The 576,716-nt window shown below is 46.7% G+C and overlaps 3 protein-coding genes across 16 annotated transcripts; 1 reads left to right on the top strand and 2 right to left on the bottom strand.

The window, feature by feature from the left end:
- The first annotated feature begins 97,275 nt into the window (after positions 1-97,275).
- LOC147731318 (guanine nucleotide exchange factor for Rab-3A-like) lies at positions 97,276-367,122 on the top strand. Of its 14 annotated transcripts, none has more exons than XM_086956358.1 (13): positions 97,746-97,887; positions 98,462-98,689; positions 245,424-245,637; positions 252,360-252,455; positions 266,750-266,827; positions 273,903-274,118; positions 279,966-280,091; positions 303,637-303,765; positions 304,628-304,740; positions 340,133-340,156; positions 340,989-341,088; positions 356,632-356,698; positions 366,606-367,122. In XM_086956358.1, exons 2-13 carry the CDS (start codon positions 98,475-98,477, stop codon positions 366,686-366,688), a joined length of 1,461 nt encoding a protein of 486 aa, XP_086812484.1. In that variant the 5' UTR covers positions 97,746-97,887; positions 98,462-98,474; the 3' UTR covers positions 366,689-367,122. The 14 variants fall into 14 exon arrangements, with proteins under 14 accessions (XP_086812487.1, XP_086812494.1, XP_086812488.1 ...); XM_086956364.1 differs by lacking the exons at positions 97,746-97,887; positions 98,462-98,689 and adding exons at positions 129,360-129,423; positions 129,546-129,604; XM_086956368.1 differs by lacking the exons at positions 97,746-97,887; positions 279,966-280,091 and adding an exon at positions 97,305-97,410 and having other exon boundaries at positions 98,466-98,689.
- Positions 247,489-249,191, bottom strand: LOC147731319 (uncharacterized). Its single transcript, XM_086958651.1, has 2 exons — positions 247,986-249,191; positions 247,489-247,936 (listed from the first exon to the last, which is right to left on the bottom strand). Exons 1-2 carry the CDS (start codon positions 248,714-248,716, stop codon positions 247,489-247,491), a joined length of 1,179 nt encoding a protein of 392 aa, XP_086814777.1. The 5' UTR covers positions 248,717-249,191.
- Positions 367,123-443,270: 76,148 nt separating the features above from the next.
- ATIC (5-aminoimidazole-4-carboxamide ribonucleotide formyltransferase/IMP cyclohydrolase) lies at positions 443,271-576,407 on the bottom strand. The gene is made up of 16 exons (XM_086956356.1): positions 576,204-576,407; positions 567,128-567,254; positions 566,000-566,076; positions 562,541-562,607; positions 541,375-541,463; positions 538,883-539,034; positions 522,733-522,889; positions 511,779-511,904; positions 510,368-510,475; positions 507,008-507,093; positions 506,787-506,876; positions 505,827-505,955; positions 496,448-496,540; positions 490,425-490,607; positions 447,663-447,818; positions 443,271-443,531 (listed from the first exon to the last, which is right to left on the bottom strand). Exons 1-16 carry the CDS (start codon positions 576,220-576,222, stop codon positions 443,412-443,414), a joined length of 1,779 nt encoding a protein of 592 aa, XP_086812482.1. The 5' UTR covers positions 576,223-576,407; the 3' UTR covers positions 443,271-443,411.
- Between the last annotated feature and the right edge of the window lie 309 nt (positions 576,408-576,716).

Raw genomic sequence — 576,716 nt, 5'->3', positions numbered from 1 at the left:
AGTGAGCAAGGGACTCACGTCTGAGCATACCCTGCCACACTTATGGCGGCCAAAAGCGGTACAAAAGGGGGTGGTGATGGACGAAGCATCTGAATCAATCAAACACTCACACCCAGTCAAAAGATCGGGGTTTAATCCATCACCGTTCTTTAGCCCACTATGCCACCCCAGTTCAGACATGGCTATATGCAAATCAGTCTGACCCTGTGCCTCATGGGAACAGTCCAGCCCGAACTGCCAAGCCATGTCTTCCCTGGACCGTAAACAAGCTTCAGAGGACCGGTTTCTGGCATTCCAGCCGTCTTCAGCCCGGCTTGCTTGAATCCAGTGGCAAAGTGAGCAAGGGACTCACGTCTGAGCATACCCTGACACACTTATGGCGGCCAAAAGTGGTACAAAAGGGGGTGGTGATGGACGGAGCATCTGAACGATGCTCCGTCCATCACCACCCCCTTTTGTACCGCTGGGGGGAGTGGAGTGGGCACTGGTTGCCGGGACGCATAGACTGTTGGTGAGTTTCCCAAAGTGCCGCCCAAGATGACGAGAGGTGGGAGTGGAGGGGCGCCACAAAGCATGGGCCAATTGATAAATATACGGGGCCCTCCAAACCCGGGGCCAGATAACGCAACACTGTTGGCAGCTATAACCCAATCCCGGGATATGTTGGACGCAAAAATTGGGGCTGTGGGAGCGGACGTCACCCTACTGCGTCAAGACTTGCGCAACACTGTAGCCCACATCACAGAGGCCGAAACAAGGCTCTCGGGAGTGGAGGATGATGTAGCAACCCTGAAGCGCAAAGTCACCAACATGGAGAGTGTCCAGAAGAATCTAGCACTCCGGGCAGAGGACGCGGAAGGGCGGGCTCGACGGAATAACTTGCGCTTTGTTGGGCTCCCGGAGGGCTGCGAGAAGGGCAACATGGAAACATTCTTGGCTCAATGGTTGACGAGTTGGCTTCCCCCGGACTCCTTGTCAAACTGTTTTGTGATAGAACGGGCACATAGGGCTCTTGTTCAGAAACCGCCGGTTGGGTCCCGCCCCCGCCCGGTCATTGCCAAACTATTGAACTACCATGATCGCGACACCATTCTACAACAAGCACGGGTGAAAGAACCTCTCCTGTATGAAAACCAGCGGATCCTTATTTTCCCGGACTTCACAAAGATGGTGCAACAACAACGGCAATTGTTTATGGCGGCAAAGGCGCGTCTGCGGGACCTTAAGCTCCCATATGCTCTGGTATATTTGGCTCGTCTGAGGGTGGTGTTTCAGTCTCGCACCCATTTCTTTGACACTCCGGAGGAGGTCTTCCATTGGACAGACGAGACAGTGAAAGTGAGGGTGAATACCCCGCCAGGCATGGACTTCGATGCTTCGCAGAGTGGAACACAGCCACAAACGGCCCGAGGGTCACGAAGCAGGGGGAACTGGCGTTCCAGGTCCAGAAGGCGCTCCAACTCAGGGGGGTGGAGGGGGGCTCAAGCGGTGCATCTGATCCTCCCATAATAGATCCTTGACTGCGGGTCCCAAAGGTAAGGGGACCATAGTTGTGACTGAGGAATTACAATGCACTCGTCATTTCTGTGGGACCGGGGTTGTGTTGCTCTAGTGAAGAGCTCAGACTAAAAGGACTCTGAATGTATGATACAGGTACTATTCGAGTTTAGCAGGGTGGGGGGGATGTAGGAGGGCGGGTTCTTCCCCTAGTTCAGGTCTTGTTGTGGGGGAGGCTGGTCTATGGGTAGTTTGGGGGGGATCCATTGGTGGGGTCGGGCTCACGCCCTATGTTGTGGGCTTAGGGCTACCTACACCTCAATAGGTACTTCAGTGTTCATGAGGTATGGGGATGGGAACCGGGAGTTGGGGGGGGGCAGTTTTTTGTTTCACGAAGAGGGTCAGTTGGGGTAAGGTCACAAGACAATGAGGACGTCTCATTGTTATATTTGCATGCATTTAAGGGGCCCGGCACATAGGCACTTCCTTTCATGGTTTATCAATGGCGAGCGCAGAGGCTAGAGTGATTGGTCCAGGAGCATCCCTTCAAATCCTTAGCTGGAATGTGCGGAGAATGTTGGACCAAATTAAGAGGGGCGCTATACTGCGACAGGCCAAAAGAGAGCGCGCTGATACACTACTCTTACAAGAAACACATTTACTGGGTAACAAAGCACTTTGCCTACAGCAATTTGGCTATCAGCAGGTTTATCATGCGGGCTTTGTTAGAGGCTCCCGAGGGGTGGCCATACTAGTGCACCACAGAATCTCCTATGTCCATGCCACTCAATGGGTCGATCCACAGGGTAGGTACATATTTATCTGGGGTAGAATTGGGGAGGAGACCCTGGTATTAGGTAGTGTGTATGCTCCACCTCCTCTGCAGTGGTCCTTGGTCGAGAGGCTCTTTGCGCTTTGGGCCGACATTCCTGAGACACTAGCGGTGGTGGGGGGGGATTGGAACGATGTCATGGATGGGTTGGTGGATAGATGTAGGCCTGGAGGTAGGCGGGCACCAGCAGCATCTACTAAGTTGGGGGACATGGTTAAAAACTTAGATTGGGTGGACACATGGCGGTATCTACACGCACTTAGGCGGGAATACACGTATGTATCTGCAGTCCATAATTTCTTCTCCAGATTAGACTATATCTTTGTCCCACGAGCGGTTATTTGGTAGGGTAGGATCGGCTGCTATTTTGCCGCGGGGGCTATCGGACCACTCCCCTGTAAGTATCGAGTTCCTGCTGGGTAAGGGGAGGCAGCCATTTTGGTGGCGTCTATCCACGTGGCACCTTCACAACGAAGACTACCAGAAACACATGAGGGAGGCCATTGCCCACTTCTTGGTAGAGAATGTAGGATCGGTCGCAGCTGCCGGGATGGTGTTGGAGGCCCTGAAGCCCACGCTGCGGGGAGTGGACATTGTGTGGTGCGCGGATGCGCGCTGGCAGCGCAAAGCGTACTTAATACGTGCCGCGGCAGACATAGAGACTCTGGAGCGTCGTTGTAGCGTAGGTGGAGAAAGTCAGATGGTGGGGCAACTCCTCTTGGCACAGAAATCTTATTCGTCCCTGCTCTTAGAGGAGGCACGCCAGGCGTGGCTAGCAACATGCAGCAGAATTTGTCAGTGGGGGGATAAGTCGGGAACGATGCTGCACCGACTTTGCCAAGGCATGTTCCAGGCTCAGACATTGCCGGGGCTCCTGGATGCTGCTGGAGATCGGATTGCAGACCCAAAGGTGCTTGCGGAAAGTTTTGCGTCCTATTACGCGAACCAATACGCCCCGAATGAATGCCTGCCAGCGGATATGGTAGACAAGTTCATAGCGGACCTGCCACCACGGGTGGTGTCGGACGAGGTGCGTGAGGGCCTCGAGCTCCCATTGACGGCTGAAGAGTTGGGAAGGGCCCTGGGAGAACTTAATACTGGTAAGTCTCCTGGGCCCAATGGGTTTCCAAGCGAGTTCTACAAGAAATATCACCTCCAGCTCGGCGCGCCCTACAGGGCGGCATTGGAAGAAGCACGGGAACGGGGCTGTCTCCCCGCAGACTGGAGACATGCTGAAGTGGTAGTGTTTCAGAAGCCGGGCAGGCCTCCTGGGCAACATGCTTCTTACAGGCCCATATCTCTACTAAATGTTGAGGCAAAAATTCTAGCCAAGGCGCTGGCTAATCATCTCCTGCCCCCCATAGGGCTACCAGACATAACATTCGTAGGGCCCATGTAGCAGTAGTTCAAGAAATCGGGGTGCAGGCGGCACTTCTCCTAGATGACATTGATAGGGCCTTCAACTCACTGAGTTGGGTCTTCCTGTTTGCGTTACTGCCCCGGCTGAACCTCGGGCCTCGTTTCCTATCCTATCTGGGACTATTATACACTGACTTAACGGCCTCGGTTAGAGTGGCATGTGCCATATCATCCAAATTTGCAATCGGGCGAGGCACCAGGCAGGGTTGCCCTCTTTCGTCATACCTCTTCGCCCTAGCCATTGAACCACTGGCGGCTTGAGTGCGTATGGACGCACAGCTTAGCGGTTTTGAGTGGGAAATGGGTCAGTCGGATAGAATTGCCCTACATGCGGACGATGTCTTATTCTTTCTTACCAACTTTAACAGATCGGGGTCACGCATACTTGAGATAATGCAGATCTTTGGCAAAACTTCGGGCTTGTATCTGAACCCCTGTAAATCGACTTTGTGGGTACTCGGAGCACAATCCAGAGTAGGGGAATGGGCATCCACGCTACAGGTAGCAGTCGGAGGCATTAAATATCTAGGAATGTTCATCTCAGAGGTCCCGGCGATCTCCTGGGAGTGCGAATTGGTACCGGTTTGGGATCGGGTCCGGACCGAAATGAAGACGTGGCCCCGTATGCCCCTTACTATATATGGCAGATCGGCCATTTTTAAAATGGTGCCTCTCCCCCGGTTGCTTTATCAGCTACAGAATCATCCCTATCCGATATCTCCTCAGTGGTTCCGCCTAGTAAATTCAGCGCTGGGACAATTTCTTTGGGCCAGAGGTGCGGTGAGGGTGGCACTGCGGACGTGTTTTCTCTCAACGTATTGTGGTGGTTTAGCAACCTTAGATATCCTCTCCTATTACCAGGCCTCCCATCTCCTGGTGCAAATGAGTGGTGGTATGGGGATAGGGGAGACCCGGCATATGCCCTGGAACGACACCTTATAGGCTCTAACTCCCTACATGGGATACTGTACGCGGCAAGGCTTCGAAGGAGGCTGCCGCCTGCTACTCAACTGGTATTCCAGATTTGGAGGCGGGCACTGCATCGCATGGGATGGTGGGGCACGCTGACCGAAGAAACCCCACTGTGGAATAACCGACGCCTTCCAGCTCTGGAGTCCCTTCAGGGCTTTAGGGGCTGTGATAATATAGGGATTTTAAAGCTGGGGGATGTATTGTCGGGAACGACAATTAAATCCTTCCAAGATCTCCGAACAGAATATGACATTCCCCGGTCCCAGTTTTTTCAATATCTGCAGTTCCGCCATGCCATTACACAGAGTTTGGAAGGTCTGGATTTCCTCCCAGAATTTAGTCCATTAGAAGCCAAGGTCTTCATGGGGGACTTGGGAGATAAAAAAGATATCTCGCATCTATCAGACACTGGTCACACACTGCTCCACAACATTGCAGAAGCTCAGAGAGTCATGGGAAAGGAATGTAGGGGTACTGGAGGAAGAAGATTGGCGGGAGGCATTAGAGGCCCCTAGAAGTGCAGCCATAGCGATGCGCCTGCGGCTTATCCAATTTAAATACTTACACAGAATCTACTATACTAGGGAGAGATTGTGGCGGGCAGGCCTCATTGCATCTCCAGATTAGATGTGAGAGGGAGGAGGGGACGTTGATTCACACAGTGTGGAGTTGTAGCTCGCTGGCCAGATTCTGGAAAGGGGTGTGGGATTGTCTGTCCGAGGTTCTAGGGTGGGAACTCCCACACACAGCGCGACTAGGTTTGCTACATGTGATGGACGAGGTGGGGGGAAATAGGTAAAAGAGGCATCTATTGTTACTAGGCCTGACCCTCGCCAAAAGGCATATAGCCAAAGCATGGAAGGACCCCCGAGCTCCTTCTGTTCCGGTATGGAAGAAGGTGTTGGATTTTTGTATGGGGCTGGAGCAGCTGATCTTTGTGGCCCAGGGCTGTCCGCGTAAGCACTATAGGATATGGAAGAGGTGGGCCGTTTATAGGGGCCTGTGGCTGGAGCCTCCGGTGGAGCGAGAGGCTACTATGGAGATTGTATAAGGAGCCACGATGGACGGTGCATGTAAATTCTGGACCAAGCACTGATTTGAAAAGTAGGGGAGACGGTGGTGTGTGACCGGGGGGGAAGGGGGGGACCCGCAGGGGGGGGTAGGGGTGTGAGGGAGGGGTGGGGAATTTGACATTGTTAAGTTTGTTATTATTGCCTGACACAAAATGATGCAATGATTGCTACTTCATTGATGCTTTGTAATGATTGGCAGCCTACTCCGGAATGCGTGGTGCTGTGCTATGTGTGCAATCTATCAAAAAAAATCTGTTTAAAAATAAAAAACATAGCAATGTTATCCAAGGGGAGAAAATTCAGGTTGTAGGTAAAGTATGATTTTGTTACTTTTGTAATCCAGTACTGGGCTCCTGGGTCCAGCACTGGGGTCTCAACTTAAAACAGGTGAGTAATTGCATTTCAGTATTTCGTATGATTTTTACAGAATATTTCAAGTAGACACTTAGAAGAAATTTCATAGAAAAGCAGACAATGGATTCCTATGGAGACAGATTACTATTAAACCCGGTAAGGATTACTTTTGCCGTTCAGTACTGGGCTACAAGGTACAGTACTGGCTTCTCCCCTGATCACAGGTGAGTACTTTGGAATTCAGAATGCTGGTGATTTTATATGAATATTTTTAGTTTCCAAAACTTCACACTTAAAAGATTTTTCGAGTCAAACCAGTCAATGTTATCCAATGGCAGGTAAGTGAGTTATCGGTTTCCAGGTGAGTACTTGGCTGGTGAAGTTATGGTTCTGGACATAGACTCAGGGGTTCCCCAGAGTCAGGTAAGTACAGTTGGTTCACCCACAGCGGCACAGGGGCTGCCGGGTGCAGAGGTAGTTAGGCCCAATGCTATCCAACGAGGGAAAGGGGGCCTCCGGTTGGTGGCTTCTGGCTAGCAGGCCACGCGGCTGTGAGAGCTGGGCTTCTGGTCACTTGCTCAGGGCAAATGGGGAAGTAGGATAGGGTACAGGTTGCACTGCCAGGGGCACTCAGGCGGCTGGGTGCAGGGTGCTTTTGAGCCGTCGGGCGCACAATGTTATTCAATGAGGAACTTGAAAAGGGAACAAAGAATGCAGGCTCGGGGACGAAGGATCTTCTGGAGCGACTAACACTTCGAGGGGTAAGTTGGGATCTTGGAGGATAGGTATGCACCCAGGAGTTGGGCACAGGGGGCCATGGGCCGCCGGGTGCAGGGGTGTCTTTTGAGGTTGGGAAATCTTACCCCCGACATGTCGCGGTCGGAGGGGTCCTCTGTCCTGAGGCTGCAGGCGTCATCTGGGTTGTCGAGGAAGGTCTTTGGGCACTGGACTTCGGGTCCCAGTCACTGGGGCGACGTCTTCGTGGTCCTGGATCACTCGGGCACGGGCCGGGCTCGGCGGGTGCAGAGTGGGTTGGTCCGGAGCTTCCTGGCTGGCACCAGGGGTATTGTTGCAGCAGAGCCTCTGCTGATGGGAGTCCCAGGCTTTAAGAGGGTCAAGGCAGGCAGGTCCTCTGGGTGTCCCAGGGTTGCTGTCCGCAGGAGTCGATGGGATTAGGCAGGAGCAGGTTCCAGGATCGACAGGCCGGTAGGGCTGGGGCCAAGTCAGTTGTTGTCGTCCTGTTGTTAGCAGCTGCACTGCGGGTCTTCTTCTTCTTGATCTTCTTTCTTCTTTTCTTATCGGGATCTGAGGAAGGAAGGTTCAGGGAGCCCCTAAATACTGAATTTAGGGGAGTTACAGGTAGGGCAAGGACAGGGACCAATAGGTCCCTGTCCTGGGGTGGGTACACCCCCTATCCTACTCCTCTCCTGTAGGAGGGGGCAGGAGCCTAGCTGTGATTGGGCAAGGCTCCCCATCTTCAAGATAGCCGGAGCCCGGGGTCGTGCTTCACCTCGTCTCCCCTGCCTGAGGGGTGGGGTTGGCACAGGCTGGCATCCCCCTTCCTGGCGTAGTTTTTCCCGCCAGTCTTCCCGCCAGAGTGGGGGTCAGGACTGGTGGGGGCCAGCTGCTGGGTACAGCAAATGGTCTGGAGAAGCTCACAGAGGCGGTATGCCTTTGAAGCTTCCCCCTGCCCATCCTGGGGGAGGAGACCTAGCACCTCGCCCAGGATGTGCATGGTTGGAGGCTCAGGAGAGCGGGGGGCTCTCCACCCAGGGGTCCAGCAACATGTCTGCTGTGTGGCAGCTACTGCAGCCACTCAGCCCAGACGTGGATTGTAGGTTAATGTTCAGGGGGCATCTCTAGATCCCCTCTGGTGCATTTTACATTAAATCCCACACTGGCATCAGTGCGGGTTTAATGTGCTGAGAAGTTTGATACCAAACTTGTCAGTCTTCAGTGTAACCATTATGGTGCTGTGGAGTTTGTAATGACAACCTCCCAGCACCATGTACGCTTAATGGCATCACTGCACTTACAGTGCCCAGGAATGGCCCTGGGTACTGTAGGGGCACGGGGCTCTTGCACCTGTGCCCACACCTCTGGCATAGGGCACCCAGCTAGAGGGGTGACTGAAGTATGCCAGGGCAGTGGGTTCTGTGGGCATGGCACTGTATGCCATGTTGACTCTTTGTTTGGTTCTGTACTTAGACTCTCAGCCTGCAAAGGCAATGTGTGGGTGTCAGGGTAGAGGGTCCCTGAGGGTGGCACAGTAAGTGCTGCAGCACTCAGGGGTGTGCTCTGGTCACCAGGCCCTGGGTACCTAGTGTACCATTTACTAGGGGCTGACAGGTGGCCAGAGATGTCAATTGGGTTTTAGTTGTAACACAGTTTTAGGGAAGGAACACCAGCCCTGGGTACCTGGTTTGCAGGAGCCCAGGGCACACTCAGTCAAAGCACATCAGCGGTCAGAAAAAAGTGGGGGCATACTAATGCAAGAAAGATGGCACTTTCTCACACGCACCCAAGAAAACCTACAATGGAAATTGATATAGTTACATTAGGCATACTGACAAAGAGGCCGCTGAGGCATGGGGCATAGGACACGAACATGATCCACTTTTGGCCGTGGAAGGTACAAATGACTGTTCAGGATGGTGAGGAGCTGGAACAATGGGGCTCAAAAGCTGACCGGATGGGAACAATTCAGTGATTTTTTTTTATAATTGGACCTGTAATGGGGTCAGGGCGCTTAGGAAGAACAATGTCCTCAAAGGAGGTGGGTGTCATTAGGGCGAGGAGTGGAAAAGTGTCCACATTTTGAGACCACCTCCCAGGTCCCTGAGGGAGAACCTTCCCATCAGTCAGCTCTTGTGTCTTAGGCGCAACTGTACACACACGAGTACTTATAAAAAGCATGCTAATATACTCACTAATGAATTACTAGGGAAGAACTACTCCATACTTCTGATTGAGAGGGAAAGGAATAGAGCTTTGAATATCAACAGAGACTAACTATTAGCAGTTTGCAATGAGAAGGAAACTACCAGACTGATTTGTGTGATGTTTTGCCCAAGCTCCAACACAATAAAAAGGCTTGTAAATAAACACTGGAGCATCCTTATGTCGGGACATCTTTAAAAAACAATGTTTTCTTTTGAAAAAGTACGAAGCTTGAAAGACATCTTAGTACACACACAACCAAAAAAAACAAGATACAGACCTATTTCTCATACTGCGGTGTTGCTTTTCAGAGGGGATTTGGCCTAGCAAATTCTGGTTGGACTACCCCTTTTGGGGCAGGACCAGAGCTGGTTTGCATATGACAGGTCTATGTCTTTAATGGCAAAGGACAGCTAATGAATATGCACAGAATAATTAGCAGTGGTGAGGATTGATCTGGTATCTCCATCCAACACCGTTGTGGTGCTGTGCTGTCCTTTAGGCTAGAAAGCTCTAAATAATGACTGATACTGCAGATGTAGCCCTCATCTAATAGAGCCGTAAGTAATGACCAGTGCTGCAGATGTGTCCCTCAGGTGATAGAGCTAAAAGGCCTGGACTGCTTGGAAATGTCCCCTCTGACAAAGGGTTACAGCCATGGACAGTCTGGTCCTGGGCTTTCGTGTAGCAACCTAATGGATTGTGGGAGCTGCAGCCTTGTTTGGCTTCTTTTGAGAAAGTTGTACATAAGCACCTGGCAACAATGATTTCCAAACATCACCAAGAGGGACAGAAAAGAGGCTCCATCCGCAAAGAAAGCAATAACATTGAAATCTGCATTTCACTGACTTCACTTACAGGAAGGGGTATGTGAGAATATCAATAACAAAAACATCACCTGGTCTAAATATCTTTTACGAACATATTGCTTATTTTCAATTATTAACTCCAATGGGGCAATATATTTTATAAGTAATATTTAAGACCCAATATAATGCATGGGAACCTGCAACCCCTCTATAAAATGTGTCTCCAGTTTCGTTGACGTCTTTAGTCATATGAATAAAAAAAAAGATGTAGTTGTTCAACTGTAATAAATTAGCACAGTTGAGTTGTGACATCACAGTGGCGGCTGGCTGGTGAAAGGCAAAGCATGGAGCATGATTATTTTTTTTTAATGAATATAAGCCAGCACAAAGAAGAGGTTTATGGCAACATATGTTTTGTCCTCTGTGGGCATTTACAGGAAAGACACTATCTCTTTATGTGTTTGTACAGGTTCTGTGACGTTACAACGCATGATTTTACCCAGCATGCCGTTACAACTCAAGTTTTTTACCACTACTTGCTGATGGGGGCGCTGGAGTTTGGAATAGTATAAATTAGTATTCCAAATCCATTCTGTGCAACAGTAAGGAAGGTTTTGGAATTAAATCCACACCATTATACCCCCTACAGCAAGCCATTTTTGTTGGAATGCTATGTGGGGTAAAAGCATGCGTTTTAATGCATGGGTTGTAACAGTTGTTTCCCGTTTGTACATATTCTGAGCTACAGCCTTTTTTAATATGACTTAAACGGATTTTAATATATTTTTGCAACATATTACTCACTTATTTTTGGTCTGTTTAATTTCCGCTACAGACATTGATTTATTCTTAACATATGCAACCGTACTATCTTTTTCATGTGAAAGAGCAAGGCACCAAGGGCCAGTTATAGGTAAAAACCAAATTGCGAGTTCTTAATAGCGATTTTTACCGAATCGCTATTAAGAACTCGCAATTCTCGATGTAGCTAAAAAATCGCTAAAAGATAACGATTCGATAAGATATGCTAAAATAAATACCGAATCGTTATTGCCGATTCGGCATAAGCGATTTCTTATTACAGATTCAGTATTTACCGAATCCGGTATTTAAAAAAATCTCAAATCTGTGAATCAGCCAATCCTGTGGTTTCTGATGACCTCACAACCAGGAATGACCACACTCATGCAGTTACACTGATCCTGAAGCTGTGGGAGAGGCAGGGAGCAGACGCAAAACCCCAGGAGCTGCACAGCAACCACCTTGCTGACACATCAAGAATACCATGGACACACAGGAGAAGGGAAAGGATGCCGGAGAGAGGAAGAGAAAACATACGTTCAGTGAGAGGGAGTTGGAGGTACTAATTGAGGAGTTGGTGAAGGATCACAACCAGCTGTTTGGGAAAAAATCACTGCACGTTCCCGAATCGCAAAAAAGGAAAATATGTCTTGTGATCCAGCTGAAAATAAATGACATCGCCGTCACCCAGCGCTCCATAGAGGATCTTAAGAAGCGCAGGTACGATCTCAGCAAAAGTGCCAAGGAGAGGATGGCTGACAGGCTCAAACAAGCCAGAAAAACAGGTGGGGGGTCATCAACAGCGCCTGCACCGATTGCCTTGGAACAAATGGTGAAGTCCACCCTCCAGCCGGAGAGTGTCATTGTCATTGGAGACGTGGACAGTTCAGCTACAGGACCCAACAGACAAGGTAAGATGCATGCATAGCATGCTGTGCCCTCCTCCCTAACCCCAATTACCCTGCAAGAATCCCACTCCAGTCCAGGCTTTGCCAATAATCAAGAATGCATCATGGGAGATGTAGTCCCAATCAACTAATAGCATAGCAGACCAGCCACTGAACCCAAATGCATGTCACACATGTCAGTAGATAAGCAAGCAGGGGACAGACAGTTAGATTGGCAGTCATTAAATTTATTGTAAGGTAAATGCTGCTAGACAAGTGAGTAAATGGACATTCTGTATCCACAGGCAAGCCAACACGCCAGGCTGCAGGAAGGGAGACAGAAGAGGCACCCAGGGAGTCCAACACACTGGAGGAGGATGTCCAGTCACCTGCTGAGGTCACACCACCTTCACCACCACTACCATCACCAACACCACCACCACAACTGAGAGCCAGGAGGCATACAGTGGGTAGCCTCCAGGAGATGGAGGGCTCAGAGGGGGAGAGCATGGGAGCCCAACAGACCCCGCAGGATGAGGATGAACACAAAGCAAGAACACAGTCCCCCAAGGAGCTTGGCAACACAGGTGCCCGAAGATGCCGACCAAGGACACACAGCCCTGAGGTAGAGGAGTCCAGCGTCTTTGCAGGCCTGGAGAGGGAAGATGCTGAAAGTGCAGCGCCTGCAAGGCAAAACAATGAGGGCCATGCAACGCCAAATGGCGGCCAACAACAAACACATGCGCGACATGAAGGAGGCCATATACTGCCTCAACAACACCGTGGCTGAGGGCATGCGGGACATGTCAGAGGCTGTTAGGCTGTTGTACAGCAAGATGGAAAATGACCGTGGGGAAAGGCACAGGGACAGACAGATATTGGATGGGTACACAAAGACAGTGAACCGGCTATGCAATGCCACCCATGTCCTCAGCAGGCGCTCGGTGGCTATGCAGTTGTGTTATGTATCATTTTAGGACCCTATTGTAAGTTTCCCGATTCATGCCCTTATATAGGTATAAATCACCATATCCTTATATAGGCATAGAAATCAGAACCATATTTAGGCATATCTCACGCAGTCCAAATACGGCAGGGCTACTTCCACTAGTTCCCAAAATCCACAACGATTTCTTGGAAAAACCCGCCTTCCGCAGTCAGGTACTTCCCCTTGCTTGAATATTGATTTATCCAAGAACTCATGGAGCTTTCAAAGAACTGAGACTCTTTGGTGACGTTATTATGTCCATCTTTTTTTTTTTTAAAGTTGTTTTTATTGACAGTTTGATAAAAAAATCAAAAAGAAAAGCGACAATCCCGCTCAACTTTCCTCGCAGGGGGGTACGATATCAGGCACATAGATGGCAGTGAACACGGCGAACATGTGCATCTGGAAGGAGGACGCCCTCAAGCTATACAACAAGTTTGGGAATGCAGTCCAGGCTAGAAGCAGGAAAGCAAGGCCTTCGAAGGACTTCAGTCCGGGGCGGGCGTACCTCCTAGAGCGCCGATTAGTCAGCAAGGACATCTATATTCTGCCTCCTCTATCATCCCGCTAAACTACTCTGCGGGTGTTGGCAAAACCCAACCCACAACACCCTTACCCACCCAGCTTCCCCCCCCCCCCCCCGATCCCACCCCACACCCCAGTGGTGGTAACCTACACGCACACATACAGTCAGTCAAGCAGAGTTAATCAGGTCTGGAATAGGTGAAGGGCCCATAATGAGGGCGGATAAACCGCAGAAGGCAAGCCGCTGGAGAGGAAGCGGACCAGAGGACCCCATCGGAAGGAAAAGTTCTTAAAATCGCCCCGAAAAATGTCTGCCATCCGTTCCATACTCAATAGCTTCCACAACCTCGCATGCCACAGAGAGAGCGCTGGGGCCTCCTTTTTCTTCCAGGCTGCTGCTAATGTCAGCTTGGCTGCCCCCGTACATAGCCAAAGAATCTTTTTGTCAGCTCGCGTCTGATGCTCAAGGTCGGGACCTCGAAGGCCCAGAAGAACATGGTCCAAAATCTCCCTGATGTGGGGCAGAATTTCCGCCCAGTAGGGACGGATGACCGAGCAATCCCACCAGATATGGCGAAAATCACCCAGCAGTCTGCAGCCTCTCCAGCATCTATCCGAGGAATTCGGAAAAATTCTCCGTAATTTAGCCGGGTACAAGTACCAATCCAGCATGGTCTTAAGATGGGCCTCCCTAAGGTCTAGCGAGTGGTTGTGTTTCGCTATGTCATGCCACAGGTGGGACCATTCCTCGTCCGATATGGTGCGCCCAAGGAGTTCCTCCGAGAGGCCCATGTAACGCGGTCTAGGAGAAATAGAAGTAGAGAGAAGGAGGCCATACAAAAAGGAGATGGTACCTCGCATGGTGGAAGTTTTAGCGAGGAACGCCTCAAAAGGAGTGGGCGGCCTGGTGGCTGCATCTCTAACCGCTGGCAACAGCGCCCAGTGGAGTAGCTGGGTGTGGTGGAATTGCTCTAGGTGTGAGACCGAGTAGTCCCGCATACAATTGGCAAATGTGAGTGGGGCAAATCCATGGAACAAATGTGTAAGGGCGAAGCAGCCCCCGGCTCTCCAGGCGCCAAAGGGACCTTATCGCTCTGCAGGGGGAAAAGGCGGGTTAAAGTGAATCGGTGTGTATGGGGACGGGAAGGACGTCCAGCAATCATCATGGGAGACCGAGTCCCCAACCTTCAGGGTGGTGCTCGTGGGGGTACTCATGTACGCATTTTTGGGTCTATCCCCTTTGGGCTTCCACACTAAGTCCCAAATCGACATCCCCGCCACCGACCGGTCCATATGCAACCAATGTTTCTCGGATAGGGGCTGGGACCACTCCACTAGTACCCGAAGCGGTGCCGCCTTATAATATAAGTGCATATCCGGGAGGCCCAACCCCCCCCTCCTTCTGTGGGCGCCGGAGGGTGTCGAAGGAGAATCGAGCCCGACCTCCCTGCCAAATGAAACGGAGCATCATGGACTTGAGACGACTAAAGAAATCGCTCTCAAGGACGATGGGCAAGGCCTGGAAAAGGTACAGCAATTTAGGTAAGAGGGACATTTGAATCGCATGGACCCGTCCCAGCCACAAGATAAACATAGGTTTCCAACGGGCCAGGTCGCTCTGAATCCTCGTCAGGAGTGGGGGAAAGTTGGCGGCAAACAGTTTCCCAATAGTGGGGGTCAGGTGGACCCCTAAATACACTATGGAGGTGAGGGACCATGGGAGGGGCGACAGTGGGCGTAGGCGGTCCACTTCAGCCGAGGGGAGCGTGAGGTTAAGAATATAAGATTTATTGTAGTTGACCTTAAAGCCCGCTACTTTCTCGAAACACGATAGGACGTCCTTGACATAGGGAAGGGAGTGAGCAGGGTCCGCCAGGGACAGCAGAACATCGTCCGCAAAGAGAGAGATCTTATGTTGTTCCCCAGTGAAGGGCAGGCCCCGAATGTCTGGGTTCTCCCTCACCGCCACCGCAAGTGGCTCGATGCTCAGGGCGAAGAGCAGGGGTGAAAGAGGACAGCCCCGCCGAGTGCCGCGGGAGTGTGGGAAGAAGGCAGAGCAGTGACCATTCACCGTGACTCTAGAGCAGGGGCTACTGTAGTTCGCTTCTAACATCGTGAGAAACTTAGCCGAAAACCAAACGCCGACAGTGTCCGGAACATGAAGTTCCAATCCACTCGATCAAAGGCCTTCTTGGCATCGAGGCCTACCAGGACCGCCGGGATCTTAAAGCGGTTGGCCTTCTCAATGAGGTGGATCACCCTCCTGCTATTGTCGTGTGTTTGACGGCCTATAATGAAGCCGGACTGATCCGGATGTATAAGGGCCGGCATTAAGTCCTGGAGTCTATGTGCTAGAATGGAGGAGTACAGTTTGGCGTCCACATTAAGTAGTGCTATGGGCCTATGTGAGGAGCATACGGTAGGGTCCTTCTCCGATTTAGGGATGACCGATATGACAGCCTCTGCCATGGAGCTTTAAGTCATTCCCGTCTCCCCCATGGTATTGAACAACCGCACCAAGAATCCACTAATGTCCGAGGCGAAGGTTTGGTAGAACAGCGCGGTGAACCCATCCGGCCCTGGCGCCTTATGAGGTTTCAGCGCTTTAATAGCTGCTCGTACCTCTTCATCCGTAATGGGGGCCGCGAGAAGATCGTTCCACTCCGCTGAGACCTGGGATAGCGGGTGCGCCCGCAGGTACTCCTCCTGATCTTTGGAGGACAGAGCCTCTGCCGAGTAGAGAGCGGCATAGAAGTCCCCAAAGAGGTCCGCCTTAGCCCCATCTTGGTGTGTCATAGCGCCCATCGGGTCCTGAATACCTCTTATGTAATCCTTCTCCCTCTTGTCCCTGAGTTGGCGGGCCAGATGTTTCCCGACTTTGTTCCCCTGGGAGTAGGAAAGGCGCCTTAGCCTCAATAAAGTAAACTCCGCCCGATTATTGTAGTGGGCTCTAAGTTTGCTCCTGATAGCCGTCAGGGGGCGCAACGTTACCCTAGAGGGGTTCTGTTTATGCGCCCGTTCAAGAGTTGAGAGTTCACGTTCTAGTTCGTCCCTTTCTGCTCGTCGTAACTTGTTAAGAGCGGAGTTGAGGGCGAAGCTCTTGCCACGTATGGTGGCCTTGAAGGCGTCCCATAAAGTGAAGATAGAGGTGTCTCCCTCGCGATTGAGGTAAAAAAATTCAAAAACGGCCTTACGCACTTCTTTACAGTATGTGTCGTCCCGGGTTAATGATGGTGGGAAATACCATCTGCGGTGGACCGTCGTTCCTGGGGACCATGTCAGACAGAGCGCCAGCAGACTGTGGTCCGATACCGATAGGGGAAATATGCTGCCCTCCCGAAGATCGCGACGCAGGGATTGACTCACAAAGATATGGTCTAACCGAGAATAAGAGTGATGGATATGGGAAAAGAAGGTGTCATCCCTAGCCTGAGGATGAAGGGCACGCCACCCATCCAGAAGGCCTAAGTCCACAAACATGTCCTGAGTGTCCGCGGCAAAGATGCCGGCGTCGGACCTCTGGCGGTGGGAGCAGTCCAAGTCTCTGTCCCAGATCAAATTGAAATCCCCTAGGACAACAAGTTCACTTTCCACGAAATCCCCCACCTCCCGCAGCAGGTCCCGCAAGAACCCGTTTTGACCAATATTTGGGGCGTAGAGGACAAGGAACGTGCAAGATCTGCCGAGGAGCACCCCTTGACCATTAGCCAACGTCCCTCCAAGTCGCTCCGGACCCCCAGAGGTTGAAAATGGAGGGTGGAGCAAAACATTAGGGCCACCCCTCTATGCTTCGTAGTAGCGGAGGATCGATAAATAAGGGGGAATTGTTTATGCTTGAGACGAGTTTCGTCTTTGCGGGCAAGGTGCATCTCCTGGAGGCCCACCACATCCAAGTGATGTCAACTATGTACTTACAGACTTTTTGACGTTTCTGTGGGGAGTTCAGGCCTTTCACGTTCCATGTGCCTATGATTAAAGGCATTACATATCAGGAATCCCACCTCGCTCTCCCAGATGGCCCACAGCAATCCGCTCAGGACCTTTCAACTTAAGGCGGACACGCAGCAAGTCCACACAAACCGAACCATGACCGTCACTTCTCAGCACCACACAAGTGACAGCTCAGGGCAGCCAACGCGCAAAGTCCCGTCCCCGCCACCCCGCCCCGTCCCCCAACACCCCGCAGCCAGTCTCGAGCAAACGCGGATGCCACCCGACACCCCTCTCCCCATTCGCACCATGCCTCAAAGCAGCCTCCATCAGCAGAATAAGTCCCACATCCCTGGAGCCACACTGTATATCAAAAAAACCACCTCGGTGAGCAGACCACAACCATACCATAGACAACAAGTTGGAATGTTCGCAATCATACATACCCCGGTTACCACCACTCCCTCCCACCCCCCCCAAGAGGCCGCCTTCCCCCCACCCCCAAAAACAGAAACACACAAACCAAAAGGAGAAAAGGAACCAAAGGACCCAAGAGGCGTGCCACTATAGGTACCTTCAAAGCACGTGGGCCAAGTCCACAGTCAATGTTCCTCCAGCTCCCCGGACCGTGGTGTCCTCCCACAGAGAACATATTATCCCACAGTACCTGAAGGGGGGAGGGGGGTCCCCCCCGACGCCAAACAGTTGCCCCTCTCGGGATCAGGCCGCCGATGAGCTGTGTAGCGAAGGTGCCACTGTCACTGACGCCACTGCGGCGACTGCCGCTCCACGCTCCTATAGGCCCGTCGTGTGGTCCAGCCTCACTGGCGCCGCCGAGCCCCCCACTCTCTGCCAGGAAGGGAGCGCCGCCGCCGACGCGACGGGGAGCTCCCACCCCTCGGGAAGAAGCGGTGTCATCCAAGACAAGGAGGTCCTTGGCAGCCTGTAGGGACCTGATTTGGACCAGCCTATTTTGCCACCTGAAAATAAGCATGAATGGATGGCCCCAAGAGTAGGCCACATTTTGATCATGAAGGAAGGCCGTCACTGGTCAGAAGTCACGTCACTTCTGGAGCGTTGAGGCAGCCAGGTCCTGGAACAGCTGGGGACGATGGTCTCGAAATTGCAGGATGGGAATCCCTCGGGCTTTCCGCAGTATCCGCTCCTTTAGTTGGAAGTCATGGATGCACACTAGGATGGCTGGAGGCGGCGCCCCCTCCCCCCTTGGCAAACCCACTCTGTGGACCCTGTCCATACGGATCTCTCGGAGATCATCTTCACCCAGTATCTGCAGAAATAGGGCCTCCACATAGCCCCGCAGGTCTCCAGCCTCACCCTCACATGGTACTGCCCGGATGCGGATGTTATTCCGGTGGGACCGGTTCTCTAAGTCCTCAGCGTGAGCTTGGAGGCCTAGATTCTGCTCCGTGAGTCTGAGCACATCTTGCTGTAGTTGATGCACATCGCCAGGAAGGCCCAGGTCATGTTCCTCGAGTGTTGCCACCCGCTCACCTATGCCATCCACGTCCCTCCTCACCTCGCGGAGATCTGAGGCAAGCTGGGAGCGGAGTTCCGAGATGTCTTCTTTTATGGCCGAAAAGAGTTCCAACATAAAGGCCTTGGTAGCCGGTGCGTCATCGTCCTTCTGTGTAGGCGAGGAGCTAGGTCCCGGCGAGGCCGACGACAGGGTCCCTTTAGGCTGGCCATCCTTGCCCGGCTTGTCTTTCTCTTTCCGAAGTCTGGCGGCCATCATGCAGTCCCCAGCAGATCACGCCGGTCAGGATCCAAGGTAGAGCGTGCCCCACACCTCACGGGCTGTACCTCGCAGGGCAGGGCACGTGGGGCCCCCTCCAGTCAGGCAAAGAACTTCAGACTTCTCAAGCGTCGGGCAATCCAGGCCCCAGGAAGGCCGCTGCTGTAGTACTGGTCAGTGGGGGGGGGGGGGCACCAACAAAGAAGGCCCAAGGGGCGGACAGGTCCCAGTAGAGCCACGTAACTCCCCCACGCGAGCGGTGCGTCGGAGCAGCAGCCACAGTACACCCCACAGAGTGGCCAGTTGGAAGCAGGCGGGGGGTAGACCCTATGCGGCCGCCGAAGCAAGCCGAGTTAAGATGGCCGCAATCACCCCAGCAAGAGAGGCAGGGGTCACCACGCACCTCCGATCGCTGGTCCGGGTCCGCGCCGCTGTAGCCACACAGGTGGCGGTTCGGGCTCAGCGCCCCCTCTCGACCACCCCGGGGGCGGGCAGGCAGCAGAAGCGAAAGGCGTCCCCCTCAGGGGTAGGTGGGCGCCAGCAGTGATCCCGGAGCACCCAGCCCTACCCCACTCCAGTGGACAGCACCACAGGCCCCAGGGGGGGAAAGGATCAGCAGGCCAGGAGTCCTCGGGCTAAAGTTCGCCCCAGCAAGTTCTGTTCCCGGCCTCGTATGGCAGGTGCCCCGCCAAAGCTCCAATCTTCCGTGCAGACGCACCCCAGTCTAGGCCGCTCCGCACCTTGAGTAACCCACAGCACCACAGAGGCTGGGACCTCAAGGCAGCACACGGCCCACGCCGCACACGGAGGTCCGCTCCAGGCAGGTCACAGTTCTCGGTGAGCAAATCCAGGCGGCAGTGCTCCAGGCGGCTTCAGGCAAACGCCCCGGCCATCCGTCGCAGTAAAAGTGTCAGCGGTTGAACTCGGTGGGGGGGCCCAGCAACGCCCGACTCGGCAATCCCCACGCCGACTAGCCCAAACTTCCCTGGTCTCAGGTGGCTCCATCCGCCGGCCCCCTCGCTCCCGGCTGCAAGGCGGAGCTCAGAGCAGGGCGCCTCAGCCGAGGGAGTCACGGCACCAGCTCGGCTCACCAGCCTCTTGATGTACGGGGGCAGCAACCTCACCGCCGGACCATGGGTCGAAGATCGCAGGTGTCAAGGGCGGTACAGTGGCCTAACCGCCGCTCACCACGCTTCGGGGCTGCCACGCCAGAAGACCAGCAAGTAGGCCGCAGCCGCTATCTCCTCGCTCCGGGCACCGGGAGACACCGGAAAGGAACTAATCGAACCCACGCTGCAGCATGGAGCTCCCTCAGTCGGCCCAACGGTGAGTAAAAGCCCCGACAGGGCGCCAGGCAATGCTTTGAGTGTTGTGGCGCCGGAGGGACCTGGAGGAACGTCCTACTCCGTCGCCATCTTGGACACGCCCCTTCATTATGTCCACCTTTACACCAAACTCGGCACCTTCAAGGTATAAATATGCCCACACTCGTCCAAGTCAAGTCAATGAATTTATATAGCGCGCTACATACCCAGAGGGTCTCAAGGCGCTTGAAGAGGGGTGGGGAATTACTGGTCGAATATCCACGTTTTAAGTAGCTTTCTGAATGCTAGGTGGTTCTGAGTGAGGCGAAGGTGAATGGGAAGTGAGTTCCATGTTTTGGCAGCCAGGTAGGAGAAGGATCTTCCTCCCATGGTGGTTTTGTTGATGTGAGGTACAGCAGCAAGGGCTTGGTTGGAAGAGCGCAGCTGGCAGGAGGGGGTGTAGAAGGAGAGTCGTGTGTTGAGGCAATCGGGTCCGAGTTCGTAAAGTGCTTTGTGTGCGTGGGTTAGGAGGCGGAATGTTATACGTTTATTGACAGGGAGCCAGTGGAGGTCTTTCAGGTGACCAGAAATATGGTCTTTACGTGGGATGTCTAGTATGAGTCTGGCTGCTGCGTTCTGGATGCGTTGGAGTTTTTTCCTGAAGTTTTGCGGTGGTACCGGCGTATAGGCTGTTTCCTTAGTCCAGTCGGCTTGTAACCAGTGCGTGGGTGACCGTTTTTCTGGTTTCGGTGGGGATCCAGCGAAATGTTTTTTTGAGCATGCGGAGAATGTTGAAGCAAGATGATGAAACGGCGTTGACTTGTCTGGTCATCGAGAGTGAGGAGTCCAGGATGACGCCCAGGTTCCGTGCGTGGTCCGTCGGGATGGGTGCTATTCCAAGGGCCGCTGGCCACCAAGAGTCGTCCCAGGTGGAGGGGGAGGTACCTAAGATAAGGACTTCTGTTTTGTCTGAATTCAGTTTCAGACAGCTGTGCTTCATCCACTCGGCTACTTCTTTCATTCCTTCATGTAGGTTGGTTTTGGCGGTTTGGGGTCTTTGGTGAGTGAGAGGATTAGTTGAGTGTCATCAGCGTAGGAGATGGTGTTGAGGTTGTGTTGGCGTGCGATGGCCGGAGGGGGCTCATGTATACGTTGAAGAGGGTGGGACTGAGTGAAGATCCTTGTGGCACGCCACAAATGACTTCAGTGGCCTCTGACTTGAATGGTGGGAGGCGGACTCTCTGAGTTCTTCCGGCAAGGAACGAGGTGATCCATTCAAGTGCTTTTCCTTGGATTCCGATGTTTCTGAGGCGTTGTAGCAGGGTGCTGTGACAGACTGTGTCGAAGGCTGCGGAGAGGTCGAGGAGGATGAGGGCGACTGTGTCTCCATTGTCCAGTAGAGTTCAAATGTCGTCTGTTGCTGCGATGAGAGCGGTCTCAGTGCTGTGTTTTGCTCGGAAGCCGGACTGTGAAGAGTCGAGGGATTTGTTGGTTTCGAGGAAGGTGGCGAGCTGGTTGTTGACAGCTTTCTCGATGACTTTGGCCGGGAATTGGAGGAGCGAGATGGGGCGGTAGTTTTTGAGTTCGGTGGGGTCAGCTGTGGGTTTTTTCAGAAGGGCGCTGAGTTTGGCGTGTTTCCAGCTTTCCAGGAAGGTGGCGGAGTTGAGGGAGCAGTTGATGACGTCTCGGAGGTGTGGTGCTATGATGGAGTCTGCTTTGTTGAAGATGTGGTGAGGGCATGGGTCTGTGGGGGATCCTGAGTGGATGGAGTTCATCAGTCTGATGGTGTCTTCCGTGGAGATTGGGTTCCAGTCATTAAGGATGTTCAAGGGGGGTGAAGGTGCAGCAGAAGGTTGTGTGGGTTGGTCTTCGGGTTGACTGTCGAAGCTGTTGTGGATGTCAGCGATTTTGTCGTGGAAGAACGAAGCTAGGGAGTCGCAAAGGGTTTGAGAGGGGGTGATGTCGTTGGAGTTGGCAGTGGGGTTGGTAAATTCTTTGACGATGTTGAATAATTCCTTGCTGTTGTGGGCGTTGTTGTCTAGTCGGTCTTTGAATGCGGCTCTCTTGGCGGTTCGGATCAGTTGGTGGTGTATGCGGGTGGCGTTTTTGAAGGCGTCCCTGGTGCTGGTGTTTGGATCTTTTTTCCAGGCCTTCTCAAGGGAGCGACAGTGTTTCTTGGATTTCTTAAGATCATCGTTGAACCAGGATGCGTTTTTGTTGCCTAGTTTGATTTGACGCTTTTTCAAAGGTGCTAGGATGTCGGCGCTGTTGGTTAGCCATTGATTGAGGTTAATGGCTGCTTGGTTGGGGTTCGAGGAGTGGGCGGGGGGGTTTTGAAGAAGCGATGAGGTAATCTGGTCGATGGTGATTTTGTTCCAGTTTCTTCGCAGAGTAGGTTGAGAGCAGTTCGACTATCTACTTGCCCGACATGCCCTGCTACAGCAAGTGCTGAAGGAAGCCGACTCTCCAGCAGACGCACTGAGAGAGACGCTGTCTTTTCTCCTGCTGAGAAATCCAGCTCCAGTGTTTCCAAGCTACCCTTGCGGGTTGTTGGGAAATCGAGTCCTGAGCCTGACCTTCTTCATTCTAAACGAAGGTACGGAGCTGATTAGACCCTTAGAGAAATCTTGAGCAGATTCTTGGCAAAAGAATACTACATTTATGCTACACCTCACTTACTTCTTCCCTCGTACTAAGCGTAGGTTAGGTACACCGGGGTAGGTGTATTTTAGAAGCACCAGTTGAGTACTTTTAGCCTCTGTTATTTATGTATGTATTAATATATGGTTTAGAAACCATACAATGCTCATACAGTATTATTTTATTCTACTATTTATACTGTACGCATTATATTTTTCAAACAGTTTTACTATTGTAGCAGTTCATTTCTTATGCTTGAGAAAGAAGACTGTTCAATAAAACCTTTTATTGAAAACGCCCGTCTTTCTACTTTCACTGCACCTCTAGTGAAACGAAGCATGCACGATTGACTGAGTGAAATATCTATCTATTTTTTCCACGACTCTGAAGATACGTTTTATCTTGGGGAAACAAAGTTGTCATGTTTATGCGGTTGTCAGAGACTAATCCCTTCTTGTGAATTCGAGAAAGTTTCTAGTGTCCTCTGAGCTAGCTGGCACACACAATAAAGGCTAGTATATTCGATAAAGACCTAGTCGACCTCAGTCCTATGTCTAATCTATAGGATATATTATTCCAATGCGCAGAGCCTATTGGGAATATAGGAACTACACTACATGGCGCCCAACGTTTGGTAAGGCACTAATTTAACGCTAGATACTAGAGTAACTCAGTCGTGCTTTTCACAGAGACCCTCTTATCCCGTAAAAACTCCAATAGACGTCTGGAGTGGGTTAAAGGATAAAATATCCGCCTTAAACTGAGTAGGTCGAAAAATCTAATGCATTAGTTTTTGGCTTTGTTCAACGTTGAAGAATACAGTGTTCCAAAATATTGTGCACCTTATCTTTATTTCCTTGAAACTTCTCTGCAAAACTTGCAACAAAATGCAAGATAACAACGAAGAGAACAGTGGAGCTGCAATAACTGCAGCCCAACCGGTTTTAGACATTACAGGTCTCCAACAAAATTACCCAGATGCTATAATCATCCCGGAAAACGTGAGAAAAGCCATACCTATAAAGCTTATAGAAAATGGCCTATCATCGAGAGGTGGTACGGTTATATTTGTCATAGAGGCACATGAATATCGGCAGACAGAGGTATTCTACTCATGGATTGTATTTCCATAGGCAAATCCAACAACACATGTGTTTCACTTCTGTAAGATAGAGGAACATCCAGCGGAATACGTTCTTTCGAGGACATTGAAATTCCACTAACTTACCAAGAGCATCAGCTCTGGTTTAAAGGCGCCCTACAACATCAAAATCATATTACTAGGCTCAGTCCATTAGGTAGACCAGGAGCAACATGGCCGGTATTAGCCAGCTATACACCACATCCTGACATTGAAAAAATGACAGGACCAGAACTGTTAGCTCAGCTAAAACAATTAATTAAAATACATAGACAATTGGTACAATTTGCCATGCTGACTTTGACAGTCCAACCTGCTATTAGAATTCCACAGCACACCCCTCATCAGGGAAACACAAACAAAATTACACCACAGACTATACAGTCAGTAATCTATAAATTGCCCGCAAAAAGGGAACAAATTCCATTCTGGTTAGCCCAGAAAATTACTCAAATAGAGGCAGTATTTCCCGATAGTACACCTCATGAGAAACACAGGATTCTAACAATCTGTTTGCCAATGGGGATTGCACCACATGTAGAGGACTGAGACACTTGAGGTACAGTCTTTGCTTCAATCTACACAAAAACACATGGTGTCCCGTCTATACGGTCCAGAACCGGCCTTGAATCTAGGTATGAAATTACTGAAAGATTTCAAACAGGTCTCAGCTATCTCATTAGCTAACATTAAAGGTGAAGCAGCATCAGTGGCAATCCGCCAAAAATTAAAAGAATTTGGTATTACTGAGCAACCGTATGAACTTGCCAGAATTATTGAAAAATTCTATGAAGAACTAGGAAGAGATAGTTTGGGAGGGAAACCTGTAAAGCCTGAACTAGCAGAAAATCCTGAAAACGTTTTTATCAAAAACAATCTAACTACTCCTAAAAAGAAATGGGAAAGTAGTAGACAATCACTTCCTAAAGAGAAGCGTTCTCAGTCCAGGGGTAGATCTCCTCAAAAGGAGCACTCTGAAAAGAGATTTAACCTTAGAAATAGGGATAATTTGAGAAAGCCTAATAGATATCAAGATACTGATACACGATCCTCTCGTACCTTTCAGACTTCCTTGCAGAAATCCGAAAGAAGAGGACGATCAGAACACAAAGAACGCGTGAAGTCCTAAGACAAACAACACGTTCCAAAAAATAAGAAAAGCCAATTCTCCAAATAGAAAGTAACAAGTTTAAAAATCAGACATGCCAAGGATCTTGAGGACACAACTCAAGAACGGGGAGTGGGCCCAGACAATGTTGGACAGCGCAGCAGAGGTCACCATAACTTGCAGGATCCTGAAAGATCATCTGGAGCCAGTGGATCTGAATGAATACATTCAGGTTGGAACTGCCAACACCAAGGTTAGTGTACCCCATAAGTTATATGAAGTAACACTCCGAATAGAGGGGGATATAACTAGGAAAATAAAAGCACTATTTTGGGGGAAATTATCTAAGGGTTTTCACATCCTTCTAGCTGAAAAAGACTGGTGTCGGGATTGAGAGCAGCGCAAGAATACGCAAGCGCCACTAACCTTACTCTGATGGCCAGCAGAGATGATAGACGATAGTCCTTCCAACTCCGCACCACACAAACCCCAACAATGGAATCTACCCACTGTTTGAGCCTGTACGGATAGGGGCCGGGAGGTAGATTGGCATCGGGGGAAAGGTACTTCTGGTATCGTCTGGTCGTTACACCATGAGGTTACTGGTACTGGGACACTGCAGGTAGAGGAGGGGACAGAGAGCAAGAGATTAGTACCACAGAGGTAACTATGTGAACCATGAATTCCCCCCTTGGATTCCACACTCACCAGTTTATCCACCCCATGTATCCTTGAAGGAAATCCAAGCATATGCAAAGCACACTAATGAAAAGTTTACCAGAAGTACGGAGAAGTTAACTTCACTCCTCTACCTACCGCTGTAGTAGGCACAAAGTAGATCTGGAGGACTACGAAATACAAGCGTTTAAGCGCCACGCTTTCAAGAACCACAATACTCCTTGTGGAACTGTGTAGCCCAAGTATCAGGTAGAGTCAGCAACCACTGACAGAGAACACAGAACTTCCCCGCAATGTAAACAATAAATGGCGGCAGCCTTGGTACCGCTTCAAACAGTAGAAGTATACAAAAGAACAGGAGGCGAGCCCGCACTCCTCGGGGATACTTGCACGACTGAATATGGCTTGTACAGGGACTCTCCAGGATTCTTGACCACGCTGGCTCTTCCTCGGCGTTGATTGCTCCAACGTCGACTGACCACGCAGGCTTTTCCTCGGCGTCGTGCAGAACAGGACAACTGACCACGCAGGCTTTTCCTCAGCGTCGTCCTCAAGAATACCACTCGAGGAGAATGCTCATCTGCTATGAGCAACTACGGAACACGATTGACAAGCCCCGTTGTGTTCCAAAGGTGGAGCTTATATAAGGTCCTCCCATTGAGCCAACCCCCAGCGCCGGATGGCCTTCTGGGACTTGTAGTACTTCCGCAAGGGACTGTCAATACGGAATCTTTTACATTTGGCCGTGTCGATGGTAGCGATCGCTACAGAACCCCCTCTTGTGGACCGCCGTCCCGGCGGACGTCCCGGCTTTCCGGGAAACCGCTCATGGAATTGTTCCACCAAATCGGGACAATGGAGAAGGTCCACGGGCTCCCAGGTCCTGTCTTCGGGGCCAAACCCTTTCCAATCCACCAGGTATTGGATCCGACCTCGGACCAAGCGAGAGTCCAGAATAGACAGTACCTCATATTCCTCGTGGCCTTCGATTTCCACTGGACGAGGACGATCAGGCAACCTCACGCTCGGAGGACAAGGACGTAGGAGCGATACATGAAATACAGGATGAATCGCCCATGACACTGGCAACGAGAGTTTCATAGCTACAACATTTATTACCTCACAAATGCCATAGGGACCAACATATTTAGGCTTCAACTTCGTAAGTCCCTTAATATGCAGGTTGCGTGTAGAAAGCCAAACCTTGTCCCCCACCTTATACTCAGGTTCAGGGGTACGCCTCTTATCAGCGAACAGCTTCTGGGCTGCTTTGGCTTTTTCCAAATTGTTCCGAGCCTCGATCAGAATAGCCCGAAGATGAGCATGATGTTCATGAATGGCAGGAACCAAAGATTCAGCCGGCCACTCAAAGAGAAGCATGTTCGGATGGAATCCATAAAGGCAAAAGAACGGAGAACAACCCAAGGTGGTATGTACAGCGTTATTGTAGGCGAACTCCGCCAACCACAAAAGGATGGTCCAATCAGTGGCGTTCTGTAACGAAAAGCAACGCAGGTATTGCTCCAGCGTCTGATTCAGACGGTCCGTTTTACCATCCGTTTGTGGATGGTAACTTGATGAGAGACAAGCATCTATCTGCAGAATGGTACATAGAGCTTTCCAAAAACGAGAGGTGAATTGTGTCCCCCGATCCGTAATTAACACACTCGGCAATCCGTGTGGACGGACGATGTGTTGCAGGAAGACTTTGGCTAATTCACTGGAGGAAGGCAGACCAGGTAACGAGATAAAGTGTCCCATTTTTGTAAGATGGTCCACAACCACCAGAACGACCGTTTGTTTCTCACAAGGGGGCATTTCTACGATAAAGTCCATGGACAGGGTGTGCCACGGCTTGGGTGGAATCGGTAATGGCTGCAATAGTCCCGGTGGTTTGATATGACTGGCTTTAACCTGGGCACAGATCGCACAGTTCTTGACATATTCCTTAGTATCAGGTCTAACACCAGGCCACCAAAAGGATCGTTCCACGTTAGCGGTTGTCTTGTGAATGCCCATGTGTCCCCCTAGAACAGAATCATGTGCCCATTCCAGGACTTTGCGTTGCAACGCAGATGAGGGTACATATAAGGCATGGAAATGATAGGCTAACTGATCCTTTTCGCATCGATTATCTGGCTCTTCCTGTACCCAAGCAGTTATGTCCTGGTCAGTTAGGGTGACTCTAACGTTCTCCAGAAAATCTTCAGAGGTGATCAAGGCGATAGAAATTTCCGGATATTCGATCCCCTTTAGAATGAAAGGGGGTTCTGTTGGGACTCCCGCTTCTTCCTCACCCAACCTGGAGAGCGCATCTGCTTTTCCGTTACGAGTCCCAGGTCTATATTTGATCACAAAATCAAAGTCTGAAAAGAAGAGGGTCCACCTCAGTTGTCGAGGAGTCAAAGCCTTCGCTGTCTTTAAGAATAACAGATTGCGATTGTCTGTGATGATTTCGACAGTATGTAACGCCCCTAGGAGGTAGTGCCTCCATTCTTCACACGCTCTTTTAATAGCTAGGAGCTCTTTGTCAGTGATGGTATAGTTCACCTCACACGGGGTGAGCTTCTTAGAGTAGTATGCCACGGGGTGGAGCTGACCCGTGGTAGGGTGACGTTGGGACAGGACTCCTCCCAAAGCAAACTGAGATGCGTCAGTTTCCAACACAAACTGCATCTTTGGGTTAGGATGTCGAAGAATGGGAGCTTGTGTAAACCTCTCTTTTAGGAGTTGAAATGAGGTTTCGGCAGCCTCTCCCCATTTGAAAGGGACATTTTTCCTCAAAAAGGAAGTGATGGGATGAATGACTTTGGAGAAATCCTGAATGAAACGCCGATAGTAATTGGCAAAACCGAGAAAGCTTTGCACAGATTTGACGTTTCGTGGCGTTCTCCAGGTTAGAATGGCCTTCACCTTACTCATGTCCATTCGAAACCCTTGTGCATCAATAACATAACCCAAGAAGGCAACTTGCTGAACATGAAAAAGGCATTTCTCCAGTTTGGCATACAGGGAGTTTTGTTGGAGCCTTTCTAACACAGTTCTCACATGGATTATGTGGTCAGACAGAGACACAGAATAGATTAAAATATCGTCTATGTAGACCACACAAAATGTCTCCAAACACCCCCTTAACACCTCGTCCATAAAGAACTGGAAGGCGGCTGGGGCGTTGCATAGGCCAGAGGGCATTACCCGATATTCGTAGAGACCAAACTTAGTTCTGAAAGCAGTCTTCCATTCATCCCCTTTCATTACGCGGACCAGATGGTAGGCCCCGCGGAGATCAAGTTTTGTAAAATAGCGAGCACCTTTCAACTGATCCATCAACACAGGAATTAGGGGCAGAGGATAGCGGTTCTTGATGGTCACCTTGTTAATGGCTCGATAGTCAATACAAGGTCTCAGCTCCTCATAATCCTTCTTCGGTATAAAGAACATGGGCGACGAGGCAGGGGAGGTGGAGTGTCTTATGAACCCAGACGCTAAATTGTCCTCTATATAGGTTTTGAGATACTGTGTTTCTTTTTCTGTCAGGGCATACACCCTGCTGCAAGGGATGTCCGCACCCGGAATGAGGTCAATCCGACAATCGTAGGTGCGATGAGGAGGCAATTGGGTAGCCTTTTGCTTATCGAACAAGGCGTGAAAAGACCTGTATTCATCAGGTAATGCGGTGGCACAACAAAAGGAATCAACGGTACATTCACTTGCTAAGAAAGTAGCGGGTGAGGGAACAAGGGGGAAGTCTTGGTGTATTCCTTCTCGACAATGTTCCTTGCAATACTCGGACGTCATACATACTGTACGGGACGCCCAGCTCACCAAAGGATTATGCAGTGTCAACCAAGGCATACCTAGAATGAGACGGAACTGAGGGGCATCGATAAGGTCGAACTGGATGTACTCACAGTGATCTTCACCGAATCTCATTAACAGGGCCAGCGTATGGTATGTGACAGGGCCTGAAGTTAGTACCGTACCATCCACTGTTTTAACGGTTTCAGGTATCGATTTCTTTTCACAGGGGATACCCATGTGAAAGGCATAGTTCTGGTCTATATAGTTTCCAGTTGCACCTGAGTCTAACAAGGCATCTAGTCTTACAGGGTCCTGATTGGTAACCCATAGCGAAACGTTCATATGGGCGACGGCAGGGTGTAGAGTATTGGCGACATAAGGGGAGACCGTATCAAGAGGTCGTCTCAAATCAGAGGTCTCTATCTGTCAGGGTCTGACACGTGTGCCTGCCTAAACGTTAGACTACATTTACCAGCATGCCTTGCATGTTGGGTTGCCTTCAGAAGAGCATAAAGTCCTGTGGCAGCCTGTAACTGGTGCTCGTGATTTTGTCCAATAGTCTGTTGTTGTTGGCGACCGCCTCGTCCCGGTGGTTCTGCTGGGGAGGCGTGGTTCGCCCTTGCTCTGCGGCTGTGGAGCAAGTTGAGAAGCCGAGTGAAAACCAAGACCTTCGGTATTGTACTGGCGGTGATTACACGCGAGGCGCGTGAGACGCCGGATTGCCCCCTCCGCGTTCTTGCGGTTTCACCGTGTTAGAGTGGTGAGGGAGGTCGGAGACGCTGGATTGCCCCCTCCGAATTACTCACACTAATACAAACAAACAACCGCATTTCGAACACCGGCTGGTGTTTGTTTCCTTAGCGCGTGAGACGCAGGATTGCCCCCTCCGCGCTTTCAAGTTGTTCTTTTGTACCTTTTGGGATGTGTATTGAAGACGCACGGATTTCCCCCTTCAATACACATCGAGACTGTGTTTGTATTGAATATTGATACAGGAGACGCGGGGATTGCACCCTCCTGTGGAGACTGTGTTTATATCGATTAGTGAAACAGGAGACGCTGGGATTGCACCCTCCTGTGGTTCATGTATGGTTTCTACTTGGAACATTTATTATCAAATTCGGAAAGCCGGTAGGCTACATTTAAGTTTGGCTTTATTTTTCATTTCTATCAGGAACATTGGAAATTACCATCCATCGATTAAGAGCGGGGGAAGAGACTGATCTTTCCTTAGTCTGCCTGTGCACTCCACAATTCTCTCCTTCTTATGGCATCTGGTGAGTGAATGTGTGTTATATATTAGGGGACATATACATAAGACATAGGGGGTTACAGGGGGGCCCTGACTGTTGTTTTGTTTTCTTATCTTTAGCCCGAGAAGGTATACAATCAAGGGATGGGTCATATCCTGAGCATTATCAGGTGAGGGGCCTTACTAGCACTCAAGAGATTCGATATAGGAGATTAGGGAACCGTAGGTTAACATGTTCCTTTTTATCATTTTAGGTCCCTGTCCTGGATGTTCCTGTTTTCTACCTACTTTTTTCCCTCGCCTGACTGCTTTGCACTCTGAAGGTTTTAGCTAGAGTGCGGGGACGTCTGGAGGTGGACCCCATTTGAGCATCGTTCTGACCCTGAGGATCAGCAGCTGTGACACTATCTGATCCAAGACCGTCAGTTTTCCGCCGGCTCACTGGAACTAAGAGCAGCCTGCCCTCTGGGAAGGGTTTTTTTTCCTGGAACGTAATTCCTAGCTCTGCAGTCGTTGATGAAGTGCCCACCTTTGCCACAATATAGGCAGAGTTTGAGCCTCCGTCTCCTGTCTCTTTCTTCCCTGGTGAGAGGACCACGTATTCCCCCTATTTGCATGGGTTCCGGTCCCTCTGGTGTCTTTACTTTTTCTTCACCCCCCTGCCGGGGTTTGACCAAGGGGTAAGAGTATCTATTATCCCCCCTATTTCTATCCCCTTTTCGTTCCAGCAACCGGTGATCTAGTTGGACGGTCAAATCTATTAATTCCTCACAGGTAGTAGGTAATTGCACTACCTGAGCTAATACGTCTTTCAGTTCTCCCCGGAGTCCTTGGTAAAACAAGGAGATCCGTTTCTGAGCCGGCCAATCTGTTTCCACGATAAGGCGGTTAAAGGTGGTGATGTAGGACAACAGATCTTGGGACCCTTGTCTCAAGGTCATTAATTCATGATCTAGGGACAACATGTGGGACTTCCGATCAAACAATTTACGGAGTTCTAGGCAAAAGGTAGAAAAATCATGTAAAACAGGGTCATTCCTTTCCAATAAAGGAATAGTCCAGCTGGACGCATTCCCCCCCCATATAGGACATCATGAAAGCAGTTTTGGAAGCTTCATCCTGAAAGACCATAGGTTTGCATAGGAAATGCAGACGGCACTGATTCAGAAATGTCTCAAATTTTCGCGGGTCTCCATAAAACCTTTCGGGGGGAGCTAGGGGTATCCCATGGTTTTGGATTATATGGACAGTGGGAGTGGTCTCTGTAGAAGTGGATGGGGCTGCCAGCGAACCCCCTGTTTGGAAGGAAGGAGGCGGCTGCAAGGTGGCCGGTCTAATCAATGGCTTCACCACCGGCTCTCTCTGGGCAAGGTCTGATACGTCTTTGCGTAAATCAGAGACTTCTTTATATAAAGCCTGGTTCTCCACACGGGAGTTTTGAACCTCTTGTTGAAGTCCTGTAAAGCTCTCCAACAAGGAAGTTAGAATAGCATTAGTATCCATCGTCTAGGCTGTGATGTACTCTTGGGCTTGTCAATCTGTCGGGATTGAGAGCAGCGCAAGAATACGCAAGCGCCACTAACCTTACTCTGATGGCCAGCAGAGACGATAGACGATAGTCCTTCCAACTCCGCACCACACAAACCCCAACAATGGAATCTACCCACTGTTTGAGCCTGTACGGATAGGGGCCGGGAGGTAGATTGGCATCGGGGGAAAGGTACTTCTGGTATCGTCTGGTCGTTACACCATGAGGTTACTGGTACTGGGACACTGCAGGTAGAGGAGGGGACAGAGAGCAAGAGATTAGTACCACAGAGGTAACTATGTGAACCATGAATTCCCCCCTTGGATTCCACACTCACCAGTTTATCCACCCCATGTATCCTTGAAGGAAATCCAAGCATATGCAAAGCACACTAATGAAAAGTTTACCAGAAGTACGGAGAAGTTAACTTCACTCCTCTACCTACCGCTGTAGTAGGCACAAAGTAGATCTGGAGGACTACGAAATACAAGCGTTTAAGCGCCACGCTTTCAAGAACCACAATACTCCTTGTGGAACTGTGTAGCCCAAGTATCAGGTAGAGTCAGCAACCACTGACAGAGAACACAGAACTTCCCCGCAATGTAAACAATAAATGGCGGCAGCCTTGGTACCGCTTCAAACAGTAGAAGTATACAAAAGAACAGGAGGCGAGCCCGCACTCCTCGGGGATACTTGCACGACTGAATATGGCTTGTACAGGGACTCTCCAGGATTCTTGACCACGCTGGCTCTTCCTCGGCGTTGATTGCTCCAACGTCGACTGACCACGCAGGCTTTTCCTCGGCGTCGTGCAGAACAGGACAACTGACCATGCAGGCTTTTCCTCAGCGTCGTCCTCAAGAATACCACTCGAAGAGAGAATGCTCATCTGCTATGAGCAACTACGGAACACGATTGACAAGCCCCGTTGTGTTTCAAAGGTGGAGCTTATATAAGGTCCTCCCATTGAGCGAACCCTCAGCGCCGGATGGCCTTCTGGGACTTGTAGTACTTCCGCAAGGGACTGTCAATACGGAATCTTTTACATTTGGCCGTGTCGATGGTAGCGATCGCTACACTGGCCACCTGAATTTGTCAGGGAGTGCCCACATGGCAAACAAATCATTATGCCAGCCTTCTCTAATCATATTTCTATTCATAAAAAATACACCTATGCCAGAAAATGGGCTGTTGCCCAGGCTCCATTATTATATTAAAATCATGTGGGATGGGATGAGGACTCTCCACACCACAAAATCCAGTTAAAAAATCAACCTACTGCTCAGAGGCAGTATCCAGTAAAGCAGGAAGCTAAAAAACAAGTCAGAGAGATCTTAGATCAACTTGAATATCAGGGGGTGATTGAAACATGCACCTCGTCAATGAATAATCCTTTGTTTCCTGTCTCCAAACCAGACAATACATATCGTCTAGTTTTGGACTACAGACACGTAAACTCTTGTTGCAAAACTTTTGCGGTGCAAAATTCACACACTGCAGCACTGATGAATAATATCGTTCGGAAGAAATATAAAACTACTTTAGATATTTCAAACGGTTTCTTCTGTCAAAACATTGCACCAGAAAGCAGGTACTTGACCCCTTTCCCAATCATGGGGACACAGCGACAATTTTGCCGTCCCTCCCAGGGATTCTAGAATAGTCCAGGATTATTTTCAGCCAGAGTAACAGAGTTACTACAAATGTTTGATGATGAGGCATTATGTTATGTCGATGACATCTATCTTACAGATGATGATTTGGACAGGCACTTGAACAAGGTGAACGCCATAATACTTGGGTTCGCCTCAGAAGGGTATAAATTCAACTTTAAAAAGTCCAGAATTCCCCACCTCAACGTCCTATTCTTGGGATACGAACTTTCGAGTGGAGGCAAAAGCCTGGCAGCAAACTTTTTAGAAAAATGTGCGCTGCTCCAAACTCCAAAATCGCTGAAAAAACCTACAGTCAATTCTAGAATTCCTAAACTTCAGAAGAACTTATATTCTGAATTACGCAGAAAGGGTTAAACCTCTCTACAAACTAATCAAACCTGATTTCAAACCAACTAATTGGACTCAAAAACACACAGAAATGTTGCGTTCAGTACAAACAGACATGTTGGCAACAACACACTTACAAACATGTGACAATGTATGCAACCTTGTTATCTGAATCATCCCAGGGAGATGCGAATTCACATACCTAACCTTTAATGAAGGTGAAAAGGTACCAATAGCTTACAAATCACACTTGTACACACAAGCTGAAATGAAATTCACTTCAATAGAAAAAATTCTGACAGTGGTTCAGGCTGCTGTAGCAAAGGAGATGCGCACAGGGGAGCCCTAGCACAGGGTAAACGCATTAAAGTCATTACACCTATACCTGCTTTAGAGGCACTGACGAAGGCAAGCATTCCAAATGTAAAAGCTCTACATCCAAGATGGTTACAATGGGTTAATTCTCTTGCTGCAACAGACGTTGAATACTTTTTTGACCCTTACTTGAAGACACAAGAATTTCTCCAATACGAACAAGAATGTCCTCTGCCTACTGAAATTCTACCGGCTGTATAATATATACAGACGGATCAGCACAGCCCGCGATTGGGGGTAAACAAGCTTACAGTGTTGCGTGCGCGATTGTTAAAGGTCGCTGGCACAATGGTAAATTCAGACCTATGGTCACAAAAACTCAATCTCTCGGAGACTGTACAGCCCAGCGAGCTGAACTACAGGCATTCAAGATGTCGCTTGAAAATAATGATCGCGAATTCCCTACACTCATAGTGTGTGATTCGTATAACTGCGTCCGGAATTACAATGAATATCTGCAGACCTGGGTTCAAAATTGTTTTAAAAATACAAAAGTTGGCACAATCAAGCATAAAAAGCTTTGGGAACAAGTAGTTCTTTTACAGAAAGAACTACAAAAGACTCACGTGATTACTACACAGAGTCATCAGCGTGATAGCAGTTACGTTGAAGGGAATTCATTGGCTGATGAAGCCGAGAGGGCAGCTGTGAAAACAGCTTCCATAGCTACAATCAATCGTTTGAAAACAACGATAGATGGTGAAACCATGCTCGCTGTCAATGCCACGAGCAAAGGCAGTGGAGCCACGTTACCTCTAAATTATCCACTCAAGTATACATACATAATTGATGCAAACTCTGTTCCTTTTGCTCGAATCCCTGGAGTGGGGGATAGGGTAATTCCAAACAGGAACCGGAGAGGTGCTCTCTTTTTCGAAGCACATATGGAAGAGGGTCTGATACATCAAGGGATCTCAAAATCGCTAGTAGAACTAGAAAAGATGTACTGGTGATGAGCCTCCACATTTACAAATTTGGAATTAATTGTGATGTCTGCTACAGAGACCACAGCTTTAAACACCACCAGATTCCTGACTATAACGTAGCCAGCCCAGTACAGACACCGCTGTTAGACAGCATTAGGCGTTCTACACACAGACGTCACCATGGACGAATGCGGTCCCACAAATATTAAGACGAGATTCATTTGGATTTGGCCTCAGCGCTCAGCTGACGCTCGAACTGTTATAAAAGATTTGCGAGTCTTTATTGGCACATACGCAATCGGCACGCTACATTCTGACCAGGGTCCTGAATTTAGCTCAAGGGCTTACAAGGAGGCCATGGCCAGCTTGGGCATTGCATTGCGATTTTCGAGTCCATTCCATCCTGAGGGAAATTCGGTTGTGGAGAGAAAAAACTGTGACATAAAGCAATCTATAACAGGTAGGGTATTAGGTTCGGGTGAGGGGTGGGTGAAACATCTAATAAATGTCCAACGTAGTCTTAATAACCTGCCAAGAAATTCTCTGGGTGGAATCACTCCATATGAAATCCTTTTTGGTACTAGAATGTTGGTTGAAGATCTCAATCATCACACTTCAGTGGTGGAACAAAAACCCTTTGATATCAAAGATCGTTTGGCTGTTTTACAGGACTTAAATGAAACAAGAAAAAGTCTAAGCAATACCAGCGAAAAGCCAATGACCACTGAAGAAAAACCACCTGTCCCAGCAAGACCTGTCTGGATTCCAAAGATTGGGGATCTGGACAGGGAGAAAATAGCGGACAAGAAGGAATTTGGGCCTTCTTACAGAAAACCGGTACCTGTGCTAGCAATCCACGGATCAAAAACAGTACTACTGCTGCCCCTTGCTGGAAAAAAGGAGAACCGGTCTGTGTCAATTGACCTGGTAAAACCACACCATGTGGCCAATAATAAGTAGTAGGCCCAGTGGACTCCCAAGATGTAGCAGACGACCAAATCTTGCTACTGTCCAAGAGGTTCAAACAGAAAGACTTATCACCTTTGATAAACCTGCAGTGAGAAAAGAAGGACTATGCAACAAAGCCATGGAACTTGTGCCTCTTGATACCCAAATAACAGTTTGTCAAGAAACTCCAGTCTACAATGATGTAGCATCTGACTATACAAACATGTCAAGGTAACAAGCAACTCCAGCGATTTCAGAGAATCCGGATGCAATACCAACAATTGACAGAACTGCCTCTGGCTATTTTATCATCTTAAATAACTTTTCTGAGGATCCCAGTGAACCTGAAACTACGCCAGCAAACAAATCTTTTGAGGAAAAAGTAAAGGAACTTGGTCAAGAGCTTACAAATACATATCTGGTTTCACCTTGGGTTGAAGTTTGGATTGTGTTAGGTGTACTTTCTCTCCTGCTATGGCTCATTCTTGTGTTAAGTTTGGGAAAGCTGATAGATGGAAAGCACATTAAAATGGACACAGCAAGTAAGAACATCAACTTGCTCCTGAAGCCACACAAATCATCTCATCGTGAACAACGAAACCTGTCATCAGTGAACATCACAGCGGTCCCACTACCTGGTGGAATAGCATGGGATTCAACTGACTATGACATTTATGGCCCTGTTGAGCTGCTAAAGATTCCTCGTCAATTTAAAGTTTCCTTGAGTGATTTTGTTTCACCCAGCACATTTTCTGATGATTGGGATTGGTAATAACATGATGGCAGACTTGGAAATGTCAGCAAAATTTACAAAACATGAATACTTAGAAGGTTCGTCAAATTATGAAGAAATGTATTGTTTTAATCATTTTGGCCATCATTACTTGCATAAATCTGCAAACCCTAGAAATGTTTTAACTTATAATCAATGGGAACATTGTCCAACACCTCTAAAAGGTAGTTCTAGAACGTTTCTTAGAACATTTCCATATTTCACAGGTATTAATGTTACAAACCCAGAAAGTTTTTACCTTAAAAATGTGAATAAGACAGGCATGAAAAGTATTTTGACAAATACTAAACAAATTTATTCTGCTGCTTCTTTTATGCTCAATTGTCCACCTTAGGCTTTGACTTTTGGAAAGACAACATTGAGACAAAAACTGTTTGGGGCTCAAAAGACTGGCAGGTACAAGGTTTAGAAGCATTGTTCAGAACAAATGATGTTCCTAAATGACACTGTTCAACAGACATCTTGTCTTGGCATTGCTAAGATAAAAGATTTAAACAAACCGTCCATACCTAAGCCCACACCTGATAGTAATTTAACTTCAGATGAGGAGGTAGACGTAAATTATATTTTACAACAGAACAGAACAAATCCTGAATGGAAAAAATGGTTAATCTGGCCCAGAGACACAAATAACTGTCAAGATAGATTCCTGAACAAGACACAGGGGTTCACAGTAACTCGGCCAGACCCAAGACATATCCAAAGACAACATCCAGGGATAATAACAACTTACAGGGTAGGGAAATTATGCCTTGAATGGCTACAGAAATCCACGCTCCAGGAAATAAAACAACACTTATCTTTGCTTAAAGATGGCCTTGATTTACGAGAATTCTTAATAGGACCTCGTAAACCATTTAATAAACGTTTCATATTCGCCGGTATATACGCTGCTTACAATGAAGCTTGGAAAGGCACGCAAATGGAAACAGCTGAAAGAATACGAGAAATGGATTGTATTAACTTAGAGAAATCACTCTCTGTAGTTGACAATGGGTTAACAACACTGTCGTCCAGAATATATTCTTTGGACAGCATTGCATCATCTGCCATAGACATAATGGAACAGGACTTGCTAATGCTACAACATGGCCAGTCTCAATTACGTTCTATAATACTACTTGGCTGGACGTTGCAAAACCTTCGTTCTGGCTATGTGCCCTGGCGTTTAATCAACACTACATCATTGTTTACTGTATTTAACCTTACATATAAACAAATCTCATTGGCACAGAGGGGAGCAGACTATACTGTGCTGATCATTGAAAAACTGGAGAGATTACCATTGACCGTTTCTGAGAAACCATCAGTTGAATGGATAATACATGGCACCATCACAATACCAGTGACGACTTTCCAGTTTCAGTATTGCTTAAAACACATACCAGCAGGCCTGTATGAAAGGTTGGGTAAAGAATACATTAAGTCGACCTGAAGATGTAGGAATCATGCGTGCTCCCTGGAAATTTCGCAACAATGTCGGTAATGATGTGGGAAGCATCACATATGGCCAGTACATTGATTGAATGTGTTGATTTGAGGTTATGGTAGATGTACTCAGTAACAGAGGGGGGGCAGATTAGTATGTGTGTCCCATCAATACACCTTATTACATGTGGGAACTGGGCCTTCTGATGAAAGTCCATCTTTGTTTTGTGCAGTTACGCCTGTGTGCTCGGGAACCGGATATAGTGGTGCATCCTTTGCATCATGGCATCCAGGAATTTGTTGAAAAAGCGAGACAGGCAACTTGTGAGACACCACCAGCCACAGCTATCACCCCCCTGGTAACTGCCGGATGCTAGTAGGTGCAGGAAACAGAGGACCTGCGCATGTAGAGGTATTGTGTCCACCCTTGGTGTCTGGTCCTCCAGGAGTGGATGCAGGTCACGTATCAGGTCCAGGATTGTGGTTGGGTGAAGCCTGCACCTCTCATGGACTACTGCCTCTGTGAGTTGGAATAGTGAGGTGTTTTTTTTTTAATTTGTTTATTGCAATTTCAAAGACAAACATATAGGCAAGTTACATTAGAACAGCGTTAGGCAGTGCCTCACAAGTAATCATCAGACAATCATAAGAGCAGCATCATCTATCAAAATCAGCAGTATTATGCAAGCAATTACATCCTTCGAATATCAATTAGGCAGTAACATGACAGTAACAGCAGTAAGAGAGATCATGCAACCATGAAACATTGGCCGACCTATTGTCGAAGGCACGTCAACCACCGTGTCTGGTGACCTGAGCCCCAATCCCGTTGGAAGAAGCTGTGTAAGCTAAGGAGGAGTAGTAGAGTCCGTCGTATCAATCATGTTATTTGTGACCGTGTCGCTGTAACAGTCGTCCCCTACCCTCCCCTCCACCCCAGTCTGTGCGTGCTATCTGTTGCATCATCCCTGTCTTGCGCTTTGGACATGAACGTACCATCCAGTAGTAGGGACCAGGAGTTTTTGGGCCTATTCCTCGGGGGCATCAGATCGTTATATAACTCAGTTTTACCTGGCAGGATCCAGCAACTAATACAGAGATTGTCCATTCGTGCCTTTCTGCTGTGTTTAACTGGTTAGCAATGGCACAGCTAAAGTGCAACGAAGACAAGACGGAAATTTTGCTGTATGGCCAATTCCCGCCCAATTTTAGAGAACTCCTGTGGCCGCCTGATTTTCCCCAGCCAGGCTCAGTTACTATCTCGGCAAAGAATTTGGGAGTCTGGTTTGGAGAGGATCTGAGATTCGAGGCACACATAAGAAAACTCACAGGGGTGTGCTTCGGATCCCTTAAAGCCATGAGAAAGCTTTTTCCTTATTTGCCATCTTCTGAGAGTCGGTTGCGAGGGCTTTAATTTTATCACGGCTCGACTACGCCAACTCTCTTTTTAGCGGTACTCCAGCTTTCCTAGTGGCCCGACTGCAGATTATCCAAAATGCGACGGCACGTTTGCTGTGTAAAATTCCAAGTAGAGAAAGCGTGCGAGCACATTTGAAGGAACTTCATTGGTTGCCGATCGCGCAACTGATAACTTTTAAAATTCTTACCTTAGCCTTCAAAGCAGTCAATGACATGGGGCCTTTTTATCTGAGAAAAAGATTTAGCCGCTATGTACCCACTTGGACATTGCGCTCATCGGATTGCAATTTCCTGAGGGTGCCCCGCTTTCAGCGAGTACGCCTGGGAGGCCACTCGCTTATGGTTGTCGCAGCTCGGACATGGAACACTTTACACCTTCCTTTGAGATCAATTGAAAACTTCGTCTCTTTCAAGAAAGCAGTAAAAACTTATCTTTTTAGAATTGCCTATTAGTTTCTCTCTTTTGTCTCTGATGCCACTTGCTTGTTTTTTTCTTTTCACGCCAGGATACTCTGGTAGTAACAGAGCGCGTTATAAAACAGCTAAATAAATAAATACGTTTGGGTACAGCAATATATCAATTCTCTCTTCCAGAAATTAAGGGAAGGGGGAGGGCCTCTCATCCAGGTTCTAGCAACGCACCACCTAGCTATCAGGAATGCCATGTCGACTACCCTCCTCTGGGCAGGGCGTAAGGGTTTGGAGTAACCCAGAAGGGCCAATATAGGGTTCGGGTCCAGTGCCAGGGACAGTGCTCTGTTAATTTCCCTGTATATCGCCTGCCAGAAAGGGGAGACGAGTGGGCAGGACCAGGCAACATGCAGAAAATCCGCCATCGGGGCCCTGCATCTTTCGCACTCAGGTGAATCACGCAGGCGGTACCTGTGGAGTCTCTCTGGGGAGTAATAGGTTCTGTTCAAATATTTAAAGTGTATTAGTCTGTGTCAACCGTTTAGGGAGATCTTTCTAGTACTAGCACAGCAATAGTACCACAGTTCCTCGTTCAACTCGGTGCCTAAGTCACTCTGCCAGGCCAATCTCGGCTTCGTGTATTCAGTGTATCTCTCTGTTTGGGCTATCCTATAGAGGTTAGTCATTAACTTTACAGGGGACTTCGCAGCCACCACGTAGACAAAAGCAGCCACTGTCACCGGTTCCTCCATGTCATTGCCAAGTAGCCCCCGCGTAGCATGTCGCACCCTATGAAACTGAAATCGCGATGTCAGAGTGGGGTTCTGCTCAGCAGTGTTAACATCGTCCCAGGTTCGCGCTATGCAACCCGCAAATATGTCGCCCATGGTGCGCAGATCAAGCTGATGAAGGGCCAGAATTACCCCTCTCTCCCGACAGGGGGCTAGCCAGTGGCACCATTCAATCTCCGCCCGAGGGGAGTACAGTAAGGTACACGCCTGTATCTCCATCAAGCGATGCCAGGCATGTATAACAGAGTTCAGGGAATCTAAAATGTCCGTGCGGCGATCACTAAACATCGTCAGTAGTGCCGGTAAAGGAGTCGGGTCCGCGACTATCCTCTCAATACGGACGTAGGGAGCGTCATGTGGGGCATGTATCCAGGAATAAGCATGAGCACACTGCACAACTCGATAGTAGAGTTCCATGTCTGGTGCATTCAGACCTCCTGCTGCATAGGGACGCACCAGAACGGTCCAGGCCACCCTGGGTTGTTTTCCTGCCCAGGCAAGGCGTATTAATAGGGACTGTAGCCTGCGGAAAAAGTGGGAAGAAAGGCTCATCGGAATATTACAGAATATGAAGAGAAATCGCAGGAGAATCACCATTTTCATCAAGGAAATGCGCCCTGGAAGCGATAGCGGGAGGGAAATCCATTTCTCTATATCATCCTCCAGCCGCGATATGGCACGCCCATAGTTTTCGCTAATAACGATCTCAGAGTCCGTGTGGAGGCGAATCCCTAGATATCGCACCGCATCAGTAGTCCACTGTAGCGGGTACTCCGGTTCAAACTGTGCGGAGGAGGGCGTTAGAGGGAACATAAGGGACTTAGCCCAGTTGACCTGAATGCCGGAAAGTGAACCAAAAAGAACTACCTCTCTCAAAACCGTGGAGAGGTGTGTGGCGGGGTCCCGAACATAAAGCAGTGTGTCGTCCGCGTAGGTGGAAACAATAAGGTGATAGGTCAGGAAGCGGATACCTCGGTGACTATGATACTCCCAAAGAGCACAAACCAGCGGCTCAGCAGCCAACGCATAAAGTATCGGAGAGAGGGGGCAGCCCTGCCTCGTGCCTCGCCCGACAGCAATGGATTCCGAAACCAGCGGGCCTATGCGAATGCGTGCCGTCGGCAAGGAGTATAACACCGTGAGGAGCTGTAAGAAAAGTTGTCCCACACCCATCCTTTTCAGCACCCGCTGGGATGCTCTAGAGTTACTACGCGCTCTACAAAACCTTTAAATAAATAAATAATAAATAAATAAACACCCATTCTACTGAATCGAATGCCTTCTCCATGTCCAGGAAGACTGCAACAGCGGATACCTCTGGACATGTGTGTTGAAACGCAGCGAAGAAAGTTCTAATGTTATATGTGAGGTTGCGCGTTGGGACAAATCCAGATTGCTCCGGGGCAACCAGGGTTGTGACCATGGGTTGGAAGCGGTTAGAAAGAAGCTTAGCGAAGATTTTTGTATCCACATTCATGAGAGAAAGTGGGCGATACGAGGCGCAGTCACTTGGATCTTTGCCCGGCTTAAGAATCGCTACAAGGATCGCCTCTATCATAGAAGGAGGCATAATACCCGTGTTGGCCATATCGTTAAACAGAGTAAGGAGGTGTGAGTTCAGAGAAAGCCTTATAAAAGCCGACCGTGAGTCCATCGCTGCCCGGCGCGCTGCCACACTTCATGGACGACAGCGCCATTGCAACCTCGTCCCGCTCAAAGGGCCGAGCTAAGAAGTCCCGGTGTAAGTCTGAGAGCCATGGAAGCTTGATATGTGTCAAGTAGTCCACAATACGCTCCTCAGAAGCAGGACTCCTTGATGCGTACAGCGTCGCGTAATACTCTCGAAACCGCGCCACAATAGCTTCGTTGGGGAGCGGAACATCCGAGTCCTCCGAACGCATCACCGGTATCGAGGAGTGGTCTCTACCGCGTTTAGCTAAGCGGGCCAAAACCGAACCCGGGCGCTCGCCTTCAAAGTAGCTCCTGGCCGTAGCATACTTCCCCAGGTGTTTAATTTCCGAGTCCGCCTCATCATTATATTCTCGTAGAACCCTCACTATTTCCTGATCAGTTGCGACGTCTCCGGTCTGCGCCCTCAGAGCCTCCATATCCTTAAGTTTACGTTCCAACAGCTCTAGTCAGCCCCTAATCGACCTCAGCACACCTGCTTGTTTAGAGATGGTGGCCCCTCTAGTGTATAGTTTAAATGCCTCCCAAACCGATTGAAATTCCTCAACAGAGCCCACATTCGTTTAGAAGAAAACCTCCAAAGCAGTCAGCAGCTCCTCCTTGAAGAGGGGATCCAGCAAAGAGTACGGGGGAAAGCGCCAGGCAAAAGGCAGGAGCCGCCGGGCGGGCATGGAGCAGGCAATCAGGATTGGCGAGTGGTCCGAGTAGGTTCGGGGCAGCACCTCGCATGCCCTTACGTTCTGAAGAAATCGAGAAGACAAAAACCAGTAGTCTATTCTCGTAGATATATTATGTGGGGCTGAGTAGTGCGTAAATCCGCCCTGTGACGGATGTCTATGTCTCCAAACATCAACCAAGTCTAAATTTAGTAGCTGTATGGATAGAGTCCGTGCAGAGGCCGAGGGGGTTCACGTTGGGCCATCCGACCTGTCTAGTCCAGGGTGTCGAGTCAGATTAAAATCCCCACCCCAAAAACTGATCTTGTCAGCGAACAGATGAATCTTTGCCGCTAAGTCTGTGTAGATGGCAGGGAAATCAAAGTTAGGGCCGTAGGTGTTCACAATACACAAGTCCGCGCCCTAGCCACGGCAGCTTGTGATAGTAAACCGACAATCATTATCTGTCACTAGTGGCGACCATGTTAAGGAGGATTTCGGGTTGAACCAAGTGAGTACCCCTCTGGCATGCGTGGTAAAACCTGCTGTGTGTATATTATTCTTGAGCCCTCTATAGCTAAGGGTGGGACTATCTAGTGGGAGGTGCGTTTCCTGCAAAACAGCAATGTCTACTCTGTGTCTAGCCAAGTATTGGAGGACCCTGCGCACCTTACAGTGGTCCTTCAAGCCCCGAACGTTCCAGGTCAGGATTCTCAACGTGTCAGGCCCCTCCATCCCTACCGTCCCATCGTCTGCCATGAAGTGCCTGGAAAAGTCATAGCTGCTATGTCAAGTGAATGTATGAGGCGTCTCGCGGGCACGTTACTGCTCTTCAATGTCTCCCATTTGTCTGCAACAAACCATGCAACCAATAAAAAACTGTATACTAGAACATTTCCCTCAAATTCCTTTTCCCTACCCTCCACCCACGCCTGCCCAACCCCAACTAGGCCGCGATCAGTTTCCCACCCCGTCAAACAGTTCCCAACCCCCCTGTCTCTCCTCGGCAACCAAACATTCGCAAACACACATACACACATAATCAAGACCCCCCACTGACCCCTCTGGATATACATAAGAGAGCAGTGGTAAGCACACGGGGGCAGATGTAGTCGGGAAATAGGAGTGCAAGTATCACTCTATATTAGTGTCCGTTTAGCTGCATCCCTCACTCCCCCAACCCAGTACTTCAGAAAAATAGGAGGGTGGAAACACCTCTCCGTGCTCAGTTGCCAAATGTCTCAATCCAAAAATGTGAGTTCAAAAACTGCCAAATATCGCTAGGTCCTAAAAGGAGAGGCAATGTGTAAGGATGAACCATAACTCTGTGCCCAGCAAAAACCTGAATAGGCAAGTAGTGGAGCCCACAGGGCACGAGAGCACAAGATCATCTCATAACAATAAACACATCTATAGAAGACCAACATAACCCAGTGTCTTAGCCCCCCTCCCGCACATAAGACCTGCCACGGTATGACACAGCAGAGCGTCAGGAATCACACTTAAGCTGCATTCAGTATTGCTTCTCCAAGGAATCTCTCTCCGTGGCCTCGTTCTCTTTCCTCAGTGAGTGGGTCTCCCTCTGCCAGTCTTTCAGGGTCTTTTGGAGTGCCTTGGGATCCGTAAAGATCAAGGATCTACCCTGCCTGTTGACACGTAGTTTTGCGGTTTATAGCATCGCATAATCTGCACCAAGCTCGCGCAGCTGTCGTTTCAGAGGGGCAAATTGTTTCCTGGCTTCTTGCACCCTGGCCGTGAAGTCAGGGTATATGGAAAGAACTGAACCCTCCTATTGTAGCGGCTGGTTTTCTCTGGCCAGTTTCAGGGCTACATCGCGATCCCGATAGTTTAGCAATTTGGCGATGATGGGCCGTGGGGGAGCCCTCGGCTTGGGTCGCGGGTCCAGTGAGCGATGTGCCCTTTCAACTATAAACATGTTCGAGAACGCAGTGTCTCCAAGGAGTTTCTTCAGGAGGCCTTCCATAAACAGTTCCATATTGCCAGTCTGAGTGGTTTCTGGAAGGCCCGTGACGCGTAGATTGCATCGGCGCGAGCGGGCCTCCAAATCTTCAGTCTTGCCCAAGAGGGACTGCACGGCCTTACCAATTTGCTTGTTGTCGGAGTCGAGCGTGGTTTGGGCCTCCTCAACCTCAGTGATCCGGCGCTCTGACATATCAATACGTTCTGCTTGTTTATTAAGCCGCTCGGCCATGCGATCCATGCGATAAGTAAGAGCGTCTATTTTCGTGCCCAGGTTTGCCATACCCCCTTGGAGATTCTTTTCTATGGTCAGAAGAATACTGCGTAAGTCTTGCTGCTGTACCTCTTCTGTCTCAGGCCTTTCCACCGTGGCGCCTCCGCCCACGTCTTCCATCGTTTTGGGGCCTTTGGGGCCGAAGGAGAGTTTGGACTGTGTCCTATCAGAGCGACCTATAACAGCCAAAGGTGCACCCCCTCACCGCCGGGGCGGGATCCAGGCCAGGAGACCCCAAGCGACAGAATCCCCCCTCAAGCGCCCCCACAGCCGTGCAGACCTTCAGGCGCAAAGTCCGTGATTGCGCGGGGCAGCAGCCTCAACTAGGAGAATCGGAGTGCAGGCGCACACACTGCCAGAATATGGCTATGGGGGGTAAGGGGGGAGCACAGCTGAGTGACAATCGGCCCAGGGTCGAGGAATCGGCGGGGACCAGGGGCACGCGTCGCAGGCAGCAGTCCGCAGGCCAGCAGGAAGGGAGACAACAGACAGAAACCCTCACCGTGGCTCATTGTGAAGGTGTGTTCCACAGTTCCACTCTGCAGGGCGGCAGCCACAGCGTTCCGCGGAAGGGCTATGACCCTGTACCCAGCAGGGCGCCACCAGGAAGTCCGCGCTAAGCTCTTGCGCCGATTGGAAACCAAAAATCGTTCCAGCAGAGTCGGCTGAGGGTGTCAGCACCGCGCCACACAGTCTACACCACCACAGGCCGCTTGGAAGCCCAGTCGCATTGGCTCAGAGGATCACCGGTAACCAAATAATGTCCGCTGGGTTCGCAATGGCAAAGCGGACCCTCAGGTAAGGGCTAACACAGGTCTACAGCCCAGACATCGCGGCCCTCCAATTGCAGGCGCCTCCACAGCAGTCCCAGCAGCGATGCCTCGGGCCCTCCAGCTCCAGTCCTTTACCGCGATGCGGGAGCAGGGGGGGAGAGGGGGGTAAAGAGAGACCCGATGTGCGAGGTCCTCTCTGGCACCACAAAAAGTCCCCCCAACGCCCGCACTCCCCCACTCACCGCATACACGGCCAGCCGCCTCTCCGATGCTCTCCGGGGTCACGATGGGAGGGGCCTGGCTCTCCGACGCGGGTAGCGTGAAACTCGGGGTCGCGGCTCAGTGGGCCCGCCGCGTGTCTCAGTCTCTCGTTCTTGGTCCCACTGGAGTCAAACTCGGGCCAAAGCACAGGGTTTGGGAGCCCAGAGAAAGCACACGCTCCGGCAACGTTCTTTGGCAGGAAATTATGCGGCAACGAGCAGGATAATTGAAGGATTGTTATACCGGGCGGAGGAGCTCCGGAATCAGGCAGCCATTTCGGACGCCGGCTAGCTCGCCCCCCCAGTTGGAATAGTGAGTTGCGCAGTCTGTAAACGCGTTCCTGTCGTCTCCAGATCCTTTGAGCTGCAGCTTGTATCTGTATCCGCCTTGCAATGACATAGAGGGCCGTCATTGTATTCCCCAGATGCATTCTGGGGCTGTTTAAATGAGGGGCACCTGGTTACCACCTGCTTTGAATTAGTGGTAATTTGCGACTTATTTAGCAATTTTTCATGGAATCGGTATTAGCGATTTTAGGTACATTGTTCTGCGACATTATTTAGCGATTCCTTAATCAGCAATTCGCTAAATAGTGAGTTGTGTGGCATATTCGCTAAATAAGGAATCGCTAAGTTCATTCCATTGGTTTTAGCGATTCTTTATCTTGCGATTCGGTTTCTGCCTCTACATTACGCATGGGGATTTAGCGATCGCAAACGTGGAAATTCTGCGAATTTCGGCATTCGCAATTGCTAATTCACTACCTATATCTGGCCCCAAATATGTAATGCAGTTTCTGGGAAGGGTGATAGTGTGATTTTGTGTTAGAAGGAATAAAATACCTGCTGTCATACCTCAAAAGGATATGGCAAGAGGTCCATGACCATATAAAGGAAGTTGGCCAATGGCCTCGCACTATTTGGTCATGGAACTCCTCACTGACTTCCAGTATCCTTATAATGTAGAGCAGGGGATACACTCTTCTGTATTGTCTGCCATCATACTGCTTAGGTGTCCTTTCAGGGCGCAGAATGACATTGGAAGAGCCCTCTACCCTTTTCTCCCTGTAGCTAAACCCACAACCAGAAAACTTTGCACTGTTAACTTGAGATGTCAGACAGCACCGGTTGTTTCATACAATTGCCACCTACTCGAACAGCTCAAAGGGGGCCTTGAGCAAAGACCCTCAGGCTACACAGATCCCAGTATGGCTTGAGACTTCAGAACATCCATCTCTCAATTTCATGTAGCTCTCAATGATGCCTTAAACAGCAGCTATGCCCAAGTGTATACACCTTAGAAAGACTTCAGGGACAGCTGAAATTGCAGTTATTTCCTCAAATTATACATCTCTCTCAGTAAGGCCTACGCAGCATGGTTTGTGACGCACTCCTGAAAAATCAGAAGGCAGGTAAGAAACCTAAGAATACTCAGGCAGACAGTGGGCCCTGATACCACTGAGGAAAAGAAGGGGACAGTGGGGCACTGCCTTGGTGAGAGAAAAGGGATCCTGAGAAAAGCTTGAGCAGGCAGGGCCTCAGAATCCGGACGGCATGCTCGAGGAAACATGGAACCTGAAGGCAGAATAGGGGGTTCCAAACGTAGGTAGAAACCATGGGAATCCGGACAGCAAGCCACGGGACCTCGGCATCCCGAGGACAAACATGAAACTCCAGAATACAACCGTGAGGCTGACTAGATTCTCACGAGGCAGCATTGGGGAAGACAGCCTCCCAGCGACCCCCAGGTCAGACTGTTAACTGTTGAACTCTAGTCGCCGGAAGCCCTGAGGAAAGACTGCGACTTGGGAAACCTGGCCGCCCCAGTACGGAAAGGCAGGCAAGGGACGCTTGGAACCTTGAGGGCGCCTGAAGGAAAACATTCCATCCGGCGGGAACCGTCACCGGGCCGGACCCAGAGGCTGCGCGAGGAGCTCGGCCGGGCCAATGGGCCAAGGCGTCCGGGGGCAGCTGAAGGAGCGAGGGGCAGAAGCAAGGTAAGGGGGCTGATGCTGCCGGGCTCCGGCTGGGGCTCGGTGTGAGCTGCAGGTGCCTCAAGGCGCTTCCTCGCGCTGGCCGGCCTCTCAGGTACTGACACCCGAGGCCGGTGAATCATTAGACAGAACTAATGAGACAAACAAGATTATCAGGCGATTTGCCAGGCCTGGAGGAATAAATATTTGTTAGCGCTAAGGAGGTTTAGGGTAGGGGGAATGGAGGCGGGGTCAGTTTTTAAACTTCGGATCCAGTTCCTGTCGTTGACCTTTTGATTGTTTCCATCATCTCTTTACGTCGATCCCTGAGACAGGCAGCCTGCTGCTGCACAGTGCAAGAGAGCTCAGAGAGGGAACCAAGGGCAGCAGAGCTCGGGGCATTGCATCCTCCGGCAGCAGAGAATAATGTAGCAGAACTCCAGGTATCAGATCGCAGGGAACACAGATTAGTGTAGCAGAACTCTGCGCAGCATTACTCTGGGTAACAGAGGAGTAACAGTAACACTACTCGCACCCTTACATTACAGTGCATTAACAATCTACAGACCAGCTACCTCTCCTTTCTTTGACTTTTTTCATGCATTTGACCCTGTACAACGCCCCGCTGCCTTTTTGCTAGGTTCACTCTACAGAAATACTAGATATACACAAACATTCATACACACATATATACACACTTACACTTGGTAACTGAGATCGGTGAAACACAAATTATAAGAGTAGAACTCAGGGCAATAAATGCAGGGAGAACAGCACCAGGGTCAACAAAGCTTAGTATAGCAGTACTCAGGGTAACATAACTCAGGGTAACAGAACTCAGGGTAACAGAGTTCAAGGCAGATTAACTTGGTGTAGTAGAACGCAGTGCACCAAAACTCAGCTGATGTCAGAGCTCCTGATGTTAAATTTCAGGTTAAAAGTAGAAAACATTCAGGACAGTATAACAGCGTGACAGCCATACTAATGTCAGAATGCGCTGTGCAAATGGTAATGACATAGGACCATCACATGGCAATGTAACAGAGGTGAGCCAAAAAATTCTCAGATCACCAGCACATAACAACAGAACTCTTTCTAACGGTGCTACGGTGCTAATTCTAATAGAGTTCATTCAGTCTTAGAGAACATAAATTAACAAAACTTAGAGAACCAGACTTAGGGCCATATGTATAAACACCTTTTCATATAGGCACAGAATGGATAAAACCCTTTGATACATCTGGCCCCTAGTGTCATAGAGCACAGAAATAGTTGGTGGTCAATTTAAAGTAGCACAATTAATTGCTGGAAGCAGAAGGAGAAACAAGGGAGACAAAAAATGCAATTTGACAACATAAAATTGATATTTGGTAATCATATATATTTGTTATAAATAACTTCATATATTTTGACATGTGTAAGAACAGCACTGTGCTACATTAGATGGCATGTAACCTGTGGGATACTTGGTACAAGTGCTCATGAAATGGTGATGAGGCAAGTGACACATAAGGAAGTGTGTACAGCGACATGAAGGGGCGCAACAAAAATACAGCTGGTGGTGAAATGTACATAGTAGAGATACCCAAACAATGAATGGTAATATATACAATTGGAGTCAGGATGGGTATCTTTGAGGAATTAGAGCTGAGATTTTCGCTGTAATAGTCAACAGCGTTTTGGCCTGTTGGAGTATTTAGGCCATCATCAGGACCAGGTTACTCTTATTTTTATAACAGTCCTGTGGGTAGGAATGAAAACACTCAAGGGTGGACCGAGTCAAGTGAGAAGTAGGTGGGGAAAAATATAGAAAAATGGAGGGGAGATTATGGATGAGCCCAAGGGGTAAGTTGAAGACAGGTTAGAGTGCGGCAAAAACGGGAGAGAGCGCAGGAAGATGACTGCGTGTCTAGGCTCAAAGGAAAAGACAGGTGAGCAAGTAAGTTGCCCCTGCCTGTGATCAGGAAGCGCGGAGGCACAGATGCTGCCAAGAAGAGTTGCTGCGACTTACTTGTAGTACGCAATAGGAATCCCAATCGTAGGCATGTGGAGTCCGTGTATGAATCAGGTAAAGGTAGCATGTCTAAAGTGAGAGAAAACAGGATAAGTACACCGGTAGGGGATGACTGTGGGAACTAAGTACTTGAAGGGAAGAAGACTCACTGGTCTGGAAGAGTCAGAGGTAGACACGTCGGGATATCTCTGGAAGAAGATGTTCCAGTAGTTACTGCACGGATCCACAGTAAGGAAACCAGCTGCTGGAAGTGGTAGTCTGGGGAAGAAGGGATGTAGTGGGTCCATGGAGCGCAATGCGAGCCAGGGTCATGCAATAAGAGTACCCCTGCAAGGGTGGGTCTAGTTGGTAATGGCACTGAAGACTAAAAACTGAAAACATGGCGGAGCCGATTCGTACAGCTCTATGGATAGCATTTTCAACCAACCGATTATGAAGTTGAATTCTGACAGGAGTTCAGACTCAGTCTATATGACAGGAAAAGGTTGTCGGAAACTGACATTGGGGCTCCCCTTCATCCTGAGGCCTCCGGATGGAGGCTGTGGGGGTACACAAGGGACCCCCCCTGTAAATCCATGCCCTGTGTGGCAGGCACCATGGGGTGCCCGCGACAGGGTGCAAGGTTTTCCACAGACACCCATTTTGACCATCGGAGCCTGTGTTGTCGGTCTGAACGCAGGCTCCATTTGAAGTCAATGGGAGTCCTTCCGAACAGTGTTCAGAAGCATCATAATCGGTCGTGTAGAACTGCAGATCGAGAGTCTGTCTGAATCGAATCCGACAAGGAGTCTGGCTGAAAGTTTACACACAACATCGTAACAAGGACCTAAGCGTTGAAGAGGTGTATAGCTTATGCCTTGTTCCCCTTACTAGCTAACACAATGGTGTTTGGCACATGCGCCCTTCTCTGCACCTTGACGTTATCTAGTGGACGACTCTGACCCAGGGTAGTGTTAATTGGATTAGGATACTGTAATATGATACATAGTTTGTGAACTTCTACTACTGGGCTACAATCTGGTGTATGAACCATGCAACAAAACATGGACTGGTCCTAACACTGGCTTATGATGCAGTGTTTGAATCATGCACTATGTTTTGCCCAAAATTATGACTAGTGTAATCTTTGAGCTTACTATCTGATTATGTTTAAGTCATACAGGGCTGGACTAGGCTGGGGGGTGTATGTGGGTAAGTGAGAAGCACTGCATCTCTCTTTAGCAGTGCTGCCGCTTTTGTTACAGGGGGCCGATTTGCAGAAATGGTGCAAAACTGGCCCCAGTTCAAAACCACTCAAAAACCGCCCCCCACCCTTCGGGCTCACAGGGAAAATGCCCGGTGCCCGCTACTGCCAATCCGGACCTCAGGTCAGACCTTCAGAATATGTTTTTACACCATTTTGGTTCATTGTGTCACATAAGATATATAAACCTGTTGTCTTTTACTTGACTTAGTGGCCCACCTTAAGAGAATTTAAACATTAAAGCACAAAGGATCTCTTCACCTGCCATCTCCTAGCCCTTGCAAGCCCCAAAAACCGGAACATGAAAGTACTGTAACATTTAATGAGAGACAGTTCAGAGCCTTTGGCTTGTTAAAAAATGTAAGTGAAAAACTGAGCTGTAAAATGCACCACTTGATTTAATTGTTTAACATTTTTCTAGGGTTTAAAACCCTTCTGTTCCTTTTAAACCATCCTTGTGAAAGACGACTTGCGTGCTTTGCTCTCTCTCTCTAGTTCTAGTCACTTATTTCACCCCACCACTTTGAAAGATCACCTGACCTGGTGTAGTAGGCTAGATTTTGTACAATGTACATGATCAGAGCATGCTTGACCAGGGACATCTTAAGGGTTGTGTGGGCCCTGGGCCAAGCGCATTCTGGGGGCTCCTATTCGTAACAGCTTTAAATGTATAATCCAGTTTCAGCTCTTTACTGTCCTCTTTGGCTCGGTCACTGACAGTGAACAAGCACATTAGTTCAAATTCTAAATGTATTTATATATATATATTATTCAGTGATAGTGATGTGTGTTTTAAATATTGTAACATAGAAACATCTCACTATTATTACTGGAAATAATTTCTGTGATACCCTCCCATTTCTCATATGTGAGGTCCTGTTTTTATCTAAAAGAACCTGTTGTATGGATGTTGCATAAACACTACATTTGCCTGCAAAATGTCTGTAATAGACTTTCACGCATCACCAACATTAACAGTACATTAAAGGAAAATGCTATTGGGCGCATCGGAGCAGGACGCGAGCGGAGTCATCGGAACTGAAGTTTGCAGGCTTATCAAGGCTTGCCTTGTGGAACTGCAGGACGGGAGTGGCCACGTACCAGTTCCTATCGCCACAGGTTTCAAACCACTAATGCAGTTATGATCTTTTTTGAACACACTTACTTTGGAGCTACGACTCGCTCAACAATTTCTGTTAGCCTGAGAAAATCCTTTCGGACGAAACACGTGTTGCCTGCCTTTTGCTTATGTAATGGATTTTGACAAGAAATAAAGGACACATAGAAGGGACAAAAGATCAACTTGTGGACTTCCTCTTTCTTACTATGATGGTTAATTCCTCCTTTACAGATTTGGACTGATTTTCGATGTGCCTCTGCATTTGTGTAAGCTATTTAAAATAATCTGTTTAAGAATTGTACAAGGTCACCAGCACAAGAGTCTCTCCAGAACAGAGATGGCTCTATCAGCGCCCCCCCTGAAAGGCTGGGGCCCTGGGCCAGAGCCCACTTTTCCGATGCCTTAAAATGTCTATATTGCTTGACCCTTTTGGTTAATTGTTGTCAGATATGTAAAAGGGTTACTCTGTTGTAGGAACAAACAGGACAACATTCAAGATTCTAAGCCAAAAAACGTAAAGCATCCCTCCACATGCACCTTTGGCGCCCCAACTAAAGAACTTACCGTAAGGATAGTACGAGTACCAAAGGCTTTGGGTGATGTCCATGCAGGCAGCAGATGATGCTAACGTAGATGTGGATGACGGCAGTGGTGATAATGGCTGGGGGCAGCATAATAAAAAGTTTGAGCCCAAGTGTGTATATTTTAAATTTATTTTACAAATGAAGTACAGTTGCATACACTTATCACCACCACTAATGGTGGTAGACCTGAGACTGTGTAGATGAAGTGGCTACTCTTTACCCATATCTGGTGGAGTTGCTTGTCCCAGTGGCTGGACCTGAGGAGGCCCCACCCACAGGATCTCCAGCATCAACGGAATCTTAAACAGAGAGGCGAAACCGCCGCTGCTGTTGTCAGAGATGATTCTGTTTTTGGCAGAGTCCCAGTGCCCATCCACCTCCGGGCCAATGTCCATTTTCTAATTTCTTGCTAAAGAGGATTGCAATGCAGTGACTGGTTCATTAGTAAATCCTACCTCACTTATTGTGATGGACTTGATGTACGTTATTACCATGCCCCCTCCTTCTTTGTCTGCAAAGCTAAAGACACAGGATTGTGACTCCCAAAATACTTTATTGTCATTCTGAGAGGTGGAGAAAATGCTTGCAGCTTGACCTTTTGACGTTTAACATTTTAATTGTGATAGTTGGATACCAGCGTATCTTCAGTGGAGAATCTGCGACAGGCTTGCTCGTGCAACACCTATTGAGCTAAAAGGGCTTCATATATTGTCTTTTTTTTTTTGGAAAACCTTTATCAATACTTCAACCAGTTACAAATATGGGCCTACAACCACCAGGGCCGGCCGCTAATCAGTTTCATCACAGCAAGTCAGTTAGGACAAGACTCGGCCTCACAGGAAGCGAATGTACCACAACTTCAATTAAAACTGGCTATAGAACATACCATGCGAATGTCAGGATTCTAAAGGCTCCATTTTACAATATAAAAATAGAAGGATCAGGTGCCATACAATATCACAAAGTCGCATAAAGGGCGGGCAAAATAGTAGGATTTCCACAATTAGATCGATCTCATTTAAGACAGTGGCGCTAAGGCATACAATTCAGGATAAACAAGCATACAATCACAGTTCGCACCAGTTAAGCGCCCGCCCAATGATACTGAAATACCGTGAAAAGTATAGGCACAGATAAAAAAGTTGATAATTGACAGAAGAATGGACCCACTACGCTGACCCGAAAAGGGAAGAAGCAAAAGAAAAGGCAAGGAAAGATACGAAAGAGAAAAAAGGCCATAGAAACAATAAGGAAAAACAAAATTCCCCTCCCCCAACCCCCCACCCTGCACCCCTGCAGATGACTACGGCCTACTCCCCTAGCAGCGTGCCTGTCGCCCCAAATAACTGAAACCCGAAATATAGGAAGAACAAAGAGAAAGAAAGAAGAACTAAACCCCTACCCTAAAAGTAGAAATGGAGGAGGGCTAAATCATACGCATTCCCGGTCTCTCCCCACCGCCTTAACAAAGAATCCCCCACAAAGCTGACACAATCGAGCAGCCCACAATAGAAAAGTACATCGGAGGAAACTATAAACCCCGCCCCGGTCTCCGTTAACCTAGTAAAGCAATCCCGTTACCGATGAAACCATAGTGTGAAACCCCAAACAACAGTCTCAGCCTTGGCCCCGTTGATCAAATTTGCTGATTCCCTCCGATAAGTAGAGCCCCATCGTCAAATTGTCAAAATATACACAGAAGTTGCTGAAATATGGTCTGTTAGATGGAGAAAGGATGGCAAATCCCAAAGTAGACGGCCGGTTCCAACGATGCCCCTCCCCGACTCCAAGTCCAGGCACTGTCCCATCCGCCATCTTGATGGACCAGCTGGGAAGGGGGTGCGACACAATCCAACACAGTTCACAGTTCCGACCAAAAGTTTCCAGAATGGGAACAGCAGTTAAATGTTCCGCCGGCTGCGAAACCAAAGATTTCGACCATATAGTTGAAACGCCGATCTCAGCATGTTCGAATAGTTCCACTTCTGTAGGGGCAGGCACAGCTCCAAGCACCGGGTCTGAATGCACCGCTGGGGTGTCTGTCGGGAGGTGAGCTGGCCGCCGGGTCCCGGGCAACGAGTCAGGGTCCGGTCCCGACCCTCTAATTCCATCCGCTGCCGACATCAGATTCCAGACCTGGGCCTCCATAGTCACCTGAAGTGCCTCGAGGGCTGCCAGCACTGACCGCAATGACGGGCCGCACTTAGCCCGCTCCGCCGGGTTCCGCATAACATCAGGCATAGTGATCCCCACGGAGAGTCGCCTTCCCCGGGGTAAGATTAGTCGGAGCAGGAATGAACCGTGAGGAACAGATCGTCAACATGCGTTAGTGCGCGCCAAGTCTCCAACCCAAAGGCACCGGCGATGCAAACGCTAGGCCTCCGGGTCAGGGACCCCCGCCACACCGCCTCGAGCGTCACTCGTCTCCTCACCTCCGATACGGTACCAGGCAGCAGATCGGCAGCAAAGCAATCCAAAAGATGTCAAAAGTTCCATGGACCGGACTCTGCCGCCCTCACCGGTCTGCTGTTGTTCAACTAGGACACGGCTGGACCAGCACTCGAGACCCCGGCTTCCAGACTGGGATAGGCCTCAAATCAAACCTCGACATTACTCCACTCCACAATGTCGGAAAAGTCTCGGGATCGCTCCATCGGACTGCAGATTAGTTCCTATTCACGGATATGGGGCGGGAAATTAGGATAGATGACAGGATCTTCGAGCGAAAGACGGAGGTCAGCAGAGCCGGGAGACTATGCCATATATTGTCATTTTTAGAGTGCTTTCCTAACGCTTGGAAGGCCCAAGCTGCTGGTATGTCAGGAACAATCTAAGATTTTACATTGAAATGGAAAGTGATATGAATGTGTATGACAATAGAATAAAGATGTAAATGTGCCTTGAACCCATTCATAATTTAAGGCACTAGTTAAATAGAATCTTGATTGAAAATAATGTCAGAGTCTGTAATCCAGTTCTATTAATGATTCTAATTAAAGCCCCAGCCTTCCTTGTCTGCTGCTCTTTTGATTCTAGGTAATTGTTCTCTTTAGCAAAGCGTTTTGTGGGTGCTGTAGGCTCTGTTGTACTGTGAAGTGCATGCAGCATTTTCCGTCCACAGAGGCTGCTGTTGGGGTGCTTGGGTAAACCTCTGTTCTTATTAACTGCTTGATTGACTGGCTTTGCATCTTCGAAGGATTGAAACCCTTCACCTCATACCGAAACACTTCAAAAAGAGGTCACAATGCACTCATACACTTCTATCCATCCATACATTAGAATCAGCTTATAGCACGCTATATATCAGTAAGCCTTTTCACCAGTGGTGGCTGGTAAAGTCTGCAAATGGTGGGGGGTAAAATTAAAGCATGAATTTTCCAGAGCGAGGGAGTGCAGCGAGCGAGCATGACTGTCCCAGCGAGGGTTCAGGACAGAGGAGAAGAAGGGGATGTAGGCCAAGTGGAGAAACCGTAAGTAGAACTCTAGTCTCTTATTTCAGCAGATTGCCATCTACCCAAGAGGCAAAATCTCCTCATTTACTTTTAAATAAATCTGCATACTTAGTAGTAGGTAGGCTCTATGCTGCACTGTAGAAGGTCTTGTTTATGGGGCACTGGCAGGGGCGTCTTCTCCATGAGGGTGGAGGAGCGTCGCCTCACTGCCTTCTTGCCATGTAAGAAAGCTAATACATAAAATGTTAATAACTTTTAGTTATTACCATTTTATGTTTTATATGCGCATTGTGGGTGGGTGGGTGGGCGGAGCTGCTCTCCTCTGCTCTTTGAGCATGGCAGGGGAGGAGTGGTTTGCCCACTCCTGAGTGCGCAAAGACTGTTCGGTTGGCCCTCTCGGGCCACGCAAACCAGTCATGCGCACTCTGCCCTTCTCCATGCAGGTTGCATTGTAGCCTGCAGTTAGAACATGGCCAATCCATTATCCCTTGCCTGGGCGCCATCTCGACCAATCATAACGATGCTTGCAGCATTGTGATTGGCTTAGGGGAGGGAGCTTGGCTGCCTGCTTCCTGTTCCTGTCGGAAGCAGGAGAGCATGAGCAGTGACGACGCGGGACCCGGCAGAAAGGTAGGTTTTAAAACAAAATTATGATCCCCCCTCCCTTCATGACCCCCTCTCCCCCTGTAAGCCCCCCCCCACCCCTGCATGCACACCCCCACCCATGAGCCATGCCGGCCGCAACGGGTCACTGGTGAGACTTATAGAACACAGGTCGTCTAGGTGTCTCAGCTATTCATTCATGTCCAGTTTTGGGTTAGATCCAGCAGTCCCGGGCCGCCACGAACCTCCGTGCAAGTCGGAACCCGCACTAGTGATTCAGTCTCCTACAGCGCAAGATTTATTCAGACGCTGTACCGGCATCATTTAAAGAAACCTGAAATATCCCCATGACGGGTCACGACTCATCCGTATGCTGATCCTTCTGATCGCCTGTATCTAAGGCTACCTCACGACTGGCAACTACTCAGTACCAGCGTTTTTCTAAGGCTACCTCACGACTGGCAACTACTCAGTACCAGCGTTTTTCTTCATCTCAGCACTCCATCAATTGTCAACCCTGTCCTGAAGAGGATCCCAAACCTCTGAGGATCGAAACACCGTCGACACTGCAGCGCAATTCTCTGGCGCACTACTTTTGGCTAATAACTGTGTTCTACTTGCAATTTGAAATAATTTGAATTTATTTTTGAGCCTACACTGTATATTTTTTGTCACTTTGTGCCGACCACGCTGTTCACCACGTTCATTGCGTCGTCACTTTCACTTTATTATCACCTTGTCACCAAGTGCCATTTGGGTTGTCACATGAATGCTTTCATGTACACTGCTGCTTTACAACTGTATTCCCATTTGAAAAAACGGTGATTAACAAGCCTTTCACTAATGAATTGAGACTCCTTGTTGTCCTTTGTCTGTAATGCTTGGTGCATGCATACTTGAAATTGCCTTATCTATTGGTACCTATTGGGACATTGTGTTCTATATATACAGTTTTGCAATGCAACACCTCTAAGTTCTACTAAATTTGTAACCTCACATAATATTGCCAAGTAAAGGAACTGAAAGCTGTGCAAATCATGGGAAGATAACATACTCAGGCACATAACTGCATCTCAAAGGAGCACAAAAAAGAGTTCACACACTTTAAATACTAAACTGACTTTGCAGTTCATGATATAGGATCGTGGAAATTGTTTTTTCATTTGTTAACTCTTACGGCAACTAATGTACAGTATTGCTCACATACTTGGTCGATAAACCCTAAGGGCAGATTTACTAAGGACTTTTATTGTTCTTGTGTGACCCAAGTCATCACGAAGCAATGCAAGTCCTTAACTGGGATTAATTATGCCAAGCCACTTTGTGTGACTTTGGTGGTTTAATAAATACAAAGTAGAAAAACACAATACCTAGTTTTGCTTTATATTACTTTGCTTCAGGTAGGCATTATAAGGGTGTAGCATGGGGTTTGCGTCATAATGCACAATGTGATTACCCACAGACATAATAGTCCCTTTCGGTTTCTAGGACATGAGGGTCATTAGTTGCTTTCTGTTTAAAAAAATGATACATACTTCTTTTACTTATTGTAAACTCTGAGTTGACTCAGCAGCTCATGAGACACTATTAGCTGGCCCTCACTAATGGTTGCAGTGCCCCGGATCCTGCATATTGCCGCCCCGATTGGAAATGGGTTTTCAACCCTATTCAAGATGGCTGGGACTGGCCATCCTTGAATGGGCTATAACCCCCTTCCAAAATAGTCAGCTGTGTGTGCGCACGTACACACATATAGGAGGGAGGCCATCTTTGAATATTTTTGTAAAACTTTGTTACAAAAACATCCAAAGACATCTGCCTGTGGTTGCACCTACGCACAAAGATGGCTATGTTTGAATGGTACTGTAAACCTGTGCTACAAACCTTCTCTTTCCTTTACTTCCCTCGTCCCAACTGCTGCCACCGTGAGGAGTCTTCTGCCACCTTGTCCACACATGTTGCAGCTACCACAGTGACCTTCCTGTTTCTACCATTGCTGGGACCAACACCGCCTCAAGGAGGGGGCCTACAACTCCCAGGCTGCACTACAGTAAGCGCAGCTGCCGCGAGTGAGGGGGAGGCGTGGTCATTACGCTTAAAGCGCTGCCTCTCCCCCCGCGGTGCGGGAGCCATGCGGGACGCAGTCCGGACGAAGCCCGGACCAAGGGCGGGCCTGTCTGAGCCCGTCCAAGACAGTTTGAAACTGGGCTGGGCCATTACCCGTTCATTTGCATTCTGTGAGTATTATAGTGTGATTATCCGTACCAGCTGAATTTCACTGAACTGGATTGAGACACTGGGGTACCGGCGATCAATTACTCCACTGTATTTAAGCAACTTGAAAAGTTATTGGGGTTTGTTTTTTGTAATAAGTAAGTGTTTATAAATATTTATTGTTTGCTTAGGATAGGTCCATGGGGAAAACTCCCCCTGTTGTACAAGGCCCAACACCAGACAGAAACACACTATCCAAACCCCTATTATTCAGCCGACTGTGATAAAAAGGATGTTGCAACAAGTCACAAGCGAAATAGAACGCACTGAGAGGCGTCTTTCATTGACACCGAGTCTGCCTAGTATCTCAATTATGGAGACAGATACCCTTGCCATCTCTAACTCACCAGCTCTGGCCACTCCCACAGAATTACCTCCAGCCCAAGCGACTATAGCCTTACAGAAAACAGGCAGGTTGGGAACGGTAGGGAAGGCAAAAAAGAAAGGGGCCAGGTGGAAAACAAGCATAGTTAAAGGCGCGAATCATGCAGAGCATCAGCCAGAGCTAATCCCAAGCAATACACAAGGGAGTGAGGTTTAGGATGAAAGTAGTAACAAATCATTTGAGCCCCCGGGCTGGGTATCGCTATTGGTATTAGAGCTTAAATCACATATGGAATAGCTTATCAAACAGAAATTAGAGATGCAATGAAGAGTATTGCCAAATTAAAGCTCTCTATAGAGGCATGGGGATCTAAAATAGATGCTCCTCTGAACTCTATTGACTTTTCTAAACATAAAAAAATACAGATTACTCAGCCTCCCTCTGTGCAGCATCCTTTACACGAGGGTCCAAAGAATGATCCCAAGGGGAACGTGCGTATGAAGAATAATTGTTCCTCTGATAAGAGTCAACCATCAAGCAGCTCTAATAACAACGCCCCCCATTCCCTTTCCCCTGCTAATCAGCAGAAATCTAGGGCAGCAGAGTCTATCTTGGTAATATCAGATGACCACCAGACACCTGTAATAGAGCCAAATAAGGATAGGAACCAAATTCTACCGAACCTAAGACCGTCAATGCTTGCTCTCCCCTGTATTGACCTGCCTCCAGCTTCAACACCTTATGTGGTAATACTAGCCGCAGTGGCACCACTAGAACCTGGTCACAAGGAAACATATGTTGAGCTAAAAAATAAAATAATCTACTGGCTGAATAAAAATAGACCATTGCCCCACTCAATTCACACCAAAATTCGATTTACCCGGAGAGTCAGTTGGCGTGGGCATAGACCTAAAGACATTTCAGGGGATTGTGTCTTGATTAATTTTAGAGATAGGAGGGTGGTTGAACACATTTTTAAATTGGGTCCTTCAACACTGATTGGGGGTATTCAGACAGTACCCTTGGGTTATGTCTGTCCACAGAGGCCTCTATCTGATAGAGTGGGTAGTGTCTACAACAAATGGGAACTGTGTGTACAGAGTAGGTTCATGTTACATTCAGGTCTGGATCAGGGTTACAGAGCACAATTCAATATCCCAGTAAGCAATCGATTTAGTCCTTTGGAACTGGTCGACTGACTAACACCGATTAATACAACTTTTAATCTGGAAAACAATCCTTTTATAAATTCCCATTCCCCAGAAGGACCCAAAATTAGAGACCAACTTCATGAAAATCCGTCCGAGACTAATTTCTCGGAAGTTATTGTTGGAGAACTTGCTATATTTCCAGGCAATATAGATTCCACTACACAGGTTGAGGTAGGGCGACATGAGCAAACATCCTACCAGGTAGAGCACAAAGGCGGGCGCCCAATACAGAATCTTAAGATCCTATCCTGGAATATAGCAGGGCTCAACTCAAAAATGGATCTTCCAGACTGGGGAGCATACATAGATGCCCACGAGCTGTGCCTTTTTCAGGAAACTTGGTCCGGTAAGGCTAGAGTGGGCTATGTTGCATACCACATTCCTGCTGTCCAGGGTCCTAGGGGAAGACCCTCTGGCGGTCTTTGTATCTGGGTTGGTATCCATCTAAGCTGTAATATTAAAGTGTTGGATACATCATCCCCAGATATTTTGTGCATTCTTGTCACGTTTTCCAACAATTTAAAAATTGTTATTATTAATGTTTTTTCACGCCCACTGAAACAGGGGCTGACATCGCAGGCCTTAGACTGCCTTGCAACATTCTTACAGGCTTTGCCTGAATCACGATTCAGAATTATAGGGTGCGATTTCAAGTGCCACTTTGAACCGTTAAACGGCTTGAGTACTACTATTACTAGTGAGGAAGATTCAGCCTGGTCAATCCCTATATGTAACATTTATCAGGTAAGAGGCTGGACTCCCTTGGTCTTGCAAATGAACTCACTTATTCTTACCAATTTGCTAAGGGCATGCAATGGTCTTTTCCGCTCCAATAGCCCGGGTAGATCTACCTATAATAAGTTGGGCCAAACATCTATTATTGATTATATATTAGTAGATGTGGAATTATGGCACAGATTGGTAGATTTTGCAGTTAATTCTCCCTGCGAAAGTGACCATAACCCATTGGTCCTAGAAATAATCTTGCTACAGTCGGGGGAAAATCAGAATTCAATCATACAATCTCCCCCAGACTTGGTAGCAACTGAAGGAGGAAGAAGAGTTTGGTGGGGAACATTTGTGCAATCACCGGAAAAAGTAGCCGCCCTATATGAACAAATTATTCCTTATTTGGAATTTGCCTTTGAAACGTCAGCAAATGACCAAGACATAGGTTCCTATCAGGAACTAAGTAAGAATCATCAGGAAATGATCTCTAAACTTGGCGAGTTTTTTCATATTGGAGAACACAATAATCGGCCAAATCCTAAAAATAGTCGTTCCTGGTATGATAAAACATATAGGGAAGCTAAGAGCGCACTAGTGAAAGCGGTTAAAGATAAGGATATTCAACGTACCAAAGAGACTAGGGCTGTATACAAAAAAACTGTAGCTGAAGCTAAGCTAGAAACTGTAGCTGAAGCTAAGCTAGCATGGGAGTCAGGTAAATGGGAAGCAATACAATTGGCACTAGATGAAAGAGATCTGAGAGGCTTTTGGAACCTAGTGAGAACTGGGAAGTCCGAAGGCAACTCAGCAATTAAACCGAATTTGGGGGAGGAAGTCTGGGGGTTACATTTTAAAACTTTATACTCCAGATCTGTGGAAGACGTTGTATTAGCTAAGGACTTAACATCCTACAACATTTCCCAGGATACTAGACCCCCTCCTTGTACTATAAAGGAGGTTAATGCAGCACTTGCTAAAATGCTTCCAGCGAAAGCTCCAGGTCCGGATAAAATTCCTGGTGATTTTTTTTAAAATGAGGGGTCTGTGTGGGCACCCTACCTTTGCGTACTATTTAACGCCATCCTACAAGGGATGGCTTTACCAACTACTTGGGCAGGTGCAGAAATAATCCCGATTTATAAGAAGGGCTACCCCTTAATCAGGCGAATTACCGCCCTATAAATTGAATCGATGTTACCCAAAAGCTATTTGCAAATGTTGTCCTGGGTCGTTTGCAGTCATGGATTGATGAAAACAACATCTTAACACCTCTACAAGCTGGTTTTAGAAGTAAAATCTCAACTATTGACCAGATTTTCAGATTGCAAATGATCCATTGGAAAACAGTGATCTTGGAGGGTGGCAGTTTGTATCTCACCTTTGTGGATCTTAATTCTGCATTCAATATGGTGCAGCGTGATTAGCTATGGGATATCCTCCATTATATGGGAGTTCCAGTGTATTTATGCCATATGCTGAAGCGTCTGCATCAGGACGCGTATGCAAGAATTAGATTTGGCAAGAAGGGGGAATTGACAGCCCCCTTTCCAGTAGAGAAAGGGGTGAGACAGGGCTGTGTGCTTGCGCCGACCCTGTTCTCCCTCTTTCTACATGGCCTAATCGAGACTCTGCTGGCTAGAAAAGATATAGACTCACCAAGGTTAGCGAACCGTAAAATTCCTGCACTAATGTTTGCAGATGATACGCTGCTACTCTCCAAGACTCCAATGGCTATGCAGTGGGTGTTGGAGGAGTTCAGCAAATTCTGTAAGAATAGGGATTTGGAGGTTAATCTTAAAAAAAACAAAATATATGTTTTTTCACGCAAATACTAGCAACTGCCCACAGCCACAAATGGAACGGAAGCCGCTAGAAAGGGTGTCCACTTTTGATTACCTGGGTCTTACCCTTAATGACAAAATGGAGTGGAGGACCCAGGTGAACAAAGCAAATCTGAAACTCACACACTCGATTGGGGGCATTTTAAAAGTGTACAAAAAATGCCCCCAAAAAGTGGTAGGGCCTCCTGCAGAAATGTATAAAATTCAGGCTAGGGGAGCCACACTTTATGGTGCTGAGCTTTGGGGCTTTTTCCCCTCAAAAGTTCTATCCTCAGCAGGAACACCTTTTTACGACAACTTTTAAACTTACCCAAAAGTACACCCCTGACCCCATTGAGGATGGATATGGGGATTAGCCCTATTAGTGATATAATTGCTTCCCGCCCGCTTTTATTTTGGCGCCGCTTGTGGAGTACGACCGAGCTGAAGGATGTAATGTCCATCTTGTGAGCAGCGAATATCCCTTGGTTGGCCTCTATTCGCAATACACTTTATGCAATGGGAAGGCCAAACATGTGGTTACTGCCCGAGGAGACTTGTTGCTCTATTTCAAAAAAATCCCTTCAGCTCGCCATTAAAGAATATACCCCAGTACAGCACTCGCAGAGCTCCAATTCCTGCACTTTGACCTCGAACCAGTGCTCGATATGATGCAACCACTTCTAGCTAAGAAATAGATTCTGCAATTTAGACATGGGGTACTTCCCCTAATGAGCCTTTACAAATAAATGGAAGGGTAACCTAAATATGGACTGTCCAGGGTGTATGCTGACTCAAGAGTCCGACCTTCATGTCCTTCTTTTCTGCCCTGCTTATAGAAGTTCAAGGTCCAAATGGGTGCTCCAGTTGTGTAGAAACATGGGAATAAGAGATCACACTGAGGCATATAGGTTACTAAAATATGAATTACACCCATTAATTGTTTTTGCAACTTCAAGATTCTTGCTTGCAATGTGGCATAGGCGTAGAGCTATGATAGAGAAACAAAGCTTGGGGCTAACTCCAAGTGTGCCCATGTAATAAGTTTGCTGCTATTCTTAAAATTGTACAATCTCCCATGAAGAAAACAGGAATCAAAAATTGCTTCTTACTATTAGCCTTTTTAATGTTCTTATCGATTTTAACATTATTTATTCCTATGGCTTTTTAATTGATTTTAAACTTGTGTATATTTGCCCTGTTCTCGCTTGGAACTTAATGTTATCCATCATTGTGATATATCCGCCCTTTTCGGTTAGAATGCATGTTGTATATTTGTTATTCATAGCTCTGCACTCCTTAACTATATTTGAATCAGCTTTTACACAATCAAAGCCAAGTGCAATTGCTATTTGTCTTTCTGTATCTTTTTATATATATGTGCTGCATTTTGCCGAAATAAAGATCTTTTTGACTTGACTTGAAAAGGCAAAAAAAACATTATTGGATAGGGTTTTTACATTTCCAAACAGATGTCTTACAAAAGTACTAAGTAGCGACTCCAGAAGGTGTTTTCTTACCTAGAGGACAAGGTCAAATTAAAAGCATTTGATATGAAACAAAACAAGTCGGGCAAATAGAAATCAACAAATATAGCTGGTGCTTTAAATACACACCGCGTTCTAAAATCTAACTAAATTAACTAAACACGGCTTATCAGAAGACGAAAGATTAAATGCATTATAGTAGGTTAACTAAAACCTAACAAAAATGTGAACAGTTTTTGCCAAACCATAATGCTGAGTTAGCATTGCCCGCTAGTTTTCTGTGATTTGGAAATGATTGTTTACATTCAAAAATACTTACAAATATACAAAGGTAACGGAGCAAGCGATTTTTTTTTTATAACAAGAGTCCTCAGAAAATGTATACTTTACAGCTCTATTCCCTATAAGTAAAACTTTCAGGAACATTAATTTAAATCAATTTATGTTCCTTAAACACCCAATGCCAAGGCACCAGAAAAAAGAACATTTGTGAGTAAGGAGACTCTCAAAACAGGATGCAGAGAAAGCTCTTGGGAGCCCCTCCCCCTGGGGCCTCGCTTCATGGGAAAGCAAATATCTTTCATGTGAGTGTAATTGAAAACTGGGTTTTAAGTGGCAACTAAAAGCCATAATCAATATGTATCTTTCCACAGTATCTTGGAATAAGCTAACAGACGACATTAAAAGGCATGTGGCACAAGCCCAGAAGCCCTTTGTACAAGTGACACGTGCAGCATAACCCCCTGACAACTAGTCTGAGGTTGAGAACAAGTGACTCTCACTGTGTGTCACGTTAGCTGAGGTTGATTCTCTGATTCCAGAACCGTTTCAACCGTTTCTCTAGTGTTTAAATTTACGGCTTAGTCAACGTTTAAAGATATAACTGAACCCAAATTTTAAATCCCAAGTCCACAGTTGCTATTGGAAACTAGGTGGGTCCAGTGACTGCCCCAGGCCCCCAGTCAGATATGGGCCCCATAAGTTGGGTACTGCTAGGTGACTTAGCAGCCCTGCCGAGTTCAATAGGTCAACGTGTGATGTGCTGCTTCAATACAGGCTTTTTATATTGTATGTTGGGACTTGTAATCTTGTTTATTGCATTAGAAACCAGGACTACAAGTCCCAGAATTCAAATAAAAAAATGTGGACTGGAGCACATCAAGCATGGACCTGGAAAACATGGCAGGTATAACTTATTTTAGGTGCAAACCCATTTCCAGTACGTTTGTCCCACGTCTAAACGTTTATGGCCAGTTGAAGCAGTAACTTGTACATCTTTGAACTGTATATCCTCCCCCTATTGCTTTTTCTTCCAATTGAGATCCATCATAGCAAAAAGTTACAAAAATCAACATATAGTATACACCAGTAGTTAAATACATGTCCGAACAAATTTCATACCAATCAAAATCCATTATTGAACAGGTCAGCCTCAAATACTTTAAGCAAATCATTAGTAATAGAATATTAAAATAACAAGCTCACTTTTTCACTTTAATCAGGGGTTTCAGCCATAAATTGACCCCCAAATGTTATAAAATCTCGTAGCGCCTCCCCACAGAAGAGTGTACAGTCACTTTATACCTTATACTTGCTTCATCTTCACCACCCATTCACCTACAGAGGGGATCAACCTGGTTCTCCACCTTTGAAGCAATAAAGATATGGCCACCATCTTTGCAACATACAGTAGTTTTTGGAATATGGAGGCTAATCGTATGGCAGGATCATTAGCCTATAGCCCCAACCACATACAGGTGACTTGTTGAATCTGCCAAGCTGATTCCAAATACTGGAATATCGCTCTCCAAACTTCTTCAATGACGACACACTGTCCATTTACATGGGACCGCAACTGTACATGGATTGCATCTAAACCACCCAGCAGTTGTCCCGTCACCAGGATTGTTTGCTTTTTCATCGAGCCGATCGCAATAAGGACAAATAGGGATATTCACCCTCCTATACCACGGATGGATAAGATAAAACTTTATGCGGATGACATAATGTGGCTGCTCGATGTTAGCAGGTGTTCTCAAGAAAAAGCTTTTGATGTCTTTTCTATATACACAGTATTAGGGCAGCTCTATGGTGTGAGCACAACGTGACATTCCCTCCTCCCCACGACACCCAAGAACTCTCAGAATTAAGGTAGGTGGTCCACGGCTTAGCCATTTATTCACATCAACCCAAGGAAATAACCACAGACCATTACCAAGTAAAGTATCCTTCTTGGATATATAAAAATTATTCACAGCATCACACTTTAGCTAAATCAACATGTTAACGGCAGTACGGAAATTAAGTGTGACATTACATTTTAACTTTAACTTTGCCATTCACTCGAATAACTTGGCCGTACATTTGAACTTTACACCATAACTTTTTAACTCAGCCGTACACTAGAACTTGGCCGTACATTTGAACGTGGCCATCTCAGCCATCAATTTCCCACTCTGCTGCACACTTTGTGCCGGCAGGCCCCAACACGCTACAGCCAACAGTTGCACTTTAACTTTTTAACTCGGCTGTACACTTGAACTTGGCTGTACATTTGAACTTGGCCGTCTCGGCCACCAATATCGCACTCCACTGCGCACATTGTGCCAGCAGGCCCCAACGTGCTACAGCCAACAGTTGCACTACTTGTGATCCAGGGCACTGCATAATGCACCGGCCCACCGGGCTACCTGCCCACAGGCAGCCTCCCCAAGATTGTTCTCAGTCCATACGTTGTGGGTTTGGGCAGTAGAGACCAGGACTACCGGCAGGTCAGTCCCTCCTCCCGTCCGACCCACTGCAAACGTGGAATCTACACCCACCTGGGGTTCATGGAATGGCTGCACCTCCATTGTTGTGCATCCGTCTTTGTTGTTAACTGTCAGGGCTCTGCCACAGGGTAAGAAGCTCCCCGTCGCACTCGCCCTTCCCCTCCCAGATGCTGACTATGCTCCACAACAGCTGCCTTTTCCCTACAGATGTAGTTTATGGTTACAGAGCAACGCCAAAATCCGGACTAGAATAAATGGCATACACCGGAAAATATACGGGACAACTTAACCCCATGCATATTTCCTCTCCCATCAGTGGAGAACATATTATTTAAAATGTCTGATGAGCGCAGCATGCCGGCAGGCTCTGCTTTGCAACAGCTTTAAAGCCTTTCCCACCAGAGTCTCATGTAGACACCCTCGCCTGTTTACTGTTCTATTTCCAGAACATCCCACACATATTAATGTGACATCCGATGTGTCCCACTAGACACCTTTACCTGTTTATAAACGGTAAGTACCGAAAAATACGCAGGATAAATTTACCATATGTCTTCACCATTAATGGAGAACATACCTGTTGAAACGCCCGCTGAGCGCAGCATGCCGGTAGTCCCTGCTTTGCCACAGCCTTCCCCCGGGTCCTAATCAGATCCCTCGCCTGTTTATAAACAACATTTACATTCGCTGTGCCCAGTGTGCCATTAGGCCCCGCTTTGCAACCCCCTTTCTCAGGTTACCATCAGGACATCCTTGCCGGTGTATAAATGGCCTACACTGGAAAATGTGGGGGATAGATTTACCATATGTTTATGTCCTTCACCATTAATGTAGAACATACCTCTTGAAACGTCAACTGAGTGCAGTATGCCGGTAGGCCCAGCCTTGCAACAGGCTTCCCCAGGGGCCTAATTAGCATTTACATTCGGTGTGCCCGGTGTGCCATCAGGCCCCACTTTGCAACAACCTTTCTTAGGTTCCCATCAAGTCATCCCTGATGGTGTATAAATGACCTACAACAGAAAATATGCGGGATAACTTCCAGGCTGTACACCAAGGGGACAAAGAGAACGAAACCCCCTGTGACACAGCCTTAAATAGCCTGCTAGGTTTCATTTCTTGCAAGTTTCATTTCTACGTCACCCCAGCCAGCCAACCCCCTTCTTTGTCTCAGGGGCCCCGGAGGAGGCTCAACCCCGTAGTGCTACTAAGTGCCCCCCTCCCCTGGGCGAGGGGGGGCACCTGTCAGGTTTAATAAGAAGAAGACCGAAGTAATTCTCTGTAATGGTGAGACTGATATATTGCTCCCAGGTACGGCCACCTGCATAAATAAGCAACTGAATAGATACCTGGGTATTAGATATTCATCAAAGGCTGAAGACTTATGCGGGCATAATTATTACTTGTTACTTTTAAAAGTAAAAGCATTGTTTGCTTGATGGAAGTCGCTCCCGCTTACCATTCTAGGGAGAGTGGCATTGATTAAAATGGTGGTTCTTCCTGATTCATTTTCTTTTTTCACCTATACCGTGTGTGCTTGTGACATCGTTTTTTTTAGAAAATTTGAATCTCTTTTTTAGGTCTTGCGCCTAGCGGTGCAGTGTGCAGCAGTGCCCACGCAGCACGAAACCTTTAGTATCTGAAAAACTGGGTTTTCAAGCTGACCTAGGAATCGCACACGCTTGTGCGTTTGATTTTCCTTATGTGCGACGCGATTGGCCTTTGTGTGCGTCTTGACTGCACGCAATAGGCCAAAGGCATTGCCACGCCCATGGCCTATTGTCTATTGGCCTATTACGTGCCTGATGCACGTAATAGACACAATATAGACACCAATAGGACATGTGGTTTCTATTATCGTGCCCACACACAGGCGCGATTATTGAAACCACGTGTGTCGCGCGCGCACACCACTTGCGGGCTTTTTTGTTTTCCCAATCGCGACCGTTTTTTACTTTTGCAGAGGTCTCTTGTAATCTTTAAATGCCACTCGTGAGCCAGTATCAGCGCAGTGGCAGAGAAATGCTGAAATACAAATGTACAAGGTTAAAACATTAATGCGACCGTGGTTGATGGGCGGCAAGGAATTAAAGGGAAACAGCTGGTTAATTGCAGAACCCGTTAACACAGAGTATGTTCAAAGTACATCATGTATTCAATCATCTTATGCTTGTCGTCTGAGATGCACCATAACTGTCATTTCATTTTGGCACAGAACATCCTGAGCATCTTTAAACGGCTTTGGATGCAGTAAATGTTATTTTCATGAAAATACGTTGTTTTTGCAGATGGGGTGCCTCCTCACAGTGCCATTTGCACTGCGAGGGGGGGAATTAGAAGAGATTTTCGTAATTGAAAATTCGTTGCCAGTTTGCATTAGCCGGTATTATTTTTTTAAAAAACTGTGTGATTTATGTTGTTCAAATAATGTGTTCTGATCTTGTAGGTGTAGCTAGCATTGTATTGTCTTGAGTCATTTCTATGACATGGTTTTTTGGGCATTAATTCTACTAGTTCATGGCATTATTTGGTAATAGCTGAATGCTTGCAGGTAGATTTGTTCACTTCATCGATTCCTTTATATGTTGCACACTTACAGTAATGACTGATTCTCTGAAGTGATCACTTTAGGTACTCCAGTAGATCCATTTTTTTTTATATAGCGCGAACTTGACCGAAGGTATTGGAGTACTTTACATGAGCACCGTATTTACATAACACATTCAGGAACGGGGAGATTAAGTGATTTGCCCAGAATCGCAGGATGTGGACGCGACCTTGAGGCTCGAACCCTGGTTTCCTGCACCAGCGTCGGGCGCTTATGCCGACGGACCATGTGCTGTGGCGGTGGATCGCTGTCTTACCAGACTTCCTCAGGTCTCAGAAGACTCAGCAGTGGTGACGGTGAATGGGCTGGGGTAGATGGTTGGAATATGAGCGATGTGCAGAACCAAGGCAGGCAAGGGTTTTTTAGGTCGAGCCTGGGCGGCAGCGCATGCGCTGCTCTGCGACTGTATCGTTTCTAGGCTCTTAATAAACGTGTATTATATTATTCCCAGCTAACACTGGCCATTGATATATTGGTATGCTGACATGCTAGGACATCCTTGTTAGTATTCACTACTGTGACCAGCAGGAGCTTAGCCCACTGAGCTATGACACGGTTGCCAGGCTTGAAAGGAACCAAAACCATCCCGCCAATGTGTCACGTCACTCTGTCTCTCCTATTCCCTGGCTGTGTGTATTCAAGCAGTTCCGGAAGGCCTCCCGGGAGGCTGAGCTCTGGAACCTTCTAGATTTCAACCAGGGGTTTGCGAGAATTAGGGCAGGCATCGGAGCACCATTTCAAAGAAGGTAACCCAGGCCTGGGAAGCAGACCTGTGGAAATTGAGAGATAGCTGCCGAGCTACTGTATAAAACAATATATGCATTTTTCACTGGCGCACACGGATGACCGTGCCATGGCAACACAGGGAGCAGCTATTCCCGATTACAATTGAGGTAAGCCTCGTGTTTATGAAGTTGTTGGGCCTGTCTTTGAAGTTTCATCTCAGCCTGCTGTTTTTGTAAGGAAAGGGGGCTGTAAAGCCCTGGTGCCGTGGTAGAGGGGCGAGACGAACTGCTGTGTATTTTTAGGGAAACAGATCAAAGGTCTGGTCAGGTTATTAATGTGCTCGCACTATTTCAGCTGCTGGAAGCTCTTGAAACAGGAGCAACATATTATGTAATGGTGCTTGTCTAACAAATTAATCCTTCTTAAAGTTAATCAGGTGTTATTGATTTTTTTACTTGTTTTTGGTAGGCACGGGAGAAGGAGATTAATATGTACTCCCCCTTCTGTGCTTCTTCCACACTTCCCTCTGTGATGTGCTCACTCTTGTTTGCTTCCTCCCCACTTCCCACTGTGATGTGATCACCTTTGTTTGCTTCCTCCCCACTTCCCTTTGTGATGTGCTCACCCTGTGTGCTTCCTCCCCACTTCCCTCCATGATGTACTCACCCTGAGTGCTTCCTACCCACTTCTCTCTGTGATGTGCTTACCCTTGTTTGCTTCCTCCCCACTTCCCTCCCTTATGTGCTTACCCTGTGTGCTTCCTCCCACTTCCCTCTGTGATGTGCTCACCCATGTGTACTCCTCCAACTTCCCTCTGTGATGTACTCACCCATGTGTGCTTCCTCCCCACTTCCCTCAGTGATGTGCTCACCCATGTGTACTCCTCCAACTTCCCTCTGTGATGTGCTCACCCTGTGTGCTACCTCCCACTTCCCTCTGTGATGTGCTCACCCATGTGTACTCCTCCTACTTCCCTCTGTGATGTGCTCACCCTAGTGTGCTTCCTCCCTACTTCCCTCCGGGATGTGCTCACCCATGTGTGCTTCCTCCCCACTTCCCTCCATACAGTGCTCACCCTTGTGTGCTTCCTCCCCACTTCCCTCTGTGATGTGCTCACCATGTGGGCTTCCTCCCACTTTCCTCCTTGATGTGCTCACCCATGTGTGCTTCCTCCCCACTTCCCTCCGTCATGTGCTCACCCTGTGTGCTTCCTCCCCACTTCCCTCTGTGATGTGCTCACCCTTGTTTGCTTCCTCCCCACTTCCCTCCGTGATGTTCTCACCCATGTGTGCTTCCTCCCCACTTCCCTCTGTGATGTGCTCACCCATGTGTGCTTCCTCCCTACTTCCCTCCGTCGTGTGCTCACCCTTCCTCCCTCCTGCACCTCCAAGTCCAACCCCCCTCTAGCATCTCCTCTCCTGTACCAGGGCACAGTTTTACACCTCACATCCTCACCTCACTTCCCATTAGCTTCCTTTCCCACAAAATGGATTTGATTCAAGTACATAAAAGGCATTGTCATTTACAATGCCAGTACCTCACTCAAACTCTAGTAAATGCGAGACCTATTGCATTGCAAATGCTTGTTTACATCTTTTTTTCTGGCAGAATAAAGCTGCTAGATCCCCTCTATTATCTTGTCGTCTACCATAGCCTCAGTCACTGGAATTTTGACTTTGGAACATTCCTTTTGGTCATAGTTTTGTGCAAAAATGTCCCAGTTCACTTTGGGATGGTGGATTTTTTTTATAACTCTTTTTATTGTGCTTGATAAACATAGCGCAGCAATGGAAATTGCAATCAGCATATATAATAGTAAGATTTAACATGGGGTGGTGGACGTGTGTGTGTTTAAAACATGACTGCGATTTCTGCCATTATTAACAAATTGTCTTGTACAGAGATTCAAACTAGATTATGTGCGAAATTAGCATTTTTTCAAAAGTACCTGTATTGTGTCAGATTCAATTGTTCTGGTGGCCAGGGAAGAACTCATTGAATTCTTTGATTACTTGAATACAAATCAAGTGAATACACGCTTTACTATAGTGTATGATCAAGAACGTCTGGTCTTTCTAGATGTGGAATTATTTGTGGAGAGTGGGAGGCTCTGTAGTAGGATGTTTCGTAAACAAACAAGTTGTAATTCGTTGCTGCATGTATGTAAATGTAAATGTATAGGCATTTATATAGCGCACTACTTACCCGTAGGGTCCCAAGGCGCTTCGACCGCTGCGAAACCCTTCCTGGCTTCCCTGAGAGATGGTCCCTTAATGGGTATCTCCAGGGTGAGACCAGGCATCCCCGGCGGTCTGGTGGGGCCGTTAGTGAAGATGAGGCAAGCTAATGCCCAGAGTTGCCGAGTGTGATCGCTGATCAGAGTCAGAGTGGGCACCGAGGCGAGAGAATTATCGAGTCCGCTGACCCTGGTCCAGTAACCTGCCGCGCCGGGAATCGAACCCTGGTCCCGGGCCGTCCTCTGCTCTCGGGTCTGCCGCAAGTAGCTGTCACCCTCGAAGCCAAATAGATGCTATCCCGTATGGGGAGATGCTCAGGGCAAGGAGAAATTGCTCAGAACAGCGAGATTTTGAACTAAAGCTTGCTGATATGACACACAGATTCAGAACCAGAGGCTATCATGAAAGGGTCATTAATATGGTCAAGGCAAGGGCTATTAAACTGAAGAGAGAAGAAACCCTCAAAACAAAAAAGAGATCCACACTAACACCTGATAAATGTGAGACATTAAGATTGGTCACTAATTATGATGAGGGCAACCATAAACTATATGGCTTACTTTCCAAATACTGGCATTTACTTAAAAGTGATGGAGATATCTCTCCATTTCTGAATGACAAACCCAGTATATCATTTAGAAAAGGGACCACCTTATCTAATATTCTAAGCCCTAGTTATCCGAAAGTAACACCTGACACAAATTGGTTGTGTAACCAACTGAAACGATTTTATAACTGTGGTAAATGCAGTTCGTGTAGATGGGCAGTAATGAAGATTCAAGAATTTAATTATAATGACTCTGGCACCTACAGGATAAACACATTTATAAACTATGACACGACATTTGTCGTATATGGTAAAGTCTGTTCTTGCTCTAAAATCTTTGTGGGCAGCACTATTCGTAGACTTAGGAATCGTATGGTAGAACATTTTCGCGCACTTAAGAATGGTGACACAAGATACCCGACAACTGCCCACTTAGTACAAAATCATGATAATGTGCAAGCCCACAAATTCTCTTATCATGGTATAGGCTGTGTACAGATAGAGAAGAGAGGTCGTAACAGAACCTTAAAGCTAAGACGTAGAGAATGTATGTGGATCATGTAATTGAGGGCAGTGGAATTCGGCTTGAATTTAGATTCAGAACTCTGGGGAATTGAGATATTGGATATTCCACAGGGGTGGGTATTCAATGAACTAAGAAACTGAGGGAAGTGTAACTTCTGTATTGCTAAACCTGTGACAATGCACATTATTTCGAAATTTCTGATGTAACAAGTTTGATTGTACTACTATTTTTACTGTTTATATATTGATTGGCAATTGCAATACCATGCATATTCACATGTTTTGCTTAATATATGTTAGAAGTACAAATTTCTTTTTGATACATATGAAGTAGCTTTGTTGTACATATACATGACACATATGTTTTGGCCCTTGCAATGTTCATATTTAAATGGAGAGTAGTAACATTAGATATCCTTCTGTTTTTCCTTTTTCCTTTCTCACGACCTTCTAACCCTATGGTCTTTATATATACTTACCCACCCTACTCTTCGGAATGGGCTGGAATGGGGCGATAATAAATATAATAGGGAGACAACATTATACCAGCTACTAGAATAGCTCACCCTGATCGCAATGACCTACGAGGTGAGATAATGTGGGAGTTCAAACCCAGACTAAGAAATACTTGGTGAATATTTAAATTCCTATTCGTAGTTTAAAAAAAAATATATATATTTTTTGTACATATATTAATAATAAGATAGTGGGATTTACGTGATCCGCAATATAACTCATTATGAATTTCGATGTTATTGTCGATATAATACTACGAGCCCACAATAATTGCAATACGATAATGATACGAGGTTACTAATACTCGAGGAAGGACTATGTGTATCGACCGACCCAGGAGTTACGTAGTGGGTTTGGTTTGAAGGTTTTTCCAAAACACCTCTTACTGCATAGAAGGATCATTTTAGGGATCTTCTTTCTATATATTTATTAGTTAGACTTTATAACGACAATCAGGATCAAAACGGCAAGTTTTGAACCGTGTTAAGATGGCGCTGACAGAATACTACTATAAAAAGTAATCCAAACATGGCGCCCATGTAGTACGCGAGATATCGACTCCAAACTTCGGACATATCGGGAAAGGTGAGGATAGACTAAATCGGTACTAGAATAACTCTTTTTAAAATGTACAGTTACATTGACTAATAGTATACTTATTCTCTGCAGGTCACGTACTCGTGAACTTCTGCGTTAGTGTCAAATAAGGTGAGCAATTACTAGAATGTTTGTAATAATAAGTAATAATGACAAGGTGAGCTTCACATTACCTATATTAATAGTGATACATAGCATTAACTAATGAACAAGATAACTAATAATGATTTAGTATGGACAGATGATTCAGACCGTATACGACGTGGGGACTTATAATTCCCAGTGTCTGTGTAGGATATGTTTATTATATTATACCCCACACCCATGAAAAAGATTAGGCTGGTGATTTATAATTACTGAGTTGAATAAATCATATTAAGTGACACTTTTTATGTTTATATATAGATAAATCAAGGATTTTGATTTGAATGGTTTACGCTGAACTGTGAACAATGTTCATAAGGTGACTTATTAGCTTAATTTAGTCTTCCTTTTCTTGGTGGTGTTGTGCACTTGTTGGTGACTTTGCGCCACTCGGTGACTTGCTGTATATCTTATACTTTTCTTCCTTTGGACACGTTTTTCGGTGGTTAGTCTACAACAGCTTTATACTCTTAAGCCTACTATGTTGAATTTTACATGGATAATGTTCAGTAGTATATGTTTACACGCATATTAGAATGTATATTGTATATATTGACTGGCAAATGTTGTTATTTTGGGTTGCAGCCCTGATGAAGTCATTAGCACAGATTAGTGCGTGACGAAACACGTGTTGGCTGCTGGTTTGTCTTTGAAGAAGAATTTGTTTTCCTTTGCGAAAAATTGGATTGAGAATAAAATAAAAAAAGGACTTGAACATACTTCCCTTTGGACTTGGACTATTGTTACGTGATCTGGATGGACCATATTGGAATATTTGTGAAATATAACAAATAACAGATACTGGCTATAGGATCCTTGCTATATATAATTGTGACCGCTGTATTTATTGTGGAATATTTAATTGATATATAATATATTGTATGAACTTTGATGTAGGATTGTATAGTGCTCGAGGAGGATTATAGTATAACGTATTGTGTCAGTATCTCACGTAATGTTTCTCTTTGTGAGGATAATTTACACAAAAAGACACACAAGTTACTGGCAGTAGACTTGTTTAAGAAGAAAATGTATTGTTCGAGTAGATCATGTCTCAGAGCGAGACGTTTTTCGCCAACTGGTTTCCTGATAGAAAAAATCATGGGAAAGTTTCTGTTATTCTAAACGGCAAAAAAAGATACATTTCGCGTTACATTCAATTGAATCAACATTGTGGTTAGTTTGTTACTACTCAGTGGCGTAGCAAGAAACACCTGGGCTCTAAAGTGAGAAAGCAAAATGGGCCCCATCTCTGGTTAGGAAATAACAGACAGCAATAAAATAGGTGAGACCACTGCTTCTCTGAGCCCTACTGACACTGCACCGACTGAATTGACATAATCATGCCACTGTTCCCTAATTACGAACAACACAACCTCAAAGGACTACACAATATAGACATATGGGTGTCCACCGTCCACTGCGCTCTTCCTGTGCTACGATACTGGGCAAGTATATTGCTCTTGAGCGTAGTAGGGTCAAGTTATTGAAAAGTTCGGCAACTGGAGACTTCCATTTAAATCCCTGAAACCCCACTTAACCAAATCGTGTGATCTTGCGCACATCACTTTGTGTCTTGTGACCTTTATTGAAAGCACTTATGTACAATTCATTTTGTAGTATGTGTTTGTAATTGGGAATTAATAAAGAATGTACTGTCTGGTAAGGAAGCACGAGGGACACAACCATGTGCGAAAGGCAAAACCACAGAAGTCCTCAGTAATTGTTTTGAAATTTTGTTCCTAGGTTACGAGTTTGGCAATAATAGTGTGTGTATGAATCATTCATTCTAAGTGAAAGGAAGTCACTGAAAGGACATTGGCCTGTTTAATTTTTCTTCTCACAGTGATTGTGAAATACAATTGGAGTCCTTATTTTCTTATAGGTAGGTAAAAGTTCCGAAGTTACATGTTTCCGGAAGTTCCTGGGCATGAGATGAAACGTGGCACTCCGTCATTCAGGCTTAACTTTTGCTGTGCTTTAAAAACACACAATGCTGGAATACAATTGTTTTACATTACAGAAAGCACAGCTGTGACAATCACGTTATGATGAGAGTGTAGCATAGCCTTAACACTTCAACGACATTTGTCACCCTTATTTACTTGTTTCTGACCTGCGAAGTGTCTGGAATAAGTACAGCAAGGTGGCAAACGGCAATGGAGTGTGTAGAAGTAGAACTGCCAGTAATGCCGCCCCTGCCAGGACTCACGTGGATGTGGTTGAATAGGACTGGTCAAGGATGGACCGTTTTTAGCAGGGGATAATTTGGTGGCACGCAGGCACAGACAGAGTGCAGAGGCACCAGGGATTCTATAAATATTTGGATCAGGAGGCTCTGGAAGGGTGGATCACCTTTAGTTAACAAAATGCGCAGTCCCAGCTTCTAGCTCTGCATCGCTACCTAAGCGCTCCTACCAGCTCGATCTGAGGTTCCTCTATAGTTGTATGACTGGCGTGTGGTCACCCATCAGTTATAAAGTAGCTCAGCTTAGGAAAAGCAGAATCCACCCTGTGCCTATACTTTTTCTGGAGGCATCTGCCTGTGCAGGGGGATGTATGATCTTAGCACACACACTTTTACCACGCATACCATTACCACGCATTTTTTACAACGCGATACCTTTACAACGCATAGTGCTTTGGGTGCTGGATAGTGAATAGTTTAATTTACTATTCCAACACCTGTCCCCGTGGACACTAGGGAAGGTTATTGGATAGTAAATTAACCGATTCACTAGCCATTCCCTAAGTCAGATCGCCTCAAAGCGCTATGCGTTGTAATGGTATGCGTTGTAACAGATGCGTGGTAATGGTAGTGCGTGCTAAAAGATGCATGCTAAAGGTTGTATACCGTGCAGGGCCGCCTTGCTCTATTCGACTCCCCTTGGTCCCTATCCACCAGGGATGAGTGAAGCTGAGCTACAGATAGGTGCTAGTGAGCGGGGTTTTATCGTACTGAAACTGGTGCAGGACAGGTTGGGCACACCCTTGTCTGGGCCTTGGTGCCACTGCCCCTGCGGCACAGCTACCTGGTGGTGAAGGAGAAGCAGAAGGTCAGAATGAAGTGAAGAAAGAGTGGTAGGTCCAGGTTAGTGAAAGAGCTGTGGTAGATGTAGAGAGCCACCCGGCCTCTCCACAACTATGTTGTGGGCTCAAGGTGGGCTCGCTCCGAGGAGGTAAATAAACAGGGGAAAGACCGCTCAAGCTCTTTTCCCACACAGAGTTAAAAAGCTGTGTCGTGTGTGTTCTTGTGGGTACTGGGTAGGCCTCACCTAGCACACAGCTACTCGCTACACTGGTGACGAGCCCGGTGACGAAACCGCACCTCGCCTGTTCACCTTGTCATCCCGCCTGATTCTTTGCTGGCCCACAGCATTACCCGCAGGATGTGTGGTGAAGGACGCCCTCAAGCCATCCGTGTCTGCACCACACATTGAGTGCTCCGAGGAGCCCACCGCCTGTTCAGGCCCCTGCGGTGACTGTGGAGGTCCTGCCGATGCCGTGGCTGCCTGCCAGGTGGATGTGTCCCTGATGAAGCCCTGTTTAGGGAGAAACGCGTTGGCTGCACGTGTACTTGGTTGAAGCCAATAAAGAAGAACTTTATATATCATCTAAAGACTCAAGAACATTTCTTTGATAATTTGACTGCCTATTTCTGTTGCCTCTCTTTTTGTTTGTTTTGTGTAACTTTATTACATGGTCTAGAAGCAGCAGACCTTAGAGGTGGGCAATAGTTTCATGCAAATAATTTTTCTTCACATATACTTAAGTGACTATCTGGGATGTGCGGCATTAATCAGCCCTAGCTGCTTGTGTTGAGATTGGAGGGGTGTGTCACCAGCAGCCCTCCACAGTTGCCGTGCACTGTCGGTCCACAGTGCTTGCGGCCCTGCACTACGCTTTAGGACAGAGCTGTGCGCTCTCTCGCTCCGGTGGCCCTGCAACGGACAGCCAGGCCCGCTCAGCAGACGTGCGAGCACCAGGCCACGCAACGATGACTCACAGGCATCAGGTAGGTCGCATCCATCCCCTGTCACGTGGGAGGTCGGCCTAACGCACCTCTCAGGACCCAGGACAGCTTCTCTAAGACAAAAAAAGGGAAAATGGGAGCAGCATACATCCCTACAGTGAAAGAAAAAAACAGCAGCGTAAAGGAAAAAAAAGAAAAAATAACACAAAAAAAGAAAGAATGAGAGGGCAACAACAGAACAGGAAAAGAGTCACAGCCCACACCGATCAAGAATAGGGAGCAGGAACAATAGTAGTAAAACACAATAAGAGGCAGGCTGGGAAGAGGACACAAAGCCAAGAGTGCAGACGAACAGGACAAAAGAGAAGAAGAGTAAGGTTTAGCAGACAGGAAGCCACCATGAGCACACCACCTCAAGCGGGCGCAGCCGGTCCTCCAGCAGGCACAGCTGCACCACCCCAACAACACAGCCGGTCCTCCAGCAGGCACAGCTGCACCACCCCAACAACACAGCCACACCACAGTGACACTGTTCCCGCCTTTCATCGAGCTTGCCGGCCCTGCAACAGCAGCCCCCGCTGGAAATCCTGGATAGGGCGCCTCAACTCCTACTTCAGGGGCACAAGAGAGACCGACGGAGCTGTCAAGAGATCGCTGCTCCTTCACTACGGCAGGGAAGAGCTTTATGACCTTTTCGAGACCCTCCCAGGCACCGGAGATGAGGAGATTTTGACGCCACGGTGGCAGCCTGAACTGGCATTTCGACCCCAAAATCAATCTGGATTTCGAGCGGTTCAAGCTGAGACAGTCCAAAACGAAGTCAGCTGATGTCTTCTATGCCTGGCTGAGGAGGCACGCTAGCACATACACGTTCCAAGACTAGAGGGAAGAAATATGGGCCCAGATCATCCAAGTGTGCCAGTCGGAGCTGCTACGGAGACTCATCCTTGCAACAACCTGGAATGTCCCTTGACGACATCCTGATACTGGCAAGGTCTCAAGACTTGTCAAACTCCAGAGTGGATGAAATGGAGGCAGCCCTCAACCGGGGCGCAGTCGCACCCAGCACCCCCGACACATCCAGGTCAAAGAGGATAGAGTGGAGGCCATTCAGAAACACCTGAGCCCTGCCCATATCCCCCGAAGACGCCAATGGGCAGGCCCTGTGGAAACTATGGAGCCGAACATCCCTCAACAGGTCTCTGCTACGCAAAAGGGAAGGTCTCCTCCCGATGCGGGAAACTGAACCACTTTGCCAACGTATGCCGGAACGGGAGATCCAGAGCAGTTTTCAACAGACCACAATGGCCCCATCCAACCTCAGGCAGCAATACAATTGATGATCACCTCACCCAAGAAGACAACACACCCCCCAGGGCATGGCTGTGACATGGAGGGAGAGGACAGAGATACATTCATAGTATCCTTTGCCGACAGCCGCCCCCATGTGCACTCTCCGCGTGGCAGGATCTACCGTGCAAGCACTCATTGACACTGGGGCCTCGTTGAATGTCATGTACTCGGAACAATATGAACGCCTCACACCGCCCACCCCCTCCCACCAACATGAGGATCTGCACCTATGGTGAAACCCACCCGCTCCCTCTGAAAGGAGTAATAGAGGTGGAGGTAGCCAAAGACTAGCATGCCACAAGGGTAAGGTTCCACATGACAGAAGGGATAAAAGGCACTCTCCGCAGCTGTCATACGGCGGAGGACCCTGGACTGGTTTTCTTCACCAATCAGGTTCATGGCTCCCATTCCGACGCCATCCTGCATGAATTTCCACAGCTGTTCAAGGGCCTAGGAAAGCTAAAAGGGAAACAGTTCAGACTACATATCTACTCCACGATCAGACCGACAGCGATGAGGCACAGAAGGGTGCTCTTTCACCTATGGCCACAGATGGCAGAGGAGTTGAAGAAACTTGAGGACCTGGGCGTCATTGAAAGAGTCACAGGCACAACACCTTGTTGCCTCTAGTCATCGCCTCAAAGCCCAAGCAGCCGGAGGCCATCCGGCTATGCGGCTACATGTGCCTTCCCAACCAGCCCATGACAAGAGAACGACTCCTGACACCCACCATGGATGACATCGTGGCTGACCTCAACGTGGTGAAGGAGTTTTCCAAGCTCTACTTCAATGCTGGATACCATCAGCTGGAGCTCGCACCTGAGAGCAGATACAACACCATGTTCCACACCCATGTGGGTCTAAGGAGGTACAAGCGGCTAAGCTTTGGTTTTCGTCCGCTGTATAAATTTTCCAAAATGCCATCCAGGAGACCCTGTCAGCTGTTCAGGGAGTCATAAATCTCTGCCTTGGGTCACTGAGGGAGCCACCCACCTCACTGCCTATCTGCATTGTTTGTCTCCGGCCGATTGTACTCCATCCGCCGGATTGACGTAGGTGAATTCCATTCCGTTCCTTTGCGGTCTGGACTTCTCTTCTGCTTCTCTGTTAGTGCCCGAGCCTCAGCACCCTCAACAAAGAGTAAGATAAGTGTTTGGAGCTTGGAGCATGGTCCTAATTTCTAATCTAATGTAAATTAATTTTATACTTATATACTTTTATATCTTGAACTAACTCATGACTCTTGACTCTGTCTCTGATACAGTTAATTTGCTTGCTCGCTCGCTTAACCCTTGCGTAGCCCAACCAACTTTCAGCCAACCTTCAGCCTGAGAGTTGTGACTGCATCCAGGAATTATGATGTGACTCGATTATTCACAATCGCAATTAGTGAATTTTGGAAGGGACAAACCGGACTTTGTGTTGCAGTATTCTCTCATGGGGTTATCTGTGCTCGTACCTTCTCAGTATTACCTCTTGGTACTTTTCTGAGAATTGACTTACCAATTGTGATTTACCTTTTGCTAATATAGCAAGACAGCAAGTCAGCAATACAGCAGCTACGTTCTAGCTTTTAGGTCACTTTTCAGGTCTCTACTAAAGTCTACTAGATTCTATAAGAGTCTACTAATAAATATTTTTCATATCAAGGATGAGATCTGGTAAGGTGCTGTGTAAGGCTCAAGCCCCTATGAAAAGAAAGCACGAAAGAGAGACTGTTCCCGGAAATCTTTCTGCAAAAAGGAAGCCCAAAATAAAACCAGGCAGTTCCGTTGTTATCATCGATCCCCTCCCCAGAGGAATCAAAGTGCCTCTTATGACCCGGACCCAGACTTGGATGCCAGTATGGAGCTTCAGTCAGAAAGTAGCCCAAAGGTTCAAACTTCTTCAGTTCGCACTATAAGCTTGCAATCAGGCCAGGTTGGTGACAAAGATAGTTGCAAAGAAGATAAAAAGTTGACGGATCACCACAACTCATTAAAAATGACAGATTACTTTCGACTGGTAAATAAGCATGACAAATCACAACAATTAAATAAGAATGTCAATTGCTATTTACCCTGCCCAGACCTCTCCACCACCCAACTCAATGTCTCTACCAAATGAGCGGCCAAATGAGTATCCATCAAGTAGATCACCTATGTATGCCCCAGAAGAAGTGGTTGATATAGGCCCAGCTCTGTACGATATTGATGGATGGGTACCTAAATTCTTTGTTTTCCCAGAGTTCAAATTACACTGAGAAGATGATTCTTCACCTCTGTTAGTATCCGATGCGGTGCCTATTATAATCTTAAGGGAAGTAACTATAGAAGATAAGAGAAATAAAAGGGCACGGATAGTGACTCCGGGAGAAAATTCTTTAAATCTATACCGCTACACTGAACTCTATGCAAGCAACAGTAGTAGCTCTAACTCACCACTCTAACAAAATGGATATTCAGGTGGATTTGCTGAACATGATGGTTGTATTTGTGTCCAGAATAGACAAGAAACTCGAAAAACTAAATGCAGGACGGCCCGGGACCAGGGTTCGATTCCCGGCGCGGCAGGTTTCTGGACCAGGGTCAGCGGACTCGATAATTCTCTCGCCTCGGTGCCCACTCTGATCAGCGATCACACTCGGCAACTCTGGGCATTAGCTTGCCTCATCTTCACTAACGGCCCCACCAGACCGCCGGGGATGCCTGGTCTCACCCTGGAGATACCCATTAAGGGACCATCTCTCAGGGAAGCCAGGAAGGGTTTCGCAGCGGTCGAAGCGCCTTGGGACCCTATGGGTAAGTAGTGCGCTATATAAATGCCTATACATTTACATACATACATTTACATTTTCTGTAAGGAGATAGTTGAGAAACTCCTGCAACTTCCAGGTATAATGCAAGCCATACTGGTCGAAGTTAAAAACAACCTCGGCCCCAAGTTTTGGGACACGGCACTGTATTGAATGAGGTAATACTCAGTCCTAAGGACGTAACTGATTTGAGCGGATTGGTTTCCTGTGAACGGCCACTAGTGGAAGAAGCTGTGGATATAGTGGAGATTAACCCTGAAACTCCATCCGTGGTACTACATGAAACATCTGGGGTCGGCAGCACAAAAACTATTGCTTCAAACCCACCACGACAAACCAAAAGGGAAAGGAAATGTGCAAGAAAAAGAAGGAATAAAATCTGTTAGAGACCTTGTCTCCCCCCCAAACTCCAGAACAGGATGATCAGGATTGTCTAATGATGACCCAAATGAGCCCGAAGTCTCAGGGTGCCATCGTGGCCCGATCTCAAGATGTTGTTCACAATAAGGCAGCTTGCCTTACAAATCTAAGGGCATCTCATTTCTCATCTAACAGACCCTCACTGTTAAACATCCTCCAACCAGAGGGAACACTTAGCGCCCACCAAGTCGGCCGAGAGGACACAATATTACCCAGGGGGAAGCTGCAAGCAAAAGAACGCTTGGTAGAAGAATTCAAAAAACCTCCCCAAAGTAAACAGCCTCTCTTGGAACCCCAGTTGCAGGTAGCAACTATTGGTAGTCAACAAGCCGTAAAAAGTGGTGTTGGTCCTGATGAACTTCTTGGTTTAAACAACTCGGGTCAGATGTTGCTGTGGATCCCAGAATTTAAATCGAGGGGTTCTCAAGATATATTAAACCGTTCAAACATCTTAAAACTGCTCAAAGCCCTGCCGGGCCTGGCCCATGCAAGGACCAATGACATTTTTTCTGTTAAGTTGCTACCTGCAAGAAGACGTCAGCTTACGGATTCGACTTTAGTCACCTTCTCATCCTCTGTGCTTCCGGCTGTGATTCTGGAAAAGAAAAAGCACCTAAAGGCCTGGGGCATCAAAGTAACAGCCTATCATGGAGATAGATTTCCCCACATATTGCTCGCAGGGCCATAATCAAGTGAGCAGCCGTCTGCATCTGTATTAAGAGGAGCTGGCGGAAGGACCTCCCCTGCAGTTTAGCACAAATCAGACTCAGATATCACCAAAATGTTTGTTAGAGTAACTAATGACACAACTGCTGAGCGGCCACAAAGATTGGTTACACTTAACAAGCAGAAATCTTCTTGGAGTTGGTTACCAAATGGCGTTGTCTCGAGCCCGGAATGCCCAAGACTGATGCGAGGGAAGTCCACCAAAAATAATTCAGAGCGGCTTGGAAGTGTGCTGATGGAACATTAACAGCTTACAGACAAAACTTTCAGACCCAGGTTTCACAGGTTTCCTGCGAACCTTTGATATCTTAATGTTCCAGGAAACTTGGGCGCAGTCGTCTATCCCTCTAATTGGTTACAAGGAATACACAAAATTAGCTGAAAGAAAGAGTGCATATGGGAGGGCAAAAGGGATCCTGACAATTTATATAAATACAAACATAATTCTTGAAACAGTGGAAGTGTATGTGGACGACCCAAATTGGCTGGTACTAAATCTGGAAGGCCAGGACAGTAACCACAAAGAATCAATTATCATCGTAAATCTGTACATCAATCCAAAGCAGAAAGCCACATCTTCCAGGAGAATAGCAGCTCATCTATCCCACTTAAAAGATAGCCACAACAATGCAAAATCGCTAGTTTCTGGTGACTTTAACCTCAACCTTTTTCATTTTCCTTCTGAAGAACATAGCGATGCAGTGGGCCCCCTCCCAGAACAAGCAATGCCATCAATCTTACGAACGGACAACTCAGGTGAGGAACGCATAAAAGCCTTTGAACTGTTGGGCCTGCTAGTATTAAATGGCCGAAAACCATCTGATATTCCACCTGGCTGGTCAAAGGTTTGTAGCGAAACAGTCTCAATCATAGACTATACTCTTGCTTCAATGCCCCTTTACCATCAGGTCTGTGATTATAGGATATGTCATTGTGTGGAAAGTGACCACAACTCTCAAGTAATCAAGGTGAACACATCCCTGGGCAAACTTGAGGCTTTTCGTACATTGTTGGGAGAAACATACTCAGAAAATCTGAAACGCCTGAAGTGGAGCCCTGGCTCCACCAAGTCAATAGCGCAGGACGGGGTCACAAGTCTACAGACCTTAGCCCAATGAGAGCTCAATCCAATAGCGACTTGGGAGACCCTTGCTAATAATGTGACTAAAACCCAAAATGAGAAGAGTCACAAGAAGGGAATTTGACTTGATCATGGCAAATCATTAATTCTGCCTGTTCAAATTCAGAACAGGAGAAAGGAAACAAGCAGACTCTTTTGGCAAGTACACCAACATCCAGGAGACCCTTACCTACTACAACAGTTCCGTAATGAAAGACAGCAGCCAATAAACAGAGATCTGGAAGTACAAACAGTTCAAAACAGGAAACACTATGGGCCCAGTTACAACATGCCTCCAAAAAGCATGACTCGAAAAGATTTTTGTATATAATAAATCGGAACGAGAAAGGCTCTGCAGCTGCAAATAATGCCAATATCAGTGAGACAGACAGGGTAAATTATTTAAAGTCACATTTCAAGAGTGATTTGATTCATCACGCTAATACATTCTGCCCAAATAAAAGCACTGTGGTACAGCAGAAAATCACAGCAGCCGAAGTAGAGATGGTCATCAAAAAGTCCCGGGCCGACTGTGCCCTAGGCCCAAATGGGTTGCCACAGGCTTTATTTAAACATCTTTCCCATAAATGGGCTGTTTTTCTAGCTTCAATGTTCAATTTCATTTTGAAAAACAACGTTATTCCCGATAGCTGGAGGGGCTCCATCCTTCATCCCATTTTCAAAAAAGGCCTGGCCTGTTTGCCTAACAACTATAGGCTAATAGCGCTGATGGATGTTGAGTTAAAATATTTTTCAACGTTAATACTCAACGATCTGGAATTCTGGGCACTTGGCAATGGAAGAATTCCCCTTAATCAAACTGGCTTCCAAAGGGGCCAGGGTACTTTAACCAATCTTATAGCCCTGAGTCTAATCAGGAACAGAGCAAAAGCAACAAGGACACCTCTTTACTCGTGCGTTGTTGATTTTAAAGCAGCTTTTGATGGTGTCCCTCGGGACAAATTATGGGCTAAGCTTCAGCAATGGGGCATCCCATTGAGCATCCTCCAAGCAATTAAACTTGTATATTCCAACACCTGGGTCAAACTCAAAATCGGAGGGGGGCGTGGCTTGGAGTGCCAGCATGGCGGGCACGCTCTAGACAAGTTCTGTCCGGCCCGACAACGATCCTCCATTTATCCTGGCTCCCGCAGCAGTTTGACGGTCCCCGCGGCTCTCATATCCTCGGCGCACCTGTAAGCGTGGCCCCGGCGGTGTTTTAAGCGCTCCGAAGGAGAGAGGTCGGAGCTCGGAGGTCCTGGTGTGGTGCGGCCTAGTTGCAGCGTGTGGAGCCGGGGCCTCGAGTGAAGAGGCTGCCCCAGCCTGGTGGAGCTGCGGCGGCCGCCCTTCCGGGAGGGCCCAGGTGCTAGTGGGTCCCACGACCGGCAAACCGGGGGTGCATCGGTCCCCGTAATAGCCGGCACCGGTTTGGACAATACGAGGGGTCCCCGGACCTGGAGGTGATAGTGGCACCGGCGATTGCAGGCGGACAGGTCGGAAGACACGTGGCGCCGAGCCCGGATGGCGGAGCAGTGCGCGACCTGGGGCACTGCTGGGCCTGTGTTGAGTGAGCCCCCCGCTCCAGTTAAAGTGCCTGCGTGGGGGCCTCATTGTGTGAGCCACAATATAGAGGGCCTGTGGAGCCGTGTGTGAGTCCCGTGGAGCGTGGGGAAGCCGGGTGCTGCAGCAGAGACGCGCCCTCCGCCAGCGAGACGTCGGTGGTGAGTGGTCACACCTGGCTGGTGCCCTGGGCCCCTCGACAAGAGAGCGGAGTGGTGGGAGGGCCGGGGCACGTGGCCCGAAGGGGAAGTAGCCCCAGGTACTCCCGCTGAGCGCCGGTTGGTGGCCGGGACTGGTGGCGCAGATTGCCGTGGATTCCAGTGGCAGCACGGCGGACCGGCTGGGGCCTTTGGGGCGGCCGTGGAGGCTATGACAGTGACGGGGGTCCATAGGTGATTGTGGGGGCCCCCTGACAATACCAGATCTGCCTTGGACCCACAGTGACGAGCTTGCATCATACCGGTGAGGAGTGTGTGAGGGAGGGTGGTGCGGTGTCCGGAGGTCCCCCCACCGGCACGGATGGAACTCCTGTGGAGTGCCAGGCAGGCAATCTGTTTCAGGTGGATGTGAAAGGGCGGCAGACCCTGGCGGGGGGTGCCTGCTGACTGACGTTGGTCAGCATTGCCACTGGGGACCCACTCCGCAACGTGAGCATTGGTGGAGGAGGATCTGAGGACTGGGCCCAGTCGGGTGGATATCTGGAGACAGGTTGCCATGACAAGAGGCAGAGGCGGTGGAGGCGCCGCGACTCATGGGCCCATTGATAAATTCACCCGGCCTAGTGGAGGGGCCGGAGCGACTGGGGGACAGCAGGAGCCCGGGCCAGATAATGCAGCGTTGATGGCGGCGATCACGCAGTCCCGGGATATGCTGAATGCTGAAATTGGCGCAGTAGGGGCAGACGTCACGCTCAAGCGGCTGGTCTTGCGGAATGCTATATCTTGCATCACGGAGGCGGAGACGAGGATCTCAGAGGTGGAAGAAGAGGTCGCATTCCTGAAGCATCAAGTAGCCAAAATGGAAAGCGTCCAGAAGGGTCTGGCTCTGCGGGCCAAAGATGCGGAGGTACGTGCGCGACGCAATAACTTGTGCTTTGATGGCTTTCCGGAAGGCTGCGAGAAGGGCAATATGGAGAAGTTCCTGACCCAGTGGCTGGAGAGCTGGCTCCCCCCCGACCCCCTATCTCGCTGCTTTGTGGTGGAGCGGGCTCACCGGGCCCTGATCCAGAAGCCTCCTGTGGGGGCCCAGCCAGTCATCGCAAAATTGTTGAAATATCATGACCGTGATGTCATCTTGAAACAGGCCAGGGCTACAGAACCTCTACTGTATGAAAACAATTGCATTATGATTTTTCCAGATTACAAGCGCCTGGTGCAGCAGCAACGCCAGTCATTCCAGGCGGCCAAGGCCCGTCTTCGAGACCTCGAACTTCCATATGCCCTCCTGTTTCCTACCCGACTAAGGGTGGTATTCCAAGCACGCACTCACTTTTTGCGATACCCAGGAGGATGTCTTTAAGTGGACTGATGAGACAGTGAGGGTGCGACCACATATGCCGCCGGGGCTGGACTCTGACTCTTCTGTGAGTGAGGCCCCATCGAGGACTGCCAGGGGATCTCGCCAGGAGGGGAACTGGCACTCCCGGTCGCGAAAGCGCTCCATCTCTGGTGGGGCCTCGGCCCGGGGACCCTCAGCCTCTGGGCACTGAGCAGCGGACCTGTGACTTGTGCAGTGTGTGTTTTCTGCAGAGGTTCGCTGGCTCCCCTTCACAGGGGATTTGTGGTTGTGTGCTTTGATTCCTTGCTGCGGGAGGAGAAAATGATATGGGCCGTTCCCTCCCCCCCTTTTTCTTGGTGTGGTACTGGGTGGGGTGGGCTAAGATTATATGGGTTGTTGTTTGGGGATTCATTGGCATGGGGGACCTCCGGTCCACGTCTGCGGTTGGGTACCCACCTCGCCGTGACAGGTACTTCAACTGTTTTGAAGTATTGAGGGAGAGGGTGGGGGGTTAGTTGTCTGGGGAGGGGTTTGTTCGAGGGAGGTGGGGTCGCACAGCCATGGGGGGTCCTATATGTTCGGTTTTTCCTTGTCCTTACGTCCTTATGTCCGTGAGATATCTGAAGCAGATGACGCATTGCGCTGATAAAACCCTGGGGCCCCACAGTACCCTTCGTATACTTAGTTGGAATGTCCGCGGGGTCTTAGACAAGATTAAGAGGGGAGCGGTGCTAAGACAGGCGAAACGACTTGGAGCTGACATCCTCATTCTACAGGAAACCCACCTACTGGGCACTAAAGCCCTGTGTTTGCAGCAATTCGGTTTTCAACAGGTCTTTCATGCTGGCTTTGTGAGGGGGTCCAGGGGAGTGGCTATACTTATACTCCGTAGAATCCCCTAAACACACACAAAACTCTGGGCAGACACACAAGGAAGGTACCTGGTTCTTCGGGGTATGGTGGGGGAGGTTCCTTTGGTCTTGGGTTGTGTCTATGCCCCGCCGCCATTGCAGTGGTCCCTGATCGAGAAGCTATACACGATCTGGGCGGACATCCCGGATGTGCTGGCAGCGGCTGGAGGCGACTGGAATGATGTCCTAGATATTACCAAAGATAGGTTTCGGCAGGGGGGCGGTACATGCGTGGGCCACCCCACGTAACTACAGGGTATAGTGGGGGGACTGGACTGGGTGGACTCATGGAGGCATCTACATGGTGAAGCACGGGAATATACATTTGTCTCCGCTGTACACAAATCCTTCTCTAGGCTAGATGATATCTTTGTACCTCGTATGGCGGCTGAACGAGTGGAATCGGCAACGATTCTCCTGCAGGGCATCTCGGACCACTCGCAGGTGTATTTGGAGCTTCGGCTGGGCTGGGGACGGCAGCCGTTCCTCTGGCGCTTGTCAGTGTGGCACCTTCAACAGGAGGATTATAGACGACACATGCGTGAGGCGATTTCCAACTATTTTGCTGGGAATGTTGGCTCAGTCTCAGTGCCGGTATGCTATGGGAAGCAGTGAAACCTAAGCTGCGGGGGATGGATATTGCCTGGTGCGCGGCGGCACGGAAGCGGCAGCGGGAGGCTTTGGTGCGCGCGGAGGCCAAGGTGGGAAAATTAGAGCGTCGGGGACGATCGACGGGGGAGGCCTTGTGAGGTGAGCCAGCTTCTACTGGCGCAACAGTCCTATGCGGCGCTCCTCCTAGATGAGGCCAGACAGGTGTGGCTAGCCACGCGCAGTAGAATCTGCCAGTGGGGAGATAAATCAAGCAAAATGCTACATCGGCTCTGTCAGGGAGTCTTCCATGCGCAGAAGTTGCCCGGGATTTTAGATGGAGCAGGGGATCCGGTGACGGATCCCGGGGAGCTGGCAGAGAGCTTCACCAGGTATTATGCGGATCTAAATGCCCCTCGGGAGTGCTTGTCAGCCGATCTGGTGGACAAATTTATAGATGACCTCCCCCCTAGAGCTGTGTCCGATGAGGTGCGAGATAAACTGGAACTTCCCCTGACTGATGAGGAATTGGGCGCTGCCCTGAGGGAGTTGAATTCGGGGAAGGCCCCCGGTCCGAATGGTTTCCCCAGTGAGTTCTTCAAGAAATACAATACTCAGTTGGCCCCGCACTACCCGGCGGCATTGGAGGAGGCTAGGGCTCGGGGCAAGCTCCCCCCGGATTGGAGGCATGCGGAGGTGGTAGTATTCCACAAGCCGGTCGTCCCCCAGAGCAGCACGCTTCCAATCTTCCGATCTCGCTCCTCAACGTGGAGGTTAAGGTCTCGCCCAATCGACTCCTCCCCTATATCTCGGGACTGGTCCACCCGGACCAAGCTGGTTTCATGCCTCAGAGGGCGACCAGACACAATATCAGAAGGGCGAATGTGGCGATGGAGGCGGTTAGGGGCACCGGGCGCCAGACTGCATTTCTCCTTGCTGACATGGACAGAGCATTCGACTTTTTAAGCTGGGTGTATTTGTTCTTGCTGCTTCAGTGGCTTAACCTTGGACCTCACTTCCTGTCCTACCTGCGCCTTCTATACACTGACTTAACGGCTTCGGTTCACGTTGCGGGAGCGATCTCCTCTAAATTTCAGATTCGGTGTGGTGCCCTCTGTCGCCTTACTTGTTTGCCTTGGCTTTGGAACCTCTGGCGGCGTGGGTGCGCATAGATGCACAGATGAGTGGGTTTGAATGGGCGCAGGGCCCGTCAGACAGAATCGCGCTCTACGCAGACAACGTCCTCTTCTTCCTCACGGACCTTAATAGATCAGGGCCGCGCCTTTTACGGATCATTCGGATCTTTGGGGAAACATCGGGGCTCTATATGAAACCCCGCAAGTCCACGCTGTGGGTTCTGGGAGAGCGGACCCATGCGATAGGTGATTGGACCGCTCCGCTCCAGGTAGCGGTAGGAGGCCTTAATATCTGGGGGTCTTCCTACCGGATGTCCCGGCCATGTCCTGGGAGCGGAAACTGGTGCCGGTCTGGGATCGCGTGCGAGCCGACCTCAAAACCTAGTCGCGTATGCCGCTTACCATATATGGCAGGTCAGAGATTTTTAAAATGGTGGCGCTCTCCCGCCTGCTGTATCAACTGCAGCATGACCCGTACCCGATATCCCCGAGCTGGTTTCGCCAGGTAAACTCTATGTTGGGACAGTTCCTGTGGGGGGGTGCGGTACGTGTGGCGTTACACATGTGCTTCCTCTCCACCTATTGTGAGGGTCTAGCGACCTCGGATATTCTCCTACTACCAAGCCTCCCATCTACTGGTCTTAAATGAGTGGTGGTACGGGGATAGGAATGACCCGGCATATGCCATGGAACGCTACCTGATGGGACCGAATACACTACACACCATCCTCTACTTGGCACCACTGCGGAATGCGCTGCCGGCGGCCACTCGGGTGGTGTTTCACATCTGGCGGCAGGCTTTACGCCGAATGGGGTGGTGGAACACCCTGACAGCAGAGACTCCTTTGTGGAATATTGGGCGGTTTCCTGCCCTGGCATCGCTGCAAGGCTATAAGGGGTGGGATAGCATTGGCATCTCGACCTTGGGGGACGTGATGGAGGGCACGACGCTTAAGTCCTTCTAGGATCTTAGGTATGGCTTTGAGATGCCCAAATCCCAGTTTTTCAGATACATCCAATTTCGTCACGCTTTGTCCCCCAGCCTAGAGGGGCTGGAGACTCTCCCCGAATTCACCTCGCTAGAGAGGAAAGTATTCATGGGGGATCTGGAGACAAAGAAAATATCCTGCATTTACCAGACACTGGTCACACACAGTTCCCCCACACTACAGAAGCTTAGGGAGCACTGGGAGGAGGACGTGGGTGGGCTAGAGGAGGAGGACTGGAGGGAGGCGCTGGCCACTCCCCTGGGTGCCTCCATAGCTATGCGTCTTCGCCTTATCCAATTCAAATACCTGCATAGGGTCTACTTTATGAGGGTTCATCTTTGGCGGGCGGGACTGATTGCCTCACCAGACTGTCTCCGCTGTCACAGGGAGGAGGGGACGTTTCTATACACAGTCTGGAACTGCGGAACTCTTAATCGATTCTGGAGTGGGGTCTTGGCCTGTCTGTCTGAGGTATTGGAGTGGGAGCTTCCCCGCACTCCACAGTTTGCCTTATTGCATGTCATGGATGGGGTGGGGGCAACATATACAAAAGACACTTGATGTTGCTGGGTCTCACGACGGCCAAGAGAGACGTAGCTAAAGGGTGGAAGGAGCCACGGGCCCCATCGGTGGCTGTCTGGAAGAGGGGACTCGATTTTTATATGGGACTGGAGCCGGACGCTCCAGTCCCATATGAAAATCTTTGTGGCCAGGGGGTACCCGCGGAAGCATTATAAAATTTGGAAGCGTTGGGAGGATTACAGGGGGGTGTGGCTGGAGCCCCCAGTGGAGCAAGATGACCTTCCTCAGGAGGGGTGATGGGGAAGTGCAGTGGAGTGGTGGGAAGTGGAACGGACGGGACAAGAGGGCTTACCTATGTCGAAGTACTGTGTTGTCGAGTTGATTTCTTCCACAGCATTTCCTCATGTCCAAGCTATTCTAGACAAGACATGTGCACTGCTGGGCCTCTCTGATGAGATTAAATCTGATAATGGACCCCCGTTCCAAGACGGGGAGTTCCAGGACTACCTAGCTGGAAAGGCCATCCGACACCGGAAGATCACTCCTCAATGGCCACTAGCAAAAGGTGTGGTCGAACGTTTTATGTGGACCCTCAACCAGAGGTTGAGAATTGGAGTGGAAAAGGGGGAAGATGCTGAGAGCTCTCTCCACAAGTTCCTGAATGGATATCGATAAACCCCAGTCAGCACCACCCGCTGCTCACTGTCCCATCTGCTGTTCTGGTGCGCCTCACGGGATAGCATCCCGGCGGATCCAGCTTAGCACCCCGCTGAACTTCATCGTGAAGCCACCCAGACCCGATGAGAAATCACCAACCGGAAGGCAAGCCTTGTGCGTGGGCAACCATGATGTAATGAAAGCAAACACCCTGGGTGGAAGTTCTGGATGCCAATGAGCTTGATGTGTGGACCGTCATCGCCATCCAAGGAACCATGGTTTCCTCCAAAATGGGTATGCAATTGGTGACCCGAAATGTGTCGTGGTTCAAGAAGGTGACTGGGCCTCACCCCAATAGGGAGCAGAATGCCGACTGGAGATGGAAGAGGACTCATTCATGGATCCCATACCATCCCCGGTGGCGACTAGAGAGGACCAGGACCGGTGGGGCCATCCCAGGTATTGATCTATGCAAAAAAAACAGTTGATGGACAGATGCAGAACAATGTCATACATTCAGCCCAGTTTATGAAATATAACAACCTAAGCAATTCAGTACTTGAGGGCGCTGGTCGCCGAAACACGCGTCGAGAAAAACCTTAGGCCACCTTTACCCCCCTTCTTTTTACACTTCTTTTCATTCATTTTTAATTGTATTGTGATATCATGTAATGTTGGTTTGATTAATTTGTGTAGTTGATTAATGATATTTGAGAATCAACTTTTTTAATGGTTTTTATCTTTCATGTTAATAAAATTCAAGTCACTAACTTTTTGATTCATTAACCCCTTCCATGCTGATGACAGAACGGTTCCGTCATCAGCATCGGTTGAGCTGTGCTGATGACGGAACCGTTCCGTCATGACTCCGCCCGCGCAAGGCGGAGTCAGCACAGGCGGAAAATACGCCCCGCACGCAAGGGGTTAATAATTTTCTCTCCTTTGTCACTGTTTCATGAGCACCAAGTACTGAATTGCCTAGGTTGTTATATTTCATACGTTGTTTTTCCCTGACCTAGGAATTACTATATTCATATATTCAGGGGGTCCTTGTTACCTATAAATATACATTCAGCCCAGTACAGAGATCAGGGCCATTATTTTTTTGCTCACCATGCCATTTCAGTTTTAACCCAGCCATATGCAAATCAGTCTTGACCCTGTGCCACATGGGAACAGTCCAGCCCGAACTGCCAAGCCAGGTCCTCACCGGACTGGAAACAAGCGTTTGCTGTAACACTTTTCGCCCTAAGTGGGATGGGTATGCCCAGACGAGGATCCCTTGCTCACTGTGCCACTGGATTCAAGATAGCCTGGCAGAAAAAGGGTGACATAACCTGAAACCGGTCCCAGGATGCTTGTTTCCGGTCCAGAGAGGACCTGGCCGTTCGGTCTGGACTGTTCCCATGAGGCACAGGGTCAAGACTGATTTGCATATGGCTGGGTCCAAACTGGGGTGGCATAGTGGGCAAAAGAGCAATGGATTTAACCCAGATCTTTTGACTTTGGGAGAATGTTTGCATTGTCAGCATTCCGTCCATCATTTGTTTGCTGTAACACCAGGTATTGATCTGGCATGCCAGAATACCTCGAGCATGCCCTTGGCCTGCAGCCCGGATAGGGTAAGGCCCAAGACTAACCTCTGGGGGCCAGACGTATGGTCTCTGGCCTAAACCTGCCCCCAACCAGCAGCTCAGACACTTTGGGTGTGTTGTACCTCTACTGCAAGAACCGTATGAGTGATGGACACTAAAGAAAAGGAGGGAGGTAGAGAGCCACTCCACAACTATGTTGCAGATGTAGCACTCCTTAGTGCGGGCTCGCCCCGAGGAGACAATTAATGGGCGAAAGACCACTCAAGGTCTTTGCCCACATTGAGTTAACCAACTGTGTGTGTGTGGGTACTGGGTAGGCCTCACCTTGCACGCAACGACCCGCTACAGGTAAGTCCAGGCTGGTGAAGGAGAAGTGGTAAGTTCAGTATAGTGAGGGAGTGGTAGGTCCATGCTGGTGAAGGAGTAGTGCTAAGTCCCGGATAGTGAGGGAGTGGTAGGTCCAGGATGGATGAGGAGTGGTAGGTCCAGTCAGGCAGAAGGAAAGCCAGCAGGTCCTGGAGGACTCACCAGCAGGTGAAAGAGAGTTAGAGATGAAGGTGTAAAACCCGTAAGTCTGGGACACAATGACCAGTAGATCTAAACGAGGATACGAGAGGGAGAGAGTGTATTTTAATTAATGTGCCAATTGTTGTATATGTGGAAAGCGAGGCGCTAGATGTATTTTTTGTAAGCTAAGAACCATCACATAAAAGCAGCTGTGTACACACTAGAGCTAAGTCCTCGTGCTCGTTCCTTCCGCCGCCTCGCGCTCACTCAGAATCCTGTGCTGCTGAGCACAGAGGACGTACGGCTACGGAAGTTAATAATTATAGAGCTTAAGGAGATAAAGTTTATCCTCTCGTGAAGAGAACAAACTTTATTCAACCTCTTAAGGTTGCAGCGTCGACATTGCAAAGGTTATCTCCAACCCCCACTGCCCGCCCACACCCCCTCCCCGTGGCCTGAAGGCAGAATCTGTGCGGTGGGGGAGCCCAGAGAGGGGCGAGGAAAGCGCGGTCCAGGGAGAGGGAGACAGAGAGCGGCCAGGGAGCGGGCAGGCGGCCTGGCAGGCGGCCGGGAGCAGAGCAGACACGGCCGAGGGCAGGTGGTGCCTGGGATAATGTGGCAGGTCGAGGACAGAGAAGTCGCAGCGGGAGCAGACAGGGGGCAAAATAGGTCGATGAGAGAGCAGGCTGCCGCGTGGAAGAGAGCAGAGAGGACAGAGGGAAACTGGAGGAACGGCAGGCTGGGAGAGAGCAGGGGAGTGGGGCCGCTCAGGCAGGTCGAGGCGTGCAGGGCAGCCGAGGAAAGGGAGGGCAGGTCTGGGACGGGAAGGCTGAAGAACGTGGGCAGAGGAGACGGGCCTCAGAGGGAGAAGGGTGAAGAGGAAGGAGAGAGGCAGGATACAGAGGGCGCCCCAGGAGGAGGCCCGGGATAGAGACCAAAGGCGCACCTGATGAGCAAAGAAGTGAACAAACAAGGAGACGACAACCAGCGCGCAGCAAGGAAAGGAGGGCGAAGACGCGAAGGAGGGAGAATGGAAGTGAAGGAGAAGAGGAGGGCATGAGGAAGACTGAATGTGGTATGGGCGAGGCAGGGGAAGGTTGATGCAGGAGAGGAGAGGAGAGGCGGGAACATATAGAGGTGATGAGGGACAATGGAGTGAGAGGAAAAGTAGAAGCGAAGGGGCACAGTGTAATGAAAGAGAAGCATTTGAGAAGGAGAAAGGCTAAATGACAAAAAAGACGAGGGGGCAGAGAGACAAACTAGCATGGAGGGAAGACAGAGAATAGAGCTAAGATTGAAGAACATGAATTATGTGGCTAATATAGGGAGGTAGGGCATGATTGAGAAAAACAGGTCTCATAGCCCTTGATTGCCATACATTGACCACTGGACAGTCACCAGCTTGAAAAACCCGAGCTTGAGGGGTTCGATCCATGCAGTGAAATAAGCTTTGATTACAATAATGTGCCTGTGTACCCATCAGAATAGATCCCGGGGACAAGGGCTTTGAAAGCGGGAGAGGGAAGAGGCCACACACATGGGGGAGTAGAGGAGAAATTAGAGGGCTGGCCATGAAAGAAGATCTGATCTGCCTCCCTGGGCACAGGCCGTAGACCCCTCCATGATATGTAACTGTCTTTTGGCTGCAGACAGGAGTCTCCGATGAAAGAAATGGACGTCTTTGAGGGCATACACAGTGTGGATCTGTCGCCCATGCCCTCGACCAGCCGAGGTTACGACGTGCTCAAGGCCAAAGATTCCAACACCGCTGTCTATGCTGCTTCAGCCTTCTTCCACCAACTGGAGAGCCGCCTCTGGCCACGGACACCAGAACCAGAGAGTCCCCGCCGGGAGGACCCCATACAGAGTGCTCACAGGTGAGTGACCACTGACCAGCATCCAGAGGGCCACCCATGTATAACTGTTTGCAAAGAAAAGTAGCAGACAAACGCTACACAATCACACAGCCCACTCTTGCAGTGCATTGTAGCGGAAAACAAATCGGGGCTGGGGCTGAGAAAAGGGATCTGGTCACAGCCTTCAATCCATTGTTTGTTGGTTGATCTTATAAAGATGATTCTAAAGTGCAATCCTATCCACAGAACTCAACGGGAAAAGAACAATCAACAGTAAAATAGCTAGTGGGTCTTCACAAAGGTAGCTATGGGCTCAAACGACAAGTCTTCCATGCTTTGTGAAGACAATGGAGTAAGTGGGATATTCTTAGAGTTTCAATGCTAGGGACAAAAGAGAGGGGGATTAGTTAAGAGTTCGAATTGTCTTTGTTTATGGGTGGTCTATTGTTCACTATGTGGCTTTTTGCCCTGTGATGACTGCTTGTGATGTATAGTTTGTTCTGCGGGTTGAAGCGTTGACAGAGAATGAGAACCTTGAATATGATACAGTCGATTTGTAATGTGGTCCTTGCTTCCCAAAGTGACGGGAAGCAAGAGAGGAGTGATTAGATCTGATATCTTTACCCTAAGTGTGAGACGTAGGTATACCCTTTAGTGGTGCGTGAGTGGTTTCAGGAATGCCACCAAGCACACCATTTCTACCATCCATAGAGAGAAAAGAACTGGGAATTCCTGTGGAATACAGCAGAGTGAGTCATGACAAGCTCCAGTGTTACGATTTTGGAGGCCGAGGCAGAAATTGCACCTTGCCATGCAGATGCTCGTTTTCCCACGGCTGCAAAGGCTTTTTAAAAGCCATTTGTTGCAATCTGAGACCCTTTTGCAGTCAGTTGTGGTGGCATTGTAAGGCAATGCGATGAAGGGGGGACCAGGTAATAGACTAGAGGTGGAAAACCTCAGTTTTGGGCTGGTTTATTTTCAAGGGAGAATCTCACCACCCAATTAACCAGGCATTTAAAGAAGGTTATCAGTTTGACATGGTCAACCACAGATGATACTCGCAGGTATAGTTATAGTGTTATCTGCATGTTTAGTGCAGCATCATTTCTCTATTACAGCTGACCACATGGGTACATGTGGCAAAGAAGAGAGGGAACCCGACAGATTCATCTTGCCACAGTGGGATCCCACAGAAGATCTGAAAAAGAGAGGGTCTCGCATTCAGTCATGTCCTGACCTGGTCGAGATGGCACGTGGCGCTGACCATTGTCGGGATTGTGCAGTACATCTTTCAGAAGCAAGCGGGTTCACAGATCCTATTCTGCTTGCAGTCTGAATCCAGATTGAAGGCAAACAAGGAGGTTGATATAGATGTTGATATGACGAACGGGACATCTGCAACTTTTGTGACAGATTATACCTTTCCCAAACTTTAAGTAAGGCCCTGGGTCTTTATTTATTTTCCAAGAAAGGGAAGATTAGTTACTAGTATCTAGTTTTGAAAGTTTGAGGTATGGGTTGGTTGTGCCGTGACCTGTCCAGCTTTCAAAAGAGTAGAAGTCATACCTAGAGTTAGAGAAGGGCTGAATATTTTGAGAAAAACATTGCTGGTGATACACAATTTTGGACATATTTTACTGATATTGTATAACCAACAAGTGACTCGCCACTATTGGCATTCCAATAGGTGTGGATTAAGAATGGAAGAGCCTTTTGTGCCATTGAAGAGTTTAAGCATTCAATAAGTCATCATACATGCATTAACTCTGTCACTCATCTTTTCACTGATTCATTCATTCAGCCATCCTCTGACTCATTCTTGCATTCACCCTCTGAACCAACTGTAAAAAAATGCTCACACTCAACAACATATGCAAGATAAATAAAATAAAAAACAAGTTTAGGAAAGAAAACATGCTGCCGCCTAAACATGGCGGGTGTATGCTTGCAGTAATTAAACTAAATATAGCAGCGGGTACAAATGTCACAGAGGTAGTGTGGGTGTGTTAGTTGGGCTCGGCAGAGTGAGCCTGGGTGAGCCGAAATGATGTGCTATTTGAAGGGCTTGATCTTGAGCACTTTTCTGAAATGAAGTAGCAATACATGGATGTGCAAAGCAGATCTGACCATGTATGGCAGTAGGACATGTGGGTATTTGATATAAGGACACACTGACCCAGAGGGACACTTATTGCTGTGCCCATATCAGCCAGGTAGGTTGGCATTCCCAGGTTGGACCCTGAACCAAAAGCAAGTCAAGCATTTTTCGCTATTTTCCACATTAGCCCAGACTGTGCTGAGCAAGTAAGTTTTACCACTTAAAATAGGTCTGGGGGCTCGAAGGCGGTAGCTCCCAAAATACTTTTGAAACAAAATGGGTGGAAATGGTCCTTTTTACAGTAACATAACATATAGACTAATATGTCATATCTTTTAAAGCATATCAAATGATGATCTTACAATACTCCTTGAAATCCAGTGGTGCAGAAACAAGGCCCTCGAAATATTATCAATTTATGTATGACCCACCGCAAATCTTTTCAAGCAAAATCTTTGAGGCCTTTGACCTGGTTTTAAATGTTGGTGCATACACTAAGATGATTAAGCACTGATTTAATTTGCTGTAGCAGGAGGTATTTACAGTTATAAAAGAAGAGAACGTTTCCTTTACGAGGCTCAATAAAATGTTACTCTGTAAGTTGCACAGACATTGTCTAACTCGTTGTGCTTAGTGCAATCTTCCGGCCCTTTTTATTCCACTCTCCCCTTGAATCCCCATGCACCTCTCTGTCCGTCGTGTCATTTGCTTTATCATACTCTCCTCCTAGCCAAGAACTGAGTTGATTCATAGTTAGTTTGGTGCTGATTTTAATACACACATAAGTAGATTGTTTAAATGGAACCATTTTGTCCCCAAACATCAGTTTATCAGATGTAGGAAATGAAAACGTAGTCCTTTCTGTACAATAGCATATATGAAGCATTTCCATTTCCGCTATCGCTATGATAAGGTGGACACCATCTTACCATGGAAACCCAAAATATGTCAGTAATTACCCCCATGGTGCCAAGGCTGGCATTTTCTCAGTGCGGTTACCATCAATCCTTGAATGCTCATAACATGGCAAGAATTGTCATCATTGTGGCAGGGTCACAATTGTACCGCGGTAAACATTATTGTGGAATGGACAACCACAATACACCAAGTATTAATGCCATTGTGTAAGGAGTGGGTACAGCTGTACATTGAAAACCCACCACATGCCAAGAATTACCAGCATACTTCAGGGGGCAACATTGTACCAAGAGTGGCCAGCATCGTGCAACACACTACAAAAGCTACCATTTTGCTATGGGTGGGGTGCAATACTTTCTATTAAAATGTTGCACCCCTAAGAATTATGCACCCCGGGCAACCTCCCCTGTGGACCCCCCACGCTATGCCACTGGCAGTCCAGTCCATTATTTAACTCAGAGAGTATGGTGCAGACAGAGGCCTGTGGCACAGTGAGCACAGGACCCTGCCTGGGCATACCCGTAACATTTAGGGTCACATTTAGATTGTCGCACAGCGGAAAACAAGAAAGCGAAGAGTGAATTGCTTGAATTAAGCTCGACCACTGGTAATTACTCTGGATTGCGATCAATCCATTGTTATTTAAGTGTTTCTCTCCAGGGTGGCATGGTGGGAAATAAAATCCAGGGGTTGGATTGCGGCCTAAAGTCATTAACAGTGGATTAGGTCAATTGAAGCAATCCAACCATCACTTTTTTATTTTCACTGGGGCCAGGAGAAGCGGGTGACTCACACAAGGACTGCTGGGCTTGTGCAGCTCCCCACACCTCCCACGCTGTACACTTCCAAGTGGATTGCTTGTAGGCACTAGACATGCTCTTGCCACTGCCTGCCTTCACGAAGGCAGTTAAAAAATATATATATATATTTGTCTTGTTGCCTCCACATACGCAGTTTTAATAAAAAAACAAATAGTATGCATACTTCACTGCAGTGAGCTGTTATAAAACAGTTGCATTTGTTTTGTTTTAAATAGAAAGCTGGGTCATTGTCAGCTGGGCTTCACCCGTGCTCAAAAAGATTGCTAGCTTGGGCAGGGAGTGACCAGGCTGTAAATCGCACTAGAGAAGGGCGGCTGAGACCAGCGGGCAGCTTATTATTAAACATAAATACCAGTCTTGGCCATGGAAGGAGGCCACAGGTGAATGGTTAGGAGTGCCTTAGTGCTCTGCAGGAGGCTCCAGGGGCGTTACTGTCACCTTGCACACTAGCTCTGCCACTGCCCGATAGCACCTGCCATAGGGACAGGGGTGCGAGGTCCATTGGTACCGGAGCAAGATCGGACTACGAGGTCTGTGCTACATGGTGCTTATGCCACACACTGCATTTTCAGAGACTGCTCTTAGCTGTATAATGAGTGAGTGGGCACAATAAGTAATGCATTTCCGACCTGTTGAAAGCAATAACCTACAGGGGGTAGAAGAGACAGTAACCGGTACCAGCAGCGGCCATGAGCCTTCAAAACCATCCTCCACGCCACCGACCTACATTGAAAATTACCATCATGGCTAGACTGGCACTGGGAGTGCCTTCGTTTACTGCCTTGTAGAAGCTGACATTGACCTTAAAAAGGATGTGAATGGGTAGAGGAGGACAGCAAGGGTCTTTTGTTTGGATAGTATCCAGTCAAGCTTCAAGAGGCCTTTAATGAAGCATGGGGCCTCATCAAGGGCTATGCACATTTCAGTATGGCTAGGTTGGTCTCTGGAAAGATGGTGAGTGGGACATTACCTCTGTCAAAGTGGGACTGTAATAATGCCTTTATGGTCATTTTGAAGTAAATTTCCTGGAGGAAATTATTCATTTTTTGGAGTAATGAGAATTAGAATCATACGTTCCTAGTTTTATGTGCAGTGTATGTTTGAAGCTGAAGCTGAAGCTGCTGTTTATATGAAATCCCAGGGACTTGGCATGGAATTGCAGTCAAACTGTAGGGTAAGGTGTTCCAGGTTAATTTCATCAAGCCATTCTTCAGACTTGTTGTGCTTGCAATTTTTGCTGATTAGAATGAATTCATTCTTGCTAGACTATAGCTTGAGGTAGGTCTTGGGCAGTCATGCCTGGAGAGTGGTGAGGCACGTCTTCAGTCAAGTGATTTAGTTGTCTGTTATGAAGCTTACATGAAGCAAAAATGCCACATTGGTGAAGTTGACATTTCTGCTAACAGAGTGATCATTAGCAGCCGACACAATCAAGGGGAGGTGGGGTAGGTGGAGGGAACACGGGACGGGGAGCGCGGGTTGTGTGGTGTTAGTAACAATATGTTTAAAGAAAAAAAACTCACCTGAATCTTCCAGCCGCCTCTCACGTCATGCCTGCTATTCTCCTGCTGGTCCAACCAGCCCCAGGGACAGACTCCCATCCAATCCCCCTGCTGAAAGCATTGGCCTGAGCTGGCTGGAAAGATGCTCTGCTCTGACCAGGGAGTCTGTGGGGTTTCTCAAGCCTGACTGTTCAATGCAGTCAGGCTGAAGAAACCTATGTGCTCATGTGCGCTTTGGCCGGCCAAACACATATGCGCGCTTAAGGAGTCCACATAGCACTCCTCCTCCTCCCCTCCTCGTATGCCTTGGCCCGCCCCTCCCTACAACGCTGGTTCAAATGAAAAATATAATGATGTTAGAACATTGTTTTATTTTTCATTTGCTAGTTCTGAGCCAGGCAGTGGGGCGACGCATCTCTGCCATTGCGGAGGAGCTGCCGCTGAAAGGGATCAGTAGTTCCAGGTAGAAATTAAAATTATTGGCAAGATGGACCCATGAGGGTTGCCATGAGTTACCAATATGGGCTTAGATCAGGACTGGCCTGTAGCCAAGAGTATACTTTTAGGGCAGCATGGCTCTTCTCTATGACATACATTAAAGCTGTGCATTATGGGCCTCATTACGATGTCGGTCGGAAAGGCTCCGAACGGCATTCGGATTTTCCTAACCCATGTTGGAACCTATGTTTCCGACCGACTCAGAAACATTTACGACCAACGGATTACGATAGAAAATTACTGTTTGGTCTTTCTGACTGGGTTCAGACCGGCATTCGGAGACTCCGAGTCGGTCGGAGCCGAATCGTACAGCTCTACAGACCACGTTTCTGACCGATGTATTACGATGTCAGATTTGGATAGCCTTACCGAATCGGTCTGTCTGACACTTAACATCTGTCGGAAACTGACAACCAACCTGAGGTCCCCCTTCACCTGGGGGCCTTCGGTTGGGGCCAGTGGGGGTACCCATGGGACCCCTCTTTACAACCATGCACAGCTATACAGACCACGTTTCCGACCAATGTATTACGATGTTAGATTCGGATAGCCTTATTGAATCGGTCTGTCTGACACGTAACGTCTGTCGGAAACTGACAACCAACCTGAGGCCCCCCTTCACCCTGGGGCCTCCGGTTGGGGCCAGTGGGGGTACCCATCGGACCCCTCTGTACAACCATGCACAGTGTGGCAGGCACCATGGGGTGCATGTGAGAGGGTGCAAGGTTTTTCGTAACCACCCCTTTTTTCAATGGGAGCCTGTGTTGTCGGTTGGAACACAGGCTCCCATTGAAGTCAATGGGAGTCCGACCGAACTTCGGAAACATCGTAATCGGTCGACTCGCCGAACCCGAGTTGGTCTGAACCGATTCCGGCAAGGAGTCAGTCGGAATGCTTTCCGACCGACATCATGATGAGGCCCTATATGTGCATTCTTTCCTAAATACTTGTAGGTAAGAGGTACACACTATCAAAGGTTTTAGAGCACAGTATACTTTTTGTGCTTATTTTTACTTGTCTGATTTATGGTATTTCTAAATATTGACCCCCAGAATATCTTTGTATAAATATCGAGAACAGATTATCCAAAATGTATATGCACTTTAGAAAAAATAGATTTACTACTTCTCACTCTACATCCACGTACCGTGAAAAAAAAAAAAAAAAAAAATATATATATATATATATATATATATATATATATATATATATATATATATATATATATATATATATAAACAAAATGTGGAGTAAGAAATAGAAAATACATACTTACGTACTTATCAATAATTTGGGTTTGCTATTCTTTCCTTGATATTCTGTGCCAGTGAAATTCTGGTATTGATATTCGGAATGCACACTGTGTGACTCTATGTGAATTAATATGTGGATATTTAAAGCACACTCAGTCAGCTTTCCACAACCTAACTTTAAATCCTTTCGATTATATGGGATTTGAATTAGAGGAATGCACAGTTGTGAAGTTGGCTAACTACCAACTTTGTGTAGTTTATAAACTGTTCAACTTTTGTGAAATGCAAATCTTATAAACTTCTTGTTTTTAAAAAAAAGCAGGCCTCAGCTCATTGCTCTCCCAAACCTCTTACCTCAAGTGGTAGATGTGCAGTCTCAGCACTCAATATTTTTGAGCTGGACAATGTCCTACCTGGGACATGCTGCATCAGGTAATCTTCACACCAGGAATGCCTGAAGGGATAAACTTTATCTCAAGTAAAGTTAGGAAGCTTCACCTGCTTAGTAAAGTGTGGAGTATACTTATTATGCCCAACTTCATAAGTTAAGTTTTCATTCAACCTCCCACTAATTTAAAATAATTTTACAGAGTACTAGGAGCATATTCATCAAGGACATTTTGAGAAATTAGTGACGAACAGTGTGTTTTAAATATGTTATGCCTACAGCAGCTTGGAAAAGGTCCATTTTAGGTCTGTGGCCTAGATGAGTGCATTAGTTCCTCTTCCAGTAAAAGGAGCCATGGGTGGGCATGCAGCAGCACAGCTTCTAAGGCTCTGATTGGTGGTTTCACTGTTTGCATCTAGAATCCTGGTCTGTGGTAGTCACTCTCTTTGCTGCTGCTTGCATGGTACTTCCCATTTGTTTCCTACAAAGTTCTTCACTTCTAGAAATGTGAACTTCCTCCTCTCTTTTACATCCAGTAGGCTCCTTGCATACACTCCTCAGGTGGCACTCTCTATGTGGCTAATGTTGCTTCGATGAGGATGTACTTTTCTGAGTGGTGAATGTTGAAATCATGGAAGCCTGTCATGTGTCATAGAAATGGAAACCAATTACTTGCAAGGGTATTGTTCTGCATTAGTACATGCACAGATAAGTCAAGCTTGGTGTTATGAAACTGTTAAGAGCTGCCTCATTTAAAAGTACACTAGGAAGCCAAGTCAACTCCATAATACACTTTGGACTTCCCAGCAGGTAGGTTGTACTTTCCAGTTTCTATACCAGCAGATGTAGACATGACTGCTATGCACTAAAGGTAAGGCGTCAGCACTTGTCACCAAGAGCATTTAGTAACAAATAACGGGGGCTGCCATTGTTAAGCAATTTGTAAAAAGCAATATGAATCAAGTAAGAATGGCTGCACTTTAGTAAAACTTCAAAAATGCAAGGACATTTTTGGATCTTACTCTAGCATCCTTTTTTGACACTAAGTGCAACATTGTGCATTGAAATCACTTTGGGCCAGCTGTATTGGCCAAAGCATGACAAGTTATAAATTCCACATAACATTTCCAAACACCTTCTTTTTCCGGTGTCTAGCTCCCATTTTGCTCCCTGAGGATCTACTTTACTTTGTCTCATCTCCTAATCTCTGTCACAATTGCATCTCTCACCCTTTTCCACACTACCCCTTTCTTTTTGCTGCTACATCTGTCTATCTTCCCTTTCCTGTTTGTTATTCTCTCCCTCTTGTGTTTTTTCTATTTACTTTTCTTTCTTTTTCTCTGCTCCTTTTCTAGAACTTCGTCTCTCTACTCTATACTTCCCAATATATTTTTATTCTCTCTCTGGTCTTTTTCTTCATAGACCATGTACAGCAACTGAAACTCTTCTTGGCTGTGCATGGCCATGAGCAGCCACTGCCACCTTTCGCTGGCCCCTATGCTTTTCGCTGTTCCCCAGTCTTGTCAGCCTACTGTCCTAGGGGCATTCTGAAACTGGAGAAGTCTGTTATGATCATGGAACAAAGAAGTTAGTGAAATATGGCCAACATACCCCTTCAGCTTGTTTGTCCATTATTGTTTAACAGGACATCAGGTTGCAAGGATTTGGTGCGTTTTTACCACTTTTGAGCAGAGGACGACCGGTTTGACTCCTACTGCTCTACCTTCACTGTGCGGTGAACTACGATAGGTCATCTACAGTACTAGATTGGAAATGTTTCTGCTAAAAACACCAGAATTAGTTTTTTCCAAAATAAAACTTGGGACATGAGGTAAATGCTTCCCTTGAGTCCAGAGTTTGATGTTTTGTGATTTTTCTGTACTGCTAAGCATACTGTGCATTCTAACATCATAACAAAATAAAAGTGAAAGCAAACTGCACTAATGGATTCGTCAGGGATCCAAAAATGTCCTATCACACAACATTCTGACACTTCCGATAACAATAGTGCCCGCTTCTTTGGCTGGGCTATCACATGCAAAAGGAAAGGTTCCAAAACCGAACAATGAAACAGCAAGATGTTGCCCTGCACATTGACCCATTCTCATAATGTGAGTAGTTGTTGTATTGAGGCTAGGACTTGGACAGCACCCAGGGAAACCTGCCAGGTCCAGACATTTCTGAAAACAGGGCAACTAGGGTGGTGTGACTTGCACGGATTCCAATACTTTTTCTTACACTGAATGCCCTGCCAACAATAAACTGTGGCTAAATCGCAGATGTTCCTCATATTTATGTGAAGGAAAATTCCAGAATCTGTGAGAACCCATAACATTTCTAGCACCCAGCATTCTAACACTTCTCCCAATAAAAACAGTAACCCCGCATGTTTACTAAGTATTATGCATTTTGTACATTAATTACATATGACCTCATAACAGCAGTTCATTTGCCATGGCCATAAATTAGTTAAAGATAGAGCAGAATTTCTGAGGCGTCCATACATTTCAAAAAGCACGTTCACACTACACAAATCTTAGATTTCAATATATTAAAATATGAAAATATCAGTTGATGTTGTGCGGAGATGTCGATAGAGGTCAATTATAAAATGTTTTCAGCCTTAAATGCCCGGATTATGGTTTCCACAATATTTGGTTCATGGAGGTGAATCATTGGCAGGGTTATCTAGGCATTAAACCATTTTTGAAAGTTAGCATGTATAGCATCCCTTTGTGACATGACAGACTATATTGGATCATTTCAAATTTACACTGCTGCTAGTTGAGTTATTTACAGCCCTTTGCAGTAAGTAAAGTAACATAAAAAACGATCTGACTTCTGCAATAAAGTAAAGATCTCTAGAGCAAATATCATTTCTCACAAGGCTATATTCCCCAACCGGAGTGGTGGCTGCACCCGGGCAGTGGTAGTGGGGCATTTACCTGCTTGCCGGCCGCTGCCTCTCCTCTGTCTTCTCCACCCTCTGCCTTGTGTGAACAGGAAGCACGCAGGTTCCCCAAAGCCAATCACAATGCTGAATTGCAGAATTGTGATTGGTCTGTGCACTGTGGTTCGGTGCTCAGACAGAGACTTAAGGCTGGGCATGTTCTCCACCCAGGCTGTATAATACAACTGGTGGAGAACATGCAAAGTGCGCATGTCCGTTTTTCCCGCCCAAGACAGCTGGACAAACAGTCATGCGCACTTAAAGTGCAGCCACCACTCCTCTGCTCTGTTCAGCCCAGCCATGCCCCGCAAAACTGCCTAAGCATAAAAAAATAAAATGATAATAACATATTGCTATTATAATAAAAATGTTCCTGTTTTGCAGTGCTGAAAAGCAGTGGGGCAGCGCTCCTCCACCCTTGTGAGGGAGCTGGTCATACACAACAGGCCATTGCCCCTAAAAAGGCTGTAGGCTGGAGCAATGCCAGGAAAATGTCAGTGACTCCTCCCCAGACAAACCAGTTAATCAATGCACTATGCCATATTGGAATCTAGATATTACTTGATTGGAAATAGGCTCTGAATTGCTGATAGGCTTAGATAGTGACAAACACGTATGTATCAGGAATAGGAAAGGTGATTAAAGTTGATGGCTTAAGAATACCATGACTCAATATCCTGCACTGTTGTAGAATCTTAGCACAGCAATTTCTTATTAGGCACACCATATGTGAAAGGTGAGAAGGAAGTTCAGCTGATGTCATTGAATTCTAAGTCTCTCAGCTGTGACTACAAACTATTCAGGGCCGGACTGACCAAGGAGGGCACCAGGCGTTTCCCCGGTTGGCTGCTAGGGTGGGGGCAGGTTTTGGGCCCCTGGGGGCCGTTTTTGTTACCGGGGATCGGCAATATCGGCCCCCGGTAACAAAATCGACCGTAACCTGCCCTCACAAACTGCTCAGCTGCACTCCCCCTCACCCCAGAGAGGGGCAGCTGAGCAGTTTGCCAGGGCCGGTGTCTGTTCACAGTCCAGCCCTGGAACTATTAGTGTGTGCACCTCATTTCAGATCAGCTCCTCACATGCAACACTGTGGCGTCCCTCATGAGTCAATCATATCCCCTCTATTATTCAACGTCTACCTAAACCCATTACTAAACCTGATTGAACCATTAAACTTCACCTGTTGCAACTATGCAGATGACACCGATTTTATTTAAAAAAAATTTTTAATGGACGACATGGAAGACCTCTAAAATGTAAAACTTGCTGATTGCCTTTGAGCCATAAATACATTGATGATAAATAACCAACTAAAGCTCAATACTGCAAATGCTGAGAATATGACCTGCAGACAATGGCAAATATGCCAGTCTTCTGCCATATGGTCTAAGGAAAATGAGGGCCATCAAACAATAAAAAGAGAAGTCAGAAACTCAGAATTCAGACCTATACTTTATACCATATCTTAACAACATCATATAGAGTGCCTTCTAAACAATGAAAACACTATGCCGCATTTTCCCGTAACTTGGATTCCAAAAGAAAGTGCTAGCCATTCTCATGCTCGTAATCTCCAAACTTGACTGTGCTAACAGCATATATCTTGGAACACACTCATTAATCGTACACAAAATACAACTCTTCCAAAATGCTGCTGCGAGACTTCTTCTCTGCTTTCTCTCAAGACAACACATTTATCCAGTCTTGCTATCACTCCACTGGCATCCTATAGCTGGAAGGGAAATGTTCAAGGCTCTTTGCATTGGCCACAGAGATTCCAAGGAATGGACTGCTATACCTACATGTTAGGTTCAAAAAATGTAAACAAAACAGGACACTGCGCTCCGGGCTTGCACCACTTATCTTCATACTACCTTACCGTCAGACATCCACAGCAGGCACCGCTTTCTTAGTACAAGCCCTTAAGCTCTGGAATTCACTACCAGCCAGCATAATGAAGTACCCAGGTGTGTGTGTGTGTGTGTGTGTGTGTGTGTGTGTGTGTGTGTGTGTGTGTATATATATATATATATATATATATATGTATATATATATATATATATATATATATATATATATATATATATATGTATATATATATATATATATTTCTGATAGATACATCTGCCGTGTGGATTCCTCACCTTGTGAATATCCCCCTTGCGTCAGCAACGTTCGGAAATTTTCTTCGTAGCACGCCGTCGTGGGCGACGTCACAGGAGCACGGCATCGCGCGCGACTCCGTCTGACGTCACCGACCCCATATTAGGCCCACGCCGGCGTGATGACGTCAGTTCCCTTTTTTCTGCGTCTCCGACGCTAACGGTTTTCGGGATCTTCAGCGATACCTAGTATCTTTCTGACTATTATTTGTCACTGTTTCTTTCTTGCGACTTTGTTCTTCTCCGGAGATGTCGTCGAGGAAAACAGGCTTCAAGCCATGTAGGTCTTGTGCCCGCATGATGTCTATCACTGACCCACATAAGGATTGTTTGTGGTGTCTTGGATCGGGCCACGACGTCAAGAACTGCGAGTCCTGTTTTAAGATGAATCCGAAGGCGCTTCGGGAGCGTGAAGCAAAGTTGCTCTTGGCGAAGGTGAAAAAGGACTCTGGGCGACTTTCGAGATCAACGTCACGGAGATCGAAGTCGAAGCATAGGTCTCGGTCGAGGTCGAGATCGGCGTCGAGGTCCAGAGCGGGTTCGAGGTCTGGAGATGACTCGAGGTCCAAGGCGAAGTCGAAGTCCAGAGAAAGGTCTAGGTCTAGATCTAAGTCGGCTTCCGGGCATGCTTCGAGCTCTTCGAGGAGAAAGCATAAGAGGAGGAAGCACAGTTCGAGACATCATTCGGGGAAGGATTCCTCTGACTCGAAGAGAAAGTCTCACAAACACCGTAAGGACTTTGTCTCTCCTTCACCTGCTTTGTCAAGAGTGGGTTCTCCGGCGCCGGAGCCGGAGCCGGAGCCGGACCCGGAGCCGGTTTCCTCAGAGCATGAAGAAGAGGAGGTGACTCAAGAACCGGCTTCGGCGGAGACTCCTGTGAATCCAGAAGGTCAGGGTGAGGATGTGTCGGGTCGGCCTCCATTGCAACATCCGGTAGGTCCGTACCCTTCCTTTCCTGGTCCTGGGCAGGATCCCTCGCATTTTCTCAATGCGATGTTTGGAGTTTATTCTAGGGCGATGTACCCCGCTGGAGCGCCTGGTGGCCCCATGGGTCCGTTATCGTACAACCTGGGTATTCCTCAGTCGTATGCCCCTGCTCCATTTATGCCTTTCATGCCGGCGCCTCTTTCACCTTGGCTCGGTACGGCTCCACCGAGGTCCTCGACTCCGCATGCGGCTTCGCCGACTCCGGATCGACCTCGCAGTCGAGATCGAGGTGCCACACCTGTTCTTGACTCTCGTCCTCCTGCTTCGGTTCCTCGAGCGACGTCGGAACCGGCTCCGTCGGAGTCGTTACCAGATCCGTCGACTTCGATTCGAATGGAGTGGTCGAGGCGAAGAGCTCAGCGTCTTCTCGAGCAAAAGGATGATGAGAGTTCAGATGTGGAAGAAGGCGAGCTTCCTGATCATGGTGATGACTTCGAAGAGCTTCGGGATGCTAGTGGTCTGGAACTCTCTCCCGAGTGGGGTCTGCCTTCGACTTCTGATGCACCTTCAAGGGACGTGGCTCCTTATCACGTAGTTATTAGGAAGGCTGCTGACCTTCTTAACTTAAAGCTGCCCACAGTGGAGTACAAGCCCAACATTCTCACGGAAGTCCTGCATTCTCCATCTTCAATTGTGGAGCCAACTTTGCCGTTTACTGATGCCTTGTCAGATCCAATTAAGGAAATTTGGAAGAGGCCGTTGTCTGCTCCTGCAGTTTCAAGGGTTATTGCAAGGCGCTATAGGGTGGCTCCTGATGACCCTGCATTTCTTTCTACGCATCCGTCTCCGGAAAGTCTTGTGGTTCAGGCGGCTTGTTCTAATAGGGCGGCAGGCTCATTCCCTCAAGTGCCTGCTGACAAAGAGTCTAAGAAATTGGATCAGGCTGCGAAGAAGACTTTCTCTTCTGGAAGCATGGCTCTAAAGTCGTCAAATGCTACTTGCCTTTTAGGTAGATATGTGCACGCGCTGATGGACTCAGTGAAGCAATTGTCACCAAAACTTCCTGAGGAGGATAGGAAAAACTTTAATGAAGTCATCTCTGACACTCAGGCTGAGGCCCGCATGGTCATCCAAAGTGGCATGGACACTGTGGATTCAGTTGCTAGAATTATGGGCTCATCCATTGCAACTAGGAGAGCCGCATGGTTGAAGTCATCTGATTTCTCAGCGGATGTACAATCTACTTTGTTGGACTTACCCTTTGAAGGATCTGGCCTTTTTGGTAAGAAGGCAGATGTGGCCTTGGAAAGGTTTAAAGACAGCCGTGCCACTGCGAGATCGTTGGGTCTGCAGATGAGAGGGTCTGCAGCTAGAAAATTCAAGGGATTTGGTAAATCTTCTTTTCGTCCCTTCAAGCAGGGCCAACAACAGCAGCAGCAGCAGAACCCTCTATATAAATCCTATAGAGGTAGACAGAGGGGTCGTGGACGTGGACGCCAAGTCTCCTCTCCCTCCACTTCCTCCAATAATGCCCAACCCCCACCCGCATCAGCAAAGCAGCCCTAGATCCACCATTCTGGATCATGTAGGGCCAGTAGGGGGTCGGCTTACTCACTTTCTACGAGATTGGGAATCGGTTACATCAGATCTTTGGGTTCTCAATCTCGTAGAGAATTTGTATGCGCTTCCTTTTCAGGAGTTCCCTCCCAATTACCCTCCTTGCCAAGGTTATTGCTCGGAGGACCACCTGCTTCTCCTGCAGGAAGAAGTCCTGGCTCTGTTTCGAAAGGGAGCGATAGAGGTGGTTCCAGAGCAGGAGAGGGGTCAAGGGTGCTACTCCCGGTATTTCTTGATTCCCAAGAAGGATGACAGACTTCGGCCTATCCTGGATCTCAGGATTTTGAACCTCTATCTCAAACAGGAGAAGTTCAAAATGCTCACCCTTGCTCAGGTTCTTCTGGCGCTGATGGAAGAAGACTGGATGGTGTCGATGGACTTGCAGGATGCGTATTTTCACATCCCAATCCTGAAGTCGCACAGGAAGTATCTCCGTTTTACGGTGGGATCGCAGCACTATCAGTTTGCGGTCCTCCCGTTTGGACTTACTACTGCGCCTCGAGTTTTCACCAAGGTGATGGCGGTGGTGGCGGCGCATCTCAGGAGGTCAGGGATCCCTGTATTCCCTTATCTAGACGACTGGCTGATCAAAGCAGAGTCGCCGGAGATGGTGCTCCATCATCTGCAGGAGACAACTCAGTTGTTACACAGGTTGGGTTTTTCGATAAACGTACCCAAATCTCACCTGGTGCCCTCCCAGCGCAACCTGTTCATAGGTGCGGTACTGGACACTTCTGTATGTCGTGCATTCCCTCCACCTCAAAGGATTCGCGACATTCAGGAAATGATTCCTTTATTCTTCAATGGAGCGGTTGTTCCAGTCCTGAAGGTCCTTCGTCTGCTCGGTCTGATGGCTTCTTGCATTCTGTTGGTCAGTCATGCACGCTGGCACATGAGGGCACTCCAGTGGTGCCTCCGCAGGCAGTGGTATCAACACAACGGGGATCTCAGGGAGTCAGTGAGGATCTCCAGAGAAGCTGCAGCGGACCTGTCCTGGTGGGGCGTGGAAGGCAATCTGTCACAGGGAAAGCCTTTTCAGCTACCTCCATCAGTGGCCACAGTGATATCGGATGCATCCACTCTCGGGTGGGGTGCTCATCTGGGAGACCTGGAGGTCAAGGGTCTTTGGTCTCCGGAAGAAAGGTTGTTTCACATCAACCTTCTGGAATTGAGGGCGATACGTTTGGCGCTCAAGGCCTTTCTCCCTTCCCTTCGCGGTCGTTCGGTCCAGGTCCTAACGGACAACACGACTGCGATGTGGTACATCAACAAGCAGGGAGGAGTAGGGTTGCAGTGTCTCTGCAGAGAGGCTCTGCGTCTCTGGTCCTGGGTTCAGGGCCATCAGATTTGTCTGGTGGCAAATCATCTGGCCGGGGTTCTGAACGTGCGTGCGGACAGTCTCAGTCGGCAGTTTTCTGCCGACCACGAGTGGAGGCTTCACCCGGAGGTTGTTCGCAACATCTTTCAGATGTGGGGGACTCCTCGGGTGGACCTGTTCGCCACTCACGAGAATGCTCACTGCCCTTCATTCTGCAGTCTCCAGTATCCGATGCAAGGAGCATTGGGGGACGCGTTTCAGTTGAGTTGGGGAGATCGACTCCTTTACGCGTTTCCCCCCATACCTTTGATTCCTCGAGTTCTGAGGAAGATTCGTCAAGACCGGGCCCAAGTCATATTGGTCGCCCCGGATTGGCCGAGAAGGGTGTGGTATTCGGACCTACTCCACCTATCCTCTCACCCGCCGCTCCGTCTCCCTCACAGGGCAGACCTCCTCTCTCAGTTGGAGGGGCAGGTTCTACACCCCCACCTCCAGACATTACACCTTCATGCCTGGAGATTGAACGGGGCAACTTGAGTTCTTTTTCTCTCCCTCATGAGGTGGTGGATGTCATTCTCTCTGCCAGGCGTGACACCACTAAGTCCATTTACTCCTATAGGTGGACAAAATTTGTTTCTTGGTGCAGGGAGAGGGATATTGACCCTTTGAGGGCTCATTTGTCTAATATTTTACAGTTTGCCCTTTATCTGGCGCAGCAAGGTTTGGCTGTGTCCACGGTCAAGGGTTATCTTTCGGCCTTATCGGCGTTTCTATGTTTGCCGGATCAGCCTTCTCTCTTTAAGTCTCCGGTGGTTGTGAGATTTTTGAGGGGTCTTGTGAATTTGTTTCCTCCTACCCCTTTTATTATTCCTCATTGGGATTTGAATCTTGTGCTGACCTTTTTAATGGGTTCTCCCTTTGAACCCTTGCACAAGTGTCCATTGAGGCTTCTCTCTTTTAAAACTATTTTCCTCGTTGCAATCACCTCGGCAAGGAGGGTAAGTGAGCTTCAAGCTCTAAGTTCCAAACCCCCGTTCCTGACCATTCATGCAGAAAGGATGGTTCTTAGGACCAGGGCTGCTTTTCTGCCTAAGGTGGTGACTCCTTTCCATCTTGGGCAGTCCATTACCCTTCCTACCTTCTATCCTCCCCCTCACCCGTCTAAGGAGGAAGAGAGACTGCATCGCCTGGACCCTAAGCGGGCGGTGTCCTTCTATCTGGACAGGACTAAGGACTTCCGGATGGACGACCAGCTCTTTGTTGGCTTTGCTGGCTGCAAGAAGGGCAGAGCGGTGCACAAGCGCACTCTTTCCAGATGGATAATCCTGTGCATCAAGATCTGCTACTCCCTTGCGGGTAAGGACCCTCCTGAGGGTATTAGAGCTCATTCAACTAGAGCAAAGTCTGCAACATCTGCTTTGTCTAGGGGTGTGCCTGTTGAGGATATTTGCAGGGCCGCGACTTGGGCCTCCCTCCACACTTTCGCGAAGCATTACTGCTTAGATACCGAGGTGAGGAGGGATGGCCACTTCGCGCGTTCTGTCCTCCAAGACTTCCTGGTGTAGCAGAGTAGACACCCTCCTCCGGGAGTGGGGACTGCTGTGGGAATCTATTCACAAGGTGAGGAATCCACACGGCAGATGTATCTATCAGAAGAACAAGTTACTTACCTTCGGTAACGCTTTTTCTGGTAGATACTATATCTGCCTGTAGATTCCTCACTGACCCACCCGCCTCCCCGTTTGTCTACTCTGCTATACCTGGTCTTTCTGTATATATGATTATAATACTGTTGTATTGATTTGGTTCTATTTGTACTGTGTACATTGTATATTTGCATATTTGCTATCGTTGGTCCGTCCGTGTGCCTCGAAGGCACGGAAAAAAGGGCGGAACTGACGTCATCACGCCGGCGTGGGCCTAATATGGGGTCGGTGACGTCAGACGGAGTCGCGCTCGATGCCGTGCTCCTGTGACGTCGCCCACGACGGCGTGCTACGAAGAAAATTTCCGAACGTTGCTGACGCAAGGGGGATATTCACAAGGTGAGGAATCCACAGGCAGATATAGTATCTACCAGAAAAAGCGTTACCGAAGGTAAGTAACTTGTTCATCAGAAGACAGTTGAAAACAAGTCTGATTCCATCCTGGCAAAAGAATCGGGAAAGACAGTCGCACTCTCAAACTCAATCTTCAGCTTACAATCCACAGATTGGAAACAACCCAAACAGCAAACTACTTTTGATAGGCAGGTAAGTTAAGGAGTGCTGCCCTATGGTTCCATGGGGTATTACACAGTTATGTAATTTTGTATATAACTTTTCTGGCCCACACTAATACTATTACCCTCAAGCTCAGCGTTCAGCAGCCAACTATAATGTACACATCTTACCTTCACATAAGACATATCTGCTACAAGGGTTGTCCATCCCCAGTACTGTGCAGCCAATGAACCAACATTTATCAAATGAACAGGCATGAAATAACTGAAGAGATCTGCCATACCCTGATGGTCAATATGAAGACTTTAATCTAGTCCACAAATGGAGGTGCCAAATATCTTTTCACTATGGCCCCTTCTTTACATCTCACAATGACACTCAGATATGGGATGATAGTAACAATGCCCATCCCAGCAGATGCCTCCACTTTCTTCTCCCTACAGTCATGTCTGCCCAGGCCCACAACAATGCATAGAATGTCTGACTTGACAACTCAGTGTAGTAACTTTTCTAGCAGACTACACTCATAAGAAATACCATTACGGGACCTGCAGAGCTGTTAAAAGATGCCAGCATTCTGGAAACCATATACTATGCATCTGTGTCTCACACATCTCCACCATGCTGCTATGCTCTGTGACCCATAACACCATAACCACACTTTGGTGCTCATCACACACTACTTGGAAACTCTTCCTACATAGGATCACAAAACAAAGGCAATACCCTTCCAACCACTCAGCCTATATGGCGTAACCTGCTGCCCATGTAGGTAGGTGCTTCAGTGCCCCACATAGGGCTAGTAAGTGCTATACAGATGTTGCAATACAATACAATGTTTATAATTTATATATTACCAAGATTTGCATTGATCCTATTGAAACATTTCTATCCATCACACATCAGAATTGCAAACCAAAATGTACTTCATTTATACTTTCTTAACTGCTTGGTGTTTAAAGTTTGTTGTGTATTAGAAAAAAATGACACCTTACAGTCTTTCTTTTCCTGCTCTCTGTACTCCCCTGAGATTGGCACATGGTTTACATTTTAAAGTTCTTTCACTTTGCAGTCAGCGAAAGACAAGTAAACAACAGCTCTATGCTAAAAGAATAAGCAGCAATTTCCAGAAGACACATGCTGACATTTGACCTTCGTCTTTGAATGCACAGAAAATGTGACAAGCTTAAAGCAAGACTTAAAGTTATTTGTATTGCTCCAGCTTGGCGTTTTTGGTGGTACTGCAGCACCGTCCACACCTGCGCCTCCGCACTAAGGCGCCGATTATGATGGCCGGAGGATGCGGAAAATCCTCTGCGGACCCACCAAAGACCCACCGCCACATTAGGATGGCTGGTGCGTCTTGGTTTCAGTCCGCCGCTTTTCCGCCGATGTTGGCTTACAACCGCGGCGGAAAAGCCCTAATATGGTGGCGGTGTCTCTCAGACACCGCCAGACATATTAGGATGGCTGGCAAAAAATGCTTTTCCGCGGCGGGTTCTCCGCCGTGGAAAAGCATACGGATCTTCACCTCGGGGGCCCGTAGCGGCCCCCCTGGGTGAAGGCGGTGTGGGGAGTACACATGGGGGGTACCTATGGTACCCCCTGCATTTGTATGCAGAAATCGGCAGACACCACGCGGTGCCTGCCGCTCTCTGCATACAAATGCAATGTATGCATTTTTAACATTGCGGCGGGTGCAGCTTGAAGCCGCACCCGCCGCAATGTTAAACATAGAGGATGTGACCGCCAGGGTGGCGGTCACATCCTAATTGCACAGGAGGGAACGCCGCAGCCCATGCGGACGTTCCCTCCTACTCAGGGCTCGCGGACGGACGCAAGTCCGTCCGCGATCGTAATGTGCCCCATAGTTTGAGATAAATACTGTGCCAGCTGTTTAGGTCATTTGGTGGCTGATGCAAAGATTAATATCGGCTGACCCGGCCCTCAAATGCCCCCTGTGTCTATGTCCCTGGATCACGATGAGACCAGAAATATACCTACTGTATAGGGTGTGACTTGTCCATCTCCAAAGGAGGAGAGTCAAGAATAGGCTGTGTGGCAAAGTTAAGTAAATTATGATTTATTGATTTTATGTTTCAAATATATAGACAGATAAGAATAGAGCTCACAAGCTGAGGGGTAACTAAAGATTTAATTAGAGGAGTTTTAACTCTTCTCACTGAGCATACTACTCCCGGCGGGCTAGGTAAAGCATTTTATGATAGCCATTAAAGCTGAGTTTGAAGACTACTTTATCTCTTTCTAGTTAGGAGTAGTACCTTACCAGTACAGACATTTGCACTCACATGTACACTCTTTTGATTCAGCAGTGTACCATTTAGCTGTTACTGTACGTCTGTCCTGTCCGGTTGTGTGCAGTGGCGCTAGTATATCTAGGTCCCCCAGATTCCAAAGTTAATATTGCCTATGTTGTTTATAGTGGACAAATTACAATTTTCCAATAGATTACTCATGTTGACTCTCTTCCATGCTCTATATTTGGGAACAGTAGCACTCCAGGGTTCTGATGGGATAGGGTCAAATCTGGGTGAAAACTGTAATAGATAGTGAATGATAAGTCTGTGGAAGGGTAGCCAACAAATCGGCCAATGTTTATTATATGTAGTAAATAATAGGTCATGGGTATGGTCAGTCGTATGTGTTGGGCCAATTAGTATTTTTAATAAACCAATGGCCTGCAAATCATCCCTAAGTCCCTGGTGGTTGAGATGTTAAACCGTTGACGCACGGGGTACCCAGGATCAGTTTGTGCAATGCAGACTTTCACAGATTGACAGGGCTCTGAAGGCCTAAAGGACGAGTGCCTGTTGGTTGTGTTGGCTTTGGCTTCTTCCCTTCTCAAGTTCTTTAGTAGTCAGGGAAAAATGGTGGTTCCTCCTCATTCGGTTGGACCCGTTTGATGCTGAAATCAGATCCTGCCCTACAGCCTTCCTTTTGACAGACCTCTCCTGCTCCCCAGCCGCTCTCATTACAAAGTCCTTCAGCTTGGGGTTTGGGTCGATGATGTGTGCCATCCTTCTTCCCTAGGTTTACTGTACGTCTTCCTCATACTCAGGGTAAGCATTACATTCTATATATGATTCCATTGTTTGAAAGAGAGGGCTACGCAAAATTGAAATTGATATCTACATTAAAACTGTATGCTACTTATTCCTTTATTCTGTTAATAGGTTGCGTCCTCTCAGTGAAACCCTAGTCAATACAAACTGGTTACCCTAAGAATCAGTCTGAGACAACATCAAGGGTGTCCTGGTCTAGCTTTGTTTTTTTCTCTCCTTCCCATCGCCTTTTCTCAGCATTCTTTCTTTACTACACAGACATTCATTAATTTTGCTTTATACACATATAGCTGGGACAAGGCAGGCCTAGCATCTGGATTCTATGCTAATTTGACCTTGGAGCCCAACAGTTTGTGATGTGATTGTACTGATGCAGTGTGTTTTTAAGTGGCCTGAATTGAGGGTGATGACAGGCCTAATTTAGATTTTGGCGGACGGGTTGCTCTGTCACAATAGTGAATGATATCCCATCTACTTCATTACAGGTGCTATGTGCTATAGGATATAATGTTCTTGTAATAAGTCTGACAGGATATTTGTCATGTTTCTGACGGAGTAACCAGTCCATCAAACTCTAAGTCAGACCCTAATTATGAAAGTTGTGATTCACTTTCTGGTGAATGTGTTTAGTAGAGAAGGATTACCTGTAAAATTAGACATCTAGATACCAATTTCAATTGATAAAAGAATCAATTGAATTCAGTTATCATTGAAGTTAAACATCTATTGGCAGAGATTTCTGCAAGATAACCTGCAGGCGTTGAGAGCCTCTCCACCGTCAGTGAAGGGTAAAATGCAATTTGAGCTTTGAGAATAAAGGTAATTTTGCAACAAAGAGGTGCCTGTGGTAGTAGTTGTGTGAGTGTTTGGCTTTGATGTGCTCTCTGTCATGTGGTTGATAGCACTGCTAGCAAATGTATGGAAATTGTGCTTGTCCGTATTCTACAGATCACAAGTCTATGCACTATTTTTGTTGTTTGTGTGTTCACTGACTGACCCAGAACTAAGCGCATAACCTTGGGAGCATGAAAAAAACAAGTTCTGTTCTTAAAGTGAAACATGATGGTTAGAAATGAGCAGGCAATTGAAATAACCCCACCCCTGGAGAGGGAGCAACACGTTTTTCTTAACAATGGCACTTGATGACAAAGACTGGGAGTGGTTCTACTGTACCTGAGCACGTCAGAAGGAACAGATACTGTACTGACCTTGTGGTGACAGCATATGTCCATGGTTGGAAGTTCAGCTGCAGTAACAACGTTCTGCATTGTAGGATCTTCATTAATATTCATAAACATTAGAGTATTTTCCAACTGCATTTGTGGACCCAGGCTCAGGGAGGGGTGCTGCATGTCCCTTTACCTTTTTTAAGATATCTGCATGGGGATAAAAACAATGTTTTAGCCACAGGTGGGATCTGGTACCTCACCACCAGGCCTAGGTGGTCAGAGTATCTCTACTCTGCCCCCTTATGTCCTCTCTTTATTTTTTTCGGATGAATTGGGTCTGAGTCCCGAGTCATAAGATGGCTCCCACCACATCCTTGTTGATGTGGTGACAGCCAATTAGATCTCAGCATGAGATCTGTCGGCTTCACGGGTCCTCCACAGCATAATATATAAATGTTTTTGAGCATTAGTTGCTCAAAAACTACAAAACAGATTTACACCAAATCACAAAAATAACTCTTTCTGGGCCCTGATCTTGCTTTCTTCCAACTTTAGTGTAAATCTATTCAGAAATTTGGGCTGTAACTGTGTCTAAATCTCCTATGGAAGAATACATGTGGAAAACGTGTTTTGGGACACCCCCTTTTTCTCTCCCACTTGATGGAACACCCCAAAACTTTCCAGGAAGGAGCTGCAGTACAAAATCTTTTTGGTGGGACAGATATATTAAGATTTATTAAACAGCGACAAAGATATAAGCAAACCCAAAAATGTATTTCATATGGGAACACAATCTTAACTATAACTATCTGTATGTAATTCAACATCAATGAAAGGGTAATAAGACTCCATGGCAAGTTGGAAGGAGAAGAAATTAAAAACTCTCTAGGTAATGCTCTGTTTCTACTGAGATGGTGCCTACTATTTCAAAGAACCGCCATAGAGGGAGACCCAGGGAGAAAAGGTCATCGTCATTCTCATCATTAGCATTCATGGTCTCCTTTAAAGACCATGGCTTTGTAGATTAAAGCCTCAGGTCCATCATGCTCGTCTTTGAAAACAGGCTTGATGTCGATGGCCTAGCACCGCCATCACCACCACTTCAATAATTCTTAGACATCAAAGCACTGTAAGCACACAATGGAATTTCCCTCAAAGTATTCTAGTTGCACAACAGAGTCCCCTTTGTTGTCGATCCATCCCATTCATTTGACATCATCATAACATTCATCAACAAAGGTACTACTATCACCCCACATCTTGCTGCCGCTCTGACCAACATCGAGATTTTTGATGATGACTTTCTCTCCTGATCTCTATTCCCCTATCGGTATATTCAAACAAGCCTGGACTTCTAAGGTATTGGATGCAGGATTGACCTAGTTGCATTGCTGTTACAGGGTTGAATAGCACAATTACTTGCGTACAAGAGTATTAAGTAGTCACACAACACTTGAATTACTGTTTTAAGTACTAATTTATGTGCCTGATCTCAATGGCGCTAGGAAGATGGCAAAGTTGAAAATACCTGATGCTGTTTCTCACGTGATTCTGTTACAGACTGTTTAAGAAACTAAAACAAAAGTGTCCAGCATAAAGAATTCTGATGCTTGTATGACCAAATATCTGGAATAAAACATTGTGTCAAAAGTATCTTCAGCAAAAATATTGAGGTTACATATTTTATATGTAAACTACCAAAGTATTGTGCAACAGAATATTGTCCACAAAGGGTAAGTGTATAAAAATGTACATATATATTACATTATAAACTTCTCACAACAATAGCACAGCTACGTGTGCACAATCCTTCCTTAAATGAGAGGCTCAATACTAACGGTGCATTGGGTGGTTTATTCCAAAGTTCCAAAAGCCAGAAACCCAACGGTTTTTACACACCTTGATCACGAGTGTAAAGACCGAAACGCTTTGGATGAGAAGTTTATAAATACAGGGCGTTCTCGTACCCTCCGCGTGCACCATTTCTGCGAGTCACGGCTTTTACGAGACAGTGGAAACTTAATTATATATTATGTGTAATTTCATTAATATATGAGACTAAGAACTAATAATACAATTTAAAATAGATTATCTTAAAATTAATGTATGTTAATATGAATATATATATCTTAAAAATATAAAAGAATTAATTTAAAAAATGCATTCAAATATTAACATAAAAAATACAATTTACATTAAAAATACAATTTAAAGTTAGAAAAATTAAGAATTTACATGTGATTTTCTTACTCCAAACTAAGCAGCAGTAGGGGAAGTGTTCTAATATTCTTTCTACAAAAGCAAGGAAAGTATTGGACCAAGGAGGGCTTAGATTTACAATTTTCACTCTAACCTAATCAGTAGTACAGAGTGTTAATAGCCTCACTCCAACATAATCAGAAGCAGGGCAAGTATTGGACTTTATGGAGTTAGATTTACTATTCTCACTTGACTGTAAGCTAAAGCCGAGAAAGTGTTGAAGTTTGGAGGGGTTAGATTTAATACATGTACTATTCCCACTCTAAAGTTAGCAATTGTAGGGAACATTTTTGACTATGGAGGGGTTATATTTAATATTCTCACTGCAATCTGAGCAACAGTAGGAAAAGTGTTGGAACTTGGAGGGATTTCATTTACATTTCCCACTCCAACTTAAGCTAAAGCAGGGTAAGTGTTGGAGTCCGTAGGAGCGATTTTTAATATGCTTAAACATGAGCAAATGCAGAGGATGTGTTTGACTTTGAAAGAGTATATTTACTATTCCCACTTCAGTCTGAGCACTCTAGTTCCACTCTAATTTAGGTAACAGTAGCTAAAGTGTTGGTCTTTCGTGGGGTTAGATTTGCTGTTCCTACTCCGATCTAATCAACAGTAGGGAAAGTGTTGGAATTTGGAGCTGCCATTTTTACTATCGCCACTCTAATGTAAGTGAAAGCAGGAAAGTATTGAACTTTGGTGGGATTAGATATACTATTGCTACTCCTATCTAAGCAACATTAGAGAAAGTATTGAACTTTGGAAGGTTCAGATTAACTGTTCCCACTCCAATTTTAGCAACAGTAGGGAAATGTTATGATTTGGAGGCGTTGGCTATACCATCCCAATTCAAACTTTATTTTTTTTTAAATACATAGAAAAATAAAAATATTTAAGCATATTCAAAATAAAAAGATTAATTATAGATAAAAAAGAATGTTTAAATGAAAACTAATTCATATTTCGAAATGAATATAAAAAAAGTAAAAATTATTCAAATAAATTCACTTCCTTTTCCTACTATTCAAACACCAGCAACATAAAAAGAAAAAAAGTTCTCTATAAAACATAACTAATATTACATTAATTATTAAATAAAACATATAAAATTAAAACAAATAAGAAATATAAAACTCTCTTTTTGTGAAATAAATTAAATTCACTGATCAACAAACTAAATTAATTTAAAAAACGTACATACAAATTAAATAAATAATTTACATATTTTAATTAGTGTAACAATTTCTTAATAAATAAAAAACAATAATTTAAATTGTCAATGACGTCCCACCCTAATTCCCTTCAAACCCAACAAATGATACTGAAGTAAAAATTACACATTCAGAATTACAAACTATACTAATACAAATATACTAAGAATAAATTATCGAATGTACACCTTTAATTATCAATTAATTATGTAATCAACATAAAATATGAATTGATATGGTAAAACAATAATGTATCTTTTAAATAACTTCCCACCCTAATTCCCAACAGACCCCAACAACGTGCTAATGAATTGAAAAGTTCTAATTAAATGCGAAAAATGTAAATAAAACATTCCAAATTACACACTATACCAAAATAGTTAAATTAACAATGATAAAATACATAAATATCAATTAATTATTTAATTAACAAAAACCTTTATTCGAAATAAAAAACAATAATTTATATCAACTTTTCATCAACATCCCCAGAAACCCAACAAACTGCTTCTGATTTAAAATTTGCTAATTAAATTTAACAAAATTAAATTACACCTTAAAAATTACAAACTATAATAAAAAATAAAAAACAATTAGTATGATATTATAACTAAACATAATATAGTTCAATTAATTTAAGAATATATATTTAATAGAACTATATTAAAGAGAACAATATTGTTTTAATCTATATTTTATACAAAATTTTATATACCTGCAAAACAGTAGTCTCGCTTTTTTTATTCTGCCCAACAATTTGTGAGATACAATAGTTTGGGCACAGTATTACTGTATCCCCTTATTGTTTCCACAATATTTGGGTAATTCACCAATTCTGACTTTGCCTCCAAAGATAGATTTTTTAAAGCTGCAATGGGTGGCTCCTCAAAGTGGGATATCTTGTTCAGGAAAAAATCCTTGACAAGCACGTTTTTGGGGACGTCCAACAGAGCACTTGTTTCAATTCTTTCGGTTGAAGGCAATCAGACAGTAATGTTGCCGCCACTTCCTTGTGCAATGAAATTAACAGAAAAGTGTTGATCGATCATATTAAAAAAATGCTGTGTGACCAATCCAGTTCAACAGACCGCCATCGACACCAAGGTGCCTCTGTAGTAGAGTGACACATGCTCTCCATTCTCTGGTGGAACTACCCCAAGAACAGTACAGCCAGGCCATAATCTTCAGCTCCACTTCGAGGACTGATAACCCTACTGAGTCTCCAGCTTTACGTCAAATGCCAGTTCCAATGAGTGAACCTGGTGATGCAAATGCTACAATTTCAGCATCTGCAGCAATGGTTATTATGAGTCACCAACTGAACCCTAATCAATTAAAATATTACTGTTGCAAGAAATTGTGTTATACGGAAATGACTGATACAGATTTTGAAAGAAGAGAAATAATCTTCCCTCCTTCAGCCAATCCACACTATTAATGGTTTCTTGCTTACTGTTGGTTCCATGAAAGATATTTTTTTCTGCCGAAGACATACTTCTCGATTGCTATTGGAGTCTTGTCCATCCTTGCATGGCTTACAATGTTGGTCATAATTTAGCTCCTTTTAATAGGAAGTATATTGCAGTTTCCTCTGGTTCAAGAATTGGAACATCATTCTTCTTCTCACAGAGCACAATGGGATTATCATGCTGTAAACTTAATTGATTATCCAGTGCTGCATGGTGTTGTTTAAGAAAATCTGATCTTGGGACTCACATAAATGATTCAACTCCCTTATGCTTAAACATATACCTAGATTGTATTCTAGTTCTTGGTCCCTTGCAGTTTCATGGGCTATAAATGCTGTAAAACATCTACGGATTGACTTAAGTTCATATGCCTCCTTAGACAGTGAAGATCCCAATTCAAATGCTGAAAATCATCAGGAGCTATTGCCCTGTCTTTATTATGGTCACCATTAAATTCATGGATCAAAAAGCTACAGAGTAAAATATAATTTAACACCGCGAGTGCATTGCCAGGTCCTGTCCATAAACAAAAAGTTTCCAGAAAAGGTTCCCTTATTTTAATAGGGGTACACGGTCTGGGCCTATTTCCAAGAACCACAGAAACTGAAAACAATCCTCATTTCTAATCACAGATTTATTTATTTGACATAGCTTGGCCATATATTTCAAAATAAACTCTCTCATATGTAAACTCTGTCAAATTCTCCTCTGTTGCCCAAAATGTTTTTTAAGGTATTGGCTATTCAAGTTTTGTAAATGATTGAACATAGATTATGTATTCACCTTTTTATCTTGATGCACTGCACAAACAGTTTCTTCACGTGTCACCAATTGAGCAACATGGTTGTCACCCATTGTTGTTTGATTAAAATATATATTGACTACACATCAACCAATGGGTTCAGACCCATGTGTTTATATGTTTTGCTTTGTTTTGTTTTGACCGTTTCTGGCATTACAGCTGTCTTCGGCCCGGCTTGCTTGAATCCTGATGGTGCAGTGAGCAAGGGACTCACATCTGAGTATACCCTTCCACGCTTATGGTGGACAAAACGATTCAGAAAAGGGGGTGGTGATGAACTTGCTCACTGCACCATCAGGATTCAAGCAAGCCGGCCGAAGACGGCTGTAATGCCAGAAACCGGTCCCCGGAAGCTTGTTTCCTTTCCAGTATAAGAATTGGCTTGGTAGTTTGGTCTGCCCTGTTCCCATGATGCACTGGGCCAGGGACAGACTAATTTGCATGTAGCCAGGTTCTGAGCTGGGATGGTGCAGTGAGCTAAAAAACGGTGATGGATCAAGCCCTGATCTGTTGACTGGGTAGGAGTGTTCTGTTTAATTCAGATACTCTGTTCATCACCACCCCCTTTTCTGAATTGTTTCATCATGCAGCGGTAGCCACATTATAGATATACAGGTGACAGTCCTGCCCTGATTGATTTAGAGGGTATTTTAATTCTCTTTCAAGAGATTGTTCACGTGCACTTTACTTTTTATCATTTTTGGTCCTGAAGCAGCGCAAACCACCCTTATGGCGATGCAGGCACGAAACATGTCGACCTTGACCCTGGACTCCCAGGCAGAGTAGGCCTATAGTGCCAGATTTTATTACCTAATTTGTAGTATATCCGTAAGGGGTATACAAGGTAAACTGTTGTTTACCTTCTATTAATCTTCCCATCACTTTGCACGCACTTTTATCACCCTTTTTTTTCTACCCTCTTCTGTTTTGACCCTCACCCCGCACACCTGCATGCACCATCCTGCAGTCCTTAAAAGATCTCCGATAAAGAGACCCTTCGGGGGACCCGTAGGGAATTGCAGCACCGGCACTACGAGGAGCAACTGCCCAATGATGAAGAATGACACCTCTCGGGGTGTGTGAGGGCATCAAAGGACAATAAGTGGTCTTCCATTTACCTAGGATGTATTTTTCTTCTTCTTTTTTCCTTTTCACCTTTTCATTCTTTTTGTACACGGGTGACCTTTTGCACCCTTGGACGGCGGTGACTTTTTGCACCCTGCCATAGGAACAGTGTCCCCTTTTTGGTTGGATGTATGTATTAGGAGCAAGGACACTGGACCTTAAATAGCTCCTTGGCCCATTCTTCCTTTGATAATACTATTGAGCATGGCGGCACAGCCGAGGACAATTACCGTTGTTTCTTTTTCCTTTTTTCCTTTCTATAGGCATAAGATGCATTAATTTACTGATCTTGGGGGTTGATATCTTGATCCTGCCTCGGCATAATTTTCTGCTGCTAGACTCGGGTTAGAAAACCCCCCTGATTCCTGGTTCCAGCAGGAAAAATTGAGACAGGAATATCCTTGGGGGTTTGACACAGTTACTACCATTTTAGCCCCCTCTACACTTCTCACCTGAGAGGATCCAGCTCATTACGTTTACCACAGACAGGCAGTAGTTACACAGACAGCAGTAATATAAATTTCTCCCTTACTTTATGTAGCACGGGGATTTATAATGTGCGTACATTTACATGGGAACTTCACGGGTACTAGTGGTCCTCGTGAATGTTATAACCTAGCGCCGAGCGTGAGCAAGTTTAGCAATGTGTTGCTGACAGTTGTTATCCTTGGGCATTTCTGGTGACACCGCATTTAGCCCGAGGACTACCCTTATAAGTATTTGCCCCATACACTAGCTAATGCGCAGATACTGGGAAGTAGTTATCCCTATGACTGCATGCACATTTTATATCTGCACCCGCGCAGGCGCGCTATGCTTAACCACGAAAGGATTTACCGGAAAAGGAAAACGCCCGAACACCTGACTCCTTCGCTCTATTTAGTATCCCGTCTTGCCATTTCCAGTTACTTAACGCCAGACGCATGGAGGGGGTAGGTGTAAAGGAGGCTGCACCCTGGGGATACTGTAAGTAGTTCATTGGTTAAGGGAATTGGATGCTGTGATCAACTTGCTCATAAGTATCCCTTCTCTTTTTTCGGCATCTGTGTCCGTACTAGTCTGTTTATGTTTATATTTGTTTTTCACAGCCCAATAGTGTGCGGGCATTCATGGTCTGCGAGTGGAGGTACCTTCTTGGCAGTGGGAGGTAAGCCCTCTTTTAGAACCCTCGTGAGGGGGTGCTACACTTGTATCACATTAGCAGCTGCTGGGATTTTGAATGAATGGTGCCCCTTATGGACATATATAGGGCCACTCGAGATATCATGTAAAAGTAGGAGAGATGACAGGGTTTACACATGAGTTTAGACACTGCCTGTGACATCCTACTGAGCCAGTGTTCCATTGAATATGCACATATGCTTCTTGAGCCTAGCTTTCTTTGACTGTCGTGAGTTTTCAAAGTGCGTACAGCTGTGGCACACCATGAGAGATCAAGTTGTTACTGATGCTCATATCTGTCATTTGTTTCTTTTCCTAGATACTAATCAGAAGCCTGTTTCATCAAGCAGCTGTAGCCACATTGTAGGTATACAGGTGACAGTCCTGCCCTGATTGATTTAGAGGGTATTTTAATTCTCTTTCAAGAGATTGTTCACGTGCACTTTACTTGTTATCATTTTTGGTCCTGAAGAAGCGCAAACAGCCCTTATGGCGATGCAGGCGCTAAACATGTCGACCTTGACCCTGGACTCCCGGGCAGAGTATGCCTTTAGAGCCAGATTTTATTACCTAATTTGTAGTATATCTGTAAGGGGTATACAAGGTAAACTGTTGTTTACCTTCTATTAATCTTCCCATCACTTTGCACGCACTTTTATCACCCTCTTTTTTTGACCCTCTTCTTTTTTTGACCCTCACCCCGCACACCCGCATGCACCATCCAGCAGTCCTTAAAAGATCTCCGATAAAGAGACCCTTCGGGGGACCCGTAGGGAATTGCAGCACCGGCACTACGAGGAGCAACTGCCCAAAGATGAAGCATGACACCTCTCGGGGTGTGTGAGGGCATCAAAGGACAATAAGTGGTCTTCCATTTACCTAGGATGTCTTTTTCCTCTTCTTTTTTCCTTTTCACCTTTTCATTCTTTTTGTGCACAGGTGACTTTTTGCACCCTTGGACGTGGGTGACTTTTTGCACCATGCCATAGGAACAGCGTCCCCTTTTTGTTTGGAAAAATGAATGTGTCACTGTTTGGCAAATTGCACCAGCACATATTCAACACATTTAATTGGGACCAGCCTGCAAACGGCCCAATATTAGCTGCCAGATCCGACATCCCTTTTTTCCTGCACTGATAGCCGGTGAAAAATGATGGACTAGAATGTGACCTGAGCGATTGCCATTGGCTGAGATTCATTCCAGCTTTCTTTCCATTCATTTGTTATTTCCTGCACCTATCAGAAACTATTGGTAGGGCCGATAGCACAAAATGGAGAGAGCTATCACAGATGGCTATCCTTGACGGACTTTCATCCTAGCACAAACCCTCTTCTTTATGTTCCAGTTGCCTTTTGCTGCTTCAGGAGGGCAGAAGTGTGCACCAAGCCCACATAAAAGGTTTTTAGTCTGGTTACTGGGAACCATATATTTGTTTGTTTTCTCACTTATAGACTGCATACATAGTCTTCAATTAGTGTGGCATCGCAGCAAATGTGTGATTCATGTAATAATTTTCCAAAGAGTTCCGAAGTGCCCATCGCAGAACAAAGTCTCAGTAAGTTTGTGGAGATGTGCATGCGTGTCCGGTGTGTGGTGTGTATGTGTAAACATATTTGTGTATGCTCAGTGGTGTGTGTGTTGAAGTTTTTGCAGTGCGCTGCATGCGTGCCTTAAGGCATGGTGCATATGTGCTGTTCAATTATGGGTGTATGGAGTATGTAAAGTGCATGCAGTACAGTTGTATGTCCAGAGCGGCATTTATATGAGGATGGCAGAACAGGGCTTTAAGTGGGATGTGTGCTGCCAGTGCTTAGACCCAGAAGTAATTAAGTGACCTTTAAACTGGCCCCTACCAGACCCTATCTTCATCTCCGTAACTTTACAAGCAAAAATATTTCTTAGCAATGTAAAAACGCTTAAAGTACACTGTGTCAGCGATGCAGTTCCTGTTCTCATTTCACATATTTTTTTAATACACCAGATTTTATTGACTTAAACATTATCAAAAAGTAAACATTAGCATGTACAGAGAACACAGTCATGCTAGTCTTAGAACAGCAGGCAATCCACACTTGTATGTTTTGGTTCAATATAGGCCAGAAAACCTCCACCATTGCCTCCAGATTTTCCTGTGTTTATGTGGGCAGCCACTTGCCGCATATATGGGCTCCTTCATTTTGGCACACCTGTCCATTCTCCTGCACCAGTCCACCATCTTCAGGGGCATGACCAAAACCTACAATTGAGCAATATCCCTCTTTGCAAACAGGGTTCCCACCCTAATCAATGACCTCTTTGCCCGCCCCGTGTCCTCCATCAAACGGAGGAGAGAAATATGGGCTATCTTCTTTATTAGGCACCCAAAAACCTGTGACAATATATGACAAACAGATCCCCAATATAGAGATATGATAGGGCAAGTCCATACCACATAACAGAAGTCCACTTCCTCCTCACCACAGCATGTGCAGGAGGATGATGGACGCCTGTGGGCCCTCCACAAACTCATTGGGACCAGATATGTAGTATGCAGATAACGAAGTTGAATCAATTGCAGCTTGGAGCAGATCCCCAGCTCCCTTGGTACCATGAGAGTTTTACTCCATTCCCCATCTTCCAGTGGGTTTACCCATGCTTAACCCTCAATGGTTTGAACTAGTCGGGTGAGTTAATGACTAATGACTTATATGTACGACAGATACCACCTTTCCCTAACACTCCCCACAGCAGCTGTGCCTTTATTGTGCTGAACTCAGGGGGTCTTCCAATAGTGTCCGCGAGGGTCGACAGCGCATGTTGGAGCTGTAGGTTTCCATAGAACTGAGAGTGATGTAAATGGAGCTCCTCTTTTAGGTATTAGAGCGACTTTATGTGAATTCCTCGACAGACAGCCCTAATTGATAAATACCAATGAGGTCCCATTTAGTGAAGCCCTCTAGCTGCATTGTCAGGCCCAACCATCACCCTCTCCACAGGGGAGTTTGCTGTGTGAATTTTCTCTCCCACCCTGTCCAGAGAAGGGGCGCACTCCACACCTGAACTATCACTTACATCAGGTCTGAGAGTGCCCCATTAGTTTTTTACAAAAGTATCAACCCCTAGAATAGACCGTTCTAACTGAAGGTCAGGGTAAATAAGTGCACACCGTGCCCTGGGTCCCCTGGAGCCACTTCCTAGGAATTGCATTGGGGTCATTCTGGATCACGTATAGAAAGCATGGCAGAACCATCAGATTAAATAATCTCACTTCACCGAGGATATTAAGGGGGAGTCTGGGTCATTTCCTGAGATCTACCTTCATTCTAATCACTAAGGGGGCCAGGTAGAGGGACCACGCCAATACCAGTAGCAGAGCTTTATGTATGCCTAAGTACTTAAAACTCAATCGACTGACAAGGATGTAGGTCCGCCAGTGTGTGGTATCTGTAGCGACCGTGAGGGGCACCAATAGGGATTTGTACCAATTCAATTGCAGGGCCAAAGCCAGGCCTTCAAGCTCGAGCAGTTGAATGATACGTGTGCTTGTGAACTCCAGATGAGCTACGAACAGCAGCACATCATCTGTTTGTTTCGATAAACGGTCCTCTGCCCCTTCATCCCAAAGAAACCCTTCCACTTGGGATTCACATCTGACCCAGGTCGCCAGCGGCTCTATCACAAGAGCAAATAACAGAGGCGACAATGTACACCCCTGTCAAGTGCCCTACCTATGGGAAATGTATCTGACAAGGCACTATTTAATCGTAAGGTACAGTGTGTATAGAGTCCCCAATCTCCAGAGGTATTACAGAGGTTAAAGTCAGATATGACCTTCCTCTCTACAGTGGTAGCTTGGTCAAGCAATAAGGCAGTATCAGAGGACAGTGTAAAGCATTTGTTGTACACACTCAGTCATCAAAAGGTTTCACACACTCAAGAACTGAACTCTAGGCCAATTGTTTTTATTTCAAAAGATATAATTGTTTTATTTTAGAACCAACAGGTATCAAAATATACTTTTCTCAATATGAGTGACTTCAGGTAGTTACTTTGCAGAAAGGCAATAGACTTTGTAAGTACAATAGCTACAGTGGTTGCAATAGGCAACACAATTCTAAACACAATTTAACATTGAGCTCTATGGGGTTTTCTACATAAATGCAGTTGATTACTTTAAGGATTACTTTTCTAACCACAGGACGGGATCCTGGATTCAGTCCCGGGACCTAAGCTGTAAACAGTTAAGTAAAAGCGTTTTGGTTACAGTTGTGATTTTTAAAGAATATGAATATATTTTCAAAGTTGACACTTAGAAACTTTTCAGTGAAAAACTAGCAATGTTATCCTATGGAAGGAAATTCAAGTCACAGGTAAAGTAGGTTCTTGTTACTTTTGTAATCCAGTCCTGGACTCTTAGGTTCAGCACTGGGTCCTCTACCTAAGACAGGTAAGTAATTACGTCGGGCGGTCAATGTTATCCAATGGGAAAGTTAAAAAGTGAACAAAGGCTGCAGGCTCGGGACGGAGATGCTTCAGGTGCGACCACCACTTCGAGAGGTAAGTTGGGATCTTAGAGAAGAGGTAGGTACCCCAAAGGAGGGCACAGGGAGCCGTAGGGCGCGGGTGCAGGGGTGTCTTTTGGTGTCGGGAAATCTTACCCTCGGCTGGTCGCGGTTGGAGGGGTCCCTGGTTCTGAGGCTGCAGGCATCGCCTGGTTCGTCGAGGAGGGTCTTTGGGCACTGGACTTCGGGTCCCAGTCGCCAGGGGATGTCCTCGTGGACTTGGGTCACTCAGGCACAGGCCAGGCTTGACGGGTGCAGAGTGGGCTGGATTTGGGGTTCCTGTCTGGCACCAGGGCCATTGGAGCAGAACCACTGCTCATGGGATTCTCAGTCTTTTGGAAGGTTCAAGGCAGGCAGGTACTCCGGAGTTGTCGATGTTGCTGTCCACAGGAGACGCCGGAGTTTCACAGGAACAGGTTCAGGGTCAACAGGCCTGTAGGGTTCTGGGGCCAAGTCAGTGGGCGTCGTCCTTTTGTTAGCAGCTGCGCGGCAGGTCTTCCTGTTTCCTAGTCTTCTTCTTGTTGCAAATCGCAATCTGAGGAAGGAAGGTTCAGGATGCCCCTAAATACTAAATTTAGGGGCATTGCAGGTAGGGCAAGGGCAGGGACCAATGGGTCCCTATCCTGGAGTGGGTACACCCCCTAGCCTGCTCCTCTCCTGTGGGATAGGGGCAGGAACCTAGCTGTGATTGGGTAGAGCTCCCCATCTTCAAAATGGCCGGAGCCCGGGGTCGTGCTTCACCTCGCCTCTCCCACCTGAGGGGTGGAGTTGGCACAGGCTGGCACACCCCCCTTCCTGACGTAGGGTTTCCCGCCAGTCTTCCCACTAGAGTGGGGTCAGAACTGGTGTGGGCTAGTTGCTGAGTACAGCAAATGGTCTGGAGAAGCTCACAAAGGCGGAATGCCTTTGAAGCTTCCATGCCCATCCTGGGGGATGAGGCTTGGCACCTCGTCCCAGGATGTGCATTGTTGCAGGCCCAGGAGAGCGAGGGCTCTTGTAGATTAGGTTTCAGGGGGCATCTCTAAGATGCCCTCAGTAGTGCATTTTACATGAAATCCCACAATGGCATCAGTGTGGGTTTAATGTGCGGAGAAGTTTGATATCAAACCTGTCAGTCTTCAGTGTAGCCATTACGGTGCTGTGGAGTTCGTAATGACAACCTCCCAGCACCATATACTCTTAAAGGCATCACTGCACTTACAGTGCCCAGGAATGGCCCTGGGTACTGTAGGGGCACAGGGCTCATGCACCTGTGCCCACACCACTGGCATAGGGCACCCAGCTAGAGGGGTGGCTGATGTATGCCAGGGCAGTGGGTTTGTGGGCATGGCACACAGGGATGTGTGCCATGTTGACTCTCTGTTTAGTTCTGTACTTAGACACTCAGCCTGTCAAGGCAGTGTGTGGGTGCCAGGGTACAGGGCCCCTAAGGGTGGCACAATAAGTGCTGCCGCCCTTAGGGGTCTCCTCTGGTCACCAAGCCCTGGGTACCTAGGGTACCATTTACTAGGGGCTGACAGGTGGCCAGAGATGCCAATTGGGTTTTAGTTTCAACACAGTTTTAGGGAAGGAACACAGGCCCTGGGTACCTGGTTGGCAGGAGCCATGGGCACACTCCGTCAAAGCACATCAGCAATTCATCAAAAAGTGAGGGCATACCAATGCAAGAAAGATGGCACTTTCTCACAAGGATTTATTTATTTATTTAATTTTCTGTATTCTGTTGACTTCCCCCCTCCCACCCCGGACACCCGCACTTACCTGCACCGGCTGTGACTGATCGAACTCTTTCTCAAAGTCAAGCAATAAGAAGGCGTTTTCACCCTTCAGTCTGTGCTTGTACCCCGCAGCCGCCTGGACCCCATGAATACAATGCCGGGTGCTATGACTGGGCATGAAGCCACACTGTTTCTTATGTATTAATAAGGGGAGGACTGGAAGGAACCTGTTGGCTTGCATTTTGGCATATATTTTTACTTTGTTGTTGATAAGCGAAATAAAACAATACGAGGCACATCGTTCAGGGCACATCCCTGCCCTAGGAATACTATTATTGTAAATAAACCCAGTCCATCTGGCAGGCAGCCCCCATCAAGGGCCTCATTGAACATATTTAATAACAGTGGTAGGAGTGTTTTCCTAAATTGTAGATAGTATTCAATTGGGAACCTGTCTGGGCCCGGAGTCTTGCGGGTTTGCATGCCTGAGAGCTCAATGTTAACATCTGTGGCCCGTGCAGGTAAGAGCGGGGGGCAGTGGGGCCAGGTGGGGATTTTCACAAACGACGACGAGGGAAAATTAAATATTTATTTAATTTTCCCTGGTGGTCGTCTGTCGAATTCCCCCCAACCCGGCCCCAGCGCTATTACCTGCAAACGCTGCGGCTCAATGTTAAGCTCCTCTTCTGTAAAGGGTTGATTGAATTCCTCCCTCACATTGTTTGACAGCACTGGAAGTGGCAGGTCTATAGTCAGGGGGGATGGAGAAGCATAATAGTTTGCAAAAGCCATAGCGATCACTCGGGCTCCCTCCGTTTTCCCGCCCTCCCAGTCCATCACCCCAGGGATCACTCGCTCCCCTGCCACTTAAGTAGCCAACCAATAGAGAAGCTTACTGGACTTGTCCCCCAACTCATAGATCCTACTCTGTGTGGCCATCCAACATTGTTGAGCTTCTTTAACCCCTTCCATGCTCATGACGAGCTCAGCTCGTCATGAAGCACACTGGAGCTGTGCTTATGACAAGGTGAGCTCGTCATGAAATAATGCCTTTCGAGCTTTTCCAGCACAGGAGGGGAAAAGCCATAGCATGGAAGGTGTTAAGAGATAGCTGTCGCACCACCATCCTGTCAAGTTCTAATTGGTGCTCTTCCCTTTCATCCTTAGCACTCCTTCGATCCAGTGTAGCTATATGAGCCTCTAAGTCTGCAATCTGGTGCTCGGACTGTCGGTCCTACGCTCTGAACTGGGACTTCTCCACCCATTTTATGTAAGCCTTACCAGCCCCCCACCAATAAAGTATCTGGAGATTCCACATAGCCCTGGTTCAGTTATATAAAGCTGTCCAATTCATTGGACAAATGGTGGACCAACTTCTCCTTTGCAAGGCGCCATGCCCCCAGCCTCCATACTGGCCTATGGAAGGGGTCAAGGCCCCCCACAAGCAGCACTACAGGCGAGTGGTCTGAGATACCCCACGGCAATATGTATGCTTCCGTTGTGGCTGACAGGTTTAAAGCAGTCCATCGGACAAACTCTATGTACTACCTAGTTTTATGGGGGGTAAAGGTGTTTGTGTATGCCATCTCATGCTGCCTACATACGTGCAAAGCATCACACATCCCCAAATACTCAAAGCACAGGCTGCCAACTGTGATTCTTTCTCGCCTGTGTTTGTGGGAGGTTCTTTGAGCAGTCCGCATGGGGAACCATTACCATTGTAAAATCTCTGCCCATGATGGTAAAACCTTGGAGGAGTCCAAACACAACATCTCTAAATAAGTCTATGGTCTCGCCCACCAACTTTAGGGGGATGCTCAGTAAGTTGTAGTTCTGACGTGCAGTCACCTCCTCTACCCATACACATTTCTCCTGTGGATTGAAGGCTGTATGTACCACTGCCAGGGTCACCTGTCTGCAAAGTAAGATAGCCAGACCTCAGGAGCCCTTGACACACCCCGCATGAGACTCCCTGTTGTAGCCATAGCTGGCCAAAAGCAGACAGCTGGTACCCTGCAGGTGGGCCTCCTGCAGCATTAGCACATCAGGTTTGTGCTGTTTCTCCAGATCAAAGACAGCCTAAAGTTAATGCAGTCAAGGAGGCCATACACATTCCATGTCATTGTCTTAAGGCGTGCCATTGGGTAGGTGTCCTCATCATGTCGACAGATCAGGCCTGTCTACCTGGACCCCTCCTATTCACCCATCTGGGCCAACCCACCACAACTTTTCTTACGGTCCTGGTTTGTACCAGGCCAGGTCTGGATTAAACTACTGTCTATGCCAGCGCTGCCACGCGATCTCCGGCCAACTGGGCCAGAACTACCCCATCCATATCCCCATACTTCCACCCCTGAAGCATCTATGGCCCTTAACATGAATAACACCTAACAAGTGTTACAACCGTGGCAATCACTGTAAACTCCAAACCCCGGTTCAAGCAGTACCAGCACCAGGATCTGTTGCTGCTGGCAGTTCTGAGTCATGGAAAGTAATTATCAAACAGAGCAGGCCTCCACCCGGGGCGGTGCAGAGACCAACTTCTGATATCAGGTCTCCAGTCCATGCTCGGGGTGACTGGGATTAGATGCTGCAGCTCACAGCTAACACCCGGTACCTGTGTCACCGTTAGGGTCAAAGCGAGCTGACCTATGTTGCACCCCACATTGCTCCTCTGAGCCCTAGAGTCGCCGCTTACCATCAAATTTCCTGCGTTGGCCTCTCGGTCTGTTCCATCTCCACAGGCACACTCCAGGTACCTCACGTTGCCCATGCCCCAGTTCCCCCCAGGTGGGCGGCGGATTGCTGCGCAGCGGCCTCTGCTCCATCATCCACTCTGCTATAGAAGCATGTATTATAGCTTCAGCACACAAAGTGTTGACTATTTCAAACGATTTCCATTGCTGCTGGACTCTGCTCGTATTGTTTGAAAAGACAAGGATCTTGGAGGATTGGAACTGAACGTTCCCCTTTTCCTTCATCACCCTCAATATTGCATCTCTGCCTCTATAGTTTAGCACTTTAACTATCATCGGGCATGGTGGGGTGCCACCCTGGGGGTTTTCCACCAGGGAGGGATGTGATCATTCAAGGATAAAACAAGTGAAGAGCTTGTCTGTCGGGATCCATGTGCGAATCCAGTGTTACAGAAACTCCTCAGATGCAGACCCCTCCATTCCTTCGGGAACCTATGAAGCCCATAATATTTCTATATGTGTCATTTTACACATCGTCCACGCGATCCTCTTGGATACGGGAGGCCGAGGTCAAATGGACCACCTCCGCTTTCAACGTTGTCACTGAGTCCTCCAGATCTGATATGTGCCCTTCTGCCCCAAACACTCTGCCCACAGTGTTCCGCAGGTCTTGTCGCAGGAGTGCCATGTCTATTTACACTTCCCCAATTTTGGCATCCAGGACAGATCAGGATGACTTTATCTCTTGTAAGATGTCTGCCACATCTCCAAACACAGGATAAATGCTTCCCCATTTTCACCAGTTTTACCAGTTTGAGGGGGAGAGATCATAAACTTATCAATTTTAGTTTGGGCCTGTGAAGGTGGTGGGCCGCCCCTTCCCATAGTGAGTGGCTGCATGAGTGGGATCTCTGTTCGTGTGCTACCGCTGGGGCTCCTCCAGTGCCCAAAACAGTTGCCTTGTAGTCATACGTAGCTGAGCTTTCTTGCGCCAGGCAAGTGGCCCCATACACCAGGACTTGGATGGCTCTGGGTTCGCAAGGACCAGGAAGTGGGCAGGTCACAGTCCCAGGGTCCTAGTTCCAGGCATGGTCCCCAGTGTGTCACATACAGGCCAGTCACTTGCCCAGGGCCATCCCAGGTCACTATGCTTCAGTGCATGGGGGGCAGCACTGACCAGCTAGCCCCAAGGACCACATGAGCAGTCATGCTATGGGTACTACTCCTCTATGGCTGACTTTTGCTGAGGGCTATTGCAATGGAACTATGGGCGCTTCAGTATGCATGGCTTCCCCAGTGGATTTCTCTTCCCTGGCCCGGGGTACCATAATCCTAGGGTGCACAGCGCACTCCTCTACCAAAATTGAGCTGCGGGTGGTCCTCCTCCACTCACCTCCACTATTGGGCCAGATCACCTTGCCGCTCCCCCACCCTAGCCTGTGAAGACCACCCAGCCTCACCTGTGGCAAGTTGTCCTTGCTGTCAACAGGCATCCCTGGTCTGCTCCAAAAGGCAGGGGAATCTCTCACCTGTACGTCTGCCTCCTAACAGTTCTTTCCGGGGCCGCTGCTCACACCCTTAACCATTCGGTCGCTATCTTGAGTGCGTCCGCCTGCCCATCCAACAATCACTGCACTGCGACAGGGGCACTGCTCGGGCACAGTCTTGCCCCGCATGGTCCTCTGGGGTATGCTCACCATTCTAGGTTTCTTTGCCTGCATCAGGATTATGATGGATGCACGATCCGGAAAGGCAGGAGCTCAAGGGGAGACGTCCGCCATTTTAGCGATCTCCCAAATTTCACATCTTTAAATTCATCTTGCATTCTCAAAGAGTATTTTCTTTTACCAGATGTTGTGTTTCTGTCATTTTCCTTGCAACATATGACTCTTGTACAGTGCTGAGACACCTCCAGGCAGGCCCGGCTCCAGGAATTTTTATTTGGGTGGGCCAAGGGTGCATTTGGGTGGGCAACTGGGGGCTTGATTTGTCACATATATGTCTAGGCAGGCCTGCTTCAGGGCCCTCCTTTATCTCTTCTTAGTCTTACAAGGCCCAGTAAAACTCATTCTTTTCCAAATCTCTTTTTTTATTGTTATCACTCTCAAAAAGTGTTTTTTCCATGTAATGTTATTTTGATGGGAAGAGGAGGTTTCTGAGGTGGGAGTATCAGGCTAGTGACACTCCTCGGGCTCCCTCTGTGCGAGCCATAAGGGAGAATTCCTCTTCATTACTACCTCAACCTGACCACGGACACTGCAACGCACTCCCTTACAGGCTTGATTAGCCACTATTCCTCTCCAGTGCACCTTATCTCACAGATGACCTTGGGCCTCAGCCCCATATCAGGCACCATCAGGCTCCACTTTAATTTTTCCCAGTAAAAACATTAGTAAAATCACCTTCATTCTTAAAACATTGAATATAGCAGTAAATATAATTAGCACGCACTTTAAAGTATGTTTTACAGTACCCCTTATGGCCCGACTGCTAAATAAATAAACAAAAACAGAAAGGCCATGACAAGGCCGGCTTCAGCACTGATGCGAAAGTCTTTTTTGGCACTGCACCAATAACCTCTTTCTCCCTAAATACCTTTCCTACCACCTTCCAACAGTGCCCCTCATCCCTCCATAGCCTCCCTATTGACCTCTTCCTCGGATTCCATCACTGCCACACGCCACCAGTGCCCCTCATCTCTCCATAGCCTCCCCCTACTGACCTTCTCATCGGATTCCCTCACTGCCACCCTCCACCAGTGCCCTTCATCTCTCTGTAGCCCCTCCCCCTCATGACCTCCTCCTCAGACTCCCTCACTACCACCCTCTACCAGTGCCCCTCATCTCTCCGTAGCCCACCCATATTGACCTTCTCATTGGATTCCCTCACTGCCACCCTCCACCAGTACCCCTCATCTCTCTGTAGAACCTTTCCCTCATGACCTCCTCCTCAGACTCCCTCACTACGACCCTCCATCAGTGCCCCTCATCTCTCTGTAGCCCACCCCTCCACCCCAAGACCTCTTCCTTGGATTTCCCTCACTACCACCCTCCATCAGTGCCCCTCATCTCTCCCTAGCTCCTCCCTCCACCCCATGACCTCTTCCTCGGATTCCCTCACTGCCACCCTCCAACAGTGCCCCTCATCTTTACATAGCCCCTCTCTCATATGCATTTTATTTGTTGTATAGCGCTACTCATATCAGTGTAGGGTGTGTCAGAATTTAACACCACGCACACATTATACAGATACAATGAATCATACAAGTAGGGAATGTCACGTAAGCCAATGAGGATTACAAGGTGTAGGAATCACATGTCATCCACTGGTGGGCAGTGTGAGAAGGTGGCCCGATATGCAGCGTTCGCTATTCTAGCGACCACTATGTATCGTTCCAACGACCCTTATGGTGATTGGTTGTAAGTCAACCTTAGACCAGCTATCCTAGTAGCGTGGATACGAGCAGTCTTCGGGCTAAACTCTAGAGGGCGTGTTAAGCCAGCTGTAATACCATCACATACCCCTTGAACACCAAGTGAAAGGACACCACACAAGTGTTATGAAAATAAACAGTATATTTATTAGAATCACAACAGCCCTGTACTCTTTATGAGGACAGGGTACTAAGCACAGAACAAAAGCTCTTAGAAAATACTTCAAGTGCACAATTAAAACAAGTGCCCGAGGGCACGGAAAGTTTAGTGGTCTCGGGCAGACCCGATAAGGCAAGTCGGAAGCGAGGGACTCGGGACCCTAGAGTAAGGAGGCTATGCAGGCACCGAAATGCCGAGGTTACCTAGCCACGAGGGCTGCGGCTGCACAAGTCTTACAGGCGTCGGGGTCTTCGCTGACAAGCCAGGAGCAGGAAGAAAAGGAGTTGCTGGCCGGCGACCAGTGATGAATAGTTCGTAGTGATCCAAGCCTGGATCAGTGATCGTTGATACCTGAAAGCAGAGGGGAACAAGTTCGTACTACTAGCCAGTAGTCAGAGGGTACCAGGAAGGCACCGGATGGCCGTCACCTCGACTAGGTGAGTGGGCGACGCTAGGCTCTGCAGTCTCACGGACCAGGAGGCGTTGTCGGCGACCAGGATGGAGGTGCGAGCTGTCCCACGAAGGTTGATGCTGTCAGCGTCGCTGGGCCCAGGATTGGGGCAACAAGCCTTGGCAGATTTCAGGGCCACGTGGTGGGCCTAAAATGGCGTCTGGAGTGGACCAGGAGGGTCCGAGGTGCTCCTCTCGGAAAAGGGAGCAACCAGACCAGCAGCGTTGGTTGTCGGATGTCGTCAAAGAAGGGCACAAGCCAGCGGCTAGTGACCAGACAACGTGCTGAGCAGCGAGCAGAAGGGCCCCACGCAGATCGTGGAGATGCTGGGAGACTGCACTTCGGTGCTGGAGCTGCTCAGGGTCGGGGCTTCTCGGACCCCAGAGCACTCACCAGAGAATTGCTTCGATGGTCGTGCTGATTAAGAAAACGTGCAGGTTTTGATGATGGCCGGTCCCTCGAGGTCTCGTCGCACCCACAGATCTCAGCTGAGCTGACGACGTGGGTAGAGGTCAGAGGTGCCAGGGAAGCCGGTTCTCGTCGAGCTGGGCCGTCGGATCCTTGAGGAAGGACTTGCAGCAAACCGCAGAGTTCTTAGATGGTGCCCGCTGGTGCAGGGTGACTACTCCTTAGCCACAAGGGAGAAATCTTGAGAAGAGTCTCGAAGTCCTTTCGTAGAAAGTATTCTTGATTTAAAGATGATCTAATTTGGAAGGGTCCCCGCTCCGGCCTTTATCCTAAAGAAAGGGGCGGGTACATGACTAGGTCCTGCCCTAAGGGTGGGACCAGGAAGGGGGGTAGTTACACCCCTCTCCCCCTGCTGGACTTTCCCCAGGTCAGGGGCTGCGCGCCCCTGGAACTGGTTCTAGCCGGCAGATGCGTAGTGAGCACCGGGGTGCCACTCCGCAGTCACCTTCTTGCAAAGCCCTACCTACCCAGAATACACAAACCCTGTCTGGGACGGTGCGAACACCGCCCTTGACAGGAAACCCTTTGTCCAAGCTCTCCTCGCTGGAAGGACTCCCAGCAGCAGGAGGTCAGACTTGTGTCTGTGGTGGCAGCGTCCATTTTGTGGAGCTGAGGCTTCAGTTAACTTTAACCGGGGTTCTCAGTTACGTACATGTCGTGTCCCTCTAGAAGGGCGGAATGCTAACCTCGTCGCCAGAATTGGTGAGGGGGCAGCATCCCGATTCGTATGACACCTTACTCGACATGTCTTGATAACGCGATACCGAAGTTACCGATATGATACGCGTTATCATGGAACAGCCATTGGGTCTTGGTTCCGCAAGCTGCAACCGGGCTCGGCTCGTGCCAGAGCTCAATTCACATGATTCCATGCACTCTGCCTTCAGGATTGTTAAGGCCTGCCATAGGAGTGACTGAGAGGAACTCGGGTGTCCATTTTAAGGTTAGGTATAGGGATACTACACCTACAGCAACGGGCGAGTACGCCACGTGACCCCAGCTGTCGTGCAGCCAGTTGTGTCAGATTTAGAGGGCCATCCAGGGGTGGCATAATACATGCTTCAGCCCCTGGTAGGCCCTGGGTACACCGATGCCCTGAGTTACAGGGTCTGACAGAGTGGCCCAGTTCCAATTGGGTAATGCACCTAAGGTACACATCAATTTAGCGAGAGAACAGCTAGGCTGTGGGTCTGATTGGCAGGCCCACAGCCCGAGAAAGTCGTAAACCAGTGAAACAAAAGCAAAAAGTCCGGGTGATCATAGGATTGCAGACCCTACCCTCCTACATGACCCCCCCCAAACGTTGGGACAATAAGCTAACCTTGACCAGGTGAGTCTTCTTGTTCTAAGTGGAAATACCTGGAGAGCCCATCTGCATTGCCATGATCAGTGCCAGATCTATGCTCCACTGTGAAGTCCATCCCCTGTAGGGAAATGGACCACCTAAGCAGTTTGGGGTTTTCACCCTTCATCTGATTTAGCCATAGGAGGGGCTTATGGTCGGTCTGAATCTTGAAATGAGTGCCAAACAAGTATGGCCTCAGTTTCTTCAGGGCCCACACCACAGCGAAGGCCTCCCTCTCTATAGCTGACCAATTTTTCTCTCTGGGGGTCAGCCGTCTGCTTATAAAAGCAATGGGCTGGTCATTACCATCAAAATTCAGTTGAGATAGAACAGCTCCCACACCCAACTCAGAAGCATCTGTTTGGACAATGAATGGTTTGGAGTAGTCTGGACTCTTGAGGATAGGTGCCGTGCACATGGCCTGCTTTAGGTCATCGAATGCTTTTTGACAGCTCGCTGTCCACTGAACCTTTTTTGGCATTTTCTTACTCGTCAGTTCATTGAGCGGAGTCACAATCGATCCGTAATTCCTGACGAACTTCCGGTAGTAACCAATCAGGCCCAAGAAAGCTCGAACCTGAGTCTGGGTGGTTGGAGGAGCCCAGTCCCTGATTGACTGTATCTTGCTCTCCAGTGGTTGAACTTGGCCTCCACCGACAAGGTGGCCCAAGTATACAACCTGTGTCTGCCCTATCTGGCACTTGGTAGCCTTGATAGTGAGACCTGCTGCTTGCAGAGCCTCTAACACTTTCCGCAGGTGGACCAGGTGATCCTCCCAGGTGGAGCTAAAGACAGCAATATCGTCAAGATACGCCGCACAGAAGTCATCCAGCCGGTGAGAACGTGATTCACCAACCGTTGGAAGGTGGCAGGTGCATTTTTCAAACCAAAGGGCATCACCACGAACTGATAATGCCCACCAGGGGTAGAAAATGCTGTCTTAGGCTTGGCGTCCTCAGCTAACCTGATTTGCCAATACCCAGCTGTCAGGTCAAACGTACTTAAGTAGTTGGCCGAAGCCAATCTATCGATAAGCTCGTCTGCCCTTGGTATTGGGTGGGCGTCAGTCTTCGTGACTGCATTGAGACCCCTGTAGTCTACGCAGAACCTCATCTCTTTCTTACCGCCCGGGGTGTGAGGTTTCGGCACTAGAACTACGGGACTAGCCCAAGGGCTATCCGAGGGTTCAATGACTCCCAGCTCCAACATTTTCTGCACTTCACTCTTGATGCAGTCTCTAACGTGATCAGGCTGCCGGTAGATTTTACTCTTGACGGGCAAGCTGTCACCAGTGTCAACCTCATGGGTGCACCAATTGGTCTGACTGGGTGTTAGAGAGAACATATGCCGGAAGGATTGAAGAACCTTTTTACAATCCTCCTGTTGATGTTCGGAGAGGCTGCCACAAAAGACAACACCATCTACCGATCCATCGTCAGGATTCTGAGTGAGCAGGTCGGGGAGAGGGTCACTCTCCTCTTCCTGTCCCTCATCTATGGCCATGAGCAAACTCATGTCCTTCCTGTCGACATATGCCTTGAGCCTGTTGACATGAAGCACCCTGTGGGGGCTCCGGGGAGTTCCTAGGTCTACCAGGTAGGTGACCTCTCCCTTTTTCTCCAGGATGGTGTAGGGACCGGACCATTTGTCCTTGAGTGCTGCTGGGGCCACTGGCTCCAACACCCACACCTTCTGTCCGGGCTGGTAAACAGTCAAGACAGCCTTTTGGTCATGCCAAGCTTTTTGGAGTTCTTGGCTGGCCTTAAGGTTTTCGGATGCCTTCTCCATGTACTCAGCCATCCGCGAGCGGAGACCAAGCACATAGTCCACTATGTTGGTTGCAGGCTTTTTGAGAGGTCTCTCCCATCCTTCCTTCACCAAACACAGGGGTCCTCTTACAGGATGCCCGTAGAAAAGTTCAAAAGGGCTGTAGCCAACCCCCTTCTGTGGGACTTCTCTGTAAGCGAATAAAAGGCAGGGGATCAGGACGTCCCATCTACGCCGAAGCTTTTCAGGTAGTCCATGAATCATCCCTTTCAGGGTCCTGTTGAATCTCTCAACAAGCCCATTGCATTGTGGATGATAGGGTGTAGTGAATTTGTAGTTGACACCACATTCCTTCCACATACCAGTTAAGTAGCTCGACATAAAGTTTGCACCTCTGTCGGAGACGACCTCCTTAGGGAAGCCCACTCTGGAGAATACTCCAACTAGGGCTCTTGCCACAACAGGCGCTGTAGTGGTCCTAAGGGGAATAGATTCAGGATACCTGGTGGCATGATCCACTACCACCAGTATAAACTTGTACCCTGATGCTGTTGGTGGTTCCATGGGACCGACGATATCGATCCCCACCCGTTCAAAGGGCACCCCCACCACAGGCATTGGTATAAGGGGGGCCTTTGTCGTGCCACCTGACTTACCACTGGCTTGGCAAGTGACACAGGAGCGGCAAAACTCCTTGGTATCTTCGTTCATATGAGGCCAGTGAAAGTGTGAAACAAGCCTGTCCCACGTCTTCGTCTGGCCTAAGTGTCCTGCTAAGGGAATCTCGTGGGCCAAGGTAAGGAGGAAACCACGCTGAGACAAGGGGACGACCAGCCTCCTGGTCATGCCAGGCTTGGGGTCTCTTGCCTCAGTGTACAGGAGTCCATCTTCCCAGTATACCTTGTGGGTACCTGTGGCGTTCCCAGCAGCCTCAGCAGGAGCCTGCTGTCTGAGGGGTTCAAGAGAAGGGCAGTCTAACTGGTCCTTCCCCAGGTCTTCTCGTGTGGGTCCCCCTGAGCCCAGAAACTCAACTTGATCAAGTTCGAGTTCTTTAGGTTCAGTTTCCCGCAATTCCTGGAGGTCAGCCTCCTCTGAGACTTGATCCTCGACCTGGGGCAAGGGGGAAGGCGAAGCCTTAACCCGACTGCTCTTCTTCTTGGGAGGTGTCTGGTCCATTGTTCCAGGATCCAGCACCTGTTCAGTGGGGCATCGTCTGACCTGTGACCTGGTCACAGCAAACACGTGTGCTGGCAAGCCTAACATCTCCATGTGAGTCCGTTGCTCCACTTCTGACCATTGTGATGACTCCAAATCATTGCCCAACAAACAATCCACTGGGAGGTCTGAACTAACAACAACCTTTTTCTGGCCATTTACCCCTCCCCAGGAGAAAGCAACAATCGCCATACTATGACTGGTAGTGACGTTGCTGGCATTGGTCACCAGGAAATCTGTACCTGGCATGATCTGTCCAGGGTCCACAAAGTTAGGCGTCACCATGGTGACGCTGGCACAAGTGTCCCTATAGGCCTGAGCCATTCTTCCATTTATTAAAGGCGTCTGTCGGTATTTGCCCAAAGTATTGGGACTGACATCAGGGGATATATCCACATCCCCTGTACAGACAAGGACAGCCTGAGTGAGTGTACCAACTAAGCTGTCACACCCCTCAGAACCCAAGGTTAACCCAACTAGTCCCTTGGGAGGCGCACTACTACTGCTGGCTGTACTAGGGGGCACAGGTGCCTTAGGGGCTGCAGTAGCAGGAGTCTGCCCTCCTTTCTTGGTGCACTCACTAAACCAGTGAGTTTTACTTTTACAGTATTGGCACCACCTTTTTGATTGGCCTTCTTGATTCTTCTTTTTCTTGGAAGCCTGACCCCCCCCCTCTTTGGGTTGTTGGGGACCTGTCGAAGACTTCTGGTCAGTTTGTTCCCCTTTCGAATCTTTACCCTTCTGGTCTGCTTTCTTCTGGCCACCCTGGTTCTGGCCCTGGTTTTGCTTAACCCTTGTTCTGACCCATCTGTCTGCCTTCTTTCCCAATTCTTGGGGAGAGGTCAGATCCGAGTCGACAAGGTGCTGATGCAACAACTGGTTCTGACAATTGTTTAAAATCTGTTCTCGCATGATCAAATTATACAATCCTGTGTAATCAGTAACCTTACTGCCCAGCAACCAGCCCTCCAAAGCCTTAGTGGCACAATCAACGAAATCAGACCAGTCCTGAGACTGAGTTTTCTGGGTATCCCTGAACAGCAACCTGTACTGCTCAGTGGTTAGGCCGAACCCATCAATCAGTGTGTTCTTCAGGATCTGGTAATTGTTAGCGTCCTCGACTCTAGTAGTGAGGAGCTTATCTCTACCTTTACCGTCAAAGGAGAGCCACAAGATAGCTGCCCACTGACTCTGGGGGATGCACTGTACAGTGCAGGCCCGCTCCAAAGCAGTAATCCATTTGTGGATGTCGTCCCCTTGCTTAAAGGGGGGCACTATCTTATTCAGGTGCTTAGTGTCTAAACTCCTGGGTTCCCGTGGGGGAATGCTGCCACCAGTGGGAATTGTCCCACTCAACTCTTGCTCTCGAGCAAAGGCGAGTCTCTCTTTGGCTAGGGCAAGTTCTTCCCTCGCGATCCGCAGATTGACTTCCCTCTCCTTTGCTTCGTACATTCTCCTCTGAGGTGATGTCATCCCTCTTCGAGCAGAACCTCGAGAGCCATTGGTTCGAGCAGATCCGTTAGAGCCTCTCGACAGAGACCTAACTTGTCCGTTCCCAATGTTAAGCTGGCCCGAGAGAGGGCCCAGGGGTCCCCTAGTACCAATCTCGTGCCGGCTTAAGTTGTCCTGAGTTAGCTGACTAACTATGACTGGACCTTGGTCTGCCTCATCCCCAGATGTCTCTGGTTCCTCGTCCTCCTCTTCACCCTCTGCGGAGAGATGGATAAGGTCAGGGTCACCTCGGGTTCCCTCGAGGGGAGGCATCTCCATTTCTGGATGAGAAGGGTCGGTGTTACCCGCCCTCCTAGCATCATAAGTCTCCAAGAGACCAATCAGAAACGGAATGGTAGGGTTTGCACCCTGTTTTAACTTCCGAGATGTACAGATCTGTCGCATCTCGTGGAAGCTAAGTGCAGCATATCTGTAGGTGACCTGTGGAAGGTCGACTGACACAAGGAGAGACTCAGAGTTTCCTCCTTTGTCCGACATGCTGCTTCTAGTGTGGTGTAAGTGATGCACCTACCTACACTATGGGTTTACCTACTGATCCTTTGCTAGGAGTTGTAGCCAAGGTGTACTAAGCCTTGAGGAGCTACAACAGCTGGTTCAGTAGAACTCAGAGTATTCTAAGCTAAGTTATATGTACCTGGAGTACTTATGCGATTTTTCACAAGATATTCTTAGGATACGCGTGGTAAAACAACAGCAAGGGGATGTGTGAAATTGAACATACCTTAATTCATTCATGTGGATTACATTCTTTGATACTTGCTTCAAAAAGAGTTCTTCTCAGCTATATGTATAAATAAATATGGATAACTGGATCTTTATCCTCAACATGAACTATTGATTACTTTGTTTATTGAATCAGACCTTTCGGTCCTTGCAACGTTGTGCTCAGGGGTGTTCTCTCCCTAGGCGGGGGAGCCTTCTCTCAGCTATTCCCTTCACACTGCCTGGCCAGACAGTGGTTCCCCGAGCAGCACATGACAATTCTTCAAAATCCTACATCTTGGATCATTTTTTGCTGTGCGAGATCCTTTCTCAATTTAAAAACAACAGCAAGCTCAAATCCCAACCGCTGCCACCAATGTGAGAAGGTGGCCCGATATGCAGAGTTCGCTATTCTAGCGACCACTATGTATCGTTCCAACGACCCTTATGGTGATTGGTTGTAAGTCAACCTTAGACCAGCTATCCTAGTAGCGTGGATACGAGCAGTCTTCGGGCTAAACTCTAGAGGGCGTGTTAAGCCAGCTGTAATACCATCACATACCCCTTGAACACCAAGTGAAAGGACACCACACAAGTGTTATGAAAATAAACAGTATATTTATTAGAATCACAACAGCCCTGTACTCTTTATGAGGACAGGGTACTAAGCACAGAACAAAAGCTCTTAGAAAATACTTCAAGTGCACAATTAAAACAAGTGCCCGAGGGCACGGAAAGTTTAGTGGTCTCGGGCGGACCCGATAAGGCAAGTCGGAAGCGAGGGACTCGGGACCCTAGAGTAAGGAGGCTATGCAGACACCGAAATGCCGAGGTTACCTAGCCACGAGGGCTGCGGCTGCACAAGTCTTACAGGCGTCGGGGTCTTCGCTGACGAGCCAGGAGCCGGAAGAAAAGGAGTTGCTGGCCGGCGACCAGTGATGAATAGTTCGTAGTGATCCAAGCCTGGATCAGTGATCGTTGATACCTGAAAGCAGAGGGGACCAAGTTCGTACTACTAGCCAGTAGTCAGAGGGTACCAGGAAGGCACCGGATGGCCGTCACCTCGACTAGGTGAGTGGGCGACGCTAGGCTCTGCAGTCTCACGGACCAGGAGGCGTTGTCGGCGACCAGGATGGAGGTGCGAGCTGTCCCACGAAGGTTGATGCTGTCGGCGTCGCTGGGCCCAGGATTGGGGCAACAAGCCTTGGCAGATTTCAGGGCCACGTGGTGGGCCTAAAATGGCGTCTGGAGTGGACCAGGAGGGTCCGAGGTGCTCCTCTCGGAAAAGGGAGCAAGGGCCGGTCTGGAGCAACAAGACCAGCAGCGTTGGTTGTCGGATGTCGTCAAAGAAGGGCACAAGCCAGCGGCTAGTGACCAGACAACGTGCTGAGCAGCGAGCAGAAGGGCCCCACGCAGATCGTGGAGATGCTGGGAGACTGCACTTCGGTGCTGGAGCTGCTCAGGGTCGGGGCTTCTCGGACCCCAGAGCACTCACCAGAGAATTGCTTCGATGGTCGTGCTGATTAAGAAAACGTGCAGGTTTTGATGATGGCCGGTCCCTCGAGGTCTCGTCGCACCCACAGATCTCAGCTGAGCTGACGACGTGGGTAGAGGTCAGAGGTGCCAGGGAAGCCGGTTCTCGTCGAGCTGGGCCGTCGGATCCTTGAGGAAGGACTTGCAGCAAACCGCAGAGTTCTTAGATGGTGCCCGCTGGTGCAGGGTGACTACTCCTTAGCCACAAGGGAGAAATCTTGAGAAGAGTCTCGAAGTCCTTTCGTAGAAAGTATTCTTGATTTAAAGATGATCTAATTTGGAAGGGTCCCCGCTCCGGCCTTTATCCTAAAGAAAGGGGCGGGTACATGACTAGGTCCTGCCCTAAGGGTGGGACCAGGAAGGGGGGTAGTTACACCCCTCTCCCCCTGCTGGACTTTCCCCAGGTCAGGGGCTGCGCGCCCCTGGAACTGGTTCTAGCCGGCAGATGCGTAGTGAGCACCGGGGTGCCACTCCGCAGTCACCTTCTTGCAAAGCCCTACCTACCCAGAATACACAAACCCTGTCTGGGACGGTGCGAACACCGCCCTTGACAGGAAACCCTTTGTCCAAGCTCTCCTCGCTGGAAGGACTCCCAGCAGCAGGAGGTCAGACTTGTGTCTGTGGTGGCAGCGTCCATTTTGTGGAGCTGAGGCTTCAGTTAACTTTAACCGGGGTTCTCAGTTACGTACATGTCGTGTCCCTCTAGAAGGGCGGAATGCTAACCTCGTCGCCAGAATTGGTGAGGGGGCAGCATCCCGATTCGTATGACACCTTACTCGACATGTCTTGATAACGCGATACCGAAGTTACCGATATGATACGCGTTATCATGGAACAGCCATTGGGTCTTGGTTCCGCAAGCTGCAACCGGGCTCGGCTCGTGCCAGAGCTCAATTCACATGATTCCATGCACTCTGCCTTCAGGATTGTTAAGGCCTGCCATAGGAGTGACTGAGAGGAACTCGGGTGTCCATTTTAAGGTTAGGTATAGGGATACTACACCTACAGCAACGGGCGAGTACGCCACGTGACCCCAGCTGTCGTGCAGCCAGTTGTGTCAGATTTAGAGGGCCATCCAGGGGTGGCATAATACATGCTTCAGCCCCTGGTAGGCCCTGGGTACACCGATGCCCTGAGTTACAGGGTCTGACAGGGTGGCCCAGTTCCAATTGGGTAATGCACCTAAGGTACACATCAATTTAGCGAGAGAACAGCTAGGCTGTGGGTCTGATTGGCAGGCCCACAGCCCGAGAAAGTCGTAAACCAGTGAAACAAAAGCAAAAAGTCCGGGTGATCATAGGATTGCAGACCCTACCCTCCTACATGACCCCCCCCAAACGTTGGGACAATAAGCTAACCTTGACCAGGTGAGTCTTCTTGTTCTAAGTGGAAATACCTGGAGAGCCCATCTGCATTGCCATGATCAGTGCCAGATCTATGCTCCACTGTGAAGTCCATCCCCTGTAGGGAAATGGACCACCTAAGCAGTTTGGGGTTTTCACCCTTCATCTGATTTAGCCATAGGAGGGGCTTATGGTCGGTCTGAATCTTGAAATGAGTGCCAAACAAGTATGGCCTCAGTTTCTTCAGGGCCCACACCACAGCGAAGGCCTCCCTCTCTATAGCTGACCAATTTTTCTCTCTGGGGGTCAGCCGTCTGCTTATAAAAGCAATGGGCTGGTCATTACCATCAAAATTCAGTTGAGATAGAACAGCTCCCACACCCAACTCAGAAGCATCTGTTTGGACAATGAATGGTTTGGAGTAGTCTGGACTCTTGAGGATAGGTGCCGTGCACATGGCCTGCTTTAGGTCATCGAATGCTTTTTGACAGCTCGCTGTCCACTGAACCTTTTTTGGCATTTTCTTACTCGTCAGTTCATTGAGCGGAGTCACAATCGATCCGTAATTCCTGACGAACTTCCGGTAGTAACCAATCAGGCCCAAGAAAGCTCGAACCTGAGTCTGGGTGGTTGGAGGAGCCCAGTCCCTGATTGACTGTATCTTGCTCTCCAGTGGTTGAACTTGGCCTCCACCGACAAGGTGGCCCAAGTATACAACCTGTGTCTGCCCTATCTGGCACTTGGTAGCCTTGATAGTGAGACCTGCTGCTTGCAGAGCCTCTAACACTTTCCGCAGGTGGACCAGGTGATCCTCCCAGGTGGAGCTAAAGACAGCAATATCGTCAAGATACGCCGCACAGAAGTCATCCAGCCGGTGAGAACGTGATTCACCAACCGTTGGAAGGTGGCAGGTGCATTTTTCAAACCAAAGGGCATCACCACGAACTGATAATGCCCACCAGGGGTAGAAAATGCTGTCTTAGGCTTGGCGTCCTCAGCTAACCTGATTTGCCAATACCCAGCTGTCAGGTCAAACGTACTTAAGTAGTTGGCCGAAGCCAATCTATCGATAAGCTCGTCTGCCCTTGGTATTGGGTGGGCGTCAGTCTTCGTGACTGCATTGAGACCCCTGTAGTCTACGCAGAACCTCATCTCTTTCTTACCGCCCGGGGTGTGAGGTTTCGGCACTAGAACTACGGGACTAGCCCAAGGGCTATCCGAGGGTTCAATGACTCCCAGCTCCAACATTTTCTGCACTTCACTCTTGATGCAGTCTCTAACGTGATCAGGCTGCCGGTAGATTTTACTCTTGACGGGCAAGCTGTCACCAGTGTCAACCTCATGGGTGCACCAATTGGTCTGACTGGGTGTTAGAGAGAACATATGCCGGAAGGATTGAAGAACCTTTTTACAATCCTCCTGTTGATGTTCGGAGAGGCTGCCACAAAAGACAACACCATCTACCGATCCATCGTCAGGATTCTGAGTGAGCAGGTCGGGGAGAGGGTCACTCTCCTCTTCCTGTCCCTCATCTATGGCCATGAGCAAACTCATGTCCTTCCTGTCGACATATGCCTTGAGCCTGTTGACATGAAGCACCCTGTGGGGGCTCCGGGGAGTTCCTAGGTCTACCAGGTAGGTGACCTCTCCCTTTTTCTCCAGGATGGTGTAGGGACCGGACCATTTGTCCTTGAGTGCTGCTGGGGCCACTGGCTCCAACACCCACACCTTCTGTCCGGGCTGGTAAACAGTCAAGACAGCCTTTTGGTCATGCCAAGCTTTTTGGAGTTCTTGGCTGGCCTTAAGGTTTTCGGATGCCTTCTCCATGTACTCAGCCATCCGCGAGCGGAGACCAAGCACATAGTCCACTATGTTGGTTGCAGGCTTTTTGAGAGGTCTCTCCCATCCTTCCTTCACCAAACACAGGGGTCCTCTTACAGGATGCCCGTAGAAAAGTTCAAAAGGGCTGTAGCCAACCCCCTTCTGTGGGACTTCTCTGTAAGCGAATAAAAGGCAGGGGATCAGGACGTCCCATCTACGCCGAAGCTTTTCAGGTAGTCCATGAATCATCCCTTTCAGGGTCCTGTTGAATCTCTCAACAAGCCCATTGCATTGTGGATGATAGGGTGTAGTGAATTTGTAGTTGACACCACATTCCTTCCACATACCAGTTAAGTAGCTCGACATAAAGTTTGCACCTCTGTCGGAGACGACCTCCTTAGGGAAGCCCACTCTGGAGAATACTCCAACTAGGGCTCTTGCCACAACAGGCGCTGTAGTGGTCCTAAGGGGAATAGATTCAGGATACCTGGTGGCATGATCCACTACCACCAGTATAAACTTGTACCCTGATGCTGTTGGTGGTTCCATGGGACCGACGATATCGATCCCCACCCGTTCAAAGGGCACCCCCACCACAGGCATTGGTATAAGGGGGGCCTTTGTCGTGCCACCTGACTTACCACTGGCTTGGCAAGTGACACAGGAGCGGCAAAACTCCTTGGTATCTTCGTTCATATGAGGCCATTGAAAGTGTGAAACAAGCCTGTCCCACGTCTTCGTCTGGCCTAAGTGTCCTGCTAAGGGAATCTCGTGGGCCAAGGTAAGGAGGAAACCACGCTGAGACAAGGGGACGACCAGCCTCCTGGTCATGCCAGGCTTGGGGTCTCTTGCCTCAGTGTACAGGAGTCCATCTTCCCAGTATACCTTGTGGGTACCTGTGGCGTTCCCAGCAGCCTCAGCAGGAGCCTGCTGTCTGAGGGGTTCAAGAGAAGGGCAGTCTAACTGGTCCTTCCCCAGGTCTTCTCGTGTGGGTCCCCCTGAGCCCAGAAACTCAACTTGATCAAGTTCGAGTTCTTTAGGTTCAGTTTCCCGCAATTCCTGGAGGTCAGCCTCCTCTGAGACTTGATCCTCGACCTGGGGCAAGGGGGAAGGCGAAGCCTTAACCCGACTGCTCTTCTTCTTGGGAGGTGTCTGGTCCATTGTTCCAGGATCCAGCACCTGTTCAGTGGGGCATCGTCTGACCTGTGACCTGGTCACAGCAAACACGTGTGCTGGCAAGCCTAACATCTCCATGTGAGTCCGTTGCTCCACTTCTGACCATTGTGATGACTCCAAATCATTGCCCAACAAACAATCCACTGGGAGGTCTGAACTAACAACAACCTTTTTCTGGCCATTTACCCCTCCCCAGGAGAAAGCAACAATCGCCATACTATGACTGGTAGTGACGTTGCTGGCATTGGTCACCAGGAAATCTGTACCTGGCATGATCTGTCCAGGGTCCACAAAGTTAGGCGTCACCATGGTGACGCTGGCACAAGTGTCCCTATAGGCCTGAGCCATTCTTCCATTTATTAAAGGCGTCTGTCGGTATTTGCCCAAAGTATTGGGACTGACATCAGGGGATATATCCACATCCCCTGTACAGACAAGGACAGCCTGAGTGAGTGTACCAACTAAGCTGTCACACCCCTCAGAACCCAAGGTTAACCCAACTAGTCCCTTGGGAGGCGCACTACTACTGCTGGCTGTACTAGGGGGCACAGGTGCCTTAGGGGCTGCAGTAGCAGGAGTCTGCCCTCCTTTCTTGGTGCACTCACTAAACCAGTGAGTTTTACTTTTACAGTATTGGCACCACCTTTTTGATTGGCCTTCTTGATTCTTCTTTTTCTTGGAAGCCTGACCCCCCCCCTCTTTGGGTTGTTGGGGACCTGTCGAAGACTTCTGGTCAGTTTGTTCCCCTTTCGAATCTTTACCCTTCTGGTCTGCTTTCTTCTGGCCACCCTGGTTCTGGCCCTGGTTTTGCTTAACCCTTGTTCTGACCCATCTGTCTGCCTTCTTTCCCAATTCTTGGGGAGAGGTCAGATCCGAGTCGACAAGGTGCTGATGCAACAACTGGTTCTGACAATTGTTTAAAATCTGTTCTCGCATGATCAAATTATACAATCCTGTGTAATCAGTAACCTTACTGCCCAGCAACCAGCCCTCCAAAGCCTTAGTGGCACAATCAACGAAATCAGACCAGTCCTGAGACTGAGTTTTCTGGGTATCCCTGAACAGCAACCTGTACTGCTCAGTGGTTAGGCCGAACCCATCAATCAGTGTGTTCTTCAGGATCTGGTAATTGTTAGCGTCCTCGACTCTAGTAGTGAGGAGCTTATCTCTACCTTTACCGTCAAAGGAGAGCCACAAGATAGCTGCCCACTGACTCTGGGGGATGCACTGTACAGTGCAGGCCCGCTCCAAAGCAGTAATCCATTTGTGGATGTCGTCCCCTTGCTTAAAGGGGGGCACTATCTTATTCAGGTGCTTAGTGTCTAAACTCCTGGGTTCCCGTGGGGGAATGCTGCCACCAGTGGGAATTGTCCCACTCAACTCTTGCTCTCGAGCAAAGGCGAGTCTCTCTTTGGCTAGGGCAAGTTCTTCCCTCGCGATCCGCAGATTGACTTCCCTCTCCTTTGCTTCGTACATTCTCCTCTGAGGTGATGTCATCCCTCTTCGAGCAGAACCTCGAGAGCCATTGGTTCGAGCAGATCCGTTAGAGCCTCTCGACAGAGACCTAACTTGTCCGTTCCCAATGTTAAGCTGGCCCGAGAGAGGGCCCAGGGGTCCCCTAGTACCAATCTCGTGCCGGCTTAAGTTGTCCTGAGTTAGCTGACTAACTATGACTGGACCTTGGTCTGCCTCATCCCCAGATGTCTCTGGTTCCTCGTCCTCCTCTTCACCCTCTGCGGAGAGATGGATAAGGTCAGGGTCACCTCGGGTTCCCTCGAGGGGAGGCATCTCCATTTCTGGATGAGAAGGGTCGGTGTTACCCGCCCTCCTAGCATCATAAGTCTCCAAGAGACCAATCAGAAACGGAATGGTAGGGTTTGCACCCTGTTTTAACTTCCGAGATGTACAGATCTGTCGCATCTCGTGGAAGCTAAGTGCAGCATATCTGTAGGTGACCTGTGGAAGGTCGACTGACACAAGGAGAGACTCAGAGTTTCCTCCTTTGTCCGACATGCTGCTTCTAGTGTGGTGTAAGTGATGCACCTACCTACACTATGGGTTTACCTACTGATCCTTTGCTAGGAGTTGTAGCCAAGGTGTACTAAGCCTTGAGGAGCTACAACAGCTGGTTCAGTAGAACTCAGAGTATTCTAAGCTAAGTTATATGTACCTGGAGTACTTATGCGATCTTTCACAAGATATTCTTAGGATACGCGTGGTAAAACAACAGCAAGGGGATGTGTGAAATTGAACATACCTTAATTCATTCATGTGGATTACATTCTTTGATACTTGCTTCAAAAAGAGTTCTTCTCAGCTATATGTATAAATAAATATGGATAACTGGATCTTTATCCTCAACATGAACTATTGATTACTTTGTTTATTGAATCAGACCTTTCGGTCCTTGCAACGTTGTGCTCAGGGGTGTTCTCTCCCTAGGCGGGGGAGCCTTCTCTCAGCTATTCCCTTCACACTGCCTGGCCAGACAGTGGTTCCCCGAGCAGCACATGACAATTCTTCAAAATCCTACATCTTGGATCATTTTTTGCTGTGCGAGATCCTTTCTCAATTTAAAAACAACAGCAAGCTCAAATCCCAACCGCTGCCACCAATGTGAGAAGGTGGCCCGATATGCAGAGTTCGCTATTCTAGCGACCACTATGTATCGTTCCAACGACCCTTATGGTGATTGGTTGTAAGTCAACCTTAGACCAGCTATCCTAGTAGCGTGGATACGAGCAGTCTTCGGGCTAAACTCTAGAGGGCGTGTTAAGCCAGCTGTAATACCATCACATACCCCTTGAACACCAAGTGAAAGGACACCACACAAGTGTTATGAAAATAAACAGTATATTTATTAGAATCACAACAGCCCTGTACTCTTTATGAGGACAGGGTACTAAGCACAGAACAAAAGCTCTTAGAAAATACTTCAAGTGCACAATTAAAACAAGTGCCCGAGGGCACGGAAAGTTTAGTGGTCTCGGGCGGACCCGATAAGGCAAGTCGGAAGCGAGGGACTCGGGACCCTAGAGTAAGGAGGCTATGCAGACACCGAAATGCCGAGGTTACCTAGCCACGAGGGCTGCGGCTGCACAAGTCTTACAGGCGTCGGGGTCTTCGCTGACGAGCCAGGAGCCGGAAGAAAAGGAGTTGCTGGCCGGCGACCAGTGATGAATAGTTCGTAGTGATCCAAGCCTGGATCAGTGATCGTTGATACCTGAAAGCAGAGGGGACCAAGTTCGTACTACTAGCCAGTAGTCAGAGGGTACCAGGAAGGCACCGGATGGCCGTCACCTCGACTAGGTGAGTGGGCGACGCTAGGCTCTGCAGTCTCACGGACCAGGAGGCGTTGTCGGCGACCAGGATGGAGGTGCGAGCTGTCCCACGAAGGTTGATGCTGTCGGCGTCGCTGGGCCCAGGATTGGGGCAACAAGCCTTGGCAGATTTCAGGGCCACGTGGTGGGCCTAAAATGGCGTCTGGAGTGGACCAGGAGGGTCCGAGGTGCTCCTCTCGGAAAAGGGAGCAAGGGCCGGTCTGGAGCAACAAGACCAGCAGCGTTGGTTGTCGGATGTCGTCAAAGAAGGGCACAAGCCAGCGGCTAGTGACCAGACAACGTGCTGAGCAGCGAGCAGAAGGGCCCCACGCAGATCGTGGAGATGCTGGGAGACTGCACTTCGGTGCTGGAGCTGCTCAGGGTCGGGGCTTCTCGGACCCCAGAGCACTCACCAGAGAATTGCTTCGATGGTCGTGCTGATTAAGAAAACGTGCAGGTTTTGATGATGGCCGGTCCCTCGAGGTCTCGTCGCACCCACAGATCTCAGCTGAGCTGACGACGTGGGTAGAGGTCAGAGGTGCCAGGGAAGCCGGTTCTCGTCGAGCTGGGCCGTCGGATCCTTGAGGAAGGACTTGCAGCAAACCGCAGAGTTCTTAGATGGTGCCCGCTGGTGCAGGGTGACTACTCCTTAGCCACAAGGGAGAAATCTTGAGAAGAGTCTCGAAGTCCTTTCGTAGAAAGTATTCTTGATTCAAAGATGATCTAATTTGGAAGGGTCCCCGCTCCGGCCTTTATCCTAAAGAAAGGGGCGGGTACATGACTAGGTCCTGCCCTAAGGGTGGGACCAGGAAGGGGGGTAGTTACACCCCTCTCCCCCTGCTGGACTTTCCCCAGGTCAGGGGCTGCGCGCCCCTGGAACTGGTTCTAGCCGGCAGATGCGTAGTGAGCACCGGGGTGCCACTCCGCAGTCACCTTCTTGCAAAGCCCTACCTACCCAGAATACACAAACCCTGTCTGGGACGGTGCGAACACCGCCCTTGACAGGAAACCCTTTGTCCAAGCTCTCCTCGCTGGAAGGACTCCCAGCAGCAGGAGGTCAGACTTGTGTCTGTGGTGGCAGCGTCCATTTTGTGGAGCTGAGGCTTCAGTTAACTTTAACCGGGGTTCTCAGTTACGTACATGTCGTGTCCCTCTAGAAGGGCGGAATGCTAACCTCGTCGCCAGAATTGGTGAGGGGGCAGCATCCCGATTCGTATGACACCTTACTCGACATGTCTTGATAACGCGATACCGAAGTTACCGATATGATACGCGTTATCATGGAACAGCCATTGGGTCTTGGTTCCGCAAGCTGCAACCGGGCTCGGCTCGTGCCAGAGCTCAATTCACACGATTCCATGCACTCGCCTTCAGGATTGTTAAGGCCTGCCATAGGAGTGACTGAGAGGAACTCGGGTGTCCATTTTAAGGTTAGGTATAGGGATACTACACCTACAGCAACGGGCGAGTACGCCACGTGGCCCCAGCTGTCGTGCAGCCAGTTGTGTCAGATTTAGAGGGCCATCCAGGGGTGGCATAATACATGCTTCAGACCCTGGTAGGCCCTGGGTACACCGATGCCCTGAGTTACAGGGTCTGACAGGGTGGCCCAGTTCCAATTGGGTAATGCACCTAAGGTACACATCAATTTAGCGAGAGAACAGCTAGGCTGTGGGTCTGATTGGCAGGCCCACAGCCCGAGAAAGTCGTAAACCAGTGAAACAAAAGCAAAAAGTCCGGGTGATCATAGGATTGCAGACCCTACTCTCCTACAGGCAGTATATTTTTAGAGGGTTTGGTCTGGGGAAACACAACCTAAGGATTTAAAGAGTATTCCATGGGGGTCAGCTTTACTGATAAAAATGTATATCTGCCTAAACATACTCATTTTAGCAACATTAGAATAATGAAAGACTGAGGAAGTTCCCACTATATCACAAACCAAAAAAAGCGAAGTTCTAACTATACCATTCATGTTTGTATGCAGCTCTTTGGTGACAGTTCATTGGTCACTGTCCTATGTTAGGATTGTAACTCCTGAACTGCAAGTAACAAGGATCTCTGTGACAAAGGCAGTAACCCACTGAGCTATCCACATAAAATACAGTTCATCTACATTTAAAAACTACTAAAAGACTAATGATTGCTCTCCAGTAGGATCATTATTCACCAGCGTTATTTGGGCATTTTGTATTGTCTATTGTTGTCCTGCTTCGGCCATGTTTGAATGAAGAATACACGAGGTATGTGTCCTGCTGGGCCAGTGCAGATTTTAAAAAGAAAAAAAAATAGTAACACATTCTCTTGCATACTTCATTAGTCAAGCTTTGTGTCCCAGCCTGATGTGGTAAGCCGCTGCAGGGGTCAGGAAGGGTAACTAGGAATAAACAAACTTATTTTCTCCTGTGCTGCATAGAAAAAGAAATACCAACACAGCAGAACAGTAGGCAAAGGTTACCATTGTCAAAGAAAAGATGTGTTGCCTTTTACCATGCAGAGATGAAGGGGTGAAAAAATAAACAAAGCCTTGTTAACATTTAAATGGTCTTTAACCCCTTCGCCGCAGGTCTAATTCCCCCGCAGCGCTGGGGGGAGGGAGGGTGCGCGCAGCGCCACGCTGCTTGTGACGATCTCAGCTCATCACTCTGCACGGTGGCGCTGTGCTCATGACGAGCCAAGCTTGTCATGACCACGCCCGTTTTTCAGAACGTTCAGCACAGCGGGGGAATTAGCCCCGCGTGTGAACGCCGCGTGTGTCAACGCCGCGCGTGTCATGATGAGCTCAGCTTGTCATCAGCACAGCGCAACCATGCCTCATGACGAGCTGAGCTCGTCATGCGCACGGGAAGGGCTATAGACCTGTGCAGTACTCAGGTGCGGCTGCGATAATCTCTAAAACTGTCTGTGTGTGTGTGTGCGCCCGGGAAACTGTCTCGGCCCGGGCTGACACACACGACCTGTTTATTGCGTGACTGCTTTCAAGACCTCACTGTGAGCAGGGACATCTTAAGGGTTTTGGGGGCCCTGGGCTAACCATATTTTGGGGGCCCCTGTTCAGAACAGCTTTGAATTTATGATCCAATTTGAGCCCGTTTCCCACGCAGTTTCCGCTTCCTCAGCTGCGTTAGCGATCCAGTTTGCATCATAGGCATTAGCCTATATATTCCCGATGTAAACGGACGTGCGCAGCTGACAGCTGTAGTATTTAGTGTTTCCTGCCGTGCTACTAGGTGCTTTTTAACAATTTCTCCTACCTACGTGCACTTGCACTTTACTTGATTCTGCTTACCTACACCTCCTTAGCTGCTCCGATTCGCATCTCGCTTTTCCTCCAGTCCTGGTCCGCCACAGCTGATACGCCTAGTGTGTGGAGGGCTGATGCTACTATTGGGCTCCTCACTGCCACCCAATCAGTTTCTGCTTCCTCAGCTGCGTTAGCAATCCAGTTTGCATCATAGGCATTCGCCTATATATTCCCGATGCAAACGGATGTGCGCCGCTGGCGCACCAAAGGCGCGCCAAAGGCAATCTAGTCTGCCCCTGGAGGCGTCTGGCACTGGCCATGCTGCCTAGTTCCCCTCCTGTGAGTTTCTTCAACTATATTACAATAGAGAAAAACTGCTTATCATTGGGTGGCTACTATTATGTCCGTGTACAGCGGCTGATCCGAGCTTGGAGGTAGACTTTGGATTCAATAAGTGAAACTGATCTGTCCTCCAGCCCAGGAAACTCACACCCAAGATCCTCCCGCGCAACTATAAGTGTAAAAACAATAAGAAAACAGAGGACTTAAAGGCCACCCTTTTAAATTGTCGCTCTATGCAAAAGCATGAACCACACATTAATGAACTACTTTTAGATGAACAGCCTGATCTTTTATTTCTCACTGAGACCTGGCTGTCTGAAGCCTCCAACCCTACTATCACCTCGGCCATCCCTACGGGTTATGAAATCCTTGTGAGGGACTGATCAGGTGGGAAGGGGAGCGGTGTCGAGATCATTTACAATCAAAAACTAGACTGGTGTCCCATCCCGATGGACAACATTGAGGCCGCAGAGTCCTTAGGCTTCTGTTGTACCTTCCCCCCATCATAGCATAGCTGTTTTTCTGATTTACAGACCTCCCTGCGCAATTGGAAACGTTATTACTACGCCTAATACAGCCACCACCTCCCTGGCCTTGAAATACAACTGCCTTATTCTGGGAGATTTCAATATACATATGGACAATGGAAAAGACCCTTAAACAATTTCCTTGTTGGAGACGCTGCAGGCCTGCAAAATGTTTCGATCTATTTCTTCAGCCATCCATGAGAAGGGCCATACCCTAGACCAAATCTTTCACAACTTTGAAATATGAGTAAGCCTACCTCTTCCTATTACCTGGCCTGACCATCTCCTATTAAAATTTGTCATTCCCAACTCTGCCAAAGTCCCTCGGGCTAACGCAGGGCAGAGGGTCCCTAATTACAGGATGTTCCATGAAATATTCATCCCAATGTTAGCAGATGCCCTCGGTCGTTCCTCACCGGAGCTCTCTGGCTGTCCCGACTCGGACGCCCTCTCAATAGATTCATGGCTCCAAACCTACATTGGTGCAGCGGTACCGGTTGTTTCCCACTTCTCAAAGAGGTCAGTCAGCCCCACCAGTTCCATGGTTTATCGATTCCCCCAGATCTAGCAAAAGAAATTGTAGAAAAATTGAACCGAAATATCGTAAATCCTATCTACTTGAGGACAGGAAGGTGTATAAAGACACCTTAAAAGCTCATTACATTCTTGTGAAGGCAGCCAAATAAAACGTCTTTCAAACCTAGATAGAAAATGCCCAAAATAAGAGTAAGGAAATATTTAGCATAGTTAAATCCTTTACCGCCCCTAAAGCCAGCACAACGGAAGGGCCATGCACGGAAAAATGGTCTAAGCAAATAGCTAAATTCTTTCACAAAAAGATCTCCGTGATCCAACAAGCCTTCACTAACATCTCAGAGGAAGAACTGACCTTCTACCTTAGTTCTAATAGCAAATTTCACCTCTTGGATCCTCCATCTTTACTAGCTTTCCCTGAGTTTCAGTTTGAAGAGTCACTGACCCTTCTCCAAAGCATCAAGTCTGGCTCTCCTACCGACCCATGTCCAGCGAATATCCTGAACCTATTAGCTCCCACCATTAACCCCACGGTAAACCAGCTCTTTAATGCTTCCCTCTCCTCAGGCAACATGCCGAAATTATGGAAGAATGCTAAGATTCACCACTGATAAAAAAGGCTAACGCCAAACCAACGGACCCTGCCATCTACAGGCCAATCTCTCTTCTTCCGGCCCTCTCCAAAGTATTAGAGAAGCATGTAAGCAAGGCCCTCCTAAAGCATGTAAGCAAGGCCCTCCTAAAACACATTCATGGTGGGAAGCTCCTTAATGAGTCCCAATCCGGTTTTAGGGCTAACTATAGTACGAAGTCCACTCTGCTTGAAAGTGACTGAATTTCTCAAAGGTAAGCTTGACCAGGGAGGCAAGGCTGTTCTGATATTGCTCGATCTGTCGGCGGCCTTCGATACGCTCCCACATGAGAGGCTCCTGGAGAGACTTGCTAACATTGGCCTTGGGGGGACTGCCTTAACATGGATGTCATCCTTCTTGGCAAATAGATCTCAGGACATCTGGCTCCCCCCTTTCTCATCCTCGGTCTGGCCATGAATGTAGGTGTCCCTCAGGGCTCTAGTCTCAGTCCTACCCTTTTTAATACATATCTATCTCCCCTTGAATTTCTGGTAGAGGAAGAGGGCCCAGAATTGTTTCTTATGCTGATGACACTCAGCTGATTTTTACATGTGAGAAAGGAACCGACTTTGACAGGGCAATGATTAGGTCTTGCCTCACAAAGGTTTTTAACTGGCTTAAGATCAATCCGCTGAAGTGCAATCCTGACAAAACTGAAGTTGTTTTTTTTGGTAATCCAGAAACGCCTGACTGGAGCTCTTGGTGGCCAAAAGATCTTCCACTCCTGCCCGGGGAAAAGGAGAAAGTCAATAACTTAGGAATTATCATAGATAAGACACTCTCCTTGCGCTTTCAAAACAACAATCTAACTGGCGCTTGCTTTGGCATACTCTGGATGTAAAGAAATTCCTGCCACTGTTACCGCTTGAGAGCAGAAAGATCATGGTGCAAGCTCTGGTGACATCAAAGCTTGACTATGTCAACAGCTTTTACCTCGGTCTCCCCAAATCCCTTATCCGCGCCTACAAAACGTGGCAGCCAGAGCTATCCTGAGACGTAAACCCAGATCTAGTATGACCCCTATTCTTAAGTCTCTACATAAAAGAACGGATTGAATTCAAAGTAATGACCATCTTGTTTGAAGGTTTCCACGGCTTAGGAGCCGGCTACCTGAATAAGCGTTATATTCGCTACACAACATCTAGACCCCTAAGATCTTCCAATGCCAACCTAGCCATCATGCCTAAAATATGTTGTGCCCACGCTGGAGGCAGATCCCTCGGTCTCTAGGTGCAAAATTGTGGAATAGACTTCCTGAGTCTGAGACTAACCACAGACCTACTCTCTTTCAGGAAGAACTTAAAAACCTGGCTTTTTAATAACGGATGGGTCTATTAGGCACTGACAGTGCAAAGGAACACTTGTCCAAATTCTAAGGGCTTATTTATGAAGCCTTGCTTCACTTTTATGCCGCCAGTGCGTCATTTTTTGTGATGCACCGGCAGCGTAAAAAAAGCGCCATGTTGCGCCCTATTTACAAAGTGACGCATCTAGGCAGATGTGTCACCCTGCACCACATTATACCTGCGCCAGGTATAACGAATGCAGGGTGGGTGTTCCCACGCAAAAAGCCTCGTAAAAGTGGTGCATTGAAATCTATGAGAACTCAGTGCGCCACTTCTAGGACGCCATTGTATCAATATCTTACATCTGCCTCACAGCAGGCGTAAGGCTGATGCAGGGCCTTTCACATGGGGCATACCCCACGTAAAAGGGCACATCGCTGGAGTTGCGTCTATTTTCAGACACACCCCTGCAATGCATCACTTTTGCGCCTATAGATATGTCAGGAATACTGACATATCTGTATCTCCTTGTGACATGATGCGTCATACAGTAAATATGATTCATCCATCATGTCGCAAGGAGGGCACACTAAGAAGTTACGCATCCTTGTTTTCACACAGCGATGCATCACTTGTCATAAATAAATGTGTTTACATCTAATATTCAAGGATAGTTACGTGTGTTTTCAATATTGTAACACAGCAGAAGTTCACCAATATTACTGCAAATAATCTCTGTGACGCCCTACCATTTCTTATATGTTAGACCTTGTTTTGATCTAAAAGAAACTTTTTTTATGAATATTGCATGAAAAAAAAACATTTCACTGTAAAATGGCTGTACTAGACTCTCACACATCAGTTACATGAAAAATAAATTAAAGGAAAACAGTATTTAAAAGAATCTGTTTAAGAAATACTCAAGGTCCTTGGGGCAAAACTCTGGAGAATGGAGCTGACTCTGTCAGGGGCCCCCTTGAAAGGCTGGGGCCCTGGGCCAGAGCCCACTTTGCCCATGCATTACAACGTCTCTGACTGCGAGGGCCAGGGCTCTTGTTTGGGTGGGCCAGGCTCATGTTTAGGTGGGCCTGGCCCACCCGCTAGAACCGGGCCTGCCTCCAGGTCTCTGTGTGAGTTCAGGTTATGGGGGTGGTAATGGCGGGCCCAATTCAGCACTCTGGAGTTGAGCCTGAAAGTAGCATGAGTTTCTTGCAGTGTCTGTTAGTGATTACATGCTTGTGCTAGGCTTGGCCACTTTGCAGAGTGCACTAAGTGATGATTACATATGTGGCAATTACAATTTAATGAGGGGAGGGTGGAGGCAGAGTGAGAGAGAGAGAGGAAGAAATGTGTGAATGGTGAAGAATAGGTGAAGCAAGGAAGTGCATGCAGGGCAGAGTGAAACACTGGAGGGTATGCATGGTACCTGCAGTGTGATGCTTAGTAGGAATGTGTGTCGTTTGAGGCCAATGTGTCCATGTAAAACGTCATGTGAAACATGTCACAAAGTGTAATGGAGCGTGTGTGCAGGGTGTGTGATTGTGTGCCTTGACTATATGTACAGTTCATTGCGATAATGTGTGTTCAATGCACTTCATTTTTTGCTTCTTAATGTGCGGTGTGGTGTGATTCTGTGGGCAGTAGAGTGGGAGTGATGATATACGTGCGCAGTGATATCATGATGATTGGCAGTGGTGTTCAGCCACTGAAAGCTCGAGGTAGGCTCTAGCCAGATGCTTGGCTCAACCCGAAGTCCTTTCGGAACCCCGACCCCAAAACGAGCTGAGGTTTGACAAGAGGCCATTTGGCCTACTAACTAGAAATCCCTGTAACATGCAGAACCAAGTTCGAATCCTGGCATCAGTTCTGCATCCTGTGAATCTCCCTGTGTCGTAAAAAGTGTAACGTAGTCTCTTGTGAAGCTTGCATATGTCGATAGGCAAAGTTCGCCTTACTGCCAAAAACAAAATGTTCATTTTACCTTTCAACCATGTTCTAATCTCATTTTACAATAATTAAGGCTGAAGCTTTAATGATGTATGTAAGAGATACAAATCTAGAGGCTGAATAGCACACCAAGAAACTGGAAACTCTGGAATAATTTCCAACTTCACCAAATTGTGTGATCCTAGACAAACACTTTGTCATGGAAACTCATTTTTGTTGTTCGTTATGACATATCAAAGCACCGTCAAATACATGAGGTCAGGGAGTGCACAGGAAATAAAACCTATCGTGTTGTATTTAATAAATGATAATGTTGCTATGTGTATAATAAAATATAAACTAGTCCACATATTGGGTACACATGCCAACTGACTCGCCTCTTAGTTCACTGATAGCATTGTCGCCCGGGCTTGTGCAGGGTTGTTTTTAAGTTAATGTAAAAAAAATATTCACTTTTAATCAATACTGTCAATGCAGTCATAAAATCGCATGTACTAAGAAGAAACGCTTCCCTGTGCAAAACAAACACACTTTTGATTTTTGAAAAAAACCTTCACATATTCGAACATCATGTTTATTGCACGAGTTAGATACCAAATAGCTTCAGGGCTCGGCTCTTAGTGCCACGGCCGACCCTGGGCTCGCATCTGGCTCGACTCTCCCTGTTAATTTGTTGGCTCGCCCACCTGCGAGTAATATTTGTGCATTAAGGTGAGTGTGTTTCGGCAGGGTAATGGTGTGTTTGTCTGCAGTGCGGGTATGAGATTGAGGGTCTGCTGCGGCGGGATGCAGTGTGTACTCAACATGTGGAACTGTGCAGTGCAGTGCTAGGGTGTTGGGGAATCATGTGACTGCACAGGAAGGGGCTGCTGGACATTATTAAAGCAGCTGGACCCTCCCGGGAGGTCATGTGACCTCTGCTTCCCCTTCAGTGGGGGAGTGGAAGGGGAACAGCAGCACGAGAGAGCGGAGGGGAAGGGAGGGGCGGCGTATGAATAGTGAGGAGGGAGGGGTACACAGCTGGAAGTATTTCCGGTCCTCCCTGCGGCAGACAGGACTCTGACAGCGGCAGCTTCGGCTCTCGCATCTGTCCGGGCACCGGAGGCAGCCGCCTCGCCGCGCAGCAGCATCACAGGCAGCGCTCGCGGGCAGGACGTCAGCAGTGACGCAAGCGCCGAGCTGCCCGAAGACGCACTGGCCCAGGGCACCCCACAACACTGCCCCCTGCCTGCTGACCCTCCGGTGTGAGTCTCCTGACGTCTGACCCCGGCCACCCGCCTGCTTTCACCGGCCCCGGGCACCCCACAGTACTGCCCCCTGCCTGCAGATCCTCCGGTGTGAGAGTCCTGACTTTTGACCCACCCCGCCTGCTGTCCCGCGCCGTGGGCCCTGCGGCTGAAGCCCCGGGGCAGGAATTATCCTCGACTCCAGCGCACTCTTAGCGCCGGACCTGCCCCGTTCTTTTCCAGGCAGGACTGGTAACAGCTGTCTCTCGAGTCGGGATTGTGCCTGCTGCTCGTCTGTTCCAAGGACTTCACTTCACCGCTGCCCATTCCCTCCCCGCCGGACCAGGACTCCATCCCTTCCTGCTGCACCTCGACTCTGCGGGAGCAGCCGCATGCCCAGGCCGGCAAACTCTGAGAGGAGGGGGGCAGCATGTGGAGTAGGTAGGTATATCCTAACGTCCTTGCTGCCTACAGCCCACACATCTTCGCTCAAGTTCGGCAACATCTCCAAGCGCAAAGACGTCTCCAGAACCCTCTCACACTACAACAAAACCGCAGCATACAGATCCCTGTCACAGCCGCATCACGGACTTCAACGCTCGGCCACAGACACCCGATAGCACACTTACACAGCAGCATACCCGTCGCCAGAGTGGGCAACAGATTGCAACAGAGCTCTCCACACAACTCGCAGAGCCGAGTGCACACCACAGTCCCTTAGCCGTGATACATTAACAGAGCCTCCTACCCAATATCACGAGCGCCGACACACGCCTACACCCAGCACGTCCCCACAGACCTGAACACATCATCAGGCACCAGTACCTGATGCCAACAGCCCCACAGCTACATCACATGTCCATGGCCACAGCTCACCCCTCTCTACAGCCACATCTCATTCTTATAACCACCTCACGACTGCAACCATTTTATTCTCACAGTCACCACATACCGACAGCAATATCACATCTACACCACACATCGAATCCCCCTGACACAGCACAACCCCACTGACCCAAATGCATTCGCAAAGACCACGACACACCATACAGCCCCCGCTAATGTCCCAATGCCTGATCCCAGGAGACCTCATCATGGTTCCTTAAAGACAAACACTTCCACAGAGGCGCAACCACATCCATAGGCCTTCAGCATTTCCCATCAACCCAACCCAATTACACATACCCTCCCAAACCCACATCCACAACCGCAAACACCTTTCTGCAGGCACCAACACTGGTCCAAAGATACGAGGACACGTGTACCACATCATCGCAGGCATCGAAACACACAGCTGTAACACAACCATACAGTTCCACGTCCCCTGCATATACCCACATCGCCATAGCCTCTAACATGTGCCACAGTCCCAGCACATCACCAACGCCCTAAGGCATCACCATATTCCCCACACATCCCTAAGCCCCATCACATCGATGTACGCCCCATCTCCATCCTCAAAAACCCACTACAGCCCAGAGTTCATCCTATCCCTCCTCACATTCCACCACTCCCAGTATATCATCGTCCCAGGCCCGCGAAGGGGCTTAGCTTCCATTGGTGCAGCAGGTGCAGTTGCACCGGGACCCAAAGGCCTGAGCGGCGCACTGAATCCTGATTATTGCTACTTTTTTGTATTTCAAACAGAAGCCAAATGGCTTATTTCCTTCCTTGCACCCACCATATTGTCACAGTCCCAGCATATTCCACCAAAGCCCCTAATGTACTCCCACAACCTCCCGGTAAATTTCACTGCACTCCACAAATCCCCACAAACCCTGGCACCTCCACATGGTCCCCAATACATCCCTGGAGCGAAAGCGCTTTGGTAGCTGCCGAAAGACCCCATGTCGGGTGACAGCTTCAGCCATTTCCAGCTTTTTATTGAACATCCCTTCCAGCGTGAAGGGTTTGTAGTTTGGTCTTTCCTGTTGTGAACATGGATAACTGAATGTTGCTTTGTAATGACCCTCACAAGAGATTGTATGCAGGGGCGTAGCTTCAGGGGGTTGGTTGGGGTATAAGTGTGACATCCCCCACATCACGGTTGCGCGCCGAAGGCGCGCTAAAGGCAAGCTCGTCTGCGCTCGTCCGCGACGAGACCCGCGACCTTTTGGTTTCCTGTGACAGTGTGGGGCTTTACCAACTAATCCAGCAACCAACCCACTCTGCTGGTAATCGACTAGACCTTGTCTTCTCGAGCGCAGGTCTAACACAAGTGGGCAACATTTTGCCTATGAGTTGGACTGACCATGCACTCATCCAAATATATATCACTATTACTACCGCTTACAAGCCCAAAAACTGTCGTCCAGCTGAATTTACTTACCGGAACTGGAAAGCTCTTGGAAAGCCCGGCTCTGCCACCCCAGTTTTTAATGTAGATGACAGTGTCTCCCCCACTAGCTCGGTGGAAAACAACTATAGCACCTTCAGTAGCAGGATAACAGCTATTACGGACTCTATCGTTCCTTTGAAACAAGGCACTTCTAAAGGACGAAGATCCGCTCCCTGGTTTACCGACTCCCTTAAAACCCTCAAGTCAGCCTGTAAACAGGCCGAGAGGAAGTGGAGACACGGCTACTGTGACACCAACAAAACCCTGTGGAAAAACAAACTTTTCGAATACAAAGCGGCCATTAGAGTGAGTAAATCGGACTATTACTGCTCTACTATTGTCAATGCAGCTAACAGTTCAAAAAACATATTTCAAATCTTAGAGAATCTTCTACATCCGGACTGTACGAAAAAAACTATTCCTCCATCCCAGACGCTCTGTGATAACCTCGCTGAGTTCTTTCTGGATAAAATTAGGAAAATCATCAATAACCTGGGATCCTCTCTATCCCAACACCCGCCTACCTCTCATGCTACCAGCCCTGCATATTACACCCCCAGTCCAGTCGGCTTGGCCAGGGAAAGTCTTCTGGCTCTCCCCCAGATCCCTGAAGCAGACTTTGAACGACTGGCACTGAGCATCACCTCTGGGTCCCCTCTTGACCCACTCCCCCCAAAAATCTGGAAAGCTTACAGGCACGAGCTATTCCACACTCTGCGAAGGATCTGTAACCAATCTCTTCGCAGTGGAGTGGTTCCTAACCCCTGGAAGCAAGCATTAATCACCCCGCTGCTGAAAAAACCATCCCTGAATCCAGAATGCCTTTCTAATTTTCGTCCCATATCGCTTCTGCCTTTTCCGGCGAAAGTGGTGGAGCGATGGGTCAGCACCTGCCTATCATCTTACCTCGAGCAGAATCACGTTCTGGACGCTTTCCAATTTGGATTTCGTCCAGCCCACGGCACGGAAACAGCTGTACTTACGGCCATGGAAGAACTTCGAGTGCGGGCAGACAGGGGCCAGGCAGCGGCCTTGATCCTGCTGGACCTGTCTGCCGCATTCGATACTGTCAACCACGTGATCCTGCTGGAAAGGCTGAGAGCGGCGGGTGTTGATGGCTCTGCCCTGCTCTGGTTCCATTCTTTTCTCAGCGACAGGAAACAGGCTGTATCCCTCCCCCCCTATCAATCTGCCTTTTCCCCAGTCCCTCACGGTGTACCCCAGGGTTCCTCTATCAGTCCGATTCTCTTTAATGTATATTTACTACCACTGGTTTCTCTCATTAAATCACATAACATGACCACAGTAAATTACGCAGATGACACCCAGCTTATTGTTTCCTGGGAGGGTGAAGACTCTATAACTTTAGAAGCATTCCACGACTGTCTGAGAGACACTGCCGGCTGGCTACACCACAACTCCCTCCAATTTAACTCCTCTAAGACCGAGGTTCTGTTCTGCCCAGCCAGCCGCATACCTCGCCCCCTGCCGGCGGATTTCTGGCTTCCGGAAAATTCGGACAACCCGTCACCTGTGGCCAGTGTGCGGAATTTGGGCGTCATGCTGAATAATAAGCTGAGCATGGAAACACAGGTCTCGAGAACAGTTGCCACCTGCTCTGCTCTTTTGAGATCATTGCGTAAAATTCTGCCACTACTTCCACTTCCCGCCAGAGCACAGATAGTCAGGTGCACCATCCTTAGTCGTATCGACTATTGTAATGCTCTCTTGCTGGACTCCCCCTTGGTACTGCTGGACCGTCTCCAACGGGTCCAATCAGCAGCAGCGAAACTGGCACTTGGATGGTCCAGGAGAGCTTCAACCACTGCTGCCCTAGCCGAGCTGCACTGGCTTCCCCTGAAGCAACGAATTGCCTTCAAGTCTCTGTGTCTGGTCTTTAAGGCACTACACGGGCTAGGACCTATCCCCTTACAACGGTTGTTCAGCTGGTACACCCCTACCAGAGCCCTTCGATCCGCTACCGCTCGACTTGTAATAGTGCCCAGATTCAAGAGAGCTAGGATTGGAGGAAGATCATTCCGAGTGGCGGCTGCAAAGCTCTGGAACAGTCTGCCTGCTGACATTCGCCACACTTCACAGCTCCTTCCGTTTCGAAAACGAATAAAAACTTGGCTTTTTCCCTAGTTTCCCCCCTCATCAGTTATCTTTCTCCCACTGTTTTTTAGGTTTTGCCTCGCCGAAGATGCGCTCTGCGCATCTTTTCGGCGCAGGCGAAAACCTGATGAGTTGCATAGTGTGGCTTGGTTCGGCCCTCGTCCTTGATTGGCTGGCTCCGTAAACGGAGCCTTGCCATTGGACGAGGGGCCTGTCCGTCAATGCCGGACCAGACACGGGGGCGTTCCCGACATTCTTTGGCTTTTGCCGACGTCACGGGACGCCGGGAACGCCCCCGTGTCTGGTCCGGCATTGCCGGCACTTCTGCGTCTCTCCTAACCCCGTGACTGGCCGGCCGGCCAATCCTAGCGCGGCCGGCCGGAAGTGCCCGCCCCCCGCAACAAGAAGGAAGACGGCAAGCAGTATGGCGGCGCCCGCGGGGCTCCCGAAGGTGCAGGTGAGTCGATTTGTGCTCCCGTCCCCGTTCCCGCCCAGCCACGCAGAGCACCGGCCGCCCGCTCTCTGTCCCCACCGCAGGCCCAGAAGGCGCCTGCCGCCCGCTCGCAGTCTCCCCCGGCGCGGAAGGCTCCCGCCGCCCGCTCCCAGTCTCCCCCTCAGGCCCGGAAGCCCCCTGCCGCCCGCTCCCCGTCACCCCCGCCGCCGAAGAAGGCCCCTGCCACCCCTTCCGCCCCTGCTCCTTTCCCCGCCGCCGGCAGCCGCTGCGGGGGACCTCCAGCCCTCCACACTCACAGAATGAGCTTCTCCTCATTCAAGGGCAGTCCACTTTTACGGCAGCCTCTTACACAGAAACGAGACGAACATTGCTTTCCGTCGCTTCAGAGCAGGTCTTGGCGCTGTTAGACAAGGACTGCTGGACCAAGGCCCACAAACTCTCCGAGGAAATATTTCCACACCGAACCTACATTCTTCAAGCATTTGCGGCGCGCAGCTCCACGTATTCTAGGTTTGTATCCCAACATCCACCCTTCCTCTTTGGTATATTGTTTGAAAATGATGCCAAACTATTCAGTTGGAGACGATGTGGCTTACCGACAAGAGCTGCCGATGTTGGAACTGGGCAACCAGCTTCGAGTTTCAGAGTCGGCTCACAATCATGTGATGCTGGGCAAATCACTTATATGATATATCTATCTCTCAGTGCCAACACAATAAATAAATGTATAACGTGTCCTTGTGTAATATAAGTGGTACCCATGTACAGACCTCTAATACCTTCAAGTCGAGTTGCGTTGTGCAAAAGAAAATACAAATACATGTAGAGCCAGGTTTTCTCACTATGTGGTTATGAAGGCACAGCTGATGGTTCTAAAGAGAAACCAGTAAAAGAATCCACTGCTCCAGAGTCTGGTACATCACTCTTGCTTTCGGCAGCAGAACGCAAGAGCGCGGCTATAGAATTTCATTTATTGGTGGTCCCGGGGCTGAACCACTTCCCCTCAGATTTCCGTGTTTTTTTCCGTGACACATATGGACATTGAAACCCTGGGTCAGACTAACCATGGTATTTTTTTAAGGAGTGGTAAATTCGTATAATGTTCTCTTATATAATTATGCAAACATTCTGGGGCCTGGGTGAAGAAGGAAGACGGCAAGCAGTATGGCGGCCTGGAGGGAACCCCGGGAGATGCGGAGGAGGTGCAGGTGAGTCGATTTGTGCTCCCGTCCCAGTTCCCGCCCCCCTCCCGCTGGTGACCGACTCCCCTCCCCCTGGTCTCCGTTGTTCCCACCCCCTCTCCTGCTCGCAGCGTCTCCCGTTCCCGCCCCCCTCCCGCTGGTGACCGTGCTTTCCTGTTGTCACCCACGGAAGTCACAGCTGAAGCTGCCTTGGCTTGAACAATGTGTGTATGCAGGTACTTACAGGAGGCGGTGTCCTGTGCAGGGAGCAGCAGTGCAGGGTATATAAGTTTTTCCATTTTGCAATGTTGCCCTTGAAAACTACATTGTGTGCATCAGCACAACCACGGGTGACAAACGGCTTGTCTGAGAAACAAAAGTTTCCTATGTAAAGACAAGACGCGCCGAACATTTGTGTTACGATGTTCTTCCTTAGCTGAGGAGGTGTAGACCTATTGCCACATTAAGATGATATTTCTTTGACCTTTAGGATAACGCAATGTGCTGATGATTAAAGACTTAAGGTTTAGAAACGCATGAGGGCCGGCTGCTCATTGATGTGTTACAGAAGTAATAGGAACTCAGAACCCCGGGAGATGCGGAGGAGGTGCAGGTGAGTCGATTTGTGCTCCCGTCCCCGTTCCCGCCCCCCTCCCGCTGGTGACCGACTCCCCTCCCCCTGGTCTCCGTTGTTCCCACCCCCTCTCCTGCTCGCAGCGTCTCCCGTCCCCGTTCCCGCCCCCCTCCCGCTGGTGACCGTGCTTTCCTGTTGTCACCCACGGAAGTCACAGCTGAAGCTGCCTTGGCTTGAACAATGTGTGTATGCAGGTACTTACAGGAGGCGGTGTCCTGTGCAGGGAGCAGCAGTGCAGGGTATATAAGTTTTTCCATTTTGCAATGTTGCCCTTGAAAACTACATTGTGTGCATCAGCACAACCACGGGTGACAAACGGCTTGTCTGAGAAACAAAAGTTTCCTATGTAAAGACAAGACGCGCCGAACATTTGTGTTACGATGTTCTTCCTTAGCTGAGGAGGTGTAGACCTATTGCCACATTAAGATGATATTTCTTTGACCTTTAGGATAACGCAATGTGCTGATGATTAAAGACTTAAGGTTTAGAAACGCATGAGGGCCGGCTGCTCATTGATGTGTTACAGAAGTAATAGGAACTCAAAATAATGTTTTGATCACGTGCAGGAAGCATTCTGAAGATACAGGGAAGCTAGGGCCTCCATTGGCTGAACCAGCAGGATGATCCGTAGTGAAGCATTGATCATAAACCTCAGTTTTTTCACCCAGTTGATTGCTCTTTTGAAGTCTGGCATGGGCTAAAAATCCCTTTTCCCACCCCCTCTCAGACTATGTCTACTAGGAACTGGGTTGAATAGAATGTCTTTACTATGGGAAGTGGAACAACATTGTTCTTTCACTTCAATTATTAATTCACCCACAGAAAGTTATCTTTCCACCGGTGAATGGTGGTTGGGGTTAAGAAGTAAGCAGAAGATTAATGGCTACTTTTACCATAAAGCACAATGCTTGGAAGAAGCTTACTTGCAGCCCAGTCTGTAATTGTCGACCACTAGAACTGCCAAAATTGTTCAGTTTTGCACGTGCTAATCATTCACACACTCAGGGTACTATCTGGCCCTACTTTGTCACTTTATTCACAGTCATACGTCACGTCTTTTCATGTGACCCAGTTGCATTTTTCTTAGGATTATCCATTCCTGCAACTCAAAGTAGTTTCAAGGCCATGGCTCCAAAAGGGAATATGTGAACTATCAATTCAATAGCACACTGCCTTTCTTCAAGCGAACTGCTTGGCATCTTCAAAGAAACATGGGATAAAACAATTCATGTGCATTTAATTTCTCCACAAGTGTAGCAGAGTAGCTCCTAGAGGTCCCTTGTGGAGCCTTTCCTTCTGAAGAGGTAAGAGGCTTCTATCCGCCACTGGCACCTCTCCCACAGCTCTCATTTTCCTCCCTATGACACAGGGATCCAGCAGACACATCTGCCATGTTGACCTGGGCATGAAATCAGTGACCGCCACTACACCCTTGCTGCTCCCTGGTTTATGAAAGTGCTAACAGGCTGACAGGGATCAGGGATCAGACCAAGCACCTGGAGAAGGACAGTCTGTGCTAATGTGCCGCTCCATATACCGTCCATGAATGATGGCCCAGCCGTCAGCCATGGTAGCCCCTTGGGTAGGTAGGAAATCTGTTTGGAAGGCTACTTCGGGTGAAGCCCAGATCCCTGAGCCCTGTAGGTATTACCACAGTGTCCACCACAGGTATCTCTAGTATAATACCCAAGGAAATCAGACAGGGCAATCTGCTTGATGGGCATCTTTTAGGTGTTTAGGAAGAGGGAGCTTCATGGGATGCATATTAGTCTCAACGGACAAGGAAGTATTAGTTCCCAATGTACAAGTGTCACTGTTGGCAGGAACCCTGGCGATAGGTGGGTGTCTTCATCGCTCTATCTCTCTTCCTGTGCATTGAGGGAGAAAGGAAGGTGCGGTGCTCCCTGTGTGGTCTTAACATGTACGCTAGTACAGAAGCCTGATATATTTAATTTCAGCACCTGCCACAGCACACCCTTTTCAGCATGTGATGTGAATGTGTCCCTATTACCTCATCTACATCCCCTGCTGACCATCAGAGACAGCAAGAACCTTATGGTGTATTTCTGCTCTCTAGAGACGGTACAGAAGGAACCCTCTATCGTTTCACATGCTCTTTTCCATTTCTCTGTCTCAAGTCACTCCCTAACTTAGGGTAGGGTATCACCTCACTGAGTCAGACATCCATTTTCCAGCCTGATGTACAAATATATTTGCAGTTTGTGTCTTTTCAAGTGTACCGCTATTAATGATTTGCTGTTGGCCTGTATTTAGGATTTCCAATACGGGTTTAGTGTTAGGATAACATTTCTGTACAATGCATGCCTCAAGACAAGCTTAAGCCTAGGTTCTTCTTGCTTTTGTATTTTCAGAAATTTCAGTTTTATCCACCCTTTTGTTTGCTAACAAATGCTTAACCGAATCTAATTCTGGAAAACATATAACTGTGATATTAGTTTTGTTGCGGTTTAGATTTTGAAGAAATTGACACAGTCTGTCCAGGGTACTGTTTTGATGGGGAATGTCTGAAAACAAGCCCCATAAGGAATTTGCATTGATAGGCCACAGCAGAGATTTCCAGTGTTGTTCCATGGTTGCCGCAATTGTCAGATTTTCTACATAGACTAAATGTAACTACCTTGAATCTAAGCTGGGATTTTTTAAATAGCGGTTGTTATTTAAAATCTGGCATGGATAGAACTCTTATGGACCAATATTGATAAGACACCCCTGGGTTATAGAACCGTTGAGTGCATACGGGTAACGAAAGATGGACGCCTTTTGGGTTGAAAATATTTTAGTAGATCGCAGTGGTATAATTCTATGGTGGATGACAGTACAGAGACGGTGAAATTTGAAGACGAAATGACCATTAGGGTCTTTAGTGATTGTTATGTATTGCCCATAGTTAGGGATTGTAAGTGCAGAGGTATTATCTCAATTTGAAAAAAATATCATGAGTAGGGTAACTGGGGGAGGCATTGATTTTTGACAAGAAAAGCAATATTTCCAACATACTAAAACAGCGAGAATGGGTGTTTCATTTTAGTCTTTGCTCTCCATTGAAATGGCTTGCTACCTACCATTTTCAGAACAAAGAAAGGGGTGTGGCAGTTATTTTGATGAGGAGAAAAGATAATGGGCCAGAAGGTGTGTGTGTGGGGGGGCTCTGTGTGGGTGTGCGTGGGGGGCTTTGTGTGGCTGTGTGTGGGGGGGCTCTGTGTGGGTGTGTGTGTGGGGGGGTGTTTGTGTGTGTTGGGGGGGCTCTCTGTGGGTGTTGGTGTGTGTCATTTGCGAGAGATAAAGCTAGTGGCATTGTAAATGACAATGCCATTTATTTATGTTAAAAAAAACATAAATAAAAATAATGTCAAGAGCAATGCCAATCGCTCTAACTTTAACAAAGGCAAAACCATTGCATTGTAAATGCTTGTTATGTTAGGAGTAAGCTACTCTAGCGCCAGGATGCCTGCCAGGCGACAGTTGCGCTCTATAAATGTTTTAAATAATAATAATAAATGCATTTTTGGCTTGGTAGTTAATATTTGGGTATGGAGGCCCTGAGTTGGGTCTGCTATCTCTGTGTCGTTTCTCGTCATGAACCAAGAATCAAAGACTGATGTAAATGAGAGCCAGAGATACCCAGCTGGGGTCAGAATATTCAAATGTGAAACTAGATAACCTAGAGTCCATACCAGCTTCCTTCCTTGTCCAAACTTTGTGATCCTAGGAAAATAATTTATTTCTCAGAGCCTCCTTTTTCTTAATTGTCACTTATGAATGCACTTTTAAATATTTGAGTTCAGGATGTGCGCTTTACAAGCACCTCTTATGTTTGTTTTAATAGACTATAAAGTTGTTCCATCCATAATAAGAATCTAGGCCGCGTTTAGGGTTTACATGACTACTGACTTGCATCTTAATTCTCTAATGGCATTGTCGGGTGGTGGGCTATGAATGTTTCTAAAGAATCACTTTTAATAAATGTCTGCCTATGCAGGGATATCATCTAATGTACTAAGGTGAAACACATCAGCTTGTTAAAGAAATACACTGTTTAGAATTTTAAGGAGATGTATCGTATTTTTACATTATGTTTGTTGCATGGTATACATGGCAAACTTTTTCATGGCTTGGCTCATGGATGTACTCTGGAGCCAAGCAAGACCTGTGCCTTTGCTCTGGCTGCAACCCCCCCGTCTATTTGCGACTCGGGCTTAGTACATAATAATGCAAATTATTATTGACCCTGTTCCGCATCGAAACAGTGCATGTCCATGGAGTAGCCGTGCGCTTTACAAATACCCATTTACAATTGCATTCCAAACCATGGTCATCTCAACCCTCCACCCCACTCCTTTTTCATTTGGGAATTTGAGTTTCACTCTCCCAAATGTCACTGAATAAGCTACGCCTAGTCGTATTCTAGGGGAGGTGTAGTGCTAGATCTGGGAAGGAGAAGAGAAGATGACTAGGATGTCCAAATCACTAGGTGATCCCAATGAGTAGCATGCTACCCATCCACAAAGAGCTGTAATGCCTTATCAGGGGTACTAGCAATACTGATATGGTACAATAAGAATGGATATCATTGCATTTACATGATGGCTCCCTTGTCATGAGCGAGCTCTCTCTGAAGTTCAGTCTTTTTTTTTTTCTTCAAACCACTGTAATTTGGAAATTTAGGCACATTAGTTGAAATGAGGGAACCAGGACTGCAACTCCCAGAATACATTGGGTGGTTAACTAAAAACCCAGAACTGCAAACAGTGCCCCTAATAACAGGAATTTATCTAGTATCCTCTGGTAATCACCTCACGAACACGAAGGTGGTATAAGTACACAGAAGAGCAGTATATGGGTGACAGCAACGTATAGTGTGTGGGAGCAGAACATGAGAGAGAGAGAGAGAGAGAGAGATGGAAAACACATTTAGTTGCATAGAGTGCGCTTAATCAAGAATTTAAAACAAAACCCTAAAAGTGACAAGTGAAAGGATGCAAGTCAGCCAGTCAAGGAGATGGTAAATATGCTATGCTCCAGGGGATGGACACATACAAAATGATCAAGCTAGGAGAAGAAAAGCCATTGTACAAAGAGCAATCAAATGAGATTAACAATTCAACCAATGGGAATCAATAGCCAGGCTGTAAGCCAGTGTACATTCTTGGTAATCCCACAATATGTATTTCTCAGTCATTAAGCACCTAAAAGTTTAATGGTGTAAAGTTATCTTTGTTCAAAAGCCAGTATCTGGTAGTCAAACATTACATGGAGCAACTTAGCAGCTATTCACATCCTCTCAACTATACATACACACGGTGACCCATCCTGAAAGCTGTTCTGGGGGGCAAGTTTGCAAACATTGAGGGGCACGTACAAACTTCTGTTGCACTAAATGGAATAATATACTATACATTTAAAGGTAGTTTGGACAAAATGCATTTTCCCCAAAAATATGGACTGTATCTAGATAATCGGGACAGGAGGCGATCAAAATCCATGTGCCCCCATCATGACCTCATTCTTTCAACTTCTGCCCTGTCCACGCCCTGCACAGAGTAGAGAGCATGTAGTCAGAAAGGAGGCAGGGTAGGGGGTGGGGAGAAGCTGGGACTATTGCCAGGGGTAGGGGTGGAGAGCCATCTCGCAGCAGCAGGTTCTCATTTAGAGAAACAGGCCATCGTGTTTCATTAAAAAAAACATGAAACCTTCTAACATTCAGCCCGTTTCAGTGTTGAGTCGCCACTTTTCTCACAGAAAAGTACTGGCCTAAGGATTTGTGGATATGGGAGGGGATGATATTCATCACACCGGGTTAAATCTGATGCACCTGGGTTTGGATTTTATCCTGTGTGTTTGCACCTAGTATGAGTTTCCCCCTTTAAAATGCGAATTATATGTGGCTGTGGCACTTTCCGCAGTAAAATCTGCATGTAACTGTTTACCGGACAGTTTGAATCTGCCAAATGTCTCTTTAACGTGGAACGTTGTTGGTGTCAGGTGATCCGAGCCGTTGCCAACACGAGAGACCTCTGAACACAGTGCCCCTAACAATCAAGCCTACAAACCTCAGTCCATCAAGAAATTAATTGAAAAATTGCTCTTGAACAGACTATGGGCCTGGCCCAAGGAAAGGCCAGCCTTCCCCTGAATGATATTGCACACAGCAGAAGAGGTTCCTTAGCACCAATGTTATTTGTTTCCTTCTTTGCATCTGTGTTGATCCTGGTGCCTCACTTTCTGTATTATTGGGCGCTGTAATTCTGGTATTTGAGGAGGTCAGAGCACACGGTTTTTGCACAATCGAGCTTCACCAGTAGCAAGGGTGTGCCAGCTACTATCTGGTGTAGGTGTATGCAAATGTATCAGAGGATCTACTGGAGTTGACTCATCTGGAAGAATGCTTTGCCTTGAAACCCCAGCCAGCGCCATTATTTATTTATTTATTTTATTTATTTATTTGAACTTGTATTGCGCACAGCTACCCTCAATGGGTTTCCCGGCGCCAGGGATAGATAAAGAAAGAAGCAGCAAAGCCCAATAGAACCAACGATGCAGAGGGATTAGTTAAACAGCAAAGTCTTCATTTTTTTCCGGAAAGAGAGGAGATCAGTCTCAGCTTTCAGGGCCGGCGGAAGAGCATTCCACATCTTTGGACCGAGATAAGAGAACGAACGGCCGCCCATTTTGGCCAGTTTTATTCTAGGGACCAAGAAATTGCCACTAGTGGAGGATCTTAAAGTGCGACCAGGCTTGTAAACTTGAACCAGGTTCTGCAGATATTTAGGAGCAGAACCCTGCCGGATTTTAAAAAGAAGGCATAAGGTTTTAAATTTTACACGGTTCGGGACTTTGAGCCAGTGAAGATCACGCAGAGCCTGACCTGCGGAAGATCTCCGGGGTACATTACACAGTTAGCGAGCTGAGGAGTTTTGCACCACCTGAAGCTTATTCATTGTGGCCTTATCGGCCCCGAGATAGAGCACATTCCCATAGTCAATGCGGGAGATCACAAGAGCCTGGATGACAGTTCTCCGAGTAGAGCGGGGCAACATCCATAGGATCTTCTGCAACCATCTCAAGATGGAAAAACAGATTGCAGCGACCTTTGTTACCTGCTGTCTCATAGAGAGCCTGTCGTCGATGAGGAAACCGAGGTTGCGGGCTACGGGGGCTGGATTCGGCAGAGGACCCATGTCGGAGGGCCAATGTCGAAGGCCCCACAGATCTTTGTTCTTGCCCAAAATGACGACCTCGGTCTTGTCACCGTTGAGCTTGAGCAGATGGTCGTGCATCCAAGCAGCAACGCGTGACAGGCCAGATTTCAAGGCAGAGACCTCATGGCCCTCACTGCTAGAAAGAGAGAACACAATCTGCGTGTCATCAGCATATGAATAAATTGTCAGGCCGGCGTCCTCAACGATGGTAGCAAGGGGTCTGATGTAGATATTAAACAGCAAAGGGCTGAGAATCGACCCCTGGGGGACGCCGTGTGCCGATGCGTAGACAGCAGATTCAGCTTCTGTCGAAAACACCTGGAAGGTACGTCCACCTAAAAAGGAGGCAATCCAGGCCAATGCAGATCCAGCAACACCAAGGGAGCGGAGTGATTCAAGAAGAACAGGATGGGACACGGTATCGAACGCTGCACTCAAATCCAAAAGGATGAGTGCCAAGGTCTCCCCGCGATCAATGCCGTGCCGAAGCCTCTCCGTCACCCCGAGGAGTGAGCATTCAGTGGAATAATGAGCGCGGGACCCGGATTGGGACGGATGGAGATATCCCACGTTTTCGACAAATGAATTTAGCTGGGTGTTCACGTGTCGTTCCAAAATTTTGGAACATGCGGGCAGCAGGGATATGGGCCTAAAATTGGCTAAATTAGTGATGTCCGCGCCGGTCTTTTTTAACAAGGGAACGACCATAGCATGCTTCCACTCCTGTGCCACCATAGACTCTGTAAGAGATGTATTCAGGAGTCTCATTAGGACTCTCCGAGGTTCGAGATCCAACAGTTTTAGAATTTTCATAGGAACAGGGTCCCGAGGGGAGCCTGATCTAATACTGTTCAGGCACGATAGAAAGGTAATGTCATCAAACAGTAACCAGTCGTTGATGAGCATTGAGGGTAGGGGGAGAAGACTACCAAAAGAGGTCGCCGGTAAGGACTCAACAGATGGCGGAGGAGTAATCAAAGATTCATGGATACGCTCCACTTTAGAGATAAAAAAATCTGCAATGGCATCACACTGTGGTTTATCCAAAGCCGGAGGAGAAGGTACTGTATCTGCTCCCGTTAGCCTCTTCACCACTGCGAAAAGAGTCCGCGGACAGTTCTGTGCCTGGGTAATTGTGGATGCTGTGAAGGTGGCCTTTGCCAATTTACAGTTGGCATGATAGCTTTTTAATGCTTCTTTATAGGCTGCCTTGCTAGGGGTTGAGTAAGAAAGCCTACATTTCCTTTCCAAGGCCTTGCACTTGGCACGTTGTAATTTTAACTCATTAGAGAACCAAGGTGCAGGAGGATGAAGGGATCTGTGGTTATTAGACGTAGAAGGAAGGAGTGCAGTTACAGCATCCCCTAGCCGCTGGGAGACTACAGCATTAGATTCTAATCCCAATTTTTCCAAAGACGGAATAGATTCAGTGAGATGTTGATTGAATGCCGCTATGTTAAGCTTGTCCCACCGATAGGACGGCTTACCCTTACCAACACAAGGCTTAGTGTTGGGTAGGGATAGAGGTAGCATGAAGTGAACCGCAAAATGGTCAGTCCATCCTAAAGGGCGAGCCCTTTGGGAACAGTCATAAGGTAGATTAGAAATGATCGGATCCAACAAATGACCGGCCGAGTGGGTAGCCCCAGAGTTTCGCAGTAAGAGATTGAAAACTTCAAGATCAGACAGTAATGACTGACTGAGAGTACCTTCAACATCTTCAAGATGGATATTGAGATCACCAAGAATGGTGAAATTAGCCGTTTTAAGTAGTACAGGGGATAAAGTATCGGCCAATGACGATATTAGGAAGTCCCTCAGATTGTCACCTTGGGCAGAGGAGACTAGGTTGAAAGTGGTTTGCTTAAGATGGCCAGAGAGAGAGGTTTGTGTTTGTTGGAGGGAGTTGGGTTGCACATGTGTTGGATAGTTGTATTTTGTGTCATTAAAATTAATTTACTTCTCGTAAAACATTCCCCATCAGACATTTAGCCAATTCAGACCAGAGTTAAAGGTGAGTGTAATGAATGTCTTTACCTTCATCAGACGGGCGCGTGTACCAGTGGCACCATGAGTGGAAGGAGGGCTTGCTGGTGCATGTGCATAGGAGGCCAGCACTACCACAAGGGTACCCTGCTTCACTTACTCGAGAGAACAAGCTTTTCCCACATTCCCGCAGGCAGGCGGCCCTCTGCACCTGTGTTAAGAGGTTAAGCAGACAGTCTGCAATGCTTTTAACTGTGGCAAACATAGTGGGTATGCGCTTGGGCGGTGTTGAAGTGCTGTGAGGCTTCATGTGTTGATGGAGCTGTGTACCCACTACACTCTTCAGAAGCATCAGCAGTCAGTGGACGCAGCCATTGCTCAGTATATGCCTAGTTATGTTTATTCATGCATGTATTTATTGCTTTGCGGTTTGGACAAACTTATTGAAGGAATTTACAAAAGCCCACGGCGGAGGAATATCTTGAGGGTTAGTCAAGGGGCGGAGTCAGTGCAGCCTGCCCAGGAGCGCTGAGATGAGCAACCAGGGGGCGCAGCCAGCTCGAGGAGGCTTCTTTCTCTCCGATGAGTGAGGTTACGAACTTTTATGATATTTATGTTTTGTTATTTGGGAGTTTATGAACGTACCACTTAGAGGTGGCACGGCGCTTTACGAAATGCACTAAATGTTCTCTGTTATGTGCAGTTACAGAAGCATGGACACACATTTGCACAGGGTCCTGAAGAATCAGAGGCACGCAGGAGGAAGATGGACAGGACACATCAGGTTAGGGCCTTGAAAGGGAAGGTGAAGGGAGAGGAGGGCTCAGAGGTGGCCAGGGGAGGTGGAGTTAGATTTTTATGGATCTTTTTTATTGATGATGAGAGTAAAGTACCTGACAGAGCGTGGTCTTCACAAGAAGGACGTTCACATTTTTCCTTTTCACAGGCGTGTTCTGACATCAGAACTCGGCTGTAATAATTTACTACAGGCAACAAAAGACATGAACATCCCTTGCAGTCCCTGGCCACGGCGGTCACACACACGGCCTCTTCCGGATCCCGCTTTTCCACAGAAAGAGAGATGGCAGCGGGTGGTTCCCTGGCCACGGCGGTCACACACACGGCCTCTTCCGGATCCCGCTTTTCCACAGAAAGAGAGATGGCAGCGGGTGGTCGTGTCTGAGCCTCCACCACCTTCCCTTTCATGCAACTTTCAGCATTGTTGTAGGTTCAATTACACATCCACACAAAAATGCTGACAACACGCTTGCCTTCTGTGAGCTAGCCTCTGTGGCAAACTCACACCACAACAACATTCAGCGGCTGCCCTCTGCGCTCCCTAACGCCCTTTGTTTCCACCTGACCCTCTGTTTCCTGAGAATGGTAACATTTTACCAGTAGCTGGAACACTGCTTTCTTTATTCATCTTTGCAGCAGCTTGATAGAAACTATTGCATATGGACTTCAGTAACTACAGTTCACTTGTATTTTGATGGACAATTCAAATCTCCATGTTTTTAAATCATGTTACAAGAAAAACATTCAGCAACAAATAGCTGTGCCTTTGTGGATTTGGAGCATTTTACTTTTCATATTTGTTTAGCATAAGCATCTTACTTGAGTGTTATAAGGAGGTCCATAAAAATGACAGTCAAAGGGGAGTTATGTTGGAAAGGGGGTCATAGTAGTTACAGCACAAAACCTAAAAAGACATGAAATTCACAATTTAAGGTATATTACCTTAACTTGTCTCCGACCCCTTAATCTTAATGCCCACCCACCATCACTTGTGTGAGGTGAAAATATGATGTAAATGGGAAGCAGAGAGAGTATGTTGATGAGTTTAGGAGTTGTATGATTGTGTGACTAAGTAGTTGGAGTGACACTGAATAGGCCTGGTGATTGAATGATTGATTGATTGTGTCAAGGTACTGCTTTTTAGTGATAGCACCTGACTTTGAGGCCATGTTTGGTAATTTTAGGAGTATGTTCAAGAAGTGTGATTGTACATTAAAACATGCACCTTATGTACCGAAGTATGATTGTCCTTCCTCTATTCTATTGTGTTGCTACTCATTTTGTGTTAGAATAGGCATGTGTGTGCAATCAATGTAGGTGAAGTTTTAGATCCTGTACATTTATGTAATATATTCTCTGTGTAAAACCATGTTTGAGGTTGTAAATTGCGCATGGTGGGTATGGGAATTAAGGTTAAGTGAGTATGATGTTGGTTGCATATAGGGTGAATATGGTGCTGTAACTATTAAATATTATATCTTCTTTGAGTTTTGTGATTAAGCCATCATTTATACCCTTATGAACTTAACTCTCCTTTAATTTTTTTGTGAGATTGTATTTTGTTTTCATAAATGTACTACTCTTACGTTTGATATGAGCATATTTTTATGTTTTTCATAGTCATGTAGAAATCCACAAATATGCAGCCTTTATAAAATGTGTGTGTTGTTCACAAACATTATATATATTAGAAACTGACCCGCACCTTTTTGGTGTCTTTTCTTGCAGTTTTACAGAAGTCTGCTTCTGTTGTGTTTTTCACTCTCAACCTAACTTCTAATGTCAATATTTTCTTTAGAGGTAGAATCTAAGCATGTGTAGTTTTTTTTGATCAATGCAACTTGTTTTGTGCTCGTGTATGGTTAGCTGTGATAGTTGGGGCTGACTTTGTGATGTGTACATTTGATGTTTGTGAACATTGTAGTGTAGTTCCTATATTCCCAATAGGCTCTGCGCATTGGAATAATATAAACAGCAGTGTAGACGTAGGACTGAGGTCGACTAGGTCTCTACTGACTATATTAGACTTAATTAGTTTCGCCAGCTAGCTCAAAGGTCACTAGAAACTTTCTTGAATGTTCAGGAAAGAGTTAACTCTCCGGATTAGACAAGAAGGGATTAGCTTCTGACAACCATACAAACATGACAACTTTGCTTCCTCAGAATAGAGTGTATCTCTAGAGTCGTGTGAAAACAATAGGCAGCTATTTCACTCAGTCAATCGTGCATACTTAGTTTCACCAGAGTGCAGAGAAATATACGGGCGTTTTCAATAAAAGATGTTATTTTATTGAGCAGTCTTCTTTCTCATGCAAGAGAAATGCATTGCCACAATTGCAATACGTATTATGAAGTAAAGTGCGTACAGTAAAAGTAGTATTATGAAATAATACTGTAAAAGCATAGATATGGTATCTTAACCATATGATACTTTAAAATAGATAAAATATATATACATACATACATACATACATACATACATACATAAAACCATTGACTAACGTACTCAACTGGTGCTTCTAACTACGCCTACCCCGATGTACCTGACCTAAGCCTAATACTTGGGAAGGAGTAAGTAAGTAGCAGTTTAAGTTAAGTTGGTTAAGATTGTTTTTTGCCAAGGATCTGAATCAAGAATTCTCTTCAAGGGTTTAGTCCGCTCCGTACCTTGGTAATAGAATGTGGGAGGTCTGGTATCTCTTTCTTCAGGACTCGATCTCCCAGCAACCCGCAAGGGTGACTCGGGAACACCGGAGCTGGATTTTCTCGGCGTGAGAAAAAGTAGCTTCTCCAGCGCGTCAAAGGGGAGGGGCGGCTTCCTTGGGCTCTCGCATCAGCTGGGCTCTCGGGCAAGTAGATAGCCGCTCTGCTCCAAACCACGGTGTGCTTGCTTAAGGCAACTGTTGGTATTTTATACCTGAAAGGTGCCGGGTTTGACGTAAGGTTGGACATAAGACGTCACTAAGAACTAACAGTTCTTTCTGGACTCCAGGAGTTCTTGTTCAAATCAAAACAAAAGCAGGGGGGAATTTCCCGGGCTGCTGGAGGCTTGGTTTGTTAAAAGAACGCGTTGTGCTTTCTAGGAGTCGATGGGAGTAGCCGTGCTGTGCTTTGGACTGCATGGGCTATTACTGAATATGGATATGATTCTTACGCCTTTATAAGGATATTATTGATTATAACCGCACAAGGGCATGAATCGGGAATATCGAATTAGGGTCCTAGATAGAAATACAACACCCACTCCACGGATTAATGTCCATCATTACTAAAAAACTAAGCAATAATAAACATATTACAATGCATGTGTGTTTTTCAACCCACCCCAAAATACATATTTCGCATTTGAAATGGTATATGGTAAATACACGAAAATGAGTATTGGTACTGTACGCTTTTCACGCAGTGTCATCATTCATTTAAATGCATATATATATATCAGCTGAATGATTTGCGAAAATTACACATGAACAGGCGCGGTGCGTCCATTGGGGCGTAGGGGCGAAGCCCCACTAAGCCCCATGGACCCACCACGTTGTCACTAGAAGCCAAACACAATTATTTAAAAAAATCGCGCTATCTGCCGGCCGGGAAACCGGGAGACACCCGACCTTCCCGGAGTGCGCAAGGGGGGGGGGGGGGGGGGGGGGGGGGGGGGGGGAAGGATCGGGCTGCTGCAGCTGCGCAAGTGTATTTTTGGGCACAAACATGCCCGCGCATGCGCAGATCGTTTTCTTGTGAATTCCCCCTTAGAGAGAGGACCAGGGGGCGGGCCGCAGCCCCCGGGGTTACACAGGGCGACTGGGCGAGGAGTCATGGTGCCCCCCCAGCCAATCCTGGCGCAGGATTGGCTGGTCACTACATAGCCCTGTTACATAACCCCTGACGGATAGCACGGCCGACTTTGGTGATGGGAAACCAGGTTCGAGCCTCTTATCGAACCATAAAAATGTATACATGACTTACACTGGTGTTAAATAAATAGATATTTTAAAAAACAAATAAAAATGATGTTCCGACTAAGGTGTGAAATTGGTGTCGAATAAATACATGTTTTTAAAAACAATTAATATTAATCATGTATCATTGGTGCTGGAGTACAAGGTTCGAGACTGGTATTAAACACTGACAAGCTGTGTGCAAGTTATAGGGTCATAAAAATACATGAATGATGGATGGATGCATGAATGGATGCAGGATGAATGATGGGTGGATGAATGGATGGGTGGATGCATGAATGAATGATGGATGCAGGATGGATGCAGGATGGGTGGATGGGTAGATGAATGCATGATGAATGCAGGATGGATGCAGGGTGGATGGATGGGTGCATGATTGAATGATGGATGCAGGATGGGTGGATGGATGATGGATGAATGATGGGTGGATGAATGGATGGGTGGATGCATGAATGAATGATGGATGCAGGATGGATGCAGGATGGGTGGATGGGTAAATGAATGAATGATGGATGCAGGGTGGATGGATGGGTGCATGAATGAATGATGGATGCAGGATGGGTGGATGGATGGATGGATGATGGATGAATGATGGGTGGATGAATGGATGGGTGGATGCATGAATGAATGATGGATGCAGGATGGATGCAGGATGGGTGGATGAATGAATGATGGATGCAGGGTGGATGGATGGGTGCATGAATGAATGAATGATGGATGGATGGATGGGTGGATGCAGGAATGGATGCAGGAATGGATGGATGATGGATGGGTGGATGGATGCATGAATGAATGAATGATGGATGCTGGATGGGTGGATGGATGGGTGGATGAATGAATGATGGATGCAGGATAGATGGGTGGATGGATGGATGGGTGCATGAATGAATGATGGATGCAGGGTGGATGGATGGGTGCATGAATGATGGATGCAGGATGGGTGGATGGATGGGTGGACACATGAATGGATGAATGATGGGTGGATGGGTGGATGCATGAATGAATGATGGATGCAGGATGGGTGGATGAATGAATGATGGATGCAGGATGGATGCAGGGTGGATGGATGGATGGGTGGATGCATGAATGAATGATGGATGCAGGATGGATGGATGGGTGAATGCATGAATGAATGATGGATGCTGGATGGATGGGTGGATGCATGAATGAATGATGGATGCAGGATGGATGCAGAATTGGTGGATGGATGGATGGATGGGTGGGTGGGTGGATGGATGGATGGGTGGATGCATGAATGATGTATGGATGGATGCAAGGTGGTTCGGGCTCGCTCGCTGTGCTCGCTCGCTGCGGTGCAATATGCAAATTAGTTTACGCCCCACCACTTTCAAATGTCACCAGCCGCCCCTGCACATGAAATGGCTTTGAATACAGAAAAGTAGGTCGAGACCATTCCATCACATATTTATACAAAATGCTGTATATGTGCTAGAGGCTGAGGTAAAATATTGTCTCTAGTATCCTAAAAATAGAAGCTCTGTTCTCTAAGAATAGTTCTACTTTAAGCAGAGTATCATGTGCCAAAAAAAGGTAAATATTTTGGAAATGGAAAAAATAATTTCTCTTTCAGGGGAAAAAATAGTTCCAAATGTTTGCAGTAGCTTTGTTTATCAAAACTGAAGGCCGAGTTCAGGGAACGCTGTGTGATCATTGTTTTTTAAGAGTTATTCTCGTTGACTGGAGAGAACATCATATCAGACAGACTCGCAAAAAAGTGGTCTACAACATCAGGTGAAAGTTCGACCAAGTTCGAAAATGCTGCAACTCTGCAGTTTGGAGCGTGATTGCTATCATCGATGTTTGGATCAGCAATGCTCACAGAAGGTTGTACCTGTTTGGTGCTGCTTTCCTCTCGTACCTCACCGCCACCTACTCGTAGTGGTGAAGTCTCAACGAATGCCGTCATCAGAATAGGTAGCCGCTGGGGACAACACGATGTATGAGTCGTTACAGGACCTAGCAAAGTATCGATATCCTTTAGTACTGCTGATGGTAGTGTAAGACAGATGTCCAACACGCATTATTCTTCGCATAGCAGACATCGAAGCATAGGTAAGATGCAATCCTGCCAGATTGGTCTGAATGAAAGAAACCAGGTTGTACTTAGATCTCTTAGCCGGGCCAATCCGAGGACCTTAGTGATATGGTCTCGGTATCGTATTGCTAGGATCGTTTCTTCCATCGTTGCTAGAGTCCTGTCTGTGGATTGGCTTGCCATATCGGAGCAGAAGGAACAAAAATAAAATTCCTGCCACGAGTCCCAAGATTAAGGGTAGGCCGCCAAAGACAGAATGGACAAAATTCGGGAAGATTCCCAGAACTGTTTCAAAGGGTGCTAACAGTCCCGAAAAAACTGCCTTAAATACATGTGCGATGCCACTGGTATCAGACATGTTTAAGATTTGGCTTAACATTTCTGCGAAATGCACGGGGCAATTTGTCGATAAAAGAGAATGTATCTCTGCCGATGTCCTTGCCACTTGCAGATCATACGTTTCTTTGGATGACGTTAGAGGCACAGTTGTCTGTAAAAGAATAGACTTCATTCTGCTTAAAGTATCAATTCGAATAGAAGAGATATTCAATGAAGGCCATAACGCAGCCCCCATATCTGGATTGCTGTGTGGATACAATACTTGCATACAGCAAACGACCCTGGAAGTTACGGTCACGAGATAAGCTTTCCCTGGCACCATCCCACAACAGCTGTGGTCACTTATTAAAAAGTAACTCCCGTTACTAAGCTGTCTAAAAAATGGCTCTATCTGTTTTGCAGGCGTGCCATGCAGGTGACATGAAAGGTTATTTGAAGACCCTTCGCAGGCTCCATGCAAGTTAATACCTCGACACAGCAGTGTACCGCTTAGTGATTTTTTACATTTGTTACCACTAAGGAATACATCATTTTTCCCTTCACTATAACATCTGTGTGTATAGGGTAAACCCCATGTTGATTTAATGTATTCTTTACCCAACTTTTCATACTGGCCTGCAGGTATATATTCTTGGCAGTATTTAAACTGGAAAGTTGTTATCGGAATTGAAATTGTTCCGTGTATTATCCATTCAATGACAGGTCTCTCTGACATTGTCAATGGTAATCTCTCAAGTTTTTCAATGCTCAGAATCGTATAATCTGCTCCTTTTTGTGCCAAACTGATTTGTTTATTAGTAAGGTTAAAGATACCGAATAATGACGTTGTGTTGATTGGTACGTAGCCTGAACGCAGATTTTGCAATGTCCAACCAAGCTGTACAATAGAACATAATTGAGACTGCCCACGTTGAAACATTAGTAAGTCCTGCTCTATTATATCAATAGCAGATGATACAATGCTGTCCAATGAATATATTCTTGAAGACAGAGTCATTAAACCCATTGTCCACCACAGAAAGTGATTTTTCCAAATTAATACGATCAATTTCTCGTATTTTTTCTGCTGTTTCAATTTGCATTACTTTCCAAGCTTCGTTGTACGCACCGTATATACCGGCTGCTATGAAACGTTTTTGACGCTGTTTGCGTTGTCCCAATATGAAATCACGCAAGTCAGCACCGTCTTTAAGTAAAGTCAAGTGTTGCTTAATTTCAGCCAGTGTGGATTTCTGTAGCCACTCAAGGCATAGTTTCCCTACACTGTATGTTGTAACTATCCCTGGATGTTGTCTCTTGGGTCTGGCCTGGTCATTTTGAACCCCTGTGTTTTGTTCAGGAATCTATCTTGACAGTTATTTGTGTCTGTTGGCCAGATCAACCACTTTTTCCAATCAGGATGTTCTGTTTTGGTGAAAAATATGGGATATGTCTATCTCCACATCTGTAGTGCTATCACTATCAGTTATGGGTTTCGGAATTGACGGTGTATTTAAGTCTTTTATCTTGGCTAAGCCAAGACAAGTAGTTTGTTGAATTGTGTCATTCAAAAATATCATTTGTTCTGGGATCATGCAGGCCCTAAATAATGCTTCTAGGCCTTTTACTTGCCATTCTTTGGTACCCCAGATCGTTTTTGTTTCAATGTTGTTTTTCCAAAATTCGAAACCAAATGTAGACATTTTGTCATAACATTTTTCAGAATAAATCAATTTAGTATTTGTCAACATTGTTTTCATTCCTGTCCTAGTTAACATTTTAAAATAAAACATTTTTGGATCACTGTTGTTAAACCCTGAGAAGTACTGGAATTTCTCATAAAATGTTTTCGAGCTGCCTTTTGGTGGTGTTGGACAGTGTTCTCATTGGTTATAAAATAAAACATTTCTAGGCTGTGCAGTTTTATGCAAATAGTGATCACCAAAGTGGTTATAACAGTATAACTCTTCATAATTCGATGAACCCTGTAAGTAATCATGTTCAGTAAATTTGGCTGACATTACTAAATCTGACATCATATTATTAATGTTTTCAAAGTCCGACTCATCAGAGAAAGTACTTGGTGTCACAAAGTCACTTAATGAAACCTTGAACTGATGTGCATATTTCAAGAGTTCAACCGGGCCAAAAATGTCATCATCAGTTCGGTCCCATGCTACCCCACTGGGTATTGGATTGGCTGAGATGTTTACTGATGACAGTTCTCTTTTCTCGATGTGGGAGGATGTGTGAGGCTTTTGGACCAAGCTGATGTTCTGACTTGCTGTGTCCATTGTACTATATTTTCCATCAATGAATTTTCCCAAACTTAGAACCATGATGAGCCAAAGCAGGAGAGTAAGTACACCTAACACAATCCAAAATTCAATCCATGGTGAAATCAGATATGTTTCTTTTAGTTGGAGAGAAAGTTCAATTACTTTGTCTTTGAAAGTTTTTGTTGCAGGCGTTTTTTCATGCTCACTTGGATCTTCTGAAAAGTCGTCGAAGTTGATGAAGTAGCCAGATGCAGTTCTGTCAATTGTTGGAATCATTTCCGGATTTTCATTTGCTTTGGCATTTTTCTTTGTTTCATTAGAATAGTCAGAGGCTACATCATTGTAGATTGGTGTTTCTTGACAAACTGTTGCAATTTGGGTTTCAAGAGGCACAAGTTCCATGGTATTATTGCATAGTCCTTTTTTTATTCACTGCAGGTTCATCAAATGTGATTAGTCTCTCAGTATGAGCCTCTTGGATTGTAGCAAACTTCGGTATTCTGCTATTTCTTGGGAGTCCACTGGGCCTACTACTTATTATTGGCCACATGATTGTGGTTTTACCAGGTCGATGGATACAACTCGGTTCTCCTTTTTACCAGCAAGGGGCGGTAGTACAACTGATCTCGTTCCGCTGATAGCTAAGACAGGTACAGCTTTTCTGTAAGAAGGCCCAAATTCCTTCTTCACCGCAATCTTCTCTCTGACCAGATCCCCAATCTTTGGAATCCAGACAGGTCTTGCTGGGACAGGTGGTTTTTCTTCAGTGGTTGTCGGCTGTTGTTTCAACTTTATGTTACTCAGGTTTTTTCTTGTTTCATTTAAATCCTGTAAAACAGCCAAATGGTCTTTGATATCAAAGGATTTTTCTTCTACCACTGAAGTGTGACAATCAAGATCCTGAATGTGCATTCTAGTACCAAACAATAGTTCGTATGGAGTGAGACCTTTTAGAGAATTTCTTGGCAGATTATTAAGACCTTGTTGGACACTTGTTAAATATTTGACCCACCCATCACCCGAACCGAATACCCTCGCCGTTATAGATTGCTTTATGTCCTGTTTTTTTCTTTCCACTACCGCATTTCCCTCAGGATGGAAGGGAGAAGAGTACCGCAATGCAGTGCCCATGCTGTTCATGGCCTCTTTGTAAGCTCGAGAGCCAAACGCAGGACCCTGATCAGAATGTAGCATGCCAATTGCGTATATGCCGATAAAGACTCACAAATCTTTTTATAACCGTTCTGGCGTCAGCCGAGTGCTGCTGGTCTACATTTTTAAGTTAATTTGTCTTAATAATTATTGGGACGCATTTCTCTGGTTGGATTTCTGTATTATAGATAGCCTGAAGCTTTCTAACAAAGATGTCCAGGCAATAGTCTGGTCCGGTTCACAGCTGCGATCTCTGTTGCAGTCTGGACAATCCATTGCAAATTTGTAAATTTGCGCGCTCATTCCCGGCCACCAGTACTCTGATTGTAATTCTATTAAAGGTTTCAAGATCTGTTGGTGCCTCGGACCCAGTCCCATGTGTGCGCTTTCAATCAAGAAAACTCTCCGGTTCGTGTTTGGGATTAATCGATCCCCCACTCCAGGAATTTGAGCAAAAGGAACGGAGTTTGCATCAATTACGTATGTAGTTTTTTTTTTTTTTGGAAAACCTTTATTGTTACTTCAAACGGTTACAAGTATGGGCCTACAACCACTAGGGCCGGCCGCTAATCAGTTTCATCACAGCAAGTCAGTTATGACACGACTCGGCAGCCCGTGAATCGGAGGTACCATAGATTCGGTTAAAACTTGTTATTGAGCGTACCAACTAAATTACAGGATTCAAAAGGCTCCATTTTATAATGTAAAAAATGAAAGGATCAGGTGCCATACAATAACACAGTCGCATAAAGGGCGGGCAAAATAGTAAGGCATTCACAGTAATTGCAGTTAGAACAGTGGCGCTAAAGCATATGATTCAGGATAAACAAGCATACAGTCACAGTTCGCACCAGTTAAGCGCCCGCCCATTGATACTGATAATACTGTAGAAAGTATAGGCACAGATAAAGAAAGATCGATAATAGACACAAGGGTGGACCCACTATGCTGACCCGAAAAATGAAGAAACGAAAGAAAAGGCAAAATAAAGGAAACGAAAGAGAAAAAAGGCCATAGAAACAAATAAAGGCAAAACAAAAAATCCCCTCCCCCAACCCCCACCCTGCACCCCTGCAGATGGCTACGGCCTACCCCCCTAGCAGCGTGCCTGTCGCCCCAAATAACTAAAACCCAAAATATAGAGAGAACGAAGAGATATAAAAGAGTAACTAAACCCCGACACTAAAAATAGAAATGGAGGAGGGCATTGTCATACACATTCCCGGTCTCCCCCCCTCCCCCCGCCTCAACAAAGAATCCCCCACAAAGCTGACACAATCGAGCAAAACACAATAGAAGATTACACCGGAGGAAACTATAAACCCCGCCCGGTCTCCGTTAACTTAATAAAGCAAATCCCGTTACCGATTAAACCACAATAGTAAACCCAAAACAACAGTCTCAGCCTTGACCCCGTCGATCAAACTTCTTGACTCCCTCTGGTAAGTAGAACTCCATCCACAAATAGTCAAAATATACATAGAAACTGCCGAAATATAGTCTGCTAGATGGAGAAAAGATGGCAAACCCCAAAGTACATGGCCGGTTCCAACAGTGCCCCTCCCCGACTCCAAGGCCCGACACTGTTTCCTCCGCCATCTTGGTGAACCAGCTGGGAAGGGGGTGCGACACAATCAAACGCAGTTCACAGTCTCGACCAAAAGTTTCCAGAGTGGGAACAGCAGTTAAATGTTCCACTGGTGGGGGCGGAGCTTGCCGGCGTCCATGAAAGACGTGTGAGCGCTGAGCTCCTCGCCTGAGCCCCTTTAATATCCGACAAAACTATCCTTTTGGTACCTGGCTGGCCCTAGGTACTGTGGGTATCGCCTTAGCTGCCCTCGGTGCTGGTGAGGGGGCTTTCCCCGGTCGAAATCGGTTAAGGTTTCGCTCCGCTAGTCGGCGGAGGGCGAAGTGACGGCCCAGGCCGTAATCCACGGCCTATCCTGCGGGGCTGCCCGACCTACGTCACGCTGCGTGCGGCATGTGATACCGGAGTGGACTCGGTCTGCCGGCTCGGCGTTTGATCTGCAGTTCCTGCTGGGTGCTTTCGAGCTGAGGTCTAGGGAGTGGACGAGGTCGCCCTGCTGTCGGAGGGGTGTTACCCGTGGACCAACTGCTCTTGCCTGGAGGTGCCCCGGCAAGGCTTCGGAGCCCCTTGGCGGGAAGCTGCACCCTACCGTAGACATTGGTTGGCGATCGCCCCCTTCTGCGACACGCCTTCGGGGCCATTGTGGCATGGTGGTCTGGAAGTGCGCTGGAGTGAGAAGGTGATATTCCTCTGTCGACAGTGGGATCTGCCCTGTTGTGCACGTCCGGTGGTGTGCTTCGCTGTTCCCGGGGCCTATCAGTAGCTAACGGCCTGCGGCCGCCATCTTGGCTCCATTTCTTGCTACGCAACGACTTGCTTCACGGAGTTTGCTCTCCCGGCGCCCCCCCCTTTCATCACATCAGCACTGGCTGGCGCCCCCTTGGCTGGCCGAGGGGCGCCTTGCTACCGACCCACCGAGTGCACTATGGGGAAGGAAGATAGAAATCAGCCGAAACTGTCGTTCGATCAGCGGAAGCCGAAGGGTGCGGAGAGGACGCCTCCGGAGACCTCAACACAGCCTGCGAATGCTGATAGCACGCTGTGTGCGGATATCCGCAAAATGCTTTGCACCATGGAGAAGGGCCTGCAGGACAGTATGGCGGCAATCGGCACGAAAATTGATGCTCTCTCCTTCAGGATGGACCGCATGTCTGAACGGGTGGACAAACATGCTGAGAGGCTGGATATGGCGGAGCGGAGGCTGACAGAAGCGGAGGAGGCCCAAACGGAATGGGATAAAGATCGAAAACAGTTCAGTCGCCTCCTCCAGGTTATACAAGACAAGACGGAGGACCTGGAAGCCCGTTCACGGCGCTCCAACGTCCGCATCACGGGCGTGGCGGAGTCTACCAATACTGGCAAGATGGAGCTGTTTGTGGAGAAGTTACTCTGTACACTACTAGGGGAGGACGTCTTCTCCCCTATGTTCATTGTCGAGAGGGCCCATCGCACCCTGGGACCGAAGCCGCAGCCTGGCCTGCCACCGCGGCCGATCATTGCAAAACTCTTGAACTATAGGGACCGTGATTTGGCACTCCGGCTGGCACGGGAGAAAGGGAACCTACAATACGAGGGCATGAACATCTCCCTCTATCCGGATTTTACAGCAAGAGTACAGGAGGAAAGAAAGCGCTTTGCCCCATACAAAAAACAAATGAGAGACATGGGGCTAGACTACGCCATGTTGTACCCAGCGAGACTCGGGATTAACAAGCAGGGGCACTCGCATTTTTTTACGGACCCAGCAGACTTGAAAAAATCGTTAAAGGAGTGGGCCAAGGAACAACGTAACAGCCCGAGGGGTCAACGTGAGGATGAGGAGGAGGTCGCCTCTATGGACAGCCGAGGGTGATCCACCCTGCAACCCCATCATCAGCTTGGCTGGGTCGCGAGTCCACGTCAGGTTACTACTGCAGGTCCTATGAACCCGCTTCCTTGACTCTGTGGTGTGTGATTTTTGCTGCTTGTGACATGCTGCAGGGATGTGATATTGCCATGGTTTGCTGCCTGGTATTCGGACTGGGGGGAGCTCTCTTCCGACTGAGGGGTTTGGTATTTGTCAGTTTGCTTATGTTGGGGCTGGGGTGGGTGCCAAACGATCCTGGGGGGTAGGGCGGGGGAGCTACTGAGGTATCTGGTTCTTGCTTGATTGTATTGCTGTCTAGCTGGGAACCTCTGCCCTTGTGCTTTTGGCTTTTGGCCCTCCAGAGGGTCTTTGGGTTTGTAGTGTGTTGTTTTGGGGGGGGTTCAGGGTGGGTGGTGACGTGCTCTGTCTGACCGGGTTGGGGTTGGTCGGCTGTGGGGGGGGGTGGACGGTGGGGTTGGTCGGCTGTGGGGGGGGTGGACCGGGTCTGGTGGCTCAGTGGACTAATGCGTCCATTGCAGGGGCCTGTGTTCGACCTCATGGTCACAGGTTCAAATCCCGGGGGTTCACTCAGCCTTTCATCCAACTGAGGTCGATAAAATGAGTACCATTGAGTTGGGTAACAATAAACATCTGTTATTCAGCGCCAAGATACCCAAGGGTGAACGTGCGCTTTACAAATACACATGTTATGTTATGTTATGTTATGTCCTATTTTTCTATTGTCGCTCATGAAGTGTGGGCTGTCCGGGGTCTGTTGGGGGGGGGGTTTGATTGCGCCAGCTACTGGAATGTGTCTACTAGGCCGTCTGTTCTACTCTGATGTGCTCTCTGATTTACAATGGCGAATGTTGAGACCCTAGTGCCGGAGAGCGGCCTTAGCTCTCTTCGACTGCTATCATGGAATGTGAGGGGACTAAACGATTTTCGAAAACTTAGGAAGGTCCTGGCCTACTTGCAGAGACACCAGATCGATCTTGCTCTTCTGCAGGAAACCCACCTGCCATTGTCCAGTCCTATGCTGCAGGCGAGGGGTCTTGGGAACGCTTGTGTTGCTGCAGGGTTCACTACGCATGCAAGAGGGGTGATCACTTGGGCTAATCCCAAATCTCAGTTGTCGCTACAACAGGTAGCAGTGGACCCGGAGGGTCGGTATTCGGTTGCTCGATGTGTGGGGAAAGGACACGATTTGTTGCTTGTGAATGTGTACGGCCCCAATTATGACACCCCTGCTTTCTACACCTCACTAGCGGACAGCTGTAGGCAATATGTGGGCTTTAGGATGCTGTGGGGGGGGGGACTTCAATTTTGTTTTGAACCCAGAATTGGATAGGTCGGCTGGTTCCCCTAGGACCCCGGCGGCCTCAGCAATGCTTCTACTAACGGAACTAGTGAAACTTGATATGCTTGATGTGTGGCGCCATAGGCACCCTGGGAAGGGCGGATTCACCCATTACTCAGCCTACCATAACCTGCACACGAGGATTGATTATTGGTTCATTTCCCGATCCCTTCTTGACTCGGTGAAAGGGTGCGCAGTGTTACCTCGCACGCTATCTGATCATTCGCCACTACTTTTACAACTGGTTGCCCCACCTAGGAGGATTCCCCCGTTTACCTGGAGGTTCCCCCCGTATTCACTCCTAGACGAAGCCTTTAGAGGGGAACTGGCCGAGGACATAGATGTGTATTTCTCGACTAATGTGGGGTCGGTGGATAGTGTCCAGGTGCTCTGGGATGCCTTTAAGGTGTATATTAGAGGGATGACGATGGCTAAACACTCTGGGGTGCTCAAGGCCATCAGGCAACGGTTGAAATTGCTGGAAGCACAGTTGACTGAGCTGGAACGGCGGGCGGGAGGTACGGATTCTGCGGACGTCACTGCCGAGCTTAAACCCCTGTTAGAGGAATTTCATGAGGAGGCGGACAGGGAGATTAAGCATATGGGTAAATATGCCACAGCGCGCGCGTATGGGGAACGAGATCGCCCTGGTTCCCTTCTTGCCAAACTGATGCGCAACAGCAGGCCGCCCTTAGCGATCGAGGAGTTGGTAACAGCTACTGGTGAGGTGGTGTCGGAGGAGCAGGACATCCTGTCGGAATTCCATGCTTATTACACGGCACTGTACTCGTCGAAATCGGGCCACATTGAGGAGGAAATCGACGACTACTTGAGTTACATACAGATGCCCTTCTTGGCCGATTGGCAAAGAGAGTTTCTGATGGCCCCGTTCCAGAAAGAGGAAATAACGGAGGCGCTAGAGGGCATGAGGTCGGGTAGCGCTCCTGGGTCAGATGGCCTTACAGTGGCCTTTTACAAAGCCTTTCAGGATAAGCTGGTCCCATACCTGATGCTTCTTTTTGCCGATATTTGTCAACAGGGCAGCATGACGAAATCTATGAGGGAGGCGCTGCTCATAACCATTCCGAATCCGGGCAAACCCCCAAACGAGTGTGGCTCTTATAGGCCGCTTTCGCTGATTAACGTTGATGCGAAACTATATGCGAAGGTCCTGGCGACACGTCTGGCTCTTCTGGTCCCGGACCTAGTTGCCCCGGAACAAGCGGGGTTTGTCCCTGCGCGTAACCTAACCTATAACATCCGCACTGTGTTGGGCACCATTCAACATGTCAGGCAAGAAAATAAGGCTGTTGCCATTTTCCTTGACATGGAAAAGGCCTTTGACTCAGTGGAGTGGTCGTTCATGCTCAGAGTTCTTCGTAAGTACAGGCTCGGAGAACCCTTCCTGCAGATGCTAGGGGCCCTGTACTATAAACCCACGGCGCGGCTAAAGATAGGGAACCTGGTCACTGCCCCAATCGAGATCAGCAGGGGCACTCGGCAGGGCTGCCCCCTCTCACCACTGTTGCATGCCCTGGTAGCGGAGCCCCTGGCCTGTGCCATAAGAGAATATCACAGATTTGAGGGGATTAACTTCCCTTCTTACCAGATCGGTATCTCAACCTATGCAGACGACACACTGCTGTATGTCCGTGACCCGGAGACCAATCTTTCGGTGGTCTTGCGGGAAGTAGTGAGGTTCGGGGCCTTATCGGGCCTTCGGGTCAATTGGAACAAGTCAGTGGCGTTGCCTCTGACTCCGGCAACTCTCCCGTTTGACTCGGAGTACCCATTATAATGGACTACCGACTCCATACGTTATTTGGGGATCCGCGTTCACACTGACCCTGAGATCCTGATACGCGAGAACTACGGGGTTGCCTATTCCAAACTGGTTGATGATGTGGAAGTGTGGTGCAGGCTTCCGCTGTCCCTAATGGGTAGGATAGCGCTTATGAAAATGGTGGTGCTTCCCAGATTCCTGTTTCTCTTCACGAACATACCTGTAGTCCTCTCTAAAGCTTTTTTTCGGCAGCTTACCCAAACACTTATTAAACTTGCGTGGGGGGGCAAACAGCCAAGGGTTCAATGGCAAACGCTCCTTCTTCCCTATGAGCGTGGGGGTCTGGGGGCTCCGGACCTGGAACGGTATTATAGGATTGCGCAGGGGGCACATCTCCACACATGGATCCACGGGGACCCTGGCATCCCGCATGTGAAACTGGAACGTCTCTTTGCAGACCCAGCACCGCTTCCGGCCACGATATGCTACCCGGCCGATCGGAGGGTCGGCAACTTGGATTCCATTGCTGCCACGAACCACGCTTGGCATGAAATGGTCCGCTCCCGAGAGAGTGTGCTGTTGTACTCTCCTCTACTGCGACTGGAGTGGGCAGTCTGGTTAGCCCCGCTAACGGAAACAGGCGTCCTGAAAGCGTTGCGGGAGTTGGGCATCGACAAGATGGGGGACCTCTTCTTAAATGGCACGATGAAGTCGCTGCAGCAGGCTCTCCAGTCCCACCCTGGGGCGACACTATTGCATAGCTTCCACTACCACAGGGTCCGCAGGGCTGCTCTGGTATTACTGGGCCCGGATTTGTCGGAGCCACAGGAAGGGCCTGAGCTCACGTATGTAATTAAAACCCCCTCTAACCATAAATTGGTGTCCACTCTTAAGAAACTTGGTGATGGGCACCGGCAGTACCCCCCCTCCAAGGCTAGATTGGCCTGGCAGTGCGACCTTCAGTCTCCGATTTCGGACGAGATGTGGCACTATTGCTGCGCGAACACTAGGAAAATTTCACTTAATAGTAGGCACCGTTTGATTCACTTTAAGTACCTGCAGCGGGTATATTATACGCCGGACAGGCTATACAGGTACGGGCTGCGGGAGTCTGCGGAATGTGAGCGCTGCCATTTCCCTACAGCTGATTTTCTACATATGTCATGGACTTGCCCCAGTATTCATAAGTTCTGGAGTGAGGTCTTCACGGAACTTAGCTCTATCCTGGGTGTGGAGATTCTGCCCTGCCCGGCGCTGGCGTTGCTGGGTTTCTCTAAACCGCTGCCGGTGGCATTGAGACGACTCGCTGATATGGCGTTGCTGACGGCCAAGCGCCTGGTTGCGTTGTGCTGGATGAGGGGACCGGTCCCTACTAGAAAGCGCTGGGAGGCAGATCTGCTGTACTGTTGCACGCAATCGGAGGTGTATAGTGAACTGCTTCCCCCAAAAAGTCGCCCTAAGAATTTCTGGGGGTTATATAGGAATTCCGCAGCGCTCGGGGGGATGGTGAGTCAGATCCTGAGGGGGAGGAGTTAGATGAACTGCAGGAGAGTGGGGTGGCGATGGTTGAACTTGATGAGACTTGTGGTTGAGAACTTACATGTTGAAGGTGGGTGGGGGACCCCGCCCGAGTCTCACCTGTGCAGTGTGATGTGTGTATGCCTATGACAGCTGTGCTGAATGGTGAATTGCAGAGTCCTTCTCAACTTTTGCTCTCTTTGGGCCCTTGGGTCCGTGGCTGTGGGCTCTACGTTTGGCTATAGGCGTGGAGGTTAGTGCAGGTGGGCGGGTGGACACGGGTATAGGTAGGCTGGCTAGTTTGTGGGGTGGGGGTTTGAGTTTTTCTTTGGTTCGGTATTGTGGTTTACTACACCTTTTCATGTCTCCCTTCCAGGAGACTTTATCCTCATGTCTTTAAGGGTTGACTTTACACATGTGAACTGACTGCATTGCCCTTGCACACCGAACATTGTTTGTGGCCTCTGCTCTGGGATTTGGGTGTGAACTACTGTTGCCGCCGGCCTCCGGGTTGTAGGCGATGAAGGCTGTGTGCAATTGCAAAGGTGTAATAAAGTACAAATTTAATTAAAAAAAAATGTTCCACTGGTAGCGAAACCAAGGATTCCGACCATACAGCCGATACACAGATCGCAGCATGTTCGATCAGTTCCACTTCTGTAGGGGCAGGCACAGCTCCATGCACAGGGTCTGAATGCACCGCTGGGGTGTCTATCAGGAGTAGAGCTGGCCGTCGAGTCCCGTGCGATGAATCAGGGTCCGGTCCCGATTTCCTAATTCCGTCTGCTGCCAACATCAGCTTACAGACCTGGGCCTCCATAGTCACCTGAAGTGCCTCGAGGGCTGCCAGCACAGACCGCAGTGACGGGCCGCACTCAGCCCACTCCGCCAGGTCTCGCATGACATCAGGCATAGTGATCCCCTCGGAGAGCCGCTCTCCCCGGGGGAAGATTAGGCGGAGCAGGGATGAACCGTGAGGGACAGATCGTCAACATGCGTTCGTGCGCGCCAAGTCCCCAACCCAAAGGCACCGGCGAGGCGAACACTAGGCCTCCGGGTCAGGGACTTCCGCCACACCGCCTCGGGCGTCACACGTCTCCTCACCTTCGATACGAGACCAGGCAGCAGATCGGCAGCAAAGCAGTCCAAAAGATGTCGAAAGTTCCATGGACCGGACCCTGCCGCCCTCACCAGTCCGCTGTTGTTCAACTGGGACCCGGCAGGACCAGCACTCGAGACCCCGGCTTCCAGACTGGGTTAGGCCTCGAGTCAAACCTCGACATTACTCTACTCCACAATGTTGGAAAAGTCTCGGGATCGCTCCATCGGACTGCAGATTAGTTCATAGACACGGATATGTGGCGGAAAATCAGGATAGATGACAGGATCTGGAAGCGAAAGACGGAGGTCGGCGGAGCCGGGAGACTAAGTGGCCATCTTGTTTGCTGTCGTAGCTCCTCCCCAATTATGTATGTATTACTGAGTGTATAGTTGAGAGGTAATGCTGCATAATTGCCTTTTAATGAGGCTTTTACCGCCAGCATGGTTTCCCCATCTATGCGCTTTTCTGAATGCTTTTCAGTGGCTACGGAAGCTGGTTGAACCGCTTCCGCTGTGGCTGTGTTAGCCAATAAATTCCCTGCAACGTGAACGCCATCACGTTGATGACTCAGTGCGTGTATCACGTGAGTCTTCTGTAATTCTTTCTTTAAAAGAACTACTTGTTCCCAAAGCGTTTTATGCTTTATTGTGGCACCTGTGCCATCTTTGTAACCGTTTTTACTCCATGTCTGCATGACTTGACGCAGAAATGCGAATCGCTCACTATTAGTGTCGGGAATTCCCAATCGGCATTTTCAAGCACCATCTTTAAAGATCTTATTTCAGCTCGCTGAGCTGAACAGTTTCTGAGTGATTCAGTTTTGGTAATCATCGGTTTGAATTTACCAGAGCGCCAGCGACCTTTAACAATCACGCATGCTGCATTGTAGGATTTTTTCTCTACATCGTAGTGTTGTGCAAATCTGTCCATGTAGATTACACATGTGTACTGTTCGAGAGGCAGAATTTCGATTGGCAGAGGATATTCTTGTTCGTATTCTAGATCATCTAGTTTTTTCAGTTTCGGGTCAAAATAGTATTTCACGTCTTCTGTAGCAAGGGAAGTTTCCCATTGTACCCATTTTGGATCGAATGCCACTGTATTCAGATTGCGTGGACTTGTTAATGCCCCAAGGGCTGATTCTGCAGTATAAACAGTTATTCTCTTGCCTTGGGCCAGGGCTCTTTCTTTTGCTACAGCTGGTTGAACCGCAATCAGAATTTTTTCTGTAGAACTGGATTTCATTTCAGCTTTAGTGTACAAATGTAATTTGTAAACTATAGGTACCGTTTCTCCCTCATTAGAGGTTAGGTATGTGAACCCGCATCTTCCTGGGATTACTCGGATTACAAGATTACGTGTGTTTTCACGTGTTTGCAATTTTGTTTTAGTTAACATGTCTGTTTGTAGTGATCTTAAAATTTCTGTGTGTTTCTGAGGTCAATTTATTGGTTTGAAATCAGGTCTTATTAATTCTTAGAGAGACTTAACCCTCTCTGCATAATTTAGTATGAATGGTCTTCTGAAATTCAGGAAACCTAGTATTGATTGTAAATTCTTCAGCGTTTTTGGTGCTTGGAGTACAGCACATTTCTCTAAATAATTGTGAGCTAAGCTCTTGCCTTCACTTGATAATTCATATCCTAAAAACAGGACAGTTAGATGGGCAATTAGTGACTTTTTAAAGTTGAATTTGTAACCCTCTGAAGCGAACCCAAGTATTATGGTGTTCACTCTTTTTAAGTGAGTCTCCAGGTCATCATCTGTCAGATAGATATCATCGACATAGGATAATGCCTCATTGTCGTATATTTGTAGTAACTCTGTTACCCTTGCTGAGAATAATCCTGGGCTATTCTTGAATCCCTGTGGGAGTCGACAGAAGTGTTTTTGTGACCCCATTATTGAGAAAGCGGTCAAATACCTGCTTTCAGGTGCAATGTTTTGACAAAAGAATCCATTAGAGATATCTAATGTCGTTTTATATTTTTTGCACTCAATGTTATTCATTAGTGCTGCACTGTGTGAGTTTTGTACTGCAAATGTTTTACAACAGCAGTTAAGGTGTCTGTAGTCCAAAACTAGACGATATGAATCGTCTGGCTTGGAGACAGGAAACAAAGGATTGTTCATTTGCGAGGTGCATGTTTCAATCACCCCTTAATTTTCAAGTTGATCTAAAATCTCCTTGACTTGCTTTTTAGCTTCTTCTTTAACTGGGTACTACCTTTGTGCAGTGGGTTGAATTTTTACCTGGATTTTGTGGTGAGGCGAATCCTCATCCCATCCTACATGATTTTTATATAAAGCAGGAGCTTGGGCTACTGCGCATTTTCTTGCAAGTGTATATTTTTTATGAATTGGTATATGATTAGAGAAGGCAGGCATAATTATTTCTTCGCCATGAGGGCACTCCCTGACAAACTCTGGTGGCCAGTCTTTTTCAGCTAACCGGATGTCATAGCCTTTCAAAAGGTTATCCCAAAAGAGACCCCTTACTTTCCTCGTCTTGTCCCCCTCTATACGTAATGTTATTTCGTATATTTTATGGGGTTTGCTAACCCTGGTATTTGCAGTTTCCACCTGAATGTATTCATTCGTGTCCACTGTCTCCAGATGATTCATCAGGATCTTGCGAGCTATGGTCACTTCTGCTGCGCTGTCTAGCATTGTCTGGGCCCACTCTCTGTTTTTCAGTTGTGTCCTCAAAATCCTCGGCATGTTTAATCTTAATACTTGCTACCTTCTTTCTGGGATATTGTGATTTATTACTTTGATGAGCAGGTTCTTTCTCTTTGGACTTGACGTGCTCTTCTCTGTGTTCTGACCGTCCTCTTCTTTCCGATTTCTGTGAGGAAGATCGAGAAAGATTGAGTGAGAGGGATCGAGAGGGATGTGCATCAATATCTTGATATCTATCAGGTTTTCTCAATTTATCCCTATCTCTAAGGTTGTATCTTTTTTCAGATGGCTCCCTTTGGGGAGACTTGTTTCCTCGGTCTGGAGATTTTTCTCTACGTTGAGGAGACTTTCCTCTGGACTGGAATCATTTTTCCCTGGGAGTGGACTGTTTATTACCCTCCCAGCTCCTTTTTGGTGTATTCAGTTTATTTTTAATAAAGGTTTTTTCAGGATTTTCAGTTAGTTGGGGCTTTACCGGTTTCCCACCCAAACTATCTCTTCCTAGTTCTTCATAGGATTTTTCTATGATTCTGGCAAGTTCAAATGGTTGGTCTGCTATATCTGTCTCCTTCGATTTCTGGCGGATCGCCATATCGTCCCTTGCCAATTGAACTAATTCTCTATATGCCTTTGTTAATTCTTTTAGTTTAACTAGGAGTTCTTCGCTTGACATTGTTTCAATGTCTGGGTGTGTTGCGTAACTGGCTAGAATCGACCCGGTTGCTCCTGGTCTACCTAGTGGACCGTGCCTGGTGATGTGACTTTGATGTTTTAGGACACCATTAAACCAGAGCAGATGCTCTTGGGAATTTAGTGGGATTTCAACGTCCTCGAAAGGAATGTATTCATCCGGAGGTTCCTCTATTTTGTAATGGTGGAATTCTTTTGTTATAGCGTTTGCTGCTGGAAAGTGTATCCATGAATAGAATAACTCTGTCTGCCAATATTCATGGGCCTCTACCACGAATATGACTGTACCACCATGTGATGTCAGTCCATTTTCTATAAGTTTAAGAGTTATAGTTCTCCTTACGTTGACCGGAATGAGTATAGCACTCGGGTCATTTTCTTGGATGGTTGTATCATCCTCTATGAGTTGAGCTGCTATTCTAGCTCTCTCTGCTTCATCTTCACTTTCTCCCATTTTTACTGACAGAAAGCTCTTTGTTGCAGATCCAGTTTCAAGGGAAACAAAGATTAGGTGCACAATATTGTGGAACACTGTATCCTTCAACGTTGACTAAACCAAAAACTAATACATAGGAATCTCTTCCTACTAAGTTCCGGCGGATATTAACCTTTCACCCACTCCAGACGTCTTTTGGAGTTTTTACGGAAAAAGGGTTCTGTGTGAAAAAGCACAACTGAGTTACTCTAGTGTCTTGCGTTATATTATCGCCGTACCAAACGTTGGGCGCCATGTAGTGTAGTTCCTATATTCCCAATTGGCTCTGCGCATTGGAATAATATAAACAGCAGTGTAGACGTAGGACTGAGGTCGACTAGGTCTCTACTGACTATATTAGACTTAATTAGTTTTGCCAGCTAGCTCAGAGGTCACTAGAAACTTTCTCGAATGTTCAGGAAAGAGTTATCTCTCCGGATTAGACAAGAAGGGATTAGTTTCTGACAACCATACAAACATGACAACTTTGCTCCCTCAGAATAGAGTGTATCTCTAGAGTCGTGTGAAAACAAAAGGCAGCTATTTCACTCAGTCAATCGTGCATACTTAGTTTCCCCAGAGTACAGAGAAATAGAAAGGCGTTTTCAATAAAAGGTGTTATTTTATTGAGCAGTCTTCTTTCTCATGCAAGAGAAATGAATTGCCACAATTGCAATACTTATTATGAAGTAAAGTGCGTACAGTAAAAGTAGTATTATGAAATAATACTGTAAAAGCATAGATATGGTTTCTTAGCCATGTGATACTTTAAAATAGATAAAATAGATATACATACATAAAACCATTGACTAACATACTCAACTGGTGCTTCTAACTACGCCTACCCCGATGTACCTGACCTAAGCCTAATACTTGGGAAGGAGTAAGTAAGTAGCAGTTTAAGTTAAGTTGGTTAAGATTGTTTTTTGCCAAGGATCTGAATCAAGAATTCTCTTTAAGGGTTTAGTCAGCTCCGTACCTTGGTAATAGAATGTGGGAGGTCTGGTATCTCTTTCTTCAGGACTCGATCTCCCAGCAACCCGCAAGGGTGACTCGGGAACACCGGAACTGTATTTTCTCGGCGTGAGAAAAAGTAGCTTCTCCAGCGCGTCAAAGGGGAGGGGCGGCTTCCGTGGGCTCTCGCATCAGCTGGGCTCTCGGGCAAGTAGATAGCCGCTCTGCTCCAAACCACTGTGTGTTTGCTTAAGGCAACTGTTGGTATTTTATACCTGAAAGGTGCCGGGTTTGACGTAAGGTTGGACATAAGACGTCACTAAGAACTAACAGTTCTTTCTGGACTCCAGGAGTTCTTGTTCAAATCAAAACAAAAGCAGGGGGGAATTCCCCGGGCTGCTGGAGGCTTGGTTTGTTTAAAGAACGCGTCGTGCTTTCTAGGAGTCGATGGGAGTAGCCGTGCTCTGCTTTGGACTGAATGGGCTATTACTGAATATGGATATGATTCTTATGCCTTTATAAGGATAATATTGATTATAACCGCACAAGGGCATGAATCGGGAATATCGAATTAGGGTTAGATAGAAATACAACAACATCACACACAATATAACTTGTCAAGTGTGTGGCCCAGCGCCAGACCCCCTGCCCCTCGCGCTCTCCAGCCCCCCCGCATCACCTATGATGCCGCCTCCCTCCTAGCCCTTGACCCCGGCCGCGCCCCCACCTGCGTCCAAGCCGCTCCTGGACACACCCATGGACCCTTCTCCTGCTACTCCTGCAGACTCAGCGGCACCGACAACATCTCCGCTACGACCACAACACAGATTCCCGACCCCAACCACCTACAATGCATCCTTCTCAACACCCGCTCGGTCCACAGGCACGCCATTGACCTTTGGAACCTACTAGACACCATCTCTCCTGACGTCGCCTTCCTAACGGAAACATGGATGAACGCTTCCTCCGCCCCTGACATCGCCATCGCTATCCCTGATGACTATAAGATCACACGCAAGGACCGCACCGACCATACAGGAGGTGGAATCGCTATCGTCCATAAGAAATCAATCCGCATCTCTACCAGCTCTGACGCCAACCTCGCTAACTCCGAACACCTTCACTTCCAGATCCACATCGACCCCAAGACCACACTCAGAGGCACCCTCCTCTACAGACCACCAGGACCCCGCGCAAAATTCAGTGAAGACATCACGGACTTCATCACTCCACACGCGCTCCCCTCCAAAGACTACATCCTTCTGGGAGACCTCAACTTTCATCTTGAAAAGATCAACGACCACAACACCGCCACCCTCTTGGACAACCTCGCCAACCTCGGACTTAAACAACTGGTCACTTCCCCCACCCACATCGCAGGTCACACACTCGACCCCATCTTCACCTCCAGCAACCATGTCTCCTTCAGCCACACTACGGATCTCCTCTGGACTGACCACAGCTGCGTTCACTTCACCTACAACAAGCCGAAACCCATCATCCACCTCCAACCAACTCTACAAAGAAACTGGAACAAAATCACCACGGAGCAGATCTCCACATCACTCCTTCAAACCTCCCCAACCCTATCTTCTAACGCCAACGAAGCCGCCTCCAACCTCACCCTTTGGTTATCCAACACCGCCGACACCTTAGCACCACTGAAAAAACGTCAACACAAACTTGGCAACAAGAAGGCCTCATGGTTCAACGATGATCTCAAGAAGTCCAAGAAACTGTGCCGCTCCCTTGAAAAGGCCTGGAAAAAAGACCCATCCACCAGCAACAAGGACGCCTTCAAAAGCGCCATCCGTACTCACCACCAACTGATCCGAAAAGCCAAGAAAACAGCATTCAAGGATCGACTTGACAACAACGCCCACAACAGCAAGGAACTTTTCAACATCGTCAAGGAATTTTCCAACCCCTCGGCCAACTCCAACGACATCACCCCCTCTCAAGCCCTCTGCGATTCCCTAGCCTCTTTTTTCCACAACAAGATTGCTGACATCCACAACAGCTTTGACAACCAACCCGGAAGCCAACCCACCCTACCATCAGCTGACCATCTCCCCCCCGTTAACACCCTTAACGCCTGGAACCCAATCTCCACTGAGGACACCATCCGCCTGATGAATTCCATCCACTCTGGATCCCCCACAGACCCATGCCCTCACCACATCTTCAACAAAGCAGACTCCGTCATAGCTCCGCACCTCCGAGACGTCATCAACTGCTCCTTCAACTCCACTACCTTCCCAGAAGACTGGAAACACGCTGAACTCACCGCCCTTCTGAAAAAACCAACAGCAGACCCCACCGAACTCAAAAACTACCGCCCCATCTCGCTTCTTCCATTCCCGGCCAAAGTCATCGAGAAAGCCGTCAACAACCAGCTCGCCGCCTTCCTCGAAGCCAACAAATCACTCGACCCCTCACAATCTGGCTTCCGAGCCAAACACAGCACTGAGACCGCCCTCATCGCAGCAACAGACGACATTCGAACACTACTGGACAATGGAGACACAGTCGCCCTCATCCTCCTCGACCTCTCTGCAGCCTTCGACACAGTCTGCCACAGCACCCTTCTACAACGCCTCAGAAACATCGGAATCCAAGGAAAGGCACTGGAATGGATCACCTCGTTCCTCACCGGAAGAACCCAGAGAGTCCGCCTCCCACCATTCAAGTCCGAGGCCTCTGAAATCATCTGCGGCGTACCACAAGGATCCTCACTCAGTCCCACCCTCTTCAACGTATACATGAGCCCCCTCGCGGCCATTGCCCGCCAACACAACCTCAACATCATCTCTTACGCGGATGACACTCAATTGATCCTATCTCTCACCAAGGACCCCAGCACCGCCAAAACTAACCTACACGAAGGAATGAAAGAAGTCGCCGAATGGATGAAACAAAGCCGTCTGAAACTGAACTCAGACAAAACAGAAGTCCTCATCTTAGGTAAATCCCCCTCTGCATGGGACGACTCCTGGTGGCCGGAAGCCCTCGGAAATGCACCCATCCCGACAGACCACGCACGGAACCTTGGCGTCATCCTGGATTCTTCACTCTCAATGAACAGACAAGTCAGCGCCGTATCCTCCTCCTGCTTTAACATTCTTCGCATGCTCAGAAAAACATTTCGCTGGATCCCCACCGAAACAAGGAAAACAGTCACCCACGCTCTAGTCACGAGCCGACTGGACTACGGAAACACCCTCTACGCAGGTACCACCGCTAAACTCCAGAAGAAACTACAACGAATCCAAAACGCCTCAGCCAGGCTCATATTAGACATCCCACGCAACGAACACATCTCTGGCCACCTTAAAGACCTCCACTGGCTACCCGTTAATAAGAGGATTACTTTCCGACTACTTACCCACGCACACAAATCACTCTACGACATCGGACCAGATTGCCTCAACTCCCGACTGTCCTTCTACACCCCCTCCCGCCAACTTCGCTCCTCCAGCCAAGCCTTCGCCACTGTACCTCGCATCAACAAGACCACCATGGGAGGCAGATCCTTCTTATACCTGGCTGCCAAAACATGGAACTCACTCCCCGCTTACCTTCGCCTCAACCAGAATCACCTAGCCTTCAGAAAGCAGCTTAAAACGTGGATATTTGACAAATAATCCTCCTCCCCTTCCTAAGCGCCTTGAAACCCTCTGGGTATGTAGTGCGCTATATAAATGTTATGACTTGACTTGACTTGACTTGTGTATGGTAGGTGTGACTGTAGTGAGAACGAGGGCACTGGCATTTCCTTGACTGACTTTATGGCTGTGATATATGGGTTGTTTGCTAACAGTTATTGGTGACTGGCATCTACGGGGGGTTGGGGTGGGGGGAGGGGTGGCCGTCGCGCGCTGAAAAAATGTATATAATAAAAAAATTAACACCTGAGGAGGACTAACATGACATCCTCCGCTCCAGACCTCATCCTCCAGGAACTTGATGCTGCAACTCCCTTGACCAATCCTGGCGCTGCTCTAACCGGCATGAGAGCAGTGCCCTGATTGGAGGGAGGGGGCTCACTCGGCGTTCCATAACTCTCTGGAGGCCTGCACTTGCCCTGACCCAGCTGTCTTAAGACAGCTGGGTTAGACATGTTTAAAGTGCGCATGTCTGGCTGGCCATCACGAGATGGACAGCCCACCCTCCTCCCTGCTTATATCACTCAGCAGGCCTTGCCCAGTCCTGACGCACTGTTCAGGACAGGGAGAGAAAAACAAAATGGTAAAGAAGTTCCATTGATATTTCATCTCTGACGCTTTGGGGGTAATTTAAGTGGGGCGGCGCTCCACCGCACAAACTGAGGTGCCACACATGCTAACATTTCAGTATGTTTGTGTTTCCAACACAATTTAACTTGTGGAGTGTATAGATGCGCAGATAGGACGGCACACCATTTTGTTGCTGTATTTTATTTAGTGTCTGTGAATACTAGAACATGTTTGTAGCCCAATACAATTCGTAGATTGTATGAATATGTTAGATAAGACTGTTCGGACCAGCAGGCCACAGGGTATGCCCACTCTGAATTTGATGCTATGTTTTGGTGATGTTAGCAATATATTTGGTTGCTCTTTGGCTGTGGTGTCTGCTATTGTGCGTGAACTATGTCATTGTGTAATAATAGAAGGTAGCACAACTTCATAGAAAGGGTCCAGAGCTGTAAGAAACTAATGATCAACAATGTAAATGCAGTCTGAGAAATTTAGGAAAGTGAGGAAAATTCTAGAAATAATTTATTTTCTTGAGATCAGTTGTAGGAATCTTTCTATTGGTTGTAGATTCATCTAGAACACCAGAACAGTCTTCCAATAATATAGACATACATCAACTAAATCAAACCAACCAACTATGTTTCATTCCAAGAGGAACTTTTCAATGCTAATGTGTGATGATATCGTAGCACGAAGCGTAACGGAGTTAGGAAAGCACCAATTCTGTACTTGTGTGAATAAAAAAGGTTACAATAGAACGTAGTTCGGAATTTCGGTTTTTGAAATGCAAGATCACCTTGGTTGATGGTGGACTCTCTCCATTGCCTGCCAGTTTTTGACGTATTAAGTAGAAACACGGAACAAGAGTAAGTGCCCTGTCTGGCAGAAGGCTGATAATAGGACAGAGCTGTAAGTGATGTCTAAGTTGGAAGACATCTTATAGCATTGCACCTCAGCTCCATAGCTTCATAACCCTTTATATGGATTGAGTTCCAGAAGCTCTCCACATTCCACAATTAATACTTTGTTATGTGTTCACAGTTCTTTGTACTATATGTTGATTGGGTACGTTTATGCGCGCAGCTCTCATTAACACTGTCACTTCATTGTAAATGATGTTTGGAATAGTGACTTGCTTTGCCTCCCCCCACACTAAATAAAACTTTTGATCCCTTTGACCAAGTGAGGGGCAAATAGGTCACGGGAAAGGTTGAAATGGGATTTACTGTGGTATGAGGACTACACTTCTCTGAGAAGATTCTAACAAATGCAGAGGGGGTTGCAGGTCACCTTGGAATTCCATGAACGTAAGCACTCAGCTTGTGCTCTCGTGGTCCTCAGTTTGTGCTCTCCTGGTCCTCAGTTTGTGCTCTCCTGGCCCAACTGTATGCAATTGGAGTACTGTATCCCATACTCAGTCTGAAGTAGTGTTTTAGTAATTTTGACTGAGCACTGTGGCTAGGGAGCAGCTCCCTTCTTCGCCTTAGGGTACTGCAAATGAGGAGGAGATCTCTGAAATTAATCAGTGCATGGGCTGACTCCGTTCGCTGCAGCAACTTGACCGTGGTAGTGTTTTAGGCTGCAAACCCATGCACCGCAGAGGTCTGTGATATGGCTCGTCTAAATAAATGGCTATGAGTCCAAGGTGGCAATAGACTTTGAAATGGGGATTTTCAGAATTGTAATGCTGTATAGTGCACAATGGTGCAAATTAGGAGAATGTGGCTATTTTAGCATGAATTCTGACATATCTATATCGTAGAAGTGATTGAATGCTGCAAAATGCTTGCCAGGTTTTTATGGTGCTAGAGATTTAGCATTTCCACTGAAGCGTGAGAGAGGATGATAGGGTTTCACATTGGTGATGAAGGTTGGCACTTTACTTGTACTTCTTAGTAGCCCATCAGAAAGTGACTAGCCACAACATACACATAGCCCTTCTGAAATGTAGCTCTTGGTAAATGCCTGCATGAAGACTTCCTGCTCTTTTGCATTCTATGGCCCCCTCTGGATTAGGCTGTTCAATCGCCGATTCTTTCAGAGCCAAGTGTTTAATTGCAACTTGAAGCAGGTGACACTGGCTTAGTATTGCTGCTATATACGCTTCAGATTTCGTGGGCCTGATTTAAAAAAATGGAGACTTTTATAGCCACCTGAACTGTGACTAGGATTCTGTGATAGGAGTGTACCCTAAGTATGGATGGGGTGTTCATCTCTCTTTTAGCAATAACACTAGGCCTGTCCCTATTCATCATTGACAGCTAGTGGTAGCTGATACCCCTCTGCCCTTGCTACCCCGCATGTAAGTGGTTATAGGGGGCGTGGCCTGTACTTTCTACATTTTACATTTCCTTTTCCTTAGTCACTGTGCAGCAAATAGAAAACTGTTACATGGTCCAGGGTGGCACAAGAGGACAACCTGTTGATGTCATTGCAGGATAGAGGGTGCATGGTATTATTTTTGCTATCTCTGGCATTTTGGTGAATTAACGTCCATGTGTTTGGTCTTTCGCCGAAGGCTTGGAGCTTTCCCTCAGTTTCAGTCAGCTAGCTTCACTGAAGGATGCTTGCACTTGCATAGCTATTATTACACAAGCATCGCTAGCGCTGGAGATTAATAGCATGCATACAAAAAAAATTGGAATTCAGAGAAGAGGAAGAGATATGTAAAAAATAAATTCATATGTATATATATTCCAAGCAACACGATGGGTCCTTCCGGGATCCTTACTCCCCCAGTCAGGTGGCGCATAGGTTCGGCGGACCTCTTCAAGCCGAAATTTTTTATCAATCCACAATTTTATATAAACGCTAGTATAGATTCATGTAAATTATGATTTCTGTTTGTTATAACAAGCAACGGGCACTAGACCTTTTACTTGGATGGTAGATGGAGGATGTGAATTATGGGTAGAGACATTCTCCACAGTAAACGGAGATCTACTTTGACTCGTACTTTAACAACGACTACGTTTAAAATGACGAGTGTTTACATATGCGATGTTCCTCTACTTTCCAACTATGCTTTTTTCTGGTTTACATGACTATGATTTTCAAACTGTGGTAACTTATGTTGAACAAGATGCATAACAAAGTTAATAGACATGTTAAGTTCCTAGAAATGGCTGTAAAGGATTGAAAAATTATTGAATTTTGAATATACTCACCACATTCAAAGATGGCGGTTATGTTTACTAGCAAAGTCACATGACTTTACCTGTTGCCTCATTTGGGTTGAAGCTTGTATATAACATGGTACCCCCAACAGAGTGGTTTAACGTGTGATCAAGACACAAGTAGTGTCGAAACGCGTAGCGTGTAACCAAGAATAAACCTTTTTTGGCTGTAAGTGCGGATCATGCTTTGAAGCAAATTGTGGATTGATATGTATATATAAATATGTGTGTATCTATACACACACACACATATATATTCACTGAAAAAAACAGAAGTTTAAAGAGACGTTATAGTATGGTGAAAATTAGCTATGCATGGCGAGAGTGCAAGTCAAAGTTACCGTATATACATCTATATATGAATAGATGGGCGCAGTGCCAGACAAATCGAGATAATAATGACACGGGTGTCTGCCATCTGTAAAAAGGTTATGACTTTGCTTAATATAATGCACACCAATCCTAGATATTTGCATGTGAGTGCAGCCCAGATGTCTGTTCAGCCGCTCATATCCTACAAGATATGAGTTCCTACAGGATAAGGGGGTACTACAGGGCTCGTGTCTCAGCCCCACCCTCTTTAATGTCTATTTAGCTCCCCTGGCCAAGGTGAGCCAGTCGTTCGGCTTTGAGATTCTCTCTTACGCCGACGATACGCAGCTACTATTCCCAATCGGTAAAAACATCACTGAAGAGAAACAACGTTTTAGGGATGGTATGCTGGCGATAGCAAATTGGATGAGGGAGCAATGTCTCCAACTTAGCCCGGAGAAAACTGAGTTAATGCTATTAGGGAATTCTGCAGGCCTGTGGACAGCAGATTGGTGGCCCCCCCAACTGGGACTAGCACCAACACCCTCTACCTCAGTAAAAAGCCTGGGAATCCAATTGGATGCCAAACTAGACATGAAAGAAAATGTGAAAAACATTGCAGGCTCATGCTATTATAATCTACGACTACTACGCAGAACTATCCCCTATCTTCCTCTGGAGCACCGCAGAACAGTAGTGCAGGCAATGATGGGAAGTAGGCTGGATTATGGCAATGCCTTACTTGCAGAGGTAGGAACTTCTACTCTATCTAAGCTGCAAGTAATACAGAACACCGCGGCCAGAATGGTCCTGAACCGCCCCCCGGTATCCCCTCCCTTCCATTGATCAGACAACTGCACTGGTTGCCAATCCAAAAGCGCGCCATGTTCGAGATCTGCTGTCTGTCCTTTAAGGCTCTAAGAGGGGAAGGCCCAGCATATCTTAGGGACAAACTTGTCAAGTACACAAGTGAGTGCAACCTAAGATCAAATACCCTTGCTCTCCTGAATATACCTCGAATCCGGTGCACTCGCACAGGCGGCAGAGCTTTTTCATTTCTAGCACCAAAGTACTGGAACTCGCTTCCAGTGTCACTGCGAAAATCCCCAACCTACCTGATCTTCAGGAAGCAACTAAAAACCTGGTTGTTCTGACTGTCCCCCCCTCTCTGGTGAGCGCTGAGATGCCCCTGGGTGAGTCATGCGCGATAAAAGAGCCATTAACATAACATAACATATATGAATGTCTGGGCAGATGCTAAGTGGGGTGTGACCATATATGCATCTTCTGCGTTGGTGTCACAGAAAGCTAAGCCATGACCTTGTGTAATGGCAGCAACTTTTAACTATCATTTAATGGGCAATTATATATTGCTCCACTTTTGCCTTTTAGAAATGAATCATATAGACCGGTGTTCTCTACTCCGAGCAGTTGGTAAGTGGGAGCTTGGTTTGGGTCATAGCAGGCTCCTGGTCTGCTGAAAGAGCATGGCATGCTTGCTACTCATGTTAGGTTGAGCTGCGGGCAGCCTGGGTCCCGGTCTGTACCGAACCGCGTGATTTTACTGAGTGCATTGGTGCACCATGTGAAACGGGACCGGGTGTTACCGCACCCAGGAATCCTGACTGCGAGATCACAGGGCCACTTGGAATTGGCCAGAGATTGTTGTCAGCATTACTCCCGCTGAAACAGTCATTCTTGTGCAGAATATACTAGAGTTGTGCTAATAGAAGCTGCACAAAAGTGCCTGCTAAATTATCCGCTGCACCCACACTTTTCAAAGATTGTTTATGTGAGGGTGTCTCACGAAGCTCCAGGAGGTTTCATTGTGTTTGTCCATGGTGTGCTTAGATGATTTCTAATGGCGGTATAGCCTTTTTTCCACCTAGAACAGAGCCGTGTGACGGGGTTTGGCTTCTTTGGATGCGATGTGATCCAAGGTGGAGTTTAAGTGGTGGATAGGGAGTTTTGTGTGGTGTTTTCGGTGCTGGTGGGTGCGGTCCCCAGGGCCTCCACTTTAAAGTGACCCTTTATGGGATTGTTGATAAGAAGACGATGATGTCACATGAAGTTGTGTGTACTTTTCTTAGATGTGGTGATTCAGGAGGGTTCTGAAACCTTTTGATAAGAGCTTCAGTACTTCTCTGAAGAGGGTGTGCCGTGAGCCCTTGTGTTGGTGGGGGCAGGGTGGCCTGATAATGTTACAGTCGAGAAGGGAATCTACATTAGGCGTAGCGGGCAGAGTGCTCCAGCCTGATGTCTCTGTGCGGGAGTATGTCTGTTCTGTCACTCACCCAACCCCAAGCACAGGCTTCTCTCAATGATTTCAACAGGCAGCATCAACATTTTAAACAAATATTAGGTCAGTTAGTGGGAGAGGACTGCGCATAAGAGCCACTTATAAGCAGGAGTGGAGGGCCGTAGTCTTTCATTGGACCCCAGCTGTGGAGGTGCAACACGGGTTGAGGTAATGAAAAAGTTGTCTGCCCTGTAAGTAGGTGTGCATGGAGGAGAGCCGGTTGAGTTGGTGTAATTAATAAAGTCATTTTTTGCAGACTTCATGGTTTGGAAGAGAAGTCTGAATGAAGTGCTATTAGAAGCTAGCCATGCTTGCCTAGGGCACCTAGCAAGAGGACTTCGTTTTCCATTACTTAGCTGCACAGCATGTTATGTCACTGGTTTCCCACCAAAACCATCTTTAAACAGAAGAAGCATGCAGGAGGACTCCGTTTCCCTTCACCCATCGGCACTGCAAGTTACATCCCTGGTTTGCAGCTAAACCATATTGTAAAGAAGAAACTAGGCAAGGGGGCTTCTTTTCCCATCATCCATCTGTGTAAGAAGTGACAAATGGATTTCCCATCCTCTATTTGCACCTGAGATGAATGACATTACTGCAGTGCATTTCTTACCATCCATATGCACAGACTGTGACATCACTGATTTTGCACCAAAAACATATTTTAAAAGAAGATGCCAGGCAAGAGAACTTTGTTTCCCATCGCCTATCCTCCCAGGAAGTGACATCACAGAGTTTCCCATCATCCACAAGCACAGGATAGTGACAGCACTTCCTGTCTTCTCCATACTTCAATCAACTCTACAGGACGTCCCTTCGCCTGAGCATCCCCAGCAAAGGACTGACAAAGACAAGAGCATTGTCTGTTTGGGCCTGTTAGGGACAGGAAGGACTTGGGCCAGAATCCCTGTTCCACTTAAACCTAGAAGGTAAGATATAATCAGTGGCAGCTCCTCCGTTATGGTGGAAGAGGGTCGCCCACTGCTTTTAAGCAGTGCAAATAAAGGAAACATAAAATGACAATAACTTTGACTTATTACCATTTTATGTCTCCATGCTGCTTTGAAGGCGATGAGCGGGGCTGCTCTCCTCTCGGAGTAGTGGTTTGTCCACTCCTAAGTGCACATGACTCTTTGGCCGGCCTTCTGGAGCCGGGCAAACAGTCATGCGCACTTTCCCTGTTCTCCATGCAGGCTGCATTACAGCCTGCGTTGAGAACATGCCCAGGCTCCCATTCCCTGGCTGAGCGTCGAACCACGAAGTTCAGACCAATCACAATGCTGCATTGCAGCATTGTGATTGGTCAGGAGAGCCTGGCCGTGCGTCCTGTTCCTGGAGTCCTACGGAGGAGAGCAGGAGCCAAGATGCAGGACCTGGTGGCAAGGTAGGTGTTAAATTCCCATGGATGTGGTCCGATGCAGCAGGTCATGTATCTTCCATGTGCTTAGATTAGTCACTGTCGTCCGACACCTGTTCCGGTGGGGAAGGTTCGCAAATATCACCCCGGTAATGATTCAACTTGCCCCAAATGTGTGTCCATTTCTTAGGGCATCCTCTGTGGATGTAGACAGATTTCTCTGCCACCATTTTATATTCCATGTCTTGACACCACTGTTGAGGCGTTGGGGATTAATACGAACCCCACCGCTGGGCTATGTTTCGTTTAGCTAGTGCCATCCCTAATGTTACCCAGTCCTGGTATGTGTGAGTCAGGTCTGTGGGCTCCCAGATATTAGTGACTTGGGAAACAGTGCGTAGGACCGAGGTCCAGTAAGAAGCGATCCGTGGGCAGTCCCAGAGTGTGTGCCAATAAGTACCCTCAGCATCGCATTGTCGGAGGCAGAGTGGAGTGTGCGCCTTACCTATCCGATGTAGCAGGGTCCTTGTGTAATAGATGCGGTGTAGGATTTTTAGTTGGAGTAATCTAAGGGTGGAGGGAATTGCCACCTCCCTCAGGGCCGTCTGCCAGTCCTCCTCATCTAGGTCGCCGAGTTCTGCCTCCAATTTATTTTTAGGGCTACTGTAGGGTCTTGTTGGTTGTTTATTATTTTACGATAAGTCAATGAAATGGCTTTTGTTTGGAGGTGGTCCGTGAGTAACCTTTCTTTTAGTGGGGAGGACTCCGGTAACTGTGTGTCCACTGGGATCGCTGCCCGCAAGGCATGGCTTACTTGGGCATATCTATATGTTTCAGTTTGCGCCAATTTGTATCTGTTTTGTAACTGAGTAAATGATACCATTCCCTCCCTCCCCCCCTTCTGCCACAGGTCCCCCACCCTGGAGATTCCAATAAGATCCCATTGTTGGAATCCTTTAGTGTTTTTCAATTTTCCTAGTTGCCTGTGTGAGCTTTCCTTCCCACTCCATCGCCCTCTGTGCCAGATTTGTAATGTGTGGACCGTGGGGCCCGTGTAGTGTGATTTCTTTATGTTACTGTACAACGCTCCCATTATCCCTTCTGTGCCCATGAGATGGCAGTCCATACGAAATTCTGGTTCCCCCTGAGGCGTGCGTAGCCACTGGTTTATTGTAAAGATTTGTGATGCCTCTACCCAGTAAGGTCAGCGGGAGAGAGTGCCAGTGCAGCACATCGCGGCGGAAGCAGGCCAATGGCTTCATGAGGTTTTCTTCTATGAAGTGTATTGCCTGGGGGGTGATGTAGATGCCGAGGTATTTAAACTCCCGTTCCGCTATCTGAATCTCACAGTTCCATGGTAGTTTCGGGGGGGCTCTACTACAAGAACAAAAGAGGGACCCTGAAAACAGATACTCAGAGAGGCTGGCAGGGAAAATATCAAAACAAGAACAAAAACCTCTCAGGCAATTGCTTTAAACATTGGTAATATATCCAAAACTCATTGAAATAAGTACATTGCCCCACACAAAAAAGATATTTTAGAAAAATATATCATTTAATTTTTTTACATAAATTCCTTAGTAAATCACAAATAAATAATCATCATATATAAATCAATACATAGTGTTACCCAACAAACCAATATCTACATCCACCACGCATCTCCATACGATCCACTCAATCACACCATTCAAATGCAACCGTCTCACCAATTAGAACCAACTCAACAACATACACTAAACAATTAATATAATTAACACACTATAACAACATACATAAAGTATATACAGAATGGAAAAAAATGAATTTCTTTTTTATATCAAACAAAAAAGCCGACGCGCGTTTCGGACAGGAAGCCTTGGTCCTGAATTCCTTCGTCAGGGCGCAATTAATAGGTATAATCCAATTTAACAGTCTTTATCTTGATTTCAGATTATATAGACTTCAATCCAGGTTAATGGTATTTAGGGGGTAACACAGGGTACTCAGACATGTATTCTGAGACGTAATTTTAGTCTAATGAGAAGACTTAGGTCTAATTAGCGTGACAATCCTGGAACAGATATATCAGATTCCCTTTAGAACCAGGTCACTCGTAAAAAACCGTCCGTAGATCAACAGGTGGCCCCAAATCCAAATAGGATCAATACTCATGGGGGAAGTAGACGAAGTTGTCATACATAGTTTTACCAGGTAAGTAGCACCTCTTCAAATCAGGATTTAACTGGCTCCGTTACTGCGGTCCTAAACTTCTGTATCCATATGGTTCGGCCTCTTCAAATCAGGATATAACTGGCTCCGTTACGGCGGTCCTAAACTTCTGTATCCATATGGTTCGAACCATATGGATACAGAAGTTTAGGACCGCCGTAACGGAGCCAGTTCTATCCTGATTTGAAGAGGCCGAACCATATGGATACAGAAGTTTAGGACCGCCGTAACTGAACCAGTTATATCCTGATTTGAAGAGGTGCTACTTACCTGGTAAAACTATGTATGACGACTTCGTCTACTTCCCCCATGAGTATTGATCCTATTTGGATTTTGGGGACACCTGTTGATCTACGGACGGTTTTTTACGAGCGACCTGGTTCTAAAGGGAATCTGATATATCTGTTCCAGGATTGTCACGCTGATTAGACCTAAGTCTTCTCTTTAGACTAAAATTGCGTCTCAGAATACATGTCTGAGTACCCTGTGTTACCCACTAAATACCATTAACCTGGATTGAAGTCTATATAATCTGAAATCAAGATAAAGACTGTTAAATTGGATTATACCTATTAATTGCGCCCTGACGAAGGAATTCAGGACCAAGGCTTCCTGTCCGAAACGCGCGTCGGCGTTTTTGTGTGTTATATAAAAAAGAAATTCATTTTTTCCTTTCTGTATATACTTTATGTATGTTGTTATAGTGTGTTAAATATATTAATTGTTTAGTGTATGTTGTTGAGTTGGTTCTAATTCGTGAGACGGTTGCATTTGAATGGTGTGATTGAGTGGATTGTATGGAGATGCGTGGTGGATGTAGATATTGGTTTGTTGGGTTGCACTATGTATTGATTTATATATGATGATTATTTATTTGTGATTTACTAAGGAATTTATGTAAAAATATTAAAGAAATGATATATTTTTCTAAAATATTTTTTTTGTGTGGGGCAATGTACTTATTTCAATGAGTTTTGGATATATTACCAATGTTTAAAGCAATTGCCTGAGAGGTTTTTGTTCTTGTTTTGATAGTTTCGGGGGGGGGGGGAGGGGGGTGGGGGGGGGGGTCATGAAGGATGTAAAGCCAATTATTGGTGTAGCCCGAGGCTCTCCCATAGCCGCACAAATATCTAGGAGACAATTTAGCGATCTGGCGGGAGATGTCATATATAGTAAGATTTCTGCATAAAGTGATATGTGGTCCTCCCATCCCATTGTCCTCCTGAGCCCCCTTATGACTGGGTCTTGATGGATCCATGCCGTGAGTGGTTCCAGTACTATCGCAAACAGAAGGGGGTAGAGTGGACATCCGTGTCTCGTACCCATACCCATGGGGAAGATCCACGAGACGTGGCCGTTCGCCACAACATGCACCATGGGGTTGGTGTATAGGAGACATATCCAGGCACAAAAATTAGGGGCAAATCCCATGTACTGGAGTACAGCAAAAAAAAAAGGGCCACTCCACCATATCAAACGCCATGCAGGCGTCCAGTGAGAGGATGACTGCATCTTCCGCAATTGTGGGACTGCTAGCTATGACCCCCTGGAACCTACGAAAGTTCAGGGCCGTGTTACAGTGCGGCATGAAGCCCGATTGATCAGGATGGATTAATGTTGCGAGAAATGGCTGGAGGCGCAGCGCCAGGGTTTTGGCCAGAATTTTTGCCTCGCCATTTATAAAGGAAATTGGTCTGTAGGAAGCACACTTTTGGGGCGGTTTTCCTGCCTTGTGAATCGTGACTATGGTTGCTAGCCATTGGTCCTCGGGGAGCTCTCCCACCTCTAGGCTGGCCTTGTACATCTCGAGCAAGTGGGGCGTGAGGTGTGTTGCCATTTTTTTTTTATAGTGTTCCACCGGTATGCCATTTGGGCCCAGTGCTTTCCCGGGTTGGAGTTCCGCAATAGCAGAGGCTAATTCTTCCCCGGTCAGCTCAGCCTCGAGCTCCAAGACAGCCTCATCTGACAATGAGGGCATGCGAATATCCCCAAGGAAGGCAAGGTTGTCTTCTAGTGTGTTGGTGTCTGTTGGTGTGTGTATATCTCCTTATAATAAGAGGCGAGGGAGTCTACAATTTGCTGCGGGTCTCCTGCCGTCACTGCGGTCGCTAGACGGAGTTGAGCTATCCACCTACTGGCACGGTCATTTTTTGGCTAGCCAGGCCAGGAGCTTGCCTGCCTTATCACCTGCTTCATAAATAGTGTGCCTAGTAGCAGTGAGTTTTGCTTTCGCAGTCTCCCACGCATACGCTTTGTATTCCAGCTGCGCCATGCTCAGCGTGTGCGAAGTGTCAAGAGTTAGCTCTAGTGCATGGTTTGCCTCGGCGTCTGCCGGGAAACAACCGTTACAACGCAACTATTACAACGGACTACTTTTACAATGCAACTACTACAACGCAGGATCCTTTACAACGAATGCCTTTACAACGCATGACATTACATAGCAGATGCTATTACAACGCATGCCATTACAACGTAAGTATAGGTAAGTATATCATTTTATTTAAACATTTATTTAATTCAAAACAATTATTCAATTAATTTTAAATTTTTTTAAAAAAATTAAATAAATTAATTTAAGTAATTTTAAAAAGTAAGTATGAGTAAAAGAGTATATGTTTTGGGGTACTGAGGTATATGTTTTGGGGTGTTTGGGTATTTTAAGGGTTCAGATATAGTTTTGGGTTATGGGGTACAGGGGTATTTTTAGGGTTCAGGGCTAGGTTTGGGTTATGGGGTACAGGGGTATTTTTAGGGTTCAGGGCTAGGTTTGGGTTGTGGGGTACAGGGGTATTTTTAGGGTTAGGTTTGGGTTATGGGGTACAGGGGTATTTTTAGGGTTCAGGGCTAGGTTTGGGTTTTGGGGTACAGGGGTATTTTTAGGGTTCAGGGCTAGGTTTGGGTTATGGGGTACAGGGGTATTTTTAGGGTTCAGGGCTAGGTTTGGGTTATGGGGTACAGGGGTATTTTTTGGGTTCAGGGCTAGGTTTGGGTTTTGGGGTACAGGGGTATTTTTAGGGTTCAGGGCTAGGTTTGGGTTTTGGGGTACAGGGGTATTTTTAGGGTTCAGGGCTATGTTTGGGTTTTGGGGTACAGGGGTATTTTTAGGGTTCAGGGCTAGGTTTGGGTTTTGGGGTACAGGGGTATTTTAAGGGTTCAGTTTTAAAAATAGTACTTTAAATAAATTAAATAAATTAATTTAAGTAATTTTAATATTTATTAAAAAAGTTTACAAAAAAAAGAAGTAATTTTTACCCCTACACTATCCAGCACTTACCCTACTATTACACCCCCCTGGAGTTAGAATAGTAATTGTACCCCTACATTATCCTGCACTTACCCTACTATTACTCCCCCCTGGAGTTAGAATATTATTTTAAAAGACCTACACTATTTAAAAAAAAAAAATATATATATATATATATTTACAAATACATTAATAAAACATTAATTCAATAAATAAAATTAGGTAAATATTTATTAATTACATTTAAAAAAATAATAATATACTTACCTTGTAATGGCATGTGTTGTAATAGCATCTGCTATGTAATGTCATGCGTTGTAAAGGCATTCGTTGTAAAGGATCCTGCGTTGTAAAAATTGCGTTGTAATGGTATGCGTTGTTAAAGTATGCGTTGTAACGTCATACATCCGCGTCTGCCGCCCCTTGTTCAAGGCTTTCTAGCTGTTGTCTCTGTGATTTTTTGTGCCCGGCAATCAGTGAAATCGCCTGGCCGCGTAACACTGTCTTATATGCCTTCCAGAGTATTACTGGGGAGGACACGGAATGCGTATTTTTGGTAAAGTAGTGTTTTGTGGTTGTACGTAATTTCTTGCTTATAGTATGGTTTTGAAGATATCCTGGGTATACGGGAAAAACTCTCCTGCGTACAACATTATAAGAGTAGAGTGCCATCTAAAGTGGTGAGTGGTCTGATATTCTGCGGGGTAGGTGTTGGATCTCCGTTATTCGATCCAGTCCCGCCGCCAGTGTAAATATGTATTCAATTCGGGAGAGGCTGTTATGTAGACCTGTGTATTGCCTATTTTCGAGGTGGATTGTTCTCCACACGTCCAACAAACATATGGCCTCAACAAAGTCTGCTAATTTAACGTGGGCGCTGCAGGGGTCTCTGGGAGGTTGTTTATCAAGAGAGCCATCCATCACCGCATTAATATCTCCCCCTATGATAGTGTCACCTGCCTGTAGGGATAGTAGGAATGTGCTTAGAGCCGGGAGGGCCGTTTGGTGTAGCGCCGGGGGTATATACACCGAGACTAAATTATATGGCCTCCCTTCCCATTGGCATGCTAGTACTGCAAAGCGCACTTGGTCATCCGTTTTGGAATCAGTGAATATGAGCGGGAAGCGTTTATTTATCAAAATCCCAACCCCACGGGAGCCTGAGGTGAATTCTGAATGGACCGTCATTGTATAACCTCATCGATCTAGGGCTTTGATGGCCGAGCCCGTTCGGTGCGTCTCTTGTACCAAGACTATGGATGGACCCTTGCGCTTGATATATTGAAGGACTAGCCCTCTTTTGATCTTATCTCCCAGCCCATTCACGTTCCAAGAAAGCACAGTTAGAGGGGGGGTCCGGCCCACGGGGCTGTGGAGTGGATTATCTGGAGTGTCAGTCAGTGGGTCGGTGCGTGTCATCTACGTATACACTTGTAGTGGTGTCTGGAATTGCGTGTAATACCAAACATAGCCTGTTTATGCAAGTGTCATTGTAAATACAATTAAGAATCGTAACTCAAAACCAAGAACTGTCCCCTTTCACCCTCTCCCCCTTCCTGCCTCCCTGCCTGGCGGAAACCAACTAACCCGCCTCCCCAACTGAGCAGAGTGCTTTGATCCCTGAATAGTACTTGCGTGGGGGGGGGGGGAGGGGAGTGTCTGTCCAAGAGTATTTCATGCCCCCGTAGAATACGATGCAGCAACAGTTTCTGTCTCTTCCTGAAGCGCGACTTTTACCAACGGATTCATGGGTATCTCCATACAGGCAACACGCGTGCTGGTCATGGGTCTGTGGGAAAGTTTGTTCGCCCTCCGAAGGGGTGGGCAATAGATGTCAGTAAAGCACTAAAATGTCTTGAATCGTAGTACAAGGTTGCCCAGTCCCCTTTGTCACTGGATTAGACCAACAGTTCACAGTCCTCCCTGAAGTGCACCACCGGAGTGGATCGCGGGCAGGCAGAACGCTCAGTGCGTCTTCTGGGATGGTCAGATAGGCCTATCTTGTTGTTCGAAGTTACTCACTCTTCCTTGTCCCCGGATTCTGCAGATCCAGATCTCTGCGACTCCCGGCGTGGGTGTTGTCCCTGGCTCTTGTTCTTGGCGGGTTTCGTTGCGGGGCGCCATCCATCTAGCCAATCTCGGGCTTCCTCCGGCGTTAGGAAAAACCATGCTCTCCCCTCCGCCTCCACTCTCAGCCCTGCCTGGAAGATCATGAAGCATTTTATTTCTCTGACTCTCAGTTCCTTTTTAACGTCCAGGAAGTCTCGTCGCTGTTTCGTCACTGTAGCTGTATAGTCCGGGTACATCGTGATCACCTGGTTGTCCAAACAAATCGGTGGGGCGATCCGGGATGCCTGCAGGATAGCGTCTCGGAAATTGAATATACGTGCCAGAATTGTTCTGGGGAGAGCCCCTGCGTGGGCCTCCCACCTGGTACTCAATGTGCTCTCTCCACAGAGAAAAAACTCGATAGGCCGCGTGGTTGTAACTGAGTCTTCACAAGGTCCTCTACAAAAAGGTCCAGGGCCGGTCCGCCCGCACTCTGTGGCACTCCAACAACGCATATGTTGTTGCGCCTTGAGCGGCCTTCCTGATTTTCAAGCTTGGCTAGAATTGGCTTGTTGTCCTGTTCCAATTGGCGCTGAAGCATTGTTGTATCAGTCATAAGCACTTCCGCTGTGGATTCAACTTCGGTTAGTCTCCAAGAGAGCTTAGAGAAATCGGTGCGGATCAAAGAGATGTCAGTGAAAATCGTGCCTATCGAGGATTGAACCTGCTGTAAGGCAGCCATGATGTCTGTGAGCATGACTGCGTCCATACCCTGCTGTGCGGGAGTCTCTACTGGGGCAGGCGTCACCTGTTGCTTTTCACCCTGATCTTTGTCATATGCGAATTTCTCGAGCTTTCCAGCCGGTCCCCCACGTGGGCCCCGTCCCGCCATCTTGGCCCACCGACAGGCCGATTTCTAGATTTTCGAAGAGGAGGGGCGGTACTCACTCCTGCCTGCCGAGTTGTCGCGTGTTACATGCGGTCTTTCGGGTTTATCGCCCCCTGACCCAGTGTAATGTCCGGCTGTGGGAGAGAAGTAAAGTGTGTGTATGTAGTGCTGAACACCGCCAGGCCCCCAGGCAGCCAGCAAGTCTCTTGGGGCAATCAGACGAGGTAGACGGAGAGAGGCGAGGCCGGTATCGGCAATGGAGCTAGGGAGCGTGGTAGACAATTGTGCTGCATCCGCCTTGCCCTGGGCTGCATATGCGGCTCGAACCCCACCCTGGGTCCCAAAATCAGGTCTCAGTCACTCACCACCCGGGCCGTCACCAGCGCCCAGCAGGTTCCCTCTCCGGTGTTGTTGGGAGGTATTCGGGGTCTAAGTTATGCAGCCAGGAGCAGTCGTTGCAGCCGTACTTAATCGCGGGGGCTCCTGCATTACAAGCCGTAATTCAAAGCGGGTCCGGCGGGCCCCACTCAGCTGTGCATGCCTGTTCTCGGCGCTGTTCTCTCTCCCGGTGAGCCCCCACTAGAGTGCCACCGCAACACTCATTGCTTCCCCCGGTGCTCGAATCAAGGTCTCAGCGCCCCCTGAAAGATCGGGGCGCACAGGTGCTTCCGGTTGTCTTTGCGGATCCTAGCAGACCCCAGCGGCGTGCCGCACTCCAGACACTGTCCCCGCCCGTGGAGCGGCTCACTCCAAGCCGCGGCACTGCCATAAGCCGCAGGCCGCCAAATCTCCACGTCGGTTTCTTTGGATCCACGCGTCACCGGCAATCGTGGGATGCCTCAAACGGTAGCGCAGGGCTTCCGATGTACGCGCTTAGTAGCGGGGCCGTCTGCAATCAGGATAATTGTCAGGATTTGAGACGAGGGCTTTCTAACTCATGGAGCTCCGTTAGGCTGCGGCCATCTTGCTTGGCTGCTAGCCACGCCCCCGAAAAAAAACATTTGTTAAATTGCGCCTTCTGCGTGCCCCCCTGCCACCCACAAGCCATGCTGGCCGCCTCTGGATATAATGTGCATCAACCAACACCCAATACTGCCAATCTCCACAATCATATCCAGGCCTAGGTGACCCAAACACTCACAAAGCATTCACAGAACACTTAAACCTAACCATGTGCACATCCCAGTCACTACTACAAACCATCAAACTGCAAAACACACATTCCAATTCATGCTCAGTAATCTTGCTCTGCGGTCCTCCATGCACTAGATATCACAGACGTTATCACTTACCACAACTTTGACACCCTCTTCGTCAGAGAGATATGGGTCACCCCCATATTATTGCGCACCATACATGTCCTTCTTCTCACCGCCTACAGCATCCATCGTTTGGACTCTTAGACCTTATCTCAGCAACATCACCAACCACCCAATACTAACCAGCCATAACCCTGAACTGGACTGACAACGCAGCCTGGTTAACAAGGGTTAAGAAAATACTCTTCTATATGTCATATGCACTTATGGCAATTTCTGCTTTTACTTTTGATCGGTGCTGACTGGTATAACTCTGGCCCCCGAGCACCGATCCTCATGGTTATGCCCTTCCCTATTGGATCTCTGCTTGGGGATTGCGCTGGGCATGCGATCCCCAAGTAGGGATCTACTCCAGTAGACCACCACTGATAAAGATTGTGGGGCAGAGTGGCCCCCCTGGGCATGGGCTAGTGTTTCCTCTCTGCTAGGGCCCAGTTAGTCGTTCTGCCCACCCGGGGTGCAGATGAGGTTGTCCAAGCCCAGTAGACCACCAGGGAAAATATGATTCCAGTAAAAGAAGGGACAAGCCCAGGCATCAGGCTGTGCCCTCACCGCGGAATGGACCCAACAATCTTTTTATTCCACCTGAGGGTTGATTGGTGGATTTTACCCTCCCTCTTCCTCCTAGGGGAAGGCATAACGTCCACTAGAAACGAGGGATATATTTTTTTTGCTGGAGAAAAATATGGCTTGTGGGAGAACCACAAGCACTCTATGCCACTGCACTCTGCGCCAATGCATTCTGCGCCAACAATCAATTAATCAATTAGGATTTATAAAGCGAGGCACATCTCCTGTGAGGTTCTCAAGGTGCTGGAGTTGCAAGCTGCTTTGCGGTGCTCTGTTCATTCGAACAACCATGTCTCGTGTCCTTTTCTAATTTCCAGGAGAGATGCTGCGTTCCTGAGGTGCAGGAGAAGGTCATTCTAGGCTTTGATGGCTAGATGAGAGAAGGAGTGTCCTCCACTGTTGGATCAGTGTATCTGGGAAGGAGCTGTGTTCAATGCTCCTGGGGGACTATTAGGCGGCATTTTAAACGTAGGCCAGCAGTCTAGCTGCGACAGCCCTCACCCTCACCACTCCTTATAAGGGGCGGATGACGCGGCGCGCCGCTGGTGTGCCGAAGGAAAGCCCATCTGCACCTGTCCACGCCCGACCGGGCCCAGGGGCCAGGACCCTGGTTCTCCTACAAGAGTTAAGCTCTCCTACACTTTTGACCAGCTGTACCATCTCAGAGAGACTCTACCCCTCCATTGCGTTCCCACAATGGTGCCAATCAATAGTGGTAACAAATGTCCCAATGCCCCTTTGAATTAGGCTCATCTATCATGGCTACTGCCGACACGACCCTGGCCTCTCAAATGACTCTTAAAATGTCCCTTTTGAACTGCCGCTCATTACCTAAGCACACCACTCAACTTTGTTTACTGCTGGAAGAACAAGATCTTGATGCCTTGTTGCCCACCGAAACATGGCTTTCCAGTACTTCAGACCCAGCGGTAGTGCAAGCCCTACCCCCCTGGATACCTTATTCAGAGACAAGATCGGGAATTAATCAGAGGTGGGGGCTTGCCCATTATCTATAAAGATAAATTCAACTGCCGCTTCTCTGCTAGTTTGATCCCTGACTGTGAAAGCTGTTTCTTGCACTTGGTTGTTCCTCTACGTGTACCTTTTCTGGTGTCCTTATTTATCGGCCGCCAGGACATGTTGGCCACTTCAGTAGGGATCTTCAGGAAATGATAGCCAAATCGGTTACCTCTTTCTCTAATATTTGTGTGCTAGGTGATCAATCTCAACATCCATTTTGATTTGGCATCCTTCTCTGATGCTGAGGCTGTAATTGACAATTTGGCAATGAAGCTGAAAGTGTCCGGCCCCACTCACCAAAAAGACCACATTCTTGGCCCGTTTTTATCCAACATTGATAGTCTTGTTGTGGAAAAGCACATTTCCCTGCCATGATCAGACCACTACATGGTCCCCTTTGTTTGGACTCAAAAGGACAGCGGTCAGCCACGGGAAAAGGGTAAAAATGTGGAGTCAGAATTGGTCTAAACTGTCTATTGATTCCTGGGCATCAACCCTTGATAATACCAGACCCTTCTTAGGTAATGACCTTGAAACTGCTAACAACAAAGTTAATCAATGGCTGGAATCATCGTTAGATATGCTAATCCCTACAAAATGGATGACCAGTAAAAAAAAAGGGCATTGTTCAGCCTGGTAATTCCCCAAACTCAGAGAGCTGAAACAACTATGTAAGCGCCTGGAGAGAAGCTGGAGAAAGGACTTCTCTATTATTGAGAAATCTAAATATAGAGAAGCCATTAAAGCCCACAAGGCAGAAATTAGATCGGCACAATCTGGGTACTATGAAAAGAAGATTATCTCAGTCTCCAACTCCCCCCTTGAAATTTTAAAAATTGCGAAATCCCTCCTTAAGCCTCCTGAGCCCCCTTGCCTTCAGATGACACCTTAGGACGTTACAATAATTTGGTACACTTCTTTGATAAGAAAATTGAAGATATCTACTCTACCTCCCCCCCCCCCCACATCAACTTATGTAAATACCCCCCCTGCAGATGGCCAATCCCGATTGCTAGACCCTCTCATTGAGACAATACCCCTCATATGAAATCTCTAAAAACTTACTTCGACCGTCTGAAATCCGGCTCCCCAAGTGATGTTCTACCCCCACCATTCTCAATCAGGTCTTCGACTCTGTCGATCTAGTCATTCTGGACTTCGTCAACATCTCATTTTCCTCTGGAATCATTCCCTCCCCATGGAAGCGGGCCATGGTCAGAGCTCTTCTGAAGAAACCCACCCTTTACTCTGAAGTTTTTGCTAACTAACGGCCGATCTCGCTCCTGCCAGGGATTGCTAAAATAAGTGAAAAGTATGTCCATTCCGTTCCCTCCACTTTTTTGGAGGGGAATGAATGCCTTCACCCTTCTCAAACGGGTTTTACACCTCAACAAGGCACGGAAACAGCCTTATTAGTGGTGGTTGAAGAATTCAGAAAAATTCTGGATGTTTGCGGGTCCCCGGCTATTGTATTGCTCGACCTCAGCGCGGTCTTCGACACAGTCAATCACCAATTACTGATCGCAAGACTCAGAGAGATTGGAGTTACAGGAATTTTACTCAAATGGCTTGAGTCTTTCTTGGTAGATAGGTCATCCCAGGTCTTTGAGGACAATTTCATCTCCAAAAGGATGCCTTTGCGTTGGGGGGTGCCTCAGGGCTCCGCCCTGAACCCCACGCTCTTTAATGTTTATCTGCACCCTTTTGCCGAGGTGGTCAAGCCCTTTGGGGTTAGGATAGTCTTGTACGCTGACGATACTCAGTTGATTGTGTCCCTCAATCATTTGGACAATACTAAGATCAATCAGGCCAACTGCTTGAAAAGGGTCTCTGCATGGATGGATGACTCTTTCCTAAAGCTGAATGCAGCTAAAACTGATCTGATGTTTTTAGGTAAGACCAATAACCTTGATACCAACGTACTCTGGCCTAAATGTCTAGGTGCTATGCACCCCCAAAGATCAAATAAAAAGTCTTAGCGTGTGGCTGGACCACAACCTGAATTTCAAGGAGCAGGGGCGTAGGGTGGCAGGTACCTGTTTTGGTATCCTAAAAATGGTTAGGAAAATTCTATCCTTTCTGCCCTTTAATGCTGGGAAACTATTGGTGCAGGCCTTGATTCTCTCGCGGATTGACTACGCCAATGTGCTCTACCTAGGCTCTCCTTGCTCTACCATTAAAAAATTGTAAAGGGTCCAAAATTGTGCTGCGCGACTCCTCATGCAGGCTCATAATCAGGAATCTGCTAAACCTCCTATCATCTCTTTGCACTGGCTACCGGTGGCCGAAATAATCCAGTTTAAGGCTTTGTGCATTGCCCATAAGTTGCTCTCGTCTAGGGCCCCATCGATTCTTCGATCTATCATCGCCCCATACTTCCCAAAAAGATCACAGTGCTCCGAGAATAAACACCTAGCAGCCGTTTCCAGAGTAAACGGAGTTCGGAGGGGTGGACGGCTGTTTTCCTTCATTGCGGCGAAATGCTGGAATCAGCTACCAGACCATATTCGGCTTGAGGCCAACTATCTTTCTTTCCGCAAGCTCTTGAAGACTCTGCTGTTCCCTTGAATCCTCTGCTACTTCTCAGTTGTTGGCTCTGTCTCTAGCGCTGGGAGGTCTTTGGTAGGCATGCGCTCTATAAGTGTATAATAATTCATTCATTCATTCTACGAGTAAAAGAAAGGCTGTTCGCAGGTGTCTGGCTGGTTGGTGTAAGATCATTTGTTTGCTGAGATATGTTGGTCGTTCACAGTGCAGGGCTTTGTATCCGTGGGTCAGCGTCTTGAACTGGCATCTTTTCCGGATCGCGAGCCAGTGTGCACTACCCTGAACTATTCCACTCTATGCCACTTCACTCTACTCTGACACAATCTACTCTATGCTACTGCACTGTACGCCACTCTACTCAACTCTGCACCACTCTACTGTACGCCACACCACAGCGATCTATGCTCCTCCACTGTTTTTTACATCACTCTACTCTATGCCGCTGCACTCTACACCACTCCACACTGCACCAGTCTACTCTACGTCACTGACCTCTGTCAAGACACACTTGTTCACTGCACTCTATGCCACTACACACTACACTGCAAGACTGCACACTCTGACACTAAACACTACGCCACTCTATTCTGCATCACTGCACTCTATGCCACTGCACTCTACTCTGCACCACTCAACTCTGTGCCTCCCTACGCCACTGCACTCTACTCTGAAACAATCTACTTTACACCACTGCACTCTGTGCCACTGCACTCTATGCCACTCTACTCCACTCTGCACTACTCCAGTCTATGCCCCTGCACTCTATAGCCACTGCAATCTATGCTGTGCCACTCTACTCCATTCTACTCTACACCACTCTACTCTATGCCACTGCACTCCATGCCACTCTTCTCTAAACCACTGCACTCTACATCACTTTACTCAAAATTAGTGTAATCTATCCCACTGCACTCTACACCAACTACTCTGTTCCAATGCACTGTATGCCCCTATACTCTACTCTGCAACAGCCCAAGTCATGTCACAACACTCTATTCTACTATGCATCACTGTATTCTATGCCACTACTCTCTACACCACTCTACTCAGGGGGAACGTTCGCTTACAAATACATGTGTTGTGTGTGGAGGGGTGAATGGCTGTATTGATGCATGAGTGAATGGATGGGAAAGTGGTGGATGGTGGTCTCAATTGGTGGAAAGGTGGATGAATGGGAGACTGAATTTATATTCTGAGGAATGTTGAATTTGTGTGGGCTGATGGATGTGAAGAAGAATTGAGAATGTGGATAAAGATTGTCTGTAGATTGATGGGTTTGGGTGCAAGGATGTTTGATGGTTTGTGAGTATGGATGGATTGAAGGTCACTTTGTGTATGTAGTATATGTTTACGCATGTGGTCTGTTTATGAATATGTGTATGTATGAATGGGTCTTGAGTGTGTGCGAGTGCCCAGATGGATATATATATGTATGAATGGATGTTTGTAAATTACCTTGATGCTGCTGCATTTGGAGTTGGATCTCTCGTGCACATGACAAAGTGTAAACAAGTATTGGCTTAGCCAATAGGTCTCGCTTTTGGGACCTTATAAGTATTTAGTTATGCAGCACAATAACATCAACTGTTGCATGGCTAAACACTTATAAGGTCCCAAAGGCGAGACCTATGCCAATGCTTGTGGTAATAGACTTTTACTAGTTTTGTTTACTTGGTGTCCGGAACATTGCTTCTATAGCTGTTATCTATTACCATGCGGAGGCATTCCACAATGACAAAGCTTTTTTTTGTATTACCTTGCTGCTGGTATCCGTGCCTGATGCATTGAAGTGATGGCTGCTGGTCACTAATGTAATCTTGTCTGATATGCCACTATTCCAACTCGAATAATAGTAGCTTAGAATGATTTTGATTGAACACAAGTAGCTCTTAAATCTACCGCAAGGGTCGGACACCCCTGCTCTAGAGACCATTTTCAAGGATCAGCAACATTAAAGTTACTGACTCAGATTATTTTTGTCTACCTTGTAAACACAACTGAAACAAAGTTTGAAACTGGTGTGGGAGCACACTGCTTCCCCTCCCAGCAGAGTCGCCCCTAGGCATCATGGTAGATGCAGTTCAGTTCGCCAAGCGAGTACACTTGGAAAGTCTCTTGAGTTTTTCACCAGGTGGGTGCAGATTAGTGCTGGCCATCTCTGGACACGTGTTTCTGGATTATTATCCATCATCAGCAGAGATTAGGCAAAATTATTTGGGGTTGCTGAGCAGGCTGCCGTATTCTTGGATCGCAGTATCTCTCCAGGCGCGTAAGTGCACCGGTGGACTACATGCCACCACATCCTTATGGATTTATGGACATTTCACTGCGGGAGAAACGCCGACACACCCTGGACGCTGTTGCGTGTGATGCGGTGATGGCCGACAATTGCAGTGCTGCAGTGAGGGCGACTAAAACAAGCGCTTAAAGACCAGCACGGCCCTACAACGGCATGTACAGCGTTTACCTTGCGGGAGTGAGCAGCTGCAGGTGCGATAATTGCAAACCGATGGCGCCGCTGCTCCCTCCCACAAGGTAAACGCTGTATATGCACGAGGACTGATTGGAAACAGTGCAGAACATTCACGAGTTTCCACAAAAGCCCGGAGTGTTTCCAAGAGATCACTCCAAAGCAGCACTTGCGAAGCTGCGTTGGCGAGACCTAAAAAGGGGCTTGTGACTTTGAAGGAAACGCCCATCTATTTGCTGGGTGAGAAGGTACAAAAAATCTCTGTGATGGGGAAGCACTGGTACCTAATCTAATTAAGAATCCGGATATTTCACAGTTACTTGGAGTTATGTGCACGTAGGAGTTGTACTTCAATGCACTAAGATTCTACAAGGACAACATGATGTCTTTGATATTATACTATGACTTGGACGCTGCAGGCTGTAAGAGAAGCCTATGACAGAAAGAATAGCAGTGAGATATCTTAGAATGATGTACAACATGTTGGTGGCATGTAAGTTCCATTTCTAATGTCACAGATGCAATTGTGACTTCGGAAATTGGGTTTACCATGTGCCCCAATTTCTAAGAACAGTTATTATTTACAGCGCTTCAGAATGACACAACATGAAGCGCTATAAAAACGAATTATTGTGTTGCTAATCACCTGGCAGTAAAGTTAATCTGCTTGCTTTGCTATTCTTTAAGTAGATATGGAACCAACCCAGACACTTGCGCTGAGACCTGCTGCCACCCTGCAGAGACAGATGGGTGACAGCCCAGGCCTGAGGAAAGGTCCAGGCCTGAGAAAAGTAGATGATGCTGTGCTGGGGGCTTTGACGATCCAACCTGAATCTGTTGAAAGTGACCTCGCAGCGCCAGATAAATTCACTGGAATGTAGATCCTAAGTCTGATACTTCTCATAAACAGGACAAACAAACAGGTGTGTGGAGGGTCGAGGGGAAATATTTAATGACCTTCCTGCTCACTCCCCTAAACTAAGGTTAACAACACACAAAAGAGCAGACAAGGTCTAACAGTGGTGTGTAACTGCAAAAGCGACTGTGAGGCACTAATGGCGAGCGCATGAGACAAAGGGTTGCACAAGTTGGAAACTTCTTGTCACCAAAAGGACTAAAAATAATACCCATCAGACCACCCATGTGGTGGAGTTGCGTCATATGGGGATCAATGATCATCCCATCACGAATCTGACCATATAGTGTTGATCCGGGAAGGGTTGTCAAAAAATAGTCCTGTTATGATACCAAGAGGTATTGTGAATGAACAAAGTGCAGTGCTCAAAACAATGTGTCAAATAAAATTGGCTACCAGGACACCGAAGAACATTACAATAGGTGTCCGAGTGTCAAAAATTAAAAACACGCCGAGTAGCAAAGACTACTCAGAGGCGCTGTGCAGTACGGTCGACATGTTTCAGCTGTAAGAGCAAATAGCTCAGCTTTCTTCAGGACCTTTAAACAGAAAAACGGCTACTGCAACTACATGTAATATGTATAGGTGAAAATTAATGTACTCATCTAGAGTTACATGTATACCAGGAACTAGTACACGTAAAAAGTCCACTGGAGGAAAGGAGTAGTGTCTTCTTCCTGACAAGAGAAAAGAGAACACAAAAGACAGTATGTCAAACAACACCAAAACCCAAACGCTCTCCTACAGTACACACACAGAGACCATGCAAACACACCTGCAGAAATACATTGTATTCCGCATTCTCACAAGCATATTAACTTAAATCACTCAGAGGCATTTCCTCTTGGGTGATACTCACCCAGCTTTGTGTGGGTGATGACCTCACCTCACCCGGCAACCGCTCGGGAGTATGAGGCCCCGCTCTGTAGTATAGAAATAAAAGACATTGTAAGCACACAACTTTACAATATCTGACCCAATGGTTCTATACAAGTAACCCAACTGACGTGTGAAAGTACACAGAATGTCTAACCCACCACTGAACACCACGAAAATGCATAAGGGGTATATAGAAATCACACTCCCAGCGATTCTTAATATCACACAAGAGAACTAGTATCCTAATGTATTTCAGGAAAACTCCTTAAAAAGGTAGTAAATATCCTAACCCAGTTAAATGGAGTATACCGTATTAATCACTGCCACGACCTCCAAGTTGCTGTATGGAAAAGGAGGTTTATTCGTGGGGGTGTCCCTTAGTTATTATCTAAGACAGACCTATTGAGAGGCTAATGAGCTCCCTTTGTATAGCCAAAAGCAGGGTGTCCAAAACCTACCACAGACAGAAACAGATATATTAAGACCATGACTGGTAATCATGGACTGCTGCGTGAACCCGGGGGCAGCTAAGCACTGTCAAAGATCCAACAATAGGGGCCTGCCAGGGACTCCTAATCTTCCTAAAACACCAGGGCAGGGTACTCGCTTCAGATGGTGATTGAACAAAGAATTGCAACAATATCACCTTAACGTGTGATTATTGTATTCAGCTTGCTTCCAATTGAATACAATAATCACACGTTAAGGTGATATTGTTGCAATTCTTTGTTCAATCACCATCTGAAGTTATAAATCATAAGAGTCATTAACCAAACTCTGCCTTCCGATGGGTGATGCAGTATTGAGAATGGATCTGCCATTACACCCGCGAGTGAATGATTTTACTGAGGACTTTTATTCCCATTCTGTCGATTTCACCATTCGGCGATCCTATGGTCAGCGCATGCGCGAAAGAGAAACATCTCCTGGCTCCACGCATGCGCGAGAAAGTAGCGACTTCCTCAACGCTACCGACCGCGGTCACTTTCTACCTTGACTGCGCGGTCTATCTACCATCCTACTAAACAAAGGGTTTATAAACAGTAAGGGTGGGAACGTTTTTCACCTCCACTTCCGTTCGGGTCTGCAGCGAGAGCACCGACGGAGAGGTAAGCCAGAGAGTGCCCGTTTTTAAGCATAGCGAGTACCCTGCCCTGGTGTTTTAGGAAGATTAGGAGTCCCTGGCAGGCCCCTATTGTTGGATCTTTGACAGTGCTTAGCTGCCCCCGGGTTCACGCAGCAGTCCATGATTACCAGTCATGGTCTTAATATATCTGTTTCTGTCTGTGGTAGGTTTTGGACACCCTGCTTTTGGCTATACAAAGGGAGCTCATTAGCCTCTCAATAGGTCTGTCTTAGATAATAACTAAGGGACACCCCCACGAATAAACCTCCTTTTCCATACAGCAACTTGGAGGTCGTGGCAGTGATTAATACGGTATACTCCATTTAACTGGGTTAGTATATTTACTACCTTTTTAAGGAGTTTTCCTGAAATACATTAGGATACTAGTTCTCTTGTGTGATATTAAGAATCGCTGGGAGTGTGATTTCTATATACCCCTTATGCATTTTCGTGGTGTTCAGTGGTGGGTTAGACATTCTGTGTACTTTCACACGTCAGTTGGGTTACTTGTATAGAACCATTGGGTCAGATATTGTAAAGTTGTGTGCTTACAATGTCTTTTATTTCTATACTACAGAGCGGGGCCTCATACTCCCGAGCGGTTGCCGGGTGAGGTGAGGTCATCACCCACACAAAGCTGGGTGAGTATCACCCAAGAGGAAATGCCTCTGAGTGATTTAAGTTAATATGCTTGTGAGAATGCGGAATACAATGTATTTCTGCAGGTGTGTTTGCATGGTCTCTGTGTGTGTACTGTAGGAGAGCGTTTGGGTTTTGGTGTTGTTTGACATACTGTCTTTTGTGTTCTCTTTTCTCTTGTCAGGAAGAAGACACTACTCCTTTCCTCCAGTGGACTTTTTACGTGTACTAGTTCCTGGTATACATGTAACTCTAGATGAGTACATTAATTTTCACCTATACATATTACATGTAGTTGCAGTAGCCGTTTTTCTGTTTAAAGGTCCTGAAGAAAGCTGAGCTATTTGCTCTTACAGCTGAAACATGTCGACCGTACTGCACAGCGCCTCTGAGTAGTCTTTGCTACTCGGCGTGTTTTTAATTTTTGACACTCGGACACCTATTGTAATGTTCTTCGGTGTCCTGGTAGCCAATTTTATTTGACACATTGTTTTGAGCACTGCACTTTGTTCATTCACAATACCTCTTGGTATCATAACAGGACTATTTTTTGACAACCCTTCCCGGATCAACACTATATGGTCAGATTCGTGATGGGATGATCATTGATCCCCATATGACGCAACTCCACCACATGGGTGGTCTGATGGGTATTATTTTTAGTCCTTTTGGTGACAAGAAGTTTCCAACTTGTGCAACCCTTTGTCTCATGCGCTCGCCATTAGTGCCTCACAGTCGCTTTTGCAGTTACACACCACTGTTAGACCTTGTCTGCTCTTTTGTGTGTTGTTAACTTCTCATAAACACCCACGGACTCAGATAGACGAAAACTGATGCTCGGTGGAGAAAACATCATATAAGAGCCAATTTCAATTGCTGATGCACTGTGTCCCTAGTGTCTAAACACACATTCATAAGGCCTGAGAGGGGCATGAAAGTACAACACTGTGTGTTGATCGAATCACTGTTGTCATCGTCCATAGGTGGCCAGTGCTTTAAGTGGGATGAAAAAAGGGGTGAGTCTTTGAAAGGGTCATTGGCAAAGCAGTGTAGCTAGGAATCCTTTCCAAGAGGTATGGCCTATATAATTAAGGGTGTGGGAAACTAACATCCTGTGCTTTACAAAGCATGCCACCTGGCAAGTATTTGAGTGCCTCTCTCTGAGGTATATGCTATTACATCCAGACATACAACACAGCAATAGACATTACGCACAAAGTAAGTGCTTTTATTAATGTATTTCCTTACACTCCACTTTTCTGTCGTATGTCGATCTCCACTACTCCCATTCCCACCCATTCCCTCCTCCTCCCCGCCTCTGCGCCCTACAGCATTACCTGTGCTAGCTGCTTCTGCTCTACCATGACTCACTACTCTACCCCACCCCACTCTGACACTCTCCTCTGCGCTCTTCTACTCTACAACACTCTACTCCTTCCACGACACTCCACAACACTTGCACTACTCCATGACACTCCACTTCACTCCATTTCACTCCACTCTATGACACTCTACTCTACAACACTCTACTTCCTCCACAACACTCCACGCCACTCCATGACACTCCACTTCACTCCACTCCATTCCATTCCATTCCATTCCACTCTACTCTACTCCACTTTATGTCTCTCTATTCAACTCCATAACATTCCATTCTACTCCACTGCACTCGACTTTATGATACTCCGCCCCACGCCACTCTTCTTTACCTTAATAACTTTTAGCAATGCTAATCAGCGGTCACGTTGATGTAAAAAATGACTAAAACATACTGGCAACGCCAATAGCTCTTGCATAGGCAAGACCTATTGGTTTTGACAATGCATGTTTACATTACTGCTGGAAAACCTGCTTAATGAACTGAGGTGATAACTGCTACTATGATAGCATGTAGTGGCCGCTAATATAATCTTGTCTGATGTGGTCACTATTACAACACTAATAATATTAGAAGCTCAGCATGATTTTCATGGGACATAAGTAGCTCTTATCACAAAAAATGTTTGGAGACCCATGGGTTAAAGGGACTGGCAGGCCTTGGAAGACTTTGGACAGGGATCACAGAGAATCATTTTTACCACCAGAAGTGCAGTCTATGTGGTTGTGACTTGTGGCATGTGTTCCCAGGGCCTTTTTGGATTAACTCAAAAAATAATTCCCTTTATCTAACCAGACAGAGCTTTTTTATATAGTACTTCCTAGGACCTTCTTGCTACATCATTGCAGCGGCATTTCAAGGTGTTACCATGGTCCTACTCTGTGACATTCACTTTATCACCCTGTGAAGATGAGTCTGAGTTGGCTCTGGTAAGATTTGAACTGGTGACCTGCAAGGTGCCCACAGGTTTCTGCAACCAATGCATGAGATTCTTAATGGCATAGCAGTGTGTCATGGGCCCTAGTACAAGGAAGGAACTTGACCTCGTAGCTGCTGTTTGAACTGTAAAGTACAGCAATACTTTGGATTTGGTTAGCTCCTCGAGCCCCTGGGCCCCAGTGCCACTGCACCAACAGTACAGATGGAAGCTACACCCTTGGAAACCCTCTCAGCTATCCTGCCGGATGCAATGATCATGTACTCTAGGTCCAGAAAGGTGGTGCTCAAAGAAACTGGCTCTGTACTGGGACTATGTAAAATTATGGGCGCATGAGTATACCCTGTTTACCCTGTTGGCCTGGATGACTCAAAGAATAAATCAAGGATACCTTTTTGCCAGCATCAGCAGCTGACTCAGAGAAGTTCCTCTAGCCAATGGATGGTCCTAATGGCTTAAGAGCTATTTATTAGTGTTCTGCTTATTTTATTTTGTTTTTTTACTGCAGTTAAACATCATCATTAAGCTTTACTTTAAAAGAAACCAAAACTGAATGAGTTTGTCCTGAAAAAAAATCGATGCAGTAAGCATGTTACCCAGAAGAGAGGATGTGGCATAATGGCTAACGCTGTCGACCTTGAAGCTGGGGAAGCAGGTTCGAGTCTCGACAAGGACAGCACCATCCTGTGATTTTGGGCAAATCACTTAATCATCCTATGCCTAACAATAAAAAAAGAATGTGTCTGTCTGTAATGCAACTGGTGCTCATATAAAGCGCTCTGATACCTTGGGGTCTAGTTCCTGATATATAAAACTCCCAGAAAAAAAACACAGTCAATCCTGTAATGCGCAACAAAGTATAACCTAATTTTATCATAATTGTATACACAAACTATTTGGTATAAATGCAGTATGTGTACCAGCGGGATGGGGTAACTGGAGAAGAATAGTTGCATTTACTCAACACGCTGCTTTCCTAATGATTGACTTGGTTCCTGGTGCAGCTACACTGTTAAAGTGAACAGAAGGTTATGTTTGTTTGGTAAACGCTGGGACTGCGGAATAAGACCATACTAAGGTCAGATCATGGACATGTTTTTGTGAAGCCGGCTTCTGGCGTCCTCTCCCTGTGCACCCTTCACGCCATGCTGTCCTGTGGTGTGAACCAGGCCAGGCTGTTACACTTATTTGCATCTAGGGAATAGACATGACCGCCTCCGCAGCCCTCTTGAGCGTGAACACTTCAAATGCATCACAGCATTTGAAGACTGATTCTATGCCATTAAATTGAACAGGACGAGTTAATATCTCAAATTTCACTCATCACGTGAATGTAACTGCCTTGGTTCACCTGTGATAAAGTGTCGCTCATAGTGTCAAGAAAACGATTGAAATGTCGCTGAGGCTGAAAACATTGTATTGTATTATAATTGCATTTATAAAGGGCTTACTATCCCTGTCGACGCGTCAAAGAGCTTTTTCGTCGAGTAGCATGCTACTCCGGGACCCATAAAAGATTAGTGTTGAATTAGTATAGCGAAGTATGAAAGTAATTCAAGTGGTGGATACGTTAGTTATTTGGATTCGGAAAGAAGAGGAAAAAAGGTTTGTATTTATATAGCGCTTGTTGAAGTTCTACTCCGAAAAACTATAAAGGATTAGTGGGGAATTTGTATAGTGAAATATGAAAGTAATTTGAGTGATTGATATTAAGTTAATTGGAGTGAGAAGGATAGCGGAGGGATAGAAGGGGAAGAAAGGTTTGCATTCATATAACACCTGTTACCCCTGATGGGTGTTGAAGCCCTTTTCTGGCGAGTAGCACGCTACTCCTGAACCCATAAAGGATTAGTGTTGAAAATTAGTATGGTGTAATATGAAGTAATTTGAGTGGTGGATATGTTATTCAGTTATTTGGAAAGAGAAGGGTAGGCGGCGGTATGGAAGAGGGAAAGAGGTTTGTATTTATAGCGCTTGCTACCCATGATGGGGTTTTGAAGCACTTTTTTGGTGAGTAGCCCGCTACTCTGGAATTCATACTATCAGTGGTTACTTAGTATAGTGGAATATGAAACTTGCGAAGTGAACATGTTAGTCTGTTATTTTGATTGAAATGGATAGTGGAGGGATAGAAGAGCTAAGGATTTATTTATTTATTGGAGGTCATAGCAGTAGAGGGAGGATTTTGGATGAGTAAAAATGGGTTGTGGAGAAGAGCCGAAGGGAAGAGTTAAAACATGGCCTCGTCACACTTAAACAAACTAAAAACCTGGCAGCTATGTAGAGCAGCAACAGGGAATCATGAGCGCTCCGCATCCAAAATGACCTTGGCGCGCCTCCTGCTACAGAGATGGAAACAGTGACGGAAACTGAAAGGAAACAGATACCGGGCTCCGACTCGGAGAAATCTCAATTGTGTCACAAAGAGCGCCGACTGTGGTTTTATGAAGGAGAAACACCTGATAAATAGAACATAACAGACCTTTTATTCTGAGTGGAGACTGTGGAACAGTAACTTAATCAAAACCCGAAATCTGCCAAAATGTTAATGGAAAATTATAAACTCACCATAAAGCAACTTCTAGTTGGCAGATGGCACTTTAGTAAAAACAAAAACTAAAAAAAAGGTGAAAAGGAATACTTTCTAGACCACAGCGTGCTGTTTAATAAAAAATACCGCTCCATATTGTTAGAAACTTGTGGCAGTAAATAAGAGGTGTCCATGAGTCTGTTACTTTATACTGTTGGGTTGTTTGTGGAGACCCTTGTTCACAAAGCTGCTTCTTTCCATTTAGCCAACCTGCAGTAAAGGCGGTGGGTTTGCAGCTGAGCAAGCAGCAGCCACTGGGGGAATGGATTCCTTCAAAAGAGGTAGAGCACCATGGGGTTGCCAAGGAGGAGCCGCCACCCGCGCAGACCTACGACGTCTCTCGCCTGCGCAGTTCCTCGGTGGAAATACGGGAGAAGGGATCAGAGATCCTGAAGGAAGAGCTGCAGAAGGCTCAGAAGGTAAGGTCTCTTGCCACTCAAGGCTTCCTTTCAACAATGATCCTGGCACACATAGAGCTCTGGGCTTTTCGTCTGCATGGGCACAGCATGGGAGTTCCTAACTACATAGGTAGCAGCTGATGCAGAGGGTGGCATGGGCCAAGGGGTGCAATCGGTGCATCTATCCAACTGATTCTCTGTTTCATGTGATGTTCGCTCAGATTAGTAAGATGGTTGTGGGTATAATGAAGCATTTCACAGGACTGCTTGGTCAGAAGAGTACTTAGCAAAAACATGGAGAAGGACTTCACAAAATTAACAGTCCAGCAGATATACCCTTAAAATGGTTTATAGCAATACATGGATCTGCCTTTCTAGATATTGCAAGGAGACATCATCCTCCTGGTCACCAAGCACTGATTTTATTGAGTGTCAGACATTACTATTCTTGGTCAGACAGGAACTGGGAAATATATTTTGTAAGAACGATTTCAGGCAAAACGAAAATAAAGAATGCAATATATTTATGGTCAGCATGACTCTGACACTTCGTCATAGGGACTATCTTGGCTACATGATTTGGCAGAGGTTTTCAGCCAATGGAGTAAACCCTTGCCACTCAGTGTCGGTTTAAAACAAAAAGAAAAGAAACCCAGCACCGCTGCCTGAAGGGATTTTGGATATAGATATGTATATATTATGGATTGAAAGAGACCAGTCCTTGCTAGGTGAACCTCCCTTGGTTGTATGGTAGTTCCTGTACCATTTCCCACCAATTCTGTAAGTCCTTAAAGTAGTCACCAAACCGTGCACTCATTAAAGAGTGATACTGATAACCAAATCAGATCTTGGTTCTTCACCATGGGATTCTCTCAGAAATTCATAAGAGGTCAAATATCTCTGCCTCCCTGTGCGATCCCATAACACGTAATACAAATAATGTTTTCCATAAACAACTTGCCCAATAAGGAAACATTTACTGTTTTATTTATAAAACATCCAATCAACCAAACTGAAACATGAAAAGCAAATTTGACTGAAACACTACTGCATAACATAACACAGAGAAAAAATGAAATAACAGGAACTTATGTGCTAATAATTAAGCACGGCTGTGAAACTGAGCCTGCCACTTCAAGAACTGCAGAAGGCTGCAGTATCCCATCACAGCTGTGTATAACCTATAATCCCACTAACTGATTAGTATCTTCAGAAGGGAAAGATGGAAGAACCCAAGAGGACAATTTCTTGGTTCTTTTTCAGACCTTTATCTACTCTGTTAGTGTCATGCTTCATTATGTGGTCTGATCCTATTTCCTATAACCCAGGATGGGCTCTATCATGTTCCATGGAGCACTCGTTTGTTACCAGGGTCTTAAATAATACAAATAAAGACCCTACGCTAATAGAGTGGGTGTAGGTAAGTGAAAAAATCAGTAAAGGTTCCTTTTGAGTTTACCTTCGGTCTGAATGTACAAGTCAGTAAGAAGGGTTGCAGGATACACACATGTGTAATGTGTTAAGTAGGGAGACGGTATCATGTTCCTTACAATAAATTATCTTTCCCCTCTCTGGAATAAAACCTTGAGTTTGATCTGGGACAATATGTGTATATGGCAACACTAGCTCATCGTGTCCAAGTTAGTCAGTTAGATAGTTTGTTTTTAAGGCTAGAGCAGATTGCAACAAGAAGCTTGATTTCAAAACGGTGACCCCAAACCACAGGGAGGGAGGTGAATTAAATACTGATGAAGAACAAGGAAGTAACTTTACCTTCTTCACCATGGAGATTTCGCTGATGTTCATAAAAGGCGGAATAAATTAACAAGGTAACTCACCCCCCCCAAGTGCTCCGTGCAATAGAGTGAACACCTAAACAAACACGACTGCTTCATCAGGAATTTGTTGAGGGCCCTGAGGTCTAAGATCGGTCTCCACTTTTTTCCTTTTTTCTGGATCAAAAAGAAACGAGAATAAAATCCCTTTCCCCTTTGAGATGGGGGTACCTTCTCTATTGCTCCTTTCTGCAGCATCATAGAGATTTCCTGCAGAAGCAGCCGTAGATTTTTGTGATGCATAGGACGCGGAAGGCTTTGGGGAGGGATTTGCATGAATTCCATTGATTGGCCGAATTGCACTAATTGAAGAACCCAACGGTCCGTAGTAATCTTTTTCCAATTGTGTAAGAAGCGGGAAATCTTTCCTCCAATTTTTGATGAGTGAAATAAATTGGACTGGCTGAATAGACATGTCATTGTCTACGCCCGTTGTTTTTCCGTTGTCCTCTACCCCGAAAGGACGACTTGTTATACGAGGATTGCTGATTCTGCTACTGGCGTTGTTGAAATTGGGGTTGGCTCTGGCCTGACGAATATGAAGACCTATATTGAAAATTTCCTCTATAGGAGGACTGACCTCTTCCTCGATTTCCACGAAAGGACTGTTTTTTGTCCTGGAGTGTGCCCAAAGCTCTCGCTGTGTCTGTGTCCTTTTTAATATTTTGAAGTGCCTCATCAATTTTGGAGCCGAATAGTAACTTGCCATCATAGGGCATGTCCAATATCTTCGTTTGCACTTCAGGGCGGAACGTAGTTGCTTTCAGCCATCCCTGGCGTCTCAAGACTGCCGCTCCAGCCAACTGGCGGAACCCTTTTGTAGCGTTGTCCATCGCACAGTCTATTATCTCTGATGCCGATGTTTCACCCTCTTGCAAAATCTTTTTCACCTCCTTCTTGGTGGAATCTGGCAACTCTGACAGATATGGGGCTATATCTGCCCATAGTTGACTATTATAACAACCTAAGAGGGCTAAGGCATTTGCTGCCTTCACTGTCATTGCAGACATTGAGGAAAACCTTTTCCCAATGTTATCCGATCTTTTTCCCTCCTTATCAGGAGGAGCTGAAAATGGGGGCGAAGGATTTCTGGAGTTTTTCTGGGCCGCCTGCGTTACCACCGAGTCCGGCTTGGGGTGCCCCGTCAAGCAGGCCGGAGCAGTATCCGGCGGTCTATACTTCTTATCCAGTCGAGGAATCACTGCAGATATGGAAGCGGGATTTTGCATGATTTTAACCCCCTGGGTCCATAGATAATCGATCATAGGTATTGACCTAACCGCTTTTTTGAGAGGTTCTTAGAAGTCATACAAGAAGCAGTCTTGTTCCTGAGAGACCATTGCGATCTTAAAACGTTGAGCAGCCCTCTACTACATTATGGAACCCTCCAATGTTACCTGGTGGTGAATCTGAGGCCACGGGTACTGGAGATGTGGGAGAAGAAATGACATAGTCATCCCAGTCGTCATGTACAGACTGAACATCCTGCAGCTCACCCTCTTCTTGTTGTTCTTCCTCTTCTTCTTCTTCATCAGAAGTTGGAGGAAGCGGCAATTCAACTCTCTATGGTTGAATAGTTAAAGGTGGTGGTCGTGGTCTTGGAGACGGAGTTACTGTGGCAGGTGGAGGAGCCGGCGACTCCGGAAACCTCTGCTTGTAGTCCTGAATGAGTATCGCAGATCCGTAACTAAGGATGCTGGAAGACAAACCATAGGAGTAGGTGGTTGATGATATACCTCCTCCTGAACTTCTTCCTCATCTGAACTTTGACACTTCACATTGAGTTCCGAAGTACTTGTCGCCATCTGGAGCATGTCACCATCATCTGAGTCTTCCTCCTGTAGAAGACTTGCTGGAGGAATTGGTTGGACACGGCTTGGAGATGTCAAAGCCGGCGTCAGCGCAGTTTTTGTGATTCTAAGGCGTACGCATGTTGCTTGTAGGCCAGAATCTATCACCGTCGACGAGCCCGTCGACGGTATGATAGTCGACGGTGGAGCGTCGACAGTTGACATAGTCGGTGGATGTCTTCCTCGACGGTTCTTTCGTCAACGAGCCCTTCGTCGACCGTGTTTTCGTAGATGAACGCTTCGTCGATGGTGCTTTCGTCGGCGGAGTCTACGTCGATGGTATTGGCTTCGTCGTCGAGGAGGTCAGCGTCGACGGTGTCTTCGACGTCGACGGCACCCTCTTAATGGCTATCGTCGACGACAAAGTCTTACCTGCCGTCGACGATGGGGTCGTTGTCGACGATGATAATGACGACAATGCCGTCGATGTAGAGACTGTCGTCATCGACGTAGAAACATAAACAGCAGATACAGCTTTCTTCGACGATGAAGATGCCGTCAACGATGTTGTCGATGATGTAGAAACTGGCTTTTTGAAGGTGTGATCTTCCTTTACAGAAGTTGTTTTAGTCAGGACCTCTGAAGACTTTTTGATGTCTTCTTTTGAGGATGAGCCGTAAGGCTAGGGGAAGCCACCATTGGTTTCTTCAGAGATAATTTTGAAGAGACTGAAGAGCCCTCACTCTCTTCTTCTCTGTCTTTAAGCCTCTGTAGCCAAATTAAGAGGCGTCCTTCACGGTCCTTGAGGGTTTTTGTAGAAAAGGTACAACACACCTTGCAGTCCTTAGCCGAATAGTCAGGGTACAGGCAATACAGGCAGTCCTTATGCTGGTCATCAATATGCAGCCTTTTCTTTCCACAAGAACTACAGGATCTAAAAAGACCCTTCTTTGGTGTGTCAGCCATAATCAAGTAGACTCTGAAGAGAAATTATCCAAAAAACACTGGAAAACCAGTTGAGAGAAACAAACCTGATCAGAGCTCAGAGGAGACTCCCTTAGCACAACGTGCAGTAGAAAATCTGAGGGGCTGAGGCTCCTTCCAGGAGGGTTCTAGAGGGAGGTGACAGCTGATTGGCTCTTTTCTAGAGTTTGGTCCTTTTTACAAAAGGACGCAGATATGTTACTAATGTGAGGCCTATAGGCCTATTTCTCTATATGTCTATAGGACATTACTTTATTTATGTACCGGGGACTCCCATTCCGACAACGGGGAATGATTCAGGCATGTGAATCTATGAAAGACACCAATCCTGGATAACTGTAGTTACAGGTAAGTAACGCATTTCTTCTCCCCTTGTAGAATGGGCCTTAGGTTTACCAGGCAAAGGCCTATTATGTGCTTAGAAGAAGCCAGATCTCTCTTGACAGATCCATAATTTACAAAAAGCTATTTAGCTTTGTAAATATTCTTTGATTCTGTCTAAAGCTCTTCTAAAAATAAAAGGGCTTTTTTTTTTAAATGATGTGTCCAACAACCCGAGACACCCTTTTTGTTTTCTGCCCTTAGTGAGGGCAGAAAACAAAAAGGGTGAGTATACAGGACTGAAATGCAACTGGTTCTGGTGTACCTATGTATGAAGTTATGTATTTAAAAACATTAATGTAATGATTGTCCCAACTGAATGAAACTATGATTTGTCATGCACAATTAGTTTTTATAATTTATGTTGGGATGTGTTAGAACCTCCTATATGAAACAAAGAAAGTTGTGAAATCACAAAAATAAGTGAAATGACACATGAGCTTTGTAATTAAATTGAAGCTCAAAGCTTGCTGAAAATTAAAAGCAGCATTTAACTCGAGACCAGGTGCTTGAGTATTATTTAAATTTCTGTGTTCTGCCTGGTCCCGTAGGACTAAACCCCTTGAGTCTACTTTGGTTCCAATTGAGAAGCGACTAACTAAGAACAATACTTAATTCCCTTGGAGGTGATAGCTACCTAACTGAGGGAAATAAATACTTTCTTCAAGTCTTCTTCAGCATGGTGAAGGAAGATGATTGAGAAGGGACTTACATGATCAGGTGGTTCAGGACAAGGCATCCTTTGTTAACAGGCAGGGATGACCTCAATGACATAATGCTGAAAGCATTCACATGGCCTGCTCTGCACACTTTGTGAAAACATTTTGCACTGGCTCTGATTCCAAAGTCTATGTCCAATTTGCCAGGCTATTTGAAAAGGATATTTTTTAGTGACAGCTCTCAAAGAATGTCATGCTTCAGCCTCTCCTTTTGCAATTTATGCTTAGGAACCTTCTAAATAGCCTTGGATGTACAAGTAAAGGTCACTCTCAATAGTAACTCCGTCATTCTTCACTTCCCCCCCTTCAGTCATGCAAACGTCCTTCCCTCACCTGAGTTCTATACTGTCATGAAGTATTCACCCACACTAGCAGTCTGAGGTGACAGTAACTTGGTTATGAGGAGCCAGGGTCTGGAAGCAGGCTGAGTCAACCACTTAAGTGACTGCAGCAGCTTACATGTTTAAGCATACACAGTGCTCTACAGCACAATGCAAGTAGAGCCTAGCAATTGTTGTGACTGGGAGGGCTGACATACAGAGAAAACAAAAATGACTATGGTGAGTGACTTTTGCTTTTCATCAACTTATTCACTGTGGACCTACGACTAATTTGTGTTCTCTGAAGGATTGCATCAAAGCATGAGAACATTGATAGGAATTAGGAGAAATAGTCAAGGCTTACTACAGGAAAATCCAGGACTGAAAAAGCAACTACATAGGCTAGCCACAATTCTAAATTCTGGTAGCCTGGCTGTTTATTATCTTGTGTTTTCAATGTTTCATCATGTCTGCCTTTGTTCCCCGTCTCGCTAAATCTTGTAGTGTTTGGCATGCTCATATCTTATTGTCTTTGTCTAAGACCTATGTAGTCCCTCTCCTCAGGGTCTTGACATGTTATATTTGTATATCTGCATATGTGTGGGGTCCATATTCCTCCACGTCTCCCGGTTTGTTGAGTTAACCACTGACTGCGTAGCCCATTCTTTACTGGACTACTCACTTTACAGATTGTCTCTGCTGTCCTGTTCCCAGGAATTGAAGCTGAAGGATAGAGAGTGTGAGAGGTTGAGCAGAGTGAGGGAGCAGCTGGAGCAGGAACTGGAAGAACTAACAGCCAGTCTATTCGAGGTATGTGGATCCACTCAAACAATTTCCCTATGAAACACATTCTACAAAATTACCCCACTTGCTTTCCTACAGTACCCCTTTAAACTAATACCCATATCCTTACAGCTGCTGTTTCACTATCTACTGTACCACACTGCTTTATCACTGCCACACATTTGACGCTTTTATCATCAGCGATGCAAAATGGCCCCACCCAGGCCAACAATATTGCTACTGTGCTATGTATAACACACTTCTACCCCTAAAAAACTCTTCTACACAGCTCACACATAGCAACTGTCTCCTAACCCCTTTATTAGAAACATACTCCACCCTTTGTCCTCATATAAAACCCAACCTTTACACTTATGTATAATCCCACATCGTTTCAACTACGCTATATTTCTTCCCTACAGAATCCTCTTTTAAACCAGCTTGCCAACATTACACCACCTTCTTCCTTACAATTTGACTATAGACCCCTGTTGTAACTGTTGCCCCCAAACATTTTGTCTTCCTCCTGTATATTTTCTGACCTGTTTTTGTTGGTTTTATGACTCTGGGCAGTTTACCACTGCTGATCAGTGCTAAAGTGCATATGTCCTCTCTTGTAAACATGGTAAGATTGCCCTACTGGAATATTTAATTTACCTGTAAGTCCCTTGTACAGTGGTATCTCATGTGCCCAGGGACTGTAAATGAAATGCTAATAGTGGGCGTGCAGCGCTGCTTGTGCCACCCACAGAAGTAGCCTTTCAAACCAGTCTCAGGATTCTGCCGGGCCTGCCTGCGCAGTTTACTGCCGCAGTGAAGTGGCATATAAAGTTTTGGCCATGTCTGAAACTCTCCTTTTACTACATACAGCTCACCCCCAAGAAAGGCCCTATGGGCAGGGTGCTGTGTAGGTAAAAGGAATGACATGTGCCTTAGCTGCGTGGCATGTCCTCGTAGTGACAAACAACCTATTTGGTTTCTCACTGCTGTGAGGCTGACCTCTCATAGGTTTGCATTGGGAATCCCCTGATATGTGCTTCAGTGGTAATTTCTAATATGAAAGGGACAGCGTGGCCATATTTGGTATATTTGGAATAGTATTAATACATTCTACTTATTTGTGAAAGCGGATTTGTTATTACTATTTTATTACTATTTTAGAAATGCCACTTTTAGAAGTGGGCAGTTCTGTGTGCTTATGACTCTTTGTTCTCTGCCTGGTTGTGTATTCACTGTCCGGTTTAGACTGATAGGAGAGTTGCACCTGCACCTCAATAGGGCTGTGCCTGACTTTCACAATGCTGTCCATGCCCCCGGTAGTGTATCTGGAGTCAGGGCTTGCGATTGAACTGGGATGGTGTGCACCTCCTGAAATTTGTTTGAAGCGCCCCCAGAACAAAGACTTTTGGACTACAAGTACAGGGGTTGTGACCCCATATTTTGAGACTTTGCGTGGGACTTGTAACCAGATGCTGCTGGCTCTACAGACTACCCCTTGCCGGAAGGAACTGTGATGCTGCCAGGAGGAACCGTCATTGGACTCCTTTGCTTGTGGTGACTTGTGGCCTGTGAGGCTATGAGAAGGCCTGCCACTTTATGCACAAGGGCCCTGATGTGCTGGCATGCTGCTGGTTCCCTGCAATGTGCCCCCAGTTGTTCTCCAGGGACTGGGTAGTGCAGCCCTCCCTGTTTTACTAGCGAGTCCACTTCCAAAGGAGAAGCACGTGGTGAGCGCTCTCTTAGGACAAGCAGCGTGTATTTTCCCTTTTCTCCCAGTGACCCGACCGGCAGTGAGGAGATCTCAGTTGAGAGCTCTGGCTGATGTCCCTGCACCCAACATGTGATGAGCGCTTTATTTTAAGGTTCATTGGAAGGATACCGAAGCGTGAGGGTGAAAGCGCCTTCAACTTTCCCCAACTCTGAAGAGCAGCGTGTTCTTCCGTACGTGCGGCAGGATGAGAACTCCCCTAGAATGCCCCCGCCTCCAAGAGGACAGTGTTGGCCAGGGAGGCATAGCCTGACAGAAAGTCTGAGTGTGGCCCCTAAAGGTTGCCATGGCAATACAAGAGCCACAACCCAAAGCACCGGCCACATGGCTGAAACCCCCCCTCAGAGTGGCCGGCCTGCCAGAAAATGAAACGAGGAGAGAGAGAGTGGAAGAGTTCCTCTTTTTGGATCTGCTAAAGGCAGATGAGGATGGCCGCATCCGCTCTTCACAGCCAGCCCACCAACCCCTTCCCCCCGGGACCATGAGGTCCAGCAGGTCGCAACGCTGAGTGCAAGGAGGAACCAGCATGTCCTGGCCCCGAATCGCGCTGCTTGGGCAAGGCAGTGGGAGATCCAGCATAGTCTCCTCAGCAGCGGTGACCACTCCAGCCACAGCAGCAGTCCCTCTGTGCGGTTGCAGGCTGCGTGGCTGCAATACAGTCCGGCAAGTGGGGAGGATCAGGCAAGGCCTCCCTGCCTACTCAGCATACCTTTAGGGGCACTATTTGGCTCCACAAACGGGGGAAAACCTCGAGAAGGCCCCTGCGTGTGTTCTTTTTCTTCTGTGGATGGCAAGAACGCTGCATTGGTTTCAGCAGCTGCTCCTCTCGATCACGGACAGCTGCCTGAGGGGATCACATACCTGGGGGAAGGGTATCTTCTTGTAGAGAACGGGGTGAGACCTCGACGGAGGCCAGGTGCTAATTTACCACATTACCATAGTTCCCCTAATAGGAGGACCGTAGTGCCTGCACCCACATTAGGAACTGGAATTACCCTACAACCTGTGAGGGAAGTGCAAGTGCTCTATATATAGGGGAGGACTACATGATTATGGTGATTTCCTGTGGTTCATGTCCTGCTTGTGTTTCCTCTTCCTGACCAACCTACTGCATGTCATTCCCTGATGTGATGATTTATGTTTTGTATGCCTTACAATGACAGGATAACGAGTATCATTTCAGAGTGTACATTATATGCACAGGGATTTGTGCTATTTTTTATAACATGTGCAACCGATAAGTATATACTTGATTGCACTAATTTGTGCTGTTATGACAATTGCCTGGTTGGCAAAAGTGATTTTATGATCTATGTGATGTCATGACACATGCTTAGTGGCACAGTGATTTATGTGATTATGTCTAAAGTGTTTTATGTACAATACAAAGGATATTCTTATATAATCTTGTGTAGAGTCTCATTTTGTGGTGTAGTGTGCCACTGGGGTGTGTGTGTGTGTCTTGCACAAACGCTTTACACATTGCTTCTAGGATAAGCCTGACAGCTCTGCCAAACTACCAAGTGGTGAGCTGGGGTTATCTTGTGTGTCTAACTCCGTTACCCTGACTAGAGTGGTGGGTTATGCCTGGCTTAGGTGCATACCCTAACTAACCAGAAACCCCATTTCTTAAAACCCCATTATGGCTTTATCCCACTATCTCCCAAACGCTGCATCCACCACCTGAACATTACTTCAACCCTCCTCTCTTTGGTCACAGCACCAGCATTCGTACAATATGACAATGCCAGCCCTCTCTTTCTCCAACAGTATTTTCTATTCATCCACTGCATCATCCTTATCCCAAACTCCTGTGCAGTATCCCTGCTTCATAGACACTTGGGCTGCAGCACCTATCTCACCCCTTGGTCCACCAGTGACGTTAATCAAATGTACAGTGGGAGTGGGAAAGCATCACTGCTCTGCTGTAAGTGCTGTCCTTCTGTCTCTCTTTCAAATTTTTCTGTTTCTTTTTCTGCTTTTCTCTTTTCTTTTTCATTTTTCTGCCTCTGGCTTTCCTTTTTTCCACTTCCCACCTGATTTTCCCCTTTGTCGACCCTAAGATCCCCCGCAGCCCGCCTCCTCCAGTGTTCCTTCCCGCTCCCAGTTTTCCCGCCTCCCAGTTGTCCAGCCCCCCAAAGCAATGCTTAATGGTGTGCCCCAGGCAAGCCCATCAGCGCCCGTCCACCCCTGGACTACACCCAGCTCCAGGGACCCTGGTTCTTGGACCTTCCACCACTACAACGCCTGCACCCTCCTCGCCCTCAACCCTGGGGTCACTCCGCCTGCCATCTAGCGCCACCGGAGAAGACCCATGCACCCTTCACCTGCCGGAACTGCAATCCTTCTTCCACCCACGCCAACACGCCTGCTCCTCTCTCTACCCAGCCGACCAACAGCGCAACGACCGACCAGCTCAACTGCATCCTTCTCAGGGTGCTTTCCCTCCACAAACACACCACAGAAATCTGGGACCTCCTGGATGCCACCTCCCCCGACATCTCTTTCCACATGGAAACCTGGACTCACCCCTGCTCCGGACAGTACATCGCCATCCCCATCCTCGACAGCTACAAAATCACCTGCAAGGACCGCCTGACCGCCCAGGAGGAGGCATCGCCATCATCCACAAGAACACCCATTGTCTAACCATGCAGTCTAACGACCCAACGATGACCATAGAACACCTCTACTTCCAGTTCCAGACCAACCCTAACACCACCCTCCGCAATACCTTCCGTACAGACCTGCCCTCTGACTGCAGTTCACCAATGCTATTGTACACCTCATCGCACCCCAGGCTCTTGCAGCCACCAACTACATCCTACTCAGAGACCTCAACTTCGACCTGGACAACCTCAGCAACCAGAACACCGCCTCCCTACTGGAGAACCTCGCCAACATTGGAATTAATCAGCTAGTCACCACACCGACCCATACAGCCAGATACACGCTCAACCCAGTCTTCTCCGCTAGCTGGAACATCCGCTGCAGCCACACCACTGAACTCTCCTGGACTGACCACCACTGCATGCATTTTGCCTATGTCACTCCCACTGTACACCACCGCCCTCCCTGCCCCACCCTGTTGCAGCTGGATCAAGGCTACCGAAGAATTCCTTGTCGACTCCCTCAGCACAACCACTCTGCCAACGCCAATGGATGCCAAGATCACAGCATGTTACCTCCACCGATGGATCTCCAACTGCGGTGTCACTCTGGCACCCCTCAAGGAAAGACCAAGCAAGCAACACTCCAAGAAAGTATTTGGTTCACTCCTGCCCTCCACGAGTCCAGGTGCACCTGCAGATGACTCGATAAGAGATGGAGGCACAACAAAATCCCAGAAACCCATGCTACCTTCAAATCTGTTGTTAATACACACCACCTCCTCCTCAAAACCACAAAGAAAATGGCCCTCCAAGACAGAATCCGTGCCAATGCACAAAACACCAAAGAAGTCTTCGCCATCATCAAGGAGTTTGCCAGGCCCAATAGCGAGACCACAGACAACCCTCCCTCCCTAGACTTCTGCAACAAACTCGGCACCTTCTTCAACCACAAGGGCAGACAGATCCACAACAGCTTCGACACCCTAGACCCTGCCACCCAGCCACCACCGCACGCCACCACCGCTCGCAACCATGTCACACCCCAACAGACCATGCTCTGCTAGACCCCACTCACAACAGAGGATACACTCAAGACCATGAAGAGCATCCACTCAGGAGCCCCGTCGGATCCTTGCCTGTTCCACATCTTCCACAGAGCAGTTGCCGCCATCGACCCCCCAGCTTTGCCGCGCCATCAACTGCTCCATCGAAACCGCCAACTTCCAGACGACTGGAAACAACCCTCTGCTGAAGAAGCCATCCTCAGGCCTCCAAGACTTGGAACACCCTGTCCCTAGAATACGTTTTAGAAAATGTACCCAGAGCTTGGACGACAAAATGCCACTTGTGTACTGCAGCACCTATTGTGCCATGACAAGAGTGTGCATGGAAAACATGGCTTCAGGTGTAGATTGACTGAAGCAGGCTAAAAACTGCTTTCAAAACTGTCAAAATAACTAGTTTTGACAGGTGGCAAACCCTATTTTTAACTATTAATAATTCCCCTCTAAGTAAACGTTGTTGCCCACAAGGTAGAGTGCCGGATATTTAAAAATGCTACATTTCAAAATTAAAATAGGCATGTTACTCCAGTGACTAGGCTATAAAGCTATTTTCAGTAGCAGGTTTGTAGCTGAATCCTGGAAAATTTCAAAGTACAGGTTATAAACTCTAATATGTACCCTTTGATAGAAAATGGCTACTAAAGTCCTTCAAAAACTAGTTTTAATATTTATTAAAAAATCTCATTTAATGGTAAAGTCGTATTTCTGATAAATATTTAGGGAAAGTAACATTTAGAACGTTATCTTTTACTTGAGTGAACCTCCAGTAGGCTAATGCTATGCATTAGCCTATTGACAGCTAGTTTTATAGTGCTTGGTCTTAATGAGGTGTATAAACAGCTCCTAGAGCAAGAACAATGGCCTGTTTGTGGAGAGGGGTTTTCATCTCCTTGCAAGAAGATCAGTTAGGGTGGACCCAGGAACATCATTACCTTGTAAAGGGTCCTGCCCACAAGTGAATGTAAGGTAAGACGTAGATAAAGCAACCATGTGTCCCCTCCCCCCCCATTATCCCCCCTCCAGTCAGGCTGCACAAAACCCAGTGGAAGGGTAGCTTCCAACAGAAATAGTTTTCAGTGACCCCAGTGGTGGGGATTGCTCATTTCCCTGGCCACACATCTGAGTGGGCACACAGGCTCTGCATAAGGGAGGAAGGGTTTCTCCATCTTGAACTTTAGGGGTAAGTTGCACTGTGGGATTGTTATTTGCAGATGATACCATTTTAATTTCACAGACACAGAGAGGGCTATAAAATGTACTTGATAACTTCCGGTCTTACTGTGATAACAAAGGACTGGAGATTAACTCGTCAAAAACTAAGTATATGGCGGTTAATCCCCATAAAAGTTTTAGAAAGACATCAACTAATAATAATGAACTGATCGAATATGTGCACAGTTTCAACTATTTGGGAATTACTTTAGACACCAAGGTGAATTGGAAATCTCAAATTGATAAAAGTAAAACGATTTTAATTCAAAACTTAGCCCCAATAGCCAAGAGACACAAGATTAGTTACTCTAGAGTAATCTCCCCAGTGCTAGGGTTATACAAATGCAAAGCCCAATCTGCATCACTGTATGGGGCAGAATTATGGGGTCATGCTGTTAAATGTGCTTTTATGGTACAGGAGAATATCTTCTTTAGGAAAATTTTAGCACTCCCAGGGTGGACACCCATGCTTCTACTTGCTATGGATCTGAATGTACGCCGCACTGATGATCATGTAGCCCTACGTCCGCTGTTATATTGGGTCCGTCTCTGGTCAACAGATGAATTAGTAGACTGCAGAGAAGCCCTAAAAGAAATTATGAAAATAAAAAATACGACGCGGTTGATATGGTTGAACCATATAGAGGGCTGGCTTATGAAACTTGGTCTTTATCATTATTGGACAGATCCTGAGTGCCTTATTTTGAAATGTAAAAAGCTGCTAAAAGAAAGATACTGGGAGTTCCTTATTAACTCTATCTTGCATAACCCAGAGTTAGGTGTTAGGTCCAAGTATCTTACCATGAAATCAGATAGTAGATTCGAATGCTTCATGGATGAAATTTTACCATCAGTAGCAAAGTCATTGTATCTGAAATTCCGTTATGGCATATTGCAGATTAAAGCAAATACTGCGAAATGGGTGCGCAGTGAGGCCAATGAGGGTGACAAAGCTCTGGAAAAATTTGATTTATGCACCTTCGGTACAAGGGAGGACGAGGCGCATGTTTTATTCCTTTTGTTCCGCATATATATATCCAAGGAAAAAATGGATAAAACCTATCTGCCGACTCCTGGGATTTAGATATCTCAGTGAAGCTGAGAGAGTTTTAAAAAGTGAAACAACACAATCTATTGTTTTCAGTGTGAGCCGATATCTATTCTCTGTGGGGATAGTACGTAGGAAACGTGGTCTCAGACTCTAATGCTACGGGGATGCATTTTAGATTACTTGTTGGAGTAAGGGGTGGGAGTTCAAAAAGTGGTGTCCGTACCGTTTACAATCTGTATAACTAAATTAGTCCTTGCGCTATGATACAGAAGTAATACCACTCATATTAAGTATGTTTTAAATTTAAGATATATTAACATTTTTTTTCTTCTTAGAAGAGTTATGAATGTATTTATGATTTTAATACCGCAAATACCTTTGACTGACTTCCAAATTATTCTAATGAATTGTGGAAAATCAATGGGCAAAAAAAATCGGTCCCTTAAAGTTTTGTCACTTAAAATTTATTTAAATTATGTGTATATCTTTTATGGTTTGTTTTTAACCGAAATAAAGAAAGAAAGAAAGAAAGAAAGTTTACAGTAGGGCTAGCAGGAACAGCTGCAAAAGTAGACAGGGTTTCCCTCAGGAACTTTGACCAAACTGGTTAGGGAGCAGCAGTAGCTGGTGGCAGCTATAAATATGGCATTCCAAGGCACTTTCCTCAGAACACTTTCTTGACCTATAGAAGAACATCAGAGGTCTGGACCATGCTTGCTGTGACCTGAAAGTAGCCCTAAAGGAATGGGTCTGCTCCCTCTTGTACCCAAGACAAACAGGTGGACTCTAAAGGTCCGTGAGTTTACCTCCTGTGTGGCTACAGGGACACCTCAAACTAAAAAAAATATTTTTCCTGGAAGACTAATTGCCCAAATCCAACTGGACTGGCCCTGTACCTTGCAAAGCCTTGGCAGGATCAAACTCTTGAAGACCTTAGAGCTAACGCCTCGAAATCTTGGAGCCTTAGATGAAGAGCAGAGGAAAAAGAGACTGACCCCAGAAAAAAATGAGACTTTCAAAATGTTTGTAGTTCCAGATCTCCAGAACCAACCATCAGGGTCAAGTAGGTGAAAGCATAACTTCCCGGGTCTGAAGAAACTCATTAGTCCTGCATGGAGCTTCTCTGCAGCAACAAATACATTTCAGCTTGACATCTGTTATTTGATATTTATTGGTTTATAAAGCGCATGAATCCCCTGCCAAGGGGTATATCCGGCCTATGGAAGTGCTACAGCCGGCCACAGAAGAGGAACAGATTAGAACAGTGCAGTTTAGAGGAGCCTTCTAAACTGTAAGTGATCTGGGCATTGACGTAGATGGATGGGAAGTTGGTTCCAATAAACGGGGGCTAGGTGGAAGAAGGCTTTACCACCTAGGCGCGATATTTTGTAACGTGGAACAAGGAGTAGAGATTTGGTCCCTGAATGAAGGGACCTGAATGGCAGGTATTTGGTAAATTTATCTGCCAGGTACCTGGGGCCTTTGCCATTCAGGGATTTGTGCACCTGGCAACAGATCTTGAATGTGATCCACTTCCGCATAGGAAACCAATGGAGTTGTTGCAAAAGAGGGAGCGAGGCATTTTGAGGGGGAGCATTGAGGACCAGGCGAGTGGCGATGTTCTGAACAACTTACAGTCTATTCAAAGAGGCTTCATTAGGTGAAATCAACAGAGCATTGCAATAGTCCAGGCGGCTTAGCACCAGTGCCTGGGGGAGGGTTTTCTGAGTGGTTGGAGGAAGGTAGGGAAATACCCTACAGAAGAGACTTAATACATGGAAGCATGTGTCAACAGTGGTTGTGGCGTGCTCCTTCATTTTTAGTTTTAGATCCAGGCGGACTCACAGGTTTTTGGCATGAAGAGAGATTGGATTTGAGTAAGGGACAGGAAGAAGTGGCGCTCAGCGGGTACGTAATACATAGATTGTGTGGGTACATTTAACACGGTGCAGACAGGTCAGGGGAACAAACCCAGACAGAAAACAGCGCCTGCATAGGTAAGGAACACGTCCCCTACCAAACAAGTGTAAACAAATCCTGTGCACACGTTTTCAAATTAATCGATGAGTGAGTCAAAAATTCAATAAATGAGGTTGAGATCCAGCAACGTTAAATGTACGTTTATAGTTCAATCTTGATCAGTAGATACGAAATACAACTAGCCGACACGTGTTTCGTCACACCGTGTGAAGAATGTGACTCTTCAGGGCTGTTGGATTAACAAAAATCATGTGATGGTGCGCCGGTCCGTATGTATCAAGACCTGGCTGCTAGGTAGGTAAAAGCGGGCTGTATCGCTAAGGTGAGGTACACCTCTGTAAGGCGTATATCACCGTTGAGCTGAAGCCTCAGGACGGGTGTGTCCACGGTGTCGTTCTGTGTGTCGATCTACGCACAGATGTGTGCATGCAGGGTAGCGTCCAAATCCAGATGGCGGACTCCCAGGTTTTTGACCACTAGTTTGGGAGCCGAAGTGGCGCCCAATTCCACTGGCCACCACCCTCGGGACCACCTCACCGATGCATCTCCAAACAACATGTTCTCGGTTTTCCCCGCATTAAGTTGGAGGAAATTGTTCCTCATCCAGCTAGCTACAGCCATCATGCCCCCGAAAAGGTAGACTGTGCGTAGGGATTGTTTTTGTCGAAGGAAAGTAGGAGCGGAGTACCATCAGCATATGATATTGGAATGAAGCCTACATTCCTGAGTAATCCTGCTAAGAGAGCAACATATATGTTGAATAGGGTGGGACTGAGACAGGATCCCTGGGGTACTCCCATAGTCAGTCTCATAGGCTTTGAGCGGAAAGGGCCTAATTGATAGTCTGAGTTCTGTTAGAAAGAAAACTCGACATCCATTGTAAGGCCGTCTCTTGGAGTCCAACTTTGAGTCTCCTGAGCAGAGTCTGGTGAGAGATCGTGTTGAAAGCTGCAGACAAATCAAGCAGTACAAGAAGCACTGCCTGTCCGTTGTCCAGGGACTGTCTAGTATTGTCAGTCTGGGATGGATCGAGGGAGCGTGAGGCTTCGACGAAATCAGACCGGTGTTTATTAATTTGTTTTTCTAATATCGTGCTCAAGAGAGGTAACCATGAAATAAGACGATTATTGGATAGCTCATCTATGGGGGCCTTGAGATTTTTACGAATGGGGATTAGTTGGGTCGCCTTCCATTCAGAGGGAGAAGACCCTCTTTTATCGAGCAATTGATGATTGAGCAAATTGCGGTGGCGAGTTGTTTGGAGAACAGTGAGGTGGTCTTAGCTGGGATAATATCCTGTGGGGAGCCTGATTTTACTGTGTTTAGTAGGGATTCTACATCCCCAGGCAGAAGTGTGAGGACATTTTTTAACAGCTGCTTGTTAGATGGGGCTGTGAGGTGGTCTGCCGTGGTATCTACCTGAGAGCCTCCGACTGAGGTGATATTATTGTAGATCAAATCTATTTTCTGAGTAAAATGAGTTGCTAGTTTGTCTCCTAGGGCTTGGGAGGGAGCTTTTTTATTGTTGCACGCCATTGGATGGGTGAAGGATTTTAAGATCTGGTAAAGGGTTCTGGAGTCATTCCCTGCCTGATCAAATTGCAGTGCAATGTGGGCTTTGCGAGCTCTGTGAAAAGGTATTGAGCCTCATGGGGTCCTGTTTGGATATAGGCTGCTGCACTGCCCTGCTGGAGGAATCAGAGATCCAAAAAAGAGACCAAGGGCCTGATTTAGAGTTAGCCGGAAGGGTTCTCTGTCGCAGACCTGACAGATATCCCGACTGCCGTTTTACAAGTGCATTTTATCCAAGGGCACTTGTATTGTGGTGGACAGGATATCTGTCACGTTTCTGACAGAGTAACCCATCAGTCGAATGTAAATTAGTCCCTAAGTCCCAATGTAGAAATTGGGGCTGGGCGAAGGCTTCAGAATTATCTGACCAAAATGGAGACTTCTCTGGACAAAACATTTTTACTTTTTCTGCTGTGATCTTTTCTTGCCAAAACCAATGGCTTTAGCCCGACCTAGCTCAGTTCCTCTCTGACATCAGTGAAACCTTCCCGGATAAAGTCTGCTGATTTGTCCTGCTAGAGAGTTTGTCTATCATTTTGAAGGCTAAGTTAGAAGATAAAATCCTTGCTAGGACATCTCACCTGGTGTATCTGACCTCGGGATCCACTGCAGTCAGCCTCAAAGTGCGCCTAGGTCCTGGTTTAACACGGCCAGAGTCTATTATTGGTGTTTAGCGCTTTTTGGTGCTTATTTGACTTAAAACTTAAAAAATTCATGTCTCTGGTTCCTCTTTTAAGATTGTTGTCATTTTGGTGTCATATTGTTCATCAAAAATTACTCTATTTTTCTAATTTGATTTGGAATTTTATTTGTATTTTTTTGGTGTTTTGACTTAATTACTGTTTTAGTACTGCATAAATTCGTTACACATTGTCCTACGTTAGGTTGACCAGGCGTCCCAGATTTGCCGGGACAGTCCCTTTTTTTTCCACCACCAGTCACTGCAGATTTCAGCAAATGTGATTTGTTGTGGTTTTCAGAGAGGGCAAGCTGAAAACAATGGGAAGCACTTTTTTTGTGGTCGAAAGCGGGACTAGCAAGCAGCTTTTATCAGAAAGCAATTCAATTAGCGGGTAAGATACTTGACTTAGAAATTGCATTTTATTTCCTTCGTATTCCCTTGTCTGTGTTTCTGTGGTAATCAGCGCTGTCATTCTGTGCCCCTTGGCTGCTGTAAAATTATAGTTCTTCTATTTTTGCAAAATATCCCGTTTTTTTTGTTTTCGAAATCTGGTCACCCTACTCTAAATTAAGCTTGCCTGCTCTGTCCCATAGCTAAAAGGTGAGGTTCAGATCATGATCATTTAGTGACTTTAGTGTTCACTCTGACAACTTAGTGTCATTATTTCTTGAGGTCGGTGACCGCCCATTCCAAATATTAATTAATTTTCTTACACTTTCCTTCTCATTTCTGTGTGTGTTTTAGAGTGATCTGCAGCTCCTCAGACAGTGCTTCCAGATCCTTTTCATCTGCAGTGCACAGCATCCCACATGACCACTACATCTAAATCAGGCAGCCATCTTCAGTTGATACTGCTCATTGGGTATCATTGTTTTACCATCCCAAGATGGTTGCTAAGTTTAGAAGCATTATATTGACCCTCTTCGATTGGTACAACTGCGTAGCACTATGCACAGTGCCATTCCAGAATGGTCACGCAGTCTGATATTACTAAGTGGCCATCCTAGAATGGCATTGTGCATTATGTCATTATTTAACAGCTCCATGTGGCCACCACCTTGCTACTGACATGAAAGCTGTTTTGAACTTTAAAATAAAAATACACTATATACAGTACGACTGCAGGACTCCCACTGCTATATTTAGGTTTATTTTTTTGCAAGCATATGACTGCCATATTTAGGCAACACCATTTTTTTCCTACGTTTTCCTTTAATGTACCTCACATCTACCTGATGATATGTATTGTGTGTGTCCTTTATACTGGATGGGTAAGTGGGTAAATGCAAGAATGAGCCCGCTAGTTGGTGAATGAATGGAAATGCAGGAATAAGTGGAAGAGTGCAATTTTGATGACTTACGTATGACTAACGAGGCACTTTCACAAATGGCCAATGCCTGTTGGGGATTGAAAGTCTATTTTAGACTATAGAAGTGTTTTCTAGTTTCAGAAAGGGCAGTAGTGGTCCATGACATGGCACTGTTTTGCCATCATTGATATTTGTAGTTTCTAGATTACATACTCCTGCCCAGACATTGATAAGAATGCACATGTGTGTGGTCCAAAATCATGCTGTAGCTCTCACTTTTATTATTTATGGGCCTCACTGGAGTGATTATATTTTTTGGTGTCATCCAGCTGTTATGACTGCAACTCTGGTCCTTCTTTGACAGAGCTCTTCAGTTGCCTATGTCTACGATGGGATGGGATGTTCAGCCAGTTCTAGGTGTGACTCGTGTCAAATCAACCGTCCTTAATTTATAGCGAAATGTAAAATGAAATGAGCTAAAATAGCACTATCAGCCCTGACATGGGACTTCTTGAGATCCTCTCCCCCTTTCCTGTTTCTCACCATCTCTGGTCAGTAATTATGTGTCATTTAGAGTTTACATTTCCCCTCATTCCTTCCTGCTTTCCTGCTACCAGAAGCATAGCTGTCAATAGAGCAGCAGACACCGCGGCACCGGGGCCCAAGGGGCCCTCCACTGCACCCCAGTTATAGATGCCTTTACTACCAAACAATATTATAGAGCGCTTATAGTATAGGCATTACTTGCACATGGGCCATGGCACCCTTGCCACATCAACGCCCCCCATGCCCCAGGTCAGTCTTTATCACTATAGTTAGCCCCCATTTTTTATAGTGAGCTGAATCTAATGCCCCCTCCCTGCCAATATACTCTAGTTTCACCCCTCCCCCAGTGTAAGTCCCATTTTTACTTAATCCTCCCTCAGCACAGCTGAGCTAGGTCATGCCACTGTAACCATGAGCACGTACTCCTAATGACCTTTATCACTCTCTCCATTCCTCCACAACCCACCCAAGTTCAAACTTGGGTCAAACCACCTTCTTCTAACTCTGACCCCATCAAATTACAGGAAGCCCACAAGATGGTGCGGGAGGCAAACACCAAGCAGGCAACTTCCGAGAAACAGCTGAAGGAGGCGCAGGGCAAGGTAAGGGCTCTATTTTTTCATGTGTGCAAGGAATGATCAGATTGCATGGACAGCTCGGAATTGGGTGAATTCTGCTTTTTCTTGGAAAGGCATAGAGAGGGATTTTCAGGAAAATTCTTCTGGTAGGTCTCATAGGTGTAGACAGAGCCTGACTTCTAAATCTGCATGGTCTAATAACACACTTCCTGGTGTATTTCCAAACTGTACCCAATGTTATTTTTATGTACAAATGTTTGTGTTCCCCATTCAATTAGCTTTTCCTAGGGGAAGAAAAATGCATGTTATGCAATAACGATGGGAAGTGAGATTACAGTATCAAAAATAAAGTTCAGAGACAATGATGTTATGTAATAGCATTGTGAAATTCAGAGGGAATTAGATCAAATGGTGTTGAAGAGTGGACTTTGAAGACAGCAAGGTTATGCAGTGTGAGTGTGAACTCTACAGGAATTGAACTCACGGAGAGTCTAATAATACAATCAGTGAAATGGAGTGGAGGTCAGAGAAAGTAAGGTTAAACAGTGCCATTGATTAATGTTTAGCAACATCAAGGACATGCCATTAAGTAGATCTTGTGAGAAAATAAGCAAGACACAATGGTATTGTAAGTAATTTAAAGAAAGAGAGGTCATGTCATTTCACAGAGTGGCAGACCGAGGACGTGATGCCATACGTTGGTTGCAGTGATGCATCATGTCAGGAAGAGATGCTGCACTGTTCAAGACTAATCTATAGAAACTGTCAAGACTAATCTATAGAAACTGAGTTAATTCAAAAGTATATAACACTATTAACAGCAAGGAGGGTCACACAGTGTGTGAAATCAGAGCACAGTGAGGTCAAACATTGTAAAATGCATTGTCTTGAGACTATGTGAGCTAGGACCCTCCGGTTCTGGGTGGACTCAATAGAGTAATTACATAATTGGCTGGGGGTGTAAAGGTGTGGTATTAACAGTTATTACGTAAGGAGAATGTAGTATGAATGTTGTATGCCAAGAATAAAGACATCTGTTACTGAGCTCTGTGTGTGGCGTGTTAATTTTGAATGCTTTCTGGCATGGGAGGACCCAACAACTGGTGAAGAGGATGGGATACATGCCCCCAAGACACTAGACTGCTATCCCTGAGAGTCTGCAATTATACAGCAAACTGCTTGTGTGTGCCACATGTGCCCCAAGTTGATGCAAAGCAGCTTGCAGTTGATACATGTGGAGTCCAAACTCTGCTCCAGCTCATACGCGACCCTTTGAAGAAGTGGATGACCTCGCAGAAGAGCATAGTTGGAAAAGCCCGCCAAATCCTGCTGGCTAGGCAAAAGGTGACATACTGTGCTGTGTCATTACTCGGAGCCATCATCCATGCAAAGCAAACTCTAAAGGCAGCGACAACGAGGTTCAATGAAAAAGGCAGCGCCAACCAGGTACAACCCAAAGGCAGATAACCGGGCAAGAGAAACAAAAGTGTACTCACCAGCGGTAACAAATAAAATACTTTATGACCTCAAAATTGGGAGAGATGACTGGAGCGCGAACACAAGTTGTGCTCTCAAGGTTGCGGGTTCCCATAGAAGCAACTAAAAAGGCCTTCGAGATAGGGCCTTTTTGTAGTGGCTGCAAAAGAAGGCATAGCATAAGATGCAGCCACATTTTTTAAACTGCCACCGCCACTCGACGCTGCCAAAAAGCAGAATATTGGCACCAGGTGGACTGTAGTGATCAAGACATTCAATGACTTTGTAGATGCGCTAGAAGAAGTAGATAACCAGAAAGTCGATAAATACTCAAAGAACCTTGCTGGTGATGGAGTAAAAGAAGTGATAACGAAAATCTCACAGACTCTTACAATATCGTACCGTCAAATCAAAAAAGCATTAGAAGCCAGGTTCAATCTGATGCCAAATGTCGACTATGAATGGAAATTTTTCAATCAAGCAAGATAACAAGTTGGTGAAACAATGGACGATTTGGTTGAAAGGCTTGATGTGCTTGTGAAACACTATATGTTTAGTGAGTTTAATGACGAAGAAGTCATGCGTCTCAGAGTCATCGATGGCTGTCTTTCGGACTCGTTCAGAAGACGCTTAGTTTGGCGAAAATACTAATTGCTGCAAGAGCCGATATTAGAGAGTGGATTGACAAGCTGCCTACACGGAAGCTGGAACAGGATTGAATACATCGGCGTTAATCATGAAAAACAGGCACAAGCACAAGGTAGATTCACCAAGTCGATGTCTTCAATGAAAGGAAAGTTGTGGTTCTGATTTGGATTTTCCTTTTCCCATTAAAATAAATGTCCATCAATCAGACAGACATGCAAAGGTTGCGGGAAGGAAAACCACTTCATAACTGTTTGCAAGTCAAAGGAAAAGCCAGCTACTTTACAGCGATAAAAAACGAATACCAGAAGGTTTCAGAAGCATTTGCGCCCTGCCCACATGGCCAAAAAGTAACTTCAGTTTTGAGAAGTAGAAACCAAATGAAGTCTATCATCATCAGGTTCGTCCTACAAAGGTTTTTCAATGTCACTATCGAGCACCGATTAAGAAGATGGATGTGCAATGATAGCTTCGGCATGCATTGTAAGTATGGCTACTTGCGAAGAAGAACCAAACCCAAATCCAACCAACAAACTAAACAACAGAACTCTTTTGAACGTTGCCCCAAGATTACAATAAAAGTCAACGGTTGCCCTATAAGTTTTATCATAGACAGTGGTGCATCGATTAACACCATACCTGTTGAAAAGTTTAACAGCCTGTCAAGAGTGCCACGTATCAACCCATCACACACAAATGTATATATGTGGGCTGCCTCCAAACCATTACAACGTCAAGGATTGTTCATAGCAACATTGTGACATAAAACAACGTCAGTGCAAGCACTAATTGACGTTCTTCGAGGTAATTCACCACTGCTGACGTGGGACCAATATCTCTCAATTATAACCTGCATGCTCAACCTGAAATTGTGAGTTAGTTCCCATCGTTGTTTCATGGCATGGGAAGGCTCAAGACAATGAAAGTGCAACTTCATTTTTAAAAAGACATTCGTCCTATTGCCCAGCGACACCGCAGAATTGCTTTTCACTTGCAAGTAGCCATTGAGAAAGAGCTAGAAATGGTGTTGAAGCATGACATCATTGAGCTTTTCACAAGTCTTACAGCATGGGTTTCACCCAAATTGGCAGTGCCAAAAAAGGAAAGTGATGGTACAGTATGCATCTGTGTTGACATTCACCAGGGCAACAAGTAAATCGAGAGGAAAAAAGACATCCTGGTCCACACATTGCGGACATGATCAAGCAGCCGAATGGAGACAAGATCTTTTCCCACCTTGACCTGAACAAGGGATATCATCAAATTGAGCTAGAAGAAAACGGTACGTATATTATTACCTTTTAAACTTATATTGGTTGGTTGGTTCAGATACAAAAGAATGAGTTTTGGAGTTTAACCTGTTACACATGCTTTCAACTGCCGTGATACTGGTATTTGGGAGGACACAAAAAGAGCATGAAAAGGCTCTTACACAATTGTGTCAGTTACTGGCAGATGCAGGCCTGACTCTCAATGTAGCAAAGTGTGAGTTTCACAAGACCAAACTTAAGTTCTTTGGGCACATATTTTCTGATGACGGAATTACTCCTGACCCAGGCAAAGTACAAGCACTGTCCGCTAAGTGCCCCCCACTAGATGGTACCATGTTGCGATTCATATTAGGCATGGCCAGTTATTGCACAAGGTACATTTGTGATTTTGCTACTGTAAGTGCCCCTGTTGGAGACTTGACAAAGTGAAATGTTCCTTTTTAGTGGTCTCCTAAATGTGATCAAAGGATCCGGCACACATTTGAAAGTGCAACAGAGATGGCATACTTTGATCGCAAGGTACATACTAAGATCCCAGTAGATGAAAGCCTGATGGTGCTGGGAGAAGTTCTTGCTCAACATGATGGTCATTCAAATGCTCAAAGACACATTGTGGTTTAAGCCTGTCTGAAACAGAATGTGCCTATTCTCAGCCAGAGAAGGAGATTCCAGCTGTAGTGTTGGCCTGTGAACATGTTCATGTGTATTTATACGGAAAACCTTTCGCTATCATTACAGACCACCAAGAGCTTATCACCATTTTCCAAAACCTGAAAGCCAAGATGCTCCCCGCATGGAGAGGTGCAGTTGTGATTACAAGAATACGACTATACAATTGTACATAAGCCAGGCAAAGATCAAAATCCTGCACACTACTTTTTACAGTTTCACAACTAAAGCAGCTGACGAGTACATCAATTTCATTGTGAGTTCCAGCACGTTGTCAGCCCTATCAATTGAACAAATTGTGGCTGCTACCAATGCAGATAAAAACATGCTTGTACTTAAAGACCTCATTTCAACTCCATCATGGAGACGGAGTGTTTAATCATTTGCTGACGATGTTGAATTCAAATAAATTAAAAAATGTGCAGCTATAACTGTCCATTACCAAAGAAGGTATTGTCTTGAGAGGCTTACGTATCGTCATACTTTAGCCTCTAAGACAGCAAGTCAAAGAACTGGCCAATGAAGGACATTGTGGCATTGTTGCCACTAAAATAGCCTTGAGACACTGAGTGTGGTTCCCACGCCTAGATGAGTTAGTTGAGAGGGAACTGAACGAGTGCCATTTGTGCAACTGCCTTTCCGCCAGGTGACACAGCATCCGTTAACTATGTCTGACCTTCCTGCACATGCCTGGGGTAGAATTACAGTTAACTTCTTTGGGCCCCTAGCAAATGGACTTCATCTCATGGTAGTCATTGAAGAGTAATCAGGCGTTCCTTTAGTAGAGAATTTATCTTCAACAACCAATGATAGTCATCGAGCAGCTAGATAACTGTGCGAGATATCCTTGCCATTATCAAATCTGACAGTGGTCCATTGTTCAATAGCAAAGAGTTCAAGGAGTTTCTTGTCAGACTAAATGTCATGCATCAGAAAAGTACACCTTTGTGGGCCTAAGCTAATGGCATTGTGGAACGATTCATCGGCAGCCTCGAAAGGGCAACTCAGCAAGCATCGATGGAGTAGATTGAATTAAACCAGGCCCTCCCTCCTCACTCCACAACTGGTGAAAGTCCTGCCACCTTGCTACTTGGGAGAGCCACAAGAACAAACCTACCACATTGGACAGCATACTGAACTAGGAATGCTGATAATGTTCGTGTCACGGACACTTTTCGAAAGCACAAAAGGAAGACCTATGTTGATAGACCTCTTCAAGCTCAGGAAACAGTCTTAAATGTGGGTGACTGGGTCCCGGTCAAGCATAAGTGAAAACAGAAAACATGCCCATAATTTGCTGTCGACCCTTTGAGTTGTGACGCAGAAAGGATATATGGTAACAGCACATTGTCCCGCAAAAACCATCACACAAGACTCATCACACTTCAAATTCCTTACTCAACCTTCCTCAGTTCTTGAAATTATGAATGAGGTGACCCCACCTGACAATCCAAATCAAGCGTCAGATCCAGTATCATCGGTGCATAATCAGAGTGCATCTCAACTACCTCTTACCACTCGATCTGATCGACTAGTGCGAGCACCTCAGTGACCTATTGAATTATTATAATGCTGCTGTTTTGTTTACAACGTTTTATTTAACATGAGGGGAGATATAGTGTCTTGAGACTGTGCGCTAGCACCCATGTGGTTCTGGGCGGACTCAATAGAGGGATTATATAATTGCCTGGCAGGTGCTAATGTGGGGTTATTTACGGTTATGAGGTAAGGAGACTGTAGTAAGAATGCTTTGTGCAGAAGAATGAAGACGTCTGTTATTGAGTTTTGTGTATGACGTGTTCAGTTTGCATGCACCCGGGATGGGGAATATGCAACAGTAACTAAAACATTCCATTCTAGGGGCGTGATGTAGTTTACAGTAGTGTCTCAGAGCAGAGTTCCTAGGAAGAGAGGTCAAACAGCACGGCTAAATTAAGCTCTGAGGGAGTGAGTCATGCCCAAGTATCATAGAGCTTCAAAGGTCTGAGGTCATGCCGTTTTGTACGGACTTAAGAAGAAGTTACGTTATACACAGCACAAATGGGGTTGTAAAGGCTTGAACTCTGACAGTGTTAGAGTGGAGTTCAGACGAAAAGAGCCATCACAGTGTGCCATAGATCTTAGAAGAAACAATGTCATGTAAGGCATCCACTGTTATTGTCATATAAATATGTACAGAATGAAAGCGAATGTAAGGCATCCACTGTTATTGTCATATAAATATGTACAGAATGAAAGCGAATGTAAGGCATCCACTGTTATTGAGTTCAGAGGGAGTGAAGTCTGACAGTGCTATTAAATTGAGCTTGGACACAATGAGGCCATGCAAAGTTTCATAGAGCTTTGATTAACTAAAGTAGTACAGGTTGGTTCAGATTAAAGAGGAAGTAAGGTCATTTAACACTTGATAGACTTCATAGGAAGGGAGGACAGACAGTGTAACCTGGAAGATCTCTAATGAAATGAGGTTATACAAAGTGTAAGTGAGCTTCAAATAATTGTGGAAATGCTGCTTGATGCAGAGCTAAGAGGAAGTGACGTCATACAATGTTGATATTGTTGACAGGAAGGAAAGTCACGCAGTGTCACTGAGTGGAGCTCAGAGGAACCGAGGGAATGTAGTGTATCACTAAGCATATAGGTGAGGTCTTACAGTGTGTAGTAGATTCAGAGAGTGAGGTTACACAGTACTGCTGAGTAGATGTCTGAGGAAGAAGGTTACACAACGTTTCATGAAGCTGTAGAATCGTGTGAGGAGTTAAGAGGTCACACAATGTGGGGTAAAGTTAAGAGGAAGTGAGGTCAGACAGTTTAATTAAACTGACGTCAGGGTAAGGAAGGTAATGCTGTACCTCATGGAGTTTAGACTCAGTTAAAAGTTTGCGTGGTCATACCATGACTTATAAAGTCCAGCGTGTGTGTCAAACTTGTGTTTCGGTAAGGATTTGTGCATACCTGGGGTGAGGTTTGAATTTCTGCCCTTCTCAGGAATAGTGTGGTGAGTACAATAACTCTCCCTTTCCTTTCTCTTTGACCAGATTGACATGCTGCAGGCTGAGGTGACAGCCTTGAAGACCTTAGTGATCACTTCAACCCCTTCTTCACCAAACCGGGAGCAGCACCCCCAGCTCCAGAGCCCATCCAAGACTTCCGTCAGAAAGGGACACATACGTAACAAGAGCACCAGCAGTGCCATCGGCAACAACAACAGCCCCAGCCCCCCGTTAGAGCCAATCAGCAAGGAGAGCAAAGAGGTGGGCATGGAAACTGCATCCTTATATGCTGAAAACATGAAGGGTCTAGAAAGCATTGGGGTGTGGGACAGCATATTTAATGTAAATCTGGGGGTTGGAGAGCGGTGCAAGTATTCAGGATAGTTGGTTGTCCCAGGGAAAAAGGAGTGTCAAGTGCTGAGGCACTTTATTGGTAAAAGTCTCAAAAATGGCACCAAGGAATGCGAAGATGAGAAGCAGTACTGACGAATGCTTTTGCAATACCCCATCTCATGTACTTAGGACTAGGGTAATGTAAATAGGCGTCTGTGGAGTAAGGGGGGTGAATAGGCCATGGACTGTAGGAGGGAATGAACTACTTCGAGAGCAAGGGGAGAAAAATAAGAAACTACTGAGCTAGCGGATATGTAACATATGAAAAATGTAGAGAGTGTAATGGCAAAGGCATGGAGAGGAAGAAGCCAGAGGGGAATGGCATACAAGTTTGAAGCAAGAGCAGATGGGAAGAGACAGGTGGAATGGGATGCCGGACTTTCTGCCACCCCTGTACCCATGCATTGAAAAAAATGTTCACAGCTTTTCTCAGTACCAGGGCGATGCCACATTTTGATCATGTTTGGTGACTCCCAGAAGAGGCATTACAGTCACACTACTTCCCTTTGACACATTTTTGAAACACTGCACAGATTATGAAAATGAACTTTGGCAATGGTGCCTTCTTGGCACGTGCCTTTGCTGGCATACATGATACCCGTTAGGAACAATATATCATGAAGAACTGTGAAAATAAGCATTCCTTGTTTTGAGTAGAAACAAAAAAATTCAACATAAGAATAATTTATGTTTCGTTTTTACTTATTCCAGCACTGTAAAGTTGGAGTTGAGATTGTAGTTCTAGGTTTAAGGATTAAGGTGTGGGTGTAAGTATAGGGTGAGGGCTGCATATATACATATGGTTAGATTTGGTGCATGGGTTTGTGTTATGTTTAGGTTTAATGATTTGTTTAAGGTTTGAGTTAGGTGTCTTCTTAAAAACAAAGGTTCTAGCTTGGTGTATGGCTAGTTAGGTGGTTATTGTAATGGTTAGGGTTAATGTTGTGGTTAGAGTTTGGTATGATACAATATTTTGTTGAGACACAAAAAGTCTGCTATCCAGTGGTATTGCTAGACCATTTCCTGCCCATGGCAATCCCTACCTTTGCCGCCCCGTGGCGGGTGCATGTGAAAAAGAGGGTTGAGGGGTGCTGGCGATTCCTTCGTTTGCTGCCCTGCGACGGCCACTGGTAAGAGGTGAGGGGGTGAGGGGGTGAGGGGGGGAGGGGGGGGGGACCGCCTCCCCAAAAACTTTTGCCTCCTAGGGCGGACTGCCCCACACCCCCTTCCTACGCTACCGTTGATTTCGAACTGAGTTTCAATAAACTTATTTGTGTTGTAGGTTAGTATACGTTAGTTTAGGTATTTGTATTAGAGTTCTGGAATTCCTTCTTCATAATGCCCAGTTCACTTTAGTATACTCTTTTCTTCTTAAAGAGTTTTTCATAATAACTTCAATATTAATGCTTGCCTTTCATTTTTTTTGTCAAAATCTATTTATTGATTTTGATGCAAGGATTACAAACAATTTATAGAGACCATAGTGCATTCCATTTTTCTTCAAAGGAGTAAAAACCGTGCATTAGGTAGCTATAGTAAAGGTACAGTTTAGTAACAAGTTTTGGATTGCCCCTGCGAGCAGAAATCTGAGGAGCGAGCCTCGTACAGACTTGTCATAATAACCATTACATAGGAGGAACGCATGACCCCTAACTGAATGCTGATGTGTTTGAACGCTACCATGGGTAGTACAAAACAAAAAAGACAGAACAAGAACCAAAGATTAAAATAAATGAGATGCTTAAACCTAACCATACCCAGTACAACACATAAGCTTAGACTCTGGTAAGCACAGAGGGGACGTGATGTGAGCCACCCGCGACCAGCGCGAACGGGCCTACGTGAGTAGGAAGGAAAGAATCAGGACCCCATCCCTGGGAGAGAGGAGCTCCCCGCTATATCAGGAAGAGATATAATGCCCTCAATCTTGGACCACATGCAAATAGGGGGACCCCCTCCGATAGATAGCTAACTAGTGGGCTCCAAACATAATCAATGCCCTTACGCAAGTCCTGAACATTGTCTGACATTCGTTCAAGGGCAGTGCGTGCCATAGGCGGGCGTGCCGTTGTGTGAGTGAGGGAGCCTCCGGTTTCTTCCAGGCTGCCGCCAGCGCCATCTTGGCTGCACCAAGGCACAGCCACCTAATGGAGCTATCCTCTTGGGTCTGATACTTGAGAATCGGGTTGCGCACTCCTAGTAGTACATGTTCTATGAACTCCCCAATCGGGTACGCCAATATTAGCGTGATTTGAGATGATTTCCTTCCAGAAAGACTGAATAGCAGGACAGTCCCGGGAGGCCACAACCCAGCCTGCATCGAGCAGTGGTTGCATGGAAAATCAAGTGTAGTTTCTGTGGATAGAGGCACCAGTCGTATAGAAGTTTATAATGGGCCTCCCTCAGGAGCAATTGTATTTCACAATGTCCCTGTATAGGGACTCCCACTGCTTTTCTGAAGGCAGGGTCAGGAGAATGCCCTCCTAAAATGTTTTGTGGTGCAGTGATCGCTTTGTGCCTAGTGTTAGCAAAAGTGTATAAATGAAGGAGATGCACCCCCTCCCTGTGTTGCCAGACTGGACACATTTTTCCAATGGGAGCAATTCCCTAGTGGCCACCTGACGTGCCAGTGGTTGCTGAACCCAATGCACCAACTGGGCATAATACTGGGCATAATGGAAGTTTGTGGAAGCTGGAAGAGAGTTGCGCAGTCAGCGAAGCATGCCTTTCATTTTGAGTACTTCATCATTACATAAAGTCGTATGTAGTGCCCAGTGAGAAATTCTGCCTTGACGGGGTGGCAGAAAAAAGGGAATAGAAAGACAGGAAACTAAAACAAAGTTTGGAAGAACGGTAAGAACAAGAGATAGCTTAGCGCCTTAGCTGCGGCTGTTATTTCGGCGCAGTGCTGGGCGCTCCAAAGAGTGGGCAGGGCCGCATCGGCCGTTGAACGTTCGCAGCACCAGCCAGGTAGTGCTCCGAACGTTCGGCGGCCGACGGCAGCAGCTATGAGGTTAGAAGGTTAATACCTTACCACTGAGAATGGCATGCTACCTGAACGTCAAATGTTAAAATGGTAGTCAGGATCAGGGTCACATCAGGCTAGCATAAAGAACAATCTGTGTGAGAGACAGTTTTTAGCAGTTTCTGGCCTTTTTTATGGCTAGGTAGGCGGTTTTTTACTGTTGATTTCCCTCAAATTACCACAAACATTGACTGCAGCAAACACAAATGCATGCAGTCTCCCATATTTGGCAAAATACTCATACATCGTGTCTTTACAAGTTCAAAACTGGCCTGATTTAAGAATGTGTGACACTTTTTCAGCTCTCTGGTTTGCTAACGGGGGCACTTTTATTTTGGTGCCTGGGCCTATTTTTCCAGTTCGACCCTAATCAGGTTGAAAAACGTTCTAATTCTACAAAGGTTAATGAAATGAGTACCAGTGATTGGTGTAAGAGTGTAACCTCTGTCCATCTAGTGTTCAGTGAGCTGTTGCTGTGTGAAAGATCACTAGTTATCACCAGATAACTCACAGTGTGCTGGATCTGTCAGAAGGATCATTGAGTGTGAGAGGGAATGCAGGATTGCCCAGACACTAGTGTGCAGCCCTTTACACTCTGCACTGTTGTTCTCCTGACGCATCATTCGTTATAGAACGCATTGGGTGAAATGTGGCCTAATTAAAAGGAATGCTTTGGGTATAGCCGAAACCTGGTGCTCCAGTCCCATAGTAGAAATGCGGCCTAAAGGCATGCGCCGTACCTGCAGAGCTAAGGCCCAGCGCAGCCAATGATCTCCTTGTGCCTCAACTCAGCTGAGAAACATGTTGGAGAACGGGTCCCGTGGCGCATCTCAACCCATCTGAGAGGCGCACGGGGTAAAGTAAAATAAAGGTTGCGAGATACCTCTCGAGGCAGGGGCCAGAGGATTGTGCCTGAGGCCACACAGGGTAAACTTAAACAAATCCCCTAAAAGACACAGGATGGAAACAAACAAACCAAGGTACTAATAAGGAAAAACCAAATAAGAAGTTAAAATACAGTTTAAACAGGTAAGATAAGCATTGAGCAAAGAGATACTTCGCTGTGTGGATCCGCATTTAAAAGAGGCAGATTGTACTGTGTGCTTGCCTATTATGTGCCAGGAGTATTCTGTTTAGTTATAGTTTTCTTTGTGATGTAATACTTCAAAGTGGCTGTGTGGAGTTACATTAAAGGAATAATGCATAATGGTAGCCTCCCATCTTGTAATGAAATTGCTCAGACACCAGTGTGTAGCCCTTTCCACTCTGCACTGAAAATGAAGTGATCCGCTTGTAGTGAGTGGACCGGGTAGAAAGAAATGCCAGTAAAAGATGCCGCCCATGCTGCTGCACTTGAGATAACAGCCTCTTGAGACGCCTGCTCTATGCCACAAACGTACTCTATCAGAGTCTGTCAGGCGGGCATCGCCCTTTAGTTCGGGCGAGATGTTCGAATTTGAGAGTCGTTTTCCCACCCTTTTGGCATCTCCCTCCTTACACCATTTTCATGTGAGGAGTACACAGGCAGGTTGTCACCAAGAGCTAGCCTGCCTCCTCATGAGGTAGTGAAGACCAAATGGGTGAATCTGCCTGCTTCCTCCACGAGATTTGTTTTATGGCACTGTGCCCTAAGCACTTTGTCAGCCAGTAAGCCCTCCTCTTCGACATAGGTAGGCTTTATAACCAGCATGAGCAGACTTAGCAACAAAATAAATAGAAAGCTCTTTCGCCCATCACTTGACTTTAAAGTGTAAAGCCAGAGAGAAAAATCAATTTGCCATGGCCTGGGACTGATTCTAACCTCTCAAAGTCACATTAACAGACAGACTTGTGTCTCCCTGGTGCAGGTGCATGCACAAAGTAAGAGATACTACAGTGAGGTGGAAGGAACGACTAGCTTCCAGTGAATCAGAAAAGCTACACACTGTAGATAAACCAATATATACGAATGTGTAGTACCACAATGATTTAAAGACACAGCAAATGCACAGTGGAAGTGCTCCTCATATGCCTCACCTCTTCAGTCTCCCACCCTACTTTTCTTACGCTCTTACCTCCTCACCACCAGATGTCAACTGACTTGAGCGTTGTTGGTGTTCTGAAGTGTATTGTGAATGCTGAGCGCACGTGTAGCCAGACAGCTGTAGAACTCCCACATCCAGGATGCTTACCTCCGGGAAACAAGGTGGCAGACGGGCGGGAGTGTGTACAGTGAGGGACTTTGAAAACAGTTAACCTTGTGGATTGATTTCTCTGCTTTGTCTGGCAACTTTGGCTAACTGTGTCTCTTCTTCTCTGTTATTTCTCTTCACACGTCTATTGTCTCCATGTCTCTGTTTCTATATGTCTCTCTCTTGCCACCTCTCTCTTGTTCCGTGTCTCTGTTTCTTTTGGGCTCCATGTTCTGACCCGTCATTGTATCTTTACTTTCATTCTTATATTTCTGCTTCATCCTCATTCTCTCCCTCCATCTCACATCTAATTGTTTTATTTTTATTGCCTCTTTTTTCATTTCTGTACGTATTTCTATGTTTCTGTCTCTTTGTGGATGTCTCTGGCCTTTGTACTCATCGTTGTAATGCGCTCTCATCTCTTCTTCTTCCCTTTATCACAAATTCCTGTCTGTCCCTAATCTTTACTATCTCTCCCTCTTTCTTTCTTGTTTCCTGCTCCCTCTGCTTCCTTAGTAGATCGGAGTCCCCCCTCTCCTCTCCCTGCTCTTCTGTATCGTCCCAGGGAAGTCGATCCACATCACTTATGAGCCTGAGTGGCCAAGCCAGGCTGCCGATCTGTCTTCTTCCTCTTCCTCACGCCAGGTATTCATGTCAAATTTTGGGTGGTGGGAGTTCTTGTGGACGTGAATTAACAAAAACTTGTAATTACACATTTTTTATCTATGATTACATGATTATATTTTTATTTGCCTTTTGATATGATGCAATGTTCCTACTTGCTGGTCGGAGTGATGGAGTGTTCTTTTTTGCTTATTAATGTGATGAATTATCCCAGTTTCTTCCTAGATGGGTTGGAGTATTCTTATTGGTCTGCAGTGCAGCAGTGTTCTCTGCATTTGTGTGTGTAGTGTTGTTTCCTCTTTCATGTGGTGAAGCAACCATTTCTGTTTGATGCAGTGGATTGTACATTTCTGTTTGCTGTATGCTGATGGTATTCCTTATCCTTTGGTATGGTGGAGCGTTCTCTTCTTTTTGTTTCGAGGTATCCTTTTCTGAAATATTCCTAGTTCTTCGGTATGGAGAAGTCTTGTTTGCTCTTCGGTATGGTGTAGCATTGCTCAGCCGTTAATGTGTTAGAGAGTGCCTGCTCCATCATGTTGCAGAGTTTCCTTTAGTGATTTGATTGGTGGAGCACTGCTTGGCTGCTGTTTGGTGCGGTGAAGTGTTCTTGCTCTTTGCTGTGCAGAAATGTTAGTTGCACTCTGATGTGGTGGAGTTTTATTTACCGCTGGTAGTGTTTTTTCCTTGGAGACTCTGGAGTGGAGAAGTGTTTTTTGCACTTTGTGTGCGGTGGAATGTTCTTCTCTGGCTGTTCATTGGAGCTGATGAGGTTTCTTTGTTGTTGTGGAGTGTTCTTTGCTCACTTATGTATTGAAGTGTTAAACTCTTTATATTTGTTACGTTTTCTAGAACTTTGCAAAACAACAAAATACGATATCAATATATTGATGCTTGTGGTAACAAATACACCTTGAAACAATTTATACTGTAGCTAATCATTTAATGAGTCAATAATTCAGACGACGACTCCACTCTCCTACTCAATAACCAACATATTGTTGACATAGGTTGACATACGAGAATAAATGACATACCATTTCCCCACAAATCAATCAGATTCAGCTGGAAGGGTTATGTCTGTCGCCTAGAGTATTTGTCTTTGTATTAGGCATATACATCTAAAATGTTTGTCAGCGGCACGTTGTTGACTATATTTCATTTAGATTTCCATTTTCATTTAAGTAGCCTGATTTATTTGCTGAGCATTAAACTCTTAACCACTCAATATTGTTTCTTTGAAATGAGCGGGCTCATCTGTGCCATTAAATACAATTACGTGTCATTAAGCTTATCTTGGGATTCTTGCTGTGTGCACTTTTATTTCCTGCACTCAGCAGCCTTCGAGCATTTTACAGAGCAATGTGTTACTCAGACTGCATTTCAAGGACAAGTTTTTTTTTTTTTATATGCAGTTTAAATTTTTTAGTCACACCACGTTAAGATGTCTCTTGAATCTGAACCAGCCGTAAACCTGGGCTACTTTTTAATTTAAGCTCGCATTTTATTTCATTTTTATATATTGAATTAAATGTACAGTTTGTTTCTCAGTGTGTATGATTTTTTTTCCCTAATGCAAAAGTAAGAATGGGAGCGGTCCAATTCAGTGAAGAAACTTTTTGCCTATCACTGCATTAACCAGCCACGTTGTGGTGTGCAATCAGTTTTATATCACTAAATTGTGATCTAACAATAAATGTGAACACATGCTTAATTTTAAAAGGTATGAACAGGAGCTACAGGGAAAGGGAGGTTGCGAATTCCCAGGCCAGCATGACCGGGGGTTTGCTTCCTTTGGCCTGGTAACACTGTCTAAGGAGTGTGGTATTCAAAGCAAGGTGGTCAATAAATATGGAAAATACCTTCATATTCATCTGTTTTTACTTATTTGCTTTTCTGTTCATATCTGGTGTTAGCCAAGATCTTTTGATTTCTCTAAAATTAAATCAGTAATATACTTATTTGTAGGGGCTTGCAGCCAACTCAATTAGTCCGTTGTTGTGTCATTCACATTTATCTCCCACCCTTTAGAGCATACACCATTGGACAGTTGGTCAGCCCACAAAAGCCATTGGTACCTATACTTTGAGTGTTGGCATTCTACCCTTTTACTAGGAGCCCATTCACACATAAAGTAGTTTCCTTCAGTTCCAGAGACTACCATGGGAATATGTGCTTTTTGAAACGAAAAAAATATATTTAACTTTTGCCAATTTAGTTTTTTAGATGAACGAGAGTTTGGGAGCTGCCCTCAACAATACAATTTTGCAAAAACCATGACAAAAACAAAACAAGTACTGACAAAGTCAAAAGATTGGCAGCCTACACCAGGGCTATTGGCTTTGCCAGTCCGTTTCTTATTTTGTTTTGACATCTGTAATTCTTTGGCTCTTGTCTTCATTTCCCTTTCTTTTTTTGCCAATAAATAAACAAAACAAAGTGATAGTGTAATAGAAGTGGAAAACAATACATCAGTAAGTGACCCTTGTCTCCATTTTCAGATTTCATAAACTTTGACACAAATGTCCTGCAAATTGTAGGCCCTCACGTTTTCTTTATATTTAAAATGTTTGGTGCTAGGGAACCGGTCTGTCTGTATTACGTCCTTGCTGATGTGCCCAAGGACATCCTTGTGGTCTCTTTTGTAGTCCTATATATCTGTTACCCCTCTTTTGGAATCCCACGCCTAATGAAAGGTCCTCAGCAGGAAGAACCAAACCTTGGTTGTTGCCTTGGCGTTCTCTGCCCTCTGCTTGTCTTTTCCTATGCATCTTGCTTGCACTTTGGAAATGATGATGTGATGTTACAGCACACATTTTGTATTTTGTCACTGCAAAAAGACATGATGCTTACATTGCATGAGTGAATAATCTGGTAGTAAGCACATTAATAAGTTTCTCCACTGTATTGGGATGCTGTCACCCTCCGTGGCCTTCCTAAAAATGCCAAAGAAGATATTTAGACATCTTCCCTTTGTGTCAAGGTGGAGGAGCCTCACCCCACTGCTTTTTGCAGTGAAATAAAGGAAAAATAAAATGATAACTTGTGTTATCATTTTATTTTGTCCTGCTGCGGCAGATTTGCAGGGCAGGGCAGGGCGATGCTGCCCTGACTACAGGAGCAGGGGGAGTGGTGAGCACACTGTGTAAGTACGCATGAATTTTTGGCTGGCCGTCTTGGGCCGTCCAAACATTAATGCGCACTTTGCATGTTCTCCACGCATGCTGCTTTGCAGCCGGCGTGAAGAACATGCCCAGGCTCCCAGTCAGCGTCTGAGCGCCAAACCACAGCACTCAGACTAATCACAACACTACATTGCAGAGTTGCGATTGGGTATGGGAAGCCTGGGTGTGCTTCCTGTTCCGATCAGAGCGAGGCGCAATGGAAAAGAGACGCAGCGAGAATGTACATTTTTTCTTTTGCCGTTTACACCCGCTTCCCCCCTGCAACGGCCCCTTCCTGCCTGCGCCCCCCTCTTGATCTGTGCCGGATGACACTGATACTTCTTTATGACCTTTTTCTCACACAGTCTGGGGGACTAATTGATTTTTGGATCTTGGAGAATTAATTTGTCATGCATTCATCGGACCTTAATATGTTAACTATTATAGATTTTTGTCTGGTGACTGCGAATGAGGCAGGAAAAGGTCTAGGGACACATGGATCTTTTGTGATTACCAAATAGCGATTTTAACCGAATCGCTATTTGGTAATCACAAAATTCTAAGTATATAAGGAATCACCAAAGATTTAGCAATTCCTTAATATTACCAGATATTGATTCGCTACATGGGTAATCGCTAATACTACTCCATTCATTCCTATGGGTCTAAATGCCCATGGATGCAAACGGTTTTGCATTAGCTAATTTGCAATTACCTAATTGGTAATCGCAAATTAGGTCATGCAAACCCAAGGGTGCCCCGGGGCCTAAGGCCACCCTGAAGCACCCCAAACAGTAAATTTACATATGTAAAGTGCACACATGCCCTAAGGGCATGTGTGCACTTTACATGGCACTTTAAAAAATGTCATTTTCAAAATCTGGACATGGTTGCCATCACCTTGAAGTCAATGGTAATGGGATTTTCCTAAATGCACAGTTTGCATTTATAAAATGCTTGGTACATTTACTAATGGAATCACAAATTGTGATTCCCTATTTGCATTCATAATTTTAGGTAATCACTATTTCTGATAGATAAATCTGTCAGTGGATTCCTCACCTTGTGAATATCCTCCTTGCGTCAGCAACATTCGGAAATTCTTTCGTAGCTTCGCGCCGACGTGGGCGACGTCATAGAGGCACGGCATCGCGTGCGACTCCGCTGACGTCACAGACACCATATTAGGCCCACGCCGGCGTGATGACATCAGTTTTCTAGGGATCGTCCGTAGCAATTGCTGTAACCTTGTTACTTTGTAATAATTGTGCTTCATTGTCTTCTCTCTCGACATGTCTTCGAAGAAGACCGGGTTTAAAGCTTGTGGGGAATATGGAAAAACCATGTCCATTACGGATCCACATGAATGCTGCGTATGGTGTCTAAGCTCCGACCATGACGTCGAAGACTGCCAGTCTTGTAAGAAGATGACACCTAAGGCCCTCCGGGAGAGAGAGACCAAGCTTCTCGTGGCGAAACTTAAAGGCAGAAAAGAGAAGAAAAGTTTGAGGTCGCGAACTCGGCGTTCGAGGTCAAGGTCTCGTTCGAGGTCGCGCTCGGACTCGTCCTCGGCCATGCTTCGAGATCTTCAAAGAAGAAACCTAAGAAGAGAACCCATGAGTCCCGACATCATTCGAGGAAGGACTCTGGTTCAAAGACTAAGTCACAGGTGAAGCTGGTTGAGAAGGTCGTGGTGTCTTCGGCTTCGGAAGAGCAGGACGCCGAGGGTGAAGTGTCGCATGCGAATTCGCCAGGTTCACCGAGGCAGATAACGAATCCATCTCCGGTTCCGTCCCATCCTTCAGGTCGGGACGATGAAGGTGAGGAGGAGGTGGTTGATGAGGGAGAGGCTCCGTTGCCCGAGTGTCCGTCCACTCCAGTGCATCAGCCCGAAGAGGAGGTCGACGTCGTATCGACTCCGCGCCCTCAAGAGCAGCCTGGGGGTTCGTACCCAGCCTTCCCAGCTCCAGGTCAGGATCCGACGCAGTTCCTGAATGCAATGTTTGGTATATATTCCAGGGCTATGTACCCCACTGGGGCTCCTGCTGGTCCCACGGGTCCGATGGCGTTTAGTTTGGGTGTTCCCCAGACCTATGCTCCTGCGCCCTTTATGCTCTTTATGCCGGCTCCAGCGCCGCATTGGCATTTTCCGATGCCGGCGACGCCTTCAGCTCCGAAGCCATCGATGCTGAAGCCGTCGATGCCGAATCCATCAACTCCGATGCCGAACCCTGATCGACCTCGTGTGAAACTGCCTCGTCCGACGTCTGTATCGGCGCCGGCACCGGCTCTGACAGAGTCGACAGTAGATCCATTGGCATCATATTTGAAGCACAGGTCGAGGCGTGAAGCCCAGAGGCTTATGGAGGAAGAGAGGTTTCGTGAAGAAAATTTGGAGGAGGGTGAGCTGCAGGAGTCTGAGGACCCATTTGATGACCTGACTGTGGCTAGTGGCCTTGAACTGTCCCCTGAGTGGTATTTAGCTTCAGTGCCAGATGCACCCTCTAAAGATGTGGCTCCTTACCATGTCGTGATAAGGAAGGCGGCAAACTTATTGAACATTACTCTGCCTACTGCTGAGTTTAAGTCGAACCTTCTCACAGAGGTCCTTCACTCACCATCTTCAGTGATTGAACCAATACTGCCATTTAATGATGCCCTGGCAGAGCCAATTTTAGAAGTTTGGAAGAAACATTTGTCTGCTCCTGCAGTATCTAGGGCTGTTGCCAGGAGATATAGGGTTGCTCCTGATGACCCAGAGTTTTTGTCCACTCACCCTCTGCCTGAGAGTTTGGTGGTGCAGGCTGCCTGTTCCAAGAGATCAACGGGAGCTTTTCCACAGGTTCCTGCAGAAAAGGAGTCGAGAAAACAGGATCAGGCTGCTAAAAAGGTTTTCTCCTCCGCCAGCATGGCTTTGAAGTCCACAAATGCGACCTGCATGATGGGGCGTTATATCCACTCCCTTATGGATACTGTAAAACAATTGGTGCCATAGATACCTGAGGATGATAGAAAAGACTTCCAGGAGGTAATCTCGGACACTCAGGCTGCAGCAAGGCAGGTGATCCAGAGTTGTTTGGACACAGCTGATTCTTTGGCGAGGGTCATGGGCTCTTCGGTGGCTACGAGGAGAGCTGCATGGCTAAAATCGTCTGAGGTTTCTACAGATGTCCAGTCTGCAATAATGGATCTACCATTCGACGGATCTGGTTTGTTTGGCAAAAGGGCAGATGCTGCTTTAGAACGTTTTAAAGACAGCAGGGCGACGGCTAAGTTGTTGGGCCTTCAGACCAGGGGCACCTTTGGGAAACGCTTTAGAGGGTTTTGCAGATCTTCTTTTCGTTCCTACAAGTCAACTCAGCAACAGCCCCAGCAGTAGCAAAACACACTGTACAAGGCGTACAGGGGCAGACAGAGAGCTCGTCCCAAAGGTCGTCAAGTCGCCTCCTCCTCTTCTTCCTCTTCCTCATTTCAGCCCCCTGCCAACGCAGCAAAGCAGCCCTAGATCCGCCATTCAGGATCATGTGGGCCAAGTGGGGGGCCGGCTTACCCATTTCCTACGAGATTGGGAATTGATTACATCGGATCTTTGGGTTCTCAATCTCGTGGAGAATGGGTATGCTCTTCCCTTTTGGGAATTTCCCCCAAATGACCCTCCTTGCCAGGGTTATTGTTCGGAGGACCACCTGCTTTTCCCGCAGGAAGAAGTCCTGGCGCTGTTCAGAAAAGGTGCGATAGAGGTGGTTCCGGAGCAGGAAAGGGGTCAGGGATGCTACTCCGGGTATTTTCCAATCCCCAAGAAGGATGGCAGGCTTCGGCCAATCCTGGATCTCAGAATCTTGAACTTATATCTGAAGCAGGAGAAGTTCAAGATGCTCTCCCTTGCTCAGGTTCTTCAGGCGCTGAGGAAGAAGACTGGATGGTGTCAATCGATTTGCAGGATGTGTATTTTCATATTCCCATCTTGAAGTCGCACAGAAAGTATCTCCGTTTCACGGTTGGTTCGCACCACTACCAGTTTGCGGTCCTTCCGTTTGGCCTTACTACTGCGCCTCGACTCTTCACCAAGGTGATGGCAGTGGTGGCAGCACATCTTAGGAGGTCGGGATACCTGTATTCCCATATCTGGACGACTGGCTGATCAAAGCAGAGTCGCCGGAGAAGGTGCTCCATCACCTGCAGGAGACAACTCAGTTGTTGCACAGGTTGGGTTTTTCGATAAATGTACTCAAATCTCACCTAGTGCCCTCCCAGCGCAACCTGTTAATAGATGCGGTACTGGACACTACTGTATGCCGTGCATTCCCTCCTCCTCAAAGGATTCACGACATACAGGAAATGATTCCTTTGTTTTTCCTTGGAGCGGTCGTTCCAGTCCTGAAGGTCCTTCGCTTCCTTGGTCTGATGGCTTCTTGCATTCTGCTGGTCAACCATGCACGCTGGTACATGAGGGCACTCCAGTGGTGCCTCCGCAGGCAGTGGTATCAACACAACAGAGATCTCAGGGAGTCAGTGAGGATCTCCAGAGAAACTGCAGCGGATCTGACTTGGTGGAGTGTGGAAGGCAATCTGTCACAAGGAAAGCCTTTTCATCTACCTCCATCTGTGGCCACAGTGATAACGGATGCATCCACTCTAGGATGGGGTGCTCATCTGGGGGATCTGGAGATAAAAGGTCTTTGGTCTCCAGAGGAAAGGTTGCTTCACATCAACCTTCTAGAGTTGCGGGCAATACGTTTGGCACTCAAGGCCTTCCTCCCTTCCCTTCGCGGTCAGTCAGTTCAATTCCTGACGGACAACACGACCGCGATGTCGTTTGTCAACAAGCAGGGAGGAGTGGGGTCGCAGTGTCTCTGCAGAGAGGCGCTGTGTCTCTGGTCCTGGGTTCAGGACCATCAGATTTGTCTGATGGCAAATCATCTGGCCGGAGTTCTGAACGTTCGTGCAGACACTCTGTCGGCAGTTCTCCGCAGACCACAAGTGGAGGCTCCATCCGGAGGTAGTTCGTCAGGTCTTCCGGACTTGGGGGAACTTCTCTGGTGGATCTGTTCGCCACTCATGAGAATGCTCACTGCCCGTCCTTCTGCAGCCTCCAGTTTCCGATGCAGAGAGCCTTGGGGGATGCGTTTCAGTTGAGTTGGGACTCACGGCTCCTTTACGCATTTCCCCCCATACCCTTGATTCCTCGGGTTCTGAGGAAGGTTCGCCAAGACCGGGGCCAAGTTATATTGATCGCTCCGGATTGGCCAAGAAGGGTGTGGTACACAGATCTTCTCCACCTCTCCTCGTGCTCGCCGCTCCATCTCCCTCACAGGGCAGATCTCCTCTCCCAGATGGAGGGGCAGGTTCTACACCCCCACCTCCAGACCTTACACCTTCATGCCTGGAGATTGAATGGGGCAACCTGAGTTCCTTTTCTCTCCCACACGATGCAGTGGATGTCATTTTGTCAGCCAGGCGTGACTCCACTAAGTCCATTTATTCCTATAGATGGTCTAAGTTCGTTGCTTGGTGTGGGGAGAAGTCCATTGACACTTTAAGGGCTCGTTTGTCCACTATTCTTCAATTTGCTCTCTCCTTGGCCCAGCAAGGTTTTGCGGTGGCAACTATTAAGGGTTATTTGTCAGCCTTATCGTCTTTCCTTTGTTTGCCAGACCAGCCCTCGTTGTTTAAGTCACCTATTGTTTTACGGTTCATCAAGGGCCTTACCAATACATTTCCACCAACTCCTTTTATTGTGCCTCAGTGGGACTTGAACCTTGTACTTACTTTCCTGATGTGTTCGCCTTTCGAGCCATTACACAAGTGTCCCTTGAGGCTTTTGTCTTTCAAGACTGTTTTTCTGATAGTAATTACCTCGGCAAGGAGGGTAAGTGAGCTTGAAGCTCTTAGTTTAAAGCCCCCGTTTTTATCATTTCATTTTCATTCTTTATTTCGATCAATTAGATCATAAAAGATTACAACCAAAATTAAAAAACACAGTTAATTTTAACAAATCCATTGAGCATGAATTAAAAGAGGATAGTGCAGTTTTCATCCTAATATACAGATTCAGGCTGTTGCTATAGTTTGCCTATCACAAATCGAAAGTTAGGTTTAAAAGATCATAAATTGATTGCACTATATTTCAATTAAAAGTCAACGAAACATAAAATTATTGTAAAACTTATACCGAATCTGTATCAAAATTCATGCAACGAGTACGTATGTGCCACATCGCAGTTAAAAATTTGGCTACCGCGAACACAGTCGGGGGTGATACGTCCGTCTTTAAAATTCTGTAAGCAGGCAAGTAGTGCCTGAACCCTAAGCTTTTAAGAAGGGGAACAAGCCAATACTTTCTGGGTTTCTGGTAGGCCTTGCAGAAAAATATGACATGCAAATCATTTTCCTGTTGGTGTGGGCATGCTGGACAGTGCTCTGGTGTAGGAGGCTGAGACCAGGTACTGCTGAGTGCTCTGAGAGGGAGAGTGCCGTACCTCCACTGTAGAAATAATTTTCTTGTCGGGATGAGGCTAATTGTATCAAGAACATGTTCCCGGTGATATGAATCTTTGGATTGGATAAATAAGTGTGTTAGGGACCCCAGGTGTGGATTCTGTAGTAAAGATGTTATTTTAGAGTCATAATAGTCCTTTGATAGAGATTTGCGTGAAACCTTGCTACAAGCATTTGCTGGGTCTGACCACAGTTCCGGCCTTCCCAGACTCTCACATGTCTTTTTTATATATTTTAGCCAGGGAATGTTCGTTATGTTTGGTAAAGATAAAATCTCTTGCAACTCCATCCTGTAGCTCATGAGCTCTGGGGTACTCCAGATTCGTCGCCAGAAGGTTAGTGGTTTTAACCCCATTTCTTCCTCAATTGTTCTTAGGCCCAGATCTAATCTGAGCGGGAAGAGTGGGCTGCTTGGTGGTAAGGCTACCATCTGCCTGATGAATTTATTTTCAGTGGTTGTCAGGATTTGGGCGGGTATATGCCCCCACAGCTCCCCCCCGTGTGTGACTGCCCTCCGCGCCTGCATTTTCTAAATTTGGAGCACTGGGCCTAGGGGTTTGTAAGTTGATCTGTTTGCCATCCTGGAGATACCACCCGTTAACTGCGCTAATTTGATATTAGCCTTTGTCCGATGTGTATCCCATGTCAGATTTTGATTGATGGTCATCCCTAGGTACTCAAATGTGTGGACCCTCTCTAGTCTCAGTGTGCCTATGGTGGGATTGGGACGTATTGAAGGTGGAGGAATAAGAATCATATATTTAGTTTTCAGGGCATTGATCTCCAGTCCCCGCTCAACACAAAAGGTTGCAAACCCATCCAAGAGCCGCTGTATTCCCATTGGGGATTTTGACAGCAGCAGGGTGTCATCCGCAAGCATAATAGCGGGCACTCTGCTGCCGTTGAGCTTTGGGGCATCAATGTCGGCTATCCTAGTCAGGTGGTCGATTACCCCATTAACAAAGAGGCAGAACAGGGTGGGTGCAAGCACACAACCCTGTCTTACCCCCCTGTCAACGGGGAATCTTCCTGAGAGCATCCCATTTCTACTACACCTGACCCGTGCATAGTTTTCTTGGTGCAATCTTGTCAAGATATTCAGGATGTCAGAGGGAATACCCATCTCCGCCAACACGGACCACAATCTGGATCTTGGGACCAAATCGAAGGCGGCACGTAGGTCTACAAAGACCGTATATAAACTGCCTCCCTCGATTATAGCGGTTTTCCAAAACAAAAGATTCAGTCGGAAAATCTGGTCCGTTGTTGAGATCTTTCTTCGGAAACCTGCCTGATAGGGGCTAAGAATGGAGAACTCCTCGATCCAGTTTTGGAGGCGATCTAGTATCAGCCTGCCGAATAGTTTTTTTGACACATCGATAAGGCTGATGGGCCTGTATTTGGCTGGAAGCAGAGGCGATCCCTTCTTGAATATAGGGACAATCTCTGCTCCCAGCCAAGTACAGGGCACCTCCATGCCCCTCAGAACGGCATTAAAAATTGTCAGCAGGTAGGGAGCCCATATATCCGGTTCTTGTTTGAATATATCTCCCGGGAGCCCATCTAGGCCAGGTGCCTTTCCTGAAGCCAGCCCTGAAATGGCCGCCCGTACCTCCACCTCTGTAAAAAGATCCCCCTCTAGCAGTGTACCCGTAATTGGCAATACTTTGGTTGGGGCCCTATCTCCAACCGTGTACAAGGTCTGGAAATGGTCTTGCCAGACCTTGGCTGAGATGTTAGGCTCAATGGCGGGGGATAGTTCCTCAGACCCTGTATTCACTAGTCGCCAAAACTTCCGGGAGTCCCTAACAGCTAGTGTAATAGTCAGATTCTCCCATTTATAGTAGTCCCATTCCGCCTTGGCGTGGGTGATCAGCCGCTTATGATCCCTTCTCCTTTCCTGTATAAGAGATCTGTTTTTGCCTTCCTTAATGGTAGTTATTAGGTCGGATTTAGCCTTTCGGCATGCCGCATTATACCAGGTAGGGCAACGTGGCCTCCCTCCCCCTGACTTTCCATAGAGAAAAGAACTTCTGCCATGGACTTGATATGGTCCTCATGTGCCGACCAGAGTTTTGTGTGCGCATCGCCGGTATTAGGTTGCTCCATTACAGCGCACACCTTTTCAAATATGGGAATGACACGGGCATATAGCCCTGATACCTTCTCTGGGTTAGCGGCTAGCTTTTCCCACCTCACTCTCCGTCTATTATTAACCAGGGACAACCCCAGTGTGGCTCACTGGTTAGAGCAGGCAGACCCTGAAGCAGAGGTCAGACCCGGGACCAGGGTTCGATTCCCGACGCGCCAGGGTGTTGAGCTCAAAATGTCCACGGACTCGATAATTCTCGCTTCGGTGCCTGACCTAATCATGGGTTCACACTCTGCAACTCTGGGCATTAAGCTTGCTTAATCTCCACAATGGCCCCACGCGGCGGGATGCCTGTCTTTCACCTTGGGGATGCCCTATAGGGGCTATCTCACAGGGAAAAACCAGGACGGGTTCCCAAGGCAAGCGCGGAGATACCCCTTCGGGGGTCGATTCTGGCGCTATATAAGAAATATAATAATAATAATAATAGCAGGCACATCTGCGCCAGCCCTGTTTACATTATCAATGCCAGAAAAGGAGTATTCTAGTTCTAACGCATTGTGGTCGCTATCCTCCCTGGATTTCACCCTGAAGTCCTCAATGTGCGACCAGGAAGACAATTGAATTAAAATATAATCCAATCTTGACTCCCTTCCCACTCTGTTGAATGTGCATTTAGGGGGCATTTAAGACTTCATGCGTCCATTACAGGCCCTGATGCCATGTTTGAGGGTTAGAGAGGTGATCTGTACTTCAAGAGGTGTCCAAGCTCTGGGGGGAGGGGCCGCCGTGGGAGGAACTAACTGCAACGCATCCTCCTCCAGTAGTATCCCATCGGATAATCCTGCAAGAGGCTCGAAGTGGCAGTTCAGATCGCCTCCTACCAGGAATGGAATTCCCTGGGGGACATCACTAAGGAAGGCGGAGAGTTCCTCGATGGTACTCGATTCCCGGGTTACATTTACCGGCATGGAATAGACATTTACCAGTGCCAGTTTACTGGAATTTGGCCATTCCAGAATGACACATTGAATGTCATCCAAAGCTGTAGGATGGGATGTGGCCTTACAACCTAGGTGTGTAGCCACCCAAATCGCAAGGCCGCCAGAAGGCTGCCCCTTGCCCCCCCATCTTGCAAGAGTAGAGAATACCGCAAAACCTGAATGGGTGTGTTCCTCTCGTGCCCAGGTTTCTTGGAACAAACAAATGTCTTTACAGCCTACAAATGGGCTCCACTCTGGGCAGTCTAGCTTATTTCCCACACCAGCCAGGTTCCAAGAGAGTATCTTTAAAGGATGCGCTCTGAGATTAGAAATGGAACTTGAAGCAATCCTCTTGTCATATGGACTAACCGGGGATGTTATGGTTTGGGCCGAATCCCCTCGGTTGCCTGGCAGTTCCCCATGAGTGGACAACATCCCCGGGAGGGAGTGTTGGCCTTCCTGATCATAGTGTTGTTCAGCGCGGGGCATAATCCCTAAGATTTGATCAGTATGATTGATGGATGGGATGATATTTTCCTCCTGGTCACCCCTAGTTTGCTGTTGGCCCACCCCGCCACATCTGAGAGTGTCAATCAATCATATCCAGGCAGCTAAAGCTGTTATATGTAGTAAGGTAGGCGGGCTGCCTGGGTATGTAGCGGTGGAAATCACCTCCCTCCCCACCCACCCCCTCGCCTAGGGACTGATTCCCATCCCTCCTCATTGCATGCATACTTCAGGCGTGGATAGAAAAAGGATAGAGGTAAGGATTGGATAAATGTCCCCTGGTCACGATGAGGCCAACCACAAATGTGGGAGACAGTCCTGGGATCCCTAAAGTTGATCACGGCACAGTCCCCATTCATTTTATTTCCTTGAGTTGCCAACCCAGGGGACTCTTCTCACCATAAGAACCTCGCTCGCTATTCCTTGGGGGAGAGGTCGATTTAAGGTAAGCCAGTTGACCACCTTATTCTTAAGAGAGGCGGCCGATTCTGTGGTCTCCGGTTTTAACTCCGGTATACCGGCTAAAATAACTACATATGATCTCGCCTCTGGGGGGAGATTCAGAGGCCTGGATTTTTGTGTTGTGACCGGGACTCCTTGATTGGCTATGGTGTTAGACCCTAGATGAGTCGATTTGGAAGCTCCTTCAGTGGGCTGAGGAATTAAAGGATGGGTGAGGGTCGGCTCAAGTTGTGGAGTTTTTGGAAGCTGTCTAGGATCCTTCGTTGGGGGAACTAGTGTACCCCTCTTATTCTTAGGTTCAGCCCCGCCCCTATCGACCTTGTTATCAACTTTAAGGGCATCTGCTAAGCGCACCGTTGACTTTTCTATGGTCGTTAGCCTAGCCTCAATCTTTATTAAGCGGGCTTCTAGAGGGCTAAGGAGAGACCTCAGGAGAGCGGTAATGTTAGCAATAGTAATGTCGCCTCCTTCAGTCGGGCTAGAATTGTAATTCGCCTGCTCCGTTACCCGGAGAGTTGAGTTCAGTCGAGATGTTGGTGTAGTTTTCTCGGGTGGTTTAAGCGCAGATTTGCTATTTTTTTACGGAGTCTGCCCCCAGTAGGGGATTATGCTTGACAACTTTTGCCTTTCGACCGCCTGGGTGTTGAGTCACTCTTTTCCTTTTCGGTATTGCTCCTTCCCTAGCTCCCTGCTTTAAGCGACTGACTCTAGGATTAGGACTTACATTGTTAACAACAAGGGGGGGTGAACTAGATTGTATGTGGATCTCTGGTAGGGTTAGTTGGTGGGGTAGTTCATTAAAAGAATTCGAAGTATCTACATCAGACGTAACCACTACCCCACTGTTCCCAATATCCCCTGTGCCAATCGGCATGCGATCAAGTTCTTTCTCAGGAGTCCTTGCTTGTGCTATGGTTCCCATAGAAGATCTTCTTACCCATTCGATTTCCTGGGATATACGCCGTTCCAATACTGTGATTTCATCAATCAGGAGGGCGCCCGCTTTAACAAAGTATTTCTCCAAAGTGCCAGTAGGCACTCCACCGCCCAGTGCACTTTTGCTCCTTGTTTCTCTTGTAGACATTGTCCTTTCGCTGTAAGTAAAAGTCTAGCTTGGGCGTGCAAGAGAGGACCCAAGGGGGATGGCCCGGTCCGGTCTCAACCGTCCTTGAACGGCCTCAAACGGCCCGCCCTTTGCCTGGCTTCGCCCCGCGCTTCGTCCCGCGGTAGCGTAATGGGCGTACCTTAAATAGGAAAGGGAAGAGTAGTTACGGGAAGAGGCACCAGGTGCGCGTGATGGTAGAAGCGCACTGACCTGTGGGCCTCGCAGTACCGCACCCCCGAGTCCAGTGGCAATTCCAAGGGCAGCGGCAGCAGTCCCAAAGTCAAAGTAAAGGGAAGTTCAGCTCCCAGGTAACGGTGAACTTCGACTACGAGCGGCATCCATTCATGCTGATCGAATGGTTCTCAGGACCAGGGCTGCTTTTCTGCCAAAGGTGGTTACTCCTTTCCACCTGTGGCAGTCCGTTACCCTCCCTATCTTTTATCCTCCCCCTCACCCTTCCAAGGAGGAGGAGAGACTTCACGCCTGGACCCTAAGAGGGCGGTGAGCTTTTACCTGGACAGGACGAGTGAGTTCAGGTCAGATGACCAGCTGTTTGTTGGATTTGCTGGCTGCAGGAAGGGGAAGGCTGTGCACAAGCGCACGCTATCAAGATGGATAATTTTATGCATCAAGATCTGCTACTCCCAGGCGGGTAAGGAACCTCCAGAGGGTATAAGGGCCCATTCCACTAGAGCTAAGTCTGCAACATCTGCTTTGGCTGGAGGTGTGCCTGTAGAGAACATTTGCAGAGCCGCGACTTGGGCCTCCCTCCACACTTTCGCGAAGCATTACTGCTTGGATTCCGAAGTGAGGGGGGACGGCCGCTTTGCGCGCTCTGTCCTCCAAGATTTCTTGGTATAGCGGAGTGGACACCCTCCTCCGGTAGTGGGGACTGCTGTGGGAATCTATTCACAAGGTGAGGAATCCACTGGCAGATGTATCTATCAGAAGAACAAGTTACTTACCTTCGGTAACGCTTTTTCTGGTAGATACAGTATCTGCTTGTGGATTCCTCACTGACCGACCCGCCTCCCCGTTGTCCACTCTTCTATACCAGAGTAATTGTAATGTAATGTAGCCATACTAATATAATAAAGAGAGAGCCCAAACCTTTGAGGCGGGTAATCTCAGGAACCACAGCACCAATCACAACACCCAATACAGTGTTGGAAAGGGCAGTTGCAGCAGAAGGACATAGACTATGCAGACGTCACCATATACATTTAAAAGGTAAAAAAAACGTGCCAGTAAAGTAGTCCCTTTTGGGCGTGTCTGCGTTGTGCTGTGGGCGTGGTTAGAAAAGGTCTATAGCAGAGTAAACATACTAAATAAAAAACCAAGATTATTAAATACAACTGTTAATCAAAACCCACAACATAAGGACTTATCACCAATAATGTGGATGTATTTTTTAATTGCTGTGGGCGTGTGCTGGGGGCGTGACAAACGCTGGGGGCGTGTGGTACGCTCCGCCCTTCATACTATGTCTCATATCGTGTGCTAATCCCACCCTGCTCCCTTTAATTACCCCTGCACCCCATAATCATAACCCACCCTTACTCCTTAAAATACCCCAACACCCTTAAACACTTTAACCCTATAAATATACCCTGTACCCCAAAACCCAAACCTATCACTAAACCCTAAAAATACCCCAAAACCCAAACCTAGCCCTGAACCCTATAAATACCCCTGTACCTCAAAACCCAAACCTACCCCTGAACCCTAAAAATACCCCTGTACCCCAAAACCCAAACCCACCCCTGAACCCTAAAATACCCCTGTAACCTAAAACCCAAACCTAGCCCTGAACCCTAAAATACCACTGTACCCCAAACCACCCCTGAACCCTAAAATACCCCTGTACCCCAAAACCCAAACCTACCCCTGAACCCTAAAAATACCCCTGTACCCCAAAACCCAAACCTAGCCCTGTACCCCAAAATCCAAACCTACCCATGAGCCCTAAAATACCCCTGTACCCCAAAACCCAAACCTAGCCCTGAACCCTAAAAATACCCCTGTACCCCAAACCCCAAACCTAGCCCTGAACCCTAAAAATACCTCTGTACCCCAAAACCCAAACCCACCCCTGAACCCTAAAAATACCCCTATACCCCAAAACCCAAACCTAGCCCTGAACCCTAAAATACCCCTGTACCCCAAAACCCAAACCTAGCCCTGAACCCTAGAAATACCCCTGTACCCCAAAACCCAAACCTAGCCCTGGACCCTTAAAATACCTCTGTACCCCAAAACCCAAACCCACCCCTGAACCCTAAAAATACCCTGATACCCCAAAACCCAAACCTAGCCCTGAAGCCTAAAAATACCCCTGTACCCCAAAACCCATACATATCCCTAAACCCTAAAACTACCCCTGTACCCCATAACCCACCTTACCTTATCCAAACATTAAAAAAAAAACATGCTTTTACCATTCATGCATTTACAACAAATTTCGTTGTAAATGTATGTGTGGTAAAAGCATATAAAATGTAATGCCATGCATTATAATGGCATTGCGGAGTCATGGTACTTTCGTAATGAAAGTATGCGGAGTGATGGTATGCGGAAAGAAAGTTGCGGAATAATGGGTGTAAGTACATTGGTGGCACGGCGGCCCACATCTCCAGCAACATATTCATATTTTTTCACCACCCATTTGAAAAATGCACAGGTCTCTCTCATTGATGGCCAGCACCGACATACACTCTTAGACACCTCTCCCGCCCCAGGTTCTAGAATTGCGAACTTTAGAGCTGGGGAGCTACGTTCGAATCTCGGCATCAGCTCAACATCCAGTGATTCCAGGCAAATCGCTTTGTCACCCCGTGCCTACCACAAATGAATGTGTTCTTCTGTAATGTAAATTGTGCTCATGCCATGTTGTCGAGTTTGCGCTATATAATATTGCAAGGAAAAATAAAGTAGGGAAACTCGAGTTCACACACTACTGAACGCGCACTCTAAGTGCATCAGCAGTGCACTGTGAATCGGAGCGTTTCACAGGCCTGTCACAGTTAAGAAATGCTATCAAAATGAAATCCTACAAAACAATATACTACTGGCAGGCAGCAATTCATACCCGGACAACGTCTGGACGGGCTGCTAATATATATATATATATATATATATATATATATATATATATATATATATATATATATATATATATATATTCCAGGAATAATCCGATGTAGCGCAGAGCTTTCGATCAGCTGCAAAAACGGACTCGAACCCAAAGTTCAGTGCAAAGATGGTAATTTATTGAGCAAGTGGTGTTCCCATAGTCATCACGACGCGTTTCGCGCTTCGCAGAGCGCTTGATCACATGACACAGGTGATCACCTGACACACGTTTAAATACAGTCTACCAATGTAAGTCAAACTACAAATGCAATAGAAATGGAAGAGTTGAATCCCTAAGGACTACTCACATTGTTGTTTTGATATCTGCTAATGCATTTACCAACTATAATTTAGTGAGACATATTTAAGCATTGTAAATTTAAATAACCGGCTGTAGACATAAACAAAACATGTGGAATAAACATTTGGTGATGGTGATTTAAAAGTGAGTTTAACCAAAGAAATATTCGTGAAATAGGACAAAAACAATTGAAATTAATTGTCGGTTAAAGTGCGATATTTTTAGATGTTCGAAATCTTACAATAATACCTGTATAGTACTTTAATCATAAGAACCATATTATTTAAACAAGTACACATATGGAGCCCCACATGTTCGTACATTGCCATATAATATGTGCAAACTTGAAGGTCATGGAGAGTACTATAAAGTGCTGGTGCAAAAATAACTAGATAGCTGCCAAGTTTCTGAGGACAGGTTCACCTCTGGTAGAAACGATATTGCACAGTGGGTATAAAAATATAGTCTCTGTAAAATACATGATACAATCCCAGCGCTTGTCGTTCTACCAGTCATAACATTAGTGATGTGTACAGTACTAGAGAAGATATAATATTATTCATGTAAAACCATTTGTACAATTTACCAAAAGTAACCCAGTGATTAGAAGACATAAAAATATTCATAATTCATATATAGACCTATAAACACCTTAAAATTGTTGTTTTTATAAAAGGCTAAAATAAATGAATACAAGTAATATGTCTAAAATGCTCATATAAATAGATTGTTAAAATCACAAACTAATTGATATATATGGTATGAAAAAGTACAAATGACATAAATAATCTAAAATATTTCTCTGTGTTTAAAAGACCCATGGAGCACTTGAGTAGGTTGTATGTTAAGGGAAAATCATTTATATATATACTTTATCATAGGCAAGTATATAAATCCTCCGTGATGTTTAGGCCTGAGGGATGCTTGGTATTTAGTTCAATGATATACTGTGTCTCGAGGCGGCGTAGTTTGTCTTCTCTGTTGCCTCCTCTCCTACTGGCCTGTACACAGTCAATAACATAATATTTGAGGTCACTGCTTCTAGAGTTATGTTTTGACTTAAAATGCCTCGCTACGGGGTAAGTATTATCCTGATTCCCTATTGCTCGAAGATGTTGCAGGATCCTTTTGTGTACTGGGAGCTTGGTGCTCCCAACGTACAGCAGGTTGCAGGGGCATATTAACACGTAGACAGCAAATTCTGTCTTACATGTTAATAGTTTGGTAATTTTATGTTCCCTGCTGTCAAAAGGGGAATGGTAGCTCTTTTTGTTGATGGCTTGTTGGCATGCCTTGCAGACTTTACAGTTGTAAAAGCCTGTGTGAGTTTGATACCAGGCTGATGCTTCCGGTACCTCAGGACTGGTTTTGACCAGTTCATCCCTCATTGTATGTTATACTGGGCCTCTTAGGGAGATCCCTCCCTATCACTGGGTCACTAAGGACTAGTGGCCAGCTTTTGCTAATGATTTTAGCTATCTCCTTATGTTGGGCATTGTACTGTACAATAAATCTGAATTCGGAGTTCATTGTGACGGTGTCTTCAGAGTCTGTTATTGAGGATAAGTTACCCGCCAATAGAAAAGATCTGTCTTTCTGATTAACTTTCAAAATTGCAGCATCTACAATTTTGGGGGAATATCCCCTAGCTAAGAATCTTGCTTTGCTCTCCCTCTGTGCCAGGTCTAGATCAATCTGCCTGCTGTGTATCCTTTTAAGGCGTAACATCTTGCCATAAGGGATGCTGTTTATGAGGTGCTTAATGTGGGAACTGGTGGCGTGTAAGGTAGAGTTTCCAGCTGTTACCTTACGATGTAATCTTGTCTTTATTTTACCCTGTTCTATAAACACCTCAGTATCAAGGAAAGTAATAGATGACTTGCTCAGTGTAGCTGTGAACTGGAGGTTTAAATTATTGTTGTTGAGGTCAGAGATAAAATTCTCAGCTGATAACATATCCCCCTTCCAGATCACAAAGAGATCATCAATGAAGCGTAGCCAGGTAACTACCTGGGCCCGCATAGTTGTTGAGTGTAAGACCATGAGGACCATCTCCTCCCACCAGCCCATGTGGAGACATGCGTAGCTGGGGGAGAAGCTGGCCCCCATGGCCACACCCCGCAACTGCCTGTACATAAGATTGTTAAACATAAAGACGTTGTTGTCAAGACACATTTTAACCATTTCTAGCAACATCATTCTATGATCAGGCATGTTTGATAAGGATCTTTGCAAATAGTGGTCAAGAGCATTAAGGCCATCTAAATGTACAATGCTGGTATACAGCGAGCAGACGTCTAGAGCAATGAGTATGTAGTTTTCCTGCCATTGAATATTTTTTATTTTATTCAAAAAATCGCTCGTGTCGCTGACATATGATGGGAGCTTTTTGACCTCCCCCTGTAGGAAAAAGTCTACATACTGAGACATATGTTCTAAACAGCTGTTCCTAGCTGAAATTATAGGGCGTCCAGGGGGATTTGTAGGATTTTTATGCAACTTAGGCAGAAAATATATAGTCGGTACCACAGGGTAGTCATTTCGTAGGAATTCGTGCTCCTGATTAGTGATGAGGCCCCTTGATTTCCATTTAGAGAGCATTTTGTTGCAATTTAGGTACATATTTTTAAGTTCTGTACTGGAAAATCTGGTGTAACACATTCTGTCATTCAATTGTAAAAGTGCTTCATTCACATACATTTCTCTTTGGAGCAACACAATGTTTCCACCCTTATCTGATGCTCTGATAATTACATTTCGATTACTCTGTAGTTTAGAGATAAGGGCCCTGCAGTCCGCTGTTTCTTTATTGTATTTGTGTCTGCCCCTGTGTATTCTGATATTCAGATCTTTTAGTTGGTTGGTAACTTGTTCGTGGAATAAGTCTATGGAGTCTTTAAGCATGATTGGAGTATATGTGGACTTAGCTCTGAAACTGGTTAGGGTTTCTTTATCTGTTGATTCACAGGTAAATTGAGACTTTCAATTCCAGTCAAAGATACAGTTTGTTCATTGTCATGGGGTATGCTTGACCCCCACATTTCCGCCAGTTCTCCCATTAATGCCTCTGTTGCCTGGCTGGCGCTATTTTCTTCATTTACTGGCAGGGGTGTATGTGCATTTTCATGTTTGTTCAATGTGAAATATTTTTTGAGTTTAAGTTTTCTCGTGCTTTTGTAGACATCTAATCTCATATTGACATAGTTAAAATCTCTTTTTGGACAATAGGTTAAGCCCAGGCTTAGAATTTCTTTCTCTTTTTCACTGAGTTCAATGCCTGCGAGGTTGACAATGGTTTTATCAACATCCATGGGAGTGATTAATTTTTGTTCCACCCCCCTCTCTTTTTGTTTTTGTTTTTCCAGTTTGCGCCTGTGTTTGTTTGCTTTCCTCCGCTCTCGTCGTTTGATGTTTTTTGCGCGGCGTAGTGTTGTTGTCTTGTCCGATATTATTTTCAAAGGAAATGTTTTATTTTAAATGTTTTCCTGCATTGGCTTCACACTATGTGTGTGTTTTATCTTGACATTTGTGTACTGTGTATACTGTATATATATCTACTGTCATCGGTCCGTCCGTGTGCCTCGAAGGCACACAAAAAAGGGCGGAACTGATGTCATCACGCCGGCGTGGGCCTAATATGGTGTCGGTGACGTCAGCGGAGTCGCACGCGATGCCGTGCCTCTGACGTCGCCCACGTCGGTGCGAAGCTACGAAAGAATTTCCGAATGTTGCTGACGCAAGGGGGATATTCACAAGGTGAGGAATCCACAGGCAGATACTGTATCTACCAGAAAAAGCGTTACCAAAGGTAAGTAACTTGTTCTTTTGTGAGTACATAAAATTGCGACTACAAACCCTTTCATACATCTTGAAAGGCTATTTTGCATTTGCAAATGGCCGAAATTACTGATTTGCACCTTTTGCGAATGCAAAATTGTTTGATACATGTGGCCCCTACTGTGATGTGATAAAGTGCTTGTCCTTTTCTTTTGAGCTGCAGAGTGCTTTGTGCTCTTTGATGTGGTGGAGAGATCTTACCTTCTCGGTGGTTGAGTGAACTATTTCAGCTTTTTGTTGTGGCTCACTGCTCTTCCCTGTTCTTTGTTTTATTTAAGTGTCCTGTGCACGCTGGCTTTGGTAGATTGATTTCTGCTCTTTGAGATGGTGGTGTGTTCTCTGTTCTTTTTGTTTGAAGAGGTGCTCTGAACTCGCTCTTTAATAGTCTGAAGTATATGGTGCTGTGTTTTTTTTTATGAAGTTCTCTCTTGGGTGGGATAAAAAAAAACCTGTCCTGGTAAAGTGGAGCCTGAGTGTGTAAAAATCATGTGTTCTCTGCGTGCCTTTATGCTGTTCTTTGCTTTATTTTTGTGTATATTTGTATTTCTTTCTAATTTATAACCTAAAAGGTGGTTTTGCTGAAGCGTTCTGTATGTGGAAAAAGTCTATTCTTTCCGCAGAGTGATCTATATTGATAGTCAGTGTTCTGCTGAGTTTCGAGCTTAGAAATACTTTTATACACTTCCGTTTTGCATGTGCACTAACCATGCTTCATGAAAAGAGCTAACCTCTGCAATGGGGAACTTCCCTGACCACAGAGAAGAAAACACTTTCCAAGTTTAAATGAGTGCATGTACACACAAAGGAAGAGCCTACCCAATACTTTCAACAGATCCACTGTGCATCGCATACTCACACACGCACAAACACAAACATATGCGCCCGCACATTACACCCACCCACGCACATCATATATATTTCCTGCATACATACACACCATGTATACATTAACCATGCACTTCATTTCCCATGTGCATCAATCCTGCCAACATTTCTTGGGCTGCGAAGGACCCTCTTCCTATGCTATGAGATGACTGGTTCCTCTTATTGACACTTACTTGAAAGAGATATATCACTGCCTGGCACTGTACTCAGGTTCTCATTTCATTTCCTCTGGGATGGTGGAGTCATTCACAGCCAGGTAGTCTAGGAGCGGCCCCACTCCTGTGGAAGAACTTATGAGAGTCCCCATGATGATCTTCAGTGTTTGGAAATGATTGATTTTGTGGTTACATTTGCTGTAAAGATTTACAAACGTATCCCTTCTCCGTGTCCGGTGTCTCCCTGCTTCTCCCTTAACTCTTGCTGTTCTGCTTCTGACTTTTCATTTCTTACACCCTCTGCCTTGCTTTTATTTCGTCCTTTTTTCTTTTTTATCACCTATCTCGTCCCACGTGCAACCTCATTTTCATATTTCTCTCTCTCTTTGGATCCTTTTGCTCTTCTTTCTCCATCACACTCTTCTGTCCTCCTGATGCATCTTTGCAGGTAGACACCCTTCTGTTTGCAGAGTTCGAGGCCTGGAGGGACTCCCCAACGTTGGACCACTCTTGCACATTTCTGCAGAGGATTTACCATGAAGATATTGAACCCTGTCTGGATTTTGCCAAACAGGAGGTAAGCACTCTGGCTTTGGACTTTGGTTGTATTCCTTTCTGGAACTGGGCTATTCTTTTCTGGAACTGGACTTTTGTTGTGTTCCCTGTGACACTGGGCTTTAGTTACATTCCACCTCGGTCATTGGGGTTTGCTGGATTCCTCCTCTGCCACTGGCTCAATTTGCCTTTGGACTATGCACTTTAGCTCAGTTCCTCTCTGACACTGGTTGTCGACTTCATTGTGGCCATTGAACTTTGGTTTTCACTTTGTGGTACCACTTTGGCTGGATTCTTTTCTGACAAGGTGTATGGTCTGTGTTTTACCGTGGATAGCAGGCATTAATTGGACTCCACAGTGGGCAATAAGCATTCAGTCAGTGCACCTTTGCCGTTAACATGAACAATCAGATTTGCCTTTCTCCCCATTTTGACCAAGGGCTTCTTCATGTAGAGTATCTTTTTTGCCAGGAGGCTGCAGCACGACTACTGCTCAGTGATGTTGGAAGGAAGATGGGGGATCCTAGAGTGTTGGCCGCATAGCACCGGTCTCAAGAACTATGCGCACCCACTGTCCTCACTCAATCAGCTGCGAGGATGGAGGACAAGCTCGCCCATAATGTGCAATGGGGCCGCATCAGGGAGCAGAGCCTAGGGGAAATTGTTCTGCCGGACCATACTTCTGACAGCGCTGCTTGAGTGTGATGGAAGCTTGCACGGTTGATGATGCTGCCTGTGAGGTTCTCTGTTTTTTGGGAAATGTGTGCACCTTTTGCAAATGCTGCACTGTACATGTTTGTTAGTGAAGACTGGTAGAAGTATTTCACTACGCAAAGCTCAAAATGATTGACTTTGTCACTGTTTGTTTTTCTTGTCATCATAAGCTCTCAGAACTGGTGAAGTCTGCTGTTGAGAAGAACACTCTGACTGTGGAGCCAGTAGCATTGCAGAGTCTGCCGCTGGTTAAGGCATCTGCAGTAGAATGCGGAGGACCCAAGTAAGGAACTTTTTGCTTTACTCCAACACAGCCTTCCTGCCCTACACTTTTGTATCTAAGGTGCTGCAACTTCCCATAGATTGCATTTTTTTTTTACTATCACTGCTTCTTTGTGTGAAGATAGAGGAGGCCCTGTTTATACAGAGTTTACATTCCATTTTCTTGTCTATGTTGTCTGAGTACATTGCCCCAAAGATGGGTTTTCTTTCTTGCTTTCTAAGGTGGTCTTTCACTTCCAGGTTACAAAGTGGGTCTGGTTAATTTTTCATGATCTGTCTTTTTAGCCCTCTCTCCTTCTCTCTCGCTCTTTCTTTCTCGATCACACAAACACACGCACTTTCTCTTTATCTCTTTTCTCTCTCGTTCTCTTTCTTCCCTTATCACTCACTCTCTCTTTTCTGTTGTTTTCTCTTGTGTCTCTCTCTCTTTAGGTCCAAGCCTACCAGACAGCACAGCTGTCTGGTTTGCTAACATTATCTTGGGGACATTCGGAAAGTTTCCCTGGGAACCAATTCCGCCCTTTGCTTACCATTGGCTTTTTAACTCACATTTGCTTGCTTTCTATTTGTTGGCTTTATTTGCTTTAGGCTGTCCATCTTGAGTTAGTCCCTTCCCTTCCCAAACCGTATTTACTGTATTCTTCCACCAATACTAAATTTTTGTATACAGGCCTTTAAATCTTGTTATCTTGTCACATTTGCTGTGCATTTAAAGACAGAGGTCAGATGTATGGCTCTGACTTCAGGGAGCTTCGTATTTAAATTTCTTTCCCTGACTTTAAGTGAGCAGGCTACTCGGGTGTGCTGTACAATTACATTTTCTTTTCAAGCGCAAAACAACATTTAAATGTCTGTAAACGAATTGTAGATATTTCAGAATATGGAAAGCACAAATGAAGCAGTTTTTTGTAGTTCTAAAGTGAGATGGAAACAAATATTTGAATATGATCAAAACAAATCAGTACATTGAGTGATGACATTTCCACACATTATCGTTTGTGCGCTGTATACTTTTATCAGTAAAACTGTAGGTCTGTGCAAATGTATTGATTATTTCAATTGAAGATGTTTCGTTTCTAATGTCAGTGTGCTACTACACAATGTATACTCCGCTTTACCCCCCACTCCACTCTACTCAGCAGCACTACATACCACTTTACTCTGCACCACTCCACACTACACCACTCCGCGACACTGCACTCTGCTCTGCACCACTCCACTGTACGCCACTTCATTTATTTTAAGGTTTTATAGAGCACAAACCTGACCCGTGAGGGTATCAGAACGCTTTACATATTCATAGGGTAATACAGAAGGCAGGTTATCACAGGAGACACTCTGCACCTCTCTTTCTATTCTACTTTACTCTATGCCAGTGCATTCTACCCCACCACTGTGCTCTTCGCCACTTCACTCTTCACCAATCCACTGTATGCCACTCTAATCTACTCTACACCACTGCACTCTACAACACTTCACTCTACTCTGAAAAAATCTACTCCATGCCACAGCACTCTATGCCACTCTATTCCACTCTATTCCACTCTGCGCCACTGCAATATACAATGCACCCCTCCACTCCACTCTACCGCACTGCACTGTATGCTGCTGCACTTGATGCCGTTGCATTCTTTACCACTTTACTTTAAACAAATATACTCTATGCCACTGCACTCTCTATGCCAAGGCTACTCTGCACCATTGCACTGTATGCCACTATACTCTTCAACACTCTTCTCTCTACCACTTTACACTGCACCACTTACTGCCACTGCACTCTACACTTAGACTCTCTACACCACTCTACTCTACACCACTATACTGTACAACACTCTATTCTGAAACACTGCACTTTTTGCCACTGAACTCTACACAACTCTACTCTGCGCCATTGGACTCTATGCCAATGCACCCCACTCTGCACCACTCTAGTTTACACCATTCTACTGCACTCTACTCCAATGCAGTCTTCGCCCATGCACTGTCCTCCACTACCCTCTATGCCACTCTAATCTACTGTGCACTACTTCACTCTACACCTTTCAATTTTGCACCACTCTACTCTGTGCCAGTGCACTCTACTGCATTCTACTCTGCACCTCTGCTCTTTGCTGCTGCACCACTGTACTCTGCACCGCTCTAATCTACGCCACTGCACTCTACAACACTCTTCTACGCATAACTGCACCCTCTGCCACTGAAGTCAACGCCCCTCTACTCTGCACCATTGCACTCTACTCTGCACCACTCTACTCAACTCTGCACCAATGCGCTCTATACCCTTGCACTCTACGCCACTCTACTCTGCATCACTCTACTCTACGCCACTCTAATCTATTCTGGACCTCTGCACTCTATGCCACTGCACTCTACATGACTTTACTCTTTATGTCACCTCACTCTAGTCCACTCTACGACACTCCACAATACTCCACTTTATGATTCTCTACTCCATTAAATTCTGCTGCACTCTATGCCACTCCACTTTACAACACTCTCTGCCACTCTACTCCCTTACCCCACTCTACAACGCTCTACGCAATTCCCTGTAAACCACTCCCTGCCACTTTACTACACTCTATTCTATGACAGACTACTCAACCCAACTTCACTCCACTGTTTCACTTTAGGCCACTAGGATGCATGCTACTTCACTCTGATACATAATGCAACTCCACTCTTCAACACTCTACTCCACTCTATGCCATCCCACAATCCTACACTACTGTACTCTATACCACTCCACTCTACGACAATCTACTCTGCTCTTAGTCACTGTACTCTACAACATCTACTTCACTCTATGCAGCATTCTCTACGCCACTCCACTGTGATCTACACCACTCCATGATACCACTCTATGCCACTCCATTCTACAACACTCTACTCCAGTCTGACACTCTGCTCCACTGTACGCCACTCAACTCCACTCCACTCTACGCCCTTCAACTCAACAGCACTCTACTCCCTTCATGACACTCCTGAACACTCTGCACCACTCTACTCTATGCCACTTCATGACACTCAACTTTACTCCATGCCACTCAACTCTTACTCTACACAATTGTATGCCACTCCGACTCTCTACGCCACTCCATAACACTACACTCTATTTCACTTTATGATACACCTCTCCAGTCTCCTTTCCCCATCAACTTTTAGCTGTGAGGAACAGCAGCCATGCTGGTGTACAACTTGGCTAATACATAAAAGCGAACCAATAGCTCTTGTATAGGCAATACATATTGGTTTGCCAAAGCTTGTTTTTGTTGGTCATTTTGCCTATTACCTTCTCTGACCCCCATTTCCCTTGTCAATTGGACACTTTTAACCCAGTCTCCTCCAGTCCTAGTGTTTTCAAAAGCTGGAAGGACACCCTGCACCCAGGGGATTCCTATATTTCTTTACACACCAACATGTTTATGTGCTCTGGCATTGATAGGTTTGCCGCCTGAGGCTATTGTAGATTCACATGCTGGGCATTATGCCACCATCTAGTGTTTGGGTCTGTGAAATGTTATAGGAAGGCATAATAAAGCTGTTTGTTGCTTTGCTTACTCCTGCCATTGACTGTTCTCCGCGGATGTCTGCAAGTTGTTTTTCTTCTAATAAGTTTGGAGTCACAAGATACTTCATGAGTCCTCCCTTAGCCCACAATGCTCCAGGACAAAGTCTTTATCTTAGATTGATTTTTTGACCATCAGATTCACCATCAGATTCGAACATTGCTAGCTCCTGGACCAACAGCAACTTCACCGGGACCTCCAGTTGTTGAGGATTCGGCCCCAGTGATGGAAGAACTCTACACAGGATTAGTGATCATTTAGGACTTGACTTTTGAGCAGGGTTGATGCAGCTTTCTCGAAAAAAATTCAGATCAAATTGATAAGCAGATCAATGGTCAGACCATCATCAGGTAATCAAACTCTGCTGGTCTCCGGACCATGAGTAGTCAACCTGCTTGGTATGTAAGGCATTCAAATGCAAAATACCCACACAGTACTGACAGGAATGCTGCTGGATATACCAAAAGATGTAGTGTTGAGAATCACCCAAGATGCTGGTACTCATTCAAACCGAGGACATCATTAGCCCCAAAGAGGAAATGTCTAGGCTCAGCCAGTGCAGGGTGAACAGAGACTAGTGGCTTTGTCCTCAAACGCTTCAGAAGCATAGGAAGGGAAACTCACATTATGCCTGCATTTCACCACGCTCACTTGAGGATTAACCCCAGGGTTCAACCTCAAAAGCATCCTACTGTTGAGGCCAAGTAACGCTCCTGAGAGAGCAGGGCATCAAACCTTGTGGCACAGACCTTCCAACCTGGCTCTAACACCTGAGAGACCCCATAGCATCTAAAACCATTTGGTAAAGGGCCCTGAATGTCAGCATCCATCAGTGCTGGTTCTACCAAAATCCTTGACAAAAATACATCCACATAGCTGACATCAGCTTCAAAGTCAACTCTGAGATCTACTTTCAGATTGGCTCCAAAATAGGCCTTGATGCCGAAATCAGACTCCAGTGAAGTTCCAGTCAGCTTTGTGGCCCCTTGGTTGCCCGATATCAGACATCAAAAGATTTTCATTTATCCCTTCATTGGGAAAATCTTAGCATGACAATCCTCCCCCTCAGTCACATACACCTTACTACCAAGAAGTAGAAACTCACCTTCGAGGAGCAAATTTTGGATGAGCTACATTCCTTTCTGATTCCCAAGAAGGCTAGAGAAAATGTCACTACTCCTTGTCCAGAACTTCCTACTCCTAGGCCTCACACACCACCATCACCTCCGCCTGCTCTGTTACAAAAGCAGTCATTATGATCTTCAAGATCCTAATGATGACCCTGTTACATCCGGAGATGGGGATGACCTTGGCAATATTACCATGTTGATCCCCATCACGATCCTAGCCTAGAGCTCTATCCTGTGACGGCCTCTCCCTGGATAATACTAATGCCTACAATGCAGTCACACAGTGGACTGCAAAACACCCTAAGGTAAAGCTCCATATGGTTGGTCGAAACTTTTTCTAAAAACAAGAGATCTGTCCAGTTTCTTCCCATGCTAAAAGGTGAAATGAAGTACAGACAATTCCAAGGACCTAGTCAAGGTTAGAGTGTCAACCCACAAGTCAAGAAAAATACAAGATCAGACAGACATATTATTTTACATCCGGGGCCGAGTTTCTTTGGTGGGGCACACAGACAGTCTCAGCTCGGCAACAGGACATGCTCTTCCTTTATATAAGGAAAGTAAGAAATGTAATGCAGTTGGGAAGTATGTGACTGTGGAGGCAACCCTCAATGGAGAATTGCCAGTTCAGTTTGATTGCCCTCCAGATATCATCACCGTCACTGAGAGGAGATGGAGGAGTTAGTGAAGCATCTTCCTAAGACTTTCCACAAGGGGGACAATAACTTATTGTGGAAGGGAATGTTATCTCAAACATGTACATTTGGTGTTCCCACAACTCTGCTGACACCGCCTCCAGGGAAATCAACTCCAACATTCTTTTCATATGCCATGCCAGGCTAAAAGTGTTGTGCTTTAGACCAGAGGTACAACACCTCATCAGTGTTATGTTTCATGGAGTATCTCTGTTCGGCCTATTGGTCAACTCAATGCTTGAAAAAATTAAAAGCGATGCAAAGACTGTCACAAGGTCTGTTTTCCGTAAATTGCAGGTGAGATCTTCCTTAACTGCTACCACTAACATCAGTCCTTTCAAGGCACACACAGGGACCCAAGTCTTCAAGCATCTACCTCCATGCAGTGACTTCCCTTGACCCCATGATGACACATCACCTGTTGGGGGAAAGTTGAGGTTTTTCCATCCACTGTGGGATAAAATAGCCTCCAAAAATAGGTGCTCTCAGTGGTACAGCAGGGACACTGCCTGGAGTGCCACTGAATGCCACATCATATCACCTCATCATCATGTTATGAGTTGTGACCATCTATGACTTCCGCAGGAATAAGTACAAATGATCTTCACCAAAGGTGGCATTGAGATTGTAACTCCTGACTAGTGGTGCCAATGAGCTACAACCGGTACTTCATGATCCCCAGAAAAAGAACAGACTCTGCAGTGTATTCACATGACTACCCTGCAAGACGTCATTCTGCCGCTCTGCACAGATGATTACATTGCAACCCTCGATCTCAAGGACATAAAATTCCACAGCTACATGCATCTGACACATTACTGCTATCTGCGCTTTGTGGTAAGTGGCCAACACTTCCAATTCAAAGTACTACTTTTTGGGATCACAACAGCCCCAAGGTTATTTACCAAAAGCCTAGCAGCTGTAGCTGTGCACCTGAGCAGAAACGTCTTCTATGTCTTTCTTTGCATAGACGATTGGCTGATAACGAACTGCTATTGAGTGGAATGCCAAGCAGACAATCGGAAGGCACTGTCATTGTCACACAGGCAAGGTTTCACTGTAAATGGCAAAAAGTTGTATCTCTAGCAACAGTATTTCCAGCCCCTTCTTGGATATCTGCTAAATGCCATCACGGGTAAACCGAACCAATAGAGAGTAATGGCATTCCAAAGGCTGCTGCCTCATTTTCAGGTGCCATATTCTCCTAATGTAAGAATGGAATTAAACTGTTGGGGAAGATGGCTTCATGCTTTGCGATAGTGCTGGAAGCTATGCGACATGCATGTCCACTTCAGGAGTGTCTAGTGAGGCAGTAGTTAGAAGCAGAGGGTCAATGGGAAGATCTAGTGATGGTTCAGCCTAGGATTCAACACACACTAGTGTAGTGAACTTGTTGCTGGGCAGGTCTTTTCTCAACCCACTACTGCAAGTGAATATTACCATAGTCTCCTCACTCCTGGGGTGGGGGGCTCATCTCAACCAAATGGCTATTCAGGGCACCTGGGCCCCATAAAAATGGATTGCCATATCCATTATAAAAAAACTCGTGGCAATCAGTTTAACTCTCAAAGCCTTTAACAGGTTCATTTGAGGCAAAAAAGTCCTTATAAAAACAGACAATATGATGGGAATGCACTTCATCCAGATGCAGGCTGGGGGGGGGGGGGGGGGGTCACTAACCCCAGCTGTCCCCTCTTGTCCAAAATATTTGGCATTGGGCGTTCGGAATTACATTTAGCTCCTGACAGAGCATCTATGGGGGTGGACAATCACTTTGTGCACAAGCTAAGCAGGATACTTCAACAAGTCTATGAATGGGAGATACAGCTCCACTTGCTTCAAGGGTGGTTGTTGTCGATGGGGCACTCCCACAATCAACTTGTTTGCCACTACACAAAAAATCAGAATTCCCAAACTTCGCCTCGAACTACCTTCAATCACAGTCCATGGAGAATGCATTTTAGATGAACTGGTTAGGGATATTTGCCTACGGTTTTCCTCCACCACCTTTGATCCCATATGTTGTGAAGAAAATGAGGCAAGTATCCATGACACTCATTGTTGTGGCAGTATCTTGTGCTTGATAGCCCTGATACTCTATGCTGTTGGAAATGTCTGTACGTGCTCATGAAAACCATCTGCTGAAGCCAGATCTATACATTTGTAATCAGGGCCAGCTCAGACACCTAGACCTCAGACAGTTGAATGTAACAGTTTGACACCTGCGGTCTTAAGGTTTGGTTACCTCCAACCAACAGAGAAGTGTATGCAAATCCTGCATGAGGCATGTTCACTTAATATACATGCTTTCTAAGTGGCAAAGTGTTAAAGATTTGTCTATGACATTACTGGTTACAGGCTTCTGAGCAAGATATTATCTGATATTTTTGCATCTGCAAATAGCAGCGTTGGCATACCACGCCATGTGTTTACATTTGGCTGCACAGGGGTTTACATGCAAAACAGAGAACATTTGTCTCATGGTATATTTCAGATCTCCAGTGTACTTATGGCCTCAGAGTGCTGTAGTTGTGTTTCCCACGTCTTTCACTCTGGCAATCAAGTCAGGCATATGCTAACCAAATGCTTTTTTTATTACCAAGTCAAAGATTGGAGTGGTGTAAGCTTCAGATTTCCCAACAATCAAACTGGCATGGCTTGTTAAAATACATTATGTGAAGCAGGACACGATGGGGCTTTAGAGGCAGTGGAAAGAGAGAGGCGTGCAGATTGTTAGGGGTACTTAAAACACAATAGTTTTCAGCTTAACCAAGTTTTAAAGCAGAGACGAGATAGAAATAGAGAGTGTGTTTTTGTCAGTGTGAGTATGTAAAAATCTAAGGTGAAATTCGACAGATATCTCGCCATACCCGACTTAAAGCACCTGTAGTCAAGTATTTACTGCAGAAGACATAACATCCACCCCCTCCCTGAAGCTATGTCCCTGCAAACCCTACCCTGAAGTGCCCAATCCTTTCAATCCCCCCACCCGCCCCGATCGCATGAAAGGATGTGGTGTTAGTTCATCCACTGCTGTAGTTTGCGTATCAGGACTTAACAGTAAATATTAGAGACGGCTTAAACAATGAATGATGATTAAACAATGAAATAGATTGGTGTGAAGGGGGAATTATCTTCTGTTCCTCTTGGTACAGCTAAACACTCAATGATTTTCCCGACTGCAGCGGAGTTTCAATTCTAAAAACTGAATTAAATAGATGTACTGGTACACTGGTGGCTGCATGCCTGTATTGACGTTGTGGAACTACACTTTCGCAAAGTCTAAGCCATGGCTCTTTTGGCTTTTTGAGCCATCTGGTATCATTGTATCATCTTACAAATGTAATTGATTTCACTCCCCGGTGTATACCTCTTCTTTTCATTATAGTTGAAGGCATCCAATTTGTAAAATGAACCCCCAAGCATTAGCTTTAGAGATTGGATACTGTTTCCTGATCTTCATGCTCGAAGCCACATGCCTCCAAGGACCAAAAACCCCATCTGTCCTTTTGTTGCATTCACTTACTTATTATTTACCTTGATGCCTAATGAAGTAAACAACCTTTGTTTTCACAATTTGTAACTTTTTCGGGTGTTCGCTATGTTTTAATCCATGGGCTATGGTCATAAGCAGTAGTAATCTCAGTGGTGGTAGATCTCGGAACGATGTTTGACAGAGGTGACTCAGGGTCACAGTTTTATGGGATCTGTCTGCCGCCTTTGATACCATTGATCACCGAGTCCTCACCCCTCATTGAATGAGGAGGAATGGAGTTTTCAAGGTTTTCATCCCTTCTGAAAGACCACAGTCCAGTAATACAACTAGGCCCTTTTCAGCTCGCAACCTATCTAAATAAATTGGGATGTACTGTTACCCCCAATTCTTTTTAAGCTGCATCGGAGGCCTTTGGCAGCTCGGCTAGTGGCTTTTAGGGATCCATTTACAAGTAAGGTGGTGTAATCTACTTGAACTTGATGGTCAAACTTAAAGATAACCATTGCACTTTAAGTACAGAGCTCTCGGGGACGATGAAGGCTATAACGGGTGAATATTTTAAAGGTGAACTCATCTAAGTCTGAGATCCTATTGCTATCCTCAAGAGTCAGTTTTTGGGGATTAACTCTCTGGACTGCTTGAATATGTTGCTGTCCCACTCCAGTGCAGGAAGTCAGATATCTCAAGGGGCTTATTAAGAGTCTGGCGTTCCATGGACCGCCAGACTCTCCGGAGTGTAGCGGTCTCCCCACCACCTTATTACAACAAGAGCGGTAGGTCCGCCAAAGCGCTGCCGCAGCCGCCAGGGAACCACCGTTCCATGGCGGTGTTGCGGTGATGTAGAGGCATTCATCTGCTTGGCGGGACTGTCTCAGTCCCACCAAGCATATTAGGAGTTTCCTCTCTGCCAGGGTTTACATGGCGGTTCCTCCTTCATGTAAATCCTGGTGGAGAGAAAACAAAGGGGGCCCTGCAGGCCCCCCCAGACGCCTCTGTTCCCTGTGTGCATGCACACTAGTTCTGCACGGCATGCATTTTACAGTCCATGGCGTGCAGGAACTGTTTTCGACATTCCCTTTGCAGTGCCCGTTTTTAGAGGCACCATCGTGGGGACGTGCAAAAAATAAAGCCAGACAGGAGGAACCTCCTTATCTGGCAGGAAGCCTCACCACTAGTTTGGCAGTGTGGTGGACCTGGTGCTGCACCAAGCTCTTAATCGGACCCTCAGCGTCTCAATAAACTCCAGTCTGGAATTTAAGGCCCCCATTGCTTAGGTGGCAAATGCCTGTTGCTTTATTCTTCACATTTTACAGATAATCTTTCCCTTTATTATGTTCCGTCTTAGGATCATGGTGGCAAATGCGATTGTACGTTTATAATGCTATTCTCCCGGGGCTCAGCAAGGATACAATTAATAAGCTACTGTCAATTCAGAACAGTGCTTTGAGGCTTGTTTTCAATCTTTTAAAGTTTATGACTGTGTCTATGCACCATAAACTGTTGTACTAAAGTGAATTTAATTTAAGTCAGATTGTATGGGCAGCAAGATCTAGAAGAACAAAGGGCCTTTCGTCATGAAAAAAAATGATGTATTGTCCCTACCTGATCTTTATATTCTCGATCACTGAACCTGTTCTCCATGAGTAAAAATAAAAGCTGCATCAGGAGAGCTTTCAAAATTGCCACCTCTGAGCTCTATAACAGTGTACATCTAAATGTCCTTATGATTCAACATTGTTTTTGAAAAATCTGTAAAAATTGTGCTTTTCTCCATATTATGAATTCCAGAGCTCGACTATAGGATTGTATAAGTTATGTGTTCTGAAATTATGGTTGGTTGAGACCTCGCCCCATTCATGGAGTATCAAGATACTCCTACTGAGTGAATTTGATGCTGTATAAATGGACTGAAATAAATAAATGCAGTGGCTTTCTCAATTACTAGCCCTCGAATCTTCCTTTTTATATTTTACATCATTCATCGTTTTGGTTTGCCTATAGTTAGGGTCATTCTGCAATAGGTAGTGGGGCTAAAATATTTGCAAATGGTTATTGAACCCTTTTCTCCTCAAGTTCTTTTCAGGCGCAGATTGTGTTTGGTCTGATTTTTTAACACCAGCAGTACCACCAAGCTTGGAGTGAAGATAACATGCATGTTAACAATGGGGTACAATTGCGTACAATATAGTTGTAAAGCCTATATTCTTAGTCACTCTGTATTTTCAAACCAAAACTCCTAATTTGGGCAAAAATACACCCTACTCCCTGTTCCAATTATAGTAACTCCAGGAGGTTTTTATATCAGCAAAAACACTGGGCTTATAATGACCATGCATACACGTGGTGTTCGTCAGTTATCAGTGAAATTTATTTATTTATTTATTTTGAAAGTTTTATATAGCACGAACAAGATCTTTGCAGATATAAGAGCGCTTTACAGGAGAAGGGGTACGAGCATGAGAGTGAATTACAATTGGAGTGGGGTAGGTACATGAGGGAGCATAGTCAAATGGATACATCAATAATGATAAAAGTACAAATACGCGGGAGCATAAACAATCAGGTAAGCCAATAACACAAGTGATACACATATGCAAATGGTTCGAACAAGTAGTACAGATCGGTTCAGAGTCTTTACAAATAATCCCCAATGATAATTCAAGTGTATTTAGCCATAAGGATATCTTTTACTTCTTTCTTAAAAAGTGTGGTGGAGGAAATGAGCCTGGTTTCAGGAGGGAGTGAGTTCCAAATCCTGGGTGCCATTCCTGAGAAGGAGCGTTTATAGGTTTTTTCCTTCCGGAATCTTCGAGGTTTTAGCAAAAGATTGTTTGTGCCTCTGGTGTTTCTGGAGCCGCCAGAAATCGTCAGTTTCTGAGCGAGGTATCCGGGTGAGCTCAGTTGGACAGCCTTATGCGTCATGCAAGCGATTTTCAGATGTATTCTGGCTTCAAAAGGCAGCCAGTTCAGGGATTTCAAGTCAGGGGAAATGTGTGAGTGTTTTTTTGATCCAGTGATGAGTCTCGCTGCAGCGTTTAGAGAGGCTCTTAGGGGTGCCGTAGTAGTTAGGGGGAGACTGCAGAGGGCGATGCTGCCGTATTCTATTCGAGGGATGACTAGTGCCTGAACTGCAGTTTGGAAGTCTTTGGCTGGGAGGAAGGGTTTAAGTTTTCTTAGGGTATTGATTTGGTGGTTCGCTCCCTTAGTTGCTTTGCTGATGTGTTGCTACATGTTGAGATTGGTGTCAAGTGTTATGCCTAAAGATTTTGCTGAGTCCACGATGGTGGGTTGAACATTGAGTGCCGTTAGGTTTTAAGCCAAATTTGAGTGGTAGAGATCTTCGCAGAAGGTGAGATCAGAAGGAACTCTGTTTTAAGAGCATTGAGTTTGAGATGATTATCAGCAAGCCAGCATTGGGTGCTTCTGATCGTTGAATTCAAGAGCATAATGTCCTTGGGTGATTGTAATTTGAGACATAGTTGGGTGTCATCGGCGTACATATGAAAGTGTACATTGGATGCTTGTAGCAAGGTGGTGAGAGGTTCCATAACTAGATTGAACAAAGTTGGGGTTAGGGAGGATCCTTGTGGGACGCCTAACGATACAGGTATTGGCGAGGACATCAAGTTGTTACTCTTGAATTTCTGAGACCTGTTGTGTAGAAAGGAAGTGAACCACTTGAGAACAGTTCCAGATAGACCCATTCTTGTGTTTAATAGTTTGAGTAAATTCTCATGTTTGACGGTGTCGAATGCAGAAGAGAGATCAAGAAGGATGAGGAGGCAGGTATCGTTTTGATCTAGGATTTGAAGGGTGGTCGTCAATTATGTGAGTCATAGCAGTTTCGGTACTATGACCTGCTCGGAAGCCTGATTGATGCGGGTTGAGCAGATCAAACTGATTAATGTGTTTAGTCAGTTGTATTTGTGCGCATTTTTCCAACAGTTTGGCAAGAGTTGGAATATTGGTAATGGGGCGGTATTTGTTTAGGTCCGAGGGGTCGGCTTTAGGTTTCTTTAGTAAAGGTGTGACTTGTCCAACTTTGAGGGAGTCTGGGATGGTCCCTTGTTGAAGTGAACTGTTAATAATTTTAGTCCAGAGTGGGAGAAGCGTCGGGGTAAGGTCTTTGGTCTCTCGCCTCGGTGCCCACTCTGATCAGCGATCACACTCGGCAACTCTGGGCACTAGCTTGCCTCATCTTCACTAACGGCCCCACCAGACCGCCGGGGATGCCTGGTCTCACCCTGGAGATACCCATTAAGGGACCATCTCTCAGGGAAGCCAGGAAGGGTTTCGCAGCGGTCAAAGCGCGGAGGTACCCCTTCGGGAGTGATTCCAGCGCTATATAAGCACATAATTAATTAATTAATTTGACAGCGTTAGCAGGAAGGGGGTCAGTGAGGTGATTGGATGGTTTCAAAGTGCTTAGCAGTCTGCCAATTTCTTCTTCCGAGTAGGTGACTAAGGATGACCATGTAGCATTGTTTTTTGGTTCAGTGGGTGCTATGCAGTGGGGTTTGGAGTAAAGGTTTGCGTCAATGAGGAGATCGCTCATTATGTTGTCAGTTTTTTGGATAAAGAAAGAGGCGAAGTCTTCACAGGAGGGTGCTTCCCGCATAGTGCTGAGCGGTTGAGGTTGTTCCTTAGATTGTGTTCTGATTAGCTCAAACAGTTTTCTCGGACGTTTTTTTGCTTGGTCGTGCTGAAGGCTGAAGAAGTTTGATTTTGAGCGTTTTATTTTCCTGAAGTAGGCGTTTCTCTTTTTCTTCAGTGTTTTTAGGTGCAGTGCAGAGGGAGCTGATCTCCAGGTGTGCTCTGCCATTCGCATGTCTCGTCTATCGTCATTGAGACTCCCGTCGTACCATGGATTGGAAATTTTAGCTGAGGCTCTTTTTAACTGCAAAGGTGCAGCTTCATTAATTATTGAGGTCATAGCGTTGATATAGTGGTCAGTCAAGGATTGGACGTCCGTAACACCGGTTGGAGGAAGTAGGAGGTTGCAGCTGTTAGGGGGTAGAGAGCTTGGGATGAGTTTTTTCAGGTCTCTTTTCCAGACTTTGGGCTTGGAGGATTGAACCGGGTTAAATGTAACTTTTTCATTGATGAAGAATGTGATAATATGGTGATCTGACCAGTCACAAGGTTGGATAGATTTGAGTTGGATAGAGTCCTCTTTGGAGATGATAAGGTCGAGGATAGAGCCTTTCTCGTGGGTTGGGCTGTTGCATATTTGGGTGAGTTCAAGGGCGTTGAGGACATTTTTAAGACTATTTACCACCGCATCATTGTGATCGTTCCGGTGGAGGTTGAAGTCACCAAGGTATATTTGGGTGAGCTGTCGTCCTGAATTGGTTGAGATCATATCCATGATTTGTTGGCAGAAGGTGAGGTTGTCCCCGGGTGGGTGGTAAATGCCGTGTAGAGTGCATATCGGTTTGCCCTCACTGATAATATCGAGGCAGACGTATTCACAGTAAGTTGGGGAGGGTAGGGAAGGGGAGGTTACTTTCAGAACAGAGAGGTTGCTCCTGAATATACATGCGATTCCACCACCTATTTTACCAGACCTGTCAAGTCTAGTGATGTGGTAGTTGGGGGGAACCAGAATGTCCATTATGGGTGTAGAAGATTCAGTTAACCAGGATTCAGTCATGATGATTAGGTCAAGCTCCAGTGTTAAGATGAGATCAGCGATTGCGGAGGAGTGTTTAGAGGCCGATCTGCAGTTGAGGAGACAGCATTTGAGACGGGGAGTGTTGAGGGTGGAAGAGGGTTCTAGAGAGAGGGGGACTTTTCTCAGGTTATTAGGGATGGAGATTCTGTTGGTCAGTGTGGGGGGTCTAAGGGGATTTGAGAGTATCGTAGGAATGGCGAGGTGTGTGGTGGGCGTGTGGTTATGGGGAGCTGGGTCGTAGGAGCGGAGGAGGGTGAGTATGTCGAGGTCCGAGAGAGGGTTGCAGGAGCGACGGGGGCGGTTTTCGCGATTGTGAACAGGGATTGAGGTCAAGTGTGGGTAGTGTTGAGTGGGAGTGTCATCCGAACGGGTGGAGGACCTGTTGGGTGGGATGTTGTTGGTGGTGGGTGAGGGGTATCTGGGGTGTGTGCAGAGTAGTTCTTTGATGATGTGAATGTCTTCTTTGAGCTGGATGAGGGTGGCCATAATCTCGTCCAGTGTGGGATAGGTGTTGGTGGTGGTGATGGGAGGGTTAGGAGTGGATGACGTAGGGAGGAGGTTGGTGGAATGGGTGAGGGTATTGGTGGAAGGTGGAGGGTGTAGGGTGGAGGATTGGCGTATGTTAGTCGTGATGGGGGTGCAGGTAAGGTAATGGGGGGTGAGAATGGGGGGGGAAGTGGGATTGGAGATGGTCCTTTTTTGGGAAGGGGGAGTTAAATTAATAGAGTTGGTGTGTTCTATGTGATTAGTTAAAGGGTAGAAGTGGGGACTGAGAATGGGGGGGGGATAAAGGGTGGGGTTTGTCTTTGTGTGTGTCGATCTGGTGTTGAACTAGGTTTGACGGGTTGTGGGTGGGAGCTGTGGTGTGAAAGGAATGGGAGTGGTATGAATGGGGGTCTGATTGTTGGTATGGGGGGAGGGGGTGCGGCTGGTGTATGTGGGGGAGAGATCTGTGTCTGTGCTTGAGGAGTGTGGGTTAGCTACAGTAGGTGGGTGAATGATTAAGGAGCTGGGGGTAGTTGTCGTGTTGTTCTGGGGCTGAAATAGGTTAGAGAGGTTGTTAGTGTGGTCTGTGAGGTCGGGGGTGATGGGTCTGAAGGTGCTGTGAGTGGTGGTCCGAGGATTGGAGAGGTGCTCTTTGAAAGTGGGGAACAGTTTGTCTTGAAGTTCCAGGTTCCTGTCTGTGGATTGAATTAGGACAATCCTGTTATTGTAGATAGTGATGGTGGTTCTGCCTGGGAAGAGTTGGGATGGTGTGATGGAAAGTGTTAGGCCATGAGCGGATTTCCTGGTGGTGGAGACGGTGAGTAGAGAGAAGAACGATTTTCTCCATTGAGCTCTGCGTGTAGTGTGGAAGATGATATCAATGTTCAAGGAACCATTGACCGGTGAGAAGTAGGTGTCTGCAAAGGGGGTTTCAGGGTGGGACGTGGGACCTTAGAAAGTTGTGTTTAAAGCGTTTAGCGGCTTTTTTGGTGAGTGTGGGTGGGTAATTGATTCTATATGTGTGCTTGCCGATGGGCTCCATGTTGGGATGACGGTATAGGTAGGTGCGGGAGGGTGCGCAATAATAACAAGTTGCATGGAACAGAGTGACTCTAGTGAGCAGCCAAAGTATATGAGGTAGTAATCGGTGTATATTGTACTGTAGGGATGGGGACGACTTGCTGTGGGCATCAGTGTATGTTTCAGGGCAATGGGGCCATAGGCTTACTACCATATGTGTCCATGGGCTCAACCTTTGTTGGTTTTAAACTTAATCCCGGTGAGTTTCCCTCCTAAAATCAGTAATTGGTTTACCCATTAGTAAGGAATGCGGGGATTGCTTGGAAATACCTTTAAGGTTAAGCAGAGACTTGGGATACCCAGATCGAATAGTGGTTGGAGGGGAGGGTCTGAAAAGTTTCATCCCTCCATCCATCATCTCCTTGTGTTTGCTTTGTATGCCCTAAGTTGGCAGGGTATGCCCAGTTGTGGGTCCCTTGCTCACTTTGCCATTGGATTCAAGGTAGCCTGGCTGATGAGGGGTGTTACCCCGAAACTGGTCTCAGGACGCTTGTTTCCGGTCCAGGGAGGACCTGGCTTGGCAGTTGAGATGGAATGCTCCTATGAAGAACAGGTTCAAGACTGATTTGCTTATTGCTGGGTCTGAACTGGGGTGTTGAAGTAAGCTAAAGAACAATGATGGATTCAACCCAGATCTAATCGTGTCTGGGGGTGAGTGTCTTAAAGGTTTCCACGCTCCGTCCATCATTTCCTTGTGTTTGCTTTGTTTAACCTAATTTGGCAGGGTATGCCCATACGTGGGCCCCTTGCTCACTTTGCCACTGGATTCAAGCTAACCGGGCTGATAAAGGGTGTTACCCACAAAATGGTCCAAGGATGCCTATTTCAGGTCCAGGGAGGACCTTGCTTGGCAGTTCGGGCTGGACTGTTTCCATGAGGAACAGAGCCAAGACTAATTTGCATATGTCATGTTTCTGAGCTGGGGTGGCAAAGTGAGCAAAAGAATGATGATGGATTTAACCCAGATCTAATAGGGACTGGGGGTAAGTGACTTAAAAGTTTCACCCCTCTGTCCATCAGCTCCTTGTGTTTGCTTTGTTTGCCCTAAGTTAGCTGGGTATGCCCAGGCGTGGGTCCCTGGTCCCATGCTCACTTTGCCACTGGATTTAAGCTAGCTTGGCTGATGAGGGGTGTTACCCCTAAAACGCCCCCAGGATGCTTGTTTCCGGTCCAGGGAGGACTTGGCTTGTCAGTTCAGGCTGAACTGTTCCCATGAAGAACAGGGTCAAGACCTAATTGCATATGGTTGGGTCTAAACTGGGGTGGCAAAGTGAGCTAAATATTGATGATGGATTCAACCCAGATCTAATAGTGACTGGTGGTGTGTCTGAACACTTTTAGCACTCCTTCCATCCTCTCCTTGTGTTTGCTTTGTTTGCCCTAAATTGGCAGGGTATGCCCAGACGTGGGTCCATTGCTCACTTGCCACTTGATTCAAGCTAGCCTAGCTGATGAGGGGTGTTGACCCGAAACTGCCTCAAGGATGATTGTTTCCGGTCCAGGGAAGAGCTGGCTTGGTAGTTCAGGCTGGACTGTTCCCATGAGGAACAGGGTCAAGAATGATGTGCACATGGCTAGGTCTGAACTGGGGTGGCGAAGTGAGCTAAAGAACGATGATCGAATCAACGTAGATCTAATAGTGTCTGAGGATGAGTGTCTGAAAAGTTTCAGCAATCCTTCCATCATTTCCTTGTGTTTGTTTTATACCTTTATTAAACACAAAAGATGATCGTAGAGCACATTTCAACTAGGACATGCGCATTTTGGTAACTTTCAGCCAGGTGCTCCAGTCATAAGATGAGATAGGGCCATCATCTCAAAGGTATCTACATTCACTCTGCCACCCCTAGGATGGATGATGGGTTTCTTAAACTGGGTGGCATATTTACAAGGAGCAAGCACCGCCTCAGCGTAATTTCTTTTGACACAGCGGCGGGGCAATCAGTGTTCTACATTGCTTCATACTTACAAACTGATGCATTGGGCCCAATGCATCAGTTTGTATAGACCTGCGTCACATTATACCTACCCCAGGTATAATGTATGCGGGGTTGGGATTCTCATGTTAAAATGCCACGTAGCCACGTAGAACTAACACAATGAAATGTAAAACTTTTCACTGTGTCAGTCTATGACTTGACTGTGTCAAAATCACTACACTTTCTCAAACTAGGCATAAGGATTGATGTAGGGCTTTTAACTTAGGACTTGCCTCTGTGTTCTGATGCATTGCTGGAGTTGCATTAGACTTATGACCAACTCCAGCAATGCGTCACTTTAGCGCCAAAAGATGCACCGGAATGCCTGACGCATCCGTGAATCCTTGCCCCATGGACCACTGTATTGTAATTACATTGAATCCATGGCTTTGTTAGGGCATTTGCAGCAGGCGCAAGAAATCGGACCCATCTGGGGGGTGTGGCCAGCAACATGGCAGAGTAGCCACTTTCGCCAGAGGACCGAACTCACTTCTACATGAGATTTTGCCTTCGCATCGCCATACGACCAGGAAACCTGTATCCACTCCCTAAGGCCGAATATCAGATCACATACCAAAGGCCCCGATTGTGGAACAAGAGGGATGCCGAGTTGAAGATCAGCTAACTACAATGACGGTGTCCTGAGGCCGATTCCGAGCACAATAGAGAGGTGAGCGGGTGATGTCAACACTTAAACAGTGCCCTCAGGATTATCAGTCAGAACACAGAGCTTTATGCCCGGCCGAGTCGCGCACCTTCCGCCCCTTAATTTGCTCCAGGGCCACACCAGAAAGTGTCAGGGTGCCACCACTGGCCCGCACATGTGACAGGGGCTGCGCCATCGTTTGTGGACTGAGTTGGCAGAGGACCACCGGCAGTCCTCACACACAAGGCACTGCAGGTTACAGGGGCTGCCCTTCCAGGCGGCTGCATACTTGGGAGACCTGCGCTGAGCTGTGCAACGGCCCTAGCAAATGTGTAAGGATGTGACTGGGCGGCCATGCAGGAGAGAAGACTCAAATCTCAGCCGAGACTGCCAGGAAAGGTGTGGCCTTGTCAGTGGAGTTCTGTCGGCCCAGAGGAGGAGAGCCGCGGGCATACCTGGGCCCTGCGAGTTTTCAAGCAGAGGATCGATAGAGCTGGAGTCAGACGGGCTGAGTGTGGGCCTGACTCAGGCAGCACGTGGGGACTGATGGAACTCCTTAGAGGGGAGGCATCTATACACAGTGAGCCTTGGGGAATTCCTCCTCTAGCTCCCAACACACAAATGCTCCTGGGGTGCGTTGAAGGTGGAGACACACAGAGAGGGGCCCAGGAGACCAGCGGGAGGAGACGCCCCGCCTAACTGGGCAGATACCAGGGTGCTGATCCTTGCATTCTGTGGGAAGAATCAGGAGGTGGCCCCAATGACACCAGACAGGGGCTGTGCTATGGGGGAGCTATCCTGAGCCCTGTTGCCGCGCTGTACCAGGTTAATACTGATGCCAACGAGGAGACACATGGGTCACCGCGCTATGGAGTGAACTGAGCTAAAGGAATAATCCATGGTACGGGGCAACGCTCCCCTGATAAAGACAGGGGGGCACGCCAGGGGCTCATAGCGGCAGAGTGATAATACTGAGGTGCTCCAAGTGACAGTGATACCTGTATGGAGAGACGGTTCCTGGGCTAGGCCACAGCAGAGGAATAGATACCACTGGGCACCCAAAGTCATCAGAGCCCAAGCTTTGACACAAGGGTTCCCCTGTGGCCCCACAAAGAGAACCAATCCACAGGAGGCCTCCGAGTTCTGAATCCCAAAGGGGCAGGATAACCGGTCACCACATAAACCCGAACACTACCACAGCCAGACAGGTGGGTTGGTGCCTGGAATTATGCTACTGAGCCACATGACGTTAAGTTGCAATACTTACATAAGGTGGTGCTCCAACATAGCCACTCTCAATGGCCAGAGATCAGTAGCCACGACCACTGAAACGGGAAAAATTAACAGCTATGCGAACATCATGGACCCCCAGAATTGGAGCAGCAGGAGAGAATCCACCCCTGCCAGACAATGCAACCCTCCTACAAGTAATACAGTCCTCCAAAGAAGCTCTGGAAGGGAGAATAGCTGAAGTTCGCTCTGACCTAAACCTACTTCATCACGACCTCCGTCGGGAGACAAAGACGGAGAATCACATATTAGAGGTAGAAGATGTATCACACACCCTGCATGAGGAAGTCACAAGTCTTGCAACCTCCCTGAAGGAGATTACCTGGAAAGTGGACGATGTGGAAAATCGTGCTCTTAGGAACAATCTACGCTTTATAGGCTTTTCAGAGGGAACTGAGGGATCAGACTCTGACCCTTCCTGGATATATGGCAAACAGATACGCTCATTTTTAGGTCTCGCCTGTCGATGCGCATGCGCATCGAGCAAGCGAGACTATGGGGGCTTATCCACTCTTTATCCAACTTGCAAGGAATCGTGGCGATTCCTTGCAGTGCCCGTGACTTTTAAGCTCAATGCGCATGCGCATTGAGCTTAAAAGCGCGTGCACATCAGTTCCCTCAGCCGCACTCCAGGTCCCCGCTCCGCCCCCTCCCCTGCCCGCCGTGTCGCATTTCTCCTCCCCCCTCCCCTTATCTGCCTTCCCTCCGTCTGTTCCCTCTCCCCGCGCCGCCCCCTCCCCTGCCCGCCGTGCAAAGGAAAGGATTAAAGCTCTTGATATTACATGCTTACTCTCTGAAGCACCTTTAACACCCGTAAACAGAATGTTCGACATCTGCCCGGACCCATTGTTTGATTTCCCACTTGACCAGATATGTTTCTTTACAACTGAGAAGCTTCACTGGATCATACTTGTTAGTAAACGTCCTTTAATCCTGGTTTTTATCTTGAAGATCTCGCTGCTCCTTGTTTACAACAAAGGAAAGGATTACTTATTTGCTGTATTACAAACGAATGCTACCGAGAGCATTTCCCGCCCGGCCGCTTTTAATTTCATTTCGCAAGCAGTTCCCCCTACTCCCTCTCCTCCCTCTCCTGACTTTCTCCTGCCTGCCACACCTCCCATAGATTGGAATATATTATCTTATTCACTGAAGCTTCATTATACTCATTGCTAGGGTATTTCAGCAAGATCAACGGGAAGCTAATTTAAAAATTACATTTCAAGTTCAAATACTATGTAGAAATATTTCCCTTTAAATTGAAGCTCTTGATATTACATGCTTACTCTCTGAAGCACCTTTAACACCCGTAAACAGAATGTTCGACATCTGCCCGGACCCATTGTTTGATTTCCCACTTGACCAGATATGTTTCGTTACAACTGAGAAGCTTCACTGGATCATACTTGTTAGTAAACGTCCTTTAATCCTGGTTTTTATCTTGGGCATTGTTTATCGCTACCTTTCACGTAGTGCTGTATCTACAGCGCGTTTCCCTCAACTGTTCTGTGGGAGTGTTTCGTGAGCGCCCTGGTATTGAATTGCCTCGTCTGCCCAGCGATTACTATTTGTAGCGACGCTCTCACCCTGGAGTTGTGATGTTATCTGAACTCACCTTGCCTAGTGATTGCAATTGAAGCGACATTCTCCCCCTGGTGCCGCTTCCGTCAGTTGTAGCCAGTGGTTTTGAACAGATGGCTGCCTAACCCTCCCCTGCCCGCTGTGTCGCATTTCTCCTCCCCCCTCCCCTTATCTGCCTTCCCTCCGTCTTTTTTTTTTTTTTTACCCGCTCCGCCCCATCCCCCAGCTCACATCTCTCCACACAGTGATTCCTCTCAGCGGGAACTCTCTTGACAGAGCGTTCGGCGGCCTCCCGCCTAGTGTGCGCTCAGCTGTTGGGCCTCAGCGAACGTTCTACCCGCTGTCTTCCTTCTGGGACTGAGTTTTTACCCGTGCAGAGAGGTGTTCTGCACACAGCGGGAGCTCTGTTTTTCACATTTCTTCAAAGGCAGTCACGAGTTCTTAGGCCACATAATCTTATCTATTTCTCCTCGCAGCTGGAGCATATTTCTTCAAGTGGCAGTCACGAGTTCCTGAGCCACTGAATCATTATTGATTTCTTCGACCTGCAGCACGGTCAAGTTACCTTACTCATGTAATTGCCTGCCAGTTCTACATCGCTGACAGGCAAAGCTCATTCTAGAGTGGATAGTTCTTACTTGGCTGGCTATTCTGACACTTGTTTTCATTCTTAGAGGCTCTCTTTAGGTCTCATGACCTATCAATGCGCACCGCTCTTCCGCAGTACTGCAACCTACACCTTCCCTCACCCTCACTCACCCTCAACCGCTCACCCTCACTCACCCTCAACCCCTCACCCTCACTCACCCTCACCCTCACTCACCCTCAACCCCTCACCCTCACTCACCCTCACTCACCCTCACCCTCACTCACCCTCACCCTCACTCACCCTCAACCCCTCACCCTCACTCACCCTCACCCTCACTCACCCTCAACCCCTCACCCTCACTCAACCCCTCACCCTCACTCACCCTCAACCCCTCACCCTCACCCACCCCCACTCACCCTCAACCCCTCACCCTCAATCCCTCACCCTCACTCACCCTCAACCCCTCACCCTCACTCACCCTCAACCCCTCACCCTCAATCCCTCACCCTCACTCACCCTCACCCTCACTCACCCTCACTCACCCACACTCACCCACACTCACCCTCACTCACCCACACTCACCCTCGCTCACCCTCACTCACCCTCACTCACCCTCACCCTCACTCACCCTCACTCACCCTCACCCACCCTCACCCTCACTCACCCTCAACCCCTCAACTTCACTCACCCTCAACCCCTCACCCTCACTCACCCTCAACCCCTCACCCTCAACCCCTCACTCACCCTCACTCTCACTCACCCTCAACCCCTCTGCCTCACCCTCACCCTCACTCACCCTCAACCCCTCACCCTCACTCACCCTCACTCACCCTCAACCCCTCACCCTCACTCACAACCCCTCACCCTCACTCCCCCTCAACCCCTCACCCTCAACCCCTCACCCTCAACCCCTCCCCCTCGAACCCTCCCCCTCAACCCCTCACCCTCACTCACCCTCACTCACCCTCAACCCCTCACCCTCACCCCCTCAACCCCTCACCCTCACTCACCCTCACTCTCACTCACCCTCAACGCCTCACCCTCACCCTCACTCACCCTCAAACCCTCACCCTCACTCACCCTCAACCCCTCACCCTCACTCACTCACCCTCACTCACCCTCACTCACCCTCACCCTCACTCACCCTCAACCCCTCACCCTCACTCACTCACCCTCACCCACCCTCACTCACCCTCACTCAACCCCTCACCCTCACTCACCCTCAACCCCTCGCCCTCAACCCCTCACTCACCCTCACCCTCACTCTCACTCATCCTCACTCACCCTCAACCCCTCACCCTCACTCACCCTCACCCACCCTCAACCTCTCACCCTAACTCACCCTCACTCACCCTCAACCCCTCACCCTCACTCACCCTCAACCCCTCACCCTCACTCACCCTCAACGCCTCACCCTCAATCACCCTCAACCCCTCACCCTCACCCACCTTCACTCACACTCACTCACCCTCACCCTCACTCACCCTCACCCACCCTCAACCCCTCATCCTCACTCACCCTCAACCCCTCACCCTCACTCACCCTCAACCCCTCACCCTCACCCTCACTCACCCCCACTCACCCTCAACCCCTCACCCTCAACCCCTCACCCTCAACCCCTCACCCTCACTCACCCTCAACCCCTCACCCTCAATCCCTCACCCTCACTCACCCTCACCCTCACTCACCCTCACTCACCCACACTCACCCTCACTCACCCACACTCACCCTCACCCTCACCCTCACTCACACTCACCCATCCTCACTCACCCTCACCCTCACTCACCCTCACTCACCCTCACCCTCACTCACCCTCAACCCCTCACCCTCACTCACCCTCAACCCCTCACCATCACTCACCCTCAACCCCTCACCCTCAACCCCTCACTCACCCTCACTCTCACTCACCCTCACTCTCACTCACCCTCACTCACCCTCACTCACCCTCACCCTCACTCACCCTCAACCCCTCACCCTCACTCACTCACCCTCACCCTCACTCACCCTCACCCTCAACCCCTCACCCTCACTCAACCCCTCACCCTCACTCACCCTCAACCCCTCACCCTCACTCACCCCCACTCACCCTCAACCCCTCACCCTCAATCCCTCACCCTCACTCACCCTCAACCCCTCACCCTCACTCACCCTCAACCCCTCACCCTCAACCCCTCACTCACCCTCACTCTCACTCACCCTCACTCACCCTCAACCCCTCAGCCTCACCCTCACTCACCCTCAACCCCTCACCCTCACTCACCCTCAACCCCTCACTCACCCTCACCCTCACTCACCCTCAACCCCTCACGCTCACTCACCCTCACTCACCCTCAACCCCTCACCCTCACTCACCCTCACCCTCAACCCCTCACCCTCACTCACCCTCAACCCCTCACCCTCAACCCCTCACCCTCGAACCCTCCCCCTCAACCCCTCACCCTCACTCACCCTCACTCACCCTCACTCACCCTCAACCCCTCACCCTCACTCACCCTCACTCACCCTCAACGCCTCACCCTCACTCACCCTCAACACCTCACCCTCACTCACCCTCACCCTCAACACCTCACCCTCACTCACCCTCAACCCCTCACCCTCACCCTCACTCACCCTCAACCCCTCACCCCCTCACCCTCACTCACCCTCAACCCCTCACCCCCTCACCCTCACTCACCCTCACTCACCCTCACTCACCCTCAACCCCTCACCCTCACTCACCCTCACTCAGCGCAACCACAGCATCTTCACTAAATATATTTAATAAACTTTAAGCTATTGGCAATATAAAATAAAATCCATTTTATTTACGTATTAATTATTAATTGTTTTTTAAAGCCATTGATTTTTTTTATATCAATACATATAAGTCACATATAAGTCCCGTTAATACAAAACATGTTGCTTTACAAATGCTAGAGGTGTCACATTTACAAAAATTATAACTATTGGCTTTGTAAAGAAGAAAGCTATTAATTTAGCTATTTAGAAAAAACAACACAAATAAAAAACAAAAAAATAAATAACACCTATAGCTCAAACTTTCCTACTGCGAGACCTATTGCATTTCCAATGCTTGTTCTCCATAGGATTGCATTGACAGTTTTGCTCTGAAAACCTTAAAATATTGAGGGTGTTTGTATGGAAGCATAAGAAACTGTGTTTTGATAACAACTTTCTTACCTACCTTTTATCTAGGAAATGTCCCAGTATGATATCTAGGCATATCACACTGAGTAGAAAAAGTCATCTAAAAAGTTCTCTAAAAAGTAATCAAAAGTAATTTTAGCTGTATTTGAATATTTTATAAACCTGTAACAAAAGTAAGTTTTCATCCAGCTTGCCTGTTGATCAACCTGTCTGGAAAAGTACAATTCCACTTACCTGTACCAAGTCTTGCTTGGTTTTAAAATAAAATACAACTAGCGGCCCGTCCCGACGTTGTCCGGGTAAAAAAAGGCTAGACAGCAATGGTTTTGGTATCATTGTACATTCGTCCCACATGATAGGAGACACATTTTGAAGCAGTGTCCCCAAAGGTCAGTTTTTCCGAATAGAGCATATTGAATCCCTTTCAAGGGAAACTGTTAGAGGCAGTTCAAAGGTAGAATGTGCTGTTTTCCAGCTGTTAGCAAAGTGGCAGCTATTCCAGATGAAGCAACAGCTAGAGCCAAATTCCCAGAAGATCGAACTTTGGCAAGTATGAGGTTGATTAGGTAAGTCTTTCCTGTGCCACCGGGGGCGTCTATGAACAATAGTTTGCCTTGCTTCTTTTCAACACTATCAACTATGGTGTTGTAGGCGAGTTGTTGATCGGGAACTAAGTTAGGCAAGTGTTGAGCAAGGTAGTTATTTAGCTCTGGAATATTGTGTGCGGTAGCGATGTTGTGGTATCCAGTTAGGTTAGTTCGGACCGCTGGCGGCAGGCTGAAATCTTGTAAGGACTTCTCGCCTAATAGATACAGTGAGTCTTCAATTTCTATAAGTCCTTAGTTTATGATTTCATTGTTGATAGCAGCCCGTGCCGACGTTGTCCGGGTATGAATTGCTGCCGGCCAGTAGTATATTGTTTTGTAGGATTTCGTTTTGATAGCATTTCTTATCTGTGACAGGCCTGTGAAACGCTCCGATTCACAGTGCACTGCTGATGCACTTAAGAGTGCGCGTTCAGTAGTGTGTGAACTCGAGTTTCCCTACTTTATATTTCTTTGCAATATTATATAGCGCAAACTCGACAACATGGCATGAGCACAATTTACATTACAGAAGAACACATTCATTTGTGGTAGGCACGGGGAGACAAAGCGATTTGCCTGGAATCACAGGATATTGAGCTGATGCCGAGATTCGAACGTAGCTCCCCAGCTCTAAAGTTCGCAATTCTAGAACTTGTCGCGGGAGGTGTGTCTAAAAGTGTATGTTGGTGCTGGCCATCAATGAGAGAGACCGGTGCATTTTTCAAATGGGTGGTGAAAAAATATGAGTATGTTGCTGGAGATGTGGGCCGGCGTGCCACCAATGTACTTACCGGGGGAGGGTAAACACCGATTATTACGCAACTTTCTTTCCGCATACCATCACTCCGCATACTTTCATTACGAAAGTACCATGACTCCGCAATGCCATTATAATGCATGGCATTACATTTTATATGCTTTTACTACGCATACATTTACAACGAAATTTGTTGTAAATGCATGAATGGTAAAAGCATGTTTTTTAAAATGTTTGGATAAGGTAAGTATGGGTATAGCGGTATATGTTTTGGGGTACTGAGGTATATGTTTTGGGGTGTTTTAAGGGTTCAGATATAGTTTTGGGTTATGGGGTACAGGGGTAGTTTTAGGGTTTAGGAATAGGTATGGGCTTTGGGGTACAGGGGTATTTTTAGGGTTCAGGGCTAGGTTTGGGTTTTGGGGGTACAAGGGTATTTTAAAGGTTCAGATATAGTTTTGGGTTTTGGGGTATAGGGGTATTTTTAGGGTTCAGGGGTAGGTTTGGGTTTTGGGGTACAGTGGTATTTTAAGGGTTCAGGGCTAGGTTTGGGTTTTGAGGTACAGGGGTATTTTTAGGGTTCAGGGCTAGGTTTGGGTTTTGGGGTACAGAGGTATTTTAGGGTTCAGGGGTAGGTTTGGGTTTTGGGATACAGGGGTATTTTTAGGGTTCAGGGCTAGGTTTGGGTTTTGGGGTACAGGGGTATTTTTAGGGTTCAGGGGTAAGTTTGGGTTTTGGGGTACAGGGGTATTTTAAGGGTTCAGGGCTATGTTTGTGTTTTGGGGTACAGGGGTATTTTAGGGTTTAGGGGTAGGTTTGGGTTTTGGGGTACAGTGGTATTTTTAGGGTTCAGGGCTAGGTTTTTTTTGGGGTACAGGGGTATTTTTAGGGTTCAGGGGTAGGTTTGGATTTTGGGATACAGGGTTATTTTTAGGGTTCAGGGGTAGGTTTGGGTTTTGGGGTACAGGGGTATTTTAAGGGTTCAGGGCTAAGTTTGGGTTTTGGGGTACAGGGGTATTTTTAGGGTTCAGGGCTAGGTTTGGGTTTTGGGGTACAGAGGTATTTTAGGGTTCAGGGGTAGGTTTGGGTTTTGGGGTCTAGGGGTATTTTTAGGGTTCAGGGCTAGGTTAGAGTTTTGGGGTACAGGGGTATTTTTAGGGTTCAGGGGTAGGTTTGGGTTTTGGGGTACAGGGGTATTTTAAGGGTTCAGGGCTAGGTTTGTGTTTTGGGGTTCAGGGGTAGGTTTGGGTTTTGGGGAACAGTGGTATTTTTAGGGTTCAGGGTTCAGTTTGGGTTTTGGGGTACATGGGTATTTTTAGGGTTCAGGGGTAGGTTTGGGTTTTGAGGTACAGGGGTATTTATAGGGTTCAGGGCTAGGTTTGGGTTTTGGAGTATAGGGGTATTTTTATGGTTTAGGGATAGGTTTGGGTTTTGGGGTACAGGGTATATTTATAGGGTTAAGATGGGTTAGCGTTTAAGGGTGTTGGGGTATTTTAAGGAGTAAGGGTGGGTTATGATCATGTGGTGCAGGGGTATTTAAAGGGAGCAGGGTGGGATTAGCACACAATATGAGACATGGCATGAAGGGTGGAACGTACCACACGCCCCCAGTGTTTGTCACGCCCCCAGCACACGCCCACAGCACACGCCCACAGCACACGCCCACAACGGACTACTTTGCTGGCATGGTTCTTTTACTTTTTAAATGTATATGGTGGGCATCTATATAGCCTATGTCCTTCTGCTGCAACTGCCCTTTCCAACGCTGTATTGGGTGATGTGATTGGTGCTGTGGCTCCTGAGATTACCCGCCTCAAAGGTTTGGGCTCTCTCTTTATATTATTAGGATGGATAAAGAAATATTTTTGGCACAAATAATTGGTCTGAGCTCAGTCCTTGAGTGTGTGGCATAATTTCTTGCCTGAGTGTGTACAATAAATGCTTGACGCTACCCTCTGATAAAGCCATACTGCTCACCTATACTGCCACAAAAAAAGAGTTGGGTATTATCTACTTTTACAACTGTAAGCCTTTGGAATCCACTGAACTCTGTGCACACTATACCTTACTTTCTTGGCATGGGTAGACTTACTGTATACCAACCCCCAGGCTAGGGTGTGGGTAAACGGAGTGATGTCTCCCGACTTCCACGTGGAACGAGGCACCAGACAAGGCTGCCCGCTATAACCATTGTTATTTTCCTTAATATTGGAACCGCTAGCATGCTTGGTCCGAGCACACCCAGATATAGGAGGCTTTAGGGACGACTGGGGGACACTTAGGGTTGAACGGATCTCACTCTATGCCGACGACATCCTCCTATGTCACCAACCCTTGCGTGATACTTCCCAATATACTTCAGATATTTGAGAAGTACGGGACCAACGCAGGTAATATAATAAACTGGAACAAAGCAAGCCTTTATCCAATAGGGGGGTGTCTAAACACACAAGACCTCCCTAGACACCACCATTTAGACAGAGAGTGGTTCTGATACCTGGACCTATATCTAACCACCAATACCACTGCATGTCTCATCCATAACATCTGGAGGATATTGACAAAAATTCAGAGACATTGAAAGGTGGAGACTGCTACCCCTGAAATTACTGGTCAGAGTCACCATTTACAAAATGGTCACACTCCTGAAGATGCTTTAGATCTTTCAAAAAAAGGTACTATAGGATACCACAGGGCATCTTTATGGCAATTGAGAAAAGAGGTAAGCATGCTCCTATGGAATGGGAGTCATCCCAGGGTGGCGCTCCAGCGTAATCAATGCAATGATGGGAATCGCACTCCGAGACATATGATCATATGACTGGGCAGCCCACTTGATTGTCATTCATGAATGAGGACACCTACTGGGTGACCACCCAACGTATGCCCTGGAAAGGCTCCACTTACAAACCCATTCCTATCTCCACTACATTTATGAGGGCTGGGGAATTAAACAATTACTGCCGCAACCCAGAGGACGCTAGAGGCTTGGAGGGGGACAGAACGACAAATGAGGTGGGACAAGAGACTCATGAGCGAAACCCCACTGTGGGAGGTAACACGCCTGCCAGAATTGGGGAAGCTGCAGGGATTCGGACCTTGGGACGTGGTTGGGATATCTAGCCTGGCTGACCTTTTGGAGGAGGGATCCCTGATTTCCTTCAGCTCACTCCAACGTGACACCCAAAGGTACAAATATTTGCAACTATAGCATGCATGGAAGGTGGAGAGAATAGACACATCCAACATTCCTCAATATGCACTCCTGGAGGGAAGACTACTTCCAGGAAAAATACCAGACAAAGCCATCTCGTCAACATATAAAACCTGAATAAACAACATTCTGGACAGTCTGAAGGCCCACAGGACCCAAGAGAAACTACCATGGGTGAACTATACAACATTGACTGGGAGGCCGCACTAATGCAACTGAGAGAGGTGGCCATTAAATTAAGGCTGCGACTGATGCAATTGAAGATCCTACACAAGACATACTTTGATAAGGCCCGACTCTATAAATTTGGGAGGGCTGAGACAATCGGGTGTCTCCACTGTAAGATGGAGAGAGGGACATATATCCACACGTTTTGTGAATGCCCCCACTACAATCATATTGGACCATAATAAAGGAGGAACTCTGCAAAATAGTGGGGGCACAGCTGCCAATTGATGCTAAATATACCCGTTAGGCAGCCCCTCAGAGGTAGACGTCCCTCGGCACAAACTTCTGCTGTGTAACCTAAGGCTGGTAGTTGCCAAGAGGGACACTGCTAAATACTGGGGAGCCTCGACCTCCCCTCCCCCCATAGTGACCGAACGGAGAACAGGCATGGATCTTTATATGGTGGCAGAGAAGGTGACATATGGGGCGAAATGGTGCTCTAAAATTTAGGGCCCTTGGCTGAGATGGGTGGAGAGACCGATGAACCCTGGTCACCAACTGTAGAGTAGGAAACGAAACAGGAGGTGGGACTTTTTTTCGTCATGTGAACAACATGTGTTTGTACCAAAATAAGATGCTGTCTTGTGGTAGCTATGCCGGTTTCAACTTATAATTTTACCAGTGCTGATTTGACTCAGTGTACTATTGCTTTATGATGCCCTTCGTTCTTAATGCAAATGTATGCACCATACTGTGTTTTCTGAAACTGAATCTATAAAAACATTACAAAAAATATATATATATATGACACATCAATGGCGATGCGTTAGTTCTTCTAAATATGCCCCTGTATGTTAGAGGAAAGGCTTGTGCTTTCCTCTTACTCATTCTCAGTATATGTCACAACATGAAAAATGTTAATTAAGGTAAAAAGGAGAAAATAAGCACTACACTTCCCAAACAAGGATACATTTTTAATATTCTGCACAATATATGCGGTAGCTGGGGGGTTCATTGAACCACAAGGACTAATAAAGACTCATTCAAATATTTGCTTTTTTGGAACTTTTAGTTGTTACCAGCCTCATAAAATGGGCATATATTCTGGGACGTTTAGCTCCTTTTCAATATACACAATACCAAAAGGGCAGAGGGTGTTTGGGCTACATACTGGAGGCCACAAGGAACATGGAGCCTGAGAACCCCCCCTTTAGTTGAGTCCTTCAGTATCTTGATTTGTTACAACACAGAAACTGGTGGCAGGTATTATTGCCGCACTAACAGACCGTTTTGAAAACCGTTCCTTGGTTCTAGCTACAATGTGTGCACTATTGCCCGCCTCCTAAGACCAGCCACCAACGTTGGTCTTAACTTTATATATTAGCTTCTTTACACAAATGTGGAGAGGCAACGTGTATCATATATATTAATGGCTTCAAATGCAATACATTAGACATAAGTAGATGACAGGAGTGACAAATCTTCCAACAGAATACTTAGTTTTCAAATGCTTTTTATTGTAATTCATAAAATCCACAGCCTACGCGTTTTGCCCAACACGGGCTTCTTCAGGGCTAATCTTTGTGTCTTGGCACTGAAATGTAATTTCTCCAATTAGGGAGTCTTCACTGATTTTCCACTCCTGCGGGGGCGAATGTTTCCCGATCCACAAGATCACCCATTCGTTAAATAGGTGTGCATTTTTAGAACTCGTTATCCCTCCTTAGTTCGGGGGAGTCCTTGCTTCTTGCTTCATTCCGGAAAGAGGACCTGAGAAGGAAGACTCCAACATAGGAGATAGGACTTGTGCCCAAATCGGCACATAATAGCGACACGGCTATTTTCAAAGTTATCTGTTCATTCCAAGAAGCAAGGACTCCCGCGAACTAAGGGGGGATAACGAGTTCTAAAAATACACAACCATTTAACAAATGGGTGATCTTGTGGATCGGAAAACACTCGCCCTCGCAGGAGTGGAAAATCAGCGCCTTCTGTGTCACAAGAACCATGCCCTGGAAGCACACTGACACTGCCCCAGCGTAGCGCCCGTCTGTGGATATGAAATGCGCTTATAATCGAAATCTCTACTTAATACAGTTTAAAACTGCAAACTAAAATGGAAATAAAAGATACACAATTCACATATAGAAGGGACCTTTGTATGCACCTCTTGAAAACAGCATGAGCCATATGTTTTTTTCTCTCATTTCCAGTCCCCCAACCTTTTAACCCTTTCACCGTGGCCTCCCATTTCGTCCCTAGCTAAATGTTTTACAAAAAGAAGGCAGAGGCGGGGTGGGAGAGAGCTGGGTTCCGCACTAACAACAAAGATTAAGAAAAGAAGCATTTTTTATATCGAAAATTTGGCAATGTATTTATTTATTACTTATTATACGCTTTCATGCTGCAGAGAGCTTTCTAAGTCGGACGTGACTCTTCCTAGTTTAACAGGTCCTAGAAGCAGACTGACCCTGCCTCAGCCCAGCGCCCCCCTGTGTCACAAGAACCATGCTCTGTGAGCAGACTGACACTGCCCCAGCCCAGCGCCCCTTTGTGTCGCAAGAACCATGCACTCAGTCACACTCGCACTCACTCTACACTCACTCTGCACTCACTGCACTCACAGTCACTCTTGCACTCACTCCTCAATCACAGTCACTCTTGCACTCACTTAGCAGTCACAGTATGGCACTCACTCTGCACTCACCGTTTTCAGAAGACTTATCGGAACTTGTTTAACAAATGTGAGCTTGGGAAGATTTGTATTTAACTCGGTACCAAATGAGGAAATTGTGCTTAGCCTCGTTTTACTTTCCCCCTACGACTTCATATGAACAGCACAGTGAAAAGAAACTCCTTTACGGAGGCATATAATGGGAACAATCTCTGCAACCTGAACCAACTGGACATACTGACAACATAGTAGAGCGCAGAATCTTTCTCAGCTGGCACCAGGGTTTTTTAGGAACTAGAGGAGCATGAATTAAACCTAATTAAGCCTTCCTTTTTTAAATGCCAAGTACAGATATGTCCCTGGGCAATTTGAGTCTATAAATGATTTGCCATATTCTTCAAACCCCTTCCATGCTCATGACACGGTCAGCTCGTCATGGGCGTTACCTGCGCTGTGCGTTTGACGAGTTGACCTTGTCATGAACAATGGGGTTCATCAAGGATCAGCACCGGAGGGGAAAACACTCTAGCAGCCAAGGTGTTAAAAAGTGTAATCGTGGTAGGTGTCTCATGAGCTATGATTGTCGTTGTGTAATGCTAGTTGTGACTGTCCGATGAACGATGATTGTCGATATGAAATGCGCTTGTACTCGAAATCTCTACTTAATACAGTTTTAAACTGCAAACTAAAATGGTAATAAACGACACTAACAACAAAGATAACGAAAAGAAGCGTTTTTAATACCGAAAATGTGGCATTGTATTTATTTATTACTTATTATACGCTTTCATGCTGCAGTTGTAACAGGTCCTACAAGCAGACTGCCCCTGCCCCAGCCCAGCGCCCCTCTGTGTCTGGATAGCATATTTCCCCCTGTCGCAGCCCCCTCCCCAAACACATAATGTGCAACACAGATGCCGAAAAGGAAAATGCAGACTCATACCACGTTGTTTCGAACATTTAATAACAAGCGATCGCTTTCACAATTCTCTTAAAAAAAAAAAATCGCGAGTGGTGCGCACGGCGCGCCACTGCCAGCATATGTCTTCAATTATCTCTGCCGTCACGGCCGAGATAATTGAAGATATATGGCCTTCTGGGGCGCTTAACAGACATCAATGGGCCATAGGCGGAGCTACTCGACCGCCTATGGCCTATTACGTGTTCTGTTTCTAAAGCACACGCACGCGAAGACCAATAGCATTGCACATACCAAAGAAAAAACACAAAAAAGCACAAGCAGCCTGGAATTCGTAGGTACGTTTTTCGAAGCCCTGAGAATAGGACTCTGGGCCACGCCCACTGCTGACGCAGTGGGACGGTAGGCCCGAGACCTAAACACAGATGGCAGCAGTGCACGTGCACGAGCTTGTGAACGCAAGCTGTAGGCCAGCAAAAGCCTATGGTGGCGGTTTTAAAAGCCACTTACTAAATGTCTCGAAGAGACCGCGCGTGCGCTGTCTCAGACGAGACCTAAAAATAAATGGCGCTATCAGGGCACGAGTCGAGGGTACACGTGTGTGGACGGCGTCCACCGACTATTTTCACAGGGTGGACACCGTCCACCCTGCCAAGAAGTTGGGCTCCACTGAAAAATATGCCAAATTAATCCCGGTGTAACTTTCAAACCCTGGGACACTTTCAACAGCGCCTGCAATTTGTCTGGTTTCGATCCACAACAACATGCAGGCGGGGACGGGGCTTTCTTAGTTCAGACTCCTGCTCGGCCCATAACAAAAGCCGAATCTGAGGGGTCATTAGGCCACTTTTTGTTCGTGTCTCCAGGCTGGGAGCAGTCAGGAGCCTCACATCTAGATGCAAATGCAGCAGAGGTGAAACAAAGGCACACACCTTATTAGCCCTTCACACATACTTAAGAGAGGCAGCTTGTCACTTTGTTCAGTCCCTGTTTACAAGCTATGCATTCACTGTAAGAAAGTCAGATGTGTTGGTCTTTCTCAGTATTTACACAAAATAAATAGCATTTATATAGTGCTTACTACCCCTGAGGAGGCGTTGTTCTAATGTAAATATCACTGTTTTTTCTTGTAAAGCACTATGAGTGGAGGAATGTACACTGACAAAAGGCAACATTGTTTTATGCGTAGCTCTGCCTAAATCAGGCGGGTTGCCCTGTATACTGGAAATGTGCTCCAATGTACTCATGATAGATATGTTAAACATATATGCGAGGCCTTAAGATCTGATGTCACTTCTTATGATGCCACTTCCTGTGATGCCACTTACTGTGATGTCGCGCACTGTGATGTCACGTGCCATGATGTCAGGTGCCCGTGATGTCACTTGCATACTGATTAACTAGGATGGTCCCCCCACTTATTTTGTTAGGACTTGTGTCCTGCGTGCTATTTCAAGGACATCTCAGAGTGTTATGCCAAGACATTGTCCCTTTTCTGCAAGGAGATGAGCTGCTGTAGTTAAGATGTCTCCCTGTGTGCCCTTCACAGATTTCTCTCTGCATGTAGTCTGATGGGACAGTATCCCCAGGAGTCCCTTTCTCTCTCTGATTCAGAGGAGAGCTGTGTTTATGGTGTTACACTTTCTTGGTGTGCACAAGGGGTGCTGTGCCCATTGAAGCCTGGTTTGACTCGATTATTTTTCTGTTTCCCGTAGTGGGTTCCGGGCACACATTGTTACGTAAGTGATTGAACAGTTCATGAAGCGAATGTTGCTCCACTAACCAGCCCCTGACTAACTTTATGTATGGATTGACATCTTGAAATCTACTGAGTTGCAGTGGCATCTAACACCATCACTTGCAAAACCAGACCACCCCTCAACAATCTGATAATGGGAGAGATAGGCACTGCTTGCCTGAGAATGTTGTTGTCTGTTTAAAAGTGGCACTGCCCATCTGAGCTGGACAATCTAAAATCATCAGAGACTCCCCGAGTGCCTGAGTAAGGGATGGCAAGAGAGGGATCAAGAGAAAGGGACCCTGCGACAGAAAATAAAAGAGGGAGGGAGTAAGCGGAGAGGGAGGGGCAGAGAAGAGAGAGAATGAAGTGAGGTAGGAAAGAGTGAGACTGAGAGAAAAAGAGAGAACCAGAGGTAGAAAAAGAGTTGGGTGGATAGAGAAAGAGAGAGCATGTAAGAGACATAGAAAGAAGCACAGAAGGTAGATAGAGTGTGAGAAAAGAGTGTGAAGGAACTGTTTTGGCAAAATAAAATGGTTCTCTCATGTCCTATCAAAGCCACTATTCATTTGCCAAGCCTGAACCATTCTCCTGCTCATGGCTGTGCTTTTTCAGCTTCCTTATTTATCTGTCCAGCTTGTTGCATGCCCACATCCTTCATTACCCACCCGCCCCCTCCACCAAATGTTTTCCCTCTCTACTGTTGTTCACTATGAAAATGAATTGGCTGGTGTATTTACCTGCCCTGCCTCCTCTGCACTGTCTACAGCTATTGCGCTATACAGGCATCTATCATGGTATGACCACTCTCTGCTCTTTTCTCTTCCTCACAGGAAGTGTGCACTTAGCGGGATGTCCAGAGTATGTAAGCATCGGATCAAGCTTGGGGATTCTGGGAATTATTACTACATCTCTCCATCCTGCAGGGCCAGGGTAAGTGCTCAATTCTTGCGACACCGTCTAGCAGGACTACTGTAATCCTCTTCCCTCAGGAACATCAAGCAGCCAGACTTGTGTACGGACAACCTAGATCGCACCATGTGAATCCTCTGCTTAAGAGCCTTCATTGGCTCCCTGTTGCCCAGCGCTGTCTCTTCAAATTGGGCTGTCTGATCCACAGAGCCCTGTCTTCCCACAGGCCAGCTTTCATCGCCAATAGAATTCAGCGCTATGTTCCCCCCGTGCCCTACGCTCTGCTAGCTCCAATCTCCTGATCCTCTATTCTTTCAAACGGAAAAAACATGCTGGACTTCGATTTGCGTTCCTGGCACCTCAGTTTTAGAACACTCTACCCCCTAACTACGACAAATCCATTCCTACCTCCTGTTTAGGAAATCCCTCAAGACGTGGCTGTTCTGCCTGGCCTTCAATTAATGGCTTTCCCGCTGCACATGATCACGCATCTTCCACTAAGCGCCAAGAAACCGCTGGTGAATGCGCGCTCAATAAATACCATTTATCATATCATCATCATCACATTGTGTATGCCTTGTTGTCCCCAAGGTTGCCCTATACTATCATGAAATATGTCAGAGAGTGATGGCCCTATAGGGAAGTATAAAAGTAGACAGGTGGTATAGAATATTTGGTGCACGGCCAAGCCAGCCAAGATGGCGGACGCACCTTCCTAGTGCTTCGTTCGGTGGCCCGCGCAAATTGGATGCCAACCCACTAAAAATGCATGAAACTCACCCAAAACCTATACCGTAGCTACCATCAACCACAGGTGTTCCTGCCGTGCTCAGAAATGCGGACCAACTGACGCAACTAGCATGAAATGAGACCCGTCCGGCGGTCCCGAGACGCACTCAAAATAGCGGCGCCCACCAGCTAACAACAGCCGGCCGCGGAACGACCCAAGAATACTCCACCCAGCGACTAGTTCCATGACCAATGCAACGCCATGGAAGGGGCGCCTGGGCTAACTCCTTTGAAAGCCCGGAGGACGCCGTGAGCACCGAGTAAGAACACACCGCAAGATCGGTGAGATCCCGGGAACAATATACAAATTGCCATGGCTCTCCTGCAGCCACATACTAGAGTCGGAGGCATCCTGCTCGGCCATGGATCCTGGGCCGCCCGGATGAAGTACGCTTCCCCCCCCCCCCGCTCGGCACAGGGACTCGAGGCGCAGGGATGGGAGACCCGCAAAGGTGAATAACCCTGCCTTCAGAAGGTACTGAGGAGCAGGCGGCATAGGGTATCGATGTGGGGGGGACTCCCCTGGACGTTGTCAAGTGTCCTCACCGTTGGCAGAAAGGAGGGGTGCTGACGGCCTCCCTGTTCCCCATTCCCCTGCCCAACCAGCGCAACTAGAGTGAAACTCGATCAGTGCAAGCGGTCCCAGGTCGCGTTCAATTGCCAGAACCCGCCTCCAAATAACGGTCGAAGAATAGCGCGACCCAGCGACCAGACCCAGAACCACTGCAGCGCTGTGGGAAGGGACAATTGGGCAAATACCCCCACAACCAGACAGTGCTGAGGAACGGACGAAGCAGAGGGCTGGTGAGACAGAGACTCCCCTAGGCGCTGCCAGGAGATCTCGCCGACTGCGAGAGGGAGCAGGTACTGCTGGTTCCCCCCCATTCTCCCCCTCCCCCACCCAGGAACCTCCGGCTCGCACTTCACCGAAGCAGGAGTCATACCTGAGCGGGGACGGAGCGAGTACCCTGTCAGGGGTTAAACCAGTGACGACGCCTCACATTTCCCCCCCTCTCTGACCCAGATCCTGGTATAACTAGACAGGTAGCCTGTAAGTAGCGAGTTAACATCTATAGTCACCCTGTTTAAGCGCATTTCTAATTTGCAAATAGAGAGCTCTATCCAGTGTTTATTTAACGTAATCTATCACCAGAGCCAATTGAATAATACACATAAAGTTTTAAGCACACTCGAGTGAAGGGAGGCGTTTCCCCTTAAAGACCTTTTGAACAGCAGCACGCATGCGCGTAAATTCAACTCAGCGGCAGGCGAGCGAGAGGCGATCACACATTTGAGCAGTTTGGGCGTAGACGCTAACGCACAAGGAAGTAACGAGATTCCTCACAAAACCACAGAAAGGTGAGCGAAACCCGCATGGCAGGTTACGTTACATCGGTTGTTTAGCTTAAGTAAACAGCGTTGAGCGACATTTAAACATACTGAAGCGCGTAATATGAAACCCACACTCGAACAATTTTATTTTTAAGTGGAGCCGTCAGAATCAAGAGTAATCGCACAAGTAAACAGCGTTGAGCGACATTTAAACATACTGAAGCGCGTAATATGAAACCCACACTCGAACAATTTTATTTTTAAGTGGAGCCGTCAGAATCAAGAGTAATTGCACAAGGAGAGAGGTATGTTTAACCAAAACCGTAGCAGTGCGATAGATTAATACATTCCGAATGAAGCCTAACAGCTACTCTAACCAGAGAGTCCAACTTCGTGTTCCCGTCAGCGGGACCCAACCATCGGTTAGACTTAATCCACGGGTCACCTCGTAAGATTAAGTACTAAAGGCAGCTTATCAGGATATCATACCATAATAGCGTGTATAGATTAATCAATAACAACTGACTTAGTTAACATAGATAGTAACTCCAAATGCAGATACCTTAGGTTATGGATTTAATTCATTAAATTGTTGTAGGTATGTATGTATGGACTACCATATGAAATTAACGAGATATAAGTATATTATGTTTGTTCTTTTAGACAATCCCCTGATGAAGGCGTAGAATGCCGAAATGCATTGGGTTCAACTGTGATGTACGACACAGATGTCTATGATAAACTCATAAGAAATGTTTACGATTGAAAGAAATGAGATGTGAACTCAACATCCAGAATGAAATAAGTAAATAAAAACAGAACCTGATTTCAAACAAATATGAATGAAGAAATTATTTTGGATTTGAATTGAGCTGCATATATCTAGTGCCCAGGGAGACAGCACTACATCCTGTAGGACTGCAACCTCCTATACCAGATCCAGGAGGAATCATCTCAGGGGCTGAGCAGCGGGGACCCCTCCTGCTTGGTCCTCCCTGCACAATATCAGGGCCCGATAGGGCCAAGAGAGATCACTAACCAAGGGGACACACAAGGCCGAAGTAAGAGGACCCCCGCCCGAGGAGACTACCGGCAGCGCCGGACGCTCCCAGAAAACTCTGAGTCGAGCCCGGGTGCCGAAAAGAACTGTAGCATCGGGCCCCCACCGGAGCGGGATCCCTCAGTGCAACACATAGCGAAACATCATCTTCACCAGTACTACAAAGATTGGGAGCATCTAAGTAACGGGAGACCACGGTTAGGGCCTCATCATCACTGACAATATAATACCCCCAACACCCCCTTTCTGACGTCTGGGCCAACTAAAACCCTGAATTTGATGGGTGAAATCTCAGCAGTTCAGCACTAGACATATCCAGCTACAACCAACGAATGTCCTTATCATAGATTGTGCTGTTACTGAAGTGACCCTATACCACAAAAAGAGAACAATCCTACTGCACCGAGGGAAACAGCAGATTTCGCCACCACCAGACTGTGAACCCTAAAGGTGCTCCACAAAGACTCACAGAAACGGGATAACACACACCCGAAGCAACATTGGGAGATAACGGATAACCGGCACAACATCAGCCCCAACCATAGTGCAACAACCCTCCCCGGACCCCACAGTCGTGAAGTCTATGGGGGAGCCCCCAAATTGGACAAAGTCGTAGCGGCAATAGGGCACTACCGAGTGACCATGGAGAGCAAACTCCGAGAATTAGCCACTAACATCCACTTACTGCGTGATGACCACAGAAAACTAGCAGATAAAGTCAAACAGGGAAGAGAACGCTCCAAACCGTGGAACCTCAAATACAGTCGCATCAAGTAGCCATCAAAGAACTGTAAACTAGAGTGAAGGCCCTAGAAAACAAAGCAGACTACCTGGAAGGACGTTCCCGCCGGAGCAACATTCGAGTTCTGAATCTACCGGAGGGGGTAGAAGGGGCTAACCCTATTCTGAACGTGTAAACATGGATCAAAACCTTCACCCAGGTGCAGGACTTAACTCTGTACTTCTTAGTAGAAAGAGCACATAGGGTCCCGTTACGTAACCCACCTCCAGGGTCATCACCCAGACCATTCTTTCTAAAGCTGCTCCATTGCCAAGACAGAGACACTGTGCTACGTGCAGCTAGACCAGGGAGAACGCTCAGAGTTGAGGACAAGCAGGTCATGTTATTCCCAGATTACTCCCAAGCCGTTCGGAGACAACGAGCTACGTTCCTCACTGTGAAACGCACCGTACCCTAAAAAAGCATACAATACGCACTCTTATTCCCAGCCCGCCTCAAGATCATCCACGACAGGACTACACACTTCTTTACGGACCGACAGAGGCAGGAAACTGGGTGGAGCAACATCTGGGGGAGTTGGTTGAACGCAGAAACACACAAAATCAACGACCCTCCGGTAGGTGACGACAACAGCACAAGCCGATCACTCAAACGCAACTGAGCCAACGGTCGGTCCCCATCACTAAAAGTTTCCCCGACCTGGAACAAATCATAGCGGAACGCAGGAGAGTCCTACAAGCAGCGGCAGTGACACGTCTGACAGGGGAAAGCTCGGACGGTGACAGAGGTCCACACCTCTTCACCTCAGAGGAGGACATCAGTGATGTGCAAACCTCCAGCGATGGCTAGTGACACCGCCGTTGGTGACACCACAGACATCAGACACACTGATATGATGGCCAAACGGAAATCTGTCGGGGCTGGAGAGACGGAAAAAGGGAAGGCCTCTCCAAGACCACATTATCCGACCAACAAACACCTACATGGCGCAGTGAGTTACACCGCAATGGTATGCTGAACATTCCACAGCGCTCTCCAAAACCGGAAAACCGAGAGTAGGAAGGGAGGTAATCAGGCATCTTCAATTCATCGTCATGAAGCGGCCAGCCATGACGTTGATTCCCACCAAAGAAGCTCAGCCACCCCCCTCTAATAACGAACTTGAGATGTACAGTTTGGACGTGATGCCTCGAGCGATAGGTCCCTCCAGTTGGGAATGTTTCCCGAAGTTTAGTTTAATATTCACCCTTTTCGATCATTTCCCTAGAACCCCCTCAGGAGCACACGGACGGAATGTTGCAAGCTATGCGGAGGGTGGCCTAAAGCCCAACAGAACAATACATAAGCGGCCCCTGTCCAGACGACTATTAACATGATCACTAGTATCCCTAACAAAGACATAAAACTCATCACATTAAATGTCCTGGGCATGCACACAGCGAGCAAACCTTATGCAGTGTATGCTTATATAAAGAGACAGCAAGCACACATAGCCCTCCTACAGGAGAAACACCTGACAGCGACTGAAGTAGAACGCAGCGTAAGAAATGGCGGGTTACTATCTGCGCCACAGCGTACTCCGCTTTCGCCAGAGGGACCCTGGTCTGGATTCGACCTGGAGCTCCCTTCAAGGAGCAGACATGTGTAGTAGATAAAGAGGGACGATATGCTGTGGTAGAGGGACTATTAGAAGGACAGCTCATACTGATAGGTATATACGCCCCCAATGTAGAACAAGCCCCTTTCTGGAGTCGCCTTACTGCTAACCCAACACACACTAGCCCCGTGGATACTCGGCGGGGATTACAACTGCACCCTGGACACTGGCCTAAACAGACTCCCCCACCCGCACATTCACCAGCGCATAAACAAACAGAAATTTTTAATACATGGGTGAAACACGGAGCATTGACAGATGCATGGCGAGCGTGCAACCCTACCACAAAACTATACTCCTTCCACTCCATTCCACATAACCTATGAGTACGCCTAGATAGATTTCTATGCTCCACCACACTCCTCCCAAAAGTGCAGCACACAGACTATCTGGGAAGGGTGCTATCAGATCACAATGCACATATACTAACCCTTAGATGGAAGCCACCTCACCCCCCCATACCCACCTGGAAATTGCCGCAAGACTGCCTCACTAACCAGGTGTTCAGGCATGAGCATGGGGAACACATCCAGGTGCACTTCATACTGAACGCAGGCACAGCGACATCTCGGCTGATCGAATGGGACACATACAAAGTGGTAGCGAGGGGACATTGTATAAAGCAAATAGTAGGGGTGCGCAGAACACTAGAGAAGTCATTACAAGCGGCAAACTTAGCGGATCTCTTGAAAAAAGCAGGCAGGGATGAGGCCTCCCTGGAACAAGTGGCCACTGCCAAAACAAATCACGCGGAGATGCTGAGAGACCTCCGCAAATATCATTTCAGGATGTACCCTTCGAGGGTCCACCTGGAAGGAAATAGGGGGGGGGGGCACTCCTAGCCTGGCTTGCCAAGCAGGACTTGGAGGTAAAACCAATCACCGAAATAATGGACAAATCTGGTATTCTCTGACATTCACAGCTAGACATTCTGCGTATTTTCCATGACTATTATTCTAGCATTTACAAGCCCCAGGGCAATGTGACCATCAAACGACCACTAGATTCCTGTGCCCATTACCCTTTACCCAAATCCCGCCTGTGGATAAAAAAACGTTGGAGGTGAGGATTAAGTCAGCGGACGTTTCCCAGGCGATTCGAGCGTTAGCACGGAAAAAAGCACCATGAATGGATGGCTTCCCACTCGAATATTATAGAACTTTCTTAGCCCAATTGACCCCACACATGGTGACCATGTATAACGATGCACTAGATAGAGGCGAACTTCCAGGCTCCCTTAGGGAATAGATCATAGTTACATTCCCAAAACCACGGGACGGCAAGAGCCATTTTTGGTCTTAAAAAGCATCCGAATTGCTCAATAGACTGCATTGGCTGCCTATCTCTAAAATAATTACATTTAAGATCTTGATCCTTGCTTTTAAGGCCCTCCATTCAATTGGTTAATACATCGGGAAGCGCATGGCCTTTTATGCGCCGAGGAGGACTCTACGGTCGGCCTTGTTGGCCAAAGCCGTTGTTCCTCCTATCAGATTCGCCCAGATCGGAGGTCGTTCCTTCCGTTACTTGGCTGCACGTTGCTGGAATGAGCTTCCTGTTTCCTTAAGGAAATCTAACACTCTCCTTTCTTTTAGAAAGGAGCTGAAGACCTGCCTTTTTTCCGTAGGATTCTTAGCAACCTCTGCGAGTAGCTGTGTTGTGTTTCTCTTCCTCAGTCCTCTTTGCCAAAGCGCCGGGACACCCCTTGGGGTAGCCGTGCGCTATAAAAGACATTACATAACATAACATAACATAAGATACCACATAGAGACCCAACACTCCTCTCTTCATTCAGACCAATTACCCTCCTAAATGCAGACTGTAAGATTTTGGGTAAAATACTAGCAGAACGGTATGCCCAAATACTGACGCCATTGATCCACCCAGATCAATGCTGGTTTATCCCTCTGCATAACACATTGCAAAGCCTACGTAGACTTATTCAAATGCCAGATAGGGCAAGAGCGCAGTTCCCTAACGCGGCGTGTCTAATACTAGACCTCGAAAAGGCCTTTGATATGCTACTGTGGCCGTACTTATTAGAGGTTCTCTGCAAAATAAACATAGGACCCACACTGATGACATATACAAATTTCCTATACACAAGCCTTACCTCACGAGTCAGAATAGGTAAATATATCTCTTCTGCGTTCGGAGAAGAAAGGAGAGCCAGATGGGAGTGTCCACTATCTCCCCTTCTGTTTGCCCTGGCGGTGGAACCCCTGGCGATACATCTGCAACAAGAGGGCGAGGCATGGGGCATTCCTTTGGCAGACACGATACATTGTGCATCCTTATACGCAGACAGCCTTTTAATCTGTCCGCGATGCTACCCAAGACCTAACACCTATCTGGTTGACACTAAGGGACTTCGCGGAGCCTCAGGCCTCAGAGTTTTTGGGGAAAAATCTACTACATACCCGCTGAGCCCTCACATGGCCCCATTCGAAATATAGGTCGGAACTCCGTCACTTGCATGGAATGCTGAGGCGCACAGATATCTAAGAGTGAGATTGTACCACTCCCCCGAGGACCTGTACGAAGGGAATCATTGTAGGGCGTTGGCAGGGATTCTATCAGCAGTTCTTGAAAACGTTGCCCCTAGCATCCATAGAACGAGTGGCACTGGCAAAAATAATTATGGTCCCCCGGTTACTCTACCACTTTACCAATCTCCCAGTTATACCACCACGAACATTATTTCAGGAATTAGATACCCTACTCACGGAGTTGACCGGAGGAGGGAGTCGACACAGGGTAGCGCTGTCAACACTATACTTACCCACGACAGGAGTGGGATTGGGAGCGTCATCTTTTGAGGCATACTTCCTCGCAGCCCAACTGCAGTGGTTGTCATAAAGGACAGCGGAGCGCCATACAGGGGAGGCCATCACTGAAGAGGGCCGCATACCATTGCCGGCAATCCATAGTATGCTACTTCTGGGCACCAAGCCCATGCGTACCCGACCTCTACAGATATCCATAGCCCGCACATGTATGATGAGAATACATTGCACGTCCAGGAGAAGACCCCCTACTTCTTCTGGTAGGTTTCCTCAGAGAAGAGAAATACTACACCGCAGGCACCCTCCAAGTCTGGACCGACCTTGCAGTTATGGAAGTAGAATCCCTGTTAAGACCAACTTAGAACATACGCCCAGATGACCGAACAATATGACCTCCCGCCAGGCCACTTTTTAACACACAGGCAATCCCTAGACAGTAGTCGCCGCTACTGGAACCCAAACGAAAGGGAACCCCCGATACACCCAGTAATACATACTATTTTACACATGGGAGTAGGACGACACCTGGTTACGCTGCTCTACAAAGCTGTTCGTGAACTAATACTCCCCTCACTGCAGCTTTTACGTCAGACATAGGAAACCGAAATGGGGAGGGTGTTCAATGACAAAGCATGGAACACAGCCCTAGAATACCCCAAAAAAGTCTCCAGGAACGCATGTTTTCGGAACATACAGAGCATACCTCACGCCACTCCGTCTCCACCGCTTCTATACAGACACACACTTTGCATGCCCCTGATGTCAAACCCCCGAGGCGGACTTCAAGCACATGTTCTGGGATTGCCCCACCATTCAAAACTACTGGGGCCGAGTCCACCAGACGCTTAGGGTGACGACCAACATCACAACTATGTCCACGTGGGAAGCGTGCGCTCAGTATCTTCCGCAGGCATAAGACCGAAAAAGTTCAATACTGCTTTATGTCTCTCACCATCTTTTTAGCGAAAAGGGGAATAGCCATGCATTGGCGGGCCTCAACAGGACCCCCCGAAGCAGCCTGGATAGGAGCCATGAAAAAATGGGGGAGGGAGGAGGAAGAGGTGCTAAGAGAAGAGGAAGTAAAGGGAATCCGTAAGCATCCCATCTTTTTAAAATGGGCACAATTGCTATACACATTCACACATAAGAAACAACTCCGGCAGAGGCACCAGGAGACTCCCAATCCCAGACCTCACCTCTGTCTCCTGCAGGATCCAACGCAGAAGCTCCACGGTAGGACCCACATGCCTAGATCCAATCCTATGCTGACGTCACGCCTGGAGAACCCCTTGTCTGTGCCAGAGTATCCCGCTAGAGAGGTTCCACACTCGTGCCCTACTCTCCCACATGCGTACTAACACACCCCCACGTCATTACCCCGTAAAAAGGTAACAACACCACCTGCACCATTGATCCTGTCGGCACATACGTCCCTAATGTCCCCCACAGTTTCACCCCTATCGTTGACAGGTCGCAGTTTCACATCGGTAGCTATGACTCAGGTGACAGTTCGATAGGAATGCATTCAGACAAGACTAAACACGATAACACTGGGAAAGAATACACAAAAGTGGAATATTCATACATGCCCAACGGTGGAAAACTCAACCAGAACAAGAAATGCTACAGCTGAAAGGCACAAATCAACAGGAGGGCTCCTCCCCAAAAGTCTTTCCCTAATGTCTAATGGTTATAATGGTTGTGAATCAGTAACAATAAGTATGCTCATGCTTACAATTACTCCGCACCCAACTGTAATTGTGTGTCAATACATTGTAATAATGAAAAGATGCCAATAAGTAATAAGAAATGTAAGATCCCAATAAACCAATTTTAACCACAAAAAAAAGACTATTTGGTACATATTTCACGCCATATCCAAACCACTTCTCTGATTGGTTTAAATATGACCCTCTTGAAGTAGTTAGCATCCAGCAATTTGTGTATCGAGTACCTAAAATCATGGCAGAGTGCAAGTTGATATCCAAGTGCAATCAGCCCGGGTTTATTCCTGATCAATAAGCTTTCAATATGCCATGTGAACGAAGCCCAGAATTATAGTTTAAAAGCTGGTAGCTTGAATCCTCCCTGTCTAGAAGGTAATTTCATGAAGTGAATAGCTCGTCTGGCTTCCTATAGCCCCATATGAAGCTTTTGATAGCCCCTTCAAGCCGTTTGAAAAAATAATCCGGGACCCAAAGTGGTATGGATCGAAATAAGTAAAGAAACTTCGGTAATATGTTCATTTTAATGATGTTGCAGCATCCCAAGATAGTTAGTGGGAGCCTATGCCATTGCCACAATTTAGCTATACCTGTTTTTAAGAGGGTCTCATAATTGAGCTTAATTATCTTTTCCACATGGCTGCTCAACCATATGCCAAGTTATATAGCTGTGTCGGTAACTCCTATTATCAGGGCAAGTGATTTAAAGTTAAGGATTATCAGAGTTTTCAATAAATTCAGTTTGTAGCCAGAGAATTCACTGAATCGCTCGGCGTCCTTAGAAAGGTAATGAATAGAATCGCTCAGGTTAGAAACGAAAACTGCAATATCATCTGCGTACGCAGTTATTTTAAGTTCAATGCTGTTCATTTTTACTGATTGTATACCCTTGTTCAATGTCTTAAGTAAGGGTCTACGTAAAGAGCAAACAGCAAGAGGGAGAGTGGGCACCCCTGACGCGGACCCCTATATTTTGAAAATGTAGTAGAGGACTTACTCCCGTCAGAACTTTCGCTGTCATGTTTTTATATAGCGCCTGCACTAATACTATAAATCTGCCCTCTATCCCAAATGCATTCATTGTCAGGCATAGTGTTTCACAAATGATCCTAGCAAAGGCCTTCTCCGCGTCCAGGATTATCATGCCAATCCGAGCATTCGTTTTGTTGGTAATATCAAATGCTGCGATTGCGGTATTGGTATGAGCCGAGGTGTCTCTGCCGGGGACAAATTCATGCTGCTGCTCTGAAACCAAATTGTACATGGCTTGTAAATAGTATTTTGGAGAAGACCTTAGCGTCTGCATTTATCTGGCATATAGGGTTGTAGGAGCCCCTTTCCTCCAGTGGCTTATCTTTTTTAAGAATGATACCTAAACTAGTGAACCCCCCACCCCCCGATGAAGCTGGGGCATCTCCTCCCCTACTGACATAGGTTATCAAATCTCAACATCTTATTAAATTGAAGTAAAAAAAAAGAATTTCCTTTCTTAGAGTAGTGCAAGCTAAGGGCCCCTCTACATTCCACTCCACAGTCTCTTGCCTTGCCTCTTCCATAATTTTCCCTTAATCCTTTTATTATCATTCTTCAATTAATAAATCAAAAATGACTACCAGTTTTACATTTATCTACACATTTAAAAATGATTGTACTCTTGCTTTTTAAGTGTGTTTACGGAGTACAAATTAGAACAAGGAGCCCCCCCAGCCCAGAAAACTATCCCCTGCCCACTTCCCAGCCCAAAACACTAAATCTGACCCCCTAGCCCAAAAAACTACCCACCCCCCCAGCCCAGAAAACTACCCCCGGACCCAGCCCACAAAACTACCCCAACCCAGCCCAAAAAACTACCCCCAACCCACCCCCAGTCCAGGAAACTACCCCAACCCACCACCCAGCCCACAAAACTACCCCGACCTATCCCCAGCCCAGAAAACAAATCCTCAGCCCAGAAAACTACCCTCCTCCTCCAGGTCAGTAAACTACCCTTACCCCCCAGCCCACAAAACAACCTCACCTCCCCCAGCTCAGAAAACGACAGCCTAGCCCCACTTACCTCACCGCGGATCTCTTCTGCGAGGTCTTTCTGCTTCCATCCCCAGCAGCCAGCAGCTAGACCGCGCTGTGTGGTTAAGGTATCTGCATGCTTAAGGCAAGCATGGTTTAGCTTGCGGAGTCGGAACACTTGTGGTGAAGACTGTGGTGTTCCAACTGTTTCCCAATGAGTCATGTTTGGAACCTGTGCCACTGTTCCAAACTGTAGGCCCGCAGGTACCACAGCAGTTTTCTTTGTTTCTTGCAGTCCTTTTCGGTCATCTCCTTTCCCTGTTCCCTGGTCATTATGAGTCAGGTGGCATTGTATTCTCTAGGGAGGTGCTGTGCGTGTACGGTCACCTTATGTTTTTGTGAAAGTTGTGATCACTTATCCTTTGTCCTTGTTTTACTTACCTCTCACACTTGAATATTGAGCGGTTGTTATACTGATAGATGCTGTTGATGTGTTTTAATAGCAGTTTCTCCATCATTACCATTGTCATAGTTCCAGCATACCACAACCGCCTTTGCTGACTTTCAAAGGAATCTCTTGGAACCCTTTCATCTTCCAATAGCACTAGCAACTATTTCTTCCTTCTCTCGGTTTCGCTCCACTCTGTAGTGTCTCATCCAGAATCTTGCTTCTCTCCCTCATATTCATGGTGGAATAAAGGATATTATTCAAACTATTTCTGTGAAGGGACCGTACGATCTGTAATCGTGCCCTACTACACATCTGGTGTTTAATAACGCCTTGCCAGTTTGTCAGACTCCTTCTCCCTCTTTTTTTAGGTCTCAGCATGCTGAGGGCTTCTTGGAATCAATACGGATTCCGAAACTTACAAAGGCGGACTTGAAGCCCAGCCTATCTCTTCTATTTGCTGGCGTCATCCACCATGGTAAACGCTGGCTCACAATTGCAAACGAGGCTTCTTAGTCCATCCTTGTTACCGCCCAGTCCGGCGTTACTCACTCTCCTTCATTAGCTGGTATGCACTATGTTTTTCACACACCGACAGCTTGTTTAAAATCTGCCTCGGCATGCTCCTGTTGCCACCTCCCTCCCTCGGGCCAAGGCTCGTTATTGTTACAGGAAATCCCCTTCACAGTGTCCTAACTGCCCATCAGCAACAAATGTCGACTCCAAATCACCCAGGCGCACTACTACCACGACCATACCACCAAAGCTCTCTCTCTCACTAAATGCTTCTTATTCCGGTCAGCATTTAATCACCGTGCAATTTGCTACCAATCTACCTCCGCGATTGAAATGAGCTGCTCTTACCTCTCCTGGTCACGTGAGAGAACACGGACGTGAAACTACGCCGTTGCTAAGAGTAAGAGGTTGCTCACATGAAGCAGTTATTGACAGGGTGGCGCGTCTGCACAAGGAGCCACGGACCCTGTGAGTGGGCAGAGTTCAGCTTTGGAGAGGTAAACATGGCACACCAGCCCAGATCAGGTTTACACTGCCCACCGTGCCTACAACCCTTTCAGGCCTGCATGCCGGTTTACCGAGTGGGACAGACGAAGTCACCCAGTGAACACGAAAAGGAACTAGTTCGCTGACAGACGGTGGGGATGTGTATCAGGTAAATTCTGAAAGTACAATTTCCGGGATCAACTGACTATCATGCTGAACAGCAAATAGTAAAACAAAACACAGTCTCTAATCACCAAAGACCAATAAACAATGAGGACTCCAGTTTGTCAAGCCTATCACAGAAATGCTCTTCAACCAATCCCATAACATCAGGCTTTCGTAATCCTAGAAGAATGTGTTTCTTCTAGGCCTGGGCGAAGCACTACGCTACGCTCGCGGAGTTTGCGCAACTTCGCACTACGCGAGCTGCACTATCACAGTGCGAACACGCGTAGTGCAGCGTAGCGTAGTGCAGTGCTCATTTTTTGCTTGTTCGCGGTCCTGAACGTCATGTTCGCGACCGCGAGCAAGCAAAATGACATCCCGGCGAGATTCTCAACGCGGGGAGGTAAGGTTTCTCATTGTGAGTGGTTGCGCATGCTCGCGACCGCTCTCAATGAGAAACTACCAGTTCGCGTTGAGAAAGCTGCAGATCGAGTAATAATCTACTCGAGCAGCAGAAAACTACAGCTCGCACTGTGCAAGATGCCGTTTTCAATGATTGCACAGTGTCGGATGCTTGTCCGCACTGTGCAATCATTGACAACACATCTTGCACAGTGCGAATATGCTACTACGCAGCTCGCGTAGTGCTATGTGAAGTTCGCGTAGTGGGAAGTGCACTTCGCGTAGTGAGAAGTGCACTTCGTGTAGCTTCGCGTAGCGCTACTTCGCGAACTATGCCCACCCTTAGTTTCTTCCAAGATGATTGGCTGATACTATCCCGGACTTAATACTTATTTTCTGTCTAAAAGGCATCTGTGAAGTGGGAACGGTCCGTGGAAATTATGAACTGGTGAACACTGTACATGAAGGTTTTTCTGCAGTTCGTTGTGTGTGGTGGAAGGAATGAAAAAAGCTTAATTTAGCCATTTTCTATTGGATGTTCGGGTTACAGCATCACATAACAGGTGCATTTGTATGTATTCTTTTATTGATTTTGTATAGCACGGTCATTGTCCAGGAGCATCAGAGCACATTATAAGAGTATATTTACTAACAGTCATTGCGAAAATATGTTTGAGATGCAGCACAGGAAAAGAGACAAGCATTGGGATAGCCAATAGGTCTTGCCTTTGGGACTTTAAGAAACTAATTCGTACTTGTATAGCGCACTTATACCCTGAGGTACGCATACCACTGTGGAACCCTTCCTGGCTTTTCCCTGTGAAATGCCCACTCCTGGGCACCCCCAAGGTGAAGCCAGGCATCCCAGCGCTGTTGGGGCCGCTGTGGAGATTAAGCAAGCTATTGCCCAGAGTTGCAGAGTGGGACCAATGATTAGAATAGGCACCGAGGCGAGAATTATCAGGTCGGAGGAAATTGAGCCCAAGACCCGTCGAGGCAGGAATTGAACCCTGGTTCCGGGGCAGACCTCTGCATCAGGGTCTGCCGCTCTAACCATTGAGCCACACTTCTCTTATATGTATTAAGTTATGCAGCAGGTCCCAAAGGTGAGACCTATTGGCTATGCCAATGCTTGTCATTCTCTTGTTGCCCCCTTCTCTCTATCTTTCTCTTTCTGTCTTCCATCCTTGTATCTAATCCTCTCTTACCTTGTCTCTCTTAACTTCATTCTGACTCCTCTTTTCTCTCTCACTCACCATTTGTCTCTCCCTCTCTCTCATCCCCTTTCTCCTTCTCTTAAATCTATTTCACTCTCAATCTCTTGGTCTCTTGCCCTCCCTCTCTCCGTCTCTATGATTTATTTATTCTTTGTTCGTTTACCCTCCCCTCCATCTAAACAGTAACCAGTTTCCCATGTTGCTCTGTAATTAACCCCTCATCTCTTTTGCAGATCACAGCAGTGTGCAACTTCTTCACATATATCAGATACATCCAGCAGGGTCTAGTGAGACAAGATGGTAAGAATCATGTGATGGATGGATTTGGGTAGGGAATTTAGGTGGGGTAGGAGGTACTGGGACTATTAACTCATGCCTATTCCAGAGCAGTAATTGTCTTCTCAGTGTTTGCCAGGTTAGGCATTCTTGTATTCCCCCCTTTCAGGAGCTATGTTGAAGGACATTGTGCATATGTAATCAACACAAGGACATGCACCCAGAACGGAACCCTGTCAAGTTAGTAAAAGAAATAAACAACATTAACATGAGAACAATTTCCTCAAAGATCTACCTCACTACTGGTACCTGATCCACTAAAGATGTGGTTGTATATAATTAAATGGAGTACTAAGTCTACAATATAATGCCAATGTAATATATTATTTGCACAGCATCATGAACTCATGAATAGAAACCTTAGTACCGATGGCGCGAAGTGCAAAACAATATATTTACCTACATACATATAAACATCCAAAAGACATGAGGTATCCTCAGTGAGTTTTAATATTAACAGAAGTATATTCCCATTTTGGAGATTTGTTGATCGGATAATCCCGTGGGTTGTCTGTGTTTCAAATCAAAAGGAACTAAGCCAAGGGTCTCATATGAACAGTGCCGACTGATTGATATCCTTAAGCAGAAACAACTAACAGAGAAGCCTAGAATGCAAGTCATAAATACAATCCCAATGTTGGTCGGCACAAAAAGGCTCAGTTCAAAAGAACTGGGTAGTCTGGAAAGAAGCAGTTTGTGTCTGATAAGCACTGTACAAGCAGACTCAGAGGTACATTGTGCAACACCTGTTCAAGCTTGGCCTATTGGGTTTGTTGAGCCATCATGCTGTCTCTCACTGAATGAACATGAGCTCCATTGGCCTTTTAGCTAATGGGAAAGAACAATGGCCTTTGATTGGTAATTGATGGAGGGAGTGTAAATGGAAGCTGTTAACCAGGCCAGATCCAGATAAGCATGGCACACTCAAAGGAAATTTGATGAAATGTAATACATTATATCTATTTATTTATGTAGTTATATTTGATTTATATTACTCATGTAGCCACACAATAGATATTAAATCAGCACACAATGAGAACAGAGATCAAGGGCACAGAATTGGATGCACAAGCTAGGCATGGAAAGAAATTAGTAGAATTTGGTTACACTTGCCTGATCATAGTCATTGTAACCAAGGTTCCATAATGGGTTCTAGTGTTTTGGAGGATCAGCCTTCTTTGTGTGGCTGTGAGCCTGTCCCAGACTTTCCAGGCTGGGGCAGAGAAGTATCTATCATGCCTGCGCTTGGAGTTTACATCCAGGTGTGTTGTGGAGGTTGACATAAGGTAAGCAGAGTGGTCGGTGTGGGTCGGTGTGGGTTGTCAAAACTATGGCTGTCACATTATGCAATGCTCTTTGTAAAGGGCACTTTCTACCGTTCTGTCTTACCAGTGCTGCAGTCTCTTTACTCTGTGTTGGGTGGGCACTTATAATAATTATGCATTTCTTTTGCTTCACCAAGTTATACTTTCTATATTGTTTTCTCTGTGTGCCAGTAATTGACTGTTATGTTTAAGGCCCGCCTTCATGCCTCGAATATTCTTTAAACCTGCTTCAGTAGCGAAAAAGAAAATGAAATGCTGACCATTTGCTTACACTTGCCTAGGACACAACCACCCATGTATCTACTTATCCATTCTCTTCCTTGGTTCCTTCTCTCCTCAGAAAGGTTCTAACTGATCTTGACGTGCGTTCAATTGGGTGCTTCTGAGTGTGCACACAAACTTTGGGCATTATTTACAGGCCCCTTGCGCCGCCGATGCATCACTTTTAAGCCCCGAAGTTTTCTCTTTTTGTATACTTTTATTAGTGCCTAACAGCTGCCTCATGGCTTCTTTACCTAGGCTTCCCCTTCAAGCTCACTGGAGATATTCAATTGCAGGAAAAATAATTTCTGATTGAAATAAGTACAGAGGTTGGGAGTAATCTCCAGCTGATGTTAATTACAGAATGCCAGGAGGAAGGCAGCGGTGACCGCTTGCTGGATATGCTCCATGAGATGGTGGAAGGTGCACTCCGAATAGCCCAGCACAACTGAGATGAGAACGGGCACATATTTGGTGAAAGCCAAAAGTTTGAAGCCTGCTAATTCAATGCCTCGGCACCCATCAGGCTCTATGTGTTGACGGTCGGCATGATGGCTTAAGCAAGAGGTGGGGGAGAGCAAGAACCAGAGACAAGTTGGACAGAATAGGGAAAGTCATGAACCCTTGTGAAGAGGGCTAACAGGTGACATCAGCCAGTGTGGACCCTGGGATAGAGACTAGAGGAACATTGATGCAAGCGGATATCAGTGTCTGTACGTGGTGCAACCTCATGGTGAGCCAGGCATATTCCTGGCGGAGCTGAATGGCAAAAGAGGTAACAGGCTCTGATAGCACAACTTCCAATGTGTGACAAGAAAACAACAGTTAGGTGAGCAGGCAGCCTGGTGAACACAATCACAAACTTCAACATTTGAAGAACGGAAAACCTGCAGTTGAGCAACCTGGGTCTCACCCTGCACTGCAAAGAATAATTGCAGTAAGTAATTTTAGACCAAGGGGCAGAGCAAGCATGGAAAACATCAAAAAAGGAAAACTTATATCCAGCCAAACCAGAGATACTCTAAGGAAAGGGCTGAATAGCCCCATGAAGATTAGGGACAAAGGGGTTTCAGGGGTAGAGGCATATGGTGCTAGTGGACTTTTTAAAAAGTGTCAATATACGGGAAGAGGTAAGGGAAGATTTTGGGTAGGCAAACAAGTATGTCAAATACAGGGAAACACAACTAATAATGTATCTTTGGAAAATAATGGGAAAGGTGTACATTGATTAGATTCTCTAAAAATAGTCATCATCTCAATGTTCACAGCCCTGTGTCTCGGGCTCCCTTAGAATACTGCAAACTGGTGCAGTGTATCTTTTTATTTTTAAGAAAAAAAAAATCCCAAATGGTAGAAGCACCGCTCATCTCAATCTAATTCAACAAAAACTACGAACATTTTCCTTGAATTAATGTGATGACAAAAAAGGTGAAAAAAGATAACGTTATTGATGAGAGCAGAAGGTCTGAAAACTGAGACAAAAGTGTGCTCGAGTATCAGAAACAGCTGTAACACAGAGCAAAGAGATGAATAACCTTCGCCAATCATGTTTTTTCAACATATTTTTAATACTTCATTTATATAATTTTGGACTGAATAATAAGACACTGGTATTTCAACCAATTTGTTGATAAATTGGCAGCAGCAGACACACAGAGCATTGTTGAGACACTGCGATTCATTTTTGTACTGTAAAGCAATAGCAGACGGTAAACCTGGTACTGGATCCATAATACTAGTAGAAATTTAGCTAGGTATTGGGCAGGACTAGTGTTGATGTTCTTGGTGGCCATCTTGGTAAGACTTGAACTCTCAAGAGAATCCTTAGGACTATTGGCTACACACAAACTCAGTGGGCCTTTATGTCTTGTCTTATTTTGGTAGGTGATGTGTCTAAAAATGTGTTTGCAAGGTCATCACAATAAGCTGTATCTCTCAGCCACATTTGCATCATTAGTGGAGGCTCATGTATCCAAGCCATAGCAATTCTAGGCTTAGTAAGAAGGGGCACTACTTGCTATGCCGAAAGATATCTTGTTCACATATCCCAGTAGCGCTACGAGAGGGGACATTTTTATTTATTTATAATATTGATGATTATTTCGAAAATAGATTTTCAGAGTTTGCGTATTAGAGGGAAGTGCCAAGTCAAATTAATAAAGCCAGCAGTTGAATAGACACAGCGATAACCAGTTGGGTTGGCGGTTGGTCTATTTTACTTAGTTTAACAGGGTGTATTAGAAACATGTTAGGAATGTATAATGTAGTGGTTTACATATCTATAGTTTCAGTGTTCATTTGATAGAGTTTAAAGACCCATCCTGTCAAGCTGTTGGATGCTTCCTTATGTTGTAGTGGAGTGAATGTTAGTGGTTATTTTGGAGAAGTGAAGACAACTGTTTTGGTGGTTCCTCTGAGCCTATACTACAGCAGACTAGAGCTCAGGAAGCGAGGATTATTACCCATAGAGAGAGAGATAGATTGACATGTTTAAGAAAAGGTCTTAAGAAATTACAATTGCTTACCTTTTCCTCTCCTGTGTCAGTGGAAATGGGGATTATCAATCATTTGGAAGTTGAAAGAATGTACTTGTTTTTGACCTGATTTTCTGCAAGCCTTTTATACAAACCAATGGGTTGTACATGGCGTATGGATCTTCTGGGTAGTTTTGGAAAGTGATGACAACAAGGAGAAGTGAGAGGCAAAAAGCAGACGGGAGGGAACACTAAATAATAGACGAGTAAAGTATACATTTTAACTATGAATATAAGGGATACTTCAGTGCATGGGAAACAATGTGATGATGGGTTTTCTGGAACAAACAAAAGCTCAAATTATTATGCTGCAGAAAATGAATCTATGAAAAAATAACTAGTAGGCCAGATGTTCTTGGGTACAGGAAGTAAGATATTTCTGTGCTTCAACAGCTGTGGAAGGGGCAGTTTTTATTATAAGGGAAAAATAGATAACTTTCAGTAAGTAAAAATAAAAAAGATCAGACAGTAGGCGTATTAAACTCTTAAGTATGGCAAGGCAGCGCTATTGGTGTGCAGTTACCATTATCACATTTTGCATGATCCCCACCCACTAGATGAGCTTGTGTTGGCATTTCCATCCTTTATGGCCCCTTTTGTGGCAAGAGGGAGTTTTAATGTGGTTATGAAGCCCCATGATAGGGTAACAAGCTCTGTTTTTCAGTGAAAAGCCAGGAAAGCCAACAAAAAATATTATGATGCCGAATTGGAGTAGGGAGTATCTCTTAACTGAAAGTTGGGGTTGCGCTTCGCATTGTAGCTGGGTAGGCTCTTAACCCCAGTCTAAAATTATGTTGTTTACAATTTTGTTATCAAATATACTTTTATCAACAATCACTTTATATTTGCTGTCTTGACTTGTTACAATAAATTAGTTTGTAATGAAATCAAGAAAACCACTTTTCAATGATTCGTTCCATTGAGGTATTACTGCACATTATTTATTTAAACCAAATTGTTTGTTGTACTAGAGACGTTTATAGAGATTTTGTTTAAGTAACATGAAACTTAGGTGTTGGAAAGTTGCCCATTTCATTTGAAATTGTCCCCTGAATTCACCAAGTTGGTGCGATGCCTGTACCAAGGCTTAAGAGCAGACCGTATTCAAAACTGCTAGGTGGTCAGTAATATCTCATTAGACTGGTGTACACAACAAAGTTGCCCACGACCCCTCCTGTCATTTGCTTTTTTTAATTGAACTCCTATTATGGTATTTTAGCATAGCACTATCATTGGGATGTTCCAGGAAGACAATGTAATGTGCAGATGACATAGACTTCTCTTCATGTACCAAAAACATTAGACTGGTATTTGACATTATTAGCAATTTATCAAAAATATCTCAATATAAGATGATAACTTCAAAGACCGAGACCACGCTGATCGTTCCCACTCATCAAGCTGTACATATAGATTTACAAATTGGCAACAGCGTGAGTAATCGGGTATTTAGGAATGCAAGTCTCAGAAACTGTAAGGGATATCTATGATCTCAACTATAGAAGGCTATTATTTAAGTTAAAATGATTGTGAGACCTGGTGGCACTTATTGTTGGTTATAGTCACTGTAATAGACCCTCAATGGTTTGCCGGCAAATTTAATGACCTAACTGATGTAAAATAATCAAATTCTGCACTCCAAGGGACCAAAGCCATGGCTACTCCTTACGGCTGAAAAGAGAAAAATACTCAGGAGCAAAGTCTACATTTTAATTGTCCCGGCAGATTTGTGGAAAGAGGAAAAGGCCTCTTTGGATTGCTCTTGTGCTCTATTGTGCAAATGTGCCCATACTGGCAGTAGGTAGCACATAGTGTTTTAGTGCAAGGAGAGAGCAAAATGCCCCATATCTTTGTAAATCTGCTCTCTCCCTTTCAGGCATTGCAGTGCATCAACTGTACTTTTTGCCCCATGTTCCATGAAGATTAGCATATATGTCCCTAATTGTTTAACTTGTGCAAGGGATCAGACTGTAGCAATGAAAGGCCCTTCCATTTAAATACAGATATGTTGGAGTGTGCCGGTTTTTCCACTCTTGTGGGAAGATCGCTCATAATGTAGATGTGGAAATCTTTGGAGATTTTCATATGCTTAGTATGGATCATTAAAATGAAAAGAACAGTGCTATTCGAAGAACTATGTTGTATTAGGAATGGGATGAAAATATATAATTTAAAAAAATGGAAAGTTGAAGGAATGGCTGGGAGAATAAACTGTTATCTGTTTCTGTTTTTTGAATAGTGGGAAACCTTGTATGTTTATTTTACATTTAAAAAGTCTGTTTTACAAAGAGTTGGTGAGTATTATTAACCTCTTAAGTGCTTCGAACGTTCGGCGGCCGACGGCACCACTACCTCAGGAGTGCTGCCGTCGGCCATTGAACGTTCAAACCTCATAGCTGCAATGGAACGTCCAGCACTGGAGCTGGACGTTCCATAGCCGTTATGAGGTTAAACAGTAGAATAGAAACATTCTGTCATAGAGGTTATTTTAAACCTCACAAAGAGTATAAGAAAAATGTGGAGGCAAGTATCTGCAGCATACTCCAATTTGGTCCACTTAACTGGAGGCTGGAACAGTGTGTTACTGACAATGCCATGAACTTGAGCTTTTCTAACAACAGTTCTTTGTGGTTCTAGCAAACTGTTGTTGTCCAAAACTGTCTCCAATTTGTGACCGGGGACATCATTGTATAGAGATGGTTTCCTTCAGGGCTTGGGAAAATGCATTCAAGCTTTCCATTTATTTCTCCTAATTCCATGGACGCGCCAGAAATTCAGGAGGTCCAGCAATTCAAACATGGTTCTGGTTGACCTCATATGGAGTTGCTAGTTTTGGTCCTGGAATTCTTTTCTTTCCAACTTGTCGGTAGAGACGTGGTTTAAAAAAATACCACTTAAAAACATTGTTGAACAGATTTCTAATTCTTTCTCAGTTTCAGCTCAAATATTTCAGGATGGCTTGTAAGTTCTTCACCTTAACCTTTAATTTTTTCAGCTTGAAAGCTTGGTTTATCTAGCCAAAGCCACCACTGCCAGGGAAACAGCCTCCTGTATTTAAAAGTTCTATGAAGTTAGAGGAGCTAAGGCTTCTCAGCTTTCCTGCACATTTCACCACAGCTGAGGTAGCATTAATGACTTCCAAAGCCCGTTTCAAAAGCAGACATTTGTAGAGGATTAACCACTCCTTGCACAGTTTGTAACTCTTATTTACTTGCCTCATTTTACATAAATGATTGGGCTTGTAGACAGAAGGATTTACATGGTCTACATCCTTGAAGCCTTGGCAGGTTTGTGGTATCTTCTGCTCTCCCCGACATTTCTGTGTGGTAAATCATAATTCTAGCAGTTTGGGAGGAGGAAAAGCAGGACAATAGAGTAAACATGTAAATACTTAGTCCTTGCTTCACTCCATCCCCTTGACAACATGCATCCGGCCATCCCCTAAGAGTATGTGTACCTTGCATGTTGGAAAAAACATATAGGTGTGTGGTGAATTATTGGAAATGCACGAGTGAGGGCAGGTTCTTGAGTGTGGAGGGACACTCACACTGGTCTCCTGTCCAGCAGTTAATCCTTAGCATCTTAAGTAGCGAAGGAGCGAATGCAAAGGGCTAAGGGTTTTCACCATGAAGTTAATTTTCCCTACCTTAAATAGCACATTACCCTCATTGCTCAATAAGCTGTTGTTTGAAAGCTTAATATTTATTGATATTATATTAGTGACGTGGAATACAACCTTCCTTTTAGACATTAACCTGCAGGCATTAAGTCTTCTTATTGGGTGAGCAAACCAAAGGCCTTATATCCAGGAACACTTAAGTCCAAATTGTACATAGATGTGGTTGATCAGCTGTCTTAATTGTAGTCCTACTGAAATGTCATAGTTATTACTACTGATGTATTTTCCAAATCCTTTTTGAGAATCGGAATGACCTCTCCTAGATTTGGATTTCTGTTTTTCCCCTGAGCTTACTAAAGCTGTCCATTCTTTGAGCAAACAATTTTGAAAAACTGTTACGTGGCATCTTGAAAACACCTTTGAATATCTTGATACCTCATTGAGTAGTAACTTGCATATTGTAGTGTTAGCCTGTACAGAGGTGCCTTCTTGCTTATACAGTCAGGGTTCAGTCGTCATGAAGGGCTTTTCAAACGGACTTTTCCATTAACTGCCACTTAGAGATGTCCTTATGTCTTTTTGAAAACTCTGTGCCTTGAACTTTAGGACAAAAAGAACAATTGATGGACGGAATGCTGAGCAATGTCAGACAATCACTCCAAGTCATAGATCTGGGCTAAATCCATTGTTTTTTGCTCACCACACCAGCCCAGTTTGAACCCAGTCATAAGCAAATCAGTCTTGACCTTGCTCCATGGAAACAGTCCATCCCAAACTGCCAGACAAGATCCTCCCTGGACCGGAAACAAGCTTCCTAGGACCGGTTTCAGTTTATCAACCCTCATCAGCCAGGATAGCTTGAATCCAGTTGCATGTTGAGCAAGTGAGCCATTTCTGGGCATCCCCGTTCCGCTTGTGGTGACAAATGCAAAAAGAACAATTGGTGGATGGAATGTTGAACACTCACCCCCAGTCAGAGAACTTGGCCTAAATCCATTGTCTATTTACTTAGCACGTCACCACAGTTTGGACCTAGCTATATGCAAATCAGTCTTGACCCTGCTCCCCATGGGAAGAGTTCAGCCCGTACTACCAAGCCAGGTCCTCTCTGGGCTGGAAACAAGCATCCTAGGACTGGTTTCGTGGTATCACCCCCTATCAGCCATGATAGCTTGAAACCGATGGCAGGGTGAGCACGGGACCTACGTTTTGGCATTACCGTCCCACTTGGGGTGACAAATGCACTGGGGGTGAATGTTTGACATTGTTTAGCACTCCGTCAATCAATTTTTATTTTTGCTTTTCTCCTTCTTTTTTTTGCATTGAAACAATTCAGGAAGTGCCCAGTTTGGCTAACCCCTGGTGTTTGCCCGGTCCTGATAAAAAAAAAAGGAGGTGCATATTTCCAAACATTAAGGAAATGTAGGCTGAGGGCATAGGAGAAAACACACAAATTTCGTCATAGTAACTTCTACAATGGAGTGGAGAAGTGTGGCTCACCGGTTAGAGGAGGCAGACCCGGACGCAGAGGTCAAACCCGGGACCAGGGTTCAATTCCCGACACAGCAGGGTCTTGAGCTCAAAATGTCCACGGACTCGATAATTCTCGCCTCGGTGCTTACTCTAATCATGGGTTCACACTCTCCAACTCTGGGCAATAGCTTGCTTAATCTCCACTACGGCCCCACTGCAATGGGATGCCTTGCTTTCAACTCGGGGATGCCCAGTAGGGGTTATCTCGCAGGGAAAAGCCAGGACGGGTTCCCAAAGCAAGCGCCTTGAAACCTTACGGTGAAAGGCGCTATATAAGAACGTATGATTTACGACTATTTTACAATGTTAGTCCATTAGACTGGTATAAGTACTCACTTTAAACCGAGACAGACATTGAGAAAGGGAAAAACTGTATGAGTACATGGATGAGGCCAGCATCTATCCTAAGCAGGGCTGTGCATGTGTTCTTGCTTCTTTCTGCTTTTATGACCATTTTGCCTGGTCTCAGATCACTTCCACTTGTGATGTTGGGATGTGCAGATAGAGCGACTTATGTTAATAGACTGCAATACTTGAACTTTCTCTTTGTTGTCAGCAGTTGCGTATGTCTGGTTAACAGTCTGCTTTCTTTCATGCAGTGGAACCAATGTTCTGGGAAATCATGAGGCTCCGGAAGGAGATGTCGCTGGCAAAGCTGGGTTTTTACACACATGAAGTATAGTTGACAAGAGTGTGGTGGTGCACAAGTGCCAAGGACCTGGCCCACTCATTGAAATACTAAGAAAAACTCCACCTCAGAAGTGACACCAGCAACTGAAGACAGGCACTCCATCGTATTTGAAGGACAAAATGTTACAAGAAACACATAGTTTGCTGCTGTGTACTTTCTAACCCAGGGAAGAGTGAGACCATCTTACCAGCATTTGTACAGAGGCATCAATGGCTGACAGACACTCCCTGCATGAACTCAATACTCCGAAATATCTTTTATCTATGCAATCTCCTCCAGGTTCGCTTCCTGATGTGTGAGCATTATCACATGCTGACAAGAATTTCATAAACTGTCCAAATTTCACTAAATGGAAGTGGATCGGAAAAACGGACAACAAAGAACCTCAATGAACCTCTAATAGTTCAATAAATATCTATAGCAAACACAACTGTCCAGTTATTTTAATTAATGCAATTATTACAGATCTTTATTTCGTATACTCAAATATGTACTTCTATAAAACATCAAAATATGGTATGGTATCCGAATATCATAGTCCGAATATTGTCTGTCATAAATATACTTTTTTGGAAAGGGTCTACAACTAGATAATCATTACGGGAGTATTCCCTGAACTCTGGAAAGAGGCTATAGCTATTCCCCTCAAAAAGAAGCCAAATGGGTAACCAGACAACCTAAAAGATATGTGCCCTATCACGCTCCTGCCTGCTCTGGCTAAAATCTTTGAAAAGTACATCAACCGGACTTTGGCCACATTTATCACCACCTAAGACCTTCTGGACCCCTCACAGAATGATTTCCGTAGTGCTCATTGAACTGAATCTGCCTTGGCTGCTGCGGCAGGTTGCATCCAGGGCCAGGTGGACCAGGGTGGCACTGCTATCCTGTTTATGCTGCATCTGTCAGTGGCATTTGATATGGTATCCCAATCCCACCTTATTTACTCTCTATTTGGCCCCACTAGCAAAACTGGTGTGGTAATTTTGTTTCCAGGTCCTGTTTTATGCAGTTGACACCCAGATTATCGTTTTGATGTCTGACTACATGCTATCAGTGGCAAAGAAATGTATAATCTGTATGATGGATATCAGTATCTGGATGAAGGAGAACGGTCTGAAATTGAATGCTGAAAAAACAGACATCCTGGTCTTTGGGGTTAAGCACGTGGTGTGGTCAGAGCATTGGTGGCCAGAGACGTGTGCCCCTCTACCTACTCCAGTTGTCTCCTCTAAAAACTTAGGAGTCATTTTTGACAGCATGCTCACCTTTGATACTCAGGTCAATAGAACCATAAGTACATATTTTTACCTTATCAAAATCCTGAAAAAATTTTCTCATTTCAGTGGAGCTCAGAACTGCATTAGTTATGGCACTGATTACGTCTTGCTTTGACTAGTGCAATGCACTATATTTAAACATTAATAAATCCTCACTCAATAAACTCTAGGTTATTGAAAATGCAGCTGCCTGCTTGGTATTGAATAGGATCTATGACATAATATCGACAGACAATATAGACATACAAAAATATCGACACAAAAATATTGACATAAAAAATATCGGAGTTCTATCTACATAAAGGTAAGTACAAAAATATCGAAAAAAATATCGTAGTACAAAAATATCGAAGTTAAAAATATCGTTTTTTAAATGTATTAATAATAATGTAAAAATAATTTAAAAATACAAAAAATGTAACTAATTATAAATATAAACATTAAAACATTTAAAAATAATAACTAATACATATACATTTAAAATACATTAAAAACTCTACATATAAATTAATATATATACTTACTCCACATATTGCAACAGTAGAAAAAGCGTTGGATAGCGTAGGGGTAAAAATTACTATTCCCACTCCAAAGGGTGCAACAGTAGGGAAAGCGTTGGATAGCGTAGGGGTAAAAATTACTATTCCCACTCCAAAGGGTGCAACAGTAGGGAAAGCGTTGGATAGCGTAGGGGTAAAAATTACTATTCCCACTCCAAAGGGTGCAAAAGTAGGGAAAGCGTTGGATAGCGTAGGGGTAAAAATTACTATTCCCACTCCAGAGGGTGCAACAGTAGGGAAAGCTTTGGATAGCGTAGGGGTAAAAATTACTATTCCCACTCCAGAGAGTGCAACAGTAGGGAAAGCGTTGGATAGCGTAGGGGTAAAAATTACTATTCCCACTCCAGAGAGTGCAACAGTAGGGAAAGCGTTGGATAGCGTAGGGGTAAAAATTACTGTTCCCACTCCAGAGGGTGCAACAGTAGGGAAAGCGTTGGATAGCGTAGGGGTAAAAATTACTATTCCCACTCCAAAGAGTGCAAAAGTAGGGAAAGCGTTGGATAACGTAGGGGTAAAAATTACTATTCCCACTCCAGAGGGTGCAACAGTAGGGAAAGCGCTGGATAGCGTAGGGGTAAAAATTCCCACTCCAGAGGGTGCAACAGTAGGGAAAGCGTTGGATAGCGTAGGGGTAAAAATGACTATTCCCACTCCAGAGGGTGCAACAGTAGGGAAAGCTTGAATAGCATGAGGGTAAACATGACTTCCCACACTACTCCCCCTTTAACACACAACACACTACACATACAAAAAAACACAATATAAATATCAATTAATAACAATTAATATTATTACATTGATGTAATTATAAATTAACTAATTAACACATTAATTACCAATTCATAATTAATTACCAATTCATAATTAATTAACAAGATATTTACAAGAATAAACAATATTTATTATTAAATTATTTAGAATAAATATCATTAAATAATAATATAATACCAATTAATTAACAATTAATTAATAGATATCAATAAATAAATACAATCTATTTAATTAGTTTAATTATGTTACACCCTATTCCCCTATAAATACACAACCCACTACACTTAAATCACATAAACATTTTAATTATCATTTAATCACTTAATAATAATTACCAATTATTTAATAAGTAACAATAACAAAAAATAATAAATATTACTACATTAACTCTAATTAATTTAATTAACTAATTAATAATAATTAATTACCAATTAATTATTAATTAATAATTATGTATTATTCAAACATTATTTTTTTATTAATTATAATTAAATTACACCAATTAATTATTAATTAATAATTATTTATTAATCAAACATAGTTGAAAAAAAATATTATTTAAATAATTATAATTAAATTACTTCCCACCCTATTCCCCTATAAACCCACAACCGGCTCTGATACTAAAACGCAAAATGTAAACAATATTACAAATTTCTAAACATACATAAAAAAACATGTTTAATAAACATAAAATACATATAAAAATACATAACACGAAACAAAATTTCGATATTAGTAACATCGATATATTTGGTATCGATATTACTAACTTCGATATTACTTACCTTAATATCGATATTCTGTCTATCGATATTATTGCACATCGATATTCTATACCATCGAAGTTAAAACATCGATATTATTGTATATCGATATTTTAATTTCGATATTTTGTCTCTCTACCATTGAATATACATAAAAGCCTTTCAGTGAGAGGTTTTCGCTGCATTGGCTGCCTGTTAGGAAGCGGGTGACCTTTAAAGCACTTTGTATGGTTCATGAGGCGCTGCACCTCCAGGGACCATTACTCCTGAAATCAGTATTTTATGATATAAATCTTTTTTTATAAATTTTTTATGCAAAGATGAACTTTAGCCACCACGTACATCCTTTGGCTGTTTGGGATCATTACTTGAAAATCATTCAACATAGATAACGAGAGGAAAGAGAGAAGAGGTGAAGGAGGAAAATAGGAAAAAGAGAAGCTAGCATGCTAGAGTGGGTAGTTGGAGGGGTCCCTGTCTTTCTGGGGAACATAGAGAGGGTTATGACCTTAGCTGGGGTTGGTCACCTGTCTGAGTCTGTGTGACAGAGACGGAGTACTCCCAGGTATCTTGGGCAGGTAAGTTCCACAAATTCGGAGGAGAAGAAGTCAATAGTGGTGCCCCATGTTTAATCAAACCTGGTAAGAGTGCGAGACAAGCCAGCCGTAATCTTTTTCATGCCCACTACCTCCCATACCCAAAACAGCCAATCTAATCTAGTCTGGACCTCATCCGTTCCCCACCTAGACAGTAACACCTATTTGGCGGCTCCCAGAGTTAAAGTGATGGCTCTTCCTCTGCATGGCTTAAGAGGGTAGGTCAGGTGATTAGGCAATCCCAGCAGGGTCAAACTGGCGAATATGGGTTTTTCAGTGTGATGTATGAATCTACCTCTTGAAGGATTGTGTTTTTCGGGCATTGCCAGAGGATGCAAGTTAACATACCTGGCTGACCACAGTTACGCCATCTTAAATCACTGGTAGCGGGTTTCCATTTAGCAAGTCTAACCGGGGTGTAATACCAGTGGTGGGTTATCTTTAAAAACAAATCTCTTTCCCTGCCATACTACAAGAGGAAGCTCTGGCCCTATGGATGATGTCTTGCCATTCTTTCGGGGAGAATGCCCGCTCCAAATCCGCTTCCCATCTACGCTGCGCTGGGGTTTTACCACTGTGTTTATATTTATTGAGGAAGGTGTAGATGTGAGAGAGCAGGCGCCTGTCTAAACTGCGTGTGATGTACCAGAGTTCGAATTTTGTAAGAGGGCAGCTGGCGTGTGGTTGCATATGTGGTCGAATTACCCATTGCCGAATCGCCAAGTACTACCAGTAAGTGTCCCGGGGGAGTCCAAAGCCAGATACCAACTTGACAAAGTCCATGATCCCTCTCTCATCAAATAGGTCACCTACCCTTTTACTGTCTGCTTCTTGTCATTTCAAGTACCCATTCCCTTCCACCGATGGGAGGAAGTCTGGGTTGCCTATGATGGGGGTTAGCGGAGAGAGGGGGGGTCGAAAGGCCATTGGTTTCCTGCACTCTGTCCCAGGGCCCTATAGTCGCCTTCAGTACTGGTGATAAATAAGCTCCTGCTGGTCTATATTTGGGTAGCCAGGGGACCTTCCAAATGTACATCCCGGCAATGCCACGATCCTTGAAACACCAATGTTTCTCAGATTCTAGTTTTTAACATTCAACCATGTATCGCAGTTGCGCTGCTTGGCAGTACTTTACTAGGTGTGGTACCCCAAGACCCCAGTCCGCTTGCGTGAGAAAGGTTTGATATCGCGCCATACGGGCTCTTTTCCCATCCCAGATAAAGTTCCCTATTAGGTATTGTAGTTGTGCCAGCACATGGGGTGGGGGGCTTAGCGGCAGCGTCTGCATCACATAAAGGATGCGGGGCAGGAGGGTCATTTTAACAGATGCCAGCCTACCCAACCAGGACATGGCGTGTTTCCTCCAACTGAGGAGCTTGCGCCAGGTTTCATCCAATAAGGTGGAGTAGATGGCCTTGGCTGTACTTTAGGTTGTGGGTAAAATTTGCAACCCCAAGTAGGGAACGCCCCCTTGGGACCATGCAAAAGGGAAATCCTGCCTCCGCTGATCCTGCATCACCTGTGGGAGGGTAAGGCTAAGAGCTCATGGGGCATATTAGCAAGAAGCTTGTTGAAATTATCGCCGGCGATAAAGGGCTTAATAATATGCGTTATAGAATTCCAATAGAAGCCCAGGTTAGATAAGCAATACATCTAACATGGGCTTCTTTTGCAAGTCTATAGCGCATATTATCAAGCCCATTATCGTCGTTTTAGCGGCAGTTTCCTGCCCCTAAAACAGCGATAATTTTAACAAGCTTCTTGCTAATATGCCCGTGTTTTTTTAAGATAAATCTTAAAGCCCAAGACTCCACTAAATGTTGCGAACTCCTCCAGCAGAGGGGGGAGTGCCAACGCTGGCTGTGTGAGGAACAACATCACGTCCGCATAGAGGAATATTTTGTGCTCCCTGTCCCTCATGCGGTTCCCTGTAAGTTATGTTATGTTAAATAAACTTTTTGAGCGCAACTAACACCATTAGGTTCCTTGGCGCTTTAACGGAGAGAGCAGGAAGAGAAGCATGAAATAGCAGCTAATTATAAGACTCAGTGACGAGGAAAGTTTTAAGGGAGGATCTGAACTTGGAGTAAGGAGAGGACAGCCTAAGAGGAAGGGGTAAGGAATTCCAAAAGGTCGGGGCTAGGAATGAGAACCTGAGGCCACCATGTATCTTCCTCTTGAATCTAGGAACTGATAACAGGGCCATCTGGGATGACCGGAGAGTGCGGGAAGGAACATACGGGTGGAGAAGGGAAGAGATGAAAAGGGGACTGTGACCTGCAAGGGATTTGGAAATAATGCAGCCAAGCTTAAATTTGCAGCGGGCAGATACCGGAAGCCAATGGAGACTTTTTAAAAGGGGACGGACATGTTGATCTCTGGGTTGATGATAAATCAGGAGGGCGGCCTGATTTTGGATCAGCTGACGTCTCCTAATTTGATAAGCAGGAATGCCTACATATAATGCGTTGGCATAGTCAAGCCTAGACATGACTAGCGCAAGCAGGGCCAAAGTTAGGGCCTCAGGTGTAAGTAGGCGAGAGATTTTACGTATTTTCTTGAGTTGGAAATGGCTAGAGGATACTACCGCGCTTATCTGGGGCGTCATGGAAAGGTCGCTGCTAATGACGACTCCCAAACTTTTGGCAGAATTAGCAGGGCAGGGAGGGCTGCCGAGGCTAGCAGGCCAGAAAGAAGGATGCCAGGGATTGGAGGGTCCCCCGACAAGAACCAACTCGGTCTTGTCGGGGTTGAGCTTCAGATGATTTGAGCTCATCCAATTGCTGATGAAGCAAAGAGTATTTTGAAAAGTGGAAATCGATTCATCGGAAGAGTCGATGGTAAAAACTAATTGTATGTCATCCGCGTAATTGAACGCTGTGACATTAAACCGACGAAGGGAGCGGATTAGCGGGGACAGGTACAAATTAAAAAGGAGGGGGGATAAGGAAGAGCCCTGTGGGACACCGCAGGTCAGTTCGACCTGAGTAGCCGAGAACTGGGACAGCCTGACTGCTTGATGGCGTTGCGTCAAGAAAGACCGAACCCAGTCCAGGGCGGTGCCCTGGATGCCAGCCTCCCCGACACGGTCGACCAAGATATCATGGTCGACCGTGTCGAAGGCGACCGACAAATCCAGGAGGACCAGAGCCTGGCAGATGTTGGCATCGGCCCCTCTGCGCAATTCCTCCATCACAGAAAGGATGACTGCTTCAGTGGAGTGCGCAGGTCTGAACCCAGCCTGCTGGGGGTCCAGAACACTCGAGTCTTCCACAAAAGTGCTAAGAATTTGAGTGACGTGCGACTCCAAAACTTTGCTGAGGAAAGGAAGGAGGGAAATTGGGCGATAGTTGCTCATTATGGATGGGTCTGCCGACGGTTTTTTCAGAATGGCAACCACCTCGGCCTGTTTAAAAGACCCAGGAACCTCCCCAATAGTCAGAGAGTTGTTTAAAAGAGCGAGGGGGGTTCTGGGCAGGAAGTGAAAGCTTCCCGAAGGGCCGAGGGGGGCAGCAATCGCTAGGGGAACCAGAGGAAACTTTATTTAGGAGTGAAAAAAAGTTGGCCTTTGAGATAAGGGGAATGTGAGTTAGAGTATGAGCGTAGGAGTGACCGGGGACACTGGGCGATGCAGGGACAGGTGAAGCTTGGGTGGAAATGCTGGTTTTAATCTTAATGATCTTGTCCACAAAAAATTGGTTTAGAGAGTCGCACAAGGACTGGGAAGGGAGGGGGGCAATAGTAACTCTTGCCGGATTGGACAATTCCTCCACAATTGAGAAAATGTCTTTAGACTTATTCGAGGAGTTCAAGATTTTATTAGAGAAGTAACACGATTTGGCCAGAGTTATAGCTGACTTATACTCTCTCAGCCGGGAAGAGAAAATCTCTTTTGATTCAGAGGAATACCCCCGGCGCCATCGCCTTTCTGCCTGACGAAGACCAAGTTTTTGTGCCCTGAGATCATCGGTAAACCACCTTTGGGCGTCGTGACTGCGCCTCGTCTTAACTGGTTTTAAAGGTGCCACTGAGTCAGCAGCAGAAGTGAGCCAATGGGTAAGGCCCTCTGACTGAAGGTCAGTGGAAGTGGTGGATCCAGTAGTAGGTGGGGCCGATGAACTCAAGAGGGAAGTGAATTTGTTGAGATCAGCTTTATTCCAATTGCGTGCCAAGAAATTGGATTGTCGGGCAGTAGTGACAGGAGAGGGCATAGCTAGAGTGAAGGTAATTAAAGAGTGGTCTGACCAGAGACAGGGGAGGATGAGGGGTACAGATGTCAAGGGAGGTGGTCCAAACCTGATCTAAGATGTGGCCTTTAACATGCGTTGGTGAGTGTATGTGTTGGGTGCAATTAAGGCCCAACATGAGATCTGAAAAGGCCCGCGAATCAGAGGTTTCATGAATATCCGACGGCCAGTAATTAAAGTCGCCCAGGACCAAAACGTTGGTGTTGTTAATGGTGAGCTGGGAGATGAGGTCGCTGAACTGAACTGAGAAATTAGGCATGGGTTGGGGGGCGCGATAAATCAAAACGCAAATGAGCGAAGACCCAGGCTGCTCCAATCTGAGAACGAGGCAGTCGGTCGAAGGAATACTGAGAGAGGACACTGGGGAGAACCGAATGGAGTGCCTAATGATAGCTGCAACCCCTCCACCGGCTTTGCCAGGGGGGCGATTAACATGCAATATGTAGTAACCCAGAGGGATGGCTGCCAGGATATCAGGGGATGAATCGTCTGTGAGCCAGGTCTCGGTCAGGAACAGGACGTCAGGCTGTCCCGACCCCAAAAGGTAGAAAATATCTGACTGATGGCTGACCAGAGACCGGGTGTTGAGGTACATCACGGACAAGGGAGGATTAGTGGATCCTACCAGTGAAGGAGTACAGGACTTGGGACCTAAGGCCGATGGCCTGGCAGTAGGCAGTAAGGGGTGATCTCAGGGAAGGATTTTCTGGCCGTAAGCAGGCCAAATAGGGCAAGCCTGGGAGAGGATTGAGGAGGGGGAAGTGCGGGATCATGAAAAGAAATAAGGGAAGAACGTGTATAAGTAAGGTGAGAGGCAGAGTGACATACCCCATGCCCCGGCCGGCCGCGGACGGGCGCAGACGGGCTTAACTCAGGCGCAACTCCGGCGCGCCTACATCGGGCCCGCTGCGCTCGTCCGCTGCTTTGACACATAATGGCCGTTTAAATAGGGGCGATACGAGGGTGGAGTGTCAGGGCTACACTCTAGTGAAGGTAAGCCCAAGCAAAGATGGCGCCCGCTACCGTTGGGAACCCGCGGTGACAAACAGCCCCCAGCCAGCAGCTCACCTCTAAAAGTAAATATTAAAGTTAGTTGCCTGCATAACAAAAGAGTACAGTGGTAATGCGAGTTAAAAACAGTGCGTTACATAAAAGCGCCGACCGCTCGCAATCAGCGGGGCACAGTGCAGGGAATACGTAGGAAAGCTCTCGCAGCGTCAGCAAGCCAGCCCACTGCCACTGGGCTACTAGCAAACACAGAGCGAGGTGCAAGACGCGCTGCTAAATAGGGGCGGAACGAGGGTGGAGTGTCAGGGCTACACTCTAGTGAAGGTAAGCCCAAGCAAAGATGGCGCCCGCTACCGCTGGGAACGCGCGGTGACAAACAGCCCCCAGCCAGCAGCTCACCTCTAAAAGTAAATATTAAAGTTAGTTGCCTGCATAACAAAAGAGTACAGTGGTAATGCGAGTTAAAAACAGTGCGTTACATAAAAGCGCCGACCGCTCGCAATCAGCGGGGCACAGTGCAGGGAATACGTAGGAAAGCTCTCGCAGCGTCAGCAAGCCAGCCCACTGCCACTGGGCTACTAGCAAACACAGAGCGAGGTGCAAGACGCGCTGCTAAATAGGGGCGGAACGAGGGTGGAGTGTCAGGGCTACACTCTAGTGAAGGTAAGCCCAAGCAAAGATGGCGCCCGCTACCGCTGGGAACCCGCGGTGACAAACAGCCCCCAGCCAGCAGCTCACCTCTAAAAGTAAATATTAAAGTTAGTTGCCTGCATAACAAAAGAGTACAGTGGTAATGCGAGTTAAAAACAGTGCGTTACATAAAAGCGCCGACCGCTCGCAATCAGCGGGGCACAGTGCAGGGAATACGTACTGTAACCGTCTGGAGTTGACACACCCTCTCAGCGAATAGCTCCAAATAGGGTACAAAAAGCAAGAGGGACAGAGGTCACCCTCGGCGAGTCCCTCTCCCTATTCGCACCGGCCTGGAGGTTATCTCATTCACTTTAATACGTGCTTCCGGCACCCAATATATGCACTGCACCCATCTTTAAAAGCGAACCCCCACCCCAAATCTATCTAAAAATCATCTCAGGTATGGGCAGTGTACTCGGTCAAATGCCTTTTCGGCGTCGACCAATAAAAGAACCGTGGGCTGTTGTGTGTGTTTGGTTTTGTCAAGTAAGAGGCAGAGATGCCTCGTTCCGTCACTACAGCTGCGTTTGGGAATGAAGCCTGATTGGTCTGGGTCAAACAGGCCTTGCATATGCGGAGCCAGCCGTGTCGCCAAGATACTAGTGAATATCATTAGATCCACATTCAATAAAGAAATCGGACGGTATGAGGTGCACTCTGCAGGGTCTTTACCAGGCTTCAATATCACAACCACCTCTGCCATATTCATTGTGGGAGTTATCCAGCCCGTGTCACTGAAGCCATTAAAAAGACAGGCCAAGATGGGGATAAGCTCCGGGGCAAAAGCCTTGTAAAACGCTCCCGGGAAATCATCTCCCCCTGGCGCCTTGCCTGTCGGAAGTTTCTGTACAGCATGCAGGACCTCCTCAGAATGAATGTCTAAGTCCATTGCCTCAGCATCAGCCGAGGGCAGGAGAGTCACCGGCGCCTGTTGGACATAATCTATGACTGCAGTCTCATCCAAGTGTTCCGCCGTATATAATGAGGTGTAAAAGGCCTCAAACTTGGCCGCAATGTCTGCATACCCCTGGAGAAGCTCTCCGCTTGGGTACTTTATGCCGGTAATGAGACGTGCATTCGTCTGCGAATGCAAGAGGTGTGCAAGGAGCTTCCCAACCTGGTTTCCTCTGTCATAGTATTGCTGCTTAGTATGTAGGAGTGCGTACTCCTCCTGATCATAATCCAGCACCTTTAATTGTTTCCGTGCAGTATTAAGCTGCCTTCGCACCTGAGTTGCTCCCGTAGGGCAGTGGACCCCTTCTAACTCCCTGTCCTGCGCCTTCAGTAGCTCCCTCGTATGTCTTCTTTCTTTGTTGAGCCCTGCTGAAATAGACAAGAACTGACCCCTGATTACCGCCTTAAGTGCATCCCAGACCTCGGGAAGCGGACCCACCCATCATCGTTAGTTGCTATATAATGTCGGATCACTGCAGTCTCATCCAAGTGTTCCGCCGTATATAATGAGGTGTAAAAGGCCTCAAACTTGGCCGCAATGTCTGCATCCCCCTGGAGAAGCTCTCCGCTTGGGTACTTTATGCCGGTAATGCGACGTGCATTCGTCTGCGAATGCAAGAGGTGTGCAAGGAGCTTCCCAACCTGGTTTCCTCTGTCATAGTATTGTTGCTTAGTACGTAGGAGTGCATACTCCTCCTGATCATAATCCAGCACCTTTAATTGTTTCCGTGCAGTATTAAGCTGCCTTAGCACCTGAGTTGCTCCTGTGGGGCAGTGGACCCCTTCTAACTCCCTGTCCTGCGCCTTCAGTAGCTCCCTCTTATGTCTTCTTTCTTTGTTGAGCCCTGCTGAAATAGAAAAGAACTGACCCCTGATTACCGCCTTAAGTGCATCCCAGACCTCGGGAAGCAGACCCACCCATCATCGTTAGTTGCTATATAATGTCGGATCACAGCCTGAATGTGAGTAATTTATGATTGAGCCTCAACGCGAGTTGTCTGGGTGGGCCCCCTGGAAGGCCCAATATCAGACCGATCGGGGAGTGATCCGCTATCCCCATTGTCACTTCCTGGATATAGCCCAATAATCGCGGGGAGACCCAAAACAAGTCAATCCTCGCATAGGTTTGTTGCAACGCCGAGAAAAAGGTATATTCTCGGGCTGTGGGGTGGCCATGTCGCCAGGCATCCAACAGCCCCATCTCCCCAGGTTTTTGGAGCAAAGACTCCGAGAGAGATCCCGAATGTCCCACCTGTGATGTGGATCAGTCCAGCTGCGAGTCTGGCTCAATGTTAAAGTCCCCTCCAGTACCAAGTCCTCATCTGGAGAGTCCCCGACCGCATTTAATGTATCCCGAAAGAAAGCTTCCTGCTGTTCGTTAGGAGTGTAGATGGAGACTATGGTGTACATGCTGGAGCCCACCAATATTCGCAGCACTAACATCCTGCCTGGAATTTCTGCGAGCACCTCTTTAACAGTGCCAGGGAAGTGAGAAGCTACTAGTATGGCCACCCCCACTTTCTTACCATGAGTTGAGGAAAAATATTGTCTGTCAAACCATTTGGAGCGAAGAAGCTTCCAGTCTGCGTGCATTAAATGGGCCTCTCACAATAAACACATTTCGCACCCCTCCTCTTTAAGTAATGCAAGTAAGGCATGCCGCTTAACTGGGGTATTGATTCCCTGAACATTAAAGTTAATTATCTTAATCATAGACATATTAGCTACCTGAACAGCATGCAGGGATTCCACTTTCAGAGGTGGCATCAAAGTAGGAGCCCGTCCCCAACCTTCCAAAGCCGCCCATGACCCTCTATTCATAGGCAGATGTGCACCAGCCCATCTTCCCCCAGACCTCACCATTACAAGATCGTGGGGCCTCAAGTTGAGTGTCTCCCCATGCCCCCCATTGTATCACATTGGATACAGTGCCCCGAACGCAGGCTTAGGACAACACATGAGATGGGCGCAGCCCCCGAATCTGTTGCTGAACCCCCAGTGTGCGAACCACAACTTCCCCCTTGAATAGGTGTGACCCCGGACAATTCACCATCACCCTACCCCCTCCGTGTCTGCGGTAGAGGTAAGAAGGCTCTCTAGCAAAGGAAAGAGAAGAAGAGAAAACAAGAGATGGAGAAAACAAGCATGCACGCAAATATTGAGAGAGTGCCAAAAACCTGGCATAAATCGCACCGTTATGCTAGGTTCCATGTGTTCGTAAGGTGGTCATCATGTCGCCGGACATGGGCTCCCTCAGCCGAGGCCTGGTTTCTTCATCTCTGGGTTTAACACAGCATTTTTATAACACAGCAATATAGGACATACTCAGGACACACAATCAGACGCTCAAGCTGTCCCCGATTTGAATTTGGCGGATCAGAGCTTCATGTTCCTTCTGGCTCTCCGTAGCTATGGTTATGGTGTGTTTCTCATGCCTGGTACCCCTCCATTGACAAGGTTTTTTCAGCTCTCTTGTAGCATTGTCTCCTGTGGACCGCCCAGTGGAATCCCTTTCCTCCAGATCGAGCCCAAGTACCTCCTGCACCTCCTTCAGTGACTGCACAGAGCGTAACTCCTTATCCGTCACAAAGGAAAGACGCAATGGGTGGCCCCACCAGTACCGGACTTCTTTATCACGCAGGTAGGCCGTAGCTGGCCTCAGAGCCAATACGTCGCTGGTGAGACGATGGAGAAAAGTCCTGATAGATGCCAATCTGGAGCCCCTCACACTGGAGTGTCGCTTTGTCCCAGGTGGCAGCCATGATGATCTCTTCTTGTTGGGAAGAATGAAGGCATGTGAGAATGTTCTGATGTTGTCCCGGATCCCTCGCCGGGCGGCCCGCAAGATGCGTGCTGTCTAGGATGATGTCCTTGTCGCCAAGCAGCCACGTGGCGGAAAAAACGGGTCACTCATTCCTCCAATTTCACCCCATCAGCCAGGAGAGGTACGCCTTTGATGCATATATTGGACCTCAAAAAGAGAGACTCTACAGGTAAAGCTCCTCATTTTGGTCTCTGAGCTCCATCAACTCACGGGTCTGCTTGGTGATCTCCTCTTCCCTCTGGTCGCCATTCCTTTCCAGAGAGTCTACCGAGTCGTCTATTTCCTGCACCTCCGCTCTAATCTGTTTAATGTCAGAGGCAACGTCCTGTCGCAGGCACACGAACTTCTCTCTCAAGGAGCTCAATAACTGCTCCAGGAATTCCAGAGTGATAGGTTCCTCTTGGCGCTCTCCTGGAGAGTCTACATCCTTCTCCTGTTGTTGGGCCATCAACTGGGCCCCCTCCTCAAAGTCTGGTTTCTGTAGAAGGTCCTTAATAGTGGGATCCTTCTTTGTGCAATGCGTGGGCATCTATGCACGACCTGGTCAAACGCTCGTTGATATCCCGGAGTCTGTATTAGAGTTGGGTTAGATCACCGGTCTATTCAAGGGTCACTGTCCAAGTGAGGCGATGAGGGCGCCCCATCCGCGACCGGTCTCCAGCTTAGTGCTGTACGCAGCTCCAACACCGCCGGGCTCCGGCCAACGCTCTATGATTCAGCCACCCACGGCCCAGAGGGTCTTGAAAGCACGTGGCCCTTCAAGCTCGCGGACAACAGTAGGGCCCAGTCAATGGGGGGGGTGATGCTGCAGTAGGCCTAACTATTGTCTTCTTGTGCTGCTCCAAGTTTATGAGACCAACTGAAGGTCCTGGTTTGCAGTGTCGCGTCTTCTGGTCGCCACGTTCTATGGCTCTCGCCTCAGTCACTGGATCCTTCTCCCCGGGGCCCATACCACTTTATTCTTCCACCAGGCATGGCCGCAAAGGGCCTGGGCGTCTCTGGGCACCTTCCTATCCCAGGCGACTCAGCTCTGGTGTGCCCCTGCTCTCCCTGTGCTCGGATCAGTGATTGGGGGCAAATTAGCACTGTCCCATGTCCGGGAGCGTCCACACTGATGTCCGGGCCCGAGGCTTAAGGGAGGTGAAGCCCACTCCAGAGGCTTGGACTGGGCAGACACGGCACCTTCTCTGGTAGGAATCCGCACCCCCTCCGCCTCTCAGCACTCAAATCTTGCGGACCCCTCAAGGCCCACAGCCCACTGCCATCTAGATCCGCCAGATTGGATGGAGGGCATGTCCGCTTCTCCGAGGGTGCCGTTGGGGTCCCCTCGGGCCTCGTAGCGCATGGCCTCTCACGCGCAGGCCCCAGCAAGCTCAGGACGCCTCTTCTTATTTGGGGCCGGGAGGGGTACAGCCAGGCTTGCTTGGGAGGTGCCCCCCCACATGGCGGGTTCCCCGTAGCAGCTTCGGCATTGCAACCAGCACTATTTTCAGCCCCTGGCGGCCAAACCCCTAGTACTCCTCACCTCGACTCCCAGGCAGCAGGAAGGAGAGCAGACCACAAACCAGCTTTTGTGTGAAAAAGGCTGCTTTGTTGAAACCTACTCCCAGCCACCAGGTCAACAAACCTAAAATGGTGGCTGGGAGGGGGGCCCAAAGCATTTATGCTTGGGCTCCTTTTGGGCCACGAAACCAGCCCAAAACAGAAAAAATCCGCCTTGTCCCTGACATACCCCCTCCCCCCACCCCTCCCAAACTGCCCGGGGGGAGACCTCCTTACAGTAGTCTGCCCCCCAAGCCACCCTTGGGAAGAAGGAGTGGGGGGGAGCAGACCACAAACCAGCTTTTGTGTGAAAAAGGCTGCTTTATTGAAACAGGTGCACATTAACAGTAATAAAACCTCGGCCAACGCCTTACAAAACTAACCTCACTAAATAGTGAACTTCCTTAACCCCTTATCACCGCCCCCGCCCCAAACATTTTCCTTGACTCCGCCCCAACCCATACATTGCAATCACAAAATACAAACAATGCCAATTCCTGCCTACCTGACTAAAACCCAACAATCCAAACAATCCAATAGACAAACCCCCCTGCCTGCCCCAAACAACTTTGATCCCCCAACCTGTGTAAACCACCCCAGCAACTGTAGCCTGCCCAAATTATCCTATCCATGACCCAACTATTCAACTGAACCACCACAATTCTGAAAATCCTGTCAAAAAACACCACTAACCCCCTGCCACCCAGAAAGGCGGAGGGGGAGAAACTTCCCCATCTAATTTCTGCCCCCCAAAAGCACAACCTTTTCTGACCTGAAAAATTCTAACGGGCATATGCCTGGACCTTTAAACACCTGGACAGCACTTCTCTCAGCTCCAAAAGAAACAGATCCATCCCTAACCTGGACAAGTGCACACCATCACTCCTGAAAAATTCCACTGTGTCAAAACGAATATCTCCATGTGTAACTCTCCCAAAACCCAGACTCCTGCCAAACCTCTAGATTTAACTTCTTACGCGCCCTGTAAATTTCCTTGGGTTTTTTCGCACCTCTCCAATTCTTGCACGGCATCAGCTCCGTCCATAAAACATGGCAACCTGCCCACTGTTCCTTAATAAGTGCTAGATCCTTTTTCATTGCCCGCAGCAAAACCACTCTTTTGACCCCACGCAAATTGTTTTCCCCCAAATGGATTAAAAGCACATCTGGGCATTGTCCCCCAACCAGCCACGAATTCAGCGCAGGCATCAACTCCTTCCAGAGCATGTCACCCTTACCCTTCCACACCACTCGGAAAACAAACTCATTAAAACCCAAACAGGCCCTAAAATAACTAAGACTTGCTTGGATATGAGCCCATTTAACAAAGGAATGCCCCACAATCCATATAGTCAGTTCCGTTGCGCGGGGTCCAGCCACAGAACCTTAAACGAGAAAGGCAATATCAAACCTATGGCAATGAGGATGACGCATGTGCCTCCCCGGCAGTGTTTCTCATATAGTGCTAAAAGCAGTTTGAAGACCATCGACCCAACCGCATAATATCCTCCCTGGACCAGCCTCTATTATGCGCCTCCGTTGCAGCCCCGATTCTAAAAGAATGAGTTCCATATTGTGCCCCATCCAACCCAATGGCCCCCAAAGCTTTACGGAGCACCATGCGAAACTGGTATTCGGAAACCCTGCTCCCATCTGCATGTCTAAACACCACCTTCCCAGCTTTTGCACCAGAGCTCTCTCTCAACCGCCGTGCCCACTGCAGCGGGCATGTCTAGGCCGGGGATGGGGCCTCCAACCATACCCCTTTTCCCTGACTCCTCTGGTCTGTTTTGGATTTGACAGCCAAATATGCACTCCTGTCTCTGACCAGCCTACCTCCTGCCATCCTATACCCCGTCTAGACTTTGATCCCAACAGCTCAGACACTCTAAAGGCCCCAAAAAACATCCACACCATAAGCGTGGAAAACAGACAAGCCTCTGAGACATCCTTGCAAACGGACGGCAACACTTCCAACCACCTAGATGAATTCTGCCAGGACAACGGATCTCTCCACACCCCGCTTCCTCACCCATCCTTCCAACATTCTCCTCCCAACCTCCCCTGCTGAAGGAGAGTAGCCCCAAAGGAGTTTCCCCATGAATGAAATACCCGCCAACTTGCCCGCTAGGCCTTTTCCCATCAAATCCAGGATAAACTGTATCACATCTTCAGCTCGACGCCATTCAACCTCCCTCCTACAAGCCCCATACGCCAAAAATTCTTTCCAAGCCAGCGCATATGCTGCTCTCGTGGATGCAGACAAAGAACCTACCACCAATTGTATGACCCTGCATTGCCTACATACCACAAGTGATCCAGCGTGGGGGCTGGTGTCCTGTCCGCCTCCTTGGCCAGCCCATGGAATCTCTCCAACTGCGAACAAGACAAAGCATCCGCAATGTCATTGTCCACACCAGGAATGTGTAAGGCCCTAAAGGCGATATCATACCTAAGGTAACCTAATACAAAGGCTCGCAGCAGTTTAAAAATCTGTTCATCCCTTGCCGATTGTCTATTGAGAATATCCACCACTGCCATGTTGTCAATCCTGAACAGAACCTTCTTATGTGCCAGATCTTGCCCCCACAATGTCAAGGCTACCAAAACTGGAAACAGTTTCAAAAAGGCTATGTTTCTCCCTCCATTCAACCATTGAGCGGGCCACTTCTCAGCACACCACTGACCCTGCCAATAAAGACCAAAACCATCACTGCCAGCTGCATCCGAAAAAATCTGAACATCCCATTGGAAATCCTCTATCCTGACTAAAGGAACTCCATTGAAAGAGTGTAGAAAGACCGCCCACATACGCAGATCCTCCTTAACTCCAGCTGACAGGCGGACATGATGATGAGGCAAGTGCTGACCTGACAGTGCCTGACCCAAACGCCTACAAAAGGATCTCCCTGCCCTGACCACCCTACAAGCAAAATTGAGATGGCCCAGTAACACCTGAATGTCCCTCACTGTCACTTTCTGTCTGGCTAACATTCTTTCAATGAGCTCCAACATCTTCACCTTCTTGTCCACCGGCAATCGAGCCTGCATTGCCCTGGAATCAATCTCAATTCCCAGAAAAGACATGGTCGCGCAAGGACCCATTGTCTTCTCCGGAGCCAACGGCACTCCGAAATCGCCCATGAGCTCTTGGAATGTGTCCAGGGCTGCCTGGCACTCCGTGGAGCCCGGGGATCCAACAAAGAAAAAATCGTCCAGATAGTGTGTTACCAACTCATGGCCAGTGCGATGTGTAAAATACCATTGCAAAAAAGTGCTGAAGCAATCAAAAAGGGCACAAGAAATCGAACAACCCATTGGCAATGCTTTGTCCACGTACCATTGACCAGCAAAATGGATCCCCAGAAGATTTCAATAATCTGGATGGACTGGAAGCAATCTAAATGCGGATTTTAAATTGCATTTTGCCATCTCTGCAGTAGCGCCCGCGATCACCACTAGTGACATAGCTATGTCAACTGAGGAATAGGACACAGAAGCCGCCTCCTCATCAATAAAATCATTGACGGAAGACCCCTCTGGCCATGACAAGTGTTGGATTAGCCTGTACTGCCCTGCCTCCTTCTCGGGGACCACCCCAATTGGGGAGCTGATCAAATCCTCCATTGGCCAATCATCAAATGGCCCGCCATCCTCCCTTCACGCACTTCCTTATTCAATTTCTCCTGCACAATTGCCTTGAGTTCATCTGTCAATTTCAAATTCTTGGACCATCGCCGCAGCCGCGGCCCCCTGTAGCCTAGGTGGAACCCTTCCTGAAAACACTCCAACAAAACCCTCTTTGCCCTCACATCCCCGTACTCCCACAAGGCCGCTGCCAACTGTGCCAACTTAACCGGCGTATGAGCCTTTGGGCCCAGTCCCCTGTGGTCCTTTACCTCCTCTAGCACCCTGAGATTGCTGGGCGGGGCCCGCCGTGCTAGGACCCGGCTGCTGCCACTGCTGGTTGTTTGTATTTCTAACTCCCCAGCACCTGACCAAGGGATGCTTTTTACCGCATTGTGAACATTCATGCTTGAACCTACAGTATTCCCTCCTGCACATGCCTTTGTTAAAGTCCCAGCATGCCCCAGACCCTGTTTGTGCTGCTGTGGACGTCCCCACCCCTCCCTGGGTGGGCTTCCCGTGAAAGGGCCGGTAAACTAAAGGTAGGCCACTAGCTGTGAACATGGTCTTACTGCCCCTCCTGATGCGCCCATCGTGTGTTGCCACAAATCAGTATCTAACTCCCCTCACTTTGCCTCTGGGTCCCAGGCCAAACGGGCTCTAAATTCCTCATCGTATTGGGCCCAAGCGAAACCACCACCTGTGATCTACGCCTTTCTGATAACGTCCATATACTTAAAAATGGCAACACAGTGCTCAGGGAACTTCTCACAGTATACGCTGGCATAAATTAAGAATGCTGCCATCCAATTTTCGATTGTTAAAGGCACTTTTGAACGCTTAGCCAGCTCATACTCCTCCTCCTTAGACCCCTCTTTGGATCGGACTTCCCTGTGCAACAGTTTAAGAATTTCAACGTATTCACCTTTCCAAATTCTCTCCTTCGTGGCCAACATCAGATGTGCCACCAGCGGTTTAGTAACACCCATGTAGGGGAGCTACTTAATCTTCAACTCCTTGCTATGACACCACTTTAAGTCTGGCCCGTGGTTCACCGCTCTCACCTGGTTCCAACAGAGGGGCCCGACAGGGCGCCGACCTCCATGCCACAGTCTCCGCGTTGTCCACCATGCGAGGAGCCATCACCGAGGGGACGCGCTCTCTTCTGGGTCCAAGCGCCACTGTTTTCTTGGGCTGCACCACCTCCGGTGCCTGTAAAACACTATGATACACATGAGAAGGACCCCCCCCCCTTCCTCATGATCCCTCACTTCACCTTCCTCTGGACTGTCCTCATCATAGCCCAGTACCACTGGCTCCTCTATCAATAGAGGATCTGAAAACAGTACACCACCACGGCCTTACCGGACCCTTCACAACCTGTACGGGCCCCACCGGCCCTAACCTGTACACCTGCTGGGGGAGCTGACTGTACGCACCGGTACACCCCCGAACGTTGACCACACCTGTCCTCTCTGTCCGTTGTCCAATCCAGTCGTCAATTCCTGTTAAAAGTTGGGGCTAGCGAGGTCGCGCTTGACCTACGTGTGCTGGCCGCACCGGGATCCCCCGACGGTATGGAATGTGCCACGCGAGGCTCCACCCTCCCTTCTCCTCGGCGCAATTGGGCCGCACTCTGCCCTACCGAGTCTGCTGTTCCGAAACGCTCCCTGACCTGTGGAGAAAAAGATCGGACGGATGTGTTGGGACCCTTACCGCCGCTAGCCTCCCAGCCCCCTTGACCTCCAAATGCTGCCTCCTCAACCCATCTGGCCTTACCCTGCTCCCCTTGCCCTAACTTCAGCACACCGACCTCTGCATTGTGAGCGGCAGTGTGCCCGTCCTCACCTTCCTCCTCACTACTCCATTCTAGCATTGTCTGTAATACTGCCCCTGCTGGCCCCTACTTCCCCTATCCCCCGCACCTGCTGACTGCCCCATGACCAGTCCGCCCTCTACTGGGTCCACCAAAACCTCCCCCGATGGCCTACGATGGGGGGGGGGAGGGAGGAGGGGGCAGGGAGCCCTGCACCATCCTTCACGCTCCTGCCCTGGACCCCCTCTGATCATGCCGATAAGACAGCCAAGCCCTCCCAAGGCAGCCCCAGCCTGAAAACTCCCACTGGCACACCCCTCCCCTTTGCCCCCCATGCTCCTTCGATCCCCGTACACTGGACTCATGTAGCCCAGAAGAAGGCCCGTAGGGAAAGTCCCGGAAACTGTGCTGGCCATCTGAGGTATAAAACTGCCCCACTCTCCCACCTGTGCCCATTCCCCCTTCCCTAAAGAGCTGCCCACCACTGAACCTGTCTCCAACCCGGGGGAATAAGGGGGAGAAAACAAGAGGGGGCTGGAAATGTCTCTGCGCCCCCCTCCTCCAGCCCTGTTCTCCGCAATACACCGCCGGGGGGTCAATAACAGCCCCCCTGCATGGGCCTGCTCCCTGCCTTCAAACCACTTGAGAGGAGAGCCACTGGGCCCCCATGCTCCCCCCCCCCTCCCGGCCTCGAAATACTGCCTGGGGCCCCGGCCGCTTCACAATCCTCCTGCTGCCCCTCCCGGCCAGAGGCCTCCTTCGCCTCACTATGCGGGGGGGCGGAAACCGAGGCCGAGCGCCTCCCGCCCACCCCCTTGCTTGAACAGCAGCGCGGGGGCAGACTGGGCATGCATTTCAACTGCCCGAGCAACAGGCAGCTCCGGCGGTTCCTCCGTCCCCGCCTCCAGGCCCGACCCGCTTTCGCGTTCTGTTGGGCCTGCTACACACAGCCCTCTCCCCACCTTTCGGCCAACTTTAGTCACCGGGGCCGCCTTTTTAGAGCACGGGCGGCCCCTCTCACTCACCGGATCCAGGCGAGGACGCTTCGGGAACATGCAAGCCGCAACGACGGCTGCAACCCCAGTAGAGGCCTGACCCGCGGGGCGCGACGGCCCCCCTGCGTCGCCAAGCACCAAGTCCAGTCTTCCTGCATCGATAAGAAGCCGAATGGCTTCTAGTACTCTCACATCTTCCGCCGCCATAATTCTATTGAACGCACACTATCTGAAAAAAAAGGAAAAATTGCCTAACCTACTCTCAGCCACCAGGTCACCAAACCTAAGATGGTGGCTGGGAGGGGGAGCCTAAAGCATTTATGCTTGGGCTCCTTTTGGGCTACGAAACCAGCCCAAAACAGAAAAAACCCGCCTTGTCTCTGACATAACCCCCTCCCCCCGCCCCACCCAAACTGCCCGGGGGGGGGGAGGGGGGGAAGGACCTCCATGCGGTCGTCTGTCCCCCCCCCCAAGCTCCCCTCCTCGGGGCGGCGCTGGCGGCAGCCTCACCGCTTCCCGATTGGGTCCGTCACCCTTTGCAGGCCCCGCAAGTACTCTATGTGTGCCCCATGTATTTGGGGGCAGTTCCAAGCTGCTTAGGGACCCATTAAATCTATTTAAGGCATATGAACCAGCCTCGGTGAGCGGAAACACAGCTACTCCGCCACCATCTTGGCCACGCACCCTCGAGGTCAGTATTTTACTGGTATTCTTCTAAGAGACAGCTGAGATCCTCTTCATTGAAGAAGGTGGACTTTCCTAGGTTCCAGAAGATTAGATGGGGTCTTCACACCTTTTCGGTAGCGACTGTAAAATTGTGAAACATGCTGCCGATCCACATTGCCAGTTTATCCTCTCACTTGGCGTTCCATAAGCAATTGAAGACTTCTCTATTCTCCCTGCCGTAACCACATCTTCTGTTGGCAGCTTCTTTTTCCATTGGCATCGCTTTGACGCCTATGGGTATAATGTGCTTTATACATTTAAATACAAACACAATATTCTGTCCTGAATATTGTTTACAGAAGCTTTGCCCCACTGGAATTAATAAAAGCAAATAATCTACACCCAATGGGATGATATATTGGCAAACAATATTTACGACACAATATTTATGTCTGATGATATTTATCACTGTACTAGTCTGACAAAAAATCCAAAATACAGGCACACTACCTAAAACCTCAAAATACAGAAATAAGAGAAGTATGTAATCCCAGCTAAATCAGTAAAAATACATTTCGGTTGATTTTTTACCATTATTCAGTTTAAATAGTGGGTTGAATTAAAATTCAAATAATTGGTGCCACCAAAAGAACACAGTTACAGTTTCTCTTTGATTGTTTGAAGTCTATCTCTTTAAAAAAAACACATTGGTGGTTAAACTCTAAAATCAAGTAGCTGAACAGCAAACCAATACCAATTCGAGGTTGAAGTTGCCTTGACTCTACGAAGCTTTCTGACAGGACAGACTCGATACTAACCATTCTGAAATGGCAAGTTTTTAGATTTCATTTCTGTGATCGTCTTTAAAGATGTATACTGCTTGTTTCAGAATGTTGGGTCAGAAGTTAATCGAGCCGTTCCTCCTATTTTTTGTCGAGAGAATCAGGATACAAGTGTTTCTGTAGAAGGTGAGTAGGAGCATGGGTCTGCTAGGAATATGCTAATTCACTGCCTCACTCATCTGAGTGTGCCCTGAATTATGCATAAATGTATGCAACCATACAAATCCTACCCAGGGCACGACAGCACCCTTTTAACAATGGGGATATGTGTTCAAAGTTGTCCACTCCAGAAAATATTTTAACAATTCCATACATTCAGGGCAAAAGCGAAGCCATCTGTCTTTTACGATTCTCTTTCTGCAGATATACATACCTTTTGTTGATCCATCCTAAACCTACTAAATTATCTTGCAGATATTGTTGTGGATCACATTCAATAATGAAAAAGTGAGAACATTCCAAAAGGGGCACACTACAGACTAAACTCTCACTTGGCGCTATGATGCCATGAATGCAGACTTCAAGCCTATCCATGTGCAATCATTTTTAATTGGGGAAAAGTCTGTGGTCAATTTATTTTGTTTAGTGCTCATTTAAAATACTATGATTTCACCAGAGGGTGCCGCCACTGTGTCATCGTAGTGTGCATTTTGCAGGAGATCATCCCCATGAGCATTAACTAGTATATCTGTCTTGAATTCCTTCAGTCTTCAGAATTTGTCTGAACATTAGCCTTTTAAGCAAAGAAGGTTGTGACAAGCTTTGTAGAAAAATGTTTAGATTTTACTTAGACATGCTCATACTGTTTAAACCTTAACAGCACTTAAGGAATAGATTGTTTTTAGAAAACATATGAATTCAAGATTTTCACAGCCCATATACACAAAAGACCCAACCCTGGCCTAAATGTGGCAGAATGGACTATAATACTTCTACTTTATCCTCAGAGGCAAGAATAACAGGTAAAATTGTATGACGACATATGCAAAATTACAGTATTCCCAATCCCAAAACGATATGTTCCAAGCAACCAGTGAGAGAAGTAAACCAAGCTCTTAGGCTACCATCCTTGATGGTACTTGGATAATAAAATCAAAAGCAACATCATAGTTGACAAAAGCAAGTACCTTCTGGACACCTCTATCCAGAAATGTAATTTCTAGCCAAATTAATGAATAGTTATCATTTGTTCAAAAAGCCTTTTGCCTTAGTAGCTAAAAGATCTAACATATAGTAATTTGATGGGCTGGAAGGGCCCTTTTTAGGAATATAGATACAAATACTGGTTCTCCAAGCCCACTGTTTCCTATGCTTTGAGTTTCAAATCACTGTTCAGGAACTTCACACATAGCTACTGTAGGAAAGTAGGATCTGCTTCTATGGTTACTCCCACTTTTTGCTTGATGTAATACTGTTTCGCTGTGCTTTCTCCCCTAAATTGGTGTGGTAAGTACTTAGGTACATCTCAGATTAGACACTGGTGTACACTTATCAGTCCCTAGTATATGGTACTAAGGTACCCAGGGCATAGGTTCACCAAGATCCCCACTGGCATAAAGAATGTAATATGCCGCCCGTTAGGGACCACTCAAACTGCAACTATAGGCCTACCATTACAGCCTGTATAAGCCGGCAATAGCACCACTGACGAAAGATATAGGTTTACCTATATCTAGGGTCACTGCACTTAAAACCTATTTCACCCCTAAAGCAGGCCTTTCAATCCTGAAGGCAGGGTGCTTGGTTCTAAGTGTGAGGGTGCCCCTGCATGTGCAGGGCACACCTACAGGGGACATAGTCCATTCTCCCATGTTGTAAGTGAGACAGCCATATAACATATAGAGGGCTACCGTGTCATTATGCGAGGACCATCTCGAAACTTGCTGAAACGAACCCTATTACGCTTGGTAACAAACCGTTTGGAATCACACCCGCATACCATAAAAGGTGTGGGAGGTATGATTTCATGCACTGCAAAGCTCCTACGGGAGGCCCTCCTTGCATAGCACAGTTCAAACCAGCTCAGGGAGCCGTAGGTTCCCGCTCTGGCATGAAGCTGAACAAAGGACATGAGAGTATCCTCCCCATTTCTGACCCCCCGGGAGGAAACCCTGAATCATCCCAACACTTTCCTTAGGGTACTTAAGGGCTTACCTGAGAGTAAGTCCCTAGATTTGTTGATAATTAATTTCAGACACCACTTCTTGTTCAACAGTCCGGGCACTCTTAACTTTGCTCTGGGCATCAAGGCTGTACCTGGGAAGACTCCTGGCTGCTCCTGATCTCGCCGCCCTGCTCGTCTGCTGCCACGTCCGTGCCTGTGCACCATACAGGATCCTTCCAAGGCCTGTGGGCATCCAAGACACCTGAAGGAATCCCCCTTGAAGTGAAGTAGTCACTTACCTGCATCTGCAGACACCGCAACTAAGCTGACCGGTCTGTGGATCCTGGGCTCTCATAGACTCCGAAAGGCTCAGCAACACAGGTGGTGGTTCTTCACATCCTTTGCGGCCTGCCCTGTCCTCTCACCAAGTTTGAGGACAGTATCTCTTGTCGGAGCCGCAGGAACCGAACCCCTATGCCCGCGACGACTTGCAGTTGCGTCGGCTTATTGGATTCCTTGCGCCAACATTTCGGGCTCCAAGTAGCCCCAACCTCAAGCATCTCCAGTGACCAAGATCTTCATCCTCATCACATCACTTGTACCATGGGCCTGCATCTTTGGTGAGCAGCTTGAGGTCTTCTTGCGACTCCAGTGCCTCCGGCCTGTGGGTTCTCTGGAGCGTCATCTTTGAATTCTGCAGTCTCCCCTGATTGCTCGGGGCCTGCCCTGACTGCCCTGTTTGTGGTGAGATTCTGGACCTTGCTGGTCCCGACATTGTACCTTCTTCGACTTCCACGTTGGTTGCAGTTGCCAAGGCTTGTTGGTGCTCCCAACGGACAACAACCCCTCAACTCTCGACATCCGATGTGGGGCAGCTTGTATCCAGCTCCTGGTCATCCACAGCATCGCCTGGTCCGCACAGCTGCAGTTTCAAGGCCGTCCGCTTCCCTGCAACACTCAACATCGGTGGGCATTTGTCTTCCATGCCTCCTGTTCACTTCCAAGTGGAATAGACTATGTCACCTCTGCTTGCAGGCACTTCTCTTCCTGAATCCACCTTTGGGTTCCACTGGACATTTCCACCATCTCCAGAAGCAGCATCTTCCTGAAGTCCTACATTGGGTTCAACGGCGTTTCCGACGCCACTTCACACCGATGCACCTATGCACCCGGTGTAGGTATCCTGGTTCCTAAGGTATCCACGGTTAGGGTGGCTCTCTAACCTTCTGTCTTCCACTGGGTTTCTTCAGGGTCCACTAGGAAGGGTCCTTTTTCTATAAAATTGCAATCACGACTTACCCATCGACTTGCATTGATCCTGCGGTCGTGTTCTCACTCTGCATACAGCCTCCGTGGCGCTCATGGTTACATAACTTGGAAAGTTCCTTGGGTCCCTGGCACTTCTACGTCTTCTGCCTATGGTCTTGACTTGAGTTGTGGTTCGCATACCACTATTTTAGTATATGGTTTAGTCTCCCCCATGGTGACCACAGTGTATTTTGTGCTACTTACCTGCTTCTATTGCAAAGTAGTGTGTGCATTGTTTATTTCTCCAGCTGGGAGATATTTGTATTTTTATTTATTTATTTTAATTTCTGCATTTGTAGAGCGCCTGGTCACACCAACTGGTGTGTCCCCGCGCTGTTAAGACCGTTAGCATCCTTTGGGAAATTGTGTCTTCAGTTTAGCCCCTTCCAAGCGCCCGTCTGCCAACGGCCGTCGCGAGCACTACCTTCATAGTGCTGCGCATGTCCGTTAGCTGACGCGGCTCCATCCACTTAATGAAACCGCTGCACCGTGGCGGAATTGCCGCCGCGGTTAAGTACTACTTCTTATTCTTGTATGTACAACCATGTTTTTAGTTTTTTCGGAAAAGGTTCTCCGATGGTTCCCCCCTAAGCGTCAGGGGAAGGGAGTTCCAGCTTTTTGCTGCTAAGTTGCCGAAGGAGCGTGCTCCCAATCGTGCCTTCCCAATCGTGCCTTCCTAATCCTGCCTTCCTAATCCTGGGTACCAAATGTGTCCCTGTGGATCTCAGTTGTCTATCTGTCCATAAGGTCATTAAGGTACAGTGGACACCTGCCATGCAAGATTCGATGTCCAGTGCACAGGACCTTAAATGTGATTCGTTTCTGGATAGGTAGCCAATGTAATGAGTTTAGTGCATTCTTTGAGGATGCTTTCTTTGGCAGATTTAAAACAAGCCGGGCTGCCGCATTCTGGACAGATTGCAGCTTTTGGAGCTCTTTTTTGTTTGCTGCTAGGTACAGCAAGTTTCCATAATCTAACCTGGAAGTGACAAGTGCATGGGTCAGGGTCTTTCTTGCCGCCAGAGGTAGGATGTCTAGGGTCTTTCTTAATACTCTCAGGATTCCAAAACATCTACCTGCAACCCTTTTTATTTGGGTCTCAAAAGATAATTTATGGTCTATCCGTATCCTCAGGTTCTTCACCTCCGTCCTTGGGGTGGGAATCTGACCTAAGCTCACTGGCCACCAAGTCGATGTCCAGATGGTGTGTTTCCGACTATCAGTAATTCCGTTTTGTTTCCGTTAAGCCTTAGACAGTTATCTGTCATCCATCCCGCTAATTCTTTTAGGCAGTCCGCATAGCTACTGCCCGCTAGTGCAGATTTTTGTGTTAAGGTGACCACAAGCTGTGGGTCATCTGCATATGGCACTATTGTAACGCTGTGTTTCTCCACTTTTTGGCCAGGGGAGCGACGTATAAATTAAACAGTGTTGGGCTCAATATTGAACCCTGTGGAACTCCTTGTGCTAGCTCGATGTGTTTGGAGGTGTGTGTGGCTTGTGACACCTGAAAGCTTCACCCTTGTAGGTAGGAAGCCATCCAATTCAGGGCCGCCCCGTCCAAACCCCCCTTCTGAGTCGGTGAACTAACACCTCGTTACACCGTATTGGACGCTGCGCTGAGGTCTAGAAGAGCCAGCGCAGTTGTCAGACCTTCGTCCACACTCTTCCATACTCTGTGGCATAGAGCAGTGCTGTCTCAGTTGAATAGGATGATCTAAAACCTGATGGTGTTGGATGCAGTAGGTCATGTGTCTTAATGTGCGCCCCTAACTGTATATTGATCACTTTTCCAGCAATTTTTTTAGAAATAAGGGAGTAGTGAGACTAGACGCAGATTTTCCATTACAATTCCATCCGCTGTCAGCTTTTTTTTAAGTTAGCGGACAATGGCTTGTTTCCATATGACAGGTACCTTTCCTTCTTTGAAGGACATTTCTAGCGGCTGCTGGATATGGGGTAATATTGTACCTAATCCAGCACAAATGACCTTAGGTGTGGCTGGGTCAAGTGGTGATCCCGATTTTATCCTCCGTGCTATCCTTTCCAGCTCTTCTAGGGACGGAGGAGTAAACTGGGAGATACGGTTCCCCCTACTCCTTCATTTGTTCCTTGTCGTTTAGATGTCCGTTGCGTGTGCTGTCCAGAAAAGTGTCATAGATCTTAGAGACCTTTTCTGCGAAGAATTCCGCGATTTTATTGCAAAATTGTTCTGAACAAGGGGCAGGCGCTACTGTTTTATCTAATGAGGATAGTTCTTTGAAAATGCCGAACAATTCCTTAGAGGAGTTATCCACTGTTTCAATCCTCTCTGTGTAATATGCTGCTCGTATTTTCTTTGAGTGCGTGGTACTGTCTCGGCTTTAACTTATACACTGTTTTATCAGAGTCTAAGAAGTCCTTCCTCCACTTCCGTTCTAGCTTTTTACATGCCTGTCTTGCCATCCTTAAATCCTGGTTGTACCAAGGTGCGCTCTTCGTGTTCCTGTTCGGGGTACTGGTTGCCCATGGGGCCACCACATCCAATGCACGTTTGATCCAGTATGCGTTATCGAGTGTCTTATAATAAATACATATATTTATAAATACTCGTGTTTTTTTCCACTTAATCTATACCTATAAGATTATGTTATGTAAGCCGGGGCTGGTGGCTCAGTAGACTAAAGCAGCCACTGCAGGGACTTGTGTTCGACCACATGGTCACAGGTTCAACTTCCAGCGGGTCCACTCAGCCTTTCATCCATTTGAGGTCGATAAAATGAGTACCATTGAGTTGGGTAACAATAAACATCTGCCATTCAGCTCCAGGACACCTTTGGGTAATCATGTGCTTTACAAATACACCGGTTATGTTATGTTCTGGTAAAAAAGGCTGCTTTACACTCCTTCTGAACTAAGCCTGAAGGTTGCTCTCCACAGCTACCACTTAGAGAGTATTATAAGGTTGTCTAAGACCACTAAAATCACCATAAGGGTAGTCTGAATTGGTGCAAGGTGCCCATTTACATAAGTGTACACCATATACCAAGCCAGCTTATCACATCTATAAAAAGCTACATTTGTCAGTTCTCTCACACACTGCTACAACCCCTTATATAGGAGTAATCCTACATAGTGATTAGCCCTATCTTTGGGCAGTAGCTGTAACAAACTGAGCAACAGATCCATTTTCTGGGGAGTGACCTCATACACTCAGTGACAAATCCCTCGAGTGGTGTCTCCAACAGAGTACTCTGGTACCTGGCTATGAAGCCCAGCTACAACTGCACTGGACTGGTCATGGTGGGCACAGAGCAAAAACCCAATGAGCTGACGTCCAAGAGGCTGCATTTAGAGTGAATGGGTGGAGATAGTCAGATTCACTCACTACACTCTTTCAGTACAATATGGCGCTGGTATGAACACATTCTCCAGGCTCAGTTAGGCTCACAGTCCACCACTGACAATGGGCAATAAACGCACACTTTGCTATACATTAGAGCACTCTCTGGACACTAAGGGGCAGATTTAAGAAGATGCCACTTAACCCAGGATAGTAACCAAAGTTGCTGTGTTGCGTGAGAGGTGTAGAGGTCAGTGAGGTAATGAGCAATGCAGAGTAGAGAAAATAAGACCTTTATTAGCAGTGCCCATTCACTGTGTCAGCTCCAAAAGATCAAGCCATGAACGTGAATTCAAATCCACAGAATCATAGAACCTTCTAAGGAATACAGATATAGACAGCGCTGAACGGCATACAGTGAATAAAAACAGTAACATAGTTCAAACCTCCCCTCATAAACAAAACACAAATAAAATTAAGAAAAAATGAAAAAAACTAGAATGATAAACATAGTCATCATATCTTTTAGGGAGCTGGGAACTCCTATCAAGTATACCATGAGGTAATACTGAAGCATAGGAACTCTGAGTTTGAAATTCACTGAAATCATTTTGTTACAATAGGTGAGGAATCAATTACATCTGGACTTCCAAAGTCTGGTTTAGTATAATTACCTTAATCACGACCTTGTGAAACATTTGTAACTTTTGCATGCCTTGACATTCCCCGCCAAGAGCCATTACTTTGAAAGAACAGATGTTTTACCAATAAACACAACTTTTAAAATCAGTAGACTTGTAAGGGGTACATTGATAAGAGCACAAACATTTTTCTGCATGATTTTGTATGTTCCATCCATAACAAATGGCTAACTGAACTACTTCTACAATAACTCTGTTAAACCTCTCAACGATGCCATTCATGCTAGGAGAGTATAAAGCTGTGCGAATATGGTTCCTGCCACAACTAGCAAAACTTTCTGAAATGTGTTTAGATACAAATTGCTTACCATTCAGAGCCATAGTCGCACAAAGCTGGAACAAACTCCCGGTGGGTCTCAGACTGGAAAGGTCAGAGGCCAAGTTCAGGAGTCTCCTTAAAACTCATCTATACACCATCTAGGTGCACAAACTAGGGAGGGGTTTTCGGTGGATGTTATCTGGCGGGTTTTTGCTCTTGGCGCTTTATAAACTACCTTATTATTATTATTGTGACTAGAAATAGTGCATGGGAAAACCTCTCTACAAAAACAATTCTTCAAGCATCTTATAATAGATTCTGAGTTCATATCTTTAATCCATTGTGCCCTTGACCACTTTGAAAAATAGTCAATCAGAATAAAGGCAAAAATTTTACCACTGGAGAAATTCTCATATGAACCAAATACATCGATAACCAATTCCTTCCATGGTTCCACAGAAACTTATGTGGATGGGTATCCACCCTAAAAGTCGAGAGGTTTACCTGAAATGACATATTGAGAGCAATTGCTCACTAACATGACTATCAAGAATTAGCCACCAAAAATTGGATCTAACTTTCCTAATCAAACCAGTCTGAACAATATGACCCACATGGGCAATGGAGACAATTTCTTTCCTGGTGTTTGCTGGTCGCCAGTCTGCTTAGACTTGCAATAACATCAATTTCTAATGATAACTCTTCTCTTACTTTCCAAAAACAGCGAAGTTCTTAAGTAGAGCATCTTTTCACTTGGCCAACCTTTATTAATAGAAAGTTTAATTTGTTTCAACACTTCATTCTGTTTCAAAGCCAGCAGCCAATTCTCTTCTGAAAGACTTTGATTGACACCAGACAAAATTTAAGGTATAGGAGATACAACACGTTCTTCTAAAATATCACATGAAAAATCCACACCAGCCTTCAAAGGTAACCTAGACAAACAGTAAGGCCTCACATTCTCAAAACCTGGAATATAGTTGACCTGAACATTATATCCATACAATCTTGCCCAAATCCTAATGAGATGAAAATATGCCTTGCTAGTTCCATTACTGTTTAGGAAACTCAACAACAGTCTATGATCAGATCTGATAGCAAAAGACTTGCTATACATTTAGGTTTTAAAATGCTCAACACTCCAGGCATGAACACGTGCCACCCTTTCAATGTTGGAATATTTAATTTCTGCTGAGGTCAACAAACTAGAATCACAGACAATGGTCTCTTCCTTTCCCTGTTTGACCTGTGTAAAATCAGCCACCAAAACATCAGTCCTGGCATCAACAGTAATGACATTCTTCCCAAATTGAGAATATGGACTCAGGGAAGCAGCTTCAACAATGTTTTGCTTGCAAATGAAAAAGGCTTCTGCCTTATCATCGAACCAATCAAATTTGCTACATTTTTCAAAAGACTTCTGAAAAGTGCAGTGATTATGAAAAAATCAGGCATAAAACAAGAGTAAAATGTACACAGACCTAAAAAATATTTCAATTTGTCCGTGTTGATAGGGTTGTTCACATGTAAAAATTGCTCAGATCAAATTATCTCTTAGAAAGATCTTTTCATGTAATCTTGTGAACAAGATATTCTACCTTGCTGGCAAGAAATGAAAATGTATTCAGCTGTAGCGTTAACCCTGTGTTGAAGGACAAATAATACAATTCCCAAATTGGCATTAGGTTTCTCTTTAGTATCAGAGTACACCAGAATGTCATCCTGAAAGGCAACACCATCTTGGAGGTTGGAGTGACCATGGGTTTCTTTCTCAAAGTTTGAATTATTATGCCACCACGAGGCTATATATTTTCTGTTGGGGATTCTAAATTATTTGTTGGCCCATGTTATGGGTAAAAATTATTGAAGTGACATTATCTTTCACATTAGGTTATTGGCTGGCACATTGGCCACCAGAAATATGGGACGCTGAGAGATATATTATACTTCCTTACTGCTTTACAATTGATGTGGATGTAAGACGATCTCCAGAGACCCCTTTGGGTGAAATGTGACAGGCCCTTTCAAGTAGATTATGAACTATTCTGCACTTTTTACTAATTGATTTATAAGTATACAGGTTTTCCTTTGGGATGCAGGACGTTGGTCTGTGTTCCCCTATTACCCCTTGATAAATGGATGATTGGAATCAGGGAGTTCTTGACATGAGAAGCACGCAATGACAATTGATGTCCTCCCTTTACTGGGACTCGGACCACCACCGAGAATCTATGAGTTTGGACGGTTGCGGTACACTCCAGAATCTACAAGCACACTATATTTATTGCTTACGGTAAGACGTCCTCCTGAGAGTTACTGTGACAATTGTGTGTTTGGGTAGCACATTTGAATCCTTAACTATGACATGGGTACCATTAGCTAATATCTTATTGTCTTTTTTACTAGATCTGTCTTTAATTTGCTTGACCTTGGAGTACATTGACTCAAGTATGCATGATGATCGGGCCGGGATTAAAATAGTCAAGGTGAGACCCATATGTGGGTTTGTGATTTCTCTCTCCCCTTCTTCTCTTTTCATATTTATTCTTATTATAATTTTATTTTCTGGTTTTGACTTTTCCCGTGTTAACTTTCTTTACCTTCCTCTTGTGATTCCATTTTGACTTCCCTTTGAAGGGGGTGGTTACCATAATGTTAGAGAATAGCTAGATATTGTTATACAGGTTATGAATTAGTACAACAGTCATATGTCATTTGGGGTCAATTTAGTGCTATTTCTGGGTATATGTTTTTCCAATTTGAAATTTGTTCTTCTTTTCTTATTTCTTTATGTTTTTGTTTTTCTCCAGGTTACTATTATTTTTTTTCTCTTTTGTGTGCCATATATATATATAATGCCCCTAAGCTATATTTATATTGCACTTCACTGACGGACTTTCTTTATGTCAGTGTGATTTTAATTAACTGTACGCAAATTTGAAATTAGTCTGTCACCTTGCAATGTTTAAATCTGTACAGTTCTGTACTTTATGTCTATATTCGTATAGTGTGAAGTTTTCACTGTTTATAGTTTTATCTTGTAATTTATGGTGTTCTTCATACATTTTTTTGAGATATATACATATCCCTATACACATGCAATGTGTAGTTTTAATGTTTTGTGCCGTTCTGTTATTGTCATTGATTTTGTCTGCATCATTCATATATATATATATATATATATATATATATATATATATATATATATATATAGTGTATGTATTTTTAATGTTTTTGTTATAATGTCAAGTGTGATTTAGTGTTGTTTTGTCTATATGTTCTATCAGCCGCGATGAAGTTCCAGCTGTGGAACGAACTGTGTTGGCTGATGTCCAATTTTTAACTTTAACAACAATAAGAGATACTTTGGACACACTTGGAGTTTACTGACTTTGTTCTGGTGCACATTTCCTCTTATACAAACACCATCAGTGTTCACAAACAAAATAGGCATAATTTTCTGAAAACTGAGGCTGCTGAAGCCAAACCAAAAGGGATTCAGGCAGTAGCGGCTCCTTCGCTATGGCAGAGGAGCGTCATCCCACTGCTTTTGAGCAGTGTAAAGGAAAGGAAATATAAAATGATAACTTTGAGTTATCATTTTATGTTTCCTTTGCAGGCGGGCGGGGCTGCTCTGCTGCTCATGGAGCGGGGCAGGGGAGGTGTATTTTGCCCACTCCTAACTACGCAATGACTGTTTGTTCGGCCGTCTCGGACCTCCGAAACGAGTCATGCACACTTTCCCGTTCTCCATGCAGGCTGCATTACAGCCTGCATGGAGAATAAGCCCAGGCCCCCATTCCCTGGTTGAACGCCGAACCAGGATGCTCAAACTCCATGACAACATTGGTCAGGGGAGCTTGGGTGGTTACCAGTCACAACACTGCAATGCAGCTTTGTGATTAGTCAGAGGAGCCTGGCTGTTCTTCCTGGCTTCCTGTCCCAAGAAGACAGCAGGAGCAAGGAGCAGGGGGTCGGGACCCGGCAGCAAGGTAAGTGCATAATTTTATTTTATTTTTTCCATTGCGCATCCCCCGAGCCCCTCCCCCCGATATTAAATCAAAAGCACAGAAGAACGTGGCCATGCACAGCCTGTCTATGAGCTTATAAGTCGGGGGATGGGGTGTGTGTCTGTTTTTGTGATGGAGTCGAGACCCTGGGACTCCACACAGAACCTAGATTCTGGAGTGGCGCCCGATGGGGAAGCCTTGGAGACCTACACCACAGGACTGGACCATGGACTACTGGTGAGCTCAATCGCCCCTAACACCAGCATTATAGAGACTTCCTCTTTGATACTGGCCCTCATGTTATCAGATAAGCAGTATATTTTGTTTTGAATAGGTGGACTGTCTCTAGTATTGATGTCATGGATGTACAGGTGTGTGAGTCCAGGGGTGAGGCAGAACTGAGAAGATAACTGTCACAGTAACTGGCGACAACCTCTTACCTACACTGACCCCAGAACATCAGAGTGACTGACAGGGATTCTGCTCAGGAACAGAACTATTAGTAGGAAGGGACTAAGTCACCATACCGCCTCATGGGCGTGAGCGGGAGTCCGACTAGCTTTAGTGTTTCACTTCCCCTCCTCACACCCAAAGAGAGAAGTGAATTGACACCGCAGAACACAGCACTCCCGACCCTCTCAGATCGCAGTGACAGGACACTCCCTTTCGCTCACATACTCGTATTCGTCCACAATAAGATATAAAAGAGACATGAATGAAGCTTGAAATGTTACGTTAAACTAGCGTGCTCTAGAATGGAGTATATGTGCCACAATCAGAAAACAACTGCCTGGCAAAAAATACCTTCAGCATTGTCAATAAACCGTATATTATGAAAAGCCCTGTCATATTATAATACAGAATAGCCTAATCCCTCTCCCCTTCTACAGAAGCAAACTGGTTATTCAGCAAAGATCTCTGGGTTCAGCAGCAGATCCCATACCTTAGCATACACAGATGAACGATCTACATTGTAGATAGAGCCATGATCTTTTCTCAGGAAAATTCTATGTGTTCCATTGCTGTGCATACCTATATGGCAAGGTTTACATGTTTATAAACAACAGCTGCATTTCTGTGCTGTGTCTAAGCTTAAGTGCTTGACCAGAACACAATACCTTGTTGTTTGACCTTGTCTGCTGTTTAGACTAAATCCCAGGAAAGAACAGAACGAGAAAACAACTGCAGGTTCGGTGTGAAAATATAATGTGGCACAGAAGCAAATGTGTTTATGTAGTAGTGTGTGCAAAGCAAATGCAGCCTGTGCCATGCACAGTTAGGCTAACATGGGGAAACTACAATGGGCTCTGTATGAAACACATGACAGGGAGCAGTGGACACCTTCCACTGGCCAATCATGTTCCTGGGTAGACAGGAAGTCAGGGAGAGGCTCGTTCTCCTCCTCCTCCACTCCCTCTTCAGTCTCCAGGAGCATGCTTATGTCAGGATTCAAAGTGGGGATGGAGGAGGTTCATGTGGAGCACCCTTAAGCTGTTGCCAGGGATCTTGAGGACCACTCCTTCACTTGATATGGACCTGCCGAGCGATCCTGGGAGCTCGGGGTTCCACAGGCTCCATAACCACAACTTCTGGCCAGGCTGACTCTACAATAGTGGCCTTCTGGCCATACCGGAGTTTCATAACTTCTTGACTGGCATCAAGATTGCTTTTAGCCCTTTTCCAGAAGCGGTTCATCTTGTTGCAAAGGGCCAGCATTTAACGGACGACATCCTGAGGGAGTTTTCAGGGAGCTTGGCCACACTACTCTTTTGCAAGGCTAAGAGGTCCTCAGATAGGGTGGGCAAAGAGGAGTTGAAAGTGGCTACATCATACTCCCTTCTGCAGCACCTTCCTGTAAGCAAAGAGATGGCATGGAAGGAGGATGTCCGACTTACACCTCATGGGCTCCGCTAGGCAGTGGCGTCACTAGGGGGGTGCGGGGGGTGCGGACCGCACCGGGTGTCACCCCCATCATGGGGTGACACCAATCTGGTTAGTTACGCTGGCTGGCTCGCTCTTGCGCTGCACTGCACAGTGCTTTTATCGTGCATTGTGCAAGCCGCCGCAAGCGTACGCCACGGTGCCCAGTTGCGCACCTGCTTACAAAATTAAAATACTCTGCAGTCAGTGTGTGCACTGCAGCACGTCACCACGTCACCACGCATGCACCGACGATGCTGGTGCGATGAGGATGCGTGCGTACTCCAGTTTGTGGGTCCCAGGGCCGTCAATCTTTAGTGCTACCAATGACGGCCCTGGGACAGCCCCCGCGTGCTATTCTGCTCTGACGCGTCGCGGTTACGCGCCAGGGAGGAGACTTGACGGCAGCGCAGGGGAGTTCGTGCAGTGGCTGCTGGAATAAAGAAATAATGTGGTCAACTGCCACCACCTTCTTTGATATTTCGACCGGAGCGCCGTTGTCTCCCCTTCAAATTTGGGACAGGACTGCTGGACCACCGGTGGAGCCGAGAGGTAGGCGTAGTGTGGGGTGACGGGATTGGCATGGGATGCCCGGGACTGGAGCTGTCCGTGTTTGTGGAAAAGAGTTACGTGCGGGTGAGTGCGCGCGATCTAAGAGTTTGTGTGCTGTGCTCTGAGTTACACACTCAAACACTTTCATGGAACCAGAAGTGGATGTCTGGGGGCACAAGGGCTTGCTGGGGGGCACAAGATTGTCCCCGGCCCGAAGCATCATTTGCTAAATACAGCGCCTTGTATTAACTTCGTCATTCTCCTAGCACCTAGAGACACCTTTGTTTTTGAATTTGTTGTATAAACTAATGTTAAATTCATCCATTCCCTCATTGGATCGTTGTCCCAGTCTGACCACTGGACTTTTACTTCAGTTGTTACATTTCCCTAACCCCAACTTTTACCCCCACAGTCGTAGAGATCTTACCAGCGCTGGCAGCGCACACCAGATTGCACGGCCAACGCTGAGGTGCGGAGATGTCTAGAGTGCGTGCCAGGCCCTGATAACTGTGTTCGCACCCTGTCCAGGCGCTGCGGGGGAGGGGGGCGGCTGTGTGTACGACCTGCTATGTGTGTGACCTGACACTTTGGCAGAGGACGGTGATCTTTCTGCCTGCTCGTCAGTAATGCGTAAGTGGGGAGTTGTGATGAGGCACCCCCGAAGAGGCGCTATAGAATACCTGTGTCGCCAGTTATCACTCTGAGGATGAACCTTGCGAGGGCCCATCCCCCAGCCAGACTGCACCCAGCCGCCGCAGTTGTTGCAAACTTCAGCTTCTTTTCAAATTGTTTTTCTGGTCCTGTGCTTTTACTACAGTCGACGGTGTTTTTGATGAGGGTATTCAATTTGTTTGCGCCAGACTTTTTAATAGTGCTGTGGGGAATTTCAAGGCTAAACACTACGTGCATGTGTCATACTGCGAAACTTTATATGTTAATCGAGGCGCCGTTTGCATTTTTCTTGTGTATGGGTTGTTAGGTAAACAACAGCACAACAGTATATATTCTGTCTAAAAAGTGTTGTTGGTCAGCAGGCCTGGGCGTAGGAGAATCCCCACCCCCCACTCTCCACCACGCAAATATGTATTTTTCAAGTTATTTAGGTTTGTGCGCAGGATGTCCAAAAGCTCCAAAACTCTGCGTGTTACCCTTCGCCGGTGCCAATGTGGCTGGTAATAGTACAATTTATTAGCACAGCAGCGCCTCGATCCCCAGGTGTTTGACTTCTTGGGTCCGGAGGCAGTCGGTCATGGTGAGAGAGAAATATATAATTTGTTAATGAACTCAATAAAGTTAGAAATGTGGCAGTGCAGGCACACAATCAGATTCAGATCGTGGCAATCACATTACTCCCAGACAGTCCCCAAGACCGGCCCAAGAAGAGACAGTCACACACACAGTGCTATAAAAAAGGAGAGCTTCAGCTTTAAAGAGATGTGTCAAGGAGCGATCTCTAATCATGATTTATTTCAGCGCTGGTGTTCACTACATTATTTATGTGCGACTACACGAAATGTTCTTTAAAAAACAAGCTCTTTTACTTTGGCTCTTTCTTAGAAGGTCTCCCACTGTTCTGTTAAACGTGGTACTGGTACAAGAAAAAAGGGAATTCTAAAAACAACGATTTTCCATTTGAAATTCCAATTGGAAACTGTTCTCTGATACGGAGACAAAAAAAAACCAACTTGGCAGAAGTTAGGATTTTACTCAGAAAGAATGCTATTACGTATGGTAAATCTGTTTAGTAGTTTTAAGAAATATTTGTTGAAAAATCTCCTTGGTGTACTTATGAAGGGGTACATTTTTCAGAAAAGGTAGTGATATCTGGGCCATTATGCACTAAAAATAAAAAATTACTTCCTGAGGGAGCATTTTTTCCAGTCAGCCAATGGGGTACTGCAAAACCTGGTATGGTACTGCCCTAATTGACGTTCTGATTGGCCAGCCGTAACTTTTCATGAAAATGCTGTGGTGGTCATGTCAGTACTCTGGGAATTTGCCATCTGTGTCCAATGGCGGACTCGGAGCGGAGGAGGTCCATGCAGGAAGTCGTGAGGGGGTGACACCATGAGTTACCCGCACCGGGTGACACCAACCCTAGTGACGCCACTGCCGCTAGGTTAGATTGTGGCACTGAACTTTTTTTGTTGCTTCTGTTGCCAAATTCACCTGGTGAGAAACAGACTTCATCATATCAGCCAGTCATTTGTAGTAGTCCAGAATAATGGTTTCAGTAATTGTAACAAATGTAGCTGAAGGAGTATATGCCAATCTTATTGTTCTATCCATCAGCACTTTATGGGATGAGAGACTAGACTTTTGTCAGAGTTACATCTAATGCTCATCAAAACAAGAGGAACAGCATCAGGCCACTTCAAACCAGTGGAAGCACACACCTTGGCTGACTTGTTCTTTTTGAGCCCATTTATCCACTCAACCACTCTGGAAAATTGAGTATAATAGCTACGATGGAACCTTTGGTAGATTTGGAGAGCAGGGAAAACTGAAACCACAATCTGTCTCAATAGAGGTTGGCAAACCCCAGTATTAATTACCTTAACAGAAAACTGTAAAGCAATCTGATCTCTGGGTGGGATAGGCCTGCACCTATTTAAAAAACAAGCAGACAATCACAAGAATGTATTTAAGGCCTTTGTTAGCTGACATTTCAACACAATCTGCTTGTAGTCTTGTAAATGGGCCCTCTGATTTGCCAATGTGGTTCATTAGTACATTTAGTTTTTTTCTTTATTATTCTTTTGCCATATTAAACAGTGTGCACAAATCCTCTGCAACATTTCTAAAATGTGTATTCTCACTGTATTTCTTAAAAATAATCGAATCCTTACCCAAGTGTGACTGGTTGTGTAAATAATGTCCCATTGGATACAACATTGTGTCAGGTACAATATATGTATATTCAGGAGTGACATACAAATCCTGAAGATTTCTTTTGCAGCCCAATATTTCCCATTTTGCTTACTTTTCTTCTGGGGCTTCCTCTTGGAGGTCTCTCAATTCACTGAAAAAAGTTTTAACGGAACTCCAAAAGAAACAATTGACAGATAGTAGATCAAGATACGCTGACTACATCACTTAGAGGAATTGCCCAGCCAATAATGCTCAATCAAGATGTAGACCAGGATTGTAAAAACATGATGGACTATCTGGTAAAGGCCATTGATCAGATAGCCCCTGAGAAACTCCAGACAAAGAACAGTGGGAAAAAGGGAGCCCCTTGGTTTACACCTGCTCTGAGGGACCAAAGGAAGGCCCTGCGTAATATAGAGAGAAACTGGAGGAGGAATAAGAATACAGCCACTTGCAAACAATACAAAACGGCGTTCCGTAGTTACAAAAAATCTATCCAGACAACTAAAGCTGCTTTCTACGAGGCTCGCATAAATAAGGCGAATAATGTTCAAAAGGAAACATTCAACATTCTGAAAGAACTAACAAAAAGAGCCCAAGATGCAGAAAGCAGCATAGACTGTGACACCTTCCAGAAATACTTTCTGGATAAAGTTGACATTATCAGGCGTGAAATAAAAAGCACGGGGTGCAGTTTAATTGAGCAGCACACCGATTTAATGCCAACGGTTAGCGGCTTATTATCATTTCCCCCCATGGATCCACTAACCCTTGAGTCATTGATGAGAAAGACGAAATCTGGCTCCCCAGCAGATCCATGCCCCCCAAGCATTTTTTGCTTGGCAGGACCAATCCTAGAGAACCATATTCTAGCCATACTTAATAAATCCCTGAGTACTGGCAGGCTCCCAACTGGCTTCAAGGAAGCTCGTGTAAGACCGCTGTTAAAAAAAGTGGGGGGAGATCCCAATGTCTTAAAAAACTATCGACCTATATCTCAGCTGCCCTTCCTGTCTAAAGTACTCGAACAGCATGTACTTAAATCTTTGTCAAGCTATCTGGAGTCTAACCATCTACTCCATGAGAGGCAGGCAGGCAGGCTTTCGTGCACACCACAGCACCGAGTTGGTCATGCTCTCGGTGCTGGATGAGCTCAGAAGGATGGCTGACAGTAAAAGACCGAGCGCCCTGATTTTGTTAGACCTATCGGCGGCGTTCGACACTGTCAGCCATCCCATCCTGCTGAACAGGCTGGCTGGGTTTGGGATCCAGGGTCTAGCCCTTCGGTGGCTGGAATCATTTTTATCTGGGAGAACGCAGAGAATCCAGATGGGAGACAGTGTATCGGGAGTGGGAAGTCTGACCTGTGGTGTCCCCCAGGGCTCAGCACTATCCCCACTCCTGTTTAATATATATCTACAGCCCCTGATTAACACACTAGCGGGAATGGGCTGTCGAGTATTTAACTATGCTGACGACACGCAGCTGCTGCTGGGCATAGATGATACAACACATGCCCAGTTGCATGCGCAAGATATACTCCGATACACGGTCCACTGGATGTCCATCAACCAGCTCAAAATCAACCCGGAAAAGACAGAGGTGCTGATAATACCATCCAAGTGCACCTCCTGGAGTGACTTGTACTGGCCCCAGGAGCTGGGCCCAACCCCACAGCCGGCAGCCACGGTCAAAAGTCTGGGTATTAAACTGGACAGTGGCCTCTCAATGACCAACCAGGTTTCCACCGTGGTTGGCATTTGTACAGGTCTTTTAAGACAGCTGCGTAAACTGATCCCTCTTCTTTCCCAATCGATGTTACGCACAGTGGTCTCAGCCACTATAGTGTCAAGACTCAATTACGGCAATGCGCTATACCTAGGCCTGCCAAAAACATTAACAAACAGACTTCAGGTAGTCTTAAATGACGCCGCTAGACTTATCTTCAATCTCCCGCGGAGATCCCATGCCTCTCCATTGTTAAAAGACCTACACTGGTTACCAATTGGACAGAGGTCTGTTTTCAAAAGCCTCTGCATAGCCCACAAAGCCATTTACGGGAAGGCCCCGACCTACATCAAGGAACGGATCGAGATATACAGACCGGAAAGAAATCTTAGGTCCTCTGATGCCAAACTCCTTGTATGTCCTCGCTTTAAGCTGGCCACAATGGGAGGCAGATCTTTTTCGGTTTTATTACCGAAGCTTTGGAATGCCCTGTCTGAAACACTCCGAAAGGAGGAGAATCTACTCCGCTTCAGGAAAGCCCTGAAGACCAGCTTGTTCCGAACATCGTTTAGCCCAGCCTAGGCATTCCACCCTCTCTCTCTCCTGGATGTTATGTTCTGTGGTCAAAGTGCCCTGAGACCTGTAGGTGACCCGGCGCTATATAAACCCATAATAACAATAACAATAACAATAACAGTAAGTGTTTTGCATACTATTTATTGTTGAATCATGTTGTTCAGATTCTAAAATCACTATTTTGTTCTAGAGTGCACAATATTTGACCAGCATCTCTCTTTACAAGAGTGACCATGTTTTTCGAGTCTTATGTGTAGCACTTTTGACTACAGTAACCTCTTTTGGCTGTTATACTGCTTTCAATAGATCAAGTATATAGAGTTAGTTCTTGATTGTTTTAATAATCCTGAAAATCAACAGGTTACTAACCTATTTTATCCTTCCAGGACTCGGTGTGGGCGCCATTTCTGAACAGGCTGCGTAGGTGACCTAGCTCGGCGCCACACCCCCGCGCTCCGCCCCTATTTAGGTGTGCTCGCGCAGCGCTCGCTGTTGGAGGCAGGTGTTCCCTGTGGCAGAGTGTTCGCGTCTGCAGGCAGGAGCCTTATTGAATCTTTGAGCGTATTAGCAGCGCCCTGCTGATTGAGAGCAGGGGAACTGCACTTTTTAGCTGTACCAGTTTGTTTTAATAATCCTGAAAATCAACAGGTTACTAACCTATTTTATCCTTCCAGGACTCGGTGTGGGCGCCATTTCTGATCAGGCTGCGTAGGTGACCTAGCTCGGCGCCACACCCCCCGCGCTCCGCACCTATTTTAGACGTCCCCCAATGAGGAAGGGCAGTGGACGAGCGGAAGGCGCGCCGAAGTCGAGCCTAAGTCAAGCCCGTCTGCGCCCGTCCGCGGCCGGACGGGGCTAGGGGCACGTCCTTATGCCAAATCTGTACCTTACTCTGCTGAGGAGCTTACCACCTTACAGGGCCACTGGCCGTTATCTGAGTCAGTCCTTAGCCACATTTCCTCGCTCGGCATTGCTCCCTCATCCCTGCCGCTATCGGCTCCCCTGCCGGCCCCATTGCCGTTGTCCCCTTCTTTGCCTGGTTCCCCTCACCCTACTTTTTCATTATCCATCATCCTGCTTAATACCAGGTCAGCGGTTAAACACCATCACGAGCTGTTTGTCCTGCTTGATTCTTACAAGCCCGACATACTGTTCCTGGCCGAAACCTGGTTCTGTGATTCTTCCCTACCCTCACTCTTGGCTGCTCTTCCCCCTCCCTACGTGGCTTTACGCGCCGACCGCCCTGCGGGTAGGACAGGTGGCGGCGTGGCTCTAATTGCTCGGTCTGAATATAATTTCCAACTTCTTCCTTCCCCCCTCATCACCCCCACTGAACACCTTGTAGTCCGCTCTCTTTCTTTTTCTCCTCCGATTACCTGTCTCTTAATGTATCGCCCGCCCCAGCCCTCGCCTTTGTTCCTGCCAGCATTTCAGGACCTACTGGCCACCTTGGCGGTCAACTACGCCTCTGTTCTAGTGCTAGGTGATTTTAATTACTGGCCCTCGGACCCCTTTGAGTGCACTTCCTCTAAACAGTTTACTGAATCTCTCCAATCCTTGAACTTCGTCCCTCACATATCTGTGCCTACACACTCACATGGCCATATATTAGACCAGGTCTGGTCTCTCAACCTTTCAGTTTCCCCCATGTCTGTATCTCCCTGTCCCTGGTCAGACCATGCCCTTATCTCCTTCTCCCTTCTTCTCAACTCTGTCACTAAGGTTCCGCTCGCCAAAAACACCTGGGCGCGGAATTGGAATTGAGTTGATCTCCCTTCACTGACTTCCCTGCTCCTGAATTCCTCCCCTAACCTGACAGGTCTATCTTCTACCTCACAAGCCACCGCTATCAACACCTGGCTTGCTGGAGGCTGCGATTCGGTAGCCCCATTACGTCGTATTTCAACTCGACGGCCCAAGGAATCAAATAGGTGGTTTAGCGAAGACCTGAAGGTACAGAAGCTGGCCGTGCGGCAGGCTGAGAGGCAGTGGAGAAGGGATTATTGCCTTTCATTAAAAAACCACTATTCCTCACTATTAAGTGAGTACAAAAAAGCCACTTTAGTTGCCAAAACTGCTTATTTTTCCACAAAAATTCTGACAGCAGAGAACAAATCTAGGGAGATTTTTACAATAGTCAATGATCTAGCCTATTCTGATAGGGCTTCACCCCAACCCCCTCCCACCCAGCCCCTGTGTGACTCATTAAACTCTTATTTTCTGGAAAAAATTGCAATTATTAAGGCAAATATCCTTCCCCCCTCTTCTACTTTTGTTGATCCTTCTCCCCCTATTGTCCAGTGCTGTCTTACTTCAATTCCTCCCCTCACCGAAGAAGTATTCCTAGAGATACTTCCTAAGGTCAAATCAGGCTCACCGGCAGACATCTGCCCGGCACGAATTCCCCAACAGATTTATTCTGTTTGCCCCCAGCCTCCGATTACTTTCCTTAATAGTTCCCTTGCCCAGGGAGTTGTGATCCCCATCCTCAAATCAGCCACAATAGTGCCTATTTTGAAGAAGTCCGGCTCTGACCCGTCTACCCCAGCCAACTATCGCCCCATTTCTCTACTGCCCTATTTGGGCAAGGTGCTTGAGCGCCATGTCACCTCGGTACTCAGCGCCCATGTAGAAGCAAATGGTGGCCTGGCGTCCCGTCAAGCCGGCTTCCGCCCTAGGCACTCCACCGAATCTGTTGTGGTGCGGTCCTGGACAACCTCAGGGATGGCATGGACCAAAACAAACATCAGGCTCTGGTGCTCCTCGATCTCTCTGCCGCTTTTGACACGGTGGACCATACCATCTTGCTTTCACGTGTCAGAGCGGCGGGAATCGAGGGCTCAGCCCTGGTCTGGCTATCGTCCTTTCTGAGGGACCGCACCCAGGCGGTTCGGCTGGGGGATTTCACGACTACCCCACTTCAAGTCACTTGTGGTGTTCCCCAGGGTTCTTCACTTTCCCCCTTACTGTTTAACTTATATATCTTTCCTTTAATTTTTGCACTACAGCAGCTGGAGGTCACCGTATATAATTATGCGGATGACCTCCAGCTCATCTTCAGTCTCTCTCCTTCTTCCCACTCTGTCTCTAATTTCCAGTCTACTATGATTTTCATCAGGAACTGGATGAACCACAACCATCTGAAGTTGAACCCGGACAAAACCGAGTTGGTTCTCACAGGTGGTTCTTCCAGTCCCTGGAACTCTTTATTCTGGCCCTCTTCCTTTGGTCCCCTCCCCACTCCTTCCTCCACAGTTAAAACCTTGGGCGTCAAAATGAATAACCAACTCACCTTACATTCACAAATTAGCTCTGTTGTTTCCTCCTGTTTTCTCACTCTTCGTACTATTCGCACTGTCTCCCGTTTTTTCTCCCCCCTGGCACTTAAACAGATCTTGTCCGCTCTGGTGATTTCCCGGCTGGACTACGCCAATGCCCTGTACAACGGCATTCCAGCGTACAGCCTGCGGAAGCTCCAGTTGGTTCAGAACCAAGCGGCTCGATTGGTGTATGGTCTCTCGCGTTCTCATCACTCAACACCCCTCCTAAAGGAGCTCCACTGGCTTCCTGTTAGGGAACGTTCCCTTTTCAAAACCGGTTGTATGGTTTTTCAGGCCCGCCAGGGCTCTGCCCCTGCTTTCATTTCTTCCCTGATCAGTGAATATGTCCCTGCCAGAGAGCTTCGCTCATCGTCCAAATCTCTTCTGCAAATCCCACGTTACAAACGTAAAAAGTGGGGAGGGGCCAATTTTTCAACTTTGGCTCCTAATTTTTGGAATTCCCTCCCTGACCACTTACGATTTGCCTCGCATTACTCCTCCTTCCGCAAAGACCTTAAAACTTTTTTGTTTAACCACATCGCTGCTGTGGTTATTTTTCCCCTGTGCTGGAAATTGCCATTTTGCTGGTGTCATGACGAGCTCAGCTCGTCATCAGCACAGCTCAACTGTGCCTCATGACGAGCTGAGCTCGTCATGAGCATGGAAGGGGTTAAACAGGCCTTTTCTTTGTAAAGTTGCCCTATCCATCTCATTGCGCCAGCTATTCATGGCCCCGCTCTACTAAACGTGTATCCATAGCGCCAAGAAACCGCAGGGTGAACGTTGCGCTTTACAAATATTTTAAATTCAAATTCAAATTTTGATGCGAGCCACAGAAAATGACAGGAACCCCCTCTCAAACTACAGTGGTCAGAAATCGTGGGCTGCTCCAAAATCATACTGGCTGGATGTATAAATTGTCAGATAAATTCTGTAGCAGACAACAATCTCTTGTCAATGTATCAATCAATCTATTCTGCCACGTGTAGTGAAGGTGCATTTGGCAGATGTAATGCTTCAAGAATTTCAGAAACAGAACCTACGTAGGCAGCCTTCAGTACAGCATCCATTTCAGGTCATCCTCTTTGCTCACTCCTCATCCCTACTTCTCATTTCTATTTCTCATCCGTCATCTCTACTTCTCATCCATTATCCATGCTTCCTATCATCCCTACTCCTCACACCGCACCCATCATCCCTACTCCTCATCCTTCTTCCCTACTCATACATCATCCCTACTCCTCATCCCTCATTCATACCAACACATTTAATGTTCAGTGTTGTTAAACACTGTCACACTGATTGGTTAGCAACATCCAATTGGAGATAAGAGAGGACTGTATTCCATAGGTCTAACCATTGAAAAACACCTTTCTCATTGCATGTTCAGGGTGAAGATGGAGGAGAGGTAATGAAACTGCGTGTTTGTTTCCAGTGAGTTCAAGGCTGTACATAATTTCATTTGATTTAAGTGCTTTCTGTTTACATAGGCATCTGCACAAAGCTGTGGTCATTTGGGGGAAGACCCCCAAATGACCTTGGGCCATAAATGAGCACTTGGAGAAAGAGTTAAACAGTTCATCTGAAAACCTTTCTGGTTTGGAGTTTCATATGTAGTTAAGGAAATGTTTAAAATCAACACTGAATGCAGTGCAAGCCTATTCATCAAACCTTTTTCTGGTTTCCTTTTTATTTATGAAATGTTTTAATCTGAGGTGCCTTTAACTCTGAAAGCTGTTATTTCTTCTCCAGCAGTTTGCAGATTTCAGGCGGGCAGAGCTTCAGTGTGTAGGAAATCAGGAAGAGCAAGGGCTGAACAGAGGCAAGGTAAATGCAAATTCAATAAAAAATAAAAGCTAGCTTGCCTTTTAAAATGTTTCATTTACCCTGTGCTAGCAGATGCATTGTGTGTGTAACGTCTATGGTTTGCTCATAAATACCATGTATTTATTTTTAACTTAATGTATTTAAAGTAAATGATGGGGTCAAGGAGAAAGTTAGCCAATTAAGGAAACTCTTGCATTCATATTTTCCTTTTCAAGTTAACACACTGCATCAGAATAGTGTTTTAATTTCTTCTTTCCTAATTGCCACATATTATTTTGTTTTTTAATTACAACATGTAAGACTATATGTAATTATTAGCAGGCATCACATTTAAAATTATAGCCATTTTAATACCTTAAATCTCCAGGTTGTGATTTTTTTCCCCAGCAGATTTCAACTTTTTGCACCAGCCCGTTGTATGAATACTTTTAGTTTCCTGTCTATAGTTTGTTGAAATCTGAGTTTCACACCACAGGATGATTTGGTTGACTTTGTTTGCATTTTCATTTTTTTGCTTTATTTGTGTGACTAAAACCATAGTTTTGAGCCAGCAAGATTTAAATTTGTTGGAGTTAAATGGTGTCATGAGGTATCTTATATACATTCTGTTGTGAAACATTGCTGGCAGAATTTAATGTGCAGGCAACGTATTTGAATACTGTAATTAAAACACACATCTGTTTACATTATCCTGACAATAATGCTAACAAAATAAATCAAACACTTCTCACTCAAAAGTTGTTTACGTGATTATCTCCAGTACTTATTGACACTCATTGATGCATAGTCAATGCACCTCAGTAGCGTACTGAAGAACCACCTGTTACTTTAGTACTGTGATCACCACTGAATTCCAATGCTGCAGTGCACCACATCCTATTATTTCTATACTGTGACCCACACACTGTCTTGCAAATTCAGCTTGCTCATGGTGTATATTATCTGTTACTATTCTAGTACTGGGTCCAATGACCGCAATCTTGCTCCTATTTTTGATAAACTACAGAGCCTCTAGACAAGACTTCCTGATTCAAGATTAAGTGTGCTATTGCTCCACCCGAATATAATTGGCCTGGTGTTTCACCACAAGTATTTTTAGGATCCAGAAACATTGGACCGGATACTACCAGCCCCAAAATTGCTTTGAATTTAGGCTGCAATAGCAGCCTGGCCTTGTCCAATGCAACTGCCTGACCACTTTGTGGGGCACTGGGGAACATGTAAGGCTCCTCCCTCTACACCCCACCTGTATTTACTTCCACTCTGGTTTAAAATCTGCCAAAAATTATTCTAAAAGCGTGTGGTGAATACACACAATGGGGAATTCCGAACATAGTTTCACACCCCCCCCCCCCCAAAAAAAAACTGGGTTAAACCATTTATTCCTCTCTGCAAAAAAATTCATTTGGAATAGTGGATTTATGTGCCGTGATAAGTTTGAAAACATTTCCAGCCACACTTTATCCACTCATATATATTCACTTTGCAATCATGGCCATAGTTGGCAAAGCGCTACCTAACCATCAGCACGGTCTTCAAAACACCAATATTTCACACTATCATGCTCTCAATACTACAACACAAATATCTCCCTGGATTATGTTGCATATATGGAAAGCACCTCAGACTCCCCAGAAAACGGACCATCCAGTATGTAAATGGACAGGCCATGCAGTGCATTAATTGTTTTTTTTTTGGGAAACGTAGTTTATTGGTTTTTCACAAGGCATACATTAAGCATTATATTACTTCGCCTATCTCAGTCCCCAGGTGTCATATCATGAAATACATCAACTCTTACAATCTATGTGCCATTTTAATGTAAGTTAAAAAAAAAATCCCTCTAACTCCCCAAAGTCCCCCCTCCCCCACCTCTCCAAACCCCGTCACTGGCGCGTGCGGTTGTGATGTACTCTCATAGTGCATGCGTACAGGAGTGATTGTGTGTCATTGTGCTTGATGCATCTGTCGTGTTCCAGGTTCGTTTCCCAAGTGTTCGCCTACTCTGCGCTGTCATCCGGTGCCCCATAGTCCCGCAACGCCTGCACTAGTGCTTCCCAGGCCGTCACTGTTTCTAGCCGTCTCTCATTGTTTTACCTATGCGCCTGCTGGTACCGTAGTGTGCTCTCACTGCTCGCCCACTTCAGGAGCTTACTCGACCACCTGTTGCTGTTGGGGCCCGCCGATGCCTTCCAGTGCCTGGTGATCTCTCTCTTCGCCAATACGAGGCCCATGTCCACAAACTTACTCGTGATCTTGTTCTTAGCCGTGAGGGGGAACCAGTGTAACACACTAATGGCCATGTCGAACTCTAGTTGTCGGTCTGTTACCGCATTCAGGGTATACCCCACCTCCTTCCAGTATGGGCCTAACACTGGGCAAATCCACAACATATGCGCCAGGTCCACCCCCGCGCATCTAGGGCACGCTGTGTTCACTACCTTAAAGTACTTCTCAATGCCCCCGAGGAAAGCCACCACCATTGATTTCAGTAGTTTAAACATGGCGCCGGGTATCCACACTGGTAGTGTCCTAAAGTAATAAAGAAACTTAGGGAGCGCTATCATTTTGAGCAATGCTGTGCAGCCCGTCATTGATAGTGGGAGGGTAGCCCAGAAGGCCATGCTGCCCTTCAGTGCCCGTATCCCTCGGCCAATATTGCCTTCTAACAGGTTCTCCGCCCCGTGGTAAATGTGCACGCCTAGGTACTTCAGGCAGTTGGGCTCCCATCACACCGCTCGCAACTGGGTAGGCTGCGTGGCCCCCTGTCGTGCTGGGAATAAGCATGTTTTGGACCAATTCACTCTCAGTCCAGAGGTCTCCCCGAAAACTGAAAGCACTCCCTCTGCCCCTGTTAGTGCTCCGTCCGCATCTTCCAGAAAGAGCAACAGGTCTTCCGCATACAGCAATATATAATTTTGGCCATCTCTGCTTTTTAACCCCCTATAGTGGGCCCCTGTTCTTATCGCCACCGCTAAGGGTTCCACCGCCAGGGCAAAAAGTAGCGGGGATAGCGAACATCCCTGTCTCGCACCCCGTTCCACAGGGTACAGTGAGGATATCAGCGTACCTACCCTCACCCGGGCCACCGCCGACTTATATAATACCTTAGCCCATTGTAGATAACAGTCTCCTAGCCCGAAGCGTCCTAATACAGTATATAAATAGTCCCATTCCAGACTATCGAAGGCTTTTTCGATGTCTACCGAAAGTATTACTGGCTGTTGCGCCCCCAAGTCGTCCTCTCCTAGCAGTCGCACCGGTCGCCAGATGTTCGTAGTTGTGTTTCGCGTTGGTATGAAGCCAGCTTGGTCTTCATGGACTAATGTGGACATGTGGTGTAACAATCGGGTCACCAGGATACTACTCAGAATTTTGTAGTCTGCTGTCAGCATCGACAGTGGCCTGTAAGAGGCTGCGTCCCTGCCCTCTCTTCCCGGCTTCAGCAGAGGTATTATCAATGCTTCCCGCATTAATTGCGGCAACTGTCCGGATTCCCTCGCTTCTCTGTAGACCTCTTGGAGTCTCGGCGCCAATAGATCCACGTATTTCACATAAAATTCTATGGGCAGCCCATCCAGCCCTGGGGTCTTGTTTCGGGCCATACGTTTTATTGCTCCTCTTATTTCCCCTAACTTTATGACCTTTCCCAAGGCTTTCACTTGCTCTTGGTCCAGGCCCGGCAGTTGTAAGTCACTGAGAAAAGTGTCTATGTTCGGGCCTTCGGTCGTCAGCCTGCTCTTATACAGAGCTTCATAGTAGTTCGTGAAGCACTGCAGAATCTCATTTTGGGTGTGGACTTCCCCCCCCTTCCGCCGTGTCTAGGGCCACTATAGGGGAGTTTCTCTTCAAGGGATTTGCCAGCCAGGCCAACTGATGTCCAGCTCTGTCACCCTCAGCGTGGGCTCTCACGTGTACGCTCTATAATCAAAACTACGTAAGCGCTCCACTTCTACTGCTACTGCTTCCTTTGCTGCACAAACTTTTTCCTGAAGCTCCGGGTGGCCGGGTCGCGCCAGCTCTGCCTCCCTCAACCCCTTATCAGCGTTTTCTAAGTCGGTTAAGAGTACCTTCCGCACTCCTGCATACTTCACTATGCAGAGCCCTCTGACAACCACCTTAAAGGCATCCCATTCCACCGCCCTCGTTGCAGATGTTCCAGCGTTCTCCGCAAAATAATGCGTTTTCCCTTCCTCTATTGCAGCCGAGAAAATCGGGTCCTCCAGTGTCCCAGGTCGCAAACCTCCAGGTAGGAACGCACGAGACCCCAGGCATCCAATGCATGGCGACCAATAATGGGTTGTGATCCGATAGCATTCTGCTCAGGTATTCGGATCGCACAATAGTTGGCGCAACCTCTGCGGAGCACAGCACTGCGTCCAGCCGGACGTGAAGATCATGCATGTCTGAAAAATAAGAGTAGTCACGGTCCTGCGGGTGGTGTGCCCTCCAGATGTCAATCAGCCCCCACCGCGTCTGCCAATCTAGTCTCCCGTTGGTTAAACGGTGTATCGGGGAGTCGGCCAGTCGTGGGTGAGATCTATCCAGGGAGACATCCGTCACAGAGTTAAAATCCCCGCCCATCACTAACAGACCTGCGAGGTAGTGCGCCAGAGATCCCGACAATCCCGCCAGGAAATTTAGCTGGTCGATATTGGGCGCGTCCACACTACAGAAGGCCACTTCTCTTCCTCTTAATTTCCCTTCAATGGCCACAAACCTGCCCTCGGGGTCTATTGTCTGCTTAGTCAGCTGAAAGGGGACTCCCGCCCTAATCCAAATCAGCGCGCCCCTGGCATATGCCGGATACGTGGTGTTATATACTTGGCCCCTCCACCTACGCTGCAGCGCTATCCCTTCAGCCTTTGTCTAGTGTGTCTCCTGGAGCATTGCAATGTGTATTCCTCTCCTGACCAGGTAGGCATGTATTTTGTGTCACCGCGTCATGGTGTGTAACCCTCTCACATTCCAGGTTAAGCATCTCAGATTAGTAGAATCACCCATTCTCCCAAAATTTCCCACACATCACTCCCACGTCTTCCCCAATCAGTTTCTGCGCATCTATGTCAGTGACAATCCCCCCCTGCATTCTGCCCAAACTTCCCTCAACTCCCTCCCCCCCAAGAACAGGACCTAGCAACAACCATCTAGTCCCCGTCCAAACTAGCGTAACTTGTGATACTACTCTAAGCCCAGCAGTAGTCACCGCAGGCATGCCTTGAGGGCAATGAGGGGGTGCCCGCAGCCTACCGGCTGGCACCCACTCCAAGGATTCACTCTGATCTATTGAACCCTGGACATTCATGCTTCCCAAGATCCCCCCCCACCCCACCGCCAATCAAATAACCAACCTCCCTCAGCAAGTCTTGTCCGGAAGTCCACCGGGGTTCAGAGCCCCCGCCGCTCGGTTGTGTGGATTCACCTAGGCTTCATCCAGCATGCCCTCCGCAGTCTCAGGTGTAACCTTCGGCAATGGTACGCTATTGGTTTCAGAGCGTCCGGAGTCTGACTGGGAATCATCCTTCTCCGAGTCCGTGCCGCCGACCGACGGCGTCCACTGCGTAGTTGATATCGTGGTCACAGCAGTCAGTGCATCTCGCCGTTCCGCTGCCGCCTGAGACGGGGAGGGCTTCCTCGTCCTCCGCTGCCTGCTGCGTAGCCGCCTTGATTTCCGCTGTGGTAAGCTTTCAGCCACAGTTCGTGGTCCCTGCTTGCCTCCATCTTTTCTAGCCCTGTAGAGCTCCAGCCAGGCCCCGGCGTCATCCGGGGTATCGAAGAAGAATGTTTTTCCATCCACTATGATCCTCAGTCTGGCCAGAAACAGGAGCGAATATTGTAGTCCCTCGGTCTGCAACTCCCTCTTTATAGCTAAGAAAGAAGCCCGGCTGCGTTGCGTTTCGTAAGTTATAGTCTGGGAAGATGTTGACCCTGCTGTTCTCCACCTGGTACGGACCATCCGCCCTCGCCTTCTGGAGGATCAATTCCCGATCCCTGAAGTATAATAGCCTAGCCACCACAGGCCTCGGAGGTCTACCCTGTTGGGGCGGCCGAGTCAGCACTCTGTGTGCTCGTTCCAATGTGTAGAAGGTTGACAATCCCTCCGGCGCCACCACTGTCTTGAGCCAGGATTCCAAGTACTGAACCATGTCCGACCCTTCAATTTTTTCGGGCAAGCCAACTACCCGTATGTTGTTTCGGCCGTTGCGCCCTTCAGCATCCTCAGCCCGTTTTTCTAGGGTGTCTAGGCCCCAAGTTTCTGTTGTTGTGGTTCCATGATCTTGATCTTGTCCTCCACCTCTACCACTCTATCTGATAGTTTGTCATGGTCAGCCCTAAGCAAGCCCAGTCCCGTAGCCACCTGTGCTATGTCCTGCTGGAGCGCTGTGCGGGTGTCCGTTATCGCCATTAGGATTTTATCGAGCTGTTGTGGCAGAAGAGGCTCCCGCGCCTGCTCTGGCTCTCCACACTCCTGCCTGTCCGGCATGTCTTCTTCCGCAGGCGTCTGACTCCCCGCCCTTAGGCCCTTTAAGTTTCCCCATCAGCGACGGAAGGTTGCAGCCCCCTTCCTCCGTTGGTGTGAGCACGCCAGGAGAATGCCCCAGGGGTTGGTCTTAAGCCTTCTGATCTCCCGTCCGTCCCCCCGGCTGTCCGGTAAGTCTGTGGCGGGCAATCCCGCCCCTCGCGTGTCGTGCGGAGGGGCCTCGACTCACTGAGCGGTGGCTCCTTCCAGGCACCAGCGGCAGTGCTCTGTGCCTCTCGTCACCGCCCACCGCTGCTCCCTCCGGTTCGTGTTGTTGGCCAGGGATTACAGGACCAATGTTCTCACCGCCCTGCCACAGAGTGCGGTCCGGGCTACTCTCCCCAGCCCGGGCTCAGGAAGGCAGGCTGTCGTCCTACCTCTTGGGTATCTCCTAGCAAGGGGAATATCTTAGCTGTGGTTCAATCCCACCTTTAGCTTGTGTGACCGTGCTCAAGAGGCCCTCCGCAGGCTCTGGCCCAGCAGCACCGCAACCCGTGGTCGGTCTGCCGTCCTCCTGGTAGTTCCCCCAGCCGGGGTAGCACATTAACACCGTCTGCAGGCGGTAGGGGCAAGTACCAGGGGTGACACAGTGCATTAATTGTACATATAAAACACAAAAGAAATGCTACGGCAAATAATTTCTAAAATGAACATTGAACAAACGCTAACCTTAGACATAAAAACACCAATTTTCAGTAGACAAATGTTTGATAGAATTTCCAGATTGGCTCAAAAAGAAGCCTAGAGAAGACACTACTATGCTATAATAAAAATCAGTCGGCTCTACACAAATGTCCATAACATAATACTTCTAATGATCACCGTCAGACCCCACTGAGGTGTGGATTTCCACATTTACCATCTTATTTATGCCTCAGTGGGAATCCTACCATTCTGCTAAGTTGTTGGAAGGTAGTACCTCTGCCACTAGGGCAGTTGACGGTCAGCTATATTTAGACTTCCACATCTCCATAACTGTTAATATTGCCTATTGCTGAGGACCGCTCTGCTATAACAGATGCCTACATAATGGCTGCTCCCTTCACATCAGCAAAGTTTGCTGAATTTGTCCCATGTTTAAAGTGACAGCTCAGCAAAGTATTCTTGTTCCAAGAAAACATACCCTCCAACACGGATGTTAGGTCGAGCCTAGTGCAGCGCGCATGCGCTGCTCTAAGGGGAGGCCTCTTGGAATCACTCCAGACTTCCCCGAAACATTTCCGTGAGGTTTTTCAACTTCCACATATTCTATTGGCCTTTGTGTGTGGCTTTCAAAAAGGAAAGCACGCAATTGTCCAAAGGCGGGTGCATGTACCGCCTTTTCTCTAAATGTTCACTCCCATGGCCTCCAGCTGCATTCCTCCCTGGTCCTGAATCATGCTAAAAATTAAACATAGCGCGGTCGCTTTCACTTTGGTTCTTTTTCATGGTCACTCCTTTATTTGTTTCTCACACTTTTTTGATTTGCCGCACTATCTCCCATTGGTTAATTTGATTGCAAGCACGTTTAATTAAAAGCCATCTAAAAAGGCAGCGTACTCCTGCAAGGTAGGCATAGTCATGTCATCTTAGCAGACCACTGCACTTCAGGAGCATTACCAGTGTGTTACAATGGACACTGTGCTTCCAAATCCGGAGCATTACCGGTGTGTATACCATGGCACACTACACTTCCGGAGCATTACCGGTGCATATGCCATGGCACACGAGGCTTTTACTGCAGGAGCATACCCATGTGTATACCATGGACACAACGCTTCCACTTCTAGAGCATTACCGGTGTATATACCATGGAACACTATGCTTCCACTTCAGGAGCATTACCAGTGTTTATACCATGATCACTACGCTTCCACTTCCAGAGCATTACCAGTGTGTAAACCATGTCACACTACGCTTCTACTTTTGGAGCATTACCGGTGTGGTTACATGGCACACTAGGCTTCCACTTCCAGAGTATTACCTGTGTGTATACCACATACGCTTCCACTTCCGGAGCATTACCAGTGTGTATACCATGGCACACTAGGCTTATACTTCTAGATCATTACCCCTATGTATACCATGGCACACTGTGCTTCCACTTCTGGAACATTACCCATGTGTATACCATGGCACACTACGCTTCCACTTCCTGAGCATTACCAGTGTGAATAGCATGGCACAATAGACTTTTAATTCTGGAGCATTACTGGTGTGTATACCATGGCCACACGCTTCCACTTCCGGAACATTACCGGTGTTTACACCATGGCATACATTTCCATTTTTGGAACCTAACGGTGGTTTATCATGGCACACTATGCTTCTGGAACATTACCAGTGTGCATACAATAGCACACTACGCTTCCGCTTCCAATTCCAATTGCTCAAAATGCTCCACTTCCAGAGCATTGCCGGTGTGTTTACCATGGCACACTAGGCTTCCAGTTCCAGAGCATTACCAGTGTGTATACCACGGCATACTACGCTTCCACTTCCAGAGCATTACCAGTGTATACCATGGTACAATAAACTTTTACTTCCGGAGTATTACCGGTGTGTATACCATGGCACACTAAGCTTCCACTTCCGGAACATTACCAGTGTGTATACCATGGACACTACACTTCCGGAGCATTACGACTGTGTGTACAATTGCACACTAGGCATTTACTTCCAGAGCATTACCGGTGTATACCAAGGTACACCAGGGTATTACCAGTGTGTTTACCATAGCACACTACGCTTTCACTTCCGATTACTAAAACTGCCTCACTTCCGGAGCATTACCGGTGTGTTAACCATGGCACACTACACTTCCAGTTTCGGTGCATTACTGTGTGTATACCATGGCATAGACTTTTACTTCCTGAGTATTACCAGTGCGTTTACCATGGCACACTAAGCTTCCACTCCTGGAGCATTACCGGCGTATATACCATGGCACACTACACTTCTACATTTGGAGCAATACCGGTGTGTTTACCATAGCACACAACACTTCCTCTTCTGATTACTAAAATTGACTTAATTCTGTAGCATTACTGATGGGTTTACCATGGCACACTACGCTTCTAGTTCGGCATCACCGGTTTGTATACCATAAACACTATGCTTCCAATTCCAGAGCATTAGCGGTGTATACCATGGTACAATAGGCTTTTACTTCCTGAGTATTACTGGTGTGTATACCATGGCACACTACGCTTCCACTTCTGGATCATTACCGGTGTGTATACCATGGCACACTAGGCATTTACTTCCAGAGCATTACCCATGTGTATACCATGGCACATTATGCTTCCACTTGCGGAGCATTACCGGTGTGTGTATACCATGGACACTATGCTTCCAATTCAGGAGCATTACCAGTGTATACTATGGTATACTAGGCTTTTACTTCCAGAGCATTATCCATTTGTGTATACCGTGGACACAAAGCTTCCAATTCCGGAGCATTACCGGTGTGTATACCAATGCACACTAGGCTTTCACTTCCAGGGTACGGCGAGGTACGTGGAAGTTGGTCAAAAGAAGAAGTCCATGCACTCCATGGGCCTGTTCATGTAATTAAACAGGAGTGCAAGGCACAGTCTCTGGTCTATCCAGCAGCCTTAAGCAGCATCTTACACTTTCACCATCAAAGTGCAAGAAGCTGCTTAACGCTGCTGGAGGGAGCGGAGTCTGACAGTTTCACCACATACATATTCCACTCTAGTCTATTTGTTGTCACTAGCATGGCAGCATTCTGCTATGAACTGCTTTGCTCTGTGGGCAGTATTGAAAAGACTAATTACAGCGCAACAGCTGAATTATTGAATATGCATGACATTCAATCAATCAGGGGGTTTATAAAGTGCACTACTCGCCTGTGAGGCTCTCAAGGCGCGGGGGAGGGGGGTTGAGGGAGTGCAGCTCTGAATCAGTCAAAGAGCCAGGTCTTGTGGTCCGTCATGAAGGTGTGCAGGATCGGGGAGCGTCTGATGTTCACTGGGAGCTCGTTCCAGTTCTTGGCCGCGAAGTAAGAGAAGGCTCTCCCGCCAGTCCTGTTTCTGCAGGTGTGGGGGACCTCTGCCAGGGCAAGGTCAGCTGAAGTACCTCTTTGGTGAATGGAAGGACACTCTTGTTGAGGTATTTGGTTCTGATGTTTTGGAGGGATTTTTAGGCGTGGGTGAGGATTTTGAAGGTGACCCTCTTCTCAACGGGGAGCCAGTGGAGGTCTCATAGGTGTTGGGTCATGTGTTCGTGGCGCTGTGTCCCGAGGACAAGTCTGGCTGCAGCGTTCTGGATGGTTTGGAGTTTGTGTAGAAGAGTTCTGTAGATTCCGGCACATAGGGCATTGCCGTAGTTCAGTCTGCTGGTTATGCGCACGTGGGTGACGGTCCTTCTGCAGTCAAGGGGGGATCCATTTGAAGGTCTTACAGAGGATGCGTAGGCAGTTTAAGTTAGTGGAGGCAACAACGTTGATTCGGCAGTTCATGGAGAGGGAGGAGTCGAAGATGATGCAGAGGTTTCATGTTTGGTCTGTAGGGGTGGGCAGATTCCCGAGGGCAGGGGGCCACCAGGTGTGGTCCGAGGAAGAGGTGCACAGTCAGAGGAGGACGACCCTGGTCTTCTCAGACTTGAGCTTCAAACAGCTGTCCTTTATCCAGGCTGCCACGTTCTTCATTCCTTCCTGGTAGCAGAGTCTGTTGTCTTTGGGTGTGTTCAGGAGTAATAGGATGAGCAGAGGGCATCAGCGTAGGATACAATGCTGAGCCCATGCTGTCTGACTATGGCAGCGAGGGGGTCCATGTAGATGTTGAAGAGCGTGGGGATGAGCGAAGAGCCTTGGGGTACTCCGCAGGTGATGTTGGTGGGTTCAGAGAGTCAGGGAGTCTGATCCTCTGGGTTCTACCACAGAGAAAGGATTGGATAAAGTTGAGGGCAGTTCCTTGAATCCCTGTGTTGTGAAGCCTGGCTGTGAGCGTGTGATGTGAAACTGTGTCGAAGGCTGCAGAGAGGTCTAGGAGGATGAGGGCCGCAATGTGTCCCTTGTATAGTAGCATGCGGATGTCGTCAGTGGTAGCGATGAGGTCAGTCTTCGTGCTGTGGTTGCTGCGGAACCCAGACTGGTAGGAGTCTAGGATGGCGTGCTCTTTGATGAAGGCGGTCAGCTGGGTGTTTACGAGTCTCTCTGTGGCTTTGGCCAGGGAGGAGAGAGATGGGCCAGTAGTTTTCAGGTACGTAGGGTCTGCCGTTGATTTCTTGAGGAGGGGTTTAACCTCCACCCACTTCGTCATCTGGGAAGATGCCAGTTCTGAAGGTGGTGTTGATGGTCCGTCCTAGTTCGGGTGCAATGGCGGTGGCCCTTGTGGAAGATGTGGGGTGGGTTGGGGTCCGTAGGGGCTCCTGAGTGGGTTTTCGTTCTGGTGGATATGGTATGTTAGACGGTGGCGGGATCCCAGGTCATGATGTGTGGCTTATCAGCAGTGGTCGGGAAGGGGGTGGTGAGGTTCGGAGTCTGTTCGCTGAAGTTATCGTAGAGGATCTTTATCTTCAGATGGAAGTAGGAGCTGAGCTGGTCGCAGAGTTCCTGGGAAAGTGTGATGTCAGTTGCTTCGCTGGGGGTTTTGTGAACTGCTGTATGACATTGAACAGTTCTTGTAACAAATGATGGCCGGAATACTGACAATGCAAACATTCTCCCCCAGGCAAAAGATCTGGGTTAAATCAATCGTTCTCTTGCCCACTATGCCACCCCAGTTTGGACCCAGTGTCTCTTATAAAGGTCCGCTTGGTTTTTTTCCTATGACCTAGTGGTATTCCTTTGAGGGTGCTCCTGTGGTTGTTTCATGCTTCCGTGGTTTTCTGGTTTCGCCAGGTTTTCTCAAGGCATCTGCAGGAGCAGCTGGCTCCTTTTCGTTCTGTGGTGAACCAGGCAGCCTTTGGGGGCGTTGTTTGGCAGGGTTATGGAGGTGTGTGAGCTTGTCAGACCAGCAGGAGATGCAGGGGTGAAATTTTGTTGCTGAGAAGTTGGTGTCGGTCGTGGCGCCTGGGTGGTGGGGGTGACATTGGCGGAGGGTGGTGTTGAGGTGTTCCTCTGTGACCTTGCTCTAGTTCCGTTGTGGAGGGCACGGGCAGGCTTGGGTGCAGCGGTGGTGTTGAAGGTGAAATGGACACAGTGGTGGTCCCTCCAGAGGGGGGGGGGGTGGTGTGGCTGAAACTGATGTGATTGCACTTCTGCAGTACAGCCAGATTTAAAAAACAGACCGACGTGAATAGGTTCCTACTGTGTGAGAGGGTAAAAAGCAGGGCCACCGGAATTATGCGACAGGGGAGGGCCAAATATGCAGCAGGATTGAGTAAATTATGTGGCAAGAAAAGGCAAATTAGGAGGCACAATGCCGCACATTTTGTGACGGTATTACTTCATTATTTTGCCATTTTATTAACAAGCTAACACGGTCTGAGCTTTGGATTCACCTCATTAGTACCAGTGTAACACCCAAATATAGCAATAAGCAGCACATAGGTGACAAGTCAGGCTTTGTAAAGGGCTTTCAGCAGCTCAGCAAGGAAATGCACAGCTGCTCGGATTTCTACTTCTGGCAGTGCCACATATTTCTGTACGTCTTAAACTAGGATAGGCCCACGTGATGTGATATTACGTTAAACAAATCTGTGACAGGGCCACGGGGTGAACAAGGAGGAAAGATTGCTGGCTTTCTCCCCTGGTCTGTTTCCAGTTGTGAATACATTCCATTTTGTGGGGGGCATCTTTTGGTGAATATCATTCCTGTGGACTAGTGCCTTCTCTGGGTTCTTAAGTCTTCACAATCTGGGTAGGGAGCAGGCTTATGCATGGCCCTGTGGGACATTTTAAGTCATGAATATGGCCACTGCAAAATATTCTAAAGGAAAACAAAGTTATTGAAACATCTGTTAAGGAGCTTAAAAAAATCATAGCACAATAAAAATAGCTCCGCTCTCTGATAAAAATGCATTCATTTCAACTTTGTCATATAATGTTATAGCCTGCTTGCAGAGCGAACACATTCATGAGTTACCATGCTACAAAATCACTACGGATAACATTTGCAGTGTGCAACACAAAAGCTCAATGGGGATGGGGCCAGAGATGTAGAGTACCTTATAGGGTGCCCTACTGCCTTTTAATATTTATTCCTTGCTATCTCGTGTCCAGCCTGACAAATCAAAATCATTTTTATTTTCTCAGTAGATTTAATTTCTAAAGGTATATCATTAAATACATGTGAGGTACTCAGCATTGTAATCTCAAAATATATATATATATATTCACTGAAAAAAAACATAGGTTATAGACCATATATAGTTAGGAATTAGCATTTACAAAACCCTATTTTACTCACACAAAACCATTGAAATTTGCATATATAGTTAGTTGCACTAACTATATATCGCGCACCCGCAATCCACTGCTGATGATGTCACATATCACATCATTCATGACATGGTCAGTGACATCACTGATGACAACTCAAATGACATCACTGATGACAACATCCAGTGACTGTATGTTTCTGTAAAGTTAAAATATGTCTTACATATTGAAGAATGAGTGGATGTATGCTGGATGAAGGATTTAGTAGGTGCATGACTGATTGTATGAGAGAGTGATTAAATGTGTCTCACTGAGTGCATGGGTTAATGATTAAACGGTCTTAATTTGTGCATCATTATATCTGTTCTGTAATCTGCTGCATGTGTTGATCATTAGCTATATGAGTAACTATATGGGTTATTGATTGGTTGCCCAAGTATTTGTATGGGAGAGTGTGTGTGTGTGGGGGTGGCTGGGAGGTGTGTGACTGTGCATAGATGTGTGAACAGTTGATTCACTAGATGTATGGGTTCAAAACTGCATGTGGAAACAGCTGTATGGGTGGTTGACTGTGTGCATGAGTGTATTGGTGAGTGAATGAATCTCTCAATGCTACATGTCAAAGTAAGTACATATGTTAAACACAGTACATGTGAGAGTTGACATATATAAATTACTGTGTTTAAGAGCCAGAGAATGTGAGTGGCTGCATGGATCATTGAAAACTTGTATCAGTGATTGTATAAGAGAGTAAATATGTGTTAGAATATGTTTCAATAAGTAAGGTGTGTATAAATGTATAGTTGAGGAAATGGAGGTGTGATTGATTCTTTGCATGACTGTCTAAGTGTATGAGTAACTCCATGGATGAGTGACAATCTGTGAGTGTCTGTTTTCTCTGAGTGTATCTAAGGTTATATCAGAGTCTGTAGAGGTTCATCGTATTAACACATGAATGATGTCATCTGTGATGTTGTCAGTGATGTCATTTGAGTTGTCATCAGTGATGTCACTGACCATGTCATGAATGATGTAATATGTGACATCATCAGCAGTGGATTGCGGGTGTGCGATATATAGTTAGTGCAACTAACTATATATGCGAATTTCAATGGTTTTGTGTGAGTAAAAAGGTTTTGTAAATGCTAATTCCTAACTATATATGGTCTATAACCTATGGTTTTTTCAGTGAATTTCAATGGTTTTTTAATAGCAAATATCAAAAGCTGTAAAATGTATTATTCTTTTAAATGAAAAATATATTTTGTTTTTAATAAAAAAAATGTATGCATCTGCCAAACCCTGACCTCTTAATAGTGCACTGTGGTGGAAATGATTTGGGAACTATGACTGGGGTTGGTCTGGAAATGCTTTTAAAGAACACCTTTCATCAATTGATGACACTTTTTCCCCAAACTGCCTTGGTATATTCCAATATATGCCAAAGACAGAAATGGAAGTGGTCCAACAATTTTTTCCACAATTTGAGAAAGCACGGAAACATGTGAATAAATCTGTTTCTGCTTACATGAGAGACTATGGAATGGGTTTAATATACAACAATAACTTGCGTTACAACATTCAAGACATCTACAGAAGAGATGGTGTGCACTTCTCCGATGAGGGGAATAGAATATTCGTCCTTTATTTAAAACTGTGCTTTGGAACCTACTTGTAGGTACCTAAATTAGCCACAGATCCCAATAGCTCTTTTCAGAGCTACCCTACCTCTGATCATTCAAAACATTTATCTTTTTCTAACTTTTTTTTCACCAAAGTACGCTCCCCGGTTCGCTTACTGGTGCGCGTACCGGGCGCTCCCCCGCGAAATTTTCCAATTTTTATTTTTGCCTATATCATCGTCCTAAGCCCCCCTCAGAAAACCTAGAGGGTCACAAAGTGTCTACTGTGCCCCCTTCTACACATTCTGAACATTGTTTGTCCTCCATCTTGTGTCTCAATTCTACCGATACACAAAATGGAGGACTCCCGTAACGCTGCCGGTTCGCGTACCGGGGAGCGCACCCGTAAGCGCTCGATTAAAAAAAAGGTGTGAAACTAATTTACAGAAAAACCACTAGACACTTTCATCAAATATAGAATAGGCCCTACTACATAGCAGTCCCTACCATTTACCCAAATTTGATGGAATTCCATTGAGAAAATTATGCTGTAAGCCTGACTAAATATCCTGAGGTAAATTACCTAACAAAAACACTTATGAAGTGTTATAATTGACAACCAATTAAAATGCTACTTTCAATATCTCCTATTATTTCATGACATTTGATTGGTTATGTACCTGAATATATATATATATATATATATATATATATATACCAGTACTCTATCAAACGAATCCACTCAAAGGACAGGACTCAGATATAAAGAAAGAGAGAAACACAGCCATTTTGACTACTACTTCCTGAAGTACATATCAAGTGCATTTCAACTGAGAACTTCTTTTTGAAAGGTAAGATGTTATTTTAAAAACTGAAGTATGTTCTGCACTTTGTTAATTAGGAAAACATTTTCTGATAGTTATATACTATCCCTCTGTAATAGTTATAGAATAAGATAGACTTCTATGTTTTAGTTAAGGATGGAGTTAGGCTTGTCTTGTATAATTAAGAATTTACTTAGGCTTTATCACATACATGTTTTTTATATTTCTACTTCGTCTGATACCATACACTGGCCAAAGATAAAATCACTGTTTAAAAAAACCAAATTACCTGTCTGTACTTAAACCCAACAGTGCCCTATCTGTACTGATATATTTTTTTAAAATTCAATTTACAGCACAAAAATGGAAGGAGAGCAAAAAAATACCATCGAAATTGTTCTGGAAAGCAACAAAGATACAGAAATTGAACCCAATGACTCTGAATTCTTTGATGAATCACGGGACTTAGAACTTCTGCAATGTGTAGAATCAGTAGATTACCTGATTGAAAATGAGAACATTTCTGACAATCAATTATTAGAAGTTCTTTTAAATTTTGAAAACGAATCAGAGAAAAACATTTATATTTAATAATTCAAAAATTGAGACATTATTCATTTTCATATGTATTTTTTAAACTAGTACCAAATTGATTATAATGTAAAATCAGACTTTAAATATACTGTGCAACTTTTTTGTGTTACATGGTAAGTTTGCTCATAATTACTTCCTTTCTCCCACTATATTATCTCCAATGTGTATTTAACATCTCTTTATCATCTCCTGCCTCCATGGTGTTTCTGCTTTCCTGACAGACTACGCTATGAATTCCATATACCACAATAACTTCTGAAACAACATGCAAGATATCTACAAAGGAAACGGTGTATTTTTATTTTTAGACTGTGCATTGGTACCTACATGTTGGTACTTAAATAAAAACAAAAACGAACAATCAATATACATACATTATTTGAACATTCTTTCATCCTATTTTCCCTATATTACGCTTCCCGGTGCGCGTACCGAGCGCTCCCCCCGCAAAAAAAACTATAATAAAATTCTTTTTTTTTCCCCGCGGGGCCCTTTTAAAGCCCCCTCATCAAACCTAGGGGGTCAGGGAGGATGTACTCTGGCCCCTTATACTCATTTCCCCCTTTGTTTTTGCCATATCTTGTGTCTCGATCCTACCGAGACACAAGATGGCGGCCGCTCCGGACTGTTTAGAATGTTCAGTCACAGGGGAGCCAATCCGCTTCTCCTAGCGAAGTTCCGTTACGCGTCAGGTACGCGAACCAGGGCGCCAACCGGGACGCTGTCACAGATATATCTGTTTTTTAAAACGTTAATTTCTCAAAATCCACTGGAGCACATATTTTAAGACATAGCAAAGGCACGTCGGGCAAACCATATCTACAATTTTGCCAAGTTTCGTGTAAATCCATTCAGCCGTTCGAGCTAAAAGTGATTCCAACCGCACTATGGAAAAATGAATGGGAAAAACGAGTTTTGGGACCCCCCTTTTTTCTCAGCCCCCCTTGACGAAACCCCCCCAAATTTTCAAGGGCTGCTCAGAAACAAAATGTGCCATTTTCCTGAAAATTTCAGCCAATTCCGTCCACAAACGCCAAAGTTATTCGACATAGAATTTTCAAAAATCCCATAGGAAAAAAATCCTAACTATATATACCTACTGGCGACCACCAGTAAGTTACATACATACATATATACATACATCTCCTGACCAAATGCCTCATACATGTAGGACACTTATCCTGCACGTGGGGTCCATTTAACATTTTCTGCGACCAGGTCCATTATTCTTTGCCAGACACTTGCTGGGGAAATGGTTGTTGGTGCCAGGCGGTCTTGTGGTCAAAAAGCCATCCGAACAAGGTTTACCATTGTAAACGCAGTAGTTCCACTCCACTCCCCACAATGTGAATAGAGCAGGGATAACACAGGATTGGTGCAGCGGGAGGAACAACGATTTTTGTTATTCTGAAAAAACTCAAATATGGCCTTTAGTATTGATTACACAGTTTAAGATGGTGTAGATCCTATAATAATGTTGAGTCACCATTATACATGTATTTACTTGTAGAAGAGTTCGGTACTAATGACGTGGGAAGATTCACAGAAGCCAAGACACAAGGGAAAACGACCCTCAATATAGGCCGACTGCAATCCAGAACAGCTAGAGATGTAGGGTAGACATCTTGAACTGTATGAGTGCATTCCATTAATATTTTATCTGCAATGTTTTGGCTGCATAGGGTTAGATTCTCCAATATACTGGTATAGCTAAGAACTTTTAATTCTATTTTGTGTTAACAAGGCACGAAATACATTTATAACGGGATTTACTGAGACATATTGCATCACCTGTGAAAGTGTTGGAGACCAATGGAAGTAATTCAGGGTTTGCAGCTGCGACCCCTTGAGACCTCTGGTACCGCCTTTATGACCCCTCTGAGGTGGCAAAAGCAGTGCCAAGGACAAATGCACTGCTCTATAATTCTCTTAACCCAAGTTAACGTAATAAAAAAAGGGTCTAATTGCATATTATTCACAGTTCTAATGGAAAATGGAACATCAGGAGCTGGAATGGGACTTTTGATATCAGCTGATCAGGTAAAAAAAAAAGGGTTAAGAAATGTAAGTTGTGTACATGCTTGCTGGTGGGAGGGTGTTTGTGGAACACAGGGAGTGTTTAGTTGTTAGCGTATAAGCTTGTATGTGTGTGGGAGTTAAAGTGACAATCAACGACACGGAGGGGAATGAGTGCAGTTCACCATGGACAAGTCGTTTACCCTGCTCTCATGATACTCCACTTACCTGTCACTGCTCATCATGCAGTCTCACTACTCACCTCTGCTCTCTCACCCAAACTCAAATGAGCACATACCTCACCCTGCACTAACATTCACCCTTTATTCATTCCCCTTACCCTACTTCCACACTGGCACATTACTCATCCTGCAGCACATAGGCACTCGGTCACTCACAGCTCACCCTTCACTCACATGGGATCACCACTCTCACTGCACTCACACAGGCACACTGCTCAGCCTGCACTCGCCCATCACTCACTCAGCTCACTTCTTGCACACAGGTACAATAGTCCGCCAGAAAACAGACATCACTTACCCTGCACTAACTTCTCACCTTGCGCTCACCATCACAGCTCGCTCTTCACTCCACGCTCACCCTGCACTCGCAGAGGCACATAACTCACTCTGCAGGATGGGTGGTGTGAGCGGTGGAAATGCACTCATTCCTCACTCTGTACGCATTCCTCTCACATGGGGCCTTCTCTCACCTTACACTCCTGTAGCTTGCCCTGCACCCACATTGTAGAACAACTTACTTACCTTCAGTAACGATATATCTGTAGTAAGTGATAGATTCCCTACCTTAGAATATCTCCAGCCGTCAGAATGGATCCAGAAAGCTTTCGTCAGCAGTACCCCTGCGCGTAGATAGGAGTCGTCTTATGGCTCCGCATGCGTCGTACTCCCCGAGATGATGTCACTGGAGCTACTTAGACGCACACTAACGTCAGTTATGTACACAACTTTCCGCGACAGGACGCAGAGCCATGTACAATACTGACCACTGGTGCATAGAAACTAGGGCCCGAAAGGATGACCGTAACCCTAGAAATCAGTTCACAGAACGGGGAGGATGGGTGAGGCAGTAAGGAATCTATCACAAACTAATGTTTTACAGATATATAGTTACCGAAGGTATGTAACTTGTTCATCTGAAAGAAACACGTCAGTGATAGATTCCTCACCTTAGAACAGATACCCCAGCAATACCAACCCCAGTGGTCGGTCTGCAAACCAAAATCACACCAGAAAGCCCCGGAGGACAGAACGGCCAAAGAAGCAGTCGGACTGGACTGTCAAGGCAGTAATGCCTTGTAAAAGTGTGCAGCGAAGCCCATGTGACAGCCTGACAGATGTCTTGCAGGGAGACACCACGTCCCAATGCAGTAGTAGCTGCTGTCGCCCTGGTAGAATGGGCACGCAGCCCCCACCGGAGATCCTTTTTAGCCACAGAATAACAGGCCTTGATACACAAGACGACCCAATGGGAGATAGTGGTCTTGTGAACAGCCTGGACTTTCTTGGCGCCTGCATAGCCAACAGAGAGCTGGTCATCTACCCGGAATTCTTGTGTGCAATTCAGGTAAAAGGAGAGCGCACGCTTTGGGTCCAGACAGTGGAGCCTCTCTTCCTCACTGGAAGGGTGCAGAGGCAGAAAGAAAGTGGGCAAGGTGATAGTCTGCCTGATGTGGAAGGCAGTGACAACCTTTGGCAAGAAGGAAGGACGAGTGTGAAGCACAACCTTGTCTGGATGACCCGACAGAAAAATAGGCTTACAAGAAAGCCTGAAGCTCACTCACTCTCCTTGCAGAGGCATTAGCCACCAGGAAGGCAGTTTTCAAAGTCAGAAGTAAAGGAAAATTGTGAAGCGGCTCAAAGTGAGCACACATGAGATATGTTAAAACAAGATTCAAGTCCCACTGAGGCATTATGAAAGGAACAGGAGGGAACATATGCGTAATGCCTTTTAAGAATCTCATTACAACAGAGGACTTGAAAAGAGAAGGCTGATCTGGAAGCCTCAAAAAGGCTGAAATGGTCGAAAGATAGCCCTTTAAAGTCCCTAGAGCAGAGCCCTTCTGTGCCTGAAAAAGAAGAAACAAATGGACCTCAGAAAGGGGATCCTCAGCCTTAGATGTGCACCATGCCACAAATGTCATTCGGTCAGCTAAATCAGTGTACCTCTGCAGGTGGAATACATCGGGAGGCAAGTCAAATGGAATCAACTGTCGCCGCTCAATCTCCACACATGTAGGTGGAGGCTAGGCAGGTTTGGGTGGAGAACTGTCCCCTGCTGCTGCGACAGAAGATCCTCCCATAGAGGCAGTCGGATCGGGGATCCAGGCTCATACTGAGTAGCTCGGGATACCAAACTCTTTGAGCCTAGTCCGGAGCCACAAGGATGACTTGGGCCCGATCATGCCTGATGTTCTTCAGCACTCTGGGTAGAAGAGGTATAAACAGAAAGGCGTACAACAGACCGCAGCTCCACTCGCAACGAAAAGCAGTGCCAAACAATTACCGCATTCGAAATTTCACCGCGCAAAACTGCGGACATTGCGCGTTCTCTTCTGTGGCGAACAGATTTAACCAAGGCTCTCCCCACTGTTGAAAGAGACCTTGTGCTACCTGAGTGAAGACGCCATTCAAGATTCGTCATACACAATCGGCTGAGTTAGTCCGCCCTGGCGTTCAAAGGACCCGCCAGGTGTTGAACAGTCAAGGAAATGCTGTGACGTTCCAGGCATGTCCAGAGGCGCAGAGCCTCCTGACAGGGTCCATGACCCCACCCCGCCCCGTTTGTTGCAATACCACATGGCGGTGGTGTTGTCCCTTAACACCTGCACCACCTTCCCCCTGAGAGGTAAAGAATGCCTTCAGTGCAAGTAGGATTGCTCGAAGCTCCAGAAGGTTGATATTGGACCAGGACTCCGCCAGAGGCCTTGTCGTATAGATATATATATAGCCTGTATGCTGTGTTAAGTTAGCGTGAGCTTTTTAGGAGTTTTACCTTTCTGCTGCTTTTGCACATGACACATAGCTGTTGCTTTAGCTTTGAGCCTAGTAGAATGTTTTGATTCATGCAAGAATAATATGTTATTCTGATATCAGCCTTGCTTGGCGAGCTGTGTCTGTACAGTGAGTGCAGAAATCTTCAAGGATATCTCAACACAGTGGTTGGTGAGGTCTGATCTTCGCACGTTCCTAGACATAACATACATGCAGCCGCAGCCAAGTTCTGGCTTTAGGCGCATTTTATATTGCTTTGCACAAGAGCATACAAACACACTTTATGGTGCTTCGCATGCAGAGAGCTGGTGGCTGATGTGATCCCTTACCACTAGGATCTTGAGGTATGGGGCCGCCCTGCTAAAACCCAAAGACCTTCTTAGATATAATATACTAGCTAGGGAGGGTGAGAATTGGGTTGTTAAACCCTATTCGTTTTAGCATAATACCATGCTTTCACAGTTTGTGTTCTATGGACTAGTGACTACGCCGATTACTTTGTTTCTTATAATATGTTTGCTTGTATTAGCTAAGATACTGAGTTTGAGAACACTGCATTAGTGAATAAACATTTCAAATATGCACATGTCCTTTTTTACTCCTTGTTCTGGATTGAAATGATTGTATAACGAAAAAGTGTTCATGTGTTCCACGTTACCTGAGGTGTACTAAGTCCATGTTCTGGTTTGTCTAAGCATTGGGAGTTTGTGATAACCAATGAGACACTGTAGCTAGTCTGGTAGGGGATTTTGGGTACTAAGGTGAGTTTTGGCACACCCTAATTCACTGAGGTTCCAAGTCTCTATGCACAGTTCTGTATGAGCACAGAATCCCTGCGACCGCCTCGGATCGCCACCTCTCCCATGTGGCCAACCCATCCTAGGATGGATGCATCAGTCACCACTGTGTGCTCCGGTTAGGGGGACGGGAGAGGAATCTGCTGCTGACCCAATGTTGATTCGTGAGCCACCACTGCAATTGCTGAGCAGTGCCCTCCGAGATCTGGGCGTAGTCGATCAGGTTCCCCTGGTCCTGCACCCACTGGAACTTCGGGTCCCACTGCAGAGCCCACATATGCCATCTGGCATGGTTGGTCAGCTGGATGCAGGAAGCCACGAGTCCTAGCAGTCTCAAGGTCGTTCTGACCAAAACCTAGGACAAGGGCTGAAAGATCGGAATCATAGCCCGAATGTCCTGGACTTGCTGTTCAGGAGGATAAACCCAAAACTGCGCTGTGTCTACCACCGCTCCGATAAAGAGGAGCTTCTGGGAGGGAATCAGGTGCGACTTTGGCACGATGGAGAACGCCAGCAAATGCAGGAGGTCGGCTGGAGGTGGGAGACGACTGTCTGGGGTGAGCCTGCCTTGAACAACCAGTCGTCGAAATAAGGGGGGGGGGAGACAAACCCCTGATCTGCACAGGTGAGCTGTAACCACCGCCATCACTTACGTGAACACCCGAGGGGCACTGGTAAGGCCAAAGGGGAACACAGTGAACTGAAAATGCTCATGGCCTACCTTGAACTGCATGTAACGCAGATGGGCCGGCAGGACGAGAATTTGAATTTAAGTGTCCTGTAGGCTCAGTGCAACCATCAAGTCTTGTGGATCGAGGGCAGACAAGACCTGAGCCAGAGTGAGCATTATGAACTTCTTTCCGGAGGAAGCGCTTAACATGCCGAAGGTCCAAGATGGGACATAGACCCTTGTCCTTCCTCGGAACCAAGTAGTGGTGGGAACAACCATGACCTACTTCTGGCGTCGTAACGCACTCTATGTTCCCCTTGGCCAAGAGGGCCGTAACTTCTTGCTGGAGAAGTGCCAAATGATTCCCCGACATGCAGTGAAAACTGTGGTGGCATGGCTTGGGAGGGGTAGACTCGGAGAGGGGTAGACTCGGAGGGGGGTAGCCCCTTCAAACAATTTCTAGAACCCACCTGTATAATGTAATGTCACGCCAGTGGGGGGTGATAACAAATCCTGCCACCCACTGGTGTCTGGTGGGTTTGAAACACCGGACTAGGAAGGTGTGGAGGCACTGGCAGTGGGGGGTGGGTGGACTGACCTGCACCCTGGCCCCGCGACCCGCCTCTGTAAGTCCCACATCCATGGCTGCGCAGGGACTGTTGCTGGGCAGGCCTGGTCTGAAATTAACAGGTTTGGTTGCCCCTTCCAGAGCTACGACAGGTAGAAGGGGAAGGAGTACATGTGGCCGAAAGGCCCAAGCACTTGGCCGTGGAGCGAGAGTCCTTGAAACACTCGAACGTGGAATCTACCTCATCACCAAAAAGGCGAGTGCCAAAGGGCATGCCCATCAATGTATTGGACATCCGCAGAAAAAAACAGTCCTCTTTCAGGCATGACGGCGTAGCGCCACGGTTGTTGAAATCGCTCTACCCAGGTAATCAGCTGTATCAAGACCACAACGGAGCGTGAACTTGGCCACATCGCTCCCCTCTGCAAGAGCGCGGTAGAAAACAGTATGAGCCTCCTCCGGGTACTGAGGCAGTACTTGCGCAACTGCATCCCAAACAGGATGGGAATAGCGGCCCAAGAGACAGGCAGTGTTCACAGACCGCAGTCCGGAACTTGCAGAAGAATAAATCTTCTCAAACTGCTCCAGTTTCTTGGATTCCTTGTCTGTCAGAGCAGAAGGGAATGCGCTCGGGGACGTTGAAGCTTTAACCACCAAACTCAGGTGTAGGGTGCTGGGTGAGGAAGGCGGGGTCACCTGGGGCCGGGCAATGGCGTCGGCCCACACCCTTGTCCACAGGAGCCCCTGTGTTGGGCCTGGACCAAGTGCCGAGAAGTACATCAGTGAGGGCATCATAAAACAGCAACAGTGGTGCTGTAGAAGAAGCTGGCTGAAGTTCTTCTGTCAGGAGGTTGGTCCTGACAGCCACTGTAGGGAGTTCAAGTTTAAGAGCCTCGGCCGCACCATTGAAAAGGTACCACTCCATTGTGGAAAAAGGAGATTGTGAACCAGGCGCTTGAGTGTAATCCGGGCCACTGGCCTCCGCATCCTCATCCTGGTCGGGGACAGATTCGCACTGTGCCACGAGAGTGTCTTCAAACCCTTCCCAGATCTCACCTTCCTCCACAAGAGGTTGTGGGTGAATTAAAGGGTAAAAATCCCCATCGGCGTCAGGAGACACCCCTCCGGCGCTGTGTCGATATCGGAAAAGAAGTAGATGTCGGTCGACAAAAGCAGTCAGGATCCAGTCTGATGCCTGAGGATATTCTAAGGTTAGGAATCTATCACTAACGTGTTTTTTTCCAGATACACCTTTCACCCTACACTCTTAACCCAAGCTGCATTCGCTCACATGTTCACAATCACCCAATATTTACATGAGCTCACCTCTTATGCTGCACACATTACAAGCATTGGCAAAGCTTGCAATGTGTGAGCTGGTGTTAGAATGTGGACTTGTCAGCAGTGCATTACAGGAGGTGAAGAAGCACTTGCTCCAGAGTTATTTTTAATCCTTCACCTGAGCTTCCTTGGCCTGCAGAGGGAGCTGGTGTTTTCGCTATTGCTGAAGCCACGGCGTAGATAAGTGTTTGAATTGGTTGCGTGCATGATGGCAGTGCTTTGTAGTAGCAGGTACCACAATGGAAAGGAGAACTGTCTGCAGATGTGTGCACTAGCAGTAGCCTCTTTAGGGCACTTTAGTTCACGTTTCAACAATATTTCAGTTGAGTGCAGGGGCTCGTGAAAGCATTACAAATCTTCAGCTCTGCATGGGAACACAGGCACCAGCACTGAGGTGCTCTGTTCATCTTCTCAATTCAGATACGTTCAGTTGCTGTTACTACACAGCAACTGATGCTATAGCATTGGTCAAATAGCCCCTTGGACCAGTCACTGTGGTAGACAGATGTCATACATTCAAACTCCTTTAATACTGAAGCTTGCTAACAATGGACTATCACTTGAATATGAACATCTGCACATTGTGGAATCTTTGCGCATTCACTATTTCACTGAATGGCTTTTGATTGGTTCAAAAAAAATTAGGCCCCAAAAATATAAAAAATAATCTATGAAACTGGTTTATAAATTTTGCATAGTTGTCCATTGTACTGTGCGACACCCAATGCCATTTCTGGCTTTCCATTCACCACATTGTTTTATTATGGAGTGTTTTTTTCTTACATTGTATGTTGGGTCTGGAAATCCCAAGACAGAGTTACTGGTTGACTACTTTGGCAAACGCATTATTTTTTAATTTCATTAGAGCAATTGGATGCTGTGATGTAAATGAACTAATCCCCTCTTCAAAAAATGGTGTTACTACTTTAAAATAAAAATATAAAAAGCACATCACAGCACTATACAAATCTTAATTTTTCTAGACTACTGCATGGAGTTAATCATGGGTTGCCATGACATACCTCATTATCCAGAATCAGTGTAGTGGTTTATTCAAAATCATAGTTTCCATTTCTTTCCGCTCATGCATTTATTGGCAATAATCTTACACAGTTCCTATATGCACCCATTGTGCCTTGAACTCACTGAAATCCTAGTAAGTGAATGACTTACTCCATGGAGCTAGTTAGTGCACAGTTGTCCTATAGGTCTATGCATTAGAATTGTGAGTCGGTAGCAGGGAAAGCGCACTGAAGCCAAGCTGCCCGATGCCCGCCTTGCTTCAGAGGAACCTGTACTAAGTCCTGTAGCAAGGACCTGAGGCCTGAAGAGTACACTGTGGTAAAGAGACCTGAACAGGGGGCGGCGATGAGGAGCCTCGCGATGACAAACCCACTGGAAGAGTTCACAGGTAAAAAGATCCTCTAACCACAGTTACTGAAGTGGCAGTACCGTAGGCAATCCTGATGCCTTGGCAACACAAATGTCTCTGGACGTTCCCTTGCTGTGTGACTGGAACACCTGCATTACTTCAAACTTTCAAATGATTTTAGACCTCCATCCCTCGCCAGTGCTCAATCACAATTCCAATAGCGCTGCACAGTTCAATAGAAAACAAATTATAAATACAACCAGTTACTCACCTTTAACCTACTGCCCATACAGGAGCTTGCAGACAATCACTGGTGGAAATCGGTCCTACTCATGTATGCAAGCATATCCTCAATAGCTCTGCAACTGATCTAGCCAGAACTATGATCTTTGGATAAAAGGTCTCTTCTCAAAAGAACTCCATAAAACAAAGACTTTTAAAGAAGGTCTCCTTACTTCTAGACAATAAACGGTTTATAGGCAAATAGATTGAAAATAGTTATTTGTCTTGCACCTGTGCTTTCAAAGAAGAAACCAACTCAGATTACCAAAACAGATTCTGGTATAGCTGTGACACAAAGTCAGCACTGAAGGGTTGATTTAAACATTGGAATGAATTAAATGGAGTATTAGCATGCTTATTACTGAACCTCTCCCTTGCTTTTGATTCGGTTCACCTCTAGAGGGACTTGGACAAATTCTTCTTAAAAAATTACTTCGAATCAGTATTAGCTAAGCATCTGCCATTGAGAAGGGCACCTCTGCCCATAATACTCCCTACAAATCAACTTTTCTGCCAGCTTGCTGACAACCACCCGATTCATTCCTCCTGGATGTGGCTAAATGTTTACATATGCAGGAACTATTCAAAGTGGCGTGCCCAATTTTTTTTTTATATATTTAATGTAGCAGGTGTGTGGCAGTGTATTTATATGCAGTAATATTACCAACTCATTAAAACTGCAGAAGGAATGGTATTTGGGAGAATTCAACCCATGAGTTATCAACTACGTACCCAAACGTCACGTGTGGTAATCCACAAAGCAGTCCTTAATTCATAAAACCATAAAAGTCAGGGCCGAAAGTTTTGCTCAGCATCCATTGTCCGGCAATTTCAAATGTCAGGCGAGCTCAATACCAACACTGCCAAGACTTTATTCTAATGTGTGCCACTTTCACCTGCTGAAAAGGTACTCCCTGCCCCCCCATCTCACTCTTGCAGGTTCATTTTGATTTTTTGCTTTCTCTTTCGCCATTTCCCCTTTTGTGTCTCTTTTGATCTGGCGCAAAGTTGGATGAGGAAAAATGTGTGCCGGGCTCCAAAAATGACTGCAAGTGGTATCCACCAGCAACCACGGTCTCAAATTAGGCACTGCCACTAAGCCTAATATTTAGGCCTGTATGCAAGGGCAGTTTCACCCATGAATATCTTGCAACATCCAATTGGGTTAATTGTGCCTTCAGGCGTTTAAGTGGCAGAAGCACATTTCTTGACTTTCAATAAGAAAGTTCACAAGCACATTGTCGTGCACAGAAGGGAACTGGCAAAAAGGGTGTTCTTTTGTCGTACCTTTGTAGAAGTATGCCTTATATGCTTTGGATCCAACTTTCTAGAAGCGGTTTAATTGTCAGTGCACTCAATCTGTTTTTCAAAGATCATTGAGTGGCCTAGGAACAGTGTAAAATCTATAAAAACATGCTTGCAACAATATGAAGTTTGTCCAACAAGTTTCAATTGCAGTTTGTCACTTGTTCTCAGATTTGCTATGAGGATAGATAGCCCGTACTCCACTTCTGAAAATTCTGGTCCTGCCCCAATGCTGGAAGTGTAAGAGAGAATGTGGTTCTAGTAGTGCCCCTGGAAGGGTACTGCACTTATCCAACGTAAGTACGGGTCAAAGGATAGTGGCTTGTATGGAGACGTGACCTATTTTTACAAATGTAAAAAAGAGGCACTCTTGCAAACGGACACATCCATATTGAAGATATTACGTAGTGGGGTTCTTGGGAGTGGAATGGGTGTTCCAATTACTTTGGGGACGTTAACAAAATAATCTGTTTCACTAATTCGTGATTAATGAGCCAAAAGGGATGGGATCGAATGGAACACGATTTGCCAAATTTACACAAGTTAAAGAATAACTCCGTATCACGCGAAAAACCAACTCGAATAGTAAACAGCCTGGCACCAATAGGTCACATGATACAAAAAAAAGGCACAAAGAAATGCGAAAATATCCTTTATTGCTACTAAGCAGCACTTCACAAAACGGTTTCCAGTAGGCTTCATTGAGACACGACGCATCGAAAGGCTTGGTGCTATGTACAGTCTGAGGCCTGGAGGGTGCAGTCATCAGGAGATGGTCAGTGGTGGAACAGGCGGAGGTTCGTGTGAACGAGTGTAATTCCCAGCTCATCGCAAGCCTCGATCACAACCTTGTCAGCGGCGGAACCAGATGGAGCTGCGATGAACTGAACTCCGCTCTGAAGGAAAAAAGAAACCGGCATGAGAAAGCTCGAGAAGAAATAGCAGCATGGGTCACTTAAATGGCAGTTTGCATCGCTTATTTAGTACTGGTTACCCCAACGTAAAGAGTTAAGGAAAAGACACTCGCCGGTTACCTGCGGTATTTCATTTCTACTCATTCTAATAAATGTAGAAACAGCACCACCCTTAGGGCGATTGATTTCACTGCAAGAAGCATGGCATTTTTCCGGGTTAAGCGATAGATTTACCTTTTATACGCAGAGCCGGCTTTAGTGCTGGTGGCGCCTGGTGAGACAATCACTTTTGGCGCCCCCATGACCACCGCCTCGAATTATCTCCCTACCACCTGCAAAGGGGCCCCTCTTCTCTCCTATCATAAGATTGGCCCTGGTTATACGCAAGAATAAGTAGGTGAGGGAGGGTCGACAAGGAGAGGCGTACCAGGGCCGAGCAGAAGATCTGGGTGGGCTCTAAGAGGCCTTGTACTAGCCTATCCCTAAATAGGGTTGGCACGTAAACTGTGCAACAAGCACCATATAAGATTATTAACTCTTCAAAGTTCCGAAGAGAGTATTGAAGTAGAATAATTTCAGCTTACTATCAGATTAGATCACTGCATTAAGGTATTTATCAAAAGTAAACGTTTTTAAACTAGCTTGATTAATGTTCATATGGCTTCTAAAATGAAAACCATGCCATTAGATAGAAGGCAAGTTAGTGGTCATGTGCACCCTATTCCTGGCCTAGATTATCACATGAAGCAACATTATAGTCTATTTAAACCACACACACACCAGAAGTGCTTGTGTAATAGCCCACACCGGAGCTCATTGATTTCAAAGTGTTCCCCCACTGATTCATTACCAGAAACAAGAATTCAAACAAATACACAAATGAAATAGTTTAATTCACAAATATAATTTTTTACTTTAATGGGATGGCTGGAGCTTTACTAAACTCAAGAGGTCACTGTCATACTATATTCTATTTGAGGCACTTGCTAACAAAAATAAATTTGAGGATACCTACATTTTTAGCCTCCATTTCAAAATCCTTTACATACAGTTTTAAAATTTTCAATTTTATATTTTGCTTCGTTATTCAAATACAATTTAATATTAACAGATGAATTTCCTACGCAGTCACGGCCCCCCAAAGTAGGCTTTGCAGAATCCTAGGGGCCCCAGGACCACAGTTCAAGAACCAACAGAAAGGAGCGATACAATAAATTTAGCTAGGATCAAACAATCTGGTCAAGTAGGGAAGCCAGGAAAATAGAGTTTTCAGATTTTGCCACTTAGCCACTAGTAGGGTATGTCTTACACTCACCCGTTTTACATGTATAGTAAGGAGTAGTTTCTGTCCTGTAACTCCAGTTCTGTAGTAGGGGTATCTCGGTTATAGTCATAATCTAGTGAATAGTCCCGCCCATGTGCGTGGACCCCGGAGCAATCAAAAATAATCTTAAGGTGTCGAAAAATGCAGAACTGCATAGACACTTAAGAGAGAATTAAAGACGGATAATGCAGCCTATATAAACAGGTTACACTGTCCAGTACTTCAACTAGAAATTCCACCAAAAATCCACAAACAGCAAAGTCTGTCCAGATTTCCCTTGCTTCAGCAGCAAAACCCCTCTGGAATGATAGAGAGGAAGACATGGACAGACAAGCCCCATAGGCTGCCATTATGTGGCTCAGAACAGGATACTGTGGGTATCATTACCCCTTCGTCCCTCCCTTGGTTATATTCCTTGAAATAAGGCCACTGCACCTCCTCTGACTCCAATCTAATCCTGTTGTAATTTGGTCTCTACAGCCTTCACACTGCAGGTGTGTGGGGTGCTATGGCTGGGAGAGACATGCCAAGGGATTCTGAAAAAGGACAGGAGGCTGCACAGCTTCTCTTCGCCCAGGGGTTTGGAGGGCCTGGTTGGGAAGAAGTCTGGCACTGGAGCTAGCATTTGTCAAATACATAGGTCAAGAGCATTTCAAAAGGTGCATTTCTTCAGATCTCTCCTCTAGGACGAGCTGGTTCCATCCAGTTCAGGTGCAAGACACTGGGATCCAGAGGCTTACCTAAATGTTGCTGCATTTTTGACAGCAACAGAAATCCAAGATATGATTTAGACGGTGGATTTGGGTGGGAGGGGGAAGTAGGTGAAGAGGCACAATGGAGGAATAAGAGGATATAGAGCTAGTGCCCCAGTCTCGATTGGGAGGTGGGGTGGTTCCAGTACAAGCTGCTCCTCGAAGGTATGCTCTTTTGCGAGGAAGTGTCCGGCGCCTTCAGTGGCAATTTGAAAGAAATCTTGTTCATCTGCGGGTGAATGAATAGTCTCTTCTGCCTACCATTGATCTCTTCCTAAGGGCGCTGTAGAGTGGCAGCGTCAAAATCTTCAGAACCCATTGAATGTGCTATGGATGGAAGGGTCAGTGTAGACCGCTGTTTGGGCGTCAAATGTTGGTCTTTGCGTCAAATGTTGGTGCGGCTCAAAAGAGCCCATCTGTGCAGGTGTCGAGGAACCAGAAAGCATCTAGGACGCAGCCGCCACCAAGGAAGGCAAGGTCTTATACAGCTATTCATGCCATGACCAGAGTCTACTCTGGTTAAGTGTAGTTGCCGGCCACAGTTTGGATGCGGTGGCAGCCTGGAAGGCTGTGGAGGTAGTACTGGGCTAAACTCCTAACCCTATCAAGGTTAGTGGTCCGCTTGTTTTTAGTGGTAGGACACTACTCACAATCGTCTTAGGACATTATCCCGGCAGGAACAGTTGGTCTCGGTACTGGTGCAAGATGGTGAACTCTGCTCCAGGTTGAAGGCCAGTGGTTGGTCACCAGAGGCACTGCTCACCCTTTATAGTTTTCCCCAAAGAGTTCTGATCTCGGCACTTCGTCATCTTGTGTCAAGCAAGAAGCAGATAGTGTTGGTAATTCAAGGGTCTTACTGGTCTGGAACTGGAGGCTGTCAGACAGGGCAGGAGGTTGCGTCTTATTTCGGTGGCAAGCAGATGTTAGACCAAATGGTGATCTTGCCACGCGTACTGGGAGTGGCACTCTGTAGACCATAATGGAAAGAACCCCTTTCCAGTACTTTCCAAATCCTCAAAAGGGTGACAGACGGAGCAGAGTCCCCGAACAAAGCGGTAACAATATCCCAGGTGCAGAACCAAAGGAACCAGGACAGCTTCAAAAAGACTGTTGCAAACACAAGCATGTTTAGCCAATGGGAGTGAAAGTAGCAGATGGCCCAGACTAGAAGTGCCAGGTGGTAGCGACAGCTTCAGCGACATGTGCAAACTAAACAGCGGAGAAAAATGTGACAACAGAGCTGATGCCAAATTTGCAAGACCCTTCTTATGAGGGGACACTAAAGCTCATGGCTTGAAAGACTTCAAAGAACAAGTTGTACATTTTCCCGCCCAACAATAGATTGAGGGAGCATGCATAGCAGGTGTATCTACAGCTACACATGCCATGAACACCGTTCTCTCCCGAATAGATAGCCCATTGGATCAAGACCACCTAGGTTCTACCACAGCAGCACGCATAGCTGTATAGCGTGTTGTATAGGAAAGGTGGAAAAGATTCTGTTAATGATATAGGGAGGACAAACCTAACCTGTGTACCTCATAATGGGATGTTTGGGCATGAAGGGTGTAGGGAAAGGCATCCACAAACGTTCACTTCCTGAGTAAATAATGACCTACCAACCTGCATGCTGGTGGCTTCCCACCAAGGACCAGGTAGCAAAGGCCTTGAGTGCCAGGACAAACACTGCGAACCTTCAAGTCATGCTATTTCTTTCTTGGCACAAGAGTTTTGCTCTAAATCTGTGTATAGATAAAAGCGATCTAGATAGTCTGGACAAATAGCAAGCCTGGCACCAGAAAGTTCTGTGCTGGACCACAGCATTCAACCACCTTTAATGCAAGTCAAGTGAGGCAAATGGGGACAACCAGATTTCACCACTTAATCGCATGTGCCACGTCACTTACTATGGGGGCAAAATGGACTAGTGTCATTGAGCCCACATAAAATACTGCTCAACCATCAAACACTTGAAAAAGCAGACACTTCACCCAGATCACACAAAAGCCAGCATGTAAATTGGTATGGCACTCTTACCTTCCTAGCTCTGTCTACATTATCCCGGAAAGGGAAGAAGGCATCAGAACTAAGAGCCACAGCCTTCAAAGTGCCGATCCATTCCTTCTTCTCTGCCTCAGTCAGGAGCTCCGGCACCTGCTCAAACATGGACTGCCATTGGACTAAATCAGCATCCTGCAAGAAAAAATTTCAATCAAGAGACTGATCGATTGAACACATTCACAGGACGCGTGCAATATAGTCTGTAACAGTTCTCAAAAAAGGCAAACTAAGTAAAACATCCTTCTTCTGAAAGTTTCCAGAGGGCCACTCCTGTGACCGTACTATGGCTCTTTAATCCACATCTCACAAGTTGACTCCCCCTAGAGGCGAGCTATGTTGGACTGCCCCCACTACCCTTTTATAAACACTCGCTTTACTAATATTTTTTGCTAATTTGAATATGCAACCGTGTTGCTTTGCCAATGCTAGTTTGTATTAGCACAAGATGACAAAAAATGCACTGCTGCAGTACAGGATGAAGTCCTTGAATTTTTTTAAAAAAGGTTGAATTTAAGACAATAGCCAGAGTCAACCAAAGTAGCATCAATACTGTATTTGTGTCCAAATAACATGGCACTATACAAAAGTTCTCTTCCTCACAATGTCTGCAGCAGCACTTTAGACTGGGACAAGCTAGATTCTGGAAACCCTTTGAGACGTGACCAGTGGAAGAACCTAGCTTGTCCTAGGGGAGAATTTGCAGGCTATAGCAAAATCAAAACAATGCTAAGCTTCTGAGGATATGCACAAAAGACTGCTAAACCAGATCAGAAGCCATATCAACAATGCAGCCTATCTAGAATGGAGATTAGAAAGCCGTGCTGAAACCCTTTACTGGATCGATTAAGCGAGCCTACATAGTTCAATACCCTTAGTGTGCCTCTTTCCACACACTATAGTCCGACAGTCCTGGGGTTATTGTAAAGGGTGCTCCTTGGGAATTATACTCCAAGAGATAATCGGGTCTTTTTTTGGTGACTGAGCAGCTGAGACTTCAGCTCACTTAGTTATGATGCTTTGCACCCAGTGGCAAAGACACTGCAATAGATGACCAGTGCTGTAGCAAGCTCTTCTATAGACAGCTCCATTTGTTGTAAGACCCATTATAGAAAATACCAATACTCACACTGTGCTTCGGGTCAGCCCACTGCTCATTACTGTTGCCTTTCCTGTCAATATCCACTTTGTTTGATAGCTTCCTTTTCTCTTCTAGTGCTTATCCTCAGTGTAGCTCTCACTATACTTGTGATTTGATGACTTGTATCCTTCCACTGCTTCCATTCCAAGAACTATTTTTCTTTTCCTGTTCACACTACGTGCATGTGGTTTCATATCTTGACATGTGGTTCATATGTTCACAATAACAAAGGTGACATTGTGCTGGCTGTAGCCGAAATTGAGAGGTTGAATTCGGAATGGTCTGGGACAGGAAAGGATACCTGTTGGCTACTATTGTTTTAGATAAAAGGTCTGTAGCTGCCGAAAAACGCCATAGATTACTGGGACTTCCCAGATTATCCCATCCCCTCCTTTTTTTGGTGCACACACAATCACTATGGTTAAGCCGGTGCTGTGTAGATTTCTATATTTTTAGCCCGTATTACAATTGTAATTTGCACCTCTATATCAGACTTTCAACAAATCAAAATTCCAGGAGCTGCATCCCCAACATGATCATACCTCAGTGGACAACACGTATACCATGAAAAAAACATCCCCACATATTCTGAACACACCACCCTTCATCCACACACTACACGGCGAAGTTTGGTATCCATGTGGGTAAGCATTTTAGCCACCCACCCTCCCCAAACATAGGGCTAGTAAACGCGATAAAAATGCCATCATACAATGCGTTTTCTTGCTCCGATTACCTTTCCCCTTTGTGCTGCCTTCCCTTCACCCCCTCATCCTGTGTTGCATGTCTACACCCCAAGCTTGTCTGCTGCCCTACCCTTGCAGCAAAGAATGGTTCCCCCTCATTAAAAAAATCTTCCCATTCACTGCCCCTCAGCGGCATGTACCTCCTTTCAAAGTTGCTTCCCTGGCCCGACTATTTATAAATTTCATATTTATATTATTTTAGGTACTTTCCTTTTAGGAAGCCCTGTACATATGCCATTTCCTACTGGGCTGTTCTGTTCCAGGAATGCTCTGTGCAAAAATGTATTTCTCCTTAATCTACCACTGTAAACCTCTGCCATCTGGAATGATAATTTAATAACAGGCTGGTGGGATGGGAATGCCCCAGCATGGTACATGAAATTGCACCGCTGCCCTGAGTGCCCATCTGGGGAATCGGTATCCTGATAATTGTTTTGATGCTGGAATCACGCTATCGCAGAATTTTGCGAAGAGGCCTAGGCCAGTCACTCAGAATGCAAAGTCCAAAGTCTGCCCTGTGACCAGTAGGGGTGCATCAAGCATTCCTGCATAGTGGACTGCTGTTCCTTTCCTGTGATAAGCATAAAGACATGGTGTCAACACACTGTTTATTACATAAGTGACCAGCACTTCACCTGTGAAATGAGCCTTCTGCCTTTGGTATACGAATCGGGCCCAGCTTTCCTGAGTCGGACTGCCACCACCCGACTCCTCAAAGCACCCATGCTCCAAAGCCAGAGTCCAAGGGAGGTGAGTGTGTCAACAGGGTCACCAAACCCACCAAGAGCTAAGTATATGCTTGGGTTTACCCAAAGTGGACTTAGTCACTGCCTACAGCCTTTCTGCAGGTCCCCTACAACAACGAGAGACTCCTGCACCCGAAGTAAGAGTTACTTACCTTCGGTAACTATGCATCTGGTAGAGACTATTCTAGCCGCATATTCCTTAACGTAGAATTATCCCCATGCGTGAGACTGGATCTGGAAAACTTTGCCACAAAGCCCTGCCAGCACCACGCAACTCCGCCCTGACGTGTATCCTCGCTGACGTCATGGACGCGGACGACAAGTCCCACCCCGGCACGCCTACATCCGTTTTCTTTGAAAAACTTTTCCGCGCCACAACTCTGACCCATCACTAACAAAACTGATAATACTGGCAAAGTGTGCGAAAAACCACGCTAAACAGAAGGGAAGAAACAATGGTGAGCAACAGCACCATCCAGAATAGAGCAAGGTACTGAGGCAACAAGATCTGGAATGAAAGAACAGGGCACCACTACTGAAAAGCAATGCTGCAAACAAATAAAACAGCCTCCCCGGGGCTGAAGCATGTGAAAAACACAGCAGACCAAGAAGTCTGCAGCCACCGCCCGGAACAGAAAGGGACACCAAGGTCAGAGCGGAGAGCAATGACTATTAAACCTCAGACAATACCAGCAGGGAGAAAGTCTCCCGAAAGCACCTCAACCCCAAGGTGAGGAAAATTAAATTTTGGCCATGTTGTGTTCCCTAGCGCGTACCCCACCGACTCCATGTACCAGCTTAAAATGCATGTAACTTCCCTCCTGTGCCAGCTATGAAGACGCAAATGCATTTGCGTCCACCGTTAACTTGTCCTCTTTCAGATCCACCATGAATGGATTATGTAGTCCGTTCCTAAGTATGCTATGCCACCGTCTCTTTGTAGTACACTTTTCATGTATAACTGCTCTAGCAAGAGTAGGCCCTGAATTCCTGCCATCTGAACCTCTTTTGTGGCTCCTGACTCTGCCCAGGCTACCTCTGTACCCGTGAACTCTGTCCTACTTTCAGCGCGGCCCCTCGCGCTCAGCTCAGCCTGCTTTCTGCCAAGACTGACTATAACCTTCGAGTTATCTGTTCCGCTCCCCGAGAATGCATTCCTGCCTACTAGATCCTGTAAACATCCTCTCCAGCTGCAGAGCCAAAAGGCCGACCTGTCTTAATGCAAGTAATTCATAGCCTCTGTTGCCATGCTTCCATGGAAGGCCCTGTGCCCCACGCTTCACATGTAGACACTCAGGCGCTTATACACGCATCCACAATTAGCATAGAACAGCTTCTGCCCTAGAGACCTTTCCGCCCAGATAGTATAGTTCCTAAACACCAGATATCAGATATGATAGAAGTACAAGTTGATCTGACATGCCAGACTTCTGTCTCTTTCCGTCAGTGTAAATGTCAAGTCCCCTGCACCCCGTCAATCACACGTCATGCAGCTGCGCGCGCATCCAAGCTTCCAATTTCTGCTGACATTGCAACATTCTGTTAGCACCACCCCTTGGTGCCCCCCACTTTCGTCACTTATCAGTGACGTTTCTAGCACACACCTCTGGTTCACGCCTAGTTTACGCCTCTTGATGATGTACTAGTATCACGTGTATAATGTTATCTTGTCTTCTCTCAGCTGTTACGCCTCTTACATTGATTCTTATGGTATAACTCAAGTATATAAGCTATGTACTGTCAATAAAGTAGAGAGCGCTCATCTATCCCTTCTGGCACCCCTGTGGTGGTCAGAACATGATACCCTGATTCCTTTATGAGGAATAAAACCCTTAGAAACTCTAACACCACGGACTCTGTCTTTTTTCATTCCGATTGAGTTATTATTGATTAAGTACTTACCTGCATAGAAATTAAGAGAGTAAATTAATTATTTACGTCATTTTGGCGCCCGAATAGGGACCCCTCCCCCACCTCACGCGCCGGTTGGCGCGTTGCAAGCTGTGTCCCCTGCCATCAGTTAGATGGAACACACGTGTACTGGCAGGATTTCCTGCATCTCCCTCTGACCCATGGAGGTGACGAAGACTGCGATCAGTGCCCAGACGAGGCGGTGAGGAGTGCGGAGGATCCCGACCAGAGCCTAGCCGAAAGAAGCAAGGTCCGAGGTGTGAAGAGGCCCACCAGTTTTCCGAAGTTTTCCGAAGTTTCCCGAAATTTTCCGAAGTTTTCCGAAGTTCCGAGTCGAGTCCAGTCGAGTTTTCCGAGGCCTTCTGTTTCCGTGCTTCCCGGTGAGTACCGTTGCTGGGTCGTATCTAGACGGGTTTGGGTACGCAAGTCCGGTCTGCACTGTTTTTAGGCAGTGTATCTGTACTGTTTAGCAGTATATCTAGTATTCCGAATTTCTGCACTGTTACACCAGTGTATCCGTACTGTTGAGCAGTACATCCAGTATAGGGGGGTAGTCATCTATGTCTTCAATGTTTTTATGTGATTAATGTTGTGGTATGAATGTGACTGTTTAAACGTGTATTATTGTGTTTCTCGTATAATCTAGCTGTCAAGAGTATTAAGGAATAAGGAGCTAGCATTCAGTAATAAGTAAGCAAGATGCCGTTTTTCAACAAGTTAAAACAGATAGGAACTAGGAAAGGGTTACTGGAGGAAGAAATTCCTATCCCCCCTAGGGACACTCCAGGCAATTTTATGTATCAGAAACATGGCATAGATGCCATATTATATCTAGATTTATGGGCCGATTACACCAAACACCTAGACGAAAGACACAGATGGCCTGTTACCGGAACGTGGGATGCCGAGTGCATCATGAGGGTAGAAGAAGCATTATGGAAAAAGAAAGCTAGACAATCTCAGAAGGACGCCATAGAATTTTGGCGTAAGGAATCACGTAAGCGTGCTGACAAAGCACTCCGTAGAGAAGACAGACTTAAGGAATCAGATAAAGAGCAAGAAAACGAATTAGTTACTGAAGGGATCCGAGTAAAAACAGAACAAATAGACCGTGCCCGAAATAATCTTGTAAACGGTATGTATCTTGCAGCAGATGGCACGTCTGAAGCCCAATCAGAAACACCGAAAAACTTACCGACACCATTAGTTCCAACTAAAGTAATGCATAAAACTACTAAAGACATATTCCTAAATTCATATCTAGAGGATGTAGCACCAGCTTACACCAATCTGCCTGTTCGTGCCCTGCCTACAGACAGGGAAGGGGGTGGCACTGCGCCCCCAGATAATGTTCCGCCAGTACCACGACAGACCTCCTCTGTTCCGCCAGCTCCGCCACTTCCCGCACTCAAAACAGACCTACCGAAACCAGTCCTACCTGATCTTACTAAACGACAAATTCAGACTCAGATCCAGACTCCGCGGAGAGATAATGCTCAAGCATCCGCCTCAGGAGGTGCGACAGCGGGTCTACAGACTCCGCCACCGACACACAGATTGCATTTAAGGGACACGCAGAATCCTTTCCAGTCTCCTCACTTATCCCGGCTTGACGCATTTAAAGAGAAGATGTCAGTTTGCAGATATGATCCAGTACCCGGAAAGGACGATTTAATGATATTAGCATCACTACGATTAAGATCTGCCACCGATAGCTTGCTATGCTATGTAGGAATGCAGGAACGCCTCGACAGACTATATGAGTTTATACAGACAGGGAAAGACCCTGACAGTGTCAAAGATGCCATGCATAAACAGAAGGTTGACATTCAAGCACAGATATTACGATTTTTCATAAATTGTGTAATAAGAGAACGAGACAGGCCCGAGACAGACCAAAGTGAACTAGACGCATTAAACAAGTGGGGTCAAAATATAGCCGAAGGAAAGCATGATAGAGGGAATTGTATAGCCAGTATGTCCCAGAAAATTAGAAAGGCAGTATTGACTGCACACCAGGAAGGGAATGATAAAGCTTCCTCCGAGGAGGAAGAAGACCATGAAGCACCAGGAAGGTCTACAGATACTATAGCGTACGTAGGTAAGGGAAGTTACCTTAGGAAAGGCATCCGTCCGGAGAGCAAGAGAGTTCTTTTCTCTGCTTTAACCAATCCGAATTCTTCTGAACATCAGTTCCAGGAAACTGATAAAAGGCTTCGAGACCGAGTGGGGTACCATGTACTCAATTCTATGGATGAACAGGAACTAGCCCGGTCGGCCGTGTTATGGGCCGAAAACCCAGACATGTATAATGATGACACATTAGTACAGACATTCTTGAACCTTTCCCCGGAAGAGCAGAAAATAGCAGGTGTATACATGATTCAGCACCTCCTCATCAAGTTCAGAAACCATCATTCTGATCCAGGCCCCTTACACGAGACATTAGAAGCACTACTCATGGATAGATGGAGAGGTTTTAGTACAAAATTAATACAAATAATTCTAGAACAACGACATAAATATAACACCTTCATAAGTCCCGAATATGTTCCCGCCCCGCCTCCAGAAAGGAAAACGTACCACATGCAATGCGGTGGCGGCATTGAAAGTCAGAACCCCTTACGAGAAGTACACCCAGTTATGGGTACGGACCAACGCTTGAAGCGTGTGTATGTTCACACACCACTGACTAAGTTAGAACTGTTAGAAATGAAGAAATTAGTTCCGTGCCATGATAAAGATCCTGCAGGTTTTCATAGAGAGCTTAAAGACATGTTGCTGATGGGAGATTACACGTATGATGATATTATGAAAATGTTAAAAGTACTGTTGCCCACGGGCATTTACGAGAAATTAAAGGAAAAGGATTGGGAGGTGGGAGAGTCAAAGATAGCATGGGCAGAAATAGAAGACGAAGAAAGCAAACGAGTCCCAGGGGTAGGCCTTGGGGACAAGACTAAAGCATTACCAGGTTTAATAGTACAGGTTTTGCCAAGATTATTGACAACTAGAAAGGAAGATTGGGACGCAATCTCGTCCTGTAAACAGAAACAAGATGAAGATACTAGTGACTTTTATTCAAGATTCGAGAAATGTTTCATCATAAATAGTGGCCTAAAAGTTAGCAGTGAGTCATATCCACACCTTTTTGTAACAAAATTAGTAGAGAATGCCCTACCATTAGTCAAAAATAGAGTATACAAAGTTGAAAGTACTTGGCAAGCAAACACGCCATCCCAGATGTTACAAATGTTACAATATCACCAGAATAGAATTAGGGAAGAACAAGATCAGGAACAGAAACGTATGAAAGACACGAAAATGAAAATGTTAGTAGCTCAGACGATTCCAGCCGACGGTCATAGAAAAGGTGGGGCCCAGACCAATCATTCTGCCGCTCCCGTTAAAGGGACATGTAATTATTGCAAGCAGCCAGGTCACTACGTACATGAATGTCCAGTCCTGAAACACAACATCGAGACAGGTAAAACTAAAGAAAGACCGCGTCCGCCTAGACACGAACAGGGTCATCAACAGACCTCACAGAATGAACAGCCAATGCAGAATACACAGCACATGCATGATCAGTCCCACACAGTACAGACAGTAGCAGTACCGCAGCCACAACATGCCCAGACACAGCCCATTGCCGCAACTCGGCAAGTATCACAACAGATGTATCAGTATGCCCAGTCGGCATATCCAGATTATCCCCGTTATACATGAAACAGCCTAGGGAGGGAAAGTGATTTGCCTCTTATTGAAATTCCTGTAGATCAAGAAGGTCCTTATGTACACAGTCACGTATTAGGAAAAGACAGAAATTTTTTAATTGACACAGGGGCAAGTCGCACTACAATAAGTCACAATGAAGTCCCAGGGGCACCCCTCTCAGGCTCACAGAATGTTTCCCTTGGTTTTTCAGGACAGCCTATTGTAAATGAAGTATCAGAACCAGTACCATTAGCTGTAGGTCCATTATCTCGAGTTACAGATTTGTTACTTACGAAATCATGTCCAGAAAATCTGTTAGGAATTAAAACACTGAAGGCTCTAGGAGCTATAATATGCTGTTCCCCGGAGGGAGTCAGACTCTTTCTACGGGATTTCAAGGGTCATTATGTTTTACGTGATTTCGATGTCAGATTGAAAAATGTACCAGATCACTTATGGGCAAAAGGCCCAGCAGATGTAGGTTGTATGCATATCACTCCATATCGTGTCACACTCAAGACAGGAGTTGTTTTACCCAGAATCAGACAATACAAGTTACCACCCGATGCTGTAGTGGCTTTACTGAAAATAATTGAAGAGCTTATTGCCCAGGGAGTGGTTGTAGAGACAGACTCCAATATCTGTAATTCACCCATCATTCCAATTCTTAAACGTACAGACCGCAATGCACCGCCAGTATATCGGCTGGTGATTGATCTTCGAGAGCTGAATAAATGTATTGTACCACAGTATCCTGTGGTCCCCGATATCTCTTCCCTATTGACTATTATTGATTCAGAAGCAACGTTCTTTACTGTAATCGATCTCAAGAACGCTTTCTTCAGTGTACCTATTGACCCGGAGAGCCAATATCTCTTCGGATTCAGTTTAAATGGACGAAGTTTCAAATTTTCCCGCGCACCTCAAGGATTTACAGAAAGCCCCAGCATCTATAGTCAAGCACTGAAAAGACAACTAGATTGTATCCAAATGCCAGTTAACACCGCTTTACTGCAATACGTCGATGATCTACTGATCACCGCACGAAGTGAGCCCGAATGTGAACAAGCATCTCTGACAGTTTTGCATTTCCTGGCCGACAAGGGACACAAGGTGTCCCCTTCGAAGCTACAATTCTGTGTTCAGCAAGTTGTGTACTTGGGTCACTTGCTGTCCAAAGTGGGGAGACAGCTCACTCCCGATCGCATTCAGTTAATTATAAATATGCCGCGACCCCAGACACAAAAGGAAGTGCGGGCCTTCATAGGCCTCACCTCGTACTGCAGACAATGGATTCCTCAATATGCATTTCTAGCTAAACCACTCATCCAGTTAACGACGCAGGAGGTAGCAACTTCCATTGCCCTCCCTTGGACTCAGGAACACACACAAGCCTTTGAGGAGTTAAAGAAAGCTTTATGCCAAGCACCAGTTTTAGCGACACCATGTTACAGCAAACCGTTTACACTTTTCGTTACAGAACGTGATGGTACAGCGTTGTCTGTCCTCACCCAAGATCAAGCAGGTTCACATAAGCCTTGCGCTTATTTTTCAAGTACATTGGATTCAGTAGCCCAGGCACTCCCTGCATGTTTAAAGTCAGTAGCAGCAACAGCGTTAGCAATCAGACAGAGCGACTCAATTGTTTTAGGTCATCAGTTAACGGTACAAGTTCCACACTCTGTAGAGGTTCTGTTAAACAGAACCCAGACTCAGCACTTGACTATAGCACGACTCACAGGTTACGAATTGACATTATTCCAGCCACACATAGAAATCAGACGCTGCAGTATCCTGAACCCAGCAACACTGTTACCTACAGTTATGACAGATCCAGCTCCACATGATTGTATAGAGATCATTAATGCAGTAACAAAGCCCCGACGAGATTTAACAGATGTTCCATTGACAAATCCAGACCTGACACTTTATGTGGATGGTTCATGCATGAGAACAAGTACAGGAGAGTTAGTGGCCGCGTATGCCGTGACCACTGAAACTGAAGTTAAAGAAACACATCGTATTGATACACTGTCTGCTCAAGCAGCAGAGCTCATTGCTCTGACCCGAGCCTGTATTCTAGCCAAGAACAGAAATGTTAACATATACACAGATTCCCGTTATGCGTTCGGAGTAGTACACGACTTCGGCATGCTGTGGCAAGAAAGAGGTTTTCTGACCTCTCATGGTACAAAGATCCAACATGGTCCTCTCATTCAAGCACTGTTAGAAGCAATACATCTGCCTTCAGCCATATCCGTCATGAAGTGTAAAGCACATACTAAAGCCACAGATTCTGTTTCCCAGGGTAACGACCTGGCAGATCAGACAGCAAAACATACAGCACTGACCGACACTCAGATAAATGATACGACAAAAACAACAGATCCGATAAACTGTATGACAGTCAGGGATCCCACACTAGATGTTATCGACATTCAGACACATGCTACTCCAGAAGAAATAAAGAAATGGATCGAACTAGGAGGGATCCAGACAGATCAAGGTTGGATGACGAAGGGAAAATCTACATGGTTTCTCCCTGACTCTATGGTTCAAGTCATGATAAATACAGCACATAGTCCTGCACATCTAGGAGAGAAAGCAATGTTAGACAGTTTACAAAATCTCTGGAACAATAAACACTTACGAGCAGCCGCAAAACAGAAAGTGCGTACTTGCATGATCTGTTGTCAGTTCAATCCAGGTAAAAGCGTCCCTGTAGAGCAAGGTGGATTTCATCCTCCCGATCACCCTTTTGAAGTCCTCCAGATGGATTATATCCAGATGGACCGTTGTCGAGGATTTAAATATGTTCTCGTAGTTGTCTGTGCTCTGTCCCGCTGGACCGAAGCATACCCAGTCTCAGATTACACTGCTCCGACCACTGCCAAGCAGCTGGTTCGTGAATTTTTCCCACGATACGGCCTGCCTCGTGTCGTGTACTCAGATAACGGTCAGCCATTCTCGTCTGCTTTAATGAAAGAAGTTTCCTTATTACTGGGATACCAGTGGAAGTTCCATTGTGTCCGACACCCAGAAGCCGCAGGCCTTGTTGAAAGGCATAACCAGACACTAAAGATCCGCCTTGCCAAAATATGTCAGGAAAAAGGGGTCGACTGGATAGTCGCCCTGCCAGTGGCACTATTCTATATGAGAATGGTCGCCCATTCGAGATCAGGGCTATCTCCGTACGAGGTGGTCTTTAGAAGACCGCCGAATATGTGGGGGACGCCCATTCCTAAAAAGATTACTGATGTTGATTCTAATATGTTGACAGATTACCTTGCCTCCTTGATGTCTGCACTCCAATCATGTCGTTCACAGGTTGCCGCAGCCTTCCCTGACAACACTGATGTTAAGCCACATGACGTCCGTCCCGGTGATACTGTCCTCGTCCGCAACTTCGACAGGAAAAGTCCGTTGGAGCCCCGCTGGAAGTCTCCGAAGACCGTTCTTCTAACAACAAGGACGGCGGTGAAAATCGAGGGAAGAAAGGGGTGGGTACACACGAGTCATATCAAGAAATTTGCTGGACTGAAACCTGACCCAGACTCGTCCACCCCCACCAAAGACTGTGTTACCAAAGACTTTACCGAATCGCAACGAGAAAAGACTCCTCAAGAACAATATCGCATGAAATTACGATCTAGCAAGTCAGACAGTTTAATTGTTTAAGTCCTCCCCTAGGTGAATCGGTTAAATAGTTTCTGACATGTATCCCCTAGATCGAGATAGAGAGAGAGAAGCAAAGAAACGTACATATTGCAAATCACTTCGTAGTCACTGTATAGTGACACTAATAATCATGTTTATTCTCAGTATTTTAATTATTATTACTAGTATCTTATTACCTATCTACTATCCTATTTTCAAGCGTGAACAATCTGCTTACAATGTCTCTGCTGAACACACTTTTAGTGAGTTACCTCCTCATGAGCTTTCCTACAGACTTGCGCTGCGCAACAATACATTCATTAGTATGTTACATCATTCTCATCAAACTAACAATGCTACAAATTGCTGGATATGTGGCCGACTCCCTCCCTACCAGAATTACAAGGGAGCTCTGCCTCTCTTTCCGTATCCGTTCTCTCACAATGGCTCCTGTGGAGCATGGTTCAAAATAATTAATTCTTTAGATCCCGACATTGCTGTTTTCGATGGGGGTTGGGTTTGGGGAAACCTGAACTTGGTCCTACTAGACGTCTGTTACCCAGATAAGGAGGGACTTCCCACTAGAATAGGAACTGATCTAGAAAATGAAGTATATGGATTAGGTAATTATACAATTAGCCTTATGATTCTTACTGTCGAATCCGAAGCCACACCAGTTCTACCTATTATGTCAGTACTGCCAGTCACTGGTGAATTATGTATCAAGAAGAAAGGTTCAGTACACTTAGGTCATAGTAAATGCACTACTGTGGTCGAATTCAGTGATCATGGAAAGTCATCTTTCAAAGCGGTCAGTCATTCTTACTTTGTTTGTGGTCATACCGCATACATACGTCTACCCCCAGATTGGGATGGTACCTGTTACATTGCATTCCTTCTGCCCCCTGTTTTCCTAGCTCCTCCTGATTACCATAGAAATAGCAATCTAGTAAAGAATAGACCCAGAAGAGATGTCCCACTTGTCGACTACACAGAAACGGCATGGGAACAGTACACCGATTTTAATAAAGGATTCTTTTTCTTTTTAGGACCTGTCCAGAATAGTAAATTAATACGCAGATTAACTAGAACACTTGAAGCAGTAGTAAATGAAACTGCCTCCGCCTTAGGTAACTTAACAGAAGAGCAGTCCGCTATGCGGGTTGTTGTCCTTCAGAATCGTCTTGTAATTGACGTCATCTTGGCAGATAGAGGTGGAGCCTGTAAGGTCATCGGGTCAAGTTGCTGTGTTTTCATTCCACAAAACGCACCATCAGTATATCAAGCTATTACCCGTCTTCATAATATTGCAAATCAGATACATCAGAATCCAGGCACCTGGACTTGGTCCGGTTGGTTCTGGACAACGTTAACAGCTTGGGGATGGAAGATCCTATCCTTCCTAGGCATTGGCCTAGTCCTTGTATTCAGTTGCTGCCTGTGCCTACAGTGTGGGCCAGCGATTTGTGGACTGTGTGCCACTTCTTGTATTGAACATTCCAGTTTTCACTCAAAACGTAACCGAAAGAAAGAAGAACAAGTGATGTTACAAGAACAGACTGATCGATTCATGAGGATCGATATTTCATGAAGGGTCCGTAGGGAACAAGGAGGGAATGAGGAAAATTAAATTTTGGCCATGTTGTGTTCCCTAGCGCGTACCCCACCGACTCCATGTACCAGCTTAAAATGCATGTAACTTCCCTCCTGTGCCAGCTATGAAGACGCAAATGCATTTGCGTCCACCGTTAACTTGTCCTCTTTCAGATCCACCATGAATGGATTATGTAGTCCGTTCCTAAGTATGCTATGCCACCGTCTCTTTGTAGTACACTTTTCATGTATAACTGCTCTAGCAAGAGTAGGCCCTGAATTCCTGCCATCTGAACCTCTTTTGTGGCTCCTGACTCTGCCCAGGCTACCTCTGTACCCGTGAACTCTGTCCTACTTTCAGCGCGGCCCCTCGCGCTCAGCTCAGCCTGCTTTCTGCCAAGACTGACTATAACCTTCGAGTTATCTGTTCCGCTCCCCGAGAATGCATTCCTGCCTACTAGATCCTGTAAACATCCTCTCCAGCTGCAGAGCCAAAAGGCCGACCTGTCTTAATGCAAGTAATTCATAGCCTCTGTTGCCATGCTTCCATGGAAGGCCCTGTGCCCCACGCTTCACATGTAGACACTCAGGCGCTTATACACGCATCCACAATTAGCATAGAACAGCTTCTGCCCTAGAGACCTTTCCGCCCAGATAGTATAGTTCCTAAACACCAGATATCAGATATGATAGAAGTACAAGTTGATCTGACATGCCAGACTTCTGTCTCTTTCCGTCAGTGTAAATGTCAAGTCCCCTGCACCCCGTCAATCACACGTCATGCAGCTGCGCGCGCATCCAAGCTTCCAATTTCTGCTGACATTGCAACATTCTGTTAGCACCACCCCTTGGTGCCCCCCACTTTCGTCACTTATCAGTGACGTTTCTAGCACACACCTCTGGTTCACGCCTAGTTTACGCCTCTTGATGATGTACTAGTATCACGTGTATAATGTTATCTTGTCTTCTCTCAGCTGTTACGCCTCTTACATTGATTCTTATGGTATAACTCAAGTATATAAGCTATGTACTGTCAATAAAGTAGAGAGCGCTCATCTATCCCTTCTGGCACCCCTGTGGTGGTCAGAACATGATACCCTGATTCCTTTATGAGGAATAAAACCCTTAGAAACTCTAACACCACGGACTCTGTCTTTTTTCATTCCGATTGAGTTATTATTGATTAAGTACTTACCTGCATAGAAATTAAGAGAGTAAATTAATTATTTACGTCAAAGGAGTGCCAAAGACAGAAGTGCAAGTAACAAAGGGAAGAAGCACAAGCAAACCACACACTGGAGACCAGGGTGCAGGGGCGCAAAAGTGCCTATAAAAAGGCATAAAAAAATGGAACAAGGCGAGCATCACCCAAAGGAGGGAGTAAGATTAGAGAGGGCACCAGGAGGCAGGCGAGTGCAGAAGACAGAGGACCCACGCAGAACGGGGAGGAAGGGCGGGTCGTGAAGGAATATACGGCTAGAATGGTCTCTACCAGATACAGGGAAAAGAGCCTCCCCCCACCCCAAAGCAGACTAGAACCCCAGTGTTGGAGAACACCGCCCCACAGGGGATGTGACAGCGCCAAGCAGCAGCCCCGCCCTCAGCAAGCAGGAGAGGGAAGGGCAATACGAAAAGAGGACATCTGCCAATGTACCAGGGACCTCCACCAGAAGCCCCAGGTACAGGCAATAGGAAAGGAGGTCTGCAGCCAATATACCAGGGACCTCCGCCGAAAGCCCCAGGTACAGGCAACGAAGGGAGTACCGAAGAAGAAGAGTAACCCAGAGACTCCAAGGAGAACAGAAACAAGGGCAAGAGCCCTCGACCTGTAACACACCCAGTGAAGAGGGCGGCCAAACTCACAGCTGAACGTCAACAGGACAGACAAAACCACGCTTCAGTAATGAGGCAGGTGGGAGAGAAAAAAAAAGTCCCATATGGCTCCCGAAAAAACAGAAGCAGGGGCGCCAGGCCTCACTCATAGGTCCCTGGCAGTGTACCAGGAGAAACGGCAGGCACAGCTTGACGCTGACAAGCGCCACTAAACTAAAGATCCAGACCATAACGTCCAGGCGGGCACAGCTGGGTGCCAATAGGCAATCAGTGGGAAAACAAGAGGAGAAACAAGTAGGACGAACAGTCAGCAACACAGGAAAATACCCCTTCTGGACACCAGACAGAGGACCAGGCCAAAGGGCAAAAACACTGCAGCACAACACCGCAGCTGCCCCCCCCCCCAAAAAAAAACGCACCAGCGGCATACAGCAACACCAGGAAGGGCAAGGAATCTGCAAGGGGGAGTCCACATCTTCGCAGTGTAAGACAGGGCTAGGTGTAAATACCCCATGTAGGGTAGGACACGGGCCAAGAAGTATGTTATGTTATGTTACAAAAGTTTTGATACCGCGCTCATACACCAATTGGTTTCTTGGCGCTCGAAGACAGTGGGAATAGGCACGGGGAATGTGAACAGCTAACCGTGAGCAAGGCGGAACAAATGAGTTTTTAAAGATTTGCGGAAAGTGGGATAATCAGGAGTGAGCAGAGTAGAGAGGGGGAGGGAATTCCAAGTGAATGGGGCAAGAAAGGAGAAGCTAGCACCACCGTGCTTCTTACGTCGAAACCTTGGAATGACCAACAGATTGTGGGCAGAGGATCTGAGGTGTCGGGAAGGGATGTAAGAGTGTAGACAGGAAGAGATAAAAGCGGGAGCAGAAAAGAAAAGAGATTTGAAAACGGTGCAACCAAGTTTGAAAATGCATCGTTGCGCAACCGGGAGCCAGTGCAAGGTTTTTAACAGTGGGGAGACATGTTGGTGTTTTGGTTGCTGGAAGATTAATCTAGCAGCCTGATTTTGCACCAGTTGAAGGCGTTGGAGGTGGTAGGCTGGAATCCCCACGTATAGACAGTTGGCATAGTCTAAACGTGAGGTAACCAGGGCCAAGATGACAAGTATGAGGGCCTCTGGAGACAGGTACCTTCGGATCTTCCCGATCCTGCGGAGATGAAAGAAGCAGGCCGAGGTGACAGCATTAATGTGCGGCCGCATCGAGAGATCACTGGAGATGACAACACCTAAGCTCTTCACGGAGTCAACTGGGCAAGGGGAAGGGCCGAGGGCAGGCGGCCAGAAGTTGGCAGTCCAAGGATGAGGGAGTCCACCGATCAGGACCAGCTCTGTCTTACTGGGGTTGAGCTTCAGCTGACTGAAGTTCATCCACTCATAGATGGAAAGCATGGTGGATTGGAAATTAGAGCGGGAGAGAGGGGAAGAGTCAATAGGAAAGATAAGTTGCAGGTCATCTGCATAATTAAAAGTGGTAACAGAAGAGTGACGGAGGGAGACCAGAAGAGGCTGCATATAGAGATTGAACAGAAGGGGAGATAAGGCAGAACCCTGGGGGACACCACAAGAAAGTGAAGTGGAAGGGGCAGAAAAGGAGGATAGGTGAACAGATTGGGTCCGGAGTTGGAGAAAGGACACAATCCAAGACAGGGCCAGGCCCGAGATCCCAGCATTTCTGACACGGTCGACCAAAATGTCGTGGTCGACCGTGTCGAAAGCGGCCGAGAGATCAAGTAGTACCAGGGCCTGGGCCAAGTTCTTATCTGCACCCTGTCTCAGCGTGTCCATGACCGCCGTCACCACTGCCTCCATAGAGTGGGAGGGTCTGAAACCTGCCTGTTGGTCATCGAGGAAATGAGTCTCCTCGATGAAAGAGCTAAGGCAACGGGTGACATAGGTTTCCAAGACCTTCCCGAGATATGGGAGAAGGGAAATAGGACGGTAATTGCCCAGTACCGCGGGATCGGAACCGGGTTTTTTCAGAATAGGTACCACCACAGCGCTTTTGAAAGCATTGGGGACAGAGCCTATGGAAAGTGAGCGGTTTAGGAGGTCCAGAGGGGGGGTCAGGACATGCCATAAAGGCATCTAAGGATTTGGGGGGGGGACAGCAATCCTTGGGGGAGCCTGAGCCCACAGCCGAGAGAAGAGAGCGGAAGGTGTCTAAGGAAATCGGAGGAAAAACATTCAGGGAGTGAGGATTCGAAGGAGGAAGGGCACTGGTGTGAGAAGTAGTGGTAGGGGGAATATTTTTAATTGTAACAATTTTATCAATAAAAAAAGAATTGAGGGAGTCGCACAAAGCTTGTGATGGCTGAGGCTGAGGTGTAACGCGGTCGGGTAAGGAAAGTTCAGCGACAATTGAGAAGATTTCTTTAGTTTTGGAAGCAGAGTTGATTACTTTTTGAGAAAAATAAGCAGATTTAGCCAGGATGATGGATGTTTTGTAGGATTTAAGTAAGTCAGTATAGACAGACTTGAGTGAAGGATCATAGTTACGCCTCCAACGGCGCTCAGCCTGGCGAAGAAGGAGTTTGCTGGCCTTAAGTTGATCAGTGAACCAGCGCTGAGCGTCGTGGGGTCGCTTCGATTTGATGGATAGTATGGAACCACTCTTAGGGAAGAAATCCCACAGAGAACAAATTAGAAAGCTTGCGGCAGAAACCACAGAAGGCTTAGTAAGCAGCCAAAAAAAACACTGCCAAAAGGAGGCCGAACCATCTGAAGAGGTAGGCCAACCAAGAACCCTCACACACATATATCACATACGCACAGTATCCCTCACAGAAAGTGTAACAGTCACCCCAACACCAGATTTCAGGAGCAGTGGGATAACCCCTCCCACTAAGACATGGAGGAACAACAAAACCAGCTACGGAGGAGGACGGAGCCCCGCAAGAAGATACTGAATGACGGAGTCCGCATGAGTGTTAAACAGAAGGACCCTGTCAAAGGGTAGATAAACCAAGAGTTCCTGATATTTTCAAGAAAAACAGCATCACATAGCCATGCATGGCAACAGAGCCAAAGTGACCACAGCACGGCCGAGAGAATCAGCAACTTTCAAGGTTGCACGAAGAATAAATGCGGCCAACTCCTTCCCATCCAACACATGGCTCCATAGGTCAGCATGGGCACACTTATGAGACATAAGAAAAAAGGGACTCCACAGAGTCACACAGACTGGAAGTAGCCCTGCTCAATATACAAAGTATTAAACGCCCTTAAGGCAGTGCTAGAAGCGAAGACATTACGCCCTCATGAGTCCAACAATTGGGGCTCCCGAGGTGGACGAAACACCACAGAAACACGGAAAGGCATTCCGAAGAAGAGAGCCTTGAGTAGAAGGGTGGAAGGAAAGGCAAACCGGGTCATGCAGAGCAGGACAGTGGCAACGCAGGAGTGCCTGAGGCACCAGATCACCCGTGGCAGGGCAAGCCCCATAAGAGAATTGTGGCATGGCGCTTCAAAGGGAAGGAACAAACTTCCATCCACCAGAGCCCTGGTGGAGAACTTCCAAAAGGCTGTCCGTAGGAAACAGAGCGACAGGTTCAACTATCCGCAGAATACCAGCGGCTGTGGAAATGGCCCGAACAAAGGCAACACTAGCCTCCGTAGGGTGCCGCAGAGGAGAAAGTAGTCACTCCGTGAACAGCTGCAGGCTGAGCCACCCCTCCCCATGTCCAGGGGGAAGCGGCCAGCCCTGGAATACTGGAGGGGGGGGGGGGGGTAAACAGATGAATGGGGAACCTGAGGAGCCCCAGGAGGCAGAGAGGCCGTGGGGACGGAGAGAAGCTCTCCCTGGAAGATGCCAGTGAAAAGGCAACAATACGGCGCCATGTCTCTGGGGAGGAACACACCAGCAGATGGCCGACCTCTGGAGAAGGGGCCTCCGGGGCACACTCCAGACCCCGACGCGGCTCCCTTGAGTTCGCCACTGGCACCAGATTGAAATCATGCGGCGCGGGAGGGGGCACTCGTGGTGCCGGGCTGACTCCTGCCACCACGTGCTCTCCACAAGGGTGGGGCAGGGGTAGATGCCAGAACAGCGAGGGAGCGTGGAGGGGTATATTCAGATGTGAGTCCCTTGCTCATTGCACCATCAGGATTCAAGCAAGCCGGGCCGAAGACGGCTGAAATGCCAGAAACCGGTCCCCGGAAGCTGGTTTCCTTCCCAGTATAAGAATTGGCTTGGTAGTTTGGTCTGCCCTGTTCCCATGATGCACTGGGCCAGGGTCAGACTAATTTGCATATAGCCAAGTTCTGAGCTGGGATGGTGCAGTGAGCTAAAAAACGGTGATGGATCAAGCCCTGATCTTTGGACTGGGTAAGAGTGGTCTGCTTAATTCAGACACTGTTCATCACCACCCCCTTTTCTGAATCATTTTTGTCCACCATAAGCGTGGAAGGGTATATTCAGATGTGAGTCCCTTGCTCATTGCACCATCAGGATTCAAGCAAGCCGGGCCGAAGACGGCTGAAATGCCAGAAACCGGTCCCCGGAAGCTGGTTTCCTTCCCAGTATAAGAATTGGCTTGGTAGTTTGGTCTGCCCTGTTCCCATGATGCATTGGGCCAGGGTCAGACTAATTTGCATATAGCCAAGTTCTGAGCTGGGATGGTGCAGTGAGCTAAAAAAAAACGGTGATGGATCAAGCCCTGATCTTTGGACTGAATAAGAGTGGTCTGCTTAATTCAGACACTGTTCATCACCACCCCCTTTTCTGAATCATTAAAGTGAATAAGACGCCAGACACCGTGACACCTCTGCACCAAGATTCCCCAGAGCTTTGTCTGGGTAAACTCAAGTGGGGTTCGACTCTTGTGTGTCTCAGGACCTAGTCGGCACAGTTAATGCTTTCTGGTGTCAGGTTTTCGCAGTCGGGAGCCCTTGAGTTTTTTCTTGGGTGCCTGCAGGGAAGTAGCTCCACTACTTCATGGGAGAAGTTTTGCACCTTGGAGCGCTGGCAGCCCTCACAGGCTTTTGGAGGCAGAGCAGCTGCTGGACGAGTAGTCCTTGGCACTATTGCCAGGGCCAGCAGAGTTTGCGCCAAGTCAGTTGCTGCTCCTCACTTCTTGCGCTGTGTCCTTCAGTCATCAGAATCTGCTTTCCTGGTCCAGGGCCTCCCTTAGGTACTAGATTTAGGGGCATTCAAGGGAGTGACAGGTGGTAGCCAATGGGCTACTTACCAAGGATATCACTACACCCCTATATGACCACTTCCTGTGGAAAGTGTGCTTAACCCTGTCCCAGAGTTCCCAATTCTGCCTTCACCAAGATGGGGGCACATCAGGCAGCTCACCTTATGGATGTGACTGTCCTGGTGCCAAATGCACCCAGGGCAAGGGGTTGCCATTTCCTCTGTCTGGTGAAAACTAAACAGTGAGGAGGGGTACAATCATACATTTGTAAATTGAACTCTGTAGTATTGTAGCTCAGCCATGTAATAAAAATACATTAAAAAAATATAGGCACTGGTCTCGATGTTATGTCCAAAACAGCAGCCAATTGACAGCACATGCCAAAGGTTTATGTATAAAGCTTTAGCCATGCGGTTTAAAAAGCCAAATGGTAAGACCATTGCTAAACACTGTAGTAAAAATACTAAAAACTGTTTAGAGTTAAGTAGAAAGCAACCCAAAATTATAGCAGTGGCAAGGAGGCTAGTGTTTGTGTAAATGCCGTGAAATGGTCTAGGGTTGTATAAGTTTTGTGAATCAGTTTAACTATTTATTATACATAACTGTGTTTAAATGTAATGCGGTTTGTTGATACAGCAGTGACAGGACAGTTTATGGAGAGTTTTTTACAGTGTCAAGTAGTATCCGAGATTCTAGTGGCTGTCCTGTTAGTATTGCACAACTAATTTTCTGTTTTAAGGAGGAAATGGGGCATCACAATAAAGAATCCTACTTCTAGACCCACAACTTCACCAGGCATATAAGTGTCATTCTGTGTTAGCACAGTTTAAGAATACTTAAATACCTATGTCAACTAAATAGAGTTCCTATGTAAGTGCTTGTAGGGAAAGAGTAATTCAGCATTCTACAGCACACCCCTGATCAACACAAGAAAAGATAGCTGGTGGTTGATGGAGCCAGACTGCACTCCTCCATAGGTTTGATAACATGGTGTTTCTGCTGCTGCCTAGAATAGAAACAATCAAAAGTCCAGGATTCTGCAATAGCCATTCAGCTGCCCCCTGGGTGCTCCAGTGAGGTGTCCCCAGCATTTTTAGAGGAATTAACACTGGTCACACCACTTATAAGGATAATTCTTGCAGTCCAGGCTGGTAGGATGCACAAATGAAAAGGTTTCCTTGTAATTAACTATTCTGGGTAGGAAGGGCCATACAGGAAGAAGCTTTTGCACTTCTAACATTGCTGCATTTAATATTGGTTAATGAAGAGGATTAGGATTGAATTTACCCCAACCGTTTGTTTTACTTGTACTCCTCTGTTTGATTAAGTAGGATTAGCCTAAAGGAAAAGTACTGGGCCACTCAACCTGTACTCAAGTCACCTGGATACACAGAGCCCAGTTGACTGGAAGGACCTTCATGAGAACATGGACGGATAGAGTCTGTCCAAAAGCAAAGAGTGAGCAGCTCCTCAACCCAAAAGGTGCATCTCCCAAGCAGGTGAGATGTGGCAATCACAATCAATTGTACATCAAGAATGACATGTTTGCATTGATGGAGGCTGAATGTAGGGTGCTGTTGTGCGGTTTCCACCTCAGTAGGAACAGAGTTTGGATAACAACCGTAGGGATTGGTGCCAGACTATTTTAGGCACCCCTCAGGATATGCCAGCTATCTCACAGTGCCCCATAAGTACCCCTAAACAAAGAGAGCTAACAAATGGTTCATGCAACTCCAGAACATAACCCTGATCCCACAGGGAATTGTGGTAACAGACTATAAACCTTTGGCTCAGCCACTCGTGCTCTGAGCAATATACAAGGAATACACAAAGGAGAGCTTTCAATTATTGAGCCACTAATTTTTGTATAATATATGTGCTGCAATGATCAATAGGCAGATGAAAATATAAGGACATGGAACAATGATGGAAGTGTTTATTCTGTTCAAAGACCTATATTATATATACACACATACACACACACACACTCAGGCATACAAATACCGAGTATAGTATACTCGTACTATGCGTTCCTAGCCTAGTTGCCTAGGGTGTATGTATGTTCTGCCAAGAATCCCCTATTGGGTGATCTAACCCCCTTTACCCAAAGGCAAATTATGTAGGTCCCAGTCATGCTCACATGCTGGAAATCCCTCCTTGTAGAGTGAAACTAGAGCCAGCTGAGCTGTAACGCCAACTCAAGGACAAACTTGCAGTGACAGTCAAGTGCTCCTCTGCTAGTGTACGGCAGGGTGCATTTATAACAATGTTATCCATGCTTCAGTGTCAATGCTTCAGCTGAGCCGACATAGTTTATGATCTTCTGAATATCGAAGTCGCCTCATTGACAGAACAAATAACATTTTACGATGCATGTTGAAGCCTTGTATGAAATGTTCAAGGAATCGTGATTGTGCACAAACAAATCCTCCACGGTCACGCATTCAAAAGTGTCAAAAGTAATCATGTGGAAGAGAAGGCAACATAGCCCCATATGCTCCTGACTCAGCAGTACATGAATTGCAAGCAGACTTTCAGTACCCCCTTTTACCTTGACAGTTCTCTGTATTGGTAACTATCGATACCATTCTTGGACAAGTTGTGGATTATGGCTTTTAAGTGTCTTAATTTTTAATCCTAGTTACAGCCACATCAAGTAACTGATTTAAGCAGCTTTCAGGGATGTCTGCATACGGGCGCCATCATTACTGCCCACTGCTGATCATTCATTTTTACTCTTGGCCCCTAGATTAGAGGAAAGTCACTACAATTGGTCTGTGCTTATTGTGAACGGTCCTACCAGGGTTTGTTTTCATTTTAGTTCCAACTCTGGATTTACTCTTTCATTTATACTTATAGCGCTCATGCTCTGTCCGGATGATTACCTCAGAATAATAATGATCAAAACATCGCAAACAGGAGACCAAAATAGATAGTAGTTTGCAGGGTATTGGAACTCTGCAGCGGAGCAGGACCAAAATATGCAGCATAATGCGGCACATTTTGTGATCGTATTACATCATTTTGTAAATTTTGCACCCAATAAAAGTGGACTAGAGCGCACCTTATTATAATTTAACACCCAAATAAAGCAATAAGTAACTTTAAGATTACCAGCCAAGCTTAGTGAAAAGCGTTCTGGTACACAGGAATGAAGTCGCTATATTTCTTATAACTTTTAATCAGTTTGAGCTAGAAACACTTTGTGGTTAAAATCTGCAGATTAGGCAGCAGATGGATTACATGGCAAATACATCATTATGAGAAACGCCACAGATACAGAATTACACGATTCAAGTGGCCCTGGTCATTTGTCTTTTTTATAAGTGATTCTCTTCTTTCGTCCATCACATTCCACTGCACCTTCTTCACTGAAAAACATTAGCACTATACATTTCATTGAAGAAAAAAGGTTCTTAACTAATAAAAACAGTATCTTTCCTACGAGTAGGTGTTAGACCCGGTTTTATTAAATGTTTACGCGCAATAGTTTTTTTTGCATAGACCATTTCTGTTTCCCGCAAGGAGAGACTTTACAGTGGTTCACCTGGAAATAAATCTAATACAAACTTCTTAAATACACTGCACCTTCATCTAATGTCCGTTTTGGGCCCATCGTAGGGATGACCAGATTTAAAGAAAGGTTTAGGCCTGACAAAAGGATAATTTTGCCACGTCTAAATAGTAGTTCAAACTGCATACAAAGGCTGCAATGTCAGGCCTGGGACAAGTTTAAAAGTGCTTAATGCTTTTCGGAGCTGTATGGGGAACCCATTCGGAGCTGACTTCCTGAGGTGACGTGCTCGGTGCTGCTGGCATGGCAGGCCTCGCTGCGTCACACGACGGTCGGGGAAGTTGACCCAGTGCACCCCCCTTTGGCAAGGGACCTGGCTTCGGTAAGTCAGCGGGTTGAGGGTTTTTTAGCCTTGGGACCTAATTGGTATTTCCCAATTAAGGGAAATGTGGGCAGAAGGCCAGATGCTGTCCTTCCGGGAGCTCCAAACCAGTTACTCCTTACACTCCTCTCAACACTATAAATATTTGCAGTTGAGACATGCCTCACACACATTCCAGACACGAGGCTCCCATAATACAGTCCCACTGAGGCTCAAACGTTGATGGGCAATTTGGGTGGGGGGGGGAGTGGGGGAAGGTCTCCCGAATTTATCGTACTCTAGTCAACACCTCCACATCACTAGACAAGTTGAGGTACTAATGGGTGGGCCGCCTTGACGATGTGGACTGGTGCGATGCCCTTATGGCCCCCAGAATAGTTACTGTCTCCACCAAACAAAAGCTGATCCAGTTATACTACCTACATGCTGCATACCTCACTCCCCTGCATCAAGCGGGGTTGCGTCCCGATGCGTTGTGCGCACGATGTGGGCATGTCCCGGCAGACTTCCTCCATATTGTTTGGTTGTGCCCCCGTTTAAGCAGTTCTGGGGTTCCATTGAGGCATAGCTAATGGAGGTGCTGGGATGTCCCCCATGACCCACGACATTCCTTGCTGGGAATCACCAACGCGTTAGATGGGTCCAGGGCTGATAAGTTGTTTTACAGCACAGCTATGATGGTGGCCAAGCAGGACATTGCGGCGGCCTGGATAAGTCCTGATCCTCCTACCCTGGAGAGATGGTGAAATGGGGTGGACTGGTGTGCGACCCAAGAGAAAGCCATGTATAAAAGCGAAGGAGTCGTTTGTCCTGTAACTCCAGTTCTGTAGTAGGAGTATCTCTGTTATAGTCATAATCTAGTGAATAGTCCCGCCCATGTGCGTGGACCGCGGAGCAATCAAAAATACTCTTAAAGTGTCGAAAAAATGCAGAACTGCACAGACACAAGAGAGAATATAACGACAGATAATGCAGCCTATAAACAGGCTACACTGTCCAGTACTTTAACTAGAAATTCCACCAAAAATCCACAAACAGCAAAGCCTGTCCAGAATTCCCTTGCCTTAGCAGCAAAAACCCTCTAGAATGATAGAGAGGAAGACATGGACAGACAAGCCCCATAGGCTGCCATTATTTGGCTCAAAACAGGATACTGTGCCTTTAAGAGAACTTCCCAGAACTCCACAGTATCCCAGAATGCAGTCAATGCAGCGAGATGAACCTTAATGGAATGAACATTAAGGCCAGACCGCAACCAAATGTAGAAGGTAAGGAAGGATGACATCTTCCTTGCACGTCGTCGGGTCAAAGTTCTTGGACGTACACCAGATACAAAACCTCTTCCACTTGTAAGCATATGATGTCCAAGTGGAAGGTCGCTTAGACTCCTTCAGTATATCCATGCAATCTTCGGGCGAATTCAAGTGGCCATATTGCACTCTCAGGAGCCATGCCGCCAAACTCAAGGACGAGAGGTTGGGGTGCAACATCTGCCCCCCGAACTTCGAGAGAAGGTCCGGCCTGCACGGCAGCTGTATGTGTGGAAGGAGAGACCGGTGAAGCAGGTCCGTGAACCACCACTGCCTGGGCCATTCCGTGGCAATCCGGATTATCCGCGCCCTGGACTGGGACAGCTTGATGAGCACCGCTGGAATCAGGGGAATTGGTGGCAAAGCGTACACAAAGCTGTCCGACCAGTTGATCCATAGCGCATTCCCCAGCGTCCCTTGCTGGTAGTACCTGGAGGCGAAGTCTCGGCATTTGCTGTTTGGCAGTGGTGAACAGATCTACGTCTGGAGTCCCCCACCTTTCGAAGACTTCTCCTAGTACTTAGTCGTTTATGACCCATTCGTGGTTTTCCTGAATCAGTCTGCTCAGTGAGTCTGCCTGAACATTCTGCACACCTGGTAGATGGGTAGCCGTTATCAACAATCCTCTGGCCAGAAGCCAGTGCCAGATAGTCTGCGCCTCCTGTGACAGGGTGCGCGATCGAGCCCCCCTGCTTGTTGGGGTAATACATCGTGGTCGTATTGTCCGTATGTACAAGAAGAGAGTTGGTCTGGAAGGACGGATGAAAGGCCTTCAGTGCCAAGTGAACAGCTCTGAGCTCCAGGAAATTGATGCGATACGTGGACTCCATCGGAGACCACGTTCCTTGAATCTGTAATTCTCCCGAATGCGCTCCCCAGCCGTGGAGAGGCATCCGTCACGATAGTCTGAGTAGGAATGTTCCTGTGGAAGGGAACCCCTGAGGAGATTCTCCGCTGAACACCACCACTTCAGAGACTGAAGAGCATGCAGAGACAGTCGTATCTGGTCGTCCTAAGATCCTTTCCTCTGATCCCATTGGTCCTCCAAGCACTCCTGCAGAGGTCTCATGGGCAGCCTTGCATGAGGAGTGAGGAAGATACAAGAGGCCATCGACCCCAGTAGAGAAGACACCATCCTCACTGTTGTAGATGGAGTGGTCATAAGAGCCTGAGCCTTCCGAAGGAGACACGCTTGCTGACAGCGTATTGATGGTGGCTCCCAAGTACTGAATGCATTGGACCGGGATCAGGACAGACTTGGACATGTTGATGTGCAACCCCAACTTGTTCAAGAGAACGCATGTCTTCTGGAAGTGTGCTTGAGCTTCCGAGAAGGAGGCCTTGATCAACCAATCGTCCAGGTACGGGTAGACCAACACCTTGTTCTTCCTTAGATGGAGAATGTTCTAGGCGCTGATTTCAGCCCGAATGGCAGCACTGTGTACTGATAATGATTGGTGCGGACTTGAAATCGCAGAAACTTCCTGTGTTTGCACGTGATGGGCACATGGAAGTACGCATCCTGTAGGTCTATTGCACAAAGCCAGTCTCCCTGTTGCAACTGAGGATAACTGATGCAACGACAGCATGCAAAACTTCTCTGCGAATCCACTTGTTTGCCTGCTGCAAGTCCAGAATGGGCCTGAACTCGTTCTTGTCCTTCTTGCGAACCAGGAAGAACCGGAGAGTACAGACCTCTTCCTTTGAGACAGAGGTAGATCTTCTATCGCCCTTTTCCTTAACAGGATATCGGCCTCCGCCTGGAGCTCACACAGTTGATACTGCGCGCTGACCGGAGGGATCGCTGGAGGAGGGCTGATGAACATAAGACTATCCATTGCAAACAATACACCCACTTGTCCCGAGTAATTTTTCTCCACTCTGCCAGAAAAAATTGAACACTTCCCCCCCACCGGGGCGGGTAACGGATGAAGGGGAAGTAACCGCTCAGGGTCGAGACCCGGCCGGGCCCTTGTTCGCGGTAGAGGACTGCTGTCCCCCTCTACCCTTTTGCAGTTTCTGGAAGGGGCTCCGGAACTGCTGCTGTTGCTGCTGCTGTCCTGAAGACTGCCCCCGTCCTCTTCCTTGTGCGCCGTACCGTCTTTGGAATGGCCGGTAGGACTTCTTTGGGCTTCTCCAAGCCCACAGCCGTAAGGGTCTACGCCTCCGCCTTCATGCGGGCCATCTCATCATCTGCGTGATTTCCGAACAAGGTATCCCCGGAAAAGGGCAGGTTGGCCACCCGCTGCTGGGCCTCCGGCTTGAGTGACGTGAGCCGGAGCCAGGCATGTCGCCGCTGATTGATTCCATGGCAGTAACCATGGGCAGCCAACAAGGAGGCATCCGCAGCCACGCTGATGACCTGATTGGACACCAGCATCTCTTCCTTAAGAATTTCTTGGAAGTCCTCCCTCTTGTCTCTTGGTAGCAGTTCCACGAACTGCTGCAGGGAGTCCCACAGTGCCCGGTCATAACGTCCCAGCAGAGCTGTATCGCTGGACGCCTTCATGGCTGTGGAAGCGGTCCCACACGCCTTCCTTCCAGCCGAGTCGATCCATCAAATTTATTTATTTGGCAGTATGGTGGATGACAGGGAGGTAGAGTAATTTCCTGGCCGCCGTCTATCACAGAATCCGGTACCGGATCTACTCTCAGAAAGGCAGGGTCTGAATCCGGGGTCCTGTACTTCTTTAGAAGTCGGGAGGGAGCGGCCTTCACCACCGCTGTTGTGAGGAACAGCTCCTCTGCAGGTTCCTTCAATCCAGGAACTAGTGGTAGAAGAGGGCGAGACAAATGCTTCTTGTGAAGCGTCTCTAATATCACCGACGTCGAAGGTGTAGGAGCCATCACAGCGATACCCAACTTCGCAGCCCCCCTCAGGAGAACCTCCTGGAAAGTGGCAGTGTCATCCACTGGGGAAACCCTGGTCTCAGGGGAGTCCGATAAGGTCGGCGAGTAGGAACGGGTCGTGGAAGAGTCTGTGCGGGACCTAGACCCCCGTCTCCTATTGTGACGCCTTGATCTGGTGGAGGATCTATGATGACTCCTTGATCTTCCTCTCTGTCCGGAGCGTGAACGTGACCTCGGCAGAGGACGATCAGCCGGATCCAGGGAGCGGGTGACTTGGGCTTGGACGGGGCCTTTGGTTTAGGCGTACCCTTGGGAGGCGTCGGAAGAATAGGCAACTAAGTCGACCTCGGTGGAACCGGAGGCGGCTTCACTGGCAACCCTGGCCCAGGTTGCGGTGGAGGCAACGGATGAGGAGTAGGATTCCTCGGAGGGGGACCCCTCGGCAATGGAGGAGGGAGTCACCTTCCGACAGGGTATAAACCTCGGAATACACCAAGCCCGGCGAACCTCCGTCTCTACCAGCCTGGGACGTTGGCAAACCTCCCATGGCGTCAGGCCTCCTTCCACCTCTCTTCGACGTCGAAGAACGGCGACCGTCGGCCCCTTGACGTCGAGCGGCTCTTCTTCGGCGACAAACGCCTTTGCCTCGACGGCGACCTTCCGCGACTGGACGGCGACCTTCCGCGCCTAGACGGCGACCTTGACGAGGACCTCCGACGCCGAACGTCTCCTCTTCGCAGACGGCGAAGTCGCCTCGACAGCAAGCGCCAACGCCTGGCCTGTCGACGTCGATCGCTTGACACCGACGACGAAACAGTCACTGGGGACTTCGATGGTCTTGTAACATCCCTAGACGCTGAGCGTCGACGTAGTTTTGACTCCAGACGATGGGGATTGGGAACAGCGTCCTTCCTCTCGACGCTGTAGTGGGCGCAATAGACCCAGGCGGAGAATGGTGACATTTGCTGGCCTTCCTGCCCCTGGGGAGCCCCCCCAGAGGCCTCAGCATGGGCAGAAGAAGCTCCTCCAGACCCACCTTGTGCCTTCAATCTTCTTTCCTCGAGGCCCTGAAGTCTGATCTTCCTGTCCTTCAGGGTCCTGCCAGAGAAGCCTTGACAGATCACACTCTCCTCTGGGACATGTGAAGGAGGAAGGCAGAGGATACACACCTCATGCGGGTCCGATTTGGCCTTCTTCCTGGAGCACTCCGGGCATTTATCGAATAAAGCAGGCATATTCGACAAAAAACAGAGTGCAAGAACCAAGGAGAAAGGCACCAAAGTACAATAAAGTACTTAACTATGAGAAAAATAGTGAAAAATCACCAAAAACCCTTAAGGGAGAGCTCAATGCTCCAGGGTCCTGCTTGCAGGAGCCGGAAAAAAGAACTGAAAATAAAAGGGACCTGCAGTGCATTCTGGGATACTGTGAAGTTCTGGAAAGTTCTTAAAGGCACAGTATCATGTTTTGAGCCACATAATGGCATGGTCTGTCCAGGTCTTCCTCTATCGTTCTAGAGGGTTTTTGCTGCTAAGGCAAGGGAAATCTGGACAGGCATTTCTGTTTGTGGATTTTTGGTGGAATTTCTAGTTAAAGTACTGGACAGTGTAGCCTATTTATAGGCTGCATTATCTGTCTTTAAATTCTCTCTTAAGTGTCTGTGCAGTTCTGCATTTTTGACACTAAGATTTTTGATTGCTCCTGGGTCCACGCACATGGGCGGGACTATTCACTAGATCATGACTATACACAGAGATCCCCTACTACAGAAGGGGCGTGTCAAGAAATATCGGAGAATGTGGGGGGAAATGGCTGGGGTGTGGAAGGTCCCAATAGACCGGATTCCAGCTTTTACTAGGGTTTTTTTTACGGCGATTGGGATTGGGGGTATAGCAATGATGTGAATGAATTTATCTGTGATTCTTGTGCTCTGGCTGATTTGGTCTATATTTTTTAAAGATGAATACACATTTGCTTATAAAAAAAAAGTCTGCTTAAGTGGGGCACAATCAGTGCTGCAAGTACACCAGTAGCACTTAGTTTACAGGCCATCTGTACATATAGTACCACTTTAATAGTAACTTATAAACTGCGTCAATGGGTGTATGTGAGAAGGTGGCCTGATATGCAGTGCTCACTATTCTAGTGAACACTATGTATCAGTCCAGCAACCCTTATTGATGATTGGTTGTAAGTCAACCTTATAGACCAGCTATCCTAGTAGCATGGATACGAGCAGTCTAAGGCTAAAGACTCGAGAGGGCGTGTTAAGCCAGCTGTTTACCACACATATACCCCTTGAATACCCAGTGAAAGGACACCACACAAGTGTTATGAAAATAAACAGTTATTTATTAAAGATCACAACAGCCCTGTACTCTTTATGAGGACAGGGTACTAAGCACAAACCAAAACTCTTACAAAAATACTTAAGTTAGCACAGTATATACAAATGCCCGAGGGGCACGGAAAACCATATACTCTGAAAGTGGAATGCGAAATTCCTAGCAGGTAAGTACAGTACTAATAGCTTTTGGAATCGCTAGGACTTGACTAGGGAATCGTTAGATTACGTCTAGGAGGCCTAGGGGACTCGGGTGCAGTGTGTGCACTCTCACGCGAGATGCGGGACAAAAGTCTATGGTAGCTAGGAATTAGAAAGTTAGTGTTCTCGGGCGAACCCGACCTGGTAGGGAGAAAACGAAAGTAGATTCTGACCCTTGGATAGTGAGGCTATGCTGGGGCACCGAAATGCCGAAGTTACCTAGCCCAGGGGCTGCAGCTGCATAGGTCTGAAAAGACGTCGGGAATCCTCGTAGACGGACCAGGAGCCGGAAGAAAAGATGCTGGCCGGTGACCAGTGAAGAAAGTTCAGTCGGATCCAAGCCTGGATCTTGAAGATAGATGACACCTGAAAGCAGAGGGGACCAAGTTCGAGACTACTAGCCAGTAGTCAGTGGGCACCAGGAGGGCACCGGATGGTAGCCACCTCGACTAGGTGAGTGGGTGACGCTTGACTCGAAGATCTCACGGACCAGGAGGCGTTGTCGGCGACCAGGATGGAGGATCGAGCTGTCCCACGAAGATAGAAGCTGTCGGCGTCGCTGGACCCAGGATTGGGCAACAAAGCCTTGGCAAATTCAAGCCCACGCGGTGGACCTAAAATGGCGTCTGGAGTGGACCAGGAGGGTCCGGGGTGCCTCTCTTGAACAAGGAAGCAAGGGCCAGCCTGGAGCAACCAGACCAGCAGAAGAGTTGTCGTCGGGCGTCGTTCAGAAGGCCACAAGCCAGCCGGCTAGTAGCCAAACAACGCGGTGCACAGCAAACAGCAGAAGGGCCCCACGCCGATCGTGGAGATGCAGGGGGGCTGATCTTGGGTGCTGGAGCTGCGCAGGGTCGGGGCTTCTCGGACCCCAAAGCACTCACCAGTGGAGGACACGGTGGGCTTGCAGTAAAGATGTCGTGCAGTCTTGGCGATCGTCGGTCCCTTGAGGTCTCGTCGCACTCACGGTTCTCAGCTTGGCTGTAGAGGTGAGTAGAGGTCAGAGGTGCCAGGGAAGCCGGGTCTCGTCGTGCTGGGTCGTCGGATTCGTGATGAAGGACTTGCAGCAGGCCGCAGTGTTCTTTAGGATGGTGCCCGCTTGATGCAGGGTGACTACTCCTTAGCCACAAGGGAGAATCTTGAAGAAGAAATCGTGAAGTCCTTTCGAAGAAAGTGGTATCTTGATTCCAAAGATGATCTAATTTTAACAGGGGGCCCGCTCCCATCTTTATACTAAAAAAGGGGGCTGACCCGGTGACTAGGTCCTGCCTATGGGTGGGACTAGGTGGGGGGTGGTTACACCCCTCAGCCATGCCGGACTTCCCCAGGCCAGGGGCTGGTGTGCCCCTGGAACTGGTTCAGACCGGCCTATGCGTAGTGAGCACCGGGGTGCCACTCAGCAGTCACCTTCCTGTAAAGCCCTGCCTACCCAGGATACACAAAACCATGTCTGGGACGGTGCTAGCACCGCCCCTGACAGGAAACCCTTTGTCCAGGCTCCCCTCGCTGGAAGGACTCCCAGCTGTAGGGGGTCAGACTCGTGTCTGTGGTGGCAGCATCCATTTTGTGGAGCTGAGGCTTCAGTTAACTTTAACCGGGGTTCACAGTTACATACATGTCGTGTCCCTCTAGAAGGGTGGAATGCTAACCCCGTCGCCAGAATTGGCGAGGGGTTAGTATTCCAATTCGTATGACACCTTACTCGACATGTTTTGATAAAGCAATACCAAAGATAGCATTTAACCGCGAGGATTATAATGCACTTAAGAGTATATGGTATGCGATATCATGGAACAGCTATTAGGACTTGATTCCGCAAGCTGCAGACAGGCTCAGCTCATGCCAGAGCACCATCTCACACGATTCCAAGCACTCTGCCTTCAGGATTGTCAAGGCCTGCCATAGGAGTGACTGATAGGAATCTGTGTGTCCATTTTAGGGTTAGGTATAGGTATACTACACCTACAGCAAAGGGTGATTACACGACTTTGCCCCAGCTGTCATGCAGCCAGTTGTGTCAAATTTAGGAGGCCAGCCAGGGGTGGCATAATACATGCTGCAGCCCCTGGCAGCCCTGGGTACACCTATGCCCTGAGTTACAGGGTCTGATAGGGTGGCCCAGTACCAATTGGAAATGTACCTAGGGTACATGGAATCCATTTTAAAGAGAGAGCAGTAGGCCTGGGGTCCTGATTGGCAGGGTCCCAGGTCGACTATGTCCAAAACCAGCTAAAACACAGGGCAAAAAGTTGGGGGCAACCATAGTCAGGATGTACCTTCCTACAGTGTAAACCAATGTCCCAATGTTTAAAGGAGAGAGTACAAGCACTTTAGCGATGGTAAAGTGTGTAGAATCTAAAAAGCCCACAAAAACCGATTCAGAAAACAGGAAGGGTGGAGGCAACACGTTTTGGGATGAACCTAAAGAGATGGCCAAGTCCAACAATAGGGCACAGTGATTGATAAATATCAAGTGACTACGTTCATTCTCCTCTATACACCATAACTCAGCCTTCACGCGAGCTCTTGAGCCAAGTCAGTTAAACGAATGGCAAGGATTCAATCATCTAACCAGGTTTCAAGGTTCGGAGATTCTTAACTTTATTCTTGCAAAAAGAATTCTAAAGTTTGCATAAGTTACCTATCAGGGCTAACTGCCTGCCATTCATACACATCTTATTGGAATAACACCAGGTGTAACAATAACGGATGATCAATGTGCCCAACAATAAAACTCACTTCACTGCAGGCCAAGAAGCACACTATAAAATCATATTCGACTGGTATCTTTACTCTAAACTTACACAGTTCAACTCGACCGCAAGTCTGGTAAGTTGAAGGGGTTGCCATTTGTTTATTGATTTTAAACACATTTCGTGGGATTACACACAAAACCCTACTGGAATGATGGGAAAATCCTATTCTAAACACTTCAGTTTTTGTTCTCCTAGGCATATGCTCACCTGATGCAAGATCAAGCTTTCCTGAACACTTAACCACGAACTGCCTAAGAGCAACTAAAACTACACTGGTGATGCAGTCTCTGGAATGTGGGACTGTGTGGACTCTTGCACACAACACACCTTGCCTGAGCCCAGGAGGAGGGGCTCCTGCAGCACAATGTGCATTAAAGTGACTGGGATCTCCTGCAGAGCCCAGGCGCAAACCTAGGCCAAGAGCGGGCCCGTCTGCTCCAGTCGAGATCGGACTGGGCCATCCCTCTTGGACAGGATTTGAAAAGCTCACCTCCTCAAAGTAACCAAAATAGCTCACGAAAGGACTGCAGCATGTCACTTAACATCTACAATGGGTGCAATCTCCAAAAAGATTACTATAGGGGAAAAGTAACTGGGGTTAGCGGCCCTAAAGCCCAGAAGGCCTTTAACTGTGGGCTCCAGTTACCTGGCAACAATTCTGTTGATCTCTACATAACTACTCAAGTAATTAATATTATTATTGGAGTCAATAGTTCACCATTCCAAAAGTAAGGGATCCACTGTATCACTGAAAGTGTGTAGAAAAAAGATGAAGGATGGCCCCCCCAAAATAAATGAATATGCTACTTACCAGTATGCATCTGTTCTTCGCATGTAGGGCTGCTGACATTCATATCTGTGCATAGATCGCCGCCTAGTGTTGGGTCCGGATGATTGCACATTGTTGTTCTGGAAGAGTCTTCGAAGTATCACGAGATAGGTGGCTCCTACCCTGGACTACAGTGCGCATGGGCATCGACTCCATCCCCAGATTGTTTTCAGCCATTGCGGCCAAGATGGAGTGAAACTCAGTGAATGATACCCATGCTAGAAGTATGTGAATTCTGCAGCTGCTACAGGTGCCAGAGAGGAGGGCGGGCGATATGAATGTCAGCAGCCCTACATGCCAAGAACAGATGCATACTGGTAAGTAGCATATTCGGTTCAAGGCATGTGGGCCGCTGAATTCATATCTGTGCATAGAATACATAGCAGTCCCTCCATTAACAGCGGCCGCCCGTGCCAGCTGCAGCAGTTTGGAAAAGTGTTTTGAGAACAGCCTGCCCTACAGCTGCCTGCTGTTTGGAGTGCACATCAACACAATAATGATTTGTAAATGTGTGTGTGGTAGACCATGTGGCTGCTCTCCATATGTCTTCCAAAGGAATGTTTCCAAGGAATGCCATAGAGGCCCCCAACTTCCTGGTGGAGTGGGCCCTTGGTGGAATGGTGAGAGTAAGTTTTGCTTTCCGATAGCAGATCTGGATACATTTAACGATCCACCTAGCAATACCAGCCTTGGAAATAGGGTTACCTTTGTGGTGTGGTGCAAAGGCGACAAAGAGTTGCTTGGACTTCCTAAAATCCTTGGTCCCATCAATGTAATACATCAGGGCCCTTTTGACGTCAAGGGTGTGGAGCATTCTCTCCGCCAATGACTCAGGATTTTGGAAGAAAACAGGTAATTCAATAGTCTGGTTGATCTGGAATTGAGACAACCTTGGGAAGAAATTTAGGGTTAGTGCGAAACACCACCCTGTTAGAATGAATTTGAATAAATGGCTCTTGGATAGTTAGGGCTTGTAGTTCACTAACTCTGCGTAGCGATGTAATCGCTATGAGGAAAGCCACTTTCCACGTCAAGAACTGAATCTCGCAGGAATGCAGTGGTTCAAAGGGAGGACCCATCAGCCGGGTGAGGACCACATTGAGGTTCCACTCCGGAGCCGGTGGAGTCTGCGGAGGAATGACTCGTTTGAGTCCTTCCAGAAAAGCCTTAATGGCAGGCACCCTGAAGAGGGAGAGGTGCTGCCTATTCTGGAGATAAGCGGCCATTGCAGACAGATGTATGCGAAGGGAAGCATAGGCCAGAATACATTTGTACAGATGGAAAAGGTAACAGATATTCTGAATAGACGCATCTAGCGGGTTAATGTTGTGGTCTGCACAATAAATGACAAACTGCTTCCATTTTGCCGCATAGCATGCTCTGGTGGTGGGCTTCCTTGCCTCCCGAATGATGTCCATACAGTCAGAAGGCAAGTGCAGGTAGCCAAACTCTAAAACTTCAGGAGCCAGATCGCCAGGTTGAGCTGTTGCGGATCTGGATGCTGAATGTCGCCATGGCTCTGCGTCAGAAGGCTGGGTGTGAGACGTAGCCTCTGATGCGGTACCACGGACAGTTCTAGAAACGTGGTGTACCATGGTTGGCGAGCCCACGTTGGAGCAACCAGGATGAGAGTCATAGAGTGCTGCCTGAGCTTGCGTGCCACCAGTGGTATCAGAGGTGCTGGGGGAAAAGCGTACACAAATTTGCCTGACCAGTTCATCCATATCGCATTGCCCTGTGGGTGTGGGTGTGGGTGTGGGAACCTGGCGGCGAAGCTTTGGCATTTTGCGTTCTCCCTTGTGGCGAACAGGTCTATCTCTGGATGACCCCACCTTCGGAAGTACGGTTGGAGTACTGATGGATGTATCTCCCACTCGTGCATTTGGTGGCTATGCCTGCTGAGCAGGTCCGCCATCTGATTGTCCTTGCCCGGGAGGTGTTCTGCCATGAGGAAGATGTTCCTCTGAATGGCCCACTTCCACATGCTCCGAGCCAGATGAGACAGCTGCAGAGAGTGTTCCTCCCTGCTTCTGAATGTAGTACCTGTCCGTTAGGATCAACACGACCTTGTTGCACAGATGTACTTTGAAGGCTTTCAGTGCCATGAAGATCGCCATCATTTCCAGAACATTGATGTGCATCTTCCTCTGCTGTAGCGTCCATAGACCCTGCACAGTGTAATGGAGTACATGAGCTCCCCATCCCTGGAGAGAAGCATCCGTCAGGATGATCTGTGGCACAGGCTCTTGGAACGGTCGGCCCTTGCAAAGGTTTCGTGGATTCCACCAATGCAGAGAGTTGTATGCCCGACCGCTCACCAACACTAGGTCTTTCAACTGTCTGTGAGCCCGAGTCCACTGACGTGCTAAGCACTCCTGAAGCGGACGCATATGTAGCCTCGCGTGCGGGACTATGGCAATGCAGGCGGCCATCATGCCTATCAACTGCATGACCACTCTTGCTGGAAGAGCGTGTTGAGGTCTGAATTTTTGTATCAGCGATTGAATGCTGCTGACTCACTGAACTTGGCTGTGCTGTGGCCGCCAGAGTGTTTATGGTCGCACCCAGATACTGCCGTACGTGGGCAGGCTGGAGGTGGGATTTTGGGTAATTCAGTGAGAATCCCAGATCGTGCAGGGGGTGAATGGTGTTGGACATGTGGGCGGCACATTGCTGGGCTGACTTCGCTTGGATGAGCCAGTCCAGATAGGGGTAGACGTGGATGTTCCGTCTCCTGAGATGCGCCGCCACTGTCGCCAGGCACTTTGTGAACACCCTGGGTGCCGTGGTGACACCGAAAGGTAAAACCTTGAACTGGTAGTGCTGGTTTTGGATGGTGAACCGGAGGTATTTCCGGTGCGAAGGGTGCAGTGGAATGTGAAAGTACGCATCCTTTAGGTCTAAAGTTGCGAGAAAATCCCCCTGCCTGAGCAACGGGAGCACTTGCTGCAGGGTCAGCATATGGAAGTGCTCCGACAGGATGTAGTAGTTGAGTGGCCTGAGGTCCAGGATAGGCCTGAGTGATCCGTCCTTCTTTGGTATTAAGAAGTACAGGAAGTAGACCCCTGTGCCTCTTTCTTGCATAGGCACGAGCTCTATTGCCCCTTTTTGCAGCAGGACAGTGACCTCCTGCTGCAATAAGTGCAAGTGCTCATCCGACATAGGACGGTGCCTTGGGGGCATGTTGGGTGGAGTGGATGTTAACTCCAGACAATAACCGTATTGGATAAGTTTTGACCCACCTGTCCGTGGTGATGGACTTCCAGACGGGCAGGAACTGCTGGAGTCTCCCCCCGACTGGTGTTGTGTGGTCGGGGGGCAGTGACAAGTAGTCACTGTTTGCTGGTGGTAGAGGACCTGGAGCTGTTGCCACGTCCTCTGCCCTTGGCGCCGTTGCCACAATCCACCTCTACTCTTGTTGGCGTAAGTAGTCTGGGTGTTCCCCTTGTAGTATTGCGTGGACTGGGAGAGCTGACCCCTTGAGACGCCTCTAGTGCTGGAGCGACAAAAGGACCCACCCCGAAACTGCTGGGACTGTGGCACCCATGGATTTTGCAGTGTCAGTGTCCTTTTTCATTTTTTCTAGGGTGGTGTCAACCTCTGGGCCTAACAGGTGATCTGGGTTAACCGTTTGGTTTAGGATGGTTGTTTGGATGTCTGGCTTAAATCCAGAGATTCTCAGCCAGGCATGTCTCTGAAGCATAACACTGGTGTTTATAGCCCTGGCCGCGGTATCAGCTGCGTCCAGAGCGCACTTAAATGGAAGAGTTAGATATTAGGTTCCCTTCTTGAATCAGCATCTCAGCCCCTTCCTTGTATTGATCAGGCAGGTGTTGCAACAGGGTCTTTAGTGTATCGTAGTGCGCCCTGTCGTAGCGCGCTAGAAGCGCCTGAGTGTTAGAAATGCGCCAGATGTTGGCTGCCTGTGCTGCCACCCTCTTCCCCGAAGCCTCAAAGACCTTGGATTCTTTGTCTGGGGGAGGAGCATCACTCGTAGTCTGAGAATTGGCCCTCTTCCGGGCATTCGAGACCACAAGGGAGTCCAGAGGCAACTGTCCTTTAATGTAGGTAGGATCAGTAGGTGCAGACTTATTTGTCAATTCTAGGGTTTATCACCCTCGCCCTGGTAGGTTCTTTAAAGATCTCAGCAGCATGCTTTAAAACACATTTTAGCATAGGCAGAGTTTTTACAGTCTTTTCTGATACTGAAAAAGTGTCAAAGAGGAAGTCCACATCCACAGGGTCAGCATGCAGCTGTACATTGGGATTGTTAGCAGCCCATTCAATGAGGGCATTGAAAGCAGCAGAGTCTTCTGTAGGTGAAGTCTTTGCAGAAAAGACTTGAGGGACTTGTCCTGAATGAGGATCCCCAGGGTCACCACCAGCTGCCCATGGTTCATTTGTATCCTCAGGGTCTGTATAGACTGGATAACTATTCATCCTCATCATCTCCCTCACCAGCGTCCACATCTGAGTAAGTGGGCGACACATCACGAGTCTGTGTTGAAAGGGGTTCCACCAAGACTGGAGAGCAATCAGTTCTTTTTGAGAGGGATCTTGTAAGACTCCAGTTGGGGTTCCGGGGTGTTTTTCCGCTTCAGGAGGGAAAGCCTGCCCGTTTCGACGTCGATGAAGTGTTCCTGATGCTCATCCCCCGAAGGTAGTCGAGGCCGCGGGCCGTTAACCACCGACGACTCCTTCGGCGCCGAGGAGACCTTTTCGGGCACGCCGGCCACTGCTTTCGGAGCGAAAGCCTTCGGCGCTGTCTTAGGTGGCAACGTGAAGATGATCGGCGTGGACGCCTTGACTGGTTTCTCCACAGGCTTCGCAGGCGGAGGGTCCTTCGGTTCGACCGCCGCGGTGCCTTCACGGATGAGTTGCAGGGAGTCCGTCACCTTCTTGGTGAACGCGGCGGATGGACGCGCCGGTTCAACGGAGTCCTTCGAGGCCACTTTCGGAGTAGACTCACGGGGCGCAGCGCCCTTGGCCTGGTCGTGCGGACGTGGGGTGGTGAGGACCTTCGGGTCATCGAGTCGCTTCTTCCGGTCACCGAGACTTTTCTTAGGTTCGCCGACAGCCTTCTTCGGGTCGATGAGGCCCTTGCCGGTGTCGACCTGTCTTGGCACCGACGCGCCAGTATCGACCACTTTCACTTTAGTCTTCGGCGCGGCAGACTTTGTCTCGACGCCCTTGTCTTGACTTTGGCTCGACAGCCACCTTCGGCGCCGAAGCCTCCGAAGTTTTTGATCCGACCAAAGCGACGCGCACTATTGGTTTCGATGCTTGCACCTGCGCAGTATCTGGCGTCGAGACTGTAGGTTTCACTTTCGGTTTGCCAGGGAGTGGCTCGGTCACAATGTCCGTGGCCGGGTCTGAAGGCGGGGCCGTGGAACCCATATCGAGGTCTTGGGTAAGACCCGAAGGCGATCCCTCGACCTGGGCCTTATAAATAGGCACGGCCCCAGAGTCAGTTTGAGGAAGCTCCGCGTCCGAGCTATCCTCCATGGCCCGAGGGCACCGTCGTCGTCTCCTACCTCAGACGACTTCTTTGCTTTCGAACACCTCAGCATCAGCGTTGTAGTCTTCTTCGACGTCCGACGCGGGGTTTGATTCAGAAACGTCCTGGATACATTCGTCCTAGACATCCCCAGCATCGAAGATGTCCACAGGCGATGGAGCAGACTGCTGGGCCTCCAGGCGCGCAGCTAGTCGAAGCTTAAGTGTCTTCTTGGACCTGAAACATGAACAAGCCATACACTTATCCTCATCGCAGTCCGGCGACAGACACTTGTTGCACACCGGGTGGACGTCAATGTGGGGGTACTTAGAGTTACAGACCGGACATCTCTTGAATGGACTTCGTTCCATGATGGATGGTCGATAGGTCAGGAGCGTCGACTAGGCCTTCCGCGCCGAGAGCACGCGGAAGTACACAATCCGGCTCGGAGCCGAGCTAGAAGTAAAGCCGAACGCAAGACAATACCGACGTATAGACTAAAGACCTTTTGGTCTCAAGAAAGTTTTTCTATCGATTCCGACAAGAGGGAATTAAAGACATCCGAACCCAATGGCGGAAAAAAACAATCTGAGGATGGAGTCGATGCCCATGCGCACTGTAGTCCAGGGGAGGAGCCACCTATCTCGTGATACTTCGAAGACTCTTCCAGGACAACAATGTGCAATCATCCGGACCCAACACTAGGCGGCGATCTATGCACAGATATGAATTCAGCAGCCCACATGCCTCAAACATGTAGTGTCTGCAGTGGCCAAGACGGAAATGAAGTACTAAACAGAGAACTATAGTCTATGATAAATGAGCATTTAGAAAACTGGAAACCTTTGTTGCTAAATCTTTCATTATATGCAACAAAAAGATCACTAAAATATGGACAACATCCATGTTGATTTATGGCGCTCTGATATCACCCTCTTGGTTTCCTCTTAACTTGTTCTCTAATGCGATAGCGGCTAAAGTCCCAAGCCGCTAAAGTCAAAAGCCGCTTCACCTGGAAGGGAGCTGAAAAAGTTGGTCTCCTGGAGCCTTTCCAGCAAGTACCGCCCTATTGGGGGCCTTGGATAATCTGCAAAAGATTTTTGGCAAGCAGGTGCTTGCAAAGGTAAGATTGGATTGAGGACAGGGGAATTTTAACACATTTACAAACAGGCTTAAGACTAAAGGTGGGAATTGTGGAGCAGGTCTTTCATTTTCTATTGACGAAGTGAAAGACAGTTGATCTGAACAGTGGACGCTTTCATAGCTTTGTGCTGCATTTGATGTGACCCCCAGAGCTTAGCTCTAAGAACTACTGGCTAGGATGGGTGTCCCAAGTAACTTCCTTGACATCTCTATGAAGGGAATTATGCCCAAGTGTGGTGGGAACCAGTGGTGAACTCGCCAAGGAAAACTATGTTAAACAATGGAATCTGCCAGGGTTGTGTTCTGGCTCAGACTCTCCCTCTGATGCATCAGTTTCCTTTTGGACTGAGTCCATAATTCACCAACTCTGGAAGCCCAAAAGGTGCCCACATTATTATATGCGGACGAAGCTTGATTTTCCAAAACTGCATTTGCCTTGCAAACCCTGAATAGATTCTCACTATTTTGAGAGTTACATAGCTTGGAAAACGAAGTTCATGATCTATATTAAACTCTAGAACCTAAAGGGGAACAAGCACTTGGGATCCAACAACAAGGAGATAGTCTATCTAATCTCTAGATAATCAAATGTTTACTATCTCCCTTCCCCCCCCCCCCCCCCCCCCCCCCAAAAGAAAGGAATACAGTCATCCCAAATCTCTAAGAGTTGTTTAGTGATCAAACACAGCTTCGGGATTTGTTGGTTCATCAAAAAGCCCCATTTCAACCTATTCACCAGCAATAGAGATCGATAATACTCAGAACAGGAGTGCTCCATGGTATGGTGTGGACTTGTGGTGCCACTACAATACTCTGGGTATAAATTAACACCATTTTATTAGGTCCCTCCTTGGCTTGATCTCGCTCCAACACACATCTCGGAATTTGCTAATTTGTGACTGATTCTATATATTAGATAAAAGTATGGAACACTACAGCAAACAGCATATCGGAGAATCACAGAACTAGTCAACATTGAAACAACTGAGTAATGAGGAGTTGAGTGGTTCCCCACTCTAGAGTAAGGGCTTAGTGAAGATCAATAGGTAGTCTGTAGGAAGCTTTGATGCCAGAACAAGATTATTTTTCATCAGGAGAACTATTTCTAAACAGAAAGCCCCGATCTGTTCAGCAGCTTTCACCCTTTTAATTGTAGCAGGATTAATATTAATGTTTGCATATTCTTTGAGAGAGAAATGAGTGGTGCATTTCTGACAGATTCCTACCCAAAGAACTATGCCCCTGAGAACAAAGGCATCTCTCTCATCAATCTGCAGGTCAGACACTTTGAGTGCCTTTACATTCTTCATCCACTGCACATTCCACAGAGGTGCGTTATACACTAATTTCAGTAAAAACATGGAGGGTTGGAGGGGGGAGGTAAGTCAAAGGAAGTACAAGAGGGATTTGTGCTACATACCTCACCAATAGTACCAGTGACATACTGGTCAATGGCATTGGATATCTCTGCCCTCTTCACACCGGCTTTGAACTTCATGGAAAGTACCCGTGGGTGATGTCTCAGCCACCAATTATTGGCCTTGTCACCTGCTAACCTCGTGCAGTGGATACGAGACTGCTGCCCTGCTCCAATGCCAACCACCTGAAAAAGTAAGGATAAACAAAAAGGATGCTCAAATAGATGTAATTTCCACCAAGTTTCCTTAACCAAAACTATAAAGCCAATATTTATTATTTATTTATAAGTTTTGTATAGCGCTAGCTGGACCAGAGGGTATCAGAGCGCTTCACAGCAAGTACAAATATGCGCCTTACCGGCGGAGGTAGAATCCACAGCTTATAAACTTAAGAGCATTACATACAAAATTACCATACAGTTCTTGTGATCAAATGAGAGGGTCGCGGCTGAGGGTTTGATAGAGGAGTTCGTATGCTGATAGCGTGAGGGGTGTCTATCCACCGCGATCTCCAACCACACCTCGTCCTACTTGACAAAGTTCTGAGACTGTTTTTCGACCACAATGAGGTTGTGGTGCCGTGTCGAACTCTTTCCGGAGTATCTTGTGTTCTAGTTAAGTTCAAGAGCGCTCAAGAAAGGCTTTGAGTAGGATCTTGAATTTCGGGAAAGAGGTGGTCGTTCTAATGTGGGGGGCTTTGATGCCGTTCCAGATCTTAGGTGCATTTCCTGCAAAGGATTTAGTTGTGGTTTTGTGTTTCCGAGCTGTTGCTAACCCATCACCACAAGCTTCTGCACTGTAGGAAAGTGCCCCTTACTAACATGGTCACGTCCACTTTTTGCCTGGTATTCAATGTCATTTTGACATAAGTGCACTGGGTTCCCGCATCCAGGTCGCCAGTGCCAAATCTTTACTAAAACTGTACAATTGTTCTACCAATTGGCAAAACCTTTAGCACCCCTGTAAGTCCCTAGTAAAGAGTACCCTTGGTACCTAGGGCATGGAGGCTAAAGAGGGACCCCAAGGGCTTCAGCATGCATTATGCCACCCTAAGGGACTCCCCACCAAACTCAGACTGCCAGTACAGGCAGTGTGAAAGCTGTGTGAAATGGTGTAAACAAGTGAAAACATGACATAGCATACACCCTGTGTGCCACGTCCACTGACACTGCATACAATATTTGTAAGTCACCCCTACAGCAGGCCTTACAGCCCTAAGGTATGGTGAAGGAAACTGGCTTTAGTGTATTAAAATGAAGTACACTGCAGTGTCCAGTGGGTCCCCAATTGGCTGAAAGAGGAAACATAAGATAATACTAATACTCTTTTGTGGTAGTGTGGGCGAACCGTTTGGCTCAAAGGGTAGTGCAAAGAATAAATCAGAGTCCAAATTAGTAAATCACCTTTTATATGTATTTATAAAACCAAGAACTTCATTCAAAAAGTAAGTACTATTTTTGTCCTTATGCACAATGCGATAGTATGGAAGGAAAGTCATGCATGCACAGAAGTTAAGTACAGTTGGATAGATTTGGGGAGCGGGGGGAGTGTTCATCTTCAGAGGTTTGGTCAGTAATTGGCCAAGGTTCAAAGTACTCCTATCAGTGATTTAGGAACTACCCGGTTTCTGGCAGGAGTAGGGTGCTGGTAAGTCTGGTAGCTGGCATGCTACAAAGGAAGGTCACCTAAAAAGATGTTGCACATGCATTGATTGAGTTACATGTGGATAAGTCCAAAAGCTCCCAAACAGAGCTAGGTTACAAGGGCCTATGGAGCAAGAGGGCACAGCCGGTTAGACACTACCCAGGCCAGGCGGCTCTGGCTCAGAGTGGTTAGGTCAGCTGGGATACTGCTCAAAGATGCTCCTCGCGGTTATGGACAAACAGCTGGACCACTCTAGTAGTGGGTCTCAGTGATGCAGATGTCCCTAGACTGCTGTTTGCCATGGTGCAGTGATAATCTGGACGCCTACCGTTTGTTGGTTGTAGGATGTCCAGTAACTGTATTGGTGCTGCAAGGCTCCAGTTTGTCCTGGTGACATGAGCTAGTCCACCTGTGGGGTGGCGCTAGCTTCATGTGGGCACATCACCTAATCTTACAAATTTTCCAGCCTGTCTTGCCGCCAAAAAGTGGGATCAGGACAGGGGTGGGCATCTCCACTATAAGAAGAAGCCTGGGTTGCATAACAAAGGCAGCAAGTGCCTTTGAAGCTTCCCGCCCTGGAAGGCACATACTGCTTGGAGGTGGTATGAACACCTTCACCCAGAGCAGGCTTTGTTCCTGGGTTCTGAGAGCTAAGGCTCTCACCTCAGGAGGTCAGAACTGGTCTATGGAGGCTGACCGGTCGAGATCAGTCAGTCTACATACTAGTAGTCGGGAAGTTCTCAGGATGCACCTCTAAGGTGCCATCTGGGTACATTTCTTAATAAATCCAACACTGGCATCAGTGTGGGTTTACCAAGAAGAGGTGTTTGTAGAAAACATCTGGGAGTACAGTGAAGACATCATGTAGCTAGGAAACTCCTAATGACAAGTGTCTAGCCCATGTACTCTGTATGGCTTCCCTGTGCACTTGTGGTATCCAACAGTGAACTTCAATATCACAGGGACGCATCCACTCACGCAGATCTGCCCACACATTGGTATAGCGAACCCTGCCTTACAGCTGGGAGGCCTGCTGTAGGGATGACTTATCTATACCACATGCAGTGTTTTTGCAGGCTTGGCACACATCCCTGTGTGCCATTTCAATTCTTAATTTCCCTCTGCACCAAGACTCGCAGGCTGCAATGGCAGTTTGCATGAGCTTGGTGAGGGGTCCCAGAGAGTGGCGCAATTAGTGCTGCAGCCCTTAGGGACCCTCTTTAGTTCCAATGCCCTAGGTACCAGCGGTAACACTAAGGACCTACATGGCGCATATAGTGGTTCCAAGCATATAACAATGGTACAATTTAGGGAAAACACTGGTGCTGGGAACCTGGTTAATAGGAACCCAGCACACTTTCAAAGCTGCATCAGATACCAGGCAAAAAGTGGGGAGGAGTAACTAAGTCAAAAGGGGCACTTTCCTACACAGGGTGTCTAACAATTCAGCGATTAAATGTCTGCATGAGCAGATCTGCCTGTGCGGTCTAGTCCAATTGCTAGGCAGTACAAGTAAACAGGGAAGCCATCTTGAGTACATGTACTGGTCATTACGAGTTCTCCTGCTATATGATGGCTTCACTTAGATCTATGGTATTTGGTATAAAGCGCTTTGTCTTAATAAATCCATAGACTCCTGTAGTGGAATTATTAAAAACATGAACAAGAGGCCCCCTGAAAATATAACAGCCTCTAGTGTGCTGGCTGACTGGTCTTGACCAGCTTTTCACCACAGACCTGTTTCTGAACCCCTATAGGTGAGAGCCCACACTCTGAGGTCAAAAAAACAATGCCTGCCCTGGCCAGAGGTGATGCCACCTCCTTCAAGAAGGATGGCTAGTAATTGGCATATCAAGGCAGGAGGCTTTAAAGGATCCTCCACCTTTGATATGAGACGCCAGCTTCTCCCAGACAGAAAAGAGCTACCCCATTACCCAGTGCCCATTTGGCACCAGGACAGGTGGTGAACACGCCTTCTGACTAGCTAATTTTCTCATCAGGATAGATACACCCCGAAGGTGGACTACCTGAAGTGATCACGAAAAGTAGAATTCCACCATCTTGGTTTTTGGTGAAAACAGATACACTGGGTCAGGGTTATACCCACATCCAAAAGGAAGTGGTCATAAGGGTTGTAGGTGGCCCAAAAGGTAAGTAGCCCATTGACTACTATCTTAAACCCCCCTTAGTGCCCCTAAATTGAGTATTTAAGTGGCACCCCCGACACCAGGAACTTAGATTCTACAGATGTAAGAAAGACAAATAGCGAAGCATGAACGGAGGACCAGCTGCAGACTTTTTGGTGCCAAACCCCATCTACCTGTCCAGACAATGGCTCATCCTGCCGTGTGCATCTGCCAAGAACTCCGGTGGTCTACCAGTAGAGGAGCTACTCCCTGTAGGCACCAAGCAGGCAAAGTCCAGTCCACCAATCTGCCCCCCACCACCCCTGATACACAATCCGACCAGGAAGAGGCGTGTGTGTGCTGCCGAAGTTCAGATCAGTCTCCCCACCAATTGAGAAGATGCCAGGACAACCGGAGCCACACAGCACCAATACAAGGGTTACAGGATCCCCTGCAGCAACCAAAGCCCGTTTGAGTCAAATTCAGACTCCAAAGACTACTAGACAGAGCAGCAAAGAGGTGTCAGCACCAGAGAGTTACTTCGAGAGTGGCCCAGCTGTCCTGTTAGTCCTTGTTAACTGGAGGGACAGACAACCGCGAGTGCCTGTGATGTACAAGCTCAGCCAACCTAACCACTCTGCACCCAAGCCCCGCAGCTCTGGTTTCCGAGAACTAACAGATTCCACTCTCCCAGGGCCCTTACACCACCCCTTGATAGCTCCCAGAATTGTCCCCCACCCCAGCTCGTTTCTAGGTGCCTTCCCCCCACCACTCCTTTGGTGTAGTGTGCAGCTCTACGAACCCAATGAGCATCTCTGCACCTAGAAGCATAGGGCAGCAAAGCTTAATAACGGATGATTCCTTGGACCTTAGATCGCCCCCCCATCCCTTCAGTCCTGAAGGAGACCCCTGGACACCCATTGCAAGTAACTGTATGCAGTATATGCCTTGCTCTCATACGAGAGCACTGCCACATAAAGACGCACTTAAGTGAACATTTTACTGGACTGTAAAAAAAAAAAAAAAAATCCAGGCAAGCACTTGCGTCATACCGAAGTTCTTGGTGTCGATATTTACATAAAACATAAAAGTGTCTTTTTTTACTGATTCCCTGATGGACTATTTCCCTTCACACGTGCTCCGCTAAGGTACACAGGAGGTTCTTCAGGAACTAAAAAACATTTGTAACAAATCCTTCTCTGCAGCCTCTATTCGTTTGAAAAACACCTTGGTGATCACTCTTAAAAAAACCTCCAATAACCCTACAGTAACATGCACTCAATCTCCTTTCTAACTTTTCTTAACAAGGTCTCTGGAAAAAAAAAAAATAGTAACAGGCAGATTTCTTCCATCCTCGAATCAAACATCTAGGACTCTGTCCAATCTGGCTTCCAGCCTTTCCATTAGTACAGACTGCTTTGCTGATTTCCGAATGCCGGCAGACTAGGATTGATTGGCACTAGTCCACTTGTACCTATCCGCCACTTGTGGTACATTTTCCTGTAACCCCCTAAGCAAATGTCTGTTGGAGGTAGACCTTATTGGTAAAGTACTATCATGGATCAAATGCTAACTTTCTAAATCACACTCCGGCTGTGTATCTGGCTCCGGTTTGCAGATCTTGCACAAGCAGCCGTGCCTTTTAATCTGGCAGCTAAACAATGGAATTTACTGCCCAATCACGTAAGGGCTCTAGACCATCTACTTTAATTATAAAACATCATGAAAGCCTAGCTTTGTGCTTCATAAATGGCCACTAATATAGGCTCCCAGTTTCCTTTTATGTACTCTAGTGAGAGGATAACTTTTGTAATTGCACGCTTTATGAAACTAAACCGAATCAGTAGTGTCACACAATACCTCTAATGGGTAGCCATTGCAGGAAAGGACCACGTCATGTATTAAATTGCCTTGCAATAATTGTAGGTTAAATTGGATTATGATTTTTAGGATCTTAAATCCTCGTATGAATCAGAGTAAGCCTTACAAGGAAGTTGGATCGAGGAAACGTGCCTTTGGAAAGTGAATGTAATGCTGTAGCCTAATGCTGCCACACTGTACAGAATAGCAGTTAAACTAGCTATGGAAACAGTTTATTGGCTTCTTATAGCTTTAAAAAAAAAAAAAAGTCTCATGTTGAGGCTGCTACCTCAAGGTTTTGAGCAGTTGCGCGTTATTTCACAACTTCTGTGTTCAGTTCAATGGAGTTTTTACCAAAACAACCCACTTCCAACACAAAGAAAATATCACAGTACCTGTCCATCCTTGGCATAGCAGACAGAGTTTGACTGAGTGTACTTGACAGCAATGCTTGCCACAATCAGATCACGGATGGCAGATTCTGGAAGCTTTAAGAAGGAGGAATATTACCATTTTGAATTACAACAATTTATTTATTTTATTTTGAAAGTTTTATATAGCGCAAACAAGATCTTCGCAGATATCAGAGCGCTTTATAGAGGGGAGCATATATAAACCGATACATCAATAGTGATAAAAGTACAGTTAAGTGATATCATAATCAGGTAAGTCAATTTCACAAGTCATACAAAAATGCAAAGGGTTCGAACAAGTAGTACAGTATCGAGTCTTTAGTAATTCAAGTGCATTTAGCCATGAGGATAGCTTTTACTTCTTTCTTAAAAAGTGCACAATTTGAATACCAGCTGTGAGAAGGTGGCCTGATATGCAGTGCTCACTATTCTAGTGAACACTATGTATCAGTCCAGCAACCCTTATTGATGATTGGTTGTAAGTCAACCTTATAGACCAGCTATCCTAGTAGCATGGATACGAGCAGTCTAAGGCTAAAGACTCGAGAGGGCGTGTTAAGCCAGCTGTTTACCACACATATACCCCTTGAATACCCAGTGAAAGGACACCACACAAGTGTTATGAAAATAAACAAGATATTTATTAAGAATCACAACAGCCCTGTACTCTTTATGAGGACAGGGTACTAAGCACAAACCAAAACTTACAAAAATACTTAAGTTAGCACAGTATATACAAATGCCCGAGGGGCACGGAAAACCATATACTTGAAAAGTGGAATGCGAAATTACTAGCAGGTAAGTACAGTACTAATAGGCTTTGGAATCGCTAGGACTTGACTATAGAATCGTTAGATTACTTCTAGGAGACCCAGGGGACTCGGGTGCAGTGTGTGCACTCTCACGCGAGATGCGGGACAAAGTCTATGGTAGCTAGAAATTGCAAAGTTAGTGTTCTCGGGCGAACCCGACCTGGTAGGAAGAAAACGAAAGTGGATTCTGACCCTTGGATAGTGAGGCTATGCTGGGGCACCGAAATGCCGAAGTTACCTAGCCCAGGGGCTGCAGCTGCATAGGACTCAAAAGACGTCGGGAATCCTCGTTGCCGGACCAGGAGCCTGGAAGAAAGAAGTTGCTGGCAGGCGACCAGTGAAGAAAGTTCGGTGGATCCAAGCCTGGATCGATGGAAGATGACACCTGAAAGCAGAGGGGACCAAGTTCGAGACTACTAGCCAGTAGTCAGTGGGCACCAGGAGGGCACCGGATGGTAGCCACCTCGGCAAGGTGAGTGGGTGACGCTGTGACCGCAGATCTCACGGACCAGGAGGCGTTGTCGGCGACTAGGATGGAGGAGCGATCTGTCCCACGATGGATGAAGCTGTCGGCGTCGCTGGACCCAGGATTGGGCAACAAAGCCTTGGCAAATTCAAGCCCACGCGGTGGACCTAAAATGGCGTCTGGAGTGGACCAGGAGGGTCCGGGGTGCCTCTCTTGAAGAAGGAAGCAAGGGCCAGTCTGGAGCAACCAGACCAGCAGCAGTGATGTCGTCAGGCGTCGTTCAGAAGGCCACAAGCCAGCCTGCTAGTAGCCAAACAACGCGGTGCACAGCAAACAGCAGAAGGGCCCCACGCAGATCGTGGAGATGCAGGGAGGCTGATCTTGGGTGCTGGTGCTGCGCAGGGTTGGGGCTTCTCGGACCCCAAAGCACTCACCAGTGGAAGACTCGGTGGGCTTGTTACAAAGAAGTCGTGCAGTCTTGGCGATCGTCGGTCCCTCGAGGTCTCGTCGCACTCACGGTTCTCAGCTTTGCTGTAGAGGTGAGTAGAGGTCAGAGGTGCCAGGGAAGCCGGGTCTCGTCGAGCTGGGTCGTCGGATTCGTGAAGGACTTGCAGCAGACCGCAGTGTTCTTAGGATGGTGCCCGCTTGATGCAGGGTGACTACTCCTTAGCCACAAGGGAGAATCTTGAGGAAGAAATCTTGAAGTTCTTTCGCAGAAAGTCGTGTCTTGATTCCAAAGATGATCTAAATTGAACAGGGGGCCCGCTCCTATCTTTATACTAAAAAAGGGGGCTGACCCGGTGACTAGGTCCTGCCTATGGGTGGGACTAGGAGGGGGTGGTTACACCCCTCTCCCATGCCGGACTTCCCCAGGCCAGGGGCTGGTGTGCCCCTGGAACTGGTTCAGACTGGCCTATGCGTAGTGAGCACCGGGGTGCCACTCAGCAGTCACCTTCCTGTAAAGCCCTGCCTACCCAGGATACACAAAACCATGTCTGGGACGGTGCTAGCACCGCCCCTGACAGGAAACCCTTTGTCCAAGCTCTCCTCTCTGGGAGGACTCCCAGCAGCAGGAGGTCAGACTCGTGTCTGTGGTGGCAGCATCCATTTTGTGGAGCTGAGGCTTCAGTTAACTTTAACCAGGGTTCACAGTTACATACATGTCGTGTCCCTCTAGAAGGGTGGAATGCTAACCCCGTCGCCAGAATTGGCGAGGGGTTAGTATTCCAATTCGTATGACACCTTACTCGACATGTTTTGATAAAGCAATACCAAAGTTAGCATTTAACCGCGAGGATTATAATGCACTTAAGAGTATATGGTATGCGATATCATGGAACAGCTATTAGGACTTGGTTCCGCAAGCTGCAGACAGGCTCAGCTCATGCCAGAGCACCATCTCACACGATTCCAAGCACTCTGCCTTCAGGATTGTCAAGGCCTGCCATAGGAGTGACTGATAGGAATCTGTGTGTCCATTTTAGGGTTAGGTATAGGTATACTACACCTACAGCAAAGGGTGATTACACGACTTTGCCCCAGCTGTCATGCAGCCAGTTGTGTCAAATTTAGGAGGCCAGCCAGGGGTGGCATAATACATGCTTCAGCCCCTGGTAGGCCCTGGGTACACCTATGCCCTGAGTTACAGGGTCTGATAAGGTGGCCCAGTCCCAATTGGAAATGTACCTAGGGTACATGGAATCCATTTTAAAGAGAGAGCAGTAGGCCTGGGGTCCTGATTGGCAGGATCCCAGGTCGACTATGTCAAAAACCAGCTGGAACACAGGGCAAAAAGTTGGGGGCAACCATAGTCAGGATGTACCTTCCTACACAACCCCCCCCCCCCCCCCCCCAAACGAAAGGAGATAAGGCTATCCTTGTCCAGGTAAGCCTCTATTACCTAAGTGGCCATTTAAGGAAGGACCAGCTCTGGCTTGGTTTCCCCCTGTGTCATGGTCCACTAGGCAACCCCTCACCCTAAGGGTATCTGAGGGTCTCCACCATAGGGAATCTCTGCCTTTGGTGTGTCTTGGGAAAGAAGAAGGCTGATGCTGGGGTGGAGTACTGAAGTGAGGCTCCTCTACCTTTGGGCTCAACTTCCTCCAATCACCATCCATCATGTGTGCCTTTCTTTCTTTAGCTGAGATGCACTGAGCTCTCAGGGTTAGCCTCTGGCTACCAAAAGCTGGAGGCTGAGTCCCTCTGTTTGGCTTACTGGAGGGACAGGTCAGGTCTGGGGTTTTTAGGCCCCATGTTTGGCTATGCCCAACAGTGTCCAGCTGTGGGAGGTCCCTAACTACTTTTAAGGGGGATCCCTCAGGAGTCTTACTTATTTTCACTTGGCTAGGTTTACCAGCTTCAGTGATCCTAATCTGCTGATTAAGGGGTTCTTTTGGACAGGGGCCCTTTGGGGTCCACCACTGGCCTCCCTGACCTATTCAGCCCTGGGCTGACTGAGACAGGGTAGAGAGGTGCAGGTTACCTGCTCCAGACTGGGTCCCACCTGGGAAGGGTCCACTGTCATCAGGGGCACTGCCAGGCTAGGCCTGACTACCTCTGGGGCAGTTCCTTCAACAGGGGTAGAGTCAGTTCCCTGAGGAGGCTGGCTCTCACCTAGTGTCTGGGAGGGGGAAGACTCTTCTTCCTCCTCAATGCTCTGTTTGAGTGGAGTGATCCATTGTTTCAGGCTTCACAACCTCACTATCTGTTTGAGTAGAGGCTGAGACCATTACAGCCTTGCCAACCTTTTCAGGAGGGCACTCAGTTTGTGTTTGGGCTGTGACTGTCACAGCCCTCCTATCCTGTTCTGGAAAGTCTGTCTGAGCCTGGGCAGTGGCTACCACTGCCCTTCCAACCTTTTCAGGGAGGAATGGTGCTTGGACTGGGGCTGTAGCTATTACTGCCCCACTAACCTGTCTGGATAGGCCTATCATTCTGGAGTGAGTTTCTTGCTCCACCTCAGCCCATGCTGAGAGTTCCAGGTCATTCCTCAGTAAGCAATCTACAGGTAGGTTATCTGTCACTGCCACCCTCATGGGCCCTGTGACATTACCCCAGCTGAGTTTGACTACTGCCATGGGATGCCTTCTCTTCACTCCATGAATGTCTGTCACCTGATAAGTAAAACCAGGGGTCAGTTGAGCAGAGGGGACCAGATGGTCAATCACCATGGTGATGCTGGCCCCTGTGTCTCTGAATGCCTCAACTTTCTGACCATTCACTATGACCTCTTGTCTATACTTTCCCAAAATGTGGGGTCCAGTAGTGAAGTTGGCAAACCCCATGCCAGTCTCAGACAAGAGTGTGGTCAGGGGACCTGGCTAGGCCATAGTCCTCCTGATTGCCCAAAGTAATGCCCACCACATTCTTGGGGGCACTCCCACCACCTGGGGGATTACCACTAGTGGTAACAGGAGGTTTAGGAGTATTACCTGGGGGTATATTTCCCTTATTGCCATTTTTAGGGCAACTGGCATCACTTTTGTAATGGCCCACCTGTTTACAGGTATGGCAATAAGGTTTCTTCTGTTCTGAAGGAGTGTTCTGGGACCCACCACCCTTGTTGGAGTTTTGGGGCCCTTGGGAAGTCTTCTCTGTGGATTTATCCCCACCCTTCTCTTGAGGCTTGGTTGATTCCTTCTTTTGGTCACCACCCTGGTTTTTAGGCCTGACCCTGGTTCTGACCCAATTCCTGTGGAGAGGTCAGATCAGAGTCTACCAGGTGCTGGTGTAATAACTGGTTCTGACAATTACTTAAGATTTGCTCCCTCATAATTAGATTGTACAATCCTTTAAAATCAGTAACCTTACTACCCAGTAGCCAGCCTTCAAAAGCCTTAGTGGCACAATCAACAAAGTCAGTCCAATCTTGAGACTGAGTTTTCTGGGTGTCTCTGAACAGCAACCTGTACTGCTCAGTGGTTAAACCAAACCCATCAACCAGTGTATTTTTCAAGATTTGGTAATTGTTAGCATCCTCCACTCTTGTAGTGAGGAGCTCATCTCTACCTTTCCCTTCAAAGGAGAGCCACAAGATAGCTGCTCACTGACTTTGGGGAACACCCTGCACAGTGCAGGCCCTTTCCAAAGCAGTTATCCATTTGTGGATGTCATCCCCTTGTTTAAAGGGGGGCACTTTCTTATTCAGGTGTTTTGTATCAAAACTCCTTTCCCTATTGCTAGGTTTATTGCTGCCACCAGTGGGAACTACCCCACTTAACTGTTGCTCTCTAGCAAAGGCAAGCCTCTCTTTGGCCAGGGCAAGTTCTTCCCTTTCAATCCTCAGATTGGCTGCCCTTTCTTTAGCTGCATACACTCTCCTCTGAGGGGAGGTCATCCTCCTCAGAGCAGAGTCCTGAGAGCCATTGGTTTGAAGGGATCTGCTAGAGCCTCTGGATAGAGACCTAACTCGTCCATTCCCAATGTTAAGCTGACCTGAGAGTGGCCCCAGGGTTCCCCTAGTACCATTCTCATGCCTGCTTAAGTTGGACCTGGTTAGTCTGCTGACTTCTACCTGTCCCTTATCTGCCTCATCCCCTGACAACTGATCCTCATCCTCAGCATCATCTGCCTCCTGGAGGGGATGGTCATGGCTATCAAAGGGTCCCTGTAAGGAGGGCAAACTCCCATCTGGATTAGGAGAGCTAAGAAGTTTCTCAGCTTTCCTGGCATCATAAGTCTCTAAGAGACCAATCAGAAAGGAGATTGTGGGGTTAGACCCCTGTTTTAGCTTCCTGAGGGTACACACTTGTCTCATCTCCTGGAAGCTAAGAGCAGCATATTTGGAAGTGACCTGTGGAGGGTCCACTGACACAAGGGGAGACTCAGAGTTTCCTCCTTTGTCTGACATGCTGATTCTAGTGTGGTGTAAGTGATGCACCTACCTACACTATGTGTTTACCTACTGATCCCTTGCTAAGAGTTGCAGCCAAGGTGTGCTAAGCCTTGAGGAGCTGCAACAGCTGGTTCAGTAGAACTCAGAGTATTCTAAGCTTAGTTATATGTACCTAACAGTACTTATGTGATCTTTCAGCAAGATATTCTTAGGATACGTGTGGTAAAACAGCAAGCTCAAATCCCAACCGCTGCTCACCAATGTGAGAAGGTGGCCTGATATGCAGTGCTCACTATTCTAGTGAACACTATGTATCAGTCCAGCAACCCTTATTGATGATTGGTTGTAAGTCAACCTTATAGACCAGCTATCCTAGTAGCATGGATACGAGCAGTCTAAGGCTACAGACTAGAGAGGGCGTGTTAAGCCAGCTGTTTACCACACATATACCCCTTGAATACCCAGTGAAAGGACACCACACAAGTGTTATGAAAATAAACAAGATATTTATTAAGAATCACAACAGCCCTGTACTCTTTATGAGGACAGGGTACTAAGCACAAACCAAAACCCTCTTACAAAAATACTTAAGTTAGCACAGTATATACAAATGCCCGAGGGGCACGGAAAACCATATACTTGAAAAGTGAAATGCGAAATTACTAGCAGGTAAGTACAGTACTAATAGGCTTTGGAATCGCTAGGACTTGACTATAGAATCGTTAGATTACTTCTAGGAGACCCAGGGGACTCGGGTGCAGTGTGTGCACTCACGCGAGATGCGGGACAAAGTCTATGGTAGCTAGGAATTGCAAAGTTAGTGTTCTCGGGCGAACCCGACCTGGTAGGAGGAAAACGAAAGTGGATTCTGACCCTTGGATAGTGAGGCTATGCTGGGGCACCGAAATGCCGAAGTTACCTAGCCCAGGGGCTGCAGCTGCATAGGACTCAAAAGACGTCGGGAATCCTCATAGACGGACCAGGAGCCTGGAAGAAAGAAGTTGCTGGCAGGCGACCAGTGAAGAAAGTTCGGTGGATCCAAGCCTGGATCGATGGAAGATGACGCCTGAAAGCAGAGGGGACCAAGTTCGAGACTACTAGCCAGTAGTCAGTGGGCACCAGGAGGGCACCGGATGGTAGCCACCTCGACAAGGTGAGTGGGTGACGCTGTGACCGCAGATCTCACGGACCAGGAGGCGTTGTCGGCGACCAGGATGGAGGAGCGATCTGTCCCACGATGGATGAAGCTGTCTGCGTCGCTGGACCCAGGATTGGGCAACAAAGCCTTGGCAAATTCAAGCCCACGCGGTGGACCTAAAATGGCGTCTGGAGTGGACCAGGAGGGTCCGGGGTGCCTCTCTTGAAGAAGGAAGCAAGGGCCAGTCTGGAGCAACCAGACCAGCAGCAGTGATGTCGTCGGGCGTCGTTCAGAAGGCCACAAGCCAGCCGGCTAGTAGCCAAACAACGCGGTGCACAGCAAACAGCAGAAGGGCCCCACGCAGATCGTGGAGATGCAGGGAGGCTGATCTTGGGTGCTGGTGCTGCGCAAGGTTGGGGCTTCTCGGACCCCAAAGCACTCACCAGTGGAAGACTCGGTGGGCTTGTTACAAAGAAGTCGTGCAGTCTTGGCGATCGTCGGTCCCCCGAGGTCTCGTCGCACTCACGGTTCTCAGCTTTGCTGTAGAGGTGAGTAGAGGTCAGAGGTGCCAGGGAAGCCGGGTCTCGTCGAGCTGGGTCGTCGGATTCGTGAAGAAGGACTTGCAGCAGACCGCAGTGTTCTTAGGATGGTGCCCGCTTGATGCAGGGTGACTACTCCTTAGCCACAAGGGAGAATCTTGAGGAAGAAATCTTGAAGTTCTTTCGCAGAAAGTCGTGTCTTGATTCCAAAGATGATCTAAATTGAACAGGGGGCCCGCTCCTATCTTTATACTAAAAAAGGGGGCTGACCCGGTGACTAGGTCCTGCCTATGGGTGGGAGTAGGAGGGGGGTGGTTACACCCCTCTCCCATGCCGGACTTCCCCAGGCCAGGGGCTGGTGTGCCCCTGGAACTGGTTCAGACTGGCCTATGCGTAGTGAGCACCGGGGTGCCACTCAGCAGTCACCTTCCTGTAAAGCCCTGCCTACCCAGGATACACAAAACCATGTCTGGGACGGTGCTAGCACCGCCCCCGACAGGAAACCCTTTGTCCAAGCTCTCCTCTCTGGGAGGACTCCCAGCAGCAGGAGGTCAGACTCATGTCTGTGGTGGCAGCATCCATTTTGTGGAGCTGAGGCTTCGCTTAACTTTAACCGGGGTTCACAGTTACATACATGTCGTGTCCCTCTAGAAGGGTGGAATGCTAACCCCGTCGCCAGAATTGGCGAGGGGTTAGTATTCCAATTCGTATGACACCTTACTCGACATGTTTTGATAAAGCAATACCAAAGTTAGCATTTAACCGCGAGGATTATAATGCACTTAAGAGTATATGGTATGCGATATCATGGAACAGCTATTAGGACTTGGTTCCGCAAGCTGCAGACAGGCTCAGCTCATGCCAGAGCACCATCTCACACGATTCCAAGCACTCTGCCTTCAGGATTGTCAAGGCCTGCCATAGGAGTGACTGATAGGAATCTGTGTGTCCATTTTAGGGTTAGGTATAGGTATACTACACCTACAGCAAAGGGTGATTACACGACTTTGCCCCAGCTGTCATGCAGCCAGTTGTGTCAAATTTAGGAGGCCAGCCAGGGGTGGCATAATACATGCTTCAGCCCCTGGTAGGCCCTGGGTACACCTATGCCCTGAGTTACAGGGTCTGATAAGGTGGCCCAGTCCCAATTGGAAATGTACCTAGGGTACATGGAATCCATTTTAAAGAGAGCAGTAGGCCTGGAGTCCTGATTGGCAGGATCCCAGGTCGACTATGTCAAAAACCAGCTAGAACACAGGGCAAAAAGTTGGGGGCAACCATAGTCAGGATGCGGATTCTGAAATTAAAATGTACGCAAGGACTTCAAACCAGTTACATAATTTGAGACAGCAGTATTGGTAAACACCATATTGCTTTCAGTTTGAAAAGTTACCCGTCAAATTGCCCTTTAAAGAATCAAATAAAGTGTAGAAAAACCATAGCTGAAGCTTGTTAGAGACTGCCATGCACAGTTTTTAAATACTGGACTGTACTTAACTCCACTGTTGTGCCCATAGTGCTAATAACAGTACTCAGATACAATAAAAAGCAACATTTAACGTGCAGACTTACATCTTTACACTTAGTCACAATATTGTTAAACAACGCTGGATCTATCACTGCATCATTCCTTTTCTGCATTAGTTTCAGTCCAAACAAAGTACGAATTTCCATCTCATCTGGCTCATAACCTTGGTCCATCTAACGAGAAAAAAAAAACAATGTGCCAACTTTGTCAAGCAGTGTACACACAACTTGAGCACAAACACGCCAGTAAATAAAATGTTTAAAAACCGGCACCTTTCTGCCAAGTGTAAAACAATTAAGTCTACACGCCTGAGCACTCTTATAAAAACCGGGCACCTTCATTGTTTTTCCACACAGCCAGGCAGGAGAGCAGGTTATGGAGAACACAACCGGCTCCCACTAGCACATGGTCACTGCATTGGTCAACATATTCATCAAACGGTTTGCAGCTGAAGGTGGGTGATTTTTCACATTAGAAAACATCAAATGGAGGCAAAATAGAAAAGAAAAAAAAGAAAATTGAGGTTTACATTAACTAAGTAAATCCTTACAGCTGCAACAGGATCACCCTTTTTCCTCGTCACCCATCACCACAGCTGAACCAAGGGGCTGAATATCACAACTAGGGAGAGTCATTGGGGAACACTGAGACCGTGAAGTCTTTTTTTCGATAACTGCGGTCAACATTTTTCGCAAGGCTTCGATCACAGAATGGGTTTCCAATCTTCCCCAAGTGGCCTACTATTGGTTACAGGCTTCAAAGCAGGTCAGAATATGAAAGGTTAAGTTGTCCTGGACTGGGTACATCTGGCTTTAAAGCTGAAGATTTTAAAATCCTATGCCATTTCTATTAACTGGTATAAAAAAATAAAAAGCTAAATAAAGCTATCCTAGTAAAAACTCAGTTGATCTGGCGAGAAGGGAGATCAAATAGATGGGCAAGCTCAAGGCATGATGTCATATCGCATTTTGAGGGGAGATCGTTAAGAAAGAAAACTAACCCACCTGCAAGACACAGTAGCTTCCATTTTTCTTCTTGGACAGGATTTTGAGGGCCTCTTCTTCAAACCCAGGAGCCACAATGCCATCAGATACCTGCAACCAAAACAGGAGAGGGACAGTAGAAACAACTTCCTAAAACATGTTTAGGGAAAGGTGTAGGGCAGCATGGAGAGCTTCAGCTCTACTACAATATTAAGATAACTTTGGTAGGTCTCTGTACTAACCTCCCTGGAGATTATTTTTGCGGTGGGGACATCACAGATGTCGGAAACCGCAATGAAGTCACCAAATGAAGACATACGATCAGAACCTAGGAAAACAAACAAGAGAACAGAATGGTCCAGTGCTTTACTTACTTTTTCATCTAAATATGGTGGGTGGGAGTGCTATGGCCGACATGGTGGGGAGAGTAGAAGCATGAAAAGGTCAAAACAAGTCAACACTTCACTGCATCGGTCAGGCAAATAGAGCCTCCCTTGAGCACCACCATGTCATGTTTATATTGAGAACCCCATTACCAACTCATTTTTGTAACTGGCAAAATGTGTTTTGGATGCTCAATTACCAACTATAAAGGTTTAAGAATCGTTAACCTTAAGACATCAAACACGGTCCAGGTAACTGCAAAAGGCCTACAGAAAATATGCGCACCAGAATATCCTGGTTTGTGTGATCACTGTGCTATGTAGGTATTGGTGTTAGGATAGCAAACACAACCAAGAGTGACTACACTAAAAAGGGTTTTATTGCAAAGGATCTACTAGGATACAATCTACAAAAATGACAACTTTGATCATACAGCCACAGGCATTTCACACTTACATGGCATGACAAATGTTTAGATTACATTAAGGATAATGTTACTTACCCAGAAAGCATCTGTTTTTGGCATTTAGAGCTGTAGATTCACATGCTGTGCATACTCCTGCCATCTAGTGTTGGGTCGGATGTTTGCAAGTTGTTTTTCTTCAAAGAAGTCTTTCCAGTCATGAGGTAGGCGACTGCTCCTTTCGATGATCGCGCGCATGGGCATAAACTACATTGTTAGATTGTTTTCCCGCAGAGAGTGCGATTGGAATTAGTAAGAGTAGAATATAGATGTCTATGCGTATGTATATAAAGTAAGAGAACTGCAATAAGGCATAGGTACCCGGGGAGGCGGGTGGGCACATGTGAATCCACAGCTCTACATGGCAAGAACAGATGCTTGCTGGGTAAGTAAAATGATCAGTTTATGCAAAGCATGTGATCAACTATTCACTAGCTTTGCATAGACTATACAGCAGTATTCTCTTAAAGCAGTGGCTGTTGCAGTGGTTTGAAAAAGTGTTCCAAGTACTGACTGGCATCCATTGGCTTGCGGTCTTGCTAACACCTCTACACAATAGTGCTTGGTGAATGTGTGTGGTGTAGACCATGTTGCAGCCTTACAAATTTAAACTATGGGAATGCTTCCTACGAAAGCCATAGTAGCCCCTAATTTGCAAGTGGAGTGCGCTCTAGGGGATATTGTTAAAGTTCTTTTTGCATAATACATTTAACAATCCACCTGGCAATGCCCGATTTGGAAATAGGATTGCCCTTGAAGGAGCAAAAGCAACAAAAAAGTTTAGTCTAACGGAATGACTTTGTTCTTTCTATGCAGCATAAGAGGGCTCTTCTCAAATCTACTACGTAGAGCTCGTTCTGCCATTGAATCTGGTTGAGGAAAGAACACTCTTAACTCAACCGATTGATGTGAAAGGCAGAAACTACTTTAGTTAGAAATTTAGGGTTGGTACAAAGAACCACTTTGTCTTTGTGAAGCTGGAAAAAAGGTTCTTCTACGGTTAGTGCCTGGAGCCCACCCACTCCTCAGTGAGATGATTGCAATGAAGAAAGCGATTTTACGCGAGAGAAATTGCAGCTCACATTTATGCATGGGTTCAAAAGGTGGGCCCATTAATCGTGTGAAGACTTAAGATTCCACACTGGGGCAGGTGGAAGTCTCGGTGGTATAACTAAAGTCCTTCCATAAAAACTTAGATAACTGGTACTCTAAAGAGATAAGGGTTGCCTGTTTTGTAAATATGCAGCGAGATGTAAACGGATGGAAGTGCAAGTTAATTTTGACCGCTGCAAGTGTAACAAACATTTTGTACGGAAGAATCAAGAGGATTGATATTACAGTAAGAAAACGCTTCCATTTAGCAGGGTGACAAGCTCTTGTAGGTCTTCTGGCCTCTCCGATAATGTTCATACTGTCTGGTGGAAGATTAAGGTAACCAAACTCTAACGTCAGGACCAGATCACTAGGTTTACTTCTTTGGGGTCTGGGTGTTTGATTTCTCCATGGTTCTGTGTGAGGAGATTGGATGTGAGATGCAGCTTCTGATGTGGAACTATTGATAGCTCCAACAAGGTCGAGAACCAAGGTGGACAGGCCCATGTGAGAGCTGCTAAAGTCAGCGTGAGGGATGTTTGCTTGAGTTATCGAACCATTGACTGAATCAGTGGAAGAGGTGGAAAAGCATAGGCAAATATCCTATATCAGTTAATCCATAGTGCATTGCTTTGGGAGTGCGGGTGTAGATACCTGGAGGCGAAGTTTGGGCATTTTGCGTGCGACGAAAAGATCTATTTGAGAAAACCCCAACTTTGAAAGTATGGGAGAAGAACTTGGAAGGTGAAGTTCACACTCGTGGATTTGCTGCCTCTGTCTGCTGACCCTGTCTGCTTAGGTCAGCAATCTGATGGTTTACTCCTAGGAGGTGTTCTGCTAGGTGATAAGATTGTGGTGTATGGCCCGTTTCCAAATGTCTTGAGCTAGGTGTGACAGTTTGAGAGACCGTGCCCCCCCTGTTTTTGTACATAATACATAGCTGTCATGTCAGTGCGAACTACGACAGCTTTGCATACAAGGCAAATTTGAAAGGCTGTTAGCACTAGAAACACTGCTAGCAGCTCTAGATTTATGTGAAGAGCTTATTGCTTTGGACTCCACAGGCCTTGAATTGAGTGTTTGCGGAGAGGAGCTCCCCAACCAGTGAGCGACAGTATGGTTAGTATAGTCTATGAATAGTGCCTACGAAGAGCAGTCCTTTGACAAATTGTGGGCCCACCACTGCAGAGAGCATCTGTGTGTGGGTACTTTGCGTGGCACCAAGGGCAGAATTTGAATGGAGTACGTTCCACCGACTGCGAGGCGGACAGACTGGGAAAGGCCCGAAAGCCTTCTAAGAGTTTTGATAGAAAAAAAGTTTTGTATTAAATACGATACACGGAAAAGGGAAATCCGCGATCGAACACAATACAGTCTAGGGTAAGTGGATTGCGCACAGAGGGGAACCTGAGAAAGTGTCGAACCGGAGTGCAGCAATTCAAATCCGAACCAGATAGCAGAAAAATACAATCCAACAATGGAGTCGATGCCCATGCGCACCATCACCGAAAGGAAGTCACCTACCTCATGACTGGAAAGAATTCGAAGAACAACTTACATACATCCGGACCAAACACTAGATGGCAGGAGAATGCAAATCATGTGATCTAGATCTCACATGCCTCGAACACAATTTTACAACTTGATATAAGTGACCAATTACCTCTTGCTCTGGCGTAGGCAGTTGCCAAAGGTGTAAGAGTCTGGAAGATATCATGCACCATGCAGACATGAGCTTCGTTCTCTGTAAGAGGTACACCTACTGCAGCCCCTGGTGACCAAAAAAGAAATACAACCAATAAGCGGGCCATTCACTGGACACAGTAGGTCACATTTACAAAATATGGACAACATAAAATAGAACCTGGATACTTTTTTCCACAATCTGCCCAAGTCTTAGATTGTTTACAACAACCCCCACCGCAGAAGTAAATACCAGGTCACAAAATCAGATACCCCAAATCAATCAACAAGGAAATTAGCACTTGACAAAAGTATGGTCTTGGGTGAATTTTTTCTTTACACTAGTTAATATTCAACCTTTCTCCTCCATTTACATTTCAGTCCCTTGACTGTCATGCTTTCAATTTCGGTTTGGTCATATCCATCTATAAAGTGCTTAAAGTACATCAAAAATATTACATAAAAAAAAATAATCTAAATCTACATTTTGAAACTGTCAATACTTACAAAAAGCAAGTTAGTACAGTTGTAATACTAATCTAGCTATTGCAGAAAAACAAACATAACCCTAGTTATAAAATGGATGATCATGCAGGCATCCTTACACTAATACCAGGGTGTTGAAAAGTAAAAAAAAAAAAAAATGGGTAACATAGGATAATCTTTGACCCCTCTGACCGAACCATTTGATCAGCAGTGCCAACAAAAGTGGAGCTTACTTAATTATTCATTTTGTTACACTTACTCTTCTTGGATGAATTAGTACAATTATACATTCTTGCGGTTTATTTTTCTAACCAGTAACAATGCATTTATTATTCTTGCCTAAGTATTAAATGAGAAACACCCTGAATGGTGTCAGAACATAGTTGCTTTCCAAATACCTGGCCCCTCCTTTTACCACGTTGTGTTTGGCAAAAAAAATCACAAGCCTCAAGATGATCTTAGAAAACGAAATCCCAAAAGTCACTTCTAGTTCCTTTACTCATCAAGAAAGCACAGTCACAATTCAAGGAAGACTCTAAACGTTAAACACAAACTGGGTATTCTGCTTATTTTCAAGGCTTTGGGAACCAAGACAGGCCTAGAGAACAAACATAATGGACCTGAACAGTGGATCTGGAAAGCTCCCAATTTACAAGCCAACTCAAAGCCATTATTAAAAATTAAATCAATTCAATCCAGCGAAATCTACTAAAAAGCAGCATTGCTTCTGAAATGTGATGACAAGGTACTTGCAGGTGAAAATAGTCAAACTGTGCATATAGAATAGAACTGGAGTGTAAAATTGTGCTTAATTTTCTGCATTTGAAACTGAACATGAAGTTGAATTAGTGGATTACCTATCTGAACGACTAGATGAAGGCAGTTGTAAATAAACAGTGTCTTACCTGCAGGGCTCACATGTTTAAAGGAAGTGGCAGCGGGCAGACCCAAGGCCTTCTTTAGTTCCTTCACCAATTGCCAAGCATTGAGGGCATCGCAGAGGTTGATGAATCCAGGAGAGCCATTCAGGACTTGCAGTAACAAAAGCAAAGAGGTGAAAAGCTTAGGAGAATCACTGATGCTCAAACCATCTAATTCAAACCATATAATTAAACACCTGTACTAAATGCACATCAGCAGTAAAATGCTCAACCTGTTGATCTAGGGTGGTGAGGGTCACCTGCTGTGATGCCCCAGAAATGCAGATAAGTTACAGCAGAACAAGATATTCATTTGGCTGTTCGTTGGACAGTTATTTGAAGACGAATGGACAGGTGCACATGTGCAGATTAAGGTCAACAGTATTTCAATTACAGTATCCAGTTGCAACACACATTTTACTTGACAAGTAAAACTTCAATGTAAGTGATGTAACATGCCATGTTAAGTGCCGAATTAGGGACAATGTACTTCTGAAATGCAGCAGAAACTAGAAGCTATCCTACTTGCCAACAGAAATATCCATTGAAATAAACACTATTTCCACCAATAGAGGATATTTAAGAAACATTTAATACAAAGCGAACCATCCATTAGGAAAGTTTTAATAATGTTAATAGTATCAATTTAAACTCTTTTTAAAGCAAATTGAATGAAATTAGGCACTGCATGATACTGCCAATTTTATTATTGTGGGCATCACTTTGCATTTCTAATTTCATGCAAGATACTGCAAAGGCATACTACTTATTCAAAAGTCACGCAAGAGAAGGTCTTAGAACAATTCTCCCTCAAAAAACAAAAGTGTGCAATATTTCGCAGGCACAATAAACATTTCACTTGGCCTTTACATGGACCATGAACAGGGCTTACTAAAAAAGAAAGGGAGTCCTTCAATTTGATGCCATTAATCGGTCATCTTTTCCTCCTAAAAGGAGCCAAGTAAATGTATAGGAAAAACAGCTGTTGGAAATCTATATTTCTAATAGTCTCCTTTGGGCTTGTTCAAATAAAGTATGCTTATTTTATGGTAAATTGATAAAGGCAAATCAATCAGCCTGGCTATGGCTCATTTGGGTTTTGCTAAGCCTACACGAATAGAACTGGAGAACATCCTATACAAATAAAGGACTTGGGTTTTGTAAGATCTTTAAAAAACAAGAAACAGCAGAGGTCTTTTGACAAAACAAATGCACGAAATCATAAAAAGGAATTTATTTTGTTAAAGGGTAACATATTAAATTATTTACTTTGATTGTTTAACAGTTTTATTTTAAGTTGTTAGCATCTTTTCAGCAAGTATATGTACTATTCTTTCAAGCTAACCAATAAAAAGTAAGAGTCCACCTAATTGAGAAATTAGACTTGCAATGGTGGGGCACACAGAATAGTGTATTGATAAAAAGGTGGCTAGATCAGGAGTTCTTGATCAGAGCAAAATTACTGTATGAACATTAGAAATCTAAAATCGGCCAAAAGATTACAAATTATATGCATTTTTTTAAAAAGAATTTTTGGAAGACCTTTATTGATGATGCACCATACACATAGCCAATACAAAACGCCCGAAGGCTCACAGAAGATTCACATAACAATAAGGCAGTGCACGAAGGATCTATTACAGGAGTAATGAGGTCTAATTTTCAAAGATAAGTTCTGAAGGATAAACGGCGGCAGGATGTCAGAAAGCAGCACAATGGTTGTGGCGGAAAAGGATCAGGAGAGATATACATAGCATTAAAAATGTCGGAACCATTACTGTCCAAATTAAAGAAAAACGTTTAAACCCAGAAGGAAAAAGAATAGAAGGCCTATAGAACAAAAAGAAAAAAGAAACAAAAGCCCAACCTCCCACCCCCCACCCTGCAGCTGGCTATGGCCTACCCCCCCATAGCAGTGTGCCTGTCGCCCCACTTAAAAGGAGTCCCGAAATATAGAAGTAAGAAAAGTGTTTCTAACCTATAACTAATGAATAAAGAGGTGGAGGAGGAGCCCGCTACCAGTCCCCCGGCGCCTTCTTTCCACAGGTCAAGCAGTTCAATAATAGCCCAGGATATATTGTCCACTGAAAGAACAGCAGTACAAGCATACAATGTTAAAAAGCGCGAAGTCGGCACATTGCGTTACCAAAAAACCCACATGTCCCACATCCAATTCGGTCTGCAGCAAGGAAACCATCAGTCAACGATAAAAAGCGATCATCCCTGTCCCGTCTTCACCCTCCAACAAAGGTAACCCAGAAAGGTGTGAGCAGTAATCCAAACGGGGCACTTCGCTTCCCACACTCAACCAGAGCAAGAACACTGGAGTCCAACGATCCCGCAAAGGAGTACACAACCCCCTTAGTAAACTGCAAGGCCGAGCAAGGGAGGAGAGTCTTGATGTCCAGCTCCTTCTGGAGCGATCTCTGGATGTCAAGGGGCAAGACGTGGGGAGAAGACTCCCGTCGTAATTGCAAGCCACGGGTCGCGCTTCGGTCCAGGCAGACGTCGTTCGTTACAAAGGCAGCCTCGGAACCTGGAGTCCCAAGGCAAACACTGTTGGACGAGGCCGCCATCTTGTAATAGTCAGACTCGGGGTGAAAAGCAGCACTGTGGTCCGGCAAGTCCGCCATGTTCGAGCACCCCGGTGCAATCATACCGTCAACCTTGCTGATCAGGGTTTGCACAGAGTATGTCATTTCTTGACGGAAGGAGACAATGGCCGCCAATAGATCACCGTAGCCTTGATTACACCCACGCTCACTTCCACTCACAGCCCCCTACACGCCACATCCATGGCCACTCCACGGCGAAGATTGTGCGCCATTACTCACTTCACATGGAAGCCCTCCAGGCCAGGGGCAGGCTGCTCGCAGTACGCAGTAGGTCTACGCCCAGATAAGAGTGGTAAACAGACCCAGGAAGCAGCTGTAGACATTATCCCGCAAGCCAGTCGCTCTGCTTGAAGTCAGTGGGGTGGGTAGTTCGGGGACCTCCCGCTAGCAGAGCGGCAGCATTGGGGCAAACAGTCGGCAATTAACGATAAGGGTTCCCGCAGTCATAAAATTGCTCCAGACACAGGCACCGGGCACAATCAACCCTGTTCCTGTATTCCAGTGGGGCGGGCGGTCCAGAAACGGCCTTGATTTCCTCAATTGGTCCGACCGGTGAAGCACAGCTGCCGACGCCCGGTGTTATTCACTCCACAGCCGGCTCCGGCATCCACTCGAGGCCCCGGTCTCAGGGCCGCCGCAGGTCTCGAACTTCAATCGAGCATTTCTCCCGGTTGCAGAGGAGCGCGGGCTTCAAGATTTCCCCACAAGCCGTCGGGACATTACGGCTACCGCATCGTGCCGACTGAGCGCAGGATCATCGGCAGGATAGGTGCGAAGAAAGATGGTCCACGGAGCCGAGGGACTACACGTCCGACCCGGTCGCCATCTTGGCTCCTCCCCAATTATATGCATTTTAAAGTCAAATTGATCACGTAAAGCTTGGCACAAAGCAATTCTGTTAAACACGAGAATTAATCACCATACAACAGATTTCCCTTTTATGTACCAAATGAAAGATGAATGCAATATTAAGACAGCTGCTTTCTGTCCAACAGAAGATTTGTGGGGAACAGTATTAGTGATAAATCAAAACCTGTCTCCTTTGAGAAAGTACCCCCTTGCCTAAATTGCCATAACTGCTAGATGGAGTAAAATGGCAAAATATCATAGTTAGGAAAAACTAAGATCACACAGCGTCTGCAGTGAACGAATCATTAATTCAATCTGATGCATAACCTTCTGCCAACTGCTGAAGACTGTAAATGTACTGATCCCCTGAAGTTTTTTTTGTTACACAAAATAACCTAGTTAACTGATGCTTATGTTTTTAGAAATTCTAAAGAAAAATTAACAAGTTGAAATCAAGAGAGCTACCCTCAACCCCCTTTCTAAAACTGGTGATCCGGTATACGCAGCGATGTCAAGTGTACTCTACAAGAAATAAACTGTCTCTACTAGAGGTTTAGTGTAACCCAGTCATGCATAACCACCCCCACAGCAGGAAAACATCATGAAAAGCTAGAAGAAATATTATGGCAAACTGTCAACCGTTTCTAGTACAGGGAACAGACCTTTCGATGCGCATCCTCGGAAGATAAGCCAACGTCTCTAAAATTAGACCTTCATAGGCAGGGGACTTAAGTCCCTGTGAATATTTATTTTTGGAGTGTATTTATGTGCCACATGACTGGGGTTCAGAATATGGTGGTAGGGCGAGAAGGGTTTCTGAAGAATATATGCCTCTACAGGTAGCAATCCCAGACAGCATCCCTATAAAATGCCCCTTCTCTTACCTGAAAAGCGCACTACGGTAACCAACACTGGTAACAAGCATCAGGTTCAATACCCCCACTGTTCAACCACATGAATGATATTACCCATCTAGCTAACCAAGTAATAATTTTTAAAATCTCTATTCAGACTTAAAGGTGACTCGATCAAGCTAAGATCTGAAGAAACACTTTGTTCAGACAGAATGTCTAACCCTCAACCCATAAAATGTAATGTCCACGAGGTGGACTGGCAGAGTCTAGGAAATTTTGGAATAAGAGTGCAGAGAGATTGCAAAGTGGTCAGTAGTTAAAGAGGCACTACGCCGTGGCCCCTGCCATGCTATTTGTCTTGGACCTTGCAAGTACACAGCTGCCAAAATCATGGACAGTAGCCACTAAACCTTAAATACACACTGAAAAATTGTGCAAAAGTACATAGATGATTAATATGCCTACCTGCTGGATACCAAGCCACCCATGCACCTTCCTTGGTACCAGGAATAAATTCAGATCATAAGGAAACCTCCCGGCACATTATGCCCTCCGCTAACTAAACATGCCCTAACCCCAGTTCTCCTCTGCAATCAACACCTATCTGCTCAACCAATGCCCACTAGTTACTTGGAGCCCAAAAACTCAAGACATTGACCATTTCCAGTCTCAAGCTATCCACATGTTTCCAGTTTGAGTTTGATGAATGTTTTAGGTCCGATCTGGGACGATCATCCAGCTTTAGTTCAACCCGTCCTCATTCAGATATCTGACCCACACAGAAGAGGTAAGTTGTCAGAAGCAGGGGCAAACCATACCACTCAAAGGCCAAATGCAATGGAAAGGGGGTAAAAGAAAAAATAATAATTTAGACAACGTCCTCTGTTATTCATTTTGGAAGAAAATACTTTGATCGGAAAATAAAACACACAAGTCTTTTAGAACTAGACAACCAGGGAGAAATTGCGATATTCAGGTCTGAATGAAGATTCCAGGACAGGCACTGGGGTATCAGAGTCATTAACTGAGTTGAATGCACAAGTTACTTACCTTCGTTAATATATCTGTAAGAAACATTGGCAGTGATACATTCCTTACCTTAGAATTACCCACCCCCCAGGTGTCAGACTAGATCCGGAAAGTCTGTCAGCAGTACCCTTGTGCATCGGAAGGTTGCGTCGTGCAGCTCCCAGTCCGTGGTTGGCATCATGGTCGCAGAGATGATGTCGCAGCAGCTACTTAGACGCCGCCCTCACGTGCCGAGGTCAGTTCTGTACACTACTTTCCACGCCAGGAACGCAAAGCCATTCAAAATACTGACCACTGGTGCCTTGACAATAGGGCCCTGAAAGGGATAACCTTAACCCTATAAATCAGTTTGTAGAAAGGAGAGTCTGGGTGGGGCGGTAAGGAATCTCTCACTACTAATATATCGTTACCAAAGGTAACTTGTGCATCTGAAAGAAACACGTAGTGATAGAGTTCTTATCTTAAAATAGATACCCCAGCAATACCAACCGCGGTGGTGGGTCTGCAAACCAAAATCATACCAGAAAGTCCTGAAGAACAGAACGGCCAAAGAAGCCATCTCTCCAGACTTGACTGTCCAGGCAGTAATGCTTTGTAAATGTGTGTAGTGAGGCCCACGTAGCTGCCTGATAATGTCATGCAAGGGAACTCCCTGTCCCAAAGCAGTAGTGGTTGCAGTCGCCCTGGTAGAATGGGCGCGTACCCCCCACCAGAGGCTCCTTTTTAGCCAAAGAATGGACAAGCCTTTATGCACATACGACCCATAGAGATGTTCCGCTTTTGCATGGCCCGACCTTTCTTGGCGCCCACGTAGCCAACAAAGAGCTGGTTATCCACCCGGAACTGTTGACTGCGGTTCAGGAAGAATGAGAGCGCATGTTTTGGGTCCAGATGGTGGAGCCTCTCTTCCTCTTTCGAGGGATGTGGAGGAAGAAAGAAAGTGGGAAAAGCTATGGTCTGCGCGATGTGAAAGGCCGTGACAACGTTTGGCTGAAAAGATTGACTAGTCTTAGAACAACTTTGTCGGAATGGACAGAGAGAAAAGGAGGTTTTGAAGCAAGAGCCTGGTGTGCACTCACTCTTCTGGCAGAGGTGTTAGCAACCAGGAAAGCAGTCTTTAGTGAGAAGACGAAGAGGACAGTTGTGAACTGGCTCAAAGGGAGAACACATCAGATATTTCAGAACCAGGTTCAAGTCCCACTGAGGCATAACGAAAGTAACAGGAAAAGAAGAGTAATGCATTTTAAGAATCTACTTCCAGCAGGGGACTTGAAAAGGGAAGGCTGATCTGGAAGCAGTAAAAAGGCTGAAATTGCCAAGAGATAGTTATTGATAGTGCCCAGAGCAGAGCCCTGCTGGGCCAAAAAAAGTAGAAATGGAAGGACCTCTGAAAGAGTGGCAGAAAGGGGGATCCACAGCCTTTTCTGTGCACCATGCCACAAACATATTCTACCTGCAGGCGTATACAGTCTTAGTGGAGGGACGTCTGTCCGCCAAGATTACATTACAAACTTCAGAAGGCAGGGCAAAAAGATGTCAACTGCCGCCGCTCAATCTCCACACAAGGAGGTGGAGGCTGGACAGGTTTGGGTGGAGGACCATCCCCTGGTGCTGCGACAGAAGATCCTCCCGAAGAGGCAGTCGGATCAGGGGATTCAATGGCCATGCAGAGTAGCTCAGGATACCATACTCTTCAAGCCCAGTCGGGAGTCACAAGAATGACTTGAGCCCGGTCGCGCTTAATCTTCAGCACTCTGGGTAGAAGTGATATGGGCGGAAAGATATATAGACAGCAACTCCACTTGTGACGAAAAGCGTTGCCTAGCGAGTGCAGCCTTGGAAATTCCAACGTGCAGAACTGATAACCCTGCTCATTCACTTCGGAGGCAAGTAGATCTAACCAAGGTTCCCCCCCACTGCTGAAAGACCTTGCGCCACGTTAGCGTTCAGACGCCATTCGTGATCCATCATGCACCGACAGCAGAGTTCATCCTGCCCTGGTGTTCCAGCCAAGTCCAGAAGCGCAGAGCCTCCTGACATAGGGTCCACGACCCCACCCCGCCCAGTTTGTTGCAGTACTACATGGCGGTGCTGTTGTCCGTGAACACCTGCACCACTCTTCCCCGGACAAAGGGAAGGAATGCCTTCAGTGCAAGCCGGTTCGCCAGACGCTCCAGAAGGTTGATGTGGAGCCCAGATTCCACCAGAGGCCTCTGATCTCGGCCTCACCCATGTGGCCGCCACATCCCAGGAGGGACGCTTCAGTCACAACTGTGTGCTCCGGATGCGGGAAGGGAGAGGGATTGGTCATGGAACCAATCAAGATTAGTGAGCCACCACTGCAATTGTCGTGCAGTTCCCTCCGAGATCTGGACGAGATCGGACAGTTTGCCCTGATGCTGTGCCCACTGGAACTGCAGGTCCCACTGAGGAGCCTGCATATGCCATCTAGCATGATCCACTAGCAGGATGCATGAGTCCATCAGGAGTAGGAGGGTCCTCCTGACCGAAACCTGGGTTTGAGGCTGAAAGATTGGAATCAAAGCTTGAATATCCCAGACTCTCTGCTCGGGAGGATAAACTAAAAACCGCGCCGAGTCCAGAACCGCTCATATGAAGGAGCTTCTGAGAGGGAATCGGATGCTACTTTGGCTCATTGATGGAGAACCCCAGCAGATGCAGGAAGTCGGCTGTAGTCTGGAGGTCGGAAAGGACAGCCTGGGGCGAGCCGGCCTTCAACAACCAGTTGTAGAGATAGGGGGAAGACTGGAACCCTTGATCTGCGCAGATGAGCCGCGACCACTGCCATTACTTTAGTGAACACCCAAGGGGTGCTGGTAAGGCCAAAGGGGAGCAAAATAGACTGAAAATGCTCGTGGTCTACTGTGAACCGCAGGTAACCCCGGTGGGCCGGCAGGACAGGGATGTGGACATATGGGTCCTGCAAGTTCAACGCTTCCATCCAGTCTGCAGGGTAGAGGGCAGACAGGACCCGAGCTAGCATTAAAATCTTGAACTTTTCCTTCCAGGGGAAGCGGTTGACGTTCCTGAGGTCCAAAATAGGACGCAGGCCCTGGGAACAACAACAACAACCTACTTCTGGCACAGGAACGCACTCAATGGCCCCCTTGGCCAAGAGGGCCGTGACGTCCTACTGAAGCAGCGCAAGATGGTCCCCCGACATGCAGTGGTATTGAGGTGAGATGGCTGGAGGAGTAGTCTCGAATGGGAGGGAGTAGCTCCTTCAGACTATTTGCAGCACCCACCTGTCCGAGGTGATATTGCCCAGTGGGGGAAGAGGATGGCAAATCCTGACACCGACTGGTTTGATGGGCCTGAAAGTTCGGACTAAGAAGGCATGGAGTTTGATGCTGCAGGGGTGGAGGTGGACTGACCCACCCGCTGGCCCCCAGAACCGCCTCGGCGGTTCCCACGTCTGCGCTGAGGTTGTGGTTGCGCAGGCCTGTGGCTCTGGAATTAATGTGTTGGGGCACCCCTTCCGTGGCCATGAAAGGAGTGAAAGGCAGAAGGCGGAGGAGGGAGAGTTGCCGGGAGGCTCAAGGACTTGGCCGTAGCTTTTGAGTCCTTAACGCGCTCCAACGCATTATCCGCCTTATTGCCAAAAAAGGTGAGTGCCATCAAAGAGCATGTCCATCAGAGTGTTCTGAACATTCCCTGAGAAGCCAGTTGCCCAGCGAGTCGGCAGTATCACGCCCAAAACGAATGGTCAACTTAGCTGCATCTCTCCCAGCTGCTATAGCTTGGGATAGTACTGCCCGGGCCTCCTCCAGACAGTTGGGCAGCACCAGCGCAACTGTTTCCCACACAGAGAAGGAATAACGGCCCAAGAGGCATGCAGTGTTCACCGACCGCAGCCCTAAGCTGGCATATGAAAACAGCTTCTTGGATTCCCTATCCAGAGTTGCAGAAGGGAACATGCTCTGAGAAGCAGAGACCTGGACAACCAAGCTCTCAGGAGTGGGGTGTTGGGAGAGAGGGGGAAAGTGTGTGTGTGTGTGTGGGGGGGGGGGGGGGGGGGCGTGTGGGGGTCCCCCAGAGCCTGGTGATGGCATTGGGCCATGTTCCTGTCCACAGTGCGTCATTAAAAAAGGCAGCAAGGGCTCCAAAGAGGTTGCAGCCGGCTGAAGCACTTCTGTCAGGAGGTTAGTCCCGATGGCCACTCTAGGAAGTTTGACGTGTAGGGCCTCGGCTGCCCTACGCAACACCACTGCGTAACTAGCTCCCTCCTCCGTAGCCAGGTTAGGAGGAGACAGCATGCCACGGTCAGGTGAGTTATCAAGACCGCTGGTATCCCCCAAATCCCCTGCCCAGTCTGGATCATACCCACAGTGTTGTGTGAGAGGGTCCTCAGACCCCTCCCAGTCCTCCCCTTCCTCCGAAGTCTGCGCAACCGGCTGAAAATAAGGACGACATAGGGGTAGAAAGGCCCCGGATTCTGCGTCGACCAACGCCGATCCGGCGCCATGTCTAAGTCAGGGCTGAAACCAGGGTCGACGTCTATGGTAGCACCGGACAACACCAGTGGAGGCGTTATGGGTCAACCGGTGTCACCCAGAATCTGAGCACGGATCCAGGGGGTCCTGCGGTCCCGGGGACGAAGCAGACGGCGGAGTCGATGCAAGGGCAGGATCCCCAGCCAGGCCCGTGGGGTCCGTAGGTGCACCCACGGGGCCAGACAGCCCAAAGAGTCAGGCCATAGTTGCAAGTAACTCTTGCACCTGAGCAGGCATCGTCAACGGACCCGGAAAGGGTGGGTAGGCCGGCGGCATCGCAGGTGCCACCGGAGCCACTGGCGTGGCACCATCTGCATGCTCAGCCGCGGCGTGCGAGGGGGAAGTTTAAGAGTGACGGCGCTTCTTCGACTTATTCTTGGAATGCTTAGACTTACCTGACCCAGAGTGCGAAGACTTCGATCCAGAAGAATGATGGAGACTGCTCCGCGACCGGTCCCTCGACCTCCCACAGGACTGGGACCTTTAGCGGCGCGGAGCACACTGCAGGAGCAGTCCCGAAAGTTGCTGGAAATCCTGCAAAGTCTTTGGCGCCATGGCCACGCCCCAGGCAATAGTGACACACGCGGCGTGGGTCCTTCCCCAAAATCATGTGGTGACAGTCCCCACAGGTCTTGAAGCCAGGCATCCCTATGACACCAGGAGTAGATAGACTCAAAAGAATGGAGACAAAAGGCCTCGAAAAAAACTCAGTCAAAAAGTGACTGGGGGTACGTGCTCTTCCCGGATCTGCGCTTGCTGGCGCAAAAAAAAAAAAAAGTTAATGCGAGGGCGGCATCTAAGAAGCTGCCGAGATGTCATCTCTGACCACGACAAACTTGGAGCTGCACAACGCCACCTTACAACGCACAGGGGTACTGCTAACGAATACTTTCTGGATCCAGTCTGATGCCCGAGGGTAATTCTAAGGCAAATAAAATATCACTATGCGTTTTTCAGATCTAACAATTAAGATTTGCTGCCTTGGACAACACTGACCTGCCATATGCAAACCAAAGAGGTTGATGACAAGATATGGCAGAGGGTCCCAAGTTCTAGTGGTATGCGTGTTCTGACTTACCTGTGAGAGGAAGCTTGGGGTGCATTGTATAAAGCTGTGCAGGAATCTGGTGTGGGTTCATACCATACCGCAGAGGCAGATGAGCTACTCCTTTACTGTACTCCTTCCTGAAGTAATCTGAGATGGCATCATCATACTGTGCAGTGTGGGTAAAAGCCTGAAACAAAGATCAGTTGAAGTTTACAAGATGTCCAGACTATGGTTAATTAAGCAGTACAAATACTTTAAATGCATGTGAATAGAAGCCTCTAAACTAAACATCTTTGAAAAATGTAGATTCTGTAGCAATGGTGATTTCAGAGGTAACAGTGCAAAAATACAAGCTGATTTGCATATGCATTGAGCTTATCTTGCAATACTAGATCTGGATAGTCTGCACTCAGACTAGAAATGCACCTTCTGCCATGCCATGAACAGCAGGCGTGAGGGGTGTCTTAGGGCTACAGAACCAGAATGTCTCCAACAAACTTCAATTAAAGTAAAATCCCAAATTGCAGAACTACCTACATGTGCAACGCTGGAAACATGGATTGTAATCTGGTCATGGTTTTTATCTGGGCAAAAATCAATTCAGCATTTCTAGAATGTGAATTGTGGAATGAAGACAAAAAATATTAACAAGATTCCATGTAACAAGGTACTGCTTTCAAAGGCCAAGCCTCAATCACAAAGTAACCAAAGGGCTACTGTCAGCACAAAGGCCGGTACGAAAAATTGTTTTAAAATAAAAAATAAGGAGATCCTTCAAATATGGGCCAAAGCTCTCCAAAAATATAGAAACAGTGAGATTGATCAAACACTTGGCTAGAAGGGGTAAGCAGATTTTCAGGTTTGTCTCATGAACCGCACATGCTTCTCACAAGAACTACGGAATGAGTCACGCTCAAGTTCTACACAAATGACTCCCACAAAAAAAGAAGCGGCTCAACAAGTCTTAATATGGATATGTGCCATTTTCTGCAGGTGTAACTTGGTGTTTGTCCCGCAAGTATTGAAGCCCTCATCAATAAGTAGGTTTTCCACCAGCACAGATGCTTTAGTACACCAGTGAATGTCCTATTAGACAGCACCCCTACTGAAATGCATAGAGTACTTGAAGCAGTCAGTGAATACATTGGATTTAATGACTGGATAATAAACATGGGTAGAAATATTATTTGGAGACTCGCAATTGTGGATAGGAGTTGGGGCATTGACAGGAGAGTGGATGGAGGGGCATTACGTGCATATTGTACATGGCCCTTTTAAATGTAGGTTTCACTCATGTAAAGCTAGCAAAGGCTCGCAGAAAAATACATGTTAGAAACGATTGCCAATACTCCAGGACATGCTCGGTGGTGTACAATTATTTGGTTTAAGTTAGGACAGTTGGGCGTCAATTTAGAGTGGGAAGAAATAGTTTAATATGGTCATTTTAAAACTCAGCTCAAGGACATAAAAACCAAAACACAAAGCATTCATATTGATTAGAGCTAGATCGATTAAACGACATTTATCTGCAAGTCAGTCAAGCAGGTTACATCACAAATTTAGCAGCGTTTTTATTGACTATAGTCAACTAAAGAGCAACTAGAAAGATGGATTTAATATCAGTGTCGCTGTTTTTATAGGACGAAGGCATGATTCATTTCACATAGGGTTTGAATTTGCCCTGCACTAAAAATATAAGTGACTCATTACTGAAACCGGTCTTCTGAACAGCAGGAGTCTCAATTTTTCACAAGTAAGAATATGTGTAGCAGGCACGAACTTGTGGTTATACTGGTTAATTGACTGTTCAACTGAATTCATGTATTTAATCTAATATCTGGGGTGGGGAGTATTGTGTACACAATTGTCCACTTGCTAGAGTGTTGCGGTGCTAACAAATGAAAATAGACCTATGACGAATTCTACAAGCGGAATTTGCAGCCACCACTCGACCGTCTCAAGCGAGACATACGACACTTGGAGTCGCTGCCACTGACCCTGCTGGGAAGGGTAGCGCTTTTTAAGATGGCTCTGCCTCGCTTTCTTTATATCTTGGAAAATACAACGTATCCTGTGCAGGCTTCCTATTTTAAAATAATTGTGGCGCAGGTCTCGGTTCTCTTATGGGGGCCATAAGCCCGCACGTATAGCACAGGCCAAGCTGGTACGATGGTGGCATAGCGCTTCCAGACATATACCTTTATTACTGGGCAGCACAATTAAAAGTAATCAATGGATACATCTTCCACAATCGGAACCGGCACTAAAGGCGGACAGAGAGCAGTTAGGAGTGTCTGGTGTGCTAGCTCCTCTTTACGATAAAAAATTCTTTAACAAGGTTTGGGCCACTGCGACACACGCTTACAATATGGCATGTAATGCAGGCAAAATTGGGGTGGCAGGGGGTATTAACGCAGCTTACTCCACTATGACGCAAAGCGGCTGGGAAAACTTAGACACCAAGTGTTTCGATAGTTGGGATGCTATAGGATTATCGACGATTGGGGATAAGTGGGAGAAAGGAGAAATACTTTCCTTTGATATGCTACGACAGCAATAAGACTTAGCCCCCACTGAACAGTTTAGATATGTGCAGATACGACGACACGCATTAGCGACAGCGCTACCACCTGGCACGGAAGTCCCGGAAGCGTCTCCTCTAGAGGACAGGCTATTGACTAACTACATGCCAAAGAGGGCGACCTCCATAATTTATCGTAAATTGGTGAATAACTTACCTGACCCAACGGGAAGCCTACGGGAAAAATGGTCTCATGATTGTGGGGGAGCTTGATTAATCGGAATGGCAGGAGGCATTGGCATCCCCGAAGGAAGTGGGCATTCCCTCGCGTCTTCATTTGCTACAATTATGCATACTACACCACTCCTACTAAACTAGAAACACTCTACACAAGATAGGAAGGATAGATCATCCCTACTGCCTGAGGGGATGTGGGGAGGAGGGGACCTTTTATCACAACATATGGGACTGCCCCAGAATAGCTGAATACTGGACACAGGTATTAAGGACTATGTCTCAATCAGAGGGAGACTCACTACTGCCGGAACCCAGGCACGGTCTTCTAAATATATGGGAACCCACACGTTAAGGGCAGAAGTGGGCGACACTGGGTATGATGGTGGCTAAAAGAAACAGCGCAGAGATGGGGTGGAACAGAGAAACCAACCTGTGCAGCATGGAGGGGAGATATGGATGCAGCCATGATAACAGAAAGGGCGGTGTTTAGCAGCAGGGGTTGCCCCAAAAAATGGAAGACAATTTGGGGGGCATGGAATGCCTACAGAGGCAATATCTGCGAACCACCATCGGATAAGGAGGATAGTTCAGATTCGGACTAGGTCCATGACCACACGACAAGCTGGGAAATGTCGGACCTAAACTTCTACTTGAAACAGTTTGATAAGATATTGTGCAAAATTTACTGTATAAATTCTAAATAATTACGCTGTATTATTCAAGAAAAACGAATATATATATATAAAAAAAATGAAAATAGGGAAACTGCAAAGTAAGGGCCTTATAAAAGTCGCTGTATTGTAAAGATTTGGCAGCCACATTTTTTATACTCTTCAGATTTGAATTCATAACAAAGTTTAAAAAAAAGAATAGTATTGAGACATTAAAATCAGTAGATCTCGAACAAGCATCAGAAGCTTGATAAATACTAAATCCTATACCAGAGGGCAGCTTTTGATTACAGATTGTGGCCATTGGTTAAGAAATCGAAATTTAAATGTTGAATCATGGCAATAGACAAGACTAGTAATCTAAAACTATGCTTTGAAGAGAATTGCCAGATTAGTTTTAACCAATTTTAGTCAACCGTAAACATGAATTCGAAAAAAAGTCTCATCCCAGAGCTCAATTTGTTTTTATTAAAAGCTGGGCAAGAATGTACAGCTACTGTGGCTGGGAATGCCACTCTGATCCAGGAACTGCTGTGTCAGATACAGAGGCTTCCACCCACAATTAGCTGCACAGTGCCAACATCAGTACAGTACTGGTCAAATGAGGCACCAGCATTCGTTCAGAAAAGTATGCATTGGTCCACTAAGCTTAACCGCTCCATCTCAAAACAATCACTGGATAGTAAAAAGGTGCCATGGGTTGACCATGTCAGTCTATGGTGACAAACAGCAAATGGCCATTTAATGCACAAGTACTCTACCTCATACTGAGCTGGAGGCAAAGACTTTTATTCATCGGCACAACCGATGGGGAGTACCAACGTGCTCTGGTCCCCAACAACAAGGGTCTGTGCTGCCTACAAATTAAGTACGGATTCACCCCAGGATAAAATCTAAAAAATGACTCACTGAGCTCCTTAAATATGAAATGCATACTCATGAAATAGCACGCAAATATGACAAAGCCATGTTATTATTTGGGCAACGTTGTTTAAGCAAAGGGAAGCAAAGCATGCTTTAATAGTGTGTAAAAGCTAAGACTAGACCTGGGGTGGGAAAGGCAGAAAACTCTAGCAAAGGCCAATAATAGGGAACCAACACTGTAGAATAAAATATTTGCCCATCGCCATTTGCTAATAGGGTTAGTAATTACTTTTCAGTCCTACACCACAGATGCTGTATCAATCCAAGCTACATAAATCAAGAAACCAAGAGCCAGTTTTAACAGACATTTCAGGGATACCTTTGGTGTGCTAGATGTAGCAAAGAGACCCTTTGTCATCACCCCCATGTTTTGCCAGGGGTACTTCTGTTTTACGACTGATGTGCACTGGTCTCTGCTCACCAGTCCCCAGTGCGCGTCCCCTCAAAAGAAGTTAAATTGGTCGAATTGTAACAATTGGCACACTTTAGCACCCCTGTAAGGCCCTAGTAAGTGGAACTACTGGTACCTAGGTCATGGGTACTAAAGAGGTTCCCTAAGGGCTGCAGCATGTATAATGCCACCCTAAGGGGCTCCCATACAAATTGCATGCAGCCTGCCATTGCAGTCTGTCATGGTGCAAACCATTAGCGAAAACATAGCACACTGTGTGCCATGCCAAAGTCACTACATAAAATATATGTAACTCACCCCTACTGGAGGTCATGTAGCTGTATGGCAAGGTGCATTATATTACATATGAGGGCATATCTGCATGATCAGACCTGCCCCTGTGCTGTCTAGTTCAATTAGACTGTACAAGTGAACAGGTAAGCCATCTACGTATATGTACTAGTCATTGTTCCCCAGCTACATGGACGGTTTACAGAAACATACGGTGTTTGGTAAAAAAAATACCTGGTCTTAATAAATCTGTACTGTTACCAGTACAAGATTTAGCACATGCATCCACAGGGCACATTTGAGGTGCCCCCCTGAACAAACTATCAGTATCTAGTGTACTGGCTAATTGGTCTAGTCCAGCCTGCCACAGCAGACTATCTTCTGACTCCCTGCAGGCGAGAGTCCAAGCTCTGAGCCCATGTAGGAAGCTGGCTTTTTATGCAATATACTATTAAGCGGTTATATTGTGTAAAGAATTCAAAAGATTCCCCAGAACTGTCCAGGGGGCAATGTAAACCCTAAGTGGTCCATTTGTGGTTGCGCAGCCTTAGACCCCCACAGAGGAGTGCAACACTTGTTATGCACCCAGTGATAAATTAGATGACTCAAAAAGGAGATCCACACCAATTAAAAAAAAATAAGCTTTAGAGATTTAGTTTAAGAACAAGATGTACATTAAAAGAGGAGTACGTTTTTCAAGAGAATACTCTTCCCTTTCAAATATAGACAGTGCAATTTCAGTTCAGAAATGCTAACATATGGGAGGTAACAAGAATGCAGTTTTGCAGGCAAATACACAACTTAGAAATCTAGCCTTCAGGGTTTCAGGTAATGGCCACAAATTAGTACTAAGACTGCACTACCAGCAGCATAGGGGCGGCCGGGTGCAGGGGTCAAACTCTGGGTCAGGCACACGTTAACCAATGGAGACTCGGGGTGATAGAAGATGCACTATTAACTGGGGAGTAAAGAATTGTCAGGGGTCGATCTCCTGGGGTGAAGGTAGCCCCAAGGGGGGGTCACAAGACAGCACCAAACCTGCACCCTCAGCCACAGCCGGGTGCCAACACCGCATTCGGCACCCAATGTAGGACAGTTTTTGGAGAAAGGCTGCAGGCTCGACGAAGGAAAGTCACAGATGCCAATGCAAGTTCTGATGTTATGGGGACACCGTTGGTCAAGCTCCCCAGAGATTGAGAATAACTTACCGGGCAGGTCAAGGTGGCATCATTGGGGGTGCGGGGGCAGGAATGGTGAGCCACCCACTTCGACTAGGGACATTGAGGGTCAGGTGCAGAGATGGGTCCTTTGGCGGTTCCACGGTCCCTCGGGCAGAGTTCTCATGAGTTGCTTTCTTCTGGACAGGTCCACTGTCAGAGATTGAGTCATTGTTGAAGGCAGGCAGTCCTCCCAGAATTTTGGAGGTCACTGGTCCTGCAGGATGAGTCACCTTTTGTAGCAAAGGGCTAAAGGCAGCAGACAGGCTGGAGGGCTGCCACCAAGTAAGTCCCTGGTCCTTCCTGCTTTCTTGCTATGCGGCTCTTTGGCAGATTGTCTCATCCGCATGACTGGAGTTAACCTATGGGTCTTAAATATGCCTCTTCACATCCTTCAAGTCACCTCTCACTTGGTTCTCCATGCACCCTATGCCTGCCTTCAGCCTCAAGGTACGGGGCCATAGAGCACTGATTCGCTGGGATTCAGGCCGGGCTGCTTGTCCTACTATCTACTTTCCTTAGTGGTCACATAGCAGTGAAAGGAGGAGATAGTCAACAGGTGCTCTTACTAGCATGGTCATTCCACTTAATCTTCAACACGGTCAGAGCAGTTTAGGTATGCGCCCCCACCTACCCACTCTTTCAGATTCACCCATGCTACCATTCGTACAGCACAGGCGTTTAGACCGGTGTGCTGCCTTCTCTGGTTTACAGGTTCCTGCTGAAGACAAACTACAGTATTGGTGAAACCTCATGCATCTGCATAGTTTGACTGCTAGTTTTGGGGATGTCCCAGACTTCTACAAAGGAGCCAGACTGAGTCAGTCTCTGGAAGCATTATCAACATGCAGTGATCTGATCTCAAGACAGGAGAATTGGAAAGCATACTCTGACCTTAATAAATGGGCAATTTCCCAAACTGTATTGTATTTTTTAAAACATTTTTTGATTCAAACTAATCCAAGAAGCTCAAATAAACTGACAATTTTGCTTTTAACATCTTACAAATCAGAGACAGATTTCTGTTTCCAACCTTCTTGAACAAGACTATCAGTAAATGCCTACATTCAAATCAAGTCTAGCCTTTATATTAAAAAAAAAAAAATTACTGCAGGAAATTGGGTTACTGGTTGGGAGAGGAGGGTGAAACACAGCAGCAAACACAATTCTTGTCCAAGTGAAACATAAGCAAACCCCAAATTAACCTATGCTTAACCCTCTGGTAGCTTGGTACTAAATAGTAAGGCTTAACTTGGAGGCAATGTGTAGAGAATTTATGAAATCTTAAACCAATAATAAAGGGAAAGCCCCACACAGGAAATAATTCAAACCAATTTAGAAAAAGAGTAAAATGTAATAAATGGACACCAAAATAAAAAATACAGTTAGTAGAACCGGCTATATACAACTTTACAGGTTTAGATAAAAATAGTGTTCAAAAGCACAAAGGGGCAACTTCGCACCTGACCTGGCAAAGTCAAGTTCAGGCTGACTACAATGGAGTGTGGCCAGAAACAGGGACTAAGTTAGGCCCGCTGAACAAACTACCTTAAATCAGGACTGTGGAAAATTGAGAGATCCTGCATCAAAGATGCGTTGCAAAACTGCAGCAGACAAGGGCCTGCGTTGAGGATGCATCATGCAGTCAGTTTGAAGAGCTGCAATTCGGGGTCCAGCGCAGAGAATGAATCATGCAGCGGCCGGTGCAAGGTCCTACAGAGAATGCTTTGTGCAGCAGCAGTTAAAAGGACCTGCGGTGCGAGGTACAGCATTGATGATCAGTGTTGGTTTGAAGGAGCGGCAAGAGCTTGCATTTGTAAAGGAGTCATGCAGCAGTGGCTCTGAAGCGTCGCAGCGGTTGAGTCACAACTAGGTGATGCATCAAATCAGTCCTGCTAGGACCACAGCCGGTATGGCAGAGCACCTTTAGGTCCATTTCCAAGGGTCTAGGACTTGGGCTGCACCACATGGAAGGACTCACAGCGGGCAGAGTCCATGTGCAGAGTTTAAGAAAGCTGGAGCCTTTTTTGTCCCAATGCTCTGATCAGAAGGCCAGCCAACTACCCCTGGAGTCCCTCTGGTGGTTCAAGGTGCAGGTCAAGTACTTCTCACTCAGGCAGCAGACTAGCAGTCAGTCTTACACACAAGAATTGTGTGAAGTCGTGACTGAGGGTCCAATATTTATACCAGTGTTGAAGTAAAACTTTTCTAGATGTGTTAAGGATTAGTCCCCCCCGCCCCCCCACCCCCTCCTGCCCTCGCACAGCTTGTCTGGTGGCAAAAAAAAAGGTCTGAATCACTTTGCGAGTGCGCTGAGGCAGAGTATGATGTGAAAGTGTCGTAGGTGACAACTCTGCCTCTCTCTATTTTATTTGCAGAGTTGTATATAGCGCTGGCTAGACCCGGAGGTATCAGAGCGCTTTGCATGAGGATCAGCGAGTTACAGGTTACAAAACTACATCAGTTACAGGAGCCAAGAGTAAACATAGGCGAAAACCATGATTACACAGTAACAAGAGATTTTAACGCATAGCATAGCCAAGACAAGTCAAATAAGGAAAGGAAGGTAGAGGGGGCAAGGTAAAGGGGGGGACAAAGCAGTCAAAGTGAGAGACAAACCGGCTGGGGACCAACAATCCAAAACATGCAGTGCTGGCAAAGGGGAGGTAGCCACAGGATTATGGAGGGAGAAGGCGGGGGAGGGAAAGGAAACTGGTAGACAAAGAAAAAAAAATTGTGTATATATATATATATATATATATATATATATATATATATATATATATGCGCAGTGCCCCCCCCAAGCGAGGGGGAGATAGAGAAACACTTAAGGAGACACTACATTGTTGAGCTAGATAGTAAACACCCTAACGGGCTTGACACCACAGAAGATTTACATAATTTTCTGTAAAATGTCAAGCTGTGAATTGTGTGTAGTGAACCCCTTTCCTGAACCAAGTATTCAACTTATGTTTCGGACAATAGGGATATCCATTCCGAACATATAAGTGAATCTGTTGGAGGATTGTTTGACGATGCAGTGTATCACTGGTGAACAGGTTGGATATGAAACAACCATTAAGGAAATGAAGCTGAATTATTTCACCCGCTATTATTTCATACCAGACCGCACTATGTAAATATTGTTCATATAAGTAATATTAGTTTAGCATTTTTTTTCTTCACCTTTGTTCAATGTATATATACACTCCAGAAACCACAGATATTTATGTTTTGATATTAAGTTATTAACTATTAGGGTTAGCAATAATGCACAGGGTGTAATTGATCTATTCAATTACATTAATCTATCCTCCGATAGTGTGCTCAAAGAGGATTTGTGTCTTTTAATCACGATATATATAATATATAAAAAATATAAAAACATTTTCTTGCACAGGTCACATTTGGTTCAAAATACCGTTAAACATTTTGCAAGATGTAATTTTATGGGGTACAATAGGATTTTTTAATCCACAAGGGGCCATTTCATAGTGTTACCCCATTCGATAGGAAACTATGCTTGATGATAGATAAGATGTCCCCATTCTGCCTTATTCCCCCTATGTATCGGTCTGGGAGCAATACACGAAGTCCAACTTCCAGGCTTCACCTAATAATTTGACTCTGGATACAGGCAGCAAATGGTTGGATCAAGAAAATATCAACTAACTTTGTAAAAGGATACAAAAAAAGTAATGGATGAAATGCTTGAATTAATCTAAGCCACTGGTAATCAATCGTGCTGCAAGTCAATCCATTGTTATTTTGCACACCATGCCACCTTAGTTTGGACACAGCTATATGCAAACACTGCTGGAACACTGCTGGAACACTGCTGCCTGAACTGTGAAGCCAGGTCCTCCCTTAACTGTAATACAAACAACCCAAAACCGGTTTCTTCCAGATAATGGGCTCATCAGCCAAGTATAGCTTTGTTCCAGTGACATGTGCATAGGACCCACGCCATATCTGAATGAAGAGCCCAAACTAGTTCCAGTATGGAAGACTTTTGTTCCTGCCACTCCATAGTACACTGGATCCACCCATGTACTAAGTCACTTTACCATTATGGTAAAAAAAGGTTGCCACCTCTGGCAAAGTATATCTAAGCAGCAGGCAGCAAATGGCCCTCAACACGTGAGCCCGTAGCTGAAGGATAGCTGAAGGAAATCCACTGCAATCTGGTAGTTTCCAGAGACTGGATCACTTCTTTTACCATATAACTCAGCACCACTTTAAGATAACTGGCAGCGCCTACAACCCAATGCAAGCTGAACCACAACATCTTCTCTGAAAAAGCTAGTCCTTACCGGCTGACTTTACCCAGCATTTGACAGGAGGTTTTATGAACTATTGGCATAAATCTTTTCTGGTTTGAAAACATACACGATCAGAAGACTTCCGTCAAAAAAAGAAGGCAAACTGGTCACGCCAGTGGTATTGTGTATAGAAAGAAATTAGAAACAGATTGTCTAGCCGGTTCTCTTTAAAAAAAAAAAATAAAAAAAAACTTCAGTCTTTTGCAAAACACGGACTGGCAGGTTGCATGACAATTCCAGTCCTTTTTGTACATCCGTTTAAGGACATGTAGTCCAATAATCTAGAAACTACAACCTATGTCAGACACTCTGCAGGATGCATCTCAAAATGCAGCATAATCGGGTAATCCAATTTTAGTTGGCATCCATCAATTACGGGAGAACGGTAGCATAGGTAATCTAGCCCTCAATATAGCCTTTACTTTCGTTCTATCTATATGAATAAAGTACATTATACAGATTTGCCATTTTCGTACAGGCGTTTCCAACAAATTACTCTGTCTTATTTACCATATCATGTGGATGTATTTCTATTTATTCCCAGCAGCGTGACATGCAATGTTCGAATATCCTTCATATTGGTATGGAGTTTAAAAGCAGGAATCAGAAACCTTGTGCACAGCGACAAGCCGTACAAAAAGGCAATAGCACACTATGTAGATCAAATTGCTTTGGGTGGCTCCTGGTTTAAGTCAGCAAGTTCTAGCCAAACACTCCTCTTGCCCACTTAAATTGACACAACCGGACTTGGTCAATGAAAATGGAAGAAAAACAGTCACTAGTCACCTCAGTTACTTTCATCATATAACTTGATCCAATAAAACGACTGTATATTTGGCATTGGGGTATCAAGGCTGCATAGCTGTTTCAACTTTATCCTAAAGCCTTATGTACAACAGCAGAAAGCACAAAGAGTTACATAAACCAGTTTTGAACTGTCACAGTAGTTCCAAGCTTTGCAGCCAAGTCCTTTGCATAAACTGGTCTTAAATAGTGCTTAGTCTACATGGTCACACATGAATTGCTTTATTTCAGCAAAACAGGACCCTAGATATGCTAGAAATAAACGAGCAATACAAGTGATCATATGATGCATTACAATGTCACATAAAATACTATGTACAAAACACTAGCACAAGATCACAGCAATGTTCAAGTTTTAAGTCTTTAGTTATGCAGCACAATATCCTTGGTGCAACATCAACTGTTGCATGGCTAAACACTTATAAGGTCCAAAAGGCGAGACCTATTGGCTATGCCAATGCTCATCTCTTCAATGACGACCTTTTGAACCCTTGGGCTGTATGAAGGGTATTTCTTTAGTTACCACAGGATTATTGGACATTTTTGCCCCACTTATGGTCATTCTTAGCTGCTATACGATCTTTGTTTATTGCCTTTGCACTTATCTAAGATGCTGGAAATTCAGTAGTCCTGTAGAGGACTCATTGACATGTCTGTCCAAAAAGAGCTGACACATCAGCATTATACAACTGGCATACTACTGGACTCAATTATAAAATGGAGTCTTGAATTTACAGGAATTTATATAGCGCGCGTATACCAGGCGGTTTCATGGCGCTGAAGGATGCTTAACCCAAGGCTAAGGCGGCAGAGTTACTGGGATGGGAAAGCGTGTGAAAATAAGGTCTTAAGAGCCCTACGGAATTAGAGATAAGAAGAAATCGATCTAATGTAGAAAGCTAACTTTTGTGCCACTGGTATACATTTGTTTATTTGCAGACCAAAACATTTTTTAAAGTGCCTCAACCTGTTCGGTGCCGTTTCTAAAGTGCTGATGCGCCTCTGGAGCAGACAGGACTTCATCACAAGAAGATGGGAGCCCACTAGTAATGCAGGCAGAGGGACGTGAAGCACAGCGGATAGAGCACTATTAATGCCCGGAAACCCTCCTCCCCAGGACTTAAATGCCTAGGACACGTTTCATTTCTGGATTTTGTGCGCGGCCTCACTGACCTGTCCTCGTTTCCCCCCCCCCCCCCCCCCCCCCCCCCCCCTTACTCTGCATGCCACCAGAGAGTAGCCCAGCCGGCCACTTCTCTACCATAGGGCTATTTTCCACACATTGCCACCTGCCGATTTTGTCACCATGGCATTGGATGCTCGTATTTCCTTCATCACACCAGTCCATCCTCGCCATAACTATGATGCTTTAAGTACACCCTGTACCTTCATCTCTCCTGCTGCCCCGTTTACACATTACTGCCATTCTTGACCTATCCCCCTCCCTCTGCCCTCTGTGACTTCCTCCCTCACACGCCCCCACATCTGTCGCTAGCGCCCCCCCCCCTCACCCGCCGACCATTCCTGACCCTTTCCCTTCCTTCCTGTACAGCACCGCTTCCTTATCACAACTCGGCCCTGAAGATTATCCCAAACAAAGGATCGAAACATCGACTGTCCAGTGCAATAAAAGGCACAGGCCCTAATGTGGCTCATCTAAACCAATCCTGGAAAATGTATCTTTATAAATTACCTGAAGCCACATTGTTTTTTGTTATTCACTGTACATATTCATGCACCAGTCACTTTGCGCCTTATATGCTGAACACAATTGTCACTTGCGTCGCCACCTTTGTGTCACCTGCAAATGCTTAGAAACAAACCAGGCAGGGTTGTATACTGGCCCCTCTTTACTATTTACATCAATGCCCTTGAACAATCGATACGTTCGGCTACACTGGACACTCCGCGTATAGGGGGGGGGGATTGGGTATCCCGGTCCTCCTATACGCGGAGGACGCGGTCTTACGCACGAGTATGGGCCTCCAGACGTTACTGGACGACTTTGGCAGTTTCATGGAAGCCCTGGACCTGAAAGTTAATATTGCTAAATCCCATGTAATGGTTGCCGGCGCACAGAGCTATAAAACAAAGGTTAAAATATTCAGGTGCAACGGCAGGGAATTGACGACGGTGCCCCCCTCCTTCTCCTATCTGGGAGTACTATTTGACGAGACAGGCAATTGGGGACCTCAGTTGAAGAGCAATATGGTTACAAGACCTTTGATGGCTCTTTTGAACTTCTCAGAGAGATTGGGAGCTAGACCCATGGAGGCCATCCTAAAGATGTATAAGTCTAAGTCTCTGGCGATCGCATCCTATGGTGTGGCAATCTGGGTTATGTGGATTCGAATAATACAAATTGCGGAACACAGGTTCCTTAGATCTCTGCTGTCACTACCGCAATCAACCCCCACATTCTCAATTCATTCGGAGGTAGCACTAGGCTATGTAACATCTCCTAAAAATGGCCCCACTGATCTGCTGGGTAAAAACCTGGCTGAATGATGAGATTACCCGTAACCATTTAATCCTTAAAGATTGTTTGGCCCTAGAGAAGGCAAACAGGATCCCATGGCTGGCGTATGTTAGAGCGGCATGCGCCCGGTTGGGTCGACCTGATCTGTTTACTTCACCACAGGGCATTATAAAGGAGGACATATGGTGGATCAAACATAATTTTTCGTAACCTGCTGGAGGCAGAAAGGGAGGAGCAGGAGTTGAGAAAACCAGTGGTGAGAAGTATTTATGGCTTATCAACCTCCCCATTCATTGAAACGTATCTGATGTGCGTCACTAAGCACTTCCAGCGGTTTTTATAGGTCAGATTTCAGTTCAACCTAATTCACTTTATATTGGGTGTATTTCCTAAATGGGGGAAACCTGAGGATGTAACGCCATGTTCCTGCGATAACTTTTCCCCACAGGACACACTCCGCTTGGTAATGTTCTGTGAGCATTACTCAGAGGCGCGTAAAAAGAATTAAGGTTATTTATAGCGTGGCTAGCTTTTTGACGGCCGCAGCTCTGATAAACAAAAGACCCCTCTAAACATAACTATTCAGTGGTTCTAAAAAGGGCTCATGGTTTTGACTTTAATTACCCAAAGATGCACTTTATACTAGATCCAATAGCCGTTGGTTACTGGTCTTTTTACATTGTACTCTGTTTTTATTGATTTTAGATTTTGTATCTATGAAATGTAAATAAGGAATGCTTGTTTGTACTGTCTTTTTAAATACTTTTAACTGTGGAGGTTTATGCTGCTTGTATTGCCTTTTAGGATTTTAATTAATCGAAATTAAGATCCTCCATGTGAAGGGAACGAAGAGCTGTACAAATGGAAAGATGGCAACCCTGCAGCGAATGTGAGCTTAACTTCCAGGCTCAAAAAAATATCGTCGCCCGAAATTCTTTGTGAATCGGCAGACAGCTATTTCGTATGTGGAGGAATACAATTAACGGCGTACAATGAGTGCAGCAATCCAGTGCTCCGAAGCTCAGGTTTTATGTTTCAAGGCGCCTAGTTATGCTTGGTTTCTGCTCAAGTTTAGAAGCACCAAAAGGGTCAGATTACTTGGCATGCAAAAAGCTTAGATCAGCCGCTTATTCGGCGAGATGGACCACTTAGAGAGCTGATCACCACAGGTGGGATGTGTGAATATAACATGGAAGACAATTAGACAGTAACCGTAATACAAGGCGACAACAGACAAATGTGCCCTTCCTAAGCCTTTGCTAGTACCGTCAAGAAAGCAGGCAGGGCTGGGATTGAGCACACCACAAGGAAGCAGCACGGGATGATGCGGGCCTGCGCCGGTGAAACCCACAGCTGGTCTATGTAAAATCTACGAACAATGGCCGCCATAAATAATCCATGTCTTCCGCAGAACAGGGCCGGCCCTAGCGATACTTCGGGGCCCGCCTCTAGCTGTAACAGACAGGACACACTTGACAAAGGTGAAGTTTAGACTGCGGTTAAGCAAGACATGTGGCCGAGAGATGCACTCTGTGGTGGGGAGGGGCTGAGTGAGGCGCTTGAGAGAGCAAGCAAGAGGAAAGCCAGATGGTGCCTGATCGCATACTGGAAGCTGGCAGCTGTGCGTGTGCGTAACCGCAAGCTTTAGGCCACAAGAAAAGGCATGTGGTCGGATTTCTAAAGCCCTCTCACTAAATGTCACGAAAAACCAGATCATTCGCTGGCTCAGGCGAGACCTAAAAAAGCAGCCAGTCAACCACCACCCAAGACAGCATGGAGCGTGAAAATGCTGTATCAATGACAGCCATGCGATACATATAGTGCAAGATTTAACAAGAAGAAACCCCTTTAGGAGTTGGTTTATTTCCCACGAACATATGTGCACATCAATGACTAAACAAGGCAAGTTTTAAGTGGGAGGAGATTGGGTGTGAACCAGAGAGGTAAACAATACATATTACATGTGGTAAATATCAGAGGGCTCTAAGATAAAGTAGAGTACCCGTACCCTCCGATGGTCTTTGTTTGAAAGCTCATCTTTTTCAGAGAAGGAAAAAAAATTTTCTCAAATCAGGGCCGAATTTTAACATATCCTCTACTGCAATCACGCAAGCCAGCCAGCCCTCAGAACTACAGTCTGGCATGAAACCAGAAGTGCAATCAAGCACTAGGAATAGCAAGCTTTAAGGAGAAGCGGCTCTGCCAAAAGTGCAGCTGGACAGCATATTCAGCACTATTTGTCTGCACCGGTAAGCCTGCTCTGCTTACCAAATGGTGGTATTTGTACAGAATATGGCTGAGTGAAGCAATTCTAATACTTTACCTTTAAGGCTAGTTGGCGCCTCCTTTCCATGGTGGTGTTCCTTGGATCGGATCTCTCCATCTCATCTGCAACAGAGTCATAGTCCAGTGGATCACAAACCACAGTGACACGGGCATGATTTTTAGCAGCTGCTCGCAAGAGCGTTACACCACCTTTAACAGATGAAAAGAGCAATTGAGTACATGGGTCACCATTTAAAATTAGAAGCTGCTTTCAATACAAGCTGCTAGGTTTACAGCATGGATTTGCCCAATTTGAATCGACACACCAAGTCACACATAAAACAAATGTTTAAGACCCTTACAGTGTACAGCAACTCCTTTATACCCCCCTATGAATCAATCAAGAATACTCAAACCTACAAAGTTGCTAAAAAGCAGAACACTGTGTGAGAAGGACAGCTGTAGGAAATCAATTGACCATACAACTCCAAATGAAGGGTTTCCTTTCAAATCACTACGCTAAGAGCAGATTCCTATCCAGACTCCGGATATAATAAAGCACTGGTGTCAAATCATGACTTTATTCCAGTCAGATCTAACAGATTCATTGGAAGATCACGTTTGTAACATCAAGTTAAAGTAAACAGAAGGTATTTATTTTTATTTTGAAATGGTGGCTTTTTCTAAGCTACCTCATACGTCTGAATTGCGCTTTTGTTTGGTGATGGAAAAACTATTTCAAATCATCAACTGGTTAATGAGAAATGAAACTACTTGGGGCCTGCTGCAGAGGAGGATGGCAATGTAAAAAAAAAAAAAATTCTCAGCAATTGTGGAAATCAGCCAGTGGCAAAATTACTGCTGTTTGTTGTAGTGATGCCACCAATGGTAAATATGTTTGAAATTGTCAACTCCTGTATTTGATCGGACTGTTAACCCTGATAGACTACTTAAAGTGGCATGCTCTTTTTGGGAGGGGAGTGAAAGTGGAGCTCTAATCTCATCAGGAGAGGTCAGGATGATAAACTTTAGCTTCCACCATTTTTATACCATTTTATGTTCAAATGTGAATCCAGATATATGCTATGCAAGTTTGGCGCAAAGCACTGGATATTGGTCACTTCTTTAAGACCTTTCAATCCCAGTGGCAGGCAGGAGGGTACGGATGCTGTTCACAAGGGCCATTCCGGCTCGACCGCTCAAAACAAATGCCACTATGAAGAAAGTATCTGGTGGAAGAGGCTGGGCATACAAGGATGCAATCGATCTACAACAGTGGCACCTGGACATAAGTTAGGCCAGCTATGGGACTGTACAGATTCAGCTAGACCAATGACGTCAGTACCATGGCATTAGGTGAAGCAGACGTTTTATGGCTATATCGAATCAAAGAATGGCCATAGCTAGCACACAGTGGCAGTACTGGGAAGAACGTGCACTTCAAAGAATATGTTGTGCTAATTTTAAAGGAAGAGAAAGAACTTGGATAAGCCACTTTGCTGCTAAAAACAGGTAAACTGTGCTGGAAGATTTTAAATATGCACTCTGGTGTATTTATTGGAATGTTATATGTTTGTATACATTGATGGTACCTGGCTACCGAAATTACTACTACTACAAATATGTTGAGTCAGTGGTGTTTTTTGCCCACACCCACCAGAAAAAGATCTGCATATTTATTTCATGGCTTAGCAAACTCAAAGATTCAAACAGGGTAATGACAAGTTTTGTCATTTCCAAAAGCGGACATAACAGATGGACCCCCCCCCCTCCATTCCTTTCGCACGTTTTTTTAAGGGTCACTATCACAGTTTTTTAAGGGTCACTATCACAGAAAGATGTTCTCCAAAAATACCACAACCACAACCACTTTTCTAGCATAACTACGGCTGCGGCTGGAAAGTCTAGAAAACGTTCCCACTAGGGAAGAAAATTGCTTCCCACGACAAAGCTAAACCAGCCCCCAAAATGCCACAAACTGAAATAACGGAACTAGAACAAACATTCAAGTACAGAACACACCAGGGGCAGAGAAGGACTATACAAAGAAACAGCTGGCAGCAGATGCCATATTTTTGCAGACCAGCTAAATGTGTATGTGGCATTTGCCAAGCATCCATCTATGCGAACACGGGCATTCTTGATACACCACAACAGTAGCGGAGGTTTAGGCAATAAAGGTGCAATGGGCCGGGAGGTTCTTTCAATTTAAGTAATCCATTACCTATAAACAAGCAAAATAAAAGGGATTTACTTACACATGAAAAAGTGTGTTCTAAAGTAAGCCTCATTTTAGGGAAGTGGAGACTATCTCTGTAGAAAATAATGCTGATCTTTTTGAATAACAAAAATATGGTACTTACTAGCACACTGGGTACATTTTCTTTGTGGTAACCATCTAGTTTCAACACCAGACACCATATTACTACTTACCCTTAAATAACTCATACCCTCTGGCAATCTAGCAAACCTGCAAAAGAATCACACAGGTGCGCAAACAACAACTGATAAGAGCTTCAGACATGCAATCACATCAAGCTTAAAAGTTACCTATGTCAATTTGTTCAACCGCCTCTGCTACAGTCACCTCTGGCGAAGCCACAGTCTTCACAAAGGGGTAAAGGTTGCAAACCACGACCCTATAAGAGAAAAGCCTATTGATTAGTCACTTGAACACTGCCTCGCCCCCACTCCAAGAACCAATGAATTAATTTCCCCAATTGCCGAACGAGACATCAGTGGCACAAACAGGCATTTCTTGCCCAAGATAAACCTAGTCTTCACAGCTAAAAACATGAAGCTAAGACAACCACAGCTGTGCACAAACTATTCGGGTCAAGGTAACAAAAGTTGCGTTTCCACATAGCATAGACACTAAAAATATACTGTATGGCATTCAAAAGCATCGTTAAAGCTATTTGGTCGGGCTTGCATGGTCTGAAATCCAGATCCATTGACTTTGCAAATATTCTAAGCAAGTGCGTCAGAATGAGGATTGTAATCATTTAAGGCACAGAACCAGCACAATTAAAAAGGACAATAACTTCAGTGTGAGGAATAACCTAAAGGTAATTATGTAATCGCAAAGTACCAGTCACAGCAAGTTATCATTCCAGGCCCTGCTATCTTATAAATGCAATAGAATGCCATGAATTAAGGCCAAGCCTACAAAGTATTAGACTCTGGGAACACCAAAGAACAGGCTCTTTAAAAGGCTAACTGGCCTTTTGGAAAGTCGCTAGTTCATACAATTGTTCACTGCTGTCAGAAACAGGTGCTTGGTGGGGTGAAAATACATTACTGGACAGTCTTCAAGTCAAATTATTTATTCGTATTTCATTTGAAAAAGAAAAAAAAAAAAAGCATTTCCATGAAGATAAATAATGCAATACAGTAGCTTTACAACCTAATTGTCTTTCCTAATCGGATCAAACATTTTAAATAAATTACACTATCCATTGTCAGTTCATCTTCCATTCATTGTAACTTCAAGTATGACGCTCTACAATATCTTAGACCGTACTGTTTTAAAATTGGTAATAAAAAACATCCTCCTCGGTGACGTATAAAACCTACAAAAAAAAGAGTTACATGCAATGTGGTTTGTGTCGAGCTACCGTCGCAAGGACACAATGCTAGCATGCGTGACCAATCATTCATCAATGGAACTGTACTGCCCCTATGTACAATACCCAGCCTAAAGAGTGTCAATAACATCCGATCAAAGGGACTCTTCACATAAGACAAATATGGCTGAATCCCAGTGCATGACAGCATAATGTGGTTTTCCATAACCAAATGTTTTTTTCTCCACAAGCCATTGCTTTTCCTCCAGATAGGACAAGTAATCATTTTTTAATAGCTTCCTGGAGGTAATATTCATACAATCTGGATTTGTAAATAAATCTGGATGGCCAATTTTGCCCGCGATGTCCTTAATATGTCCTAGCCATGGAATGCAATGTACATTGTCCAATTTTAAATAGTCCATGATGACATCCCGGTTAAAAACTGCTTCGGGGGTATTCCATATCTTGTGCCATAATAGTAAAGGGCCAGACTTTATAATATCTACAATGTGCTTTAGGCCTACCTCAGAATGACGGGTATATGTAGCAGTTTAACTGGGCACAGCTAATAGAGAACGCAAAAAATTATTTTCACAGCTCTGTATACATTGTGTGTTGGTAAAGCCCCATATACTGGAGTCGTAAGCGGCTGTAGAAACAAATTTAGTTTTATAAATTGCAAGCAATTCAGGGACCGGTCGAGAGCCCAATTGTCTTGACTAGTGCCCCGGTAGCTTTTAAAAACATGGTTTTCCGGGCTAATATTGAAGATTGCCAGGTACTGTTCTGATCAAAATGTATACCTAAGTAGGTAAAAAATAAAGGTCACATTTCTTTGCGGTTCTTTTCCCACACTTCATGCTAAATGTTTTACTAATATTTACCTGCAGCCCCCTCGCCTGCATATAATTAATAAAGTGTGCAACTGTCTTCTGTAGGCCTATTTATGTCATTGACATTAAAACCACGTCGTCCGCGTATAATAAAATTGGGACTGGCGTTCCATTTATAATTGGGTAATCATGGGGTAGCTCGGCCAGTCGTTCACCCAAACTGTTATTGTATAATGTGAAAAGAAACGGAGCAAGGACGCATCCTTGCCTCACTCCTTTACGGATACCAAATCTAGCCGAGCACTCCCCATATTCTCTCATCTCACCCTTGCTCCCGCCTCTCCATAGAGTTCTCGAATAAAGAATATATCGTTTTCAACACCCAGCTCAAATAACATTTTCCATAGTTGATCATGTATGACAGTCTAACGGAGGATAAATCAAAAAAAAAGTTAACACCTATCCACTTTTTGCCCTAGTATATTTATAGATCAGAAGACTGAGATTCAAACCTTATCTAGACCTAAAACCATATTGTAACCGTGATAACACCAGCCCCCCCCCCCATTTCCTCTGCCCATAGTTGTAATCTATTTAGATTTACCCTCCCCACCACCTTTAAAAGAGAATCTAAAAGTGATATGGGGTGGTAACTTTTAGGGTCATCACGATTTCCCTTAAAAATGGGCACTAAAATGGACAGTCTTAGCAGACCTGCATGGTACCAGATAGCAGTTTACAAAAATGTCAAACAGTCTTTTAAACCACAACCTGTAGTGACTATGTAGCTTGAGGCAGTGTGTTACAATGTTACAATGTTAGTTGGAATTTGTTAAGCGCTCGTTCGCCCGGAGGCTTCATGGCGCTGTAGAAGGAGCCAAACAGGACAGTCAAAGGACAAGCAGTGCTATCAGTAGTAAGCTTGAGAAAACAACCAGGTCTTCAGAGATTGCCTAAAGCTAAGTATGTTATCAATCTGCTTTATATGGAGAGGAAGAGAATTCCAGAGTACAGCAGCTTGATGGTCGAAGCAGCCGCCTCCGTGGCGTTTCCTCTTGAAAGGAGGCACAGTCAAAAGTGATTTGTAGGTGGATCGAAGGTGACGGGAGGGGCAATATTTTTTAAAAAGATCTCTGATAAAAGAAGGGCCAGAGTCGTTCAGAGAACGGAACAGAATACACCCAGCCTTAAAGGCCACACGTTGCTCAACAGGCAGCCAGTGTAGTTGCTTAAGGCCAGGTCTGATGGATTGCCTCCTGGGTATATTCAGCAGCAGCCTGGCAGCTTGGTTCTGAACAAGCTGGAGGCGTTTAAGCTCACCAATTTGGAGGCCGAGGTAAAGACTGTTAGAGAAGTCCAGCCTGGACAGAACCAAGGAGAGGACAATCTGTGTGAGGGCTGCTGAAGAGAAAAAGCGAGCAATTTTTCTTATTTTCTTCAATTGAAAAATGCTGGAAGATACCACCGCTCCAACCTGTCTTTTTAGCGAGAGATCCTCGCTGATAAAAATGCCTAGGCTTTTGACCACGGAGGATTTAGTAGGGGGGGCTCCCATGTTAGTGGGCCAGAAGTTAGGGTTCCAGCTTAGTGGGCTCTGTCCGGGCAGGACCAGCTCGGTCTTGCCCGGGTTGAGCTTCAGATGATTGCAGCTCATCCAACTCAGTATGTGGGACATGGTTCTTTGGAATACGTCCACTGAGTCAGTGTTGTTGAGGGGGAAGATGAGCTGCAGATCATCCGCATAATTAAAGATGGTTACATTAGCATGACGCAAGGAGTGCAAGAGAGGGCGTAAGTAAACATTAAAAAGAAGGGGAGATAACGAGGAGCCCTGTGGTACCCCGCAGGTGGTGGGTATAATGGGAGCGGAGAAGGAGCCGAGTCTGACCGATTGTGTGCGGTCCGAGATAAAAGAGCGGATCCAGCTCAGTGCAGGGCCCCTGAGACCTGCCTGCTCGACACGGTCGACCAAGATGGCGTGGTCGACCGTGTCGAACGCAGCAGAAAGGTCCAATAGTACAAGCGCCTGATGGGTTCCTGCATCTGCATTCCGCCTCAGAGTGTTTAACACCGAGAGGATGACCGCCTCGGTGGAGTGGCAAGGGCGGAATCCTGCTTGATTCGGTGCCAGATATTCAGATTTTTCCAAGAAGCTGGAGATAGTTTCGCACACATGTGACTCCAGCAGCTTGGCACAGTATGGTAACAGCGATATAGGTCTGTAATTGATGGGATCTAGCGGGTTGGCTCCTGCCTTTTTTATGAGGGGAACGAGGAGAGCTTTTTTCAATTTGCGTGGAACTTTGCCCTGTGCAAGTGACCCATTCAGTAAAGAAAGTAAGCACTCAGGGAGATTGGTGCCCACTTCTTTCAAGATGTGAGGGGGGCAAATGTCATCAGGAGAGCCTGTTTTGACTTTGGATAATAATTTGAGTAGCTTAATATCGTCTATAGGGGGGAAAGAGTCTAAAGTGGCAGGGTTATAACAGGTGTCAGCAAATAGTAGAGGGGACTGAGTAGTAGAAATGCTTTGCTTGATCTTGCAAATTTTATCATAGAAAAAAGAGTTGAGTGTGTTGCAGAGCTCTTGGGTGGGAACCATAGGGAGGGAGGTTCTGTCGCTAGAGCTGAGATTTTCCACGATGTTAAACAACTCTTTTGACTTGTTTTGGGCCTTGAGAATTTTATCTGAGAAATATTCAGTTTTGCATTTGAGGATGAGATTTTGGTATTCCCTGCGGGCCTTACGGAAGTTGGCTCTGTCATGCTCTAAGTAGGCTGCGCGCCATTTGCGCTCCATTTGACGAGTTTTAAGTTTAAGGGCTTTTAGATGAGATGTGAACCATCTGTGAGCGTCGTTGGGGCGGGAGCGAAAGAAGTTAACGCAGGGGGCGTGAACTTCAGCTGCCTGGAGTAGCCAGTCGGAGAAGTCGGAGTGTGTAATAAAAGGTGATCTAGTATTCCAGGAAAAGGGGACTGGTATAATATAGTACAATACAAAGTTTTTACAAACCAGTCAAGTAATACTAAAATTAACACATGGGTGCACACAAATGTTAGTTTTGCAAGTAAGGCTCCCAAGTTCTCAGCATGCATATAGTTCAAGGTTTGCACAGTCATTTGCATGTTCCATGAGAACATAATGCACACAGTTAAAAAGGATAAATGGTTCTATGTAGAAATAGTGTGTTCCATGAATGGAGTACCAGACATTCTGTGTTTAATATAAATAAATGCAACACAGTTTGTAGTGGAAAAAAATTAAACTAATCACAAGGAGCCGAACGTGCACCCAAGATGAACGCGTAGGAGTGTAGCTTCGCCGGACCAGTTCTCTCCCACCCCCCGCCCCCCTTTAACATCCCGACTATCCTGCAGCCCTTACAATACCCACGGTCAGCGGAAGTCTAGCGATGCCCCCTGGTGTTACTCTGGTCTAGCTGTGAAGTCGGGGACCAGAGCTGTTCGTGCAGGCAATTTGGGCCTCCGCCACCAGATCAGCCTGGGGCTCGAATGAGGATTGTGGCCGGCTGCAGATGAAGTCCCTAGATCATAAGCTGGACACCTTGTCCATTGAAGTCAACCTGCTCCGCGCTGATCTCACCAAGACTAGTGAGAAGGTCAAATCGATACACATCAAAACTGCAAGCTTGACGGAGTTGCAGCAGGAGGTCAGAGCGCTCAAGGACACCAACGACTTCACGAGCTGCAAACTGGATAATTATGAAGGGCGAGCTTGGAGGAATAATATACGGATAATTGGCGTTCGAGAAGGCTAAAGGCTTGACCCCTGATCTTTTTGTTGAGGACATTGATCTTAAGCACCTGCAACTGAAAGAATTGTGTAACCTTTTTACGATTGAGCGTGCCCATAGAATTCCAGGAGGGCGTCCCAAGCCGGGGGCTCCACCACGTCCGATCACGAGGGCACTCAATTTCAGAGATAGAGACGCTATCCTGCAGGCTTCTAGATCCGGCGGTCCTTTTAACTATGAAAAGTCCACCCTCACCTTCTTTCCAGACTTTACTCAGGCGGTCCAGAGAAGGCGACAGTTTCATGGCAGTCAAGAAGCGGCTCAGAGACAAGGGTTTCAAATATGCCAGGTTATACCCAGCCAAATTACGAGTTGAAGTGGGGCGCGGGGGAGGCTTGGTTCTTTGATAACCCAGAGACTGCTTCAGATTGGTTGGAGAGTCTCGCCCCACAGGGGGATCTCTTAGAGGGTGGCGGGGATGGACATGGTGCTCTGGACCAGGAATGATCGGTACCACTGTAATTGGAGTAGCATGGGTTGGTGAAAGGGGGTACTGCTTGCTTGTGAGAATTTCTTGTAGTAGTTTCCTTCCGCGGGGTATGACCCACGGCGTAAGATATGTTTCCTATGGGCGGGCGGGCCGTGGGGCTCAGGCTTCCTCCTCTGATCTATATTTAGATAGTTATTAGTTTAGGTGTGGGGCGACAGGCACACAGAGTTGGGGGTAGGCAAACGCCGTGAACAGGGGTGCAGGGTTAGGGGAGGTGGGATGGATAATGTTTTTTGTGATTGTTGTGTCTGTGTACTTGTCAGGAACTCCTTCCCTCTGTCGGTGCAAGCTACTTGGGTGGATCAAAGGGGCAGGTATGTGGGAGTCTTGGGGCAGGTGGGAGGTAGGACAGTCACCTTTTTGTCTATATGTGCCACAGGGCCTCCAGACAGACCTTCTGGGACTTGGCTGCAGTTCCTCACGTTGCCCCTTGGGAGTTTAGTTTTGGGTGGCAACTTCAATGCGGTCTAGAATGGCGAGATGGACCGTAGCCCCCCGCGTGTGCTTAGATCAGCACAGAAGTGCCTCACAGGGTTTTTAGATAGGTTGGGACTGGTTGATAGCTGGCGATTGCGTAACCCAACATTGGCACAATTCACCCAAGTATCCGCAGCTCACAGTAGTTTATCTAGGATAGATCATATTTTGTTACCTGCAGCAATTGGAACTAGGATCCAGGAGGTGAAGTTTCGTGGTAGGGGCATTTCTGACCACTCAGTTATGGGTGCGGCTGGCCCTAATTTGCTAGCAGTGGGGGAAGATAGCACCCATTAGCGCCTGGCAGCTGAAAGACCCAGCCATTAAGAAAGATACAGCAAATGCCAGACCGTTATTCCCTAGAAAATGTGGGGTCCGTTAACTCGGCACAATCCCTCTGGGAAGCATACAAAACGGTGGCGAGGTATTGTCCTTGGTGTCAGGCAAGAAGAGGAAAAGACAAGCGGATGTAGCCCAGAAAGAGATGGAGGTCATTCTTTTGGAAGAGAAGGTGAACAAGTCGCCTACTCTTGAAGGGCTCCTCTTGTTAAGGCTCCGACAAGAGGAATATAAAGATCTTGTTCGAGGTAGAGATGTGTCCCATGATAACGCCATCCAGAGCTGTATATATGAACACTGTGATAAGGCCGGTAAATTGATTGCGTGGCTCGAGCACGGAGAGAGGGCATCTAGGCTGGTACCCGAATTGGAAGGGTGGGAGTCAAGTAAGATCACAGATACTCAAGCGGTGGCGATGAGTTTTCGGATTACTATAAGAAAAGGTCTACACAACGGATAATGCATTCACAGAAGCTGACAACAGCGAGATGATAAAGGATATTGTAATGCCTAGTCTGCCAGAGGAAGACAGGAGTTATCTTGACTCCGCATTATCAGACGACGAAGTTGTGCAAGTTATCAGGCAGATAAAATCCGGTAAAGCAACAGGCCCCAATGGGATACCGATAGAGTTGTATAAATTTAATGCAGTTAGACTTTCCCCGTACATTAGCCATGTTTTTGGCAAGTAAAGAGAAAGGTGAGCTCCCATATGACCAACATTGTAGTCATACACAAAGCTGGTGAATCTAAGACAGTGCTCCTCCTATAGGCCCATATCTCTTAACGCAGAACCCAAAATCCTAGCCTCCTATAGGCACATATCGCTTAACGCAGAACCCAAAATCCTAGCAAAAATCTTGTCCACTAGGCCGGTCAAGGTTGACTGGCCCAACCACACATGTGATTCAGGTGTGGCAGGCAGCTACTAAAGCTCTGGGGTAGGTAGGCAAATTAACACTGGCCACTCCCCTGCTAAATTCGTAGCTGGGTCAGTCCGTGGAAGTCGAAGAGGTTCGATGGGTGGGATCTTATCGGCATCGCCCACATAAAGGATGTGTGGGGGAAAGACAGTGCACACCTTCGAGTCCCTTAAACAATATAGTTTGCACTATAACGAATACTATCGCCATCGACAAGTGAGGCATGCCCTGGTCACTCACATTCCTAAAGGCACAGTGCTCCCGGAGGACCGAGTACTGGATGTGTTTATTCCCCAAAAAACTATTTCCCTGATATACAGGAAATTGATAAACAATATGGAGAACCTGCTGGTGCGGATTAGAGCTCAATGGTGTTCAGATGGTTTAGAACTAGATGAAGATTGGACGGAGGCAGCCGCCTCTCCTAAAGTGTGGTCATCCAGATGCGGCTTCGCCTGGTGCAACTGAAGATACTCCATGGGTCCTATAGAACTGGACCCCGTTTGGTGCGAATGGGACGGGCTGATAGCGGAGACTGCAGGAGAAAGTGTGGAGAAATCTGTACTCTAATGCATACTCTGGCATGGCGTTGAAATAGTTGTACTGGACGAAGATACATGATGAGCTGAGGGGAGCTATGGGGTGGAAATATGACCGGAGGAGTTTGTTGAACGTATTGGAGTCTACATATTTAAATGCGTACCAGAAACAGTGGGTGACGTTGGCATATATGGTACCTAAATGCAATATAGCTCAGTTCTGGGGACCTAGTCAGCCGCCCGAGTCACCAAATGGGCAGAAGACCTTGACTGGTGCATGATTAGAGAAAAAGCAGTCTATGCAGCCAGGGGATATCCTAAGAAGTGGGGTAAAATTTGGACCGCTTGGAATAGTTATAGAGGGGAGATCTGTGAACCACCTATGCCAGTACTAGTCCAAGAGGCACAAGACTGATCCCTGCACTAAATGTTGCCATATTTAATTTTGTACTTTACCTCATGTGTTGGAAATGTGATGTGCTCACCAGAGTTAATTTCTCCTTTTGTAATTTTTGTTTTCAATAAAAAGAGTTCTAAAAGAAAAATAGTTAACTACTCACCACAGCGATGGAATAGTTGGATATCTCTGGAGTGGTTGTAGGTCAGGCCACAACCTACTTCCCACAACACTGCTATGTTCTTGTCCCAGACACAAGCTTATCAATGACCCTGGGGCAGGTAGCAATGGGCATCAGTGGTTCCCATCAAGAACTATGCGGCACATTTTCTAGCATTAGCACTCTTAGATATTTCACTAAACCGCAATACTTCGTAAAGCGTCACAATATACGAAATAAGTAATTTTTAAAAGGCATTTACATTCACCGGATCACGTGAAAATGTTACAGGGACATTGTTAACAGCACCCCTTTTAATTTAATCCGAAGTTCCTCATGCTACTGCTGAGGTAGGAGCTGAAACCCAGAGTGAGCAAAGCATGCAGCATCACAGAGCTCCTGAGTCCTGTCTCCCTTACAGTGCACATGATTGGGTAAAGCAACGGAGTTCAGTGCTTGTCATCAGAAACCAGATTGATGATCATATTCCCCCAATCGGAGGCCAGCCAATGCGAATTAACAGATGAGCTCATATTCGTCTCATTTTGATCACCATACAGCCTGACCAAGTGAAGGAAAGCATCAGGTCTGAAGTCAGCAAGATGCTGGAGTTAGGAAATTTAACCATCTGAAAGTCCCAGGGCCAGCCCAGTTGTCTTATTCTCCAAAACTCATTTCGAGGGTAGTAAACCAGAGCTAAGGTTCTGTGTGGAGAATGGAGGTCTCAATGCGGTCACCAAGACAGATGCACACCCTACCCAAAGGGCAGACAAACGTGACAGGTTAGGGGCAGCCAAGTTTCTCAGTACCTTTGATGTAACATCAGGGTACTGGCAGATTGGTCTGATCCCCGGAGCAACAAAAAAACCCAAACAGAATTCTCAACCCCAGATGGACATTGCTAATTTACAGTAATGTCATTTGGACTAAAGAATGCCCCAGCCACCTTCCAAAGTTTAACGAACTAAGTCCTTGCTGGATTAGAATCTTAGTTCAGCATATCTCAATGATACTGCGGTACAAAGCTCTACTTGGTAGGATCACCTGATCCATCTTACAAAGGTCCTTGAGGCTTAGAGGCAAGCAAGTGCAAGATCGGGCCATGCTCTGTTATATAATTGAGCCACCTTGCATGTGGAGACCAAGTTCAACCTTTAAAACCCAAGATCCTAACAATTATGCGCTGGGTAGCTCCCACTACCCAGACTCAAGTCAAGTCATTCCTTTGCTCAACTGGGTACTGCATTGTGCTCCGCTCTAGTTCCTAAAGCCCCAGATTATTCCAAGCCGTTCATAGTGCAGGCAGATGCCTCTGAACATGAGTGGAGGGGTCCTATCCCAGACCAATGATTATGGCAATGACCAGCCTGTTGCTTTTATTAGCAGGTTACTCCCCAGACAGCAGCATTGGAGTCTCACTGAGAGGGAAGCCCTCTTTTTTTTATTATTTATTTATTGAGTTTTTATAGCAGCAGACAGACAAGGCAATAAATACCCACATGATTACACTATTGCTTCATAAGTTATGAAACAAAAACAGCAAAAGGCTCAAAGATAAATGCAAAAATATAGCCAACAAAATCCTGCCCCATCCAATTCACAATTGGTAACCATAATTTATACCCAAATATACAGAATCTATATACAGACATACATAAAAAAACAAGAGCTTCAGCTGTCGACCATTTGTGCAATATACTTTCTTCCACTCCAAATATAACCAATTGTGCAGTTAATTTTATCCCGATGCCCAGACTTTCCTTAATATATCTCTCAATATCTCCTATAAATTTAGAAAGTTTTGGACATAGGAAAAAGACATGCATTTATATTACAACGGCTACAATAGGTCCCCCGACCAGACTTCCATTTTGTTAATTTTACTGGCATGTAGTACAAATCGAACACAGACATAATGTTGGGAGCCGTTTAATACACTGGCGCCTATCTCCAAACTTCTTTCCAGCATAATTCCCTCCGCACACAGCTTGCCATTTCTTTTCTATAGCCAAAAGATAATCTTTCTCCATTGCCAAGAGGAGTTGATAAAGAGGACCCATTTTAAGCCTTCCTTTAATTGCTTCGATAATTTCTAATTTATCTAAAAAAAACATTTCTAGACAGCTTTTCTTCGCAGAAACTCCGAAGCTGGAGATATTTGAAGAAGTCAGCACGCTGCAGTTTATACTTGCCCATTAAAGAGTTAAAGGAGACAAAGCTCTTCCCCTGAAACAGATCTCCCAGGTCCCGCACTCCCCACTCTTCCCATCTTATCACCTGATCTTTAAATATTTCAGGGAAGAGAGGGCACTTCTGAAATGGTGTATACAGTGTTAACTGCTAGAGATCCCAAATTTTTTCTTAATTATCCTCCAAACTAAATAAGCATTGTAGAATATTTTAAATTTAGTCTTTTTATAATAGCTTGGTTCCACAATTCTATTCAGACATTGTTTAGCCTTTTCACCCAAAAGCATCTTGTAGATGGAAGGGGCAGAAAATTCTTCAATAGGGTCATCTGGTAAGAACAGCATCCCCATATGTTGGAATAATGCTATCCAATGATAAAATTGAAAATTTGGAATGCCCCAGCCTCCACTCTCCCTTGATAAAGTACATTGTTTAAAATATCTCCTTGCTCGGTGATATCCCCATAGAACTTGAGCACATTCTATCTATTAGAGCAAAATAATGAGGGTATTACGAAATAGCTCGAAATATATATAAGAATTTTGGAAAAATAAGCATTTTCAATATATTAGTACGTCCTACCAAAGAAAGTTTTAAATTGTTTAATCTCTAATGTTTTATTCGAGGAAACAATTATTGGATCCAGATTAGCTGCAATAATGTTATCAACGTTAGCCATAAGTTTTACACCCAGGTACGTGGCCTCTTGATCACAATTGATATTTTCTGGTCGACCAGCTACAGAGTGTATAATTTGGGTCTTGGCTACATTTAACTTCTAACCAGAAATCAGACCAAACGTCCCTGCAGCTTCTATAATAGGAAGGGAACTTGCAATATCGTTTGAAACAACGGCAATGTCATCTGCATAAGCACAAATTTTGAACTCGGAATTTTGAAACTGGACGGGTTTAATAGAATAGTTTCTCTCGAATGACAAAAATAAAAGGATCTATATATAAAGCAAAAAGGGGGGGTGGAGGGGGGGGGGGGGGAGCAGGGACAACCCTGCTTATCCCTCTTTCTATCCCCAGACAGCAGCATTGGAGTCTCACTGAGAGGGAAGCCCTTGCTGTAGTGTGGCCCCTGAATAAGTTGAGACCATACTGGTTTGGTTCTCACTTGCTTGATAAAAACAGACTACAGGCCTCTCAGATTGCAGATGCAAATGTAAGGTAAAAACCCCAAACTGTTGAGGGTCCATCTCCCTACAGGGTATGGAGATTACAGTGTGGCACAGACCTGGAAATGACCATGCCAATGCAGATGGACTTTCCAGGTTTTTCAACTTGGATGACGACTCTTAGAAAAGCTTAGTCTCTTCCCTTTCGTCGTTGGGAGGGGGGGGGGGTGAGCCTTGTGTAGAAAAGTGCCTTTTTTGACATAGTCACCCCCTTTTTGCTTGGAAGTCGAAGCAGATTTCTAGCCCTAAAACTGTACAATTGTCTGTGTCCCCCCCCCCCCAATCCCAATTGGCAATACCTTTGGCACCATTGAAAGTCCCTAATAAACCTAGGGCATGGGTACTAGAGAGTCCCCAAGGGCTGCAGCATGTATTATGCACCCTAAGGAACCCTTCACCTACCCCCAACTCATGCAGACTGCCCATGTAGGCTGCACATCTTGGTGCAGAAAAAGTGAAAACCTTGGGTGCCATGCCTGTAGTGTAAAAAAGCCATCCCTACAACTGGCCCTATAGCCCTAAGGCGGGGTGCACTATACTACATGTGTGGACACATCTGCAGGTGCAGGTATGCCCCTGTGATGTCTAAGTCAATTAAACATTACAGGTAAACAGGGAAGTAATATTGAGTACATGTGCTGGACATTAGTTCCCCATATACATGAGGGCTTCACTGAAACCAAAGATGTTCGGTATCAAACATCTTGTATTAATAAACCCTCACTGATTCCAGTGATGGATTTATTAATATGTGAATCCATAGGGCAACTTAGATGTCCTTCCCAAGGTAGAATGCACTATATCTCAGATGTGGGCATATCTGCATCAGTAGATCTGCCCCTACAATATTCAAGTCTACTCTTAATATTGCAAGTGCCAATAAAGTCAGAGAGTACATGGGCTGGAAACTAGACAACTCTAGTTCTCCAGCACCATGATGGTTTTACTAAACTCAGGAGTGTTTGGTACCAAACACTCAAACCCACACTGATGCCAGTGTGGGATTTACTGAAACACTTACCCAGGAGACCCCTCCGGGGTGCCCTCCTGAAAACCTACCAACGCTGGTGTGGTCTGACTGGCTTCAGGCAGCCTGCCACCACCTAACATTTCTGGACCCCTGGTATGAGAGTTGCTGCTCTCTGGAGGTCAGAAACCAAGCCTATCGAGGGAGGTGTCACCTTCTCCCCCAGGATGAGTACAGTGCTCGAGAGGGAAGCTTCAATAGTCTTGCCGCCTTTGTAATGGGACCTCAGCCTCTGCAGCTAGCAGCAGATGGCCGCCCATGGTTCAAACCCCCCCACTTTTGGCGTAAGAACCAGTGTGAAAACAGCGAGGAAAGGAGGTGTGCCTCCCGTTGCCAACTCCACCTCTCCGGTGCGGACGGCGAAGTGAATAACATTTTTCAGTGCCCACCACCGTGAAGATGGTGGGACTTATCCAATCAGGACGAGTGCTATGCACCTCTTACCCCCACAGGAAGGTGGCATAATAGTGGGTGTAGACACCCCAGGTGAGAGATCCATTGGTCTCTACTCACTCGCTGTAACATTCCAAATCCTGTATTTAGATGGCCCCCCCAGACCCTGAAAATCAGATTCCTGAACACCGGAGAAGTGCCGGGGGTTCTCCACAGAGATTAGGTATATCAAAGTTCTCAAATAAGAAGTTATAAAAAAAATACACACCCCTTTGGAGACATGGGAATCTTCTTCCCATACAGTGTTGGGTGTGTACTCTGCAATTAGCTGCATTAGATCAACACAGGTATTTTCCAGGTGGATGTATATTTGCACTTCTACCGTGCATCTGGAAATTAACCTTGTGTTGATCTAAAGTGGAAATAAGGGAACCAAATAGCAGTTAGATAGGGGGTAACAGTCTGAGGAGCTGCAAGGGGGGGTGTAGGAAGCTGGCTCTGTCTATACTTTACCAAAGTAAGGTATAGTGTGCAGAGTCCAGTGGGTTTACAGAGGTTAATGTAAATACCATACTCGTTTGTGGTAGTGTGACCTAGCAGTTAGGCTTATCAGACAGCTGTGTTAAACTTATTTTATAAGCAGCGCTTGAAAACCTTTTCACTGACTGGGCTATTGTATATATAAACTTTTTTTTAGGGCTCGGCCTACGTCACCACTGCGTAAGCAGTGGGGCGGAGCTTCGAGACGTATTGTTTTGGGGCTCAGAATAGTGTAGCAAAAATTCTTCAGTGCGCGAGATTGTTGGTAGTTATTTTTGGCATCTGCATTGTAATTGGTGTTCGCTGTGCCGTCTTTCTAGTAGCCTTAAGGCAATAGGCCATGTATAATTCTTGTTTGCCAGTTCCTGCGTTTTCTGTGAGGTTATGCGCACGACAGTCCATTAATTTCAATTAGGAGCTGTCAGGGAGCCTCTAATGCAATCCAGATGGTGTGGGCGCGTTCACCATTCTGCAGTGCGTTTGTCAGGCGTGCGTCTGCATCGTTTAATGTGTATTTGTCAGGCGCGGCTTAGTCTGCATCCTTTGTGCTGGCCTTTGAAGAGCTTGCTTGGTGGTGCCCGACAATGATACACAGCCTTCATTACCGCAGAAAGTACAGGCAGTGAGTGAAGAGACAGAGTGAGCTGATAGTGCATGTGCGTGAGATTCTGAATCTTTAAAGACAGAACGGAAGTAAGGCAGGGATGTTTTCTTATCCAAATTGTGTTAATTTCCTACATTAATAATTTGAATTATTTTATTAACAAGTCAGGGTAGGAAGTTCTGGCAATGGGTTCTAGGTTAATTCCATGTTTTCTAAACACGGAGGACGAAATCATGTTGGCCCGTACGCTCAATGGGTTGAAAGCACTGATTAGCGTATTTCAGAGTTTTATGGGCGATCTTCAGACAAACTTCCCTAAATCACAAGTAACGTCTTGCAACCCGATTAGCACGAGAAAACTTACGCAGGGTCGAATCCATAGGGCTTACCATAGAGTGACCCCTGCGATGCTGGCTCAGGCCACCCTGGATCACCCCTGCCCCCTCTCAGGCGACCTGGAGAAGGATCTGGAGTCCTTGCAAGCATGGCTTTTAGACAGGCTAAACGATCTCGCCCCGGAATTGGCCCCCCGCCTGACTCCGAAACGGGTCTCCGCTCCTTGGTTCACCGCAGCACTGTCGGCTATGCGGCAGCAGTGTAAGGTGGCCGAAAGAGCCTGGCGGGCAAAATACGATACTGAGGCCAAGCTGACCTATAAGACGGCGGTTAAGGTCTATCACCGGGACATTCGCCTGGGTAAAAAAGCCTACCTGGCAGGGAGGATAGAAGCTGCCTCCAACTCCTGTAAGGAGATTTTCTCCATAGTGAGAGAATTTATATCTCCACGGTCCAATACTTCTGATGAGAGGCCTTCTGATTCCTGGGCTTCGGACCTTGCTAATTTTTTCACCAGCAAGATCAAACTTATACAGGATTCTTTTTCATCGGCTGTACCTGCGGGGCTGATTAACCCTGAGGCTAACTTGTCCCCTCCGGCCTCGCCAGGCTTGACGTTGGGCGTGTTTCCACCTATCTCTGCCCCTGTCTCTTTAGCACTCATGGGCAATCTCAAATCGGGCTCGCCTCTGGACCCGTGCCCCGCTAAATTTCTGGCGAAAATTGCGGAGGTGATTAATCCGTTGGCGAACCCGCTATTGAATCTCTCGCTGAGCCAGGGAGTGGTTCCGCAGACCTGGAAGCAGGCAATGGTCATTCCGCTGCTTAAGAAGCCTGGTCTGGACCCAAAGGCCCCAGTCAACTATAGGCCTATTTCTCTGCTGCCGGCTCTCACGAAAATTGTGGAAAAGCACGTTCAGACGGTGCTCTCCAATTTTCTAGAGACAAATGAGATTCTGCACGCCACCCAGTCGGGCTTTCGTCCAAATCTCAGCACAGAGACCGCGCTCCTCGAGGTCTCAGAAACCATTAAAGGGGTTATGGACACTGGGGGCAAAGCCATGCTGGTGATGCTGGATTTGTTGGCGGCTTTCGACACCGGCCCCCCATGATATCCTTCTCGCAAGACTGAGATAGGACTGCGGGGGACGGTGCTCAGCTGGTTTTCCTCCTTTCTAGCTGGCCGCTGGCAAACTGTCTGGGCCTCGCCAGATTCCGCCGTGATGCCGCCTCTGGGAGTCGGGGTCCCACAGGGCTCTATTTTGAGGCCGACCCTTTTTAACATCTTCATGACCCCTTTGGCGGCGTTGGCGGAGTCGTTTGGGGCCCAGATCGTATCTTACGCAGACGACACCCAGTTCCTGTTCTCGTGGAAGAGAGGAGGAGACTTTGATGGGGAGAGTATCCGGGATTGCCTTGGGGCTGTTTTTCAATGGTTCCAGCTGAACAGCCTCAAGTGCAATTCCGATAAGTCCGAGGTACTCTTCTTTGGGTGTGATACGGAGCCAGACTGGCAGGCTTGGTGGCCCATTAATATGCTTCCTCCGTCTTGTTCATCCCAGATTGCTAAGAACTTGGGGGTCAAGATGGACAAGGGGCTAACATTGAAATCCCCGATCCTGGGGATGTCGGGCACCTGCTTCGGCCTCCTTAGGATGCTGCGGAGGCTTCTTCCCCTTTTGTCTGAGGAGCACAGGAAGCCGACTGTGCAGGCCCTGATAGGCTCTAGGTTAGATTATTTGAACGTTCTTTACCTGGGCCTGCCAGAGTATCTGCTACAGCGGCTCCAAGTTGTGCAGAATGCTGCTGCGAGAGCTATTTTTGGTCTGAATAGACGTGCCAGTGCAGCGGGCTTGCTGCAGTCTTTGCATTGGCTTCCAATCCGCAAACGGATCGCCTTTAAGGCTTTGACTTTGGCCTATAAGGCCCTCCATGCGGTGGGAGCAAAGTACCTCCAAAAGAGACTTGCCTTTTACCATCCGGCTCGTTCTCGGAGGTCGGAATCCCTGTTTTTGGCGGTTGTCCCACGAGTGGAGAGCTCGCCTGGGAGGTCGCTCCTTTGGACTACTGGCGCCACAGTTGTGGAACTCTCTGCCGCTCACACTCCGGGGAGCCACCAGCCTACTTGCTTTTAGAAAAGGTCTCAAAACCTGGTGGTTTACCCAGTAGGCCGCCTTGCTGTTGTGTGTCCTCTCTGCCTGTGGTCTTCTTCGTCTTTTAACCATGTTATGTTATTGTGCTGTAGCCCTCCTTACTCAAAGCGCCGGGACACTCTTTTTGAGTAGCTGCGCGCTATATAAAAGTAAATTTAACATAACATAACAATATTTGTTTAAGGTAATGAAGAAAGTGCATCAGTTCCCCTGTTTAGGGGTCTCATTTGATAGTGTTAACTCAGTCTTCTATGCATAGCAGTTTGATACCTTAAATTATTAGTCCGTAATTGCTTTGTCTAATGTTTCTTGGGAGGTTGGCAGTCGATCATGTCCCATTACTAGGGTTTTATAACATGCAGTGTATTCCAATACAAATGGTGAAGGGATTTGAGGTACTCCCATATCAAGAGTCGCAGATTGAGGAGACTGGCTTGAATATATCAGAGTTAAAATTGCACTGAATGATATGGACAGACCCCAGTTATTTCTAACCCCCTCTCCTATAAGCAAACGTGCATAAACCTTAGATCGAAACATTTTTCATGCAGAAAAGGCGTGCTTTGGATGAGGAAACAGAACTTTAAAAATCCTCAATTATGACCTATGTTCCGATCGCAACATCTATGTTTATTTAACCTTCTGTTCTCATGGACTTTGGAGTTCGAGCAAGGTCTTGTGATAAGATTTAGACTTGGAACCATAAGTCATTACTCTTCTTCCCACTGGGCAAGTTTCACACGTACTATCTGTTTTTGCCCATGTGATGAGTTTTCTGATCAGACTCTAGCTCATTTTGGACTCTCAATTTTATCAGTATTTCGCTAAAAAATGTTTAGTTCCAGTATTGAAAAGAAATAATTTCCGTTGGTGTGGAATTGCACTGAGTTTTCTTCAACCGCTGTTCGATCATGGAGACCATCTAGCTGTTTTGGCCTTTTTAAAATCTGCTTTGCGACAATATATTGTGACAGGAACATGAGAGCAAAGTAAGTCCAGATAAAGTGCAGAGTGAGAGTCAGTCCACAAAGTACAGACTACAGTAAATGTACAGTGAGTGCAAAGTGAGTGCAGAGTGACAGTGACTGCCAGAGTAACAGACTGCAGAGTGGGTGTACAGTAACAGTGAGTGCAGAGTGAGTGCAGTGAGTGCAGAATGAGTGACAGTGAGTGCAGAGTAACAGTGACTGCAAAGTGAGTGCAGTGACAGTGAGTGCAGAATGAGTGACAGTGAGTGCAGAGTAACAGTGACTGCAAAGTGAGTACAGAGACAGTGAGTGCAGATTGACAGTAAGTGAAAATTGAGTACATACACAGTAAACGCAGAATGACAGTGAGTGCAAAATGAGTGCAGCGACAGTGAGTGCAGAGTGACAGTAACTGCAAAGTCAGTACAGTGACAGTGAGTGCAAAGTAACTATAGAGGGACAGTGGGTGCAGAGTGGGTGCAGAGTGGGTGCAGAGTGGGTGCAGAGTGACTGAGTGCAAACTAAATGCACAGTAACTACAGACTGACAGTGACTGCAGAGTGAGTGCAAGAGTGACAGTGAGTTGAAAGTAAGTGCACAATCACAGTAAGTGCAAAGTGAGTGCAGAATGACAGTCAGTGCAGAATAACAGGTAGTATACAGAGACAGCGAGTGCAGAGTAAGTGCAAGTAACAGTCAGTGCAGTGTAAGTGCAGAGTGACAGTGAATGCAGAGTGACAGTGAGTGCAGAGTCAGTGCACAATGACAGTGAGTGCAGTGTGAGTGCAGAGTAACAGTGACTGCAAAGTGAACACAGACAGTGAGTGCATATTGACAGTAAGTACAACTTGAGTACAGACACAAAGAGTGCAGAGTGATAGTGAGTGCAGAGTGAGGGCAAGAGTGACAGTGAGTGCAAACTGACTGCAGAATGACACTAAGTGCAGAATAACTGACTGTAGAGTGACAGTGAGTGCAGAGTGAGTGCAAATAACAGTGAGCGCAGAGTGACAGTGAATGCAGAATGTGCAGAGTGACAGTGAGTGCAGTGTAAGTACAGAGTGTTAGTGAATGCAGACTGAGTGCAGAGTGACAGTGAGTGCAGAGTGAGTGCAAAGTAACAGTAACTGCAAAGTAAGTACAGAGACAGTGAGTGCAGACTGACAGTCAGTGCAAGCGAGAGTGTAACTGCAGAATGACAGTGAGTGCAGAGTAAGTGCAGAGTGAGAGCAGACTGAGTGCAGACTCACACCAATAGACTTACCCCCACACATAAAACACACAACAACACACCCACCCACACAACAAACACTGTCAGTGCAACTTTCACTAAACACACACACCAACAGCTGACAGTGCACCAGCCACTCTTTCAAATTCCACAATCATCAACTGATGACAGTCAATAAGTGTAGAATTACAGCGAGTGCAGGGTGAATGCAAGTAACAGTGAGATCAAAGTGAGTGCAGAGTGACAGTGAATGCAGACTGAGTGACAGTGAGTGCAGAGTGAGTGCAGAATAAAATTCAGTGCAGAGTAACAGTGACTGCAAAGTGAACACAGACAGTGAGTGCATATTGACAGTAAGTGCAACTTGAATACAGACACAATAAGTGCAGAGTGACAGTGAGTGCAGAGTGAGTGCAAAGTGACTGCAGAATGACACTAAGTGCAAAATAACAGTGACTGTAGAGTGAGTGCAAATAACAGTGAGCGCAGAGTGAGTGCAGAGGGACAGTGAATGCAGAGTAAGTGCAGAGTGACAGTGAATGCAGACTGAGCGCAGACTCACACCGATACACTTACCACCACACATAAAACAACACACAGCCAGGCACACAACAAACACTGTCAGTGCAACCTTCACTAAACACACACACCAACAGCTGACAGTGCACCAGCCACTCTTTCAAATTCCACAAACAGCTGACAGTACACTCCAAAAAACATGCCTAAAATACATTGCCATTCACAATGCCACTATCTCAAACTCAAACTCAAACAGCCCGAGCCCTAATGCTTATTTATAAGTGGAGAAGTGTGGCTCAGGGGTTAGAGGCGGCAGACCTGGAAGCTGAGATCGGTCCTGGACCAGGGTTCAATTACTCGCCTCGGCGGGTCTTGGGCTCAAAAATTCCATGGACTCAATAATTCTCGTTCCGGTGCCTACTCGACTCACGGGTTCACACTCTGCGACTCTGGGCAATAGCTTGCTTAATCTCCACTACGGCCCCTCGCGGCGGGATGCCTGGCTTTCACCTTGTGGATACCCTGCTGGGGTTATCTCACAGGGGAATACCAGGACGGGTTCCTAAGGCAAGCACCTTGATGCCTATGGGTGATACGTGCGCTATATAAATCGCAATACAGCAATACATTTACATTAATGTTACAGCGACACCAACATTTTTTTATACAGACAGCATTTTCTACTTCACAGAAGGTTCACGCTATTTAGGTCAGAATAAACAAAAATACCAAATAAACATTTAAAGGTCAAGCCAAGTCACAATGTATCTGCCAGGGACAATATTGTCATCAGTTGGAGTTCACAGGATTGCTACTGAAAAGGATTGCCTTTCAATATAACCCAATCCGTAGTCCGCATATTGAATAAAATATTAAGAGTTGAAATAACTACTTTTACTATACAAGCTCTTAAGGGGGGGGGGGGTTCCTGTGGATCTTAGGCAAAGGTTGAAAGGGATACCATTCTGGCTTTGGGGTAATTTCAGTTGTCACTACTACATCTGTCCATCAAAATCTTTTCCAGCCTTACCTTACATAGCTGAATCCAAGTTTATCAAGGTCAGCTCGGTCCTCTGGTGTGTCACGAGCAAGAATTCCTAATAAACAGACATAAAATTAAGCTCTCAGTAGCTAGTACATATTCACTCCTGCATGTTTTTCTAAAGAACGTATACATTGAATAAGGTCTGTTCTCAATGATTAAAGGGGTCTGCTTACAATGGGCACTATGTCTTTATCATATAGGTTACCACACACAAGGTATACAGCCCTTAGAAAGCATACCATACTTTACCACACATGAAGCTCAACATAGGTAAGTACAGGCTTTTACCTTTAGCATACTGCACTTTAGGACAATTTAACTGAGTTTATGCTGCATTAGAGCCCCCACCCACACACCCATTTTAGCTACTAGATGCTGGTTTTAACTAACCAGACCTCCCAGTGTGAAATGTCTAATTGTAACAATTGGCAAAGGACTTTAGCACCCCTGTGTGTCCCTAGTAAATGGTACCCACGATACCTAGGGCATGGGTACTAAAGAGGGTCCTAAAGGGCTGCAGAAGATCTTATGCCATCCTGAGGCACCTACACACACATTCCACGTAGACTGCCATTACAGGCTGCATGACATGGTGCAAACCAGGAGTGAAAACATGACATGGTACACTCATGCGCCATGTCAAAGTGACTGCATTTAATAGAAGTCATCCCTACAGCACGCATTGGAGCCCTAGGGCCGGGTACATTTTATTTTATAGGAGGACATATCTGCATGAGCAGATATGGCAAGTTGAGATCCAGTTCTATTACTAGATATTGCAAGTCAAAAGGGAAGCAGTCTCAAGGTATGTACTGGGCAAAACAAGTTGCTCAGCTACATAGTGGCATTTCCGATTCATACGGCGTTTGGTATCAAACACTTGATAATATACTCGCAGTGATTAATGTATTAATGCATGCATCCAGAGGGCAACTTAGAAGTACCCCCTGAACCCCACAAGTTCCCTAGCAGGGTGGCTGACTGGTCTTGACCAGCCTGCTACCACAGAAGAGTTTATATGTAAAGTAACAACCTAGGCAATCAACAGTTTGAAATGTATGCTTAATAGGGAATAATAAACAGGTAACTACAGCTGGCTAAAAAGACATAACATTTTATTCATTTAATTAAAACAGAAAACATTTCGTTGAATATGACACAAGGTTAAAAATTATACAGTATCGCTTTACAGGTAAAAAACAAGTTTTTTTAAAAAAAAAATACAAAGAACAATAAATTCATAAATTCAATAAGACGAGTGGCGAAATTATTTGACTCTACGCGCGTTTCGGCGGCCAGCGCCTTCTTCCTGGAGTAGCCACGTGATATTCCTAAATACAAATCCCTTTTCAAAGAGTAATCAAATGCAGTATAGATGTCTGCTTCTTTTTGATAGTTATTAGCTGTCAGGATTCGCCTAGATAGGGATGACTGAGGGTATTGAGCATCTGCCACCGGAGCCCTTAGTACAATTTCAAGGTCTGTGGAGTTTCCAACTTTGCTATTTTCACACAGTTTCTTGGGATGCGATTTTTTCTAGGATATGTCTATTAGTTAAAGTATTGTTCTTAAAAGCTCGAATTGATCTTCATTGTTTGGCTTGGTGATCAATCAGCAGGATTTTATATTTATGGTGATAACTTCCTTGCCTATAGCGGCGGATTCCTCTATTTCTGAGGCTTCAATGAGTTAGTATAGAAGTGCTGGATTGGATGATGAAGGTTAAAAGATCTCCCTGTCTGATGATGGTCAGCAGGGCTCGATATGTCCGGTGGCGAGATGATTCGAATAGGCGGCTGCAAACGCGGGAAAATGCACAGAAGAGTTTGACACCCCCCGCCCCCTGAAATTGCTCAGGAGGTGCGTTGCACTGTCAGGCTGGAAACACCTGCATGGTGGTCAACCTGAAGCTAACATGAAAGAAAGGATTCCACCATTTGAATGTGGTGGAAATAGGAACTCTGGGACAGGGTGATGCACCCTACCCACAGAAGTGGGCATCTAGTGGGTGTGGTGACCCCAGGGGTAAATAGCCAATTGGCTACTATTCCTCACTCACCTTAATCCTAAATTGAGTATGTAGGAGGCCCCTTGACACCAGAAAAACAGATGTGACTAATGGAGACTTAGAAAGGACCGAAGATAGTGAAAACTGAAGGCCAACACACATTATTGGCACAAAATCCTGCTAGACTGCTTGCATTTAAACCATTGCTGGGGCCACCTTTGCCAAGAGCTGTAAATCCTCAACAACAACAAAAAAAAGCCTTTGAGGACTGCCCAGCACCTCAACAATTGGGAAAGAGCTCTCTTCGAGCAGTGGAGCTACTTCCCTGCACTATATGCACCGAAAAGCATCTTCCCGGCCATTGAGCCAACCGAAGAAAAGCACGACAGGCGAAGGCTCCATGCTCCAAAAGGTTTGATCCATCTCCTTGCCAAGTTTGGAGAAGTCATGACCCACAAACGCCACTCAGCACCAATACCCAGGGTACCATGCAGTTGCAGCAACCAAGGCTTGTTGATAGTCCAATTCAGACTCCAACAGCACAGATAGACCTACTGTCATGGGATGCCAGGGCCAGGCCAGCAGAGTGACCCTACTGCCCAGTTTCCCCTCATCAACAGGTCACCAAGGCACAGAGTGACCGTCACAACCAGACACATCAAAGCACCCCTGCATCCGGGCCCCACAGCCTGAGTCCGAGGGGAGCAGTATTCCCAAAAGGGTCCCGAGACCCACAAAAGCGGAGCCGACCATTTGGGTTGGGCAGACCAGTCCCCCAGTCTGCCACCTGCAGCCTGTGTCTGCAGGGAGCAAGAACTGCAGAAGGCTTCAGCAGTGCGACCCAGCCGGCCAAAGTCCCACTACACACGAGCCCCCCAGCCAGAGCTTGAGTGTACTGACTGTGTTCCTGCGGTCCCAAGACCTGAGCCCTCCACCCCCCCCCCCACCCCCCGTTTAGCTTCAGCCAGCATGCCCCCCAGTCCCTATCTGCAGCCTCCGTTCCACAGGACTTTTTCCCGTTGAAGTGAACAGGGCACCCAACGGAGATACGGATCTGTGCATCCAGGCGCTCCAGTGCCAACTGATGGGACCAGATGGTGCGGCCTTGGACCTTGCCCCCTCTTTACCTATATGCAGAACAGTCCTGCAAGTCGTTGCTAAGTGTACCTATGCCGTATGTTTATTTCCCATCGGATTACATTGGCACAGTGGAAGATTATTCTATTGGGACTTAAACTGATGACTCGAAAAATACTTTCTCAATTATGATGAAGTTGTGTAAATTCATATGAAAATCTTTTGTTTATAAACTGGAAATGGATTTCTTGAGTGTCTCGTTTACTGACTCGTGTGTGCAATAAATGCTTAACACTATCCTCTGAGGAGGATAAACTGCTTACCCACCCTTTCACAAATGAGCATACATGGCTTCTTACCGGCATGTACAGCAGGGTGGAGGGTCTTCACACGTCCCCCTAACATCTCAGGAAAGCCAGTCAATTCAGATACATCCCTGGGTACACATTAGACAAAATAATCAAATACAGGGCGATATGGGAACTGTTTGCATGAGTTTAAAGGTTCCTTAGCTGCTCTGAGACAGATTACATTTTATCATCAATCTACTATGATAAAGATCCTCAAACATTACATAAACCCAAATTCAACTTTCACAAGTAGGTTCTATGACATGTTACAGCACGGACTGAGGGCTGTACAAATTTGCAGCACTGAATCTGCAGTAATTCGCTCACATGTAATACATTAAAATGACAAGCAGCACTATACTGCTGAAATAAAACTGCGAGATACACTAAAAAGTGAAATAAATAATTATTTTGTATTTAAACTTCTAAAAAACGAAAATTAGCATGCTACTCTGTGTCCAAGAGCACTAGGTAAATTAACCTAAATTAAAAACCCTGCATAAAAGACCATCTCTAGCACAAGTAATTTAATTGTTTTGTAGGAAGACTGTCCAGATTTGCCACTTGAAAAAACGAAACTATTCAGTTTGTAGATCCCATTTATGAAGGATAATTTCACATCCTCACTCTGCCCAGGGACTTTCCTCCTTCTGCACAGTTGGGTTTGCATTGGCTTCTCCAAACAATTGTGGAACAATTTTCCCTGTCTGATGAGTATCCAGGTAAACGGAAATTGTAAAATGCCTGAAGGCTTCGAATCCTTATTAACGGAGCACAGACTTGAGTTCAAAGCTTGCCCAGCATTAGAAACAATTACTTTGCAGTGTGAATTTTTATTGAAAAAAAATAAACACAGTTCAACTTAAATATAGAAACTTATCAACCATGATCAAATGTAAGCCACTATGATCAGTTTTCTTGCCAACCACTTCAGTGAGCTAGGTCTTTCAAGTGTGATTGTAGCAGGACACTAGGCTAAGCACTGACCAGATTACTTTGAAACCAGGTACTGCCGCAGTTATAACTGCTTTGCAGTCAATAGGCTTTAAGATACTGTAAAAAAAATTAAAATGTATTCACACTGTACTATGTTTATAAAGAAATACATAGTCCTTTTGCACCAGGCAATAAACGTACCTGACGGAAAGGCCAGCATCCCGGAGAGCTTTGGCAGTCCCTCCAGAGGCTACCAACGACAGACCAACCGCACTAAGACGCCTGGCAAACTCCACAAGACCAGTCTTATCAGAGACACTAAATAAAGCTGGAAGAAAGTCAACATTACTCAACATATCAAATCAGACAGCAAAACAGCTCAACGAAAGCATCCCGAAGAGTACAGTGCCGTCACAAATCAAGCACCTACAGGCAAGGTAGTGAAAACAATGGGAAACCCAATCTACCCTTGGAGGCTTGGGAAATGTAAGTATTGATAGGTAACTGCGCCTACCAGGGATTTAATTTATAACACTATATTGCACTATTTACACAAATTGCTCAATTGTTAAGCCCCAATTGGTGGCTAACATGAAAAATCTAAGCAACAACTCATTTACATCATTATTAGTATACAATGAACAATTTCAAACACGGGTGATTAAATGTGGACAAATAAGCGGAGTCAGGGGCGGATTGGCAAGCCGGGCATTCGGGAATGGGCCGAAGGGCCGGTGCCTCAGTGCCCTCCGTGGGCCGTTTTTTTCTCCCCTGTCCCAGTCCACAGAGAGTGGACTAGGAAAGGGGAGAAAAAAAAAACGGCCCACGGAGGGCACGAGACAGACAGAGAAAATGAAAGCAGCCTCGCCGTGCGGCCGAACAGCGATTGTCAGCTGTGGGCTCTCCTTCACCCCTGCCCTGCCAAGCAATCAAGCTGAGGCTGGGCTGAGGAGGGGTGATTGTTTGCAAGAATCGGCCTCCCTGGGGGCCAGGTGTTTCTCAGGCCTTTGAGCCATTTTCACCTCGGCCCCCCTGGGGCCCATGCAGCCCAGAAATAGTGTTAGTCTTAGCACCTCGCGCACAGCCCTTCACATTCAGGGCATAGTGGGCGAGGAAGAATGGGTCTTGCTGTGGGGGCCAGGTGATGTTTGGAATTTTTTTATTTTATTTATTTATGCGATTTTATATAGCGCGGACTTTACCCGAAGGTGTCAGAGCGCTTCACACTAGGAACAGCAATAATACATGAGGAGAAAAATTACAAGTGGACAAATTACAAAAGCAAACGTTAAGTTACATGAATCAAAAGTGACAATAGTGAGCAACCAAAATACATGAGGTAGCAATCGGTACATTACAGGAGGAAAAAGTGATGTGTGCAGGTTACAAAAGCATACAAAGTACAAGTAGAGGTATAATACTGCAATAAATGGCAGACACTCCAGCACAAGAACAAACGTTACATAGGCAATGGTGGCACTTGTGCAAGTATCTAAAGCAAACAAAAGTGAGAGGTAGCATACAGTGTGATACCAGAGAAAAGTGACGTGTGCAAGTTACAAAAGGGTACCATACACAGGTACAAAGGGAATACTACAGTAAATGGTAAACACTCAAACTGCCAAAACACACTGGGAAGGCACTTTCCATGCACCAGCTTCACCTCAGCCTCCCCCCTGGCTACCTGGCTACCTTGGATGACCCAGAAAGCTGTGTTTTGTGCTCCCCTGCCAGGACATTTTCCCGAGGCCTGGAGGGCTGATTAATTTACTAATTGCAGGGGCCTTACCTCTGTTCATGTGCTCCTGAGCTGAAGGTCTGGGGAGGGCTAAGTAGGTTAGTGATAGCAGGGGCTTTGCTGCTTTTCAGGTGCTCCTGTGCTGGAGGGCTGGAATAATTTTGTGACAGAAAGGGGCCTTGCTATTTTTTTTAGTTGCTCAGCATGTAGGCCATTGTCACCTTGGCCCTGTGTCGTGTGCAAGAACAGTATCCTCCCACTTTCATTCCTTGTCTGTGGAAATAGTGTTTCATGAAAGGGCACGCCCCTTGAATGTGGGCCACGCCCCTTAAATATGGGCCACGCCCTTAAATATGGGCCACGCCTCTTGAATGTGGGCCACTTTTTTCGTCAGTGCCCGGGCCGAATTGTGATCCCAATCCGACCCTGAGCGGAGTACAAAGTCATAACAAAACACAATGACAGAAGCAGATTAATTATGCGAAAGTTAAAACCTACTTGTCATTAGTGTAAGCATCTATTCCAGACTTCTATCAAAACAGAAAATGAATCTGAAGAAACAGAAAAGTTATTCCTGACAAAATAAATCACTGGGGAAATAGATGAGCTTGTCGACATTTCGGTCTTGGTTGCATGTATGTTCGTTACACCATCTTCAGGACGATGAAATGAGTTATAATTGACCCTTATATCTGGTCAAGAACATCTTGAACCAGACAAAATAACTAGAGTTGTTAAAAACTTCCAGGTCGCAGACATTTACACGTCATGCAGTCTGTTGAGCCGGCGGTATCCTGGAGGAGCAGTGTCGGCCACATGCCGCTCAACTGTAGCTAGTGCCACTGAAAGCAAATCCTGTTGGATTGCTTTTGCAAGATTTCTCTGCCAGCTTGGACATTCACCAAGCCCTTGAATAAATCATTACAGTGTTTGGAAGAGAATGTTCATTGCCAGATGAAGATGCAGCAGGATTCAGAATGTTCTGGGAAGGTAGGCGTTACTTGGCACAATGACCAATTGGATGGAAGAAAATAGGTAGAAGCATTGCCTTTTTGGAACCATTGCTGCTCCTGGTAGTGCTTGCAATGTGGGGTGAATATCTGGATAACAAAAGTTGCACAGCACAGGGGTAGCCTTGATTAATAAGCAAAGCACAAAAAAAACCTACAGAAATTACTGCAGTGTTTCAGGCTTTGGGGCTAAATGCCTAACAGTCTTTAGAGCTAGATGTGCAAGGTGTACAAAATATCAGATGCATAGTCTCATTCCAGTGGCAGAGATTTTGTGGTTTAGCGCCCAGAGCAGATCCACACAAGAAAGGGGTACCACAAGGTTTATTGGAAGTGGGGGGAGTGAGTATGCTGGAACTGGTGGAAAAATCCATCGCAGACAGCACATGGAGGGCATAGACATGCTTGGGAGGAGGTTTTGTGTAGCAGGCCTGTAAGAGGGAAGTGCTAGAAGAGAGGAAATTGTAAGATGTATTATGTAATGTTACACATTGATAAAAGAGTAGCAGGGACCACAGTTGCAGGAAAGTTGATAGGAATATGCTTCTATGACAAGTTTTACGTGGCGCTATGAACCAAACGCAGGTGAAATGAGAATAATATTAAAAAGGATGCGCAAAAGAAGAGGTAGGAAGAAAAGAGACCCTGTGACCATGGCATGGCTGGTGTTGGTAAGAGGCTTGCAGGAAGGATGGTCGGGTTTGAAGTCAGGTGGTTCAGTTGTGCAGGATATGGTTGTTTTTCAGGGCGGTGTTTCTAAAGTTTTGGGCAGGTCCTATGATGAAGGCTTGAAAGTCGAGGAGGTCCAGCAGGGCAAGAACAGAATTTCAATCAATTTACGAAAATCCAAGACCGATCAAGAAAGGTAAAGGTGCGGCTGCTACATTGCAGGTGTGGTTCAGTAAAGGCATGCCATATGAGTTAAGAGGTTGGAGGGGACAGGTCAGTTTGCATTCTCTCTCTCATGAGGACGGGAGGAAGTTGTTAGCAGTTATGAAGAAAGTGTTCAAGCTAATGAGGGGAAAGCCTTTTGATTTTGGTACACTTTCAGAACTGGTGCGGCCTACAAAGCCGCCAACTTGGGATATTCTTTTGAAGTTATGAAACTGGGTTGATGGCAGTTGATCTGTAGTAAATCTTATATTGTACATTTTTTAGCCATTATGCGGAGTTTCTTCTTGTTTACATGTTACCTTCCTAATTGGAGGTTGTGTAGCAGGCCCATGTGTGGTGTTTTTTTTACGTTCAGAAGTTCATATTGAATGGTGGGGTAGAGTGGGTATGAAGTGGGGCACTGTTACCATGGCTGTCCAATTTACTGAGTAGAACGTGCCTGTATATTTTGTTGATTAATCGGGGTTGGGGTGTTTGGTAAGTCTGGTACTATGTCTGGTCTTGTTGAAAGAGGAAGAATGTGGTCAGGAACATTTATCTTTTGGACCGAGTTGGTAGCAATAAGTGTTTGGCGAGGAGCATTGAAATATAATGCGGTTCAGAGTGCAAGATGCAAAGTCAACGGAGAGATGCCTTGTTTGTCAGCAGAGGAGAATAGGGATGAATGAACATGGAGACCTTAAGAAAGAAGATGTTGTGTTCTACAGACAAGATGGAGTGCATTTCTCTTTCATGGGAAAGGAACTGATGTCCAACAAATCTAGATCAATTGGTTCAAATAACGTCAGTTTCACAGTGGCATTACTGAATGTATGGTTGTTGGGGTGGCAGCCTTGCAGTAGAGTTTTGGAAGGCCGCTAAGGAGGCAGGCCATGTATAAAACTGGAAACAAAAAGGGGAGAAGTGCGGGGGAGCAGGGAAACTGATTCAGGGTTTCCCAGTGGCAAAAATAAATAAAGTATAGGGATCCTGAAATAGGGCACATGCGTTGGGGCAGGGCAGACTCGTTCAGGGGGAGAGATTGTTGGAGCTCATGTGAATGAAATGATAGAGGGGATGGTGAGAAATGTTTAGATGGCTATTGGGAGTGATTTTTTACGTGATTTTTTTCAAGTTAGGGGCTGAATAATAAGGTGGGGGGGGGGATTAGATGAACATTGTATTAGTTACACCTGTCTCAATAAGCAGCCTTTAGCTCTAAAGCTGGCCTATTTATTGTGCCAGCTCCCCCGATGTGGGCTCCCTGGGTGGCGTTCTTTAAGATGTTCCCACCAGGGTTGTTTTGGGCGAGTGGCATGGTCCAAGCCATATCTGGCCTCCGATTGGTTAGGGGTCCATAGTTGGCAGGTAGGCTGTATGAATCCAGTTCAGTAACCAGCCGCATATGCTGTGGTACGGTTGGCAGGTCAATGTTCAGCCCTCATTTTTTTGCCCCCTCCCTTACATTCTTTATTAAAATTTGATCTTACAGCACAGGCTTTATTGGTTTGCGGGGTAGCAGGGGACTTTTTCGTCACTTGGGCCAGGTGGCAGAAAAGCAAAGTGAGCATGAAACGGCCGCAAGGGATAGTGCATGGCCAGTCAGACCATGTCAAAAGGCATTCAGGGGGCGTGATAGTTGGTGCTCGTGTGAATGGCTGGGAGAAGGAAACTATAGGGGGGGGGGCACGATGGTGAGATAATTTGGATGGTTGGTGGGCGATTTGTTCATGTTTGGGGGGGGGAGGGGGGAGGTTAAGGGCAGGGAGGGTATTAGTGCGGTTGGGCAAGTTAACATGTTTTGTAATGTGCAACAAGTTTTGAGCTGCATGCCTGTCCCAATAAAGCAGCCTTTAGCTCTAAAGCTGACAAGTTTATTACGCTGTCTCACCCGAAGAACAACTTTTGAACAATCCAAATAGAACACATACAATAGGGCAAAAGAGCACCATTACAGACCTGGGAGGAATACACGGGGCTTTTGCTTGAAGGCCCAGACAAGGCCACCATGACCGGCTGGATGAGAAATATGACCGATACAGGAGATATGAATATGCACAAGACAGGTTGAGGAGAGGGCAATTAGCCCCAAGAAACTAGAAATAGGACAAGCAAAGCAAAACAGCTTATGCACATCGTGCACTGCTTCAGCAAATTTCACATTATAGCAATTCTAAACCATGGCGAGTTCTTACATATTGCACTGGATGCTTCATAAATCGGCAATCCTAATGAAGAGGGAAAAACCAATGCCTATGAGAACGGAATGTTTCTCCGCAGCAAGGAACAGGTCACTGTCAATCGTGTGCAGCAGCATGCTCTGCAATGGAGATGTCGGCGCAGAAGAAAATGTGACTTCCTTTCAAGCATCAAATACTTATGGAACTGTTTGCATATGGTGGCATGCAACAAGCCCAAAACCGAAAGCGTGTCTAACAAATGAAGTTCCCAGTTATCAGCAAATGGCCAGTAAGTGGATTTATGATACTATGATATAACAGTGTATTAAAAGCTCACCGTTATCAATATTACAATTAAATCAAATGGAGGAAAAACATCTATCAATACAAGAACACATTCACCGTAAAAGCCCACACAGCCAATAATCAGTGGATATTGCCCCATAAATAAAGGCATAAACAGAGTATGCACGTGTAAAACAAACCAACCCGCCCATCATAAGTATGTAGGAAAACGAAACGTAGCCCTTAAAAAAAACACACGAAGCACAATACTGTAGAAGGCCGAAAAAGCACAAAAATGACTTGCAGCCCAAACAAGCATGGCCTTGCAGATAAGCATTCTTAGTACGACTCGCTTCCCAGGGAATAAAGCACTCACTGTACTCTGCATGCCCATGTCATATGATGTCCGAGGATGCAGAACAATTTTAGTTACAAGGCTGCATTTCTCTTTCAAACAGAAAGAGCAATGTATGGTTCCTTTAAGTGCCTCAAGGAAAATCTGTACGCAATACGTCTTTCACAGAAACTGTTGTCTACTGGTCTAATTTAACAAGTTAGTTTTAGCACTTTCAGGAACTTGCCTCTCGAACCAGAAAGACGCATAACATTTTATTAATGAAATACAGTAACATTTCAAGCTATAAAGATTCATAGCCTAAACACCCAGAAATTCTATTTTTACAAATTCAGCTCACGTTCACCTGTAAATGTGTTCACTTACAAAACATGCAGCTTATTTTCTTTAATACGGCACTTGGGCCTTCCCCTTCGATAAAAGGGGCCAAGTGCACATTCCCGATTTACACACTTTATGCCCCGTCTAAAACTCCCGAAACATTACCGTTGTATTTCTCGGTCTACAGGAGTAAGACAGTTGGTAATTACTGCAGTGGCGGAGCAGATTGAAGAATGATTTGGCAAGGTGAGCACATATTGGCTCCAATATGAGACGAAGGGGTGCAGGACTACAGATGTGCTTTTTCCCCCTTTAGGTGACTAGCATTGAAAGGGTTCGAGAAGAGAACTAAGAACAGCTGGTGGAACAAGGTTAGTGAACGAGATGAAGATTCTAGCTTTTCACCATCTGAAATCGCTCGATTCAATGCCTGATAATATGATATTGCCTCGCGTGTGGATAAGCACAGGCAGGAAACGACTACAAGTGCCACTGTTCTGACTTACAATTTTATCATGCACTGCATTTTAGAGGCAGTAAATATCAAGATGCCGTACTGTTAAAAGTTCCAACAGTGTACCATAACACCTCCTTTTCAAACAAGTTTCCTCATGAACCACCCAGACACTTCTCCACGTTGATATGCAGGTTCCTCTCCACCACCACCACTCTTCTGACCTAGGAATCCCTCTTGATCAAGATGGTTCTCCCACAGGTGGAGAAGAGGGGTTCCCATACTCCATTTTTTTTCTAGGCTTCACCATGCCGAACTTATGCCAAATGTGAAACCCAAAGACTTCACTCGACAAACCTTCTGGGGGAAAACACACCCAAGGCCCTTCATTGCTGTCCACTTTGCAAGGCTTATGCTCTTCAAAGGACAATTTAATTAATAAGAACGAGTGAACACTACACAAATCTACCCCATCTCCTTCATCATCGCCAGTGGTCTAAGTTTTCTCGGGTAGGAATCCCTAGACCTATTTTATGTGGTTTTCTCTAAGCCACACCCAGGCCGCAATCATCATTACCATCCTACTACTGACTCACCTAAACTAGCGTCTTCACCCCTTTAACCTTGTTGGTCCCCATAAAACATTTTCCTTGTGAATTTCGACAAACAGCACCACCCATTTTTGTTTTTTCCCCTCAGGGTTCTTGACCATTTTCGTAGCGGAGCAAGACCATTTACCATCCTACTACTGACTCACCTAAACTAGCATCTCCACCCCTTTAACCTGGTTGGTCCCCATATAACATTTTCCTTGTGGAATTCAACAAACATCACGCCTTTTTGGTTTTTTCCCTCAAGGTTCTTCCTTGACCATTTTCGTAGCAGAGCAAGACCGACTGAAGTCAAGAAGGGGGAAATCCTGCTTAACCCCTTCGAGGCTAATGACGAGCTGGGCTCGTCATGGCGCTTACCTGCCGTGCGCGGATGACAAGGCCAGCTCGTCATGGTGTATAGGATTTATGTTTTTTTAGCGCAGGACGGGAAAACGCCTAGCAGCCAAGTGGTTAAGTTGTCGCTGCCTTGTTCTGGGTCTTGTGAAAGTACCCCATAGAACCGCTCCCTTGCCTTCTAAATTATTAGTTCTTTTCCTCGAGGGCTTCCCCGGTACTCCATACCCCTTTCTCCAGAAGCTCATCATAATAAGACCTTTTTTAGCCAGGGCCTTTCTTGATACACTGCAAGGTTAGATGACTCCATGGCATTGTTGACACCATTTTCCAGCCCTGGGTGGTCCTTTAACAACCTACTGAATTCTGAAAGCTGTATTGCTTCACTTCAACTGAACCAACCAGACAAACAAAATAAAAACAATAATTTGCTAAAGGAAAGCTCATCAGAGTAGCGTGGGCTCCCACATGACAGTAAGTCTTCAAGTAACAGTGTCCAGGAATTTCTGTCTTGATCCCCTTGCCCACGACCCCCCCCCCCCCCCAACCCTCCCCCCGCAAAGCATGCACCCTCCTCCTCAGGCACTTCCATTTAGACCTTTGCTGTAGATTTTCGTTGAATTTGGCGTATTCCCTACAGTGACTTTGATAAGATATACCCCTCCTTTATGAAGTTATATGCACTTCAGCACTCCCCCTCGTTTCTCTGGACTGGGACCTCTTCCAGAACCATCCATCTTGCTCTTCCGAAAGAGATAAAACCCTATAGGTTCTTCTCTGACGAACCGCGCTTCCTCCGAGTGGGTTCCCATCTTCAAAGGACGTTTCGTGAAACCCCTCTAGTCTGGCAGCGTTATTGCTATGACCCCTTATACACCTGGTGCACTTGTCGACTCAAATAAACTATCACCACCTTCTCTTTTCTGTGGCTGTTTTTTAAGATAACCCTTCTTCCCCATTTCTTCGGGGCAGTTCCAGAAAATCTCTTGTTGCTCGGGGGTGGGCTGGATGCCCCAAACCACACCCCCTGGGGTTACAAGTTAGGAGCAGCCAGAGCAAATTATGGATATCCTCCCCTTGCCTATGCACCCTGCAATATTCGATTCCTCCTTACCCAGCTCAGTAGCTGCCATGGCTCGCGCTATATCAAACAACCCGGGACCACAGAAAGAAGACCGGACAGAAAAAGAACAAAAAATCACGCGGTGAAAGGGTTATAAGCGTGACGAGGAGGCGCGGCTGAGGACGCACGCCCGGAAGGCCCGCCTTCTTCTGACTCCTCCCTCGGTCCTCCTCTTGCGTATAAACCCTGAGACTCGAGTATGTCAGTTTCCAAAGAGAAGATATAGTTAATGTCTCTGTTGCATAGGAAAGCCAAAGATGCCAATAATAAAAAATAATAAAAAATAAAAAAAATGAAACGAATAAGCGGAGCTCAGAATATTTTCTAAGTAGGGTGACCAGACGTCCAGATTTTGCCGGGACAGCCCCAGTTTTTCACGAGCTGTCCCGGCTATTTTCGGGAAGTTTGGTTTATGTCCCGGTTTTTAGAAAGGGTCGATTCAAAAGAATGGCAGGTGAGTTTTTCTGTTTTCTAAAGCAGGGATATTTAGCAGATGTTACAAGA

This window comes from Lissotriton vulgaris, chromosome 2_1, assembly GCF_964263255.1.
Source record: "Lissotriton vulgaris chromosome 2_1, aLisVul1.2, whole genome shotgun sequence".
NCBI lineage: Eukaryota > Metazoa > Chordata > Amphibia > Caudata > Salamandridae > Lissotriton > Lissotriton vulgaris.
The sequence above is the reverse complement of the archived record's forward strand: the minus strand, read 5'-3'. Positions and strand labels throughout refer to the sequence as shown.

Coding starts and splice junctions, on each gene's coding strand:
- LOC147731318 (XM_086956358.1), top strand. CDS start 98,475: ATGAAAGAAATGGACGTCTTTGAGGGCATACACAGTGTGGATCTGTCG. Junction 266,828..273,902: donor TGAAGGAGGCGCAGGGCAAG/GTAAGGGCTCTA, acceptor CTCTTTGACCAG/ATTGACATGCTGCAGGCTGA. Junction 356,699..366,605: donor GGGTCTAGTGAGACAAGATG/GTAAGAATCATG, acceptor TCTTTCATGCAG/TGGAACCAATGTTCTGGGAA.
- LOC147731319 (XM_086958651.1), bottom strand. CDS start 248,716: ATGATCGATTATCTATGGACCCAGGGGGTTAAAATCATGCAAAATCCC. Junction 247,937..247,985: donor CAATATAGGTCTTCATATTC/GTCAGGCCAGAG, acceptor TAGCAGAATCAG/CAATCCTCGTATAACAAGTC.
- ATIC (XM_086956356.1), bottom strand. Junction 566,077..567,127: donor GATGCTGGCCTTTCCGTCAG/GTACGTTTATTG, acceptor ATGTGTACCCAG/GGATGTATCTGAATTGACTG. Junction 562,608..565,999: donor CCACCCTGCTGTACATGCCG/GTAAGAAGCCAT, acceptor TCTGTTTATTAG/GAATTCTTGCTCGTGACACA.